This window comes from Phocoena phocoena, chromosome 11, assembly GCF_963924675.1.
Source record: "Phocoena phocoena chromosome 11, mPhoPho1.1, whole genome shotgun sequence".
In the NCBI taxonomy this organism is placed as follows: Eukaryota; Metazoa; Chordata; class Mammalia; order Artiodactyla; family Phocoenidae; genus Phocoena; species Phocoena phocoena.
This window is the reverse complement of record NC_089229.1, coordinates 13,606,368-14,183,083: the sequence shown is the minus strand read 5'-3', so window position 1 is coordinate 14,183,083 and position 576,716 is coordinate 13,606,368. Positions and strand designations below refer to the sequence as shown.

At 44.3% G+C, this 576,716-nt stretch overlaps 3 protein-coding genes and 1 non-coding gene across 6 annotated transcripts; 1 reads left to right on the top strand and 3 right to left on the bottom strand.

Annotated features, from left to right (window-relative positions):
* The first annotated feature begins 8,473 nt into the window (after window positions 1-8,473).
* Window positions 8,474-11,231, top strand: LOC136131327 (protein HP-25 homolog 1-like). The gene is given in 4 exon segments (XM_065888143.1): window positions 8,474-8,525; window positions 9,444-9,581; window positions 10,781-10,933; window positions 10,936-11,231. Coding segments are annotated over 4 exon segments (639 nt in total).
* Window positions 11,232-34,785: 23,554 nt separating this feature from the next.
* Window positions 34,786-37,292, bottom strand: LOC136131326 (protein HP-20 homolog). Its single transcript, XM_065888142.1, is given in 4 exon segments — window positions 34,786-34,824; window positions 34,826-35,235; window positions 37,018-37,137; window positions 37,289-37,292. Coding segments are annotated over 4 exon segments (573 nt in total).
* An 87,055-nt stretch (window positions 37,293-124,347) lies between these two features.
* On the bottom strand, window positions 124,348-562,834 carry LARGE1 (LARGE xylosyl- and glucuronyltransferase 1). 3 transcript variants are annotated; one of them, XM_065886980.1, is made up of 14 exons: window positions 562,651-562,756; window positions 440,449-440,750; window positions 423,758-423,840; window positions 407,925-408,048; window positions 360,684-360,855; window positions 244,944-245,048; window positions 212,654-212,766; window positions 210,694-210,819; window positions 186,866-187,021; window positions 170,497-170,660; window positions 161,256-161,534; window positions 131,629-131,775; window positions 127,620-127,815; window positions 124,348-125,006 (listed from the first exon to the last, which is right to left on the bottom strand). In XM_065886980.1, exons 1-14 carry the CDS (start codon window positions 562,754-562,756, stop codon window positions 124,809-124,811), a joined length of 2,271 nt encoding a protein of 756 aa, XP_065743052.1. In that variant the 3' UTR covers window positions 124,348-124,808. The 3 variants fall into 3 exon arrangements, with proteins under 3 accessions (XP_065743052.1, XP_065743054.1, XP_065743053.1); XM_065886982.1 differs by lacking the exon at window positions 186,866-187,021 and having other exon boundaries at window positions 562,651-562,834; XM_065886981.1 differs by lacking the exon at window positions 131,629-131,775 and having other exon boundaries at window positions 124,809-125,006.
* LOC136131658 (small nucleolar RNA SNORA76) lies at window positions 499,969-500,106 on the bottom strand. Its single transcript, XR_010656390.1, has one exon. It is a non-coding gene; the product is annotated as a small nucleolar RNA SNORA76 (small nucleolar RNA).
* Window positions 562,835-576,716: the final 13,882 nt, after the last annotated feature.

The following is a 576,716-nucleotide window of genomic DNA, read 5'->3' as shown; positions in this document are numbered from 1 at the left end:
CTTCAAAGGGCCCCTGAAACATCCCAAAGAGAGATATTACATTAATTTGGTTCATTTGGTTATGTTAAAAGTACACAGGAAGTATTGTCAAATGTGTAATAAATCTTCTTAGGTTATATTGTATGGTAATTGTTACTAATGTAAATATTCTAGAAATTATATGGAGTTTCAAAAAAATTCTAATATGTCCTGATAAAATGTTATCAGTCATAATTCTAGTTATCTTAAGTGTCATATATTACAACAGTAACCAAGTTACCTTGTTAATTACATTGTAATCAGATTTTAAACTTGCCTTAAGTCTTTTGTCATTATAGACACTTTCGGTTTCACTCTGGTGCCTTTGCAGAAATGCTTCCTCTTCAAGATTTATAAAAAGGACTTTTGGGGCTTCCCTGGTGGCGCAGTGGTTGAGAATCTGCCTGCCAGTGCAGGGCACACGGGTTCGAGCCCTGGTCTGGGAAGATCGCACATGCCGCGGAGCAACTGGGCCCGTGAGCCACAACTACTGAGCCTGCGCGTCTGGAGCCTGTGCTCCACCACAACAAGAGAGGCTGCGATAGTGAGAGGCCCGCATACCGCAATGAAGAGTGGCCCCCTCTTGCCGCAACTAGAGAAATCCCTCACACAGAAATGAAGACCCAACACAGCCAAAAATAAATTAATTAATAATAAAAAGAAAGAAAAAGAAAAAGGACTTTTGGATAAATACAAGTTTCTGACTTTCAGACCATAATGCTAAACTGGGTATAAAGAAGCTCTTCTCCTCAAGCTACTTATGGTTTACAGCAACTTGGTAATTTACACCTATGGGTAAAATTAAAACATTTATCTTTTCTCTCTATCTACTCCCTCCAGAGATTGGAAACTCTTAGGTCCCCAGCACCTTTATCAGATAAATTAGGAAGGCTACCTCACTAACAGGTACAGAAATCTCAAGGTATTTTTGGGACCTTGAAAAGGGAGGAATTCACCTAGATCTGGTAAACGAAATCTGTGACAAGCCCTTAGTGTGACTTTCCTGAGAGGTCTTTTAAAAGTTCAGTCTGAGATTCCTTATAAAAGTTTCAGCAAGCAAAAAGCCTATATGATCAATTACAGTTATATAAATCATCAGGCCAAGTTTATTGAGACCAGTCTGAAATTTGGTTCTCCCTCTCTGTTAAGAGAACAAAGTTTTCTTGGAATGCTGCTTTAATGACAGACTATGTAAATTTCTTTGCCTTTAAGTGATTTACATTTGCTTGTAAAATCTTTTGTTACTTTGGTAAAGTAAATAAGTATTATTTCACAATGGTCTGTGAAGATTATGGCACATGTAGGTAAAGTTCATTCTGCTTCTACAAAAATTAACCCCTCAGTGTCAGACTTTTGCCCTCCTGATGTCCTTAAAACATGACAACAGTCTACCCCTAAATCAGGGAATTTAAAATGGGTAAACATTAGCTGTCAAACAAGCAGGGCTATGGAAAATCCAAGACTGCTGCTTGGCTTTTTCCAGCTCCATGACAAACTTCATTTTTTATTTGATGGGATAAAGCCTTCCCTGGCTGCAGGGTTAATGACCTCACAATGAAGTAAAAAAATTATGTTTTACTGAATATTAAGTTCTAGTTTTGTGAATTAAGGTCTGTGTTTACCAAGACTCACTTCCCAGATAGTTCCTTGCTGTTATGTTATATTGCTAAAAAGTTTAATTGAATTATTAAAGGACACTCTAAGTTTGTATCTAAAGCTTATCTCAGTAATCTATCTTTGGATGAAGATCAGATGGCCCATGACCTACAACCAGGGGATTATACATACTGGAAAAGACATAATTTAAAGGACTATCTCCAAACTGGATGGAAGTACCCTTATCAGGTACTCTTAACTAGCTCATACACAGTAAAACTAAAGGGAACGGGTGACCTCAAAATCACCTTAAAACAATGCTCAAACAGAGGAGAAGCTACACTCACACCAGGATGAGAAAAAGACATCAGAAGTAGACAGCTTACCAAAGGTCCTGGACCTGACTCATCTGCTCATTTATAATGTTTTCTCAACTTCTTGGACCTTTGCATATGAATCAAATGTTTTTCTATCATAGGCATGATCCTATGCTCGTTTTAAAAATCCGTCCAATTGCTGGGTTTGTGGCCAATTACCCATGTCTAGTACTTCTGGGTTACTTGAGTGGATTTATCCACTCCAAGGCTCTAATTGGTTGACTCTTAGGAAATTTATCTTAAAAGGAAAATTATAGTCTTGTTCAGGCCACTACTGATATTACTAGATGAGATCCCCTCACCCGACCAATTAACAATGCCTGCTCTGACCCTGACCATAAATATGAATTCTCCTCTATTACTCAAAGTTCAATCAGAGCAATAATCAAAATTTCAGCCAAGGAATAAAGCCTCCCACAATTATGGGATGGATTTATGTAATTAACACCAGGCTATGGTAATTTAAGTTTAAAGGGTCCTCTATGCTGGGAACAATTAAATCATACTAAGGATAATCAGTCTAGTAACACTAGGAAACTGGGCTGAGTACCTTACGGACAATGCCAATTATAATTTCCCTGAAGAATAGGGATTGGTACAAAAGAGACTAAGTCAGACGACCTGGGATACACTGGGCTGTACTCAATGGACGTTCTTGGCTTAATTCTTACTTATGACTTTATTAATACTGCCAGCTATGTTATTTGTATTCTGCCTATTTCAAAAAATTATTGTTTCTTATGCTACCAAGTGTGTGACTGAGCCTCTGATAAAATGATGATGTATAGTTTCATGTGAGATCAATGATTGCAGTAGTCTGACTCTAGATATGAGAAGAAGCAACAAGAGGGAGTATTGTCCTGGACCATAAGAGACTAGGAAGACTGGTAGTCCAGAGACTTTTGGATACGAGTAAAGGCCTAGACCAGTAATAGCACATGGAATGGCCTATCAGCAAAATCTTCGCCAGACCTGGGAATGAGCATTCCTAGCAACATGGAACAAAATGGTCATGAAATGCCCCAAACCATGGTTGAAATTATGACCATAAAGGGGCCCTGCTGACTGAAAACTGACACTTGCCGTCTACTTCTACAAGGATTAAATCATGAGGTGCTGTAGCTGGCGACCTTCAACACCCCCTACAAGGAGTTCAGGGTGGAGATCTGAAATGAGGCCCTCTGTGCTCTGGGAAAAACTCACAGGACAGGCCTTCAGAGAGTTAAATACTTTTGGGAGAAGATTTTATGAGCCCCAATTCTTGCATCTTCTCATACCTAGAGAAACACTTCATTAACGGTGACACTATGGTGTGATTTTAGGCAAGTCCTTTTATTGCTAAGAACTTGAGTTTTCTGAGCTGTGTTAGATTTGGGATGTCACCAGCCATTCTCAAAACCATGTCTGCTGGCAGCTGGTAAGTGCAACCTTACTTCTTAAAGGTCTCCTCTTGTAACTGTTGTACTTTTAGATGATAAAATTACTTTAGATCATTTGTTAACAAAAAGAGAAAACACATGTAGTGACCAATAGCTCCTGTTATTTATATGTTAATACCACATCAAAGGTTAACACCTACTTCGATGAAACTAGATAACCGGCTACCTGGCTACAAGTCTCCCCAAAGTGCCAGGCCTAGACTGGGTTTCAGGCTTATTCTCCTAAAAAGAAATGAGATCTATTTTGTCTATTAATGTTTAGGTTGTCACTCCTCCAAATACTTCTAACAGGGTCTGTTACACCTACATCAATCACACTGAGCTAATAGAAGAGGACATAAACTTATATATATGAACACACCAAATGGCTCCATTCCTTTAGACAGGGTAACCCAAGCGCTGACTCTATCTAGATCAGGATCAAAATTACTACCAAATGTAACACGGCTCTTAATCCTGCATGGGCCCTCAGCTACAATAATTCTTTTACTAATCTTTGGCCTCTGTTTTTTTAAACTACTTGTTAAATTCTGTCTCTTCTGGATTACAATAGGATCACATCAAGATAATGGTGATGCAGAGATTCCGGCCATTTCTCAGAACAGATCCTGCCAAAACAACAACAGAAGTCACCCTGGGGCCCTTAATAAGACAGGGCAAGAGCTCCGTGACCCCAACTAGGTAGGGTCTACGAGCCCCATGCCAGCCTGAAGAAGCTACAGAAGACAGATCATCGTCCCTCATCCTCCCAATAAAGATTTCTTGGGGTTCACGTCTCTCAGGGGGGGATTTGAAATAGGAGATAGATGGGCCCCTGGGCCGGACAGCTGATGTTTGTTAAGTGGAGGAAAACTGAAGCTTTGTCCTCAGCAAGACAAGAATGACACCTGTTTCCCTTCCTCCATTGATATGGAGAAAATGAACTAGCAGTGGGGAATTTGTTGCAGCAAAAATAGAAATGAAGTTTTCCCTCTCTTGAGAACAAGGAAAATAAAGGGAACAGTGAACAAGCTAGAGAAGAAACATAACCTGGCCTGAAAGAGTTAATCACTCCTAGTTGTTTTTTTCTTTTTTTTTTTTAACTGTTACTAATCTGTAGTCTGTAACTAGATTTGTACATCACAAAGCTAACCTATTACTCTTTAGCACTATGTGAATTACATCCTACACTCCCTTGTAGCAAATCACCCCTTGTAGCATTTGCATTTCAGAAAAAAGGATCGCAAGCGGATAACCCAGAGACAAAGGGACCCAATTACCAGGCTGCCTGACTGCCAGCTGTGACTGTTTTGAAATAATGCAAGAAGAAGAATGCAAGACCTTCACTACTTTGATCCTTATCATATACCCCAGACTGCAAGCCCCATGTATAAAGTCTTCTCCGATTCCCAAAGGAGGGGGGGACACAGTTCTTGAGGCGCTAGCCTGCTGTGTCTTCCCTTCTGCCTGGCAGAAAAATAAAGCCTTCTCTCTCTTCCTCATATATACACTACCAAATGTAAGGTAGATAGCTAGTGGCAAGGAGCCGCATAGCACAGGGAGATCAGCTCGGTGCTTTGTGACCACCTAGAGGGGTGGGATAGGGAGGGTGGGAGGGAGGGAGAGGTATGGGAACATATGTATAACTGATTAACTTTGTTATAAAGCAGAAACTAACACACCATTGTAAAGCAATTATACTCTAATAAAGATGTTAAAAAAAAATCTCTATCTCCGTATTTCTGTTCGGCATTGGTGCACAGGGAAGCCGATATTTCGGCAACAGAGTTCATTGGACCCCAATTCATCCATTTTGGGAAAATGTGATCAATGTACTCTCTCCACTTGCCCTAGTCACATCCTATCTTTTTTCAGAGTTTTTATGTGCCTGAAGATCTTATTCTCTGTACATTCTTCCATGTAAATAATTTTCTGTTACTCACCCCATAGGCTCTGTCAAGCTTATTTGCACTGCTGAAGGGGGCTGAGGCAAAACTGGACTTTTCCCTTTCCAATGATAAAGGGTAAGTGATTGTGATCATTCCTGTTTTTGAAACATGAGAATGATTTAAAATATTGTATTAGAAAAAGTGACAATAGCTGCTATAACAGATCCACTTATAAATCTCAGTAGCCGAACACAGTGCTCACAAAAATTCTGCAAGGGTATTTCTGAAAAAAAGGGTGAATCTCTTCCAAGTGGTAAGAGAACCAAGGTCCTTCCTTCTTGTGGATGGGCATCTTCTTCAGCATTGCTTCTAGGTTCTCCACTTTCAAAGTAGCAGAGGAGAAAGGAAGATGGATGGGAATACATGGGAGAAATCTATGGACAAGTCTTTCAAGTGGCTCCCATTCTGAGTGCCGATACTGTGTGGGTTGGAAGCCAGTTGTATGGTCCCTACTAACTGCAAGGTGAAGAGAGTTTACATATGCAACCAAGATAAAGGAGAAGCAGTTTGGGTGAACAGCTATCCAGTCTCTGATATAGAGATAGAGATAGAGATATACATCTATCTATACGTATACAGATATTCTATTCACCTTAATAGCATTTCAAAGCTAACGCTATGTTAAGAAAGATACAAGGCTGAGTTTAGAGGGGAAACCTGATGCCAGAGAAGTAAAAGGAAATTAAGACACAGGAGCTGCTTTTTCCCCACAGAAGGCATTTTCCAATATGTTCATACATGAGCAGCCATTTAGTCACTTTATGGGACAATGAGGATAGAAGTAGTGACCCAGGAACTCTCCAAGTTGGGGAGTCTCATGAAAAACCCTCCAAGGACTAAGCTCTCCAAGGATTAGACCAAGATAAGAAAGAAACAGAACTAAATCTTCTAAATTTTTCCAACTAGAAGGGAATAGAGGGAATGTGTAAAGGGAATAATATTGCCTTGGTTTCAAGTGAAGCAAATGCAAATGAAAATACAATGTAACTGCTATGTAAATAATTGTAAATACAATGTAAATGCAATGTAAATACAGTTGACCCTTGAATAACACCAGTTTGACCTTTGATTTTAAATGAAATTAATGTCAAACCATTCAAATTAAATCAAGGTCATTATGACATAAATAAAACAATGGAGAGTGAGAAAATCCACTATATTTTTCAATTATGTTTTAAAATTTTAAACTACAATGCTCATAATCAAACCAGCAGTATAATACATTGCTCTACATGTTAAAATTTTCTTTGTCTCTTTACCATTCTTAGTATCTGTCTCCGTTTCTATTTTTCTTTGTCTTGATTTTATCCCCAATTGTGTTTCACTGTGACTATCCCTGTGTTTACTGTTTATTCCCATTGAGGCTGTTTTCTCTCCCTTTCCAGATCTCTCTTGACTTATGTCCTTCTTGATCATCCTTGTTCATTATCTTCCAACTGAGTTTACTTCCCTAGCTTCAACAATATCAACTGATATGATATAAAGTATGTTTTGTTTTTGTTTTTGTTTTTTTTTAAAGAAGATGTTGCGGGTAGCAGTTTATTTATTTATTTTTGCTGTGTTGGGTCTTCGTTTCTGTGCGAGGGCTTTCTCTAGTTGCAGCGAGCGGGGGCCACTCTTCATTGCGGTGCATGGGCCTCTCACCATCGCGGCCTCTCTTGTTGCGGAGCACAGGCTCCAGACGCGCAGGCTCAGTAGTTGTGGCTCACGGGCCTAGTTGCTCTGCGGCATGTGCGATCTTCCCAGACCAGGGCTCAAACCCGTGTCCCCTGCACTGGCAGGCAGATTCTCAACCACTGCGCCACCAGGGAAGCCCCTACAGTATGTTTTTGATAGTATCTATTGTTATTAATTATTAATGTTTGAAATATCCGATCAGTGTTTTTAAAGCATTTTAGTTGTTTGCCTCCCCCTGCATACAACTCTTTTATCTCTGTCTCTCAAACTTCCTCTGATTCCACAAAGAATTTGTAGGAGTTTGCCCGAATTCACATATTATCATAGGACAATATAAACAAATACAGGAGTATAGATTTTTTTAAGAAAACTTATAGCAAAGCCCAAAACAAGTAGGCTAAAATGAGGACTGAAGGAAATAAGGTGTAGGTATCAAGACAGTTTTTGAAATTTAGATGAAAATTTGTATCCAAGCTTTATGATGAAGAAATACAGAACAAAACATTGTCACTTATGCAAATTATATTAATATAGTTTGTGAAGGTCATGCCTACTTCTTTCTTGAGGGTCTTGAACTTAGGGCAAGAGGAAATCATTTTCCTGGATTTTCATTTATGGACACCAAGTAAGTTAAGCCACAAAGTCCTCATCAACTTTCCTCATCACAATAAATTCAATGAAAGGTTTCCTTTTACAGTCAGTTTATTGTCCTAGCATCATATTTTTAGAATAATGCTAGTTTAGCTTAGCAAAATCAACTGAATGTATGATTTTAATTTAATTCTCTGTGTGGCCTTTGTGTGTTTGTATGTATGTATGTGTGAGTGTGTGTGTGTATCTATTTTGGGATCAGCAGGAATGGAATGGGGGAGTCAGTGACTGTAAAAAAAAGTTGTTGCCCACTTATATCCACCAAGACAGACAATCCAGCACCATATTTGTGTGAAAGAACAAATCACCCAAGAGTCTGGAGATGTGCATTTCAATGGTGGTTCCATCCTCAAAAACTAAGAGCCTGGAGAAAGTACAGCCATCACCTTTTCTAGGCCTCAGTTTCTCCTCTACATGATTGCACGTGATACCAAGCCCCCCACTATTTCATGGAGGAGTTTGGGAAATGTGAAGCAATGGAATGTGTCAAAATGTCCAAGATATCCTCACAGCTGTTTTTAAATTGTTTTGAGATATATCCTTAGTTTTCATGTAATAGATTGTCAAAACTCTTTGAATTAACATTCTCGCTGGTTTTAAAATCAGAATAGCACTCTCCCTGTAAGATAGCAAGAAGAATAAAAGTAATAAGGAATAATTTTAAAGATACATATATAAAGATATATAAAGTACCTGCTAGACTCCAGACAAAGAATATGCACATATCTTCTTGAAACTTTAAAACTATTAAACAAGGCAAGCAGATGCTCCCAGCATCCTTCTATAGATGTGGCTGGGAGAGAAGTTAGGTGACTGCCCTAAGGTCGCCCAGAATGGAGGTAACGATGCTAGGATTTGAATCCACATCCTCTGACTTTAAAAATATGCCCATAAATTAGCATACTGCCTTTCATAAGTTAACTTCAGCTTTGGAAGAGCATCTTTTGAATCAGAAATTAAGGCCAAAAAGTGATGACTATCTTTCTTGAATTAGAAAGGATAGTCTAAAAGTTATGGTTACTGACCGATAATTTAACAGTTAGAAGCACTCTACTTTCAAGAGCATATTAATCATGTTAAAGTTGATTGTGTTTCTTGACACAGATTTCTGTCGTTGTTGCATACATTTGTAAGCCATAAAAGTTGATCTTATTGGCTTGGTACTTCAAAGTGGAATGAAGGCTACTGCACTAAGTAAAAGTTTTAGGGTGGTGGGAAGTAACAGTTGGCTAATTCAGTATCTGGCATTTGTCGATTCATTTACCATCAAAGAACGATTTGTCATATATCTTCTAGGTTCGAAGCCCATCCAAGAGATAAAGCAATAAGACAATATAAAATAACACATAGGCAAATCGGGTGCTTATTCATCATCATGAGAAGATTAATCACACCAATTATTTAAAGATCACTGCTAAACAGATGGCAGGAGGCTCTGAGTCCATGAGAGAGGAACTCTGGGGTTTGCATGAGATTGAAAAAGCAGCATGGGTTTCAAATAGGATGAGTTAGCCAATTTTCTTGGATTTTGCTGTGTTTGACTTGAAAGCATCTCAATTCAAAGTGCCTCCCAATCTTGTCTGTATGAGTCACAGCATTGATACATGTTGCATTTCATGGAACTAAAGACCAAAATAACATCAATTTCTTGGAACTGTGAACCGTAACTTGACAAAATTTATAGCACAATCTCTTTAAGAGAGGCTGATCCATCTTCCAAACTATTTGAAACTTCATTGATTTTTCTTCTGCTTCAGGTTTCTGGATTTTAGCTTTATTTGTCCTGTTACTTGTGGCCGATGTCAAATCTTCAGCAGATTCTCAGCTATGTGAACCTTGTGGACCCCGAGGACCTCCAAGACCCAGGGGTCCTCCAGGGCTACTTGGTTTAGCAGGTGGAAAAATAAATGCAATTGCTCTCTTAGCCTCTCATAGTTTCTCTTTGACTGCAATGTTCATAGATTCAGTGAAATCTTCCAGGTGATCTGATGAGAATATTGATCATTGTGGTAAGTCATTTCTTGTTAACAAATGACCATGGTCTCTTTTTCTGAACTCTTAAGAGTCATAGGATTCGTCTACTAAGATGGCTTCCAACCACCAAGAAATCTGTGTGCTCAAACACCTCTTTAGACACACTGGATGTACAGTCCAAATTGAGACATAACTCCATCTCTAGACTAGTGTAAAGCACTCCTATTGGTGTCATACAGTGTAGGCGTAAGCCGAGGTTCATACAGTGATACCAGAGTCATGTGGGCAGCAGATACATTGACTTACTGTTCTCTTGTCATCTGCTGAGAGGTATGCTGGGCTAAGCTCCCACAGAGATCCCATCAGCTTTGAATACTTGTACTGAACCTCTAAAGCAAAGGTTTTGAAATCTGGCTGAGCATCAGAATCATATGTTAAACATGTACGTTCCTAGTCTCCATCCTCAGAGATTCCTCCAAAGGCCCGCAGTGTAGACTGGCCCTGAGTAACTGGGGAACAGGGGTGGGATGGTGTTCCACAACTGGTTCTAATAAACAGGCATATTTGGATACCACTGTTCAAAATTCCCATTTAGTTCTGGCAATAGTATGATCCCTGGATTTGTCTGGGTAACTTCCAATAGTGATCCTTAATACTCAGCCTTATAGTAAAGATATATATATATATATATATATATATATATATATATATATACTAATATATAGTTCATATACTAATTCATTCAGTTATTCACTTATTGAACATACTTTGAGTGCTAATTTTACAACTGATACTGAGTATGACATTTAGAAGGAAAATTAAGTAAGATGCCTCGTTCCCAGTATGGATAAGGAGACAGTCACTTAAGGGAGGGATTACAATTCTTTGTGGTAATTCTTTATACCTATGGTAACAATCAATACCAGATGTGGTACAAGGAGATAGAACTTTTCCAAATCTGGAGGAGACAAGAGAGCCTTCTGGAAGCAGTGATGCTTGAGCTAGGCTCTGACCAGTGAGAAGAAGGGTAGGAAGGAAGAAGCAATTCATGTATTAATACTTTGAAAAATACAAAACCTTAAATTCTATCATTCTTTTTTCTGCTTATTTTGAGACCTAGGACCCCCAGGTGTAACAGGACCAAGAGGTATACCTGGGGTGCCTGGAGCAGTTGAGAAACGCCCCTGTCTACCTCAATCTGCCTTTTCCGTCAAGCTGAGTGGGCCTCTCCCAGGACCCTCCCAGCCCATTGTCTTCCAGGAAGTTCTGTACAACTGTCACTTGACCTGGCCACTGGAGTGTTCACCTGCGGCGTCCCCAGTGTGTACCACTTTGGCTTTGACATTGCGTTGTTTCAGAATGCTGTCAAGGTGAGTCTCATGCGGAATGGCATCCAGATCTGGGACAAATGAGCAGAGGCCAAGGACAGCCATGAGCAAGCTTCAAGAAGTCCCATCTTGCAGCTGGAGAAAGGGGACAGGGTCTGGCTGGAGTCTAAGCTGGACAAAGAAGAATCTGAAAAAGGAACTACTCACACTGTGCTTTATGGGTTTTTGCTCAATGGAAATTAGGACAGCTAGGGGTACCTGCATGGTTCTCTCCCTCATGTAACACTGAATTTAAGAAAAGAAGCCTCCTACTCCTCTCATCCCAAATGGTTCCTCTAGGATGAAGAGCTCACAAAATCAGTAATGACCAAGTTGAACAAAGTGAATGTATTACCAATCGCTGAAACCAGTAAAGACTCATGGTTCATCAATTTGTCAATAATTTCTTATTTGTGATTCCCAAAATTCAAGATCCTAGGTGGCAAAAATGTGGGGAGGGGCATCCCTGGCAGTCCAGTGGTTAAGACTTTGTGGGGCCTTTAGGGACTTTCCACCCCCTCACTTGTTCCCGTAAACCAATTCTTCTCCCTATCGTGCGCCACTCCTTCTCCCTATCGAAACCAATTCTTCTCCCTATCGTGCGCCACTCCTTCTCCCTATCGAAACCAATTCTTGGAGTTTTTCAGTTGACGGGGACTTGCCAGACAGCGGGTAATTTTCCAGTTGCCCGTAACAGGTATACGCCCTAACCGCCACAATGAACAGACAACTATAACGGCCAGAAGGTGGGGCAAAAGTTCCTAAGCCAATGAATTCAAAAGTCACCACATTTACCCAATCATTGTGAGAATATACCCGCCCTATAAGTAAATAAACCTATAAAAAGTATGTGATTCCGCTTTTAGGGGTTCCCCATCGGCCTCCTGCGTGAGGTTCAGGGAACCCCGGTGCATCGGCTCCTAATAAACCTCTTGCGTGTTGCAGCGGCTCTCGACTCTTGGCGGTTCTTGGGCGAGTTGGAATCCTTCGTAGACCGTTTGGGTCTAACATTTGGGGGCTCGTCCGGGATCCCCACTCGCCCCCGGGTCACAAGAACATCGGGAGTCGGAGGTATCAGGTAGGCTCGAGCCCAATTGTCTGTTTGTTTGTCGTTTGTTTGTTGCTAGCCGCCATTAGGAAAAAGCCGTGCGAACCGGCTTGCTGTGGAATCTGTATTGGACTCCTGGCTAGGCAGACGTGCCGAAAGCTGGTGTCCACGGGCCCCGGGGGACGCCCTGGTGGTCCATCTGGAAGGAGAAACAAATTTTGTCTCCCCTTCATCTGGTTCTGGCAGATTATATAAGCTGCCATCTGAATTTGAGTTGGTTTCGGGTTTAAGTTCGCGGTGGCTGGTTCTGGCAGGTTATATAAGCTGCCATCTGAATTTGAGTTGGTTTCGGGTTTAAGTTCGCGGCGGCAATATCAATGTGTGTCTTTTGAAATTTTATTGTTTTTCTGTACTATTATCTTTCTTTTGACGGACGACAATGGGACGAACTATGACGACTCCTCTTTCTCTTACCCTAAGCCACTGGACTGAAGTTAGGGCTAGGGCCCACAACCTTTCGGTAGAAGTAAGGAAAGGAAATTGGCAAACGCTGTGTACCTCTGAGTGGCCTACATTTCAGACAGGGTGGCCACCCGAAGGATCTTTTTTGTTAGATAAGGTTGGGCTAGTCAAGTCTAGGGTCTTTAACACAGGACCCCACGGACACCCAGACCAGATACCATATATCTTGGTCTGGGAAGATCTAGTTCTCTCCCCGCCTCCGTGGGTCCGGCCCTTTGTTTCCTCAACAGGCACGTCTGCATGCGCTCCAGCACAATCGGAGATATTGGCCCTGAAGAAAACCCCAGACACGGAAAAGTCATCTGCTGCCCCGGACCCGCCAAAGGCGATATATCCTGACCTGCAGTCTGATTTGCTTCTTCTAGATTCCCCACCTCCTTATCCTCCGGCCCTAAATCCCATGTCGCCCCTAGGACCCCCAGCTTCACAACCCTCCGCACCAGTAGGGCCACCTGTTATGGCGGAAAGGGGGGGTCCCTCGGCGGGCACCAGAAGCCGGAGGGCTGTTTCCCCGGATTCTACTGCTTTACCCCTTAGAGAATATGGCCCCCCCGATAACCACGGGAATAGGCCCCTTCAATACTGGCCCTTTTCCTCTGCAGATCTTTATAATTGGAAGATACATAACCCTACTTTCTCTGAAAACCCACAGGCTCTTACTGCTCTAATAGAGTCTCTTGTCTTCTCCCACCAACCCACCTGGGATGATTGTCAACAGCTCCTCCAGACTCTCCTCACAACTGAGGAGAGGCAACAGGTTCTCCTGGAGGCTAAAAAATGTGTTAGGCGCCAATGGACAACCTACCCAGTTGCCTAATGAGATTGATGCCGGTTTTCCACTCGTCAGGCCGAATTGGGACTTTAATACCCTGGAAGGTAAGGAGCACCTGAAAATGTATCGCCAGGCTCTGGTGGCGGGTCTCCATGGAGCGGCCAGGCGCCCCACGAATTTGGCTAAGGTAAGAGAGGTAACTCAGGGGCCCCAGGAATCGCCAACCGTGTTCCTAGAACGCTTAATGGAGGCTTTTAGACGATTCACTCCTTATGATCCAACCTCTGAGGAACATAAGGCCACCATAGCAATGGCCTTTATTGACCAGGCGGCCCCTGATATTAGAAAGAAGTTACAAAGGCTGGATGGCCTACAAGGTTTCTCCCTTCAGGACTTAGTAAAAGAGGCAGATAAGGTATATAATAAGAGGGAGACAGAGAAAGAAAGGGAAAAAAGAAAGCAGAAGGAACAAGAGGCTCATGAGGTAAGACGAGATAAGAGGCAAGAAAGACATTTGAGTAAGATACTGGCCACTGTAGTCAGAGGAGGAAACAGTAGAGACAGAAATAGACAGGAAGGGCGAACAACGGATAGAAGGCGGCCATTAGACAAGGACCAATGTGCCTACTGTAAAAAAAAAGGTCATTGGGCAAGAGAATGCCCTAAAAAAAAGGAACGGGGGAAAGATCACTAAGCCTTTTCATCTGTACGTGGCCGAGAATAAAGGTATTGCAAAGGGAGTACTAACTCAGAAACTGGGCCCCTGGAATCGCCCGGTTGCGTACCTATCAAAAAAATTGGATCCTGTGGCAGCAGGATGGCCCGCCTGTTTAAAAATAATCGCCGCGGTGGCCGCTTTGGTCAAAGATGCTGACAAACTGACTTTGGGGCAGAACCTAACGATAACAGCCCCCCATGCATTAAAAAGTGTAATTCGCCAGCCACCCGACAGATGGCTAACAAATGCCAGGATGACTCATTACCAAGCCCTGCTGTTAAACTCAGATCGTATTAAGTTTACCTCAGCCACAGGACTCAACCCGGCCACCTTGCTACCCGACCCTGACCTGGAAAACACTACCGTCATCCATGATTGTCAGGAAGTACTGGCTGCAGCACACGGTAGCAGACCAGACTTGATGGATCAGCCCCTCCCCAACGCCGACGTTACCTGGTTTACTGACGGAAGCAGTTTCCTAGAGGAAGGTAAGCGTCGGGCGGGAGCTGCCGTGGTAGACGGGAAAAAGGTCATCTGGGCAGCCGCATTACCGCAAGGGACATCGGCCCAACGGGCTGAACTAATCGCCATGACTAGAGCATTGGAACTAGCAGAAAACAAAAAGGTAAACATCTATACGGACAGTAGGTACGCATTTGCTACCGCCCATGTCCATGGGGCCATTTACCAACAAAGAGGGTTGCTCACCTCGGCGGGCAAAGAAATTAAAAACAAAGAAGAAATAGTGGCACTGCTAGCTGCCCTCATGCTCCCCACTAAAGTCAGCATCATTCATTGCCCCGGACACCAGAAGGACAATACCCCGGTGACAAGAGGCAACAACATGGCAGATAGGGTGGCACGAGAAATGGCTCTATGGGAAATCATACTAGAACTATCAGATGAGAGTCCTGGGAAACCAAATAATAGGGGAACAAGTACCCCAGCCATAACTAAAGAAACATTATCTCCTCAACAAGCAAAATCCATGCTACAACAGATTCACAGATGGACACACTTGGGAACCAAAAAGATGGTGTCCCTACTACACAAGACAGGTTATGATACCCCTGGACTAACTAAATTAGCTGAGCAGATTGCACGAGAGTGCATTCCATGCCAACAGGTAAACTCCCATAAAGGAAAACTTGAGGTCGGAGAAAGGCTCAGAGGAGACCGCCCAGGAGCCTATTGGGAGGTCGACTTCACTGAAATACGCCCTGGAAGGTACGGTAACAGGTATCTTCTAGTTTTTATAGATACCTTCTCAGGATGGGTAGAAGCTTTCCCGACGAAGAAGGAGACAGCTACTGTGGTGGCCAAAAAGATCTTAAAAGAAATTTTCCCCCGGTTCGGGGCACCAAAGGTAATAGGATCAGATAATGGTCCCGCCTTCGTCGCCCAGGTAAGTCAGGGTGTGGCCAAATACCTGGGGACTGATTGGAAATTACATTGTGCCTATAGACCCCAGAGTTCAGGACAGGTAGAGAGAATGAATAGAACTCTAAAAGAGACCCTAACTAAATTGTCCATAGAGACTGGCGGTACAGATTGGACGGTGCTCCTTCCCTTAGCCCTGTTCCGGGCTAGAAATACCCCCTCCCGCTATTATCTTACTCCATTTAAAATACTATACGGGGCCCCACCTCCTCTTTTTACGCTAAGGGAAAAATTAAGTCCTGACTGCCAGAATAACACTGACTTATATGCTAGGCTGTTGGGACTCCAGTTGGTCCAAAAGGAGGTGTGGTCCCAGCTGGCAGAGGCTTACCGACCAGGAACACCAGCAGAGGCTCATCCCTTCCAAGTCGGAGATTCCGTGTACGTCCGTCGGCACCGAACCCAGACTCTAGAGCCTCGGTGGAAAGGACCATACATCGTCCTGCTCACCACCCCCACGGCTATAAAGGTAGACGGCATCGCTGCGTGGATCCACGCTTCACACGTGAAGGCCACACCAGCATCTGCAACATCGGAATGGCGAGCCCAAAAGACCAGCAACCCGCTCAAGCTCAAGCTTCTGCGATCATCAGACTTATAACTTTAACTTTGTTACCCCTACTGACTGTGAGTAATTTTAGTCCTCACCTGCCCCAGCGTTTAACCTGGCAGGTAATTTCCCAAACTGGAGATGTAATATGGTCTGTTAGCAATATCGCTCCCCCATGGACCTGGTGGCCAAACCTTTTTCCTGATGTTTGTAAACTGGCCATAGGGGCTCCCGGTTGGAATTTAAAAGACTATTATGATCAACATAATGTTCCAAAATTTTTATCAACTAGAGCTGATTCCTCCGGAAAGGGTTGCAAAAACGGGATTCGGAGGACTGGGCTCAGAGCTCCTGCTTTCTACATATGCCCCGGGTTCCATCGCCACAGGTCCCTTAATTATAAATGTGGAGGAACTGAAAACTTTTATTGCAATAGCTGGGGATATAAAACCACAGGAGACACCTATTGGAAGCCCACCTCTGGTTGGGACTTTATTAAGGTGACAGCCAATTGTACACACCCAAACAACCCCTTAACTTATAGGCCTGAATGTACTAAATGGTGCCATCCCCTTAAGATCTCTTTTAGTGAACCAGAAAAAAAAGATAAAAAACTGGATAAATGGCCATTCATGGGGAATCAGGTTTTATAAAAAAAGATATAATGATGGATTACTAATGACCAACAAACTAAAAATTGAAACCCCTACTCCAGTTCCTATAAGCCCCAACCCTGAGATAGGACACTCTTCGCTACCTTTGGCCCCTCCCACAGCGTTACCAGAGATAAAAAACCAAACTTCTGAGCCAAAAAGAATGACAATCAAGCCCAAGACCCCCCTGGGACCGAATGCTCTCATTGGTCCAGGCGGCTTTTGAGGTTTTAAATGCCACAAACCCGGAGGCTACCAAATCCTGTTGGCTTTACTATGCTGCTCCTCCCCCTTATTATGATGCTATAGGATATAATTCTAATTATAATAATGTTAACACTCCAGATCAATGTCGATGGAAACAAGAAGGAAATAGTAAATTGACCCTGGCCTCAGTATTAGGAAACGGTACATGTGTAGGAACGCCCCCCTCGTCCCACCGACATCTTTGTGCCAATTTAAGCCTCCCACAGGGCTCAGGGTATCTCCTCCCTCCTCCGGATGGATGGTGGGCATATAACACAGGATTGACCCCCTGCATTTCTTTAGAGGTCCTTAAAGCTTCAACCGATTTTTGTGTGTTAGTTCAGCTGGTCCCCAGACTCATTTATAAAGTTCCATAACTCAGTTAAAAGAATCTCTCACCTCGCTTTCAGAAGTAGTAATGCAAAACAGGAGGGGATTAGATCTGCTGTTCCTTAAGGAGGGCGGACTATGTGCTGCACTAAAAGAAGAATGCTGTTTTTATATTGATCATTCTGGGGCTATTACCAAAACTATGGACAAACTTAGGGAGCGCCTGGACAAAAGACAACAGGAAAGGGAAAATCAAAAAGGATGGTTTCAATCGTGGTTTGATAAATCTCCCTGGCTTACTACTTTAGTTTCCACCTTGTTAGGGCCCCTCATTATTTTATTGTTGCTTTTAACTTTTGGACCATACATTCTGAATCGCCTGATAGCCTTTATTAGAGAACGCATTAGTACGGTACAAGTTTTAATGCTAAGGCAACAATACCAAAACTCGCAAAAAGAAACTGAAATTCCATGATTGAAATTAGTTACAAAAAAAAAAAGGGGGGAATGTGGGGCCTTTAGGGACTTTCCACCCCCTCACTTGTTCCCGTAAACCAATTCTTCTCCCTATCGTGCGCCACTCCTTCTCCCTATCGAAACCAATTCTTCTCCCTATCGTGCGCCACTCCTTCTCCCTATCGAAACCAATTCTTGGAGTTTTTCAGTTGACGGGGACTTGCCAGACAGCGGGTAATTTTCCAGTTGCCCGTAACAGGTATACGCCCTAACCGCCACAATGAACAGACAACTATAACGGCCAGAAGGTGGGGCAAAAGTTCCTAAGCCAATGAATTCAAAAGTCACCACATTTACCCAATCATTGTGAGAATATACCCGCCCTATAAGTAAATAAACCTATAAAAAGTATGTGATTCCGCTTTTAGGGGTTCCCCATCGGCCTCCTGCGTGAGGTTCAGGGAACCCCGGTGCATCGGCTCCTAATAAACCTCTTGCGTGTTGCAGCGGCTCTCGACTCTTGGCGGTTCTTGGGCGAGTTGGAATCCTTCGTAGACCGTTTGGGTCTAACAACTTCACCTTCCAATGCAGGGGGTGTGGGTTCGATCCCTGGTCGGGGAGCTAAGTTCCCACATGCCTCCCGGCCAAAACGAAAACATAAAACAGAAGCAATATTGGGACAAATTCAATAAAGACTTTAAAAAAATGGTCCACGTCAAATAAAAAATCTTTTTAAAAATGTGGGGAAAAAAAGAGTGAGGTAGGAAGCTGCCCAGCCATGTTGTTGTTAAATATACCAGGAAAACCCTCATTCAGCTCCCTTTTGAAGCCTGCCCCCCCCTCACCCCCAGAGGACAAAAACTTTGCTCAAACTCTCAAATCTATTCTGAGAATTAAGGATATAAATATAGAAGTAAATATCTCTGGCAGAGATGTCAAGTTTGCTTAAAAGACCAAATGAAGACGCTCTTCATCAGATGAGTCTCCTAAAGCATAACTGGATGGGTGATAGAGGTGAGGGAATTTCTGTGGCTTCAGAGTTTTCAGATTAATTATTAATTTACTTCAGGCTGCTACTTACCCAATATCCCTTCTTCTACCGATTTTTATTCTAGCTAAATTCGTTTGCTTTGCCTCAACGAACCCGGTTAAAAAATGTAATTTGACCAGCTTCTGTTACGTTCAGGGTGGCCATAAAAAACACCATCCTTTCTGGTGAGATGTAAGCGCATGGTCCTTGCAGGAGTCGTATTTAAAAGGGAAAAGACTCAACTGGCTTATGTCTTTGGCCCTTGGCCTCTGCCCTTTGCTTTCTCCATTTCTGCTCTGAAGAGTGAAGATGCAGGTCTTACAGCTGCAACAGCCATCCTGCAGGCATCAAATCAAAGCCCCATATTCCATGCTGGAGCAGGAGGATAAAAGTAACCACATTGTTTTGTACACTGACATGAGCATCTAAGCCAACTTCGTACTACTGATGACCAGACTTTTAAAAAAATATTGGTGGGTTTTGTTTCTTTATTATTGAATTATAACTTAAATATAGTAAAATGCAGAAATCTAAAGTACACAGCTTGATTAATTTTATATGCATACAAACATGGACCCACCATCCAGATTGATGCATAGAACATTTCTACCATCCCAGAAGTCTCCTTTGTGCCCTTCCGGTCCACAACTACATCTGCAGCATTGAATCTATTATTCTGACTTTCAGCATCATTTATCAGTTATCTTTGCCTATTCCTGTACTTTATATGAGTGATATAATCCAATATAAAATCTTTTGTGTCTAGTCTTTTTTTACTCATCCTAATGCCTGTGAAATCCATCCACACTGTGGTAACAGTAGTGAAGTATTTCATTGAATGGAAATGGCCAGTATTCCATTGTAAATATGCCGCCATTTATTTATTTACTCTTCTGCTGATGGATAGTAGAGTGACTTTGTGATTGACCTTTTCACTCAATATAATGAACTTAAGATCCATCTAATAAGGAGAAAAATCACAGACTCAGGATGGTATCACTTGCACTAAAGCCCATGATACCAAACCTAGATTTAATACCTAACCTAATTGTAGTTTCAACCTTCCTCAAAAATGTAATCTTAATCAGCCAGTTTGGAATTTTTTGGTCAGTACCAATGAGGTAACCTGTCACGTTGGCCCTCTCCATCCTCCAAAGGAATTGGCATGATAACGTCCTCACCATTTCCTTCCCCCCAAAAAGATGTCCTGGCCCAAAATAACCCTTTCCATTCATTCCTTTGCTAATGACTTCCTTGCCCCACTCTCCTTTCTAAACCTTCTACTTTGTACCTCTCCTTGGAGCACCCTTCTAATTGCTAGATGGGATGCTACCCAATTCAGGAATCACCTAACAAAGCCAATTATATCTTCAAATTTACTAGATTGAATTTTTTTAACACATTGAAGCTGCTCTGAATATCAATAATTTTTTTCTTTTTGGTTGTTCACTAGTATTCCATTATATGATGTATCACAGTTTGTTCCTCCATTCACTCATCGAAGTCCATTTGGTTTGTTTCCAGTTTGGTGCTATAACAAATAAAACTATTAGAAACATTTATGCATAGGCTTTTGCAGAGCCATACATTTTCATTTCTCTATGATAAATACCCAGGAGTGGGATTGCTGGTTGTAGTTTTTAGCATACATATCCTATACATGTCTTGTTAGATTTTTACACAAGTATGTCATTTCTTCAGAGCCATAATACACGGTGTTGTGTTTTTCGTTTCTATTTCCAATGGTTCACTGCTATATACAGAAATATGATTGATTTTTGTGTGTGTTGACCTTGTATCCTGTAACCTTGCATAACTCACTGATTAGTGCTAGGAGTTTCTTTTGTAGATTCCTTGAATTTTTTTTTTAACATCTATATTGGAGTATAACTGCTCTACAATGGTTGTTAGTTTCTGCTTTATAACAAAGTGAATCAGCCATACATATATGTATATCTCCATATCTCCTCCCTCTTGTGTCTCCCTCCCACCCTCCCTATCCCATTCCTCTAGGTGGTCTGAAAGCACTGAGATGATGTCCCTGTGCTATGTGACTCCTTCCCACTAGCTATCTATTTTACATTTGGTAGTGTATATATGTCCACGCCACTCTCTCACTTCGTCCCAGCTTACCCTTCCCCCTCCCCGTGTCCTCAAGTCCATTCTCTATGTCTGTGTCTCTATTCCTGTCCTGCCCCTAGGTTCTTCAGAACCATGTATATATATATTTTTAGATTCCATATATAAATCCGTATGTGTTAGCATATGGTATTTGTTTTTCTCTTTCTGACTTACTTCACTCTGTATGACAGATTCTAGGTCCATCCACCTCACTACAAATAACTCAATTTCATTTCTTTCTTTCTCCACAGATAACATTTAAATTGGTATACTCTTAACTGTGGCATAATTACTCTGTGCTCACCCATAATTAACACTGGAATACTAGTGAGTTTCCTGCAAATTCAAGGGCAAAATGGTATCGTAGAAAACAGTTTAGAATAAGGTATTAGGAGCTTTTCCCTCAATTCTGAGAACTCATTCTGCCATCTCATCCTCACTGGAAACTATTCACCAATTTGATCCTGCATCAGTGATTCCTCTACCTGATTGTGCATCAAAATCATCTGTGGACATTGTTTAATGTTCAGGTTCCTGGATTCATCCCCTTGAAATTCCAATTCAGGTGATCACTGCATTATTACCTGAGACACTCTCATACACAGTCCAGCTGGGGAGACATTGCTCTAACAGCCCCTTTTATCTCTGGAATAATACAATTCCTAGATCTCCTTGTGTCATTGTTTTCCAAGAGTAATCCTTACTTGGTGTTTGTGATAATAAAAACATGATCACACCTATGAAATGAATTGAAAGGGCAATTCAAGCAATTATTTATTCAATCATTGCTTCCAAAAACATACTATGCTTATCAACTCGACCCTGGATACCATATAATGGCGCTTTAGGAACAAAATTAAGTAGGGCACTGGCTCTTCATCTAATTAAGGAAACAAAATAGGTACATAATGGGAGAGATTACTATTCAGTGTAGCAAATGCTACAATCAAAGTAAACACTGGATTCTGCTACTATAATGGCAGAGAGGAAAGACTTCCTGGGAAAAGTGATGCATAGATGATCTTTGAAGGGCAAGTGTTAAGTTAGTGGGGGGGGGAGGTAATGTGGAAAGAAATTTATGGACTGTGAAATGCATGAACTTCAAATCTCTATCCTCCTTCTGTTTACCTTGGCCTTACCCCCAAGGCCCTCCAAGACCATGAGGAATTCCTGGGATTCCTGGAGACATTAAGAATTGTTCATCTAGGGCTTTCCTGGTGGCGCAGTGGTTGAGAGTCCACCTGCCAATGCAGGAGACACAGGTTCGTGACCCGGTCCGGGAGGATCCCACATGCCGCGGAGCAGCTGGGCCCGTGAGCCATGGTCACTGAGCCTGCGCGTCCGGAGCCCGTGCTCCGCAACATGAGAGGCCACAACAGTGAGAGGCCTGCGTGCCGCAAAAAAGACAAATAAATAAAAAATAAAGAATTGTTCATATCCCCCCAAATCTGCCTTTGCAGTGAAGGTGAGTGATCCCCTCCCAGCCCTCTCCCAGCCCATTGTCTTCAAGGAAGCCCTGCATAACGACCAGGACCGCTTCAATCTTACCACGGGAGTGTTCACCTACACCGTCCCAGGCGTGTACCACTTTGGCTTTGACACTGAGCTGTTCCAGCATGCTATGAAGTTAGGGCTCATGAAGAATGGCACCCAAGTCCTGGAGAAGGAAGCCCAGGACAAGGACAATTATAGGCATGTTTCTGGAAATGTCAGCTTGCAGCTGACGATGGGAGACAGAGTCTGGCTGGAATCCAAGCTAGACACAGCAGAGAGTGAGAAAGGACTGACTGAAAGTATGTTCTTTGGGTGTTTGCTCTATGGAAATTATACTGGCTAAGGGGTAACAGCACACTTAAATTCCTCAAGTGTTCCTAAATTTCACAGCAGACTTCCCTTCCCCCCGGATACTTTTCAGTGACTGTTGAATGAATAACATTAAGAATGCCCAATTTACCTATGTGAAAGTAACCCTAAAAAACAGTCAAGATTAATTATCCATTAATTGGTCAACAGTTTCTTATTGAAAGCCCATCAAATTTCATGTATTCTGCTATATCCAAGGAACTTCAGGAAGAGCATATGTCAGGAAATCAGAGCTGGTGGAGGCTGGGGGAACCAGGAAAGTCCTCATGCCTTTTCCTGTCTATGTGTGAACATTTTTCACCAGAGGAAAAAATAGCCTTGATCACAGCCCCCAACACCACTTCAATTTCACAATTTACAGTATAGCTAGGAAAGCAAATATCCCTGAGAGATGAAGAAAAATTGCTTAAAGTCACACTAAGCAGTGAATACAAACTACCAAGTACATATTTTGCATTTGATTCATAATGCGTACGTTGATGATGGTTTGACCAAGGAACGAGGATACGGATTGAGGGAACAATTTCTGTTGCTTAATACTTTTCAGAAAGAGAAAAACAAATATCGTATACTAACGCATATAGGTAGAATCTAGAAAAATGGTACAGATGAACCAGTTTGCAAGGCAGAAATAGAGACACAGATATAGAGAACAAACATATGGACACCAAGGGGGGAAAGCGGTTGGAGGTTTGGTGGTGGTGGGATGAATTGGGAGATTGGGATTGACATATATATACTAATATGTATAAAATAGATAACTAATAAGAACCTGCTGTATAAAAATTAAATTAAATAAAAAAAAAACTTTTCAGACCCTGCTAGTTGCCTATGCAGTACCCATTCTACCACTTCTTGTTTAATTTATTTCTAACAGACCTCAAACTTTGGGTTGTCAATGAACCTAGTTAAGGGCAGGATCTTCAGCCTCTTTGCAAAGCATGGGTGGCATGTGATACCATCTGAAGAATGAAATGTAATCAGGTGGGGCTTGCTGGGTGATTCTTTAAAAGGTAAATCCTCAAGTGACTTGTTTCTTTGTATTTTTATCCTTTGCCTTCTGCTCTTCCCTCTTCAACCATCAATCCCCCTCCCCCACCCCAAGAAGATGCAATGCCTGGGGCAGAAGCAGCCATTTGACAAACTTGAGAACAAAAGACACATACGCTAAGCAGGCTGAGGGAGTAGGATAGAAGCAGATCAGGTCCTTAATAATTTCCTTGCACAGACACACCAGACCTACATATGAGAATAATGACCACTGATTTTATTAAGCCAGTGCAGACTGGTTTCTGTTAGATGTAACCAAATGCAACCCTGATATACTTGTTCTTTTCCTTCACAGACTTGCTCTCTCCTAGAGACTTCACCTACCCCCCACTCCCCTTACTCTTTCCCCTTTTTCTTCCATCATCTATTAAACATCTATGTTTAATATGCTGAGAAACTATCTTTAAGCCTTGAAGGTCCCAATCTAGTTCATACACAGACATGAGAGCTAGTCACAGCTCTGTAATGTGTTACCAGAGGAGATCAGAGATCAGTGATATACCCAGAGGCTTCCTCAGGGTCACTGTACCAAGGTACCCAAAACTGAGTTCATGGCTGCTTCTTCCTCCAACACCTCATGTATTTCCATTGTTTTCTTTCCCCATGAACAGCATTACCAACCACTGACTGATGCCACCCACCTCCCTCTTGTCACCTCCCCAATCCAATCTGTCACCGAGCAAAATCAATTTACATTTTTACATTCCCACAAGCAATACCATCATCTTCCCCTGTCACTGTGCTAACTGATGGACCAGTCCTCCACTCTGTGCCTCTTTGATTGGATTTATCCCATCCCAGCAGCCAATGCTCATTGCACAAAAGAAAATGTTATCATATTCATCCCTGATTAAAATCATTTCATGGTTTCTCATTTTTCTTCGGATAAAAATTAAATAGTTATTGCATATTTGAAAATTGCAAGGAGAGTAAATCCTAAAAGTTCTTGTCACAAGAAAACAAATTCTGTACCTACGTATGATAACAGCTGTTAAGTAGACTTATTGTGGTGATCGTTTCACAATATATATACAAATATTGAAGCATTTTGTTGTACACCTGAAAATAATATAATGTTTATGCCAATTATACCTCAATAAAAAATAAATGATTAATATGGTTTACTTTATACCTCTTCATCATTTTTTCCTACCACACCTTTCCTTACTGGATGGTTTCCAGGTACACTGAATTTTTAGTCCCTCAAATAATGTATGGTCCCTGGACCATACTGCCATAGGGCATTTGCACTGGTTCATCCCTCTGCCTAGGTCACTTATCTCCATAGCCACCAATACATTTTGTTCCCAGTCAGATTTCAGAACTACCTTTGTTAGACCCAAACGGTCTACGAGGGATTCCAACTCGCCCAAGAACCGCCAAGAGTCGAGAGCCGCTGCAACACGCAAGAGGTTTATTAGGAGCCGATGCACCGGGGTTCCCTGAACCTCACGCAGGAGGCCGATGGGGAACCCCTAAAAGCGGAATCACATACTTTTTATAGGTTTATTTACTCATAGGGCGGGTATATTCTCACAATGATTGGGTAAATGTGGTGACTTTTGAATTCATTGGCTTAGGAACTTTTGCCCCACCTTCTGGCCGTTACAGTTGTTTGTTCATTGTGGCGGTTAGGGCGTATACGTGTTATGGGCAACTGGAAAATTACCCGCTGGCTGGAAAGTCCCCGTCAACTGAAAAACTCCAAGAATTGGTTTCGATAGGGAGAAGAATTGGTTTCGATAGGGAGAAGGAGTGGCGCACGATAGGGAGAAGAATTGGTTTCGATAGGGAGAAGGAGTGGCGCAAGAGGTTGGTTTACGGGAACAAGTGAGGGGGTGGAAAGTCCCTAAAGGCCCCACACCTTCTTGAGAAAGGAATGGATTATTAAAGTAACTGGCCAAGTGGCCCTTTCATGCATTCTTACATTATGACCTTCTTCTTACCTGTTTGTAGCAATGGCCACAGCTCTATTTCTACATTTTCAAAATTCTCAGATTAACGTCTCTCTCCTCTGCTAAACTGTAAGTTGCATGATATCAAAAACTCTATTGTTTATTTTGGTCTTTACTGTAACCTCAAAATCCCACATATGTCTAGCACATTCTAGGTGCTCAATAATTTTTTTTTTTTTTTTTTTTTTTGCGGTACGCGGGCCTCTCACTGTTGTGGCCTCTCCCTTTGCGGAGCACAGGCTCCGGACGCGCAGGCTCAGAGGCCGTGGCTCACGGGCCCAGCCGCTCCGCGGCATGTGGGATCTTCCCGGACTGGGGCGCGAACCCGTGTCCCCTGCATCGGCAGGCGGACTCTCAACCACTGCGCCACCAGGGAAGCCCGCTCAATAATTTTTGAAACAATGAGAGCAGAGGAACACTTAGCATAGTTATTAGCACATGGTAAGTTTAACCTGCTATAATCAGATTTATTATTTTGTTGTTACTAGAAATTGGCTTTGTTCCAATCATAACCTGTTTGATATGTATTAAGTACTTACTCTGCTCCAAGCAATTCACTTACCTGCTGTGTCTTAATTTACCTGGTGCTTTACAATACCTAGGAATATTCGAAAGGAGCCATATGATTTTGCCAATTTTTTGAGTTATTTATGAAAAATTTCAAGGAAGATAGAAAGAATATATTTTAAAAGTTTTAGTTGTTTCTGAATATGAAATCTCTACTAATGGTAAAGAACAGCAGGAAGGCACTTTATCCTTCCCAAACTCTTTTTTTTTTAATTAATTAATTTATTTTTATATTTATTTTTGGCTGTGTTGGGTCTTCGTTTCTGTGCGAGGGCTTTCTCTAGTTGCGGCGAGCGGGGGCCACTCTTCATTGCGGTGCGCGGGCCTCTCACTATCGCGACCTCTCTTGTTGCAGAGCACAGGCTCCAGACGCGCAGGCTCAGTAGTTGTGGCTCACGGGCCTAGTTGCTCCGCGGCACGTGGTATCTTCCCACACCAGGGCTCGAACCCGTGTCCCCTGCATTGGCAGGCAGATTCTCAACCACTGCGCCACCAGGTAAGCCCCCCAAACTCTTTACGCTCAAGACCAGCAGCCATGGCTCATGGGCCCAGTCGCTCTGCAGCATGCGGGATCCTCCCGGACCGGGGCACGAACCCCTGTCCCCTGCATCGGCAGGCGGACTCTCAACCACTGTGCCACCAGGGAAGCCCGATATTAATTCTTATAAAATGTCTGTTCTATAATATGCATTTTGACAAGTTTTGAGTTTCCATCAGCCTTTCCAGGGTGTAGGTTTATTTTTTGAAAGCCCATTTAGCAAAATGGCCGGTCATTAAATAACTCATTTACTAAATTGGCTTCTGGTGAATTAGTCTGCCTACTATTTTTTCACCTGGCTAACCTGTTATGAGGTCACCTGCTGTCTTAATAAAAGGTTGAGCTTGGCTTACAGATACCTACAATGCTGGAGTAAAACATAATCAGGATGGGAAATCTTACTTTTTATATATATCACCATTCCTTATTTGAAAGACAGATTGTATCTTTTTCTATTACACATGGAAAATTAGCTAAGGGGTCGAAACTATTCTCTTCCCATTTCAAAATACTAGTGTACAGATAAACAGAAGTTGGAGAGAATATTTGAAAAAACTGTAAGGAAGTTGCTCCAAAGCACACAAGAAGGGAGCTGATGTAACATTAAGGGCTGCATTGCTCCAAGTCTCTCTTCAACAGTCTTTTAAAATCTCAGTGATCCTGGGTCCCAAGGAAAAAAGAAGATCTATTCAGTCCCCAATCAGGGCCTGCTTTGTTTTCTACCCCAACATTAATTTCTCCCCAGGATGAATATCAGTGGGAATATCCCTTACATTTTAAGGAAAATTCTACCATTAATCGAGCGTGATATGATCAGTCCCCAAAATCTCAAGAGGATGTTCACAGTATCTGCATTAATCTATTTCCAAATCTGAATTCTTTGTTCTTAAATAACACTTTTTGTGGGGTTCCACTGTTGGCTTTCCTTTTCCTCAGCCCAGTCCAGTTCCCTATAATGTACTTTTTACAGGCATGATGTAAAGATATAATTAGGGCTGCATGTTCAATCCTGGAAAAGAACTCACATATTTCATAAAAATAAATAATAAATTAGTAAGGAGAAGGCTATCTTACTCTGAAAGCACCTAGTTTTTCTAGTACACTAATTTGCCTTGAAAATATTTCCCACCATCAAATTGTGATACATCTTTGGTCATATATTATATCCCTACTATTAATACCATAAAGGAAATCTCCTGGTTCCTATTTAACTACACCCTATCCACTAGGGTGCTGTATTCCATACTTTCTAAGGTACTCAACTCTTTCCAATTTTCTGGATTATAAGGAAGCATTTGTTAACTAAGGAAAAAATGCCCAAGCAAGAGGGAATAGCCCAGTGGGAATTGTCTTAGGGCAGGAGCACATTTTTCATGGTCGAGGAACAGCAAGGGATTCACTGTTTCTGAGGTGGAATCAATGAGGAAGGGAGCAATAGAGGCTGCAGTCAAAGTTAGCATGGAGTTGGGGTGGTGGATGGACGTGGACAGACCATATATAGCCTCATAGACAAATGGAAGGTCTTTGATGTTCAATGAAAAAGATGAGAAGCTAGTCAAGTTTAAGTAGAAGAGTTCCATGATCTTAATTCTATTTTAAAAAGATCACTCATACCATGATGGACTTAGACTGGGAGGGGGGTTGATATAGAGCCAGGCATACGAATTTGGGGGCTATTGCCATGATTCCATCCAAAAGTAATTGTGGATTATATCAAGCTACTAGGAGTTGAGTTTCTTTTTTTAAAAAAAGTTTGGATTTGGAATATATTTTGAAGGAAAAACTAGCAAGATGTCCTAACAAACTGGATGTGGTGTGTGAAGGAAAAAGAAGAACCCAGAATGGCTGCAAGGTTTTGTGCTAGGAATCTAGAAGGACAAAACTGCCACATGCATCCATGGGAGAACTGTGGGGAAAGTAGATGTGTGGGGTAGGTCAAAAACTTAGGCTGGGCATGTTAGGTCTGAGATGTTGTGAAGAAAGGATGGGGAGGGATAAATTGGGAGATTGGGACTGCCGTATACACACGACTATATATAAAATAGAGAACTAATAAGAACCTCCTGTTTAGCACAGGGAACTCTACTCAATACTCTGTAATGACCTATATGGGAAAAGAATCTAAAAAAGAGTGGAGATATGTATATGTATAACTGATTCACTTTGCTGTACAGCAGAAACTAACACAACATTGTAAACCAACTATCCGCCAATAAAAATTAATTAAAAAAATAAAAAATAATACAAATGAATGTATAGGCAAAACAGACTGACATATAGAAAAACGTGCAGTTATCAAAGAGAAGGAAGGGGAGAGGGGCAATTTAGGGGTAAGGGATTAACGGACACAAACTACTATGAATAAAATAGATAAGCAGCAAGGATATATTGTACAGCACAGGGAATTATAGCCACTATCTTGTAACAACTTTTTTTAAAATTTAATTTAATTTATTAATTTATTTATTTTTGGCTGTGTTGGGTCTTCGTTTCTGTGTGAGGGCTTTCTCTAGTTGCGGCGAGCGGGGGCCACTCTTCATCGCCGTGCGGGGGCCTGTCACTGTCGCGGCCTCTCTTGTTGTGGAGAACAAGCTCCAGACGCGCAGGCTCAGTAGTTGTGGCTCACGGGCCTAGTTGATCCGCGGCATGTGGGATCTTCCCAGACCAGGGCTCGAACCCGTGTCCCCTGTATTGGCAGGCAGATTCTCAACCACTGCGCCACCAGGGAAGCCCTGTAACAACTTTTAATGGAGTATATATAATCTGTAAAAATACTGAAACACTATGCTGTACACCTGAAACTAATATTGCAAGTCAGCTATACTTCAATTTTGAAAATAAAAAGAAAGATGAATAGTTGGTGTGACATTTGATTATCACCTTTTTGGGATGCTCAAAGAAATCTGTAAACATAACCAACCAGACCGTCTTCTAAACCTTGACTGATGGAATTTACTAGCTGGAAGATAAATAATAGTCTTGTAGGGAGGTTGCTATTACTGACTAACAATATAAAGAATAACAGTAGCAGGAAAAATCTAATGCTCTTGGATGGTTTATTTTAAATAATCCTGCAACTTATTAATGTAGAGATAAAACATGGAAGATAGTCATGTAATCCTCATGACCACAAGGACCCAGTGACTCTCAAAGTATAAAACCCTAGAGATTCCAAAACAAAGTATCTCTACTGTGCTATCTTGTCCAGCTCACACAGTTAGCAACCAGCACTCTGAAACTTGATCTTTTCTCATCTGGGGTGAGAAAAGAGATCCAGTGATCTATGTCTGACGGATTCAGGATCTCCAAAATGTCTATGTTGTATTTGTGATAGCTTCTCTGCCATGTCCTTTGCCCACCCTCAGTAAAGCATGTTGCTTGGGTAAAATTTGTATTTCATGGGACTGTGCTTGACCATTCAGCAGTATTCGACATCTCAGCTGTAGCCTGACATCCAGGAGGTTGGTCTGGAAAGAGACATTTCTGGAACGGTCAGCATCTAGAAGTTATTTAAAGGGATGAAATCACATGTCAGGTAAATGGATATAGAGAAGGAAAAAAACAGATCTAAAACTAGGACATGCCAACATGTAGGGGACTGAGAGAAAAATCACTGGGGTTGGAGGAAAATCAGGCAAGGGTGGTGACATAGGAGCCAAATGAGGAAAGTGGCAACAAGTCAGTGATCAAGTATATCAAGTAACAAGTGGACTGACCATCTGGAACCAGTGTCAAGGTTATTTGTGACATTGATAACAGCACTTTTGGCGGGACTGTGTGGAAAACTTGAGTGAAGTAGGTTGAAGAGAAGGGGAGATTAGGAATTGAAGAGAAGTATAGACAACTGTGTTAGTTTACTAGGGCTTCAATGACAAAGTACCATGGAACTGGGTGGCTTAAACAACAGACCTTTCTCTCTCATGGTTCTGGAGGCTGGAAATTTGAGAGCAAGTTGTTGGCAGTGTTGGTTTCCTCTGAGGCCTCTCTCCTTGGCTTGTAGATGGCCACCTTCTCGCTGTGTCTTCACATGGTTTTTCTTCTGTACCTCCCTGGGTCTAAATTTCCAGTTCATAATAGGATTAGGATTCCCCCGTCATGACCTGAATCACCTCTTTAAAAATCCTGTAATATTCTGAGGTACTAGGTGTTGGGCCTTCAACATAATAATTTTGTGGGGGAACTTCCCTTGTGGTCCAGTGGGTAAGGCTCTGAGCTCCCAATGCAGGGGGCCCGGGTTCAATCCCTGGTCGGGGAACTAGATCCCGCATGCATGCCGCAACTAAGTCCACATGCAGCAACTAAGAAGTCTGCATGCCACAAGTGCCGCAATGAAGTTCTCGCATGCTGCAACTAAGACCCAGTGCAGCCAAAAAATAAATAAATCTTAAAAAAAAAATAATTTTGTGAGACATAACTCAGCCCATAACAACTTTCTCAAGAAGATTTTGTGTAAAGAGGATAAATCAGGCGGTAGCTGGAGAAGGCTTTGGTGTCAAGAGAGAATTTTCTCTTTGAAGATGTGAAAGCTCAGTGTGGTTACATACGAAAGGAATGATCTAGTAGAGAACAAAAAATAGGTGAGAGAGGGGAGGCTTACTAAAACTATGTCTATGAGGAGTTCAAGAAAACAGGATCAAGTGCACAAGTGGAATTCCTACATAGCAGCAGGGGTGTCAGCCTGTGGGATAAGACAGAAGGCAGAGAATTCAGCAGAGATGCAGACCTGGGGGTCGGTGTGATGGAGGGACTTTGGGAAGTTTGCTTCTAATCATTTCTTCTTCTCAGCAAAACAGAACACAATGTAATAAGCTGAGTGTTGGTGCTAGAGATCTGGAGAGAGAATGAGAGTGTGAAATTGTAAATGGGAATGAAGGACACAGCATGGCAACGAAAAGGGCCTAATTGTGACCAATGGCCCTGAATTGAGAATGAAATCACTGTGGCTGCATACTGACATTTTTGTAATTGTGAAAAAAGCCTGAATACAGAAAAGTGAAAAGCATAAATGAACAATATGATAAGTGACTGAAAAACAACCCCCTGGACAAAATTCTCTTAAAAGACCCTATGCTCCTTTTAGGCACTTGTTTCCTATTTCTCTTCATCTTAATACATACACATCAATCATTTAAAAATGTAATTTAGGTTTGCATTTTAAAAAAATGTTTCTTTATTAATTTTAGTAGGTTGTTGGGGTTTTTTTAGCCACGCCATGCAGCTTGTGGGATCTCAGTTCCCCGACCAGGGATTAAACCTAGGCCATTGCAGTGAAAGCCCAGAATCCTAACCATTAGTCCACCAGGGAACTCCCAGTTTGCATGTTTTTTAAATTTATAAAAAGGGGATATGATTGTAAGTATCCTTTAAATCAGTAGTACTTTTCCTTTACAGCATGTGTAACATAGGTGGGCAACACTCATTTAATTTCATTGTATAGCATTCCATTGCATGAGTGCACCGTGAGTCCTGTTTCTATTTTACTGTCAAGGTACATCTGTGTTGTTAGGCTATTGCAAACACACTTACTTTCTGCTGAGTATGCCTGCCAGCTCTCCAAGGATACACTCTAGGCACATTCCACACAATACAGCCCCTACACCACCTGTTTTCTGGGAATCCATCAATGCTGTCAATCAGTTTGGAGAAAATGCTTACCATATTAAGCCTTAATCCCTGAACAGGGTTTCTCTTCGTTTCTTTTATTTAAAACCTTTCAATAAAAATTTATACTACTCTTCATAATAGTCTTCACAACTTTGTTAGGTTTAGTCCTAGATACATTTGCTTTAAAAAAAAAAAATAGAGTGCCTTCCCCATACTCCAGGCTTCCCTCCCAGCAGTTGGTGGACACAGTCCCAGGCAGAGGCAGCAGAGGTGGCCACGGGAACTGCTGAGCAGTGGGGATGCAGCTGGATCAACCCATTCCTGCTTCTTCCTGCCAGCTCACTTGGCTGGGGGCATGCCCAGCCCCCTCTTCCCCAGCCCAAGTCACCTATATTTGCTATTTTCATTGCTAGTTAAATTGTATGTTTTTTTTCATATTCTAATTAATTGATTCTGCTGTAAAAAAACAATTGATTTCTTAAATTTATATCCAAAATGTTTGTTAATTTTCATTAATTTAATAACATATAAATGTATGTGTTTTTTTGGCTTGAATTCATACACTGGTAATATAACAAACTTTGATTCTTTCTTTCAATTATATATGTTTTATATTTTTCCTGCTTACTCCATGGATGAGGAAGGATCTCCAGCTCAATACTGAGTAGAAGTGATTGTGGGCATATTATTTTGGTTCTCAGTCTGCAAGCTTACATTTCCAGGGTGAGATGTTCTGTATGTAACTTTTCAGTAATCATTATGAGATTAAGAAAATTCCCTTCTATTCTTATTTCCTAACAGATTTTTAAATTATTAATAAGTTATGTTTTTTTTAAGCAAGTGCTTTTATTGCCTTTTTAAATGACTATGTAATCTTCTCACTGAATTTGTAAATATGATAAAGGGTTCTTCCAGCCAGTAATGTGGGTTTAGGGACAAGAAAAAAATATGGCCTTGGTAGCTATGAGAAGAGTGATTTTTAAGTGAATAGAAGCTATTTACCAAAATTCCACAATTCCGAAGGAGGTAAAGTTAGGGATGGTCAATGACTGAATTTTTGTCAATGGCGTGCAAGCAAAAACTCTGTGACCCATCTCTCAGCCTTGCCCATTAAAAACATCTTTCACGAGACTCTCCAGGATCTTTCCACTTTTGCTGTCTTGATACAAGAATAATGGAGAGCTCATAAGCCACATGTCAAAGATGGCAGAGCCACAAGATGGAAGGAGTCTGAGTCCCAGAATCACTGTTTAGGGGAGAGTCATCCTCCAGTCCAGAATATCAACATTGGAATTTTAATGAGTGAGAAGTAAACTTCTATTGAGTTAAGCTGTTTTTCCCTGTTTCATTAATTAGTGTTACCTTAAATCATACAATATTTCCCTAAGTTTTTGTTGCTATGGAAGGAGGGTAAATCCTATCATGATCATAAGCAGAATAATGGCAGTGTGTTTTACTTCAACCCTCTTTAACTGTAAAAATGATCTGACAGAATTTCCAGTGTGAATGACAGAAGAGGAAAGCATTAGAGGGTTAAGGAGGGGCACATGGTGAAACTTGTCAATTAGATGGAGAAGTAGATTGGTGAGAGGGAGGGACCCTGAGCCTGTTTCCCTTGGATAAAAGGTAAGCCATTCCTTGGGGTTTCCCTGGTGGCGCAGTGGTTGAGAGTCCGCCTGCCGATGTAGGGGACACGGGTTCGTGCCCTGGCCCGGGAAGATCCCACATGCCGCGGAGCAGCTGGGCCCATAAGCCATAGCCGCTGAGCCTGCGCGTCCGGAGCCTGTGCTCCACAACGGAAGAGGCCACAGTGGTGAGAGGCCCGTGTACTGCAAAAAGAAGGTAAGACATTCCTTTTTTTTTTTTTTTTTAATTTTTTGGCCGTGCCACGCAGCATGTGGGATCTTATTTCCCCAACCAGGGATTGAACCTGCACCCCCTGCATTGGAAGCGCAGAGTCTTAACCACTGGACCTCCAGGGAAATCCTGTCCCTTGGATAAAAGGATTTCCATCCAGTAACGGGGGTCTGGGGACAAAGAGGCAGAATGGCCTCGATAAATATTAGAGAAGTGATTTAAGTGAAATAATGTCATGATTTCTGGAACAGAACTCTAAGGCCCAGTTCCACTGTGACCAAATCTACCTGTTCCTTCATATAAACATAGAATGTACAAAACTTCCAAAATGCTAAGGAAAGGAAAGCCCAAGATATAGGGCATATTTATTTATTTGTCTGTTTGCTTTAGACAGCAAAATCATAAGGGGTTTGTCTTTGCTATATAGAGAGGCCAGAACTATGTCAGGAGACCAGAGAAATAGATTGTAGCTGTGGCTTTGCTCTGGCTTCTTGGTTTCCGCTTCTGCTTCGAGCCACACCTTCTTGCCTACGCTCAGCGGCAGGCTCAACATGCCAGAGAGATTCCTGGACTCTTTGGCGGAGACCTGACGCTTTTCTAAGACAGAACTTTTGTTCCTCATCAGCCGAACGATCACCTTGCAGTGCTGGAGCTCCACATCAGAGAGGAAATGGGAATTTCCCGGCACCCTGCCTGTGAAGACCCCAGTGTCCTCCTGTAGGTTTCTCTGGGTATTGTACAGGACCTCTGTGAAGGTAACAGGCTTCAAAGGTGAAGGCAGCTTGTCACTGAGCTTCGCAGTGAAGGCGGACGTTCTGTTGCACGGGCATTTTACACTTGGTCCTGGAGGTCCTGGCAATCCTGGTAAACCTGGTATCCCTTGGAAAAGTGGAGAAGACCCAGTAAGAAGGTCATAGCATCCAATAAGAAGATGGTACCTCAGTTGATGAATGAAACCACCACTTTTTGGTTATAACATCATGGTTAAGAGATTGATCTTTGGTGTATGATTAAATGGTTGCAAGTCACATCTCCGAAATTGACCAGCTTTGTAATCTTGCTAAAGTTAATTAATGTTTCTGGGCTGTATTTCCTCATCTGAAAATAATATTATTGACTTCTCATGTGACTGTTGTGAAGTTGTAATGAGACAATGCATTTAAAATACTTGTAGTGCCTACAAAACATTAAGCCTTACAAGAAGACATGTATGGCATGATCTCACTTATAGGTGGACTTTAAAAAGCTGAACTCATAGAAGCAGAGAGTAAAATGGTGATTGCCAGAGACTGGGGGTCGGGGAAAAGGGGAGATGTTGGTCAAAGGATACAACGTTTCAGTTATGTAGGATGAATAAGTTCTGGAGATCTAAGGGATGGCATGGTGACTGTAGTTGATCAGATCCATTGAAAATTCACCATTCTTGACATCAGGTAGTGAGAATGCAGGCGTTTCTACTCCCAGCTCCTCTCTTTACCCTGCCATGGCTCTATTTCTTCCCTTTTCTTTTACTCAAATACACACAGAAGAGGGAAATGGGGAGATGTTGGTCAAAGGGTACAAAGTGTCCGTTATGCAGGATGAGTAATTTCTGGAGAGCTATCGGACAGCATGGTGACTATAGTTAACAATGCTGTATTGTTTGCTTGGAATTTACTAAGAGAGAGTAAATCTTAAATGTTCTCACCACACACACACACACACACACACACACACACACACACACACACAAAATGGTAGCTATCTGAGGTGACAGATACATTAATTAGATTGATAATCATTTCACAATATACATATATGTCAAAACATCACCTTAAATATATATAATTTTTGTCAGTTAAAGAAATCAAATGTTAACATATGTTAAGTACTATTAATTCTGTTGGCCTCCAATTGTTTGATAAGACTTTGTACTTCCTGGGATAATTTAGGGAAATGTAACAATAAATGGAAAACAATGTGATTTTCTGATAGTATATGGATGATAATGATCCTATATATCATTTCACCCTGATTTGGGTGGGACTAATTCTTGCTAATGATTTTAATCTTACTGAGGATGAGGATAAATAAAAAGGCCTGGGTGTCTAAGTCTGGGAACCAGAAACCTTTGGATTACCAAATCTAATCCTGGAGACCATCCCATAAGAGATGACACACAGCTGTGAGCTTTCCTGAGAGTCCCCTCTTGGTCCAGTCTCACTGGCTACAAAGAAGTAACCAGGACAGAAGCTAGGAAGAATCTTGCTTCATATGCAGGTGCTCATTGGGCATCAACCTTTTCATAATAACTAAGTTTGGAGCTCTAAGTGCCCAATGAAATCCAATTCTTTTGATGATACATGATGCCCTGCTACACTTATTAACCCGTACGTTTTTCTTGTTGTTTATCAGACAGTTTAATCCATGATACTAACTCTTACTTAGCACATCCTGCCATTATGAGTAACCCACATGGATCACAGTTCTCTGGTACTAAAACTAGGCCAGTCTCTCTTGTGCCCTGTGATTTGGGCTCTGGTCACCCTGGCTTGGGACCCAATCCTACAGCTGATCATTTTCTCTGCATTCTTTTCATCCTTAATGCCTGATGCTCCTGAGCCTTTGAGGATTATGACTTTCCTACCAAGAATATGAAATGAGAAGGGAAAATAAGAGGCAGAAGGATATATTTCTCACCTCTCAAACCTGGAGGTCCTGGATATCCTGGTGCCCCTGGAGGTCCAGCACATCCTCCTTTCTGAAAGACAACAGTTGCCATTAGGATGATGTTGATCAATATCTGGATATCTTGATTAAAGAAACAAACAGAGGTTTTTTCTGTTCTTTGTTTTTGTTTTGTTTTATTTTTATGTGAAGCCTGGATAGGTAGAGTTGCAACCTGGTCCAGGAAAGGTATCATCTCTAGAATTAAATTCATGGACTCAAATATCATTCTTACCCATACTAGTAAACTGAGCAAGTTACTCTCTGAACTTCAGCTAGTATTTGTTAACGCCCCTTCATTACCACTTAATACATATCAATAATTATTCCATTAAAAGTGTTTCTGAATCCTGAATGGTCAACCTTTTTTTTCATCCATCTTTGAATTGATAGCACATAGTAAGCACTTGATAACATTTCTTGAGTTAAGAAATGATTTATTCGTATTAGAGCCTGTTATATATTGAGTGCTTATTATGAAAAGATATTGTGCCAGAAACATCATATCATTAAGTTTTCATTACGTGCCTGGTATTTTTGTTGTAAACATCTTTGCCACAAACATTTTCACCACAAACATTTTTTGCCACGTAACTAATTGCCCATAAGGCAATTTTGCCATAAAAGATAAAATAACTGGTTGACAGTTGTTTGGTTTTATTTCTCCATTGACTCAGTACTACCATTTTTATATTACATAAATCTTAGCCCTCATAATGGTCCTGATAGTGATGAGTAGGCATGGTGGTCTTAAAACAGTGGATAATAAAAACTACATATAGAAACTTGAGAGAAAATATGGGGAAAAAATTTACTGGAAGTGTGAAATAAGAGAGTGCAAAGCCAGATCACATAGTATACTAGAAAATGACAACATATCAGTTTGCAACTCCTTGGGTGATTTGAAGGCATGGAGTTGAACCAGCATTTCCCATAGAACTTTGGAACATCTATCAATGGACTTGTGACACAATAACCGTGTAGAGGCTTGCACAATGCAATACAGAACTCAGTTACAAATATGCATCCTAGTATTTGGAAACTGATACCTCTCTTAATGAAGGAGGAAATTTTAGCAAAAAAGAAAAAGTGTGATGCTGAATGAAGAGACAAATCTGAAAGCAAAAAAAAAAAGTATAAGATACTATGAAAGACTTGCAAGACAAGTGCTTTGGTACAACCTACAAAGTAAAATCAGTTATTTGCATGGTACTGCCATGAATCTGCACACATTTTTAATGTATTCAAATATTTTGTATTGCACAATAAAGTCTTTCGAATTTTGTTATTCATTTCTTATGTTTCATTATGTTCTTTTTAATGTCCCTCTTTTATCTTTCATTATTTTATCTTTTACAGCAAAATTGCCTTACGATAAGTTCGTTATGGGGCAAAAACGTTCGTAGTGAAAATGATTGCGGCCAAGAAGCTGATAGCGAAAGTACCTAGAACCATTCATTACACCCCTACAAGGTAAGGTTCCTATTCCATTTTACAGATTAGTAGTTTGAGATTCAAACAGGTGATCCTACTTATTCTCAACCAGATTACTAGTTAGTTACAGCCTGAGACAAGATTCTAATTCCAGGCATTCTGAATTAAAAATCAGCGTTCTTAACCGTAAGTGTTTTAAATAAGTTACTTAATTGTTAGCCAGTGCCCCTGCCCTCTCGTTTCTCCAAACCCTCTGCCCTTGGCTTTCACTTTTCTTGTCCAGCCAAAGCTATAATCATGTCAGAAAACCCATTTTTGGCACTAGGATATTCACACCTCTATTAACAAAATGACACCCTCCCTCCACCCTCTTGCAAGCACTTGAACCCCTTCCCACAATCCGTGTCTGTCTCCTACCAGCCATTCTCAAGACAAAGTCTTTCCTTTGCGGGGGTAGGCTTCTCTCAGATTTCTTTCTGAAATGCCTAGCTGTGTGTCTGAGGCTTGGGCTCCTGTCACTGTTCACTCTGTCAGGCCTTAACTAAATGGTCCAAAGTTTGCCTATTCAAATATTTACCTCTGGTCCAAACTGGGACAACAAAATTAACGTTTAATGACAAGGTGGATTCAGGCCGCCCACTCTCGCTGATTCTGGATCTTAGGCTCGGTAGAGTTGTCAACTACAAGTCCTAGGTCATTTTCAGATTTCCCTTCCAGCAGGTCTATTATGGGAGCAGCTGTCAATACATGAAAGGCCAACGTAAAGAGACCATTTCTCCTCCTGCTCTGACTTCTTTCTGAAGACTTAATTCCTTATGTGCAACCACACATCTGGAGTCATCACAAACCATTTGCTGGACAGGAAGCCAAGTGCAGAGCAGAAAGTCTAGAATTGCGGGCAATTTCCAGTGAGAATAATGTGCAAGGAGAAACCAACATTAACTGATACATAATTAAATAGTCAAACAAATGTAAAGGATGCAGTGCTAATTAATATTAGTTACTATTTTAACATGCATGGCACTCACCTCTTTTGATATTAATAACAATCTCATAAGGAAAATATCTGCATTATATCATATTTTACACAAATCAAACTATTTATATAATACTCCATATTCTTTCTTATTAGCCTTATTTTATTTTTTCCCCCTGGAATTCATATGCCCCTGAGCTTTGATGAACTAATCTAAAGTTTGGGTCAAAAGTCTCCTTTAGTGTCTATATCAAATATACATATGTATGGGAAGAGGACATTTTTATAAGGAGAACAAATTAGAAGTTAATTCTGAGTTAGTGTAGGGGATTACTCAGCATTGAGCATAGCACAGTAGGTGAACTATAATTAAAAGTGAATAATTTCTAGTTATTTTTCGGTAAACCACCACTTGCCTGAGTACAAGGCCAAACGGCATGTCGGTGGTTGTCAAAGAGAAGAATAAAATTGCCTGACCTACCAGTGGACTGTCAATGTCCAGGAAGCAACCCAGAACATGTAGGTGAATGAATCCTCTGACTTCACTTCCAGAATATTTTTGCAAATAGATTGTTGAAGAGTTGTCATGACTTTGCTTTTGTGTAAGATATGATTGAGATTTGTAAAAAAATCTCTGCTGTACTAAGGACCTAGGTAATTGATGATAGAGATTTCCTCCACCAAATAAAGTTAGAACTTGACCTTATATATAATAAGGTGGGGAAACATTTCCTCATCTTCCCATGTGGCCCTAAAATTCTGTATGGAGAGACTACTTCTTGTTGGGGAGAGTCCTTGCTAAGAATATGTGTTTGGTTGCAGCTGGAGCCAAGACCACAGGGAAGAGAACTAAGTGAACATGCATGTACCAGACATGATTTTCAGACCATAAATATGACATTAACGGTAGCTTTTTTGGCAGATGCTCTTTATCAAGTGGAAGAAGTTCCCCTTTATTCCTAGTTTACTGAGAGTTTTTATTGCGAAGGGGTGTTGAATTTTGTCAAATAATTTTTTCTGTATTAATTGATATAATCATACGATTTTCTGCTCTATATTTAAGACTTAGTTTATAATGTTAGTGATTAACACACTGTGGTTTTGGCAGAGGGATATAAGCATACATCAATGGAACATAAAAAGAGTCTACATATAAGTCACACACGACCAACCTATTTTTCACAAAGGTGCAAAACCATTTCAGTGGAGAAAAGATAGAATTTTCAACAAAGGATGTTGGAACAATGGGTAGTTGAAAAAATTAATGTTAACCTGAACCTCATGCCTTATAAAAATATTAACTCTAAGTAGATGATAGATCTCAATGTAAAGTGTAAAACTGTAGTACTTTTAGAAGAAAGCATAGGAGAAAATCTTCCCAATCCTGGGCTAGGTAGAATTCTTAGACATGACACCAAAAACATATAACATAAAAGAAAACAAATCGATAAATGGACTTTTTGGAAAAGAAAAATTGATTAGCAATTGTTCAAATCCACCCTTTGGAACTCAGGGAAGGTCATGAAGGCTGGAGTCTTGCCTACAAAAAACGGGGGACAAAAAAATGGCTTCTGTGCCCAGGAGCCCCCAGGGCCCCCACCCCCTGGTTTCACCCAGACTTCTGACCCATGGAAACTATGAGATAATAAATTCATGCCTTTTAGCTGCTGAATTTGTGGTAATTCCATGTCAGCAATTAAGAACCACATAGGACTTGTAGTTTTCCTGCTTTTCCCACTGGCATCCTTTAATTCTTTAGCTTCTGTCTTTGTCAATGTCAAGGAGAAAACCCAAGCTCATAAACTAAGTGGACACCTCTGGTCCTATTCTGTAGGTAGGAGGAGGAATGGGGGGGAGCTGGGCCCACATTCTGGGCCTGGTATGTGGCTACAAAAGGAAGAGATCCAGGGTAGAGTCCACTTACCTCAACAGTCAGATCCTAGTCGTCAGCCAACAACTCACTGCCAGAGGTATGTGGAGGGAAGGACCCCAGTTTGAATGTCAATCGCCCTAAATTCTCTCTAATTAAAAATTAACCAGTCCGGGCTTCCCTGGTGGCGCAGTGGTTGGGAGTCCGCCTGCCAATGCGGGGGACGGGGGTTCGAGCCCTGGTCTGGGAGGATCCCACATGTTGCGGAGCGGCTGGGCCCGTGCGCCACAGCTGCTGAGCCTGTGCTCTAGAGCCCGTGTGCCACAGCTGCTGAGGCCCATGTGCCTGGGGCCCGTGCTCCGCACCAGCGGGGGCCATCGCAATGAGAGGTCCGTGCGCTGCAGCGGGGAGTGGCCCCCGCTCACCGCAACTGGGGAGAGCCCGTGCGCAGCAACAAAAGACCCAACACAGCCTAAATAAATAAATAAATTTATATTAAAAAAATTAACCAGTCCATTAACCTCAGGAGAGATAAGAAATCAAACATTTTTTGAAATCAATTGATTTAATCAGCCCTCCTAAACCTTTCTAAATGAAGCTCATGAGATGGGAACAGAGACATTGAGAAGCTCTATGGTTGGTCAAGTTTCTTTTCACAAGTCAGGTTTCCTGTGGGTGGCGGTAGAGGGGAACTCTCTTCATGGGAATTACAGGTAAGGGTCCCTTACAAAGACAGCAAAGTTAAAGCCCTTTACTTTGTTTCAAGCCTGATTCTAAGTTTTTAATACATTAATTATTTCATTCCCATAATATGTAGAATAACTTACCCTAGCATAAAAGAAATAAACATACTTTACTCTATAGATGGTTATTCAGACAGAAGCTTCAAAAACATGCAAGGGCTTCCCTGGGGGCGCAGTGGTTGAGAGTCCACCTGCCGATGCAGGGGACACGGGTTCATTCCCCGGTCCGGGAAGATCCCACATGCCGCTGAGCCGCTGAACGGCTGGGCCCGTGAGCCATGGCCGCTGAGCCTGCGCGTCCGGAGCCTGTGCTCCGCAACGGGAGAGGCCACAACAGTGAGAGGCCCGCGTACCAATATGCAAATATTTCATACTGTTATATATAACCTTATCATTTGAGAAATCTCTATTGACTTATAAACAATAGTGATAACAACAAAAGTAATAGCTAATATTTACTGTGAATTTATTATATACTAGGCTTTGCATGATTATTTTACTGAATACACAATGAGCCCAGGATATGAGTTACTATTATTATCTTCAATTTATAGAAAATGAAATGGAGGCAAAGTGATGTCTAGTAACTTATCCAGAAGCCACCTTTGGCGCAGGGATATTGACTCTAGGGTCTACAGTTTTTAACCACTCTGCTCTACTGACCTGTTTCTATTTATCCAATAGCTGCCATGTACTATGTTCTGTTTAATCCATTCCTTGTGAAAAGAGAGGGACATTTAGTGAAATCTCTGTCTAAATATGTAATCTATAAATTCTTATGAATTTAAGTTAAAAATTTAATACAGACAACTCCAATTAAATTGACTAAACTGACTCAAAGCTAGATTCTCCTTCATATTCTGACTATCTCCCAGCTAGGTGTATCACACCACATTCCTCCCCTGGGCCCTGAATTGTCCACAGGCTGTAGCAGGCCACACCAATTTCCCAATCCTAATCCATGAAAACTCTCCCAACTCCAGTGCTGTGGGTATTTGACAGGATCCATTATTCCAACTTTGAGGGAAGTTATGGAATTTAATAGTGCAGTGGTTGCCTTATCTCTGTCTGATTAATTATCACTCCACCCCTTCTCCATAGAATTCTCTGAACCTAGCAGTACCAGATTGAGTTTTGTAGCAATTCTGCTCATGGATCACACGGGTAGGCAATGACATATGGACTCCATAACTGTAGAAACCAGCAAACTTCACAGTGTAGTCTCTTGTATTCTCCCTCCATTTTAGTTACGAGGAAATAGTCAAGGCTCCCCCACTCCATTCAGGAACAGTGTACTTCACAGAAATAAATCTCTTGGGGACACTGACATGTAACGCTTTGGTAATCATCAGCAAATGGAATTCCACAATATATTAAAAAGTATACCTGGCCACAGGAAGTAGTTACTTATTCGTGTGAATTAGATGTCCCCAGGCTTGGCTGGATTTAAATTACAACTAAGATAATGCTGCATTGAATATTCAACTCATTAGCATTTGTTTCTCAGGGAAATCCTTTCCTTCTCCACCCATGGAAGCCAAATTCTGTTTTATGTACTTAGAGGCCCCCAGGGGCCCTAGCTCCCTCAAATAAATCATACATAATTATACTTACAGCCTCAGTGAAGCAGGAATGTTTGAGATTAGAACTGTGTATAGAGTTGACCTGACTTCACTGTTTAGATAGGTAAAAATTCTGCTGAAACCCGATCAGTTCTTAGAGCCTAGAACAATTAATTTATCCAATGTCCTGACTCCCATCTCTGTGACTCCTTTTGGTAAAAAGAATGAAGTTCTTTCTCTCACAGTAGGTATGTCTCAAATACATATGCTACAAGGCAGCATAACTGAGTGGTTAAGTGTCCGTGAGTTTCTGTCCACAACCTGTGTGACCTCAGAAAAGTAACTTCATCTTTCAGTGCTTTGAGTTCTTCATCTATAAAATGGAGATGCGTATGGTACCTACTTCCTATGTTTATTAGAATTAAGTGAAAGGTGAAGTATCTTTCCAAGGCTTATACAATCATTGAAGTATGTTCCAAACCAGATTGCCTTCTTCCAGGGCCATTAAAGTATATCATTGCATTATAAACTGCTTCTTTTTGCCTTTTGGATATAAGTAAAGATAGAGTGTGGGCTACATATATCATTTTCCTTCCAACAGTTCCTTCAGTCGGAACAGTTCATGCCAATCCCTTCGAAAGCCAAAATATATCCTGTTAAACTTTCCCTGTGAGAAATGGATGGATATATGTCATTGGTACATAACTTATAGGGACAATTCCAAAGATGAGTTGAGTCTCCCTTTCTATACCCATAGATATAACTTTTCAGGACAGGTTTTCTTCTTATAAAGAAAATTAAGTCCCATCTCCAACTGGAAATCCATTACATATGACTTATACTAAAATTAAGGAAATGCCAGCATTGACCAAGGGTACATCTCTCTTGCTTCTCAGCCGCAACTAAGACCCGACGCAGCCAGAAAAAATAAAGAAAACAAATAAATAAAAGTTGGCACAACGGAACAGTTGGGGAAATATGGAAATATGATCTCTTTAATTAACGGCACCGGGTCAGTAGATTATGCATTGAGAAAAAATCTTATATCTTATCTCACCTGGTATACAAAAATCAAATACAGCTGAATATAGATATACATGTGAACAGTAAAATAATGAGGCTTTTTACCAGAATAGATAGGAGAATATCTTCATGCTTTGGCTAGGCAGAATTTTCTTCAACAGGATACTAAAAGCATTACTCTTAAAGGAATAAAATGATAACTTTGAGTTCGTTAAACTACTGTATTGGCCATCTCTCACATGCCCAGAAAGGTGCCAGCCTTTATGCGCTTGTGTATGTGGCAGAAGGAGAGCCATGGTGAGCTGCAGAAGTCTCAGAGCCAACCATGTGTAGAGCTTTAGAGATGCTCAATTACAATGATTCTAAAGCATCTAAGTGTCCACAAACATCCCCTCCATCATTTAATTCTGGCATCTTTTTTTCCCTCTAGGGGCAAAGCCTTTCCCTTTACAATTAAAGATGACCCTGCTGATGCAAATGTCTCTGTGATGGGTAAACAATTGCTTAAATTACAATAAAAATAAAACATGCTGACTACTCTTTCTCTGAGCCAACTTTGATAAAGGAATGCATGGAGAGGAGAGTAGCGCCCAGAGATACTTTTGTTGAGTCTTTCTCCTGGTTCACACTAAAGAAGTCACGTCCTGGTAGTATATGGGAACCCACCAAGTCAACATATAACATTACTATTTTGTGGGTGGCAAGAACTTCTCTACCTTCCTGGTCAATATTTTGCCTCTGCAACACAGGTATGTCCTTCAGAATCCAAACTAAGTAGGTTTATTTTCAAATTTCACCAGTAACAAGTAATGTGGGACTTCCTTGGTGGTCCAGTGGTTAAGTGTACTTCCACTGCGGGGACGCGGGTTCGATCTCTGGTAGGGGAACTAAGCTCCCGCATGCTGCACAGCGCAGCCAAAATAAATAAGTAAAGTTCATTAAAAACAACAACAGAAAAACAAGTAATGTGACCATGGGTATGTTGCCACATCCTTAAACCATATGAAGTAAAGACGGATTATAGGAGATCTAGGCAGTGTATTTAGGAAAGAGTGTTTCATCTCTTGGCTGTCCTAGTACAAGGTCCAGGAGGCTGTTTCCCCTTCTACTTTGGCAAGGAGTTGGCTCAGCAGAACTGAGTTTGCTAATTGGAGAAACATGAGTTCTCTAATTGATAGCTACAGCGTTGGAATGGAAATTCTCCTAGCTAAGCTCTAGACTATAAAGTTATTTCACCAGCCAGGTGAACTGACTGTTTCCTCTTTCTTTCTGAAATTCCCTGTAATTTTGTATATTTATGGGAGGTAGTGTTCTTCTATTGGAACACTTTCTTTGGTGCTTCCAGGGTGGCCAAGTCTATTTATTGACATACTTCTCAACAGAATGTTATACTACGTTATGTGTGTATGTGTGTGTGTGAGTGTGTGTGTGTGTGTGTGTGTGTGTGTGTTCCTGACCCTAGCAAAAAACATGTTGTAAATCAACCAGGGCTGGTATCATGGGTCTCAATTCTGCTTGCACTTCAAAATCAATTTGAAAAGACAGGTTCACTGTTTCTCTTCCCCAAAGTCAGATATTTTTATTTGTCCCATGTCAGAGCAGGTTGCCCAGCTGCCTTATACATTCCTCAGGTGGGATGATTAGAGTCTTAACTCCTAAGAAAATGATTGCTGGAAATGGCTTCAAAATGAGTCTTTCCCCCTTAGTGGGTGGACAGCGCCACCCAGTGTTCCAAAGGGGAATTGTTGAGCAACGATCCTTTGACGACTCATCACTCCATTGTTCAATCAATTCCCAGGTGTGCCAACAATATCTCTATTATTTGGCTCTGGTTAGGAAGGCTTCCACAGCTCCCATGCTTTTAACTGGTGTATGAAGAGGCTGTTCATAGCGAGGGGAGAGTTGCATGAGATGAAGCTGAAAAGGCAAGCAGAGGTGATGAAATGTATGCTAAGGTGAGACCCACACAGACCTACTCACTATTTTCCCCAGCATCTCAAGCATTTTGGATTTCTAGGACTTTGTCTATGTTGCTTCCTTTTCCCAGGATGCTTTCCCCACCCACTCTGCTTGCCGATGCCCACTCTTCCCAGGAGGTTCAGCTGAATCATCTGTCACGTTCCCTATGAAGCCCTGACTGATCACTACCTCCTGCCCTTCCCCGGTAAAATCAACTATGTATTTCTTTCTGCCCCCTTCATGCCCTCTCCCTTATACCACTTAAATATGTGTCTCAATGTTCATATATTTGTTTTGCATGTAGACTCTAGGTCCTGGAGTGCGACGGACCATCTTATTATTCTGTATGTCCCCAAGGTTTAGCAGGGGATTTGCATATTGTAAGGTACATGATTGAATTTAAAAATAAATGAACAAATGGGAAAATATACACATATTGTTTTTTGAGGAATCATATTGAAAGCCCTTAGGGCAGAAAAATCAATGTCATTGGGAGAGAGGGAAGAAATACCGAAATCCTGAGGCTGGAAGAGCTGAAAGCTCACAGGAAGTGATAGTGAATTCTAGGAAAGTAACTAATTTCCCTGCCAGAGAAAGAGCTACTTGTGTAATACTAAAATTAATGTAATAATAATCATTATCCTTAGTATTTCCTTAGAAGTATTAGTATTTCCTTATTTAGTATTTCCTTATTTAGTATTCCTTAGTATTTCCTTATTTCCTTTCCTTTTTTCCTTGTTCTTTTTTCCTTATTTCCTTATCCTTCTAAGGACAAGAGAGCCACATAATGGCTTACACCGGGATTAAGGGGCTGCAATTCAGAAGACCACTAAAACCATTCGAGAAGGTTCTAACTTTGCATTTCACTGAAATGTAAGATTTCTTGCTTGGAAATGTCTCAATTAATGGACTCATCAGCCTCCCAAGCTAGAAATCATCAAGATATCTTCAATCCTCTGCTTTCCCTAATTCCCAACACTCAACTAATCATCAAGGTCAAGTGCTGTGACCCCAGAAATGTCTCATAGCCAGCACCTCCAGTCTGGGCTCCTGGTTAGCCCCTCATCATTTCTCACTGAGATCATTCTGACAGTCCCCTTACCAGCTCGGCCCCAACTTTCCCCTTTCCAACTCATCATCCATCCCAAGACCACTCTTCCTGAGCAGTCTTTCTAGAACCCAGATGTTACTGTGACACTGCCCAGGTGAATACTCTCAGTTGTCTAAAAGATAAAGCCCAAGCTCCTTGGTGTGGCACAACTTTCACGAGTTGCCTGTGTGCACATCTTAAGCCTCAGCCCCACCAATCTCAGCAATGCTGGGCGTCATCCTTAGTTCAAGGGCTCCCAGAACCAGTCATGCCCTTTCCAAACTTTAAACACTTTCACTTCTCCATGCCTTTGAACATGCTATTTCCCCTGCCGGAATATCCTTGAACCCTTTTCAGAGTAGGTTAAATTAGTATCTTTCTTTGAGACACAGCTCTGGGAAGAGACTTTTCCCACTTCTCGTAGCAAAGGTGACCTCTTCTCAACTGTGTCTCCACTGCACCTTGTTGATGTCCCTATTTCTGTATGTTTTCAAGCCTCTTATAGAAACAATTAGGTTTCATTGGAAGTCTTTTGGTCTGCCCTCCACTGGCTGAAAGTAACTGAATGGAGGTTGTAAAGCTTTGGTATCTTTACAGTCTTCATTTCTAGTAGAGGGATGGAATATAGCAAATGCTCAAAGCATATTTGTGAAATGAGTGAATAAGTAATTGAAAATGAATGAGTGGACAAGCACGAAGAAAATATTAGGTGGGGAGAAAAAGCTTTACTAGTCTCTGTAGCTCATGGTCACAATGATATCTACGAGTCACTTCCTGCACACGACCCGGCCTCTTTCCCCATTATTTCCAATCAAGACAACACTCATTACTTAAGGTCTAGTTCTAATGCTACCTGCTCCAAGCTTCTGTCCATGATTAGTCAACCTGCAACCCTTTGCGTCTTGGCAATGTTCAGATGGCACTTATCACTTTCTAGCCTTTATGAGAAAGATTTCAAGCCAATCACAATGCGAAAAGCCAATCATTTTCAAATGTCTAGACTTTTCTTACATGGACAGGAGAGGGCATGGACAGGGGGTGGTCGTAGAACAGGCTTGTCCTCGTCATAATAAGCCTGGAGGGGAAAGCAGGGCTTTTCCTCTATAGCGCAGGAAGCTTAGTGTTCATTGGGCTCAGGTTTAGGGCCTTAGCTTTCAGTGTCAGAGGCAAGTCCATTTACCATCCTATTATTCCTATTTAGATGCAGGTGATCTAGAAAAGGGAGAAATTAAGGGTGAAGCTTTAAGAAATGGAAGACCAAGAAAATGAGATCCGTGAAAATTTTACAGGCCATGTAGAATAGGCTAGAAGATCTCCTCTATTTTTTTCCTCCAGGAAAATAAAGTTATATCTATTCCTTTCACCTTGCATGTATATTTGGGGTATCAAGCAATCCAAGTCTTTGAAGCTGCTTGGGTTCCTTAGAAGTTAATAGGAGAAGTACATGGTAACCATGTCGTAAAGCTGAAACATCATAAAGCTGTAGCCTGCATTCCGAACTATCCCCATGTGATGGTGTAACGGCCATTGGAAGCCTATGAGCATCCTCCTGGAAAAACAACAAGAGACTCTATAAAGACCACCACGTTCCTGATCACCTCTTTACAGCCTTTCTACAGTTCTCTCCCACCACCTCGCCCTCCAGAACCGACAACTACACAGGAGGCAGATGGGAGCTAGAGTAATTTGCCTCCCTCACGGGAGCTCTTCGAAGCCATAGTTGTTACGCGACTCACAGCATGTTACATAAAACAGGTGCTCCTTAGACAACTTTCAAGTTGAATTCAACCAAGGAAGATGAGATGGGGGTGGGGTCAACTGCCCCCCCAACCAATTCAACTGACTTTATTTTATTACTCTCAAAAAAGAAAGCTCCCAGAGTACATTTCACCTATGAGTCAATCAATGGACTTTTGCTTTAACACACGGTATCTGGATTCATGGTAGTAACCTACAGCAATGGTTCTCAGTCTTAACCTTGCCTCTACAGTAAAAATTTCTGGGAAATTCCCTGGTGGTCCAGTGGTTAGGACTCTGTGATTTCACTGCCAAGGGTGAGGGTTCAATCCCTGGTTGGGGAACTAAGATCTTGTAAGCTGCATAGTGAGGCCGAAAAAAAAAAAATTCTGGGAAGCTTTCAAAACTCCCAATGCCCCTGTTACACACCCAACCAATTCACACAGAAGATCTTGAGGGTGGGACCCATGCATCAGCTTTTTAAAGCTTTCCAGAAGTTTCTGGTATGCGGCCAAAGTGGAGAAACACTGTTGTAAAGTAATCCAGAGCTGTGTGATCCCGATCAAGGATTCCATCACTTGCCTTTTTTTTTTTAATTGAAGTATAGTTGACTTACAATGTTGTGTTAGTTTCAGGTGTGCAGGAAACTGATTCAGTTATACTTGTATATGTGTATATTCAGATTGTTTTCCATTACAGGTTATTACAAGATATTGAATATAATCCCTTGTGCTATACAATAGGTCCTTGTTGTTGTTTTAAAAAATAAATTTACTTATTTTATTTATCTCTGGCTGCGTTGGATCTTTGTTGTTGTGCACGGGCTTTCTCTAGTTGTGGTGAGCGGGGGCTACTCTTCGTTGTGGTGCCCAGGCTTCTCATTGCGGTGGCTTCTTTTGTTGCAGAGCACGGACTCCAGGCATGCAGGCTTCAGTAGTTGTGACTCACGGACTTAGTTGCTCCGCAGCATGTGGGATCTTCCCCGACCAGGGCTCGAACCCGTGTCCCCTGCAAAGGGAGGCAGATTCTTAACCACTGTGCCACCAGGGAAGCCAGCCCTTTATATATAGTAGTGTGACCTGATCCTCTTTGTCTCTCTACTGAACAAGCCTTGGTGAAGATGGAAGCCCAGGTGGCACAAGGGTGACATCCAGTGGTAAAAATGAATTTATTCTCCCATTGTCCCATTCCCTGAAAGATTACAAGTCCCCAGTAGAACCCAGTCTACACACCTCCTTGCATTGGCTCAGCGGTGGTTTTCTGTCCCATGTAACTGATGACACTCCAGGACGATCACTGGCCTGAACAGCACTCTTGCAAACTCAGAGGGGAGGCTTTGGTCTTTGTTGAACTTGGTCTTCAACTTGGTCTTCACCTTCCCGTGCTTTGCCTGCCTGCTGACGGACCTGCTGTGGCTCTGTTCCCAGCCCTCATGTCGCTCACAGGTGTGGGTCCAGAGCACCTTGCCTCAAGCCTCACCCCACCCATGCTTCACCCACTGTCGCCACTGAGAAAAGCTCAGTGCTGGCATGCACCCTGGCTCACCTGGCCAGGCTCCCAGGTTGCAGGCAGACAGACAGGAGGGGTGCTTCTTGTTCTCAGTGGCTCATAGGCTCTCCCCAGGCTCTGTACCCCCTTCTACATCTGATACCTCTGCTGCTCCCCCCAAATATGGGGGAGGTTGATGCCCATGGGGGTTGTTTTAGTTTGCTAGGGCTGCCATAACAAAGTACTACAGACTGTGGCTTAAACAATGAAGATTTATTTTCTCACATTTCTAGAGGCTGGAAATCCAACATCAAGGAGTTATCAGGGTGGTTCCTTCTGAGGCCTCTCTCCTTGGCTTCTGGGTGGCCACCTTTTCCCTTTGTCTTCACATGGTTGTCCCTCTGTCTGTGTGTGTCTGTGTCCTAATCTCTTCTAATAAGGACACCAATCATATTGCAGAAGTGGTGGGAGGGGTAGTGAGTGATTACTGATTCAATCTCCTTACCAGATATTGGTCTGTTCAGATTTTCTTTTTCTTCATTATTTAGTCTTGGCATGTTGTGTTTTCAGGAATTTATCCATTTTTATCTAGGCTATCCAATTTGTTGGCATACAAACGTTCATAGTATTCTCTCGTAATCCTTTTTATTTCTGGGGCATGGGTTGTAATGATCTCCCTTTCATTTCTGGTTTCATTATTTGAGTCTTTTCTCTTTTTTTTTTGGCTTAATCTTTTTGAAAGACCAATTCTTTGATTTTTAAAAATTGTTTCTCTATTTCATTGATCTCTGCTGTAACCTTTTTTATTTCCTTCCTTCTGCTAGATTTGGGTTAATTTGTTCTTGTTTTCTTGTTCTTTTTCCTTGAGGTATAAAGTTGGGGTTTTTTTTGTTTGTTTTTTTGGCTTCACTGCACAGCTTGCAGGATCTTAGTTCTCTGACCAGGGATTGAACCCAGCAATGAAAGCACGGAGTCCTAACCACTGAACCACCAGGGAATTCCCTAAAGTTAGGTTGTTAATTTGAGATAGTTCATTTTTTGGTTAGCCCCTAGTCTGGTTGGTTGCCAGGCCCTGCCTTGTATAGATGCTGTTGGCTGCTGGTCCCGAGGTGGCTGGTTGTGGAATCCTAGGGGGCCCTGGGGCTACTGCTGGCTCCCTGGTGGGTGGAGTCAGGGTCCCAAAGACCCCGGGGCTGTTGCCCACCTACTGGCAGGTAAAGCCAGGTCCTGGGGTTAGTGCAAGACTACTGGCAGTCAGAGCTGTTCCTGGGGTGTGGCTGCAGGGCCCAGGGATCCCAGAGCTGGTGTTAGATCATTGCGGGAAGTGGGGGAAGCGGAGGTGCAGGTGTGGACAATTCCTTATGCGGTGGGGTATGGGGTCTGGAGTGTCCAGAAGTTTGCATTGCCCTGCTAGTGGGCAGGGCCTGGGCCTAGCTGGCTCCAGGGTAGCATCTGGCCTGCATTGCAGGATTGTATTAAGTTTTCTTGCTTCTGGTGTCTGCCCCCTGGTGGTTTAGAGACTAATGCAGGCTTCTTGATGGGAGGGGCTGGTGCAGGTCCATTGGTGGGTGGAGCAGGGTCTTAACTCTGATGTGCGCCGGCTGTGCCTAGGGGCGTGTCCAAAGGCAGCTGTAAGTCGTTAGGCAGCCTGTGTGCTGATAGGTAGGGCTGCGTCCTCTCCCCGTTAGCTGTTCAGCCTGAAGCGTCCCAGCACTGGCGTCTGTAGGGTGTTGGCTGGTGCTAGGTCTCGGGGCTCAAGAGGCAGGACGTCAGCCGCCACAGCAGCAGTGTTCACGTGGCTGAATGTTCCCCAATATGTGTCTACGTACGTCCCCAGGGTGAGCTGCAGCCGCCTCCCGCTTCTCCAGGAGACTCTCCAAGACCAGCAGGTAGGCCTGGCCCAGGCTCCTATCAAATTACTGCTTTTGCCCTTGGACCCAGTGTGCTTGAGATTTTGTGTATGCCCTTTAGGAGTGAAGACTCTTGTTTTCCCCAGTTCTGTGGGGCTCCTGCAATTAAGCCCTGCAGGCCTTCAAAGCCAAATTCTCTGGGGTCTCCTCTTCCCAGTGCAGGAATCCCCCGCTCTGCCCTGGGCTGGGGAGCCTGATGAGAGGCTCCGAACTCTCACTCCTGTGGGGAGAATCTCTGCAATACAATTACTCACCTGTTTGTGGGTCTCCCACCCAGGAGTTACGGGATTTGATTATATCTCTAGTCCACGCCCGCCTATTCATTTCGTTGTGGTTCCTTCTTGTCTTTAGTGGTAGAAGAGCTTTCCTGGTAGGTTCCAGTCTTTTTCACGGATGGCTGTTCTGCACATAGTTGTGGTTTTGTTCTGCTTGTGAGAGGATGTGAGCTCAGGGTTGTTCTGCCGCCATCTTGGCCGCTCTCCTAGTTCTTTTTTTTTCATGTAAGCATGTACAGCTATAAAATTCCCTCTTGAGGAGACCTTCAAGATGGCGGAGGAGCAAGACGTGGAGATCATCTTCCTCCCCACAAATACATCATAAATACACCTAGTGGAACATCTCCTGAACACCTACTGAACGCTGGCAGAAGACCTCAGACCTCCCAAAAGGCAAGAAACCCCCCACGTAGCTGGGTAGGGCAAAAGAAAAAAGAATAAACAGAGACAAAAGGATAGGGACGGGACCTGCACCAGAGGTAGGGAGCTGTGAGGGAGGAAAAGTTTCCACACACTAGGAAGCCCCTTCGCGGGCGGAGGCTGCGGGTTGCGGAGGGGGAAAGCTTCGGAGCCGCGGAGGAGAGCACAGCAACAGGGGTGCGGAGGGCAAAGCGGAGAGATTCCCGCACAGAGGATCAGGGCAGACCCGCACACACCAGCCCGAGAGTGCATGCTAAAAGTTGAGAAACTCTTCTCCGTGCTATGCTGTCTCCTTCCTAATAGTTAGCATAGTGCTTTGTACAGAGTGGGGATCCAGGAACATTGTGTACATCAGTGAAACAAATGTTTGCGCCAATAGGGCATTTATTTGGAAAGGAACCCCCAGACCTTCCATATCTTCCTGATTCCAAATCCAGTGTTGTTTCCTAAACCCATTTGGATAGCACTCCTTAGGATTCCTTCTTAAGTTAGGAAGGCATTAAACTATTGTCAGAAATGGTCCTCTGCTGGGGTTTTTTTTGGTTTTTCTTTGTTTTTAATTTAAGTTTTATTTTATATTGGGGTATAGCTGATTTACAATGTTGTGTTAGTTTCAGGTGTACAGCAAAGGGGTTCAGTTATACATACACTTATATCCATTCTTTTTCAGATTCTTTTCACATATAGGTTATTACAGAATATTTAGTAGAGTTCCCTGTGCTATACAGTAGGGCCTTGTTGACTGTTTGACATGTAGTTGTGTGTATCTGTTAATCCCAAACTCCTAATTTATCCCTCCCTCAACCTTTCCCCTTTGGTAACTATAAGTTTTTTTTTTTTTTTTTTGCGGTACGTGGGCCTCTCACTGCCGTGGCCCCTCCCGCCGCGGAGCCTGCGGACGCGCAGGCCCAGCGGCCATGGCTCACGGGCCCAGCCGCTCCGCGGCATGCGGGATCCTCCCGGACCGGGGCACGAACCCGCGTCCCCTGCATCGGCAGGCGGGCTCTCAACCACTGCGCCACCAGGGAAACCCTGGTAACTATAAGTTTGTTTTCAAAGTCTGTGAGTCTGTTTCTGTTTTATAAGTTCATTTGTATCATTTTTTAAGATTCCACATATAAGTGATATCATATGATATCTGTCTTTCTCTGACTTACTTCACTTAGTGTGATAATCTCTAGGTCCGTGCATGTTGCTGCAAATGGCATTATTTCATTCTTTTTGATGGCTGATATTCCATTGTATATATGTGCCACATCTTTAGCCATTCCTCTGTCCACGCACATTTAGGTGGCTTTCATGTCTTGGCTATTATAAATAGTGCTGCAATGGGCCCTCTGGAGGCTGTCTTTCAAGCTGCTAGAACTCAGACCCCATGCCTGCTGGACTTACTGTCAGCCTGCCCACAAAGCAGGTAATTAGCCTGGAGCTAAGAGCAGCAGTTAAAGTCAAACTTTCCCCACTGTCACTGGGGATAGTTTATTCTCAATACCATCCTTCATAAAGGATCCTCTCCCTCAAATAGCCTTAGTCCTGAGAAGAAAAAAAATACTTTGAGATTGCTTTCTGATTAAAGTCCACTATGACCTTGATGTTTGCTGTAGTATTCTACAAGGACTGTTAACGCTAGGATAATCCAACTGATGGTGAATTTGATTCAGTCTTAAATTCCACTGCTGTGGGCTCTGGGGAGAACTGCTAACCTCTCTTAATGGAAGGGGACAAAGAAAAGCCATCTTTGGATTTGTGGGGTCACACACAGCTCAGGGAGCATGGAATTTATTGAGTTCGCTGCCAGCTCAAGCCATTTTCTCAAAATGACTGTCTCTCTGGGGAGACAAATTATGCTAATATTGTTAGAAGCTCAGAGGTTAGGTTATAAAACGATATTTGCCTGTTTTGTCAACATTATGTTTTGTTTTAACAGTTGTTTAAAATGCAGAAAAATCAAGGAAGAAAAAACCCACACACCAAATAAAAAGACTAAAGAAAGAATGGGAGGTGAAGTGGAGAGTCAGTATATAAAAAGAGAGCAAATAGACAGATAAAAGAAAAACTTGGCATAGTGAAAAGGAGAAGAAAATTTAGGTCCTGGCTTCCTCCTTTTTCATTTGAAGAGAGCGTGAACATAAGATTTCACTTTCCTGAACCCCTGCAAAATTGTTCATGACCCTGTTTTTTTTCCCTTTGAGCCTAAAACAGATATTGAAAGATAATCTTAGAAAATTGTCAATTGCCTGAGTGTGGCCCTGAGGCTGTCTGTAGACTACTCTGAGTCTGATTAGCAGAGGATGCAGCCACAGAAAAGGAATCAATCCCTGCATCTTGCACGTTTTAACAGCCCACAGGCTGCCCTCTCCCCTTCTCCCACCATCTCCTGGAAACCCTTCAGCTGAGTCCTTCACGCTCGTTCTCTTAGAAAGACAGCTGCATGTAATCCCTTGCTCTTTAGGGGAGAGATTCAACCTTGCATGGGTAGAACAAGGCTTCTGGGCTCTGATCTGCACTATTCTCTCTCTCCCATTCCCACAGGAGGAAGACCCTGAACAATTGGAAGGGCAGGGAGGATTTCCTATGGGGCCCTAGGTTTCCACTCCCCACCACATCTTCCCCACCACACACACCTAGAAGCAAAAGTGTAGGAAATCCTCCTACCATTAAGAAAGTTATGAAAATTATAAGGTACCTCTCTCTTCTGCTCAATATTTTGCCCTTATAAAAAAGTGAGAGGGAATAACAAAAAGGAATTAATCAAAAAGGCTATTTTGATATACAATTCTGGTTACAAATATTATGTGGTTTACATCTCTAGCGAGGTCAATTATAAACATCCAGGGAAAGTGGCTGTGCCGTCTCTTCCTACACCTCCTCTCTCTCTCTCCTCTGCTAGCCTTGATAGTCTTCTCTAAGAGGCTACCTGACCAATGAAGGCCAAGACATAGTTTTGAAGTCTAAACTTGTTTCTTCTTTGTATTAAAAATGCTAAATATAAAAAATGAGTGTAGCTTGATGTAGTCCCACTTTTTTATTGTTGCTTTTGTTCCCCTTGCTTTTGGTGTCAAATCCAAAATATCATTGCCAAGACCAGTGTCAAGAAGCTTTTTTATACCTTGTGTTTTCTTCTAGAAGTTTTACGGTTTTTGGTTTTACATTCAAGCCTTTAATCTATTTTGAGTTGACTATTCTGTGTAGTATAAGATAGAGGTCTAGTTTCATTCTTTTGCATGTGGCTGCCCAGTTTCCCCAATACCATTTATTGAAGACACTATCCTTTCCCCATTGTGTATTCTTGGTGCCTTTTTCATAAATTAATTGATCACACATGTATACATGGGTTTATTTCTGGGCTCTCTATTCTGTTCCATTGATTGAAATGTCTGTTTTAATACCATACTCTTTTGATTACTACAGCTTTGTCATATAGTTTGAAATCAGGACATGTGAAGACTCCAGCTTTATTCTTTTCTCTCAAGATTCTTTTGGCTATACAGGGTCTTTTGTGATTTCACACAAATTTTAGGATTGTATTTTCTATTTCTGTGAAAAACACCATTGGAATTTTGATAAAGATTGCATTTAATCTGTGGATCACTTTGGATAATAGGGATATTTGAGTAACATTCCCAGCCATTCTCCCCCACAGGAGACAAAATGACTTATGGAGTTTTCAGACCCTCTCTATTTCCTCGACATGGGATCAGCCTACCTGTATACCTTTTCTCACCTGCTCTCTGCAGTGTTGTAAAGGGCCTGCCCCTGTCGGGGGAGACCTGTGAGTGTGAGAAGTTGGGTCAATATCAGGATGAATGAGCATGTCTTACTCAGGATTAATGAGGAAGACCACTTTACAAAAGATCTGATTCATTTCACTCCAGTCTCATCTGTCAAAAGGGTGATATTTTGATCTCTATCTGCCAGACTCTTTTGCCTGTCTCTCAGGTAGAGAAAATAAACTATTACTTCCTAAAATCTCAAAATAATCAATGCTAACGAGTCATTGCCATGAGCAGAAGATGAATCAAGAATACTTTTTTCTTTTCCATTATGGTTTATTACAAGATATTGAATATAGGTCCCTGTACTATACAGTAGGACCTTACTGTTTATCTATTTTATATATAGTAGTTCGTATCTGCTAATCCCAAACTCCTAATTTATCCCTTCCCTCCCCTTCCCGCTTTGGTAACATAAGTTTGTTTTCTATATCTATAGTCTGTTTCTGTTTTGTAAATAAGTTCATTTGTATCATACTTTAGATTTTACATATAAGTGATATCATATGATATTATTGTCTTTCTCTGTCTGGCTTACTTCACTTAGTATGATAACCTCTAGTCCCATCCATGTTGCTATACATGGCATTATTTCATTCTTTTTTTATAGCTGAGTAATATTCCATTGTATATATATATATACCACATCTTCTTTATCCATTCATCTGTCGATGGACATTTAGGTTGCTTCCATGTCTTGGCTATTGTAAATAGTGTTGCTATCTTTTTGAAGTAGAGTTTTCTCTGGATATATGCTGAGGAGTGGGATTGCTAGATCATATGGTAACTCTATTTTTAGTTGTTAGGTAACTTCTGTACTGTTTTCCATAGTGGCTGAGCCAATTTACATTCCCACCAACAGTGCAGGAGGGTTCTCTTTTCTCCATACCCTCTCTAGCATTTATTATTTGTAGACTTTTTAATGATGGCCATTATGACTGGTGTGAGGTGGTACCTCATTGTAGTTTTGATGTGCATTTCTCTAATAATTAGCAATGTTGATCTTTTCATGTGCCTATTGGTCATTTCTTCTTTGGAGAAATGTCAATTTAGGTCTTCTTCAGTTTTTGATTGGGTTGTTTGTGTTTTTTTTGTTATTGAGTTGAATGAGTTGTTTGTATATTTTGGAAACTAGGCCCTTGTGGTTGCATCATTTACAAACGTGTTCTCCCAGTTCGAAGATTGTCTTTTCATTTTGTTTATGGTTTCCTTTGCTGTGCAAAAGCTTGTAAGTTTGATTAGGTCCCATTTATTTATTTTTGCTTTTATTTCTATTGCCTTGGGAGACTGACAATGAAACATTGCTATGATTTACGTCAGAGAATGTTTTGCCTATGTTCTCTTCTAGGAGTTTTATGGTACCATGTCTTCTATTTAAGTCTTTAAGCTGTTTTGAGTTTACTTTTGCATATGGTGTGAGGGAGTGTTCCAATGTCATTGAGTTACATGCGGCTGTCCAACTTTCCCAGCACCACTTGCTGAAGAGACTGTCTTCTCCATTGTATATTTTGCCTCTTTTGTTGAAGATTAATTGACCATAGGTGTGTGGGTTTATTTCTGTGAGCCAAGAATATTGATGGTGGGAAAAATCAAGATTAAAAGGAACAAGATGCCCAGTGTGAATCACTTGGGCATTTGCCTAAGGTGCCCCCTCCCCCAAAACATTTCACTTCCATCTACTGGAAAATGGTTATAATATGCTGATTTGGTTGGAACAAGACAGTTTGCTACCATCTGCCCAGAAACAGATGAATTGGCCACAATTCAGGTGCAAATGGTCAGTTCTTCAGATGGGAATGATGCCCTCCAGGGTGGTGTGGTACCCAATCTGTCCTACCGTCAGAGCCAGGCAATGCTGGTGTCTGACACCATATTAGGGGGAAGGCAGACACCCATACACCAAATTCCTTCTTTCTTCATTCCGTAGAAGCAGCCCTCATGTAAATCAGTCCCTCAAAGGCCAACTACTGGATTGGCCTCGCCTTGTTTGTGACTCAATTTGGACTCCAGGAACCATACTTGTTATATCTAAATGAAGATGTCCAAGTTCTGCATGGACCAGCCTCTAACATTACCCGATTTTAGGTCTCTGGTACCAGACCTTTCTCAGATCTACCAAGCACCCGGCCCTGCAGCTTGCTATTGCTAAATTCTGGTCACCCAATCCTAAAACAATTCACTGATGCTCATGTGGCCCAGCGATGGGTCAGCATCCTTGTACAATCACCACTCCAATACTCCCCATCTCTGCAAAACCCTAGCATAATGGGTGCTCAAAAAGCTATTGAATGAATGGATAAAAGAATACATTCCCCTTGTATGTACACAGTACAGCTTCCTCCCTGTGTCAAACTTGCTAAAATGGATTTATTCTTATATTACCTTTGTGACTTTTTCTATACCCACGTTCTGCCAGTACTACTATATTGTTGATATTCTTTAAATTGGATCACCTTTTTCCCTTAAATATTTTGAGTAAAAATCCCAATTTAAAGGGACACTTTAGAGTCTAAATGAAAAACAGTATCTCAGTATCCTTGTATCACAGTAAAGGATCCAGGGATCCTTCCACACCTCACACAACCGAAAACCATGTCATGTATCAACATTGTGAAAGTATCACCCTTTAGGAAACACTGCCCTAGGTTCCGGAGTCCACCATGTCTTGAATCGGGATCCAGCAAACTCCCTGGTGCCAGCTGAATAATGCATCTGATCCCTACCTGCAGGCCTTGTCAAAGGCAGTTCAGGTTGTGACACTTGTTAACAACAGGACAGGGAGAGCTGGTGTCTGGAAGAACCAGGAGAGGTAGGTCACAGGCTCCCAGGCTGTCAACCCGTGTCAAAAGAAGACAGAGCCGGCCCTGCCAGCCAAAAGAAATGAATCAGAAAAATTATGCAGAGTCATTTGTCTGGAGGAGAAGGGGGAAGAGATTGTTTTCTCCTTTTGCAGGGAATGGTTAGGTGAGCGTGGACCCTGCTGGGCAGGCAAGCTCCTGCCAGATAGCTGGCTGGAAACTGGGATGATGCCATACTCCACACTCCCTGATAAAGTCCCCTCAGCATTGGTTGTCAGGGCTGTCAAATGGCTCATTGAGAAAACTCGGCATCCTGACGGAAGACACTGCTTTCCTACATCTGCTTGGTTGTCAGGGAACAGGTGTCCCCAGGTGATGTAGCCCTGGGTGTGATAGGGACCATCCAGGTCAGGCAACTGAGAGTGACTCGCTGAGCAAAGCCATGGAGGATGCTCTGGGCCCAGGAGCAGGGCTGCAGGAAGCTGCCAGCCTTTTGGTCCTAATTCTGGGGTGCCTTGGGTGTACTGTTGTTCGCAAAGGTTTAAAAAAAAATAAAAGGAAGAAAATGATCAACATTTGAGCATCCACAATGCACTAGGCACCGTGCTGGCTGTTTTAGGATAGATGCTGTATGTCTGTCTTTTACCAAATTTTAGAGTAGGTCTTCCTTTATTTTTAAATAACCAAATAATATAAACACTCATCCTGCAGTTTGCTGGAAGAACAGGGCATCTCTCAGGCATTTCTGAGAGTTCCCAAAGACTGCTTTGTGTTCCAAAAATCCATCGGTTGCTTGTCACCGCTCCCTCTGGGCTGCTTTCTGAACTTAAGTCTGTTCGCGTTGGCTGCCTCAAAATCATGTTTCCATGCTGTCACCGGCCTCACGGGGCTACTAGGCACGTTGCCACACACAGGTCACCACCAGAGTGCATGCAGGATCTTCTTTGAAGTCCCAATGCACAGCTAATTCAAGGCTGCCATGCTGGATACTTTCGACCAGAGTTTAAGAATTAAACAAGGACACAGCACTGCAACTGGGCGTCCATTGTCATGGCTTCTAGGACACATCAGCTCTTCCCTTCCCACGAAGCTCCTCCTGTCACTGTGACCCATAGCTGTTGACCTCAGGCTGTGATATGGGAGCTCATTCATCTCCCCAGACAAGAATCCTCTTTTTAAAGTCCTGTCATTGCCGTTCCAGACCCCTTCTCTTTCTCCTCTTTCTCAGAGCCTCACAAGAGGAAGTACAAAATTAAAAAAAAAATAAGTAAAAACAATTCACTGGAGATATACCACCTGTAATGAAGATAGCCCTGTAATTATTAAACAGAAAATTAGACCATCCAGCCTAAAGTGTGCACGTTTGAAACTCACCATTTGCCTTGAGTTCTGAGTGACTAAATTATAAATGTACGTAGGTATCTATTTAGAAGACCCACAAAACACCTACTGAGTGCCAGGTACAGCTGTCCAAATATTAGCTCATGTGATCCTTATAACAACCATATGAAGTAGCATCGACTTTGATCCCCATTTGACAGATGAGGGCATTGAGGCACAGAGAGCCTGGGTAACTTGTCTGATGTCACACAGCCAGCAAGTAGCAGAGCAGGATTTAACTCATTTGGCTGGGTAGCAGTGCTCTTAACTACTGGACCACGCTTCCCTGCAGTGGTCCCCTACTGCTCGGAAGGAGGCCCAGTCCCAAAGACAATCCCAAGCGTACACTGCGGGGCCTTAGAGAAGAAGTGCTATCAGGTGTGTCCCCTCCTCCTGTCATCAAAGGTTCAGAAATACTGTCGTCTAGATACAGGAGCCCTTCCCCCAATTACATTATCTAAGTTGGTCTTTATAACAACCCTGCTAGTTATATGTTCCCTGCATTTTACAACTGGGAAAACCGAGGCACAGTAAGTAGTGGTGCTTGGATTTGACCCCGAACCTGTCTGGCTTTTAAAAAATATGCTCTTTCCACCATACAGAGCACTATATCTACATGATGCTACCAAAAATAATTTTTAAATTCACTTCATTTAAACCTTTTATCTGTAGTTATAAGGCTTGAACAGTTTAGAAGGAGAAAAGCTAGATTTCAAAGTAAAGCTTCCTACAATGAGCAGTTGCATAAGTAATGTGCTTGGGGCCATGCGTGGGAGGAAAGAGCAATTTGGAATGTAAGCCTCTGGGCTGGGCATACTCCTGCACAGCTTCCTTAACATGCTTCCTGCCTCCTGGTTCTCTTTTTTTTTTTTTTTTTTTTTTTTTTTTTGCGGTACGCGGGCCTCTCACTGTTGTGGCCCCTCCCGTTGCGGAGCACAGGCTCCGGATGCGCAGGCTCAGCGGCCATGGCTCACGGGCCCAGCCGCTCTGCGGCATGTGGGATCTTCCCGGACCGGGGCACGAACCCACGTCCCCTGCATCGGCAGGCGGACTCTCAACCACTGCGCCCCCAGGGAAGCCCTCTCCTGGTTCTGTTGCTCATCAGTCATCCATTCGCTTACAGTCAGTGAGGATCTTGCTCAAATGCATTCTTGATAGTAAATGATGATGATAAATGATGATGATAGTAATAATAATAGTAATAATAGTATATAGTAATAATAGTAATAATAATAGTAATAATAATAACTTCAACATATTCCTATTCATCCAATGGGAGTCTATTTAGGTACTCATTAAGGTATTCATCTATCAGAATGGCTAGATTTGAATACTGGCCTCGCCTCCTATTAACTACGTGGCCATTGGCAAGTTATTTAACCTCTCCGTTCCTCAGTTCTTTGCTGTAAAAATAAAATGTAATTGGATATGTGAAGTACGTAGAGCAGTGAGTGGCACAAAAGTTGGAGCGCGATAAATGTTAGTTGTTATAGTTATTTTTATCATTTGCCAACTGTAATGACAGGTACCAGTGACCCAAGATAAAAGATCAATGTGGTGTGGCTGCAGCTCAGATTAAATCATAACTGAGGTGGAAGTGCATCCTTACCATGGCTGCTGCATCGTGAAGCAAACATTATACGGGAGTAAATATTTACCCAGCACAGTTGTTCTGTTTCTTGACTAGTGCCTCAAAATCAGAGGGATGCTATGGAAATAACTCGGAGGATGATCCCATGTAGTTTTTGAACATTGGCTCTATCTGAAAACTAAGTCAGACTGAGTTAATGTTGCAGGGATTCTTAGTACTACAAATACTGGCTAAATTAAAACCAGAAAAAAATTTAATACAAAGTCTATTAAATATATACACTTTTTCTGTTATACCAGCCATGTGCTTGGCCTTAGATTGAGCCCAAAAGTAGGAAAAAGAAATACCTAGTTGCTAGAAACAAAATAAGGAGTTGAGGCAAATGTTAAGAGATAATGCCGCACAGGGTTATTGGTCTTAGATATTGGTCATTAGAGCTAGGGGCTGGGGTAGTGAACAGCTGTGTGAGGGCAAGAGGCTTGGCTTTGGTGGGAGAGAGACTGAGAGTTAACAAAGCCCCTTGCACAAGGCTGGGCACCTTGAAGTGTGCTGTTCCGTCTGTGAGAAGGAGATAGAACTTCATTCTCTAGCTCAGGTAAGTTTCAATATAACTGTGGCTGAGAAAGCAAAGTCACTATAAGAAATAGAGACTGGGGCTTCCCTGGTGGCGCAGTGGTTGAGAGTCCGCCTGCCGACGCAGGGGACACGGGTTCGTGCCCCGGTCTGGGAAGATCCCACATGCCGTGGAGCGGCTGGGCCCGTGAGCCCTGGCCGCTGGGCCTGCACGTCCGGAGCCTGTGCTCCGCCACGGGAGAGGCCACAGCAGTGAGAGGCCCGTGTACCGCAAAAAAAAAAAAAAAAAAAAAAAAAAGAAAAAGAAAGAGAGCCTGAAGCATGCCTGGTAGGTAATCTGAATTCACATTATCACCATAATTTAGAAAACCCCAAATAGGGAATAAAGGCAAAATTTGTTGTGGAATTAGTGTGGTCATAAGGATCCTAGCAGCTACAAATTCAAAAGCACACTTTGAGGATACCTACAAGATACATGGACCTCCCACAGGAAAAAAAAAATCATATGAACATGAGTTTCCATCTAAAATTACAAATAACAAAATTATCATGAGCAAGTAATAAAGAGAATTAGTATTCACACAATATGGAAAAAAGAAAACCTGAAAAAATATAATGATATGTAAAATAAAGAGACAAGACAAAACAGAAGTCATAAAAAACAAGGAATATGAGTAAAAGAGTACACATATTTGAAAAATAATCAAAATATGGAAGAATAAAGAAAGATAGTCATTAAAATTGAAAACAGTATGGTGGATTTAAATACAAGATTAGATATAGCTGAAAAAAGAATCAGTAAACAGGAAGATAAACCCAAGAAAAAAAAAGTAGGTTGTGCCACAGGGAACTAAAACTGAGATATTTTTAAATGAGGACATAAGAAGGTACAAGGACACCTTTCATAGAAATTTCAGAAAGAGAGAATATAAATATCTCAGAAGGAAAGAATAGAAAGAATAGGGGAGGCAATATTTGAAGAGATAACAGTTGCAGAGTTTTCTGAAATGAGCAAAGGTGGCTTGAAAAGGCACACTAAGTCCTGAGAAGAATAAATAAAATCCAGCCCAAACCTTGACACATCATGGTAAAACTTTTGAACGTCAGACAAAAAGAAAACCTTGAAAGCAAAGAGAGACTGTCCTATAAAAGAATTATGATTAGATCGACAGCAGAGTTCTTATGGACAACAATAGAGGCTAGAGAACTGTAGAATGATATCTTCAAAGTTCTTAAGTATAAAAACTGCTGTCCTGGAATTTAATGCCAGCTCTCTCGTATTCAGTAGAAGTGGTGAAACACTGCATTGGTGAGCATCCTAGATGAATTAGTTCCAAGACTTGCCCTCGTAGAGCAGCAGATGAAAAGGACCATGGAAATCAGAGTTAAGACAGTATTTATGGACCTAGAATTTCCTAAAAATAAATTAAAACATCTTTTTCTTTCTAGAAAAAGGAAGGAAGTTCATGACAGATAAATTTGTGCTAATTTTAGGTTCATAACCTAAAATTTAGGTTCCAACCTCTGAGAGTAATTCCCTTCTCAGAGACTGGCTAGACTCATAGTATGGGCAGGTGATTGAACTGACCTGGGAGGTTCTGATGGAAAACACACATAGTTGTCTGGGCTGGTCAGGAGAACATTGAAATTGTCTCAGATCTCAAAGAGCTTACAAGACACTGAATGAAATAAGTAAGTTCATAATCATTATAAAGAATGGATGTACTCTAAAGCAGTAAAGTATGGTACAGTGGCCACCCAGAGAGGAGGTGTCTGTAGTTCAGAGTTAGCTTGACATCCTAGATCTTTCGCCATCATGTGCTATCAGGCGATCTTTCACTACTCCCCAGACTAACCCTCCCCTCAGAATGGTTGGACTGTTCACTAACCCTTGAAAACAAGTCATATTTTATGAACTATGTTCGTAAATTTGTTGATTGATTGACTGGTTGAATAGACAAAAGCGATGTATATATCCTTATGTCTTGGCATCTCAGCTGTGCTAAACCACTCTTGATAGATTATAACACCAGTATGTATATAGAAAGAGAAATCTTCTGTATGATACAAGCCATGTGCCTTACCCTCCAAGTTGTGACAACTTTCATTTATGCAGGATAGTATAGTAAACAGTATAGGCACAAGTTATGGAGTCAGGTTTCCTAGGATCTAATTCTGATTCTACCACTAGCTCTGTGACCTTGAGTAAGATATTTAATTTCTTTATGTCTCAACACTGAACTATAGGAATAAAATGAAGACATAGCTTATAGAGTACTTTTAAGAATTTAATGAAGCAATATGCATAAAATTGAAATATTCCTGATACATGGCAATGCTCAGTATAAGTTAGCATAAATTGCTATTATTTTTATTAACACTTAAATCACACAGAACAAGGAAGAAACATTTGCTATTCAACTTACACGTTATTGCAAGTAAGAGAAGGGTATCTAAAGGAAGATTTGGAGAGGACCGTAAAATCTTCCAATTTTCTATAATTCTACACTGACTCACAAAATGTTGAGTAGCTACCAAGACTAGACATCAGGTCTCTTCATTCTTAATCTAACACTCATTCTATTAACTCTATCACTGGTACAACCCCAGTCTCCTGGCTCATAAACAGCAACTCTCATTACTTTACTACTATTGTTACAACTGCTATTATTAATACTTAAACTACAGCTACTGCTATTATAGCTGCTATTACTACAACCATAACTAATACTGCTGCTGTGCTATCCTCACTAACTTACTACCAGAAACCGTCTCAGCACCAACCTTATGCTGGACACTTTAAAAAAGTATCATCTCTAATCATTACAGCAATTCTGCAAGAATTGTATTTATGTCCCCATTTTTACAGATGAGGGAAATGTCCAAAAAATTTGCTCACCACTCATAACCAGTGAGCAGAAGCACTGGGATTCAAACATAGATCCCTCCAGCTCCCAAGACCATGCCTTTTCCACTTCACCAGTCTGCACCTCGACCTAAAATGTATTTGAACACAATAGAACAGATTTTACCAGAGTTTTACAGCTGTTTCTCTCAGCCTGCAAAACAGATTGCTCCCAGTTTCTGAGCCTGACAATCGGTACCAATTTGTCATAATGCCAGTGGCGTATTAATGATTTAGAAAAAGCACAGGCCAACAGCTTTTCCTACACCCAGCAGTTGCCTGTGTTCCAAGAACTGTAACAGAATCGAAGTGCATCACACCCACTGACTTGCAATGTTTCCTGCAAATGACAAGTCTGTGGATGTCCTCTGGGGACCAAAGGCAAGGATGAACTCTGTCACGCTCACCTGCAGAAAGAAAGGAAAAAAAAAATAACCAAGATAAAACCACCACGGGGCTGTGAGTCTGGCAGTGGATGGCCTGTTAGTTTAAGATAAATCCTGTCTTCCTTCTGGTCTTTGGAAAACCTTTGACCCTTCAGCTTTCTCACTTAGGCTCCTCCCTTCCAGCTCTCGGCATGATTATTTTGATGCAGTTCATCCTAGGTGATGGCGTCAGTGGAGTCTAATTGACAGAAACACAAAACAGTAAGGGGGAGAAGGAAGCTGTGTGGCATGGAGGCTGCAGATAAATGGGGGCTACTGGAAAGGTGGGGTGAAAAATGGGAGCGTGATGGTAGCCATTTCACAAGGTGCTTGACTTATGGACTCATACGTCTTTTAGGACTTGGCAATTGTGCTTCAAAACAAGGTAGAAAAATGAGAAATTGACTGAACACCAAATACAAACCAGCTTTCTGAGAGCAGGAAGCAGGATTCCACCCTCATGCCTTATGTGGTATCTCTGTGCACCATTCATCACCTGGGTGGGGGAATTCGCAGGCCTTGGAAACCTCTGCAGAGTTTCAAAGGTGGGATGTGCTTTGAATTCTGAGTTGTTACAACTCATTCAAATTCTCATTTTTCCAAGGGTTGCTAACCCTTATCAGGAGCTGGTTTTCTAAGGCAGGTCCAGATACTGAGCATGCAAGAGAACAAGAAGGAATTCTGAGTCTGTAGTGAGAGAGAACATAATGAAGGTGGAGGAGTAGTAAACTTCCAGGTAGAGGGGGTTGCCTAAGTCAGCTTGTTAGCAACCTGTGTGGTGGTGGTAATGATGACAGTGATGGAGATGATGACGGTGATGATGGAGATGATGATGATACCGTAATAGCAGCAACCACTTGCAGAGCATTTATTCTATGCCAAACGTATGCTAAGAACCTCCATATATAACAGGTGTCATGTATTTTCTCCTACCTCCTGTCCTCTCCCTGGCCTCCATCCTCCATCCTATGTTTTTCGTACCCCTCTTTCTTTTTATTTGTTTGGCATTAGGACTGAAAAGTCTGGGTTGTGAGGGGCCTCAGGCGATAGAGAATGCATGATCAGATTTCTTTAGCTAGAGGTATGGTTGCAGATGAGAAAAGAGTTCCCAGACTAGGGTGAAGGCATAGTATCAGAGGGGACGCAAAGCTTTGGTCTCTAAGAAAAGAATCTCATAGCTGGACACCCTCGGATATGGCTGTATTATTTCTCAAGGGCTGCCCTAACAAGATGCCGCAGACCAGATGGCTTAAACAACAGAAACTTATTTTCTCATGATTCTGGAGTTTAAAAGTTCAGGATCAAGATGGAGACAGTGTTGGTTTCTTCTGAGAACCTTCTCCTTGGCTTATGGATATTCCTTCCTCTGTCTTTTTTTTTTTTTTTCCTCTTTTCCAGTCTTTTTATTTTATTTATTTTTCCACACACACACACTGTATTTTATTTTTACAAGAGATAAATAAACTGACACCAAGCATTGTAAATGGATGACCACAACAAAAGCAACAGTGATTGCAATTACCAAACACGAAACACACTCGTACTGTGTCATAATATTGACAGTCCAGTAATCCTCCACTGTAACAGCTCCTTTACTTTGCAGTGAAAATTGATTTGTATATTTTTTGCCTCTGAGTCCTTGTGGGATTTTTTTTTTATTCAAACAGAAAGTCACAAAAATTATAATCATCCTCATCAATTCACTCAGTCCCATGTATTTTTTTTTCATCTTGACCTTTCGTTAGCACTTTTATGAATTCATCAGTTTTCCATTAGAGTTCTGAAAATGCTTATTCATTCAATTCAGCAGTGTAGTCAGTTACCAGAAACCTGTACTTAGTCTTTTCCATGAATTCTTTGAAGATGAAACGCTTTTATAGGAGCATTTTTGCAAAAGCATCAGAGTACACCCAGAACTGTCTATAAGTGACAAAAAACTTAAAAATGACCACGGTTAAAGATGTGATGAAAGTTCATAATAATGAAATTCACAAGGAAATTTAGTTATTTCTGAGATATACATTTTAAAGTAATAACTAGAATTATGACTTATAACATTATACCAGAACATATAAGAGTTTTAGAAATTTCATGTAATGTCTGAAACATATTAACATATTTCCATACAAATAACCCAAAGAAAGTTTAGTATTAGTTGTTTTTTGTTTGTTTTTTTATACTGCAGGTTCTTATTAGTCATCAATTTTATACACATCAGTGTATACATGTCAATCCCAATCACCCAATTCAGCACACCACCATCCCTACCCCACCGCAGTTTTCCCACCTTGGTGTCCATACGTTTGTTCTCTACATCTGTGTCTCAAATTCTGCCCTGCAAACCGGTTCATCTGTACCATTTTTTCTAGGTTCCACATACATGCGTTAATATACGATATTTGTTTTTCTCTTTCTGAGTTACTTCACTCTGTGTGACAGTCTCTAGATCCATCCACGTCTCAACAAATGACTCAGTTTTGTTCCTTTTTATGGCTGAGTAATGTTCCATTGTATATATGTACCACATCTTCTTTATCCATTTGTCTGTCGATGGGCATTTAGGTTGCTTCCATGATCTGGCTATTGTAAATAGTGCTGCAATGAACATTGGGGTGCATGTGTCCTTTTGAATTATGGTTTTCTCTGGGTATATGCCCAGTAGTAGGATTGCTGGATCATATGGTAATTCTATTTTTAGTTTTTTAAGGAACCTCCATACTATTCTCCATAGTGGCTGTATCAATTTATACTCCCACCAACAGTGCCAGAGGGTTCCCTTTTCTCCACACCCTCTCCAGCATTTGTTGTTTGTAGATTTTCTGATGATGCCCATTCTAACTGGAGTGAGGTGATACCTGATTGTAGTTTTGATTTGCATTTCTCTAATAATTAGTGATGTTGAGCAGCTTTTCATGTGCTTCTTGGCCATCTGTATGTCTTCTTTGGAGAAATGTCTATTTAGGTCTTCTGCCCATTTTTGGATTGGGTTGTTTGTTTCTTTAATATTGAGCTGCATGAGCTGTTTATATATTTTGGAGATTAATGATTTGTCCGTTGATTCGTTTGCAAATATTTTCTCCCATTCTGAGTGTTGTCTTTTCGTCTTGTTTATGGTTTCCTTTGCTGTGCAAAAGCTTTTAAGTTTCATTAGGTCCCATTTGTTTAATTTTGTTTTTATTTCCATTACTCTAGGAGGTGGATCAAAAAAGATCTTGCTGTGATTTATGTCAAAGAATGTTCTTCCTGTGTTTTCCTCTAAACGTTTTATAGTGTCGGGTCTTAAATTTAGGTCTTGAATCCATTTTGAGTTTATTTTTGTGTATGGTGTTAGGGAGTGTTCTAATTTCATTCTTTTACATGTAGCTGTCCAGTTTTCCAGCACCACTTATTGAAGAGACTGCCTTTTCTCCATTGTATATCTTTGCCTCCTTTGTCATAGATTAGTTGACCATAGGTGCGTGGGTTTATCTCTGGGCTTTCTATCTTGTTCCATTGATCTATGTTTCTGTTTTTGTGCCAGTACCATATTGTCTTGATTACTGTAGCTTTGTAGTATAGTCTGAAGTCAGGGAGTCTGATTCCTCCAGCTCCGTTTTTTCCCCTCAAGACTGCTTTGGCTATTCGGGGTCTTTTATGTCTCCATACAAATTTTAAGATGATTTGTTCTAGTTCCATAAAAAATGCCATTGGTAATTTGATAGGGATTGCACTGAATCTGTAGATTGTTTTGGGTAGTATAGTCATTTTCACAATATTGATTCTTCCAATCCAAGAACATGGTATATCTCTCCATCTGTTGGTATCATCTTTAATTTCTTTCATCAGTGCCTTATAGTTTTCTGCATACAGGTCTTTTGTCTCCCAGGTAGGTTTATTCCTAGATATTTTATTCTTTTTGTTGCAGTGGTAAGTGGGAGTGTTGCCATAATTTCTCTTTCAGATTTTTCATCATTAGTGTATAGGAGTGCAAGAGATTTCTGTGCATTAATTTTGTATCTTGCAGCTTTACCACATTCATTGATTAGCTCTAGTAGTTTTCTGGTAGCATCTTTAGGATTCTCTATGTATAGTGTCATGTCGTCAGCAAACAGTGACAGTTTTACTTCTTCTTTTCCAATTTGTGTTCCTTTTATTTCTTTTTCTACTCTGATTGTCCAGGCTAGGACTTCCAAAACTATGTTGAATAATTGTGGTGAGAGTGGACATCCTTGTCTTGTTCCTGATCTTAGAGGAAATGCTTTCAGTTTTTCACCATTGAGAATGATGTTTACTGTGGGTTTGTCGTATATGGTCTTTATTATGTTGAGGTAGGTTCCCTCTATGCCCACTTTCTGGAGAGTTTTTATCATAAATGGGTGTTGAATTTTGTCAAAAATTTTTCTGCATCTATTGAGATGATCATATGGTTTTTATTCTTCAGTTTGTTAATATGGTGTATCACATTGTTTGGTTTGTGTACATTGAAGAATCCTTGCATCCCTGGGATAAATCCCACTTGGTCATGGTGTATGATCCTTTTAATGTGTCGTTGGATTCCGTTTGCTAGTATTTTGTTGAGCATTTTTTTTTGGGGGGGTGGGTACGCGGGCCTCTCACTGCTGTGGCCTCCCCCATTGCGGATGCGCAGGCCCTGCGGCCATGCCTCACGGGCCCAGCCGCTCCACAGCAGGTGGGATCCCCCCAGACCAGGGCACAAACCCGTGTCCCCTGCATCGGAAGGCGGACTCTCAACCACTGCGCCACCAGGGAAGCCCCTGTTGAGCATTTTTGCATCTATATTCATCAGTGATATTGGTCTGTAATTTTCTTTTCTTGTAGTGTGTTTGTCTGGTTTTGGTATCAGGGTGATGGTGGCCTCATAGAATGAGTTTGGGAGGGTTCCTTCCTCTGCAATTTTTTTTTTGAAGTCTTTTCCTATTTTTATTGAAGTATAGTTGCTGTACAATATGTGAGTTACAGGTGTACAATATAGTGAGTCACAATTTAAAAACATTTTTAATGGTCATACTCCATTATAGTTATTATAAAATATTGGCTATATTCGCTCTGTTGTACAATATATCCTTGTAGCTTATTTGATACATAACAATTTGTACCTCTTAATCCCCTACTCCTATCTTGCCCCTCCTCCCTCTTCCCTCTCCCCACTGATAATCACTAGTTTATTTTCTAAATCTGAGTCTACTTCTTTTTTGTTACATTCAATACTTTGTGGTATATTTTAGATTATATGACATTGAAGTTTTGTTTTTTAATTATTTATTAATTATTTTTTTAACATCTTTTTTTTAACATCTTTATTGGAGTATAATTGCTTTACAATGGTGTGTTAGTTTCTGCTTTATAACAAAATGAATCAGTTATATATATACATATGTTCCCATATCTCTTCCCTCTTGCGTCTCCCTCCCTCCCACCCTCCCTATCCCACCCCTCCAGGCGGTCACAAAGCACCGAGCTGATCACCCTGTGCTATACGGCTGCTTCCCACTAGCTATCTACCTTACGTTTGGTAGTGTATATATGTCCATGCCTCTCTCTCGCTTTGTCACACCTTACCCTTCCGCCACCCCATATCCTCAAGTCCATGCTCTAGTAGGTCTGTGTCTTTACTCCTGTCTTACCCCTAGGCTCTTCATGACATTTTTTTCCCTTAAATTCCATATATATGTGTTAGCATACGGTATTTGTCTTTTTCTTTCTGACTTACTTCACTCTGTATGACAGACTCTAGGTCTATCCACCTCATTACAAATAGCTCAATTTCGTTTCTTTTTATGGCTGAGTAATATTCCATTGTGTATATGTGCCACATCTTCTTTATCCATTCATCCGATGATGGGCACTTAGGTTGTTTCCATCTCTGGGCTATTGTAAATAGAGCTGCAATGAACATTTTGGTACATGACTCTTTTTGAATTATGGTTTTCTCAGGATATATGCCCAGTAGTGGGATTGCTGGGTCATATGGTAGTTCTATTTGTAGTTTTTCAAGGAACCTCCGTACTGTTCTCCATAGTGGCTGAACCAATTCACATTCCCACCAGCAGTGCAAGAGTGTTCCCTTTTCTCCACACCCTCTCCAGCAATTATTGTTTCTAGATTTTTTGATGATGGCCATTCTGACTGGTGTGAGATGATATCTCATTGTAGTTTTGATTGGCATTTCTCTAATGATTAATGATGTTGAGCAGTCTTTCATGTGTTTGTTGCCATTCTGTATATCTTCTTTGGAGAAATGTCTATTTAGGTCTTCTGCCCATTTTTGGATTGGGTTCTTTGCTTTTTGTTATTAAGCTGCATGAGCTGCTTATAAATTTTGGAGATTAATCCTTTGTCAGTTGTTTCATTTGCAAATATTTTCTCCCATTCTGAGGCTTGTCTTTTGGTCTTGTTATGGTTTCCTTTGCTGTGCAAAAGCTTTGAAGTTTCATTAGGTCCCATTTGTTTATTTTTGTTTTTATTTCCATTTCTCTAGGAGGTGGGTCAAAAGGGATCTTGCTGTGATTTATGTCATAGTGTGTCCTGCCTATGTTTTCCTCTAAGAGTTTGATAGTTTCTGGGCTTACATTTAGGTCTTTAATCCATTTTGAGCTTATTTTTGTGTATGGTGTTAGGGAGTGATGTAATCTCATACTTTTACATGTACCTGTCCAGTTTTTTCAACACCACTTATTGAAGAGGCTGTCCTTTCTCCACTGTACATTCCTGCCTCCTTTATCAAAGATAAGGTGACCATATGTGCGTGGGTTTATCTCTGGGCTTTCTATCCTGTTCCACTGATCTATCTATCTGTTTTTGTGCCAGTACCATACTGTCTTGATTACTGTTGCTTTGTAGTATAGGCTGAAGTCAGTGAGCCTGATTCCTCCAGCTCCGTGTTTTGTTCTCAAGATTGCTTTGGCTATTCGGGGTCTTTTGTGTTTCCATACAAATTGTGAAATTTTTTGTTCTACCTCTGTGAAAAATGCCAGTGGTAGTTTGATAGGGATTGCATTGAATCTGTAGATTGCTTTGAGTAGTAGAGTCATTTTCGCAATGTTGATTCTTCCAATCCAAGAACATGTTATATCTCTCCATCTAATTGTATCATCTTTAATTTCTTTCATCAGTGTCTTATAATTTTCTGCATACAGGTCTTTTGTCTCCTTAGGTAGGTTTATTCCTAGATATTTTATTTTTTTTGTTGCAATGGTAAATGGGAGTGTTTTCTTGATTTCTCTTTCAGATTTTTCATCATTAGAGTATAGGAATACCAGAGATTTCTGTGCATTAATTTTGTATCCTGCTACTTTACCAAATTCATTGATTAGCTCTAGTAGTTTTCTGGTAGCATCTTTAGGATTCTCTATGTATAGTATCATGTCATCTGCAAACAGTGACAGCTTTACTTCTTCTTTTCCGATTTGGATTCCTTTTATTTCCTTTTCTTCTCTGATTGCTGTGGCTAAAACTTCCAAAACTATGTTGAATAAGAGTGGTGAGAGTGGGCAACCTTGTCTTGTTCCTGATCTTAGTGGAAATGCTTTTAGTTTTTCACCATTGAGGATGATGTTTGCTGTGGGCTTGTCATATATGGCCTTTATTATGTTGAGGAAAGTTCCCTCTATGCCTACTTTCTGCAGGGTTTTTATCATAAATGGGTGTTGAATTTTGTCGAAAGCTTTCTCTGCATCTATTGAGATGATCATATGGTTTTTCTCCTTCAATTTGTTAATATGGTTTATCACGTTGACAGATTTGCATATATTGAAGAATCCTTGCATTCCTGGAATAAACCCCACTTGATCATGGTGTATGATCCTTTTAATGTGCTGTTGGATTCTGTTTGCTAGTATTTTGTTGAGGATTTTTGCATCTATGTTCATCAGTGATATTGGCCTGTAGTTTTCTTTCTTTGTGACATCCTTGTCTGGTTTTGGTATCAGGGTGATGGTGGCCTCGTAGAAGGAATTTGGGAGTGTTCCTCCCTCTGCTATATTTTGGAAGAGTTCGAGAAGGATAGGTGTTAGCTCTTCTCTAAACGTTTGATAGAATTCACCTGTGAAGCCATCTGGTCCTGGGCTTTTGTTTGTTGGAAGATTTTTAATCACAGTTTCAATTTCAGTGCTTGTGATTGGTCTGTTCATATTTTCTATTTCTTCCTGATTCAGTCTTGGCAGGTTGTGCATTTCTAAGAATTTGTCCATTTCTTCCAGATTGTCCATTTTATTGGCATAGAGTTGCTTGTAGTAATCTCTCATGATTTTCTTTATTTCTGCAGTGTCAGTTGTTACTTCTCCTTTTTCATTTCTAATTCTATTGATTTGAGTCTTCTCCCTTTTTTTCTTGATGAGTCTGGCTAGCGGTTTATCTATTTTGTTTATCTTCTCAAAGAACCAGCTTTTAGTTTTATTGATCTTTGCTATCGTCTCCTTCATTTCTTTTTCATTTATTTCTGATCTGATTTTTATGATTTCTTTCCTTCTGCTAGCTTTGGGGTTCTTTTGTTCTTCTTTCTCTAATTGCTTGAGGTGCAAGGTTAGGTTGTTTATTCGAGATGTTTCCTGCTTCTTAAGCTGGGCTTGTACTGCTATAAACTTCCCCCTTAGAACTGCTTTTGCTGCATCCCATAGGTTTTGGGTCGTTGTGTCTCTATTGTCATTTGTTTCTAGGTATTTTTTTATTTCCTCTTTGATTTCTTCAGTGATCACTTCATTATTAAGTAGTGTATTGTTTAGCCTCCATGTGTTTGTATTTTTTACAGATCTTTTCCTGTAATTGATATCTAGTCTCATGGCGTTGTGGTCAGAAAAGATACTTGATACAATTTCAGTTTTCTTAAATTTACCAAGGCTTGATTTGTGACCCAAGATATGATCTATCCTGGAGAATGTTCCATGAGCACTTGAGAAAAATGTGTATTCTGTTGTTTTTGGATGGAGTGTCCTATAAATATCAATTAAGTCCATCTTGTTTAATGTATCATTTAAAGCTTGTGTTTCCTTATTTATTTTCATTTTGGATGATCTGTCCATGGGTGAAAGTGGGGTGTTAAAGTCCCCTACTATGAATGTGTTACTGTCGATCTCCCCTTTTATGGCTGTTAGTATTTGCCTTATGTATTGAGGTGCTCCTATGTTGGGTGCATAAATATTTACAATTGTTATATCTTCTTCTTGGATTGATCCCTTGATCATTATGTAGTGTCCTTCTTTGTCTCTTTTAGTAGTCCTTATTTTAAAGTCTATTTTGTCTGATATGAGAATTGCTACTCCAGCTTTCTTTTGGTTTCCATTTGCGTGGAATATCTTTTTCCATCCCCTTACTTTCAGTCTGTATGTGTCTCTAGGTCTGAAGTGGGCCTCTTGTAGACAGCATATATATGGGTCTTGTTTTTGTATCCATTCAGCCAATCTGTGTCTTTTGGTGGGAGCATTTAGTCCATTTACATTTAAGGTAATTATCGATATGTATGTTCCTATTTCCATTTTCTATATTGTTTTGGGTTCGTTATTATAGGTCGTTTCCTTCTCTTGTGTTTCTTGTCTAGAGAAGTTCCTTTAGCATTTGTTGTAAAGCTGGTTTGGTGGTGCTGAACTCTCTCAGCTTTTGCTTGTCTGTAAAGGTTTTAATTTCTCCATCAAATCTGAATGAGATCCTTGCTGGGTAGAGTAGTCTTGGTTGCAGGTTTTTCTCCTTCATCACTTTCAATATGTCCTGCCACTCCCTTCTGGCTTGTAGGGTTTCTGCTGAGAGATCAGCTGTTAACCTTATGGGGATTCCCTTGTGTGTTATTTGTTCTTTTTCCCTTGCTGCTTTTAATATGCTTTCTTTGTATTTAATATTTGACAGTTTGATTAATATGTGTCTTGGTGTATTTCTCCTTGGATTTATCCTGTATGGGACTCTCTGTGCTTCCTGGACTTGATTAACTATTTCCTTTCCCATATTAGGGAGGTTTTCAACTATAATCTCTTCAAATATTTTCTCAGTCCCTTTCTTTTTCTCTTCTTCTTCTGGAACCCCTATAATTCGAATTTTGGTGCGTTTAATGTTGTCCCAGAGGTCTCTGAGACTGTCCTCAGTTCTTTTCATTCTTTTTTCTTTATTCTGCTCTGCAGTAGTTATTTCCACTACTTTATCTTCCAGGTCACTTATCCGTTCTTCTGCCTCAGTTATTCTGCTATTGATCCTATCTAGAGTACTTTTAATTTCATTTATTGCGCTGTTCATCGTTGCTTGTTTCATCTTTAGTTCTTGTAGGTCCTTGTTAACTGTTTCTTGCATTTTGTCTATTCTACTTCCAAGATTTCAGGTCATCCTTACTATCATTATTCTGAATTCTTTTTCAGGTAGACTGCCTAGTTCCTCTTCATTTGTTAGGTCTGGTGCATTTTTATCTTGCTCCTTCATCTGCTGTGTGTTTTTCTGTCTTCTCATTTTGCTTATCTTACTGTGTTTGGGGTCTCCTTTTTGCAGGCTGCATGTTCGTAGTTCCCGTTGTTTTTGATGTCTGTCTCCAGTGGCTAAGGTTGTTTCAGTGGGTTGTGTAGGCTTCCTGGTGGAGGGGACTAGTGCCTGTGTTGTGCTGGATGAGGCTGGATCTTGTCTCTCTAGTGGGCAGGTTCACGTCTGGTGGTGTGTTTTGGGGTGTCTGTGGCCTTATTCTGATTTTAGGCAGCCTCTCTGCTAATGGGTGGGGTTGTGTTCCTGTTTTGCTAGTTGTTTGGCATAGGTTGTCCAGCACTGTGGCTTGCTGGTCGTTGAATGAAGCTGGGTGCTGGTGTTAAGATGGAGGTCTCTGGGAGATTTCCGCCGTTTAATATTATGTGGAGCTGGGAGGTCTCTTGTTGACCAGTGTCCTGAAGTTGGCTCTCCTACCTCAGAGGCAGAGCCCTGACTCCTGGCTGGAGCACCAAGAGCCTTTCATCCACACAGCTCAGAATAAAAGGGAGAAAAAGTAGAGAGAATTAGTAGAAGTATGAGTAAAGAAAGAAGGAAAGGAGGAAAGGAAGGAAGGAAGAAAGAAGCAAAGAAGGAAAGAAAGGAGGGAGGGAGGGAGGAAGGAAGGAAGGAAGGAATTAGGGAAAGAAGGAAAAAAGACAGAAAGAAAGAAGATACAGTAAAAATAAAGTAAAGTATAATATAGTTATTGAATTAAAGAATATTTAGGAAAAAAAAAAGACGGATAGAACCTTAGGACAAATGTTGGAAGCAAAGCTATACAGAGAAAATCTTACACAGAAGCATACACATACACCTTCACAAAAAGAGGTAAAGGGGGAAAAATCATAAATCTTGCTCTCAGAGAACACCTCCTCAATTTGGGTTGATTCGTTGTCTAAAGGAGGGAAGGAAGGAAGGAAAGAAAGAAAGAAAGAATGAAGGTAAAGTATAATAAAGTTATTACAATTAAAATTAATTATTAAGAAAAAAAATTAAAAAAAAAAACCATGGACGGATAGAGCCCTAGGACAAATGGTGGAAGCAAGAGTATACAGACAAGATCTCACACAGAAGCATACACGTACACATTCACAAAAAGAGGAAAAGGGAAAAAAAATCATAGATCTCGCTCCTAAATTCCACCTCTTCAATTTGGGATCATTCCTTGTCTATTCAGGTATTCCACAGATGCAGGGTATATCACGTTGATTGTGGAGCTTTAATCCGCTGCTTCTGAGGCTGCTGGGAGAGATTTCCCTTTCTCTTCTTTGTTCTCACAGCTCACAGGAGCCCAGCTTTGGATTTGGCCCTGCCTCTGCGTGTAGGTCGCTGGAGGGCGTCTGTTTTTTGCTCAGACAGGACGGGGTTAAAGGAGCCGCTGATTCGGGGCCTCCGGCTCACTCAGGCCGGGGGTTGGGGGATGGGGGAAGGAGGGGCACTGCGTGCGGGGCGGGCCTGCGACGTCAGAGGCGGCGTGACGTTGCACCAGCCTGAGTCCTGCCGTGCGTTGTCCCGGGGAAGTTGTCCCTGGATCCCGGGAACCTGGCAGTGGCGGGCTGCACAGGCTCCGTGGAAGAGGGGCGCGGAGAGTGACCTGTGCTCGCACATAGGCCCCTTGGTGGCGGCAGCAGCAGCCTTAGCGTCTCCCGCCCGTCTCTGGGGTTTGCGCTTTTAGCCGCGGCTCGCGCCCGTCTCTGGAGTTCCTTTAAGCAGCAATCTTAAACCCCTCTCCTCGCGCACCAGGAAACAAAGAGGGAAGAAAAAGTCTCTTGCCTCTTCGGCAGGTGCAGGCTTTTCCCCCGAACTCCCTCCCGGCTAGTCGTGGTGCACTAACCCCTTCAGGCTATGTTCAAGCCGCCAGCCCCAGTCCTCTCCCTGCGCTCCGTCCGAAACCGAAACCCGAGCCTCAGCTCGCAGCCCCGCCGGTCCTGGCGGGCGAGCAGACAAGCCTCTCGGGCTGGTGAGTGCCGGTCGGCGCCGATCCTCTGTGCGGGAATCTCCCCGCTTTGACCTCCGCACCCGTCGCTGCGCACCACTCCGCGGTCCCAAAGCTCCCCCCTCCGCCTCCCGCAGTCTCCGCCCGCGGAGGGGCTTCCTATTGTGTGGAAACTTTTCCTCCTTCACAGCTCCCTCCCACTGGTGCAGGTGCCGTCCTTATTCTTTTGTCTCTGTTTTTTCTATTTTTCTTTTGCCCTACCCAGGTACGTGGGGAGTTTCTTGCCTTTTGGGAGGTCTGAGGTCTTCTGCCAGCCATCAGTAGGTGTTCTGTAGGAATTGTTCCACGTGTAGATGTATTTCTGGTGTATCCGTGGGGAGGAAGGCGATTTCCGCGTCTTACTCTTCCGCCATCTTCAAGGTCCCCCCCATATATATTTATAATTGTTATATCTTCTTCTTGGATTGATCCCCTGATCATTATGTAGTGTCCTTCCTTGTCTCTTGTAACATTCTTTATTTTAAAGTCTATTTTATCTGATAGGAGTCTAGCTACTTCAGCTTTCTTTTGATTTACATTTGCATGGAATATCTTTTTCCTTCCCGTCACTTTCAGTCTGTATGTGTCCTTAGGTCTGAAGTGGGTCTGTTGTAGACAGCATATATATGGGTCTTGTTTTTCTATCCATTCAGTGAGCCTGTGTCTTTTGGTTGGAGCATTTAATCCATTCACGTTTAAGGTAATTATTGTTATGTATGTTCCTATGACCATTTTCTTAATTGTTTTGGGTTTGTTTTTGTAGGTCCTTTTCTTCTCTTGTGTTTCCCACTTAGAGAAGTTCCTTTAGCATTTTTTGTAGAGCTGGTTTGTTTGTGCTGAATTCTCTTAGCTTTTGCTTGTCTGTAAAGCTTTTGATTTCTCCATCAAATCTGAATGAGGTCCTTGCTGGGTAGAGTAATCTTGGTTGTAGGTTCTTCCCTTTCATCACTTTAAGTATATCATGCCACTCCCTTCTGGCTTGTGGAGTTTCTGATGAGAAATCAGCTGTTAACCTTATGGGAGTTCCCTTGTATGTTATTTGTCATTTTTCCCTTGCTGCTTTCAATAATTTTTCTTTGTCTTTAATTTTTGCCTATTTGATTACTATGTGTCTCAGCGTGTTTCTCCTTGGATTCATCCTGTGTGGGACTTGTTATGCTTCCTGGACTTGGGTGGCTATTTCCTTTCCCATATTAGAGAAGTTTTCATCTATAATCTCTTCAAATATTTTCTCTCGTCCTTTCTCTCTCTCTTCTCCTTCTGGGACCCCTATAATGTGAATGTTGTTGTGTTTAATGTTGTCCCAGAGGTCTCTTAGGCTGTCTTCATTTCTTTTCATTCTTTTCTCTTTAGTCTGTTCTGCAGCAGTGAATTTCACCATTCTATCTTCCAGGTCACTTATCCATTCTTCTGCCTCAGTTATTCTGCTATTGATTCTTTCTAGTGTAGTTTTCATTTCACTTATTGTATTATTCATCTCTGTTTGTTTGTTCTTTAATTCTTCTAGGCCTTTTTACACATTTCTTGCATCTTCTTGATCTTTGCCTCCATTCTTTTTCTGAGGTCGTGGATCATCTTCACTATGATTATTCTGAATTCTTTTTCTGGAAAGTTGCCTATCTCCAATTCATTTGTTTGTTTCTCTGGGTTTTTTTCTTGTTCCTTCATCTGGTGTATAGCCCTCTGCCTTTTCATCTTGTCTGTCTTTCTGTGAATGTGGTTTTTGTTCCACAGGTTGCAGGATTGTAGTTCTTCTTGCTTCTGCTGTCTGCCCTCTGGTGGATGAGGCTATCTAAGAGGCTTGATGGGAGGGACTGTTGGTGTGTAGAGCTGACTGTTGCTCTGGTGAGCAGAGCTCAGTAAAACTTTAATCCGATTGACTGTTGATGGGTGGGGCTGGGTTCCCTCTGTGTTAGTTGTTTGGCCCGAGGCAACCCAACACTGGAGGCTACCTGGGCTCTTTGGTGGGGCTAATCACAGACTCTGGGAAGGCTCATGCCAAGGAGTACTTCCCAGAACTTCTGCTGTCAGTGTCCTTGTCCCCACTGGTGAGCCACAGCACCCCCCCACCTCTGCAGGAGACCCTCCAAGACTAGCAGGTAGGTCTGGTTCAGTCTCCCCTGGGGTCACTGCTCCTTCCCCTGGGTCCCTATGTGCACAGTACTTTGTGTGTGCCCTCCAAGAGTGGAGTCCCTATTTCCCCCAGTCCTGTTGAAGTCCTGCAATCAATTCCCACTAGGCTTCAAAGTCTGATTTTCTAGGAATTCCTCCTCCCGTTGCCGGACCCCCAGGTTGGGAAATCTGACGCAGGGCTTAGAACATTCACTCCAGTGGGTGGACTTCTGTGGTATAAGTGTTCTCCAGTGAGTCACCCACCCACCAGTTATGGGATTTGATTTTACTATGATTCCGCCCCTCCTACCATCTCATTGTGGCTTCTCCTTTGTCTTTGGATGTGGGGTGTCTTTTTTGGTGAGTTCCAGTGTCTTCCTGTCAATGATTGTCCAGCAGCTAGTTGTGATTCTGGTGTTGTCGCAAGAGGGCATAAGACCATGTCCTTCTACTCCGCCATCTGGGTTCCTCCTCCTCCTTCTGTCTTCACATGGTCTTCCTTCTGTGTGTTCTGTGTCCTAATCTCTTCTTATAAGGACCCCAGTCATTATCGATTAGAGTTCACCCTAATGACCTCATTTGAATTTAATTACTGCTTTAAAGACCTTATCTTCAAACACAGTCACATTCTGAGGTGCTGGGAGTTAGGACTTCAACATAGGAACTTTAGGGTGACACAATTCAGCCTATAACAATGGCCTAAGGGACAAGGAACACAAGGAGCAGAAGGGGAAACACAGAGGATTTGCCAGATCCTCTTTCCCAAATAAGACCCCATGCAGTCCAACAAGACCCCACAGTAGAAATGGCTGTATGTTGTATCCACGCAGGAAAACATAGGCTCACCTCACAGTTTGTCAAACCCAGAGTGGCCAAGACCTTTGTACCTAAGAGCAGGTCAGATAGCACAGACAGGTGGAGGACCTAAACCACTGTGTCATCAAGAAAGAGGAAACAGTGACACAATATCTAAGATCAGACATGAAGAAGGACATCACAGAGAATATAAGCATGTATAGATGTTGTCAACCAATACTGCCAAACATTTATATAACACTAAGTGCCAGGTACTGTTATAGGTGCTACATTTGAATTAAATCATTTAATTCTATCATCAACCCTATACAATAGCTATTGTTATTACTCCCATTTCACAGATGAGAAAATTGAGTCCTGGAGACTTGCCCTAGGTCATCAGTAAGGAAGTGACATAGCCAGGATTCAACCCATAGGCTAAGCTAATAACTGGAGCTAATATTAATCACTACCCAACAATATGTCAACACTGCTTCTATAAATATCAAAATGCTTCTATAGTTGTTGGCATACAACTGCTGGTCCAAGACTCCTGAATGCCTTCTTCCTGCCTTGTTCGCCAAGGTCCCCCCGCAGAACCCACAGACCAGAATCCATAAGCTAAGAATTAACTTCTATGTCCTCCAGGCCCATTTCAGCTCTGCAGGTCCCACCATTCAGATTGATAAATGCTTGTGCCACAGTGATTGTTTAAACATTATTTTAACATTTTAAATATTTTAAACATTATTCCTGCCCTATACCCCTGTATTATATTGCATCCCATGGACCAGTGTCCCCAACAATGCCTTGGCTCTAGGGAACACATTGCATTATTCAGTATAGGCTACAGTAACAGCCTCCACATCCAGTGGATTCATCTACAAAAGTCTCACTCATTCTACATATCTAATATGTGTCGGCAAGAGTCTCTGCTCATCGTAGTTGCTCAGGGGTCCAGTTGATGAAGCCTTCATCCCAATGTTTGCTTGAACAGTTACCAAGGGAGAATGAGATGGTGGCATATTGAACACTGACTCTTAATGCTTCTACCAGGAAGTGACACATGGCATGTCTACTTACATTTCAGTGGGCAGTGGGCATCATATAGTCACACATATCTTCAACGGGGCTAACCCTGCCATGTGTCTGGAAGAAAGAAAGTAGAAATGTTTGGCGAAGAGCCCTGGTGACATCACACGTGCCCAGCACTTAGTGACAATACAAAGGAAGCTGAGAAACCAAATGTTCTGAGATTATGCTTCTTTCTTTCTTTATTATTTATTTATTTATTTGGTTGAGCCAGGTCTTAGTTGTGGCTTGCTGGCTCCTTAGTTGTGACATGCAAACTCTTAGTTGCGGCATGCATGTGGGATCTAGTTCCCTAACCAGGGATCAAACCTGGGCCCCCTGCATTGGGAGCACAAAGTCTTATCCACTACGCCACCAGGGAAGTCTCTGAGATGATGCTTCTGACACAAGGGACTTATAATAAGAAAATCAAGTTCCAATAAAATTAAGTAATGGTATTCAAAAAACAAAAACAAAAAAACCCCTGAATTTCCCAGCTGAGACTTTTACATGTTACACATGAATTATTTCATCAAATAATTAACGAAAATATTTTGAGATGAATATTTTTATTCCTGTTTTATAGATGAGGAAACTGAGCTCAGGAATGTTAGGTAACTTGCATGAGGACATTAATAAATGCTACAGCTGAGATTTGAACCCCTAGACAGCTTGATTCCAGAACCTTCCAACTTTAAAACACATGTTCTCATTTTTTCATTCATTCAACAGTTATCTATTGAGAGACACTTGTATGTCAGGGACTATTATGGAGTTGAGAATAGAGCAGTAAACAAGACAGGGCTCTCCTGCATGGAACATACATTCTAGGGGAAGGGGAGGGGATCCAGAATAAAAACCAAGTAAACAACTATGCAAGCAAGAAAATATCAGATGACAACAGTATTATGGGGTTATATGATAGAGTGGCTACTTTGAGGAGGTGACATTTGAGCTCAGACCTGAATGATAGAAAGGATCCACACATATGAATGCTTGAAGGAAAAGTCATTTGGGAGAAAAAAAAAGTTAGTTGCAAGGCCTCAATGTCAGGACAAACTGGCACAGTTAAGAAATGAAAGGATCTCACATGTAGTTGTAGTCAGATGTTGGAGCTACAGTCATATGAAAGCTCCAGTGGACTGATGTCCAAGACGGTTCATTCATATAACTGGCAACTGATGATAGCTGTTAGCTAGGAGCTCAACTGGGGCTCCACGTGAGCCACTCCAGCCTATATATGGCCTCTCTGGGTGGCATGAAATTCTCACAGCTTGATGGTGGCTTTCCAACAGGGAATATCCAAGATCAAACATTCCAAGAGTCAGCAAGCAGAAACTAGCTTGAAATGATCACAGAATAACTTCCACAATATTCTACTGATCAAAGCAATGACAGGGTTTGGCCAGATTCAAGAGGGTTGCACTGGGTTGAATAGTGTTCCCCCAAATTCATTTCCGTGCAGAATCTCAGAATGTGACCCTTATTTTATAGGGTCTTTGCTGATGTAGTTAGTTAAGTTAAAATGAGGTCATACTGGATTGGGGTGAGCCCTAAATCCAATGACTGGCATCCTTGTAAGAGGCGAGACAGGGGCATACAGGGAAGAAACTCATGTAGTGACAGAGGCAGAGATTGGAGTGATGCAACTGTAAGCCAAGGAACACTAAGGATTGTCAGCAAACTCCAGAAGCTGGGAAGAGGCAGGGAGGCAGAGAACATCCTCAGAGCCCCTAGAAGGAACCAACCCAGCTGACACCTTTATTTAGGATATCTGGCCTCCAGAACTGTGAGAAAATTAATTTCTGTTGTTTTAAGCCTCCCAAATTGTGGTAATTTGTTACAGCAGCCCTAGAAAACTAATGTGTGAGTGGAAAAATAACCTCCATCTCCTGATGAAAGTGTGTTAAAGTCACACTGCAGAAGAGAAGAATAATGATGGGAGATATTTTCAGGCCCATCTTTGCAAAATACAATTTGCTACTACTGTTCATATCCCCAAACAGTAATAGCCTCAGTAGCTGTCAGCTTGGTTTCCTCTCCCTTTAGTAATTCATGTGTTCTGTTTCTGTGTATGACCCATGATGTGGGTGTGGGTGGGTGGGTGTGTATTCTTTGCTATAAGTCTCAATATTTTCTTTGGAAAGTTCTGGGGTGTGAACAAACCAACAACATTTTCCTCTGGGGTAGGGCTACAGCTTACACCACAACCTTCAAGTTTCACTGTTTTTCTGCCAGACTGAATTTCAAACTTTTTTCTCAGCAGTATGTAGCGACTGAGCTAAAGCTTTGACAATTTCTGAGCTCCCACTGTGACTGAGATCAAGGAATCATAATTAATCACCCAGGTGTTGGTGGATGCTGCTGCCACGCCTCCCCATAAGGCACCAGGGCCAGTCCAGACCAATTCTAGAGGGAGACCAGTACCCATGGGTCTGAAAAGATGGAGTGTGTCCCAAACACACTCATATAAGAGACAGACTTATACGAGTCTCCTGTGTCTTCTGAACATGCCTCAGGAAGTCCAGCTGTTTACCAGGAATCTGAGATTTAAGCTTTAAGTTTGAAGCTTAAAGACCATCAAATTACTGGCATCTCATTGTCAAGTGAGACAGTGGATATGGACAGATTTTTTAAAATGTAACAAATATAAGACAGCAGAGATTACCACAGGTGATTAGAGTTAGACCATGATGATCTCTAGTCCAACTTTTAACAAATCCTCTCACAACATCCCTCCACTAATAGAGAACTCACTACATATAAACATGTCACAGATCCAGCCATCAGAGGCAAGGCAGCTTTTTATCCTGTCCAGGTAGTTAGTGGCAGGCAAAGGAGGTGGAGAGAAAGTCATCTACGGAATAACAAAATCCCATGCTCTTGCCATGCGTGTTCTTGCCATGCAGTAAGAATTAAACTGCCTCTATGATGAGAAGCCCAAGTTGAGAATTGAAAAATAAAATTAGTCCTAGATGATTGAAACTACAGGTTCAATCAAGAAGAAGAAATAAATGTCAACCTACCCTGAAGTAACATTTTCACAATACAGTGGTCATAGTTCTCTCCTTCCAACTCAAAACAAAATGGAAATGTGAACAAATTCTGCTAACATTGACTTTCCTAGGGAAAAAATTACAAAATACATGAGCAAATGAACTATCGTGAGGGCGTGTGATAATAGGAAAATAATCATCCCCTCACCCAAAGCTGGAACTAACAAATAATTTCAAAAGAGCTGTAAGTATGCTTAAATAAAGTAATAAGAAATAAAAATAATAATAAATGGGAGACTGAAAAAAACTGTTTCAATTTTTAAAAAGATAACAAATGGAACTTTAAGAAATGAAAACATAGCAACTGGAATTTAAAACTTGGAGGTTAGGTTAAAATCAAATTAGATACAGCTACAGAAAGAATGAGTAAACTGGAAAAATTATCCAGAATGCAACAAAAGGAGATAGAAAATATCAAGTAAAAGTTAGAGACATTGAGGATAGAATGAGAGGGTCCAAAATATATCTCAAACCTGTAAGTGGCTAACCAAAGAATCTCAAAATATGTAAGGCAAAAACTGACATGATTACAAAGAAAAAGTGACAAACCCATAACTATAGAGTTTTTAAGATATCTCTCTCAGAAACCAATAGATTGAGCGGACCAAGGATTAGTAGGATTTGGAACATTTAAACAATCTAATAAGTAAACTTGAGCCAATGCACAAATAGAGAAATACACCACCAAAGAGAATAAATTTGTGTCCTAGCTCACATGAAACCACTGCAAAAATTGACCACAAAATAGCCCTTAAATAAAACTTAGCAAACACCAAAGAATAAATATTTTGCAGTGCCATTAAATTAGAAATCAGTATCAAAAATACAATCTGTTGGGCTTCCCTGGTGGCGCAGTGGTTGAGAGTCCGCCTGCCGATGCAGGGGACACGGGTTCGTGCCCTAGTCCGGGAAGATCCCAAGTGCCGCCGAGCGGCTAGGCCCGTGAGTCATGGCCGCTGAGCCTGCGTGTCTGGAGCCTGTGCTCTGCAACGGGAGAGGCCACAACAGTGAGAGGCCCGTGTACCGCAAAAAAAAAAAACACAAAAAAACAATCTGCTAAAACCACAGTTGGAACTGAAAGTATACATTTTTATGATTCATGGTGTGAAGAAGAAATTGTAATGGGAATTAGAAAATATTAAGAATCATATAACTATGAAACCAGAACACACAGAAGACTTTATGACATTGCTAAAGCAGTGCCTCGTGGGAAATTTATAATTTTAAATTCATATATTGAGAAACAAGGAATACTGAAAATATTTTAGGAAGCTGTTATGATCAAGAAGATGAAACAGAATAATCCCCAAAGGAAAAAGAATGGGAGAAATGGAAGAGTGGAAAGTCTGGATCACAATATAGATATGTATTAAATTTTATAAGAAACTGACAAACCATTCTCCAAAATGGTTGCATCACTTTACACTCCCACCAGCAACGTGTGAGGGTACCTGTTGCTCTGCATCCTCGCCAGCATTTGATTTTGTCTGTCCTTTTAACTTTTGTCATAGTGCGTGTGAAATATTTTCTTGTGGTTTATTTTAAATGTTCCTGAAGACTAATGACATTTGCATACTGCCCATTCATAAATATTTTTTAAGGTCTTTAAAAATATTTAAATATTTTTAATAATATTTAAGTGCCTTTTTATTATTGATTTAAAGGACTTCTTTATATTCTTATATTTGAGGCATGAACCTTTTTTCATTTTTTTCCAAAATAATATTCAGTTGTTCTTGAACCATTTATTAAAAGGACCCTCTGTCTTCCTCTAAATTGACTTGGTGCCTTGGCAAAAAAATCAATTGACCATGTATGTGTGGGTACACCTCTGGACTGTTAGGTACCATTGATTTATTTTTTTCTCTCCTCATGCCAATAATACTGACTAGATACTGGTAAGTCTTGAAATCAGGTGTGTAAGTCCTCCAAATTTTTCCTTAGTTTTCAATATTGTTTGGCTCTTCAAAATTCCTGTGTTTCTTGGTGGGAATGTAAATTGGTGCAGGCACTATGGAGAACAGTATGGAGATTCCTCAAAAAACTAAAAATAGAACTACCATATGATCCAGCAATCCCACTCCTCAGCATATATACAGAGAAAACCATAATTCGAAAAGATTCATACACCCCAATGATCATAGCAGCACGATTTACAATAGCCAAGATGTGGAAGCAACCTAAATGTCCATCAGCAGATGAATGGATAAAGAAGATGTGGTATATATACACAGCCATTAAAAAGAATGAAGGAGTGCCATTTGCAGCAACATGGTTGGGTCTAGAGATTATCACACTAAGTGAATAAGTCAGAGAAAGACAAATATCACATGATATCACTTATATGTGGAATCTAAAAAAATGATATAAATGACCTTAAAAAAATTCCATGTGTTTCCATATAAAGTTTAGAATAATCTAGTCAATGAAGTTTTGATAGGGCTTCCCTGGTGGTGCAGTGGTTAAGAATCCACCTGCCAATGCAGGCGACACGGGTTTGAGACCTGGTCCAGGAAGATCCCACATGCTGTGGAGCAACTAAGCATGTGCATCACAACTACTGAGCCCACGTGCCTAGAGCCTGTGCTCCGCAACAAGAGAAGCCACCACAGTGAGAAGACTGCACACCACAACTAAGAGTAGACCCCCCTCGCCGCAACTAGAGAAAGCCCGCGCGCAGCAACGAAGACCCAACGCAGCCAAAAATAAAATAAATTTATTTAAAAAAATTAAGCTTTGATTTATATTGTATTGAGTTTATAGATCAGTTTGGGGAGGGTTGACATTCAGTATGGAGGTTCCTTAAAAAACTAAAAATAGAACTACCATATGACCTAGCAATCCCACTATTGGGCATATACCCTGAGAAAACCATAATTCAAAAGGACACATATAATCCAGTGTTTATTGCAGCACTATTTACAATAGCCCAGACATGGAAACAGCCTCAATGTCCAACAATAGATGAATGGATAAAGATGTGGTACATATATATAATGCAATATTACTCAGCCATAAAAAGGAATGAAATGGGGTCATTTGTAGAGACATGGATGGACCTAGAGTCATACAGAGTGAAGTAAGTCAGAAAGAGAAAAACAAATATCGTATATTAATGCATATATGTGGAATCTAGAAAAATGGTACAGATGGACCTGTTTGTAGGGCAGGAAGAGATGTAGACATAGAGAGTGGACATGTGGACACGGGGGGAAGGAGAGGGTGGGGAAAAATTGGGAGATTAGGTTTGACATAAATACACTACCATGTGTAAAGTAGATACCTAGTGGGAACCTGCTGTATAGTACAGGGAGCTCAGCTCGGTGCTCTGTGATGACCTAGATGGGTGGAATAGGGGTGGTGGGAGGGAGGTCCAAGAGGGAGGGGATATAGGTATACATATAGCTGATTCACTTCATTGTACAGCAGAAACTAACACAATATTGTAAAGCAATTTTACTCTAGAAAAAAAAAAGCCATTGACTTTGAAAAAAAAGCCATTGACCCTTTCTTGTCTATTACTAACCCACCCTAGGTTTAGGCACTACTTATCTTCTGCTTGTTCTGTGTCTAGACCCCCTATACTCTTCACTTTGTCATCCAATTAAACTCAGCTTTGTACCAATACTATCTCTTGCTTCGATGCCTTACCTCTCATCTAATTACCAATCCATAAATTATCTCCAAGTTCATGGCTTGTTTCCTTCTTCCTGGGTGAGTTCTGCTCAGACTATCTTCTCAGCATCATGATCTCTCTATCTTGGGAACTAGGCACTCTCATTTCCAGTTTCCACGGGATGCCTTGTACTCCTGGGAAGAGCCACGAGAATAGTCTCCAAACAGCTTAATGTGGTAGACAAGCCCTTTCATGGTGGGACCTCTCTAGTTTCCTCACTTAACCTCACTATCTTGTATTCCTGCTTCAGCCATAATGAGCCACTAGTAGTTCCTTGAACGCACATGCTCTCTCTCAGATCTGGACTTTTGCACATCCTATTACTGCCGCCTCAAACAGTGTGTTCCCGCAGACACACGCACTCCCCATCCTGTTAGCTTAGGGATTGTTCCTGATTCTTCAAGCGTGGTTGAGATGTTCCATCTGTGAGCGCTCATAACAACAGTTTGCAGTTCCTCATAGCAGCACTTATACAGTGCACCTCAAAGGCAGGAACTGGGGTTTTCTCACTGTTAAATTTCCAGCACTTAGCACAGTGTCTGGCACAAAGCTCTCCATCAATATTTGTTAGATGAAGGAATAAATAATGAGTAGATGGATTTTCCTGGCAGTCCAGTGATTAAGACTCTGTGCTTCCACTGCAGGGGGCACGGGTTTGATATCTGGTTAGAGAACTAAGATCCCACATGCTGCGTGGTGCAGCCAAAATAAAATAAAATTAAAAAGTTAAAAATCAATTAAAAAAAAGTAGATACTGTCAGTATGTTCATGATATACTCTTAGGGGATAGGAACCCTGACTCACTAAAGACCTTATGGAAGTCATGTACCTGTGGTGGAGACAGGAGACCTCTTCTGCCCCCAGCACTTGTTAAAAATACCCCTTATCCAAAATCAGTTTACATGCATCAATCGATCTTCTAATCTTAACGCCCTTCCCAAGTAGATTTCTTAACTGGAACAGAAATGTGTTGGCTGGACGATACATAATGGTAGATAGATTCACACTGTAAATGAGTATTTTGGCCTCTACTTTTAAAAGCAATCTTACAGAATTTTGGTTGACATGGATACAATCTCAGAACTCCTTCTGGGAACTGAAAGAACTAAGTTTTTCTTTCTTTTTTTTTCATATATACGTTCCCCAAGGAGGGCAGCTCTTATTTCTCATGTTTTTCCCTCACAGGATCTAAATTAATGTAGAAAATCTTGATGATGTTCAATAAGCATAAATTGAATTTAATGATTAACAAGGCTGAACAGTAAACTCGAGGGACATGAATTAGTTTGCTAGGGCTGTTGTAACAAAGAACTGAAAACTGGGTGGCTTATAAACAGAAATACATCGTCTCATAATTCTGTAGGCTAGAAGTCTGAGATATTGGCGGAGTTGTGTTTTTCTGAAGGTTGTGAGGGAGAATCTGTTCCATGCCTCTATCCTAGCTTCTGGTGGTTTGCTGGCAATCTTATACAAGTATCATGCTGATTTCTGTTTTCATCTTCAAGTGGCATCCTCCTTGTGTGTATTTCTGTGTCCAAATTTCCCCTTTTTATAAGGATGCTAGTCATATTGGATTAGGGGCCCATCCTACTCTAGTATGACCTCATCTAAACATATCTAATTACACCTGCAGTGACCCTATTTTCTAATAGTCACATTCTGAGGTACCTGGTGTTAGGACTTCAATATATGAATTTTGAGGATATAGCTCTAGACACCTACCACTTGCAGACTATGGGATTTTTAGTATCTCAAAAACTCTGAACCCCAATTTTATTCATTCGTTCATTTAACCAATCTTTACAAAGCTCTATTTTAAAAAAACCCAAAAAACTAAGCACTGTCTAAGCTACTAGGGATATAACATTGAACAGAACAGACACAGTCACTACCCTCATAAAGTATGTAATCCAGTGGGGAGTAAAGATAATTAAAGAAGCATTAACAAGAAATTAAGATAAGTGTCATGAGGTAGAAATTACGGAATTAAATAGGACCATAGAACAGGATTATCTAGCCTTGTTTTGGGACTGGGTAGAGAGTTGTGAAGACTTCCCCTGAGAAGTAACTTTTAATGATATATATCATCCAGGTGAGGAGAATGTAGAATCAAGCTTGTGGGGTTATCAGGAAGATTAAATTGGATAAAATCATTTATCTGAATGTTATCTTCATGCTCCCATTTACCCCTGTGAATGCACCTCTTTCAGACTCTACTGTCATTTATGGAGCTGCTTACTGTGTGTCAGGCTCTCTGCTGGTTTCCCATATCTTCTCTAATTCCTTTGTGACAACCTCATGAGGACAACATTTAAAGTGCTATCATCTTTTAAAAAGTGATGACAAGAACTATCCCATTTTGGACTAAATTATGCAAAGTGCAAAATACCATCGACTTAAAAGTAATTCTTTGAAACATAAAAGTAATGAAAACAGTTATGATATTATGAATGTAAATTGTGGAGAGAGCTCCATACAATTCAGGGCAAAGAGAAATTCAGAATAACGTTATAGATGTAAATTATGGAAAAGTCTCCATACAACACAGAGTGAAGAATAAATCTTCAGCCAAAAAATATAAATATAAAATATATTAAGTATCTGAAAATGTATTTTATTGAACTTGCAGTCCATTTGCTTCTGCTGCCTAGGGAACTGTCAGTTTTGAATCCTTGAAAATACTGACAGACAGCCATAGAAATGTAGCATTTTCAAATAAAATAGTGACTCTTTGGTAATCCAGTCACGTTTTCTCACCCAAGTCCTTGCACCAAATAATGCTTGCTAGTATGATATAAGTGAATTGTCTATCCAAATGTAGAAAAATGTCCAAAACTCCACAGGCATTATTCAAAATATGTACCAATCACACCACTGCTGAAAATCTTATTATACTAGTCAAAAAGTTAGTGGAAATTTTGCAAAATTCTTTCATCATATAACACTTTTGGATATTACATATTATCAATTGTAAAAAATGTGAAGAGAAATTACTAGGTGTAAATTCCTAGCATATACTTGGTTTACACGTAGCTCAACCCACTGGTATGCAGAACATAAGTCAACACCTTGAATATGTGTAATGCATTTGTTACAGAACCAAACTTGGGTCCACCTGCCTGCTCGCAGTAAAGCCAATCTACTGACAACAGGTTGTGGTGAAGGAAAGTGCAGTGTTTACTGCAGGGCATCAAGCAAGGAGTCCAGGCAGCTAGTACTTAAAAGACCCAGACTCCCTGATGGCTCTCAGAGAAAGGTTTTTAAAGACTGGGTGAGGGAGGGGGATTGTGGGGTGTGTGATCAGCTCATTGACATTCTTCTGATTGGTTGCTGGTGAGGTAATCGGGAGTCATCATCAACCTTCTGATTCCAACTGGTCTGGGGTCTGCATGCTTGTGGGTAGCATACAGTTAACTTCTTCCACCTGGTGGGGATTTCAGTATCTGCAAAACAGCTCAAAGGACACGGCTCAGAGTATTATCTATAGCCCTTGAGGAGGAACTAAAGGTCCTTGATTTTGTTTAATGGCTAAAGTATTATTATTTTGTCTTGTTTGACTGTTTTCCTTTCTGCATTTTCTCACTTCTCTAATTCAATTTATCCTTTGGTACTTGGGGAAGGCCTACGAGGCTAAAGTTTTTCTGCAGACAAGAGGCAGGCAGAGGACATGGGTGGGATGGGATTTGTCCTGGGAAGGCCCCATAGGGTCCTGCTTGGTTACACATACATGACAGAGAAGCATTCAACAACTTTTTATCATTGAAATCCTGTGTCATAAGAAGACTTTTTTTCATTTAAAATGATTTTGTGAGCCATGAGGAGGACAGTACAAATGTACTGGGACTCATACCAGTAGTGCACACATAGTTTTTAGAATATTTTATTCCCAGAGGCTAATCAAGTAGCCAAAAATATGCCTCCTAATCTTGATCCAAAGTTGAAAAAAACTGGAAATTTTTGCCATGATGAATGAAAGCCAGTATATGTGCATCTTTTCAGGGTGATGTGTTGAGAAATGGTCAGTGAATACAAAACTCTATTTTTTTCATACTGACATATAGGAGTGGATAAAAACAAAATGTACTCTTTTTTGTTGAATTTTATTTTTTTTTATACAGCAGGTTCTTATTAGTTATGTATTTTATACATATTAGTATGTATATGTCAATTCCAATCTCCCAATTCATCCCACCACCACCATCCCCCCACCCCGCCCCACTTTCCCCCCTTGGTGTCCATATGTTTGTCCTCTACATCTGTGTCTCTATTTCTGCCTTGCAAACCAGTTCATCTGTACCATTTTTCTAGATTCCACATATATGCGTTAATAGACAGTATTTGTTTTTCTCTTTCTGACTTACTTCACTCTATATGACAGTCTCTAAGTCCATCCATGTCTCTACAAATGACCCAGTTTCGTTCCTTTTTTTTTGTTTTAAACATCTTTATTGGAGTATAATTGCTTTACAATGGTGTGTTAGTTTCTGCTTTATAACAAAGTGAATCAGTTATACATATGTTCCCATATCTCTTCCCTCTTGCGTCTCCCTCCCTCTCAACCTCCCTATCCCACCCCTCCAGGCGGTCACAAAGTACCGAGCTGATCTCCCTGTGCTATGCGGCTGCTGTGCACTAGCTATCTACCTTACGTTTGGTAGTGTATATATGTCCATGCCTCTCTCTCGCTTTGTCACAGCTTACCCTTCCCCCTCCCCATATCCTCAAGACCATTCTCTAGTAGGTCTGTGTCTATATTCCTGTCTTACGCCTAGGTTCTTCATGACATTTTTTTTCTTAAATTCCATATATATGTGTTAGCATACGGTATTTGTCTTTCTCTTTCTGACTTACTTCACTCTGTATGACAGACTCTAGGTCTATCCACCTCATTACAAATAGCTAAATTTGGTTTCTTTTTATGGCTGAGTAATATTCCATTGTATATATGTGCCACATCTTCTTTATCCATTCATCCGATGATGGACACTTAGGTTGTTTCCATCTCTGGGCTATTGTAAATAGAGCTGCAATGAACATTTTGGTACATGACTCTTTTTGAATTATGGTTTTCTCAGGATATATGCCCAGCAGTGGGATTGCTGGGTCATATGGTAGTTCTATTTGTAGTTTTTCAAGGAACCTCCATACTGTTCTCCACAGTGGCTGTATCAATTTACATTCCCACCAACAGTGCAAGAGGGTTCCCTTTTCTCCACACCCTCTCCAGCATTTATTGTTTCTAGATTTTTTGATGACGGCCATTCTGACTGGTGTGAGATGATATCTCATTGTAGTTTTGATTGGCATTTCTCTAATGATTAATGATTTGAGTATTCTTTCATGTGTTTGTTGGCAGTCTGTATATCTTCTTTGGAGAAATGTCTATTTAGGTCTTCTGCCCAGTTTTGGATTGGGTTGTTTGGTTTTTTGTTATTGAGCTGCATGAGCTGCTTATAAATTTGGAGATTAATCCTTTGTCAGTTGCTTCATTTGCAAATATTTTCTCCCATTCTGAGGGTTGTCTTTTGGTCTTGTTTATGGTTTCCATTGCTGTGCAAAAGCTTTGAAGTTTCATTAGGTCCCATTTGTTTATTTTTGTTTTTGTTTCCATTTCTCTAGGAGGTGGGTCAAAAAGGATCCTGCTGTGATTTATGTCATAGTGTTCTGCCTATGTTTTCATCTATGAGTTTGATAGTGTCTGGCCTTACATTTAGGTCTTTAATCCATTTTGAGCTTATTTTTGTGTATGGTTTTAGGGAGTGATCTAGTCTCATACTTTTACATGTACCTGTCCAGTTTTCCCAGCACCACTTATTGAAGAGGCTCTCCTTTCTCCACTGTACTTTCCTGCATCCTTTATCAAAGATAAGGTGACCATATGTACATGGGTTTATCTCTGGGCTTTCTATCCTGTTCCATTGATCTATCTATCTGTTTTTGTGCCAGTACCACACTGTCTTGATTACTGTAGCTTTGTAATATAGTCTGAAGTCAGGAAGCCTGATTCCTCCAGCTCTGTTTTTCATTCCAAAGATTGCTTTGGCTATTTGGGGTCTTTTGTGTTTCCATACAAATTGTGAAATTTTTTGTTCTACTTCTGTGAAAAATGCCAGTGGTAGTTTGATAGGGATTGCATTGAATCTGTAGATTGCTTTGGGTAGTAGAGTCATTTTCACAATGTTGATTCTTCCAATCCATGAACATGGTATACCTCTCCATCTATTTGTATCATCTTTAATTTCTTTCATCAGTGTCTTATAATTTTCTGCATACAGGTCTTTTGTCTCCTTAGGTAGGTTTATTCCTAGATATTTTATTCTTTTGTTGCAATGGTAAATGGGAGGGTTTTCTTGATTTCACTTTCAGATTTTTCATCATTAGTGTGTAGGAATGCCAGAGATTTCTGTGCATTAATTTTATATCCTGCTACTTTACCAAATTCATTGATTAGCTCTAGTAGTTTTCTGGTAGCCTCTTTAGAATTCTCTATGTATAGTATCATGTCATCTGCAAAGAGTGACAGCTTTACTTATTCTTTTCTGATTTGGATTCCTTTTATCTCCTTTTCTTCTCTGATTGCTGTGGCTAAAACTTCCAAAACTATGTTGAATAAGAGTGGTGAGCGTGGGCAACCTTGTCTTGTTCCTGATCTTAGTGGCAATGCTTTCAGTTTTTCACCATTGAGGACAGTGTTGGCTGTGGGTTTGTCATATATGGCCTTTATTATGTTGAGGAAAGTTCCCTCTATGCCTACTTTCTGCAGGGTTTTTATCAAAAATGGGTGTTAAATTTTGTCAAAAGCTTTCTCTGCATCTATTGAGGTGATCATATGGCTTTTCTCCTTCAATTTGTTAATATGGTGTATCACGTTGACAGATTTGTGTATATTGAAGAATCCTTGCATTACTGGAATAAACCCCACTTGATCATGGTGTATGATCCGTTTAATGTGCTGTTGGATTCTGTTTGCTAGTATTTTGTTGAGGATTTTTGCATCTATGTTCATCAGTGATATTGGCCTCTAGTTTTCTTTCTTTGTGACACCCTTGTCTGGTTTTGGTATCAGGGTGATGGTGGCCTTGTAGAATGAGTTTGGGAGTGTCCCTCCCTCTGCTATATTTTGGAAGAGTTTGAGAAGGATAGGTGTTAACTCTTCTCTAAATGTTTGATAGAATTCGCCTGTGAAGCCATCTGGTCCTGGGCTTTGGTTCTTGGAAAACTTTTAATCACAGTTTCAGTGCTTGTGATTGGTCTGTTCATATTTTCTATTTCTTCCTGATTCAGTCTTGGCACGTTGTACATTTCTAAGAAGTTGTCCATTTCTTCCAGGTTGTCCATTTTATTGGCATAGAGTTGCTTGTAGTAATCTCTCATGATCTTTTGTATTTCTGCAGTGTCAGTTGTTACTTCTCCTTTTTCATTTCTAATTCTATTGATTTGAGTCTTCTCCCTTTTTTTCTTGATGAGTCTTGCTAATGGTTTATCAATTTTGTTTATCTTCTCAAAGAACCAGCTTTTAGTTTTATTGATCTTTGCTATAGTTTCCTTCATTTCTTTTTCATTTATTTCTGATCTGATCTTTATGATTTCTTTCCTTCTGCTAACTTTGGGGGTTTTTTTGTTCTTATTTCTCTAATTGCTTTAGGTGCAAGGTTAGGTTGTTTATTCGAGATGTTTCCTGTTTCTTAAGGTGGGCTTGTATTGCTATAAACTTCCCTCTTAGAACTGCTTTTGCTGCATCCCATAGGTTTTGGGTTGTTGTGTCTTCATTGTCATTTGTTTCTAGGTATTTATTTCCTCTTTGATTTCTTCAGTGATCACTTCGTTATTAAGTAGTGTATTGTTTAGCCTCCATGTGTTTGTATTTTGAACAGATCTTTCCCTGTATTTGATATCTAGTCTCATAGCATTGTTGTTGGAAAAAGTACTTGATACAATTTCAGTTTTCTTAAATTTACCAAGGCTTGATTTGTGACCCAAGATACGATCTATCCTGGAGAATATTCCATGAGCACTTGAGAAAAATGTGTATTCTGTTGTTTTTGGATGGAGTGTCCTATAAATATCAATTAAGTCCATCTTGTTTAATGTATCACTTAAAGCTTGTGTTTCCTTATTTATTTTCATTTTGGATGATCTGTCCATGGGTGAAAGTGGGGTGTTAAAGTCCCCTACTATGAATGTGTTACTGTCGATCTCCCCTTTTATGGCTGTTAGTATTTGCCTTATGTATTGAGGTGCTCCTATGTTGGGTGCATAAATATTTACAATTGTTATATCTTCTTCTTGGATTGATCCCTTGATCATTATGTAGTGTCCTTTTTCTCTTGTAATAGTCTTTATTCTAAAGTCTATTTTGTCTGATATGAGAATTGCCACTCCAGCTTTCTTTTGGTTTCCATTAGCATGAAATATCTTTTTCCATCCCCTTACTTTCAGTCTGTATGTGTCTCTAGGTCTGAAGTGGGTCTCTTGTAGACAGCAAATATATGGGTCTTGTTTTTGTATCTATTCAGCCAATCTGTGTCTTTTGGTGGGAGCATTTAGTCCATTTAAATTTAAGGTAATTATCGATATGTATGTTCCTATTCCCATTTTCTTAATTGTTTTGGGTTCGTTATTGTAGGTCTTTTCCTTCTCTTGTGTTTTTTGCCTAGAGAAGTTCCTTTAACAGTTGTTGTAAAGCTGGTTTGGTGGTGCTGAACTCTCTCAGCTTTTGCTTGTCTGTAAAGGTTTTAATTTCTCCATCAAATCTGAATGAGATCCTTGCTGGGTAGTGTAATCTTGGTTGCAGGTTTTTGTCCTTCATCACTTTAAATATGTCCTGCCAGTCCCTTCTGGCTTGCAGAGTTTATGCTGAAAGATCAGCTGTTAACCTTCTGGGGATTCCCTTGTGTGTTATTTGTTGTTTTTCCCGTGCTGCTTTTAATATGTTTTCTTTGTATTTAATGTTTGACAGTTTGATTAATATGTGTCTTGGCGTATTTCTCCTTAGATTTATCCTGTATGGGACTCTCTGTGCTTCCTGGACTTGATTAACTATTTCCTTTCCCATATTAGGGAAGTTTTCAACTGTAATCTCTTCAAATATTTTCTCAGTCTGTTTCTTTTTCTCTTCTTCTTCTGGAACCCATATAATTCGAATGTTGGTGTGTTTGATGTTGTCCCAGAGGTCTCTGAGACTGTCCTCAGTTCTTTTCATTCTTTTTTCTGCTCTGCAGTAGTTATTTCCACTATTTTATCTTCCAGGTCACTTAGCCGTTCTTCTGCCGCAGTTATTCTGCTATTGACCCCATCTAGAGTATTTTTAATTTCATTTATTGTGTTGTTCATCGTTGTTTGTTTCATCTTTAATTCTTGTAGGTCCTTGTTAAATGTTTCTTGCATTTTGTCCATTCTATTTCCAAGATTTTGGATCATCTTTACTATCATTACTCTGAATTCTTTTTCAGGTAGACTGCCTATTTCCTCTTCATTTGTTAGGTCTGGTGGGTTTTTATCTTGCTCCTTCATCTGCTGTGTGTTTCTCTGTCTTCTCATTTTGCTTATCTTACTGTGTTTGGGGTCTCCTTTTTGCAGGCTGCAGGCTCGTAGTTCCCGTTGTTTTTGGTGTCTGTCCCCAGTGGCTAAGGTTGGTTCAGTGGGTTGTGTAGGCATCCTGGTGGAGGGGACTAGTGCCTGTGTTCTGGTGGATGAGGCTGGATCTTGTCTCTCTGGTGGGCAGGTCCACGTCTGGTGGTGTGTTTTGGGGTGTCTGTGGACTTGTTATGATTTTAGGCAGCCTCTCTGCTAATGGGTGGGGTTGTGTTCCTGTCTTGCTAGTTGTTTGGCATAGGGTGTCCATCACTGTATCTTGCTGGTTGTTGAGTGAAGCTGGGTGCTGGTATTGAGATGGAGATCTCTGGGAGATTTTCGCCGTTTGATATTATGTGGAGCTGGGAGGTCTCTTGTGGACTAGTGTCCTAAAGTTGGCTCTCCCTCCTCAGAGGCACAGCACTGACTCCTGGCTGCAGCACCAAGAGCCTTTCATCCACACGGCTCAGAGTAAAAGGGAGAAAAAGTAGAAAGAAAGAATTAGTACAAGTAGGAAGAAAGAAAGGAGGGAGGGAGGACGGAAGGAAGGAGGGAAGGAAGGAAAAAAAGAAAGGAGATAAAGTAAAATAAAATAAAGTAAGATAAAATATAATAAAGTTATTAAAATAAAAAATAATTATTAAGAGAAAAAAAGAAAAAAAATTAAAAAAACAAAAAAACGGACGGATAGAACCCTAGGACAAATGGTGGAAGCAAAGCTATACAGACAAAATCTCACACAGAAGCATACAAAAAGAGGAAAAGTGGAAGAAAATCATAAATCTTGATATCGAGTCCACCTCCTTAATTTGGGATGATTCGTTGTCTATTCATGTATTCCACAGATGCAGGGCACATCAAGTTGATTGTGGAACTTTAATCCGCTGCTTCTGAGGCTGCTGGGAGAGATTTCCCTTTCTCTTCTTTGTTCTCACAGCTCCCAGGGCCTCAGCTTTGGATTTGGCCCCGCCTCTGCGTGTAGGTCGCCAGAAGGCGTCTGTTCTTCGCTCAGACAGGACGGGGTTAAAGGAGCCGCTGATTCGGGGGCTCTGGCTCACTCAGGTCGGGGGGAAGGGAGGGGCATGGAGTGCGGAGCCTGCGGCGGCAGAGGCCGGCGTGACGTTGCACCAGCCTGAGGCGTGCCGTGCGTTCTCCTGGGGGAGTTGTCCCTGGATCCCGGGACCCTGGCAGTGGCTGGCTGCACAGGCTCCCCGGAAGGGGGTTGTGGATAGTGTCGCACACGGGCTTCTTGGTGGCGGCAGCAGCAGCCTTAGCGTCTCATGCCCGTCTCTGGGGTCCGCACTTTTAGCCACAGCTCACGCCCGTCTCTGGAGCTCCTTTAAGCAGTGCTCTTAATCCCTGCTCCTTGCGCACCAGGAAACAAAGAGGGAAGAAAAAGTCTCTTGCCTCTTCGGCAGGTCCAGACTATTCCCCGGACTACCTCCCGGCTAGCCGTGGCGCACTAATCCCCTGCAGGCTGTGTTCATGCCACCAACCCCAGTCCTCTTCCCTTCGTTCCTTTTTATGGCTGAATAATATTCCATTGTATATATGTACCGCATCTTTATCCATTTATCTGTCGATGGACATTTAGGTTGCTTCCATGACCTGGTTATTGTAAATAGTGCTGCAATAAACATTGGGGTGCATGTGTCTTTTTAATTACGGTTTTCTCTGGGTATATGCCCAGTAGTGGGATTGCTGGGTCGGTCATATGGTAATTCTAGTTTTAGTTTTTTAAGGAACCTCCGTACTGTTCTCCGTAATGGCTGCATCAATTTACATTCCCACCAAGAGTGCAAGAGGGTTCCCTTTTCTCCACACCCCGTCCAGCGTTTGTTGTTTGTAGATTTTCTGATGATGCCCAATGTTAGGGATAAAAAGAAAACATTTCTTTGTGACTTCATTACTTCACTTACTTAGAATGGACTGATATATTTCAAAATGCGAGTCAGTATCTTGAATAAACTGAATCTATCATTTCAGAGCTAAAGGATTATAATTTTTAATGTTCAGGACAAGGTAGTAGAATTTCTTAAGAAGACCAAACTGTAAAGAAATTCTTCAGTCATTATGGCTAATAATTTTCTTCCACTGTCATAGAAAGAAACTAATGATATATTATTGATAATGTTTTAAAAATAACATCAAAATGCTGTCACAAACCATGTAGAAATATTTTTCAGAGATGCGTTCAACCCAAGAATGAATTGGTATTCATCTTTCAAGTTGAAAGATTAAAAATTAAAACTTTTCCTATGATGTGTTCATGTCTAATGAACATGCAAAGCAATCTTCAGTGATAAATCTGTTCTTTCTGAGTCAGTGTTTTAGTTGAATACCCAGAATTATCTGAACATCCTTACAATTATGAATTGGGATCTTCCAATTTAGAAGGAATAAAGAGTAAGGAAATCTACTGATTGTGGAAGCTGGACATGTGTCAAGCTATTCATGATGAAGCTGGTTATAGATAACCTAAAAGTGGTGCCTTGTGTGCAACAAATGCCCATGAAGTGGTCTGCAAATGCTGAGACATTGAGAAACACCATGCTAGAAATTCTGACTAGGTTTCTGTCTCCTCGGAAAGCCCCTACCCCTGCAACAGGGAATCACCTGAATCACAGACTGTTGACTAAGTTAACATCAGTCCTCATTTTGGCCACACCATTTCCCCCCAAGATTTGTACCCCATCTTTGATTTTTGACCCATGACTCAATCTGATTGCTTACTGTTGCTCACTACTTGGACCCTTGATACTGTACGTCACCCCCCATATTGCATATCCTGGAGCCAACTGCTTGAGTTTGGCAGTGAGGTAGACTATGGTGTTCCGTTGAATATGGACCACGCATGTGCTCCTTCTGGAGCTTGTTGAGAAAGACGTGTCTCTTCCTTACTCCTGATGGGTCCTTCCATGTGGAGGTAGCGCAACTAGTGAAACACAGGGGGCCTTAACTATCCTCCTTTACGGGATTTGTGATTTTTGAAGCAGAAACTGAGCATGAGTAACCCAGTGCCTTCCTCCCGTTTCCTCTTGGGACCTTTTGCCGAGCATGGAACAGGGGCTGCCCCAACGTGGGCAATCTGGCCACTGTCCCACATGACAAGGTAGATGAATCTGTCCATTACAGGACTCAGTATTAGGGATTCGGCTGGCCTTTGTGTCACATTTACCAATATCACCTTTTCTAGGTAAATAAAGTGGTACTTTTTTTCTCCCTTTACCCAGTATTTTACCATCTCTCACCCAATTCAAAGGGTTAGGAGAGGGGTGCCATTACTTATCTTTGTTCAAAGTCCAAACATGGGCTCTGTTGCCAGATCAGTTTCCTCCCTTGCCGTCCCACCTTGGTGACGGGAACTTGCACAGTCTTTTGCCCATTCCTTGACCCCATCAGCTGGGAAACAATATGCCTGGGCCTCAGAGAAGCTCACTGTGGTAAGACTGACAGGTAGTCAACAGCCTTTGTCTATGGTGAGTTAACCAGTTATGAAAACATTTGACAAATTCCAGCCAGTCCATACATCCCCATCTTGTCCATAAACTATTAGAGTCCATTTCAAAGGGCTTGGTGAAATCTAAGTGTATCCCTACCAAATGAGTAAAAGCGTCCAAAAACATAGGCTGGCTTGTTCTGAATTTTTATCAGAAAATTCTACTAAATTGATGGTAAAGCTAAATTTATATATTTTTATAACTTCTGTCCTGGCATGTGTGGACAAAAAATGTCACCTGCCATATTAGTAAACAGATAATGTTGCGGCCAACAAGACATCAGCCACTGCAGCTGCCCCTACTGTGCGCCCTGAGGGGATTCAGGATGGAGAAAAGCAGGATCCTGGTCCTAGATAGTTAAGGTGCATATCAAAGGTATGATTTAAATGAGCCCAGATTCTTGCATCTTCCTATACATAGAAAAAGGCTAAATTCATTAACTTGAGATGTCTGGTTTTCTCTAATTAGCAGTTATCTTTTGATGTTCTGACTACCTGGTTTTTTTTGGTAAAAACTCCTATATATCCTGGCTCCTCCCATACCTCTTAGGAGCTGTCCCTCAGAACTACCTGAGAGGCTGCCTCTTGAGCTTAAGTCCTCAGCAAGTCGCCAAATAAAACATAATTCTCAGCTTTTAGGTTGTACGTTTTTTTAAGTTGACATACGTATTACATACTCAATAAATGTTTTGACAAATGAATAATTAATCAAATAAATTTTCTAACTCCTAATAATTGTCTTAAGTCATAAATGCACACAAACCATATTTTTAATGATATTTCCTTCAGTTTTTTTGTTCTGATTTCAAACACATTACTATGTATTCCTAGAAGCCCTATTTTTTATCTTGTTGGTAAAACGGAACATTTACTTTCCCCCAGTCTTCCAGCCTAACTCTCCTTCTCCATCATTTCTTAAAGAGCAGAAATGTCAACTTCATCAACATAGATACATTTTATTAATATATTCTGTGCCCTGAGATGTAATTATTCTGGTCCTGGGAATTTAAAGCATGTTAAATGTTCTTTTATTATCATCTTTTATCTTCAGGGAAGTGTCCTCTTAAGGACAGCTTTCCTACCGTTTATTGTTAGAATTATTCCCCTTGGCAGTGAAGCAAAGTAGAAACTGAATCATTTACTTTTCTCTCTTTCATGTGATAACATTCTAATATCTGCCTTAAAGAAGTGAGTCTATACCTTTGTTTCCTTTGTAGTATTATTTACAATTATGCCAGTCTCTGCTCTTCCTGGAAAAATTATTTTGGGTCCAATAATTTTTGTTGTTGTTTGGCTTTGCATCCCTTTCTCTGGATTTTGTACATATGCTTCTATTTGAAAAACAGAGCCTAGGAGATGCTTTTTGAGGGCACTCCCGTTCTGAGAGTCCACAGCCAGATTTAAGGTTTGTGCGAGGTTGTCATCCCCCTTGACCACAGACTGGACAAAGGATGGACACCTGGGAAATCAGACTCTTCATCCCAGCAATTTGGAGCTGAGAATGAATTGGTATTTTAGTCTGGGCTGGCTACCTGAATGCAGAGATTAGGACCTCGGAAGTTGTGAAATGCAGCATAATTGGACTATACACAATGAATTGGTGAGAGAGGAAAATGGACAGATGTATTGAATGAAAGAAAGACAGTGAACCAAGGAGATGAGCTCCTGATGACTTTCCAGGTCCTAGCAAATCACGGCAGGATTATTTTTTGAAATTCCAATTTGTGTTCTTGGGTGTCCCTGCTCCCATTATGAGGTGGTAGCTGGATTATCACTGTTCCCTTGACTGTCCATGTTATAGGGTAGAAAACAAGAGCTTCTTAAAGACAACACAGAGAAGCAGTGTGGGGCTGTGGATGAGAGCAAGTGTTCTTGAGCCAGGCCATCTGGCTTAGAAGATCTTGTGTCACTTCCTGGCTGTGAACCTGGACAAGTGACATAATCCACCTATAGTCCCTTCTGTAAAATAGCGATAACGCTGCCTACCTTGTAGTGTTAGTGTGACAATTGAATTAAGTAAAAATGTAATGTCCTTAGAACAATCATCCTTGTGTCATAAAGGAACTAATAAATGCAAGTTATTTTTATTATCTTAGTTTTTTTCCAAAGCCCAGAACTAATTGAAGAGCAGTAGTAGGTACCCCAGAGGGTGAAATGAGGGAGAGGGGCACCCTGGAGGACTTGGCGTGTGTCGGGAGGAGCAGACCCAGAAGATAGTAGAGATTAGAATGGCCTGGAAGAGAGCAGTTCATGCAACACTCAGAAGCAGTGTCTGAGGATGGGCTGAGCCTCAGAGGGGAAGGCTGCCTCCTGAGTTTGGGGAAGCAGGACACTGCTCCCAAGCTTCGCCAGAGGCCCCCACGCTTAGAGGACGGCAGGGATGCCAGACTGCTAGCAGCTTCCCAATTTCTAGTCTTTCCTTCTTTAGGAAAAGAAAGCCAAATTTTAGCTGGCCACCCGTATAAAAGTGGCCAGATTTCCTTTTTTTTTTTAAAAAAATATATATATGAGAGAGAAATAGACTTCTATCTTAAGACATTGCTATTTTGTTTTTGTTTTGTATACAGTCATGTCGAATCCTATCTGATTCAGCAAGAAAGTAACAGTTTCTAGACCTGAAGTACAGACTAGGACTATGGGGAAAATGACCAGGATAATAGGGAAAAAATAGAACAACAGGTGGAAACTGTGAACTGCTGGGCAAAGCCTGGAGAGCTCTCCTCTGTTCTCTAGTGCCCCTTGGGCAAAGATGGGTAACGATGTCCCCCAAATAACCAAGATTTTATATCCCTCCAATCCGGCAAAATGGGAGAATCATTACCAGATGTACGTTGACGTCCATTTCTTGCATATCTGACTTTATCGTTTGAGATTCTAGACCACTAAAGAGGCTTAGCTGCCCTTGGGTTTTGTGATTTATCCCAGAATCCTTTTAATATATTCCTCTTTATTTGATTTTTCTAAAGTTAATTCAAAGTGATTTGTTACTTGCACCCAAAAGGACCCTACCTAAGACACAGACCCCACCTGGGCAGCCCCATTAATTTCTTAAGGTGTCTCTTTCTTTCATCTCTGGCTAGGACTATTTTACATTATATTGTCAGATTTCATTTTTACGGTCTTCTATCTTAGGTGTTTTGCTCTTTTGAAGAGTCAGCTTCTGGGATCATATCCATTTTTTGGCCTCACGTTTGACATCTGCCTTATCAAAGTTTAGAGCCCTGGGAGGTGGGTGGTGTCGCCTCCTCCCTTTACCCCATGCTGACCTGTTTCTTTCATTTCATTGTCATTGCCAGACAGGCAGTCAGTGGTTCCTTATTGATCTAAACCAAGTCCAGAATGGCAGTTCTTGCTGCTTCCTCTTCCAGCTGAGCAGGGAACTGTCAGCAAGGCAAGCCAAGAATTTATCAGCTGTAATTCTTCCAGCAGAATTAATCTACCGAGAGATGCGTGGCTCCTCGAATCTTTCAAATGTGGTTTTTACAACATCTGGAGGACATGAGAAGAGATTCTCAGGCATGGTGTGGATAACACCTATGGGGACTGCCCTTGTTATTTTAAACTTTCACAGATCCCAGCACGTTTGGAAATTGGTTGACTGTAAAACAAACTGAAGCCAAACACTGGAGAGAAATAGCTGGAAAGAACACAGAGAGAAATGGGCACCGGGACTGTGAAACTCAAACCCCTGCTTTGCCACTCGTTCCTCTGTGATCCCGTGCAAGCCACTCTAACTTGCTGGGCTTTATTCTTTCCATCTATAAAGTGGAGATAATTATCTCTCTTCTGGATAGCTCACAAAATTGTCTGGTACCAGTGTTTAGGAACATAAGTTCTGTTCAAATGTATTGTCATGATCTTAATGTGTCCCAAGCCCCAGCTTCCCATTCCCATGTGAAGAATTGTTCCAGCCATGCAAAAGGAAGGAGAGGAAAGGAAATAAGCAGCTTCTGAGCACCACATATGCACCAAATACTACGCTAAGGATATTACATGTGCACTTCCTTTTTCTTTTGTTTTAGAGAATGTTGGGTAAATACTGTTTAGGTCTTCTTTGTACATAAATGTAAGTTTAATTATAAAATTAAAGTAAGGAAGTGTTGATAGAAAAATGAAATTATAGTTTAAAAAAATTTTTTTGGGGGGGTATAGTTGTTTTACAATGTTGTGTTAGTTTCTACTGTACAGTGAAGTGGAGTTCCCTGTGCCATACAGCAGGTTCTTATTAGTTATCTATTTTATACATATTAGTGTATACATGTCAATCTCAGTCTCCGAGTTCATCCCACCTCCCACACCCCCTGCTTTCCCCCGGGTGTCCATACGTTTTTTTCTCTACATCTGTGTCTCTATTTCTGCCTTACAGACCAGTTCATCTCTACCATTTTTCTAGGTTCCACATATATGCGTTAATATACGATATTTGTTTTTCTCTTTCTGACTTACTTCACTTTGTATGACAGTCTCTAGATTCATCCACGTCTCTACAAATGACCCAATTTTGTTCCTTTTTATGGTTCAGTAAGATTCCATTGTATATATGTACCACATCTTCTTTATCCATTCATCTGTCGATGGACATTTAGGTTGCTTCCATGATCTGGCTATTGTAAATAGTGCTGCAATAAACATTGGGGTGCATGTATCTTTTTGAATTATGGTTTTCTCTGGGTATATGCCCAGTAGTGGGATTTTTGGGTCACGAGGTAATTCTATTTTTAGCTTTTTAAGGAACCTCCATACTGTTCTCCATAGTGGCTGTATCAATTTATATTCCCACCAACAGTGCAAGAGGGTCCCCTTTTCTCCACACCCTCTCCAGCTTTATTGTTTGTAGATTTTCTGATGATGCCCATTCTAACTGGAGTGAGGTGATACCTCACTGTAGTTTTGATTTGCATTTCTCTAATAATTTGTGATGTTGAGCAGCTTTTCATGTACCTCTTGGACATTTGTATATCTTCTTTGGAGAAATGTCTATTTAGGTCTTCCACCCAATTTTGGGTTGGGTTGTTTGTTGTTTTGATATTGAACTGCATGAGCTGTTTATATATTTTGGAGATTAATTATTTGTCCGTTGATTCGTTTGCAAATATTTTCTCCCATTCTGAGTGTTGTCTTTTCCTCTTGTTTATAGTTTCCTTTGCTGTACAAAGGCTTTTAAGTTTCATTAGGTCCCATTTGTTTATTTTTGTTTTTATTTCCATTACTCTGGGAGGTGGGTCAAAAAAGATCTTGCTGTGATTTATGTCAAAGAGTGTTCTTCCTATGTTTTCCTCTAAGAGTTTTATAGTGTCCGGTCTTACATCCATGTTGAGTTTATTTTTATGTATCATGTAAGGGAGTGTTCTAACTTCATTCTTTTACATGTAGCTGTCCAGTTTTCCCAGCACCACTTCTTGAAGAGACTGTCTTTTCTCCATTGTATTTCCTTGCCTCCTTTGTCATAGATTAGTTGACCATAGGTGTGTGCGTTTATCTCTGGGCTTTCTGTCCTGTTCCATTGATCTATATTTCTGTTTCTGTGCCAGTACCATATTGTCTTGATTACTGTAGCTTTGGAGTATAGTCTGAAGTCAGGGAGTCTGATTCCTCCAGCTCCGTTTTTTTCCCTCAAGACTGCTTTGGCTATTCGGGGTCTTTTATGTCTCCATAAAAATTTTAAGATGATTTTTTCTAGTTCCGTAAAAAATGTCATTGGTAATTTTTTTTTTTTTTTTGTGGTACGTGGTCCTCTCACTGTTGTGGCTTCTCCCGCTGCGGAGCACAGGCTCCGGACGCGCAGGCCCAGCAGCCGTGGCTCACGGGCCCAGCTGCTCTGCGGCATGTGGGATCCTCCTGGACCAGGGCACGAACCCGTGTCCCCTGCATCGGCAGGCGGACTCTCAACCACTGCACCACCAGCGAAGCCCGTCACTGGTAATTGGATAGGGATTGCATTGAATCTGTAGATTGCTTTGGGTAGTATAGTCATTTTTCACAATATTGATTCTTCTAATCCAAGAACATGGTATATCTCTCCATCTGGTTGTTTCATCTTTGATTTCTTTCATCAGTGTCTTGTAGTTTTCTGAGTACAGGTCTTTTACCTCCCTAGGTAGGTTTATTCCTAGGTATTTTATTCTTTTTGTTGCAACGGGGAATGGGATTGTTTCCTTAATTTCTCTTTCTGATCTTTCATTGTTAGTGTATAGGAATGCAAGAGATTTCTGTGCATTAATTTTGTATCTTGCAACTTTACCAAATTCATTGATTAGCTCTAGTAGTTTTTTGGTGGCATCTTTAGGATTCTCTATGTATAGTATCATGTCATCTGCAAACAGTGACAGTTTTACTTCTTCTTTTCTAATTTGTATTCCTTTTATTTCCTTTTCTTCTCTGATTGCCGTGGCTAGGACTTCCAAATCTATGTTAAATAATAGTGGCAAGAGTGGACATCCTTGTCTTGTTCCTGATTAGAACCATTAGAGGAAATGGTTTCAGTTTTTCACCATTGAGAATGATGTTTGCTGTGGGTTTGTTGTATATGGCCTTTATTGTTTTGAGGTAGTTTCCCTCTATGCCCACTTTCTGGAGAGTTTTTATCATATCATATGTATGTTCCTATTACTATTTTCTTAATTGTTTTGGGTTTGTTTTTGTAGGTCCTTTTCTTCTCTTGTGTTTCCCACTTAGAGAAGTTCCTTTAGCATTTGTTGTAGAGCTGGTTTGGTGGTGATGAATTCTCTTAGCTTTTGCTTGTCTGTAAAGCTTCTGATTTCTCCGTCTAATCTGAATGAGACCCTTGCTGGGTAAAGTAATCTTGGCTGTTGGTTTTTCACTTTCATCACTTTAAATATATCATGCCACGCCCTTCTGGCTTGTAGAGTTTCTGCTGAGAAATCAGCTGTTAACCTTATGGGAGTTCCCTTGAATGTTATTTGTCATTTTTCCCTTGTTGCTTTTAATAATTTTTCTTTGTCTTTAATTTTTGTTAATTTGATTACTAGATGTCTCGGCATGTTTCTCCTTGGGTTTATCCTGCCTGGGACTCGCTGTGCTTCCTGGACTTGGGTGGCTGTTTCTTTTCCCATGTTAGGGAAGTTTTTGACTATAATCTCTTCAAATATTTTCTTGGGTCCTTTCTCTCTCTTCTCCTTCCGGGACCCCTTTAATGTGAATGTTGGTGAGTTTAATGTTGTCCCAGAGGTCTCTTAGGCTGTCTTCATTTCTTTTTTCTTCATTCTGTTCCACAGCGGTGATTTCCACCATTCTGTCTTCCAGGTCACTTATCCATTCTTCTGCCTCATTTATTCTGCTATTGATTCCTTCTAGTGTATTTTTTATTTCAGTTATTATGTTGTTCATCTCTGTTTGTTTGGTCTTTAATTCTTCTAGGTCTTAGTTAAACATTTCTTGCATCTTTTCGATCCTTGCCTCCATTCTTCTTCCAAGGTCCCGGATCATCTTCACCATCATTATTCTGAATTCTTTTTCTGGAAGGTTGCCTATCTCCACTTCATTTAGTTTTTTTTTATTGTGGCGTTTTGTCTTGTTCCTTTGTCTTGGACATAGTCCTCTGCCTTTTTATTTTGTCTATCTTTCTGTGATTGTGGTTTTCATTCCACAGGCTGCAGGATTGTAGTTCTTCTTGCTTCTGCTGTCTGCCCTTTACATGTGCACTTTCATTTAACTTTCCCATTAGCCCAATGTAGTATATATTAAGGTATATTTCTGTGTTCATTTTGCAGACAAGGTTCTGGGAATTTAAGTGATTATTTGCTCAAAGTCTCATAGTTGATAACTTTCAGAGACAAAATTCAAGTCCTAGGTTTACTCCAAAGCTGGTGCCTGCTCGTTTAGAGTATACACTCAGATGCTATTGGAAAGGGAGGTGAGGGATTAAGTAGTTAGAATTCCAAGGGCATCTTTTTTAATGACATATATTGGTGTTTGCTTTCTTCAGTAATTGCAGTGTCTTTATGGCATGACATGAATTTATGGACATGGAACTCCAGGCAATTTATACCTGTAGAGAATATGAGCTCAATTTACAACAGCTAATGTTTTCACTACCATCCAGGAACCCAATTAGGTCTTAAATGCATGTCACTCCTCTTCCCAAAGCCCTCCAATTGTTTCGCATCCCACTCTGGGTGAACACCAGTCTCACAATGGCCCCCCAGGCCCTGTGTGTTTGTCCTCTCCCACCCTTACTTCCTGGTCCTCATTGCTTGTTACTTTTCCCCAGCCCACTCTGTTCCAGCCCTCCTTGCCTTCTTGCTAATCCTCTAGCTGCCAAGGATTCTCCTGTCTCGGGGCCTTTGCATCGGCTGTTTCCCACATGTCCACATGTCTCACTCACTCCTTTCCTTCAAGTCTCTGAATTTATCAGGGAGGCTTTCTCTGACCACCCTTTAACATTACAAGTATTCTCTCTCCCCACAGCTTTCACAAATCTTAAAGCAGCCCCTTTCTCCTTGCCATGAGGAGAAAATAGACCTTCCTAGGAAAAAGCACTTCTCCTTCTAGGATATAGAAAGCCTTAAAACAGCCCTTCACAGCGTAGGACCAGGAACAGCTTTAGAAATTGTTGCTATCAATTCTTCCATTTTTCAGATGAAGAAAGGAAGCCTCAGTGAGGGGGAAATGACTTAGTCAAGAGTGAGAAGCTGTGCAGAGCTGGGTCTGGGAGGAGAATGCAAGCTCATTTATGTATTTATTTAACAAATATCTGTTTAGGATGTACTACATGTTAGGACCTTGAATAAAAACATTTTCAGTTCTTACCTGCCTCTAGAGCCTACAGCCTTGTCAGCTTTATTGAACAAGTCATTACATAAATGTGAACTTCAGCTGTGACAGGTGTTGCAAGGGAGAAATACTTGGTGCTATGGGAACATAGTTTGGGGGCTTGACAGGGAGCTCAGTGAACACTTTCTTGATGGAATGGTGCTAAAGCTGAGAATGGAAGAATGAGTGACAGGCAGCTGCTGGAGGAGCAAAGGGCTTTTTAGGCAGTGGGGTAGAGTGTGTGTGAGAAAAAGTTAGAAATAGAGGTAGACGTTGGCGTCTGCAGCACCCTCTAAGCCATGATAAGAAATTTTATCTTTATCCTAAGAAATACTGCAAGGTTTATCTGATTTCTGTTTCTATTCCTTGCCTTTAATAGCATTGTCAAATAACGTTAAGGATAAGTAACAGAGGAGACAGATTCAATTTCTATTTATATCCACGGACCATCCAAAGGGCAAAAAATAAACTTGGAGAAACATTCCTTCAGTCTCTTGCCACATCCTACTTTCCTGGCCTCCTAGGCAGTCAAATGCCTTCTGTTTCTCTGCAAGCTGGATTTGTGTGTACACAGTAAACACACACAAACGCTTTATATGTACTTCTTCATTTTAGCAAACAATGTCTCTTTTTTATTATGTTGTGTACCTTTTTGTGCATTTATTAGCTATTTTCTTCTTTTTTTTGAATTTTATTTATTTATTTTTTATACAGCAGTTCTTATTAGTTATCTATTTTATACATATTAGTGTATATATGTCAAGCCCCATCTCCCAATTCATCCCCCCCGCCCCTGCTTTCCCCCCTTGGTGTCCATACAGAAAACAGTGTCTTGACATTCCTGATACAGGGATAACAGAGCTTATTCTGACTCATCTCATTTAATTCCAATTAGTTTATCTACTTGGGTCATTTGATCTGCAATTACTTACTCTCAGGGTGCTGAAAATAATGCCCATCCTGACTTCTCCAAATGATGGAAGTACAATCGAGAGGTCTCTCCTGGTGTTCCATTCTCTGGTTCCAGAACATAGAGAAGACCCAGGAGCACCGTTATTAGCCACTTTGAAGGTCTGTGATATAAGCTGCTTGCCTGGTTAAACATTGCTCTTCTGTAAGAACCATGTGTTTCCCACATCTGGGGCCCCTCTGAGAGCTAGCTTTCTATATGCAAATCAACCAGTTCAAAGCTCACCCCCCCGCCACTTCCTTTATCAAGCTCTTATACTCTGAGCCCCTTCTCTGCTCCAGTCACCACAGGGCCAGGTAGACAAGAAGAGAAAGCCCTTACCCTAGAACCCACTGAAATTATTCAAACTAGCCAATCCTAAGCCTGCTTACCTTGTCTCACCTGTTGCCTCCCCTGGGGATCACAATAAGGGCTCTTGCCCACTTTTTTTTCCTCCTCCTTGTGCCTCCTGACCAATCCTGGTGCTTCCCATGTGGCCCCGCATGGTGTGCTGGCCCCCTCCTCTTGGGAACTGTGAGTAACAAACTCTCTTTTCAATGACAGTCATCTCCTGATCTGTTGGCCTCATCATACCTGAATAATAAAACCTCCATTTTAAAACCCCTTCCTCAGACTCTCTTCTTTCATTTCCTTCTGAGAAATCCCATGTGAAATCCCTCTGGTCTCCTCAGGGCTTCTGCTAGTGGAAAGGCAAGGATTCTGGAGCCTGGCAGACCTGAGTTGACCACCCTGCCACACCCCTTACCAGCTGCAAGACTGTGGGCTTTTGCTTCACCTCCTTGACCCTTACTTCCCATGCACAGAAAGGAGGATCACAGCATCGGTGTCACAAGGCTGGTTGAGGATTAAATGAATAATGCAGGTCCTGCATCTAGCACAGGACCCAGGACATGGTGGCTGCGTAATGCACGTTAGTTCTCTCCTCCTGTCATCTAGAGCTTCCTTTGCTCTCTGCTTTCTGCCTGCCCGTTTTTCGTTGTTGTTCAGTCAACTAGGAATCTTGAAGAAAATCCGTGGATGACTTATTGTAAGCTTTTCAACCTTTGCTTCCTTTATTTGTTAACCTCCAGCCAACCAGAGCCTTTTATTTTCCCCTTCATAAGCCCCCTGCCAACTCTGACATGTTCTGAGTGTGCGTTTTTGACGAAATGCTTGGACCCAACACTCACTCCAGCTGCTTCTCTCTTGCGAATGGCTTGTCCAGGAGTTATCCCAAGAGCCCAGGACGTGGACTCAGGCCTGGGTTCCAGTGCTGACTCTGCTTCTTATGTATGACCTGGGCACTTTGGTTAACCACTTTAAGCTTTATTGGGTTAAAAATGTACATGCTGCCTATATCTCAGGACTGTTTTGAGAGGTAGATGGATGATGTATATGAGAAGTGTAAAGTGACGTAACACTACGAGGGACTATAATTAAAAATACAAGAGGCAATTGGGGTTGGACCTCTGTTTTTCCTCTTCTGTGTATCTTGTACTTCCCCCTCTACTTCCTGGTATCCCTGTATCCTGCCCCTACCATCCCAGGTCTCTCACTGCTCAACCCTTCTCTTCTCCCTCCCATCCCTACCCTGCTGGTGGCTCTGAGCCCAGACTTTCCTTTCTGGGGGCAGAAAGAATCCTTGTGAGAGGGTCAGAGAAACAGGGAAAATAAAAGGAAAAGAAAGGATCAACTGTGTGTGTGTGTGTGTGTGTGTGTGTACCTGCTATGTCCCAGTTTCTATCTCACATAAACTTCTTAGCCCTGAAAGGTAGGGATCCTTAGTGGCATCACTTTACAAATGACGACATGGAGGCTCAGAGAGATGCAATGACTAGTTGGGAAGTAGCCCATCCTTGATACAAAATGAGATCTTTTTAAAGTCTGAGCTCTTGACTACTATGGTATCTTGCTCCCCAGGCAATACATATTTATTGAGCATCTACTATGTGAGGGGCACAATGCTAGGTGCTAGAATATTGTTTCTTTCTAAAGAGAAACAACTTCCAAAGGACCACCCTCAGGCTGTATTATAAAAATGATCCCTTTCAGCCAATACAGGAAGGAAACATCTTCCTTGGAGCAAGTATGCTTCCTGGTATTCATTTCTTTTCATACTTGACTCTGACCATTTCTGTGGGTTCATCTCCTGTACTAAACAGTGAGCTTCTTCTCTGCATCTTCTTTCGATGCCCATGGGGCTGAATCCAGCACACACACGGTTACCACTGAATGTCTGTTATTACATTTAATTAAGGAAAAAGGAACGTCTCCACCCACCCCAGGAAGAGAAGGAACACAAAGGAACGAGAGAGAAGATGGTGAAGGAAGAACTGGGTGGGGGGTAAAAATGTCTGAGATAGGATGAGAGAGATTTCTCCTTTCAGAAATGTAAGTGTTCTCAAAAGGAAATGTTAGTGTCCAGTGCATGTTGGCACCACACCTGGCATGGCCCAAGCCTGGCATTACCCAAAGTGAGAGCCCTACATTCTCTGAGACACCCTGGAATTTGCAGCAAATGTGTACTGAGCTCCCCTTTGTGCCAAGGTGCCAGTGATGGGACACAGCAATGCCCCTTTCTCCTGAGGAGTGTCCAGTCTCGCCTGGAGAGAGGAGGGCCATGACGATCACTTGGTCATGCCAACCAGAGGTTCCTCCACAGGTTGTTATTGATTTGCTCACAGTTTTTTGATTTTATCTTCTATCTCGATGAAGGTTTTGTAATGTCTAAGCTTCCGAGAACAAAGAGAATTGGGACTTTTGGAAGTGCTCTGGGGTTCTGTCTTAGACCCTAGACTCTTCTTTACCTACTCCTTAGGTGATCTCAGACTACTGATGACCAAAGGCATTGGGACCATTTTCCTAAGTCCCAAATTCAAATTGTGATTCAGAAGTGGCTCTTAGAGAGTGCGTGGAAAAGGTTGTTTCTTTCATAAAAATATCAAAAAGAAAAAACTGAGCCAAAGTCAAGACATGATATAAAACAAAATGAAAGAAGAAAAAAAAACCCCCAAACACCCAACGCTGCAGTTGATTCTTGAGTTTTAGTGAGGTGACCGTATATCCAATGTTCTGTCAGTGTGTCCACGTGTGAAGGAGATGATAAGACTCTGTCTTAGCAGGATGGAGGGAGAGGGTCCCCCGCCAGCTTTGAAGAAGTAAACTGCCATGTTGTGGAGAGGACCACGTGGCAGGAAATGACGGGTATCACCTAAGAGCCGAGGATGGCCTTGGGCCAACAGTCAGCAAGAAAGTAGGGATCTCGGTCTTACAACCACAAGGAACTAAATTCCTCCAACACTGAACTTGAAGGAGGACTCCAAGCTCCAGATGAGAAACAAAGCGTGGCTGACACCTGACTGCAGCCTGGTGAGACCCTCTCATCAGAGGGCCCAGCTAAGCAACTCCTGGACACCTGACCCATGGAAACGATTAGATAATGTGTTAAGCCACCTAGTTTGTGGTAATTTGTTATACAGCAACAGAAAATGGACACCCCCCCAAAAAGAGATTAAATGCATAATGAGGGATCTGTTATAACTGTACGCCATTTCATCCCTGGTCAGGGAAGCAGCAGAGGTTAGTGGTCAAGAATGTAAACTCTGGGACCAACCTGCTTGGGTTCAGATTCCAGCTTTGTTACTGACCGTGTGACTTTGGGCAAATTACTTAACCTCTCTGTGCCTTGATTGGTCCCTTTCTAAGATGGGTCTAGTAATAGTACCTACCTTAGGTTACTAATTAAACTAGAACACTTAGAACTGTGACTGATGCATAGCAAGTCCTACTCCAGTGCTTCCTAACATTATTATCAAATCAAAACCAAAACAATCTGTATTCAGAAACACAGATCAACTGCTTTAGGTTATAGACAGAAACTGAGCTCCAGAGAGAGGAAGTGTTTTGTTCAAGGTCAGAAGAGTAGTTCTAAATTTACAAACTACATTTAATCCTGAAGGTAAAGGCTCAGAGAATCCATAGGCTAAAAATCATATTCTGTGTAATCTGTTCATGGGGAAATCCAGCCTAAATCAGGTTCGAGAAAAATGGGGCAGTTGCAGGCCTCTCCATGCTCGGTGGGCCACTTAGATCAGGTTTACCTTCTTGTTCTTCAGGCCAAAGATGTCCTTCTTCAGATGTGACAAAGACTCTCTCGTTGACCAAACGCTATTCAGGCTCCTCTGAGCCCTCTCTTCACCTAGGTCCCCATCCTGTCTTTGGCTAGCCCAGCCCAGTCTTAGCAAAGAATTCTGCCAAATCATTTTAGTAAGAACCATCGCCCCACACCTTTGATATCTGAACACTCTTGGTATCTGAGCAGATTCTTCACCCTCTACCTTTAGATGTGTAAGTCCTTGACTTGTCTTGAGCAAGAATCCTGTTAAGTGGATTAAGAATCCCCCTACTCTTGATGTCTCCTCCTAGTAATTTTCCGTACACCGACCTGCCCCCAATTCTGCTTGTTGTCTACAGATCTCCCTGTACTCAGAGTTGAACCCAGTCTCTTCCCCACTATTGTGATAGTCCTGACACCTACCACAATAGTCCTAAGAAAAATCTTCTGTACTGCTTTTAACCAGTGTCAATCAGTACTTTCTCTTTACCAAGTGTCATCTGTCTTGGAAGCCTTCCATGATCCCAGCCTGCAGTGAGCACCCTTCTGCCAAGCTTCCATCACATCCTGGGCTCCCTCCCCTTTATCTCCCTGTACGATGTTACTATTCATACACCTGTCTGCCTTCCCCACTGAACTGGGGTTCCATGAGGGCAAGAACTATGTCCTGTATGTCTTTGAATTATTACCACTTGGCACAGTTGCTGAACCCTAGAAACTTTTTTTTTCTTTAAGTGAACAAATCAGTTACTTAAGTGAGGTTTCTGCAGGATCTTGTGATGACTGCTGGACATGCTATCAGGGCTTCACAGTATTTGGAAATAGCTGACTGATTCTTAAAGGTTGAAGAGACCATATTATGTACGGTCCATGGACCAGCAGCCTTTGCACCACGTGGGAGTTGCAGAAATGCCAAATCTCAGGCTGCATGTACTGAATCAGATTTTATTGAGATCCTCACAAGTGATTCATTAAAGTTTGAGAAGCATTGGTGTGGGCCAAAAAAGAAAAAAAAAATACACACACCACACACACACACACACACACACACACACATACACACACACACACATACACACACACACATACACATATCCTCAAAGACTAGGCTTATTCTTACTATTAAGTTTCTTTCGACAGCGAAGATTCTATAATCTCATGTTTATCTGAATCCCTGGGAAACAGTGCAGACAATTAACAATGTCTTGAGCTATGGGGCACACAGACCTGGGTTCAGTTTTCAGGACTCTTATTTAACCTCTGAGTTTCTGTTCCCTTGTCTTTAAAATGGGGATAATACTCACGTCATACTTTCTATTGATGGTTAAATAAAATAATGTATTGTTCAGCAAATGTTTGTTCCATTCCCTTCCTTCCAAGTTCTGGACTCACTGTTACCTGCATTATTGAGAATGGTTCATGACTACCAAGCAGCTATAGGAAAGGATTTAGACTTTAAGGAGGGAACCCATGTGTCTCCCTTGTCTTTGTCTCCATACCCCATACTCATGTCACTTCCATCCACCAAAACTGGAGAGAATAGTCCTTGGAGTCACAAAAGTAGTGTTTGAGATGTGGTTCCCCCAATTACTTCATCTCACTGAGCCTTGGTTTCCGCATCTATGAAAAGAATAATCCTTCCTCTCATGAAATTCCAACAGGCAAGAGAAGCAAAAAAAGCTAGCCCATCAGCACATAAGTGCTCCATAAATGGTGGCTGTGGTTGGCTACAGGTAGCTCTGAACAATGTTAGAATGTGCAAAGTAGATCTGTTGTCAGAGGACATGATTAAACTGGGGTCTTCCATTAGCCTTCTCTGCTGGATTAGACATAGGTTTTTATGTTTGCATTTTTATGTTTGCAGGTTTTATGTTTTATGTTCTAAATAACTCAGAGTTGATGAAACGCCCAAGCTCAGAATTGCCATTTGTTTTGGAATATATATAGGACACATTTGTTTTGGAATATATATAGGACACAGAGTGCATCACTTACGGAGGTATTCCTGGGATTTTGGAATCTGAGAGTGACTAGCCTTGTGTGATGCAGTGACTGTGGACCAGCGAGAAAACAGAGACGTTTCTGGGATTTCTGAGGGGAGCCCTTTGTTTTGAGGCCAGATGGCCAAGCCAGTCTACATAAAGAGGGCTCTTGGCCCTTTTCCTTCAGGGGTGTTGGTTGTTGGGGGGTGAGAGAATTGTCTCTCACCTAGTTTCTAATCCTTTAAAGGTCTGAATACAAAATGTTTATCATGTTTCCTTCATGGGAAGGAAATCAAGTTGCTCACTTGGGGAGAGTGGAAATATTAATGAAATAGCTAAGGTGGGATCACAGATAATGAGGTTGGAGGAAGGTCTAGAATTGTTATTTTCTTGTAGATCTGGGAAGCTGAAAAAACTCAAAAAGTTCACATTTATATCCACACATAACATGTACCCATCTGAACACACAAAGTATTTCAATTAACGGATGTATCTTAAAAGTTGCTACAAAACTTTAAGCAGGTAGAACATGGTCACTTGTATTGTCAGGTAATAAGGCAACAGAGTGGGGTGAGTGATGTGTCCTATGACAGTATGCACTGCCGTAGGGTCCCACCAGCCAAATGCACACCATACACAGCAATGGTAACCTTCCGAGACACAGGCTGTTGAACTTCGATCTGCCATAATGTTTATGCTTACACATCGATTGGTAATATAAGATATACTGAATCTAAGTCATATAGCTAATATGAAATTCTTATATTTTAGGATCCTATGTAGCGAATATTCTAATAAGACTAAGGCAGTGAGCAACTGTCTGTACCCTTCAAAAATGTCCCTGTCATGAGGTGCAAAAAAGGACAAAGGAATTGTTCCTAATTACAGACTACGGGCAGCTAAGATGTAATGTGTCTTGGACTGGATCTTGGAATCAGGAGTGGGGGTGAGGGATAGGAGTGATAGGGGTTACTGATGTTAAGACACTACTAGAACAATGGGCAAACTTTAAATGTAGACTGTATGGTAGACGATAGTACTGTAACTGTTCAGTTTCTTGAATTTGATCACTGCACTGTGGTTATCGAAGGGAATGTCCTTGTTTCTTTAAAAAAAAAATACATCCTAGAATATTCAGATTTAAAGAGGCATGGCATATACAATTCACTCTCAAATGTTTTAGAAAAGTATTATAGACAGAGAGATATGAAGCATATGCGGCCGAATGTTAACAATTTGTGAACCTAAATGAAGTTGTTTGTATTATTCTTGCCACTTTTCTGCACTATAAGTTTAAAAATAAACGGTTTACAGGAATGTAATATGGCGGAACTTATCTTGGTATTTGTCTTTTTGCTTTTCAGCTAACTGGAGAATTCTACACGACATGAAAACAGACTGCCTGGTTCACTGTTGTATTCGCGTGGCCATCACACAGTAGATGCTCAGTTGTGTGGAATACAGAAGAAGTGATAAAGAGCATGATGACATTATTCTGATGCCACTACAGCCCTGACTTTCTTCCTTCAAAACCACAGCAGCATAACTTACCCAGGAATCTGTTGAAGACTCTGCTCTGAGCAGGCCCTGTCAATCATTTTGTGACAGCGTCCCGGCCTCATTGACCAGATGGTCTTGGTACCTTGGGAACCAAGTGGGAAACACTTCTCCAGCACTGACTGACGTTCTTTCATTCCAGAAGATATTGTCTCTGAAGACTATCGAATGTGTTGGAATAAACCAATGACCAAATCCATCAAATATTCACAATCAGAAACCCTATATTCCTAAACTTTAATGGCATTAAATTGGAAAATAAACCCTTAGGATTAAAAAAGCAAGGGGAAAAAAAAAAAAGCATATCATCATGAACTACACGAAGATACGACTGGATAAGCCCGGCAGCCCAACTGATTTCTGTATCGTACGAGGAGGCAGCAGCGTACGGAGGAGAGACGTGGGTTTCTGATGGCAGTTGGATTTTGGTTCAAATCCCAGCACCTCCATTAACCACCTGTGTGATTCCGGGTAAGTAACGTTAATTTCTCTCAGGACCGGTTCCATTAGCTAAATAATGGGGATAATGATAAATACCTTCCTTATATTATAATGTTGCTGTGAGGACCCATCAGTGCCAACTCCCAGAGAAGTCCTGGCTCAGTAAATGGTAGCTCTTGTTATCTTCACCAAGAGGGTGCGGGAGCCGTGTCTGAGAGGGGATTTTAATCACGTTTCTTCCACTAACACAGAGCTCCCTAAAGGCCTGGTGACCACAAATGAAGCCTTAACTCAAAGACAGTAGAGTCTTTGAAAGGAACAGAATTAAAGTAGGGTCTGTCCTTTCATGATGGGGTACAAAGAAGCTATTAGTCAACTCGGCAAATACGTCCTCTGTAAATCAGCTCAGTGCGTTTGGAGAGCTCACTTGGAAACAGCATGCTGATGAGGTCCAAAGGGGAGCTTGAAACTTAGTGTCTCTACCTGTGCCATGTAATCTAGGAAACAACCCAGGAGAAGCGTTCAGAGAATCAATTACTGCCCTCCTAGTTGATCTCAGCTGTCTAAATATGGTTATAGATTGCCCAGGTCTATTTCAAATGAATTTTGAGAAAGTCCACGAGCGTGGCAAGAATTGGAGCATCTAAGGAGGGGTTGCTGTCTAGGCTGTGTGGTTATTGTTGGATGGTGAACGAGGACTTAGGAATCTCATCATCTTCCATAGGTTCAAATCCTCTTGTCCGCCAATACTTAGTATGTTTCTTTTCTGCTGGGGAAGAGAGCATCGTTGCAGATTACGTGGCTTTGGATTTTAAAAAGTAGGCTTGGGTTTAAGTTCTGATTCTGCCATGTACTGACTATGTGCATTTGGGGGACTTACTGAATTTCCCAGAGCTCACTCAGTTTCCTCATCAATCAACAGTAATAGTCACTTTGCTGTTTATGCCGCAAGGCTTCAACGAGCTACTGCATGCCCAGGGTCCCTTCACAGTGGTCCCTTGGACACTGAATATTGTGGGGGCTAAAGGAGAGAATCCTGTCCTCCCTCCCAACTGAAAGCCAAGGTGGTTTTGGCTTATTTAAGCATGAAGACATCAGTGTGCCCCGTTCACGAGCGTCTTGTACCCCAGGGAACTGACACGAAGGAATCAGTATCTGTAGCAACTGTCTCTGCCCGAGTGGCTACAGCTCCCCACACACCAGCCGGGCTGGCCAAGCGCTGCTGCCCTCAATGTAAGTTCTGGGAATTCACGCTGTTGGTGCTGCACACCTCAGCCTCCACCGGCTTGGCAGCCTCTGTGTTGAACTTGGGAATCAGCCACGATCTGAGTTCTAGCCTTAAGTGAGACTAGCTTCAGAGTGTCAGGCGCCTGTCTTGGGGGAAACAGGATTTCCTCTTGTCGGTGTGGAAGTGTCAGTTTCTGGCTTTAATAAATTCAGCGTACGTGAAGCTACACCATCCTCCAATTTATACCTATTGTCTCAAAGTAATTAGCACCTTCCTTCATTCTCAGAGCTGACCCACTTCAGATGATAATAGATTATATGGTCACAACTATGCCCACAGAAATGCACGTGAAGAAGCAAGGTGGCTTGATTCAGGGGCCATGAAAAGATTTTAAAAATAAAAGGCTTTAGGGAATTAAAGATTGATTTTCAACACTGAGGAACTAGGGCTGTCAGCATATGAAAGTTTGAGTGCCTGTGCGTGTGTGCACAGGGGAGAGGAAGAAGCAGTGGCGTGCGGGTAGATGTTTAACAACCGGCTCTCAGGGCGGCAGGGCCCTGATGTGTGATGTCTTCTGATTTCCATGGTGTAAATACTCCAATCACGGATGATTTCACGCTATAAAGGTGATGTCTCTGTACACAGGAGTAGGAAAGAGATGCGCACAGTAAGTTGTCGTGAGCTGGTCTAAGCTGGCTCCCACACACCAATGGAAAAAGGAAACTTTAACATGAACTTTGAATACTTTTGTGATGTTTTGCTTTTTACGGTATTGATGTATAACTTTTGTAATAACAAATACTATCTATGTAATTTATGTATGCGAGAGATATATATACACACACACACACACATGAGACATATACACACACACAAACTTACGCATATCTGTGTGAGGATCAGTCCTAATGGTTTTCCTAAATTTTTCAGTAAATCTGAGTGAATGCACGTGACTGCGTAACGCGTTGAGGGCCTCTCATGAATCAGGCTGCTGCTGCGGCGTTTCACGATTAACAGGACAGTCGCCACGGTTTCCCTTGCTGGCCCACATCTGCTACCTAAAACGTCTGGCCTTCAGTATTGAGACAGAAGCTGAATGGAAAATGTGAAAATGCTCTGAGGGTGGGAGCATGAAGTGAGATCTAACCTCAGGCAAAGAGAAAAAAGAGGTTCAAGTTCAAGTAATGAGAGAACACAACGGGAGAACAGAAAGTGTAAAGTTGCTGTTTACCGACTTTGCTCTCTACACGGGAGTGTGTCCGGTAGCTCCTTACAAGAGTGGGAGGGGAGTGGGGAAGAAACAGTCTGTACTTTCGTTTATTGTTGCTGGTCACACTGCAACTTGATACAAACAGCCCGGCAGAGCCTGACTCTTGTTCTCATCAATGTAAACACAACATTAACATTGAAGATTCAAGAAAATGGCTAAAAAGTCCAGTGTCCCTTCAATCTGTGTAACGGTAAAGGTGCTGGCCTACCCTTGGATGGGTCCCCAAGGGCGCCTGAGGTCATGACCTCGTCCCAGCTGCAGCGGAGTGGACGTGTGAACACAGTGGAGCCCAACACATTCTTCCCGAAGTTCTCCAAACGGGCTTGTGAATCTTCAGGACCGGGCTCGAGTGAATTACGAAAGTTCTTCTAAAGGCCTGAGAGGTTCGTACCTTTCGCGTGCATGGAAACCGTCCCTTTAAAGCCCTGTCCCCATTGAATCAGTCACTGCCAATAGAAAATGTGACTGGTTGTGAAACAGCTGGTCTCTGTACTTCCATGGTCCCCATCGTAGCCCCTGGATTCTGGAGAGTAGGGAATTCGAGGTCATGGGGCCTCGGTGACCATCCCGAAGAAGGCGACCCATGTAAATGTTGGCCGCAGACTCCCGTCCTCCTTGCTGGGCCACTGCTGATAGAGGGATGTCAGCTAAGGCAGTTGCTTTCCCTTCAGAGCCTTAAAGGATCGGGTTTTCTAGTTGGGATTCCCAGACCAAAAATAAACAAATAAACAAAATCCCCCAAAACAAAACAAGAGTGACCTTGAGGATAAAGAACCGAGCAATCCCACCTCTAGGTCCTGCCGAGTACACTGTCCCCACTGGGTTTTCCCCGAACAGTTCTGATCACTGGTGTGCCCTCCTTTTGGATACCCAGTTGAACTGCAGGGTGAAGAAGAAAGTCTTCTCTGATGAAGAGACATTTTTGCTTTTATTTCCTTGGATGGCTAACCCCTACACCCTGCCTTCTCTTTTTTAAAAAAAAAAAAAAAAAAAAGCAATGAGAATGTCCTGAAGACCTGCCTGGTGGTGTGCCTTTGCGGAAGGATAACCCCCTTGCTCCCTCTCACCCTCTGTGTCCCATCCTTGGAGAGACCACATAGGTGGGCTGTTTGCCCACGCTCTGGGAGTGATGGGTCATGGGCCAGAGAGGGACTGGCCGGATCCTTGTCCCAGATCTCCGTAGTGAGGGCAGCTTTGTTGGGCCAAAGAGACAAATAAAAACAAACCAAAAACGGTGCTCAATTTGAGTTTGAAGGCTGGGCCCCAAACAGCAAGTGGCTCTCCCCCTTGTAGAACGTCTCTCCCTTGTGATGGGCTTCTTGGTGCTAGCTGTTGTTCTCGGCCGTGAGATATTTGAGGGCGGCAAAGCCGTAGCGGCGGGACATGTCCTGCTGAAACTCTTCCTTCAGGGTTTTGAGACAGATGCGGTATTGCTTGTTGGACCGGAACTTGGTGATGTCGAAGCTAGGGGCGTGAGGCATGTGGATCATGTACGCGTTGGGCAGCACGATGAATTCATACTCCTGGAAGCAGACAAGAGCAGTGTGAGACCTGCAGAGCCCCCAGTGATGTATGATGAACACCCAAGCGGATGGCCGCCTGACCGAACAAAGGAATAAGTGGCGAATGACACCAGGAGGCAGGGCAGCACCACCATGTGGACGGGAGCAGTTCAGGGCTGTCTCCATGACCTTGGACACATTACCTGGCTTCTCTGAGCCTTAGTTTTCCCATCTATAAAGTGAAAGTAATAATACCCACCTTGAGAGACGACCAGTAATGTATGGAGAGTGCTGGGCAGAGCTTATGGCCCATAAAACGTTCCTGATTAAGTGTGAGTACACACCCACATGTTTGCTCTAGAATGACACAAGCCACAGGAGATTCTCTTGCTCGATTAAGTGATGTCTGCTTATGTGACTTCTCATAGGGTTTGATGAGACTTAACAGTCTCATCAGATTAGTACAAAAGAGGGGACAAAAAAGGAAGGAGGAAAAAGATGCTCCACTGGACGGAAGCTCATCAAGAACTAAATTCTCAAAAACAAAACAGAAAAACCCCAACAAAAAACAAACAAAGGGCTTTCCCGGTGGCGCAGTGGTTGAGAGTCCGCCTGCCGATGCAGGGGACAAGGGTTCGTGCCCCGGTCCTGGAAGATCCCACATGCCGTGGAGCGGCTGGGCCCGTGCGCCATGGCCGCTGAGCCTGCACGTCCGGAGCCTGTGCTCCGCGACGGGAGAGGCCACAGCAGTGAGAGGCCCGTGTACCAAAAAAAAAAAAAAAAAAAAACAACAAAAAACCCCACCAAACTTCTCACCCACACAGCCTTACTATGAATCATCGTATGGTATCCTCCACTATTGCAGAATATAGATAGGAACTCAGATAAAAAATAAAATGCCTCTAAATAGCTAAAAGAGGTGACATAATTCGGGATGTGTAACTCAAAGGAGAACCAGCACAGCTGCACTCAGAATTACAATCTCTGATTTTGGATAGAATGTCTGATAAGCTTTGGTCATCTAGTTTCCCAGCCCAGAGCAGATCAGCATAAACTCAAAGGGAAACCTCAAGATGGGGAAAGGTAGCTGTTACACGTGGAGGAACACTGACAGCAGCCAGAAATGACAGTTGATGGTGAGGAAGGAGTGGGAAAAACCATGAAAAGAAAATGCAAGAACTCCCGGAGCTTAGCTGTCTGGGATTTTTCACATGGGGACAAACAGCCCTACCGAGCCCAACGGCTCCTACAGGTGTGGCTGGATTACCTGTCAGGTATGTACTCATTATCTCCCTAAATCACTGGAAAGAGTAAAATTATGTTTGGCAGAGCAAGGAAAATATGCAACACATTTTCAAGAGTTCTGTCAAAATTGTCTAAAACAAAGCCCAGGTCTCAGTGCTGGAAAAACGAACTTTATTGAACCAGTTCACCTCACCACACTGCCAGATGCACGAGTATTACAACATTTCTTTCAAGCAGAAGCTGAGGCAGACTCAGCATTTCTGTTTCTGAGCAGCATTGGAGCACCTCCAAGACTGAAAAAACGGACACGAAAGGTCGTGCTCTCCCTTGTTAAATATGGAAACCATTCCATAACCTTCTATCTACATCAGTGGTTTGCAACCCTAGAGGTTTATTCAAATCACCTGGGACTGTTCTCACACACACTGGAACTGTTGGAAAGTTCTCCAGGTGACTCAGGGCAGCCAGCACCGAGCATCCATTGCTTTTTCCGAATCCAGGATGCCCCTGTTGAGAAATATTTACACTGTGCTCCAAGAGGAGGTGCCTTCAGAGAGACCAAAGGGTGGGGTCGAGGGGCCTAAGCATCCTTCTCCTAACTGAACCAGAATAGCTTTGCTTTTGTTTGTTTGACACAGGGGCTGCCGAGCTGTGGTGTGTCTGGCCGGCTGCATGTTCTTTAATAAATAAAGTTTTATTGGAACACAGCCACGTCCATTCTTCAGATACTGTCTACAACTGAACGACAATGGCAGAACTGAGTAGTTGAAAAAGAAACTTGCAGGCCCCACAAAGCCTCCCAAATTTACGATCTGGTTCTTTGGAGAAAAGCTTTGCAGACCCCTGGTTTAACCTATTAGAATTCTGCGGAGATTTCTTTTGAAGTAGGTGCTCAGTTAAGTATTAGTTGAGTGAATGAAAAGGTTTCATGATTAAATACAGCCTGAACATCATCACTCTTCTAGTTACAGGGCAGAATAAATAGCTGCTCCTCAGCTGCATGCTTTGTGTCATTTATACCGAACTGCTAGAATGCTTTGTGTCAGTTACATGACTCACAGGCTGAGTGATGAATGGTCATCATTTGCTTGTCTTCGTCACTGGGTTGAATGAGGATGAGGGGGTGAAGTGGTTTGTCACAGGACACTCACATGTGCCTGAGTCCTGGCTGGGAACCCAACTGTCTGTCACCCAAGGGAGAAGAAAGAGAAAAGGTTTGGGAATCAACAGTCCTGAGAATGAGTACTGTCATGTTCTCACTCTAGATCCCTGAACACGCTGTGTTCCTTCTCTGGTCCCCGCGTCTCATCTCCAAGGCCCTTCCAGCTTTAAGATCCAGGCCTCCCCTTTCCCCAAAGCACCGGGTCCATAACGTCCCACTCTTCTCACCTGGGCATCCAGTTCCATGATGTGGGCCACCTTGTTCCAGCCAAAGCCCACAAACCTCCGGTCGTACTCAGGGCAGTCCCGTCTCACGACAACATACGGCTCGAAATCGGCCTCCCACTCAACCCGGTAAGGCGTGGTGGCGGTCCGCCACTTGGCAAAGTTTGTGGGCGCGTGGCCTTTAGTCCAGACGTGGTACCTGGGACACATGGAGAAAAGCCACTGAGTGGAGGGAAGGAAGCTCAGCTTTCCAAATGCTGCTGGTTTGGAGGACGAAGAGCTACGTGCTGATATAGTCCTTGTTGTGGGTTGCATTTTGTCCCCCACCCCCCCCAAAAGCTATGTTCAAGCCCTGACCCCTAGTACCCGAGAACGTGACCTATTTGGAAAGAAGGTCTTTGCACACGTATCAAGTTAAGAAGAGGTCACAGTGGATTATTGCAGGGTCTAATCCAAAGGCTGGTGTCCTTATAAGAGGAAATTTTGGATACAGAGATACACAGGAAGAATGCCATGTGAAGATGAAAGCAGAAATTGAAGTGATACACCTGCAAGCCAAGGAACGCCAAGGATTGCTGGCAACCACCAGAAGCTGGAAAGAGGCACAAAAGAAATCTTCCCTAGAGCCTTTGGAGGAAGCCAGGAACCACCATCACCTTGAGTTTGGACTTCTGGCTTGCAGAATGGTGAGAATAAGTTTCTGTCACTTTAAGCCACCCAGTTTGTAGTACCTTGTTACAGCAACGAATACAGTCCACTGTCTACATCCTTTACTAATGAAGAGGCTATCACTGTGAAAGGGTACGTGACTTTCTGGAGTGCTCTCTGTCGTTTATATGGAATTGCATGTTAGTCTGTAATAGGGTCATTCCTACCAGGGACCATTGTGGAAGGCAGAAGACTCTCTTCTGGGTGACCCTGCCCTGTATAATGTTCTCCCTCTTGAGGCAGCACCTGTGACTATGGTATCACCTCTGTGATTATGCTACATTATAGGGCAAAAGGGATTTAGTACATGTAATTATGGTTACTAATCAGTTGGCTTTAGATTAATTACGAGGGCGATTATGGGGGGTGGGCCTGACTTAATCACGTGAACCTTTAAATCTGAGTCTGGAAGAAAGCAAAAAGCCATGCGTGAGATGCCTATGGGGGCCACATGGCAGTCCTACAATGACAAGGAAAGGAATCCTGCCAATGACCAGTGAGCCTGGAGGAGAACCATACACTCTAGGGACAACTGCAGCCTTGCCCACGCTTTGATTTCAGCCAAATGAAACCCGAAGGAGAGAATCCAGCCATTCCACGCTTGGACCTCTGACCCTCAGAGACTGTGAGATAATAAATTTGTATTGTTTTGAGCTTCGAAACTTGAGGTAGTTTGTTATATAGCAATAAAAATGAACACAACCGTGCAACAATAATGATCGTAAGCCAGTATTTAGTAAGGACTTACTCTATACCGGTTATATTGTACATGCTATACCTATAGTTTTAAATTCTTATTACGTGCCCAGCGTCAGGTTACAAATAGCAGTGGCGGAGTTGAGATTCAAACCTAGGCAGCCTGGCTCAAGGGCCAGGACCTTTAACCACGATGCCGGGTTACCTCTCTTATATGTCACTGTCACCACACTCTCTGGCCTATACCTAGAGCAAGTAGTCAACGGCTGTGCACTAAGTTGAACCGATTAACGAATGAATGAGTACTCTAAAAGCCTGAGAGGTACCTGAGACAGAAGCCAGTTAGTGGGGCAGGAATGTGCCTCTGTAAGCTCCAAAGAGATGGCAGGAGGCCAAGGCTCTAGTGAAACAGCAGATGGGGCCCAAGAAAAAGAACATTCTAGAAAGAAAAGCTTCAGAAAATGCCCCAAGAAACCTGCTGTCAGACCAGCAGACAGTGGTCTCCAGGACTTGCTTTCTGAGACCATCCTCAGCCTCCAAACATAGTGATGAGAGAGGTTTCCTGGGTGCACCTTGTGGGATGTTGCTTAGAGGAGATGTGGGGCACTCCGCTTTGAGCAGAGGTTCTCCAACGTGAGTGTGTATCAGAATCCCCTGGAGGACTATTTTCTAACAGATATCTGGGTTCCACCCCCAGAGTTTCTGATCCAGTAGATCTGGGGTGGGGCTTCAGACCTGGCATTTCTAACAAGCTCCCAGGGGACGCTGATGCTAGTGGCCCAGGGACCACACTCAGAACCGCTGCCCTGGAGGATGGATGTGTAGGTGTGTGGGTGATTTCTCATTCCAGGTGCAGTGCGGAGTAGGTTTCAGCTGTTAGGAGGCTTAAGAGTTCATCATTTGGAGGGAAGGTGACAAAAGCAATTTCTCAGAGGGAAGGTCTGTAATTTAGCACTTGGCATGGTGGCTTGCAAGCTGTTGGCCAGAGCAGCAATCACGGACACAGCAGGCCAAACCCCAGCTCTCAGGCCCACGGACTTGGCCTTGAAATGAGTTCTTAAATGATCTGGGGATGGAGAAGGAAGGAAGGATGTCTTGAAAATTTGCTGGATGGTCAGCCAATCAGGCTATGGCATCTAGAGTCTCTATTTTTGCATGCATCTTCAAACACTGGTAAGAAAATTCAGGACTTGATCAGTGGTCTGATGGTACTTCAGTTAAGAGCACAGGCTCTGTAGTTCCTCAGACCTGGGTTGAATCCAGGCTCTGTCACATACTGGCTGTGTGGCCTGGCAAGTTATGTAGCCTCTCAGAGCCTCGGTTTCTTTATCTGTAAAATGGGGACAACATATCTGCCTCATGGATTTGTTGTGAGGATTAAAGGAGCTGATCACAGTGCCTGGCACTCAATAAATGGTAGTTATTGTTTTTTTTCCAAAAAGAAAGGAGGATTGGTTGGTGGGGTATTAACTCTTTGAGGCTACTTTCCAGAATTCTGGAGGGAGGAAGAAGGCTGGAGTTTGAGTCCTGGCTCCCCCAGGACCCCTCCACTCCTCAGTCCCTTTATCTGTATAAAAGGTGAAAAGGGAGCATCTCTGAATTGTTGCATGAATAACCTACCTGATAAAATTATTTCACAAAATAATGTTTGAGAAAACCTTCCAGAAACTTCTAGTGACTTAATAGTGGTATGAAAGCCTAAGTTATTATGATCTTTCCAATAAAATTCAGATTGCCTAGAAACGTATGTTCTTTAGCTCAAAGGAAGTGTTGGGCATTCTTACACGGTTCAAAAGGGAGGTCTCTCTTTAAAACGGAAGCAGAAGGAGGGCGCAGCTCTCTCTTTCTTCCAACTGCTCTGTCAAGAGACCGAGCACGATTCCTACTCCCCCGCCCAGGGGCGCTACCCTGAATGCTGTAGCCTGTCCCCTGCAGACAGAAGCCATCAGCACCTGTGTTATCCTGCAGACTCTCTGGGCCCTTTGGACAGGTGGAAGGGTAGCTCTTCTGCGATGTTTCTGCAGGACTTAGGGTTCTAGGAAATCAGGGAAATGAAAGGTTTGTTCGAAACTGTCACTCGGGCAACAGGAAAGTCAGCTGCCACATCTGTTGTGTCCATCCTTGGAGTCGCCTTGATGACTTGAGTGGTTGAAGCTACTGCTGCCCATCCCAGGCCCGAGGACCTCGGAGAACAGACCACCCACAAGAAAAAGGGAGACAGCCTCCACAGCACTAACATGACGAAACACGCTTACCAAATGACTGAATGGACAAACAAACCAAGAGAGGAATCAGAGCCGGGAGACGGGAGCAGAACTTAAACTGAGTAAAGTAGGAAAAGAAATAAGCTGACTGCCCTGCCCAGCGTTCCTGTCCTTGCACGTGGACACACAGGTTGATCACACGTGTACAAAAAGCGCATGGCACGTGGGAAGAGAAACAACACTCCAAGCACACAGTGTGGGGCCAGCGGTGCTTATTTTGGGCCTTAAAATGGTCTAATGCCATGACAACTGTCTGGGCCAGCAGCTCTGGCGCCTGGGTTCCCAGGAGTGAGAAGGGCTTCAGGCTGCCCCTCCCCCAGGAGGCGGCAGTGAGGGCCACTCACCTGAACGTGAAGAGGGTCCCCATGTCCAGCATCGACAGCAACTCTGCCTTCGACTTGGGGAAGGAGAGCCGGTAGCGCAGCGTCTCGAACGCAGGGACTATCGTCACCTTCTTGGTGTTGGCAAGGTCGAGCTGGATGACAGACTTCCTGGAGAGTGGGCAGGAAGAGAGACAGGGTCCCTGTGATGCCAGGCAGAGGCCTTCCCCACGGGATGGAGTGGAGGTGGTTGGCACAGGGAGGGGTCAGCCTCTCGGGTTAAAGATGGGGGAATCCGAGGCCCGGGGAGGCCAGGTAGCTGGTCCAACGCCACTCGGGAGCCCTGCTGTCTCTGGACCAGAGAGCGGAGTCTTCCTGGAGAGTGAACAGAGAGGCTGGGGACCCTCCCTCACTTTCATAGTGTGTGCCCCTGTCAGAGACGAGTGCAAAAGCCAAGCGTCCGGGACACACAGGGTTTGGAGATCTGCCCACTTGCTGGGTCCGCTGGGTCGGCCACACGCTCCCAGTGCACCACTGGCCACGGGAGAGTTGGACATAAAGCTAATGAGGTGATCGCCACCTTGGGCATTTGTGGGTCCCGTCTCTGTGACTCTTCCATCCTTTCCCTCCTTCAGATCCTGAGCCGTCAAAATGGCCAGCCACACCCCACGCAGCCAGCAGCCGATGCGCCAGAGCTCCGCTATCCCTCATCCTCTCATTCACTCCTGGCCTTTGAGCCTGGCCTTCTGCTCCTCTGACCCATGTCCTGCCTTATGGATTTATCTGCCATGGCCCAGCTCTGTGGCCAACCTTTGAAAGAGAGAAAGGCCCAGAAAGGTCACAGTGCACGAGGCTTGCAATGAACACAGACAGGATTTGAATCCTGGCTCTGCCGCTTTAGGAGTCTTGCCATGTCGTACAAGTGATTTAGCTTCTCATGACCTCAGGTTCCTCCCTAAGATGGGGCAATAATAACTCGCCCCTGAGCTGCTGTGGAGACCGGACAAGGTAACAGAAATACTAGTACTGTTTGGTACACCTGGCACATGGCAGGCTGGAAGTGACAAACGGTCCCTATTACACTGCAGTGCTGTCCTATTCCCTGGCTTCACCTTCCAGCATCTCTTTGGCCGTGGCTTGGATACTTCATGCGGGCTTCCTGCTCAGACCACTGACCCTCAGGTCTCAGGCCAGCCTGGGCCGTCTGCCCGTTATCTCTGAAGACAAAGAAAGCAGTCTTCCTTGGGGTAATGCGAGGCGTTGAAGGCATTTTGCAAAAATACCGGAAGCGGCAGCCCTCCAGAGCAATACAACTGCTTACTGCTTGAAGTCACTTTCACTAAACAGGACTCTGAGCCTGTGCCTATGCAGGACTGGGGCTGGTCTGCAAAGAGCAGTCACCCTACGAGGAAGTAATATGTTAGCCCTGGCCAGCGTGGGACAAGAACAGAGCGGCCATCCAGGAAGACCGGCAGCAGGGTTTGGAAGCAACAAATGAGCGGGGACCCGGACCAGGTCAGGATAAGGACAGGTCTCGGACACCACTCTTGGTTAAGGGGTCTCACCAGCTCCCAGTGCAAAGGTGGTGGTTGAGATGGACTGGAAATTGACGTGGGAATCCTCCAAATATCAGTTGTAGTTCACTCTTTATAGTTATGCTTAAGTTAACTATATACCAAATAATATATGGGCCTCACGTCACTATTTCAGGGGAGATTTATAAACGATGACACCAAGATAGAATCTGGGTGAGCTATATGTAGCTGGTTGGAGGACCAGAGGTCTGAGTCACCCCGTTCTGGCCTGCATTTCTCTGTCTTCTCTAAGCAATGACTTCATACAAACACCCGAAGTTTCCTCACTGATGGCCAAGCATTCTCTTTCATATCAACCCTGCATTGGACATGGGCAGAGCTGGAGCTCATTACCTTTCCCCCAGGAGAGGTATGTACCTTATTTACAGATATGGGTGTTAGGGACGGGACATATGGGTCTAAAGAATACCCTTGGATCAAGATGGCGAAGCCCCTGGAGGGAGGAGGGAAGATGTCCCAGCACTGATGGGTGGTTGCCATTCGTTCAACAATCACCGAGCACCTACTACGTGCCAGGCACTGTGCTTGGCACTTGGAAATACAGAACAAAACATCCAAAGTGTCTTCCCACCTGGTGCTTACATTTTCATCTGAAATGTCTCAGGATACTTAAGGCCCAAGGGCAAGTGTCTCTAAATTGGGGCTCTAGATTACATTTGCAGCTAATTATTTGAAGATATGACTGCTATGGAAATGGAGTGGGAGGCTAGGAGGGCTGAACTATGAAGGGAATGGTGAAGTGTACACACATACACAATAGATACAGAGATCTATGAGCATGGAGGTCTCTATATAAACCCCAAATTACTATTACAGTCAAGGTTATTATAGAAGCCACTTCTTGGAATAGAAAATAATTCCCTCTCTCATGGTCCCCGTACATAGTCGGCAGCCCTGAGCTATGCTGACACATGTGAAGACCTGGCCAGGGCCGGGTGTTCAGGGGTAGACACTTGGGCTGAGCAAATTAGTTTCTCACTCTTGGAAATCTGAACAGATGCAGAGACTGGAGATCACAGAGCTGACTTGCACTAACATCAGGCAACACTCAGAGGTTTCTGGACTTCTACTGCAGAGTGGCCCGGAGCTGCCCAGGGTTTATTATGGTCTCAAGTATTGGTTTTCCAAATCCTACTTTGATTCCATAAGATAAACCATTCAACATTTCCCCCCCTTTGATTTCTTTTCAGTTTAATGAAGTGCCTAACACTGGTTTCTGTTGCTTGCAACAAAACCACCAATATATTGCAAGGTCCAGAGTAAGCAGACCCGGTCAGCAGCATGCCCTACAAAATTGAGTCCCAGAAAACCTTATTTCCCTCTGCACAGGGAGCATCAGACTCTCAAGTGTTTTCTGCAAATTCCCTTTAATCTCGCTAAAACACAAAATGCCATGGAGATGGATTTGTCGCTAGATAAGTCCGTTTCAGCCTCAGTTCAAGGAGGCTTTGATACCGATGTCCTGAATGGGTCTCATTATGAAGTTGTTTCAGCAACAAAGTGGTCTCAGGGCACCGACTCTGAGCACATCTGTTCCTTGAGACGGTAAATGGCAGCCTGGGCTTTCCTGGGCTGTGTCCTGCTGGCATATACTACCTTGGCTGGGCCTGCTCACCACCTGGAGTTGCATGGTCTGTGGCCATGCTCTACCTGGGGATGGAATGTTTCCAGTGCAGAATCTTCCAGGAGCAGGGGAGGGCAGGATGGCGAGGTGGGAAAGGCTGGCCTGGGAGGCAAGAAACCTGTGTTCTGGAGCCAGCTCTGACCCGCTGAGTGGTTCTGGGTCCCATCGTTCATCTGAGTATTCAAACTGAAGATTTTGGAAGGCAGTCCGGTACGGTAGTAACCAGGGAAACGTGGTTTCCAGCTGACTCCACCACTCCTCTTGGTCAAGTCACTTGAACCGTTCTGAGTCTCCGAGTTCATGCATGGGTTAAATATTTTGATGAGAAGAAGCACACGGTGCGTGCAGAAGTGCTAGTGCAGTGCTGTCACATACTAGGTGCTGACTACATGATGGCTGCTGTTCCTGATGTTTAGTTGTATGTGTCAATTAGGCTGGGCTGTGGTGTCCAGCTGGTTGGTTAAACAGTCGGTCCCGGCCAGGGCTTCACACGGGCAAGCATAGCTCAGAGCTGCCCCTATGTACAGGGACCATGAGAGGGGGAATTATCTTCTATTCCAAGAAGAGGCTTCTATAATACCCCCATTTTGCCTTAGACACAGGTCTAGATGTTGCTGTGAAGGTATCTTGTGGGTGTGACTAACATTTAGAATCAGTTGACTTTAAGGCCCTTACCCTTGATAATGTGGGTGGGCCTCCTCCAATCAGTTGAAGGCCTTAAGAGCAAAAACTGAGCTTAACTGGGAAAGAAGGAATTCTGCCCCAAAACTGTCACATAGAAATCCTGCTTGAGTTTCCAGCCTACTGACATGCTCTATGGATTTCGAACTCGCCAGTCATCGCAATTCCTTAAAATCACTATCCAGCCATATCTAACCATCCTATGGTTCTGTTTCTCTGAAGAATCCTGATTGATCCACTTGCCCTTGGCCAGGACCCCTTCAAAAAGATTCACAAACCTACTAGAACATTTTTGGACTGAAAACTTGTAAAAGACACCCTAGGTAGCTACAGAAGTAAATGAGAAACCTGCTGGTATGACAGAGCACGGCAAACACAGTGACTCAGAGGCAGCTGGCACCGGGTTCAGGTCCTGCCTGCCACCCTCCTGTGACCTTGGCGACACTGTAGTCACAGGTTCCCCATCTGTAAAATGGAGGTAACACTCCTCTCTTACCGATCGGCACTGCTGTGAGGATGAAATAATCATTTAGAGCCAGGCATGCGCCTGATGTGGAATAACTGAGTAACAAATGAGCTCGCGTCCCCTTTCCCAGCTCAGCTTCCCGCTGGGCCTGGTGCAAGAGAAAGTACGAGGGCAGAGGGTTCAGAAAAGGCCACAAACTGCCCACAACCAGGACAGATTCCTGGCTTGCCAGCCTGCCTGTCTATGGAAACAGAGTTTATTTGATTTCGGTCTCCAGCCAGCTCCCCGAGTCCTTCCTCGTGTCAAAAACAATTCAGGTGTTTCTGACACAGTAAATTCATCCCTTCCAGTCTGGCGGAGCCGACCTGGTAGCAGGCTGTGAGCTGGGTGGTGTCTGTCTTCCAAGTCCCCCATCTCCTCTCCTGTGCATCTTTTCCCCTCAGCGTCTCGTGCTAATTTACTCAAGTATGCAAATAGTTCATGGCCTTTTTTGCTCCCATTTGGTAAAACTGGTGACCGGGTTTGCGGGGGTGGGGGGTGGGGGATGTGAGTAGCAAGGCTTCCTGCGCCAGTTGAGGGGACGGAGGTGGCCAGAGACTGCAGGCTTTCATGGGGCTCAGCGCTAAGTTGAAGAAACAGCACAAAAGAGTACACTGTTAGGTAGATGGGCTTCCTGGTGCTTAAAATGACCAAACCTGAAGACTGACCCTGGCAGTTGACCGCGTGTGCACAAACATGCATGCACGCGTGCGTGCGCGCACTCACACACACACACCCTCCCTCTCTTCCTCTCTCTCTAACTCCATCCTGTGCCCTAGAGGCAGGTCTCTGTCACCAGGAAAACAGCCCAGGTTCCTGGCATGAAGAGATTACGGGAAAGTCTCAGAGAAATAAGAAACAGGGATGCGCTGTGTGGTTCTAATGACGTCACCTCATCAGTGGTGAAGATGAGGGCTCTGAGGCTGGGAGGCTTAGGTTTGCAACCCGGCTGATTACTTAACCTCTTTGTTCCCCAGCTTCTGTCTGTAAAGATGGGGATGGTGATCACAGCATTAATCTCAGAGGGTGTTTGACCTCTTTGTTCCCCAGCTTCTGTCTGTAAAGATGGGGATGGTGATCACAGCATTAATCTCAGAGGGTGTTTGTGAGGACTGAATGAGCTCCTATACGTAAAATGCTTAATCCGTGCCTGGTAGGTGACAAGCACTGATGTGCGCTGGCCATCGGCATGAGTGTCCGTCCCTCTTATGCCAGCCTGACCGCGCTCATAAAACCTGGCGCCCACCCTGGATTCTCCCACTTCGCTCTTTCATTGGTTCCTCGCTTGTTCCACTCTGTGCCAGGCACTGCTGAAGCACTTGGGATACACTGGTAAATAGAACAGGCAGAAATCCCTGCCCTCGGGGAGCTGACATTTTACAGGTGGGGGACAGACGAGAAGAACAAAGAGTGAATCACATAGTGTGTTGGAAAGTGAGACCTGCTGAGAGAGAACGGCGCTGGGTGAGGGGTGTTAGGAACGCCGGAGGTGGAGAATGGGTTGTACTTTTAAATAGGCAGGCGTCATGGAGAAGGGGATATCTAAAACAGATACCTGGAGTAAGCGAGGGAGCATGCCATGTGGTGACCTGGGTTAAGAGTTTTCTGGGTTAGGGAAACAGCCAGTGCAAAGGTCCTAATGACAAGAGCACAGTAAGGAACAGAGAGAGGAAGGGGACCAGAAAGGCCATGGGGGAGGGGGAGGGTGCTGCAGATCATACAGGGCCTTACAGATCACTGAAGGGTGTGGTGGGCAAATGCCTCCCCCGCCTCTCCCCCAGTGAAAACCACCTCCTAATCCCAGGAACCTGCAGCTATGTTACCTTACACAGCAAAAGGGACTCCGCAGATGTGACTAAGGATGCTGAGATAGGAAGGTTATCCTGGATGATTCAGGTGGATTCAGTGTAACAGAGAGGATCTTTCTAAGAGGGAATTAGGAAGCAGAGGCTGGAGTGATGTGGCCACAAGCCAAAGAATGTGGGTGGCCTCCCAGCAGCAAGAAAAGATTCTCCCCTAGAGCCTCCAGAGAGCAGCCCTGTTGACACCTTGATTTTAGCCTCCACAGACCCTTTTCAGCATCCTTACAGCAGCAACAGGAAACTAATACAAAGGTCTTGAGATCTTAGTGAGATGGGGAGCCACGAGGGAACTCTAAGCTGAGTGAGAGGATCTGCTTTCTGTATTGAAAGAATCACTCTGCTGCTGTGTTGAGAGCCGACTGTAGTGTCGCCTGGGTAGAAGCTGGGAGGTCAATTACGAGGCCCTTGATGCAATACAGGTGCTACCTTATGGGATGGCCAGATATTCTGATGTTTCAAGAGGAGCCTACTAAAACGATTTTCAATACATGTCGGGAATGGGTCTCTCTCAGGGGCTGCCAGTTTGAAGAGAGGCTGAAGAGTGGGAAAAAGAGCACGGTCTTCCACATCGGACGATGCCGATTCTATCTCAATACCGCTTCACTAATCGTGTAATCAGGGGCAATTTTCTTAACTCTGGGCTTTTGTTTCCTTATCCTGATGATAATAAATACTTCACAGGCTTGGTTATGAAGATAACTAAGATAATATATTCATTAATTAGTGAATATTTATGAAGCCAGACCAGAAATATTGAGTGCAGAGCTGGGTGAACAGATACAACCTCTGTCCTGACAGAGTCCAAAGTGGAGGGAGGGAGAGGGGCAGAAGTGTAGGCTCTCTGGTGTGGAACTTCCCATCACTGAGCTGTATGTCCTTTTCACTTTTTCATAGAGACAAAAAGTATACTAAAGGTTATTAGGCACTGAGCAGAGAGGGAATGGGGAGTTATTGTTTAACGGTTACAGAGTTTCAGTTTTGAAGGCACAAAGAATTCTGGTGATAGATGATGGTGATGGCTGCAAAACAATGAGAATATTCTTTTAATGCCACTAAACTATACACTTAAAAATGTATAGATGGGTTAAGATGATACATTTTAAAAAAATTTTAGTTTTATTGGAGTACAGTTTTATAATGTGTTATTTTCAGGGGTACAGCAAAGTGATTCAGTTATACATATATTCATTCATTTTTAGATTCTTTTCTCATATAGGTTATCATAGAGGATTGAGTAGAGTTCCCTGAGCTATACAGTAGGTCCTTGTTGGTTATCTATCTTATATGTGGTAGAGTGCAGGTGTTTATCCCAAGCTCCTGATTTATCGCTCCACCTCCACCTTTCCCCTTTGGTAACCATAGGTTTGTTTTCAATATCTGTAAATCTGTTTTTGTAAATAAGTTCATTTGTTATCTTTTTTTAAAAAAAGATTCCACACATGAGTGATATAATGTGGTATTTGTCGTTCTCTGACTTCACTTAGTATGATAATCCCTAGGTCCATCCATGCTGCTGCAAATGGCATTGTTTCATTCTTTTTTTTATGGCTGAGTAGTATTGATTTTATATATATATATATATATATACACACCACATCTTCTTTACCCATTCATTTGTGATGGACTTTTAGGTTGCTTCCATGTCTTGGCTATCGTAAACAGTGCAGCAATGAACAGTGGGGTGCATGTATCTTTTTGAATTATGGTTTTCTCTGGATATATAACTCAGAGTGGGATCATATGGTAGTTCTATTTTTAGATTTTTAAGGAAACTCCATACTGTTCTCCATAGTGGTTGTATCAATTTACATTCCTGCCAATAGTGTAAGAGGGTTCGCTTTTCTCCACACCCTCTCCAGCATTTATTATTTGTCAACTTTTTGATGATGGTCATTTTGACTGGTGTGAGGTGATACCTCATGGTAGTTTTGATTTGCATTTCTCTAATAATTAGTGATGTTGAGTATCTTTCATGTGTCTATTGGCCATCTGTAGGTCTTCTTTGGAGAAATATCTGTTTAGTTCTTCTGCCCATTTTTTAATTGGCTTGTTTGTTTCTCTAAATTTATTTTTTATTGAAGCATAGTTGAGTTACGACGTTGGGTACAGCAAAGTGGTTCAATTATACATATTATGTCTTCTTTTCTTACATCTTTATTGGAGTATAATTGCTTTACAATGATGTGTTAGTTTCTGCTTTATAACAAAGTGAATCAGTTATACATATACATATGTTCCCATATCTCTTCCCTCTTGCCTCCCTCCCACCCTCCCTATCCCACCCATCCAGGCGGTCACAAAGCACCGAGCTGATCTCCCTGTGCTATTCAGCTGCTTCCCACTAGCTATCTACCTTATGTTTGGTAGTGTATATATGTCCATGCCTCTCTCTCGCTTTGTCACAGCTTACCCTTCCCCCTCGCCATATTCTCAAGTCCATTCTCTAGTAGGTCTGTGTCTTTATTCCTGTCTTAACCCTAGGTTCTTCATGACATTTTTCTTAAATTCCATATATATGTGTTAGCATATGGTATTTGTCTTTCTCTTTCTGACTTACTTCACTCTGTATGACAGTCTCTAGGTCTATCCGCCTCATTACAAATAGCTCAATTTCGTTTCTTTTTATGGCTGAGTAATATTCCATTGTATATATGTGCCACATCTTCTTTATCCATTCATCCGATGATGGACACTTAGGTTGTTTCCATCTCTGGGCTATTGTAAATAGAGCTACAACAAACATTTTGGTACATGACTCTTTTTGAATTACGGTTTTCTCAGGGTATATGCCCAGTAGTGGGATTGCTGGGTCATATGGTAGTTCTATTTGTAGTTTTTTAAGGAACCACCATACTGTTCTCCACAGTGGCTGTATCAATTTACATTCCCACCAACAGTGCAAGAGGGTTCCCTTTTCTCCACACCCTCTCCAGCGTTTATTGTTTCTAGATTTTTTGATGATGGCCATTCTGACTGGTGTGAGATGATATCTCATTGTAGTTTTGATTTGCATTTCTCTAATGATTAATGAAATTGAGCATTCTTTCATGTGTTTGTTGGCAGTCTGTATATCTTCTTTGGAGAAATGTCTATTTAGGTCTTCTGACCATTTTTGGATTGGGTTGTTTGCTTTTTTTGTTATTGAGCTGCATAAGCTGCTTATATATTTTGGAGATTAATCCTTTGTCAGTTTCTTCATTTGCAAATATTTTCTCCCATTCTGAGCGTTGTCTTTTGGTCTTGTTTATGGTTTCCTTTGCTGTGCAAAAGCTTTGAAGGTTCATTAGGTCCCATTTGTTTATTTTTATTTCCATTTCACTAGGAGGTGGGTCAAAGAGGATCTTGCTGTGATTTATGTCAGAGTGTTCTGCCTGTTCTCCTCTAAGAGTTTGATAGTTTCTGGGCTTACATTTAGGTCTTTAATCCATTTTGAGCTTATTTTTGTGTATGGTGTTAGGGAGTGATCTAATCTCATACTTTTATATGTACCTGTCCAGTTTTCCCAGCACCACTTATTGAAGAGGCTGTCCTTTCTCCACTGTACATTCCTGCCTCCTTTATCAAAGATAAGGTGACCATATGTGCGTGGGTTTATCTCTGGGCTTTCTATCCTGTTCTATTGATCTATCTTTCTGTTTTTGTGCCAGTACCATACTGTCTTGATTATTGTAGCTTTGCAGTATAGTCGGAAGTCAGGGAACCTGATTCCTCCAGCTCCGTTTTTCATTCTCAAGATTGCTTTGGCTATTCGGGGTCTTTTGTGTTTCCATTCAAATTGTGAAATTTTTTGTTCTACCTCTGTGAAAAATGCCAGTGGTAGTTTGATAGTGATTGCATTGAATCTATAGATTGCTTTGGGTAGTAGAGTCATTTTCACAATGTTGATTCTTCCAATCCAAGAACATGGAATATCTCTCCATCTATTTGTATCATCTTTGATTTCTTTCATCAGTGTCTTATAATTTTCTGCATACAGGTCTTTTGTCTCCTTAGGTAGGTTTATTCCTAGATATTTTATTATTTTTGTTGCAATGGTAAATGGGAGTGTTTTCTTGATTTCACTTTCAGATTTTTCATCATTAGTGTATAAGACTGCCAGATATTTCTGTGCATTAATTTTGTATCCTGCTACTTCACCAAATTCATTGATTAGCTCTAGTAGTTTTCTGGTAGCATCTTTAGGATTCTCTATGTAGAGTATCATGTCTTCTGCAAACAGTGATAGCTTTACTTCTTCTTTTCCGACTTGGATTCCTTTTATTTCTTTTTCTTCTCTGATTGCTGTGGCTAAAATTTCCAAAACTATGTTGAATACGAGTGGTGAGCGTGGGCAACCTTGTCTTGTTCCTGATCTTAGTGGAAATGCTTTCAGTTTTTCACCATTGAGGACGATGTTGGCTGTGGGTTTGTCATATATGTCCTTTATTATGTTGAGGAAAGTTCCCTCTATGCCGACTTTCTTCAGGGTTTTTGTCATAAATGGGTGTTGAATTTGGTCGAAAGCTGTCTCTACATCTATTGAGATGATCATATGGTTTTTCTCCTTCAATTTGTTAATATGGTTTATCACATTGATTGATTTGCATATATTTAAGATCCTTGCATTGCTGGGATAAACCCCACTTGATCATGGTGTATTATTCTTTTAATGTGCTGTTGGATTCTGTTTGCTCTTATTTTGTTGAGGATTTTTGCATCTGTGTTCATCAGTGATATTGGACTATAGTTTTCTTTCTTTGTGACATCCTTGTCTGGTTTTGGTATCAAGGTGATGGTGGCCTCGTAGAATGAGTTTGGCAGTGTTCCTCCCTCTGCTGTATTTTAGCTCTTCTCTAAATGTTTGATAGAATTCGCCTGTGAAGCCATCTGGTCCTGGGCTTTTGTTTGTTGGAAGATTTTTAATCACAGTTTCAACTTCAGTGCTTGTGATTGGTCTGTTCATGTTTTCTATTTCTTCCTGATTCAGTCTTGGCAGGTTGTGCATTTCTAAGAAGTTGTCCATTTCTTCCAGGTTGTCCATTTTATTGGCATAGAGTTGCTTGTAGTAATCTCTCATGATCTTTTGTATTTCTGCAGTGTCAGTTGTTACTTCTCCTTTTTCATTTCTAATTCTATTGTTTTGAGTCATCTCTCTTTTTTTCTTGATGAGTCTGGCTAGCGGTTTATCTATTTTGTTTATCTTCTCAAAGAACCAGCTTTTAGTTTTATTGATCTTTGTTGTCATTTCCTTCATTTCTTTTTCATTTATTTCTGATCTGATCTTTATGATTTCTTTCCTTCTGCTAACTTTGGGGGTTTTTTTGGTTCCTCTTTCTCTAATTGCTTTAGGTGCAAGGTTAGGTTGTTTATTCAAGATGTTTCCTGTTTCTTAAGGTAGGATTGTATTGCTATAAACGTCCCTCTTAGAACTGCTTTTGCTGCATCCCATAGGTTTTGGGTCATCGTGTCTCCACTGTCATTTGTTTCTAGGTATTTTTTAATTTCCTCTTTGATTTCTTCAGTGATCACTTCGTTATTAAGTAGTGCATTGTTTAGCCTCCATGTGTTTGTACTTTTTACAGATCTTTTCCCGTAATTGATATCTAGTCTCATAGTGTTGTGGTCGGAAAAGATACTTGAGACAATTTCAATTTTCTTAAATTTACCAAGGCTTGACTTGTGACCCAAGATATGATCTATCCTGGAGAATGTTCCATAAGCACTTGAGAAAAATGTGTATTCTGTTGTTTTTGGATGGAATGTCCTATAAATATCAATTAAGTCCATCTTGTTTAATGTATCACTTAAAGCTTGTGTTTCCCTATTTATTTTCGTTTTGGATGATCTGTCCATGGGTGAAAGTGGGGTGTTAAAGTCCCCTACTATGAATGTGTTACTGTCAATTTCCCCTTTTATGGCTGTTAGCCTTTGCCTTAAGTATTGAGGTGCTCCTATGTTGGGTGCATAAATATTTACAATTGTTATATCTTCTTGGATCGATCCCTTGATCATTATGTAGTGTCCTTCTCGGGCTCTTCTGATAGTCTTTATTTTAAAGTCTATTTTGTCTGATATGAGAATTGCGACTCCAGCTTTCTTCTGGTTTTCATTTGCATGAAATATCTTTTTCCATCCCCTTACTTTCAGTCTGTATGTGTCTCTAGGTCTGAAGTGGGTCTCTTGTAGACAGCAAATATATGGGTCTTGTTTTTGTGTCCATTTAGCCAATCTGTGTCTTTTGGTGGGAGCATTTAGTCCATTTACATTTAAGGTAATTATCGATATGTATGTTTGTATTCCCATTTTCTTAATTGTTTTGGGTTCGTTATTGTAGGTCTTTTCTTTCTCTTGTGTTTCTTGCCCAGAGAAGTTCCTTTAGCATTTGTTGTAAAGCTGGTTTGGTGGTGCTGAACTCTCTCAGCTTTTGCTTGTCTGTAAAGGTTTTAATTTCTCCATCAAATCTGAATGAGATCCTTGCTGGGTAGAGTAATCTTGGTTGTAGGTTTTTCTCCTTCATCACTTTAAATATGTCCTGCCAGTCCCTTCTGGCTTGCAGAGTTTCTACTGAAAGATCAGCTGTTAACCTTCTGGGGATTCCCTTGTGTGTTATTTGTTGTTTTTCCCGTGCTGCTTTTAATATGTTTTCTTTGTATTTAATATTTGACAGTTTGATTAATATGTGTCTTGGCGTATTTCTCCTTAGATTTATCCTGTATGGGACTCTCTGTGCTTCATGGACTTGATTAACTATTTCCTTTCCCATATTAGAGAAATTTTCAACTATAATCTCTTCAAATACTTTCTTTTTCTCTTCTTCTTCTGGAACCCCTATAATTTGAATGTTGGTGCGTTTAATGTTGTCCCAGAGGTCTCTGAGACTGTCCTCAGTTCTTTTCATTCTTTTTTCTTTATTCTGCTCTGCAGTAGTTATTTCCACTATTTTATCTTCCAGGTCACTTATCCGTTCTTCTGCCTCAGTTATTCTGCTATTGATCCCATCTAGAGTATTTTAAATTTCATTTATTGTGTTGTTCATTGTTGTTTGCTCTTTAGTTCTTCTAGGTCCTTGTATTTTTTCCATTCTATTTCCATGATTTTGGATCATCTTTACTATCATTATTCTGAATCCTTTTTCAGGTAGACTGCCTATGTCCTCTTCATTTGTTAGGCCTGTTGGGTTTTTATCTTGCTCCTTCATCTGCTGTGTGTTTTTCTGTCTTCTCATTTTGCTTATCTTACTGTGTTTGGGGTCTCCTTTTGCAGGCTGCAGGCTCGTAGTTCCTGTTGTGTTTGGTGTCTGTCCCCAGTGGCTAAGGTTGTTTCAGTGGGTTGTGTAGGCTTCCTGGTGGAGGGGACTAGTGCCTGTGTTCTGGTGGATGAGGCTGGATCTTGTCTTTCTGGTGGGCAGGTCCACGTCTGGTGGTGTGTTTTGGGGTGTCTGTGGCCTTATTCTGATTTTAGGCAGCCTCTCTGCTAATGGGTGGGGTTGTGTTCCTGTCTTGCTAGTTGTTTGGCATAGGTTGTCCAGCACTGTGGCTTGCTGGTCGTTGAGTGAAGCTGGGTGCTGGTGTTGAGATGGAGATCTCTGGGAGATTTTCGCCGTTTGATATTATGTGGCGCTGGGAGGTCTCTTGTGGACCAGTGTCCTGAAGTTGGCTCTCCTACCTCAGAGGCACAGCACTGACTCCTGGCTGCAGCACTAAGAGTCTTTCATCCACACGGCTCAGAATAAAAGGGAGATAAAGTAGAAAGAAAGAATTAGTAGCAGTAGAAAGAAAGAAAGAAAGAAAGAAAGAAAGGAGGAAGGGAGGGAGGAAGGAAGGAGGGAAGGAAAAAAAGAAAGAAGATAAAGTAAAATAAAATAAAGCAAGATAAAATATAATAAAGTTATTAAAATAAAAAAATAAGAAAAAAATTAAAAAAAACAGAAACAAAGATAGAACCCTAGGACAAATGGTGGAAGCAAAGCTATACAGCATAAATCTTGCTCTCAAAGTCCACCTCCTCAATTTGGGATGATTCGTTGTCTATTCATGTATTCCACAGACGTCAAGTTGATCATGGAGCTTTAATCTGCTGCTTCTGAGGCTGCTGGGAGAGATTTCCCTTTCTCTTCTTTGTTCTCACAGCTCCCAGGGCCTCTGCTTTGGATTTGGCCCCGCCTCTGTGTGTAGGCCGCCGGAGGGCGTCTGTTCTTCACTCAGACAGGACGGGGTTAAAGGAGCTACTGATTCGGGGGCTCTGGCTCACTCAGGCCGTGGGGAGGGAGGGGCATGGAGTGTGGGGCGAGCCTGTGGCGGCAGAGGCCGGCGTGACGTTGCACCATGTGTTCTCCCAGGAAAGTTGTCCCTGGATTCTGGGACCCTGGCAGTGGCAGGCTGCACAGGCTCCCCGGAAGAGGGGTGTGGATAGTGACCTGTGCTCGCATACAGGCTTCTTGGTGGCGGCAGCAGCAGCCTTAGCGTCTCATGCCCATCCCTGGGGTCCACGCTTTTAGCTGTGGCTCGTGCCCGTCTCTGGAGCTTCTTTAAGCAGCGCTCTTAATCCCCTCTCCTCGCGCACCAGGAAACAAAGAGGGAAGAAAAAGTCTCTTGCCTCTTCGGCAGGTCCAGACTTTTCTCCGGACTCCCTCCTGGCCAGCCGTGGCGCACTAACCCCCTGCAGGCTGTGTTCACGCCGCCAACCCCAGTCCTCTCCCTGCATCCGACCGAAGCCCAAGCCTCAGCTCCCAGCCCCGCCCACCCTGGCGGGGGAGCAGACAAGTGTCTCGGGCTGGTGAGTGCTGGTTGGCCCTGATCCTCTGTGCGGGAATCTCTCCACTCTGTCCTCCGCACCCCTGCTCCTGTGCTCTCCTCCGCGGCTCCGAAGCTTCCCCCTCCGCCACCCACAGTCTCCGCCTGCGAAGGGGCTTCCCAGTGTGTGGAAACCTTTCCTCCTTCACAGCTCCCTCCCACTGGTGAGGGTCCCGTCCCTATTCTTTTGTCTCTGTTTATTCTTTTTTCTTTTGCCCTACCCAGGTACGTGGGGGGCTTCTTGCCTTTTGGGAGGTCTGAGGTCTTCTGCCAGCATTCAGTAGGTGTTCTGTAGGAGTTGTTCCACGTGTAGATATATTTCTGGTGTATCTGTGGGGAGGAAGGTGATCTCTGTGCCTTACTCTTCCGCCATCTTCCTGTTTTTTTTTTTGACATAGAGCTACATGAGCTGTTTGTATATTTTGGAGATTAATCCCTTGTTGGTCACTTCATTTGCAAATATTTTCTCCGATTCTGTGGGTTGTGTTTTCGTTTTATGGTTTCCTTTGTTGTGCCGAAATTTTTAAGTTTAATTAAGTCCCATTTATTTTTATTTTTGTTACTCTAGAAGGTGGATTAAAAAAGATACCGTTGTGATTTCTGTGAAAAAGTGTTCTGCCTATGTTTTCCTCTAAGAGTTGTATAGTGTCTGGCCTTACACTTAGATCTTTGATTTATTTCGAGTTTATTTTTGTGTATGGTATTAGAGAATGTTCTAATTTCATTTTTTTTACATGTAGCTGTCCAGTTTTCCCAGCACCACTTATTGAAGAGACTGTCTTTTCATTGAGCTACCATATGATCCAGCAGGCCCATTCCTGGACCTAGAACCTAAGAAGACAGAATTGGAAAGACACAGGCAGGCAAATCTGCACGGCACAGTATTACGAGAGACTCGGTGTCTTTTCTCTGTTAAATTGACCATAGGAGCATGAATTTATTTCTGGGCTCTCTATCCTGTTCCATTGATATTTCTGTTTTTGTGCCAGTAACATATTGTCTTGATTACTCTGGCTTTGTAGTATAGTCTGAAGCAGGGAGTCTGACTCCTCCAGCTCTGTTTTTCTTTCTCAGGATTGCTTTGGCAATTTGGGGTCTTTTGTGTTTCCATATAAATTCAAAATATTTTGTTCTAGTTCTGTGAAAAATGCCATTGGTTGAGCTGTGTTCTGAAAAGCAGAAGTGGGACTTCCCTGGTGGTGCAGTGGTTAAGAATCCGCCTGCCAATGCAGGGGACATGGGTTCGAACCCTGGTCCGGGAAGATCCCACATGCCACGGAGCAACTAAGCCCGTGCGCCACAACTACTGAACCTGTGCTCTAGAGCTTGCAAGCCACAACTACTGAAGCCTGCACGCCTAGAGCCCGTGCTCCGCAACGAGAAGCCACTGCAATGAGAAGCCCGCACATCACAACAAAGGGTAGCCCCCCCCTTGCCTCAACTAGAGAAAGCCCGTGCACAGCAACAAAGACCCAATTCAACCAAAAAAAAAAAAAAAAAAGAAGTTAGCCAGTCAGGGGAGGGGGGTTCAAGGTATTTGCAAAATTTGGAAATAAGCATATAAGATTCAGGGGAACTGAATTTCTTAGAACACACCTGGTACATTGTAAGTGGTCAAAAAGCAGTAATCAAAAGTGCTTGTAGGGCTTTCCTGGTGGCGCAGTGGTTGAGAGTCCGCCTGCCAATGCAGGGCACACGGGTTCGTGCCCCGGTCTGGGAAGATTCCACATGCCGCGGAGCGGCTGGGCCCGTGAGCCACGGCCACTGGGCCTGCGCGTCCGGAGCCTGTGCTCCGCAACAGGAGAGGCCACAGCAGTGAGAGGTCCACGTACCGCAAAAAAAAAAAAAAAGTGCTTGCAACGTTTCAGTAACAAGCACTGTGCCAGGCACTTTATAGGCATTACTCCTTGAATCATTGCTGATATACTATGACATATGTACTAGTATTCCCAGTTTACTGAAGAAGACATTCAAACTCTGAGAGGTTAAGTAATTTGCCTTAAAACAACAAATGATGATGATGATAAAATCATCATTGTATGAATTAAGGCTGCACCAGTGTAGAACTAACCTGGCAAGATCAATAGTCACAGGATCTATGTGGACCAAGTCTGTTAATGTGGTGACTTTGCAGCTAGAGCAGTGAGCTTCTTGGAGCTCATGGATTAAGGCAGTTGTTGGGAGAGGTTAGGAAGGGGATGGAGGGAGATGGCAGGAGGCTGCAGCCTGCATGCGGATGCTCTTTACATGGCATTCCAATGGTGGATCCCACGTTGTGGCAGCTAAGTGGGCAGAGGCCAGAACACAGGTAGCGTTTGGACGTGCAGAGACGGGCGTTGACCTCCTGGCTTACTGAGCCTCCTGCACTGATTTTTTTTTTTTTTTTTCTTTACCATCCACTAGCTTCTCTTAACAACCACAGTCTGCCTCCTTGGATCAGGCCAGGGTTGGCAATGTCCCCTCACTGTCAAATCCAACAGACTTCTCCATTCTCATCTTTCTTGACTTTTCTCTGCACTTGGTGCTAAAGACCACTCCCGCTGCCCTTAGCTTTAGAACAACGTCCCAGAATTCTGGAGAACATCTTCCCACCCTCTTGGGCTTTGATCAGGGTAATTGTTTTATGCATCAGCCCTCTTGATGCTGGTTACCGTCTGGACACATCTTGTTGCCCCTACTCCCTGGGCAGGGATGGAGATCCTCACTCTGTAGACACAAGAGCTTCCACTCCTATAACAGAAGTGGTTGGGCTGATTTCTTTGTGTTGGTGCAATGAATGGCTGAGGCTGGTGCTGACAGGTGACAAACTGCTCGGAACCATGGGGCCGAAGGCACTGGGGCTGCTGTCAGGATGCCAGGAGGGAATGAGACATCGGCTCTCTGAGCCTCAGATGTCCACGGCATCAAATGTCAGAGAGCCGACTGTTTAATCAACCCCGTGTTGTAAGGAATCCAAGCGATGCTCATACAAGTTCCCAGGACTCACTCACAGCAAAGTTATATTACAAGGAATGGGAGGAGGGAAAGAAATTTGTGCTGGAGTGCGTGTCTGTTTCTGAAACCCCAGAACAGTATCACGCTTTCTCTCAAGGCTTTGCGTGCAGCCAGTTAGAGAACTTTGCTTCCCTGCACCTCCCCTGCCCACCTCTGTTGGCCTTGATGCGTCCCCCTTGATGATGGGGCTACATCTTCTTTGGGACTGGTTCGTCCTGGACTTTTCTATTTTTATTTTATATTGGAGTAGAGGTGATTAACAATGTTGTGTTAGTTTCAGGCGTACAGCAGAGTGATTCAGTTATACATATACGTGTATCCATTCTCCTTCAGATTCTTTTGCCATATAGGTCATTACAGAATACTGAGTAGAGTTCCCTGTGCTGTACAGTAGGTCCTTGTTGATTATCTATTTTATATATAGTAGTGTGAATATGTTAATCCCAAACTCGTAATTTATCCCTCCCCACTTCCTTTCCACTTTGGTAACCATAAGTTTGTTTTTGATGTCTGTGAGTCTGTTTCTGTTTTGTAAACAAGTTCATTTGTATCATTTTTTAAGATTCCACATATAAGTGATTATTATATGGTATTTGTCTTTCTCTGGCTTATTTCACTTGGTATGATAATCTCTAGGTCCATGCATGTTGCTGCAAATGGCAATATTTCATTCTTTTTTACACCTGAGTAATATTCCATTGTATATATGTGCCACATCTTCTTTATCCATTCCTCTGTCCATGGACACTTAGGTTGCTTCTGTGTCTTGGCTATTGTGAATAGTGCTGCTATGAACACTGGGGTGCATGTATCTCATAAAATTATGGTTGTCTCTGGATATATGCCCGGGAGTGGGATTGCTGGGTCATATGGTAGTTCTATTTTTAGTCTTTTAAGGAACCTCCATACTGTTCTCCATGATGGTTGTACCAATTTATATTCCCACCAACAGTGCAGGAGGGTTCCCTTTTCTCCACACCCTCTCCGGCATTTATTGCTTGTAGACTTTTTGATGCTGGCCATTCTGACAGGTGTGAGGTGATACCTCATTGTAGTTTTGATTTGCATTTCTCTAATGATTAGGGATGGTGGGCATCGTCCTGGACTTCTTTGCTCACCGAGGATGGCGGGTGGTGGCAGTGGTAATAACACGCAGAGTGCCTGCTTATGTACCTATCAGCTCTGCTAGGCTTGAGGTCAAGGATGAGCCTTGTTCACGGTTACGTTTCTAGCTCTGGCACTGTGTCAGGCACACAGCAGGCAAGCAGTAAATACGCAGGGAATGAAGGAATCAATTTGCAGTTGTGTTATGTGAGAGAGAGGGTGGTACTGTGAAGAGGGCCCTTTGGAAGCAACAGAGCTGGGTGGCAACTGTAGTTCCGCCACTTAAATACATACGACTTTTGATCAAGTTTCTTTTGCATTTAAAAAGTGACAACGTTTGTGATTAAAAAAGATAACATTTGGGGACTTCCCTGGTGGTCCAGTGGTTAAGACTCCGCACTTCCACTGCAGGGGGTGTGGGTTCGATCCCTAGTTAGGGAACTAAGAGCCCGCATGCCAGCGCAGCATGGCCAAAACAAAACAAACCAACAAAAAACCCGAAAAACATCTGTCAAGCACCTAGCACAACACCAGGTGCATGGAGGGTGTTTGTAAACGTCTCTCTCCCTTCCTCAGCCTGCACAGGCTGCCTGCACCCTCGTATCCTCCCACGAGGCTCACGAGGTGTAGATGGGGTACAGTTGGGGTGATCCCTATTTGAAGAGAAGGCTGAGATTCCCCCGTACCTTTCTGATTTCAGCTTATTCCTGGAACTATGTGGGCGCGGTGCAAACAGAACCAGGGAGCAAGCTGGCAGCTGGTGAGAAGCAGCAGGGCTACCTTGGCCACAGATACCAGCAACCAGTGAGAAGCACAGATAGGTGCGTGTGCACGTGTACATGTCTGTCTGTGAAGCCCCCTGGTCCCCAGCTGCCCCCCACACCCCTTACACTGCCTACCTTCAAGAGTACCAGATAGAATCATGGCTTCCAACCAGAGCAATGGGAAATCATCTGAATAACACTTTTCAGGACTTAGCGACCTACCTCTGGGCAGAGAGGGCGGAGGGAGCAGAGTTAAGCTGTGCTTATCATCTGCTCAGGTAACTGTGGAGGCAGAGCTGGGCACAGCCCGTCCCAGGCCTTGCTGCACTCCCCTGCACAGGAGGCCAGATAATGGGGTTTGCTGAGATTCTATTATAGCTGCCTAGGAAATGAGTTCCCAGCAGACAGGATTCCAGGAGGTGTGTGTGGACAACAGCAAGGACTTGCAAATGAGGGAGATAAAGCTGCCTACAGGGAGTGGCACCGTAAGACAGACACATCACGGATGCGGGCAGAGAGGGGCAGAGTCATCTTGAGAGCTGGGGGGCCCCCAGGGCCAGCAAAATTGGGTGGTTCCTGAATTGATGGCATTAACACATCCAGAGGGAGAAGCTGTCAGGCAGGGAGGGGCAGGAAGGGAAGAGAAGCTAAGAATGAGCTTTGGGGGCATGTTAATAAAAGAAAAATCTGTCGTTGACTGTGCCCGGCTCTGTGCCAGGGACTCTACAGTCAGAAGCTCATGTCCTTCTCAACATCCTCATTCATTCCTATCTAATTACCCCACTGCCCCGTTTGCCGTTAGCAATCACGGCTGAACATCCAGCGGTGCTTTCTGTGTGCTGCCTCGGGTCAGCTGTGAGCTGGAGGTTAACTGGAGGGGCCATCGAGAGCTTTGCAGTTCAGAGGGCAGCTCTGGGGCAGCCTGCCCACATTCAGGCCCTACCTGGACACTCACCTGCTTGTACTCTCCAGCAAGTTACATCTTTGTGCCACTGTTTTATCCTCTCTGAGACGGGGATATATTAGGACTTGGGCTGTGGGGTTTTGTAGGAATTAAATGGATTATCTCATGTAGAGCCTAAGACAGTTCTTCAACGCATAGAATGCATTTGATAACTACGACCTGTGAGGATGATCATGGCCCTCACGATGATGGTAGAGATCAGCCCATCAGGCGTTTGGATCAATAAACAGGTTAAGCACAACAGCAAACAAATGGCTGGAGAGGGTGTGGAGAAAAGGGAACCCCCCCCCCATTGTTGGTGGGAATGTAAATTGGTGCAGCCACTATGGAGAACAGTATGGAGGTTCCTCAAAAAACTAAAAATAGAACTGCCATATGATCCAGCAATCCCACTCCTGGGCCTATACCCAGAGAAAACCATAATTCAAAAAGAGTCATGTACCACAATGTTCATTGCAGCACTATTTACAATAGCCAGATCACGGAAGCAACCTAAGTGTCCATCGACAGATGAATGGATAAAGAAGATGTGGCACATATATACAATGGAATATTACTCAGCCATAAAGAGAACGAAATAATGCCATTTGCAGCAACGTGCATGGACTTAGAGATTATCATACTAAGTGAAATAAGCCAGAGAAAGACAATTACTATATGATATCCTTTATATGTGGAATCTAAAATATGCCACAAATGAACTTATGTACAGAACAGAAACTCACAGACATAGAGAGCAGACTTGGGGGGGGCAAGGGGATGTGGAGGGAGGGAGTGGGAGTTTGGGGTTAGCAGATGCAAATTATTATATACAGGATGGATAAACAACAAGGTCCTACTGTATAGCACAGGGAACTATATTCAATATCCTGTGATAAACCAAAATGGAAAAAAATATAAAAATGTAAATATGTATAATTGAATCACTTTGCTGTACAGGAGAAATTAACACAACATTGTAAATCAACTATACTTCAATAAAACAAACAAACAAATACTATAAAAACAGTAAGCACAGAACGCCTTTGGATAAGCCAGGATAAGCGAGATGACTGCTTAGTGATGCTGTGCCTGTGGGCATGTTATTTCACCCAGGCATCTCATCTGTTAAATGAACTGTGATGAGGTTAAATGACAAAATACACGCGAAAGTGCTTGCAACAGCGCTTGGCCTGTAATACGTGCTCAATAAATGTTAAATGTTACAGTAGAAACAAAATGACGAATGTACACAAGGGAATGCCACCTGGTAATGTCCCTCATCGAGCAGCCAGTCGGCCTCGCCTGGCGCCACCTGTCCCTGGCCTTGTTCACATTTCTGTCCTTCATTCAACCAGTGTTTACAAAACCGCCATCATGTGCCAGGGGACACGTGATGGGGGAGGGCGGTTAGATGTCATCCTGCAGAGAACACAATGAAACTGGAATCTGTCACTCCTGTACACTCTCAGGATATAGTCTCAACCAACGTGACACGTTTGTCCCCTCGAAAGCGAGGCAACATTTGCAGAGCAAAGCACAGAGGTTTAAAGCTTCAAGCACTGAACAAAGATGAGGATTCTGCTGGGTTAGAGAAAGAGGCGAGAAACCTGCCCCAGTCTCGTGGATGTGGGACGTCCCAGCTGACAGAGCTGTCTAGGCCTCTACCATTCTGGAACATTCCTTGAACATGCCCAGGTATTTCATGCCTTTATACCTATTAGTCCTTAAAGCCTGAACTGAGCTATCACCTATTTTCGAGGCCTTCCCAGCCCACCCACGCTGGGTCGTCATCTTGTGAGTCTGAGCTCCCGTATCTTTTATCTCTGGAACTGTACTGATAATGACAAGAGCAACAGCAGTGCGTGCAGCTGGAGTGCCCCCTAGAATGTAACCCCATGAGGGCAGGAACCCAGCCTGTGCTATGCACCGTGAAAGCCCCAGTGCCTAGAACACAGCCTGGTCATGGCAGGTACACAGTGTATATCTGTGGAATGTAGAACATGCCAGGCATGTGCTAGGTGCTTTCCAAGTACTATTCCATTTAACCTTCCCAGAACCTTAAGAGTGAAGAAAGAATATGATCCTCACTTCATAGGTGCAGAGTTTGAGTACCTTTCCCAAGGTCCAGTAAAGGCTGAGTGAGGAGCGCTCAGTGTTGAGATGCAGGTCGAGCGAATCCAGAGACAGCACTGTCACAATGCAGCACACTGTCTGGCACATAGTAGGTGCTCACTCAATAGTTTTTGGAGTGAATGAGCACGAGTATATAGTTTCTCATTTCATTAAAAAAAAAAAAAAAAAAGGTTACATGAAGTTACCAGGCTGTACTGAAGGCGGCAGTTTGCAACAGTGGGGGTTATGGGCGGGCCTGGCAAAGACGTTCAGTTCTGAGCGTCAAAGCACAGAAAATTAACTTCTGTTGAACACTTACTGGACCCCCGCAAGAAGCTATTACTAGCCCCTTTACTAACTGAGGAAGCAGAGGACTGGGGAGACGAAATAAGCAACCCCGAGTCACATCCTTGACAAGCACGGTAGGACCTGCAGGCAAAGGCCAGTCTGCGTGACTTCTGCCACGCCTGCTGAATTTCACTTGACATTTCTGAAATCAGGAGGGAAAGCTGCACATCTCCACCCTCATTTTTTTTTTTTTTTTGCGGTACGCGGGCCTCTCACTGTTGTGGCCTCTCCCGCTGCGGAGCACAGGCTCCGGATGCGCAGGCTCAGCGGCCATGGCTCACGGGCCCAGCCGCTCCGCGGCACGCGGGATCCTCCCGGACCGGGGCACGAACCCGCGTCCCCTGCATCGGCAGGTGGACTCTCAACCACTGTGCCACCAGGGAAGCCCTCCACCCTCATTTCTTAGAAGACACAGGTGAAGGGGTGGGAGTGATATTTTAGTGAAACTCTGCAGCTATGCGCATGCATGTAACCGATTTCATTATTTTCCAGTTGACCTGTTTGTTTTTGCTATGATAATAGCTGGTTGCTAAGCAACTGCTCAGGGAGCTATGATGCTGGACTTTTTTTGGTAACCTAGTAGGCTCCCCAAAAGGGGTGATATGGGTGAGTGTTTGGGGGTCTAATCAAAGGGCTGCCAATCAGCCTGCTCCGGTATCCTGAGTTTTGAGAGGGATCCAGCCCCTTCCGTTAATGAGCAGGCTATTGTAGAGGGGTGGCCACCTTCCTCCTCTGGCACTAAGATTTAACCTCTCTGGGGCCTCTGTTTGGTCACCTGTAATAACACTTACCTCACACAGAAGAAACTTTTCCTTAAGCTAATGGCAAGTCAGTATGGTTATCTTCACATGAAAAGGACAGTGCACGCTTACTTGGGACTTCTGATAGAATCGTATTCCTTACCAGTTCTCAAAATTCTAGTTCCTAGAAATGATCAAGGTCAGAGGTCATACCGACAAGGGATTAATCTCCAAAATTTACAAACAGCTCATGCAGCTCTATATCAAAAAAACAAACAACCCAATCCAAAAATGGGCAGAAGATCTCAATAGACATTTCTCCAAAGAAGACATACAGATGGCCAAGAAGCACATAAGAAAATGCTCAACATCACCAGTTATCAGAGAAATGCAAATCAAAACGACAATGAGTTAGCACCTCATAACGGTCAGAATGGCCATCATCAAAAAGTCTACAAGCAATAAATGCTGGAGAGGGTGTGGAGAAGGGAACCCTCTTGCACTGTTGGTGGGAACGGAAACTGATACAGCCACTATGGAGAACAGGGTGGAGGTTCCTTAAAAAACTAAAAATGGAACTACCACATGATCTGGCAGTCCCACTCCTGGGCAGGGCATATATCTGGAGAAAACCATAGTCTGAAAGGATACACGCACCTCAGTTTTCACTGCAGCACTATGTACAATAGCCAAGACATGGAAGCAACCTATATGTCCATAACAGAGGAATGGATAAAGATGTGGTACATACATATATATAATGGAATATTAATCATAAAAAGAATGAAATAATGCCACTTGCAGCAACATGCATGGACCTAGAGATGATCATACTATGTGAAATAAGCCAGAGAAAGACAAATACCATATGTTATCACTTATATGTGGAATCTAATGAAAAAAAGAGATACAAATGAACTTATTTACAAAAGAGAAGCAGACTTACAGACATCAAAAACAAACTTATGGTTACCAAAGGGGAAAGGTGGGGGCGGGGAGGATAAATCAGGAGCTTGGGATGAACACACACACACTACTATGACCAACAGGGACCTACTGTACAGCACTGGCAACTCTACCCAATATTCTGTGATAACCTATATGAGAAAAGAATCTAAAAAAGAATGAATATATGTATATGTATGACTGATTCACTCTGCTGTACACCAGAAAGTAACACAACATTATAAATCAACTGTACTCCAATAAAATTTTTTTTTAAAAAAGGTCAGAGGTCACAAACTGGTGGTCTTTGGGGATGAGAAGGGTCTATTCATCCTGAAGACATGTTTGGTCTGACTCAACAGTGTTTAAATTTTTTTAAAAATTAGTTGTCAACACTAAAAATTAAAACATGAAAATCCAGATTTCTAGCTCCTCTTGAAAAATATAAAGACCTTCGCCTTGCCCTCTCCCCTCTCCAGAGCAAGAATTCCACAATCAGAACGCAGAGGTGGCAGCTGCCTGAGATGGGGGCTCCAGTCTCCCTAGTGAATTGTACTCAGCATCCTTGGTTCCTTTAGGCCGAGGTCCTGGCCCCAGCAGGCATGTGTGTTTGTGACTCCTGATGTAAGTCCACTTATTCATTTCACAATGAGGAAACAGGTTGAAAAAAACAGAATTGTTGGAAGTCACACCGTTTTTTAGGGCACAGAGTGCGAGCTGGAACCAGGGTCGCAGCAGGTGCCTGTCCACCATGACACTCAGAGTCAATGCCATGATATCCTGCTTAGTCCGGGAAGGACGTGGGCACAGCAGACCAAGAGGGGGCGGGCACGAGACACAGGCCAAAGCAGGCAGGACTTCCAGGTACAGGCTTTTGAAGAGGAAGCCTCAGGTGACAACATTTGAAAGAGGTTCCCGGTCTTGCTTCCAAAGCCCAGCCGCCTGTGCAGACAGTTACTGATTTCAGCTGCAGAATCTCTCTCTGGTCCATCTACCTGTCTCTGCCGCTACTTCTGATCCCTTCACTAGGCCTCCAACATCTCTCACCAGAATGAACACAAGAGTCCCCTAACTTATCTCCTCTGGCCCTACTGACTGTGATCCTTCCCTGATGCAACAAGAGTGATCTTCCTTAAATGCACATCTAATCATGCCATTCTCTCAGGGATCTTCCATTACCACCCCCCCAACCCCGCCTCATAAAGCCCAAACTCCTTAGCGTATTTTATGAGAAGTCCTGAGGGACCCACCCTGGCTTACATTTCTGGCCCCATCATCTCTTGCTGTTCTCCCCATCAGGGCTCTGGCCACCTGCCTCTCCAGAATGGATCTCTCTCTCTACCTAGAACATCGTCCCCTCTCCTGGCAAACTCCAGCTCAGCCTCAGGCCTCCATTTAACCTCTTCAGGACATCTTTTCCTATACTGCCTCCCCCCGAGATGAGGCTGAAAACCCTGGGAAAGGACACACCCATCACAGTACCTAAGGAGTCTGCGTCTTTGCTCAACTCATTCCTGTTGGTCTAAACCTCTGGGATTCACAGATCCTTTCTGTGTGGTTCACAGATATGGAGGCCCCTAAGGTGCCTCGTAAATGGTTACTCACTAAATGAATGGATACTATGGATGGAGAAGAAAGAATCCGGAAAGTCCCACTATCTTTTCACTCTAGACGGAAGTCGCTTTGCTCCTCTGGTCTGTTTTCACATGTTCAGTAAAAAAACACTGGACAAGATCAGTTATTCTCGACTCAGGGCCTCTGGACTCCCGTAGGGCCTGTGAAGAAAGGAACGGGGTTTCGGGGGCAATCTGCAGTATTTCAAAATGCGTGAGGGGAACCACATACCTTCTTGTGAGGAGGCGGCTAAAGGCCAACTCAAACTTCAGGTGACTGTGTAGTAAGGAAATGTTAATTAATGGGCAATACCAGTTATCTCACATTGGGTGAGGTCATGATTAGCAGTTACTGACGTCTTTGATCAATAAAACACAGGAAGACGACATAAAACGCAGTCTGTTCACGTGTAATGTTTTTCAAATCACGAGGCCCACGAGGCAAAATTACATAGTCTTTGGATGGGGGAGCAGAGACCACAGGCTTCAGATGGGGCCAGTTCACCTTCAACTAGCTGGAAGGAAGAGAGCCCCAGAAGGTGGGCTGTGGTCCAATAGCGAAGCCTCTCTCTTGCTGGGGGAGGGCAGCCCTCACCCCTACCGTCTGTTCCCTTGAAAGCCCCGCCCGACACACCCAGAGCCTGTCATCATGCTGCAAGGGGCAGAGGTTTCACAATTCACAGGAATCAGGGGCTGAAAGTGCTGTCTGGCCACACGGGGGCGCCCTCACTCCACACACTGGTATCCCAAGGCCCAGCTGGAGCTGGAAGACAGCTCCATTCCTGGCGTCCCTGCAGGGTCAGGAGTCAGGGTTCACAGAGCTCCCTACCACAGCCAATGCTTTTTGGGAAGACACCTCTCATCCTCCCTGACTGAGGGTTATGTTGACTCGGGGTCGCTCACTTGTTGTTGCTGTTGTTTTTTTAACATCTTTATTGGAGTATAATTGCTTTACAATGGTGTGTTAGTGTCTGCTTTATAACAGAGTGAAACAGCTGTACGTATACATATATCCCCATATCCCCTCCCACTCGCGTCTCCCTCCCACCCTCCCTATCGCACCCCTCTAGTTGGTCACAAAGCACCGAGCTGATCTCCTCGTGCTATGCGGCTGCTTCCCACTAGCTATCTATTTTACGTTTGGTAGTGTATATACGTCCATGCCACTCTCTCACTTTGTCCCAGCTTACCCTTGTGCCTCCCCGTGTCCTCAAGTCCATTCTCTACGTCTGCGTCTTCATTCCTGTCCTGCCCCTAGGTTCATAAGAATCGTTTTTTTGTTTTTGTTTTTTTAGATTCCATATATATGCATTAGCATACAGTATTTGTTTTTCTCTTTCTGACTTACTTTGTATGATAGACTCTAGGTCCATCCACCTCACTACAAATAACTCAATTTCGTTTCTTTTTAGGGCTCATATTCCATTGTATATATGTACCACATCTTCTTTATCCATTCATCTGTCAGTGGACACTTAGTTTGCTTCCATGTCCTGCCTATTGTAAATACAGCTGCAATGAACATTGTGGTGCATGACTCTTGGCATTACGGTTTTCTCATCACCTGTTGTTCTTCATAAAGACAGTCTGGAAGGGACTCCACCTGCTCAGAGGGGAGAGATTGATGCTATGGCATCCCAAGATAACCCTGGAAGGAAACCTGACTCAGAAAGTGGACAGAGAACAGTCTGCCTTCCCTTGATCTAGAGAGCAGGGCAGGGGGGGGAGCTCGTATCACATCCATGCTCTGGCTTTAGTACCAAAGGTTTGAAGACTCTTATGGGAGCTCTTTTGAGAGTGAGACAGAGACAGGCGCACGCGCGCGCGCACACACACACACACACACACACACACACACACACAGAGGGAGGGAAGTGGGGGAGAGCAAGAGACCAGGAGACAGAGAATTCAGACCCTGCTCTGTTTGGGACAGTCATAGACCCCAGAGCACCCAGACAAGTATGAAGCAGGGCAGGCTGCAGACCTGGGGTCTGACAGATACTGGTTCAAATCCCGGAGCAGCCTAGGTACACCTGAGCAGGTTACTTTGCTTCTCTGAGCCTCACCGTTCACCACAATAAAAGGGAGGGGGTAACCATGCCTGCCTTTTGGGCTTGAAGTGTGGCTCCAGCAGGACAATTAATATATGCAAACCACCCCTCATGGTACCTGGATCAGGAAGGTACTCACTTGACAGCAGAGATAACTCATGTTGACAAACGACAGTGATAAAGGATTAAAACGAATTTTGGCCATTTACATCTTGTGACTTTAGTTTGCTCACGTGGGGATTTTTGGCCTAGGTGAATTCCATAGTCCCTTCCAGTTCAGATGGTTTGTTATTCCATAATAAACGCAACAAGCTGAGAGCTCTCCCCAGCTGCTGGACGCCTGCCTGCCCCCCCCCCCACCATGGGGAGAGCTGGATGCAGTCACAGAGAGTCAGGCCGGCTGACCCCAGCTCCCACTTTAGTGTGAGCTCCCCATCTCGCTCCCAGTCCCCCGCTGGGAACATAAAGAATGTAAATAGTACCCGTGGCAGGGACTCCGCAAGGGGAGGAAATGAAATGCCACTTGTCATGCATTCAGAACAGTGCCTGACACTCAGCGAACACTTCAATAAATGTTCGCCATCACCACCGCTTTGATTTGTTTTCCAGAAAAGGCAGTGATCTTTCTAGAATGTTTAGATGAAGGCTGTCTCATCCAAAATTGCAAGAGGAATGATATGTTTTCATAAAAGCTATAGGAAGAGCATTAGACTGGGAGACAGGAGATGCTTCCTGGACCAAGCTCTACCTTAAACATTTCATGAGGCCACCTGGGGTTCTAGTCTGATCATCGTAAAAATGCAGACACTTGATAGCCTAACCGCCCCTCCAAACCCGGCAGTCAGGGGCCATTTATCTATGGGTGGACTTGGGCAGGTGCTCTCCCCTTCTGGGTCTTGGCTGACCCATTGACAGAGGGAACACTGGACGAGACGACGATCCTAAGGGGGGTTTTGGCCCCGGCACTGCCCGCGCCCGAGCCCCATGGGTCCTCACCTGAGGTACTCATAGAGTCCGTACATGGGCAGGAAGTCGATGTCGGACAGGAACATGTAGGGCGTGCCCACGTGCTTCATGGCCACGTTGCGCAGCAGGTTCACGGGGTAGAACTGGCCCTCCTTGTACACGATGTGGTAGGCCACGTTGTGGCGGCCCATGAGCACCTCCGAGCCCTGTGCGTAGCGGAGGAACTGCTGGGCCTCAGCGTCCGACAGGTAGAGGGCCAGGCTGATGGGCCCCTCCCAGTGCTTGCAGATGGCCTCGAGCATCTGGAGCCTGCAAGAGACGGGACACCTGACCCATCCGCGCATGCGCGGGCCTCATCTGCATCTACAGGTGTCATCTGCGTATCTGCGCATCGTCCTGTCCGCTAGCCTGGGGCTGGGGAACTCCATCTCCATCCACAGTTGGTCAGTCAGCTCCAAATCCAAACCCCTGCTCTAAATGTTAATCACTGTGTGATGGAGGCCAATAACCAAACCTCAGTTCCTTTATCTGTAAAATGGGCACAATACCACTCCCCCTTTTGTGTCTAGTGTTTGAATGCTTCCACCCAGAGGGGTGATATGGAGAGCGTCACATCCCACCATACTAAGCTTTTTCTTTTCAGACTCCTCTTCTCAACAGTGGGTGGGAAAAAATACAGTAAATGATGTAAAGATCCCTTTCCAGCTTAAAACTCCTATACCTTTCCTTCTCCCTCAGCAAAGGTGTACAGCAGCCCTCCCACTCTCCTGAAGCAGGGACCAGCCATAGGAGATTTAGCCAAACTGAGTTACAAGGAGCATTAAAACAAACAGTAAAAACAAGAGTAATAATAACCACAATTACTGACTCATTACTATGCACCAGACACTTCCCAGAATTCTCCCCCAAACCCTGTGCCTCATCTGTCATTTCTCCCATTTTCCTGATGAAGGAATTGAGGCTCTAGAGGTCCAGTCAGCTTTGGTTCTTGGACTTGCACCAAATGTGTGTGGCTAGGTTTCTGGATAGGACTTTGAAGACAGTGAGAAGATAATACTCTTGGGTGTCTGGCAAAGGCAAGGAAAAAAAAACCATGTGAATGTTGGGGACAGAAGTGAGCCTGGGGTGACGGTGTCTTCATTTTTCAGAGCGCCTATTGCTCCAGGGCACCAGGCAATTTTGCAAGGCTACCCGAGAGGCGCTGAGCCAGGGAGAGTGAGGGTGGGGTGGGAGCAGAGCCCAGAGAAAAAAACGAAAGATGCTCCCAACCAAGAGGGTTCTGCAAAAGTGTCTGAGGAGAAATCTATGAAAATGTTCCCTCCCCCCACCCCCCAGAAGCATTAGAAGTGCCTGGTACATGAAATCTATGGTTAAGAAACAGCAAAAGCCTATTTCAATTTTCCCTACCCAGCAAGAGGTACATAATCAAGTAGTCTCCTGGTCAGAATGCCCACTTTATTCGGACAATTACCAGGAAATAGATTCCACGCATTTCCATGCTTCTAAACAAAAGAAAATGGGCACACCTATCTTGTGTCAGTGGCTTTCCTGACGGACTTTCAGTTTCCTCTCAGTAATTCTGTGAATTGGCATTGCGTGGATTTACTTCCTCTTTCACTAAGGAGGATTAAGATATTCATCAGGGTAAAATGCCCTCCATTTCTCATACTTTGTAGCACTTGTTAATCAAATTGACCCCAGCCAGTTTTGAAAGAGGCACTACATTCTCCACAATGCTTGATTTCACTGAAATTTGTGTTCGGCCTCTGCTACAAGGGCCCTGGTTTCTGCTGGGCTCTTGAGAATCTGGGAGTTTGAATTATCCCACCTGCACCTCAGTTGCATTGTCTGCAAAATGGGAGGACTCTGCACTTGGATGGGAGCGATGTTTGTACCAGTCCTTTAAGATTTGGGGAGTACAGGGCAAGGGTAATTTCTACTATGTGGACGTCAGAGCTGCTAAAGGGAGTGGATGCAGGAGGCATGTCTGACCGAGTGTGAAGAGAGACCAGCTTCTGCTGTGGATTCTCCCACTGACCTGGTTTTGGACTCTGTGTCCGAGTTTTCCGAGCAGGGAGCAAGCCCTGCCTGGTCCAGCCCCATCTTCCCACCTCTGAAAAGTTCAGAGTGAAAACAGAGACACAAAATACTTAGGGTTCTCAGGAGAAAGGGGCTGCTGATGTGACAAACATCATATCCATGCAGACTACAGGAAATGGCACCAGATGTCCCAAAGAAACTCACCGAGTGAAAACAAATCATGGCGCAATCACTTCTGTCTCTCTGCCACTAGCTCCAGTCTCTCTTTTCCCTTAAAACCAAGCTCTCTGCCAGGACCCGAACAACAGTCAAACAGACAAACTGAGCGAGGTTCATCGTAATGATGTTGATACATAAAGCGTGATCACGATACAATAAGTCTCTGCCGTTTATCTGTTGCTCACAGCGTGCCAACACATTTTGGCTCTTGTCCAAAATGTAAATGTAAATTTGTAACATTTACTGTAATGCTATAAACAGAGTGGAGATTCTCAATCACTGTTGTACAGGTGAGGAAGCTCCAGGAGGTGAAATGACTTCTTTCAAGTCACACAGCTACAAAGTGGAGGGGCTGGATTTGCACCCAGGTCTGACCCCAGTGCCAGGGATCCAGACCACTGCTCAACACGAACTGGCTTTTGGCTGAGAAAGATGTCCCCAGATATCTTCTCATCACCTGTTTCCCCAAACAGAAATGTGTTCCGACCTGGGTGTCAGCTTCCCTCTATTCCTTCCTCCTTCTCCTTGGTCTCTCTTGGAGTCCAAGATCCCCCAGTCTCTCCATCCTTCTCCTGGTTGTTTCTCTCCACACCTATTCCCTAAGGTCTGTCCCTGTGCAGTTCCTGTTGAGTTTTGTGCCGAGTCTTTCTTTGGTGTCTTAACGTAGGAAGAAAGGATCTGGCACAGCAAGGACCTGGGCCAACGGAGAGTGTTTCGAGAGACAAAGATTAATTCAAAAAATGGGTAATTCCTACCTGTTTGGAAAGAATCTTTGAGACTTTTAGTCTGATTGTAACATTGTTATGATGAAAGGCCTCAGCCTCAGAGAGGAGCACGACCTGCCGAAGAGGACACCGTGTACGAGAGGAAGGGCTGATGCGAGGACCCCTGTCCCACGCTCTCTCCCCTCCCCCACAGAGCCCGCCATCGCTTCATGCCGGGAAGAGGATGGCAAAGGCTCAGGAACGGCCAGAGATACTGTCTGCAAGACCTAGAAAGAAGCAGGGCTTCCCCCAGGGAGTCCTACTGAGACAGGAAGCCCGAGACAGTCTGTGTAGGTGAAAGGGAGCAGGCAGGGAGATGGCTGATTCGAAACCTAAAAGACTGCGGTTGGAAGGAATTCTAGAACGTCAGCTGGCCAAGCAGCCCGGGCAGGTGGCCACTCAGTCTCTGCTGGAATGGGGAACCCACTCCCTACAAGGCAGATGACTCCAGTCTGGTACACAGGGCAAGGCAGGCTGCGGGGTACAGAGGCCAACTGTGGGTTCTGGGCTCAGGCAGAACTGGGTTTGAACTCTGACCTGTGTCAGCATCTCTGGGCAAGCGACGATAGTTCTTTGAGCTTCCACTTCCACATATGCATAGAGGGGATAATAATACCTTTGTCGACGACAAAATGGCTACAAATTCCTCTCCCGCTATCCACCTACACCTTTTGGTAATGCCCTCTGCCACACTGATTCTGGGCTGGCCGTGGGACATGCTTTGGGCCATGGGGCATTGGCAACATGACACAGGCAGGGGCGCTGAAAAGTGCTTGTGTGGTGGGGCTTGCCCGGAGCTGCTCTCGGAACCTTGCGAGCGCCGCTGTGTGCACAGCCTGCTTCCTCGTGACTCTCAAGTGTCTGTCACAGGGCTGGATGTGCAGCAGGCACTTGTACATGACAGCTGTGATTTCCTCCTCACGTTCAACTCCTCCCCTTGGAGCACGTGGTCCTCCAGCAAATATCCTGTGAGTATGTGCAATGTGCAGGCATTGTCCTGGGCCCCAGAATGAACGAGAAAGACAAGGTTCCTGCACTTCTGGAGAGAAGAAATAAACAAACCAAGGTAAGTTCAGAGTGAACTGAGTGTCAGAGGGGCAACAGAACAGGAAACAGGATAAAGAGGGACGGTGAGGGCCGGCCTGCAGGAGACGTCAATGTGAGCCCCGGATGATGAGAAGGACTGGCCTTGAGAAAGCCTGGGTGGAAAGCTTTCCAAGAAGAGGGAAGAGCCCTCGGGATACAGAGTTTAGCACGCTCAAGAAAGAAGAAACAGGACCAGTGTGGATGACACACAGGTAAGTGAGGGGCAGAAGGAGAGGCTTTGGGGGCTGGGCAGGTGCCGGGTCACATGGGGCCTTCAAGGTCACGGTGGACAGCTCTAATACTGTTCTAAAGGCACTGAGAAAGCATGATGTGACCAGATTAAGATCGCCCTGGCTGTTGCATGGGGAAAGGAGTACCTTTCACTCTCTGGAACGATGCTTTCCCAGCTTCAGCTGGCTCAGGATCACCTGGGAGGCTTATTACAACACAGATCCCTGGGACCCACTGTAGAGATTCCTGTTCGGCAGGCCTGGGATGGGGTCCGTGCATCTGCGTTCTAACAAACTCCCAGAAGATGCTGTGCTACCAGCAGAGGGATGGGACCTACAGGATGGGACCCCATCAGCTCGGCTCACGTTCTCTTTCCCCCGCTTGCAGAAAACAGAGAGAAAGCCCGTCAGCCACACGATTCCCTGGAACTGTAGCTGGTACTTCAGGGACTTCATCCAAGGAGCAGGAAACCGAGCAAGTGTCTCCCGGCCAGGTGGCAGGGATGCTGCGATCAGGATCCCTCCTAGCCAGCCCGCTTTGTCCTTTCAACCATTCTCGTCTGCTGCTGGGATGGGAGGGAAGCTTCCTGAGCGAGCGCCTGTGTGAGGAGCAGCCCTCCCAGCTCCACAGCTGCAGCAGGCAGCGTTCATTCTTTCTGAACGTAATTCTAGAGGGAGCTGGGCACGGGAGCCTGCATGCTGGCTCCCCTAATTCGTTGTGGCACTCACGTAGGGCCTACTTCTGACTCAAAGGTTTACAAACACACCCGAAATGTTTCTTCAATTAAAAATCAATCCAGCAGGCACCAGTCAGCCTGCAGCATCATAATTGGATATGTGGGATGGCGGCGTGGAAGGAGGAATTTCTGCCGTCTTCATCCACCTGTGCGGCTGCTTTATAATTTTTGATTATGTCCCGCTAAGTGTCTCTTGCTAGGGTGTGGAATTCCTTGGGTTCTCTGAGGTATTGTCTGGATGGCACTACTTGTCACAGCGTGTCAGGGGATCACACGCCTGCCATGCTGGGGGATGTGTGTGCTCTGAAGGGAAGGCGTCTGAGGTTAGTGTTTGCAGCAGATGTGAGAGGTGCCGGGGCTTTCTTTTAAGCCGGCTGGGAGGGGGGGTCCTGCCGGGTTTCCTGCAGCCCAGGCTGGATGCTTCGGGCTGGCCACAGAAAGAGGGGCTCTGTCCTGTCTGTATTCTTTTGTTAATAACAAGCGTATACATAAGGATGGATTTGAGTTGTTAATAATTAAAAATGTTTGTCTTCTAATTGTAAATTCCGGGTAGCAAATGCCATAGCCAGCATAAAGGTGAAAAACATTAAGGAAAGTATGCTAACATTCGTGGCCCACTTGCTAATCACTGGGCACTTTGCAGCGTCTTACTTTATAAAACCCAGACAGCAATCTGTGAACTTGACGATATTACTGCCACTTCATAGGTACGTAGAGTGAGGCTCAAACAGCCTGAATAACTTGCCCAAATTCACGCGGTTAGGAAGTGGTGCAACTCGACTTTGAACCCAAGTCTTCCTCTCTTTTTTTCCCCCCTACATCACTTTCTCTCTCCTAAATACCTACCACGTGCAGATGCTGTGGTCAGAGAACACAGACCTAGCAAGTACTGACTGAATGTAAATATGTCCCAGGGCTTTCCCAGAGATTCTCACATTTTCACCTGAGTTTGCAGGTGACCACTGGCTACTGATCTTGATGAAGAATATCTTGGTGACAAGCTGAATGTACGAATAGCAGTCGTGAACGTGACCAAGGAAAACCAGGATGCTCTGATGGGAACCTGGGATCACCTGGAACTCACTCACCTGGCCAGATCATAGTATCTGGACTTCAGGTGCCTCGTCTGAGATACATTTATGCCGCCTGGAGAACAGAAGACCCATCTAGACCATCATGCAGCACGAATATTAAGGATTAGGTTTTGTTTTCGTTTTAAATGGCATAGAGGAGAAGGAAAAATAAACGTAAAGAGCGACAGTTATGGCGGGTGACTTGCTGTTGTGCTTGGTGGGGAAGGGTGTGTACACCCAGGCCGATAAGGAAGGGGAGGGGTGACTTGGGACACTGGTCTAGGCCAGTCCCTCATGGAGCCTCACTGGGAGCCTGGCAGGTTTGAGCTGGAAGGGCTGCCCACCTCTCCCGGTTTCCCCAAGCCCTGCCTACCTGGCCGAGATCTTTTGCTCTCCTCACCCTCACCCTGAGCACAAGCACCTGAGCTCTAACCGTGTGTGCCCCAGAGGGCCTGGATCCTCTCCATCCTGTGGATATGCTGCATGCTCTACCTGGGGGCTGGCAGGGGGCTCCTTCTCTCCCTACGAGCCTTCTCCTGTCAGTCCACTCAGCCTCCCTCGGGGACATATGCTCTCTCTTCCTTTCTCTGCCCTGGCCAGGATAGGGGCTCCTCCTGGAGCATCCCTCTGTGGTCAGAACCTGTTCCCTGCCTGTGCCCGCCAGACTTCTAAGCTGGCCCCAAGACTCCTGCCCCTGCCTTGGTGTATCACCCTGTAGCACCCCTCTCTTGTGTGCGAGCGGAACCTGGGAATGTGATGGGATATTACTCCTGTGACTATGTCATATAACAGGCTGGAGAGATTCTCCTGCTGGCTTTGAAGAAGTAAGCTGCTATGCTCAGAGGGCCACACGGCTAAGACCTGAGGGTGGCCCCCAGGAGCTCAGAAGGACCCCAGCCAACAGCCAGCAAGGAAACGGGGACCTCGGTCCTGGAGCCGAATCCCGCCAAAGCCTGAATGAGCTTAGAATCTGACTCTGACTCCGAGACGAGACTGCAGCCCAGCCAACACCTGGATTTCAGGCCTCAGACCGCAAGCAGAGAACCTGCTAACACATATCCAGACTCCTGACCCAGACACTGTCAAATTAAAAAAAAAAAAAATGTGTTTCTGAAGCTGCCAAATCCGTGGTGATTTATTAAACAACAATAGAAAACGAATACATGGTCTGAACTCTGAATACACTACATATTCCTTGAAGGCAGGGATAGGGTTACGTAGTCCCAGCCCCACAAGAGGCTGGCACGTGATTCTAATAGATGCTTACACAGTATCTGCTGAGCAATCACGTGAATTCTGGAGATGAGAAAAGTGAGGCCACGGGAAGGAAAGACCTCTCCTGAGATGACACAGCAGGGCAAGGACCCAGCTGGAGCCAGAAGCTCTGTGCTTGTCCTTCTTATCCCGTTTGGTCTTTGTTACCTGTTACGGTCAGCAAGTTCTCTGAGTTTCTGTACAGGTGTCCCGGAGGCTGTGCATCTCCAGGAAACCACTGGCCATGAAGCCATTTAATTCTGTGAGCCGTCATTTGCTAATAAGCAGAGGGACTCACAAAGCAAAAAGGAACCTGCTTCCACAGCCGCTCTCAGCACGCATCATTCCCGGCTGCCTCCGGAGGCAAGGTCGCCCTCACTCTCCCGAACTCCCAGACTGCTTCCTGTCCGTGAGCTTTTTCGTGTCCCAGTGCTGTTCCTTTGTTTGTTCACTCATTCTTCAATCACTCATGACTAATCACAAGTGACATTTATTGAACACTTACTAAGTGTGCCACGTACTGCCCTCAGCACTTTACAGGCGTTAACTCATTTAATCCTAAAATGACCCCATGGAATCTCATCCATAGGCTGGACAGGCATCTCCAAAGTGGCTCAAAGACAGAATGAGACCATCAAACTCCCTTCCTAATTGTGGGAGTCGAGGGGGAATGACATGAAGGAAACTAGGGCAAGGGCAGCCACTGTGGACATCAGTAAATCAAAGAGGAAGCTGGTTAGCCGAGGTGCGCACAAGGCACATAGGACGGCCAGGTACAGAAAAACTGCAGAGCCCTGAAAGGCTTTGAATCCATTCACCTCCTGGCAGCCAGAGAGATGTTTTCAAAAATATAAATTACAGCATAAAACTTTGTGAAATTCCTACAATAGGTTCTCAACCACGTTTAGAATAAAATCCAAATATTTTATGAGTTTCTAATGTTTATAAACTTAACCTCATGCAACTTTCCTCTCAAGCCCCCTCTCAAGTGATGCTTCAGTCACACTGGTCTTCTATCAGGTGTCTGAATACACAAGGCCCTTCCTACTGCAGGGCCTTTGCACTTGCTATTTTGTCTGCCTGGAAAACTTTTCTCAGCAACTCACCTACCTAACTCCTTTTCTCATCCTCAAGTCTCTGCAGAAATGTCCTCTCCTTAGAAAGACCTCTCCTGACCATGCCACCTAAAGAAGGTCTCTCCCTTGACATTGATAATATGTGTTTCATCCTTCAAAGCACTTACCACACTTATAATCATTTGACTTGATTATTTACTGTTTTTATACCGCTAGTCCCATTTTCTCAATGCTGGCTGCACATGGCAAACTCAAAACAATTCAAGGTCTCCACCCCACAAAGATTCTTACTTAACTGGTTTGCAATGGAACCTGACCATGAATTTGTTTTAAAAGTTCCTCAGGTGATTCAATTTGTCCCCAGTCAAGGTTGAGAATCAGTGCAACAGACCATACGCCACATGAGGGCAGGGATCACGTCAGTACTTCCTGATAAAGGCTCCAGGAATGATGCCTGCATCAACACGTATATAAGGAAAACAAACAATTGCTTTCCAGCAGCAACTGTGGGTCCAGTCCGTGTGTTTCCCTGTAATACACTCCCCCTTTCCTTGAGGTAATGTGAGTAGAGCTCTATTTTTTTAGAATCAATTCTTCACCCTCACAAACAACCAGCACCATCAGGAGACAGGAGCCCTTGGTTCTCAGTGCTGGAGAGGGGATGAGACATCAGCCCTATCTTATCAGGCTTCAACATTCTAAGCCTGTGAGGCCACCTCTCCCTTCTCCATTCGACTGGGTGAAGGGCAGCGGCAAGGGGACTGTGTGGAGGCTGAGGGCCCGTCTGCTTACCTGTCCATGGAGAGCTGAGCAACCAGGGTGACGTCCGTGTTGTCTGAAGTGGGCTCATACTCGTAGTGCAAGAAGTACAGGTGGGTTCGGTGGACGGTGAACCGCTCTCGCCGGAACTCATAACACAAGTCGTCCTCATCCAGCTCAGAGAGCTGCTTCTGGAGCTGAAAGGTAGGCAAGAGGGCTTGGAAACAAGAAGAAAATCCCCGAGGGGGCCTGCCTGTTGTGCCCTGTCCTCCCCTGAGTTTGTTACCCACTGGACCTTACTGATGGGCCAATCAGAGAAGGACAGGATCCTGTTTTCATTTTCTTCTGCAATTTAATCTGATTTCAAAGAGGTGATGATAAAGGGCAGCTACCTCACCCTCTGAGGAATGAGACACTCTGAGCTAACAGTGATGGCGGTGGCACTGACAAATGCATAAGCAACCACAAAGTCCTTATACAGAACAAAAAACGTTTTCCTTCATGACCCAGCACAACAATCTCAAATAACAGGGGAGAACTGTCGTCTATGAACAGAGTAACGGGAACCAAATGGAGCAGTACCTTTGTGTGACCCGGTGCTTTTCTCTCTCCAGAGCTACAGATTTCAATCTCTGTACCAGGTATTGGAAAGAAAATGCAAACCCATAAACGAAACAAAACATCTTTTCTTTTAATTTCATCCAAGTTTCATCAGTCTCAGTACCCACTCTTCTTCTCCCTCTCTTCTAAGGCTCTGACACCTTTTACTTTATTAATCTGCTTGGAGGAGTTCTTTACTTACCTCTCCTATTCTCCTTCCTACCCAACTAGCAAAAGAGTGAGCTGTCCTGCTAACAGGGAACTAGGAACTTAGCATTTCACATAAGCAGGTGCAGATATACAGGTTTCCAGATCTGCCGATACACAATATCCCTCCCAGGCAGGTGGGACTGACTATGCTATGCTTGCCTTATAGGTGAAAAATTGCAATGAACAAGTAAAAGAACTTCGACAGTTATGGAAATTCAATCAGTGGACGTGCGGTAGCAGAATGAATGGGCTGGGAATAGGCAGGAGAGAACTTTTTCGGGTGATGGGAATGTCTTACGTCATGCTCAGAGTGACGGTTATCTGGGTGTACGCATTTGTGAAAATACATGTACACTCAGAACGGGTGGATTTATCATATGCAAATTGTATTTCAATAAAACGTATTTAAAGAAAATAATAATTTGCCAAAGGTCACATGGTTGCTTCCAATATTTCTTCTGTTACATGAACCTTGTCCATCACATGACGGCATATAGTTGAATACAGATTAAACTTTACATGACTAGAGTTATTAAGAGCTGAATGCAACAGAACATTTTCCCAAAAAGAAGACACATAAAATCTCTAAACCAACAAGAAAATATATTCACTCACTCCTTTATGACCTATCAGTTAAGACCACTGCTCTGAACTAGGTGATATGCTATGATTATTCTTGGGTCTACAGTTCCAGTGATTTTACTGTTAAGGTCAAATGGATTATCCTCCTTTATTCTCTACCAGTAGTTCAAAATCATGGTAAATTTTAGTTTGCTTTATATTAAGACCATGCTGATCTTGTAATTTTTGTGACTGTATTTCTGAAAAAAGACTTTTTTCTTTTTTGTTTAATATTTTGTTTTTTTAAATAAATTTATTAAAAAAAAAAAGACCACTGCCTTGACAGGTTAAGCTCTGATATTATTTCTCAAGATGTGTGCTGACAGCTGACTGCATTAAATGCTCTGGTTTCTTCATTGCCCCCTCCCCCATATCCTTCCCCTTTGTCATGTGACCTTTGGTGCTGCCCACTACAGAGGCAAAGCCGATTTCTCTAATCCTTGAATCTGGGCCGACCTGTGACTTGCTTTGGCAGACAGAATGGAGGGGAAAGCCCCAATCCTGAGGCTAGGGCTCGAAAGGAAGTGCATGCTTCTTGGGAAAATGCCTGGCTAGCCTGCTGGGGGAAGAGAGACAGCTGGAGCAGAGTGGAGTCTCCCCGGTTGCCTATCACGTGAGCAAGCCTGGCCGTCAGTAGAGCTGCATCCATAAACACTTCTCACTGCACGCCACTGAGGTTTTATGGGTTTGGACCACTAGATAACAGGCAGTGTCATTGGCATTTTGTGTGGGGTAGCTTTTCATTGTGTGAGTCTGTCCCACATACCACGGGGCGGTTGGTTTCCAGGGCCCCAGCCCAATAAATGTTCGCAGGATTCTCCAGACAGCTGTGTACCATACAGATGCTGTGTACCAGACAGATGCACCCATATGTTCCCAAAGGCCACTCGGGGAACTGGTTGTGATCAAAGTGATCTATGAGACGTTTTCAGCTATCTTTGACATTTTTAACCTTTAAGAAGGATGCGATCAGGGATACCCTTCAGCTTTTCAAGTCCAATTCGATGTCCTTGCCTATTTGAAGATTCCCTCTATGCCAGCAGGGTTAACTACTTGATATAAGGCTAGGAGCTGGAACTCTCATTCCACCTAAGATCCTAGGAGCCAGGTGACGCCTTCTGGCCTGCAGGACTAAACCCAGATCCTCACTGACAATCGTATACTCTCTCTCTGACCCATCAATCCCCACATACTCTGCCTTACACCAACGGTCTTCCCTCTGCTCCCCAAACCTGCATTCCCTCCCACGCCTCCGTGACTTGGCCCATCTTCCCTCTCTGCCACACCTTCCCTCACCTCACCCACTCTTCCCCACCTGTGGACTTTCTATTTACCTTCAAGATTCAGCTTAAATGGCACCTTCTCTACCTACCCTGCCAGGTAGGGCTACTCCATTTCTTCTCTGTGCTCGAAGAGCACTGAACCCGTAATTCCACCAAAGCACTTGCTAGTTTGAACTGAAATTGTTTAAGAGCAACTACCCTGACGAGACTGTGACACTTCACCATTGTCCCCAGCACCGTGCCCACCGCAGGACAGGTGCTCAATATGCGTGTGCTGTGTGCATGAGAAATACCTGCCGTGCACAAGAAGGCTGCGGTCACTGAAGTTAAGGTCTGTCTGTGTCATTTCCCTTTTGTATTCTCTAACGTTATGCACAGAAGCTTGTCATTCTTACACCCATCATTTGCTCCTATATTTGCAGTTTGAGGGTCTGTGACGGCTGAAAAGCTTGTGTCCAGCAAACAAGCATGTGCCGGGCTCCGTGCAAGGTGCTAGGTGTGCTTGACTTCTTTTCCTTAGAGCCATCCAGCGAGGCATGTGTCAAACCCTCACTTGACAGTTGAGAAAACTGTTTGGAGATCTTGAGATCACCCAGGGAGGTCGAACTTGGGTCTCTGTCCCTGGACCACCAAGCTGCCTCTCCAGAAAAGATGCTTGTTTAGCCTCAGGTCAAGAAGCAGACACAGGACAGGGGCTGAGGTTACTGCTTCGATCCCAATCCTGTCCGTGAAATCTTGGGAGAGTGGGTGAATCATTTAACCCTTCTGAGCCTCAATTTCCTCACCTGTAAAATGGAGATAATAACAGTAGCTACCTCAGGGGACGGCAGGAGGATTCCAGGAGACGCTGCGTAAGAAGAGCACAGCGTTTGGAGTGACTCAACAATGTCATCTATTATCGTGGTTGTGATCACGATTAGGAAAGGGAGATTCCTGGGCTCCCGGAGACACCTAGGTGGACGTGTGCTGAAACGTCACCTGAAGGAGATGGCATGGCAAGGGTCTGGAGGGCAGGGGAAGAGGGGCTGGATGAGGCTGGGTCACCTTCTGTTTCATGAGTGTCAGAGAGAGTCCCAATGTCTTTCTCCTTGAACTCAAATATGCCTGGAAGTTGCAGTGTTGTCTGCCAGGAGGAAGCGGAACCACCCGACACCCACCTTCCCTTTCTCACCCACCCTGCTGAAGAAAACAAGTAATTACTGCCCCTTAGAGAATAAATGTCTGTCAAGTTCTTTGCAAAAGCAGGGCTGTTTGGTGGGTATTTGTTTTGTGTTGTATTTTTAACATGCCGAGAAGAGTGCATGGCTTCCAGTCCAGTGAAGAGAGAGAGGGAGCCTGTGAGGATGTGTATGCATGTTCGTGTGTGAGCAGACCAGACACCTGCGTGTGGAGCAAAGGGTCTTTCTTTGATGAGGTTTCGAAAAAGTTTATCCTCATCACATGAGAAAGGAAATTAGTGACCAGAACATGAGAGATGCATGTGTTACAGGGTTCTCTCTTCCCCCTTAGCCTTACACTGGCAGTACCCTCGAGTTGGGGAAAATGACATTCCAAGGTAAATAGCTCCAAGAGCCATTTTCTGGAAAGCGCCCATAGCGTGGGCTCCTAAAGGCAGGAACTGTATCCCATCTATCTCTGAATCCCCTGAACCCAGAACACCTAGTGCATCTTGAGTGCCCAGCAAGACTCTGTTGGATACATTCAGAGCCACAGCGTGTTAAGAAAGGGAACAGTGACCAATGAAAATGCCGCTAGAGCTACCAAAGTATGGCTGCCCTAGCTGGGAGGGTCTACCAGCAGTCCCGGGGGATAAGGAGCCTCCATCTATGAACTTCACGGTACCAACGTGGTTCAATGGCAGCCACATCCCCAGGTCACCTGTGGCCATCACAGTGCTTAACGGATAGGATCTAGGTAACACTGCCATTTACCAACAGCACTGGGTACTATGGAAAGCACAGCAGGTATGAGGTCAGACATAAAACGTCAGAGTCTATTGGACTCTGGACCAAATAGATGCCTTCCTTGAGCTTTAATATTGTATTGATTATCAACCTGGTGCTCTGCACCTCTGCTCTAATACGGACTGAGCACCTACTGTGCGCCAGGTGTAGTGCTAAATCAGGTGCATCGCTTTACTAAGTTAATCCTTCAGCACAGAGCTCCGTTTTACGAGAGAGGAAACTGAGGCTCAGAAGGTGTCCATAGTCTCCCAGTTACAGCTAGAGAGCAGCAGTCTGGACTGTGAATCCAGTCTTTGGACCTCACACCAGGGACATCTCACAACACAATCACTTCTCTCCTGGCGGATGGATGTGAGGATCAAATGAGCTGGTGGAAGACACAACGCTGTGTGAACAAAGCAGGCCATAAAAATGCACATGCGGTAAGGTTCCAATACAGCGAAAAGACAAACCAACCAACCCCACTCGGAAACAGACCAAAGGGGACACGTTACAATGTTAACAAAGCTTTTCTCTGAGTGGTGGATTCACAGATGAATTTTATTGGCTTCTTTATACTTTTCTGTACTTAAGTAATTCCCTGCAATTTTCTCAAATGAGCTAATGCATGTACAAGTGCTTTGTAAACTGTAGAGTTCTACACACACCTCAGCGATGTTGTTATGATTGCATTATGTACCTTTTCAAATTCTAATCTAGGACTGCTCATCATTGCTGACTGCATGGCTGATGTTATCCCAAGGAGGAGACTAGAGCGGCTTGACACCTGCCTCTTTTTCACCCAGGTAATCTCTCCGGGGAGATGCTGAGCTGGAAGGCAGGGCTGGGGTGACTTGGGTTAACAGGGTCTGAATGCTACCGCCACTACCCACTCCAGCCATGTGGGGAGCAGGGGCCCCTGACAAGCAAGTCACAGAAACAAAAGACAGATTCCTCCTGAGATAAAATGCATTTGCTCAGTTGCTTCCTTGGGCAGCCAGCTGAGGCACAGGGAGATTTGCACTTAAGGGAAAATGACCTTTAAGCAGTTTGCATTTATTTCTTCCCATCCTGAAGGGCAGTGGCCTAGATTGACCTCTGAGCCGCCAGAGATGATGGCTGGTCCTGCCTGAGGACTCAGATGGGTGGGAAGTGTGTCCCTGGGCTCCGGCCTGATGGACTTCTCTGCTCGAAGTCAGGAAAAACGACATGGAGAGATTATAGGGATAAGTGGACACTGAGGCCTGATTCCTCTGACCCTCATTTTCCACGTGACCTTGAGCAAGTCATTTCTCCCAACAGCGAGACAAAGAGATCTGGCTTCAAGGATCACGTACTCACTAGGCCAGGTAAGGGCTGAGAGCCCTGTGGGCACTTTCTCATTAACACTCACATGGTCACCGTGGCTTAGAGACCACCAGCAGTCCAGGTCTATAAAGAAAGCCTTAGCCACTTGTTCAGGGTCACACAATGAATGAACAGAGTAGCCGAGATTCACATCCAGGTGTCTTTCCTCCAAGTTCTTGTACATAATCAAGTCACTATGATGCCGTGTTCAGCCGTCTCTGGGGATCTTTCTAGTCTAATACCAGATGGTTCTGTGACTGCAGAGGACTGAATCACGTGCTTCCCTCGGTGGCAGAGATCTTCTGCTCTCGGGCTGAGTTTCCAACCTTCCTGCAGTGCAGGGGAACCATGTAGCCAAGTCCGCGTCAGTGGAATGTGGGCAGATTCTGGCCACTACAGGCACCACTTTTAAGACTGTCTCACGCACAGTCTTCTCTGTGTCAGCCAGAGCGAGAGCCCCCAGTAGACGATGCTCTGTGGAGGGCAGAGGCACAAGACGGAAGGAGTCTGGGCCCCGAACCTGGAGAAGAGCTGCCTGCCAATCAGGAACACCTGCTTGAACTTCGTGCGAGTCATAAACTTCCAGTCTGCCGAGTCCATTTTATGGCTGCTTGTGTTACCTTAACTAACACACCTACTTGACCTCTTCCAGCCACTAAGTGATGAAGACAGCACAACGGACCAAGTCAGGAGTCTCTGAGGCCACCCTTTCTTCTTTCGACACCTGTCCTTTTGATGCTTTAGGACAATAGGCAGAAACATCTGATGGATAAGATAACACTCAGGAGTGTTGCTTTACACTTTCCGCTTTCACTTTCAGTGGCCTGGATATCCATTTCTTCATCCGTTCCTCCCAGTGTCTACATGAGACTGGCAGGGCCGCCCACTTGCCCCCAGTTGATGGATGAGGAAACTGGAGCACCAGGGATGTGCACAGAAAAGCTGGGGCTCTACGTCACGTCTCCTGGAACCTAACTCAGGGCTCTTCCCTGGGGTTTCCATGAAGTGGTTAAGTTTTATTAAACCACGTGGACAGGCAGAGCAAAATTACTAGCTCGCTGGTTGCCTGCTGTGCATATTAATTGACAAAATTCCAGGAACCCAAAACACTGTTTTCCAAGGAAACCAAACCATGGGCCACTTCCATTCTTTCGTGGGAGGGGAGAAGCATGGACCTTAGGACCATTCAGTGACGGTTCAGAGAGGGTCTGCTGAGCACTGACTGAGGCTCTGAGAAAATAAGAAGGCATGGTCTGCTCCCTCCCAGCTATCAGTATTAATGTGTACATTGTACACAATTAACAGTCCCTCATTCGATGCCAAGCCCTGTGCTAGGAATGGGGAATGAACCCATTTCCGCACTTAAATTGTTTATACAGTCTGGGTAGGGAAACAAAGAAGCTAGCAATTGTCAAACTGTGTATTCATAATGCAAACAAAACTCAAGGATGGGGCTTCCCTGGTGGCGCAGAGGTTGAGAGTCCGCCTGCCGATGCAGGGGACGCGGGTTCGTGCCCCGGTCCAGGAGGATCCCACGTGCCGCGGAGCGGCTGGGCCCGTGAGCCACGGCCGCTGAGCCTGTGCGTCCGGAGCCTGTGCTCCGCAACGGGAGAGGCCACAACAGTGAGAGCCCCGCGTAACGCAAAACAAAAAACAAACCTCAAGGTCTGGGGGATGTGCTAGGTGCTACACTGACCTAAGCTCCTGACCTGTCTTACCTTATTTAACCCTCATCAAGCCTACCAGGTAGGAATGGTCCGACCTGATTCCCATTTACAGGTGAGAAAACTGAGGCACCGAGAGTTGAGTGGCCTGAAATCCCAAAGGGAGTGTTCCTAACACCTTACGCAAGGCAGTCTCGCTCCAGAGCTGTCCTCTTACCTACCGCACAAGGAGCCAGTTAGCAGAGGAAGGTTCAGCCAGAAGGAGAAGAGGGCGGGGGCTGTGACTGACAAAGGAACAGGAGGGTCGAGCACCTGGCGGGTTTGGGTAGGTGACAACCAGAGCCTAGGTGTGTGAAGGAAGGATGTATTCCTGTGGCCCAGACGCACCCTCTGAGTATCTGGACCATGACTCCCACCTTTATCCCCTCTCCTGGCCACCCAGGCAAACACTGGGATGCTTCAGGCTCTGGAACTTCACACGCCATGGAAAGTCACTGGAGGCTGGCCTCGGGCAGCCTGTTGTAGGGCTCTGGACGCCATCCACCCTGGGCTCCACTGCCCACTGTGTGATTAAAGAGCTGGTGACATGCGGCTCGCACGTGAGAACAATAATGCATTCTGGGGTTTCTCTGGGATACAGCTGTTTCCACAGAGCCATCTGTTCCCTGGTAGCTTCTGTTTACATGTGTCTTATTTTTAACGTCTCACTGAGCCACTGTGAGGCCGTTGTCTTTTCTTCTCAGTGAGCTTAGCATCAGGGGATGTGACCCCACAGGCGGCCCATCACCCTTGTAGCACGAGGGGGTTGAACGTGGAAGCCCTCATTTCAGAGGTGAGGCAGGGGGCTGAGAGCAGCTGGATGGGAAGGCATCCAGGACGAGCTTTCTGGCCAATACTCGTAAGGAGACCGCCTGTGGCCTGTAGCCCTTTGCATACCTTAAGCCCTTCAACGCGCATACCAGCCTGGGCTGGGTTTGTTTACTGACCATTTTACAGGTGGGAAAACTGAGGCTCAGGAAAGGCAAGAGTTATACTTGAAGGCATAGATCTAGTCCTGGGGCCTGGTTTTCTGATTTTAAGTACAGGGCTCTTTCCAGAGTATCACAAATACTTCAAGACAAAGACTTGTAATAGTTCATTGGTTCTACAAAATTTATTGAACACATACCAGGCAGTCTTTCATAGGCATAAAGATATACTGATGAATGAGACAGACAGACATCCCTGCAGTCCCAGAGCTTACATTCTAGTTGGAGAGACAGAACCAACAAAATAAATAAGTCCAGCATATAATACATCGATGGGTGACAAGTGCTATGGAGAAAAACAAAGGCATGAGCTCTGGGAGATGGGGGTGCTGGGATTGGGGTTAAGTATTACAACTTTAGATCATGGAGTGTTTTCAGCAGTTGTAAAAAGACTACTCAGCAAGACTGACACCAGTTCCAGAGCTGCCACCAACCTGTCCTCTGATTTCATATCACTGAGCCTCCATTTTCTCCTCTAAAAAATAATGATAATAATAACTATCTTGCAGGGTTCGTAAAAGAATACTGTTTGTAAGAACAGTGATATAAAGTAAAAGCAACTAGGAGGATCGCTGAATGACTCGTAGTTCCTCTTATGTTAACTTTAAATAGGGATCTACATCCACTTGAGGAGCATGGCCTCGGTCGGTCTATGACTTCAAAGTTAGGGCGACCCCGTTTCCAATCACGGCCCCATCATGTAGGAGTTGCTTGATTCTGAGCACGTAACTCATCTCTTCTGAGCTTTGGTTTCCTTAATCTGTGAAAAGTGACTCATAACGTCTCCTTCCCTTGATTGTGGTGCAGATGAAAGTTGCATTTCCCTTTTGCTTTCCCTGCAGGAAATCTCCAATTGTCAAAGGCTAGAAGAAGCAGAGAAAGGCCTTGGAGCAGCACAGAGAGCTCTCCTCACGCAGGAGAGAACAGAATGATGAAGGCCTAGTGCACGGATGCCCGCATCTCCCGTGTTATTGCTTGGGGATTGTTACTGGTTCTCTGGAGTGCTGTCTTGGTGAGGATACTGGGGTTGGGGCTGAGCCCAAATGGACAACTGGGGTCATCAATGAGTGACGTCTGCTGTGGGCATCGGATAAGGGAACTCCAGGTCTGCAGACACTTGTCTATTGACTTACACTTACATATAACTGTGAAAACTCATTGGTATCCAGTCTTTTTGCTTTTTTTCACTTTCTAGGTGTTTGCTATGTTTCATAATTTAACTTCTAACATGACAGTGGATAATTCTTTTACCACTGGACTTTCTGACTTCGGTACCACTGGTTTTCCTTTTTTTGGCTGCCACGGGAAGGATGAACAGGGGGTTGAGCCCAGAGAGGGTTGTTCTGAAGCTGATGAAGTGAAAGTGACAGAAGCTGTCAGAAAGGCCTCTGTCTGAGGCCACTTCCTGCCAGGATAAACGGCATGTTCCCTCCTCTGGCCAATTCCCGCCCCCTCAGCCTACTCAGTGCAACCTTAGTCACTGAAAATTGTAAATTGAGCTTGGTATAATTTGGTTACTAAGGAAGGGCATGTACTTGAGTAAGATTCCCATCCAAATTGGAAAACATCTATAACAACATATATTTTAATGGTTTTGCATTTAGAAAGGTGAGTTTCTTTTATCTGGAACACGCCCTGAGGTGGAGCAACGCACTCTTGCTGATAAAGCAGCCTTCTATAAATACAGTGCTTGGGGAGAGTTACATGTTTCTGGATAATACGCTGTATGGAACGCTACGCTATCTGCCCGGCTGTGGGGGACCACAGGGGGTGTCCTTATTTTTTACTGCACCCAAGGACAGGACTCAGATTAATGGATTCTTTCCAGAAGGGGGGATTTTCAACTCAACACGAGGAAGAGTGGGTTAGCATCTGGCGCTTTCTAACAGTGAACTAAGCTGTTGGAGGTGGTGAGCTCCCTGTCTTTGGGAAGATTCCAGCAGAAACCAGATGTAAGCCTGTTAGAGACGCTGTAGAAGGATTTTTGCACGGATTAGGGGGTAGAGAATATCCATGATTATCCAGCCGTGTTCTGTGGAGTCCCAGAGTTTCTTGGCTATGCTTGAGCAGCTGGGTTGCTGAGGAAAGGGGAGAGAAACGCTAATATATAGGATTCTAGATTCCACTGCGACTTCAATCAAATTATAGTAACTAATGCCAAGTGAATGCTTATTGCATTACACACACTAACTTATTGGTTCCAGGGAGAGATGCCCAGACAAACTACGGGACAGGAGTCGCTACGTCCCATCAGCTACTGTCATTCTACGCCGTAGCTGGAGCCCGAGCTCTTCCAAACAAAACCATCTTGTTTTGGAGCAAGCACCCCAAACAAAGGCTGGAAAATGGGGTTTGCTGCTTACTGAAGGGTTGAATCCCCCAACCTCCCGAATTCATGCTCCTTCCCTCCCTCTTTTCCTTTTTCTTTTCTCTCTCCCTCTCTCTTTCTGGCACCAAGACCAAATGGCCTCTTCCTCCCACCCAGAGTCTCCTGCTGGAGGAGAAATCTACCTGGGATTGTCTGATCCAGAGCAAATGTGACAGCCCCTTCCACGCTTCATACACAGATTTCTAAGTGACTCTGTAGGTCCATCTCTCTGCCAGGCCTTCCTAGAAAAAAAATCTTAAAATCCCCAAACCCATTCGTGGAACGACAGACTGTGATCAGACAGATTGGGCACTGTGGTTTGTGATAAACCCCCTTCTCAATGAACATTGTGTTCTGGGTGCCCTATTTTTGGTGATTTGACATAAATTATCCACGAGAGACTATGACAAAGGCATCACTGTCCCCAGTTATTTATCAGATGGCGAACCCATGGCTCAGAGCATCCATGTGGCCTCTCTGAGGTCCTACGTCCATTAAATGAGCGATCTGGGATGACCAGAGAGCTCACACCCTCATCATCATCATCACCTCCGTGAAGACATAATAATACAAAAATGCACTTGTGCAGCCCTCCACGTGCTCAGGTTGGCTTCACTGGAAGCCGAGTATGCCATGCTCGTGTTCACCTCTGGTCTCCACTGCCTGTGCCGCTCCCGCCACTCTCCATATCTTCTTACTCCTCCTTATTCATCCTTCGAATTTCACCTCCTCCAGGAAGTCTTCCCTGACATACCAGCTCTCCCCCCTTCTTGTGTGCTCTCAAAGCATCACACTGTCCCGGCACTTATCACACTGGATGACAACCCCGCGCCTGCCTGCATCCCTCACTAGACAAGCACTGTGAGAGTCAGGCTTCGATCTGCACTTGCTCCCGCCTAGGATCTCTAGCCCTGTGGCTGGTGACCACTTCAATGACTTATCTGCTGAATGGATGAACGCGTCTTGAGACTTAGACCCTGCCACCAGAGCCCTTTCCCATCTGGGATCTGCAGTCCAATGGAGAGGTCTCTGACTTCCAGTCTTTGAGACGACCACTAACTGTGCGCTTGTCATAGTTCCAACGACTTCTTCCCCAAAGCTGGGAGCATTCCGCTTTGGGCCAGATACGAGGTCTTACCCTTTCCCGCCGGCTGTGTTTGCAGATAACACTCAGCATGCTGCAAAGGACCAGGGGTGGAACTCCCCGCAGAGACACGATTCCTGGCTGCGATGTTACAGACTCTCTGCCTACTCCAGCCCCTGCCGCCGTGGGCCTGCCCGGCCAGAGGCATCTGACTGAAGCAGAACACAGGGACCTGCCGTCTCGGTTTATGGTTGCCAGCTGTGCTTGCTCCCCTGTTCTCAGCGCCCACGAAACAATCCATCTGTCCTCTCCATCCCCACGGCCGCCACCCCTGGTCAGAGCCCCATCACCATCTTTTGTCCTGGGATGCGGCAACGGCCTCTAAGTGGTCTCCCTGCCTCCAGTCTCACCCCTTCCGTTCTATTCTCTACATGGAGTGATTTTTCTCAAATGTAAATGTGACCACGATTAAAGCCCTTTGGTGACTCCTCACTACCGACAGGATTCACTCTAAACTCCTAGGCACAGCCCAGGCCCTTCGGTCAGCTTCATTCTCTGCCCCTCTCCTGACATGCCTCTGCTCCAGTACAGGAACTACGAGCAGCACGTTCTCTCCGAACTCTCTACTTCTTCATCTGCTCTTCCTTTGTGTCTGGTCCTTCATTCTTCCCTCTTATTTGTTCAGTTCAGCCCATAAACATTTATTAAGTGCTTGTTATGTGCCTGCTTCCATTCTAGGGGAGGGCACCCCAGAGGTGAACGGTACAGAGTCTCTTATATCTGGGGAAAAGACTAGGAAAAAATGACATGAATCAAATAACTGTGGATAGTAGGTACGCGCTGAGGAAAAGAAAATATGGCACATCACAGAGAGTGATATTAAGGGTTACCCGAGGCTGGGGGGTGGTCAGGGTGTCCCAGGACTTGGGAAGCAAGTACAAAGGCCTTCCCAAGGAGGGTTGGGGGAGGCTGGGGTGTAGGAGGAGCAGAAAGGTAGTGGATGTGGGCTCAGCATCAAGGGGAGTGTTTGGGGGGACAGCTGAGGTGAGCCTCAAAGAAGGCTGCTCTCTCCTTCATGGCCCTCCCTGTACCCGGGCAGACTGTTCTCTTGCCACCCCTGACACTGGTCCATGGCAAGCACCTTCTATAGGGCGTGGGCCAGCCTCTGATTTCAACCACGGTGCCCTGCATAGCGCCTGGCAGATGGCCGGCTCTCACACGTGCGTGTTAAACAAGTAAATGCAGTCACAGATTCCGAGAGGGACAACCAAAGACTTCTTCCCTCTGATGACCCACCAGGGGAAGCTGGTGTAGGAAGAGCCGGTGAGTCATTTTTAAAGGGAGTTCCACTTTGTAAGGCATTGAGCAGTGCACCACGGGAACTCACCCATACGGAGATTAACTGATGGCGTCAATCTGCAAGGCTTTTTATTTGAGCCTCTTCCATGGAGGAAAAAAAAAAAAGGAGGAGGAGAAGAGCCTGTATTTAATGTTTGGGGAAAGAGTGCAGAATGGGCACTCAAATATTGATGATGACAACAAATACTGATGTGAGTAAAGAGAACGGAAGGAAAACCCAGAACACAGTGTTTGTCAAGACCTCTAAGGGCTTCCCAGAATCTGAGACAGAGGTCAAGTGCTTAATGGTTTTCCTTCCTCTCTTGCCAGTGGTAAAGAAGGGTAGACGCTGAGGAAGGTATGGAGGGTGACACGGAGAAGGGCTGGAGCTAGAGGCAGTGCCACTGTGACCTGGGGGCCAAGTGACCGAGAGCAGGGGTGGCCGTGTGACCAGTCGTCCTGATACAGGGCCAGGTGAGTGTAAGCCTGAAAGAGCTTCCACACGCGCCCTTCCCTGCCATCGGAGCCTAAAGGAATTCTCCTGACATCCAAGATAAGAATACAAAAAAGAATAGTAACAAAACAAAATTCTGACTCTTTAACCCACTTCCAGCCTCCTTCCAGCCTGCCTCCTGGCTACCTGCTGCTCTGCATCTCCTGTTCTCCTCCTTCCCCAGCAGTCCCGGGCACACAGGCCATCCTTCAGTTCCTCACATCAAACCTGCCCTACCTCAGGACCTTTGCACCAGCAACTTCCTCCACCCGGTATAGTTGGCACACAAAAAATGACACATAATGAAAACATGAGTTTGGATATATGTATATACTCAGGTTACTATCACCACATTCAAGGTAATAAACATAACCATTGCCTCCAAAAGTGTCTTGGTTTTTTTCTTTGTGTGTGTGTGTGTGGTAAGAACACTTAACATGAGACCTACACTCTTAAATAAATGTTAAGTGCACAATACCCCGTGAACTATAGGCACTAGGTTGTAGAGTGGATCTCTGGAACTTACTTCTATCTGTACCTTTATAACCACTGAACATAGCTCCCCATAATGCCCTCTCTCCATCCCCTGGTAGCCACCATTCTGTTGGCAGCATCTATACGTGGGACTATTTCAGATGCCTCGTGTATTTGGACTCATGCATACATTTGTCCTACTGTGACTGACTTATTTCACGTAGCACCATGTCTTCCAGGTCCATCCATCTTGTCACAAATGGTAAGATTTCCTTCTTTTTTAAGGTGGAATAATATTCATATATATATATATATATATATATATATATACACACACACACACACATATATATTTACTATGTATATTTACTACATATATATATATATATATATATTTACTACATTATCTATATCCATTCACCTGTCGATGGATACTTAGGTTGTTTCCATAGCTTGGCTATTAAGAATACTGCTGCAGTGAACATGGAAATGCAGATATTGCTTTGTGATCCTGATTTCAATTCTTTGGGACCCAGAATACCCAGAAGTGGAATCACTGGATCACACGACAGTTCTACTGTTAATTTTTTGAGGCCCCTCCATACTGTTTTCCATAGCAGCTATACCATTTTACATTCCACCAACAGTGTACAAGGTTCCAATTTCTCCACATCCTTGCCAACTCTTATTAGCTTTTTTTTGATAAGAGCCACCCTAACAAGCATAGGAAGATATCTCATTGTGGCTTTGATTTGTATTTCCCTGATCCCTTGCTCTTCCAAGGCTGTCTCTTTCTTGAATTTGGGTCTCAGATGAAATGTCACCTCCTCAAAGAAGTCCTCCCTGACTTCATATGTCACTATGTAGCACCTGTCACTGGCTGGTAATTTTTCCTGATAGTTCGTCTAGTTATTAATTGTGTCTCCCCCACTAGAACATCCATACCATGAGAGCAGGGACCACTGCCCTTATTTACCTATGAATCCTCAGTGCTCAGAATAAGAAGGCCTTCAGTAAATGTTTGCTGACTGAATGAACCAATTACTTCTGTGTCTAATACTAAGGGTCAAGGAAAGGGCAGGGAGCAAATATTTATCAAGCATCTAACACATGGCAGATGCTGAGCTAGGTGCGTTACATGCAGTTTCTCACTTAGTCTCAGAACGGCCCTGTAACCGTTTTTTCTTATCTCTATTTGACAGCTGAGGAAACAGAAGCACAGAGAGGTTGAGTAACTTGCCTGAGGTCACACAGGTGGAAATCAAAAGGGACTGAAGCCAAACCCAGGTCAGCCTGACCCCACATGCCCTACCTTTTCCACTACAGTGAGCTGCTGCCCCACATCCTGCTCCTCAGAACTTCAAATCAGTCTCAATTTTGCTCCTACATGCTGTGTGACCATGAGCGACCTGCTTAACCTCTCTGTGCCTAAATGTCTTCAACTCTAATTGGGGAAAAAAAGAGGGCTTCTATGAGCATCAGATGAGATACAACGTACGAAAAAAATTATAAACAGTGAAGAAACTGGACAATATAGTAGATGTCAGCTATGCCTGTGACCATTTGTGAAAATCTTTTGTGCCACCCCAGTCACTGACCCTGATTCCTGGGTCTCCCATGTGGGTGTCATGTCCACAAAGACCTCAGAGTTTCCGGCTGTGGAGAGACCCTCTGCCTGTTGTTTCACTGGTGTTTTTGCTCACTCTGATTCCTCTGCTTGGCAGCTCCCTTCTGACTTCACCTGGTCTGGGCGAGCGCACCCCCTTCTGCATCCACAGGGGTGAGCACAGAAGTGACCTGCTGATGTGCCTGTCCCCCTGCCCACGGCCCCGAGGTGGGGATGGTGCCTGGCTCCTCCTGGGCCTGCCCTGAGCCTGGCGCCGGAGGTCCTTGGCAGACCAGCAGAGAGGCCACCGCTGCCTGCGCGGCCGAGCCCTGGGACCACTCACGTTTTCACTGTTGACGTCAGCCTCGCTGGGGCAGCCGAACAGCTCCCGTCGCAGGAGATTCCCGTCGTACTCCAGGAAGGTCAGGTAGAGGTTGCGGAAAAACTCCACGTGCTTGTTCTTCACCCGCAGCTTCTTGGGGGAGTTCCAGTGAATGACCTGGCAGGTGACAAGGAGGCAGTCAGGCCGGGACGACCTGTGCCTGTGGGAGGCATGGCTGGGTACTGATCTGAGTACTACCTGGGGGCCTGCCCATTCATTCATTCATTCAAATGCATTCATTCATTCAACATTTGAGGTCCAGGGGTTAAGAGCTAGGGTGCTGAGGCCAGACTGCCTGGGGTCAAATCCTGGTTCTGCTCTAGGTAGTGATTTAATCTTAGGCAGATTACTTAATCTCTCTGTGCCTCAGTTTCCGCATCTGTGAAATGGAATAGTAACAGCTCCTGCCAAGGCCAGTCTTTGAGCTTTCATCTCTTGGCTCCAAACCTGCTTTGTGATGCTGAAGCCAGGACTCTGCCAACCCTACTTCTGCTGTGTCTGACTGTTCAGCACCGCCAACGGGGGCAGTGAGAGGGAGACAAGGTCTGGAGGGGGAAAAAGAAACTTGCCCCTTCCTGTGTTCCTGTCCCTACCCCTTTCTCCATGCCGGTGGTGGCACTTCTTTCCTTCAGCAGCAGCTAAGCGCACTTTGCAGTTTCTTTCAAAGCTCCGATGCAGTGTCATGGTCCTTTGTCCCCGTCTGGTACTGTTCCCTCTGGAGCTACCTGCTGACCCCAGAGTGTGGCTTCCGGCCCGGAGCTGTAATAACTCCTACCTTTTCCCTCTGTTCCTTCAGCTCCAGGGGTGGGAACTGTTCCCTGCAATTTTCTATTTTTGCTTTTACAGTTACCAAGTGAACACTTTATGTCTAGTTATCATTTTTAAAGATTAAATTCTCTGTTCAAATAATTGGTATGGTTTTTGCCTCCAGCCAGGACTGATGGATGCACTGTCTCCCAGAGCTGCCGTGAAAAAGCAACTCATTAATACAAGTAAAGCACGTATGTGGTAAGGACATGCGCTCAATACATGCTGGCTCCAACTATTAAGTGCCTACAGTATACGGAGTTGGGAGATGGTCAGAGGCCCCTGTGGGCAGTGCCTGCCCCTGGCTTGCTCACAGTCTGCTGGGGAGCCATGTCCCCAAACAGGTAACAGGAGGCAATCGTGGAGGGAGGATCAAGAAGACATGGCAGCTCCAGAATGCTCTGAGAAGCACCTCTCAGAAGGAGGTACCTGTGCTGGGGCTCGAAGGCCCAGCAGGAGTTTCCAGGGGAGACAGGGCCTGGGTGGGGGGGAGGGGGGCAGATGTGGCTGCAGAGGTGACAGGGGAGATCCTGGCCCTGTGGGACCATGTTCTGAACTCAGACTGCATCACTGGAGATTTTTAAGGGGGGCAGGGAATTACTAACTCTGGGTTTTGGGAAGATTACTCTGATTGTAATAGAGGAGATGCGAGTGGCAGGGTGAGAGGGCCCAAAGGGGGACCGGGGACGCTAGTTACGAGTCAGCTGTGAAGCCTGGGGGCATGGCTCACCCCCTGGGCTGGGGAGTCATTTCTGAGTGGAACCCTATGTTGCTCCACATTGTTTCACATCCACTGTCTTCCTTTAATCCTCACAATGACCCTAACAAGGAATGCAAATTTAAAGATGAAGAAACTGAGGACTCTCCCTGGCGGTCCAGTGGTTAAGACTATGTGCTTCCAATGCAGGAGGTGCGGGTTCGATCCCTGGTCAGGGAACAAAGATCCCACATGCCACAGGGCGTGGCCAAAAATAAATAAATAAATACGTACACACATAAATTTAAAAGAATCAAAAAATTAAAATAAAAAGGATGAAGCAACTATGGAGATATATCTTGCTCAGGGCCACAAAGCTGGTAAATGTTGGAGCTGGGATTCAAACATAAATCTGAATAAATCTGATTCCAAAGTTCTTTACTCTGTGGAGAAAAGGAGAAGCCACGTTCTAAAGACTTCTTTTTTCACGCTGCATCACATTACAGAAGAGAGAACAGAGCCCTCCTCTTCCCCCACTGGCCCCCCCATGGCCCTCAATCTCTCCTCCCATGGCGGGACGGACAGCCTATCTGACCATCTGAGCTGGGGAAACACTGCTTTGTAAGACCAAGCCCCTCTCCCAAGGTATAGCGAATAACAGGAAACCTATTTGGTCCAAACCACATCACGGCTCTCCCCTAATCAGCAAAGGTGTAACAACAGAGCAAGAACCGGGGCTGTCAAAGCAGCCTAGGTCTGAATCCCAGCCATCCTCTTCACTAGCTCTGCGTGTCCTTGGGCATCTTGTTGCATTTCCTGGGGCCCCAATTTTCCTCACGTGCAAGGAGGGGATCAGTAACCCCAACTTCACAAAGTGGTTATAAAAGTGTTACACAAATGCCTGGCACAGTGCCTGCATGTCACAGTGGCTCCATATATGTGGGTTCCCTTCCCCCTCAAAGATGGGACCAATCTGCACCACGAGTGCTCTGCCCTCCTTTCCCTCCGCCAGCAGGAGGTCCACTGCAGCCATGAGGAGGGAAGCAGGCATCTCGCACTCAGGAGAGGGCAGAAAGGGACAGCAGACCCTCCTTGGAACGAGGCCACTTGGCAGTGTTTGCATTTTAGGGAAGGATGAGTATACAATGTGCGATTCTCCTCCTGTGCCCTCTGAAGGGTGTGAGAGGGAAGGAGAGGGAAGACTCCCTTGAGAATACACCCAACCGGGGTAGGAGGAGGTCCCGGGCCAGGCATTAAATAATTGCATGTGAGCTGGTGACACTCATACCCAGTGGGGATCATGTCTTTGCTGTGAAAGATTCTGGTCCTTGCCAAGTGCTGAAGCCAGCAGGAAGGCTGATGGATGTGCCTCTGACTCAGGAAACCTGGGCTTCTTCAACAGGGAACAACTTTAACTAAGGGGAAATCAGGGCTGGCCTGTGAGTCCCCAGACAAACAAATCGTCACTTATCATTCACGAATCTACCAGGCACTTTGGAGACACTGTGTCATTAAATGCTCCAAATGAGCCCATTTGAATCCCACTGTACATTTTACAAAGATGGTACTTGACTTGCCTGTATTTCACAGCTGGTAAGCTGCAGAGCTGAGACACGAATCCAGCTCTGAACCTAAACCCCCAGGTTCCTGACTGCTATCGTGTTCCATGTCAATGGCTGAGCACTTTACAGGTGCGGAGAGGGAGGCCTGCAGCGGAGAGGTGGCTTGCCCAAGATCACGTGGTGAGTTTGGACCAGGCCCGGGCTGGGACGAGGATGCAGGTCCCCGGGTACTCCCCGCCCTCCCACTCCAGGTCACCTCTTACCCCATCGTGTCTCATCCTGTTCTGTGTCTGCCCAGGGATCTGGGTTTGTGTATCATCTACAGGTAAATACTGAGGTTATATAACAAGCGGCAAAGGTTAAAGGAAGGTAGGGTTTGTGTATCATCTACAGGTAAATACTGAGGTTATATAACAAGCGGCAAAGGTTAAAGGAAGGTAGGAAGGTCGCTGGTAGGCCAAGGGGGTTTTAAAAAACCCTGTGAACCTAGCTGCCCTGTAATAGGTGAGCCCACTCAAAGTCTATTAACGTATATTCAGATTTACCTTTGCACCTAGGTTTTTAATCATCACAACAGAGAATACTCAATTCCCCTGTGCTAGGCTCCAGAGAAGTAAGTAATATCTATTGTTTACCTAATACCCATTATATGCTAGACATAGGCCAGGGCTGTTACTGTTGTTGTGTGTGTATGTGTATGTGTGGTTTCACATTCAATCCTCAAAACAACCTGGTAACGTTGTTTCTATTATCATCCCTGTTTTATAGACAATAATCCTGAGCGTCTCTCAGCTAGTAAGTAGCCAATCCTAATACAAAATCAGGCCTGTCTTACTCCCAAATCTTTTTCTTTCTGCCACATCATTCATTCATTCAATACCAGAATGAGCACCGACTCTGTGCCAGGCACTGACAGGGGCTGTGATTGCAGAGATGGACACAAAAGATCAAGATTCTCTTTCTGGAACCTGCAACTGAGGGGAAGAGGCAGACATTACATAACAGTCCATTTTCAATTACAAGTATGACTCGTGCTTTTAAAGAGATGGTAAAGAGAAGTTGTTGGTGATCGTTTCTGGGCTGGGCTACTTCAAGTATAGAGAAACCAAGGTCCAGAGGGAGAAAGTCACTCACCCAGACTCACAGCAGAGGGAGAAGTGGTGCCCAGCTCTGTCTCCCAGGCCACCACTCCTCCCACTAAACAACGCACCTGCCTCTGAAACTCCAACTGAGGATGAGTATTGCTGGTAATTCTCATCAGCTCGTGTCTGACTACTGAGAAATGTCATTTCCTGGTCCCCTGAGGGACCGAATCACCCATCATCGCTGGCTCAGGGCCAGCAAGCTGGTGGTGTAGGTGACATACATTGACAAGCTTACACGCACGAGACAAAGCGACACTGGGAATGTGCCCCAAACACGTTTTTGCAAGAAGCTGGTAAGTACATGTGAGTCTATGACGCTTGTGAAGACCGACCGTAACTTATTCCACTTGCTGGGACACCAGCACAGTAACCATTATTATTATTAACATAAGCAGCTAACATATATTGGATGTTTGCTATGTGCCAAGCACTGCTCTAGACATTTCATTCGTCATGGCTCATTTACACTTTACTTAATACTACAAGTATATTCTTATTATCCCATCTTACAGGTAAGGAATGTTCAGCCAATTGCCCCAGGTTACACAGCTAGAAAGTGGGAGAGTCAGGATTCAAACCCAAAGAGGTAGAGACGTGAGGAATCTCTCTCTTATGTCTCCCATGTCTGTAATCAACAACTGACTGTTTACAGCAATGAACATGAGATTCTCAGAAGATTACAGGATCAGAAGTGAAACCTACTCTTCCCTCCCAAACATAGGCACGGCACCATCCCGGGGACACGAAGGCTGCTGGGGTGATTTAGGACTTCTCATATACATGGGCCGAACCTCCAGCTTGGGAGGAAGTAGAGAAGGAGGCATCCAGCTTGCATGGCAGGTGGGCTGCAGAAGCTACCAGGCATCAGGGGTCCCAGGAGTGTGATCTGATTGGACCTGAAATGTCTGTAAAGGCTGAGTATGTGTACAGACTTGCAGTCAGCCTGCAATGAGCCTGAGAAATTGATGAAAATTGATTACTGTCCAGGAAACTTAAACATCATCCGGGAAGACAGCAAAAGTCAACGTGATTAAAGGAGAAACGAGAGACTATCACCTATCAAGGGCGCAGGAAAAAGCATTTCAAAGACAGAAACAAGACCTCAGGACAAGGACAAGGCTATGGAAGGAGTTTAGCCCATACTCCGGCTTCTCAAGTACTTGGAACCCACAGGGCTCATAAAAATAATTCTGATTTCTTGGCCAAAGTGCCAAGATATCAGAACCTGTGTGCAAATGCCACGTGAATAAGAACACGGGGCTTATGTGATCCCAGTTACTGAGATAAGGGGTATTTGGAAAATGGGGCTCTGTCTCAAGGCCTCTACTGACTTTCTCGGCTCATAGAATAACTATACTCTTTAGACTGGCAGTGAAGCCTGTTGCAAACTGGTTCCCACTTACAATTCCAACTCTAACTCCAGGCTAAAAGAACTTCCTGGTATTTCTTGAACCTGTCTTCCATGACTCAGTGCTTTTGCATATGCCTTTTCCCCACTCCTTAGAATATCTTTATTTCTTCTCTACCATATTCATGCCTGCTTGTCCTTCACAGCTGAGCTCAAATGCACCTCTTCTGTAACTCTTTCCCTGACCACTCATGCCAGAAGGTTGCCTCCTAGGAGTCTTTCTCTCCACTCTATTCTTCATTCCTAAAAGAACATTCATTTTGTCTGTAGTTGCAATGTCCCTAGCCCCTCTGAGTGGCTCATGATCCATTTCAGATCCAAGCACTCATGATGATTCTTCTCTCTGATTTCCCAGACTCCCGTGCAGCTAGGGGTGGCCATGTGACACAGGATTGCTCAAAAAGACACATGGCAAAGCATATATTTGATTTCTTAATCACAAGGTTCAGAAAAGGTGCTGTCTTCCTCCCACCCCCCACTCACCTTCCTGTTGTGAACAGAGATGTGATGACTGGCACTCTGACAGCCATCCTGTGACTGTGAAGTCAACACATTGCTGATCTACAAACCAATTCTACAGCTGCTTACTCCAGGACTCTTAGGAAAGAAATTCAAACCTCCTATTTTATTTTGAGCCACTACAAATTGGGTTTTCTGATTCTCACTGTAAGCGTTCCTCATATAACACCTAAGGCAGTTGCTGGGCCCTTCCTTAGTGCACCATAGGCTCTTGTATTGAACTCTATTAGAGAACTCATCGCATGCTCTGGTAATTATTTATTTACATTCCTGCACCTGGCAGCACTGGAACATGAATTTCCGGGCCAGCAGGGACCGTGACTTACTATTCTTCCTGAGTGCTATACTGCCTGGCAGGCAGTTAGTATTCAGTAGCTGCCCTTTGGTTCAAGAATGGAAATCATGATGATGACATTCTCAATAATCCTCACATTCTGTCTGTCTATAGCAAATCAGTTATAAAAGCCCTATTCATGTGGGCTTTCAGACAGAGAAACATATTCCCCTTTTCTTCATCTAAGGGCCAAACAGCTTGTCATTTTCTTTTGAAGGAATTTAAGCTCCCTCTGTTCTTCCCTTGTCTGGTATTTCAGGGAGAAGGACAATGGTCTCAGAAGTCCCTTTCCTTGTCCTCTTCAGGATTATGATATATGCTAGAAAAGGATAAGCACACGCACCTGATCCCGGCCCCAGCTCCAGCTCTTATCCGCTAGGTGGCCTGCACATAGTTGCCTAGTATCATGGAGACAGTCCCTCACCTATAAAAGGGACATAACAGCAACTGCCTTGCAGTTTGTGGTCAAGACCAGGACTGATGGGTTGATGGGCATGAAGGCATTTCACACGTGCTCGTTAAATTACAAAATAAATCTGGTTTTAGACTTCACGAGTCATCCACCTTACCAACGAGGAAGGCTGGATGAAGACAGGAAAGGAAAGAGGAATAAGAAACAAGACTTAAAGGAGGAATTGCAGGTGGAGGCAGCCTGGGGCAGAAGGGCAGGATGGGCACAGACAACACAGTCCAGAGGAGACGCCACGCCAGGGGCCAGGCTCCTCCTGGCTGGACCTCAAGGAGAGGCCCGAAGAGGGGGCTGTTCAGAAAGGAAAGCACTAAGGTGGGTTTAACGCACTGGGCAGAGATTGGAGAGTGCTAACAGGCAGGGGAGTGAGGCAGATGTCGCCCTTGCTTCTTCCCAACTCTGTCACCCAAACAGCTTAATGTATCTGAACCTCTATTTTCCAATCTGTTCAAAGGAAACAATAATAATACCTGTTTCAGAGGATCAATGAGACAAGAGATGTAAAGGCAACCACCATGGAGCCCAAAACAGACTGGTGCTCAGCACGTGCGCGTCTCGGGAATACACGTGCTCCGTTCCCATGGGATCTTCTCTAAAGTGATGCTGTCCCTCACTCTGTATTTAAACCTAGACTGTTGGTTCCTTGAATGCAAGACTTGTGTTTGTCCAACTCTGCATGCCCAGTGACAGGTCCGGTCAACGTTTGCAGACTGCCATGGAATCCACTCCAGTTCTTTTCTTCCCTCCACCAACTGCTAAAGACTCTATTCCACCTCTCTCCCTTCTCCTTTCCCAACTCCTGACAATTACCAGGTAGTGGCTATTAAATAAAAACAGTGTCCTTGGTACTCAAGACTTCAAGCCACAGATGTTCTGTGACTCTTTGCCTCCTTTTACAAAGGTTCCTGTTGTTCCTTGATTTTTTACAAGTCCCAGAAAAAAAAAAAAAAAAAACTTCCCAGACAAAAACATTACCCAGGAAAGGGGAAGAAAACAGATGAAACTCGGCGATTATTTAGTCCCCTCATCTGGAAAACGCAGACACTTAGGCCAGTGCATGCATCCGAGGCCCTGTCCTATAGCCTATCATTTCTTGTTCTGTCACCTGTAACATTTCTTATTTTTCCCTGCCTGAGGTGCTGGACATTGTAAAGAGGGAAAAAAATGAGAACATAAAAATAGATATCTTTGACAATACTCAGGGCTGGGAGGGTCATGAATCCGAGAGGATCCTGCTCTGTTCTCTCATGTTCGTCACGTTTAATGTTTCTGGTTCTTTTGCTATATAATGGGGGTAGCAATCAATTTGAACTGGATTCTGGCCTGTCTGAAGAATTCCGATGGACCTCTGAGAGCAAGGAAGTGAGAAAGCGATGCATTCAGTACAAGGATCCTCCATGGCGTTGCCTAATGCGGCTTCTCTGCAGTCATGTGACCTGTGGATGGTAACCAGCCCAGTGCGCTCCCTCTCTAAGGCATTAATTACTAAGACTCTATTCACTTTCACAGAGTCCCCACAGGGTCCTCCAGGGAGTGTCTCTGTTGATTTGAGGGCAAGGAGGACAGAGGGAAGTGGGTTTCACCTCTAGAGACAGGCAGGGACCCTTCAGCTGAACGATTCTACCAAGGTTGGTTGAGAAGCCAATTTGGTGGAATGTCAGTGATGCCCCTGGGGGTGGGCACCCCGTGATTCACTGCTTGGAAACTCCAAGAAGGCAAACTGGCTTCCAGTATCCCAGCAGGCATCTTCTGTAGTGGCCCGCTGTTGCTTTTCCGTGTGCTCTGCACCCTTCCTTCACAGATCAAGACCCTGCCTTCTTCCGATGATTCTAACGGGGCTACCGGTCAGGCCTGACCTGCTACAGCAAGGGCGTGTGACTCAGGATGACCAATGAGACATTTCAGACCGTTCGTGGGCATGAGTCCCGTGAAGGGTCAACAGAGTTGCTCTGCAGAGTCATGGAGGGAAAGAGGGTCTCTCTTCAATATGGGATCACATATGCTAGCCACTCTTATCTTCCCTTGCTTTGATTTCTTCATAGCATGTTTTCCTGCCTGAAATGACCAGTTTGATCATTTGTTGTCTTGTTTGATATCTGTATTCTGCACTAGAATGTAAGCTGGGGAGAGCAGGGCCTGCACTGTCTGGTTTTCCATGTATAACCTGTGCTTGGAACAGTGCCTGGTCCACAGCAAGCGTGCAATATGTATTTGTTGAATGACGAAGCTCTACATACTGGCTGGGGAGGCTGCCAGAAGTCACCCTGCCATGACAGAGAAAGCAGAGGCAGAAAGAAAGCAAGACAGAGGGGCAGAGAGAGAAGGGGAGGGAGTGAGGTCTTACGTCATTTGAGCTCCCATATCTAACTGTGTCAATGCAGAGTGCAGGATACTGAGCCCTCGCACACTGAAACGTACCGAGGAATAAACCTGGCTAAGTGTTCTACCAATCAGACTACATCTATTTCAGTGCATTTATTAACAGTATTTAATGATAATAATTTTAACTAAAATAACTCATAAAATGAACAAAGGATTTAAAAAGAGCCCTGCATTATTATTATTATTAACCCAAAGTACAAAATAAATACATGTGAGTCCTTGGGGTTATGAATACATGATTTAAGAAATAAATATAATTGGGGGAAAGAGACAAATCTCCCTAGAGAAGAACCCCAATGATGTACGTGGATTCTACCCCCTCCCGGGAAGTGAAACTTAATCTCCTCACTTCCAGCGTGGGGTAGATAAGTGACTCACTTCCAAAAAAGGAAGAAGGAAAGGGAAACACAGTAACTTTACAGTGGAGAAGCCTGAAAAGACCACCTTAGCGAAAGAAAGGTGGTTAGCATCCTTAGTAGTAACCTGTGTGGCACAGTACATGCCTTGGAAGTATCAAGGTCAGTCATGAAGAAACAAAGACAGACTGAGAAACTGTCAGAGACCAAAGGAGACTAAGGAAGCAGGACGTGAATGGAAAAACTGGTGAAATGCAGCTAAAGCCTGACGTTTAGTAATAGCAATACACCAATGTTGGTGTGTCGGTTTTGACAAGTTCACCATTGTTACATAAGACGTTCACATCAGGGGAAACTGGATGGGGCACATGGGACTCTACGTACTACGTTTACAATTTTCCTGCAAGTCCAAAATTCTTCCAAATAAAAGTGTATATTAAAAACACAAACCAGTTCTACAAAGAAACGAGAGGTTGAGAATACTAGTAACACAAGCTTTTGGGACCAGCAAGAAAACAGCTGAGCTGACACTTCTGCTCCCAATATAAGCTCTTCCTTAGCTACATCTCCAAGTAGAGAAATGCCCATCTAATTAGATCTGACAAGAAGTTGGTTGAAAAAAATTTAAATCCTCAAGACCATTTCAAAAACCATTTTTAACCATGATCGTTATGGAAGAACTTCACCCCAAGTGTGTATTACGCCTCGAGATATTAATGTTAGTACAGACATGCGTGATGAGCAAGACATTTAAAAACAAAGCATCCAGAATATAAAGACGAGCCTCCATAAATTTTGGATGACGTTTAAAGTCTCGTGATAGTCAGTCTTGAAATTTACAATGTTTCACTAAACCCCATGAAAAGAGTTCAGCAGTCTCTTTGGAGATTTCATACATCAAAATGAAAGCTAATAAAATCCAATAAGGAAAACGCTTGTGTTTCCTGCCTTGGCCAAAATGGCTGGAAAAACACACTGAAGACAATCTGGTAACACATGAAGTAAATTCCTGGGTCAGCAAATATTATAGGAAGAGTCCTAGAAAACAAATGATGAAAGCCTGGAGAAACTAGTATTAAAACAAATTACATGCGTGATTTGCTATAGAGTTAAATCCAAGTACAGAGGATTCTGACACGCGTCATCTTATGCTATTTGCAAGACTCTGTTTAGAAAATGAAATACACAAAGAACAACTTTTCAGTGAGCACTAAAGGAAAGATGTCCCGGGGAAGTGATATTCTGAGCAGTGAATTCCTACTTTAACGATGGTAATGCTTTATGGAGCGTGCATATGTGAAGGTACAGCTGCTTTAGCTGGAATAACGAAAGGATACCAAGAAAAGTTACAGAGGCAGTGCCCCACACTGAATTCCTTTACTGTATCACTGATAGGCAAGTTTGCAACAAAACACTGGAAGCCAGTGTGCATTAGTACTATTAGATGTTGTTGATTTGGTTAACTTTATAAAGACAAGACTGAAAATATAGAATTTTTACAACACTTTCTAAAGACAGGAGTGACAATGAAAATCTTCTGTCCAACATAGAGCTTAGCTGGTTAACTCATGGCAAAGGACTTATAATAAGTGGCATACGTAAAGATGATTTACGCATTTCTGTCTTTATGAAAAAACGGTTGTCGGTGGTACGCTATCTCATGCTTTTGGGAAAAAACACACACACCTGAATCCGACCCTTCAATGTAAAGGTGATGAATGGAAAAGTAACTACTTTTACAAAGAACCTGTAATATAGATGGAACTTTTAGAAATAAATATTTGAAATTGTTTTCCTCATTATTAGGGATTTTTAGGCAAAAATGTTCCGTATCAAATCCCTCATTTCCACATTCCTAGAAACTTCAGTGGTTTGATGTCCATAATTACCAAATACTGCTTAGTTGATGGTCCCCTCTCTCAGAATCCTTTTCCTTCTTTAATAGAGCCCAGATTATCCAGGGAAATGTTTCTTAGAGTGGGCTTCTAAAGAACCTGTTCCACAGGGCATTCCATGGTCATGGTTCTGGGTGTTGACATAGAATACGTGGGGGAAACGCTGGGGAATCAATAAAATCGATCAGATTTCCTTGCTGCAGGATATCATAATAGGGTATCTGGTACAGTATATGGTACACGGAACTCCTCTCTCCCCACCCCTCCCCAGCTCTCCTCTGTTTTAAAGAAATCTCACTAACCGTTCTTAGAACTGTTTAGATACGTACACCACAAAGTGCTATTATTGAAGGGCGAATTCTCCAGAGCCATGGCCTTGCTTCTAGGGATCTTGTTGATGTTTCCAGGAATAAATGCATCTGAACTTCATCAGCTATGCGTAACCAAGCCAGTGATGGATAACTTAAATCAATAACAACCAAAGGAGTTCAGTTCTAAAAACCACCACATAAGCCAAGAATGGGTGAGTGTTGAGGCAAAGACAAAAGACTAAAGCTTAAAGCACCCGAAGTCCCCTCCACTGAGTGGGTCGTTCTCCAGCACAGTATCAGGACACAAGATGATGAGACACACACCAATGCTTAACCCTGGGCTAGCCGTTTCCCCTCTGCGGGTTCCTGCTTCCGGTCTGTGAAATGTGAGCACTGGAATGGATGAGCAAGAAGACCCCTTGTTTACAGGTTTTGCCTGTAAACCAGCTGACTGAAAATTACCCCAAGAGAGTGGGAACAATACGGACAGATTATTAATAAAAAGAATTCAAAAAGAGTCATGTACCCCAATGTTCATTGCAGCACTATTTACAATAGTCAGGACATGGAAGCAACCTAAATGCCCACTGACAGATGAATGGATAAAGAAGATGTGGCACATGTATACAATGGAATATTACTCAGCCATGAAAAGGAATGAAGTTGAGTTATTTGTAATGAGGTGGATGGGCCCAGAGTCCGTTATACAGAGTGAAGTAAGTCAGAAAGAGAAAAACAAATACCACGTGCTAACGCACATATATGGAATCTAAAGAAACGGTACTGATGAACCTCGTGGCAGGGCAGGAATAAAGACGCAGACGTAGAGAATGGACTTGAGGACACGGGGAGGGGGAAGGGGAAGCTGGGACGAAGTGAGAGAGTGGCATGGACATATATACACTACCAAATGTAAACTAGATAGTTAGTGGGAAGCAGCTGCATAGCACAGGGAGATCAGCTCGGTGCTTTGTGACTGCCTAGAGGGGTGGGATAGGGAGGGTGGGAGGGAGGGAGATGCAAGAGGAAGGGGATATGGGGATATATGTATACCTACAGCTGATTCACTCTGCTATAAAACTAACACACCATTGTAAAGCAATTATACTCCAATAAAGATATAAAAAAAATAGTAAGAATACTAGGCATAACAGATACATACTACTGTATATAAAACAGATAAACAACAAGGACCTACTGTATAGTACAGGGAACTATTTATACTCAGTATCTTGTAATAACCTATAATGGAAAAGAATCTGAAAAAGAATATATACATATATTCAGTTTTGCTGTATACCTGAAACTAACACAAAACTATAAATCAACTATACTTCAATTAAAAAAAAACACACAAACAAAAAAGAATACTAGGCTTACTACATGTCTCATAACCCCGTACTAATATATCACCCCTTTTCATCTTTACATCTCCTCTATAGAGTGACTACTGCCCCACTTTCTCAGATGATGACAAGGTGAAGAGAGGGTAAGTAGCCCAGCGACAGCCCTGCAGCCTAGCCCACAGTGGGTACTCTGCAGTTTGCTGGGTGAATGGGCGATTCCCAGGTACAAGCCCTAGAGCGATGGTGCCAAAAGACAGACTACTTGGACAGGGGCCAGCTGCCTCATATTTAATCCCAGAACTCCTCCGGTTTACCAGCCGCAGCGGTGCACAGAGGCAAGAAAACACTTCCAGTCCTCGGACTTGGGTCATGCAAGGAAATCAAACAGCCACTGGCCTGAAGTTAAGAGAGGTCTGGCTGGAAGGCGGTAATTCTAAACTTTAGATCTTCTTCCCCAGAGCAACTGTTTTTCCTTCCTCAATCCATCCTAATCCTCCAAAATCAACCTTACCATTCATCATTCTTAGTGCCCTCTCTCTGCCTTCCCCTGCCTCATTTTTCACTGTAGCCAGCTTAGCTATGGCAAGCTCAATAGGCTAATACATGGTGGCCCCCCCACCCTGTCTTCCTCAAAAGATGTGAAATCTGACACCTCTCTAAGTATTATAAAATGTTTTAAAACTTGAGTTATGTGCTACTCCTTTTATGCAAATGCTGCAGATTGCCTCTGGAACACACATCATTTCCCCATATGGATGGCAGGTTTTCTCTTGGTTTTCCTCCTCTCCTTTAGGGTTTTTCTTTTAAGTGCACGCAGCTCCCAATTCAAAAATTCAGGCTCTGCGCCTGCTGCTTCAAATTCACATGTTCTTTCAAGGAGAGAACGTTATATTCAGGGTCTCTGTTCTGGAGTTAGCCCTCAAAAACGCACTTAAAGAGGGCTCACACAGGATAATCCTATAGAATCATTATCTCACGTAAAATACTTTCCTGGGAAAATACATTCAGGTGGGAACTCAGCCCCAAGTCAGAAGAAAGAACCTTGGACTAAAGGTAAGACAGACACGAGTTTGAATCTCAGCTCTGTCGTATTGAGCTGTGGGATTTGGGGCAAGTAAGTGACTAATCTGTACGATTCTTAATTTTCTGATTTATAAAACAGACTGAACAGTATTCACCCTGTGAGACTTTTGTCAAGATTAAGTGACACCATACTTGGAACACCATTCCCACCCAACTGATCTGGAATATCCTGGTCCCAAAGGATGAGAAGTGTTTCCTGTCAATCCTAGAAAGGGATCAGTACATTCTGGGCAGCTGTTTCTCTAGCAATGGCGTGGTCCCTGTTGCTTGCCTACCCAGCATCCGGTTTACTCTTTCTAACTTGCATGTGAGTGTCCACTCCCCATTCTCCAGGGCTCTAAGTAGGGGAGGGACGGAGGGAGGACTGGGGAGAGGGCCAGCCTGGGTGGATGTGAGGGCAGAAGATGAGGAAGCAGCAGAATTTGGATATCAAGATTCAGCTCAGACCTCCTATAGAGATCCCTCCAAGATACAGGCTGCGTCACGCTCCCAACTAGACAGGGCTCCTGCAGCCGGCCTCAGCCCCCTTTACTTCCCTGCTTCACAGCACTTAGCAGGCTGCACTGGGATTTTCTGTTTCCTGACTGGTTAATTCTAAATAGTCTGTGACCTTCCCAAGGGCAGGAACCATGGGCTTACTCAGCCCTGGGCTCCAGTAACTCTCACAGACCTGAGGACTGGACCCATTGCTTGCCACTTCCTGGCCATCACCCACTGTTTCTGACCAGGGCTTCCTTCTCTAACAAACAGTCTACTAAAGACTCAAGGGCTAGACACGATTTCCTGGAATCTCTCGCAATCTCCCGGCTCTAAGCCAGCACACAGCTTCTCTGCTGGTCTCCTGAGTCTGCACTCCTGGTGAAGGAATAAAAAGCCGCTCCTTTGGGTCCTTCTCTTTTAATTTAAGACTCAGCCAGGGAAGCCTGAGTCATCAAGGTTTAGGACTGAAGAGAAAAAAATGGAGGTCTTTGAAACATAAAAGACTGAGGTAAGGTCAAGTGCATTTCTATGAAGCACTCAAGGGGCCTGGCTGAGAACCGGGCCAAGAATAATGGCCTCCATTTTATCAAGGATTTTGTAACTGAGGCTGAGAGGTTAAGTGAGTTACCCAAGTCCTTCAGCTGGTAAGAGGTAGAACTGTCAGAATTTACAGGATTGCTTGGCTCCAAAAGCCTAGATACTTCTTCTGCCTCCTCAGTGAAACCACTCCTCCCCTTAGATGTTCTCTTAACCTATACTCAGCACAAAGTTGTCAGCTGACACCCAGGGCAGGCAAGATGCCAAGGCTGGTAAACTCCTCTCTGGCACGAAGTGGGAGCCTGTCTGCAGCTACACCTGAGCCCTATGTTATCAGGAGGGAGCTGTGTTTGTTACCAAATGTGTTTTTATGCCACTTCAAATGTAATTGGAAAGGAAGTTAAACATTCTTTGAATTAGGTGAGAGTTGCTATTTCCACAAAAGGCAAGATAAACGTTCTGGAACAACTCGATAAAAAGAAGTTCCTAAAAAAAAAAAAAAAAATTGGCTGTCGGATTGGGCATGGGTGAGATGACTATATAAGAGTGAGGGAAATGCAAAAGTCCAGGACTGCCCTTCACTTGCTTTATGGGAGTCCTTAAGTTCCTGCTCAACTTGAAAGGACCCCAAGAACCACAGAGGACACAGATGGAGGGTCACTTAAGTGAAGTGACCTTATAGCACAATCAGCCACAAAAAGACCTGTTCCTGGATTTGCCCCAAAGGACAGTCAAGGTTAATAGAGTTTTGTAAGTCTTGCTTAAATTGACGTTTTCTATCAGCTGACCCAGCACAGGTCCCTGTGGCTCCCACAGGTGAGCTTCTTAGATTGGCTACCCTTTGGGGCAACAGAGTGTGAGTTGATGGAGAGCAGAGCTCAGGGTACCCTGGATACTCCCTAGGGAGGGACATGATAACTAGCAAACAGGAGGTTCCTTCATAGATGTTGAACACAATGAAAAAACGTGGGGGAGGAAGAGAAGAAAGAAAATCAAGAAGAAAGAAAACAACAAAGATACACCTTTCCCTGGGATCTGAGGCCCAGGTTGGCCTGGAGAGACCTACAGACATGCTGTGTTCTTGGACCAGCTCTTCATCAATGTCCAGACCCTGATATGACCCAGAGGGTGGTGCTCAGGCCTTCCAGTCTCTCTCCTTCATCCCCTAAGCCTCTCCCCACCTCCAGGGCAGCTCCCCTTTCATATATTGCCTGTATTTTAGGGTTCTGTGTCAGATTTTGTTAGATAAGCTATCAGTGATAAAATGACTTCTTTTTTAGGTTTATCTAAGAAGATATGGATTAAACTTGGTTTAAATCTATCTTCATGGTTTTGTCATTTGATGGAAACTCCTCTATTCACATATAGAAGAGGCTGCCAAAGAGGGTTCACAAATTATTTCATTTGATAGGTTCAAAGTGACAATAATTAAGCAACACTAAGCAATGCCAAAGAGGCACAGCCATCTGCTACACCAGCACCTAAACTCTACGTGAACAACGGCTTTGTCTGGTTAGTTTCCTGTGGCATCACTAGGACCTGTAACAGTACCTGGCATATAGTAATCACTCAATAAATATGGCAGCATGAACACATTGGTATGTATGTGGTGGGCAGATGGGACATACACTTGGAGACCAAGCTTTGTTGGCATCTACAATACATAGAAGTTGAAAGTTTGCAAATGAAGAGTCTCCTCTAATTTACGAAGCTTTTTCTTTTCCTTTTTGTGGCTGCCAATTTAGAGGTGCTCAGAAATCATGCCAAATATACTGGCTTATGACTGGTTTCATTAATGAAACTCATACTAATCCTCCTAAAAACAATCAATTTTATAGGACACTTGCCAAGGTCCCTCCACCCCCAGATTTTTTTTAAAAATTCATTTTATTTGTATTTATTTTTGGCTGTGTTGGGTCTTCGTTGCTGTGTGTGGGCTTTCTCTGGTTGCGGAGAGTGGGGGCTACTCTTCGTTGCAGTGCTCAGGCTTCTCATTGTGGTGGCTTCTCTTGTTGAGAAGTACAGGCTCTAGGCGCGCGGGCTACAGTAGTTGTGGCTCGCGGGCTCTAGAGCGCAAGCTCAGTAGTTGTGGCGCACAGGCTTAGCTGCTCCGCGGCATGTGGGGTCTACCTGGACCAGGGTTCAAACTCGTGTCCCCTGCACTGGCAGGCGGATTCTCAGCCACTGCGCCAGCAGGGAAGCCCCAGATTTTTTTTATTGTGGTAAAATATACATACAATTTACCATTTCAACCATTTTTAAGTGTATGGTTCAGCGCCCTTAAGTACATTCACATTGTTGTACAACTATCACCGCTATCCATCTCCAGAACTTTTTCATCATCCCATACTCAAACTCTGTACCCATTAACTCCATATTCTCCCCTCACCCCAGCTCCTAGTAACCTTTATTCTACTTCCTGTGTCTATGAATTTGAGTATTTTAGTTATCTCATATAAGTGGAGTCACACAATATTTGTCCTTTTGTGTTTGGAGTATTTCACTTAGCATGTCTTCAAAGGTCATCCACGTTGTAAGCTGTCAGAATTTCCTTCCTTTTTCAATAAGGCCTGCCAAGGTTTTAAGTTGCACTGATTTTTGTGGAAGTTTATTGCTTTTCTTTTTGATATGAAAATAAGACTTGAGGGATTCCCTGGTGGCGCAGTGGTTGAGAGTCTGCCTGCCAATGCAGGGGACGTGGGTTCGTGCCCCGGTCCGGGAAGATCCCACATGCCGCGGAGCGGCTGGGCCCGTGAGCCATGGCCGCTGAGCCTGCGCGTCCGGAGCCTGTGCTCCGCAACGGGAGAGGCCACAACATTGAGAGGCCCGCGTACTGCAAAAAAAGAAAAAAAAAAAGAAAAAAAAAAAAAGACTTGAGCTTTTAAGTCTACTGTGCCACTGCCTAGTCAAACAATGCCATTTGTTATGAGGACACATGGCCTGACGTCAATCTGTCACCATTTGCCCTCTGGTAGCTGGTGGAGTGCTTTCTGCAGGAAGTCATACACGTCTCAATTTTTGATCAGTTACATACAAGCCCTAGATTGTAAAATAGGTGTTACTTCAAGTTTACAATATGGTGCCAAAGTGTTTTCCCGATTTGGTTGTATACATTTACAAACTCCCATCAACACTACAGGAGAGTTCCTACTGTTAAAGGAGACTTCATTAGTACCACTTTTTCAATTATTTGTGGTCTTAATTTTCACTTCCCTGATTGACAAAGAGGTTGTACATCTTTTCAAGTGTTTATTGGCCATTTTCCTTGCAATTCTGTGAAATGAATTCATATTTTACACATTTCTCTTCAAATTTTTTGTATACTTTGTTTACTAGTTCTTAGTTGTATATGTTGAAACTTTTTTTCTCTTCTCTTTTTGATGCCACTTTGATGGATTTATTAATTTCAAGGTGGTTGAATTCACTGACCCTTTCATTTATGATATATGCTTTTGGTGTTTTCCTTATTCTAAGGTCATAGGCTAATTTCCTAATTTTTAAAAAATCAACATTTAATTTGGCCTTTCACTTTGAAGTCTCTAATCCATCGGAGTAAGTTTTGTATATGGTGTGAGACAGGGACCCATTTTCAGTTTTTCCTGATTATCATACATAATCAGGTGTCTCAACACCATTTACAGAAAATTACATCCTTTCTCCAATGGCCAGCAATGCCACCTTGTCATGTATCAAATTTCCATAAATGTGTGGGTGTTCGTGGGCACCCTGTTTTCTTTTAATTATTTAGCAGAACCCTAAGCAAAGGCTCAGCAAAAGTCTGCTGTAGGTTTTCAGTAGATTCTGTTCATAAGAGGTTTTGTCACAAATGAATATTTAGTTTTATCAAATAATTTTCCTGCATCTATTTAGATAATCAGATGGTATTTCTCCTTTAATCTATTAAGATGCTAAATGACACTTGTGGATTTTTTTCAATGTCAGATCACTCTTGTAATTCCTGGAATAAACCAACTTGGCCATGATGTATGATCTATTTTATACATGGCTGGATTCAGTCTGCTAATATTTTGCTTAAGATTTTCACATCAGTATTCCTGAATGAGATAGGCCTGTAATTTTCCTTTCTTGTAATCTCCTTGTCTGGTTTTGGTATCAAGGATATCCTGGCCTCACTGAATGAGTTAAAAAGTGTTCCTCTTTTCCTATTCCTTGGAAAAGTTGACTAAAAACTGGAAATGCCTTTTGATTAAAAAAAAAAAATTGGTAGAACATCTTCTCACTATCTATCCAGGGGTACAATTTTCTTTGTAAGAAAGTTTAATGACTAGAAAATAATCCAGACTTTATATTTTTTTAAGTCAGTTTCAATAAACTATACATTTCTAGGAATATGTTCCTTTCACAGTTTTCAAATTTATTGACATAATTTTGTTCACAGTATTCTCTTATTATCTCCTATAACTCTGCTTTATCTCCTAGAGAGAAAGTTCCACATGTGAGAGGCTTTTGTTTGCTTTAATCTTTGTTGTATTCCTAGAACTCGGAAGAATCACTGGGCTCAAAAACATTAAGAGATTGAGTAAACGAATCTGCATTTATATCTTCTTGGTGAATTTTTTGTTTTTAAGTTGTGACCATCTCTGTACCTACCAATGCTTTGTCTGATATCAAGATAGTCACCCAGTTTTATCTGGGATGATATCTGCCTGATATTCTTTTCCCATAATTTTACTGTCAACCTTTCTGGGTAGTTTTGTATCAGGCGTGTCTCTTATCAATAGCATATGTTGAATACTGCTTCCTAGTCAATCTGACAACCTGTCTTCTCACTGGCAAAATCAGTTTATCTGATTATTGATATATCTGGACTTATTTATATCATTTTGATTTCTTGTTCTCTATTCCCCCCTACTTTTTCTATGCTCTTATTTATTTTTCTTTTCTTGCGTCTAATTCTTCTTTTAAGCGATTGAGGTATTTTGGTTGGTTTTTTTGGTTTTTCTTATTCCATTCCATCCCACCCATTTTTTCCAATTCTTTTAGAGCCTAACCTTGAAATGTTAGCGTGCATACCTAGCTTAGCAGCTAAAGTTAATATCGCATCCCCCTCCTCAACAAAGCAACGACCTCAAAGAGTACTTTAATTCTCATCACTTCCCTCCTGACTTACATGATGTCACTGCCTGATAACTTAGGTATAATGTTTTTAAACAAACAAATTACATTATTATTACTACTACTGCTATCATGTAGAAACTGTTCAGAGTTTCAATACATTTCTAATTTGTTTGTTCAACATTCCTTTTTGAATCTGAAATCATCTTCCAAAGGGTTCCAAAGTACATTTTCCTTTGGACGTTTCTTTGCGTAAGTATTTTGGTGGTAAATTCTCTTTGTTTTTACTCATCTCGATATTCCTCTCTCATGTGTGAAAGATTGTTTTGCTAGGTACACAGTGTGTTGTTACTGTCTCTCAGCACATTGAAGATATTCTTTCTACTCTTTTCTGGCTTCTGCCATTGGAACTCTCATCACACATGTGGAATTTCTTTGTAGAGAATCTGTCTTTTCTCTTTGGCTATTTTTAAAATCAATTTTCTTTAGGGTGCTGCAATTTCACTACTGTGAGTCTAAATATGGCTTTCTCTTTACACTGCTTGGTAAACACAATCCTTCTTGTATCTATGGATACCTTTTAACAGTTCTGAAAAATTCCCATTCACCACCCCAGCCAATGATGCCTCACTTCCAATTTTCTCTTTATCTCCTTCTGATAATCTAATTAGACATATCCCAGTACCTTAACTTCCCTTTATTTTTCTACCTCTTTTTTTCAGTGTGCGTGTTTTGGGTAATTTCCTTAGATATCTCTTCCTGTTCACTAAGTCTCTCTTCAGCTGGGTCTAATCTACTGCTTAACACATTTATTTAATTTATAATTTCAATAATTATATTTTTCACTTCTACAAGTCCTAGTTGATCTAAATAGGCCTATTCATCTTTGAGAATCTCTTGTTCCTCTAACCTACTTTCAATAGTCTTTTTTTATTTTTTATACAATACAAATGCTTGTATTATGTTTCATGCCTGATGAGTCTAATACTTGTAGTCTTTGAGGTTTAATTCTATGGTCAGTTTCTGCCCTCTCTCATGGTAGCTTACTTCCTTCTGTGTTCAGTGATAACTGACTGAGAACTCATTTTTCTAGAAACTCCACCTGAAGGATTCTGAAGTCTTGTTTTTGAGAGTATTCTTCAAGATCAGATTTCTGTTTGTTTCTCCCAGGGGTCTGGAAATTTTTCATTTTTTTCTTTGTATTTCTGCCCTACACATATAATTTTAGCTCCCCAAATAATATGAGCGCAGGCTTGAAATTAGGAATTCTCAGGGGAAACATTTCTCCCTTATTCCACCAAAAGCAAAGAATGAAACAGGCAACAATCTCTACTGTTTCCTCCTACACTATGGGTTTTTAAACTGTTTATCTACTGAGGATGTCACTCTTCATGGATCCTGACTTTATGCCAGGGTCTTCTAGTTGGGCCCAAGTTCCCACACATAGCATTTCAACAGAATGGCTATACGTATGGGTTGCCTGATTTTGATTTAGACCTATTATCCAAGTGCAACCCATGGTAGCATTCCCTTGTTTGAACAATAATTATACAGCTACCTACATTTATACAAGGCTCCCAGACGCCAAGGATAAGCAAATACCCAGCAAATGTCAGATGCAGCTGCTTTTTGCTTATCATTCTGGAGTCACACTTTATTACTGTTTTCTGGCCTCTGTTTATTACTTCATCTAATTTATGAACTGATCAGCTATGCTTTCAAAACATTAAAAAAATTTTATGCAGCATTTTTAGGTGTTCTTTATAGGGTTGGTTTTATTTTCCTCCCCTCTGAACTTTTAGTTTATGATATTCTTGGAAATATTCCTGTGCATTTCATCTATTTTCCTTATGTCTAACAAATACATGACATATTGAAGGAATATCATAAATGCCGATTTAAAGAATGAATAATGCAGGTACTCCTGTTTTAAATATTTTGCAATGAACTTCAAGTGCGTTAAAAAACAGTTCTTTATTTTTGACTCTGTGATTTCACTCCTGAGAAGGTGTGAACTTTGAGCTGTTCAATATTTATCTTTGTGAAAGTCTGAAAACAGCTAAGGTAACCAGAACGGCTAAGCAATGGAAGAATACAAAATTCCATGTAAACTGTGACTATAAATAAGACATAATATGTACATAATGCGGATATGGACCAGAAACCAATAAGAGAAGCCTGACTTGTTCGAAAAGCAAGGTTTGGGTCCCTTTTTCCTTTTTATAACTTGCAATTATTGTTACCACATCGTCACCTGGGCATAAATTTTAAACGAAACAAACACTCTATGGATGCATGTATCTAGTTCTTCTGTTACAGCCAGAGGGCAAACACACTTGGTGCCAGACAGGCCTGGGTTCAAATCATTAATCTGTCATTTAATAGCTGAGGTCAGTTCTTCATTCTTTCAACCCTTCACGACTATAGGTAGGGAATTCTGACACACCCCTTAACTCTGGGCTCAGCCACACAGTTACTTTGGCACATAGGATGTCAGCAAAAAGGACTTGGGTTTCCTGGTGTGCCCTAGGGCTTCCTTTTCCACCTCTGCTTTGCCATGAGAACAAGCTAGACTGGCCTGCTGACAGGACACAGGAGACACTGGAGGAGAACCAAGTTGCCCTAGCCACAGCCACCCCATCTGAAGCTGACCACAGACATTTGGCTAAGCCAGTGAATATCAGACAACCATCCAGTCAACCTGTGGACTCATCAGCTAAATACATGGTTGATGATTTAAACCCCTATTAGAATAGTTTGTTACACAGCATTATCTGTGGCAGTAGGTAATTGATACACACACCCCTTCTTCTTTGTCTATCTCCTGTCAGGCCTTACCACTGTGTTTGGTACTTAGAGACCAATGATAAAGGCTTTTCTGTCACTATCCTTTCTCCTTGCTGGCATCTCACCTCATCCACAACTATCATAGCATCTGTCATCTTTTTTTACATTTATTTCCTTACATGTTTCTCTGCTCCTCTCTGCCAAGAATGATTTGAAAGTAGAAAAGAAGTTATTCATATCCATATCTACAGCACCTGGCACAAAGGAGGCCCTCAATAAATGTTTTCATTTGAATTAAATGACTGGATTTGGGGAGCCACCACGAACCAAAACAGCCAGCAGCAGGTAGCAGGAAGAGTAACCACACACGCTGGTTCTTGTGCTGGGAGGCCTGATGCTTTCCAGAAAGCCAAAACAGGGCGGGGTGGGGGGGAACAAAACAAAGCATAAGAGCCCATTCTTTCTGCTCTTCTGCACCCTTCTCTCTGTCTCTCACCACACTGCACACAAAGCTCCGAGCCAATCATCCCCCTGAAGGGCGCTGCCCCATCCAGCTTCCCTCTGCCACTGCCCACTAGGGCCTTCCTTACCCTACCTTTAGATCAGACACGTCTCTGTAGCACTGCTCAGAGCGGGTGTGGTCTGACAGCTGCACGTTCCAGAAGCAGGGGAGCTGATACACGAGGAAGGGGTTTTGTTTGATGACAGCGTTGAAAATATCCTAGGGGATAAAAGCCAGAGATACAGTCAAAACAGTCAGATGGACTCAGCTTGTGATGCCGGCTCTTGAGGCACCGCATGTCCTGTGCAATACCTCTTGAGCCTCCGGCTCGGAGCACAGGCTCACTTGCACTGCAGGGCATTTCCCTTGCCTTTTATCTCTAGAAACCAAGCAGTCATGTTTGGATAGAGAGGGCGGAATGCCTCACACTGACTTGAAGCTCACGGGTCCTGCTGGTCTCAGTGAGCACCATCCAGCAAAGGGGGCAGACACGGAGCGTCTTTTCCACCCGAGCCAGCATAAAATAAATGAAGTCACTTTTCCGCCCCTCTTCTCGCCTCACCGAGGAACCCTGTTGTCATCCATCCTGAGCCTCCTGGAGAGGAAACTGCGTGACGACAGGTTGCTCTCCTTATTGAGGGGTGGAGACAAATTATATATCCTGCTTCAGCAGCATTCCCTGGGGCGCTGGGCAGACTCGATGATGGATGCAACCTGGGATTCCTGCGGGCCAGGGTGCCTGTGCCCGTGCTCCGCATTTCCAAGTCCAACTCTGACTTTTCTAGGGAGGCTTTACTTCTTGCCGGCTCTTCTCCAAGCTCTTGCACCAGCCGGGCCACACATATTAACTAGCTGCTGACAGGTGGTGTCGGGAGGTGAATTATGGGCCTTCGCAGAAGGCGATGGCTGAATAAACTATCCTCATTGGACATGGACAGGCAATTGCTAGCTTTTGGGGACACACTCAAGTCATTATGACCTGACTTGAAATATGATGATGGAGGACAATTTTCCCCTCAGGTTTCAAACAGCTACCTGGGTAATTTTTAACTCCTTCATTATACCATATCTCACGTTTGAAAAAGGAAATTAGTTTCTGGCTGCTCGGGAAATACAGAATAACAACAATGCTAAAAAAAAATAGTAAACTAACACCACAGAGTTTCTTGTTTCCTCCACATTAGAAAACTTTGCAAAAATTCAACAAATCAGACAACTGAATGTTGAACAAAAACAGGGAGAGTGAGCTTGCTTTTTGGTTAAACAGGAAAGGATAAAATGCAGAGAACTCAGAGAAATCGTCTTTACATTTCAAGATGGCCATTTATACCATGGGAAACTCATAATCTAGATGTGTGACCCTGGTAGATTCAAGGTCAAAGGCTCAGGCCTCTGTATTTCTTAGCCAACATGAGAAATGGGGTTTTAATGAATTTATGTTAATAGTTTGGTGGAGTTCATGGGCTTTTTCAGATTGCCTGTATTAAAAGCTGGTTTCACCAGCCAAGGAGGTTTGTCCCTTCTATTTAAATGCATTTCCCTTGAGGATGGGGTCATAGTATAGGATCTAAGCAAAAGGCTTTGCTTCAAAAGTTAGATTCTATTTGCCAGAAAGGAAAATGGAATCTTGTCTGGGAAATATGCCTTGGTATTCTGGAGTCTCAGGGGGCAGGCACTAGATATTCTACACCAAGATGAAGACTGTGACCTCCTAACACACCAAATTATCATTTACTTATGACTTTTCTTCAATAAACTATGAGCTCTCTGAGGCCAAGGACTGTGTCCTTCATTTATCTCTGTAATCCTATTTCTGAACATATTCCCTGGCACGTGCAGTGTGCAGGGCAAGTCTGCTGAACACGCACACGAACGAACAAGGGAATCAACTAAGGGGAGCGCTGTCGTCTCAGGCTGGCAAGTACAAGGCAGATCTATCCAAGTAAGCGGTCATACAGATCTGGAAAAATAGCGCAGACTCAGCCACTTGCAAGTTTGAGACACAGCAGCAGGGTGCTCAGGAATAACCGTACCTTCTAAGCTGCCTACTTACCTGATCAGCTAAGGACGTGGAGAGCATGCCCATCAACTCCCTCTCTGCAGTCAGCCTCCACATCTGCTCCCACTTCATCTTCCGCAGCTTATCCAGAAGCAGCAGGATCACCCCTAGACAACAGTATAGGATGGAAGAGAGGGAAAAAAACAACAGTAAGAGAGACAGCCAGGCACGCCTGTCTATGTGTTTTGGAGATGAACACATCTGGATTCACCCCAGGCTCTGCCGGGTACTCAGGATGAGACGTTAAACAATCTCTCTGAAATATCCTCATTGTATGGAGAACATTAACACAGACCTCAGAAGCCGTCCCAAGGACTAAGTGAGATGGGCAAAGGAGCCCAGCACTCCCTGGAGATGGACGCTGTTGATGGCTGCCCAACAACGTGAGTGCGCCAAACGCCACTGAACTGTAACTTAAACATGGTTAAAACGGCATTTTTATGCTTATTTTACCACCAAAAAAAAAAAAAGAAGAAGCCTAGCACTGCACCTGACACCTAGTACATCACCTGTAAGCACAGATTCTCTCTTATGTTCTTCTCCAGATATATGACAACCTACGCAGGGTTAGCTGATGGATGGTGTTTATACAACATATGCCATTTATCTTTATAGAAACAAAGCAGATCCTCTCTGACTTTATTCTGGGTATGTCTTTGCCAATTTGCTTTATACCTACTGATAAGCCATATGAGCTCGTTGCAGTATTCCTGGTTTCAACAGACTTCTTTGGTCCAACAGAATCAACACAGATGGAAACTATGGTGAAGGCTGTGCTGATGCTGGGTGTTCAAGATGGGGCTCCAAGAGCCTTTGGGTTCGTAAGATACTAATAGTCAGAGGCTGCTTCCTCCTCCTTTCCACCTTCTTTTTTTGCGGTTAGTTTTCATGGGGAGGGACCTGAATGAAGGGGGGGATTGTTTAGGAAGGGAAATTGCCATTGTATACACCTTTGTATTTTTTAAAATGTTAAAAACAACTAAATGTATTATTCAGGTAAAAATACATTAGTAAAAGTCTAAAAAGAAAAATACATTTTGGCTTAGCTGAATGGCTTAGGAGCAAATGTCTACCACCAGGTCGGTGAGAGCGTGCAGAGACAGTACAGAGCACAGAACACGAACAGCCAGCAGAATGTCCCTGCAGGCCACTGCAGTTACTTTGGTGGATGGAATTGTGGCCGTGATGGCCTCCCCAATCAATACTCCTCAGGAAGCTTAGCTCAGCAGAACAGTCTGTGGAGAAAACTCCAGGCAGCTGAAAAATGATCTTAGTTGATACCTAGTGCATTTTCTAAGATTGCTGGAAAGAAACTGATTCCCCAAATCACACATAAATGTCAACACTGAGACTTTTTTCTACTTATTCCAGTGGCACATACTTGGAGAAAAAGTATATTCACTATTCTTTAAAAAAAAAAAAAAATTTATTTATTTCTGGCTGTGGTGGCTCTTCGTTACCGCGAGCGGGCTTCTCATTGTGGTGGCTTCTCTTGCTGCGGAGCACGGGCTCTAGAGCGCAGGCTCAGTAGTTGTGGCTTGCGGGCTCTAGAGCGCAGGCTTAGTAGTTGTGGCGCACGGGCTTAGTTGCTCTGCAGCATGTGGGATCTTCCTGGACCAAGGCTCGAACCTGTGTCCCCTTCATTGGCGGGCAGATTCTTAACCACTGCACCCACCAGGGAAGCCCAAAAGTATATTCACTATTTAGTGAAAGGTGTTTGTTCAGGTAGAGAGTTGAAATCAAATATATATGGTTATGGGAAGAATAGGATAATACACAGAGATCTGAGCTTGTAAGTCAGAAGGGCAAATCATATTTATTGCATATCTCCCTTGTGCTTTGTTAGGCTTTTTGCACATCGATAAGGTAAATATTGTCATCCTTATTTTGCAAGTGGGGAAACTGAGGGGGGCGGGTGGGTCAGACACTTGAACAGTTCACAGTACAAGAGCAGCTCTACGAGATCCAAACTCAGATCTGCCTGACTCCAAAGCTGGTGCTTCTTCAGCTATACCACACAGACCAGAGCCCCAGCAATGCCTCTGGGGAGTTCTGTGACTCAGGCCAAGGCCTTCTCCTTTTCTGACTTTTGGTTTCTACCTGGGTAAAAGGAGGAAAATGCTACTTGCCTTGCAAACTCAGAAAACTGCCACGCCCCCTGGTGGTAGGCTGGTAAATGTTTAACCACCAGCTAGCTCTTCAGGGGAAAAACACCCCAAACCTTGATTTGTAGCGACTGCTGATTGCCACGGTGTAAATACTCTCATTGTGGCCGATTTCCAGCTACTGATGTGATGTCATCAAACAAGCAGTTGGGAAGGACTGAGCACAATTGGCCCTCCTGAGCTAGGGGGAGTTAGGTCCAGCACACCACTGAAAGTGTTCCCCAAACACGGGAGGAATTTTAGAAATAGCAAAATTCACCACAAGGGTATTATTTGATTGCTTCTTTGGGGGAGAAAGGAAAGAAAAATTGACAGCGTTACAAAACAAGAGAATATAGTGACGGATCCAAGAAAAGAGATTCCAGTCACACATATGAAAGAGAATTCCACTAAATCTTATTGCAGAAACTAATGCTAATTAGATTTAGAATTAGGGCTAGATGCTCCAATATATAGAAAAAATGAGGAATGCAGAAACTATAAACAATGACGAAAGATACTTATGCACATTTTGAAGCCTCTGGAGGCATCAATGGTAGATCTATCAGTCTCTGGAGACTGAGCTGAGAATTGATGCTTTTAAATGGTGTTAAGACTTAGCAAGTCCTAAGTGGCAGATGTGACTCCATATAGTTTGCCAGGCTAGTTGAAAAGAGGTGGGGGGATGGTCCAGAACAGAAGACTAAAGGCAGAAATGTAGGGTCCTTCTCCCAGTTACCCAACCTTCTCCTTTGTGTGATTTTAATTTAACTTTTAGAAGCATGAACTATTTCAAACTAACAGAAAAGTACCAAAACTAATATGACAAATACCTACCACCCCGATTTAATAAATGTTAATATACTGCCACATTTGCTGCTCATAATAAAATGTCACAGGTAAATGAGAAACTCCACCATCTCGCTGTAGCCCTCCCTCTCCCAAGGGTAACCAGTATCCTGGAGTGACTGGGTTTCATTTCCCTGCATGTTTTTTCAATTTGTATTCTCTATGCATATATTAATAAACAATATATGGCATTTTCAGTATGTTTCCCAGTGCGTATTTTCTACTCTAACTTACCTTTTCACTCAATGTTATGGCTTTTAAGAGTTAACCATGTTACGGTTTCAGCATCTAGGTTATTCATTGTAATCACTTTATTCATTCCTTGTATAGCTGCCCCACAGTTTACTTGTGCATTCCGCTGCTGAAGGACATTTTGGCTGTTTCCCATGTTTCTGTTCTTATAAACAATGCTGCAATAAACATCCTAATCCCAATTCATTGGGCACACTTCCGAGCGCTCAGCTGGGGTGCAGCCTCCCATGTTGTACAAGGATTGCTGTGTTGATGGTGCTATTTGTCTTGAAACATCTTGAATTGCCTCATCTTCCTTTTCTCTTACAAATTAGGCCATCACACAGACTCATGGAGTCTACATTTAAAGTGCCTTTCACAGCTCTTCTTTTACTCACTCAGTCAACAGTTATTTGTTGAGCACCTACTATGTGCAACCTAACTGAAATTTGTTTTTTAAAAAAACTGATGGGGGTAACATTGATTTATAACACTATATAAAATTTCATGTGTACAACATTATACGCACATAGATACAGAGAATAGAGTCGTGGTTATCAGAGGGGAAGGTGGAGAGGGTGAAATGGATAAAAGGGGTCAACTGTAGGGTGATGGACGGAAACTAAACTTTTGGTGGTGAGCACACTGCAGCGCATACAGATGTTGACATACAATGTACACACAATTCATTTTAGAGGCACCTTTTGAGTAACTCCTACAGTTCTATTCACTGGGTTAACTGGGGACTTAGCAGTTTGCAAAACATAGTCCTTGTTCTTGGGGAGCAAGGCCTAACAGGGAAGGGAGATGGGTAACCAAGAAAATGGAAAACAGTGACAGGAGATGTGTGAAGAACCGTGGGGAGCCGGGGACAGGGGAACTGATTGTGATCTGGGTGTGGAGGGACCATTAGGGAAAAGCTTCCTGAAATAACTGATGTCGAAACTGAAATCTAAAAGAGGCAGAGGGGCTTCCCTGGTGGCGCAGTGGTTGAGAGTCTGCCTGCCAATGCAGGGGACACGGGTTCGTGCCCCGGAGCGGCTGGGCCCGTGAGCCATGGCCGCTGAGCCTGCGCGTCCGGAGCCTGTGCTCCGCAGCAGGAGAGGCCACAGCAGTGAGAGGCCCGCGTACCACAAGAAAAGAAAAGAAAAGAAAATAATAATAAATAAAAGAGGCAGAGGATCACCTGCTGAAGGTCAGGCCCGACAGACTTCTCCCTTCAGGGCTGTGAATGCCAACCAGGCAGCAGATCTTTTCTACCACATTTGAATAGCAGACCTTAAAAGGTAATGACCCATTTCCCTCTCTTCTCTCAAAAAAGACAATTAAAAAGAGGCTGCATAAAGTTGTCTAGCATGGGTGAAAACATTTGTCTTTGCTCATAAATCTACAATTAACCACAGGTTATTTGTGTAATAAATATCCCCGTATCCTCATACTGATGCAGTAGAATGAATTCCAGCAACACAGGCATTTTTGTAGCTATCACAGAAGGGAGCTGTATGTAACATGAAAACTGTGCTGGAGTTGGAAACGTAAGTCCTGGGTTTGAGGCCTGATATGATCACTTATTGCAATATCTCCTTAAAAAAGTCACTGGGATCCTGAGCCCCAGTTCCTTATTTGTAATAAGGGGACAATCCCACATTAGCTCCAAGATGATTATAAGGGCTTAAAAAGTATATCTTTAAAAGCATCTGGTATATGCCATGATTTATTATTTCCTATCTTGAAGTAAAGATTCTATGACATCAAAAAAAAAAAAACCAAAAACGTACTGGGCTTCCCTGGTGGCGCAGTGGTTGAGAGTCTGCCTGCCGATGCAGGGGACACGGGTTCGTGCCCCCGTCAGGGAAGATCCCACATGCCACGGAGCGCTGGGCCCGTGAGCCACGGCCATTGAGCCTGTGCTCCGCAACGGAGGGGCCACAACAGTGAGAGGCCCGCGTACAGCAAAAAAAAAAAAAAAAAAAGTACTGAGTACAGTAGGAACAGTACTCAATATTGCTGACTTGAGAAATATTCATTGAGAATAAATGTCCATACCCAAAACTCCTCTATGAGCCTGAACTCACTGGTCTCTCTAAAAATCTCCTTGTGCGCGTAGAATGCACTGGACACTTAAAAGTTGTGACATATTGCCAGGTCCATATTGCTTCTTAGTCTTCTGTCAATAGTCACTTAGGGTGTCACCACCAGCATGACTAAGATGTCCCTCCGGGTTATTGCAAGTGGCCACTAAGGGATACAACCCACAGGAAGAAAAGAAATTGATGGAAAGAAAATCCATCCCAAGAACAATCACGTGAGTAAATTACGTTCTCAGGCAGCTAAGGAGTCTGTTGAACCTGTCAAATAGAATCACACGAATATGTACTTACAACAGAATCCGCCTGTTTCTTCAAAGGTTGGGAGTTTGTACCCAGATTGTACAAGAGCTACAAAACAACGTTTCCAGGGAAACATAACTCTAACTACTTATTGACCTAACTCCTACGGTGCTGGGGAGATACCCTAATTAATGACTGTGAAGGCCTTTGGAAATATGAAGTGGTACTTAAAAGTCTGTAAATAACAGTTACAGAAACTATACATTTCTTCATTAAGGTACCTAATTATCACGCATGAAACTTGCTTGATTCCCACTCGAATTAATACACACCATGTGCACACAGGCAATGTGGGAACAAGCTTTTTAAGCGAATCCTAGTTAAAGTGATGAAAATGGCTCCTTCTGAAATTGGACCCTTTCAAGCTGAAACAACACAGCTTTGGCTTTGGAATAAGTGCCCCCAGACAGACGTTGACACGGCTTCCCTGCTGTCAGGGGGACAGGGGTGCCGAAAAGCTTGACTCTGGCCTTTGCTGCTGCGCGATCTGCCCTTTCCATACTTGCCGCTGGGGTCTGGGAGCATGGCGCGAGCCCTTCGCCCTGGAGGCCAGCACTCTGCACAGAGGCAGCATGCCTTGAATTTGAAAGGCGCTCCCAACGGAGCTGGCTGGGATGCGTGGGGCTCACACAGCCTTACCTTCTCCTGCTGTGCTGGGTGGGAGCTTAAGAGACCCAACACTAAATAAATAAATGAATAAATAAATTAAAACTCAAAGGCTTCTCCTGTGAACATCTGGTCCAGAGGAAGGGCGTTGTTTCATCTGTGGATCAGAGGACAATGTTTTTTTTCCCCAAACTGAATATGGAGTAACATCTCGGTAGCCAATATGGCAGGGAAAGGAAGCTGGATGTGGATGTGGAGAGAGAAAAATAATGCTTTTTTAAAAAAATGAGCCAGATATTGATTTTTACCAATGCGACTGTAAAAGGGAGAACAGACTAAAAATGGTGACAATGCTGATGACTGTCACCTACTATTTATTAAGCAACTGCTGTATCCTGAAGACAAGGTGCCTAACCTAGATGACCTCTGACTCGTACGACAAGCCTGCTAGGTCGATGGAATTATCCCCATTTTTGAGATGAAGAAACTAAGGCTCGCACTTAGCTAGTGAGTGGCAAAATTAGTCTCACTCTCAGACCTGTGGTCGTTCAGCCACGCCATGCTGCCTCCTGGTGTGCGTGTGTGTCTGTGTACACGCCCATAGTAAATATGGCGAGACTTTGCTGAATCGGTGGCCTAAAACAAAAAGCAAGTCAGGGAGCTCCTGGAGGAACAGTAATGTGAATGTTTGGGGAACTCTGTGAAGACCACAGGGCAGAACCAGACTACATGTGTCAGAACCTGGGAGAGAGCAAGCATACAAGGCCAGGAGAGGCAGGGTGGCCCTGTGTGACTGAAGCTGCTCACACAGGAGGGTTCTAACCAGGTATACGGGACCATGGGGTACAGTCAAGAAACATTTAAATCAGCACACCGTTCCAGAGCTAACTTATATCAACTCTCCCTCCCACATGGCACAGAAATCCTCTTCTTTCTGCATCTGAGTCCACAACCTCGCGGCCTGTGTTGGACCACCTCTTGCAGGCCAGGGGAACGCCTTAAAACCCTTTCAGCGAATGGACAACCTTAAGCTCATGTTATGAAAACCTGCTGTTTAAGAGGAGGTTCTACCATTGTCTTCTTTCTTTCTTTCTTTCCACGGAGCCAGTTTTCATCCTTCAGCCAAGCTAAAGAATACGGCTAGAACTGACCTGGTCAATTCTGATCACGCGCTTCCTTAATTCAGAAGAAGAAACTGAGGTCCAAAGTGGCTCCCTGATGTCTTCAGACCAGTTCAGAGCAGGTTTCAGATTAAACCTTTTATTCCTCAAGGCAGTGTTTTCCATGGCCTTCTGCAGGATGCTAATAGGTGTTGTGGGAAGCAGGTAGTTAGCTGTGTTAAATAAGTTTGGTAGATAGTGGGTTAAATAAAGTTAAACAGTGTTGGTTTTAGCAGTGTGCACATGGCGAATCTCAGAGGTGGTTACCACATCCAACACCTTCTAGACTTATTTACCAGGACCTCTTCCCCGCGCCCCTGCTCTCCCCCAGGAAGCTGGTAGAATATTGCTTTTCCCTTCACTTCCACCTGCATTTTCTCAGCTCTCCACCTGCACTGTAAGGGCTGATACACGAAAATGAAGATTTATTCTTTGGTCCTTTAGCATTTCTTGTGGCTTCATTGGCTTGAACCAGAGAAACAAAACTTTAAGTGGGCACTGAGTGGTTGGCTACACAGGAGGCTCTGGGGAAGATGCCGGCCCTCATCGTGGAAATGTTTATGACAATGACCCACATAATTTCGACTTTCCTCTCTTCTGCTTTGAAGCACTAGAGTTCTCTTCTCATGCATGATGACCCAATACAAGGTGAGTTTATTAAAATTCACCTACTTTAAAATCCCCTGATTTTACCCAGGACTCACTTTTGATCATAAAGAGCGAAAGTAGAACCTTTTAATTTATAAGTGTTTTTTTTTTCTCAAAAGCTCTTTATCAGAGAGAGAAGATGGAAATCCTTCCACCGGAAGCCTTCCCTGACTTTGCTGGGATTTCTGAAAGTGTGGATGGAGGTAGTATAAAGGGCTGCTCAGACCTTATAAAAGGCTGGTCACTCACTCACTCATTAATTCATTCAATACACGTCCATCAAGCGACTTCTACATGTCAGGCACTAGGTACACAGAAATGGAAAACACAGTGGTCCCTGCTCTGAAGCATCTGGAGGTGCTGTGGGCACTGAGATAGAGAGGTGTGTTCTGGACAAGCAAGGTTGGTTCCTTTAAAAGGAGGTGGGTTCAGATCTCATGTCATGGGGAGCGGTCCTTTAAGAGAACAGAATTGTACCATATCTCTCCCTCTCACTGAACAGAACTGTGATAGGACTGAGAACATAAAGGCTTTGGTGGCTGGCAAATGCTTTTTAGCCAAGATTTTTATAAGTAAACTTTTTACTGAAGCATAATATACATTCAGAAAAGTACACAGATCCTAAGTACACAACGTGATGAACTTTCACAAAGTGAAATCGCCATTGTAATTAGAACCTGGACCAAGAGACAGAACATCACGAACAGACCAGAATCCCCCTCATATGCACACATACACCCACTGTCCTGCCATTATCCTGACTTCTTACACCACAGTTCAGTGTTATCAGGTTCTGAATTATATATAAATCAAATCATACAGTATTCACCCTTCTTATGACTGGCCTTTCGGCTCAGTGTTATTTCTGGGAAGCCCCTGTGCATTACTGCACGCTGCTGTAGTCCGTTCCTTTAATTCTGTATCATTACCTACACGATGAATATATCTCACCCTAGTTATCCAGTACCTTGCTGACGGACACGTGGGATGCTTCCAGCTTTGAAAGCCGTTGTAAACATTCTTGAACACGCCTTTTGGCGTCATTTGTAGGCATTTCTGTTGAGTGCAAACCTACTGTAGTTAAGGTAGTTATTAAAGACTCTCCAGCCTGTCTCTTTCAGTTTGAAGAAAGTATTTTATGGATCTGTGTAGGGGAAAAATATAGAGTGTCCAAGGTGTTGATCTTAAAACGACCACTGAACAAAAGGGAGCATGTTTTGATGCTCAGAAAAGCCAGAGGTAGATGCAAGAGCCGAGCACAGCGCCACAGAGCTTGCCTGGGGGCCCACAGCCCCACGCGCTTTCTATCAGGTACTGAAAAATAACTACTCCCTGAACAGAAGTCCGATCTGCTGCCTGGCTTGTTGGAACGGAGATTTTAATTTTTAACAAATCATGAGCCTTCATCTCCCTACCGGCCTGGCTAGATGCTTCACTGCACAGGGTGATGTTTCATTTGCTCACCAAGAAGGGAGAGACGGCTCGGATAGCCAGCCGGGCAGTGCGGACCAGGTGCACGTGCGCTAGAGCCTGACTGAGCGCCGAGCTAATGGACTGTGGAAGGGCAAGGAGCATTCCTGCCGTTTCCAACTTAAACAAAGTGAACCCACACGGAAGGGCACGCTACGTATCTTTTCATCATTCAATCGTTCACGTACACGAGGAACAAGCAGGTGCTGAAAGAACAGGAGGTACGCAGGGGAGGTAGGCAGAGCTCACGGCCATCACAGACGGAACTGCCTGGGATCCCTGGTGGCAGATTCCCCGTCGGAAGCATCGCGACAGACTGGAGGGTGGGAGGAAGGAGGGTGCCGTCCTCCCTGCGCACTCTCGACTCTGTGCAGTGTTTCCAGCGGGGCCTGTCTCCCCTCCGCTGCAGCTTCCTCTGGGCACGACTCTAGTTCTCACTGGTGTCTGGCAGCATCACTTCTTCTTTGTATCTTACTATGGGCTGAACTGTGCGCCCCTCTCCCCCAATTCATATGTTGGAGTCCTAACCCCCACCCAGGACCTCAGGATGTGACTATATTTGGAGGTAGGGTCTTTAAAGAGGTGTTAACTTAAAATGAGGTCATTGGAGGTTCCTAATCGAGTAGGACCAGCATCCTTATAAGAAGGGGAAACCTGGGCAGACAGGTACAGAGGGACGGCCATGTGCAAACACAGGGACGAGACAGCCATCTCACGAGGAAAGGCCAGAGGCCTCAGAAGGAACCAACCCTTGATCTTGGACTTTCAGCCTCCAAAATGGTAAGAAGATAAATTCCTGCCGTCTCAGCCACCCAGTTCGTGGTCCTTAGCTATGGCGGCCTTAGGAAACTAACACGTATCTCTTGGCCCAGAGCTGGTAACAGCTGCCGCTTCTGCTGGTCTCTGGTGCCTCAGCCTCCTTGCCGACACCTTCAGGGCTCTCTGTCCATCCCATAAACAGTCCCTTCATTAAAATACCTTGAATTACCTGATAAGATGATGGGGTCCTGACTAGTGACATGTATGTTATTTCGTTTAATCCCGACTGCCTCTGTGAAATTGGGATGGTTACGCTTCTTTTACACGTAAGGAAACTGAGGTTGTACAGTTCATGAGCGGCAGAGTTGAGGTCTCCATCGAGGTCTTTCTGACTCCAATGGCAGTGTGGCTGATCCTGCAGGCTTGCAGCAGGCTGAAAGAAGGGGCTGTCTCTCTGAATCAGAGGCCCATGCAGTAGGAAGGACCCCTGGACATCATCTAGGGCAATCTCTTCATCTTCCATAAATGCGGAGACCAGGACTCAGAGAAGTGAGCTGAAGGTCCTAAGGTCGGGATGCTTATGCAAATGGCAGAATAAGGACTTGAACGTAAGTGTCTGGACTCCAGCTTTGATACTTTTTGTTGCTCCCTTAACTAGCTTGAGAATGATAGCAAGAAGAGAGTCACTTCCCAAGTCCCATATTTGGATTACATGGGGATCTGACCACAGAGATTAAAGGTCCCAGCATCAATCCACATGTCAGCTCCATGCTTACTAGCTGCATGACCTTGGTTAAGTGATCTAATTACTGCTCTACGGTTCAGTGTACTCTTCTGTAAAATAGGTATAAATAATAACTCATAGGACTGTGATAAGGATTAAAAAAGATAAAGTAGACCACTCAGCACAGTGACTAACACGAAGGCTAGTTTCAATTAAATAAGTGCTACTGTTATTACCTGGGGCAGATTTTTTTAAAACCCAAACTAAGCTCCTATTCACCTGTAGGCACTGAATCCACCACTCATAAGCTGACCAAAAATAAATGATGACACTGACAGCTAACAAAGCTGGCAGCAGCCCACTACTAGGTACCTGCCAGGCCCCAGGCAGGGGCCCTAGGTACTGTGTTAGGGATGCCCATCACCTCTATTCCTTAAAACATCCCAGAAATACTAAGTAACTAAGAAGCTAATAAGTAAGAAGCCAAACACAGTTTCATCCGGCTCCCAAGCCCATGCATTTTCTATACCGTTGTTGATAGGATGAAGTAGGACGTGACTAGTACAGGTAATCAGATGCACAAAAGCACTACGTAACCCAGTCTACGACTGCGACGTCAAGATGCAGTGAGTATAGATACGTACAGGTGGCCCTGTATCTCACGTCCTCTGTACCCACAGTTTCCAACACCATCTATAGCACACAGTTACTGAAGTGAATTCTTTCCTGGGAGTTGGATCTCAATAAGCAAGTGTCCAGAGCAGAGGAGGGGCTGAGATAGCTCTTCTATTCATGTGAATCCCTATCGTACCAAAGCCGACTTCAAGGGGACATTTCAATGGGGTGAGTAGGCAGTTCTGTCTCCTTGTTTCCTAGAACAACCATAGTTCTAGAGAAGGCTCTGGATTTGGTCGAGTGCTGGCCCTGTAGTGCTGTAAAGACTTGGAGGCCCGAGATGAAGATTAATTCTGGATCCATTACTTATTTTCCATAGAACCTGGGGCCCGTGTGCGAATGTCTGTAGACTTCTCTTTCCTAGCCCGTAAAATGGTTATGGTGATATTACATTTTTTTTTTCCCACTCAATCGATACCTGTTGAGAGTCTCCTACATACCAGAACCCATTCTGAAAGCAGAAATCCTTATCCTCGTGGAGGCTTTACACGAATAGAAGATAGACAGTAAGCAAAGTAAGTAGGTTAAACATACAGATGATATATGATGATAATGACAGAGCACAGAAAGGCAGGAAGACTCAGGTGGGGGACCTGTTGAAATTTTCAATGGGTGGTTGGCGAAGGCTTCTCTGAGAAGGGGATGTTATTTAAGCAAAGACCTGCGGGAGGCGAGGGAGCATGCCACGCTGATAATGGGGCAAGAACTCCGGCAGAATCAGCTGCAAGTGCAAAGGCCCTGAGCGAGCTGATATGCTGCAGAACGGTGAGGAGTGCCTGCCTCTTGGGTTGCTGTGAATGTTAAACAAGTAAGTAATCCATTTGAAGTATCACATTCATGACAACTGCTCAATAAATGTTAGCTAGCACTATTAACATTATTCCCGTGGGCACACAAAGGGCCCTATCTACTAGAAAGTGAATCTGGCAGGCAAGGAGGCCGTGGTAACCCTTTGGGGTCTGAACCTTCACGGATGAATGTGCTCTCTGCTCTCTGCCAGCCTGATGTGGCAAACCCACAGGCTGCCCCGTTCATGGGAGAGGATTTCCTCCAAATTGGATTAGTGGGGCGTGCACTGCGTGCTGGGGAAAGAGAAGGGAGAACTAAACCCAGCTTTTTTGTGGTGTCAATCATTTTAAAGAATGTGCAAAATGATCCCCGGTTCAAGCTTTTGGGCAAGAGTAATCAGTGTCCTTCCCTTGATGACTTTTCCAGTAACACAGAAAGAAGGAAGGGGCTGGGGGAAAGTGGAACCAAGCCCTTTATCCTTTTAAGGAGCTCTTTAATGCAGGGTGAGATGTCTCCCCAGAAACAAATTTCTGCTTCTGTTAAGTGGGGGAGGGGAAGCGTGGTGAGAGCTGTACCTGTCAGCAATTGTTCCGGGGGACTCTTAGGAATCACGATAACCAAAGAGGATCCCAGATGGATGGACTCCGTATTGGGAGGGTGGGGATCGGAAAATAAAGGAATTTGCTGGCCTCCTGGTGTTGGCTTTTAAGGGCATGCAGTCATCCTAAGCTATGCTTACTTTTTTTTTCCCCAGCCCTCTTATAACTGGATCTCTTATGAACAATTATGAAACTCTTTAAAATCATGGAATTATACTTTAAAAACCAACCAACCAACCAACCAAACTCATAGAAAAGGAGATCAGGTTTGTGGTTACCAGAGGTGTGGGATATGGGGAGGGGGCATTGGATGAAGGTGGTCAGAAGATACAAACTTCCAGTTTTAAGATACTTAAGTGCTAGGGGTGTAATATACAAGATAAATATTGCTAACACTGCTGTATGTTACATGCGAAACTTAAGAGAGTAAATCCTAGGAGTTCTCGTCACAAGGAAAAATAGTTTTTTCTTTTTCTTTTGTATCTAAGTGAGAGGATGATGTTCACTAAACTCACTGTGGTGATCACTTCATGACGCACGTACGTCAAATCACGACGCTCTACACCTTAAACTTATACAGCGCTGTATGTCAATTATAACCCTGGAAGAAAAAAATCATGAAATTCTGAGCTCTAACTGAGCTAAATATGATTTGCTCTTTCTCCCTCTTGCCTCCATTTACCCTCTACCCTCTCCGCCCCTTGTCCTTCCCAGCCTTCTCTTTGGATGCCTTCCTGGACCCTGCAGCACAGCTGGCCACGTGTCTCTTCTCCACCCACAAGCTATTCTCTTAACACTAATCATCTTGCTGCTCGGGGTCTCCTCTTGAGTTCTCCAGGGCAGGAGAACCCATCCCTATGGCAGGCCTGGCAGACAGACCCAGAGAATGCTTACAACTGAGCTGATAAATTAATGAATGAGTTCAGAAATAAGACAGAGGACCTGCCCAGAGGTACCTAACAGAAGTTCAATTAATTAACCTGCTGAATGGCTAATTGGAAAAAGGGCTTTGAAACACACAAATTAACTGGTTAAGAACAGAGATCCTAGAGGCTCTGTACAGTGCAGTTAGCTCGTCCAGCACGGGTGGAGCCAAGACAAATCAGGCCAGGAAGTCAAAACACTGTTCTTGTGTTAAATGACTGTCCACCTCCCAATCATAGCCAGAAGTGTCATAAACTTTGCATCAGGAAGTTCTCTCTGGCCCATCTCCTTAGCCCACTTGCTAACTTTGGGCCAAAGCAGAGGGTTCTGCAAAGAGCTAGGGTCTGAAGTCAGACAGACTTGGGACTGAATCTGGTCTCTGACGCTTCCTGGCTGTGTGACACTGGGACTGACACTTAACTTCTCTGTTCTAATCTGTGAAATGGAGGCAATGATACAGTTCTTTTCTCCAGAGGCACGTTTCCCTTGGGGAATATTCTACCCTGTGCAGAATTACTCCTGTGGATTTTTCCCTCAAATACAAGCCTTTTACTTTAATTATACAAAGATTTTGAGATACCTCTTGGTGATAATTCCAAAAAAGGGAGGAAATGGGGGAGTAGTGTGGTAAGATAAAGCAGTAGAAGGTGCTGGAACGGCCATGCTCCACAGTCCAGAGCCATCTGGAGTATCCCATCTGTGTGTTGACGGAGCCATGAGGGGCCAGAGAGAGGGGCGAGGAGATGTTGTAGCGATAAATACCTCTCTAGGAAATACTGAATGGTAAGTGAAGGCTACTGGGAGTCCCTTTTGCCCTAGCCATCTAAGTCACAGTTGGAACAGAATTAGGAATGTGTCCCTTGATGTCCTACAATCATATGAACATTTGGAGAGAGGATCAGACATGGGTAGGCAAAGCAAAGCACAGTAATAAAGTTTATTGAAATGCAAGGGGGGGTCCTGTAAAATTAGTATTGATCGAGGAATGATAAATAGGAATTAATCTTACACTAGTCATTATTACTAATTAGTAATGTACAAAAGATCACTGATGTTCTCAGCTAGAGGCTGTCTTTACCACTGTGTTACAGAACAAAATCCAAACTCCAAAGCATCCCATCACGGCCCAGGAAGCTCTTGCCTGATTCCCAGTCTCACCTCAAGCTTCTCCCGCCCCTCACCCCGCAGTCAGTTCCAAAACAAGGCAAGCCCGTGCCCCCACTGGGGCTGCTGGGTTCTTGTTTCCAGGCCAGGCCCATGGCCAGCTCCAGTGCACCCTTCGGGTCTCAGCTAAAACATCCCCTCCTCGGGCTTCCCTGGTGGCGCAGTGGTTGGGAGTCCGCCTGCCGATGCAGGGGACATGGGTTCGTTACCCGGTCCGGGAAGATCCCACATGCCGCGGAGCGGCTGGGCCCGTGAGCCATGGCCGCTGAGCCTGCGCGTCCGGAGCCTGTGCTCCGCAACGGGAGAGGCCACAACAGTGAGAGGCCCGCGTACCGCAAAAAAAACAAAAACAAAAACATCTCCTCCTCAAGAGAGGTCTGCTCCTGATATCCTCAACCACAGAATCCTGGTTAATTACTTTAGGGAGTGATCACACCTGTAACTCCTTTCTTTGCTCCCTCCCTCCCTTTCTCCCTCACAGGTGCGGAGGAAAGATTTTAACAGATCACATACATACATTAGTTCCATTCCTTTCCCCTTTATCTTTGGAGACGTCTCTCTCCAGTTAAAAGCAGGACTAGAATCAAAGAAAAATGAAAAAAAAAAAAAAAAGCAGGACTAGATCTCATGCAATTTTGTCCTTTCAGTGCCTAGAAATCATATCTGCATAACAACTAAGTTGGGTGAAAGTAACCAATAATTATTGAGCATCTATACTAGTTCTAGATCATTGGGTTCTGTGCTCTGTTTACAATAGCTTATTTAATCCTCACAACAGCCTGTTAAGGACATCTTCTTATTCTCATTTTCCTGCTGTGGAAAGCTAGGTGGCACAGGCAAGATCCTGATCCAAGTCTGGATTCCCCAAATTATGTTCCTTCTGCTAAGCTGCAAACTTTCACTGGTAATCTTTTTCTTAAAGGGCCAGACTACATATTTTTGGACCTGTGAGCCAATAAGTCTCTGTTGCAACTACTCAACTTCTGCCAGTTTTAGCCCCAACGTAGCCATAGACCAAACAAAAATGAATGGTGTGGCTGTGTGTCAATCAATCTTCATTACTGGATGCTGAAATCTGAATTTCATATTTTTATGTGCCACAAAACATACTTGTCTTTTGATTTCTCTTCTCGGTTGTTAAAACATGTGAAAACCATTCCTCTCTTGAGACAAACAAAAGCAGGTGGTGGGTAAATCTGGCATGAACCAACCCCTGCTGTAAACAGTTAAACATTCCTTAGGAAGATATGAAATCGACTCTGAATGAGATTAAGGGTTAAATGTTTCCTCAGTATACGTACTGCTGCTGCAACTTGATGCTAGGCTTTTCCTGAAGACGGGAGTCATGTTTTCTACTGCTTTTGTTGTCCCCTTGAGCAGAGCTGACATAAGCCTGCCTGCACTGCGCTGGGCATTCAGTCTGTGCTGAATACATGTGGGTCCGACCGGCAAAGCTTGCCTGGGAAGGACAGCAACTTGAGCCATTTCTCTCAGATAATTGTCTGCGCTGAGATTCCCTTACTTAGAGCAGGTCCCACAGGGCTCTGCTAACCAGTTCAGGACCGGTCTTGCCATTCTGGTTCAGATACCTCTGACCTGCTGTGGAGAAACGTCAAATATGCTGTAAGAGGAGACTGGGCAATTGAGGGCCCAGGGCGACAAGGCGGAGGCGGGGGAGATGTCTAAGCATAAAGGTGGTTGACAGGAACAGCTCTCAAGGAGATGACTAGGAGGCGGCTCTCTCCTTTTCTATGATGTCACTCACATTTTTTTGCTGCGTTCTGTCAGTCCCAGGGAAAGCACAGGATGGTAATCCAGACAAGGACAGAGGTGCAAACAAACCACTGGAGGGGAATCCCTGCACCTCCTCCGTCTGGGTATTTATGGATGATAATCCCTTGCAATTGCTCCTCAGTCTTTTTTTAAGGTTTGTTTTATTTTAACTTTATTGAGGAAGAGTTGACACATAGCTGTATTATTTAACGTGTCCAACACGATGATCTGATATACTATATGTTGTAGAATGGTTATCAAGACAACTAATGCAACCATCGCATCACACAGGTAACACAGGTAACTCTCCAAAGAAACTGAAATCAGTATTTGGAAGAGATAGCTACACACCATGTTCACTGCAGCATTATAGCCAAGATATGGAAAAACCTACAAGTCCTTTGAGGATGAATGGATAAAGAAAAACATGAGATAGATATATATCTATAAAAGAAGATTAAGAAAATGTTTCCTCAGTATACGTATATATAATGTACACACACACACACACACACACACACACACACACACACGGTGGAATACTATTCAGCCTTAAAAAAACCCTGCAATCCTGCCATCTGTGACAGCATGGATGAATCTGGAGGGCATTATCCTAGGTCTTTCTTGACAGTAGCCGCCTGAGGCTAGGATTCTGGTGTCACTTAAGCATCCCCAGAGCCTAGCGTGGGGCCTGGTATTATCCACAGCTAATACTCAAAATATCTCAAGCTGAATGAATATATACAAATTCAAATAGCTAGGGAGTCCTGGAGTTTGGTGATGGTTAGGAAAACAGGACAAAGGGGATAAAGAGGAAAGGTACTCTTTCCTTTAGGACCTTTCCAAAGAAAGGTAGTAAAGTGCAAATGAGTGTCTTTATAATGCAATACTGGGAAAGATAAGGAAGCATTCCTATCTAGTAGATAGGATATCTGGTAGGTAGGAATCACCTGTATGATTTTATTTTTATTTTTTATTCAAGTATAATTGACTTACAATATTATGTTAGTTTTAGGTGTACACCTGCATGGTTTTAGAAACTACTGATGGAGGGGTCCCATATCAGAGGTTCTGATGGTTTAAGGTGAGCCCTAGACTCACAGTTTTTAAATTCTCCCCAGGTGATTTCAATGTGCAGCCATGATTCTGAAGTATGTTCTAAAGTATGATTTTGAATAATCACGTAAACCTTACATAGAATACAGTGAGAACTGAATGAGATAAAGCATGAAAAGCACTTAGCATAGGCTTGGCACAAAGTAAACGCTCAGGGAATGTTAGCTGGTGATCTGAACACAATACTGGGCCCTCGATTCGTAGACGGCAGCAGGTTACAAGGTGGTCCACAGCTGTCTACTCCTATGTATCGGGGAAGGGGCTGGACTTACCCTCTGGGACAGATCTCAGCGACTGCTCCACCTATCTCAAGCACCGAAGCCCTGAGAGGAGACTGCAAGGTAGGCTTAAGCACAGGGCTCTGTTGCTCACTAGCTCTGTTCACTTCTGAAGTCAATTAGCCTCTCTGTGCCACCATCGGCTCCTCTAAAACAGGGATTATGTGAGCGAACGCACATGAATGTGCGAGTCAAGTCGAAGAGATGGGGACTGTGAACTTGAGAGACCTCCAGGAAATCGGATGCCTCTTCTCATCATAAATATGCCTTCAAGGAAACTGTGCACTGAATGAATACCCGATTATTTTCTTTACGGCAGGAAGATTCAGGATCACATGTTCCCTTTCTCTCCCTTGCACTGCAAACTGAACAACACAGGTGTCAGGGTGGCTGGGACCCGAGTGAGTGACACAGAAACCAGTGACCTTGCATGGATCGGCAGAGTGGGGCAGAAACATTTTCGGGAAATGGCCACCTCTTATGTCCACTAACAGGCCAGGTCAATTCAATTAGCCCCAGAGCTGAAATGCCAGGGCCAGGTAGAGTTACCCACAGCAAGGAAAGGGTTCTGCTTTACTTAGCCACTGGTCCATCACTCATGGCTTCAAAGGTCTAGCTGGATCTTTTAGTCAGAGATCACCTGCCTATGTCAAAAAACAAACAAACAAACAAAAAAAACTGAAATTAAGTTCTGTGTTAGGTGGCTGGAGCTGCTATAGCAAAGTACCATGGACTGTGTAGTTTATGCAACAGAAATTCATTTTCTCAGAGTTCTGGAGGCTGCTCTTATAAAAGAGCTCTCACAAAACTCCCTCATGCCTTCCACCAGGAAGACGGCCGTCTATGAACCAGGAAGTGAGCCCTCACCAGACACAGAATCTGCTGGCACCTCCAATCTGCCAGTCCCCAGAACTGTGAGGAACAAATTTCCATCATTTATAAGCCCCCAGCCTATGGTATTCTGCTATAGCAGCCTAAAAGGACTAAGACAGAATCATTATTCTCAATTCACAGAAGAGGACACTGGGGCTTGGAGAGATGGACTGACTGCCTCAAGTCCGGATGCACAAGCAGTAGGCGACAAACTCAGGAGGAGCGCCCAGTGTCCTGTTCTCCAGTTTGACAGATGCAGCCATTCTAGTTCACCCGGACAATGGCAGGTGAGGGCCAGCTCAGCGGAAAAGTTTTGGTTTCTTTTTGTGTTGTTTCCCATTATGCAGCACACAGAAGCCTTGTGATTTACTTATCAAAGAGGAAGAAAAACCACGAGACTACCAACAGAACTACCCGGAAAACAGAAAGAATCATTTATAAGGAAAATAGTTTACGCGAAAAGGTCTCTCTTAGAGGGTGAGGAGAAGTTGGGGGCAGTCTTCTTGCACTGAAGGTCAGATTCTGGAAGCCTCAAATTAAATACACGTTCTCTCCCGTGAGGCCGTGCAAGGGGAAGGAGGAAGGAATGACAGAGTAACTCTTCTAGAACAGTGGCTTTGGCTCAGGAGGCCGGGCGATGGGCAGGCTTGCCATCCTTTCAGGATGCTGCTGGGAAAACTCTTTAGCAGCTCAGTATAATTAGAGGCCCCCCCCCAACCAAGTCCGATAAGCAGCGGGGCTTGTGCTTGGCTGCGCCGTGAGGGTACTTCAGAGGACCCAGTGCCGCTGAAGGCAATGAGGTGGGTTAAGTGCCCGGGGCCTGCTGATGGGAGCTTCCGCGTAATGTTTGAACAGCCTGCTCCTCTGCGTTAGGAGATGAAAACCTGGCTCAGGGACAAGACATAAATGGAGACAATAAAAATGGCAAGAGGATGTTGGGTGAGGGTGGCTTCTCCCTAGGGCCTGGAGCAAAACTGTGCGTTGTTTAAAACCCCACCAGCCTGCTGGGTAAAGCTGAACTGCCTCTTTAGCATTCAGACCTTAGACCTACCCAGCTCCCAGCCTCACTGCTTATCCTGCATGAACCTCCCATCTATCTCCACAGCTGGGCCAGGAGTCCTAGCTACCCTGTATTGAGTGCTTCCTGTTTGTCAGGTATTTCCATTCACTTAATCTTTCCAGCAATCCTGTGAGTCTGTACTGACGCCCCTATCGTACAGATGAGGAAAGTTGGCCATAAAACCCCCCAAAATGGAAAAAAGATGAAGGGATATGCCCAAGGCCATTCTACTAGAAAGGACGGAGACAGAGTTTGGGCACTTAGGCACTCCCTGTACACTGGGCAGAGTCCATGTGGATTAAATTAAATACACAAACTATGCATTGTTCCCTGACCCTGCCAAGTATTTCCACACTTGCTGCTCTGTTGGCCTGGAACACGCACTCCACCTTCCCCACTTACAGCCCTCCTGGCTCTGACACTCTTCTCAGTACATACAAGCAGGTCTCTGCCTTAGCTCTCTGTACCATGGATGTGCCTCTCCATCACAGCAGCCAACCACATGGCATTTAATTGTCCTTAACCTCCTGATCTTTTTTTTGTGTGTGGTACACGGGCCTCTCACTGTTGTGGCCTCTCCCGTTGCGGAGCGCAGGCTCTGGACGTGCAGGCCCAGTGGCCAAACCTCACGGGCCCAGCCGCTCCGCGGCACGTGGGATCCTCCCGGACGGGGGCACGAACCCGTGTCCCCTACATCGGCAGGCAGACTCTCAACCACTGCGCCACCAGGGAAGCCCAACCTCCTGATCTTTGAGTCTACGGTGGACCACCTGTAGGGGGCAGGGGGTGATGACGGTGCAAGCAGAGACTACATCTTATTTTTAATTTCTACTCCTGGTGCAGGGTCCAATGCCAGGCCAGTACCTGCTGAGGGCTTCACCTCCTGAATGTGCAACACGGTAAGAACTGGGAATACAGAATGTTTCCCACCAGCAGCTTTCCATGCTCCCTTCCATGCCCAGAAAGGAAGGAGACCAGAAGGCTGGAACTCACTTACTCATTCAACAAATATTTATTGAGAGCTTTCCATGTCCCAGATGGGGACACAGGAATAAACAAAACAGGATCCTTGCCCTCATGGAACTTGCATTTTTATGGGCAAAGTCAGGGATATGAGTTTCCTCTTGCTGCCATAACAAATTACCTTAAGATCTTAAAACATATCAATTTATTACTTCACAGTTGTATAGGTCAGAAATCTAGGGGCTGGGCTCGCCTGGGATCTCTGCTTGGACTCTCACAAGGTCAAAATCAAGGTGTCAGCCAGCTTGGCTCTTATCTGAAGTCTGGGGGGAGAATCTAGTCCAAGCTCATCACGTTGTTAGCAGAATTCAGTTCCTTGCGGTTGTAAGACTGAGCTCCCCTCTTGTTTCCTGTCAGCTGGGAGACTTTACTGGCTCCTAACGGCTACTTACATTCCTTGTCACTTTGTCCTCTCTATCTTCAAACTAGTGAAGGCACAGTGAGTCTTCCTCATGCTTCAAATCTGAATTTCCTTCTGCAATATCTGTTCTGCTTCTAGGTAGAGGAAGTTCTCTGCTTTTAAGGACTCCTGTGATTAGACTGGGCCTCTTGGATAATCCAGGATAATCTCCCTATTTTAAGGCCCGTAATTACAGCTACAAAGTCTCTTTTGCCATGTAACGTAATATAATCACAGGTTCCAGGGATTAGGGCATGGACTTCTTTGTGGGAGCAATTCTGCCTACCAAATAGGCAGCAGGGGAATAATAAAAATTTTATTTGATTTTTATATTTGATATTTTTACTTGATTTATATATTTTATAATGTTGCTGGAAAGTGCAATGAAGAATAATAAATCTGAGTGAGGGGATCGAGGGTGCTCCTTTGGATAAGATGGTCAGGGAAGCCCACCATGAGGAGATAACATCCAAGTGGGCAGAAGGAGGTAATGGGACGAGCCGGGGGGAGTGGTGGTGTGGGAGGCTGGCAGAAGAGCAGTCTGGGCAGAGGGCTGAGGCCCAGGGTGGGAAAGCACTGGGCAACTGTCAGGAGGCCAGCGGGGCTGAAGGAGTGCCCAAGGAAGAGCAGGGGCCACGTAACTAGAGAGTTAGCCGAGGCCAACCCAGGAAGGCTCTTTTCTCTGATGCTGTGCTTTGCCGTGATTCACTCTGGGCTGCTGGTGGTCTTTACAAACTCTAGAGCTAAGGCGGGAAAACAGGACCAGATGCATGGCTCTAAAGCATGTTAATCGAGAGCTCAGAGGGCATGGAAGGCAGAACCGATGGCATTCGGAATCTGAGCACTTGGAGAATCTGATTTGAGCATTACTAGAGTGTAGCGAGGGGAACAGGAATGGCCCAGACATGGGCTAAGCATCTGGGGCTTGGTGAAGGCCTGCTTGATGTCTCTGACCAGGCATGATGATGCGAAAGGAACACACACATCCAGGTCCACTCCTGCTTGGGGGTCTCTGCACTTGCCCCTCTCTCTCTGCCTGGAACGCTATTATTCTAGATCTTGTAGATCAAGCCATCTTGTAGCATGGCGACAACTTCCAGTCCTCAGGTCTTTAGCTCAAATGTTATTCCCTCAGAGAACCCTTCCGTAAAAGATGGCTCTTTCTAGAAGAATCCAATTCCCTCCATACTTCCCAGCCATCACATTATGTCAGGGTTTCCCAGACTCAGAACTACTGACATTTTGGGCTGGACAATTCTTCGCTGTAGGAGACTCTCCTGTTCACTGCAGGATGTATGGCAGCCTCCCTGGCCTTTACCCACTAAAGGCCAAGAGCATCTCCCTAGTTGTGACAACGAAAAATGTCTCTGGACATTGCCAATGTCCCCTGGGGCACCAAATCTGCCACCAACGCCCACTGATAACTGCTGTTCTATGTCACTGTCTTCAAAACAGCATCTTCCAAAATTATTTATTTCATTCGACCACAAATACTTACTCAATGTCTAGTATATGCCAGGAATGATTCTAGGTACAGGAGATAAAGCAGGAAAATTAACAGACAGAATTATTACAACCCTTGAGGAACTTATATCCTCATGGAAAGAGACAGATAGCTAAGAAGAAAATGGACAGAATGATCATAGGCCAGAAGGCGATAAACACTGTGGAGGAGGAAGAGGCAGGGTGGGGGCACGAGGCTGCAGTTTGCAGCTGGAGAGACTCACAGGGGTCGTGTCCAAGGAACAGAGGGAAGGCAGAACGACGGGCGCTGGGTGGGTGCAGGAGCTCAGGAGGAGATAGCACCAAAGGACACCAGGGCAAGACTGCTTCTCTCCCACAATGACAAGCAACCTCCCACGAAGAGGGCTCCTTTTTGTCTTGGTCAGTGGCATCCCCAGGCCAAGAAAGGTGTCTGATGAATATCTGCCTAGTGAATAGACAAATGAGTGGTCAGCTCTGGGGAGGGAGAGCTCAGCCCCAGGTGTCTCCACTGGACAAAAGACAGAGTTCCTATCAAAAGATGCTGACGATCCACATTTGTGGGGCCCACTTTTGAACCTCAAATAGAAAAAGAAAGGGCAAGTGCTAATCTCTGATATTTATTGATCCAGACACTGTCTCAAGAACTTTTCAAATATTATCTCATTTCTTTAGCAAAGCAACCCTGTTAGGTGGGAACTCTTTTTGTCCTGACATGATAACTAAAGAAAAGATTGTTAATTGCCCAGAACCATGAAGGCAGGACTCGAACCCAGGGTAGTTCATCTCCAGAACATAAGCAATACTGTCTTTTAGAAGGAAGAATGAAATAGGAGCTCCAGAAGCACAGGGTGACGGTCAGCCGCCCTGCAGTCTCTTTTGCTACCTTTTAAGGGATGACGACACACACCCGCTGCTACATTTACTGAGCACTGACTACATGTCCAATCTTGTCCTATCATAGTAAATGTACTCTGTCATCTCATTGGCCTACAACAGTCCTTTGTGAGGCAGAAACAACAGCCGCCTCCATCTCACATGTGAATAAACCCGGGCTCAGAGAACCAGTGACGTGCAGGGAACCAGGGGTGTTAGGTCCCCAGAAGAGAAGAATGCGATGTATTGTTCACCTTCTCTCCCTCAGATATCTAAGGGGTCATCAGGCGGACGAGGGAGACTTATTCCGTATGAACCCACAAGGCAGCGCTAAGGCCAAAGGAGATTCTGGTTCAGGATATGAAGTGGACAAGCTTTGGGTAAAATTACTGAACCAGTTCCCTGTGCTCTACAGTAGGACCTTACTGTTTACCCATTCTATGTATGCTGGTTGCCACCTACTAATCCCAAACTCCCAATCCATCCCTCCCGCAGCTCCCCCAGGACAGGAAGCACTCTTATTAGTTGACATCAACCTCCAGGGAGATCTTGGGCACATCACGGCTTTGCGTGTGAGTCAGCCCGTTGAACACCTGCAACGCCTTGGATTCATGACTCTTAATGGGGATAGAACCCCTTTCCGGGACAGGCTGGCACAATGAAGAGTATTCCTGCATCCTGCTTGGGTCCCACTGGACACGCATGTTATACTTGTGTATAACTGTCGTAACTATCTGAGTCTGAAACTAGTACTATTTCCAAAACAGAGTGCTTTTCTGGGGCATCATTTAACAGACACTGAACTTGGAATACAAGCAAAGATGGTTATTTCCTGCTGCCTGAAGAGTTGTTCACTAGATTGGAAAACTTCTCACAGATGGCAAACCCCGCTCACGGAACCTGGACCGCCAGTGTCCCATTAGAACCATCTTGCTTTGTAGCTGCCACACTGAAGACAGCTCTCTCCCGAGCACAGGCATACAAGCATCTAGTACTTCATTAACTTCATTACGTCTTTGACTATAGCCAAGCCTGAGCAATTACACATTGCAGTCAATATTATTTTATAGTAAATGAACTTCCTTTTTTTCTTTATATCATAGCTAGGGAACTGTATTGATTTTTTTGACATTATATTTGTAGACCATGTAATATAGGTAATCTTTGGATTTTATTCCAGGATTGTAAAAGAGGCACTCAAGACATTTGTTACAAAAAAAACGGGGCAAGGCCACTGGCTGAAAGAACAGAACGCATTTTCATTATTTTTGCCGTTGACCCTAAGTTGAAAACTAAAATCAAGTCAAATAAAAGGCCACAAAGATTGGCCTAACTCCAATAACACTCGCCAGAGATAAATATTAAGTCTGTGCTTTAGGCTCAATAAATCTACTACAGGAGTACGGAATTGGGAACCTTTGGCTGAACAGTCATTCCTGGAGCTTTTCAGTTGAACTCAAGTTCAACTGGAGCTTGATGTGCAAATGGCCATGCAAGTCTGACCTAGGAGGCTGGTGTGCATCAGAACATGTAGGGAGCATGTTTACAATAGTGGTTACCTGGCCTCATCTTTAAAGATTCAGATTCAGTCTCTCCAGGTTAGGGCCTGGAAAGTAACATCTTAAATAGGCATTTTAAGTGATTCAGAAAAGTGGGTGGAAGTGTCCAGGTGGAGGTGTGAGCCTCTGATAGTTTGATAAGAGCCAGAACGTGTCATCTGAATTAGAATGTCACCCTTGAAGACAGAAATTGGGGCTATCTAGAGGTGACCCACCAATCAGTATGGTGAGAGGTTTAAAGCCGTCTCATACCCCATTCCTTCCCATGGAAAGTTCTGGAGGGCTGCTAGCTGGTGACTGGCTTCAGATATGTAACGACACAGAGGATGTTGATTAAGAAGGTACAATTTCATGGTGCCTACGCCCTTATAGTAGAAAAATGAATGCGAACCTGCAGAACAAAAGACAGTAAACATTTCTATTAAGTGTGGTGTCAGGTGAACCGTTCCTTGAACCGCAAGCATCTTTCATAGGGATTATTCTACAAACTCCATTTAAATACTTCTACACCCAAGGGCTTGGGATACAGAGCTCAAAAAGTGATCACCTCTGTCCTCCGAGTTCACAGAGGTAGGGGCGGTTGTTTACAAACTTGTTTCCATAGTTCTACGATCAAGTAAGAGTGGGGAATGCTGGTGGGTTTAACAGCTTTACTTCTGGACTTTCCAGCATCTCTAATATGCCAACATGAAATGTGAATCTCCAAGGGAGGGATGCAATATGCAGATTTCTCAACCTTAGCTGTCCACGGTTCACAGTTTCTGAACACATGCTACCATCACCTGCAATATCTCCTAGAATTAGTCTAGAAAATGCTGGTCCAGGGTTATTGCAGGGCTGATGTTCAACTCTGAATCTCAATCAGGCTAGAGGCTCAAGTCACACTGAATTTATTTACAGATAAGCAAACTCTCCTCTACTAGATAATCATCTTTTTTTAAGAAATAAATTTATTTATTTATTTTGGCTGTGTTGGGTCTTCGCTGCTGTGAGTGGGCTTTCTCTAGTTGCGGCGAGTGGGGGCATCTCTTGTTGCAGAGCATGGGCTCTAGCCGCACAGGCTTCAGTAGTTGTGGCACGCGGGCTCAGTAGTTGTGGCTCGCGGGCTCTAGAGCGCAGGCTCAGTAGTTGTGGCGCATGGGCTTAGTTGCTCCACGGCATGTGGGATCTTCCCGGACCAGGGATCGACCCTGTGTCCCCTGCATTGGCGGGGGGATTCTTAACCACTGGGCCACCAGGGAAGCCCAATTGGTATCACATTTTAAAAAATCATTTTCTGCCCTAAATAACAGGCACTCAGTAGCATGTGCTGAAGGAAGAAACTACATTTAAATCTGATTTCTCTGGATGTATTTATTACAGACACAAATCATCCAATCCCAGTATTCCTTCAGAGCATGAAGAGATCTTGGTTCTTGACCCAAGAGACAAAGAGGGCTCAGGGAAATGAAAAGACTTGCCTAGGGCTGCAGAATGCCAGGTGCCAGAGGGAGAGCAGAGGGTGGCCCTACATCCCACACTGCCAGTTGTCCCACTAAAGCTCTTTCTTTAACAGCTGTTGAGCAAGTTGTCAAATGTTGGCTCCTTCGATGGCCGCCATGGAATTCGCCACGGTGTCTGACTTTACCACGAATTTCCTTCCCTTTACTTCTTCACAGCCCAGTTTGCTCCAACCTCAGAGATGAGTCAGTCCTTGAATGTCCCAATTTTGTTGTTCTGTAGATAAGGATTCCTAGAGAAATTCTTCCTCCCCCCCCTGGAGAGCCAGGCCTCCATCTGCCTGTCTCTGGCCTAATTTGGGGACTGAAAGGAACAGGATGCATTTTACTTTTAAATTGTTCCTGAAAGTACATCTTCTGGTTAATATTATATCCTTAATATGTCTCAGGGAGGACACATCCTCTCTGTGAGTAACGTCTAGGATCCTGTGTGGACAAGCCTCCTGTAAACTTGCCATCTTCTTTCTACTCGCCTGCCTTCCCCGGTCCCTTCTCCAATCACCTGCTACTTTGAGCTCTCTTTTCCTTTCTGTTCTTTGCTGGTGTTTGTTTTGAAGATACTCACTCTCAGCATGTGAACTGGAGTGGGTTGAATCTTTATGAGACTATCATAATCTTGGTTTCATCTGTTTGTTTTTTAAAGTCCTGCAGACAGCTGCTTGCACCTAGGAGATGATGAACTGACAGAATGGTCGGGAATGGACACATCTCTGCGCGAGGATACGGGAGTTCTCCTTTATTCCACCTGAATGGCTGTAGCAAGGACCCTGAGCGGCGGCTGTCTGGACATCCACAGCTGCTGTGGTTTAGCAGCTCCCTTCATACGGAATTAAGTTGTAAACCGCTCCAGGAAGAAGGGAGCCGGATGAGTGGGAGAGGTGGGCAGATCTTCCCTCATCTTTTAGGATCCTGGGGGCTTTGTGCAAGCAGACTGGGAAAGAAAAACAAAGAGGAAGGGAAACTGGCTGGCTCTTCGAAGGCGAGTGTCTAGCATACAAGACAATTCTAGGAATTAACAAAGATGACGCATGGTAAGGTGCCTTGTAGGATGCCTGGTGAATGCAGCTGTATCTGATAAATGTGGCTGAACCTGAATTACTTGAAAACAGATGCTAGGCTGTGGTCAGGAGGAGAAAGAAAAACAACCACCAACTTCCAAAAGCACTTGGGTTGACCAGCTCCCCTGTAACTATACCACCACCTTGGAGCCGCACAGCGGGCTCTGGGATAGGACTATCATTCTCAGATCACAGATGAGGAACCTAAGGCTTGGAGAGCTTGAGCAGCTTTCCAAAGGCACAAAGTTGAAAAGCGTCAAGGTCAAGTCTTAAAGGCAGATCTTCCAGCTCCAACATTTTATGCATTTTCTGGGGCTTTTCAAAGTAGAATCGGCTGATATACAAACTAACATTGTCATTTTTTTTTCTAAAACGATATGAAATGTTAACCTTTTCTAGTTAGTGGAGAGATTAAAAACTGCATTATATTTGGGGAAAAGCAAGAAAATGTACTGGTTCTTTCTGACCCGAGAGCTTAGGAGACCTCAGCAAACCCTAGGGAACCAGGTAACCACCATTTTTAAAGCAGGTGGATCCCATTCCCTGATGAAATAAGTGGCAGAAAAATGCAACAGGACACAGGCTAAGTTCATTAAACAAGTTACCTCATTAACCCTCACACACTAGGTGGTGTTGTTATTTATCCTGTTTTATAAGGGAGAGAACTAAGGTTCAAGGAGGTGAAGCAACTTGGCCAAGCTCCCAGAGAATAAACGGCTGAATTCCAGCCTAGCCAGACCTGTCTTGGCTTCCCAGCACCAAGTTGAAGGCTCAGCACGGGGCTCGGCTGAAGATACCCCGTCTGGAGGCTTGAGATGCGCTGGGATTCAGGGGAGCAGGTTCTCTCCAGTGGAGTTCTGACAATTTCCATTAGAATCTGAGTGTCTGGATGACTCATCCACTGATGTGTGGCACAGTCCTCAGTCTTAAAATAACAAATCCCCATCATGAAAGTCAATGCATTTTGATGTCGCAGAAATCCTTTTCTAATGATCACTTGGTGTCACTGGCTTATTTAAATGGACACATCACTTCTAACAGGGCTTTTTCCCACCTTCTCTGCCCTCTTAGAAGCAGCAAGAAGGGAAGCAACTCACTGCCTTGGTATATCAAGTAGGGGCTGCAGAGGGTTTAGGTACCTGTCTGTCTCCTGAAGGAGGGGACATGCCATTTTGGTCATAATAAATTCCCCAGTGTGCTACATTGTTCTTCCTCCTGCAAACCCAGATTGATGACCGGTGGTTTTTGTTTGATGCAGATAACCATGACCCCGATGCTGTGTCCTAGAGGCACTGCAGTTTATCTCCACGTGACATTTTCTATTATTCTATGCTGCGGAAGGCAGGAACTAAACACACACCAGGGCTTACCTGAGATGCCCCTTCTCCCACCTGATAAGCATGGGTGTCCCGAGCTTTAGGGACACCAGTCTCCAGGCCCAGGAGATCAACATGAGGTGACCAATTGCTGAGCAGAAGCAGCATGGGGAGCCCTCTCATTGGCCCACTGTGGGCTCCTAAAGGGTCCGGCCTCAAATGCGCTGAGAACACAGTTCCTGGGGAAGCTTGCAGGAAGGGGTCATGGGGTGCCACGTTTTATCAGAGCAGACCCTTGGACCTTCTGCTCCAGAAATATCCTGGAGGCTTCCTTTAGGGCAGAATCCTGGACCCCTCCCCAGACCTTTCAAGAGTCTACTTTTAAAAAAAGTATTCTTGATAGAATAGAAGCCACTAAAGTTCAAGCTAGGAAGGTTAGCAGTTAACAGCAGGCTCCTTACTTATCAGACGACATACTTTCACTCTCCAAGCTTGAGTCTCCTGGGTATAAAACAGAGATAAGAATAGCCCCTGCCTCATGAGGTTAGCGTGAGGATCGGATGAGATGAACACCTAGCACCAGGGACAGCACCTGGTCAATACTTAGCTGGGATGCAGAGGCTTACCCATTATTAAAACACCGAAATACCTCTAAATCAGCTAAGAAAAGCTGCTGCTCTGAGCCCCTTTGGGCTCCCTCCCTGAACCTGGCCCCTCTCAGGGACTCCCCAGAATTTCCCAGCATCCAGCAACTCACGGGTGAATGCCCAGCACAGCCTCCAGGATGCAGCCTGGGTCTGTGAAGGGCTGGTGGTTACCATTCTTCCATTGCAACCCCTGCAGGCTGTGATACCTGGTAGGTGTTACATCCCGTGAGCCATGCCTGGACGTTCTGGCAAACGTTGGCTAAAGGAATGTCCCTCCAGTTCAAAGGACAGCTTTCAATGAAGGCCTCCCTAACCTCTGGCTGCCCAGGACACTGACCCTGGACCTTTCTTTCCTTGTCTTATTCCAGCTTTGACCCCGCTCTGACCTGATCTCGGAACTTTCACTTCTGGAAGCTTGACTCTCAGCCTTTTTCCTGTGGCCTCTGGGGCTCCGTGTTTGCACCCGACCTCTCAGGAATCGGACCCTCAGCTCTCAGAGTTGAGTCTGGCTCTTCCCACTACAGACTGACCTTAGTGTCCAGGACAGGCTACCACCTATCACCTTCAGGTGGCGCCATCCCCAGACCCCTGCCCCAACTCAGTATAGCTGGTCCCAGATGCCAAGTCCCAGCCCTTCTTGGCCTGACCTACCCTACTGCCCCCGGAGCTCCAAGTTCCAGTTCCAGGTAGTGGCAAAGAGGATGGAGGGGAAGAGGCAGAATTCAGAGGCATTTCATAGGTAGACAGTGGCAGGACGTGGGCCTAAGGAGAGGGAGGTTGCTCTAGTTTCATCCTTTATAAGCTCCACGAGGTCATGGGCTGTGTCTGGTGTATTAGCATGGGGCCTAGTGCACAGTAAGCATTAGACAGACAAGAGCTGCACAAAGAATGAATGAATGAATGATTGAATGATGCTGTTAACAGAGACAGAAAGAAAAGAGGAGGTGCACATTTTGGGTTAGCAGCAAGGTAGAAAATGGAGTTGATTTCAGACACATGGTGTTTAGGGGCTGTGGTATCCCTAAGTACCAATTACCAAATATTTCTGCCTTTTCTTCTTCCAGGCACATGGTTGGGTTGCACTTGGCCACACTACTTGAAGGTGAGCACGACCGCACGATTGCTTTGCTTTAGCCAATTTCATGTTAGCAGAAATTATGTCATTTCCTCGAAAAGACACATGCACCCCGATGTGCACTGTGGCACTATTTACAATAGCCGAGACATGGGAGCAACGTAAATGCCCCTTGACAGATGAATGGATAAAGATGTGGTACATATATACAATGGAATACTACTCGGCCGTAAAAAAGGGATGAAATAATGCCATTTGCAGCAACATGGATGGACCTAGAGATTATCATACTAAGTAAGCCAGACAGAAAAAGACAAATATCATATGATATCACTTATATGTGGAATCTAAAAAAAAAAGGATACAAATGAACTTACATACAAGACAGAAATAGACCTAGAGACAGAAAACAAACTTGTGGTTACCAAAGTGGAAAGGGAGGGGAGGGATAAATTAGGAGTTTGGGATTAACATATACACACTACTATATATAAAACAGATAACCAACAAGGACCTACTGTATAGCACAAGGAACGATATTCAATATTTTCTAATAACCCATGAGGGAAAAGAATCTGAAACAAAAAGATATGTATGCACGTATAACTGAATCAGTGCTGTACACCTGAAACTAACACAACACTGTAAATCAACTATACTTCAATTATACAAAAAAGGGGAAAAAACAAAACAAAATAAAACAGAAATTATGTCGCTTCTGACAAGAAACTTTGAGTCAATACACATCAGCAACTTTGCTCCCCATACAAAGATGAATCTTGAATGCTGAGGATGAACACAGACCCTGGGGACCTACAGTGCACACGATGACCTCTAGTCTCTATTAACAGAGCCAAGGAACCTACAGGTCACACTCGTAAAGCTGTCCTGCCGGATCCGGGGCTGACGGTCAGTCCGGAGAGGGGCTTTTTGGTGAGAATGCCACGGACTGCCACGGCCCAGTAGCGACTTTGCCTGTAGCTACAGCCCTAAGCAAGAACCAGGAGGGCAACGCCTTATGTACCGTCCAGTGCAGAACTCAGGCAACCAGGTGGCCTTCTCCTGTGCTTTGGCCCACCTCCTGTCCCACCGCCAGCAAGCCACCCTCATGATTTACCTGTGTTGTAGCCCCTTCCGAGGGCAGGCCAAGGGCGGTGATTTTTCCACAGGTTTCCGAGGTACCAATCACTCTGGTTCTCTACCAGGCCCAGGACCTGTTGACCTGTGAAGTACAGAGAATGCAAAGGTCTTAAAAGAAGCCAAGCCACGTGGGACAGTGAGTACGGAACGGCAGATACAACAATGGCAAATCATCGTAACACAGGTTTTGTTATTGGGAGCTTTTGTGAGGTGCCAAACTCTTATCTAAGTGCTTCACTTGTATTAATATGTTTAATTCTCACACTTAGGCAGCCCAGCCGTTTTCATTATCCCTATTTTATAGAAAAGAAATGGAGGCCGCCCAGAGTACTTAATTAACTTGCCCAAGGTCATCCAGTTAATCTGTGACAAAGCCAGAATCCCAAACTATTCATCCGTCCATCTGTCCATCTATCCCTTAACTCAAGTGAACACATATTTATTTACTGACATACTCTTCTTCAAATGTTCCAGTTCACTATTTCCCAATGTATATTAATTTACTGGCTTTTGAGGCAGGAGTTGAGATAATTTTCTCACTCAGAGAGGAAGAAAGGACCCTTGGTTAATGAGAAGGGAGCCCCCAGAGAAGAGCCACATTCTTGCAGCATTTTTACTCTCACATCCACTTTGTCTTTTGTCAACAAGCATCACGTCAAGGCAGGCATGTCTTCTAGAGGAACAATCGCTTCTCTGTCCCCAGAGCTCGGCTTTGACATGGGCCTCACCCTCTACTGTACTGAGGCCAACATCAAAGGCGAGTCAGGTCTCTCCATCAATTTCTAAGCAGCTTTAGCACCTCAGGTGAGTCCTCCACTCACCCCAATTTCTTAGAGTGTTAATGTTTCTGGACTCAGGTCTTCTAGGTGGGGCAGGCAGCCATCAGAATCAACTATCTTCTATTAGACAACCCTATCATGCCATGTGCAGAAGGTATTCCCTTGCAACTACTAGCAACAGCACTTTACAAACTAGGAAAACTGAGGACCGTGATTTGTATAACTTGCGTATCCTGGAGCCAGGATATGAATCTATAGTTATCTGACATCCAGATTCTTTCCACTGTCTCTGCATCACTGCTTACCTTTACAACAAACGTTTGAGGCGGAAATTGTAAGTCCACATTTTACAGGATGAGATACTGAGACTCAGAAATGTAAGTAACTTGCTAAAGGTCACAGGACTAATGGGCACTGTCTTCCACAGCTAACTGATGTCTTCTGGAGCTAAAATCCTTATATTGTCTGAGAAGTAAAGCCCTTTCTGACCAAATGAAAGCCTAGCGGCCGGTGAAGAAAACACAACGGTTCTCCTGGAATACCACGCTGGGCGACATAGAATCTCTTTGGTGTGATGACAGCTCCCTGAAATCATGGTGTGTGGGTCTGGTGTAATTTATTTGATCAATTCATCGAGCTCCCATCTAAATCACTGCCCCAGCACAAATACATAAATTAGCGGTGTAGGAAAAATACTACCTCCCACTGTTGTGTCACTGTATATAATCACAACCAAAACGTGTACAATCCCTCAGAAAAACAGGTCACCAATTCAGAAAGTGCAAGAGCTAATCAATTCCACATGCAACAAGCTTGGGACGTTCGTGCAAAACAGATCTGAAAGGCGCGGTGCCCTCAGCCGAGAAAGCTGTGTGCTGAGTCTTGATGCTGTAACCTTGTCAGAGAGCCTGTTTAATAACCTCACTCCGAGGCTGGGACTCAAAGGGCATGTGGGGTCCTTGGGGGAGCTGGTTCATTATTACTAATGACCCCTGGTTGGCGCCACCATGGTTTTTTTTGGCATGATGAAAGAAGGGTGTCGTGCTCAGAACCGATAAAGGGGAATGATTCACTGAGTTTAGGGTGGCCATCTGAATTTCAGGAGAGGTAATCTTCAGCTATCTGAAAGTCCAAACTCCACTTTCAGACATGCCATGAATTGTATTCTGCCTCGACCTGCTCTTCAGATGAATTTTCTAACAGCCACACGAAAATGCATAGCTTTACTGCTTGTGTCCTCATCTCCACGTCTTGCTCATACAGCTCCCGCCAGCCTTGCCCCCTGCCGCTCCCTACCAGTAATCCTTTCAGGCCCATCTCTAGCAAGCAGCAGACTGTGAATTCCCGCATTAGATGGGGGACATCTCGACTTAGCGCTTCCTCCCGGTATTTTTGCCATCGGCTGACTTATGTCCTGTCAAGGACAGAATGGGTGATGTTCAAGCACACATGCTTCATCTGTAAATGTCCACCTCTCCATTTGTTCAAGAGCAAGGACTGCATAATATCTAACACACTAATAGGCATGAATAAATGTCTGCTAAATAAATGACATCTGGTGCGTAAATCTCTCCTGAATGGAAACCACTTATGTTACTGTATTAGTGTCCCCACATTTCTGAGGTTGCAAAGCATTTCATCCTCTCCCCACTCGCCAACATCAACATATTCTCTCACTCAGCTCTGGGAACTCTGGCGTCTTCCTCAGTTGCATGGAAAACTGCAAAGATGGGGTGGCGGCACCTGAGAGCATCTTTTATATGGGTTGCTCTACTGGAGCCGTCAACTCAAGGGCTTCATCTTCAGAGAAGGAGTAATTTGCATGGTTAACCTCAAGCCATGTTATCTCAAAGGATAACATCCAAATTCTCCTTCTGTCACTCTGCACCTGGGCTGCATATCCTTTGATGGTGGCAAGTGGCCCTTTCACATATGCCCGTCCTCTTGAAGGTTAAGAAAACAAAATCCTTAATTAGCAACATGATAGCTGTAATTTTAATATCCACTGGTTGAGAAGGCAAAATAATAAACAGCTACTAAGATTTCATTTTGCTTATTTAGATGAATTCATTAGCTGCTTTGTCAACGATTAAAGCGACAGCTGGGCTTTGCAAGTGGGCTTGTGAATTCCCTGGGCTAACTGCCTTCACCCCTGCAGAGGTCTGTGTCCGTGGACCGGAAACCACGTGCAGCAGTGTAGCCAGAGGGGAAGGCTGGGGCCAGGCTGCCTGGTTCCTATTTCTAGCTCTGCCACTTTTTAGCTGTGTAGCCTTGAAGAAATTACTTAACCTCTCTGTGCCCTAGTATCTAACTGCTGTGACTTCACATGTTTAAATGACTTCATATGTGTTAAGGGCTAACCACAGGGGCTGGGGCATATTGAAAACTATATAAGTAATAGCTCTTCTTAAATATCATCATTCAAGCTCATCGGTCAGCTTCTGAAAGACAGTGAGCCCATCCAAATGGTTTTCTTTTTGAAGGTCCTCTAGCACAACAATTAAGTCCTTCTAGAAGTTTGTTTCTTTAAGTGTGGTCTGAGGACCAACTGCTACATAAACACCTGGGCTTCTTGTTAAAAGTGCAGATTCCCAGGCCTCAACTGTGAAGTTAACTGTGACCGGAAGGCTGCTTCCCTCTACATCTTTCGTTTTGTGAAGGAGGGATTTCCCGGCTTCTTACCCCAATCCTTCCTCTTCCCCAAGGGCAGGGAAGGAGCTACCTGACCTGGTGAGTTTCAGAGAGGACCGAGCTCAGGTGGCCTAGCTATTCCTTCATCTCCCTCCTAGGAGCCAGTGTGCCAGCAGAGCTCCACCTTGGATCAGTTGTACAGGGCAGGTCCCCTCCGGATGAGGCTGCAGTCGCCCCACACTTCCTGTGACAGGGTGGGTGATTCCAGCTCCAGGGTTGGTATTACGAATATCCACCGTAGATGCACATCTAAGTCAAAACCTCCAATTTTAACTTTTATCAGCAAAATAAGGTGACATTTTGCTCTCCTTTGTCTTATCTCTCAGGATCTGGGAGTATGGGGGTAATATCACATACTAATTCCCTCATCACATAACACTTCTAAATAAGAACTCTGGCCACTGGGTCTAGTAACCTGCATTAAAAAAAAATCCCCAGGTAATCTGGATGCACACTAAAATTTGAGAATTATTGATCAGGGTCTGGGAGCTCTGTCCTGGCTTTGGTTATCAGTGAGGTTCCCTTGCACGGCCGCTAGCAAACAGTAAAACTCATGGGGTGTCTAAATCTAGCGCATCAACCAGCAGAATTCAGTGGCCGCCTCCAGTGTTACACTTCTTGAGTACAGTAAAGTGGTGAAGAAAGTGTATGGCAGAGCCAGACTGCCTGGTTTCCAATCCTGGCTCCTCACCCAGGTTTTAGCTGTGTGACTTTAGACAAATTACTTAACCTCTCTGTGCCTGTTTCTTCATTCATTCATAGCATGGCATTGACAAAAGTACACACCTCAGAATTGAACACTTTTTTTCTCTAGGCACAAGTTAATTTGTGAAAATGAAGCTTGCTTATTCAAACATCACCACTAACAACGCCCAGAAAATAGTAAAATGTTCAGTAGGTATCTACTCTTATCATCATACCCAGAATTCCCTGGCCCAATATTCTGCCTCATTGGCCTGGGTTCGGCGTCTTTGGTCTTAGCTGTCCCCTCCCTTCCTTAGCTGACACAATCCTTACCCTACCTACACTTTCGTTCAGTTTGATATTGATTGAGGGTTTGCTTTGTGTCAGATACCACACAAAATACTAAGGAATCAAAGACAGATATAACATAGTCTGCACCCTAGAGGCAGTTGGAAGGAGACAGGTAAACAATTATGAAGCAGCGCGGTACATGCAATGACAGAAACGCTGATAAGTAGGAGGAATGGAGGGCAGGGAATAGTGGATTCTATGGGGAGAGTGAGTGATGCCCGTTTCCTGTCTACCGCAGCCCCTGCCACACTGCAGGCCACACCTGCCCCTTCCACACAGACCTCCAAGCTCCCAGGCTTCCCCCAAAGCTTTTCCGGTAGCACTGCTGTCCTGGAACACTGTTCTGGGCATAGCTGTCCTCAGGTCCCCGGTGACAGCACATATGAGACAGCTTATTTTCACAGCTCTGGCAATCCCAGCTCACCAGCCAGGTGGCAACTACAGCCTGATCTCCAGAGGTGAAAGTCTAAAGCCTTAATCTTGACAATGCAAACCCATCCTGGGCTTGCTATCCCATGAAGACGTACAATCCCAGGGATTCCTCTTGGGGAGATGACGCGGGATGCTGGTGTGCTGCCGCCCTCAGCATTCCACACCGCCTGTCTCCTCTATACAGGAGTTATTATAATAAAACACTGTGATGAACAGAAAAGGCTCTGTCATTGTTTTCTGCTCTGGCCCTGTGGTTATGATTCAGTGCACTGTTTCCCGTCTTCCTCACTCTCGGCACAAGTTAACTTATGAAAATGAAGCTGTCTTCTTTGCTTATTCATACATCACCACTAACAGCCAGACAAGAGCGAACAAGCTTGCTATTCTTCTGGGGCCCCGGTGTCGGAGTCACCAGCCAGCAGACGGATGGCTCCAGACCGGGAACTCCCCTGGTTCCCTCCTTCCGCAGCTCTTGGTTCAAGGCAGGGCTGCTGTCATTCAGGCGGTGAGGCCCCAGGGAAGCAGGGGTTGGTGATGCTTCCACGTGGCACACTGAATGTGGAAAGGGTAGGCGGGGCATTTGCCCACCAGGTATAAATGAGAAAGACAAAGGGTTTTACAACCAGGCAAAACAGAGTTCAAGCTCCAGTTCTGTATGGCTTGACCAAGGCATAACTTCTCTGAGCCTCAATTTCCTTATCAGTAAAAGGGCAAGAACAGAATCCCCACCCCCTGCCCCTAAGAATGGATGTATTGCTAAATAAGATAGTACCGTAAAGTGCCTGGTTCGTGGTTAGATGCTCAACTAAAGGCATCTCCCTTTTTCCCTTTTGTGATGGTCATTGTTCAGAAAGTCTAAGTTTTCCGATTCAAGCACTGACCCTAGCTGCATAGGCTGGGCTCTGCGAAATTCAGCCAGCTGCTCCCCCAGCTGCCACGCTGCTGGCCCTTCCCCAGCCCCGCTGAAACTTTTCGAAGCCTTTAGCTTCTGTGACACTAGTCTCCTGGCTGTTTTCTTCCCTCTGGACATTCCTTCCCCGTCTCCTTCATGGGGGTCCCCTCCCTCTGCCTCCCCTGAATGCTGGGCTCCCCAACTCCCATCCTTGCCCCCTCTTTTTGCTCTACGTCGTATCCTTGGATGATGGAATCTAACTCAACAGCTTCAAATACCACTGAGGGGGGCCTTCCCTGGTGGCGCAGTGGTTGACAGTCCGCCTGCCGATGCTGGGGACACGGGTTCGTGCCCTGGTCCGGGAAGATCCCACATGCCGCGGAGCGGCTGGGCCCGTGGGCCATGGCCGCTGAGCCTGCGCGTCCGGAGCCTGCGCTCCGCAACGGGAGAGGCCACAACAGTGAGAGGCCCGCGTACCGCAGAAAAACAAAAACAAAACCAAATACCACTGAGGGGAAGATGTCACCCATCTCCGTATCGGACTGCTTTCCAGAGCTTCTTACTCTTAAATCCAATTATCTTCATCTGGCTCTTTCACAGCGACCTTCAACTCAAACTGATCAAAATCAAACGCACAATTTTCTCTTCCCAAATAACGTCTGACTCCTGCCTTTTTGCGGTTAGTAGCATCAAGGTTTAACTTGTCACTGAAGCCAGGACCTTTGAATCAAGCTTGACACCCCGCTCTCCTCACCCCTCACATCTTTGCCATAACCAACTCCTCCAGATTGTATCTATTACTTTTCAACCTCATCCCCTTCCTTGCTCTATCCTCATCATCTCTCTTTCCCCGATAACTTAGCAGATTCATCCTTGATCATCTTTCCCTCAGGGGTGCCCCTTGCCATTCTATTTTGCTTTACTCAGCCGCAGAAATATTTTAAAAGTACAAATTTAATGACTTTGCTTCCTTGAGTGAAAAATGTAATGCTCCTGAGGCCTAGTACAGTGTGGATGGATGGATGAATGAAGAAATGAAAAATAAATATTATCTACAGCCCACAAACCTAGACCATCCAGAACTGGTGAGCTCCATGTGAACGGCGTGGAAGTGGCTGTGCACCAGTTATAGCCTCTCCAGGTAAGCTCTAGCCCCGATGATGGATGCTTCCGGTGCTACCTTTTTCCCACCCCCAGGAAAGCTCCTGGGTGCACAGAGGGAGTCTGCCAACCACGGCTGCACATCAAACCAGCTGTGCGTATAGCAGCAGGGGAATATTAAGATGTTATCACCGGGGCTGTCCTGAGTATCAGCAGGGAAAACAACAATGCCCTTCCAACCTCATGTGTATTCGACTAAGCTATTTTAAAACAGAAAAGCCTTTAATAGTACCATTCCTCCATGCATGTCTGAGTACAGCATGGCTGTAATAAGGAAAACATAAGAGTACACATTACCATTTACTAAACATCTGAAAGAACCGCCTCACAGCCATAGGTGCCCCCGGCTAGTGGGTGTAGAACAATAAAACATCTCCCGAGAAGATGGGACATAAAAGGGTATTTAAACAGCCCTGAAAGGGTTGAAAAGGACTGTTTCGGAACTTGCAGGTTTCACAGTTCCGACTTCTTCCGTTTGGTTGTAGCTAAATGCACTCTGGGAACACAGATGTTCACATGAGCTGTGGAGGGCTTAATAATTCTTCTGGAACTGCCTAGTTTGACAGATGAAGCCCAGAGAAGGGGACGGAGGTGTTTAGAAACACGCCGTCAACGCAAGATACAGGACTCCACCACCGACTCTATGCTCCCTGTTCTTTTTTTTTTTTTCTATGCTTAAGCTTCTCCAACTTGGCCTCTTCTTCTTTCCTTAAACTTTAATATAATTCTCATCTGGTTCAAATTTCTACGCTTGAATGGTAATCCTGAGCAAATTCTTAGCTCCTCAGCTTCCTCCTCTGTAAAATGGTAAAGGTTTCTACTTCACGGGGCTGCATGGGGACCCTGAACCAGGTTTATGTGCCCCATGTTTATGTTGCATGTCCTTGAGATGGAATCCACGCGCTCTAGTTAAAAAGGTCCTGTCGTCCATCATTTTGTTTCCTTGGGGCTGCTTGACGAAGCACCCCCGGCTCCAGTTTATACCTTGTTCAGCCAACCCTGATTTCATTTGGAGAAAAATACTTCACCCTTACTGACATCTACAGCTGAGGGATAATCCCTTCTAAGAGGAATTAGAATCAGCGTCACTCGAGAAGGTAGAAATGGGCTTCATGAGTTAAGATTGAAGGAAGATAGATTTTGCTTCTTGTGAGCAAGACCGTAAGTATCACTGGAGTTCACCCAGACAGAAGTGAGCTGCGTTTCCAGGGAGAAGCTCCCGGGCACGGCTTCCGAGGCTGCGTGATTCCACCCCCATCCAGCAGGTATTCACCACGTCCCTGCTGTGCACTGGGCCCTGTACCGACGGCTGGAGACACAGCAGTAAAGGAAACACTGCTTTCGGGACTGCATGATCTCTGCAAAAAGCTTCTCAAATGGTTTGGCTGCTCTCTGCACACCCCACTGGACCCTTACAGAAGCAGATTCTCTCAGGGTGAGGCCAGGGGGTCTCTCTGCAAAGGACAGCTGCGGGAATTCTGATGCAAAGTAGGTCTGGGGACCTTTGGGAGCGGGAGGTCACCCGGCAGGCATGCTGTGGGCGGGGGATTACCTGCACTGAGCAGAAACACAAGATTTGCTGACCTCAAAGCTCCCTTCCAACCTGACCATGAGATCTCTTTATTCAGGCTAGCAACGCCTTTCTCAACATCCTCCTCGTGCTGGGCCGTCCCCACACATGTTCTCGCACTCGTGCTGCGTGTGTGCGCGTGGCTGCCCCGCGAGGGGAGGCTGTTCTTCTCAGGGCAGCCCCTGCTCGGTGAGCACTTTCCCCGGGCACCGGGATACATGTTTGTCTTGCGTCATCTCAGAGTGCCCTACAACAACCCCAGTGAAGTGGACACGGTGCTCATCTCATCTTTTGAAAGGGAAACTGAGGCTAAGAGAGGGGAAAGTCACGTGTCAAGGACATGTGACTAAGGACCACAGAGCTGGGGCTTGTGCTCTGGTCTCTGTGTTGCAGAAGTCTATGTTTTACACCTAAATTCATGGTTGGGAACGATCTGCAAGGCATTCCTCTCCGCAGGGGAAGGGCTGCAGCTGGCACCGCTGTGGGCAAAGCTCCAAAGGACCTAGAGAGGATGGGTGGAAAGGCTGGTCAAGGTGTCTGGCCCTCCCGTTCCTGCCCGTGGTGCCCCCTGGGGCTGCAGGCAGGGGTCTAGGACTCTGCAGAGTCCTCTGGATCCCATCGGGGCCTCTGAGTCTAATTTCCTTCAGCATTAATCCCAGGGTGCTGAACTGAGAGCACGTCCTACCCAGGGACATCCAGGAAGAAAAGAAAAGGCAGGCCTGAGACTCAGAAAAGAGCCTGCCATCCAGTAAAGGTCCAGAGAACGATATTCCATCTGCCAAGATGCAAGACCAAGCTGCCCTATCCCCCAAGTCAGCCCCAAGAGGGCCCGCGTTAACTTAATGTACCGTTTAAAAACTCCTGCTCAGCCTCAAATAATGATTTCTCTCTTCTTCCTTCCGTGATCTTTGGTCTTTGGAAATGGGAAAAATGAAAAAGGGATGCGGAGCCAGGCGCTGGGCTCTCTTCCAAGGCTGCTTTTATCACACAGACTCCCAGGACGCTCGGCTGCTGTCACTGCTCAGATGAGGCCTCAGCTTGGGGAGCAGAGCTGGCCTGCATCCAGCTACCACTGCCATCCATGGACTTCTTGGGTCGGTCTCTTTTTAAAAACACAATTGGTTGGTATCTTTCAGATCCTTCATTCACAGACACTCCTTGAATCACTAATAATAGTGCCTAGGAGCAATCCTCTCACTTTTCCCACCGGGGTTGCAGAAAAAGCACTTGCTTGCAGGATTCAAAGGGCAACGTTTAAGTTCTGGCTTTTCCAATTAATAACTGTGCAACCCGGGCCCAAACTACTCCATTTTTTTTTTTTTGCGGTACGCGGGCCTCTCACTGCTGTGGCCTCTCCTGTGGCGGAGCACAGGCTCCTGACGCGCAGGCTCAGCGGCCATGGCTCACGGGCCCAGCTGCTCCGTGGCATGTGGGATCTTCCCGGACCGGGGCACGAACCCATGTCCCCTGCATCGGCAGGCGGACTCTCAACCACTGCGCCACCAGGGAATCCCAAACTACTCCATTTTTGGACTTTATTTTTTATTATTTTGTTATTATTTTCATTTTATAAAAGGGATGATAATAAAATTCACCATCATGCCATCATAAGATTGCTTTAAGAGTGAAATGAAAGGCTGTAAACTGTAAAATACCATTCAACTTTAAGTATTATCATCATTACCAAGCCTTTCTGGGTCTTATGTCGCTATTACTTAATTTTTTTTCCCCAATAGCATTTCTGAGATTACAGTATTATTACTCATTGATACTCTACTTATGCAGAGGCCAGATACTGAGCAAACTTTACAGTCTGAAACACAGCCTGGAAGGTGGGAGTTACCAGGAGAGGCCCCTGCGTGGCTGAGAAGTACTCAGGAAGCTTGAGCACAAAATCTCTCTATGTTCTCAAGGCTGGTCTTTGGGCAGATTATCGAGATGAAGTAATGCTCCTTCAGGGAGGAAAGACAGGCAGGAAATTCAAAACAGAGATACTGAAAGGATAAGGGAACATTGGCCTGGAACCACACAGTACAGGGTTTATGAGACGTCCATATTTCAAAGATGTCTGTCATCACCTTGAGATAGGTCATTCATCCATTCACCAAATAGTTATTGAATACGTATAGAGCCAAGCACTGTGCTGGGCTTCGGGGATGCAATGATGGGTAAACCCTGAGATGGTCCCTGCCCTTGGTGGAGCTAACATCCTTGTAGTGTGTATCAGTTTGTTAGGGATGCTGTAACAAAGTACCACAGACTGGGTAGCTTAAACAGCAGATATTTATTTTCTCACAGTTCTGGAGGCTAGAAGTTTGAGATCAAGGTTCTGGCAAGTTGTTTCTACTGAGGTCTCTCTCCTGTACCTGTAAATGGTCATCTTCTCTCTGGGTCCTCACGTGGTCATTCCTCTGTGTGTCTGTGTCCTCACCTCTTCTTATAAGAACACGAATCATATCAGGTCAGGGCCCATCCTAATGCCCTCATTTTACCTAATGACCTCTCTAAAGACCCTAAGTCCACATACAGTCACATTCTGAGACACTGGAGGTTAGGACTTCAACAGATGAACTTTTTGGGACACATAATTCAGCCATCCCATAGGGCAAGGTCACTAGACAATCACACCAACAAATGTGGAACTGTGACTCTGAAAGAACTGGGAGGGAGAGCTCCAGAGTAACGCACAGGGTCTGAAAGAGGAGACGTCAGCCAGGAGGTTACCTGAAGAAACAAGGATTAAATCAAGATCTGAAGGGAGATGGTTACAGTGTCACGGCAAGGCGAACAGTGACTGTTAAAACCTTGCAGTGGGAAGCTTGACCAAGATGAAGGCTGTGGTGTCACAGAAAGATATTTGGTATTTGTCCCTGCTTCCTGGCACAGAGCTCCTACAATCCTTGGAATTTCCTGAGTGGTAAGAACATCTTTTGTTCTAATGAGGAAACCCTCGGAAGCCCCTAGACAGCTTCAGGATGGGGGCTGCTTGCCAGAAAAGCCAACCCCTGATTAGAAGCCTGGAATATTCAGCTCCACTCCCCAACCTCCGGGCGAGAATTAGGTGGGGTGGGGACTGCGTTAATCACCAATGGTCAATGATTCACCCACACCTGCCTGCTGGAACCTCCACACCCCCCCCCCCCCGAACAAAAGGCCATAGGCTGAGAGCTTCTGAGTCGGTGAACACACAGGGGTTCTGGGAGGGTGGTGGGCCCGCAGAGGGGACGCTCCTCTCCCCATGCCTTGCCCTATGCATCTCTTCCATTTGGCCATCCCTGAGTTGCATCCTTTATAATAAACGAGTAACAGTAAATAAAGCTCTTCCCTAAGTTCTGTGAGTCATTCTAGCAAATTAGCAAACCTACCTGAGGAGAGGGGGTTTTGGAAACCCCCAACTTTGTAGCCAAATTGGACAGAAGTATGGGTAACCCCGGGACCTAATACTTGTGACTGGTGCCTGAAGTACAGGTGGTCTTGTGGGTCTGAGACCTTAACCTGTGGGTTCTGTGCTAACACTGGGTAGTAGTGTCAGAACTGAAATGAACTGTAGGACACCTACGTGGTGTCTTCAGAGAACTGAAGAATTAGTTGGTGTCGGGAGGAAAACACACGTCTCAAAGGACTCAAGGCCAGTGGGACTGAGACACACAGACCAAGGAGAGGATGGAAAGCTGATGGTGAGAGAGATGAGGCTGAAGTGGGTCAGGGCCCAGAGTAAGGAGGCTTATCCAGGCAGGACAAGCAGGGGGCCAAAGTAAAGGGTCTCAGGCACAACACCAGAGCACCACTTGCAAAGAAGACAATGGGAACACTGCCCCTTTGGGTGATGCAACGTGGCAGTGCTGTAAGTGAGGGGCCAACGTGATCTGAATGTTCTGAAAAGAATATTCTTGCTGCTGTGTGGGAATGCATTAGTGGATGATTTGCCGAGTTAAAAACCAAGGGTTTTACTTTTTTTCCAATCTTTTAGAAATATCACATTAGAGACACACAAGCCTAGAGGTGCTGGGAGAGGTAAGGGCTGGAGACATACATCACGGTCAACAAGCATCCAAGGGACTTGCATGCAGGCGACATGCTTGGGGTGAGGGCCAGACCAAGAGGCAGAAATGAGAATGCTTACTCCCCTGCAATCTGGTAAGAGGACGAGTCGCGTGGGGAAAGGGGGTAGACGCCACTGCTCTTGTAACCCCAGATCTCCCAGGGCTCAGCGTACTGTGGACAGTGTCTAAAGGTTCTATATCTGTTCGCTGAATGTTCATGTTGGAAAAACAGCAATTTAGCCTGTGTTTGGAGCCAATCAGCCTCCAGGAAAGAGGTGGTAGAGGGGACTCTAAGAAACCATTCTTGTCTGTGTCCTGGGGGACGCAGAAGGGGTGCTGCTGGGTGTGCGTCAGTCACTGAGGAGCACGTAGACTGCGCCTCTAAAATAAAAGGCGGTGCAACTCACATCAGCACAGGGACGAGGAGGAAGGAAAGCCCAGGCAGAAAGGATGGAAGGAGGAAAGTTCTCAGGCAAGAACACTCACTCATGCATGCTCTGGAGTCGGTGTGGGAAAAGGCGTGGAATAATAATAAGATAAAATAATGTATTCAGCCATAAAAAGGAACGAAGCACTGATACATGCTGCAACTTGGATGAACCTCGCACACATTATGCTCAATGAAAGCAGCCAGACACAAAAGGTCATGTATTATATGATTCCTTTGATATGATATATCCAGAATAGGAAAATCCACAAAGACAGAAAGCAGATCCGTGACTAGCAGGGGATGGGGGAGGGAGGGATGTGGAGTGATTATTTGATGAGTACACGGTGTTTTTCTGTGGTGATGAAAAAGTCTTGAAAGTAGAGAGAGGAGATAGCTGCGTAATGCTGTAAATAACGAACCACCACTGAACTGCATATGTAAAAACGGCGATTTATGTGAAACCACGTGAATGTCACCTTAGCACGGTAGGAGTAACTGCAAGAGGCCAATGACATGTTTACACAGTTTATCCTGTTGAATTCTCACTACAAATGCTGGCACGCCCCGGACCCCCTCACCCCCCAGAGCTCTCCCGTTCTCCATCCCTGCCCTGTGTCCTCCATCATGTACTCCAGGCCACTGCTTTAAATGTCAACTATATGCTGATAACTTCAAACTCTGTATCTCCAGTCTAACCTCTACACTGAGCTCCAGAAGCATAAATTCAACTGCCCACCTGACACCTCTACTCTGGACCTCTAATAGGCATCTCAGACTTAAATATCCCAAATCGAAATCTTGATTTTTTGGCCTCTGCACCTGCTCTCCCCTCAGCGTCACGCAGGTCAGGAAACAGCAGATCACTCTTTCCAGCTGCTCAGTGGCTTAGGCCAGAAATTATGGAGTCATTCTTTTTTCCCTAAGCTTTATTGAAGAACAATAAATTCATCCATTTTAAGTGTAGTCTGACAAATTGTGGTACTTGTGTACAGTCATGTAACCATCACCAGCATCAGGATATAGAACTATTCCAACAGCCTAAGTTTTTCCTGAGGCCCTTTTGCAGCCAATCCACTTCCCTGAACCTCACTCCAGGCAGCCCCTGATCTCCTCCTGTCACCACAGTTTACCCTTTCCTGGAATTGCACATAAAAAGAATCACAGATCACAGAGCATGTAGTTTTGCATGGTGGACTCCCTGTACTTAGCATGTTTTTGAAATTCATCCAAGTTGTTACATATATTATTATCACATTTCTTTTCATTGCTGAGTGGTATTCCAAAGTACGGATATAGCACAATTTGTGGGCAATCAAGAGTTCTGTTTTTCAAGTTACGCCTGAGTTCCAAACCGCAGATTTTGATCTTGAATGATATTTAAAAACTTAAGCTCATGGACAGGAGAGGTTAATGGAGAAGAAGACCAAGGTGGACGGCTGCTCCCCCCCCCCGCCCCAATATTTAGCTGCTGTCAAACAAAGGAGGAAGAGAAGCCGGAAAAGGAGTCTTCCTAAAAGAAGACGTGCATGTCCCCACCCGCCCTGCCTCCCCCCAGCAGAAGGCCTCCACCTGGCCTCCACCTGGCTGTGTCAAGAAAAGCCAATGGGGATCTAAAGGTAGGGATTCTGGACTGTCACTGTATTAGATCTTTCTAGATCTGAAATTTGCAGGCAAGCAGTCTTGACCCCAAAGCTCATATTTACCACCACTTAATTACAGCTGCCCCACCTCTCCTTCACAAGATGCTCTACCTATGGTGAGACTCGTAACTGACTTCCTCAGCGAAAAACCAAGATCTCTTCCTCTCAGCAACTTTGGATGGCAATGCCTGCTACACATGTGTCATGATGCATATTCTTCCAGGAGAGAAACCAGTGCCAGTCTTTCCCCCTGGCCAGTGGCCAAGCCAGCCCACTTCTGAAGGAAAGCTGAGCCCCAGCTGCTCATGCAAGAAGACTGTGCCTCTCGTGTTTAGCAAGGCCCCTCTGTGTAGAGGGAAACTCCTGCATCGAGGATGAGGCTTTTGTACTTTTGTAAGAAGAAACGTGGTGCAGCATCACAGCACGGGATATCAAAGCCGCAAGGGCCTGGGGGATATTCTGGACCAAACTTTTCATTTGAATGATGAGACAACTAAAGCAGAGCGAGGGCTCGTGACCTAACCAAGGGCACGTGGTGAAGATGCTTTGCCATCACACAGCATGAATTGAGCACCCGCTGTTTTCAGGACACCGGGCTAAGAAAGGAGGAAACATTTCAGTAGGTGCCATGAAGCTCCTTGACTGTTAGCATCCTATGGTCCATCTTGCAGAAGTCAGTTCAGATGTTCCAAGACAGATAATAATAGAGATGTCATAAACTAAGACGCCTGAAGAAGAACTGCCAAGGGTTGGCTGGGAAAGCTCTGAGGGGAAGGGGTGTCTTGAACTAAACCCGGGAGGGAACAACTAAAATTATTTAGTACCTCTTAGGTGCTGTGCTAGAGGCTCCTGCAACCAGCCATGCAAAGTTAGCATTATTATTCTCATTTACAATTACGAAACCTGAAGCTCAAAGATGGAAGGTAACCAGCCCAGTTTCGCACAGCTAAGTAGTAAATGATGGAGTTGGGATCCAAGTGTGACCCCAAAGCCTCAGTGTTGTTTTACTGGGATGAAGTTAAAGGAGAAAGAGAAGAGAGGGGATTAAAAGAAGTTTCTATATCTAAGAGGTGTCAGAGATGGCATGCAAGGGCGACCAGATTCTGAGAACCTATGCATGGATGATTTATGAATTTTGCACAAGTCACCTGTCTTTGGGATGTTTCACTGCACAACCAAGAGGTAAGCAAATGCAGAGGAAAGGGCTGGGTTGTGCTGTTCACTGAACATACCAGTACTGGGCATTTTGCCACACTCTGGGTGCCAAATCTATAGATAAGACAGCCTCCTTTGTAAAGGCTGCGGCTTCATCAAGGAAACAAAGCACATGACCAAATAGACAGACTGAAATATGTGTTATGGAGGCATTGTAACAACAGGCAAACTTTAAAAGGAAATTTGAACACCATACAAATAGGAGATCTTAATATAGTTAAAAATATTACAGCTGGCAAAAACCTTACTGATCATCTAGTCCAACCTTTTCAGGGTATAATAGATGAAACTGAGTTGCAGCGGGGGGAAATGATATTCTCAAGATCACACAGATGAGTATGGACCAGAACCCTTGTTTCTTAACAAAATTGCACTTCTCAGCCACTCCATATCAACTTGGAAATGAAGGCTGCTGAAACTAACGGCTAGAACTGGGTGCGTAGACGGACCCCGGCTTCCTTCAAGCCCTGACACAGACTATTCTCACCCAACACCCCCGAAACCTGAGCAGCAAACATGCCACATGAACCACTGGGGGCTCTGCTAGTGAAGCCACCCTCTACAAGCCTGCTCATTGCTGCCCTCCTGAGACAGAGTCCTCTCTTAGCAAGCCAAGGACAACATACCCGTAACAGCTCACGGTCTTCTCTTGGCATTGGCATTAAATCGCTGACAGTAGCAATGCTCAAGACCTCGCCTCTTAATAGTTTCAATATCCTCTCTGATAGAGAGTAAATGGAGGCTTCCAAATTCAAGGGAGAAAACAATGTTGTCTGGTAAAGTCATGGAGATGGTTGGGCAGCGGGAGGGGAGAGCAAGAGGGGAGAATGCATGTGTGTGTGATGACCACGAAGCAGTCACTTTTCATAAGGAGCCAGAGACTGCATTTCAATCTAAATTTGCCCATCCAGCCATCCATCCATCCATCCAAGCACCAATTATGTGCCAGGCACTGTTCTGGGTTCTGAGTCATAAACAACAACGTAACAAAGCCAAAACCCCAAAGTCCCTGTCTACTGGCATGTTCGCTTTAGTAGGGGAGCTGGACCACAAATAGATATATGATAAAATGCCGAGTGGTGCTAAGAGATAGCATGAAAGTAAAGTAGATGAAGGGATGGAGAGTGATGGGGGCGGAGCCTCCACTAGAGAAGATGGGAGGCAGGGTTGGGAAAGCAGAGCTGAGCTGACATTTGAGGAGAAAGGGCCTTCTCCTTGCTCACAGGAATGCCAGGGGAAGCAGAAAGAGTTGGGGATGAACAGGAGGCCTCCAGGAAAGGCACTGTAGGGACGGCTCTGGCGGGCCTGTCTCAGGTGGGCTGGCTGCACAAAGAAGCTGTTGTCTCAGGCTTGATCTGGAAAAGGTCACCGATTTTGTAGTGAGTGGAGGATGAAAGTAGGCCTGGGATGACACTTGTTCCTTATTTAGGGCTCGGGGCTGCTTGACAATGAATAGGTCAGGAAGGCATCTGGCTGCATGGTGGATATGTCAGAATAACATTTCAGAGCCACCAAAGGAGGGGAAAGATGCCCAACTCGCGTAGAGACCAAAAATTGCAGAAAAATGACACATTCCGTCAGCCCAGAGCTTTAGAAGCTCGAGTGGGACTCCCTTGCAGATGGCTCATCCTCTTTTCTTGGTCAAAATGAGGACCGTTTCAATTAATTTATATTATAGTTTACAAAATACTCTTTTTTTTTTTCCTCTACCAAAAATTAACCCTAGATAATCTGCTATGTAGGTCTTCCAAAGGCCCAGCAGAGAGAAGGCCAGTGGGAGAATCACAGAGTCCTGTGTGCCTGACCCACACTGCCCAGGCCCGCGCTGAAGTCCCATGCCCTTAGGGGAAAGCATGAGGCTGGACACGGAACAGAAGTGCTTTATAAAACTCTCTGTTGCAGGGAAGGGTAAGCTGTGACAAAGTGAGAGAGTGCCAGGGACATATATACACTACCAAACGTAAAATAGATAGCTCGTGGGAAGCAGCCGCATAGCACAGGGAGATCAGCTCGGTGCTTTGTGACCACCTGGATGGGTGGGATAGGGAGGGTGGGTGGGAGGGAGACGCAAGAGGGAAGAGATATGGGAACATGTGTATATGTATAGCTGATGCACTTTGTTATAACACAGAAACTAACACACCATTGTAAAGCAATTGTACTCCAATAAAGATGTAAAAACAAAAACAAAAAACAAAACTCTCTGTTGCATTTATAGCAGGGGTGCTCTTGAGGACACTGTCCGCCACAGTGCTAGGTCAATATTCCTTTTGGGAAATCCCAGGTGAGAAATTCCTTTCAAAACTAAACAACAGGTTTAACCTGAGTCCACGGGAAATAAATGATATATATTCTTTTGGAGCAAGAATCCTCTAACCGACCAAGTAGACCGCCCAGAAGCTCAGAGTTCAACTTTCAAAATAGAATCAGATATGACGATGCTTGTCCATAAATTATGGTAACTTTTCTTATAAGTTGCCTAAAACCTTTTGTAAAAGAAAGTAGGCTATAAATGAGTAATAAATAAAACCGAGTGTTTGTACAAACATAGTGCCTGTTAGATTCCTGTTTGTTTAAACGTCTTGCGTGGTCTCTGATTGTGACTTGTTGTCCATGAGTTTTTGAAAACTGTTTCCCATTCTCTGGTTTCTAATAGGGGACCAGGGACCAGCTGACTTCACTGTCACCATATAAAGGTTTGGGACTCTCTTAGAGCTAAGACTTTGAGATGCTGTCCTTTCACAGACTTCCAAATGTGGACAAATCCATATGTTCAGTCGAGTCTCCCAGAGAGCAACTGAAATGAGCCCACCCCGGTGGGTGGAGTCTAGAAGCTACAGCTGATGTACAGAGAGTCAGTTAACAGTCAAGGAGAGAAGGGTTCACCCATATCACCAAGGGACCAGGCCCTGCACATGAACCTTGACTTGGAGCACATCTGACCAGCAGCCTGCGGCCAATTCCTCCTCATTCTGTCTCTGTCTCTCTCTCCTGGCTCCTGTTTGTTTGTTTATTTTTTTTGCGGTACGCGGGCCTCTCACTGCTGTGGCCTCTCCCGCTGCGGAGCACAGGCTCCGGATGCGCAGGCTCAGCGGCCATGGCGCACGGGCCCAGCCGCTCCGCGGCATGTGGGATCTTCCCGGACCGGGGCACGAACCTGTGTCCCCTGCATCGGCAGGCGGACTCTCAACCACTGTGCCACCAGGGAAGCCCTGGATCCTGTTTTTTTTCATTGGTTCTAGCTAAACTCATGCAGGAGTAACCCTGTCCTGACCTCCAGTTCCTGTGACCATTTCACTTCCTCTGGCTTCCACTACATGTCTGGGTTCTCTCAAAATTTTCTCAAGAAACCTGAAAAATGAGAAAACCACTCATTTTATCCTTTTCCCGTGGCATTTTGAACATACATGAGAGGCTTTCTTCATGGAAGTACATTTAATCTGTGCACTGGATTAAGCAACTGAAATGACATAAAGGGTCAGATCTGCAAGGATCAGAGGTCCTTCCTAGTGTCAAGTAACCACGAGGCATGAGAGAGGCAGAGAGAAGCCAGGACGGCGGTGTCATGCCACCACTCCTCCCCGCACTGTGAGCTATGTATTCTGCCATCACTTACACTAAAGGGAGCCATGTTGCCACGAAACATCCCTATTTTATATTCCAACAGATACACATACATTTATGTGCTGCTGTCCACGGAGTCACGTCCCACAAATCCACTGCGGAGATCACTTTACCATATGCCACAGATTGAATATTCGTGTACCCGCAAAATTCATACGTCAAAACCTAACCCCCAATGTGATGCTATCTGGAGGTGGGGCCTTTAGCAGATGATTAGGTCATGAAGGGAGCTCTCATGAATGGGATCAGTGTTCTTATAAAGGAGACCCCAGAGAGGCCCCCTGCCCCTTTCTCCACCTGAGGACACAGCGAGAAGATGGCCATCCGTGAATCAGGATGCAGGTCCTCACCAGACACCAAACCTGTTGGCTCCTTGAGCTTGAACTCCCCAGCCTCCAGGACTCTGAGAACGAATATATGTTGTTTATAAGTCACCCAGCCTATGGTATTCTGTTTCCACAGTCCAAACAGACTAAGACATCATACCAATCCTAGTATCAATACATGCTGCTGGAAGTGATCCACAGCTAAGAACTCTCTCCTAGAAAGTACCAAGAGTGTGTCTGAGGGAAGGTCCGTCATTAGTACATTGATAAGATGACCAGGTCACCTTTCTTTCTTTCCTGGGTCCATAAAGGGAGGGACTGGATTACAGTATGTTGAGGGCCTGCTGTCAATCCTTCCCTTCTTTCCCAGGTGTGTTTTTACACTGACCAGTGCACGTGGCACGCAGAACAAAGTTCACGAGAAGCAGCTCTCCAGCACGTGGACCCGTCCCTGTTGTTGTAATTAAGTGTGCTCAGTCAGTATTATGTCAATGGATGAATTACGAGGGTGAAAAGATTAATTACGAGTGTGAAAAGACAGTTGTTTCTCTGAAAACTACATTGAATTCTTGAAAAAGATTTGATAAGGGTGAGTGCTAAAAACAATTGCCATTGTAGTAGACAACTCAGAAAGGTAGTTAAGAATCTAGGTGGATTCTGGATTCCAGTGCTTGAGGAATGCCTTTAAATATGAGCTCTGCTTTAAGTAACTGGAATTGGAAATAACATTATGGGCGCAGGCTATGTAAGAAAAGTGCCATATAATTCTAATCAGTAGACTCTAACTCAAACAAAAAGCTTGTGGCTCTAAATACCTTCATTTGGAGCAATTCTCCTATCACAGTGACGATCTGTTTGTACAGTTTCTTCTTATATTATAGCCAGCTTTGTGATAATCTGAGCCATTACTATGGACAGTACTAGAAATCAGCAACGAGAGGCCTGAGTTCTAGGCCAGGCCCAATTGTTCTGAGACCCTGACCTCCACTTTTGTGAAAGATTTCCATAAAATCATCCCAAAGGCCCCGTTGAGTTCTGACTGTCTAGGATTCTACGGCTGTCAATTATTCCATAGCTGCTTAAGACACAGACATAATCGCTAATCCGTCTCTACCAAAAAATCTCCCATATGACCTAAGAACCCTGACCTACTTTATTTGCTGAATCAATATTCCCATTTTGGGTATTTTGAATCTTTCTTAGAGAAAGGAAGATTCTGGAAATATCACCGTCTTAACAGTTTTCAAACATAAAGTTTTTGGTTTGCCTGTGACTTCTGCATCTATGCTTAAATCAAAGTGTAGACTAATCCTGAACAACTTATAAAGTCCTTTTTGCCTTTGTGCTTGATGTTTTCCATTTCAATTAACTTTCCGCCGAGGTGTCATTGAATGAAAGGCATCAGAGGAATGGAAGAACCTGTTATAAATGCAACCTTTTAGCCCCCGAGAGATTCTAATTCCACTCCATTTATGCAATTTTTGACAGATGCTGACCCAGGAACTTAGGTGTAAGGCTTCTCGTGGTGAATCTTTTGAAAGAGCTTGTACATGGGGGCAGCTGCAGCTCTGATCGGAGAGAACTCAGCATGCCGTCTGGTCACCTTCTGTAGATCTGGAATAACATTCCAGGTGAGAAGTGAGAAGCCGAAGGGGGCCAGAGAGAAAGACGTGGACTGGGAACAGGATATTCGATCAAGACATACTTGTGCAACTTATGTGACTTGGGCAGAGAGAAGCTCCCTTACTTGCACGCTTACAGTCTGGAAACTTCCGTCAACTAGGGTCGGCTCGTGGAGACAGAAGGCTGGTCTTGACCTGTATGCAAGGGGTGTGTGAACATCCGATTTGCTGAACAGGAGAAGAACATGAAAATAGTCCTTGCCTTATTTATCCCTTAGGGTTTTTAAGAACCATAAGAGCAAAAGGAAAAATAACAAACAGAAGTGCCCAGTAGACATTGTGCAGGACACTTAAGTTTTCTGATCATCTTAGAAGATAGATATTACTACCTTCCATTGAACAGAACTGGAAAGCGAGGCTCAGAAAATTTGAAGTCCCTTGCCTGTGGTCATGCTGCTAGTAAGCTATAGAGCTGGGATTCAAAACTAGGTCTTCCTGACTCCAGATATGGAAGCCTCTCGAATTGTTTAGTATCTCTTTTTAAAGTGGATCTAGGGGTGTGGTCCATTAAATCTACTAGGAGTGAAAGTCTTTACAGGGTAGTGAAGAAGAAAGTCAAGCAAAGTTCTATTGACATCACAGGGTTTGGTACAGCTCGGGATAATGTAAGAATGGGATCTGACCTTCTGAGACTTATCTTCTAGGCAGAATCCCCCTTGCCCAGGCAATATAGCTGAAATTCTCTTTCATGCTCTACCTGTCAATTCAGACAGCCCACTCCATACCCTCAATAGGACCAGAGAGCAATGCAGGTGGGTTCTTGCTCTGTAAGCTGGACTACTCGGGGTTCTGAGCCCATGCGACGGGCAGACGTGTGGATGGGCATTAGCAAGTGCTGGGGAGTCTTACACCACAAGGTAGGCTAAGTCACATGACCTTGCTACACAGTGAGAAGACAGCTGCCTTGGGACATTGCCCAGGGGCGTTCAGATACATGGAGTGATGCTTACATACCATAAAGCTAACCGCAGCAGTTTGAAGATAAGAGGGAATGTTTAGGAAAAAAAGGCAATTTCCTCCTCTATAAAACCTTCCCCAACTTTCTTGGCCAAACTTAGATCTCCTGCTGCACTTCTGTTGCTTCTGCACCATGTCTTCATTATAATAATGATCTCTTGGCGATGGCAGACATCAGGATCCTCTGGGGAGGTTTTTAAAAAAAATATATGTACTTGGCCCCATCTCAGAAGATTCTAACTTGCTAAGTCTGGGTTGGGCCAGGGAATTTGTATTTTTAAAGTGCATCTTAGGTCCATGAGTATCTGACCCTATGGAAGGGAATATATCCTGAAGAATAAAATAAAACCCTGGTAGAGAACATCTAAAAAAAAAAGGATTATCTATATGTATAAATGCGCGTGTGAATTTATACATACGTATAATGTATGTATAAGAAAAAATGAATAGGCAAGAAAATAAGGTAATTCCTCAGAATCATTAAGGAAAACTGGTAAGAAAGCACAAACCCAGAGAGGGAACCAAGGTGAAGGCAGTATGTAAGCTGGGGAGCTTGCCCATCACTAGCGTCATGAAGCATTGATTTAAATGAGCCAAATGCAGGAACAGGAGACTAGCACTGTACAAAAGCAGCCTGGAGAACAAAGCACGAACCCAGAATCCCCCAAGAGTCATACCCTTGGTAGGTGAAGTGGTAGAAAGCTGGCCCTGTAGAAGAAGAGGGTAAGAAACTTGTCTTGGTTTTGGGTCTTGGTGAAAGACAATGATAAAGAGGTCTCTACTGGGAATTCTTAACTCTAGGCTCACCCTCGGGTAGTTTGGGGGTCAGAATTCATAACTATCTTTCTGGTCTGATAGCCACTGTGAAACTTGTTTCTTGGCAGAAGCAAACACAGGGACTTCCCGGGTGGTCCAGTGGTAGAGAATCCGCCTTCCAATGCAGGGGATGCAGGTTCCATCCCTGGTCAAGGAACGAAGATCCCACACGCCAAAGGGCAACTAAACCCATGCGCCACATCTACTGAGACCGCGTGCCTCAACCAGAGAGCCCGCGAGCCACAAACCACAGACCCCACGTGCTCTGCAGCCCAAGTGCCGCAACTAGAGAGAGAAGACCCGCGTGCCACAACTAGAGAGGAGCGCGTGTGCCGCAACGAAGAGCCCGTGTGCTGCAAGAGAAAGATCCCGCATGCTGCAGTGAAGATCCCGCATGCCACAACAAAGACCCGATGCAGCCAAAAATAATAAAACTAAAAAATAAAGAAGCAAATACAAATTCTTTCTAGAGGACTGTATTTTAGAACCTGGCCTCAATTCCCACAGATAAATATTCAAGGAACATGAACTCACACACACACACGATCACAAAATCTATCAGGAAACAAACCCTGCAGAAGTAACAATGAATTTGACCCCAAAAGACTGATCATCGGAATTAATATATATAGCACACAAGGCAGATCTGTTTAATATATTTAAAGGAAATAACAAGAATTACGTGGTGGTTTTAAAATATATTCCCAAATTCTTTCATTCTTTTTGCATAAAAAGGTAGAGTCTAATCTCCCTCCTATTGAATGATTCATTTCAGTGACATTTCTGATCAACAGAATGTGACACATGTGATGCTATATGACTCCTGAATTCAGGTGATAAAAAGGACACAACCTCTGCTGGTTCATTATCCTTCTCTATCTGCCTGGTTCATTCATATTCTTTCTCTCTCTCTCTCGTTTACTCACTTTGAGAGAGGTCAGTCTCCATGTCATGAGGATTCTCAAGATGTACTGTGAAGAGCCCCCAAGGAGGGAAAATAAAGCCCCTGGCCTACAGCAGTCACCAACTTGCCAGCTATGTAAGTGTATCTTAAATCAATTATCCAGTCTCTTCAATAAATGGTGCTGGAAAAATTGGATAACCACATGTAGGAGAATGAAATTAGACCCCTATCTTAACACCAGTCACAAAAATTCATTCAAAATGGATTAAGGCCTTAAATATAAGAAGTGAAACTATAAAACACCTAGAAGAAAACAGGGAAAAAAGCCCTGTGACACTGATCTTGGCAAAGATATTTAGGATACGACAACAAAAACACAGGAAACAAAAGCAAAAATTAATGAGTGGGAGTTTCAAGCTAAAAAGCTTCTGCACAGTGAAAGAAACAATCAACAAAATGAAAACGCAACTTATGAAATCGGAGAAGATATTTGCAAATCGTATACCTGATAAGGGGTTAATGTCCAAAATCTATAAAGAACTCTTACAGTTCAATAGCAAAAAACCAAACAGTCTGATTAAAAAATGGGCAGAGGGGCTTCCCTGGTGGCGCAGTGGTTGAGAGTCTGCCTGCCGATGCAGGGGACACGGGTTCGTGCCCCGGTCCGGGAAGATCCCACATGCCGTGGAGCGGCTGGGCCCGTGAGCCATGGCCGCTGAGCCTGCGCGTTCGGAGCCTGTGCTCCGCAACGGGAGAGGCCACAATGGTGAGAGGCCCGCGTACCGCAAAAATACCCCAACAAAAACAAAAGCAAACAAAAAAAAATGGGCAGAGGACTGAAAAGACATTTTTCCAAAGATATAAAAGGTATACGAAAAGTACATTATCATCACAAATCATCAGGGAAATGCAAATGAAAACCACAATGAGATATCACCTCCCACCTATTAGAATGGCTATCATCAAAAAGATAAGCATTAATAAGTTTTAGCAAGAATGTAGAGAAATGGGAACCCTTGTGCATTGTTGGTGGGAATGTAAATTGGTGCAGCCACTGTGGAAAACAATACGGAGGTTCCTCAAAAAATTAACAACAGAACTATCATATGATCCAGCAATCCCACTTCTTGGTATATATCCAAAAGAATTGAAAACAGGATCTCAAAGAGATATCTGCATTCCCATATTCATTATAGCACTATTCAAAATAGCCAAGACATGGAAAAAACCTAAGTGTACAGCTGTGGATGAATGGATAAGGAAAATGTCACCCCTGCCATCACACACACACACACACACACACACACACACACACACACACAGAGTGTACTATTATTGAGCCATAAAAAGAGGGAAATCTTGCCATTTGGGACAATATAGATGGACCTTGAGGGCATTATGCTAAATGACATAAGTCAGAAGGAGAAAGATAAATACTGTGTGATCTCACTTATATGTGGAATCTGTAAAAGCCAAACTCATAGAAACAGTGAGTAGAATGGTGGTTACCAGGAGCTGGAAGGTGGGGAAAATGGGGAGATGTTGGTCAAAGGGTACAAACTTCCAGTTATAAGATGAATAAGTTCTGAGGAACTAATGTATAGCATGGTGATTATAGTTAATAGTACCATATTATACACTTGAAAGTTGCTTAGAGAATAGATCTTAAATGTTCTCACTACCACAAAAAGAAATGGTAATGATGTGACATAATGGAGGTATTTCCTAACACTATGGTGGTGATCATTTTGCAATATATAAGTGTATCAAATCAACATGGTGTAGACCTTAAACTTCTACAATGTTATCAATCATATCTCAATAAAGCTGAAAAAAAAACCCCAAACCAAAATACAAACAACCATAACACAATACCATTTTTACGTTAAACAAGTCAATTATCCAGCCCAAGCTGACATATGACTGCAACTGCATGAGAGCTGCCAAAAGAGAATAACCTAGCTGAGCCATTCCTGAATTTCTGTCCAACAGAAACTGCAAGACCTAATAAAGTGACTTGTTTGAACTTACTAAGTTTTACTGCAATTTGTTATACATGAAGAGACAATTACACAGACTATAAAAAGTACAACAAAGAACAAGAAAAGTGTCAAAAAATGACCTGGCATATTTGAAAATGAACCAAGTAAAAGGTATACAAACGAAAAATGACTGACAGCTGACTTATCAACAGAAACAATGTAAGCCCTAAGAGAGTGGAATAACATCCTTGGTGGGCCAAGAGGAAGTAACTGTCAACCTAGAATTATAGATCCAGTGAAAACATCCTTCAGAATGGCAAAATAAAGACATTTTTTCAGAGAATCAAAAACAGATTTAACTAGTAGCAGACACTCACTACAGGAAATTTTAAAAGATATATTTCAGGAAGAAGGAAAATGATCCCAGAAGGAAAGTCTGAAATGTGAGAAAGAATAGTGAGAAAAGAAAAGAGCCAATTTATAGATAAAAGTTTAAAAAGCTACCAGGTGAAAATCAATAATACCACGTAACGAATGAAAATAGAACAAAAACAAAATAAACAAGCATACTTTAAATAACAGGCATATAATTCAGGAGGAGGTGATTATAGATAAAGCATTCTAAAGCTCTCACATTGTTTAGAAGAGGGAAGATATTAATTTCAGACTTTAAGTATTCATGTTAAGATTCTTACTATGTAACTTTCAATCTAGTAGAGGTTAAAAGTGGAATGAGAAATAAAAATTCATAATCAATCCACAGATGGTAAGAAAGGAGAAATAAAGACAAATAGGAAGTGCAAAATCAAATGGCAGAAATAACAGCAACCATACTGGTAACAGCCATCTAGGTAAAGAAACGAAACTTCCTGGGGGAAAGACAGATAGTTAAAACACAATTTTTTAAAACTCCAGCTATGTATCATTGAACAGAAAGAAAATTGAAAATAAAAAGATGAAAAAAATATCCAAAAGGCAAATATGAACTATGCCTATTAATAAAAAGACATGATTAGCGGATGTGTTTATGTTATAAAAAAGTTGAAGTCTATTGATAAATTATTAGAGTAGGTTCTGGATAACAAAATGTAATTGTCTTTCATATACCAGCAATAGGTAAAAAATACACTAAAATGCCATTTGCAATGTCAACAAAATATATCAGGTACCCAGAAATACCACTATCAAAAGATGTGTGAGACTTTTATGGGAAACACTATAAAATGTTATTGGAAGATATTAAAGAAGAACAAACCGAAAGAATAACAAATCATGATTACAGATAGGAAGACTCATCATCAGGAAGATAACAATTCTCATCAAAGTGATTTATGGATATAGAGTCAATAAAATTCCAATCAAAATCCCATTGTGGGGCTTCCCTGGTGGCGCAGTGGTTGGGAGTCCGCCTGCCGATGCAGGGGACGCGGGTTCGTGCCCCGGTCCGGGAAGATCCCACATGCCGCGGAGCGGCTGGGCCCGTGAGCCATGGCTGCTGAGCCTGCGTGTCCGGAGCCTGTGCTCCGCAATGGGAGAGGCCACAACAGTGAAAGGCCCGTGTACCGCAAAAAAAAAAAAAAAAAAAAAAAAAAAAAAATCCCATTGTGTGTGTGTGTCTGTGTATTTACGTACATGCATAGAACTTGACAAACTTATTCTAAAACGTGTATTTGAGAATAGCCAAGAGGGTGATGAGTCATTGTGCTGTATACTCACACATACTGTATTTTTGTTATAGTTCCATTTTTTAAAGTTTTTAAAAAGGAAGGAGAACAAGTGTGGGGACTAAGCTCTACCAGCTGTTAAGATTTATTATAAAGGTATAATTACATAATGTGGTACTGACATAGGGATATACAAGCAGACCAATGCAACAGTCACTCATGTGTAGGAACTTGATCCCTGACAGATAAAGGAGGGAAAGGTAACCTGAAAAATTACCTTGGAACAAACGGTTACCGTACAAAAAATAAACAACCTTTATCCATACTTCACATATGAATCACTCCCATATGAATGAAGGAACTAAATGATGAGAGGAAAAACTCTTAAAAAAAAAACAGAATAAAATATGCAGAATATTTTTATAACCCCAGAGTATGGGTTATTTTTTTTTAAACCAAATACAAAAACATGCAAGCCCTAAAGGAAAAGCCTGATAAATTCGACTACACTACAATTAAGAATTTCAGTGTATCAACTGAATTGGCACCATTAAAAAAAGTGGAAAGACAGATTAAACCGAGAGATAATGTTTGCAGCACATAAAATTGGCAAAGGCTTGGTGTCTAGAACATATAAAGAGTGGCCACAAATCAATAAGGGAAAGATGAGCAACTCAATTGAAAATGCGCAAAAGACGTGGACAAATATTTCTAAAATAGAAAGTTCAACCAGCCAATAAACATACTAAAAATGTGCAGCCTTGTTAGTAATAAAAAATGTAAATTAATATGCCACTGACATACCATCCTTCAACCACTAGGCTGGCAAAGATATTTAAAAGGAAAACTAATGAGTAAATACTGTTGAAGATGGACAGCCATGGGAACCGTTAATCCCTAGGATGGGAATGTAAATTGTAACTACCACTTAGCAAAATCACTGATGATCACTAATAAAGTTGAGCATATATACTTTATAACCCACTCCTATGTAACCCCTCAGGAAAACCCCAGGAGACATGTGCCGTAGCAGATATTAAAATAACATTCATACAAGTATTATTGTGAATAGCCCAAGTGACCTGTGACAAAAGAATTGATATACTGTGACTTACTCATACATGGTAGTGAAAATGAATGAACTCGATGTACATGCCACAACAATACATCCCACTAAGAGAACGTGAGCAAAAAGGAGGAAGTCATAGACGTGTCTATGCAGACTGCTTCCATTTACGTAAAGTTAAAAGAGGCAAAATAAATAATATATTGTTTGGGAGCATGGGAATTCGACTACAAAGAAGAGCACGGAATTGATAAATCCAAAATCCAGAATAAAGTTTAACTCTGGGCAAAGTGTACACAGGGCTTCAAAGGGTTTGATGAAGGTTGCTTTCTTTAGCTTGATGGTGGATATATGGATGTTGGATTTATTATTCTTTAAACAAAATATAAATATTATACATATTCCTTTCCATGTAGAATATGTATCATATATTTTAAATATGTAAGCAAAAGCAAAAATGTAACAATTGCTACAAAACAAGTAAAACCAGTAGGGGGGAGAACATGGGGAGAATAAGTTAACTGGGGATTCTGATAAATACCTCCAGTTGCATGCCTGTACGTCCAGGTTCTATAACGTTCTATTAAGTGTCTTCCTGTTTCAACTGTGAACCCAGTGAGGGCAGGGACTGTGTTCCACTCACATCCATTTCCTCAGCCCTGGCCTGGTGCAGTGCTGATGGGCCACCAACATTTGTTAAAAGGACGACCACACCCTCCTTGTGTTGCTCAAGCCAGAAAGGTGAAAGTCAACCCTCTCCCTCATCAACGACATCCTAGCATGCAAAATAGCACATCCCAAATGCATGTGAGGTCTGGCCACCTCTGGGCAAATGCTGCTTTGCGCTAACTGCTTCCATGCTTGGCTCTTCCAATCTATTCTCCAACAGTGCAAACAAGTTAGGCTTTTGGAATGCAAATCAGATCTCACTACAGATCTCAGTCCCCCCACTACAAAACTCTGTTTAAACATAAAAAGCAAACTCATTATCATGGTCTCCAGGTCCCTGTAGGAACAAGCCCCTGTCCATCTCCTATCTCTCTCAACACTGTCACTCATTACTCCAGCCACAGGGGACTTCCTGTTCCTCCAAGGCCACCAGTTCTTTCCCACCTCAGGCTCCACACAAGCTGGAATGCTCTCCTCCACCTTCTTCCCTACTCTTCTCAGGGTCGGCTCCTCTGCCCTCTTGCAGCTTAAATGCCTCCTCTGCAGAGAAGCGTTCCTTCATGTCTCTCTTTCCAAAGTAGCTCCCTGATCCTTATTCTCTAATTCCCAATCTCTTATGTTTCCTTCATAGCTCCCATCATGTTTATGCTTTTCTCCTGCCTCTCTTTCATACTTGGACATGAACTTTTTGGCAGTTGAGCTGTTGTTATATATCTAGATCCCAGTAGTGCCTGGAATATAGTAAGTCCTCAATAAATATTTGTCGAAGGAAAAAAAGAAAAAACGGTAGCCTGGATTAAAATTGAAGGTATTTCGCAGATGAGCCATTAATTGTGATCCTAGATGTTCTTCCTTCTTTCCCGATCCCTCACTTAAACACCTGCTTTCTCAAGGAAAGAACACTTCCTTGTAACAAAAAGGCAGCAGGACAACCAGCCCTTGCCTCACCCTCCCCTGATTATCTTCTGTTCTCCCCACTCCGCCACACACATATCTTAAGAGGTCACTCTCTCACCCCGATCCTATTTTTCATCACTTCTGAAGGAATGACGTTATTGTTTCAATAATGTTGTTTCAATACTCCAAGGGAAAGTGAAGGAGACACCCTCCCTCCCTTCCCTTGGTCACCCTTCTTTGCCTTGACCCCGTGGCTATCTCTGAATCTGTACAAATCGTAACACTCAGCTCAGTGTGCTCAGTACTGAGATGATCCTCGGAAGGAAAGAACAATTCAAAGGAAATGGTGTTGGCACACAGGGGACCTGGCGATTAACAGAAAAAGTCCTCTAATCTCATCAACCGTTTTCCCAATTAACTAGTCCCTTTTCCCCTTAACTGATGCATATTCCATTTTTGTCATTACAGCTCATTCATAAAGAGGCAGAATCCAAAGAGAAGGCCTTCTGAGTTTTGTTCAAAGGAGTCAAGTTTAAAAGCAAATAAGGTGAAGGATTAACAGAAGGTTCGAGTTTCATTAAGTGGATGTGTTGATGTTCCCAGAAGGTAAAGTACAGAGGGCCAAGCCTTTCCATCCCTGGGAACACAGCGCCGCCCATAATGAATTCTGTGCAGCATCGTTTCCAACCCTGCGATATTTCATTCATTGATTTTGTTGTCAAATGTAAAGGCGTTGGTTCCAAGTGGCATTTAGTGAGACAGGCGGGGAGTGACCCAGACTTCATTGCTTGGTGCTCTCTCTCTGGATAATTTCAATTTTACATGGGCAGAAAGCAACAGAAGAGCAGGGTGCTCTGATTCCAACATCTGGAATGGCTTTGGTTGAGTCTCAAGCCACCCAAAGCCTCCCTCTTCAGTTCCGCCCATCTGTGGAGAAGCTTATCCAGGATGCTACGAAATTCCTGGCTCCAGCTTCTCTCCTGTCATGGTGAGGCTCTGCAGCCCATCTTTTTTTTTTTTTTTTTTTAATTTATTATTTTTTAATTTTTTGGCTGTGTTTGGTCTTCGTTGCTGCATGTGGGCTTTCTCCAGTTGCAGTGACCAGGGGCTACTCTTCGTTGCAGTGCACGGGCTTCTCATTTTGGTGGCTTCTCTTGCTGCAGAGCACGGTCTCTAGGCGCACAGGCTTCAGTAGTTGTGGCTCACGGGCTCTAGAGCACAGGCTCAGTAGTTGTGGCACATGGGCTTAGTTGCTCCGCGGCATGTGGGATCTTCCCGGACCAGCACTTGAGCCCGTGTCCCCTGCATTGGCAGGCGGATTCTTAACCACTGTGCCACCAGGGAAGCCCCACCTGCAGCCCATCTTGCTAGGTGTAGCAGAAGGTGAGGAATCTGACAGTAACACCTGGGAAGCATCCTGTCCAAAGGAATTAAACAGCCTGTTTCCTAAAACGTGGCTGATGAGTGCGCTAAACACAAGGACCCCAGTCTCTGCTGTGATGCTGCCACCCTTTCATCAGGAAGGTCCTCTTTGCTGAGGACTCTCCACATCAGTGTTCTGAGAGCTACTCACTCCTATCAATTCTCTTCTCAGTCCCACGTCACCAACTCCATACCAGAGTCTACCTAGGCTGTCACTCAAACTCAAAATGTCACAAACCCAAAGTCCTAAATTTTCTAACAGTCAACGTTTTTAGGCAACACATCTGGGGCCTTGAACTCAATTAATTATCCAATTTTGATCAAGAATTCCTTTGGAAAAAAAGAAAGACAAAAAGCCGTAGCATTTATTATTTCCTAGGAACAGGAACTTCACATGTATTCTCTGCTTTATTTTACCCCAGTGGCTCTCTGAAGTACGTATCTCAATCCCCATTTTCTTACAGATGAGGAAACTGAGGTTGAGAGATGAGGCTACTTGTGTAGGGGCAGACGGCTAGACAGTGGCAGAACCAGGATTCAAACCCAGGTTTGTGAGACCACAAAGCCCACTTCTTTCCATTACCCAAAGCTACCACCTGAAGGGTCTCATGGAATCTCACCTCTTCCCATCCGGACTCCTCATGAGCCCAGACCTGCATCCAGACCTACATCCAGACGTACCTCTGACTGTACCCTTTCTCCAACTCACAACACTACCAGATTGTTCTTCCTATAATACCACGTTCACTGTTCATCATTCCCCAGGAGGTGTGAGTTTCATTAATTAGAAACCACAGTATTTAAATGGGCTTGAAAAGGCAGATAGGTTCTCTCTGGCTGACACCTTCAAGACTAAATGCCTTGGCTTGGCTTCGACCTGTGCATACAACCTTCAAGGCCACATTCGTTATTAGGTACCTGCCCTGTCTGAGGCACCTATATTCCAAATCCTGGGAATATAAACATGACTAGACAATCTTTGACCTTAAAGACCTCAGAATCTGTTCCTTTTGTTCCACGTTCCCCTCTCTGTCAAAACACACGTGTGCCTACTGGCCCCATAAGCCTGGTCTCATTATTAAGCCTCCCAGCACCCTTGCGTGTACCCCTCTCCCTCGCCCCTTACTCCTGTCTGAAAATCTTCCCCACATTTGTAGTCTAGTTTGAGTTTCACTTCTTCCATAAGTGGGGGAGCAGGCCCTGCCATCCCTCTTAGGGTGTAGCCTACACACCTCATGCTTGATGTAGATTCGTTCCACAAGTACCCATTGTGCAAAAAGTACTGTAGTGTTGTGGAAACCATTATCAGTGGATACGAGCCAATTATTTTCTGGTTGCGGGACCTTAGCCAAATCACCCACCCTATCTGGGATAGGACGCAGGTTGTTGTGAGGACTGCACAGTCGGCCTGTATCTGTGGGCTCTGCATCTGTGGATTCAACCAACCCCAGGTAGAAACTATTTGAAAAAAATTCCAGAAAGTTCTGAAAAGCAAAATTTGAATTTGCCATGCACAGGGAACTATTTACATAACATTTACATTGTATTCACAAGTATTTACATGGCATTTACATTGTTTTAGGTATTATAAGTAATCTAGAGATGGTTTAAAGTATATGGAGGATGTGCACAGGTTATATGCAAATACTACACCATTTTATAGAAGGAACTTGAGACAAAATCTGTGGATTCTGGTATCTGCTGGGAGTCCTGGAACCAATCCCCTGCGGATACTAAGGGATGACTGTATATGATAACCTTTCTAAAAGTGACTTATAAATATGGTGAGGTTCAACATTTGAGTCCTTCTTTTGGCAGTGAGACATGGATTTGGGAAAGTCCAAAACCGACCTCGTGAAGTATGAAAACAACAATAATCGTTATATTTTATCATTTTATATTATTATTGCTGTTATTACTGTTGCTTCTAGAGCAGTACAAAACATCTGCTCACATTCTCAATGTGCTTCTTCCATAATTTCTTTCAGGTCTCTTTTCTCTCTCATCTCTAATTTCTTATGTCTTTTTCATTTCTTTTTTTTTTTTTTTTTTTGCGGTATGTGGGCCTCTCACTGTTGTGGCCTCTCCCGTTGCGGAGCACAGGCTCCGGATGCGCAGGCTCAGCGGCCATGGCTCACGGGCCCAGCCGCTCCGCGGCATGTGGGATCTTCCCAGACCGGGGCACGAACCCGCGTCCCCTGCATCGGCAGGCGGACTCTCAACCACTGCGCCACCAGGGAAGCCCTCTTATGTCTTATACATCTCATTTCCTACCACTGAACCTCACCTCACTGAACCTCACCTCACCTCCAAAAAATGCCAACATGTGACACATTGAGTAACTGGTTGAGAGCAAACACAAGACTACCAAGATCACTCTTCCGCCCTGGCAGGTGTGGGTCTCAGCTCCTTCATTCCCTTCCACCGCCAGGCCAGGGGACAAAAAGAAGCTGGAAAACACTGGGCTGATTTTACGACCCATAAATGAGAAGTGGAGGCTCAGCTGAGAGCTGGGAAAGGGATGGAAAGCACACCCCCAAACTATTACCTGCAGCTGGAGGTGAGCAGACATCCCTGAGTTAGTGCTGGGGGTCATTTTACAGCCGATCCTTTGGTTTAATTAATTTATTTTTATTGAAGTATAGTTAATTTACAGTGTTGTGTAGGCTCTGATATACAGCAAAGTGATTCAGTTATATATATATTCTTTTTCATATCTTCTCCATTAGAGTTTATTATAAGATATTGAATATAGTTCCCTGTGCTATACGGTAGGACCTTGTTGTTTATCTATTTTACGTACAGTAGTGTGTATCTGTTAATACCAAACTCCTATTTTGTCTCCCCCCACTTTCCCCTTTGGTAACCATAAGTTTGTTTTCTATGTCAGTGAGTCTGTTTCTGTTTTGTAAATATATTCGTTTGTACCATATTTTAGATTCCACATATAAATGATATCATATGATACTTGTCTTTGTCTGACGGACTTAGTACGATAATCTCTAGGTCCATCCATGTTGCAGAAATTGGCATTATTTCCTTATTTTTATGGCTGAGTAATATTCCATTGTCTATAGACACCACATCTTCTTTACCCATTCATCTGTCGATGGACATTCAGGTTGCTTATGTGTGCAAGCATGCTTTGAGCTGTCTGGGGACAGAAATGGTAGCTATCTGCAGACTTTTCCAAGCACTTTGTAGGATGTTGTACTCAAAGAAAATTTCAACAGTGTATAGTTGATGACGGAGGAAAAAAGAGAAGAGGACGGCAGAAGGATCCAGCTGTACCTTCTCTCTTCTTAAATATTTATTTCTTCTCATATATCTAGTAGAATGGTGTCCGAGGAGGACAAGACTGCCTTCTAGCGGGTATTTTGGAAATCTAAGCAGGTGGTTTTTGTTGTCGCTATAACTGAAGGATGCCATTGGCTAAATGGAGAAGGCAAAGTCAAGGGATGATCAGTATTCTGCAGTGTACGGGGCAATTCCACACAACAAAGAACTGTCCCTTGCCTCTAATGGCTTTCAAATACCTCACGAGGTATTCATTTAAGTGAAAAATGTCAATAATCATCTTGTATAAAATCCAAGGCGTATTTTACATTCAAACTCCAAGTGTTTCTTCACGTGTTAATATATGTTGAATTTTCTAGCAATGCACTGCTGTGGAAATTGAGAGAAGACTGTACTCCGTTTAGTTTGGAATCTTACCAAGCGTCGTTCATCCTTTTGTAAAATAATGACAACAACAGCAGTGCCACTTGGAGTATCTGAGTCACCAACACAACCACACCCGCATCCTTCTGCATGTGTGGCTGTCACACGCACAGGAATTCTACCTGTTGATGCTTGCATATGATGACCCCGTGATTTTCTTCTTGCACGGCCATTCTGAGCATAAGGGTGACAGTCGAAGCCCTTACCCCCGTGGGATGGGATTTAGAGAGGGGGCCTTTGGGAGGTAATTCAGAATAGATGAGGTCATAAAGGCAGGCCCTGGTCTGATGGGACTGGTGTCCTTATAATAACCTTATAAGAAGAGACATCAGAGAGCATGTGCTCCCCGTCGCCCCACGCACACAAAGAAGAGGTCGCGTGAACCCAGAGTGAGAAGGCAGCCATCTATTAAGCCAGGAGAAGAGGCCTCACGATGAAACCTACTGCACTGGTACTTTGATCTTGGACTTCCCAGCCTCCAGAACTGTGAGGAAGAAAATGTCTAAGCCACCTGGTCTGTGGTATTTTGCGATGGCACCTGAGCAGACTAACATACCTGCTACTCTTCAGCTTTTTCTGCTTGAAATGAAGGGCAGTGGGGAGGCTCAGGGCTGCCCAGGACACGAAGAAACTTCTTATAGGGGCTGCCTTGTGAGCCTGTCACAAGCTCTCTTTTCTCAGGTCATGCGGAAATCACTTTCCTGGAAGAAGTTTTCAAAGAGATGACAGAGAAGGGCTAAGAGCTTTACTGTGATTTACAATTTTCAAAGTGCCACTGGTAGCAAGGGTATTGTTAGGAATATTCTGAGAAAATGTCCCACCTGAGGCTTGAGAAATCCTGACACTGGAGTGTATAGATTCTTCCTTCTTCAATGAATCAGGAGGGGATCAACAGACTGTAATTACAACACTTACAGCAAAAGTGAGGCAAGACCAATGGGTCCCTTCCAAGAAAGCATTTACTTGTCAGTTTTAAGGAAAGGGGATTTTTGCAATCTCTCTAGGGTCCTTTGTTGAAAGTCTCTATTTGATCATTATGCCGTCTAAGGATTCTTTGTCAGAAGTCCCTCTTTGTTTAGAAACCATGCAGGCTTGCTCTTGTGGTTCAACAAAAGATTAGGGAAATTTCTGCCCATCAGTATTCTGAATAAGGTAAAAGAAAGCTGTTTGTCCTCGTGGGACCTTAATTTCACGTCCAGGAAAAATCACAAAAGAGTTCAGAACATACCCGCAAAAGCTATCCATGGTCATGTGCATCTCCCCCAGCCGTGGATGCACCTCACCACCACTACCCACCCTACCAAACATCAGTAAACTCCTCCAGTCCTAGGGCTCAGCTGAATTACTCCCCCTTCAAGCAATGGGCTAGAAGCAGTATGGCTACGACCTAGGTAATGCTAAGAATTGCAGTGAATCCGTAATAAATGGAGAATTCAAGCCTTTGACCACCATTTGTCTCTTGAACTCTTGCCAAGTTCCTTTCATTGCAATAAAAATAGTCCAAATGCCCAGAGAAAGGATCCTAGATTGTCACAGACTCTAAAATACTCACCCTCTGCCTGCCCCAAACCTCCTTCTACATCTCCCAAGCACCCAGCATCTCCATTTGTGCATTTGAGTCACAGGTCCTACGACTTCTTTTTCCTGGAAGCCCTCTTCTAAGTCTACAACTATTTCTTCTACCTTCTTCAGGGTCAAGGTCAAGGCCTGTTTCATTCACCCACTCAGACACTAATTTTTTTTTTCCCCCACTCTATCTTTTTTTTTTTTAACATCTTTATTGGAGTATAATTGCTTTACAATGGTGTGTTCGTTTCTGCTTTATAACAAAGTGAATCAGTTATACATATACGTATGTTCCCATATCTCCTCTCTCTCGCGTCTCTCTCCCTCCCACCCTCCCTATCCCACCCTTCTAGGTGGTCACAAAGCACTGAGCTGATCTCCCTGTGCTATGCGGCTGCTTCCCACTAGCTATCTATTTTACATTTGATAGTGTATATATGTCCATGCCACTCTCTCACTTCCTCCCAGCTTACCCTTCTCCCTCCCCGTGTCCTCAAGTCCATTCTCTACATCTGCTTCTTTATTCCCATCCTGCCCCTAGGTTCTTCAGAACCTTTTTTTTCCCCCCTTAGATTCCATATATATGTGTTAGCATACAGTATTTATTTGTTTTTCTCTTTCTGACTTACTTCACTCTGTATGACAGACTCTAGGTCCATCCACCTCACTACAAATAACTGAATTTCGTTTCTTTTTATGGCTGAGTAATATTCCATTGTATATATGTGCCACATCTTCTTTATCCATTCATCTGTCGATGGACACTTAGGTTACTTCCATGTCCTGGCTACTGTAAATAGAGCTGCAATGAACATTTTGGTACATGACTCTTTTTGAAACAACCCAATCCAAAAATGGGCAGAAGACCTACATAGACATTTCTCCAAAGAAGATATACAGATTGCCAACAAACACATGAAAGAATGCTCAACATCATTAATCATTAGAGAAATGCAAACCAAAACTACAATGAGATATCATCTCACACCGGTCAGAATGGCCATCATCAAAAAATCTACAAACAATAAATGGTGGACAGGGTGTGGAGAAAAGGGAGCCCTCTTGCACTGTCGGTGGGGATGTAAATTGATACGGCCACTATGGGGAACAGTATGGAGGTTCCTTAAAAAACTAAAAATAGAACTACCATACGACTCAGCAATCCCACTACTGGGCATATACCCTGAGAAAACTAAGTTTTGACTATGACAAGTCAGTGGGCATGGGGAGAGAGGGAGGAACACAACACAGTCTCTGTTTTACAGTCCAGAGGGAGCAAAAGTACAGACCTCAGGTGCCATTCTCAGAGCAGCAGCTTATCAGATGCTGGTTAAGTGAACAATACTTCCCAAACTGGCTTCCACGGGACACTACACCTGCCGCAATTTCTCCTCTGAGCTTCACAATACATGGAGGGGTACAGAAGACATGAAGGAGTTCTCTCTTTAAGCCTGTTTAACTTGGTGTCTCCCCAATGTATTTGGCCACAAACACCTATTAACATCTTGTGTTCTACAAACCAGTCTGGGACACGGTGCTGCACTACAAAGTAGGATGGAATAATTGCTGGGAGAGAACTTCAAATAAAGTGCCAAAGGGTACACTCTCCTCCACGGTGCTTTCCTAATTGCATTAGGATGAAGAGGTCTGACAGTTGTTTGGGAGCTCAGCTTAGCAGTTCAATACCTGTGACCTCGGCCAAGTCAATTAACCCCTCTGAACCACAATTTCATCATCTGTGAAATCATGATGAACTGTTTGTCACAGGATTTCTGTGAAAACTAAATGAGATAGCACATGGAAGCAACCGAAAAAACGCCTGGGAGGAACCTAACAGGTGCTCGGTAAGAGTTTGTTTCTTGCCCCTCTTATTTCACAGAGTTCCTGTCACAGGGACAGTCCGAGTCACTGACTTGGCACTTAAAGGTGTGAGTGAGTACTGCTAGCTATCTTTTCCTCGGAATGCTCCTTCGGGCTTAGACCTTGGGTCTTCTGAGACTTAAATCTCTTAATATTTAACCCCCAGAATGTAGTAGGTGACTCAATGTGTGGGTGACATCAAGGATTTTACTAATTTCCTCAAGGAGCCATGTTATTTGCATGCTGCAATGCATATGTCAGCAGCTACTTCCTCAAGGAACCTTACGATTCACCAGTGTGGCTTTGGCAGCATGGCGACATCTCTTTACTTCTCGATGCCTGATGTCTGAGCAACCCCCTTTCCGGGCAGAGCAGGCGAGCTACAGTAGCAGAAACTAGATTAAGACAGGTACCTCTGTGGCCAGGAAGGAGGTGAGCTGTAGCTGGTGGAGGGTGCTCCTATGTGGCCCCCTTGGCACCCTGAAGTTATGCCTGGCATAGGTCTTATGGACAGCCCTGACCTCGTCTCATTTCCCTCACTAAACCCTACGCTCTTTCAGAATAGGAATGGGGTCTTGTTCATTGGTATCTCCAATGCCTAGCACAGCACCTGGCACCTGATGAACACTCAGTAAATGGCAGATGGACGGAAGGAAGGAAGAATGTGAAAAAGGGAGGAAGGAAAAGAAGGAACAAAGGCATGAGCTAACCTCAATGCTCCTGGAATATAAAATCCCTAAAAACAGCATCTTTGTCCCTTGTTAGCTGCTTCTGTAGCCAATGGGACTTAGAACAGTGCCTGGCATTAGTAGAAACTAAATAAATGTTTGTTGAATGAAGAGATGAGTGACTGAAAACTAAGCCAAGCTACCACTGGGAAAACTGGCTCTAAAGGATGACTGCTCACTAACAGATCAAGCTGCTCTCAGATTGCTTCCTGATCTGTTTATTCTCCCAAACTATTCAGATACTTTAATATTCATATAATCCAAAATGAGGGATAGTAACAAATACGAATGTCTCCTGCGGGCTTAAGCAATGTACAAAATTCAGGGAACGCAACAAGACAAGGTCTCTGCCCTCCAGGAGCTACAAAGACCTAGAACGCTGACTGAATTGAACACAGTGGGGTGGCAGCAGCATGGGGAGAAGGAATAGCACCCTCAGCGGCTTTAAGGATCGATCGTGGAGCAGGGCCGCGCCATCCCCACTAGAGCGCGCTCTGATAGCAAGGCAGAGACTGACAGCGTCAATTAATCCCTCCGTGATCCCAGTGTCAGAAATGCAAGCCTTCTATGATGCAGTAAAACAATTTTTATGGGTTTTCCCATCTGTTTCACGTCTTGATGTATCTTTTAATCAAAAAGGATAATAACAAGAAGTCAAGTGGGTATAAATCTCTTGCTCGTTTCTCTGGTTCTCTGCCCTTCCCTCTGTCCAGGGAGGAAAGGTGAGCCCTGTAGTGCCCCACACCAGACTTTCCGGTCCTCTCTGGGAGTATTTTCCAGAAAGAAGTCCTATTCGAGCAGTAGAGACCTGGCCTTTGCTTTCGACAATGAACACATTCTCCAAAGGCTGCACGTAAATGGAATCTCAGTAAATCAAATCTTATGTTTCCAATAACTTTAGACATATATTACCTTTATTTCTGATGACAAAACAAAAAAGTGTTCCTTGCATGAAATGTGCAAAGCAGAAAAAAGCATAAACGAGAAAATGAAAATTACTTGCAATCTTATCACCTAGAGGTAATATTAGAATGTAATCAGACTTTTATTCCATGTTTGGATATACAGACATATATTTTGACAAAAATAGGATAACAGTAGAATTACTATGTAGCCCACTTTTACAGCTGATCAATGAATGATCAACATTTACTCATGCCAAAATTCTACATTTTATTTACTAGTTCCATATTATTCTGTTATATGAACACATCAAAATTTAACAAGTCTTTGTTTTCAGAAGTTGGATTTGTTTTAAGTATTTTCTTATCATAAATAATAAGAGCTCCTTTTTTTCATCTCCTATAATTTCCTAGAAGTGAAAGTGCTATGCCACATATACGTGTATTTTAAAAATTAGTTACATTTTGTCAAATTGTCCTGCAAAAATGCTTTTGCAATTTCCTCCAGCAAGAAGGGTTTACATTTTTCTCATCTTTACTATCACTGGAACTATATATATAAAGTACTGCCAGTGCTTAATTCCTTTTTTATTTTTCATTTTTTGATTACTTGTGAGATAGAAGTTTTTACATGTGTCAACTGACTTGTTTTCTTCTTCAGTGAGGAGCACTCATGTCCTTTGGCCATTCTTCTCTTTCTCCCTTATTGATTTGTAGGAACATTTTACATATTGAAATACTGATCCATTATTTTTCATCTGAGATGTACACCTCCCCTAGAGTGGTTTGTTTCATTATTTTTTTAATGGTGTTTTTCTTCCCTTTCCTCATCCATCCTCCCAATTTTTCATTTGTAGTTTCCTTTTCTCCTTACTTGTCAAATAGTTAGTGGTAAAGCAATACTTAGGAGAGAAAAAAACACCATCTTTCACTCCAGGTGTATCACTAATTTATCTACTGGATGATCAAAGGAATTTTCTTCAAGGTGGTAAACCATGCCCCTTAGAGCTACCACCAACCAAGGCAGAAGCTGACAATTCATGTAGAAATTGCTCCTAGAGAAACCATACCAGTACTCTCAGAAAAGTCAGCCAGTGGTAGTCTCAGTTGGGACAATAAAAATTTGAATGACAGACACAGAGGTCATAGACAGGGTTGAGAACTTGGCATCCCTCAAAGGACCCACAGTTTCTGGATCTGTGAGTCTACTTCCTACGTGTTAAAGGAGGGTCCCACCAGTAAGGGAGATTTTAATCAATGGGTCATTTCCTTTTCCTTTAGAAGAGAAAGCTGAGCTAAAGGACCCTTGTCCGACCTTGAGGGTGGGGAAGCAAAATGGGAAGCTGGCTCCATTGTTCTGACAATGGCCATGCCAGGGGGCTGAGCACTGGAGCAGCTCTGGGTGGATGGTGGGGGCAGGTGTGGTGCTGGGAAATTAGCAAAGCAGAGACTGCGTGTGAGACAGGACAGAGCCAGGAGGCCTCGAGGCAAACTAACCCCTGTAGCACCAGAAACTTCCCCCTTCTACCTCCTTCCCGTTGTTGTTAGGCCTCTTATGTTCTACTTATGAGTGTTGTTTTCCTCCTACATTTTGATCGCAAAATTTCAATCTTTTTGAAAGTCCTGGCTGGTCTGCATTAGAAGTGGGTCACACGTGAGCGTTAAGGGTTCTGTGGTATCATCTAGAGGGCCAGCAACACTGCTGCCTGAGTGCAGAGAGAGAGGCCCCATAGCAGCAGGTCAAATCCAGAAGGCACCAAACTCTTCTCAGAAAAGAAGGCATTTCTACTTCTAGAATCACCCTGCAGATCTAAGATCTCATTGAATTAATTAATAATATTAATGTATTTATTTACTGTGTATTAATGGAAATGCTCTCCTGTACGACCAGCAGTCCAGCAAAGCTTGGGGAGACACTGGGAGCTTGGGGAGGAAAGGGTGGATGGGAAGGGGATAAGAACAGTGAAGAGGTAGGTTAGAAATTGTGAGATGGAAGCTCTAGGCCCTTTATTTAAGAGGGAGGTAAGTGAGAGTAGGCACAGGGAACTAAAGAGGAGGGGACCACACCAGGACAATAGATGCTTATAACGATCGCTGATGCTCTTAATTATAACCACAAGGCACTGCAGATCCTGCCTTGTTAAGGAACAATTAAATTATCTTCACTCAGTTAAACAGATGGTGGCAGGGCAGTGGGCCACTGGATTTTAGAATCCTCTTCAGAAACAGGGATGACACGCCAGAGGGTTGCAGGTCTGAAAGGGGTAACACTCTAGGAGAGGCAGGAGTGACGTAACCTATTATCTGGTACATCCATCCCATTCCTTGTGAATTTTCGTCTACTGCTAGGCATAGGCTGGTGGTGTGTGCAGTCATCACGGTGGTTTGGCAAAGTGAGACCCACAGCCAAGAGAGTTGCAAGGTTTTCAGATTTTCTGTTAATCCTCAAGCATATCTGAGGAGACAGTGGGTGTAAACAGTGGGAAGCAGTGATCTGGGCTGATGATCACTGTCTCCTCCCTACAAATACATTTATCTCTCAAAAGATACTCTTTGGAGACATCCAAATCTTCAAAGATACTCTTCACCAAATAAAGAAACTGGGATAGTGGACAACTTGGGGAGATTCTGATGTCCCTATGTTTAAAAAATTAGTTAGATACATTTCCATTGTTCCTTTCACTTTATCAAACACCCTTTTCAAATAAAATCAATATTTATGGGGCTAGGTGCTACGGGTAATACAAAGAAAAATGAGCCACGGTCCCTAATCTTGAAGAGTTTCAACTTAATGACTACTTAAGAGTCTTTTCTCCCCCTAACACCAATAGCATCATGATTTAAATGCAGGAACAGAACTTACTCAATAAATCTTACTGTGAATCATACTTGGAAAGGGAATAATGTTTCTGGAAAACACATGTTAAAGGATGATAAATTCCTCTTTCCCAATCTTCTCAGAGTTTCTGCATCTAAAGGTGGGAGCAACGTTACAGGGCCTGAGGACTCACCCATCTTAAATGGAGGAGGGAAGGGCAGGCAGGAAGGCTCTTCAAACTGGAGAACACAGGTGTCAGAGAGGCTGGGGAACTCCTCTCCCGCTGACTTTAAGGGTCAATGATAATTGGCTGCTCTTCCTTCCCTTCCCTAAATTCTTTTACTTAAACCTGTCAGTAGATGCTGAGCCAGGACTAAAGCCGTGCCCCCATCTGGTTATTTCTGTTCAGTCTCTTTCTTCCCCTGCATGCCAGCACCTCTCACTCCCAGCCACCTTGGCTTGTTGCCACTTCAATGCAGTGAAATCCCCTCACCCAATGTCAATGAGTCTTTGTGTGTTTTATTTTTAATTACAAAAGGAATACGTATTCCATATAGGAAATTCAGGAAATAAAAAAATACACGAAATAGAAATAATTGTAATCCCATGAATTAGAGATTGGCACTGTGAACATTTCAGTAGATATTCAATGACTTTTTGACAATTAGATGCTTTAAAAAATTTTTTTAAAAAATCCTGTCCTGATTTCTACCAAATTACTGCTTTGAATCTGGGTTTTAAGTCAGGTCGCCGTCCAAATTCAACAATCAGCTAAGTGCCACATTATCAGCGAGACCTCTCTGACCCACACCTGCCACTTACCATAAAGTCCCCTCCCCGGGCACACTGGCGCTCTCAGCCCCCCTAACTCTGACTTGCTTTTCACCAAGGCAGGTAACACCATGTAAAACCTATCTCTACGCATTTTCCCAGGGGAGAATATGAGCTCCATGAGGACAGGGATTTTTCTCTGTTTGTTTGCTGCTATATCCCCAGTGCCCAAGGACAAAAAGGATGCTGAAGGAACGGTCCAGATTATCTTGAGAACAGCGAATGCTTCTCTTTGCCAACAGTCAAGAGCTGCTAGGAACAAATGACGGTCTTTGCAGATTTGCTCCCTGGCACCTCTGCCTGCAGAGGGAAGGGAAGAGAACAGGAGCCCTGCGGCCAGTGTGGGCTCTGCTGCTAATGTTTGCATTGAGCTTGAGCTCATGGCTTGTCCTCCCTGAGCCCCAGTCTCCTGGCTCATTTAAGCGCAAGGGCTGGGCGTACCCGATGCCCAAAGGCTCTTCCACCTCTCTGTTCTTCACTATTATACAGACTCTGGAGAAAACAACACGAACCCAAAGAAAGCAGGGTTCACTCGCTTTCTTTATGCGTCTAACCTGTGCGTCTAACCCTCAACTACCCCATGTCATCCACCTCCTTCCACTGTCACAGCACTTGACAGTTTACTAAGTGCTTTCATTTAGATTATCTCATTAATTTACCTACCGGCTAACCAGCCCGAGATTCTCAAACAGAGCATCAAAACCAAGCATGGAGGGCACCCAAGACACCTTGACAGTCAGCTGGACTAAACAGAAGAGACAGGGAGAGACAGCCGAAGAAAGGCCGAGAAATTCCATCCATCTGATTAAATGTAACTTCAGAGACAGGGAGAAAGAGAGCACCGAGAGGCAGGGGAGCTAATTTTCACACAGTTCATCCAAATCTTATTTAAATACTCCTTATGTAACTGTCACACTGCACTAATCCCACGGGGATTATCCAAACGGGTGCCAATCGAATCTGGGGAACGGGAAACTAGGTGAGTCTGTCCTCCTCTCACTCCCCAAACTTGGCTTGAGGGTTACAGGATCCTCAGAAAGGTGCCGCTAAATCTCCCGTAACTCATTTAGGAGAAGATATCTAGATTCCTATCAAATCTGTTTACTGGGTTATATAACTGTATCTGATTGTAATTCTATGACTTTTATCAAAATGCTAGATCTGAATTGCAGGCGCAAATATCCCTTTTCACATTCTCTCCGGGTGACTGCAGTCCAGTCCTTCTAGATTGCTGTAAGCTTGCAGGAGCCAACACCGTTTTTTAATTTATTTTATTTTATGGAAGAGTGCTTTAGGCAACAGCAATTTATGCTCATCAAATGATTCACTCATTCACCTGTTCATCCTTTCACCAGATAGTTACTGAGCATCTCCTATCAACAAAACACTGATCCAGGCAATGGGGATAAAGAATCTCGTTCAAACTGGAGAGAAAGATGCAAGTCACTAGTGCCAGGAATTAGAAAGTAGTCTCCTGTCCTTATCACAGGTCTGCCGAATCCCCTGGACCCTACTCCACTTAGGGACGGAGACCGTCAATTCCTCTTGCTCTGATTTACATCAGTCTGATGGCTTCTCTGCAGCAGCCTATGATCTTGCTTTTCTCTTCCAAGTCCGTTCCCCCAACACACACTCCTCTGGCTGCTTTTCTGGCTCATGAGTTACCCCAGTCAGGACCTCTGGAGAGCACTTTGGTTTTAAAGGCCTTTCCCTCCAGCTGCCAAGGTGGGCAATCAGAGAGAGTGCCTATCCATCTCGCAGGGTCAGTATATGGACCGAATAAGGGAGATGGGAGAACGGGCTGTGAAGGGTGCAGCGTTTGTGCTGGTGTTGTAAAGAGGTGACCTCACCCAGCAGAGTAAGGTGATACAACGCACTGACATTTGGAAAACAAGTTTGCTTTTTGGAAAGGAAAACAGAAAGCCTTGGGTAAGGAATCTCTGCTCTGCTACTCACTGGCTGCAGGACCATCTCGGGCACTTGATTTAAAATTTGGTGTTTCAGTTTCCCTACCTGCAAAATGGAGGTAATGGGATCTCCCCTTAGGGTTACTGCAAGGATTAAGTAAATGCTACCTTTGCTGAGCGTTTACGATGAGTCAGGCAGTGTGTGACGCATTTTTACAAATAAAATCTTACTTAACCCCAGTTGTTCTAACTCACGTTAGCCTTGCTGAAGGATTTTGCCATTTCTGTTTCCCAGGAAGAGCGTTTTTCTGGAGCAACTGGGATAGTCCTGGGCTTAGATACTTCAACGGTGCACAGGTTTGGTGAAATTTCAGACAGAGCTGACCCAAAAGTCTAGAGTTGTGCTAATACGGTAGCCGCCAGCCACATGTAGCTACTTAAATTTACTTTAATCAAAATTAGATCAAATTAAAAGGTACTCCCCTAGCTACAGCTGCCACATCTCAAGTGCTTAATGACCAATGTGGTTAGCAACTACCTTACTGAACAGTGCAGGTATAAATTACTTCCACCATTGCAGAAAGTTCTATTGGATAGACTTGGGAGACGGAAAATAAGTTATGAGAGGAGAAATAGAAAAATCAACAGGAGGCCTTGAGGGTCAATTCCTCAGAAGCTCGTGAAATTTCAGCATGTTTTCAATAATTTGTCAGGGCCAACGGGGTAAGGCTGTTCTCATTGGTGCATTTAATGGCTTCATAGGACAGCTTTAGTAGCTATGGTTACTAACAGTTCAGCACCATTCAAAGGTATTACATTTTCACTAATTAGCAAAAACAAAATAAAGACATTTTTAAAAAAGTCATACAGAATCCACTCCTACAAGCTAAATGGCTCCCCTATCATTTGCCCTGACAATGTTAATTCTGATAAGCTAGCACTAAGGAGCCACTCCCCAAATGCAAGGAGTGGTGAGTCTAGGTTTAACCTAGCAATATACTAGTGTTCTGACATGCTCCCAGCCTCCCTCAGGCCACATCCAATGCTCCTTGTAAAATGGACATGTGATCACACCACCTAGCTTCAAAATTTCCACAAAGCACTCCATTCCCTACAGTCCTGGCTTCTGATAGGATCCCCTTCACGGTGGAACTATATAGCTTGCCGAATCTCCCACTATCACTTCTCCACCCCTCTGCCCTCACCGCCCCTTCTCCATCCAATCCCCCGGCGACCGCCTCATTCAGTCATTCATTCATTCCACAAATATTTATCCAGCACTGCTGTGTGCCAGATATTACGCTAGGTACTAAAGATATGGCGGTGAAGACAAAAGAAAACAAGATCAGATCCCTACCCTTATGGAGCTTACACTGTAATAGGAGAGGACAGACAACGGAGAAATAAATACATTAAGATGCGGAGAATGTCAAATGGTGATGGTGCTACAGAGGCCAAAAAATGGGTGGTGGTGGTGGGGGGTAGTGTTTTTTATATTTAGACTTTACATTAATTCGTTTCTTAAATCCTTTAAAACTGTCATTCATTCATTCATTCACTCAGTAAAGTTTTATTGAACACTTACCATGTGCTAAGAGGTGTTATGTGTACTGGGACCAGAACAAAGAACAGAACAGACAAAAGCTCTGACCTGAGGGAGCTTACATTCTAGTGGCAAAGAGAGACAGTAAACAAAATGATACCGTAAAGGCTCAGGTGAAGGTAAGGAGGATAAGGCAGGTGAAGAAAGATGGGAGCGCACAGGTGGGGCTGGGGTAGGTGGTGTTCCCACCTATACAGAAGGTCACTGCACCTGGACGTGCAGAGGTTGTACACCTGCATGGCTTACAGTTGCTGGCATGCACTTTCCCCACCTTGCACACATGGCCACCTCCTCCTCCAAGCCCTGACTGCAACGGCACTTTCTTGGAGTTTTTCTGATTCTCTCTCAACTGGGTCCTCTGTGTACATCGTGAATACCTTGATTTATCTAGTATCACGTAATATTACATTATGTTTATGTATTTAGGTATATGTTAGTCCTGCTAGGTTCAAATTTCTGAAGGGCAAGGACTATGTCTTATCCATCCTCATTTATTTATTCCAGAAACTTTCATGGAACACCCACTGCAAAGCCTGCCCAGCTTCCCTATCATAGAGAATAAAAGAGGAACCCCGCCATGTTGTCCTTATTTGAAAGGTTGCTTTTCTTTCCACTTCACTCATCGACAACAAAGGACTCATGTGCCGTTTAAATGAAATAATAGACGGAAGGTGTTTAGAACAGCACCGGAACGTTGCAATTGCTCAGGACGTATGAGTGGTTCCTATAATTATTACTAATCTAAATCAATTTTTGTAGATTCACTATAATACACGTACTGTTACACAGTGTATTACTGAAATGCTTCCGATTCTAGTCTCTGACCAGAGTGAGATGAAACCCACATGCCCCACAGCTGGTGCTACAGTTCCTGGGAATTCTGTACAGCTTATCTGCTCACTAAAGAGACACTGCAATGCCTTCAAGCATGAGCTGAGTTAGAGGTGGTTACTGACCCTCGACATCACCTCCAACACTTTTCATACTCAAATATGGCGGAGAGGCTCTCTGTCCTCGAAGCTGACACTTCAGTGGCCCTTTACCCCCAAGCCTGAGCTGCAGAACTGCCCTCACTTCATAAACCTCCTCTGCTGTTACCCTCTTCCCACCACTGCTGCCAACTCCCTGGGGACTCTTCCCCCTTAGTCCCATGTTTCTTCTCTTTTACGTTGCCTATAGATTGTCCTTTAGAAATTGGAAAGAACCTTAGCAGTTCACCTGGCACCCCATGTCCCACTGAAATGTCTGTGAGACCATCTTGGGCAGATACATCTCTGGGTCTCAGAATGCCCTTGTAAAGAGGGGACAACATTGGCTTTTAAGGCAGTTAAGAGGATGTTCATATCTTCACACGGTAGGGCTGGCATACAGTTTCCGGAATTGTCATTAGTACCGTGGTTGTTCTGTGTCTACTTCCAAGCTTAGGGACTTCCAGAAGCTTGAGGACACAAAAATACTCTTACTGAATAGCTGGCTACTTACTACATGTGGTTATGTAAGATGCAGCTAAAGAATTATTAACTAGGCACAGGCAGGAACTATGTTTCTATATAGAGCTGCATGCGTGTAGCAAGAGACTGAGGTCGCTAGACCTGCATCCCTGGAGGGTCAGACAGAACGGCTGATAAAAGTAGTTAAGAAGATGAACGCATATTCTCAATTGAGCTATCCCAGCCAGCCAGGACTCAATAATTTAAAAGACAATGCCAGGCGCTCATTTTAAGGTGAGAGGAAATTTTGAAGATGAAAGAATCTTCTCAAAACTTCCTTTTAATTAATGTGCTGGTTGGCTGCATTTCTCCTGAGCTTAGCTCTTTGTCTATGAAGAGGAAATCACATCGGGCTTTGCCTACACAATAAGACGGTTAATCTGAAATTGGAACTCCATCACAAGTTTTATAGCCTCATTTTTGTGCCCAGCATTGGGTAGGTTTGAAAAGCTTTTGGATAGTATGAATCCATCCATCTTTTTGACTATCACTGCCTGCATAGCTGAAACTAAGCAAAACTGTCCAACTGACACAGAGAAGAAGAGGAACTCAAGATGTTGCTGAATTACTATGAAATGCAGACAAGGTCAGAGGCAGAAGCAAAGCATTCCGGAGGCAGCTGTAATGCAAATTTCTGCTGAGATGGGGACTGACCCACTGAAGGGGCTGCAGGACTCAACAGATGACAAGAGTTTCAAGGAATATTTGAAAACCAGAAAGATGCAAACGTTGCCGAGTTCTGCAAAGAGTGGGTGCCAGAAAAGCGCTGCTGAAGTACTAATGGGGTGATGACAGAAAAGAGAAAAAGCAGGCGGATGAATAGGTAACAGCAAGACTAATGGGGACTGGTCGGCCCCTGGCAGGTGACAGATAAGCCAATGAGCCACCAAAGGAGATGTGAGGGAAAGGCATCGAGATACTCCGGGCTCCAGATGAAGGCTCTACATCTGGGAGACGCAGAGAGCCAGCAGCTGGCGCTGCAGATCGCAAGGCCCAACAACACAGCTGGCCCACCTTGACTCTCCAAGGCCAAGTGAAGCCGAGGGAGGGTGGGCAATTATACCGTGTGTCAGCCACCTGCTGGCACTGTGCTCTACCTGTACATGGGTCATCTCCTGTGACACTGCCCCAAATGGGTCGAAGTGGAAAGCAATATCATCTTGACTCTACAGCAGAGGAAACAGAGTCTCTGAGTAATACACTGGCTACACAGCAAGCAGGAAGCAGAGTGAGGACTTTGGCCGACCTGTCCAAAGGCACAGGCTGTGCGTTCCCAGAGCTCTGTAGATTCTCACTAACAAAATCCCTAAGAGCCCAAATGAATCTGCTGGTGAGCGAGTGATTTCTCTGAAGTCTCAATTTTTATCTTAATAGTTTGTGCGCATTTTAAAGCTTATCTCATACTTGTTTATGTTTTAATTGGAAAATGTTTTAAATTACTTACCATATAGAAGGGCATACTGACCTTGTCCTGGGGTCTTGGAACAGCGTCTGACATACTAGCGAGTCCCCTTGGGAGGGCTATGGGGGGCAATGTGCACTCTGTCTTGAAAGGCAATGTATTCTACCATGCAGCCTAACATCTCATTTTCAGGGCAAAGTGAGGAAATACCAGAGTACCCCATCAAAGTCAAAATTATGTTTAATGGCTGGGTAAGTGAGGAGCGTAGTAGGGCCCAGGCGAGTAACGTGTGTGTACTCTCTCTCTTTTTTTTTTTTTTTTGCGGTATGTGGGGCTCTCACTGTTGTGGCCTCTCCTGTTGCAGAGCTCAGGCTCCGGACGCGCAGGCTCAGCGGCCATGGCTCACGGGCCCAGCCGCTCCGCGGCATGTGGGATCTTCCCGGACCGGGGCACGAACCCGCGTCCCCTGCATCGGCAGGCGGACTCTCAACCACTGCGCCACCAGGGAAGCCCTAACTGTGTACTCTCTTGAATTGAGAAAGAACCTATCTCTGCTACCTTCCTGGTAAAAATCCTCTCTGTCTAAGTGGATGTCCCTACCGGCATGGTGTTTTTTTCTTACATGCCCACATCTTTAAGTGCCTTTTGTGGAAGTGACACGACTGCTCAGCCTAGTGGAAATGACAGACTGACTCTGCGTGCTGGTCCAGGTATTGGCCAAAGGGCTTTCCATGAGTTGCCCCCAATTAATCCCCCTCAACAACCCTATGGAGTAGGCAGAACTATCATACACACTTTGCAGATGAGGAAACTGAGGACAGAGTAGTTGAACCACTGCCCCAGGGGACCCAAGCTAGGGTATCTTGGGACCGGGATTCACAGCCACATTATTGGACTCAAAAACATTTATTTTACCCTATGGCCCCAGGTAGCCTATCTCCTTGGTCCGCATTTGCGTAGTACCAAGGTAACAAATATCAGTGTCCATTCTCTTGACACAGTGAAGAAGCTCTCCTAACCTATTTGCTGCCTAGGGCCCTCTGTATTCTGATTGGGGAGCAGTCATAGGGCGCCTTCTGTTTGCAAAGGGCCCAGCAATCGCTCAATCCCTTTTAAAGGTTCTCATCTAAAAGATGCTACTCCGAGCACGGTGATGGCCATCTCAGTTTAACACAGGTACAAGGGTACACGCCCAAGAGAAGTTTGCTTTTTAACCTTTTCAGTCCAAGGCACTGAGTCTGAGTATTAGATGATTTGTAGATACCGGATGATGCTGACACCTACAGAGAACTTTGCCGAGAAGACGCAGTGCGGCCTCGGGGTCAGATGATCAGCTTTGAAGACAAACAGCCCTGGGTGTGGGTCTGGAATTTTTCCAGTTGCAGGCTGCGTGCTTCTGAACACTGAATCTAACCAACACCTCTCCATTTCCCCCACCTAGAAAACAGAGATAGCAATGCTTGCCTCTTGGTGCTGTTGTAAAAAGTAATGGAGATGAGCTTCCCCAGGTTAAATGCTACCTGATGGGTTGTGTAAATGACTGGAGTGGCTGAGCTGCTGCTAAAGATACAACACAGATTAATGCACGTGAAAGCATTCAGCACAGTGCCTACCACACAGTGAGTGTTCAGTCAATGGTAGACGATGACGACGATGACAAGTGCATCAAAATGTTCCATGCCGTGCTGCCATTTATATTTTCAGTTGCTCAGATCAATAACATCAATGCCTGGTGAATCTGTATCTTTTCAACTGTTTCAAACTGCTTCCCCACCAACCAGTTATTCCCACAAAGAACCGCAACTCCCCTCGCAGGTAGGTAGCTCAACTACTATACTCGTTTTGTAGATGAGCAATGTGCGATTAAAGACCTTACTTCAAGGCACTAGGTTCGTTGGTATCGCTGCTGCAGCTAAGACCAGGAATTGGAGTCTCCTTTTTTATCTGTCACTGCTGCTTAGAAAACACCTCTGCAAAATTCACAACGAAGAGAGAGAATCCACTTCTCCAGGACCACGCGGCAAGTCCACGAGAGGGCAGGAAACTGTTCTGGAGGCTCTATCCTCTTCCTGTGATGCCTCCGGCAGAGGACTGCATGCTGGGGCTCAGAGGGAGAGCCCAACTCCATTCACGGGTGCCATTCAAGCCCCAAGTTGAGGAACAGGTGAGGATTTCCTCTCTTCTCTGTGTCCCCTGCCTGCAGTTCATCAGGAAGTCCTCCACGAACTAGCCCCCGACTCCCAACCCCTCCACCTGCTACCCTTCAGGGACCTTGGCTTCCTTTCTCTTCCTCAAATATCACAAACCCTCGCCTGCTTCTGCACACGAGCCCTTGTCTGCTTAGAGCGCTCCTCCTCTCGTAAGTGACGGCGTCTTTTCTTGCCTGAACCTTCTCATCTTTTGTGACTTTAAACAGTAGCCTCCTAGAGCCTCCTACCCCCACCCCTCCATCTCCATCGTGTGGCTCTTCTCTACCCCTCATGGCACTTAACCACCATCTGAGCTATCTTGCTTGTCTATGGTCTGTTTCCCCCAATTAGAAATCTACAAGCCTGGTGTCTGTCCTGTTCACTCACGCAGCTCTTGGAATTTAGTGTAAAAAGAAAGATTCCCAGCCCCACCAGAACCTGCCTAGGAGAGATCAAAACTCAATTTGTACTTCAATACAGCTGCTTTGAAACAGCTGAAGCTGTTAAAAGACCAAGTCAGAGCTTGCCGTGACTGTGGTCTAATGCAATGTCCTCTCCTCTCTCCTGGCCGATGAACAAGGCTGACATACAAACCTATGAATGCATTCCATCCTACCCAGAACACAGTTTTCAGACTCTATCTCCTATCCTACCTTCCCCTTTTGCACTTAAAAACCCTCAGGTTTCCTCTCTGCCATCTATTCAGTAAATTGTTTTCATTGGTGTGCATTCCCTTGCCTGGCAAGGAAATAATATATTCAACTGTGTTTTTTGTTTTCTTTTTATGTTTGTTTATGTTTGTTTTTTGCTTTTGTCAAGGAAAACAGGGCTTTCTGTAGTATTCTGAGATACCTGGAGAAGGACCCAAATCCCAGGTTTAAAAGCAAGACTGCCAAGTTCAGACCCTGCTTTTGTTATTTTCTTAGGTAAATGAAGTAACCTCAGTAGAAATATAAATAGTTTCCTCAATAGAAACTAAGGACCATGATAAAATGCCTGCCTCATGGTGACTGGATGAGAGAGGGCTATGTAAGTGCCAGCTACCATAAGTATATTCTGCACAGTGTCTAAAAAGAGTCCTGTACTTCGGCAGAGATGATTCATGCAAGATCACTGCCAGAAGCACAGGTCTCTATTCTTGTCAGTTTCTCAATGTGATAAAACATACCAAGTGTCTAGAACCTGCTGAATAAATAAGAGCAACTCTTTTAAAGCAAGGCATGAACATCAATGCAATATAGTATTAGTTACTTCTGACTTTTTCCTAATGCTCTGTGTTTCCATAGCACCTCACGTCATCAAGCCTTACAACAATTATGAGATATGAAAACATATAGTACATTTTATATCATAAATATACTACATATACATTAAAGTACATATGTATACATGAGACAGTATGTAAATCTGCTTATATGTTTCTATTTTCTTCTTTGTATAAGCTTCTCAGAGTAGAAAGTGGGTCTAATTCACTTTTGAATCCCCAGTGCTTAGTACACGGCTTTGCCAATAGTTAGGTGCTAAGTGGGAGATGCTTCTCTCAAAAGACCGTTACATTTAAGCTTTGGAACATCTTTAGACAGCGAAGGAAGTAGCAAGGCACTTACGTAATCTCAATCTCCCCAAACTCCTAATCTTACCTGTCCAATTACAGGAATAAACGCCCTTTGAAAACCATGATGTTGACAATTAAAGGAACGGAAGAATACTGTTGAAGTGCAGAGTCGCCCATGGGAGACCATTCGGATATACAAATTCTAGTGTGTATTTGTTAAAGAAAAATACGTTCCATTGCTTCCTGGTTTATAAGGTGGTTAGGCGCATGTACTTGCATCACTCTGCCTGATTCTAAGTGCAGAACCTCCCCCTGCTGACTATGTAACTTTGGGCAAGCTACTTAACCTCCCTAAATCTGTGTGTCCTCATCCATAAAGTCGGGATTAAAAAAAAAAGCACCTTCCCTTACATGATTGTTGGGAGACTAAATAATGCAATATGTATGAAGCTGTTAGTCTAATGACTAGCTTTATCAATAAATCGAAGGTCTTACTACTAACGTCATTACTATTATTGTTGTTACTTTAGTACTTGCTAACACAGAAGCCAATCCAAGCAAATGACCTAATGGGAATTCACTGCTAAACTAAAGGAAGAGTTACCATCCCAAGAAGGACTGGAGGAGGATCAAGTGCTCTCAGCTCAGACGCGAGCACAGTGGAGAGGGGGCAGGCCATCATCACTGGATCGGTGAAAGGATGGAGGCTTCTGGGGGCGCTCACAGGAGGCTTCCCGGCCCAGCCCAGGACCCTCCACAGACGCTTGGAACATAAAGAGGAACCGAGGGAGTGGGGGCTGTGACACTTCAAAGAAGCCGCAGGGCTGAATCTGAGAGGTGCCGGATTGAAAATGATACATTAAGGAGCCGGACTCAGAAGGCAAGAGGATTAGAGCCACTCTCCAGGTCAGGGACGAAGCTAATGAGGCTTTTCTTGTCACCACCTGTAAAAGTTTATTACTTATACTTCAAAGGCAGTGGGCAGCAGAGGGGCTGGGGAGAGGCGCTGTTCCTCCCAAGAACAGGAGTAGGAAACGGAAGATGCTGGCTTGGAGAGAGGGTGGGAGGTTGTCCCTGTCTCTTTGCTACAAAAAGAGCCCGGCCCCATGGGGCACGAAGCTGGATGCATGCACCTGTGATGATCAGTAGCTGGCAGTGGTCACAGGTGGGAGGAAGATGGATCGGGGGGAGGATTAATTAACTTTATTGTGGAGTAAGGAGACGGGCTGGCTTCCCTGAAGTCGCCCACTGGCAGCCCTCAGCTCTGATCTCACGCGCTCTGCGGTTCCTTCCTGAAACTGGTAGCAAGTGCTCCAAGTCTTTCTTTACCTCAACCTTGCTAAACACCCGATTGTCCATCATCGCATGTTCTAACTGAACATGGTGGTCCAGACAGGGTAACAGGCGTCTTGCACAACGAGGCGGCTTGTTCACTCACCCAGGCATGATGTGGATGACGCCTGCCTTCCAGCTTAAAGCAAGTCCCGTTTGACAGTTTGTAACGACAGGGAAAGGAACGGGTATTCATCCCATCATTCGATGTTGGTTGAGCACTTACTACAGCATGCCAGGTACTGGGGATAAATCAATGAATAATGGCGGCCCAGGCCCTGCCCTTCTGGAGCTTATAGTCTAGTGGGGGATGTGGATGTTAGAGAATCATGCAAATGCAGATAAATGTAAACTAACAGCCGTGATAAGTGCTACAAAGTGGTAATGTGTGATGTCTGTGTAGGTATAAAATAGGAGGAACTGATCTGAACACAGCGAAGAAAATTCCACTATGAGGGAGGAGCATGTGTAAAGGTCCTGAGGTACAAGGGAGAATGATGCACTCCAGAAACACAGAACACCAGTCTTTCTAGAGTGAGCCAGGGAGAGGGAGGTGTGGAGAGGTGAAGATGAAGACAGGTAGGCGTGGACTTTTGTCTGTATTGTCCACTGCTTACCTCTTCGACTCCTGCTATGTGCTTTGATAACACACAGTAGGAGTTTAAGTATAAATGCTGAATGAATGAAAGAGTACCTACTGTGGGCTAGGGTCTATGCCAGGCTTTATATCCTGTACCTCACGGGATCCTTCAGTTCACTGATTCTCATCACATCAATTCATTTTCCTGTTACAGAAAGAACACTTGATAAACCCGAAGTTACAGAAGTGGCGTATCCCAAAGTTGAGATCCCAATCAGGTATGCTTCAGAAAGTTTCCTGCTTTGTGTAACAGAGTAAAAAAAAATCACCAGGTGAGTTACTAAACTAGACTAATGAGGTGGGGAAGGTCTGCCCAGAACACCTAAGATGTGATGCCTGCACTCAGAAAAGGAGTCGAGAACGGTGACTAGGAGATGCTGCAGCCACCATGGAAAACGGTGTGGCAGTTCCTCAAAATGCTACGTATGGACTTACTACGTGACCCAGAAATTCCCCTCCTAGGCATATACCAAGAGAAATGAAGACATAAGTCCATGCAAAAACCTGTACATGAAAATTCAAGGTAGCATTATTCATAATAATCAAAAAGTGGAAACAACCTAAATGTCCATCCATTGATGACCGCATAGACAAAATGTGATATATCCATACCACGGAATACCATGCAGGCATAAAAAGGAATGAAATCGTGATCTTTGTTATAATGTGGATGAACCCTGAAAACATGATGCTAAGTCAAAGAAGCCAGTCACAAAAGGCCATATGTTGTATAAATCCATAGATATGAAAAGTTCAGAACAGGCAAATCCAGAGACAGAAAGTAGGTTAGCAGTTACCTAGGGCTGGAGGGATGGCGGAATGGGGAGTGACTGTTCATGGGGACAGGTTTCCTTTTGGAATGTTGAAAAAATTCTAAAATTAGATTGTGGTGTTGGTCACACAACTCTGAATATACTACAACCACTGGACTGTACTCTATACATGGGTGGATTTTACAGTATCCGCACTATGTCTAAAAAAAGAAAAGTAGGAGTTCAAATATTAGAGTCCAATAGTTGGGATTTGGAGTCCTAGGTTCTACTAATAGCTAAACCATGAGGAAGAGGACAGGTGAATTTCTCTCTCCAAGCTTTAGTTTCCATGTCTGTGCAAGATGAATGAACCAACTCATGGTGCTGCTTTGGCTCCAAGACGAAACAGTTCACCTGAAGTGTCAGCATCCCACTTGCCTTAAGATACCCACATCTAAAAGGGAATAGAGCCGTTAACAAAAGTTCATCCCTTACCTAGACGCTGTGATTAATGAAACAACAAATGAAATTCAGAAGCACAGTTACTCCTGTTCTCAGGCAGGTGCTGCATTACTCAAGTGTTTGCTGTCCATCCTAGTTTGGACGTGGAGACAAAACTCAGGTGGGTCAGCCCAGGTCAGAAGGTGGGCAGTGGCCGAAGGCGTCAGGGGTGAGGAGGCAGTAAGGGGCTGACAGACAGACAGACTGAGCTGCTCCATTTCTAAAAGCTCCATATTCAACATTGAAAATGCCCAGAACACAGCACATTCCTGAAGAGTTTTTGTTTGTCAGTCTGTTCAGGACTGAGGAGGCACATGGCTTCAGGAGCCCATCTGTGTCCTTTCCTGTCCTCTCCCATGTCCCGAGGTGCACAGAGGAGCCCAGGGCTTGGACAGGGGCTACAATGAAGGGAACAAGCGGCCTGCCCGAGCGGCACATCCTTCCCGTGGCCCACCCAGATGCTTCCCTGACTTCCATCCGGAGCTGTTGTAACACCGTCATGCAGTGGAGAAGAGAGGATCCAGATGGGCTCCCATCACCCCTTGCCTAGCCCGCACGTCAGCCCCAGCCCTAGAAGGACTGCAGGGAGTGAGGCTGGTTCCCTGGAAGAAGAGCCTCACCAGGTCCATCAGAGATGCTCCAGATATTGGAAAGGTAATGCTGGGAAGAGGATTTATTCTGTATGGTGAGGGGCAAAACCCAAACAAGGGGGGAAGTTACAGGAGGAGATTTGGGGCTGAAGAGGAAGAACTTTCAAAAGCCAGAGCTCTTTGGAGGAGGCACAGTGGGTTGTGGTGAGAGGTAGTGGGTCCCCTGTCATCGGGGGTGTGTGTGCACAGGCTGACTGATGCTTCGGGCAAGGCAAGCAGGCATCCTAGGCCTTCAGGACTCCTTGTCATGCTGACAAGTGGGTCATTTTCGGCATCATCTCTTTTTTTTTTTTGCAGTACGCGGGCCTCTCACTGTCGTGGCCCCTCCCGTTGCGGAGCACAGGCTCCGGACGCACAGGCTCAGCGGCCATGGCTCACGGGCCCAGCCGCTCCGCGGCATGTGGGATCTTCCCGGACCGGGGAACGAACCCGCGTCCCCTGCATCGGCAGGCGGACTCTCAACCACTGCGCCACCAGGGAAGCCCCTTGGCATCATCTCTTGGTTCCTGTCATTTGGAATCAATTTCCCTTCTCTTCCCTCACTTACCAATGCTTAATAAAAAGAAGGATCTGACAACAACTTTATTCCCAGGGCCACCTGCCCTCTGTTCGACAAAGCACTGGCCACTCTACACTCGATATAATGATCCTGCTGCCGGGGGCTCCTCTAGTCCCATTCACCTGAAGAGATGAATGTCTGAGTCAGGGCAGTAGCATCCTCTGTGTTTTACAGTTATGAACTATTCTCACTCAGTTTTAAGACTCACCGCGATGCATTCTCTTTGACACCTGCCCGACTCTCCTCTGAAGTTAGATCTTCCCTGAAGGGAGAATGGGTCTCCTTGCAAACGTCTTTGCCTCCCAGGATGCCTTGAGCACAGTATGTGCTGCATAAAATGTATATAATTTTTTTAATCGGAGAAAAGAGATATCCTTACTCAGGGCTGGGGAGGCAGCTGCTACTTTTGGAACCATTTTCCGGTTAAATCCAGCAATAAGTGACAACTCTGGACCATGCCTAGAAACCACACAGCTCTTGGGGCCAGAGATCAAGCCCGCTGGAGGAGGGATTTAGCATCAGTGGCGTACAACTGCTTATATGTCCTACAGGAACCTGTCTTCTTTGCCTAGGCTGGACGCCACTTGCAAAATCCCACTCGGGAAGGAGCTGAGATAGTATAATGGAGCTAGATAAAGAATCTATGTGGTCCCAAATGGATCTCCTTCATTAGTAAAATTTCTAGTAGAATTTCTGGGCTTTCTGGCCTGAGATTAGCAAGCTGCTCAGAATTATCTGAACAACAAAGGTTACTAGCGCAGACCGCAGGACTTTCTGCCAGATATCTGGAGACACCAGAGCAAGAGTCTCTGCTCTCAGGGTCCTCACTGGCTGAAGGGACCAGGAGCAAGGAGTCATGAAGAGATAAGGGAACCGACAGGCATGACCCATGTAAACAGAGGGCTGAGAGTACCCAGCCGGTGGTGACACCTGATAGAAGCCTTAAGAATGAGTTGGAATTTAGCAGGTTGATGAGATGAGCCTTGGGCACAGGTATGAGCTTTTGCAAAGGCACAGAGACCTGGGAGCTCGTGAGTCTAGTGAACCACAAAGAGGTCAGTGTGGCTGAGACAAAGGGTCTGGGGGCTGGAAGTTAAACCTAGAGAGGAGCCTTGAACACTATGGCTAAGGATGCTGACGGTCCTTAAGTACATGCCCAGAGGAATGAAACTGCCATACAGGCTACAGTGTGGATGGACCCCGAAGACTTTATGCAAAGAGCTGGTCACAAAAGGAACAAAATACTGAATGATCCACTGATAGGAGGTACTTAGAGCAGTCAAATTCATAGAGGCAGAAAGTTGAATGGTGGTTGCCAGGGCTGGGGGGGGAAGGGAGGAATGGGGAGTTAGTGTTTAATGGATACAGAGTTCCAGTTTGGGAAGATTAGTGGATGCGGGTGATGGGTGCACAGCAATGTGAATGTACTTATTTAATGCCACTGAACTGTGCACCTAAATGGTTAAAATGCTGATTTTTGTTACGTATGTTTTACCACAATTTTTGTTTTTTTTTAAACAAGGAAATGCCCAGGAAGCATGGTGTTCTGATAGACACATGTCCAGCACCGCTCTAAGCTATGGAAGTTCAGAAATCTCAGCTTGTTTTGTACTGATGCAGTACAGGAATCATATACCTGGGGGAACTGTCCCAGCCTCACTGTTTACAAATAATCTAGCAGTTTTAAGTAGCTGTCACCTCCCGAAAGACGTGAACCTTCCGATCACACAATTTTCCCCTCCTCCCCAAGTCTTTTTTTTTTTTTTAAAAACAAGTGTTCCTAATCTTATACCCTTGGGTTGAGGGAAGAAAATAGACAGCTGAGACAGCCAGGCTTCCCTTTGATAACTTGCTCCCTCTCCTAATTAACAAGACCCTGCACACAGCATCTATACTGAACAGGAGAATTTCACACAGCCCAAATCAGACACTGTTCACTCCAGCGCCACTCAACTCAATCCAATCTTCTGAAGACTGTCAGTAAGTAAGATACAGTCACTGCCAACTGGAAGGGGCGCCATGGGTTCCAAAGTGGCCTTTCCCCTCTTCCAACACACACCATGTTGATGGACAAGCAGATGGGAGCGTCATGTTAAACTCTATCCTTCAACATTTCTTGGAAGAGTTTTCTAAAACCTACATTTGATAGCTCTGTTTTTAGTTTTTTATGGAAAACAGAGCTACCATATGATCCTGCAATCCCACTCCTGAGTGTATATCCAAATAAAACCATAATTCAAAAAGACACATGCACCCCAATGTTCACTGCAGCACTATTTACAATAGCCAACACATGGAAGCAAACTAAATGCCCAGCGACAGATGAATGGATAAAGAAGATGTGGCCTACACACACACACACACACACACACACACACACACACACACGATGGAATGTTAGCCATAAAAATGGATGAAATAATGCCATTTGCAGCAACATGGATGGAACTAGAGATTATCATACCAAGTGAAGTAAGTCAGACAGAGAAAGACAAATACCATATGATATCGCTTTATGTGGAATCTAAAAAAAAGATACAAATGAACTTATATACAGAACAGAAATAGACTCACACACACAGAAAACAAACTCATGGTTACCAAAGGGGAAGCGGGGTGAGGGATAAATTAGGAGTTTGGGATTAACATATACACACTACTATATATAAAATAGAGAACTAGCAAGGACTTACTCAACATTTTGTAATAACCTATAATGGAAAATAATCCTTAAAAGAATATATAGATACATATATATGTATATTTATAACTGAACCACTTCGCTGTACACCTGAAATTAACACAACATTGTAAATCAACTATACTTCAATTTTCTTTTTTTAAAATAAATTTATTATTTATTTTTGGCGGCACTGGGTCTTTGTTGCTGTGCGCGGGCTTTCTCTAGTTGCAGCGAGCGGGGGCTGCTCTTAGTCGCGTTGCTTGGGCTTCTTGTTGTGGTGGCTTCTCTCGTTGCGGAGCACAGGCTCTAGGCACGCGGGTTCCGGTAGTTGTGGCAGGCGGGCTCAGTATTTGTGGCTCGCAGGCTCTAGAGCACAGGCTCAGCAGTTGTGGTACATGGACTCAGCTGCTCTGCGGCAGGTGGGATCCTCTCGGACCAGGGCTCGAGCCCGTGTCCCCTGCATTGGCAGGCGGACTCCTAACCACTGCGCCACCAGGGAAGCCCCTCAGTTCCATACATTTAGTAACTCAACACCGAAGTTTACATATTCGACTTTCTATTTGAAAATTATCCTTTCTTAGTTTCTCTTCCTTCTCTTTGGGTCTATTCTCCCCAAATTCAGAGAGAACTGTCATTTGGTGAGCTCATCCATCAATTTCTGTCATGCCGATAAATCACTTTCTGCTTCCTGGAGAAAGTTACAACGCATGTTCTGACATCTCTATAGTTATTATGCAGGGTGCATCCGAAAGGTTGAGTCATAACTTCTGCTTACACCCCAGCTGAATCAGCTCCTTCTGGCAAGCACTGAAAAACAGCTCTGTGTGTTACTACTTCTTGTGGTCTTGTCTCAAAAGAAGCATCCATCCAACTGAGATGGTGTTTGCATGTCAAAGACAAATATGGCAGGAGAATGTTGAAAAAACTCAGAGTGAATTCAAATGGTGGCTCTTTGATCCACAACTGCTTTCCTTTTAGAGTCATTAGTGCTAATTACTAACGACGACCCTGGCAGTTACTTAGCTGATAATTGGCTTCAATTTACCGCACTGATTGTGTGGTCACAGGTATATATCTGCTATATATATATAGTGAGGAAAAAGAGCAGGTGTATCAGGTCTTAGGCTGGTCTTATAAAAGGGATCACCTGCCTAAAATGTTCAGCCTAAGCCAAGGGGTCTCAAACTTTCCCACGTGTCAGAATCGCTGGGAGGGTTTTGAAAGCACAGACTCTGGGCCCCACCCCCGGAAGTTCTGGTTCAGTAGGTCTGGGGTGGAGCCCAAGAATGTGAATACCTAAAAAGTTCCCAAGTGGTGCTGATGCTGCGGGTCCTGGGCCACCTGTTGAGAGCCACTGGCCTCGCCATTACGCTCCTCCCACCTGCAATGCAGGGGCAGGGCCACAAGAGTAACAGCCATGCGGGTCTCAGCAGACATTGCACTGCACGGTGAACAGTGCTATATTTAACAGGGGGACATCTGTTGAAAGGTGGGATTTTTTAAAATGAATTATTTGTTTTCCTGTTTGTTTTTCTGGTTGTTGTTTTGTTTTTTTGGCCGCACTGCACAGCACGTGGGATCTTAGTTCCCCAACCAGGGATGGAACCCAAGGCCCCTGCATTGGAAATGCAGAGTCTTAACCACTGGACTGCCAGGGAAGTCCCTGCTGATTTGCTTTTTCCCTTCAAAATCTAACCAGGAATTTTACAATCTCTCTATTCTGCTTTTCACTGGGACAGAATGAATCACAGAGAGATGAAAGGAAAAGTGAGCAGCTACTGAGGACTCAGCAATCAGAAAAAGCATCCCGTGCTTCACTTCTAGGACACATCCCCAACCTTCTCCGTATGAAAACCTTAGACCCAAAGACCCAGAATGTGTGAATACAACAATAAGATAAAGTGATGGCTCTGGCTCCTACCTAAAAGGTTAGAGAATAAACCTGAGGAATTATTCCATTCAACAAGCCACCCGTCAGCAGGCGATGTGCAGAGAGTAAAGGATATAGGTGTGGACATAGTAATAACCAGTTATGAAGCCCGCTGTGCACCAAGCGGCATCATGGTACGAATCCTAGTCCCTGCAGCTCCCTTGGATGGCTCTGGCAGTGCCAGTGATGCCAGCGAACGTGCACACAGCGCCTGCTGGGTCCCACACTCCCTTTGAGTGCTTTGCACGTATCTACTTATTTCATCACCATAACAACCCTGTGACTTAGGAACTTTACAGATGAGGAAACTGAGCCACAGAGAGGTTAAGTCGCTTGGCCAATGCCACTCCGCTAATAAAAGGTGAAAGGTAAAATGTGTGCCCACATTACCTGGCTCCAGAGGGCCGTACTAAGGACTATGCCATCCACCAGTGTCTCTGCTGGTGAGTGATATCACCCATGTTTCGATGGATAAGAAAACGGAAACCTGCAAAGGTTAGAAACTGACTTAGCTTTTGATTCTGAAGTCTGTGCTACATGCCCAGGGCTCTCTGATATCAGACAGGCACGTGGTTCCTGCTCCTGAAAGGGGGACAGGCTCATAGACAAATGCACACAGCTGAAGGTGGAGAGTGCCATGATAGTACTACGGTTTCAAACCATCCGTGACACACAAAGCAACCCTCTTCCTCTTGTACTGATGGGTTATTAAATGACTAATGAGACCAATCTGGGGGAGGCAGATTTTGCTCCCATTTGGACAGATGTTTCCACATGTGGCAGCCAGACTTGGGTATCTCCACAGGCAGCTGTTACTGTCGCTTCTTCATTATGCTGCTGGTCCCACCCGCATGAGCTACACCTGTGTCTGCACTTCCTTAGGCCTTTACGTGGAGAGATCTGGAAGCTTAATATCTTACGTGGTAACATTCGAGTCTCCTTTACACCGTTAAGGAGGCTTGAAGGCTTTGACACAGACAGCACAGGTGGTATTTCCCTGGCATCTAAAGGGGTTTTCTACATGTTATCCATGTTGCTACTACAGAGAGAAAAGCAGGAGTCAGCTTTGCATCATAAACCCCAGAGCCTTTCCGGCTCTGTTATCAGAGTTCTTGAATATTCTAAGGGTTTAGGTGAACTAAGCAGTTTCAACACTGAGATTAATCCCATAAAGACAGGATGACTCCGGTCTAGGGAATGAACTCCCCCAAAGCTGGGACATTTGCAAGCCCCTATGACAGGGATGGCACGCTTCACCCAGGAGAAGCAATGCATTTACACGCAGCGTGTCTTCTCGCCTCTAACCGCCTCCCTGGCATCCTTCATCTCTCGCGAGGCCATTTCTGCCCACTCCATCTCGGTGAGACAAATCTGAGTGGTGTCAAGGTTGCTTGTCCCCCATGAAACAGGATGTCATTTTTCTACTTAGTGGCCAGCCTTTTCTCCTTCGACTCCACCAGAAGAGAAGCTTTGGTCAAACTGTCCAACTGTAACGTCCCCCCACACAGGGATGCGACCATGGTGCATCACCTCATCTGATCTCTTCATTTTACAGGGAGGAAAACTGAAGCCCAGCAAATGGAACTATTTTCTTGTGGGTCAGTGGTCAGGTCATAGAATTAAAATAATTTTTTTGAAAGCCACTATTTTTTTCCTTTTTTTAAAAAATCAAAACCACCCTGTTAAAGAAAAATCAAAGTCATGGGCAGAACTTCTTTATGAGCAAAAACATTAAATGTACCTCTGCTAGGGCTCCCTCTGACATCACGGGTTGCACTACAAAGCGTCGCATGCCTTTTAAGAAGAAAATGAACAATGTAGATTAAGAACCTTAAGAAAATTCAAGTCCTCTGACCCAGAAATCACATTCTGCTAATTTATACTAAATAATGAATCTGAAAGAAGGAATGCTACATGCTAAAGAAATTCAACAAAGTCTTCATTAAATCTACAAAAATTCAGAAACATCCTAACTGGCCAAAAACAGGAGAATGTCTTAAAATAATAATGATGATAAATCACTGGATGGAACATAACCCAGCCAATGAAAGAAATAATACAAACACATGCAAATAGTTATGAAGATCAATAATGTTAAGTGAAAATAAAAAGCGGGAACCAGAATTGCACACAGATGGAAGACAACTATCTTTCAAAATGTGTAGAAAAATAAATTGGAAGTAACTGATCAAATAACAGCGATCTCTAGGTAGTAGGAGATATATGATTTCTGTCTTCTCCCTCCAGATTTTCTCTAGTCTCCAACATACTCTGTGATGCATATGCTTTATTCTATAATGAGGAAGCATATTCACTGTTATTTTTTATATTATTATTATTATTATTTTTTTTTTTTTTTGCTGTACGCGGGCCTCCCACTGTTGTGGCCTCTCCCGCTGCGGAGCACAGGCTCCGGACGCGCAGGCTCAGCGGCCATGGCTCACGGTCCCAGCCGCTCCGCGGCATGTGGGATCCTCCCCCACCGGGGCACGAACCCGTGTCCCCTTCATCGGCAAGCGGACTCTCAACAACTGCGCCACCAGGGAAGCCCTTAAAGATCAATTTTTTTTTTTGTGGCCTCTCCCATTGCGGAGCACAGGCTCCGGACGCGCAGGCTCACGGGCCCAGCCGCTCCGCGGCATAGTGGGATTTTTCCGGACCTGGGCACGAACCCGTGTCCCCTGCATCGGCAGGAGGATTCTCAACCACTGCGCCACCTATATTATTTTTTAAATGCCTGAGCCAGATGTGTTGTATCACTTTGACCAAGGTTTTTGCAATAAGAGGCGCTTAATACCCGAGGATCTCAGGAGATGCAAACACTGCATCCAGATGCCTTGGCTGGTGAAACACAGGTAGAAACACAGGCTGTCAGGATGTGCTCTGGTGTGACCATTAATCAAATGCTCAAATAAAAGTAAGTACTGGAAAAGAAAAGCACTGCAGGAGAGGAGGCTTTCTGCAGAAAGGGAACCATGTGCTGGCTAGGGTAAAAGAGATTTGTAACAAATGCAGCCAGTTAGTAAGATTAATGAAAGGAGAAACCACTCTGCATGGTGGTCAATCTTCAATAATTTAAGGGTAATAGAGACTAATTTCAAGGTAATAGGAAAAGCTACCCATGTCTAAATTTTGGCTGAGATTCCTTTGGGTGCTCAATGGGCTAACTCTTCTGAAATCAGTGTAATATTGAGCACAGAGCAATTCAAGCGCTTTTTGGTTCCTATTCCAGACTGTTACAGGGCCAGGGTCCTGAATCTCACAAATGGCAGGTGGATGCAGACCAGCCCAAGAAGATGCTTCCGCCCAGGGAAATCTGTAAGCGGTAAGCAGACTGACGAGTAGATCCAGCAGCTCTCAAATAAACAGAAATAATACAAACACATGCAAAAGAGGAAAGTAAGCAAGATCTCCCTGAATTACAACGGGAACGATAGAATTCCTGCATTGGAAGGGGCAGGAATTCATTTTTCTGACCTTAGAGGGTTCCCACACGCGCAAAAGCGGCATGTTTCAGGTCTAGAACACTGGCCGAAAGGTTGTAACGAACTGCAGAAAGCTCTGGAGACTTGAAAGCTGGTGTGTGTGTGTACACACAGCAGTGATGATGCATACATGCACACATGCATAGGTATATGTATGCACAGACTTATGTACACGTGTAGAACACAGACGCATAGATACACAGGCATAGTCCGTTTTATTGCACTTCACAGATACTGTGTCTTCGTTTTTGTAATTTTTGTTTTACAAATTGAAGGCTTGTGGCAACCCTGCGTGGAGCAGGTCTGCTAGTGTTATTTTTCCAAGACCATTTGCTCACTTCATGTCTCTGGGTCACATTCTGGTAATTCTCAAAATATTTCAAACTTTTTCATTATTATTAAATTTGTTATGGTGATCTGTGATCTTTGATGTTACTATTACAACTCACTGAAGACTCCGATGATGGTTAGCATTTTTTAGCAATAAAGTATATATATATATATATATATATATATATATATATATATATTTTATTTTTTTTTTTTTCCTTGCGGTACGCGGGCCTCTCACTGTTGTGGCCCCTCCTGTTGCGGAGCACAGGCTCTGAACGCGCAGGCTCAGTGGCCATGGCTCACGGGCCCGGCCGCTCCGCGGCATGTGGGATCTTCCCGGACCGGGGCACGAACCCGCGTCCCCGGCATCGGCAGGCAGACTCTCAACCACTGTGTCACCAGGGAAGCCCAATAAAGTATTTTTAATTAAGGCATGTACGTTGTTGTTTTTAGACCTAATGCTATCTCATGCTTCACAGACTACAGAGCAGTGAAAGCATAAGTTTTATATGCACCGGGAAGCCAAAAATTTGTGTGGCTTGCCTTTATGGCGATTTTCACTTTACTGCAGTGGTCTGGAACCCCAGTGTCATATTTCTGAGGTGTGCCTGGACCTACATGGAGATGTAGACGTCTCACACGGCCATATTTCAGCCGGCCGGTCTATATTTGGAGGAGAGACAATCATCTACATTCCAATACTATTTAAACTGAGTCTAAAATACAGGCTTATACAGAACTGAGACAAGCACTTCACTTTATAGAAGAAGACAGCAAGGTCCAAAGACAGTGACTTGCCTAACTCGGCTGGGGGTGTGATAACAGGAAGCAACTGACGGCATCACGTGAACAGCAGGAGCCAGGCCCTGGGCTCAGTGCTTCATGTGCAGCGTCTCCTTGGTGACGGGTGCTGTTCTGACCCCATCCTCCAGATGAAGACAGAAAACAAACCCAAACTGATCTTGAGAAGTTATGTGCTCAAGGTCTCAGCAAGCAGTAGAGCCGAGACTGGCCCTGTGTGGAGTGATTTCAGAGCACAAGCCCTTGATCTCGAAGTCGCTCTTGCTGGTGGCGAGGCCTGGACCTTAACCTGGGTCTCTAGACTTGGGGTCCCAATGCTCCTTCCTTTACAGCGTCACGAGTGGCTTTGCCAGTGCCAAGTGATCCATCCAGACCTTGACAGACAGCCAACACTTCCCCGCCAGTCTGTTCATCCAGGACCTCTATGAAAATAAGCTCCGGAGGACAGAGGTTTGGCTTGTTGGTTTTCACTGCTGTTTTCTGAGGAGCTGGAAGAATCCCTGGCATGTGGTAAGCACTGAACACATACTTGTTGAATAAATGAATTAACTTTGACAGGGATCAGAGAATAGGAAGCCAGGACTGTCTTTTCCAGAATGCTGGAGCTGGACGAGAACCCCGGGCTCACCCAGAACACATACAATAGTAAAAAGCAGAAAAGTTGCCTTCGTTTTGCAAACTGTAGAACCCAGGAGAGGGAGTGGCAGTCCTTTGACTTAATCTGCCTAGGAGGTAGTGCCGAGGGAGGATGGGAGCCAGCCTCCTGACATGCAGGCCACCAAGCCAGGGTGTCCCCATGTATACTTACTTCACAGATCACCGGTGCCCTGCGATGCTTGGTAGAGGTTCCCGTGGCCTAATAAGTTGGTGAAACGCAACATGTAGTAGCGTACAAAGGGCTCTGAGAATCCTGCAGGCAAGGAGCAGGTGACCCTGTCTAAGCCACGCTCCCTCAGAGTCCCCTCCTCCACAGCAGCTGTTAACACGCCTTGGAGAGTAGGGTGTTTTAGCAGGTGCTCAAAAATCAGTGATGAATTCAGCCTCTGTTACACCAAGGCCTTTCCTCTGCTTCATGGTCAGGGTCCTGAATCTTACAAATGGCATCCAGAGAGATGGAGACCAGGAGGAAGAAAATGCTTCTGCCCGAGAAGATCAGTGATAAGCAGGTCAGGAGTCAAGAGCAAACCCTCACTGTTTCCTTGAACTCTCACCCTTGGCTTGCCTTCGTCACCTGGCCCAAAGCATCCCCACTTGTGCACTCCATACACATCTGTGTGCAACATCTGTGTGCCCGGCCCTGTGCCAGCCATAAAGAGGACAGCAGGGGGCAAAGACAACCGAGCCCCAGCCCTCCAGGAGCTCCCACTTCGCTGGGGTAAGAACAGCAATAAATGATAAACGAGGAAATATGTAATAAGAGTCACGTCTTTGCTGAAAAGGATTCAGGGAGAGTGTGAAGGGAGGCTGAGGTGTCACCGCTAAATGACATCTGAGCAGAAATCCAGAGGAAAGGAGGGAGCTGTAGGGCGATTTGGAGACACAGCCTTCCAGGCAGAGGAACAGCAAGTACGAAGCCGTGAGGCAGGCGTGTGCCTGGCATGATAAAGGCACAGCAAGAAGGCCCTTGGGCTGCAGGGAAGTACGGATGGGGGAGAAGCTCCACATTCCAGCATCCCTGCCGCGGCTGGCTTCAGGGTCCTGTGACCTGTGCAGTCACACAGGGCCCTGTGCTGAGAAGGACTCTGCTTGGTTCAAAGCTCTGCTGTCACCATTTTGGAACCGATAACAATTTCTCTAAAAGGGCCCCACATGTAATTTTGCACTGGACCCTACAAATTACAAAGTTGGTCCTGCCTGTTGCCATTCCATTCATGGAGGACTGGCCAAGATTACCCTCAAGAACAAGGCTGCCATTAACCAGGGAACTTTCTCCTATTTAACCCCTTTGTCCCTCATTTACTAGAGAGTGATGACAAGAATCTCACAGAAAAGCCAATGGGGACACCATCATTTACTCTTTATATGTTTACTGGAGTCTTAAAAAAAACACTCCAAACACTCTTGTGTTGGGGCCTGGGCCTCCAAACTGTGTCAACTCTTTATTACCTACGTTAATAAAGGGAACGGGGAGTGTGGATAATTCAGAAGAGCCGATGAGAATCCCCAGCTCTGTTAGGCAGCATGTGGCCTTCCGTTCTGCATATTCTCCTTAATTGTGAAAAAGTCCAGACTGACGATCCTGAGGCCGTACAACCTGAGCCACAGGAAAGAGAACTCTAGGTGACTTCGAAAAGCACCTGTAGGATGAAAAATTGGGAAATAGCTACAGCTTCCCCATCACCACTCATCAAGTATTAGGGACATACTCTAACCTCTAGGACAGTTCCCCTCTAAGAAAATGATGACCTCTGTGGGGCAGTTCCACCAAAAATGCACCTAATACACAAAATTTTGTGCACAATTTCTGAGGGGGTCTGAGAACTGCTATAATCTATCCATGGACCCCAGGTAAGAATCCCCGACTCAGGATTGGGGGTGCGTGGCCGGGAACTGGCCCAGCCCCTGCCCTACATGTGCATGAGATCGAGGCAGTGTACCCTAAGGAGGAAGGGGGTAGATCTGGGTCAATAATAGTGGCTTCCTCTGGAAAAATTAGGCCACAAAGTTGGACCACAGCCATCAGGGTCCAGACAATATAAATGGAATTAAATGAGACCAAAAGTTTACTTTCCTAGCTGTCTTAGGTAACTCCAACCCCTACAGACTTTTCTGTGATCTGAGGCTCCCTTTTCCCAAGACAACGGGATCCAGGATGAGCCCTGAAGAAATACAGCCAGGAAGACAACCACAGGATAACTTTAAGCCTCAAGCTAAGGAGCTAGAATAATGGCAAACAGGAACTGGGTACTCTATGCTAATTGCTGTTCTAAATGCATAACATACATTCACTCGTTTGAGTCTCACGCTAACTCTGTGAGTTAGATACTGGTATTATCATCCCCATTTTACATATGAGGAAACCAAGGCCCACACAAGTCCAATCACCAGCTCAAAGTCACACAGCTAGTAAGCGGCAAACTCAAGATCTGAACCCAGGCGTACGGGGCTTCTCCACCTGTGCTGATGGTTGCAGTGAACCATACACTGTCTGCCCAGTGGGGCCTGTCCCCGTCACCAGGCCACAGACAGTTCACTAGAGCAGGAGCCAATGAGGGAGAGATGAGGCCTGTAGGAAAGAGAGTGCCAGATCTCCCCTGGGTGGGGGGAGCTGCTGGATGACTGGACAGGGAAAGGGATGTGTTGGTGGAGGTCACCAGTAAAGGTTTAGATTCTGATCACATCCTGATACACCCAGGAAAAAGCACACAGATATGCACACAGAAAATCCCATGTAGACAGCTAGTGGTAATGTTTTTAGAAAAAGGAAAATACAAGGTTCAACTTGCAGCCTGATACCACCGTCAAAGGGAAAGAACTCCCATGGATACGCGAGGATGGTGAATGAAAGTCCGAGACTGAAGAACTCCTCACTCAGCACAGTCATCTCTGGCAAAACTCGCAGGCCCCTGAGCTGCCCACATGGGGGAGGACACAGACACCCCAGAGAGGGGTCCATCCCAAAGGAGATGGAAGACAGGCTATGGCAAGGATCCCACCACCTCAGAGACGGTAAAAAGTGCCACTGGGCTCAGGATTTGCACGTTATACTTTAAAAATCCACTTACGCCAGAAGGGGGCACTGTTACCTCTAAAACCCACCTTATGCTACAGGTCCTGAGGCCGGTTACCTGAGCTTCTGATAAAAATCAAGCAGACCCTGCAGGACCTGATATCCAGGTCCCAGATCAGACTCCAGTCTCCCCATCTCCCACCCCTGAGGAGTTTACCTCCAAAATTAAAAAAAAAAAAAAAAAAATCATACAGTCCTTCCCAGACTTCATCTAAATCACTGCCATTTTTACATCCTCTACAGAAGGAAGTCTGTCATTTAACCAAAAGAAGAAACTTAGTATTTTAGAAGGAGAAAAAGAAAAAAAAAAAAAAAAAAGACAAAGGAAAAGCAATCTTTTAGAGGCCTGATCTGGATGGCTACATCACCAGCCCACATTCTGTTTTTAATTTGGGGCATAAAAGAGATTACCAAGTCATGTTCTTAAGGAAAGGGGGATCTGTGTCGTCTCGATATTCATTTAAAGAGCTCTGTCTTCTCCTTAGGGTTAAAAAGTTGCTCTGGCTGGCCTCCTCTTGTAGAGAGGCTAAGAAACTGTCCATCTACTCCAGCGGTTCTTAAGCTGCTGTGGGTCTGAGATGCACATGCAGAGTTGATAAAACGTTCACACGCACTGTCCCCCTTTGCTGGAGGGTAAACTTGAATTTGAGGCAACTGAGTTTCAGTCCCCAGCAGTCGGCAAAGTGGAGTCTTGCTAAGTATTTGTTGGTACTGCCTGCCTGACTGAAAAGTGAGATATTCCGCTGGCTTTGAACTATGAGTTATCTCAGGACATGGTGCAAAGAAAACAGGGAGGGGGCATATGCAGGTCTGAGAAACCTTGTCTCAGGATCAGGACACTGTATCGGTTAACACTGCTGTGTAGCAAATCGCCCCAAATGTAGTGGCTTAACGGTTCAGGTGGGCAATCTGGCCTGACTCAGCGGGGCCTCTCTGGACCTGGCTGGCTGCGGCTGATCTCTTAGCTGGGCTTGCTCGGCATCTGTTAGCTGGTTGATCAGCTGGCGACGGCTACTATATGACAGTCCTCAAAGGGCAGCTCAGGCGACAGGGGTTTCTCTCTGCATGGTTGCCCATCCTCTGACAGGTTAGCCCAGGCTTGTCCATATCATGGCAGGAGGCTTCCAAGAGCAGCAGGAGAGTGAGCCCCAATGCAAGCACTTTCAGGTCTCTGCTCCTGGCGTTTGCTCCCGTGTTCCACTGGCTGAAACAAGCCACAGGGGCAGGCCGGATTCAGGAAGTTAAGACAGACGCCTCCTCCTGATGGGAGGGGCTGCAAGGTCATGACACAGGGCATAAGCATATAGGGAGGGGAAGAACTTACGGCCATCTTTGCAAACATGCACACACATTCACAAGCATACGTACATACTGTTTTTCTAGTCATGTCCCACTGGAAAGAACATGCAATATGCCTGGGAAGGGAGCTGCGAAGTGCTCTCCTTATCTGCTTAGCCACTTTCCAGCTGCATCTGTATTACTGCAGAAGGGGAAAATGAATCTTGGTGAACACGTAGCCATCTCTGTTCCAGGAATTTTGTCTTGACTGCCAAGTATGAGTCTGTAGGGGGCTGTATCCACTCGTGTTGCCACCAGTAAAGCCTGAGAGGGCCTCAGCATCACCAACAGAACGTGTTACCAAATTTATAGATGCTCACTAACCTAAGAGTTAAAAATGGTATCTCAGTATATACATTTTTTTGCATTACTCTTTTTTTTTTAATTTTTGAGAGGGGAAAGTTGAGTCTCTTTTTATGTTTAAGAACCATTTGTATTTCCTCCTCTGTGAACTATGTATTCATGTTTTGACCATGGTTATTGGTCTTTTCCATATTAATTTCTACAAGTTCTTTGTATATAATTTTGAGATTAGCCCACTGTCTGTGACATGAATCACAGACATTTTCCTCTTGGGAAATCTTAATGACAGCCACCACATTAGTCACAGTGTGGCTGCCCTCCTGTTTTAAATGTCACCATTTGTCAGAAGCCTAACAGAGGTTATATCTACTTTGATGCTATGCCATTATTTGTACTGTCCATCATCTCATTTACTTTTTTCTGTTTGCATGACTATTTCCTTTTTTTTCCTCCCAGGTTAAACATTTTTTTTTTTTTTTTTTTACTTTGAAATAATTATAGATGCACAGGAAGTTGCAAAATAGTGCATGTACCCATCACCCAGTTTCCCCCAGTGGTGACATCGTAGATAGCTACAGTATACAAACTGGGAAACGGATCCATTGGTATCATGTGTATATACCACTTTATCATATGTGTAGATTCATGAAACCATCATAGCAATCAAGATACAGAACTGTTTCATCACCGCAAAGATCTCCCTAATTTGACTCTTTTAAAAATCATAGCCACTCCCTTGCACTGTCCCCTCCCTCATCATCTCTAACTCCTGGCAACCACTAATACTATTTCCTTTCTAATCTACTGATTTTTTCTTCATACTCTAGTCATCTTATAAAATCTCTAGTGCTCCAAGTATAGGATTAGATGTAAAATTTGTTTACTTGTGCAGAGCAGACTTTGGACTCAGTCCTGGGACCACATCTCATCCATCCTCACTTTCCCGAGCCCCCCCCCCCATTCTCTCCAACCACCCCTTTCTAGAATTATCTCAGGTGCCAGACAAATGTCTTCCATCCCAGAGGTCGTAGGGTCAGCCCATCTCTTTTCTCATTCCAATATGGGGGTGAGGAAACGGAAATGGGGTGACCTCTGAAGGTCTGAGAAAGCTCCTTCCCTCTTCCTGGTTAGCTGAAATCACTGGTCTACCAAAATTCGCAAGGTAGCGCTTTTAAAAAAAGATCCTCAAGTTGAACAGAAGTCATAAGCAGAGCTTAGCCCAGTGAGAGAAGGCACAGTGCAGGGGCCCCCTCTCCCCCATGTATATCTACTAAATTTATCTCTGGTTGGCAGAGGTAGTTTATTCTGGTAAAGAAACCCAGCAAGAGGGACTCCAGAGAACTTGTCTTCACGCAGCAGGGCTGTAACCCCTGAGATGGTTAAGCATTTATTAATTTAATACACAGCTCTTGTGGTTTAGGAAGCATTTACATGTTTAATCTTGGTTTAGAATCTTTCCATCAGGCAGATATTGTCATAAAGATGGAAGTCCCACCTCAGTTGAGACACATAATTAAGGGCAGGGTGGACAGAGGACCAGGGTCAACCCTGATCCCATTCTGGAAGGTCTCATTACACGCTCTGCCATCACGAACAGAGGGATCCCTTGACCTTCCGGCAATATCACGCTCAGCTTGATTCTTTAAGATCTAGGCGCAGAGAAAAGATGTCTTCAATGAAACTGTCTCCTGTGCAAATTCTACCAACACGCAGGGCCACGATATCAGCACAACTGGCAGCCTAGAAGGTGTGACCTCCAGTGAGAGATGGGAGGTATTAAGAATCTTGACTGTGACTACTGTGAAAAGGAAAGAAAGAGGCCGAAGCAAGCTGAAAACTGCAAAAACTAGATTCTCAAATAATTTTGTTGCATGCCACTGAAAATAAAGAAAAACAAATGCAAGTGATACATGATATGTAATGAGGATGCAGGCCTCAGACATGGACATCTACCTCTTCAATAGTATCGTGCCGTCATTCGTGGTTAAACAACTTCATCTGTTCCTAGGTGGCCCCTATACCCAGGATCCTCTCTGTTTTAACCCAGGGCACTGGACCTACTCATCAGGTCTGAACTGGTGCCCAGAGTGGCTGCAGTGATGAGAAGATTCTGTAGTCCTCTGCTCAACGTTCATCGCTGGTTCCACCTGTCCGATTAGCTGGCATGCGATGAAGAAACAGGGCGTTGGTGTTCTTAGCACATGGACACTAAGTCTAAGATAACAGCTTTGCAAATGGTGCAGTCACTTGGGCACAGTTTGGCAGTTCCTCAAAATGTTAAACAGGAGTCACCATATGACTTAGCGATTCCACGTCTAAGTACATTCCCAAGAGAACTGAAAATATACGGCCACACAAAAACTATGTATGCAAATATTCATAGCGGCATTGTTCATAACGGCCCAAAGTGAAACAACCCAAATGTCTATCAGCTGATGAATGCATTTTAAAAAATGTGATACAGGGCTTCCCTGGTGGCGCAGTGGTTGAGAGTCCGCCTGCCGATGTGGAGGACGTGGGTTCGTGCCCCGGTCTGGGAGGATCCCGCGTGCCGCGGGGCAGCTGGGCCCGTGGGCCGTGGCCGCTGGGCCTGCGCGTCCGGAGCCTGTGCTCCGCAACGGGAGAGGCCGCAACAGTGAGAGGCCCGCGTACCGCAAAAAAAATAAAAATAAAAAAAAAAAATAAAAAATGTGATACATCCACAGGATGAAATATGATTTGACCTTAAAAGGGAATGAAGCACAGACAAATGCTACAACATGGATGAATCTTGAAAACATTATACTAGGTGAAAGAAGCAAGCCACAAAAGGTCACATACTGTATGAGTCAATGTATATGAAACATCCAGAACAGGCAAATCCTAGAGACAGATTAGTGGTTACCATGCACTGGTGGGCAGAGAAATGACAGGGAGTGGCTGCTAAAGGGTAAGAGGTATCTATTTCGGGGTGATCAAATTGTTCTAAAATTAGAAAGTAGTGATGGTTGCACAGTTCTATGAATATTTAATTATACTAAAAAAACACTGAATTGCCTACTTTGGAAGAATAAATTTTTTTTTTTTTTTTGCGGTACGCGGGCCTCTCCCTGCTGTGGCCTCTCCCGCTGTGGAGCACAGGCTCCGGACGCGCAGTCTCAGCGGCCACGGCGCGCGGGCCCAGCCGCTCCGCGGCATGTGGGATCTTCCCGGACCGGGACACGAACCCGTGTACCCTGCATCGGCAGGCGGACTCTCAACCACTGCGCCACCAGGGAAGCCCGGAAGAATAAATTTTATAGTATATGAATTATGTCTTAATAAAGCTGCTATTAAAAAAAAGAAATAGGCTTGCCCAATAAAATACCTGAAGAAAGACCCAGCAAATGAATGCCTGCTAAAAAGTTAGTATTAGGGAAAAAAAATCAAAGCAAAGCTAACCAATATCCTTATAACTGTGGAAGATGAGCTAAAGTGATTGGTCTCTATGCTACATGTTATAAACGATAATAAAGTGCCTTCAGCCCACCATTTAGGATCTTCCTCCATTCACAGCCTGATGCACTGCTGAATCATTCATTTTCTGAGATTCAAGAAAATCAGAGGCAGGGAGATGAAGCCAGGTAGTTATGAAGAAGCAGAACTGGCATCAGAATCTGGTCACTCCATTATTCATTCATTCCAGAAAGACTTATATGCCTACTATGTACATAGCACTTGAAGTTCTGTCTTCAAGAGCTTCCAGTCTAATGAGGGAGACACACATGAACATATTAAATAACCATAATGCAAAGCTCTTAAAGAGGTCTGTTCTAGAAACAGACGGTGCTTATCTGAAGGAGAGATGGACCTTGCTCGGCCTGGACAGAGAAGAATGGACTTGAGAGAGAAGGTGACGCTCATGCCTGACTGGGGCCTTTGGAGGCGTTGATCAGATGAATTGATCTAGTAAGAGGCATCTGTTTACATTTCAGTGAGGTTCCCCAACTGAGGGCTTGGCTTGAGATTCAAATCCTGCAGAGTACAAGATGCAGAGCCTATAGCCTCAGTGTGCATGAAGGAGGACGGTGCCTGTTCCGAGTGGGGCCCCGAGAAGAGCTCACACGGGGAAGCCAAACACAAGTCCTTAATTCACAAAGGCCATTCTGATCTTTCAGGGTAACTTTGATTTATTCTTTACTCTTAGGACACTAGAACTTCCCATTTCCGGGAGTTCCTTCTGTTCTCTTTGTATACTAATTCATCAAATAACTCAGTTAACTCACTATTCAATTAAAAAAAATATATATATACCAGGCAAGGTGCTGGGAATGTAAAGATAGAATCACAGACTTGCTCCCAAGCAGCTCACGGCTGCACTCCGCGTTTCGCAAAGCGTGGCCTGAAGACCGCAGCCCTGCCACCGAGGGAGTTGGTGAAAAACATGGATCCCAAGGACAAATCCTAGTGGGTCTGGGGAGCTAGACCTGGAAATCTGCTTTCGCAGGGATGCCCCACATGCTTCTGGCCTGTGGTCCTGAAAACAACCTTGAGAAACACAGGTACAATGACAATGACACTATCACATGGCAGGGTCTCCAAAGGGCCAGGTGGGTGATGTATTGGGTACAAGAGTAAGGGTAGTGAGATTTATCCTCCCAGTGGAGATCAATTTTCGCATGACTCTTGGTGGGTGGTTCTGGGATGGGGATCCGTTCAGAGACTCCCTCAAAGGTGAGTGCCAACGTTAACCACTACTGTCGTCTTTCTCCATCAAGATGACTTAACATGTCCCTGTATCAGATGTGACCCCACCTTCTGACCCAGACTCTAAGGCTCCCTGGCTCCTCTGTGGATGGTAGAATTATCTGGCCAGATGTTGACCCCATTAAAGGAGGGTGGCAAACAAACAGAAAGGGGCTTTAGCCGCTTGGCTAAAAGGAATTACAATAGCAAGAGGAAAAAAAATAAGAGCAGAGAGAAGGCCCGAGGGGAAGAAGGAAGATGACCTGGTGTTCCTAAATGACAAATCACACCCTACCCCAGAGTGACACACAGCCAGTGGTAGGCAGAGACGGATTCCAGTTCGGAAGAGCAAAACAAACACTAGCATTGGTGTCAACGAATCTCTGGACTTGAACAAACAGCTTCATCTTTCTGGGTGCCCTATTTCTGCTCTGTAAAATCAGAGATTAATATTAACCTCTCAGGCTCCTGGAGGGGTTAAATATGGGGGGGAAGTTCTAGCAACAGACCTTTGCACAAAGTATTGTACCTGCTTTCTTCTCCTTCAAACTATGGGTGCTAGAGGGTCAAACCTCGCAGAATTTCCAATATTAATGATAACAATATATTATTTAATGAGCGTCTACTAAGTGGCAGGCACTGTTCTAAGCATTTTATGTACGTGGAGTCATTTAGTCTTATAGCTCTCCTGAGAGGCAGTTATTGTTATTACCCCTAGTTTTCAAGGTGGAGAAACGCATCCACTACAATTATTGTACACCCACCATGAACAAGCTGCAATGTTCCACCTCCCTTATGCCACTCCTTAAACATGAAATGGCAATTTTCTTCTCTATTCTCTGTCTTTTCCTTCCCCAGTATCTTTTTTTACCAGTCATGCCTTACCAAAACAAGAAGTCTCCAAAGAGGAAGTTGAAAAGTTACCTTGCACATTTTTCAGAAGAGGAAATGGCCATCCCTCTCTAATCCCTGGATCATAGCCATTGAGTGCCATCATGGCCTTTTGCCTTGGCAACCCAACCCCTTTGCTCTCTACCCTCCGCCTGCTATGTGTCCCTCAGGTTGAACCAGCACAGTGAACCAAAAGAAAGGCAGTGTGGTTCACAGCCCACCAAATAGCTGAGTAAACTTAGGTAAACTGCTTACCTGATGTTGGCCTTAATTTTTTCATCTGTGAAATGAGGGCAAGGGATTAGGCCATTTCTGAGGTTTGCTTGAACAGAAAGTATCTCTGGTTTACTAGAAGTCTGTGTGGTAAGAGATGCAGGATGGCAAAGTAGGAAGCATATAGGCTTCAAAGCCAAACCTAAATTTGACCGCTGACTATCCTTTGCTGTCTGTGTGTCTTTGGGAAAGTTACTTCTCCTTTCTCAGCTTCCCCTTTTTCTCTCCTGCTAAGAGAACCAAGCTTTTGTGTTTAGGCAGCAAGTGGAAATTCCTGATTTCAAGAAAGGTAGGCCTCTACTTCTTCCTGGGGATGACTAATAATCTGTACAAACCAGTCATGGTAATCCCCTTCCCGACTAGCAGTGATAGGGCCCAGGATTCAGTATGTGACCAATTTCTAAGCCATGAGAGGTAAAGGGAAGTCTGCTGTGGAGGGTCTTATCCTGAATAAAAAGGCAGAGCCTCCTAAGGAGAAAGAATTTTGGCCTTCCTTCTTCCTTCCTGCTTGAGACCCTGGAGTGAAGATAAGATGTCTGGGGTTATGGCAGCCATCTTGCAGCCAAGAGGCAAGAATCATGAAGACAAAAAGCTAATGTGCTGAGAATGAAAAAAGATGGAAAGAATCTGGGGTCTTGAAGACATTGTTGAGCTGTTGCATAGGCACTGGATTTCCTGCCTCCTTATGGCTTAAAACACTGGTACTTGTAGCCGAAAGCTCTCCTAATGGAAATGATATAAATAGCGTTTGGCCCAGAACTGGACAAAATAAACATGTGCATTTTCTGTTGGGAAAGACTGCTTTGCTGAGGCATGTTTTAAGCTATCAGACTAGCTTCCTAATGACACTAATTTTATATTTCTCTGCTAAACTAAAAATGAAAACAAAACAATAATGGGGAAATCTTCCGCCTTCTCCAGGCACTCTGTCTTCTCTGGCCTTACATGATTCAGCTCACTTAGGCATTGAGAAGCTAGGCATATTCACGGTCCCGTGACCCCTGAAGACAAATGTACCAGACTCACAAGAGTACAGGCCCCACCCCAGTACCTGCAGAATCTGAATCTCAAGGATGGGAATCAGGATCTGAAAGCTCCCTAGGGGAGAGGCTGTGATGCACATTCAAGTTTGAGAAACACCCACCTACAGGATAGACTCAGGATTCGGAGGCAATTATTTGGTCATTCTCCTGCTATTGGAAAGACCGTATCTTACTGACTGGACATGAAGTACCATGGTGTACACACCAGGCATTCAGGCACTGCAGAGACTGATCCTCCACGTGGTCATTTAATGGTGACAGGGCACTGATACCTGGTTCTCACTAACAGATGGGCCACTGGGAGACTCGCTTGTCCTGACTGTACTGCAGCCTCCTCATTGATAACCTTGGACCTGACCACATCAAGCCAGGAGCACTGCACTTGTGGACAACTGGGACCCCCCTCCAAGTACAACACTCTTATGCAAAATTACATCAATTAATCCTCCCGTGAGCCAGGGGGGTTGGACACCATTGTGACATCCACTTCCTTTTGAGGAGTCTAATGGAGATTAATTCACTGGCTCAAGGTCACGCAGCTAGAAGATGGCAGAGTGCAACAGGAGTAAGACCCTGATGCTGGTTTTGTGATTGTGTGCTGCTGCCCCCAGGCAAAGGTCCTGGTGAACCTGGAATCCTTTTCCTAGGGGAATTCAGACTATTTGGCCTAGAGTAGAGAAGCTCCCAGGCAGCTGTGAAAGCAGCCTTTAGTGACCTGAAGGACAGTCAGAGGAGAATCAATCAACCTTGGCTATAAGGTCTCAAGAACAGAACTCAAACCAGAGAGAGGAAGTAAGAGAGCCACTGGTTTAGGCTTATACAAAGTTTACTCAAGATGCCCAGAAATAGAGAAGATTGTCTTGCCCGATGAGTTTCCTTCCAAAGGATGCATATAACCAAGGCTGCACACATGCAAGGCAGGGGTTATAAGAAAGGGCTTGAAGCCTCAGGAGCACCAAGAAGATCCAGAAAGCTGTTTTAGCACAATTCTGAAATGAACTTAGAGGCAGCAATGGTATACAACTCTGACACGCTTGGCACATGGTGGGCATTTAATTAATATTTGCTAAATAAATGAACTGAATATAACACGGATGAGGAGGACCAGATATATCCCTTATTTTATCTCCATCATGTGCTAATGGTATTAACCTCTATAAATCTTCCTTTTCTTGTACAATGAGATCCATGGGCTTGTTAATCTCTCAGTGCCCCATTTTTTCCCCCGCCTGTAACACCTTTAATACCTGTCTCCATGTCCACAGACACTAGGATGGGTCTGTGCATGTAAAGGTGAATGCACAGATGTACAAGTCCTGAAAAGGGGGAGACTATGGAACACCCATTTATTGAGCCCTTCTCTTATGCAGGTGCCAATTTCTGTCTTTCCCATGGATGGATTATCTCAAATAATCGAGATACCAACACTCTACGGCTGAGATCTTTCATCCCCAATTTATGGATATAAAAACTGAAGCTAAGAGGGGATGACTGTCATTGACTCAAGAGTAGACAGCTAACAGGTGAGCACAGTTCTTGTACGCAAGTGGTCAGCATCATCACCATTACTAATAGTTGCTTAAGTTCTAGGCTTCTTCCTCCTGGTATTTCTAAGACATAACATTCAGACTATTCTGATTCATCAGAATGAAAGAAAGTATTCAGTCCTATAACCCTTTTCCTTTATACATACAACAAATATGTGTTCATTCCTCCCTGATTGCTAAGCACAGTTGGCCTGGAAATGGCTGCTAGATAATGTCCAGTTATTGATTCATGAGAAATGGCCACAGAGGTGAACCAGTGTACCAAAGGGCTAGCGCAGGGCAAGACACATGGGAGGTTAGAGCTCAAGCCATGCTTGTTGAATCCGAATGCTTGATTTCAAGATCCTTCAGTGGGGGTAACTTAAAAAAAGGTAAAAATATTTAGAACAAGGAAACATCAAGCACATGCATTGACCACAGGGAGCATTTTAGAGAAGGGGGTAAAAACCCGATATACAACTGAGCATCCTAGGAGGAGGGAGCCACTAAGGTCCACCCATGAGGTACAGAGATCAGTCTTCTGGGAGCTAACAGATGTTCATTTTATGAGCAAAAGCAAGAAGTGTTCAGCCCTTTCAGGTACCTATAAAAATTTGGATAATTTTGAGCTATTCTAATAGCTGGCTGACAATGTTATTAACGTTGTCAGCTGCTGGGTGAACCTGCCCACACCTGAAAGAGCGACACTTCACTTGGGACTATTGCCATCAGCTGAGTTCTATTTGGAATACCTTCCTGTTCTTAAATTAGCTAGACAACGAAGAGGCTGGCTGCCCATATGGTCCCTCAGAAACTCTGCGGAAGGCTGCCTCTGCTGGCATGCAACTCCCCTTCTCAGAGGCACAGAGAGTAACGTGAGCTGCGAAATCGGGAGCGATCTCCGAGCCTCAGTTTCTCAATACAACGCATGAAAAACACCCAGACTTGGGGGATTTTTACCAGTAATAAATGGGATAATGTAAAATGGAGAAAAGTGAACCCAGTGACTGGTACTTGGTTTTCAATAAATGTTAGCTTGTGTTTTTTTCTCATGAGCCCAAAGCCATTTGAAAGAATTATTACCTATTATTATTACTAAAATGTTTATGCAATACTGTGACAAGAGCCATGCTAGATGTCTGTGTATATTTTACGATATACATTCACAACAGTTCTATGAGGGACCCAGGACTGTCATCCCCATTTACAGGGAAACAGAAGCCCAAAACTACTTAATAACTTTCTTAAGACCAAACGTTAATAAGTGCCAGGGTCAGAAATTTCCACCCAAGGATAAACCTTGGTGTTTCTTAATTATTCATGTGCTAAGCATTTGGTGAACCCATTCAATCTAGAAATGCATGCTTTAAAAAAGAAAAAATATAAAATAACCAACAAGGACCTACTGTATAGCACAGGGGACTAGACTCGATATGTTGCAATAACCTATAATGGAGAATGTAAGACAATGTAAAAAAAAAAAAGAATGTATATAAAAAATATATATATACACACACACATATATATATAAAACTGAATCACTTGCTGTACACCTGAAACTAACACAACACTGTAAATCAACTATATTTCAATAAAAATTAAACAAAAAAAGAAAACATCTTTCCTCATCTTCATCTATTAATTAGATGTAGAAAACCCCCAATTGATGCTCTAATTATCTTCTATCTCCTCTTTTCTAGATCTCTGTCTTTTTGTTACTTTAAGGAGATCTGCTCAACCTGGTCTTCTAACTTTTGACCATTTTGTAAAACGTCAACTCTCATATCTTTCATTTCCTAGAGTGCTTGTGTTCTGAACAATCCTTTTTTTGTTGTTTTTAAACATGGGCTCTGTTCATGTTTTATGACTGAAATAGCTGTTTTCTCCTCTCTGAGGACACCAATTTCAGCTTTTTTTGAAGTTTCCTGCTCCCCTCTGCCTTATCTGTTTCTTACCCATTCCTTTTTTTAATTTGTCAAAACTGACCTCTGACTTTTCCATTTGCTTTTCCTCCAGTATCTGCTGACTCTTCACAGTACAGATGAGTGAGGCACCGAAGATGGCTTGGCAGCCTTGAGTCTTGGGTGAGCTTCTTTTCTACCTTTTTTTTTACCCCCAGCTTTATTGCAATATAATTGACACATACCACTGTGTGGGTTTAAGGTGTACAACGTACTGATGGAACACATTTATAAACTGCAAAATGATCACCACCATAGTGTTAGGTAGCCCCTCCGTCCCATCACAGTCGCCATTTCTTTTTTGTGGTAAGAACATTTACAATCTACTCTCTTAGCATCAGTCAATATATGAGATGCAGTATCATTAGCTATAATTACCATGCTGCACAATGGATCCCCAAACTTGTTAATCCTGCAACTGGAAGTTTATACCCTTTGACATCTCATGGGGGCAGGCTTCATGGTGGTTGGGCTCCATTAAAGGGTGATGAAGCAAGTCATGGGATTTTACTGGGTCCATCCATCAGGGTCCAGTTAAGAAACAGGAATTCCACACAGAGAGATGTTACTAAAGACCTGCTAGCCAGGTATGAGAGACTGTAAAAGCAAAAGGGGAATACCAAGATACCGTATAAATAGCACCTAAAAGTGACAACTGCCATTCCTAGGTCTGGGCCAGTAACAGGAAGGAGTTAGGATTACTAGGCTTTTGGAGCTTGGAAAGGGGGCCCATAGCACAAAGGTCCAGCCTCGGAGAAGGGGGCATCACAATACAGGGCTGCTGATCGGAATGAACAATGCAACCAGATGAGGAAGCCCGGCTGGGATGGTTCTGCCAAAAACAGAGAGCAGACAAGCAGAAGCAGGACCCTTCATCCCCTCCAACCTCAGATTCCCTCTTGCCCCGATGTGCAGACCTTCCCAGGAGCCTCTGGCAACACTGAAATGTCAGCAGAGTATCACAGCCTAGTATCACAGAGCACAGTCCAGAAGGGTGGGTTTGAAACTGGGAGTGATAACTTAAAATTACCTTAAATGAGCCCAGTGGGGTGTGGGTATCCCAAACATCAACACTGGACTCTTTGGCTGGGTCATTTCCCTAGAGACATCATACAATTTCTTGTCTGGAGGATACAAAACCAGCCTCAGACCTAAGTTCTAAGTAGAGGAGGGGGCTGAGAGGTCTTCCCTTTCTGGATGCAGACTTTCAGGTCGTCTCCCTATTTTCACTCCAGTGCCTTGCCCAGCCCCATCTGTGCATGGTGGACTGTGTCCTGGGCCATGTGGGTACAGTGTGTCCCAAGAGAAAAGCTCTAGCACTGTGGGGTGGGGGGAGGGAGGAATGGCTATCTGGCTGCACGGGCTGAAGAAAGGGTTGGGGTTCTACCTGTTTCTATACTCAAATGCATTCCATGCTGCATTTAGGGTACCTGGAGCCTCTCATGGCTGAGCCTTGTCTAAGCTCAGCAGAGCCAAGCACCTGTTTGCTGTCCTGTTGCCCAATCAGATCGCTGCTCTGAGATGCCAGTCCCCACCCTTCCACCTGCATTCTGGCTCCCAGACTTAGGGACGACCCTGTCTGCTCTTCTCTTTTCCTATTATCTTTGTCTTTGTGAACTATGTCTTTTCTTTACTCCTTTCCTTCCAATTTAGTGGACTTCAGGAAGGCATAACAATAAGCTCATATGTTCAATCTCTGTTTTATAATTCACATTTTTAAAAAAGTATGCGTGGGTCACTTAAAACACATGTGCAAGCCAAACGTGTCCTCTGGGCCATCGCCTGTAACATCTGCCAGGCACTGCAATACCGCAACCTGAACAAGGGAAAGCCAAAATAATTTGGGTCATTTTGCTTGGAAAGGGAAGGCAGAAGAACAAATTAATGGTAGAGGAGAGAACATTTGAGGACAGTTTGCAGCTGTTCTCTTGCTCGGAGAACATAATGAAAGGGCCTGAGCATTAAAGGGCAACAATGAGGGATTTTAACCACATATGAAGGAAAGCCATCTCTCACCTGGATCACCGTGCTGGCCGCACTGGTCTTCCTACCTGGGACCTCTCCGTCTCTAAACGGCTTCTGCGCTGTTCATTTCCCTGCCCTGATTTAGAACCTCTAAATACAACAGAGCACGTGTTCAGTCGTTTACCAGTTAATTATGGAAAGCGAAACAGGCTGGGGTCTGCGCTATGCACTGGAAGACAGTGGTGACTGGACAGATGTGGTCCCCTTCCTCTTGTGCTTCGCCAGAAACAAAGACACATCGACAAGCACTTTCAATAAGATATAAAGCCCATCTCTGATTGCTTCTCTTAGTTCATCTTTATCTGCCTCCTGGCCTAACTACATGCCAGGTCCTTGGCTAAGCCTCATGTTAAAGTTTACATACGCAAGCCTCACAGGAACCCTACGAGATGGCTAGTTCACTATGATTATTCTGATTTATCCCCATGCTTAAAGCAGTGAGGTCATTTTCAAAAGCTATTTAGGTATTGTGTTAGTTTCCTAATTGCTGAGTTACCACAAACTCAGTGGTTTATTTATTTCATTTTTTTTTAATTTTATTTTTTAAATATAGCAGGTTCTTATTAGTTATCTATTTTATACATATTAGTGTATATATGTCTCAGTGGTTTAAAATCACATTTACTACCTCATGGCTCTAGAGGTCAATACAAAATCTTATTAGGCTAAAGTCAAGGTGTCGGCAGGGCTGTGTCCTTCTGGAGGCTCCGAGGGAGACTCCGACTCCTCGCTTGTCTCGGTTTCTGGGTGCTGCCTGCACCCTTTGGCTCGTGGTTCCTTCTTCCGTCCTCAGCGTGCATTGCTCCAGCCACTGCTTCTGTCATCACATGGCTTCTCTCTGCATTCAAATCTCCCTCCCCATCCTCTGACAATACACTGAACTGCTTTTACTTATAACACCTGGGACACCAAATGTGTAAGCATTTTCCTCACACCAGCCAATTCTCTTTTCTTTTTAAATTAATTTTTTTTTTTTTTGCGGTATGCAGGTCCCTCACTGTGTGGCCTCTCCCATTGCGGAGCACAGGCTCCGGACGCGCAGGCTCAGCGGCCATGGCTCACGGGCCCAGCCGCTCCGTGGCATGTGGGATCTTCCCGGACCGGGGCACGAACCCGTGTCCCCTGCATCGGCAGGCGGACTCTCAACCACTGCGCCACCAGGAAAGCCCTTAAATTAATTTTTATTGGCGTATAGTTGCTTTACAGTGTTGTGTTAGTTTCTGCTGTACAGCAAAGTGAATCAACTATATGTATACATATGTCCCCTCTTTTTTGGATTTCCTTCCCATATAGCTCACCACAGAGCATTGAGTAGAGTTCCCTGTGCTATGCAGTAGGTTCTCATTAGTTATCTATTTTATACATAGTATCAATAGTGTATATATGTCAATCCTAATCTCCCAATTCATCCCACTCCCCCTTTCCCCCTTAGTATCCGTATGTTTGTTCTCTACATCTGTGTCTCTAGTTCTGCTTTGCAAATAAGATCATCTATATACCACAGCCAATCCTCTGTGTGGACATAACCTGGATGTCCTACAACCCAATTCAATTCTGACACTTACTACTCGGACTCGGCACAGACTGCACAGGTTGAAGGGCTCAGTCCTACGAGATGCCCTCACTTTAGGTGTCAGTCACCAGAATCGGGTCCCCAAGGTACCCACAACCCTTGCCTTTCAGGTTCAATAATTTGCTACACTCACAGAACTCAGGAAAGCACTTAAGTATTGCCAGTTTATTATAAAAGATTCAACTTGGGGACACCCAAATGGAAGAGGTGCATAGGGCAGGTATATGGGAAGGGGCACAGAGCATCCGGGCTCTCTCTGGGTAGACCACTCCCCTCCCCGGGCCAGCACCTCCCTGTATGCACCAACCTGGAAGCTCACTGAATCCCGTCATTTAGGGGTTTTTAATGGAGGTTTCAGTACATAGAAGGATTGATCAAATCACTGTGATCTGGTGATTAACTCAGTCTCTAGCCCCTCTCCTCTCCCTGGAGGTCGGGGGTCTGCAGCTAAAGGTTCCAAACCTCTAATGATGCCTTGGTCTTTCTGGTGCCCAGCCCCATCCTAAAGCCATCTAGGGGTCAAGAGTGGCATCATTAGAATAAAAGCTGCTCCTATTACACAGGAAATTCCAAAGAGTCTAGGAACTCCGTGTGAGGAACTGGGGACAAAGGCCAAACGTATATATTTTTATTTTATCACAGAAACTCATTACATTTAGTGCTCCCACATACAGTCCCAGATAACCTTCCCATCTCAAGATTCCTAACTAAATCACATCTGCAAGGTCTCTTTTGCCATAAAGGTTAACTTTCATGGGTTCCAGGGATTAGGATGAAGATATCTTTGGGGGCCATTATTCTTTCTACCACAGGTAGAAAGAGGAAGGCCTGGGATTCAGACCAGAGTCTTGTGTCCGAAAGCCAAGCGTCTAACCACCCTGTACACCCGCTTCCCCATGAACCTTGAGCTTTAGCCTACCCACGATCCCTGTGCCCCACATCTACCCTGCAGGGCCATTCCTCCATGCCTTTTCCAAGGTGTTTCTTTTGTCTGAAGTTCCCTTCTACTTGCTGCCTCACAAACTCCTACCTGACCTTCAAAGCCCAGCTCAAGTGCTTCCCCTCTGTATCCTTTCCCTGCCACTCCTGAGCAGAACTGGTTTTCCGTTTTCAAGGCCCCCGCAGCACTCTGGTAACCTCTCTCTACAAGCGACAACCACATAACTTTGCAGTTATTTCTGCTTCTTCCTTCCCTTTGGCCATTTATGTAGGAATTTCCTTTCTTTGTGGATTGTTTAGTATCTTCCATGCCCACTACTGCCTGGCACATAGTAGGTCATTCAATAAATGTTCCTGAACTAAACTGAAACTAGTTTAAAAAAAATAAATGAACTGTATGATAAAAGGCAGACTGTGCAGTCTTCCCCAAAGGCTAAGTAAAAAAAGAGAATCGAGACACATTTTTTTCATTTTTCCCCATCAATTTACTGAGCCCGATGCTGAGCATTATACCAGCTGCTAGGAATACAGAGATGAATAAAACATGACACCTGCCTGGGAGGAAAGGAAAACGAGATGTACGGAGCCCCCTACTATGTGCCCACCACTGTGTGACACCCCCAAATGCGTTAGCTCATTTAAGTGGAGGTCTGCCAGGTGAGAGGGAAGCAGCCGCAATGAGATCCCCGTGGCACCTTCCAGCACATGGATTCTAGAAAATGAGTTTATGATTTCTTCTCTGATTATAGGCTGCTTTGCTGAATTTCAGAATGCGTAACATGGATTTAAAAGGTACCTTAAGAGACCTTCCAGTCCAGTGTTTTTGAAACTAGAGTTTGCCACACGTTAGGGGGTTGTGAAAATAACTGATTGGGTTTGACAAGCATTTTAAAAATTAAAATACACCAAATAAATTAGAAAATATAAAAATTCATTGAACATAGTAAGGTTAAGTACTGTTTTATGAAAATACTGTCTTAGTTGCACATCTACTAACGTGTCTGCGTATATGTATGTATGTATATATGTATAGATGTGTGTGTACGTACATACGCACATATATTTTTTGGATTGTGATGTAAAATGTATTTCTTACTGTGGGATACAGTCAAAAATGTATGGAAAGTACTGTTGGGCCTACATCTCTACCTGGATACAAAGAACAAGCAAGGCCTGGCAAGGGACTCTCGCCAGCTCTTTTAATCAAAGGTCTGTAGGTAAGCTCCCCAAGCCCATGGGCACCTGTACTTCACAGTCACTCCATTGCCATCCCTGAGGGTTGGGATGCTCTTTTATTAAAGGAGCCAGTGGAGTTCCCATGAGAGCCCAAAGGGGCAAATGACCTGATCAAGTACATCTTGTTCCATTACCTCGGCTGGCCTGAAAAATATATGTGGAAAGTTCCTTTAAATAGACTACGATGGGATTTCCTTCTAATTGTCATAATCAAGATCTGATTATCTAGAAATGGTCTAATTAAATCCCCTGAACTGTTGTGATGTGTAGCTTCGAGGGAAAAATGCAGCCTTTGAGGTTCTGCTGACCTGGGACAAAATCCCCATCTCTGCCACTTGGTGGCCATGTGACTGGGGACCCTCACCTGCACTGTGGGCCATGGGCTTGGGGTGAGGGAGACGTCCCTTCAATACCGAGAAGGCCTGCACAAGAATACAAACTCAGTAAACATTCACACCTCCCGCCTTCAGCTCCCCTTCTCTTTCTATGAATATTTGCAGAGAAGTTACAAAATAACCACATGCTAACTTCACTAATGAGTCAGAGAGAACCACCACTGAGAAAATAGCATTCCTCCTCCTGCAGTAAAAGCAACAGAGCCACATGACCCTCCGCTCCGTGGCTGGGGCACCGTGTGCCCCGGCCTGGCTGAGTCTCCCCTTGCACTGCGTGCCAGCTGAAAGTCTGGAGTTGACCCAAGGTCAGCCCAGCGCGGCTGTGTGTGCTTCGTCCCACCACCAGCCTAGCCCTGACCTTTTCTGGTATTTGTGATGTCGGACTGGATTTTGATCACCGTTTGAGCTCTTGACACAAAGTAAACAGGTTGGCATACTTCCCTGGGAGGCACAAGCGTCAGGATTTTAAACCTGTCTCCAAGCACTCCTCGTAAATGCTACCCTGCCCTGCCACCCCCGTGACCAAACAGCCAAGACACAATGTCTCTTTTGTTGCAGTAGCCAGCAGATCCTGGGTCAGTAACTTCTGGGCAGTGAGTATGGACCCATCTGCACTTGAGTGTTACATAAGGAGCTTGGAAAGTATGGATGTCCAGTGCCCAGACCAGAGATTCTGACTTGGTTGGTACAGGGTAGACCTGGGCATCATTCTTTTTAAGGAGCCTCTCTCCCCCGACCATGATTCTAACCTGCAGCCAGTGTGGAATACAACTGCCTTTGGGAGGAGTGAAGGGAACAGAGAGCTAGAGGATCTGGTCCAGTCCTCAGGCCAGTCTCTGTGAACTGGTGGAGAAGGTTTCCAGTTTCATACGAGGAATGTACAGCAGACAGAGGTTAACTGGCTCATCCAAGATCACACAGACAGTTGGGACCTGGCCGCGGGGCCATCTGACTCTTTCTAATAGCCATGACATCAAACGTTGAGCTCAGAGCATCTACAGACGTCTGTATGTGAGCAGCCTTGGGCCATAGTCTTATCATGTTCAAAGGACAGGGCTAGCACTTTGCTCTTTTTTATTGTAGAATACCAAAAACAGTTGAAAACAGCCCAAGAATCCAAGGCTTGAATTTATAAATAACAACACAGCCACACCATGGAATACCAGGAAGCATAACAAATGACATGGTGCATAACATGGGGTAATGGTTGTAATATGTAGTTAAAAAATATTAGTATATAAACATTACTATAATACAACCCCAATTTATATATTAAAAAAAAACAATTTTAAATGCACAGAAAAGGGCCTGAAAGGAAATACACTAAAATGTTACTGACATTCAACTCTAGGTAGTAGTAGTTTTATTTTCTTCTCTGTGTGTCATGGATAGGCACTGTTTTATTCATGACACACATATCAAGGGGATACATCTAGTGAACCTTAATGATGCCCGGGACAGAGCAGTCTGCTCTTCAAAGCGTCCAGTAAATTCTTGTTTCTGCCTCTGGAGATGAGGCCCTTTCACTATTACACTAATGCCCGGGGGCACCTTTATGCTGCCTTCTCCCTGTCCCGTCTGGAATTTTGTTCTTACGGTTCTACAAAGAATACATATCTTCTTCCCTGAAACTAATACACACACACACACACACACACACACACACACACACACACACACACACACACACACACATATATATGTGTGTATATATATATACACACACAAACATACACAGAGAGAGAGAGAGACAGACAGAGAGAGAGCACTGAGTCACATCAATGCGTCTCTAAAAACCTAAGAGAAACATTTGGGGATAAGCACCTACTGTATGCTGCTATGAAAAGCATCCAGAGGTATTCAAAAGCCCACCTCCCACTGTAATGGCTTCCTAGGCTGTCTCCAGAGATAGAGGCTGGAACTGAGCATGGGTTTGGAAGCCAGATTTATGTTCTGAGATTCTCACTGGGCTGAGCCAGCGGGTCACCACTCACTCTTTGGAGATCTCAATTCTCGCGGAACTCTGTTTGGGGGCTAACTTCATCATTCCCCTGTACTCTGTGTCTCCATTCCAGCCTTACGTATGGTTTCTTGCCTGGATATAACCTCAGTGGTGCAAGCCCCTGGGGTGACTCCAGGGCATCTGTGATTTGCTACTTCATAGGAGCATAAAGGGAGAAAGAGTGTTGTAGAACCCAAAGAGTCACAGAGGCTGAAGACCTAATTTTGTTTATTCAGTACAGTAATCCCTCCCTGCTCCCCTTATCCACAGTTTCTGCAGTTTCAGTTACCCACGATCAACTGTGGTCCAAAAACATTAAATGGAAAATTCCAGAAATAAACAATTCATAAGTTTTAAACTGTGCACTGTCCCTGCTTTGTCCCCCTCTGGCTGTGAAGCATCTTTCCATCCAGCGTATCCTTCCCACCAGTCACTTTTTTTTTTTTTTAATGCTCAATTATTTTTTTACATCTTTATTGGAGTATAATTGCTTTACAATGGTGTGTTAGTTTCTGCTTTATAACAAAGTGAGTCAGTTATACACATACATATGTTCCCATATCTCTTCCCTCTTGCGTCTCCCTCCCTCCCACCCTCCCTATCCCACCACCAGTCACTTAACAGCTTCCTCGGTTATCAGAAGAGCTGTCGAGGTATCGCGATGCCTGCGTTCAAGTAACTCTCATTTTACTTAACAATGGCCCCAAAGCCAAGAGTAGTGATGTTGGCAATTCGGATACTCTTTTACTGTGCCTAATTTATAAATTAAAGTTTATCATAGGTAGGTATGTACGGGAAAAAAACATAGTATATACAGAGTCTGGTACTACCCACAGTTTCAGGCATCCACTGGGGGTCCCGGAACTCATCCCTGCAGATAAGGGGGCACTACTGTAACTAGATTTTGAGCATCACCCAGGCCCGGACTGGGACATACCTTGAAGGCAGAGCCAGCAGGATTTGCTAGCAGATAAATTCAGAGCGTGAGGGCAAGAAAGACATCAAAGGGACTCATACTTTATATGGTGCTGGCTCTGCTTCTGCCAGTGTGAATTTGTATCAGATTCACAGACCTGAAAGGAACACTGGGATCACCCAGTCAAACCTATTTTACAGACTCATTCATCTCTTCACCAGTCATTCAGTAAATACTTATTGAACAGATATCCTTGGATCAGAAAGGTAGAGTGACTTGCCTGAGGCTAGTAATGGTAGAACAGAGACCCACATCCAAGTTAAAGTACTCCTGCAACTGTAACACACAAGTGAAAGACCTTCTGGGTCTTTCTTTACCTTTGCAACAAAAAGCCCTGCACTAGTTCACAATCTCTAAGATTCATTCCTTCCAGTCGTATTTTCTCCACGCGTGCATGCCAGCAAAGCCACTCTACAACTTCCCCTGTTTCTTACTGCTTCCATACAAGACTGAAAAGAAAATTTATATTTCAACGTGTCACCTCTCCGCTTTGAGAAACACTGATATATTTTGTAATTGATGTCCCGGGAAGGCTTGAATGATGACAAAAGTAATTAGGCCAAACAAGGAAGAGAGCCCAGGACAGCACCCGAGCTGGAGGCACCACTTAGGACGAGCAGTGGCCCATTTCTCAGGGCAGAGTAATTTGTAAAAGGAAAGATCAAGAAGATATTCAGCCAGGTCAAACTTTCAATTTAGGTTGCATTTGTGGGTAAACAGGCTCCAAAATCTACCTTTTCCACCTAAACAGAACGATCCTCTAAAATGCTAAAGAAAATTTGTTCATGTACCAAAAATTGACAAATGTCAATTACAGGCCCATCGTGGTCACCAGGGAGGACCTGAGACAGGAAATGGTGATGAGGATTTGTGGGAAAGGAACCAAAAAAGAAGACTTTATTTAGAATGGGTTCTATTAGCCAACATGCTCCTTAAGGCTGCAAGTAACAGAAATTTAAACTGACTTAAGAAATTAAAAAAAGGGAAATTTTGCTTCAGGCATGGCTGGAACTAGAGACTGCAACACAGTGTAATCTGGAATCTGTCTCTATTCTCAGGATCTCAGATTTGTTTTCACTCTCAGACAGAGTGGCTGTGCAGGAAAGAGGTTACACACCCGGCCTGAGACTGCCATCCTTTGAAAGGCCTGCTTGCAAAGGTGGCCCTTGGCTGGCTCGTGTGAACCTGGGTTCCAGGAAGGTTCCCACTATTCCCTGGTAAGAATGGCCCAATGTGTCTAAAACTGCTTGTGCAAACATTATGGTTTATGATGAATACCTGCTTTCCTTCTGGGATTCTAGAATTTTGTTATGTGCTAGAGGATGCCTATATGACCAGCCCCCACTAAAGATCTCGGGTGCTGAGTTTCTAATGAGCTTTCCTGGTGGACGGCATTTCACACATGCCGCCACAACTCACTGCTGGAGGAATTAAGTGTGTCCTGTGTGACTCCACTGGGAGAAGATTCTGGAAGCCTGAGCCTTGTTACGCCCAGACTTCACCCCATGAACCTTTTTCCTTTATTGATTTTGCATTATGTCCTTTGCTGTAATAAGTCATAGCCATGAGTTTGACTCGTGCTAAGTCCTATGAGTCCTCCTAATAGACCACTGAACCTAGGCGTGGTCTTGGGGACCTTTGACACAGTGGAAAAATGACCAATGGAAGTTCCAATCACCTTCTCATAGTTTAGCAACTGCAGTAGAAAATCTCTCCCAGAAGCTCCGACAAAAGTCCTTCGCCTACGCTCATTAGTTGTGATTGGCTTAGCTTCGGGTACACAACCACCCTGGACCAATCACCAGAGCCAGGGAGACGGCTGCAGTCCTGCTGGTGGACAGGACTGGGTCATGTCCTGCAGTCAGGGATGGAATCACCACCCTTTACGCACACTGAAAACCAATTAAGACAAGGAGAAGACATGGTTTTCAAAAGAAAAAGGGGCATTCTGCTGATGTCTGTGGAGTGGTGGGGGGGCATGGATGCTGAGCAATTAGGACAGAACTTCTATTTGTGAAGCACAAATGCAGTGCATTATAAGGAAGCATTTGTTATATAAACATTAACCACCACCGGCACAAAGTCACAGAGCTAAAAGAGCTGAACTTATTTTCTCACCCTAAATCTACGCTTTCTCTTGTATTTCCCACCTAATCTACTAAACTGGGAAAATAGGGACAAATCTTCTCTCTCTTGTACCACATCTTATCGGGACACCCATTTTGAACTGATTATGTTGCTGCATCTTACCTCCACCTTAGCTCAGGCAATGATCATTTGTTTCTTGGATTATTGACATGGGTGACTAACTGGACTCTGGTTTTGGTTTTGCACCATCCAGCCCATTCCCCCACTGCAGCTCAATCACCTTTCTATACTGAGGACTGACCAGCCTGATCAGATCACTCTTCTCCTTAGAGAGTGTTGATGGATTCTCACCATCTTCGGGAAAAGCCCAGATTCCCTGGCGTGGCATGCCACACCACACCCCCCATGATCTACCTCCCGCCTACTCTGCAATCTTCCATCATGTTTCCAATCCATTCTCTCAGACTCAATTCTTTGTACAAAATGGTCCAGCCGGAGGGAACCCCCTGAAGTTCAGGCAACATGCTATGCTGTTTCATGTTGTGAGTTTGGTCCACTTTGTTCTCCCTGGTCCCCCTTTCCCATGTGGAGATCTGCAGCCAATCCACAAGACCCATGTATCTTATGTTGTGAGTGACGACTTTCCCAGTCCCCAAAGTTAATTCCCCCTCCCATGATGGCACCACTGTGCTTGGTACACGCCCCGCATCTCTCACCTCTTCTGAATTCTCAACGAGAATTCACCTTCGTGAAGGCTGGCGAATCATCTTACCCATCCTTCTAGCTCAGTACTGACTAGAATGACAAGGAGTAGTGCGTAAAAACCTGTGAACTGAATCCACAAATGAAAGAGGCCGAGATCGTGGCTCTCCCACTTACCAGTTAGATGATTTGAGTGTGTTGTTCAACCTTTTTACACATCTCGTAAGATGTGTCAGGACTGTTGTGAGGATGAAAGGAGCTAATGTGTGTGGAACATCCAGGCTGCATGCAGAGTCTGGACTGCACCAGGCACCTCATCAAAGCCAGTTACCCCCCAAATGTACCATACTAACGCAAGACAGTAATAAGGGAAACTGGGTGCAAGGCACATGGGAACTCCGTACTAACTTCACAATTTTTCTGTAAATCAAAAACTGTTCCAAAATTTTAAAAGTTCACTTTAAAAAATAAAAGAGTGAGTTCCATCCCTACCAACCAACCCTCCTCCCTCCTTTCCTCCTCACCTCCACCCAAAACGCTTCAATGGATGCCTCTTTTTTTTGTTTGTTTTTTCATATCCTAGTATCAGCATCATTTCCTCCCCACCAACAGCCCAGAAAAGATTACTGGCTGGGCTTCCCTGGTGGCGCAGTGGTTGAGAGTCCGCCTGCCGATGCAGGGGACACGGGTTCGTGTCCCGGTCGGGGAAGATCCCACGTGCCGCAGAGCGGCTGGGCCCGTGAGCCATGGCCGCTGAGCCTGCGCTTCCGGAGCCTGTGCTCCGCAACGGGAGAGGCTACAACAGTGAGAGGCCCGCGTACCACAAAAAAAAGATTACTGGCTAGATTTGGGAAATCCTCTTTTTAATCTTTTAAGAATTCTTGCCATTATGGGATACGGTCTTTTGACGTCTTAGCAGTAAAGAAGAGAAGCCCCAAACTGCCATACCTTCTTTGTCCTGAGACCCATCAAAAGGCAAATAAGAAAACAGAAACCCAACCTTCCTTGTCAAATGGAGACGGTTGTTAATAAAAAAAATATCCTTTGGCTTCTAGGGAAGCTGGTGATTTCACCTGGTCCTATACCAGTTGACAGTGTTCCCCTCAACGACCCCTCCATCCATCTCAATAAAGAATCAGCACACACAACTCTGTCCACTGCACTCTCCCAGATGGGCAAGCCCAGCGCACCGCACAGAGAAGAGGACAGCTATTTGCCTTCCTTGACAGGCCACGTCCGTCCTTGTCATATATTAGATTCTGCTAATAATCTACGTATATGCGTTTAGGAGAAAAAAAAATTGTGTCCTTGTGATAGTCACAGAATGATACAATTTCCTCTCTTCACAAGTCTGTAGATGGGCAGCACGTTGGATCCTCTTGTAATTTCGAGGGAAGACTGTAAACCCCAGTGGGTCCTACCCCCAAATCTACGGCTATGGATGCATTTGAGTCAGGTCAATTCAATCATACTTTCCCTTGGTATTACGCTTCCTTCCAGGTACAAGGGAATGAATGCATTTATTTACCTTCTGAAAGAGGAAATTTACTACTGGCTATTCAACTATCTGTGGCCCTAGGAGAGGAGAAAATTCATAGCTCAAGCATCTTGGAGGCTAGTGTCGAATATAAGAAAGAAGGGGAAGGAAGTCTGAAGCACACACGATAGGAGCTTGGGCACAGGGCTGACTCAGAAAGTCATTCAAAAAGGGCACGTGGTTAGGGGGTCTCCAAGGTATGAACCAGTAAACAAGCGATAGAAAGTTCAGATTTCATTTCCGCTTTGGGGCTAGCCACTATCAACCACTTAAACTACCACCACCAGCACCTGACATCCTCCACCTTTTGGTCAGTAATGGAGGGCCGCTAAGGAAGTGGCTCCCAACAGAGAAGGACTTTGCCCTCAGGGGACATTTGAAGACGCCTGGAGATATGTTTAGTTGTCACAACTGGGGAAGGGGGTGCAACTGGTACCTAGTGAGTAGAGGCTAGGGATGGACAGGACGGCCCCCTACAATGATGAATTATCCAGCCCTGAATGTAAAGAGCTCTGAGGTGGAGAAACCCTGCATGAAGGCAATGGTTGTCAAAGCACCAGTGCTGTCCAGGCTGTTGGTGGGAGATGGGAGTGGGCCTTGGACTTGCACAATTTGCAAAGACACCACAGGTAATTCTGATACTGAAAGCCACCCTCCACCCCACAACTCAGAAGTACTGCTCAGAGAACACAGGTGTAAATGATCATTAGGTTACTGCTTGGCTATCACATGTCTATTAATCCAATTTGGTATTTCACTAACATAGACTCGGAGCAGAGCTAACCTTCACGGAAGACTCCTTTGGCCCCAGATACTTTTAGAACAAACAAGAAAAAAAGGCTTCTTTTCTGAGCACATGGTTCTAAAGATGGGCTTTGTCTTTGTCTCCATAAATTTATTTGATAAGTATTTGCTTCTCACCTCTTCCCACTACCTGGACTGCACCTGTCTCTCACCATCATTCCCACTAAGTCTCTCGTGCCTTTATTTGGTGCCAACCTGCCCCCTCCCCCTCCCTCCCCCCAGGATGACCTAGGACAGCCCTCTCCCTTTTGTGCATCCACAATGGCTACGTTCACAATCAAAATCTCCTTGACTCAAGGCAGCTGATATCAGAAAAGTATTAGAAAAGCAATCTGGCTCAGTAATTCACATTAATGGCAAGTAACCCTAAAATGGTTCCAGAAGTATCTGATTTTTTCTAATAAGGATGAGTTAGTCACATGAATGTCTAATGGCCCAGGTATTAGAGAGAATAACTTGTGTGGCCAGTACCAAGTAGGTGTTCAGTAAATATTTATGGAGTGTCTGAATGAGTGAGAAAAGACCTTTGGGCAGAGTAACTTCCTGTAGTTTTAGGTTTAATGCTTAAACTTTTCAGTATCTCTCCCTGAAATTTTCAAAAAAATCCCGTGGGCCCATCAGGAGGTGGTAACCATTCCAACATGTGATATACAGGCAAGGTATTTACCAAAAATAGCAACAGCATGATGTCCCAGGACCCTGTGGTCATACAATAAAAGGTAATCAAGGAGTAGTCCACTAAGACCCCAAAATCCTTCTCTCACTGATTCTAATCAGCCTCCCAATTCAGCTTTTCCTTCTCCAGTCCAAAGCCCTACCCACCATCCATCTCTCCTCCACCGCTCCAAGATAAAAGGAAAAGCTAGAGAAATAATACTAATAAAAACAATAACACAATATTTCCTGGCTTCTAAGGGGCCACTGATTGTAGGATATAGCAAAACATTTTCCAGGAGAAAAAGACCATCAGTCAAGTTGCTCTGGTTAAGTCACATCTCAATTTCAGAAACCGTAAAATGTGAAAAACCCTGCATGGAAGAACTGCGATGACAAATCCCTGCAAAGGACCAGGTGAATTACAGATTCTGCTTCTGAAATATCATTCCCATTAAAACGGAAGTGTAAGTTGCTTGGCAGAGCCGGGCCTCCACCCAGGTCCTGGGAGGGTCACACTCCACCGTCTCTGATCTCCCCACTGAGACACACAGCCAGCTCTTTCCAAACAGGACAAAATCCTGACTCTTAGTCTCACGTGAGCCTCCCAGGCCCCCCTCCTCATCTTGCTTGAGGATATTTGGGGAACTTTTCTTACTCATGGAGGACTAATACCATCTCCTCTAAGATGAAGATCCTCCCATCGGAATCTCTTAGGTATGTAGATAGCTGCCTTATTGGGATGACAGTAAAATGATTCTCATATTAGAAACAGCAGCAGCAAAACACCGTTGCTGTTCACTCTCTGTCAGGAGCTGCACCGAGACCTTTCTATGTACAATCTCACATCACCCTCGCGGCGCTATCATCCCCATTTTGCCTGTACGTAATGGAGGTTCAGAGATTTGAGGGGTGCCAAGGTTATAAAGATGGTAAGAGTATGGATGGGGGTCAACCGTAGGAAAGGCCCTGGGCTGCTCTGTCCTATCACTCTGGGAGTGGACACTTGAGTTGGGTAAGGACTAAGGGAAAGAAATACTTCACAGTCACTTCTAGAAATATCTCCTTCCTCCTCTTCCATATGGGCCCCATAGTCTTCCTCTAGCTCATTTCACAGACAGCCTGGATCCCTGTGCATGAAGGGAGGTCACAAAGTGGACAGAAGTCCCATTTGCCCCATTGGGGGATCCTGGGGATGTAAGTATCACAGTGGCTGTCCTGCCCCATTCCGGGAGCTGTGCAGACAGGGATACGCAGGATGTGGCTGGCTTGATGATGCAGTGGCAGTTTGAGGCAGGAGGCGACATCACTCACTGGGTATGGGCTGAACAGTCAGGGGCTCCTGACACAATCAGGGTGAGCTCCGTGACCCCTTCTCCGATGAAGTGTGGTCCCTTCCTCACTAATCACAGCTCGCCAATCACACCTTGCCCAGCCTTTGGACTTGCAGATCCCCGTCTGCCACCACCCAACAGCCTCCCAGCAGGCCCAGCAAGCCACACTCCCTTCAGGGCCGCAAGCCACAGCATGGGCACCCCTGGATGCTACACCTGGAAGTCCAGAAAAGGAAACTGTCATAACCCGGTGAGAACATTTTAAGAAAACAGCTCTACTTCGTTCCAATAAGGAAACACCTGAAGATACCTCCAGCCGTCCTCTTTTGTAAGATCCGGACCTGTTCATTCCATCTCCACGTGTCCAACACTGAACTCGTCACCCAGGTCCATCCACTCTGCCTCCCTGTTCATCTCCCATCCGCGTCCTCTGCTCGCCGCCAAGGGCAACATCCTGCTCGGCCACTATCATATCCTGCCTGCGGTGCAGCAGCAGCCAGCCTCCTACCTGCTGCCCAAACTGTCTTTCAAGGTACTGGTTTCCTGCTTCCTGCTTTCAGAGCATCCCCACGCTGCAGCCAGAGGGACCTTTGCAAATCGGAAAATCTGAGCATCCTTTTCTGTACCGGAAACTCCGAACTGTCTTTCAGTTATACCTTTGGATAAAATCCAAAGCTGTAATTTACAAAACCCTTCATGGTTCTCTTGCCTTATTTCCAGCTCTGCAAACCACCCAGAATCATATGTCTATTTGTTCATTTATTCACTGAGCACCTGCCAGGTACTGTTCTAAGTGCTGAGAACACATCAGGAACAAGACAAAGATCCCTGCCCTCACCGTATTTATGTATTAGCAGCAAAGACACACAGTGACCAGGTAAAGACAGCCACGTCCCCGGTACCTGGGTCTGTCGTGCTTACTGGGTGGAGCAGAACAGGAATCTAATAAGTAATCATAAACTAGATTAGAAGATGATGGATGCTATAAACAACATGAAAAGAACAGGGTGTGAGGGATGGGATGGTATCCCAGGTTGCAGGATGAAAGGGGCCAACTGGCAGAAATCTCACTGAGATGCTAAGATTTGAGCAAAGACTTAAAGGGAGTTACGGCAGCAAGACAGGGAGAGATCTGGAGGACAAGCATTCCCAGCAGAGGGACAGCAGAGCAAAGGACCAAAGGCAGGGCCCACCTGATCTGTTAGAGAATGAGACCTCGATGTTTCTTTCAGTGTCTGCACCACTTCTCTCTCCGGACCTCAGGCCTTTGGGTACAGCATTCCCTCTAAGTGGGCCATGGAGGCTAATGTCCTCATGCCTCTTTCCTTCACAAGCCTTCCTGACCCTCCCAACCCTCCTGGCCAGGACTGCTTCCCCCAAAACTGTGATTGTACTTCACCCTGAATTCCGCCTTTCAAGGTACTTTCCATACTTTAATGTAACTGTGTGTTGAGTTGGATCTAGAATCTAGTGGTTAAAGCCTGGGCTCTGAGGTCAGCCTGGGGGCGGCCTGGCTTCCATCCAGGTTCCGCCACTGCCTCATTGTATGACCTCAAGGACGCCACTACAGGACTTCTGAGGGCTAAATGAGATAGCCTGGCGCCCGACACAGAAAAAGCAGCTAATAGGAATTAGCACAGAGGGGGGGGGGGGGGGCAGGTCGGCCTGTCTTATTTACTATTTTATCCCCAGGGCCTAGGCCAGGTCCAAGGGCTCAAAAGGTAACGAATTAATGAAAGAATGAGTGACTGAATGAAGGTGGAAGGCAGGGAGGCAGGAGGAGAAAGAGGAGGGAAGCAGGGGGCAGGGACGCAGGGAGAGGGGAGGGAAGCAGAATGGGCAGGGAGTCAGGGGGGCAGGGAAGCAGGGAAGCTTCTGCTCCCCCAACTCTCAGGAGTTTCAGGTTGAAGAACAAGAGGAAAACAAAGACGCAGAAGGAAAGGAAGGGGAAGATAATTTATTAAGTACTGTGTAAGGCAGAGCTATTTGGTGACTTAACCACCAAAATGCAGCCTATGGGGCAGTGATTACCATACCATTCCCCCACATTTACAGCACAAAAGAGAATCAGGGACGGTAAAGAATGTTTCTAATATAGTAAGAGAAGGCAGATCCACTTCACCGTTAATCTGAAAAATAATTAAAACCTCTCCCCCCATTTTTGCCAGGAATAAAATTCTTGAGGTTCCCCCCATGGTGAGCAACTCAGCTTGCCAAATGCAAGCACCATGAGGCATGGAAGGAGAAAATAAGAGTGCAGTTCCTGGATTCGGAGTGGAAGGCAGCCGGATAACAGGTGTGAAGAAGGGGGAGGAAGGAGGAATAAAGAGGCCCTGGGGCTTCCCTGGTGTCGCAGTGGTTGAGAGTCCGCCTGCCAATGCAGGGGATGCAGGGGACACGGGTTTGTGCCCCGGTCCGGGAAGATCCCACATGCCGCGGAGCGGATGGGCCCGTGAGCCATGGCCGCTGAGGCTGCTCGTCTGGAGCCTGTGCTCCGCAACGGGAGAGCCGGAGAGGCCACAACAGTGAGAGGCCCGCATACTGCAAAAAAAAAAAAAAAAAAAAAAGAGGCCCTGGGGAGTTTCCCAAGGGGAAAGTCAACCAGGAATTAGAAGGTAAAAAGAACTAAACAATGAAAACTGGTGGTGAGGAAGGAGCTCCGTCAATACTAGGAGGGCAGGAGAATGTTTAAAACCATGCCCAGATGATAAAGAAATGCCCCAGTCTTTTAGCGGAATATTGTGATTGACAACAAAGACCACACACCCTGAGTGTCTCGCTCCCATTAGAATTCCAGAGCCTTCTGAACTAACAGCACATCACCCATGCACACACTGGCTGGGGGAGTCATTTTTTTTTTTTTTTTTTTTTGCGGTACGCGGGCCTCTCACTGTTGTGGCCTCTCCCATTGCGGAGCACAGGCTCCGGACGCGCAGGCTCAGCGGCCATGGCTCACGGGCCCAGCCTCTCCGCGGCATGTGGGATCTTCCCGGACCGGGGCATGAACCCGTGTCCCCTGCATCGGCAGGCGGACTCCCAACCACTGCGCCACCAGGGAAGCCCAGGGGGAGTCATTTTTAAACCACTTTATGTGAGGCCTTAGATCTTTTAAAGTTTCTGTTTCTCTTCCCTGTGGCAAAGCAGGCTCTCAAGTTTATAAACTGTCACGAGCCGATGTGAGATGAACAGGACCCTGACTGCAGAGAGTCTCCTACCCACAAGATGCCTGAACAGGTTACGTAGTCATCCTGAAAGGCCTTCTTTGATTCCTTTCACACCGGCTAAAGGGAGGAAGCTTCATTTGGAGGTCAGTGAAGGGGCACAGGGAATAAGACAAACTTAGACACAGGAGAGAGGAGGAAGGAAAGGAGAAGGGAACTCCTGTGGCCAGAGCATCCACTGGGTACCAGGATCAGTGAATCACCTCCTCGGACCTCACATCACTTTGAGAAAATGTGAGCATTTTCCTTGAACAGGTGCAGAAGCGAGGATGAGAGGTTAAACGAACACAAGTCAGCCTGCTGATGAGTAGATGAGCAGGGATATAAACTTGGTGTCTTCCTTTCAAAGCTTCTCCTACCCAACCAGTTCCACTGAGAAAGGGAGTGAGGGGAGAGGGGAGGGGAAGGTCATGACCAGGTAAGAAGGAAAGACACCTGCGGAAAGGTCCAAGAATGCCAAAAACCCCTTCAAGGCAAGTGATTATATAACCACAAAGGCTCTACAAATGTCTTTTCAAAAATAATACTTCCTAAGTTCTTCATATTCAGCTTTTTTTACATTATTGTACACTTACAGCCACCCATGCCCACCCAATGGCTTTCTGCACAAAGCCGTGAGGTAATGGAGCAGACACCCATTAACGGTATCTGCCATTATCCCATACCTGCTGGCAGGAGTCCTTACAGAAAATGGAACATGGGAAGAATAATGCACGACATCTTGTGCATTTCTTGCAAGGACCCCGCTGGCATTGTTCCTGGTTCACTGAGGCCCAGAGAAGTCGAGTAACCTGCCTGTGCTCACAGAGTCGCTCGGGGAGCCCTGATGCTGGCTTATTCTTCTTGACAATGATGAGTACATGGGGAGAGCTCTTGGGGCTCACAGCTACTTTAAACAGGGTGTCCTGGAATGTCACAAGCTGGGCCAGGATTCTGGAGACTGAGGTTTTATTTCTCAAATCCTAGGAAAACCACACTTTCCCATGCCTCTGATTTTGCCCGACACTCCTGTTCTCTAAATGCCTACATCACCTTGGGCCCACCTCTACAAGCTTTACATGGTCACCTAGAGTTCTTTATTATATCTAACCTTGGTCTCTACAAAGAGACTCTAAGACCCACCACCTGCTCTTCCAGGGACAGTAGGGTGAAAGGTAGAGTACTGAATTTAGAGTTGGACTCCCTGAGTTCAAATCCCAGCTCTGTTTAAGAGCGGAGACTATGGGTAAGCTACCTTGTCTCGTGAACCATCTGTTCGCAAATCTTTAAAACAGGAACATTAGCCGTAATTACTTCAAGGGAGTGTCATGAGGCTTAAATGAGTTTACTCAAAGTTTAACAGAGTGGTGGGCACAGAATAAATGCTTCAAAATGTTAGCTGTATATTTTAAATGGATAACCAACAAGACCTACTGTATAGCACAGGGAATACTGATCAATATTCTGTAACAACCTAAATGGGAAAAGAATTTGAAAAAGAATAGATGCATGTGTACGTAAAACTGATTCAATTTGCTGCATACCTGCAGCTAACACAAAATTATAAATCAACTATACTCGAATAAAAATTAATTTTATTTATTTTTTAAACATCTTTATTGGAGCATAATTGCTTTGCAATGGTGTGTTAGTTTCTGATGTATCACAAAGTGATTCACCTATAGGTATATACATATCCCTATATCCCCTCCCTCTTGCATCTCCCTCCCACCCTATCGCACCCCTCTAGGTGGGCACAAAGCACCTAGCTGATCTCCCTGTGCTATATGGCTGCTTCCCACCAGCTATCTATTTTACATTTGGTAGTGTAAATATGTCCATGTCACTCTCTCACTTCATCCCAGCTTACCCTTCCCCTCCCTGTTGCCTCAAGTCCATTCTCTACATCTGCGTCTTCATCCCTGCCCTGCCCCTAGGTTCTTCAGAACCATTTTTTTTTTTAATTCCATATATATGTGTTAACATACGGTATTTGTTTTTCTCTTTCTGACTTACTTCACTCTGTATGACAGACTCTAGGTCCATCTACCTCACTACAAATAACTCAATTTTGTTTCTTTTTATGGCTGAGTAATATTCCATTGTATATATGTGCCACATCTCTATCCATTCATCTTGCGATGGACTCTTAGGTTGCTTTCATGCCCTGGCTATTGTAAACAGAGCTGCAGTGAACATTGTGGTACATGACTCTTTTTGAATTATGGTTTTCTCAGGGTATATGCCCAGTAGTGGGATTGCTGGGTCGTATGGTAGTTCTACTTTTAGTTTTGTAAGGAACCTCCATACACTTCTACATAGTGCCTTTGGCAATTTACATTCCCACCAACAGTGCAAGAGGGTTCCCTTTTCTCCACACCCTCTCCAGCATTTACTGTTTCTAGATTTTTTGATGATGGCCATTCTGACCGGTGTGAGGTGATACCTCATTGTAGTTTTGATTTGCATTTCTCTAATGATTAATGATGTTGAGCATTCTTTCATGTGTTTGTTGGCAATCTGTATATCTTCTTTGGAGAAACGTCTATTTAGGTCTTCTGCCCATTTTTGGATGGGGTTGTTTGTTTTTTGATATTGAGCTGCATGAGCTGCTTGTATATTTTGGAGATTAATCCTTTGTCAGTTGCTTCATCTGCAAATATTTTCTCCCATTCTGAGGGTTGTTTTTTCGTCTTGTTTATGGTTTCCTTTGCTGTGCAAAAGCTTTTAAGTTTCATTACATCCCATTTGTTTATTTCTGTTTTTATTTCCCTTTCTCTAGGAGGTGGGTCTAAAAGGACCTTGCTGTGATTTATGGCATAGAGTGTTCTGCCTATGTTTTCCTATAACAGTTTGATAGTGTCTGGCCTCCCATTTAGGTCTTTAATCCATATTGAGTTTACTTTTGTGTATGGTATGAGGGAGTGTTCTAATTTCATTTTTTTACATGTAGCTGTCCAGTTTTCCCAGCACCACTTATTGAAGAGGCTGTCTTTTCTCCATCGTATATTCTTGCCTTCTTTATCAAAGATAAGGTGGACATTTGTGCGTGGGTTTATCTCTGGGCTTTCTATCCTGTTCCATTGATCTATCTTTCTGTTTTTGTGCCAGTACCATACTGTCTTGATTACTGCAGCTTTGTAGTATAGTCTGAAGACAGGGAGCCTGATTCCTCAAGCTTTGTTTTCCTTTCTCAAGATTGCCTTGGCTATTCGGGGTCTTTTGTGCTTCCATATAAATTGTGAAATTCTTTGTTCTAGTTCTGTGAAAAATGCCATTGGTAGTTTGATAGGGAATGCATTGAATCTGTAGTTTGCATTGGGTAGTATAGTCATTTGAGCAATGTTGATTCTTCCAATCCAGGAACATGGTATACCTCTCCATTTGTTTGTATCATGTTTAATATCTTTCATCAGTGTCTTATAGTTTTCTGCATACAGGTCTTTTGTCTCTTTAGGTACGTCTACTCCTGGGTATTTTATTCTTTTTGTTGCAATTGTAAATGGCAGTGTTTCCTTAACTTCTCTTTCAAATTTTTCATCATTAGTGTATAGGAATGCAAGAGATTTCTGTGCATTAATTCTGTATCCCGCTACTCTACTAAATTCATTGATTAGCTTTAGTAGTTTTCTGGTAGCATCTTTAGGATTCTATATGTATAGTATCATGTCATCTGGAAACAGTGACACTTTTACTGCTTCTTTTCTGATTTGGATTCCTTTGATTTCTTTTTCTTCTCTGATTGCTGTGTATAAAACTTCCAAAACTATGCTGAATTACAGTGGTGTGAGTGGGCAACCTTGTCTTGTTCTGGATCTTAGTGGAAATGGTTTCAGTTTTTCATCATTGAGAATGATGTTGTCCGTGGGTTTGTCATATATGGCCTTTATTATGTTGAGGGGTTAGTTCCCTCTTTGCCTACTTTCCAGAGGGATTTTAACATAAATTGGTGTTAAATTTTGTCACAGCTTTCTCTGCATCGATTGAGATGATCATATGGTTTTCCTCCTTCAATTTGTTAATATGGTGTATCATAGTGATTGACTTGCATATATTGAAGAATCCTTGCATTCCTGGAAAAAAACCCTATTTGATCATGGTGTATGATTCTTTTGATGTGCTGTTGGATTCTGCTTGCTAGTATTTTGTTGAGGATTTTTGCACCTATGTTCATCAGTGATATTGGCCTGTAGTTTTCTTTTTTTGTAGTATCTTTGTCTGGTTTTGGTATCAGGGTGATAGTGGCCTCGTAGAATGAGTTTGGGAGTGTTTCTCCCTCTGCTATATTTTGGAAGAGTTTGAGAAGGATAGGCGTTAGGTACTCTCTAAATGTTGGATAGAATTCGCCTGTGAAGCCATCTGGTCCTGGGCTTTTGTTTGCTGGAAGATTTTTAATCACAGTCTCAATTTCAGTGATTGTAATTGGTCTGTTTATATTTTCTATTTCTTCCTAGTTCAGTCTCAGAAGGTTGTGCTTTTCTAAGAATTTCTGCATTTCTTCCACGTTGTCCATTTTAATGGCATACAGTTATTTGTAGTAACCTCTCATGATCCTTTGTATTTCTGTAATGTCACTTGTTACTTCTCCTTTTTCATTTCTAATTCTCTTGATTCAAGTCTTTTCCCTTTTTTTCTTGATAAGTCTGGCTAATGGTTTTCAATTTTCTTTGTCTTCTCAAAGAACCAGCTTTTAGTTTTATTGATCTTTGCCATTGTTTCCTTTTCATTTATTTCTGCTCTGATCTTTAAGATTTCTTTCCTTCTGCTAACTTTTGGGTTTTTTTGCTCTTCTTTCTCTAATTGCTTTAGCTGTAAGGTTAGGTTGTTTATCAGAGATGTTTCTTGTTTCTTGAGGTAAGATAGTATTGCTATAAACTTCCCTCTTAGAACTGCTTTCGCTGAATCCCATAGGTTTTGGGTCATCGTGTTTTCATTGCCATTTGTTTCTAGATATTTTTTGATTTCCTCTTTGATTTCTTCAGTGATCTCTTGGTTATTCAGTAGTGTATTATTTAGCCTCCACGTGTTTGTGTTTTTTACAGATTTTTTCCTGTAATTGATATCTATTCTCATAGCATTGTGGTCGGAAAACATACTTGATACAATTTCAATTTTCTTAAATTTACCAAGGCTTGATTTGTGACCCAAGATATGATCTGTCCTGGAGAATGTTCCATGGGCACTTGAGAAGAAAGTGTATTCTGTTGGTTTTGGATGGAATGTCCTATAAATATCAATTAAGCCCATCTTGTTTAATGTGTCACTTAAAGCTTGTGTTTCCTTATTTATTTCCATTTTGGATGATCTGTCCATTGGTGAAAGTGGGGTGTTAAAGTCCCCTACTATGACTGTGTTACTGTCGATTTCCCCTTTTATGGCTGTTAGCCTTTGCCTTAAGTATTGAGGTGCTCCTATGGTGTGTGCATAAATATTTACAATTGTTATATCTTCTTCTTGGATTGATCCCTTGATCATTATGTAGTGTCCTTCTTTGTCTCTTGCAATAGTCTATTTTCAGGTCTATTCTGTTTGATATGAGAATTGCTACTCCAGCTTTCTTCTGATTTCTATTTGCATGGAATAACTTTTTCCATCCCCTCACTTTTAGTCTGTATGCATCCCTAGGTCTGAAGTGGGTGTCTTGTAGACAACATATATACATGTCTTGTTTTTGTATCCATTCAGCCAGTCTATGTCTTTTGGCTGGAGCATTTAATCCATTTACATTTAAGGTAATTATCGATATGTTTGCTCCTATTACCATTTTCTTAATTGTTTTAGGTTTGTTATTGTAGGTCTTTTCCTTCTCTTGTGTTTCCTGCCTAGAGAAGTTCCTTTAGCATTTGTTATAAAGCTGGTTTGGTGGTGCTGAACTCTCTTAGCTTTTGCTTGTCTGTAAAGGTTTTAATTTCTCTGTCGAATCTGAATGAGATCCTTGCTGGGTAGAGTAATCTTGGTTGCAGGTTTTTCTCCTTCATCACTTTCAGTATGTCCCGCCACTCCCTTCTGGCTTGCAGTTTCTGCTGAAAGATCAGCTATTAACTTTATAGGGATTCTCTTGTATGTTATTTGTTGTTTTTCCCTTGCTGCTTTTAATATCTTTTGTTTGTATTTAATTTTTGACAGTTTGATTAATATGTGTCTTGGCGTGTTTCTCCTTGGAGTTATCCTGTATGGGACTCTCTGAGCTTCCTGGACTTGACTATTTCCTTTCCCATATTAGGGAAGTTTTCAACTATCATCTCTTCAAATATTTTCTCAGTCCCTTTCTTTTTCTCTTCTCCTTCTGGGACCAATTCGAATGTTGGTGCATTTAATGTTGTCCCAGAGGTGTCTGAGACTGTCCTCAATTCCTTTCCTTCTTTTTTCTTTATTCTGCTCTGTGGTAGTTATTTCCACTATTTTATCTTTCAGGTCACTTATCCTTCCTTCTGCCTCAGTTATTCTGCTACTGACTCCTTCTAGATAATTTTTCATTTCACTTATTGTGTTGTTCATCACTGTTTATTTGCTCTTTAGTTCCTGTAGGTCCTTGTTAAATGTTTCTTGTATTTTCTCCACTGTATTTCCAAGATTTTGGATCATCTTTACTATCATTATTCTGAATTCTTTTTCAGGTATACTGCCTATTTCCTCTTCATTTCTTTGGTCTGGTGGGTTTTTCCTTGCTCCTTCATCTGCTGTGTATTTCTCTGTCTTCTAATTTTGCTTAACTTACTGTGTTTGGGGTCTCGTTTTTGCAGGCTGCAGGTTCATAGCTCCCATTGTTTTTGGTGTCTGCCCCCAGTGGGTATGGCTGGTTTAGTGGGTTGTGTAGGTTTCCTGGTGGAGGGGACTGGTGCCTGTGTTCTGATGGATGAGGCTGGATCTTGTCTTTCTGGTGGGCAGGCCTGCATCCGGTGGTGTGTTCTGAGGTGTCTGTGAACTTAGTATGATTTTAGGCAGCCTGTCTGCTAATGGGTGGGGTTGTGTTCCTGTCTTGCTAGTTGTTTGGCATGGGGTGTCCAGCACTGGAGCCTGCTGGTCGTTGAGTGGAGCTGGGTCTTAGCATCGAGATGGAGATCTCTGGGAGAGCTCTCGCCGATTGATATTACGAGGGGCTGGGAGGTCTCTGGTGGACCAATGTCCTGAACTCGGCTCTCCCACCTCCGTGGCTCAGGCCTGACACCTGGCCGGAGCACCAAGACCCTGTCAGCCACACGGCTGGGTCATCCTGGAGAAGATGGACTGAAGCCAGGAGAAAGCTAGAGGATAGGAGACCTGTCAGAAGGCTTGTTTGATGAAATCAGGCAAAGGATGGTGACATTCTGTACCCAGGCTCTACTCACAAAGAGGAAAAGGGTGCCTCGGGAAGCCGAGCGCACACTTCCACCTTTCTGCACTGACTGACCTGCAGTGTTGAACAAGCCAGGAAAATGCCCTTGGCATTTGTCAGATTGGGGCCCCAGGTTCAGCTCCAGAAGCCCACTTTGCTGCAAGTAAGCCTTTGGCCTCTTGGATGGCCTCTGGGGCAAGGCACTGCTCCACTCACCATACATGTTTTGAGGCCAGAACTTGACACTATGGCAATAGGGTCTTCTTAAAGGGAAGGCGTTTGTCCTTATGAATACAAATACTATCCTGACTATTCAGCACGGCTTTCTTCCAAAAGCTTCAAATGAAGGCTGCACATTTATTATTTATGCCTTTACAACAGCTTCCCCAGATTGCTAGAATGAGATATTATTTCCAAATTTTTATGGAAAACTATGGCACCCAGGGGTCAAGCTGACTCACGATCGGCAGCCACACCTTAACTAAGATGCAGACCCTGCCTCCCAGGTGATGGGCATGCCCTCCTCCATGCCATCAGGAAGCCTGGAGGGGAGGCAGCAGGTAGCAGTGAGAGCACAGCCTCCAGAGCCACACAGTTTGGGCTCAGCCATGCTGTTCAATAGCTCTCTGATCATGGCAAGTTATTTAACCTCTCTTGGACCCAGTTTATTTTGATTTTCAAACGTGCAAAGCTTCTAGCTCAGTGCCTGGAACAGAAGAAGTACTTAGGAAACAGTAGTTACTTTCCCTTTGCTTTACAAATACTCATTTTATCCGCCTGCCTCCTTCCCATCTCCACGTGGATGCCCAGTTAGGTACATTTCAAATTTAAAAATGCCCCAAACCAAACTCCTGGTCATCCCCCATAACCTGCTCTTCTTGCGGCCTTTTCCATCTCACAGATGCCACCTCACCCTTCCAGCTACCTTGGGGCATCCTCCACTCCTACGTCTCTGCTCCCCACATCCAATCAACAGGATATCCTGACTATCTGACCTTCAAAATGTACCTCATCTGATGACGTCTTTCACCCCTACTGCCGCATCCAGGTCTGAGTCCACAACATGGCTCACCTGGATAACTGCAACCATCTCAGAAATAGTTTCCGTGGCCAGGATGATCCATTAAAAATGTAAATCAGATCACATCACTCCTCTGCTCAAAGCCAGACATCAGCTTCCCATATCTCTGAAGGGAAAGACAAAATCCTCCCACTGCCCTACAAAGGTCCCCATGATCTGACCTCCCCAGCCCCCGCCCCTCTCCTGGGCTCACTCTGCTCTGTTCTGAACTCCATCCGAGTCCTCAGAGAAGTCAGGCCACATCACTCCTGAAACTTCACACTTGCTGTTCCTTCTGGCTAGGACACTATTCCTACCCTTCCTCTAGACAGCTGGCATGCCTGTCATCTCGACTTCTTCAGATTTTTGCTTAAATGTCACTTTTCATGTAAGACCTGCCATTATGACCCTATTTGAATATTAAAATAACACACGCACACACACATACACACACTCACACACACACACAGAGGCATCCCTTATCTCCTTTCTCTAATTTCCACCTAAGCACTATTCACCACCTAACACACTATGCATTTTATTATTATTTTTTGTTTATTGTCTCTCTCCCCCTATTCACACATACACTCAAATGAACAGGGACTGAACTTGATTTATTCCTGCAACACTCCCAACAGCAAACTCTTTGGCAGCTAGTAGGAGCTCAGTAAACGTGACTCCTAATTCGAGCCATCAGTGGCATGTCTGATTCTTCCTATTAAGAATCAGAGGCTCTGAAAATCCTCCAGCAGTTGCAGCAGGCTTGATAAGGGTGCAGATGCTGAGGGGGGAGCATCTGCAGCTTAGGTGAAGGCAGGGCTCAGGGAGCACGTGCACATCCCCAAGAGGCACACAAAGCTGCCCACGGCGGAGGCTGAGGATGGTCTAAGCCCTCACTAAACAGCCTCTTACTAGGTTCTCCACGTAATGACTTTAGGTAAGGGCGATTTCACAGCATCCTTAAGGAGTCAAGCCTATATGGGACTCAACACAAGAGCCACTGCAGCCCCAGGCAACTAGCTGTTCCAAACCAGAGAAAAACCAACAAGGCCAAATTGCATCAACATCACTCAAAATGTTTACAGTGAAGATGTCAACTGTGATTGCCTTTATGAGAGGGGAACTCTCCCTGTTGGATCAGCGCATTCTACATTTATGGGTCTGTCCTAAGGGACTTGCTTCCTGTACCATGACCTGGCTTCTAATCATTCCAGTTTAGAAAGAAAGAACCACACACACACACACACACACACAAAACAAAAAAAAAAACAAACCCTGTACAAAAGAGTACCATATGAAAAAGATAAGGGCTTACTTATTTTCTTTTCACTTCCATATTTTCCCAGAAAAGTTAGGGTGGGCATGGGAAAACCTCAGATGTTTTATACTCCTTTGATGGTGATAGATAAAAACGGAACACAGAATGCCTTGTTTGTGAGCTCCTTGAAGGCAGGTGTCCTGTTCTAACAACAGCATCTAATATATTCCAGTGGAGTCCTGGCTAATGCTAGAAATGAACGAGTGAGAGAATGAACAAGTAAACGAAGCCTATTAAATCAACTCCACGCATTCAAATTTCCCCTGCTCTGATCCTGACCCATATATTCTGCTCTGCCCCAGAAACTGCCTTGAGTCTCAGAGCCCTCCAAATCCAAATCCCTGGGCCAGCTCTGGGAGCAACAAGAGCCTCGGGCGCCTTCCCTTCCACGGATGATACAGGACGGGTACGAGTTAACAGCAGCATTATTACTGTTGTTATGATTGGCGACAGAACCCCACCAGCACTGTGGCAGGTCCTGGCTGGAACAGAATAGATGTGATTTCCTAGTTACAAGGCTACAATCAGTGGCCAACCGTTCCAGGGATTTCGTTGAGTTACACTTATCCAGGGGAGACTTGCAGTTCCGAATGAATATTTCAGATTGAGCTTCTTGGGAAGCAGACTCCAGGATGGGAGTGAGCGCGCGGGAGGTTAACTCAGGGAGAGCTCCTGGAACAGTACCCATGAAAGGGAAGGAACACCATCAGGACAGGGCAGAGGGGGACAAGGAGCTGCCAGGCAGACTCCAGGGAAGGCTACAGTGGATCCTGCAAGATACCACATGCACCAGGCAGTCCATGATGTGGGGCGGCCCAGGAAGGGGGCATGGCCCCAGGCAAGGTGACTCTCTTCGCCTGAGATCATCCCGAAAAGGGGGCTGAGGGCTGACCCCATCTGCAGGCAATGCTCCCAGCAGCTGGAGGAATAAGCCCTTTACTCCAAAGGGGAATGTGGGCACCCACCGCACACAACCACTACTCTTATCCGGCAAGACAGACACAATCATCACCTCTGCTGTGATACCGACCCAGCTTTAGCCCCTTCAGGAGAGGTGATAACTCTCACTCCCCTTCACTGCTCATCTTATAGCCAGAACCCACTCCTTATAGCCAGTGATACCCAGTGGGGATGCGGTAAGTGCCCGTTGAATAAATACAACCCTGAATACTGAACATCGGCGTGAAAATAGGAATAAAATATTGGGGTTGGCCCAAAAGTTCGTTTGGATTTTTCCATAACATCTTATGCAAAAACCCGAAAGAACTTTTTCGCCAACTCAACCACATAACTATAGAAAAACCGTCCCCAGTGAGTTCGATGTAATCGGAAAAAACAAGCAGACCTGATAGGGGGACTTGAAAAGAGATGCACGGGGAAGCCAACACACACAGGCATTCTGGTCTCAGCTCCGGGTAGAACCTTGCATCCTACCAAGCTTCTGTCCCTTTATTTGTGAAATAAAAAGACAGATCCAACCATGCTATGAAGAACAGATCAGAAAGCTGAGACACACTCCATTTCAACAGCTTTGCTAAATGATGTCTTTACTAGTGTCATTACTGACACGAGTAAGGAAACTTTTGATCCTGGCAAGGAAAAGAGCCCAAGGGTCAGAGTGTTTCCCCCCATGGTGTGCGGAGGACTTTTTTCAATTACCCCAGAGCTGGGAGGCCCCCAGGAGGAAGCAGGCAGAGATTGGAGTGGGTGAGGAATTTACTCTTCTGTCCATGAACGAAAACAGAAACCAACTGGAATATCCTCTGATTCATGAAAATGCTGTGATTTAAAATCACGGAGCAGTATTTCACTTTCATAGGATAAGGAGCTATAGAAAAGAGGCAGGGGGAATTTTAAACACAGAAGCCAGAGTGCAGAAGCCGGAAGAAAAAAAATCTCACTGCCATATTTATCTCTCATTGTATTTGTCTAACACTGAGAATATAAAATTGAAAAATTATGCAGTTTTAAGGAAGACCCCTGGAAGAGGGGTATTAAATAATAGTCCAAGGTTTGTGCTAACTTGCCACTTCTCTCACGCATCCCCACCAGAGTTATGTACACCCATCGGGCTCACAATTTCCCACCTTATACTCGCACATACCCTGGGGCAGTGCCAAGAGCTACAGGAACTAACTAGATTAGAAGGAACGTCTTAAAAAGCCAAACTTATATACTTCTTTAAAACGATAAACCACAACATTAATGGAAGCCATAAGTACATTTGCAAACACTCTATAATCAATATCCATCACCACCACCTCACAGGCTTTCTCGGCAATCAAAGTATCATTTGATAAAAAGAGAAAACTGATAAATGCATGTCTCCACACCAGGAAGTCAACTCAATTATCTGCATACAAAATACACACATTCGATATTTGTCTCTTACAAGCAATTCAGCAACCCTCAATTGGGTTCTTCCTATGAACACAGATCTTACCTCTTCAATTATTACAAAAACACAAGCAAATTCCAGTTTAACATGTTTCCAATGGCAGTACTAAAACTGATGCTCCACTCTATTTATAATTCCTTGTCTGTTTCATTAGAACGACCTCCTTAAGAGTTGCCCTCACATTGGGAAAAAAAAAATCACTCTTCTTGACATGCTGACACCTTCAAAGATACCAGAAAAAAAATGAGCTACCATTACCTTTGAACTTGTGGAACACAGCCCAGAGCTCTGCAATATCGGTGGCAAAGGTGATGTCTGTGTCAAGGACGATGACCCTCTCCAGGTTGGCAGGAAGAGTCTTGGTGAGGACAAGCTTCATCAGACCGTAAATCCCAGAGTAATGTTTGTTGGGGATCCAGGAAACTTCAGACTAGACAGGGCAGTGAAGAGCGAGAGCAGGAGAAAGGAAAAAAAAAAAATCAGTGCATTAATTTCTTTGTATAACCATTATAAATAGTGCCTGGTACATAAAAAGCATCGAATAAAAATTTGTTGAGTAAATGAATGAATATTTTCTTAAAGATCTGTTCATGTAACTTCATGGCATATGAGGTTCTTTTGGAAGAAAATGTATCCGAATCAAGGGAGAAGGAAAGTAATGTTTATGAAATAACTATCACATGAAAACACTATGCTCAGATTTAAAAAAAAAAAGATTTTTGTTATTATAGAAATTATATAGGCTCATTGGAGGAAATAAGAATATGCACAAAACAAGAAATAAAGGTTTCAAAAATTGAATCCTACTATATATATTTTTTGCAACCAGTACCTAATTGTTCCTGGGTAGACATATTTCTTTCAGTCATATTCCATTTCTGTGTCATTAAAAATGACTATTCAATGGTATTGTTACGCTTATCTATTTTGTTAAAGCTGTAATGGAGCTGGCCATCACCTTAAGATCTGAGGTCTGAGGACTTCGAGTAATTCCCTCCAGTGGGTTTTATATAACTCTTTTTCACATAAGCCTCGGCCTTGGGAACTCAGCTCACTTTCCTCTCTCCCTTGAGAATTTGCCTGAACTGAAGCTTGGCAATCATCAGCCCATCTGCAGAGCCATGCTATTTAATCAGACCTTTGATTAACTTATTCATCTATTTTGGTTACCATCAAAGCAGGAGAGCTTGGTGGAGGCCGAACACCAGCACATTGGGTTAAGCCATCGAATGAGATGGCTCCAGCTTCTGCCTTTAGTTTTTATACACACGCAAGGCACTCAGATGCATTACAGAACAGTAGGACTACAGGAATAAATTAATCTCAACACGAGCCCAGGACTGAATGTCGCCCCAAGTCCCCGACTTAATACATAATCAATTAACTTCGAGTGTTCAATTAGAGGTAAAGGAAGCATTTGAATGAGTTTGTATTCAGAAAGAAAATCCCAGAAAGAAAACTAAGGAATCTATAGGGGGAAAGAACGTGTGGTGAGAAGCAGATGCATTTATCATAAATGGCTCCTTTTCTTAGAAGTAGCATGGAACACGCTCTGCCTCTGTCCAATTCCTGCTCTTTCCCCGAATTCCAACTTAGAAGGTACCACCCTCCAGCCAACCCTCCCCGCTGCCCCAGGCTGGGCGAGGGTTCCCAAAGCAAGGTGTTTCCCTTCTTCCAGCACAGTAAGCCATCATGCTGTCTAATTTTCCACATCTCTCTCCTGCTCTGGACTGGAACTCCTTGAGGCAGGGACAATGTCATTTGTATTATGGTAACAACATAGTCATTTCTCAAAACATGTCTGATCACGTGCATGACTGCAAAGTTAGCCAGGCCTGGGTTCAAATGCTACCTTTGGCATTTTCCTCAACTAGGAGAAGAGGTATCTGTAATTGCTAGGGTCCAGGTCAGCACAGTACACTGGAAGAGGCACAGCTTGTTGAGTCCCAGAGCCTGGGCTTTAGCACCAGTTCCACTTCCAATAAGCTGTGTGACCTCAGGCAAGTCATTTAACCTCCATGAGCCTCAGTTTTCTCATCTGCAAAATGGGAGCTTAAGACACTCACATCACAATATTGCTGGGAGGATTACAAAGCATCCAGTATACATAAAGCCCACTTCCCTTCCCCTAGTGAATGTGTGCCAGCACCACCCAGGCTCAGATGATTCAGGATTTGGAGCGTGATAAGTTATGGCACCTTTGACAGTAAGGGGAAATAGGGAATAGAGATAGCTTTGACAGGGAAAATAAATCACCCACCTACTTTTCCTATATTTCTATATAAAAGATTAATAAATCATAAACTGGGATCTACCGGGAAACGTGAAGCCCCCTCTGGTGGATCTCCAAATTGGACTGCAAATCCTTGGTTTTAGGAGAAAAAAAAAAAAACATGGGTGGGAGTGGTCACCCATAAAACCTTTCGGGGCACTCTCCTGGTGCAATTCACACTGCTACGGATCTCACTTCCACCCTACAATAAACTTCAGTCCAACCAGGGACGTTAAGTCTTGGGGTCAACGGGGAGAAGTCCATCCTCAGAGGCAAGGTGCAGAAACCTGGAGGGCATCATGCAGACCTACCCCAGAGTACCCTATAGAAACACCACCGCCTAGCCAGGCAATATCCTAGAGTGCTCTTCATCACTCAGCACGTGAAAGGGTTCATGTAATTAAAACAATAATAAGAATGAAAGTTAGGTTTATGTTAATGGCAAGATTATTATCCTTGCAATGGCTGTTAAAAATTCTAAGCAGCATGTTCTGACATTTAATTAGCAAAAAAAATCCAACTGTGCTCAAGAATACCACCTAATGTACTTACATAAAGGAACAAAAGCAATCCCAGGTTTTAAGGGTTTCTGTGTAAAGGAGGGGGTGGTGGAGGCTCTTAAGGGGAAATTCACCTTCCCAAAGTGGCCAGTTCCTTGGGGGAACGGACCCCAAGGGGAGTTTCTGTGAAGTGCTGCAAGTGATTCTAGGGTTCATGTGATGCTGGGTGGTCCAAAGAAAAGTTACTCAGGAAATCTGACCAGAACAGTGACATGAGGATGGAGGTAAACGGCTGACAGAAGACACATCCCCAAAGGTGCGTGCTTAAAACCCAGGGCGTGAAGGAAAGTGATATCTCAGGCGTGAGGCTGGTTTCTGACCTTTGATAAACAAGGGAAAGCAGGGAAAGAGGCTGGTTTTGTCAGGAAATGATGCCTATTTCTTCTTTTTTTAAAATCTTATTTATTTTTAACATCTTTATTGGAGTATAATTGCTTTACGATGGTGTGTTAGTTTCTGCTTTATAACAAAGTGAATCAGCTATACGTATACATATATCCCCATATCCCCTCCCTCTTGCGTCTCTCTCCCTCCCACCCTCCCTATCCCACCCCTCTAGGTGGTCACAAAGCACCGAGCTGATCTCCCTGTGCCATGTAGCTGCTTCCCACTAGCTATCTACCTTACGTTTGGTAGTGTATATATGACCGTGCCTCTCTCTCACTTTGTCACAGCTTACCCTTCTCCCTCCCCATATCCTCAAGTCCATTCTCTAGTAGGTCTGTGTCTATTCCTGTCTTACCCCTAGGTTCTTCATGACCTTTTTTTTTTTTTCTTGGATTCCATATATATGTGTTACCATATGGTATTTGTTTTTCTCTTCCTGAGTTACTTCACTCTGTATGACAGACTCTAGGTCCATCCACCGCACTAAAAATACCTCAATTTCATTTATTTTATGGCTGAGTAATATTCCATTGTATATATGTGCCACATCTTCTTTATCCATTCATCCGATGATGGGCGCTTAGGTTGCTTCCATCTCCTGGCTATTGTAAATAGAGCTGCAATGAACATCTGGGTACATGACTCTTTTTGAATTATGGTTTTCTCAGGGTATATGCCCAGTAGTGGGATTGCTGGGTCATATGGTAGTTCTATTTGTAGTTTTTTAAGGAACCTCCATACTGTTCTCCATAGTGGCTGTATCAATTTATATTCCCACCAGCAGTACAAGAGTGTTCCCTTTTCTCTACACCCTCTCCAGCATTTACTGTTTCTAGATTTTTTGATGATGGCCATTCTGACCGGTGTGAGATGATATCTCATTATAGTTTTGATTTGCATTTCTCTAATGATTAATGATGTTGAGCATTCTTTCATGTGTTTGTTGGCAATCTGAATATCTTCTTTGGAGAAATGTCTATTTAGGTCTTCTGCCCATTTTTGGATTGGGTTGTTTGTTTTTTTGTTATTGAGCTGCATGAGCTGCTTGTAAATTTTGGAGATAATCCTTTGTCAGTTGCTTCATTTGCAAATATTTTCTCCCGTTCTGAGGGTTGTCTTTCGGTCTTGTTTATGGTTTCCTTTGCTGTGCAAAAGCTTTTAAGTTTCATTAGGCCCCATTTGTTTATTTTTGTTTTCATTTCCATTTCTCTAGGAGGCGGGTCAAAAAGGATCTTGCTGTGATTTATGGCATAGAGTGTTCTGCCTATGTTTTCCTCCAAGACTTTGATAGTTTCTGGCCTTACATATCGGTCTTTAATCCATTTTGAGCTTATTTTTGTGTACACAGAGAATCCCAAAGATGCTACCAGAAAACTACTAGAGCTAATCAATGAATTTGGTAAAGTAGCAGGATACAAAATTAATGCACAGAAATCTATGGCATTCCTGTACACTAATGATGAAAAATCTGAAAGTGAAATTAAGAAAACACTCCCATTTACCATTGCAACTAAAAGAATAAAATATCTAGGAATAAACCTACCTAAAGAGACAAAAGACCTGTATGCAGAAAATTATAAGACACTGATGAAAGAAATTAAAGATGATACAAATAGACGGAGATATACCATGTTCTTGGATTGGAAGAATCAACATTGTGAAAATGACTCTACTACCCAAAGCAATCTACAGATTCAATGCAATCCCTTACAAACTACCACTGGCATTTTTCACACAACTAGAACAAGAAATTTCACAATTTGTATGGAAACACAAAAGACCCTGAATAGCCAAAGCAATCTTGAGAACGAAAAATGGAACTGGAGGAATCAGGCTCCCTGACTTCAGACTATACTACAAAGCTACAGTAGTCAAGACAGTATGGTCTGGCACAAAAACAGAAATATAGATCAATGAAACAGGACAGAAAGCCCAGAGATAAACTCACACATATATGGTCACCTTATCTTTGATAAAGGAGGCAAGAATATACAGTGGAGAAAAAACAGCCTCTTCAATAAGTGGTGCTGGGAAAACTGGACACGTACATGTAAAAGTATGAGATTAGAACACTCCCTAACACCATACACAAAAATAAGCTATTTCTTCTTAAAGGTGTTGTTTTTAAGGAGGCATTGGGATGCTCCCGTAATGATCACAACAGAAAATACTATCTAGCATCTGCTGAGTGTTTACTGGGTGTCAGGCATTGTGGGAAGAGCTTTCTATGTGCTACCTTATTTACATCCCTTCCAACTAGTCTAAAGGTCAGATATTATTATCTCAGTACGTGAAATTTGGGGGATGAGGACCGAGTCCTTCCCCTTACCTCATATTTCAGTCCCCCAGCCCTAGATATTCTACTCTGAAATGATGCCAGTGTTTCTTTCTTCTTCACCCTTCCTGCAGCCCCGGGCCTTTTCAGACGTGCTCTCTGCTCCTGGATTAGTTACTGTAGGGCCATAGCCAAGCCCCTGCCTCAACCCAGCCAAATCTATGTTCGTCAAGAAGCAGTTTTTCAAGGCAAGTAGGTACAAAGACTTTGGAGTCAGATACTCCTGGCTTTGAAGTCTCTCTGGGCCTTAATTTTCTCATCTGAAAAATAGGGATAATAGTAGCATATCCTGCTCCCTTCCTAGCGAGTTGCTCTATTTGTAATCTGGAAGCTTTCCTCATTATCCTGGAAATATTTATTACTCAAAATACATTTCTTATCCCTACCAACATTTTTCTATGGATTACAGATCACCGTGACCCATTTTTTAAAATTAAAAAGGAAAAACCATCCTAGCCCCAGAATGTCTGAAAAGTCATTTGCCTTTAATGTCATTTCTGAGTTGTTGTCTTGGCAACCAACCTGTATGTTCAGAACATAACTGTTGAGAAATGGAGGGTGAGGAGCTCGGATGGGATGGGGACTCCGGACAGTGCCACAGGGGGTCATGAACTGAGCATAAGCTTGGGAATCTGAATGGCCAGATTCCCACTGGTAGGCTCATCTCTCTAACCCTCAAACTCCTCACCCCTAAAATAGATAATATAAATACAGATCCCATGAGTTTTGAAAAAGCATTAAATGAGGCAAGAGAACTAAGGGGCCTGGTTCAGTGTTCGCTACATCATAAGCGCTCAATATTAGCTTTTCAATTGGTTAACAGCATGCACCCCAGAGTCTGACTGCCTGGGTTTGAATCCTGGCTCCATCACTCACTGGCTGGGTCACTTTGGGCAAATAACTGAACCTCAATGTACCTTTGTTTTCTCGTCTGTAAAATGGGCATCCTCACAGAACATACTCTAAAGGCTTTTGAGAATTCTGATGCTGTATATAGGTACTGGCTATTATTTTTAATTGTTAATATTGTTACCAATTATATTTAGAGCGACAGAAAAGATGAGATTCTTGCCTACTAGATAAAGCCATCTGCATTTGTATTTGCCCTTGCCAGCAAAAATATGCTCCAGTTTAGCTCAGTTGGAATCATTTAAATCAGCATTTACAGAACACTTAATATGGGTCAGGTACCGAGGAGGGGCTAGGGACCAGCATCCACAATGAATAAAACATGGTTGGTGCTTGAGGAGTTTATGGTCTAGTGTATATTCATTATCCTTTACTGCATAACAAGTTACCTCAAAACACAGCAGCTTAAAACGGCGATACTTATTACCTCGCACAGTTTCTGTGTTAGGAATTTGGGAGCGTATCTGCTGGGTGGCTCTGGCTCAGGATTCCTCATGAGGTTGTAGTAAGGATGTCGGTTGAGCCTACAGACATCTAAATGCTTGGGATCTGCTTCAAGAAGGCTCACTCCTACATGCCTGGGAGGTGATGCCGGCTGTTAGCAGGAAGCCTCAGTTCTTTGTCACATGGACCACCCCCATAGGGCTGTCTGGACGCCTTAACAACAGGGCAGCTGGCTTCTCCCAGCGTGAGTGATCCAAGAGAGAACAAGAAAGAAGCTAGGATGTCTTTTATGACTTGGCCTCAGAAGTTACATGGTGTCATTTCTGCCACATCTTACTGATTATACAGGTCAGCCCTGGGCAACATGGGAAGGGACTAGACAAGAGTGTGGGTACCAGGGGATGGGATTATCGAGGGCTATCTTGGAAACTGGCTACCACATCTGTGATATTACGATGGTAAGAACGGGACTATGATACCTCCAGGTGTACATATAGCAGTGATCTAGAAGAAGGACAGTCAAGGTGGGGTGGTTGGAAGGGAGGGAGAATAATCAGAGATGTCTGGAAAAGATGAGCCTTACATTTGATCTTGACAAATCAGGTGAAAATTGAGTTTTTCAAATATTGGGAGAAAAGCAGGATGGGAGAGGTATTATAGTATCCGTGAAGGCACAGAGATATAAATAGACAATTGTGTGTGTATGTGTGTGTGTGTGTGTGTGTGTGTGTGTGTAAAGTAACTACAATCTGATATGTCCAGATAAAGCTTGAAGCTGGAAGTGATGGGAAAGGCTGTGGGGAAGGAGGAAAGGGTGAGACGTTAGAAAATACTGTATGAAGTACAGTATATGGAGAATATGTATAAAGAACTCTGGCCAATACCCTAAGGTCAGTGGGAAGCAACAAAAAGGTTTTCATTAGCAAAGACACATAATCTCAACTGTATTTTCGGAATATACTCTAGCAACCCATAGAAGAGAAAGATTAATAGAAGACAGTTGGATGGGCATCAAAACCTTGGAGGACGCCTACAGAAAATGCAGATTCCCAGGGTCATACCCAGAGGTGATGATTCATCAGGTCTGGGGTAGGGCCCAGAAATCTGTATTGTTAACCAGATCTCCGTGGAATTCCTTTTTTTTTTTTTAACTTATTTTATATAGGAGTATAGTTGATTAACAATGTTGTGATAGTTTCAGGAGTACAGCAAAAGTTGTTCAGTTATACATTTTCCCATTTAGGTTGTTACATAACATTGAGCAGATTTCCCTTTGCTATACAGTAGGTCCTTGCTGGTTATCCATTTTAGATACAGCAGTGGACTACACCCTAAGAAACAGTAATTTAGGAGATACAGTAGGTACTGTATTTCTCAAGGCCTGTTGGCTGAATCATTTATATTGGATCACCAACCAGTTTATTTTTCAGAAACAAGAGATACAATAGCCCTAAACTTAAGAGTCCCACCTGAACTTGACAGGGTTGGATGTATAGGGAGAGAGGATCTTTCTCAAAGACTAACAAAAGAAAGTGTTGGTGGAAGATCGTCGTTCTTTAGATGACCCTATGCTTCACGGCATGAAGATTTCCTAGCTGTTCTACTTTCTAAACTCAGAAATCCCATTTCGGCAAAAGCAGCTCTAGGTCGGCTCCTGTGAAATTCTGAGTAACCAGTACCAACAGGAGAGCTAAGTTACACATTTCACATCTTCCCACAATGGAGCCTTGAAGAAAACCTTGTAAGAGCCCTAAGTTGGTCTTTACAGGTAACAGCAATCCTACTAGGCATCCATGAACATTTATTTAGAAAATAAAACCCCAGCCCAAAGTGAGTTATCTGGCGTTCACCTGAAATGTTCATTATTCAGAACTCTACAGAGCAGCCATCTTCCACAAGCATAATTAATTTGAGAATGATGACAAAGGCACAGTGAATCAAGAGGAATGTGATCACGAATCTATAAACATGCTCCTCCTCATATCAGTGGCAACAAAACCCCTTCCTCTCTCATGCCTGTCAAGAAGCATCCTCTATTTAGCTCTGTGAAGCTTGGGGGGATTGGTCCCTGGAGCATTTATGGATGGTCTGAACCTCTCTGAGGACTTTACGTTATGAAATGGAGTGTTGCAAAGCACTGGGAGTTCTGATTTGTGAACTGGACTGTTACAGTGGTTTAATTTCCTGAAATATTGCTGCCTTCTTAACTAACAGATTTTTCAATGCACTGAGGAGAAAACTGCATTAGCTCCTGAGGAGCCTGGACTTATTATTTCTAGAAGCTGCAATTCTTCTTCTTACATGCGCGGTATGTATTTATGTATGTCTACTTAGCACAGTGTCTGACACACAGAGGCACTCAATGAATAGTTTTGAAAAACCAAAACAATACACGTAAACAAGAAATGCTTACTGGGAACCATTCCCTGTGAGGGGAATACACTGGTGGAACTACTTCATTCATTCATTCAAACACCAGATGAATGCTTGGAGGGGAATACAGTACAGTTTGGGGAGACATTATATACATTATATAATAATGTATAAAAGCATTATTACAGCATTCTCATTAGTAGTTTACCTTGATGGGGGCTGGAGGAGGTAGGGTAATGGAATGCGAAGACATCCAAGTATCTTTGGTGATGTTGTTCTAGTTCTAAGTCAGATTGTATGGTGTTTTATTGGTTTATATCATAACCTCTTTATCTTCAATCTTCAACTGTGTGTATGTGCCTGCATCTACAGGACGAAAACATAAGGAACCAAGGGGCAAGAATGTGACGTTGAATGAACCCAGGAAGAAAGAAGACCCAGCTAAAAGTCACAAATACACACACACACACACACACACACACACACACACACACACACACACACACACACACACCCAGCTCCTGCTAAGAATGGAGACAATAATTTTTCTAGTAAATGCAAAGAAAAAAACCACTCTTCTCCTCTTACAATAAACTACTTTTTAGCATTCATTCTTTTTTTTTCTTTTTTGATATTTAATTTTTGAGATTTAATGGACATTAAACATGACATAAACTAAGGATTTAGGTATAAAATACCTATTTTTGGAGGTGCATTTTAAGATTCTGAAAGGAAGTTCAAGATACCATTTATGTTTCCTTTCATGTTGTTCTGCTTATCTATTTCTACATTACCACCATCTCATATTGATTTTTTTTTGAATTTTATTTATTTTTTTATACAGCAGGTTCTTAATAGTCATCCATTTTATACACATCAGAGTATACATGTCAATCCCAATCACCCAATTCATCACACCACCATCCCCACCCCTCACCGCTTTCCTCCCCTGGTGTCCATACGTGTGTTCTCCACAGATGTGTCTCAGTTTCTGTCCTGCAAATGGATTCATCTGTACCATTTTTTTAGTTCCATATATATGCGTTAATATACGATATTTGTTTTCCTCTTTCTGAGTTACTTCACTCTGTATGAAAGTCTCTAGATCCATCCACATCTCTACAAATGACCCAATTTCGTTCCTTTTTATGGCTGAGTAATATTCTATTGTATATATGTGCCACATCTTCTTTATCCATTCGTCTGTTGATGGGCATTTAGGTTGCTTCCATGACCTGGACATTGTAAATAGTGCTGCAGTGAATATTGCGGGGCATGTGTCTTTTTGAATTATGGGTTTCTCTGGGTATATGCCTAGCAGAGGGATTGCTGGGTCATATGGTAGTTCTATTTTTAGTTTTTTAAGGAGCCTGCATACTGTTCTCCATAGTGGCTGTATCAATTTACATTCCCACCAACAGTGCAAGAGGGTTCCCATTTCTCCACACCCTCTCCAGCATTTGTAGTTTGTAGATTTTCTGAGGATGCCCATTCTAACTGGTGTGAGGTGATACCTCATTGTAGTTTTGATTTGCATTTCTCCAATAATTAGTGATACGGAGCAGCTTTTCACGTGCTTCTTGGCCATCTGTATGTCTTCTCTGGAGAAATGTCTGTTTAGGTCTTCTGCCCATTTTTGGATTGGGTTGTTTATTTAATATTGAGCTGCATGAGCTGTTTATATATTTTGGAGATTAATCCTTTGTCTGTTGATTCATTAGCAAATATTTTCTCCCATTGTGAGGGCTGTCTTTTGGTCTTGTTTATGGTCTCCTTTGCTGAGCAAAAGCTTTTAAGTTTCCTTAGGTCCTATTTGTTTATTTTTATTTCCATTACTCTAGAAGGTGGATCAAAAAAGATCTTGCTGTGATTTATGCCAAACAATGTTCTTCCTATGTTTTCCTCTAAGAGTTTTATAGTGTCCAGTCTTACATGTAGGTCTCTAATCCATTTTGAGTTTATTTTTGGGTATGGTGTTAGGGAGTGTTCTAATTTCATTCTTTTACATGTAGCTGTCCAGTTTTCCCAGCACCATTTATTGAAGAAACTATCTTTTCTCCATTGTATATCCTTGCCTCCCTTCTCATAGATTAGTTGAGCATAGGTACATGGGTTTAATCTCTGGGCTATCTTATTCCATTGATCTTTATTTCTGTTTTTGTGCCAGTACCATATTGTCTTGATTGCTGTAGCTTTGTAGTATAGTCTGATCTGAAGTCAGGGAGTCCGATTCCTCCTGCCCCGCTTTTTTCCCTCAAGACTGCTTTGGCTATTCGGGGTCTTTTGTGTCTCCATACAAATTTTAAGATTTTTTGTTCTAGTTCTGTAAAAAATGCCATTGCTAATTTGATAGGGATTGCATTGAATCTGTAGACTGCTTTGGGTAGTACAGTCATTTTCACAATATTGATTCTTCCAATCCAAGAACATGGTATATCTCTCCATCTGTTGGTATCATCCTTAATTTCTTTCATCAGTGTCTTATGGTTTTCTGCATACAGGTCTTTTGTCTCTCTAGGTAGGTTTATTCCTAGTTATTTTATTCTTTTTGTTGCAATGGTAAGTGGGAGTGTTTCCTTAAGTTCTCTTTCAGATTTTTCATCATTAGTGTATAGGAATGCAAGAGATTTCTGTGCATTAATTTTGTATCCTGCAACTTTACCAAATTCATTGATTAGCTCTAGTAATTCTCTGGTGGCATCTTTAGGATTCTCTATGTATAGTATAATGTCATCTGCAAACAGTGACAGTTTTACTTATTCTTTTCCAATCTGTATTCCTTTTATTTCTTTTTCTTCTCTGACTGCTGTGGCTATGACTTCCAAAACTATGTTGAACAATAGTGGTGAGAGTGGACATCCTTGTCTTTTTCCTGATCTTAGAGGAAATGCTTTCAGTTTTTCACCATTGAGAATGATGTTGGCTGTGGGTTTGTAGCATATGGCCTTTATTATGTTGAGGTACGTTCCCTCTATGCCCACTTTCTGGAGAGTTTTTATCATAAATGGGTGTTGAAATTTGTCAAAAGTTTTTTCTGCATCTACTGAGATGATCACATAGTTTTTATTCTTCAATTTGTTAATATGGTGTATCACATTGTTTGATTTGTGTATATTGAAGAATCCTTGCATCCCTGGGATAAAGCCCACTTGATCATGGTGTATGATCCTTTTAATGTGTTGCTGGATTCTGTTTGCTAGTATTTTGTTGAGGATTTTTGCATCTATATTCATAAGTGATATTGGTCTGCAATTTTCTTTTTTTGCAGTATCTTTGTCTGGTTTCGGTATCAGCGTGACGGTGGCCTCATAGAATGAGTTTGGGAGTGTTCCCTCCTCTGCAATTTTTTGGAAGAGTTTGAGAAGGATGGGTGTCAGCTCTTCTCTAAATGTTTGATAGAATTCACCTGTGAAGCCATCTGGTCCTGGACTTTTGTTTGTTGGAAGATTTTTAATCACAGTTTCAATTTCATTACTTGTGATTGGTCTGTTCACATTTTCTATTTCTTCCTGGTTCAGTCTTGGAAGGTTATACCTTTCTAAGAATTTGTCCATTTTATTGGCATAGAGTTGGTTGTAGTAGTCTCTTAGGATGCTTTCTATTTCTATGGTGTCTGTTGTAACTTCTCCTTTTTCATTTCTAATTTTATTGATTTGAGTCCTCTCCCTCTTTTTCTTGATGAGTCTGGCTAATGGTTTATCAATTTTGTTTATCTTCTCAAGGAACCAGCTTTTAGCTTTATTGATCTTTGCTATTGTTTTCTTTGTTTCTATTTCATTTATTTCTGCTCTGATCTTTATGATTTCTTTCCTGCTGCTAACTTTGGATTTTGTTTGTTCTTCTTTCTCTAGTTCCTGTAGGTGTAACGTTAGCTTGTTTACTTGAGATTTTTCTTGTTTCTTGAGGTAGGCTTGTATTGCTATAAACTTCCCTCTTAGAACCGTTTTTACTGCATCCCATAGGTTTTGGATCATTGTCTTTTCATTGTCCTTTGTCTCTAGGTATTTTTTGATTTCCTCTTTGATTTCTTCAGTGATCTCTTGGTTATTTAGTAATGTATTGTTTAGTTTCCATGTGTTTGTGTTTTTTACGTTATTTTCCCTGTAACTGATTTCTAATCTCATACAGTTGTGGTCAGAAAAGATGCTTGATATGATTTCAATTTTCTTAAATTTACTGAGGCTTGATTTGTGACCCGAGATGTGATCCATCCTGGAGAATGTTCCATGCGCACTTGAGAGGAAAGTGTAATCTGCTCTTTTTGGATGGAATGTCTTATAAATATCACGTAAATCTATCTGGTCTATTGTGTCATTTAAAGCTTGTGTTTCCTTATTAATTTTCTGTTTGGATGAACTGTCCATTGGTGTAAGTGAGGTGTTGAAGTTCCCCACTATTACTGTGTTACTGTCGATTTCCTCTTTTATAGCTTTTAGCAGTTGCCTTATGTATTGAGGTCCTCCTATGTTGGCTGCATATACATTTAAAATTGTTATATCTTCTTGGATTGATTCCTTGATCATTATGTGGTGCCCTTCCTTGTCTTTTAACATTATTTTAAAGTCTGTTTTATCTGCTCTGAGTATTGCTACTCCAGTTTTCTTTTGATTTCCATTTGCATGGAATATCTTTTTTCCATCCCCTCACTTTCAGTCTGTATGTATCCCTGGGTCTGAAGTGGGTCTCTTGTAGACAGCATATATATGGGTCTTGTTTTTGTATCCATTCAGAGAGCCTGTGTCTTTTGGTTGGATCATTTAATCCATTCATGTTTAAGGTAATTATCGATATGTATGTTCCTATTATCATTTTAATTGTTTTGTTTTTGTAGGTCCTTCTTCTCTTGTGTTTTCCGCTTAGGAACTTCCTTTAGCATTTGTTGTAAAGCTGGTTTGGTGGTGCTGAATTGTCTTAGCTTTCGCTTCTCTGTAAAGCTTTTAATTTCTCCATTGAATCTGAATGAGATCCTTTATGGGTAGAGTAATCTTGGTTGTAGGTTCTACCCTTTCATCACTTTAAGTATATCATGCCACTCCCTTCTGGCTTGTAGAGTTTCCGCTGAGAAATCAGCTGTTAACTTTATGGGAGTTCCCTTGTATGTTACTTTTCATTTTTCCCTTGCTGCTTTTAATAATTTTTCTTTGTCTTTAATTTTTGACAATTTGATTACTATGTGTCTTGGCGTGTTTCTTCTGCCTGGGTTTATCCTGTATGGGACTCGCTGTGCTTCCTGGACTTGGGTGGCTATTTCCTTTCCCATGTTAGGGAAGTTTTCAACTATAATCTCTTCAAATATTTTCTCAGGTTCTTTCTCTCTCTTCTCTTCTGGGACCCCTATAATGCGAATGTTGTTGCATTTAATGTGTTCCCAGAGGTCTCTTAGGCTGTTTTCATTTCTTTTCATTCTTTTTCCTTTATTCTGTTCTGTGGCAGTGAATTCCACCATTCTGTCTTCCAGGTCACTTATCTGGTTTTCTGCTTCAGTTATTCTGCTATTGATTCCTTCTAATGTATTTTTCATTTCAGTTATTGTATTGTTCATCTCTGTTTTTTAATGTTTCTAGATCTTTGTTAAACATTTCTTGCATCTTCTCGATCTTTGCCTCCATTTTTTTTCCGAGGTCCTGGATCATCTTCACTATCATTATTCTGAATTCTTTTTCTGGAAGGTTGCCTATCTCTCCTCATTTAGTTGTTTTTCTGGGGTTTTCTCTTGTTCCTTCATCTGGTACATAGTCCTCTGCCTTTTCATCTTGTTCAACTTTCTGTGAATGTGGTTTTTGTTCCACAGGCTGCAGGATTGTAGTTCTTCTTGTTTCTGCTGTCTGCCCTCTCAGCATTCATTCTTAAAAAATGCAGAATTTTTGCTTCTTGCAACAAAAGCAAAAATTGCTTTTGGGGAGCAAAAAAAAAATCTTGGATATTACTGTGATTTGTTATTAAAATCTAATGGGGGGAGTACAATTTTAAAATATCTAAAAAGGCTCCTGGGTGTAGGTAATAATAAATTTTTCAAAAGGTTGAAAAACTTCACTCTATAGGATTATATGACACCAGATGAGACACAAAACACACAAGAAGTGTGCAAAAATAGATAAGTAACCCCAAACCTGGGTCCAGACATTTGCATCTGCTGAGTCTAGCAGTTCTTCCTGCCTTCCTGAATTTAATCAGAAGGCAGTTTAATCATAAAACATGACAGTGATCTGTCCTCAAGTTCACCTGGAGATTTGAGGACACTTTACCCATTCTCACCCTCTCACCCCCCATTCCTCCTCCTCCACTCTCACCACCTCCTTCACAGGGAACCATCTAAAGGACAGCCTCAGAGGCTGCAATTAACGTGGCCCCATGCTGCTCTTCATTAATGAGGCACTTTTTACTTTTAGAGGGCTCTGTAATCCTTTGGAGGTGAAGCCTTTGCTGGTGACACTCTCTGTTCCCAGCTCCAGTGATCCACCCTACAGGTCAACTTTACTGGAAATGCAGGGGAGGGCCAACAACAAGCAGGGAAGGAGGGTTAAGGAGGATGAACCAGAGGTGCCACTTAATTAATTTCTGGTTGGTTTAAAGGTTATTTTTTTTTTAATGAAACATGGAAGGCAAAAGTCTTGGTGTAGTAAAAAGATCCAAAAGTAAACCTTGTCAGTGACAATCAGAATTTCTCTCAGCTCCCAGCCAAAAATGAGCCTCTTCACTGGTCACCCCTGAAAAGATGATGCTTTTACTCAATTCTTGTAATGCATCTAGGAAATATTAACTAAAGGTTTTATTATAATTTCAAATATTTTAGCCTTGACCTTGAAAGCCTTGTTTCAAGATGACTTAAGACCGTAGTTATATTGGCATTCACCCCCCCATAACAGGCCCTTACTATTTATATGAAGAGTTGTCAAGGAAACCAGGTGTTGAGGATATAGCTGCCTAACTTGTCTAGATTTAGAATTGATCATATGTGAGAATGCGGAAGGGAAAAGAATGTCACCCTTAGAAAGTACTAAAGACAATGGTGCGTGCTACAAGATAATTCCATTTAAGCCTTTACTTCCACTTGGGGATTTGGCTACTGATCAAAGGAATTCCTAATGCTTTAAATCCCCCTTCAAAAAAAAAAAAAATCACCTAATTCTGAAAAAGACTCATTTATCTGAACATTCCTTGTGTGTGCAAACTCTGTACTAGATGTTAAGGAAAAAAATAACAAATGTGGAACATTCCTATTTCCTAGGAGATCACAGTTAACAGGAAAAGAATATTATTATATTTATGATAATGTCAATAATACCACATTTGTTGATTACTCACTTTGTAGTAGACACTATAAGCAATTTATAAATCTTTTAAGTCACACAATATCCCTAATAAAGTAGACATCAAGGAAGTCACACAATCTTAAAGAATTATAGGGGCTGGAACTGAAAATCTGATTTGCCTCGTTCCAACAATCTTAATCATTTTGGAAACGGACTCAAATAAGATATTCAAAAATAAATAAGATATTCAAATGATCATTAGGCAGTGAAAGCTATAGATAAAGTCTTACTAGGAAGCTTGGGATGGAGCCCTAATTGCACCTGGAAATGGGAAGTAAAATCAGCAAAGGTGAAGGTGACTCCTATATGGAGCTAATATTTGCAGCACAAATGAACACTGCAACAGAGTGACAGTCAATGCAACTCATATGAGGAGTCACCAACCTTCTCAGCACAAATGTTTCTCCAACATCTGCAGGATGGCAAGTGGCCAGGCACATTCTACTAAGAAAACTGTTAATAACACCCAAATTAAAAAAAAAAAAAGCAGAAAGAGAAGCCTGAAAAATAAGTCTAGATCCAGAAAGACCGTTAACATGGATTCTTTTTTCTTTAATTGAAGTATAGTTGATTTATAATGTTGTGTTAGTTTTAGGTGTACAGCACAGTGATTCAGTCACACATACGTATAAATTCTTTTTCAGATTCTTTTCCCTTATGGTTATTACAAAATGTTGAATAGAGTTCCCAGTGCTATACAGTAGGTCCTTGTTGTTTATCTATTTTATATATAGTAGTGTGTATCTGTTAACCCTTAGCACCTCAAGAGGGTGCCAGAGAAAAATCTCGGCCTCTGATGCTTGGCCTTTTTTACATGAGCAATGCTATCTCTCAAGGGCCCAGAGCAAAGGTCAACTGGAGTCTGGGTGTCCTTCTCTAGAAGGCTGATGAAGACTGACTGGAGCAGTGGTTCAGATTAGAATCACCTGGGCCCACTCCCAGGCCTGCCCAGAAAAACTAATTTGGGATATCTAGTGGTGGGGCCTGGCATCGCTGCTTGTTCTGGACTGATAAAGACTGCACAGGAGTGATGCTAATATACAATTAAGGGGAGAGGCTGGCACTGTTTTTCGGGTATTGTTTTGCATTACAAAAGCTACCAAGTGATTCCTTTGTGCAATCAAGCCTGAGGTACCCAACAACTGGGAAAATGAACCAACCAATCAATGCTAACTTCTGGCTGGGACCATCAACACCCAGATGAACGGCCCAGCTCCGTAACTTGCACGGATACCATCAAGTCCCTATCGATAGATGCTTTTTGTTTTGAATTCCCTGGTGTGGGAATACTTAAGCATTCTTGATCTGGAAACAACCTGGAATAATGAAATGAGCACTGGACTCAGAGTTGGGAAATCCAAGTTGGGGTCTGGTCCATCCCCTGCTCTCTCAGATTCAGTATCTGAAAAATGGAGACAAAGCCACTTACATTCGTTCTGGGAGGCTGAAAATGGGATGATGTTTGTGGAGGCAGCTAGCAGAGTGCCTGACAGAATCTGCACTCGCGAGATGCTAGTTAATTCTGAATCTAGAATAAGGAATATTTCATGACTAGACAAGCAGAATAAAGGTCTGATCATAGTAAGGGAGCTCGGAACGCTAGTGCCTTACCACAGCCGCCACCACCTGTGATCTCCTCTCGCTTCTTCAGAATGGCTGGTTTTGGAGGGTACGGTTTATGTATTATGTATATACAATGTAAAGGCAACAAGCACACTCTGGGACACAGTGTATGTTAAGTAATAACACCATATTAATCACAATAGGGGACGAGAAAGGGGAGTTTCAGCAGTGCTATTATGCCTGTGAATAAGATGCTGATCATCGCTTGCTATTTTCTCTTCAAACATATTATTTAGCCAGTAGTGAGCAGATTTAATACCCACTGGGGTTTTTGAATTCAGCCTGGCTGAGTGGTTAAACCCAATGAAAATATCCTAGTTAGATAAGTTTTTAGCCAAGGGAGTTGAGTACATAAAAGGATATTTAACAGGTCAGTTTCTAAAGATGCCCATCATTCAAAAATGATAATAGGAATGATGACAGTAATAATAATCATGGATGCAGGGCATCTGCCAGTTTACAATATGCAGTTTCACATCTTTTATCTCATTTCGTTCTTGAAAACATTCCGTGAATTAAGCAAGGGAGGAATTCATATCTCCATTTTACATACAGGAAGCTAAAACTTCGAAACATCACTGTTCAAAGTTGCACAGCTAGTAAATGGTAGGGCTGAAACTCACCTCTTCTGACCTTCAGGAAAATCACTTTTCTGAAGCCCAGGGCTTTCTAACGCCCCCATGGAATGCTGTGTCTTGATCACGGAAGGCAGACAGAATTTATAGACTGTGAAGTCCTGTCTACTGTTCTTAAGCGAGAAAACTCACACTTTAACACCTATATGCACCTTTTGCCAAAATCGAGTTGGTGAAATGGTGCAACATGGGGTGAAAATTTTAAATGTTTCCTACTCAAAGTTATCCTTGTTTAGAAATAATTCTGGCTTGCTTTCCGTGTTTCAATCAGGGACCAAACAGGATCTGGCCCCTTGCTGTCCCAAGTGAGGTCAGAGAGTTATGAATGGGTATCACCATGGGGCCCACAGGTCAGGTGTCCAGTAAGGAACGTCTGCATGTTGCTTACGTTTCATGTGACTGGGAATAAAAAGACATAAATCCATTTGGCTGGTCTCTGAGTTAGTGACTTGAATTTTCCATCTCACTGCCTTCCAGAGCATCACAGGTCAGTCCGGCCTTGTCTAAACAGTGGAGTCACCCCTAATTTTTTCAGATTCTAATGCAGTGGTTCTCAACCAGGGGCGAATTTCCCCCCAAAGGGTATTTGGTAATGCTTGGAGACATTTTTGGTTGTCGCACCATGAGCGGAAGGGTGCTACTGGCATCTAGTGGGTAGATGCCAGGGATGACGTTACACGTCATCAGACAGGACGACACCACAATGAAGAGTCATCTGGCCCAGAACGTCAACAGTTGAGGCACCTTGTCTGGAAGCTTTCGCGAAGACTCAGAAAACTGTGTGGATGAACAGCATGATCTCAATTTGATCCTGGTACAAGAGTACACGTTTTGTTTAGCTTTGACCGCTGGAAAGTTCTGCCTTATCCAGAGTTAAGGAACTGCCTCTGAAGAAAGAGGTATGGGTTTAAAGTCATCAGTATCCTGACTTACAGGAAGAAAAAGTGACAACTCCATAAGTAAGAAAGGGAAGTAAATGAGGCTTACAAATGAAAGAATACAGAGTTGAGACAAGCAAGACTGTCCAGGAGTGGATTCAAGGCAAAGTCTCTCTGGCCTGGCAGCAATGAACTCTCCGGGCCCACGGACGCTCTGCTCCCAGCAAGAGGGATTCCACTTTTCCACTAGGCTCAGTGCCTCGTCAGCCAACCAGGTGAGCCTCATCCTAAACTCAACTTCACACTGAACCAAGGACTCTAAGCTCCAGGTGCTGGGCGCCTGCTGTTGATTAACAATCTTCTAAATGCTTGCACCGAAGTTCAGGCTCCCCTGTACCGGAGCCCCATATGTTAACGTCACTAGGTCAAGAGCACGCTCATGCTTGCCCTACCCGAAAAGGGGTGAGTGAGTAGATTCCTTCTGCTGGATCAGAGCCGCAGGACATACCTAGCTGTTCCCTAACCGGTGCTCACCTTGTAGCATGACCCCTAGAGAAAGGCCCACTTGCTCATCAGCTAATCCTGCACGGTGCAATTATGTAGGGGGCGGGGGAAGTCACGTTAAGTATGAGAACGTCTTTGTTCTGGGACAGCTCCCAGTCACACATAGTATACTCCATACCTACCGTCTCTAAGTGCAAGTCCAGATGACAGACAGAGCTCTTGCTTTTCCCACTAAAGCCTACCGCTTCCTCAGTTTCCCCCAACTTAGACAACACCACCATACACCCACCATCTTCTTGCAGAATCCTATGAGTTGAACTTGATCCCTCTCCCCCTCTACTGCTACATCCAACAGGTCCAAATCCTGTCAAGTCTGCTGTCAAAACCTATCTGCCTTTCAAGGCAGTCACCTGGAGTGGGTGAAGGCAGTCTACGGAGGTAGCTTTTAACAAAAACACCTCTGTGCTTTCTTCTGGGGGAACTGCCATGGCACACAATGGTAAGCCTGGAGCAGATGTGCCAACTCTATTCTTTCCTGATTTTCTACTCATCTGCCAAGACATACTGCCCATACTGTCACTAGGTCTCTGGACCTGAGACTCTTAGTATCACCCTTAATATCAGGATCTTGGGACTTATTTGTTCATTTCAGCAATGCCCCACGGGGCAAGAGTTGGCTTTCTCTTGCACATTTTCTAATAAATAAGACAAACAGAACCTCAGGCAGGAATTCAAACAATGCCTATCCCACCCAGCTGCCTCTTCTGCCCTCAAACCCACTGAATAGGGCAGGGAAACTGGTTTTTAAATGGACTCTGCACACTATAAGATGAAAGTTCAGTATTCCAAATGTGAGGCCAGTCAGGTCCATACTCATCCGCTACTAAGCATGCTTCTCTCCCTTATTTACTCTGTGGGTTATACACTCTGGCACACATGTATCTATCTCCTCTATATGGGCATCCTTTGTATCCTCTGTGGTAGGTTCACAGTTTTTACCTCGGAAACTCCCCTAGTGCTTTCCAAGGTGTTCTGCACACAGACATTCCATTTGCTTTTAATTCAAATGTAGACATATTGACTATTTGGACAGTGAAGACCAGAGGTAAAATAATCCAATTTCCACTCCCCTAGGGCCATGCTGAGCAGCCCTTGGAGATAGTTTAGTACTGGTTTATTAGGTGTTTCTACTATCAAAAGGTGTAGACTTCATAAGTGAAAAATAGAAGTGCCAGGCAGATAAAAGAAATGCATTTCTTTCTTTTCTGACAGAAAAATTGCAATGATAGGGTATTAAGTTTTACAGCTAAGCTCAGCAGATCATAAGCAGGTAAAGGAGTTCTGCTCGGGGAAAGCTATTCTCTTCTTCAGGCAATGAAAGCTATCATTAATTCATAGGGCAAGATAAAAAGCTCTATACCTGTTTCTGATGATGAGGTACCTAGCATGGGGAATGCCGCCTTTCATTTCTGTAAATCACACTAGCTCCCAAGGCCCAAAGCCAAGTCCCATCTCTCCTGGGAAGCCTTCCCTGCCTATCCACCTGGTAATTGATTGGTATTGCACTGTTCCCTATTTCTTTAGTTTCCACTAAATTCTTGGAAAAGACATTGCCTTTCCTACATCTGAATTCTCCTGGAATACTGCGTGTTCAGCAAATCCTTATCTACTGATTGATTTGTACACAGGTACAGACCTGAGCTGTTTCCTCTTAATTAGGTGAGAATTCAGCTACCTATTAATTAGAGTTAGCATCAGCTTTCCCCAGCCAACCAGTTGCTCTGTGCTGCTAAGAAAATGGAAATGATAGGCAGTTGATCCACCGTGGTCTTAGAGGGACTGGGAACTTCCATAAGGCACTTACAGACTAAGTGCCTCAGAAAATCCCAACACAGTTAGCCAACCCAAACTCCAAACTGGTTAACTCAGAAATCACAGATTAAAGAAAGAAAGTAAGGGGAGAGCAACAGACACAGATGCACAGATAGACTCACAGAAGCCCTCACTTGCCCAGTCTCCTCTGTAGACATGAGGGGGGAAAAGGACACGATCGTGGCCAATGCAGCTGAGGAGAAGTTTGCTGGGAGATTTGGGGGAGAAGATTCCTTCCCTGAGAGAGAGGAACAAGGCTTCTCTTTTTCCTTCCCACTATCCTGTGAGGAGATGACTACTGGATCGGCAATGGCCACTCTGACCATGAGAAGCCCGAGAGAATCCCCAACACGACCACCAACTTGCATGAAACTGCCAACCACTGGGCTTCTTGCTATGTGAGAAACAGGTTGTTTAAGTCATCTTTCCTGGGGTCTTTTTTTCCCCCACGTGCACCAAAAGCAATCTAACTGATATCACATCATCATGTTAAAGACTAGGAACCAAAACACTTGTGTTTGAACCGAAACACTTCTATACCTTCTCTTTGGGAACTGTCATAGTCTAAAATGGTTAAGTCTAGAATGGATGGACCCATGATATTATGACCACACAAATAAAGCAAGTGTCACTGGAGCCGCACAAAAGGCTGTGAGGCGAGTTCCTGATAATCTTTCCCCACATTTGGTTCTGGATCTGTCCCACACAGGCACCTCAGATACGATCAAAGTGAAAAGGGTGGAATCGCCAATGGACATACAGCCCCAAGAAACTCTTCGGTGCCCCTCCAGCCAGCTTCTCACCCGCAAGCCCCTCTTCCAAAAACGGTCACACGCCGGACAGCCACGACTCCCACGCAGACAGGCTAGACCCCAGAGTGCGTGTGCTCTTATACCCGTGAACACGCCACGCTGCCCTTCACACTGGGAGAACAAGGCTTCTCTTCCGGTGCCCTATCTGCTTCAGGTCACTATTTTCTCTTTCCTTCTCTCCCTCTTTCCCTCCTTTCTTTCAGAAGGAAAAATGTGTTTTTTTTTAAAAACTGTGCTACTATACAATTTTTGTAAAATGCAACAACAAAAAGAACTAGATTTCCTGTACCCAGAGGGGACCTATTAAATGTTACCTTATGTTCTTCCTTTTACAATAATTTTATTACTTATATAGATGACTTTAAATTTGAGGAGAAGTAGTTTTGTGCCATTTTTTATTATAATTTAATAGCACAATGTAAGTATTTTCCCTTTTCACTTATTCAAGCTACATTCAATAAAAATCTTATTAAAATAAGTAACTTTTGAAAAGCTTCAAATGTGCCCTTTCACCACTGTATGGATATAAGTTGTGTCTAACATTTGCTACTGGTAAACAGACAATACCAAAATGAGATTCTTAGACTCTGTTTCTGTATGACCATGAATTTCTGCATCATACAGCTCATATATTTTCTTTTTAAAAATTTATTTACTTTTTATACAGCAAGTTCTTATTATGTATTTTATACATATTAGTGTATACATGTCAACCCCGAACTCCCAATTCATCCCACCACCCCCACTCCAGCTTTCCCCGCTTGGTGTCCATATGTTTGTTCTCTACATCTGTGTCTCTATTTCTGCCTTGAAAACCAGTTCATCTGTACCATTTTTCTAGATTCCACATTTATGCATTAATATACGATATTTGTTTTTCTCTTTCTGACTTACTTCTCTCTGTATGACAGTCTCTAGATCCATCCACATCTCTACAAATGACCCAATTTCGTTCCTTTTTACAGCTGAGTAATATTCCATTGTATATATATGCCACATCTTCTTTATCCATTCATCTGTTGATGGGCATTTAGGTTGCTTCCATGACCTGCCTATTTATTGTAAATAGTGCTGGAATGAACATTGGGGAGCATGTCTTTTTCTTTCTAACATCTTTATTGGAGTATAATTGCTTTACAATGTTGCATTAGTTTCTGCTGTATAACAAAGTGAAACAGCTATATGTATACATATATCCCCATATCCCCTCCCTTTTGTGTCTCCCTTCCACCCTCCCCATCCCACCTCTCTAGGTGATCACAAAGCACCGAGCTGATCTCCCTATGCTATGTAGCTGCTTCCCACTAGCTAACCACTTTATTTTATTTTTATTTATTTATTTTTTAACATCTTTATTGGACTATAATTGCTTTACAATGGTGTATTATTTTCTGCTGTATAATGAAGTGAATCACTTATACATATACATTCATCCCCATATCTCCTACCTCTTGGGTCTCCCTCCCAATCTCCCTATCCCACCCCTCTAGGTGGTCACAAAGCACCCAGCTGATCTCCCTGTGCTATGCAGCTGCTTCCCACTAGCTATCTATTTTACATTTGGTAGTGTATATATGTCCATGCCACTCTCTCACTTCGTCCCAGCAAACCTTTCCCCCTCCTCGTGTTCTCAAGTCCATTCTCTACATCTGCATATTTATTCCTGTCCTCCCCCTAGGTTCTTCAGAACCATTTCTTTTTTTTAGATTCCACAAATATGTGTAAGCATACGGTATTTGTTTTTCTCTTTCTGACTTACTTCACTCTGTATGACACACTCTAGGCCCATCCACCTCACTACAAGTAACTCAATTTCATTCCTTTTTATGGCTAAGTAATATTCCATTGTATATATGTGCCACATCTGCTTTATACATTCATCTGTCAATGGACACTTAGGTTGCTTCCATGTCCTGGCTATTGTAAATAGCGCTGCAATGAACACTATGGTACATGACTCTTTTCGAATTATGGTTTTCTCAGGGCATATGCCCAGTAGTGGGATTGCTGGGTCGTATGGTAATTCTACTTTTAGTTTTTTAAGGAACCTCCATACTGTGCTCCATAGTGGCTGCATCAATTTACATTCCCGCCAACAGTGCAGGAGGGTTCCCTTTTCTCCACACCCTCTCCAGCATTTATTGTTTGTGCACATTTTGATGATGGCCATTGTGACTGGTGTGAGGTGATACCTCATTGTAGTTTTGATTTGCATTTGCCTAATGATGAATGATGTTGAGCATTCTTTCATGTGTTGTTGGCAGTCTGTATATCTTCTTTGGAGAAATGTCTATTTAGGTCTTCTGCCCACTTTTGGATTGGGTTGTTTGTTTTTTTGATATTGAGCTGCATGAGTTGCTTAAAAGTTTGGATATTAATCCTTTGTCAGTTGTTTCATTCGCAAATATTTTCTCCCGTTCTGACGGTTGTCTTTTTGTCTTCTTTATGGTTTCCTTTGCTGTGCAAAGCTCTGAGGTTTCATTAGGTCCCATTTGTTTATTTTTGTTTATATTTCCATTTCTCTAGGAGGTGGGTCAAAAAGGATCCTGCTGTGATTTATGTCACAGAGTGTTCTCCCTATGTTTTCCTCTAATAGTTTTATAGTGTCTGGCCTTATATTTAGGTCATTAATCCATTTTGAGTTTATTTTTGTGTATGGTGTTAGGGAGTGTTCTAATTTCATTCTGTTATATGTAGCTGTCCAGTTTTCCCAGTACCACATATTGAAGAGGATGTCTTTTCTCCATTGTATATTCGTGCTTTCTCTTTCAACGATAAGGTGACCATATGTGCGTGGGTTTACCTCTGGGTTTTTAATCCTGTTCCATTGATCTATATTTCTGTTTTTGTGCCAGTACCACGCTGTCTTGATTACTGTAGCTTTGTAGTATAGTCTGAAGTCAGGGAGCCTGATTCCTCCAGCTCTGTTTTTCTTTCTCAAGATCACTTTGGCTATTCAGGGTATTTTGTGTTTCCATACATACTGTGAAACCTTTTGTTCTAGTTCTATGAAAAATGCCATTGGTAGTTTGATAGGGATTGCACTGAATCTGTAGATTGCTTTGGGTAGTATAGTCATTTTCACAATATTGATTCTTCGAATCCAAGAACATGGTATATCTCTCCACCTGTTGGTATCATCTTTAATTTCTTTCATCAGTGTTTTACAGTTTTCTGCATACAGGTCTCTTGTCTCCTTAGGTAGGTTTATTCCTAGGTATTTTATTCTTTATGTTGCAAGGGTAAATGGGAGTGTTTCCTTAATTTCTCTTTCAGATTTTTCATCCTTAGTGTATAGGAATGCAAGAGATTTCTGTGCATTAATTTTGTATCCTGCGACTCTACCAAATTCATTGATTAACTCTAGTAGTTTTCTGCTAACTTCTTTAGGATTCTCTATGTATAGTATCATGTCATCTGCAAACAGTGACAGCTTTACTTCTTTTCTGATTAGGATTCCTTTTATTTCTTTTTCATCTCTGATTACTGTGGCTAAAACTTCCAAAACTATGTTGAATAACAATGGTGAGAGTGGGCAACCTTGTCTTGTTCCTGATCTTAGTGGAAATGGTTTCAGTTTTCCACCACTGAGAATATTGGCTGTGGGTTTGTCATATATGGCCTTTATTATGTTGAGGTAAGTTCCCTCTATGCCTACTTTCCGGATGGTGTTTATCATAAATGGGTGTTGAATTATGTTCAAAGCTTTTTCTGCATCTATTGACATGATCATATCTTTTTTCTCCTTCAATTTGCTAATTTGGTGTATCACATTGATTGGTTTGCATATATTGAAGAATCCTTGCATTCCGGGATAAATCCCACTTGATCATGGTGTATCATCCTTTTAATGTGCTGTTGGATTCTGTTAGTATTTTGTTGAGGATTTTTGCATCTATGTTCATCAGTGATATTGGACTGTAATTTTCTTTCTTTGTGACACCTTTTTCCAGTTTCAGTTATCAGGGTGAGGGTGGCCTCGCAGAATGAGATTGGGAGTGTTCCTCCCTCTGCTATATTTTGGAAGAGTTTTAGAAGGATACGTGTTAGCTCTTGTGGAAATGTTTGATAGAATTCGCCTGTGCAGCCATCTGGTCCAGGGCTTTTGTTTATTGGAAGATTTTTAATCACAGTTTCAATTTCAGTGCTTGTGATTGGTCTGTTTATATTTTCTATTTCTTCCTGGTTCTGTCTCAGAAGGTTGTGCTTTTCTAAGAATTTCTGCACTTTTTCCAGGTTGTCCATTTTATTGGCATATAGTTACTTGTAGTAATCTCTCATGATCCTTTGTATTTCTGCAGTGTGAGTTGTTACTGCCCCTTTTTCTTTTCTAATTCTGTTGATGTGAGTCTTTTCCCTTTATTTCTTGATGAGTCTGGCTAATGGTTTATCAATTTTGCTTATCTTCTCAAACAATCAGCTTTTAGTTTTATTGATCTTTGCTATCGTTTCCTTTATTTCTTTTTCATTTAGTTCCGATTTGATTTTTATGATTTTTTTTCCTTCTGCTACCTTTGGGGTTTTTTTGTTCTTCTTTCTCTAATTGCTTTAGCTGTAAGGTTAGGTTGTTTATCAGAGATGTTTCTTGTTTCTTGAGGTAGGACAGTATTGCTATAAACTTCTCTCTGAGAACCGCTTTTGCTGCATCCCATAGGTTTTGGGTCATCGTGTTTTCGTTGTCATTTGTTTGTAGGTATTTTTTGATTTCCTCTTTGATTTCTTCAGTGATCTCTTGGTTATTTAGTAGTGTATTGTTTAGTCTCCATGTGTTTGTATTTTTTACAGATTTTTTCCTGTAATTGATATCTTGGCTCATAGCATTGTGATCAGAAAAGGTACTCGATACGATTTCTATGTTCTTAAATTTACCAAGGCTTTATTTGTGACCCAAGATATGGTCTATTCTGGAGAAGGTTCCATAAGCACTCGAGATGAAAGTGTATTCTACTGCTTTTGGATGGAATGTCCTATAAATATCAATTAAATCCATCTTGTTTAATGTGTCATTTAAAGCTTGTGTTTCCTTATTTATTTTCATTTTGGACGATCTGTCCATTGGTGAAAGTGGGGTGTTAAAGTACCCTACTATTATTGCGTTACTGTCGATTTCCCCTTTTACAGCTGTTAGCATTTCCCTTAAGTATTAACGTGCTCCTATGTTGGGTGCATAAATATTAACAATTGTTATGTCTTCTTCTTGGATCGATCCCTTGATGATTATGCAGTGTCCTTCTTCGTCTCTTGTAAGTCTTTATTTTCAAGTCTATTTTGTCTGATATGAGAATTGCTACTCCAGCTTTCTTTTGATTTCCATATGCATGCAATATCTTTTTCCATCCCCTCACTTTCAGTCTGTGCATGTCCCTAGGTCTGAAGTGGGTCTCTTGTAGGCAGCATATATATGGGTCTTGTTTTTGTATCCATTCCACCAGTCTATGTCTTTTGGTTGGAGCATTTAATCCGTTTACATTTAGGGTAATTGTCGATATGTATGTTCCTATTACCATTTTCTTAATTGTTTTGGGTTTGTTATTGTAGGTCTTTTCCTTCTCTTGTGTTTCCTGCCTAGAGAAGTTCCTTTAGCATTTGTTGTAAAGCTGGTTTGGTGGTGCTGAATTCTCTTAGCTTTTGCTTCTCTGTAAAGGTTTTAATTTCTCTGTTGAATCTGAGTGAGATACTTGCTGGGTAATCTTGGTTGTAGGTTTTTCCCTTTCATCGCTTTAAATATTTCCTGCCACTCCTTTCTGGTTTGCAGAGTTTCTGCTGCAAGATCAGCTGTTAACCATATGGGGATTCCCTTGTATGTTATTTGTTGCTTTTTCCTGGCTGCTTTTAATATTTTTAATTTGTATTTAATTTTTTTTTTTTTTTTTTTTTTTGTGGTACACGGGCCTCTCATTCTTGTGGCCTCTCCCGTTGCGGAGCACAGGCTCCGGACGCACAGGCTCAGAGGCCATGGCTCATGGGCCCAGCTGCTCCGCGGCATGTGGGATCTTCCCGGACCGGGGCACGAACCCATGTCCCCTGCATCGGCAGGTGGACTCTCAACCGCTGCGCCACATGGGAAGCCCCTGTATTTAATTTTTGATAGTTTGATTAATATGTGTCTTGGCATGTTTCTTCTTGGATTTATCCTGTATGGACACTCTGCACTTCCTGGACTTGACTATTTCCCTTCCCATATTAGGCAAGTTTTCAACTATAATCTCTTCAAATATTTTCTCAGTCCCTTTCTTTTTCTCTTCTTTTTCTGGGATCCCTATAATTCAAATGTTGGTGCATTTAATGTTGTCCCAGAGGTCTCTGAGACTGTCCTCAATTCCTTTCATTCTTTTTTCTTTATTCTGCTCTGCAGTAGTTATTTCCACTATTTTATATTCCAGGTCACTTATCCTTTCTATTCCCTCAGTTATTCTGCTACTGATTCCTTCTAGAGAATTTTTAATTTCATTTATTGTGTTTTTCATCATTGTTTATTTGCTCTTTAGTTCTTCTAGGTCCTTGTTAAATGTTTCTTGTATTTTCTCCATTCTATTTACATGATTTTGGATCATCTTTACTATCATTACTCTGAATTCTTTTTCAGGTAGACTGCCTATTTCATCTTAATTCATTTGGTCTGGTGGGTTTTTACCTTGCTCCTTCATGTGCTGTGTGTTTCCCTGTCTTCTCATTTTACTTAACTTACTATGTTTGGGGTCTCCTATTCACAGGCTGCAGGTTCGTAGTTCCCATTGTTTTTGCTGTCTGCCCCCAGTGGGTAAGGCTGGTTCAGTGGGTTGTGTAGGCTTCCTGGTGGAGGGGACTGCTCCCTGTGTTCTGTTGGATGAGGCTGGATCTTGTCTTTCTGGTGGACAGGACCATGTCTGGTGGTGTGTTTTGGGGTGTCTGTGAACTTATGATTTTAGGCAGCCTCTCTGCTAATGGGTGGGGTTGTGTTCCTGTCTTGCTAGCTGTTTGGCATGGGGTGTCCAGCACTGGAGCTTGCTGGTCGTTGAGTGGAGCTGGGTCTTAGCGTTGAGACGGAGATCTCTGGAAGCGCTCTCGCCGAATGATAGTACATGGGGCTGGGAAGTCTCTGGTGGTCCAATGTCCTGAACTTGTGTCTCCCACCTCAGAGGCTCAGGCCTGACACCTGGCCAGAGTACCAAGACCCTGTCAGCCCCACGGCAGTTCCTGTGCTTAGATATGGAGGCAAAAAGAACTTCACAACACCATAGACATGGACAATAATGCCACTCTTAAGTTGATTCAGGGCTGTATATACATAATGTGTGGCTCGAGCCAAAGACATTGGTTCTGTAGAAAAATCTCTTACAGATCTAACATAAACATGAACAGTTGATATGAAGTCCTCAGATGCTTTCAAAAATAAGCGAAGTTTACCATCTCTCCTTGTAGATGATGATGCTGACAAAACAACAAATCCAGCTACTGCAATGGTGTCCCCTTCATAGAAAACTGTAGCACAGTCCTTTGCTAATTTTCAAAAAAATAATATACTGATGGTGGTGATCTCTGAATTTGAGTTTTCTTGTTTTTGTAGTCCAATCTTCAAAACAGCTCTTCTATTTCCACCATAAGTTAAAGAAGAGATACGTGAGAGTTTTCCTCTGTACCCACACAATGAACTCCAAACGTACTTGGAAACTGACTCACAGCTTGCATATATTCTTTAAGAATCTTGGTAAGTACTGCCAAACTATTAAAAAGAAAGACTATTCTGACATTCAGTTATAACAGACACTTTCATGAGAGTTGGTCCCAAGGGATACTTGCCAGTATTAGGTGATATATTTTTTAAAGCCTTTGCCATTTAGATATAAAAATCTTATTTCCTGTTGCTTTGAATAGTTAGTGATATTGCTATATTACTCTCTCTATATATATATTTTTAAACCATTTACTTATTTTATTTTGTGAATTCCTTTATTCTTATCCTTTACCCATTTCCCATTGGTCTATTTATTTCTCCTATTGATTTGTAAGAGCCCTTTATATATGTTATCTGCTATGTTTGTTCAAAGTATAATCTTCCCAACTTATCACTTGCCATTTAATTTTGTTTCAATTGCTGATTGACATTCAGAATTTTTCCCTTTTTTTCCTCATTTTAATTAGTCAAATCTGGTAGACTTTTCCCTTGACAGTTTTTTTCCCCCATTTCCCTTGGGTATACGCAAATCTTCCTCACCCTTAGATGAAAATGTTCATAGTTTTCTTCCAGTTTTGTTTAATGTCCTGTTTTAAACTTAACTCTTTAATCAATCCAAAATTCATTTTTTGTATCCGACAATACTCTGTTTCATCGTCTTTTCCCAAATTCACAATCTTCACGATAACACCCTTTGCTGCATAATCTGTTCTTTCTCTATAGGTTGCTAATTCTTCGTCAAGCAAGGGTTGATAAATACCAAAACCTACGACATCACTCTTTCCTTTTCATATTCAGAGCAGAGGGAAGTAACTGCTGCTGGGACTCTTCCCTGCTGAGTGGAGGAAAAGCCTCAGCAACCCTATCAGGACTTCTTCACCGGAATGTTTACTGATAGTCAGTTCTGCGCAAGCACTGTGCTAACAACAGGGATGCGGTGGGCAAGACCATCCAGAGGACTTCACATTGTAGTGGATGAGTCAGCCTTATAACCAACACTTAGGCCGTGACGGTATTTAACAAGTAATTATACAATGATAAGTGTCATGACAAAGGAAGCACAGTGTGGCATGACAGCCTAATTAGGAGGGGAATTCTGCGCCAAACATTAGTAGAATGGTGGGCCAAGAACAGTGTCCTTGAGATTAACCTGAGCTCTAAATGACAGATGGGGAGGGAAGACGTTTCAGGTAACATGGAGAACTAGGTAACCCAAAACCCTTTTCAATGGGAGATATGTATACAATTTAATACACAAACATATATATATTTACGTATATATTTTACACAATATATGCATATTATATAGACCTTATATATACAGTATATATTAACATATATATTATAACTATATAATACCTATGCATATAATTATGGATTTAATACATACAATTATATATATTTATAGTTTATATATATTATATGAATAAAACATAAGTTGGCATGAAAGCAAATCTACAAACATTAAAAGCAAATAAAAGTTGGAAAATTAGACGATAAGTAATTCGTGAACCCAAGCATTGCCCTGAAGGAAGCAGCCCTTGAACTGCTGCTTTCATTACCATGGGTGGAGTACAGGAGAGAGAAGATAAGGATGGTGGTCTGGCTTAATAAGGAGTCAGAGAGAAGACATATGAACAAAATTAGGACCCCAAATTCTTTACTCTCTGAATAAAGGTAATCTAGAAATAAACTCAACCATCCAGAAGAGAAAAGCCAGGAAACACACTGGTGTTTAGCTTGATGACTAACTGTGGCTGGTTATGGGGGGGGGGGGAATCTTGAAAATTAGTACAATCCCTTGACGCTGTACCATCCAATGGTGTGTGCTCTCAACTCAGGCTACCTGTTAGATCTGACAAGCCTCAGAGAATTGAATTCAAAGTAATTAGGACTGACAGTGCCTCAGGCGGTTGGCAGCAATAAATGCAAACATTATTTCAGGCAAACACAGGGTTACACCTCACTGATTTCACAAATCAGCATGGGATTTTTACAGTGTTAAGTGTGGGGTTAAAACCCAGACCCACAACCAGCTGAAGGGCTTCTTTCCTGTTTCCACCCCTTTCTAACCCAAATGTCCTGGCCAAATTGTCTCTAGTCTCAGGTTCCACATCTGCAAAATGGGATCATGATAGCACTGGTGTTAAAGGGTCACTGTGAGAATTAAATGAGATAATCCACACTGAATGCTTACAACTGTATCTGGTATGTGATAAATACCAAATAAATGTTGGCTATTATTGCTATTATCATTTTCTATGTGTATTGTTGCATACTATCTTTACTCCTTAGCTTATTAATATTTTCTCTATTGTTCATTATTAGATTTGCCAGATGTTTGCCATTTTCTTATATACAGAACCAGCTTTCAAAATTTTAATTTTAGTTTCTGTTTTTCTTACTTCACGGACTTCTGCTGTTAACTTCCCTTCTGCTTTCCTCAGGTCCACACCACTGTTCTTGTCTAAATTACCAAGTGGAATGTGAGATTCATTTATCATCATCTTTGTTTTTGAGTAGTGAAAGCACTAAAGGCTATTAAAACATCTCCAGTGACAGCTCTGGGCACATGCCATAAACTTTACAGTGAAATGTTCTTTGTTTGCTATTTTCAGAGCAGGCTATAATTTTAGTTTTTATTTCCTTTTGGATTAAATAAGCATTTAGAAAAATTCTTCACCCTCTCCTAATTTCCAAGTATCTTGAACCACCCATTTAAAAGTTCCTTTCTTTTTAAAAATTTTTTTAATTGAAGTATAGTTGATTTACAATGCTATGCCAATCTCTGCTGTACAGCAAAGTGACTCAGTTATACACAGAGACATTCTTTTTTTTTAATATTCTTTTCCATTATGGTTTATCACAGGATATTGAATATAGTTCCCTGTGCTCTACAGTAGGACCTTGTTGTTTATCCATTTTATATATAATAGTTTACATCTGCTCAACCCAAACTCCTAGTCCTTCCCTCCTCCAACTCCCCCTCCCTTGGCACAAATGAACGTATCTACAGAACAGAAACAGGGCTTCCCTGGTGGCGCAGTGGCTGCGGGTCCGCCTGCCGATGCAGGGGACGCGGGTTCGTGCCCCAGTCTGGGAGGATCCCACATGCCGCGGAGCGGCTGGGCCCATGAGCCATGGCCGCTGGGCCTGTGTGTCCGGAGCCTGTGCTCCGCAACGAAAGAGGCCGCGGCAGTGAGAGGCCCGCGTACCACAAAAAAAAAAAAAAAACACACGAATAAAACAGAAACAGACTCACAGACATAGAGAATAGGCTTAAAAGTCTGTTTCTGACATGTAGTTTTCCTACACTGTGGTCAAAAATGGGGCCTGTATAATTTTTATGATTTGAATTTTAATGAGGTTTTCTCTGGCCCTCAATTTACGTAATTTTTTCATGAACACTTGAAAATCCATTTTTATTCCACTTGAAAAATCATTTTTATTCCATTTGATGGATATGAAATTTGATATCTATTGATATTGATTACAGTTTTAAAACTATCTTTGTCATTAACAATACAATTTGCGTTTTTAGTGGCTGAAACTCTCCTAATATACCCCACATTTCTGTCAGTTTTTGCTTTATATATTTGGAAGATTTCTACTTGGAAAATAGCTTGGCTAGTACATCCTCTTATGGATATCACACTCATCAATTCAAAATTATTAATTTTATCTAATTAAATGTGTTTATTTAATTATATTTGTGTTCATCTTCAATTAATGTATCTTTACTGTATTTGTCTTTGTAAGTCTGAGACACACTATAGATTTTATTTTTAAACTTTATAATTTATTTTAGGTGTGTTTCTTTTTTTTTTTCTTGACATGTTTATTTATTTTTTTAACATCTTTATTGGGGTATAATTGCTTTACAATGGTGTGTTAGTTTCTGCTTTATAATAGGTGTGTTTCTTAAAGATAGTAAGCACACAGTTAAGATAGCACTATTTAATCAAGCATCAGTTTTGTCCAACAATAGAAGAGTTTAAAGCATTTATATTTATTAAAAGAAATGATGCTGGTTTTGCATCTGGAATAGTATTTTATGCATTATATTTCAGCTTTGAGAAAAAATTTAAATACATTACAATCAGCCCTTTTATTTATTTTTTTTAACTTATTTTTATTTTTTGGCCATTTCGCCCGGCATGTGGGATCTTAGTTCCCCAACCAGAGATCGAACCATCACCCCCTGCGGTGGAAGCGTGGAGTCTTAACCACTGGACCGCCAGGGAAGTCCCTACAATCAGCCCTTTTAAATGTACAATTCAACAAAAGTATAGTCTGCAACTGCTACAGCAATCACTTCATGGAACAATTCCATCAGCCCCAAAAGTTTCCTCATGCCCCTTTGAAGGAAATCCCCACCACACTGCCATTTGGCCCCTAGTAACTTCTGATCTGCTTTCAAGAATTTCATATAAATGAAATGATGTAACATGCAGTCTTTCTGTCTGGCTTTTTTCACTTAGCATACCACTTTTGAGATTCATTCACATCGTTACATGTGTCATATGTTTCATTGCTGAATAACATTCCATTGAATGGATATACTACCGTTGTTTTCTACAACTGACGGACACTCAAGTTCTATGAATAAAGCTATGTATATTCACACACAAATTTTCGTGTGCATGTACATTTTTATTTCTCTTGGATGAACACCCAGGAGTGGAATCGTTGAGCCATACTGTGAGTACGTGTTTAACTTCTTAAGAAACTAACAAACTGTTTTCCAAAGTGGTTGAACCATTTAATACTTCCACCAACCACGTATGAGAGTCCTGGCTGTTCCACATTCTCACCAACAGTTTTTATTGTAAGTCTTTTTAATCTTAGCCATTGTAGTGAGTGTGAAGTAGTATCCCATGATGATCTTAATTTGCATTTCCCTGATGACTAACAATGCTGAGCATTTTACAGGGATTTACTGGCTATCAATATGTTGCCCATTTTCAAACTGAGTCATTGGTCTTCCTGTTATTGTTTAAGAGTTCTCTCTATATATTCCAGATACAAAACTTTTGTCAGACATCTGCTCTGCAAGTATTTTCTTCCAGTCTGTGGCTTGTCATTTTATTTTATTAATGTCTTTGGAAGAACAAAAACTACCAGTTTAGATGAAGTCCAATTTATCAGTATCTTTTTTTAGTTTGCGGTTTTTGTATCCTAGTGAAGAAATCTTTGACTAACCTGAAGTCACTACGATTTTCTCCTTTGCTTCCTTCTACTGTTCTGTATTTGTAGCTCTTACATTGAGGGGTGAGATTCAAGTTAATTTTTGCATATGGTATATAGTGGAGGTCAAAATTCATTTTTCCCCATATGGACATCAAATATTTTTCTCATTGTCTTTGCTCCCTACCTATCTTATGTAGAGTTTCTTTCATCTGCAATAATCATCTCTAATAACTTAGTTTTAAATCTATTTATAACTTTACCAGCGGTCACCTTTGAACTTTCCAGAAACATCTTTTTTTCCCTGATGATCAGAATGAAGGGCTAAAAAAAAAATGCCATCTGAGTTACCCCCCAAAACAGCAGAAATTTAGCAGCTTTTAAATCCAACACACTTCTGAGGCTGTTTCAAAATGTCTGTGGATCATCTGGTTATTTGTATGCTTGTAAGAGCAACTTTTGGCATCTGCATTCAGCTTTGCAACTGACTTAAAACAATTATTTACAGATCATTCCATGTGTAACTTCTTCCAGTACATACTGCCTGCCCCTTTAGAACAAGACCTCTTCCATTTGTGAATATTCACTTTGATTACTTTTTTGGTTGGCTGGCAAGTAACTGATGATTCTTTCTTCAAGAAGTATAATACACTGGTGCATATTGTGTGAGCACTTGCATAACATATCTTTTGGTTTTTTTTCCTGTTGCCTTTATACATGAGAGAACTTGGCTGGTATTCTCAGGTCTCTGTCTTGCTCAAAACTCTGTAGACACTTTATTAGGACATTTATTATTAGAGTGAGAATTTTTATTCTTCAAACACAGAATGGTTCCCTCCACCTCTTACCCTTGCATTATAAGGTTGCCTTAGATGTGACGCCCTACCCCTAGTCCACAGCCACCAACCGTACGTGGTTGTTGAGCCCGTGAAATGCAGCTGTCCAAGGTGGGACACATAAGACATACGCTGGACTTCAAAGACTTAGTGTGGAAAAAAAAAAGTGTGCAAGATATCTCATCAGTAATTTTTAAAATATTGATCAATATATTTTAGATATACAGGAGTAAATAAAATGTATTATTAAAATTCACTTCACTTGTTTCACTTTGCTTCTGCAAATATGGCTACTAGAAATTTTAAAATTACGCATGATTCATCGTTACAGTTCTACTGGATGGCATTACACAAGAGTCAGACCACTTGGATTCACAGTTTAGTTCCACAGTACTGAGTAATTTCAACAAGTCTCTTTTATAAGCCTCTATTTCCTCATCTGGAAATGGGTGAAAATAATTCTACTCACCTCAAGGCTTATTGGGGGGATAAAATAAGATTATGCATGTGAAGCTATTAAGTTCATACATAATCAACTCTTATTAATGAGAGCTATTCTTAAAGGAAGAATTTTTTTGTTCTTTATAATTTAAATATTTTTCTAATAGGCTGGGAGAAAATATTTGCAAATGATGTGATTGACAAGGGCTTTATTTCCAAACATTACAAACAGTCATGCAACTCAGTAACCAAAAAACAAACAACCCAATCAAAAAATGAGCAGAAAACCTAAATAGACATTTCTGCAAAGAAAACATACAGATGGCCAACAGGCACAAGAAAAGATGCTCGATGTTCCTAATTATTAGAGAAATGCAAATCAAAACCCTAATGAGGTACCCCCTCACACCTGTCAGAATGGCCATCATTAAAAAGTCTACAAATAACAAATGCTAGAGAGGGTGTGGAGAAAAGGGAACCTTCCTACACTGTTGGTGGAAATGTAAATTGGCTCAGCCACTATGGAAAACAGTATGGAGGTTCCTCAAAAAACTAAAAATAGAGTTAACCATATGATCCGGCAATGCCATTCCTGGGCATATATCTGGACCAAACTAAAACCTGAAAACATACATGTACCCCAGTGTTCACTGCAGCACTATTTACAACAGCCGAGACATGGAGACAACCTAAATGTCCATCAACAGATGAATGGATAAAGAAGATGTGGTACGTATATACGATGGAATACTATTCAGCCATAAAAAAAGAACAAAATAATGCCATTTGCAGCAACATGGATGGACCTAGAGATTATCATACCAAGTGAAGTAAGAGAGAAAAGAACAAATATCATATGATATCACTTATACGTGGAATCTAAAATATGACACAAATGAACTTATCTATGACCTAAAAAGAGACTCACAGACAAAGACAACAGATCTGTGGTTGCCAACAGGGATGGCGCATGGGGGAGGGATGGATTCAGAGTTTGGGATTAGCAGATGCAAACTATTATATAGAGAATGGATAAACAACAAGGTCCTACTGTATAGCACAGGGAACTACAGATATATTCAATATCCTATGATAAATCATAATGGAAAAGAATATGAAAAAGAATATATATACACATATATATAATTGAAGCACTTTGTTATACAGCAGAAATTAACACAACATTGTAAATCAACTATACTTCAATAAAATAAATAAAAAACTTTTTTCTAGGGTATATAGCCTGACGTGGGCAACTTACCACTGATTTTACCTGGATTGTAAGGGCCCCTTTTGATCTACATGCATAGAACTCTTTTTAGCTTGTGACAATTTTTTTGTATTTCATCAAACTCTGGAGGGACCATCCAACACCTTGACTTTGAAGTGCCTGCAGCCCTTAATTTTCATTAGCTTTTCACCAACTCAGCCACTCCATCCCAGGGTAACGTGCCAAAAACGTACCTCCTCTAAAACACATTTTAGAAGCTCTAACATTTCACTCCCCAAACCCAGCCTTTTATCCTTTCAAAACATTTGGATAAAAACTCCTGCTCTCACTGTAAAAATTTTCTAACCTCACCATCATCTCCAGTTGACTTTGCCCACTACTTTCTCACTATCCATCAAATACCTCTGGTCTCTCTTTCTCTCTCTTTTTTTTCTTGGTGGGGGGCGTCCAACTCATATTCCAAAACCCATCATTATACCTACTCTCGTGAATCACTGAAGTTGTCCAACTCAAATTCTGTACAAATAAGACCTGTGGTACCAGAGAATAACATGCACTGAAGTCCAAGAGAACGAGATTTCATCATCTTTTAGACCTCTGATTAGCAGCATTCTGCTGATACCTTTGGTAAGTTCCTTATTAACCAAAGGAAACATTTGCTCTTTCTATAGCATGGGACTCTTGAAAAGACACAATGAAATCAGGTTCAGGAAAGCATTTCCTTCTTTATCAAGGGGAATGGACGAGAAGACCACAGCAAGGCAAGTGGAAAGGGATCAATGCTCAAGATGAGGAAAAGGTGGGTCAGGAGACACCAAATTGCTTTAAATGAGTTTAAGTCTGAGCTCCAGGAGGGGCATGTCACATACACAGATCTGGAGCAACTGTTATATTCTGAAGAACCATAGAGAATGGTAGACATAAGAGATAGAGAAAAAAGTGAGCCCATTCAAGGAATGGTAGAGAGAATGGTAGACATAAGAGATAGAGAATGGTAGACATAAGAGATAGAGAAAAGAGTGAGCCCATTCAAGGAAGGTAAAAACTCAGAAACCACTTATCACGTTAACGCGTCAGAGGATAAACTTAAGTGTCAACTAGGCTCCCAGCACTGCCATTCGGATTATAGCTGAAGGCACGGGGATGATGAGGAGAAGACTTAGTAGATATGCTAGGTCCTCAAACACCTGGCTGACCTACTCTGCAGACCCCAAACAGAGCTCATGCATTTTCTGGGAGCCATCATTGGCCAGGTTGTATCCTAAACATTGGGCTTAAAGAAAAAAGTGACAGGCCTTGCCCTCTTGGTTCTCACAGTCTAGTATGGAAGGCAGACAAGTGACCAGACAATGATATACACACTCACATTCAGTCTTTCTTAATGCTCAGGACCAATGGGGGGGGGAGGGGGATTAAAAAGATGAAGATTTCAGTACAGCACAAGGTGAACATTTCTAATCGAGTTTCTAAATATGGAACAAGGTCCTTTGGGAGGTAATGATCTCTTATCTCTGGAAGGACTCAAAAGCAGAAGATTAATGACCATTTACATAGAATATTATAGAAGAAAGTGGAAGGTTATGCCAGATGAATGCCAAGTTCCTTCCTAATTAAGATTCTGTGATTTTCAAAAGGGGACAGAGCCCATTCATTAGGACACTCCATTACATAAAGAGACATTTGCCTGTGTACAAAGTGAATTGTACAACTGACACAGAAAGATTCTTTTCTAACACAGATTACAATTTCTGTTAGTTGTCTACAATGTTCCATGTCTGATATTGAAAAGCCAAAGATCAGTCTTCTGAATACAGAAAAGTACGTTACACATTTCACTGATCCACCTCTGTTCTGCGATCTCGCGCGCGCTATCGGAGAGAAAAGCCTAACACAAAGGCCCGAGGTGCATTGCAGGCCTTACAGAACCAGCTCTCCCATTCAAAAACCATGCAGATAATCCAGGAACCAGTAAAGCAGTAAAGAAAATGAGAAAATGCCAACTTTTCCAGACCCGGACATAATATGTAACCTCAGCCAGCCCTCCTGTATAATGTTTGACCCACAAGGAGAGAAAGAACTAGAGCCTAAATCCATAAACTATTCTAGAAAAACAACCTAAAACATGTGCCCTCTGATGAGCGGTCAGCCGTCGTTTGTTCCTTTGCTGTAGAGGAAGAGAAGGTGTGTTGACAGGGTAGGTTTGGAAAAGAGAAGATTTAATAGGTTAATCACAGCCATCTGCAAATATACCAAAGAGGAAGGGAAGGAAATAGAATCTGTTGAGGGCCTACTATGTGCCAAGCCCCATGCTTTCCATTACAAGACCTCAGTTAACTGCATTTCTTCTTTACCAATAAAGGGGAGCTAGAGCTACCATCGTGGAAAGACGATTAAGTTCTCTGTGTTACTCTCATCATTACCATATTACTGGTGAAACTGGACAAGGCAATTCTAAAGGCCACCTGGCTTCATTTCTTTCTTCTGCAGGGCATCTCCGAGCAGATCCTACCCTCTATGAGAGACACATGTCCCAGAGCTTCCGTCTCTCCTCTGCAGGTCAAGTCTAATTGGAACTGCTCCAGCCCATGGGGGTATCTGGTCACTGCAATGGAAGCTCGGCCACTGCCAAGCGTGTGGTCCCTTTGAACTTTTACTCCAGGCCTGGATCATAAAATCCAGATCCAGTTTGGAGAAGAGTCATATGTGAGATTTGGGGCAACTTGCTTAACCCCCCACTGGGCCTCATTTGTCAAAAAATAGCTATGAGTATTGGGTTTCTTTTTAACCCTGAGACCCTATGAGTTCATGTCATTATCAATCCCTCCCAACTGAAAATGCCCATCACTCAGGAGGCATATCTTCTGAGGAAACAGATGGGGCGGGCAGTAGTGTCTCCATCCCCCAGTGAGAGGAACAATAGAAGTCTGTCTCCCAAAGGACAGCAGGTGCTGAAAGACGGCAGCTATCTAAGAGAACCTCTACAGTACTCCATAGGGACCAGCACAAAGGCAACTGAGTGTGAGTAGGACGGCAACTTTGAGAGTCAACCATCAATGTTTTCTGTGACCACAGCCCTGAATCCCACTTCATCATCTTTCTGATGCTGGTAATGAGCAGGCATCAGGTCTAAGAGAAAAGGAGATAAATGAGGGCTCCCAGCTAGACAGGGGAATCATGAAACAGCCCCGGCGCCAGCCACTTCCCTCCATGAGCTCGGGATCATCCTCACCGCAGTGGTGGCCTGGGGGTGACTTCCCGGGTCAACTAGGAGCGAGATCAAAGGCTGCTGGGCATGCAGGGCCTCGTCTGAACACTGGCAAATATCTCGCTGATTTAAGGCAAACTGTCCAGAGTGGTGGCTCTTTAGTTTAGAAAATGGTCCTTGGATGGCAGTGATGGGGCTGTCCCAGCCCTCAGCGGCATCATTAGTGAGACATACTTTGGTCCCCAGCAGGAAGGCCACTCGCTGCAGGCCTTTAAATGGAGGGGTCATGCTTAATGCATTTATTCTTCAGGAACAACCAGAAAAAGAACACCACCGAGAGCTCAGAGGACCCTTGTCTCGACACAATTATAGCATCTTAGCTTAAAAACAGGCCACAGAGAAGGAACCAGAACACAGCAGAAAGAACATGGATTATGGAGTCAGCTCTGGGTTTTAATCCCAGCTCTACCACATACTAGCTATGCATGTGATTTGGGCTTATTTAACCTCCCTAAGCCTCAGTTTCCTTATCTGTATAATGGGGATCATAATAGGACCGATCCACAGAGTTACTGTGAGCGTTCCATGAGAGAACAGTGTGAACATAAAAAAGAAAGTGTTCCATAAATAGCAGAGGTTACATCACAGCCCATGGGGTCCAGAGTCACTGAAAACAGGAATCTTGAGTTCAAGTGCAATTCAACAGTGGCAGCTTCAGCCAGTGGCTGCAACCCACGTCCCCCTCCTTTCCTTCAGATCCATCCCACCTCCGTGTCTACTGAGTTACACAATCATGCATCTCGTATCATTTCATTTGGAAAGGGAAAAATCAGATAGCTGCCTTGGCATTTATTAGCTGCCTGATTTTAGGCAAATATCCTTCAACTCCAAGCTTCAATTTATAAACTGCCTGTAAGATGGAGGTAACGAAACTCCTCTCTCCAGCCCACAGGGTGGTCCTGAGAAGTGAGTGAGAGCATGCCGCCACCTGCAAAGCTCCACACGGAAAGAAGTCATCGTCCCTGTCCTGCTGCTCCCCTCCCCTGGTGACAGGAGCTGCACGTCCTGGGTAGAGTTTGGGACACCCAGGACTGGTAGCCTGTTGATCTGGGGCCTCGGAAGCTGGAAATGAATGGGCCACATAAACATCAGAAAGACCAGTGAGCGTTTCACAGGCCACAGGGACGAGCAGGCTGAGCCATCACTATTTGCAAATCCGCACTAACTGGTCGTTACAGAGAGAAGCACACCAGTCCAGCGCGAATTTCTCACAGCTCATTTTTTTTTTTTTTTTTTTTTTTTTTTGCGGTACGCGGCCTCTCACTGTTGCGGCCTCTCCCATTGCGGAGCACAGGCTCCGGACGCGTAGACTCAGCGGCCATGGCTCACGGGCCCAGCCGCTCCGTGGCATGTGGGATCTTCCCGAACCGGGGCACGAACCCGTGTCCCCTGCATCGGCAGGCGGACTCTCAACCACAGCGCCACCAAGGAAGCCCTCACAGCTCATTTTTAATCATGCACTGATCCTTCGTAACTTCCTTTCCCCTATTACTCCATCCTCCAGCGCTAACAGATAGAATAAGGGGCCCACAGGAGTATTTCTGAGAAACGCCATTTCCAACAGCTGTACAAAGCGATTTCTCATTCGTATCGGGGGAGGCCGTCTTACGTGTCTGCTGACGCTACCATCCGACGTGCTTCCTGGATGCAAGTAAAGAACACAGCACCATTCCATGTCATCATCCATCCCTTCTCTAATGCCATCTAATGGATGGTGTTTCAGTGTGTTCCCTTCCTGGTTTACCTGTCATGGAAAGACACTCCACCTGTCCCACAGCTGCTCTTGGGATGTTAAGGCGGGTTGGCACAGATGGAGCTTCCTCATCTATGCCACTGCAGGGTCACTGGTAGACAAATACCTGGCTGTCTGCCCATGCCCTGAGCCACAAGGGGCCTCAGGAATGTGGTGAACCCTGACAATGATCAAGAAACTCCTTCCTCAACCTAAATGTCCATTGACAGATGAATGGATAAAGAAGATGTGGTACATATATACAATGGAATATTACTCAGCCATAAAAGAGAATGAAATAATGCCATTTGCAGCAACATGGGTGCAACTAGAGATTATCATACTAAGCAAAGTAAATCAAAGAGAAAGACAAATACCATATATCACTTACATGTGGAATCTAAAATATGACATAAATGAACCTACCTATGAAACAAATAGACTCACAGACATAGAAAACAGACTGGTGGCTGCCAAGGGAGATGGGGTTGGGGGAGGGATGGAGTAGAAGCGTGGGGTGAGCAGATGTAAGCTATTATATACAGAATGGATAAACAAGGTCCTACCGTATAGCACAGGGAACTATATTCAATATCCTATGATAAACCATAATGGAAAAGAATATTAAAAAAGAATGTATATATATATATATGTATAACTGAATCACTTTGCTGTACAGCAGAGATTAACATGACATTGTAAATCATCTATACTTCAATTAAAAAAAACAAAACAAAACTGAAACCTCTTCCTAATGGCTTCGTGTCTCTTAGGCACCCAGTGCTGAGTTTACTGTGTATCATTCATTTAGCAAATGTTTTCATAGGTGAGGCATCATCACGGTTTAGGTTTGCTGAGCAGCTGTTAAGCTTACAAGGTGATGAAAAACAGACAGGATCCCAGCTCTTTCGGAGCCTACACTCTAGGGGAGATAGACATTTACCAGCTCAATACACAAAGGCGTGAAAGCTTATACTCCGCAGCGAGTTTACTGAAGGAACCGTATGTGATCCTCTGAGAAGATACAACAAAGAAGCCCCTATGTGATGATGAAGGCAGGGAAGGTTTCCTCGTGTACATGGAGCTTAAGCAAGAGAACGTGGACTCAATTAGCGATGGGGGAGAGCAGGCTGAGAGTACGACAGAGAGAAGAAATGACTTGTGCAAAGGCCCCCAGCGGAAGGGAAGGAGCAGAGCAGACTAGAAGATCCAGTGGGGAAGCAATGGTGCTAACAGTAGACGACTAAGTCAGGAGGAGGTAGGAGCCAGACTGTGCAGAAAAACTCGACTCAGTTAAGGACTGTGGTCTCCATCTTAGTAGCATCCGGAAATCACTGAAGGTTTTACACAGAGCACGGGGAAGGTGTGCTTGGGCTTGCCTTTGGAAAGCCTGACTCATGCTACTGACGGAGAACAGATGTGGGTGAGGAGACGTGAGCGGAGGAGAAGGGAAAAGGCTTGTCTGGGAAAACACAGCAAAACAAAAAACTGCTGTTGTGTTGGCGACAGAGCACGCAGGCTTAGACAAGGATGGTAGCAGGGGAGACGAAGACTAGCTAGGACCTCAAATGGCCAGATGCTCGGAGAGAGAAAGGGACCCATCGAAGGCAAACTCGGTTCTGGATGAGCAGCTAAGTAGGTGGTGGTGTTAGGTTCCAGGAGAGGCTCAGGTTGTGGGGGGAGTGGGCACACCACGGTTTAGACTTGTTGAGCAGAATTATGTATAAATTATTATGACTGTTTTCATGAATAATGGAAAAGTTATGTTTTACAAAATGCCTTCATACTCACTGTCCTTACCAGATTCTGACAACTGCCTCACGGAATACAGGACTGTGGGTGATAGATGTTTTAAGAGGTATGGAAATAAAATGCAGATGGTAGGGACATTGCATGGCAGGGTCAGCAGCAGAAGGCAGGGTCAAGGGCAGGACTCTGGAGACGATATCCTTTAGGACACATCAGATTGTTGTTGTTTTTTAATTCTTATTCTTTAAGCCATGGAGTCCTCAATTCAAATGGATAAAACTCCAGTGTGTGAAAATAATGGATACCTGGATTCACGTGGGCATGAGGGAGTCAGAGCCCTCGTCTTCCCCCACACCAGTCCCCTCCTTTCCTCCAAGACCCTAAGGCAGCCTTGGGGTTTCCGGGGGCAGCTTACAGGCCACCGTGCCTTACCTTTCAACCTCCCAGCTGCCCTATGGGCCTTCAATCAAGAGTATTTTCATCCTATATTGCCATGGCTGCAAAGGGGAATGAGGGATTGCCAAGAACCTGCTGCATTTCAGGCACTGCTGGGCCTTCACATGAGTTATCTGATTTAATCCAGTATCTTCTCCCACAGCTGGCAGGGTTCCACCCATTTTCAGCTGCTCAAGCCAAGGCTCAGAACCCAAATCAGATATTAGCTCTTTAATGGCAAGATGCGAAATGAAGCTGGGGTTTTCAACTACTTCGTGTTTCCTCAAAGAGCAGTGGGGGTGCAGGCTTGCACAGGGCACAGACACAGGACTGCTCTAAGAAAGAACATGCATGCTGTACCAGACGTGGCCCCCTCCCCTCCCGCTGCTTTTCCCCATGGTGTTGGCCCTCAGACCCCGGGAGACAGAGTGGCTTGCTTTCACCTTAATTAGTGCGGCAATTTGCTAAATTTTGTTTTTCCCTTTTTAGGAGTGTTAATCAGTTTTAGCTCAGAATAGATTGGAATGGCACACAAATTACCACGACAATCCCCAAATGCTAAATTCTGAACATCTCGATCAACCTCAGAGCCTGAAATACGGGAAAATGAGAAACTCCGGCCAACATCTCTGTGATCTATTTAAAATGCTATGGCTCTGAAATGAAAAGCTAATGGCTTTATGAGGTTTAGACCAAGCAATGTGCTAAAATCTGCCTCATGTCTAGGTGTTTAGTCCTTCCCAAGGTGACTGGACACAGAGCTGCAACGGTTTCTGCAAAGCGACATGTTCCACTAATAACAGCAATTGGTTAAATCCACAAGCATTGCAGGGTACCAACAAACGCGCCAGAAATACAGAAAAGAACAAGATGGGCTCCCAGCCCCGTCCCGTTAAGAAGGTTCTAAACTAAAGCAGTCGACGGGCAAGTGAACAGAAAACATCCTCCTCTTTCCTGGAGGAGTCGTGGGACGTTCTCAGAGGGGGTAGCCATGGAGCTGAGTCCTAAAGGATGAGCGGGAGGTGTGACAGTAGCTGGAAGGGTGTGTCAGATAGAAGGAACAGCAGAAGCAAAGGCTCAAACGCAGGAGGGAGGGCAGCCCAGAGCTGAGAAATAAGCAAATTTGCAAGATGCGACTGGAAGAAGAGTCAAGAGACAGAACGTGCAGGACTTTTAAATCAGACCGTGAACCTCAAGCCTGATGCAGACCACGTGATACCACAGGAGCATTTTTTTTTATTATTCTTTTTTTTTTTTCTTTTTGCGGTACGCGGGCCTCTCACTGCTGTGGCCTTTCCGGTTGCAGAGCACAGGCTCCGGACGCACAGGTTCAGCGGCCACGGCTCACGGGCCCAGCCGCTCCGCGGCACGTGGGATCTTCCCGGACCGGGGCACGAACCCGCGTCCCCTGCATCGGCAGGCGGACTCTCAACCACTGCGCCACCAGGGAAGCCCCCACAGGAGGATTTTAAGCAAGGGAATGACGTGGCCATATGAGTCTCCCTTGGTTGAAACCCTCTGGCCCAACATAATCCTTAATATTTATTCAACATAGTCTTTTAAAGCACATTCACACATGTTCTCTCATTTGACCCTCTTAATGACTCCATGAGGTTGGTGTTATAAGTACATTTCTACTCATGAAAAAACAGATCCAAAGGTATATAGCCTGTTTAGTTTGTGTCTTATGACCAGTAAATGACAACATACGAATTCAAACACAGGCCTGTTGGACTCAGCACTGACCTCACCGGGTAACAGAATTCTCTAGATATTGGCCACCATAGGCCTTCTTTAGGTACGGACCAGGCCAGTAGCCTCCAGCCTCCACAGAAAGCCTTGGTGGCCAGAACTGCACAGACCAACATGCATTCTGTGCTCAAGAAATGGTTGCTTTAATGCTTCAGATAATCAAATCAGATTCAAGTGGCAAACACCCTCAGTTATACCCTGGACGTCTCCAGTTTGCGAGCTGAGATTTCTGCCTTTGCTGCTGTCTACTAAACCATAAACAAGGAAAGCATCCTGCTTGATCTCCCTTCCCACCGGTACCTTGAGCTCATCTGCGTTGTAGAAGTCTACTCGCACGGCAGGCACCATCCAGGTCTGGAAGAGCGTCGCCAGGATCTGCTCGGCGATGGAGTCGGCAATGACGTGGAAATGCAGGGGGTTCCGCCTGTGGGCAGGGAGCGGAGGAGAGTCAGGAGGGGGAACCAAGGCCGCAGAGACACGCTCTTACCAGCTGGTAACGTGTGGCCAGTTTCTAACAGCAGTGATGAAGGACAATCAGGCATGTTACCTACTGGAGAGGACATCAGAGCTGAGGAGAGAAGATGTCTCATCCAACCTCAGGATTTCAGAGACGTGGCCACCAAGGACCAGAGAGGGTAAAATCACTGGTGACATTCAATGCAAGCCAACCGCCATACCTGTTACGAGGGCATCTGTGTTTCTAAAAATCTTAAGTAGAGCATGTGTAACAATTTGGTCAATGCTTTATCTTTACCACCTGGATGTACCGGCGTCGGTGCAGAAGCACGTGGACAAAGGATGAGGTCTTTGGACCAGCTGTGCGGAGCGGGTAAGGCACTTCTCCCCCAGCACAGCACTAAGTCCTATCTTCTGCCTGTTCCTCTCCGAAAGAGAAACAGGCAGCCACGATGGCATCACCTGGGGCTCCCATAACTGAGTATCAGCCCACCCTCACTTGTAATACTTGTAAAGCCTTTATTCATTCTACCTCGGTTGACCCGCTGTTACACTGAGCCAGCACCCAAAATACAAACCAGCAGTACACAAGGGCAAAGCTTCCAATTCCAGTGGAAATGGGTTCGAAGCCCAGACGTGGCATCTATTAGGGGAGGACTTTGAGCATGTCACTTATACCTCTGCACTGCTGCTTCTTCATTCTGCAAAATGTGAAAAACCTCCTCTACGGGCTACTGGGTCAGTTAGATGAGATAAGAAGTACCATATATGATGCATCTCAACAACAGACATAGATGGGATAACAACAGACTGCAGATACGCCTTCTTGAGGGACCGCCAGGCACAAACCAGAAGTTCAACCCAGAAGAACTATTACCAGAAATATCATCGCTCTAGTAAGAATAACGGCATACATCGTAATACCACGAACGAGCACCTCTGGAAATCTAAAGATGAGAATGACCTTGCCCACCCCAACCTCGAGGAGTTCTTACTATTTAGAGACAGTTAAATATAAACCCAAATATAAACAGGAGGTGGACTGTGATAACAGCTACAACAGAACACAAGGTTCCATGAGAGTAAAGCAAAATCTGGACCGGGTCAGAAGAATGTGTAAGAGGTGGGGGAAGTAGTGCCCTGAAGGATAAATGACTTTATTCTTGGCAAAGAAGAGGGGACTCGATCCATGGAGAATAACACGAGACTCTGGCTGGAGCCCAGGGGGTGCTGAGAGTGTGGTGGGAAGGGAAGGGTTAGCAGGGACTCGGGGGTTCGAGCAGAGAAGGGGAGAGATGCAAGTGCATAGGGAGCAGTGCAATGAACGCCCGCTTAAACAGTCTTGATTTGATCAGCTCGGTGTGGGGAGTAACAGACTGGCCCATAGCTCTCAGCTTCCTGCAATCGCTCCCCAGCCCTGTTCTAAGTTCTAGATACACAGATTTCTTTCAATTCCCCCTACCCTCGTGCTCTCTCTCCACCTGGGCCTTCGCACATACCATTTACTCTGCAGGAAACCCTCTTGCATTTGTTCATTCTATAAATACTTATTAAACACCCACTGTTCACCAGGTGACGTGCAGGATGCTGGGGACATGGTGGTAAGACACCATCCTGCTCTCACGGTCTTGTCCTCTCCTTCTTCCTCCTCCTCCCCCCGCCCCTGCCTCCACAGCCCCCATTCAGCATTTGGTTCTCTCTCACCCAGCCTTCACTTCTGAGGTCTGCCATCATTTGCTTTTAGAATCCTTCCCTGACGACCCATGACTAAGTCAGGGGCCCTTCCTAATGCACAGTCAGCTCAGCATCTGTGCCCATCCTTAGGCTGTGGTTGCCTGTTTACTGGTCTGCATGCCCCCTCGACCGTGAGCTCAGGGGAGTAAAGGATGGTGCCAGTTGTGCTGAAATGGAGAGCCCCACGATCGAACTCAGTGCCTGGGATGCAGTAGGAGTTCAATAAACGAAATGAAGAGTGGGATAGGTGATGGATAGTGGGCAGCTAAGGGAAACAGAGGTGTACACCTCACTTAGGAGATTAGGTAAATGTGAAACAAGAATCCGACTTAGTGTCTGGGGAAGAGCAACAGTGAAGTGGAATCTAGAGGAATTTCAGGAGAAGAGATCTTAGATATGGGGGAAATGGAAAGGAAGAGGAAGGCACTGGGGTTCCTGGGCTGGTGGTGATTCGTTCAGGACAGGGGCTACAAGAAGAAAGGCACACTGGAGGAAGATGATGGGTTTGGGACTGGGTATACCAAGTTTAAGGTGAGGGTGGCAAAGCCAGGTGGAACTGGGTAGATGAGTCTAGACCTGAAGAAAGTTATTATCCAAGGCCAACCTGCCAAACACGTAACAGGTGCTCAGGGTGCTGAGCTGAACAAATGACCCAAAGGAGCAATCAGCACTGCTGAATTTCTCCATGGTACCCGTTGCGTGAACACTGAAAACTCTCCCATTAAACGATCTATACTCAGAAGGAAGGGGCACGCCTGCCTTACAGCTTCCCTGGAAGCCCTATAGGCAGCTTCCCTATAAGAAGCTGCCAGCAGTCCTAGGTGATGACTGGTGGCATGAAGGAATGATGGTGTATTTGTTTATTGGCCAGTGACTTACCTGGATGCTAAGCCAGAGACAGACAGACAGCCACCTGGAAGTCAGAGGGTCCCTTTGGCCCTCAGTGTTGGCACAGTCATCCCCCTCTCCCACGAGCCGCGGCGGGAGTCTTACGTATCAAGAATGAATGAAGATAAATCTGTATAACTGCCAGCTTGCATTTTTATCCACAGTAGAGAGATGGCTTAATTTTAGACATGGGGTAACAATACCAAACAGATCAAGATACTCAAATTTGCCCCAACGCATCACGTTTTCCACACATCTGTATCTTTGTCTGGGCTGTTCCTTCTCCCTGGGATACTCCCCTGATACTTGGAGGTCCCTGAGTACCCTTTGTCAGTCATCTCCTCCTCAAAGCCTTCTGTGAGCCCATCTTCATCCCTCCCTTCTCCTGCTAACTGGGCACCTCAAATGAAAAGCTAATCTACCACTTCCAGCGAAGCACTGGGTGGTACAAGTTCAAACACCTGGCTCCTTCTCTCCACCGCGAGGCCTCTGAGAACAGGAACCATCTTTTCATCACCACCCCCAGGGCCCAGCAGAGAGCATGGCAAGTAATGGGTGCTCAAGAAACACTGGTACAACAGGGGAAGAAAGCCAGCGCCCCTCCTTCCCTGTCACCGGTCACATTCCCATAAGAAGTAAAAGCAGCTGATGGCACGCTTGCATCAACGGTTCAGGGCCGGCGCTCTGCTCCAGGACATCTGGGTCAGAACCCTGGCTGCATTAATGACTAACCGAGTGACCGAAAGCATGTGACTTCAGCTCTCTACGCCTCAATTTCTTCCTTTCAATTCAGAAACAATAATGGTAAGTAAGCAGCAGTACACTGGGTAATTGTGACAATTAAGTGATGTATATAAAGCACTTAGCAAATACCTGGCGTGTAATATTTCAACATATGCTAACAATTGGTGTGGTCTGCATGTTCGTTGCCTCCCACCCCAAATTCATAACCCCTAAGGTGATGATACCAGGAGGTATGGCCTTTGGGAGGTATTTAGGTCACTAGGGAAGAGTCCTCCTTCCTTATAAAGGGTTAGTGCCCTTATTAAAAGAGGCCCTCTTGTTTTTTTGACCACATGAGAACACAGAGAGAAATCTTCAGTCTGTAATCAGGAAGCTGGCCCCCAGCCAGAGTCAGGCCATGCTGGTGCCATGACCTTGGACTTCCCAGCCTCTAGAACTGAGAAAAAAAAATACATGTCTCTTGTTGATGAGCCGCACAGTTTGTGCTATTTTGTTATAGCTGCCTGAACGGCCTAGGACAACTATTACCGACACTAACTTAGGAAACTGCTATTTTCTCCACCGCTTTTGCATCACTTTTCAAATAAAGTATTTTCAATTAATTCTTCCATTCACAGACAAAAAATGAGTTGAATGAAGAGACACCCAGCAAAGAGCTATCAAGCAGCAGGTAAGGCAGAATAGGGATTTAGGCAACGAACGAGCTCAGAGTCCTCTCCTCAGGCAGCAGTCAATCCGGCAGAGACAGAGAAAGAATACTAATGACCACATAAACGTTAGAACACCGGTGTCGTGCTGTAACACTGGACTGTACACACGGCCGCAGAGTCTGGGAATGGCACAGCTCCCAGGGAGCCACCTGAAGACACTGGCGTGCACGGTGAGTGAAGGTACTCCTGCAGCTGGAGAGTGAACAACTTGCACAACTGTGCAGGACGGTTCCACAAGGAGGAACACACATGCCACTGGACTATAAGGGTGGGAGAGACCACTTCTCACTAGTGGGGAATCTAGGAAGTGTCCATGGATGATGTGGCAAGTAAACCGGACCTCTGGATGCAAAAAGATGGAGGACAGAGGAAGGCATTCTGCAGGAGGTAACAGAATAAGGGAAGGAACGGAGGTGGGAAAGTCCACCGTATGTCAGTGAAAGAACAATAGTCTTATTTGAGTGGATCACACAACAACGTTTATTGAACACCTAGTGTATGCCCGGAACGGGGAGGAAAAAAAGAAGAGAGAGACAATATTAACAACAGGAAGACAGCCAGACAAGGTCTGGGGAGCTCGGCAGGCAGCAGATTGAAGTCGTAATTCCGGAGGTTAATCTAGTTACCGAGCAGATGAACCAGCGTGGGTAAGAGGAACAGGCTCTCAGAGGAGGACGGTGCAAGCATTTTTTTTTTCTTTTTTTTTTTTTTTTTTTTTGCGGTACGCGGGCCTCTCACTGTTGCGGCCTCTCCCGTTGCGGAGCACAGGCTCCGGACGCGCAGGCTCAGCGGCCACGGCTCACGGGTCCAGCCGCTCCGCGGCATGTGGGATCTTCCCGGACGGGGGCACGAACCCGCGTCCCCTGCATCGGCAGGCGGACTCTCAACCACTGCGCCACCAGGGAAGCCCCCGTGCAAGCATTTGTATGAGGCTTTCCGCCTCTTCTGCATTCTTCCTCTGGTCTATTTAAAGCATCTCTCCAGAAGGGAGTGTAACTCCAGAAAGACACTGGGCTCCTCTTTAGGGCCAAACTAGGTGTTTGCATTGTCAAAGGGGTCAGTGAGCCTCATCAGATAACTAAGAAAACGCTTAATCTGACGACACACAGTCCCCAGCTCAGGGGACCACCAGGACCCTGACAGTTTGCTGACCCCTTCAGTAATCCAATGCGGTCTAGCCAGCAGTAGCTCACGTCTCCTTGTGGGGAGGATGAACACCTGGAGGGGCTCTGCTAATGCTCCACCTTGGGAACCATCACAAGGATGTGGGTCCCGTCAACCGCACCTCCAGCGGCCACGAGGAAAGCACCTGAAAGCATGTCCCAGACCACTTTTCACAGAGCCCCTGTGTAAGCCAGAATGTCGCCCTTGAGCTTTAACTTCTGAATCCGGCTGCCAACCAGATGGTCCCACTTCATATCCCATGGGCCCCTTGGAATCAAGACGACCCAATTACAACCCTCCTAACAAACCAAGAATGTCAGCTCCATGGGGACAGGGACCTGGCTGGTCATTCACTGGTGTATCCCACCCCCTGGAACAGCGCCTGACATATTAAATAGGGGCTCGTGTTGTCCTCTCTTGGCCCCTTACACATGTCTGTCCTCCTGAATTCCCTGCCTGAGTGAACGGTGCACCATTCACCCACACTCACAAGCTAGAAATGGGACTGTCACCTGGGCTCCTTCCCCGCCCACGTCCCACACACCCAGTCAACCGCAAGTCCCCAGAGGCAGCATTAGTCTCATGGTTGGGGCTTTGAAGCCAAACCGCCTGGCTGCTTCTCATCTAGGTCCTGTCACAAATGATGTGACCTTGAGTAAGCTTTTTAACCTTAGTCTCGGTTTCCAAATCTGTAAAATGGGGTTGATGTTGATGGCGCCTACCTCATAGTTACTGTCCGATGAACTGAGTTAAAATATATAAAGGACTTAGAAGGGTGACTCACAGGCAGTAAGGACTTCATAAATATTAGCTATTATTATCCCAACTAACCTTCAGGAACATCTTATGAATATATCCACCCCTTCTCTCCCTGATCTCTGAGCTTGCTCCCTCCAACGGCTCATCCACACTGTCAGCCCTGAACTCTCTAAAATGATCACATGATCCCCTGCTCACCATACAGCCTTGCGCCTGGAGCTAACCGGACCTTCAATGAGCTCCCCCCGTCCCCCTGTCCATGCTCACGCCTCCCCACTCCCTCCTGCACTCCAGACACTGTCCTCCGCAGACCTGCACATGGCCACCTCTTATCCCTCCTTCAAGAATAAACCGAAGTGTCACCTCTTCAAGGAAGCCCTCCACGGCTACTCTACCCAAAATGTCCCTCTCCCTCCCCATCACTCCCCACCCCACTGCCCTGTTTGGCTTCTGTCTAGCACTGACTAGTATTAGAAATCTCCATCTTCATCGGCAGATCTATTTCCACCCTCCACTAGAATGTGAGCTGTCTAGGGTAGAGATTCTCTCGTTTCACAAAGCACCTACTCTCTCGTTAACCCCCTCTACAACCCCAGTGCCTAGAGAGTGCCTGGCCGTGAGTCAGGTCCAGGACTTGGCCACGTTCTCCCACAGGCTGTGTTCACGCTGTCGTGGCTTCCACAACCGCCTACACGTTGCCGCACTTCCTGCTTCCAGCCTTCTGTTCTCAGTTTAGACGCCATGGCTCCAAGGAAGCCATTCCATGGAGTCAGATGCCCTTTCTTAGTGCCTCCCACTGATATCAGAGCTCAAAACTTAGATCTTTGCAACTGTTCCCTGTTAGATGGAGTCTGGGCCCTGGAAGCTACATTTTGTTGATGATCTTTTCCTCAGATTTTTAACAGTTCCTTGTAGATATAATCATCCAGTGATTGTTTATTGAAAGAATGAATGAACGGACAAATGAATAATTACCAAAGAGAACCAAATTCCCTCAGAGTGGACACAATTACCTGGAAATTAGGTGTAGAGGCACTTAGAAGAAAATGTGAGAGTAAATCTTTTAATTTGGGGTTAGGTGATGGTTTCTTAGATATGACATCTAAAGCTCAAACAACAAAAGAAAAACAGATAAACTGGTCTTCAAAATTAAAAACTTCTGTGCTTCAGAAAACACCATCAAGAGAGTGAAAAAAGACAGCCCCAGAATGGGAGAAAATATCTGCAAAGCATATGTCTGATAAGGGACTTAAAACCAAGAATGTGTAAAGATCTTTTACAAGACAAAGACAAGTTAGCAGGTTAAAAACGGAGCAAAGGATCTGAATGGTCATTTCTTGGAGAAGATGTACAAATGCCAAGAAGCACAGGAAACGACGCTCAACATCACTGGTCACTAGGGAAAGGCAAATCAAAACTCGGACACCACTTCCCACCCACTAATGGCTAAAATAAAGAGACAGGTGATAACAAGTGTTGGTAAAGATACGGAGATACTGGAACTCTCGTTTGTTACTTGCGGAATTCTAAAATGACTGTAGCTGCTTTGGAAAACTGTTTTGCAGTTTCTCAGAAAATTGAGCAAAGTTACCACTGCTGAGTTATCCAGCAATTCCACTCCTCGCTATATATGAAAAAGTATGAAAACATATATTCACACAAAAGCCTGAACGCGAACATCCAGAGTAGCATTATTCATAATAGTCAAAAAGTAGAAACAACGCAAACGGCCACCAACTGACGAATAAACAAAATGTAGTACATGCATACAATGGAATATTACCAGGCAATAAAAAGGAATGAAGTACGGACACGTGCTACAACATGGATGAACCTTGAACACATTATGCGACGTAGGAGAAGCCAGTCACAAAAGACCAGAGAGTACATGATCCTGTTGATATGAAATGTCCAGAATAAACACATCTATGAAAACAGAAAGTAGACTAGTGGTTGCCAGGGGATGGAGGGAGGGGGAAATGGGGAGTGACTACTAATACACATGGGTGTTTCTTTACAAGTTGAAGAAAATGGTCTAATGTTAGTGGTGACAGCTGTGCAACTCTTAACTGTACTAAAAACCACTTTTCAGGAGTGAATTTCATGGTATGTGATTTACACCCCAATGCTGACTTACTGGCCTGAGATGTGAAGTGATGGTCTGACCTATGAGTTTGGGAGAGGGATTGAGGCCTGGTCTGTCCAGCTGTCTCTGGGCTTCTTTCTTGGGGAACTGCGTTGTACAGTAAGTCATTTGCCCAGGCGGGGAAGGCCTGCAGTTGTCCCGGTTGGCTCAGACTGTAAGTAAACCCAATTCATGAGGCCAAAAAAGAACTCACAATTGAAAGAACATCCCACGGTTCAGGATTAACAGCAGTAGAGGTGGTATTTCATTCTCCAGGTGTTACTTCTGAGCCTTATTTTGCAATTGGCTCCTAACTCAGTAAGGTAAAAATGTTTTAAAGATAGAGGCCTCCAATTCCCCACATCAGCCAGAGGTGATGAGCCTCCACCCTATTCTCTGTTGTCCAGAGGTAAATTAGCAAGAGTTAGACAGATGTTAAGAACATATTTACGCCAAAATGAGTTTCATAAACTGAAGACAGTAAGAACTCATTCAGAAAAATCACAAAAGGAATAATTTTCTTAATATACGATTCCATGTTATTTAATTTTACATCTAGATAACATCCGAAAGCGTCTTTTATACCAGTCCACCAGTTACGTATGCATTTTGGGAGCACTGCTTTAAGCCCATGAGAAAAGGCTTCTACCTGAACAGGCAAGCTTGAGTACACATCTTCAAATACAATGGGGTCCACTTGGTTGGGTTCAAGCAACACAGACCCTGGGTCTGTTCTAATTCAGACCAGGTCACACCTTTTTAACAAAGAAGGGAGCAAGTGCGTGCTTCATCTCCACCACAGGCTGCAGATTTTGCTCATAATGAGCAACGCTCCTGCTGCCTCTGGTTTCCTTAACTGCTCCCCTGTTCCAGGCTGGGATGCAATAAATATGGTAATACAAAGAGGCAAAGATGATTAAACCCTAGCTTTCTTCCCGCTTTTCCTTTCTTATTTTGTCAGGAATGTGCCACAGCCCCTGTAAGGCAATCCAAGGTCTGTTTTTTATTAAAATATACAAGGACAGCTGAGTTGAAATAATCCTTAATTATTAAGGTTACAATGGAATTGCAGTTTTAGAAAAAGAAAGAGCCTGTGACAGCAACTCGAACGCTCAGTGAATCTGTTACACTGAGAGATGTAAATGGAACTCACTGCAGAAAACCATAGCAGCCAGAATGAGGGTTTTTCAGTGTGAGTTCTTGGTTTGGGGGAGGACAAGTGGCCTTGATGATGTGGGAAGAATCGAGGACAAGTCAGTATTCATGTCAGAAAAGCTCTCCAGGGGAGAAGAACAGAGCAAATCAAAGGCCTCATGGTGTAGTAAAAGCAGCATGGATTCCAGGGTTGGCCGGAGCCAAGGCTAGAAACTCAGGAGCATCACTTATTCACCTGTGACCTTGATCAAGCTATTTAATAACCTCTCTGAGCCTCAGTTTCCTCATCCATTTGCAGGAGTAACGGCACCCACAGGTGTGGGATGAAGGTCAAACACAATGACCTATCCTTGGCATCTGAACTACACGAATTAATTCTTTTCGGTTTTACATATATATGCGTGACTGAAGAGCATAGATCTTTTACCTGTTCACAGGTTCTACAGTTCTTGCTGTTTTTCTCCCTGAACTTTAGCGAGGTAAAATTGACAAATAAAAATTGTATATATTTAAGGTGTACATTAAATACTTTGAAAACATTACAGGTGATATTTTTATACATGTATACATTGCGAAATCATCATCGCAATCAAGCGAGTTAACACATCCACTGCCTCACATAGTTACCATTTTCTTTTCCTTCCTCCATGCGATTTTCTTAAGTCTTACTAGAACACTAATGTCCAGGCCTTTAAAACCACTATTTATACTTATCACCTCAAAAATACATACCTGGGGGGGAGTGAGGATGATAATGAGAATCACAGGAGTAATAATAATGTCTACACGGTCACCCAAAATGATGAATGAAAATAAAAATAAGAAAATGATACTCAAAATGGTAACTTTTCAAGAGCTCAGACTCTGAAGCTAGACTGACTGGGTCCAAACCCGGCCCTGCCCCTCCTCTCTGTGACCCTGAGCCTTGACTTCACATATGGATCCTCAGTTTCATCATCTATAAAATGGGGATACCAGTAACCACACCATGGGACTACATGAACATTCAATGCATTCATATCTGAAAAACACTCAGAACACAGCCTGAGGTAGAATGAGAACTACCTTCCTATTTGTTAAATAAATAAAAGACATAAATGTTTCACATCGATTACCTCTTTTGATACTCACAACAGGGCTCTATGAGAGGCTGGGGGGCAAGGCAAAGCTCCAAGAAGTACAGTGACTTGCTGGTTCACCAGCTCACAGATGGAAAGTCCAGAATCAGAACCTACTTCTGGTTTCTTTTACTTAAATCCTAGGTTCCTCCCTTCAAAACCTGGAAACTGCTTCTATAACAAGTTTAAGCCTGAATAAGCAATAAGACAATTAGAGGCAGACACTGGTCACGAAGATGCTGTTTTATCCTCTCTGTTCTTGAGGGGCACGAGTAAAGCTTAAAAAAAAAAAAAAAAGGACAGGTGCGCGTACACACACACACACACACACACACACACATACAAAACCCCAGCTGTTTGACATGTAAAGTAAGGCAAATCACCCAGCTTCTTCCTGCCAACAGGGCTGTGGAGTAACAGTTCAGTAGATCACCCCAGCAAACGAATATTAAATGTTTACAAGCTGGTCCACCTTCCTGCCCAGGAGGTAAGCACTTAGTGACTAAGTGAATATATATACTTTTTCCTCTGCTTACTAAAAGCTCGGTTTCCTTGAAGAGCAGCTATACTTCCCGGTTTATCTGCAACTGGGTTTGGAGTTACAGGCATCCCCCCAACTTTTCTTTAAATAGTCTCCCATCTAGGTGACACAGACACATATTGTGCTATTTTCTACTAGGTAAACCTTTGCTCACATTTATTTTGTATTTATTTTTCTCATCCTCCTTTTTTCTTCATCATAGAGGGTACAGAGTAAGATGACCAAAAATATAAAGAGAAAACAAAACCAAGATCATCTGTATTTCTACCACCCCAGACACAATATACAAGAATTCCATTTTTCATGTATGTTTTGCTATTCTTTCACCCCCTGTAGTATTTCAACCATGTATATGTGTGTCTGTATGCATGCCACACGTGTGCATGTATTTATATAGTGGAACGATGTTATGCATGAGTTTTTGTGTGTGTGTGTGTGTGTGTGTGTGTGGTTTTTTTTTTGTTGTTTTTTTTTTGCGGTATGCGGGCCTCTCACTGTTGTGGCCTCTCCCGCTGCGGAGCACAGGCTCCGGACGCGCAGGCTCAGCGGCCATGGCTTACGGGCCCAGCCGCTCCGCGGCATGTGGGATCTTCCCGGACTGGGGCACGAATCCGTGTCCCCTGCATCGGCAGGCGGACTCTCAACCACTGCACCACCAGGGAAGCCCTATGCATGAGTCTTTGAACTGTGTTGTCACTCACCTCATATCATAAAATATCACTTGTCCATGTTATGACATACTTTTTACAACCAACTAAGAATATGGTTTACTATAAGAGGACATTCCATTATTTAGACTTTAAGTGTTATTTGAATTTTTATGATTATAAGCAATATTTTGCAAGAACTTTTTTCTGTAATTAGGATTATCCTTTTAAGACAGACTCCCTAAAGCAGTCATAGGGTAAATGTCTTGGTCATAATACTATGAACTTTCTTTCTAAAAGGTTATAGCCACTTTTTAGTGCAAGCATCAGCATATAAGAGTGCCCATAATACTTTTACTATCTTTTAAAATATAGTGTGCCCACTGTCACTAAGCATGCTGCAGAAGCAAAACGGATTTGATGCGATGAAGCAAACCTTAAATGAAATTTTGCTAAAAATCTTGTCTGGAAAATAAATCTAATTACTGTAATTAACAGTGAAAGCCAAAAGAAGCGTCCTGCACCACTATATTAACATTAGGAAGGTACTCCATTTGTCAAAGTATTTTATAATCAAGTACTAGTTAATCCTCACAGTGTGCTTTGGAAACAATGAAGCTATTTATAGCTGGACTTTCTGAGCGGAATGTCTTTCAAAGGTCCTTTTGTCTTGATATCTCAAATCATTGTCACCAGCATATCAATTCACAGAATAATTCTCATCTGTAGAATTTCGAGGATGGGAGGGACTTAATTGGCTATTCGGTCCAAAGAGATCAAGTAGTCACTGAGGTGGGGTGTGGAATGTTCATGCCACATACTGAGAATTTACTTTCTTCTCAAGTCCCCATGCCTCCATGAAAGCATGGCATGCCATCAGCAGCTGATAATAAAACTACTGCTATGTTTTTAAATTGATTTATTATTTTATTTATTTATTTTTGGCTGTGTTGGGTCTTCGTTGCTACGCACAGGCTTTGTCTAGTTGCGGTGAGCAGGGGCTACTCTTCGTTGCGGTGCGCGGGCTTCTCATTGCAGTGGCTTCTCTTGTCGTGGAGCGCGGGCTCTAGGTGCGCGGGCTGCCGTAGCTGTGGCACGTGGGCTCAGCAGTTGCGGCGCACGGGCTTAGTTGCTCTGTGGCATGTGGGAATCTTCCTGGATCAGGGCTCGAACCCATGTCCCCTGCATTGGCAGGCGGATTCTTAACCACTGCGCCACCAGGGAAGCCCACTACTGCTATGTTTAGATTTAACACCTTTGTGCTTCGGCTACTGTAGAAGTAAAAGTTTATACTCAACCGGATTCTTACGATTTCAACAACTATTGGAATTATTTAGGTTTTATGACCTTAAATGTGCCATAATCGAGAAAGAGCACGATTACCTGGAATGGTGCAAATACTCTTCTCTAAAGAGTGGGCTTTTTTTTAATCAGGGAGGGACCCGAGTTCTTTAGTGGAGACAAGGAATAACACATAAAGGCTGAGAACCACTCATCTGATTCAATGCTTAGCCTACAGAATGCCTGGTTTCAAGGGGCAGATGAAGGCTGCAGAACCGTGAGTCTCCAAAGTGCACAGAAGCCGTGGTGTTGGGAAAGGGCCCCTCTTCATTCGGCATTCCCATCTCCTCCTCCGATGTACAACTGAAATCACAGTGGCGACCCGACGGAGCTACAAGGAGGGCCTGAGCACCCCTAGCAGTAACTGATCCCGTAATGTGTCTGTCGGTTGTTCACCTCTCCCTGCTCCAGGAGGCAGTGAATCTGATGTTCTGCTAACCTGCCAGCTGACTGCAGGAAGGCCGGGGGCCCTGCAAGAACCAGCCACGTGAGTTCAGTACAAACAGCTGAGCTAAGAAGTGTTGTTTTCAACCAAGTCAGTTTTGGGGTGAACCGATTCCCAGCAAAAGCTAACCGATATACAAACTAAAGTCTCAGGAGCGAGCTGATGTGCTGAACATCACTGAGCTACACGGCGGCCGGAATGTGAACTCAAACTAAATCTGGGCTAGTAAGTAACTGGTTGAATTAACACTCTTCAGGTTACTTATTAATGCAGTCTCCTAGGTTCACTTATTAAACAAGCCAGCACTTACTGAGCATATAATACATGTTAAGTACTCCGCTGAGATACTGGGAAAACAGGAAAAATAAGGCACGGTGTCTGTCTCCAGAAGCCCCAGATTCTACTACAGAAGATATAACATGAATATATAAATAAATTACAATGTAATAAATATAATGATAGAAAGATACACAGGGTATTATGGGCTGGTAGAAGGGGAGCCCCGACCCAGGCTTCCGGTTAGAAATGATGCCTACACAAAAGCTTCAAGGATAAAAGGAGTTTGCCAGACTGGGGTGGCAGGGAGAGGCAGGGGGAGGGGAGAAATGGGCAGAGAGAGCAGCAAGAGGAAAACAACAGGCAGGGCGCACCTTGGAGAGGGTGGGGACCTACCAGCACATCAGTGCTACTGGAGCGTGAAAAAACAGCGAGGAGAAAGAGAACACTGCTGAGAATGACATCACATCCTGGATGGTCTGTGTGCCACAGTAAAGAGATTCAGTTCTCTTCCCTCGACAAGGAGAAGCTAAGGAAAGGTTTTAGGAAATCAGATTTGCATGCCTGAAGCATCATTCTGACATTAGGGAGGACAGGTCAGGGAGACAGAAAGCACAGCTGAGAGTACATGTAGACATGGACTATGACAGTCACAGTGGGGATGGAGGGGAAGGGGTGGAAATGAAAATTACTTAGGAAGGAGGACCTCAAGGCATCAGTGATAGATGGGCTGGCTGGGGGACTGAGAGAGGAAGAGGACACAAGATGAATCCCACTTTCCTGCAGGGTGGGTATGTCCATTTATGCTGTTGACAGATCTGGGTGTAAACCTTTACATTGATCACTGTTCAATTAAACTGTGGGAGCTTTTCATGACTGTTCCTACTGCTAAGAGCCTTCTGGATCTTGCTGTGGTTATCTGATATATTTCCATGCTGTTCACTGCAGCTATGGATGAGCTTCATCCAAACCCTTGGTAAGAAAGCATGTTAGAGCAGAGCCCAAGGACACTGGCTGGAGCTGTAGGCCCAGTTCTGGACACACTCTGAACATAACTAGATATCAATCAAAATAGTGAGGGGACAGAAGAAAAGTGCCATGAAAAAGCATTATAAAAGCAAATGGCAGGAGTTTAACTTGGAGAACAGAGGACTCAGGAGGGACTGTCATTTCCAGGTGGAAGAGGAATCCATCCTTTGTATGACTGTCTCCATGGTGATGCACGAGCACCAATGGACTTCATCACACAATCTACCAGTTGGAAAAGTTCAGTTTGACGTAAGGCAGGACTGTCTAATGGTCAGAAACACCCGGAGGTGGCATGGGCTACACTGGAATAGAATAAGCATCCTGTATTAGCTTGCCAGAACTGCCGTAACAAAATGCCACAACTGTGTGCCTTAAACAACTGGAACTTATTTTCTCTAGTTCTGAAGGTTAGGAGTCCAAAATCAAGGTGTCAGCAGGGTTGGTTTCTTCTAAGGTTTCTCCCCTTGGCTTGTAAACGGCTGTCCCTCTGTCCTCATCTTCTCTTCTAATAAAAACCTCAGTCATACTGGATCAGGGCCTACCTATATGACCTCATTTTAACTTAATTACCTCTTGAAAGGCCCTATCTCCAAATACAATCACATTCTGACGCCCCGGAGTTTAGGATTCAAACAGATACAATTTAGGGGGACACAATTCAGTCCATAACACAACTTGTCAACAGGGAAGTGTAAATGGAGGTATGGTGAGTGTCAGGTAGGGGAAGGCAATGAAGAAACTGAAGTAGCAAATCTGGAGTGTCCCTGAAGGTCCCTTAAGGTCTAAGAGCTACAATTCTAAACATTGCGAGAGGGCCCCTCATCACTGCTGTTAAACATTATTAACATGATAATCTCCCCAGGGTTTCAGACAATCATTACATTTTCATGGCAGCTTAAATGATTGATGAGAAATGTTGCTTTTATTTAACCCTTCCTGGAGGAAAGGCACAGGCTGACAGCTACACACGTGAGCCCGCAGAGGACAACAGTCACGCTTACCTGTGAAACAGGACAGACTTCACCAAGGTGACAACATCCCGGCTGGCGTTGTATCCGGCACAGACAATGGCAACGTGGATTGTCTGGGAAGCAAAGAAAGCAGGGGGAGCAGTTAGATGGAGGAAGAGGACTTTGCTGGCGCTCTGGACCGCACGAAAAAGTGCCCTTATTTCTTGCTGGGATCATTGGGACACAAAAAGCATTGGCGGCAGCTGTGAAGAATAACTCGAGACAGTTTTATGAAGGCCTTTTTAATCGGTTTATGGAGCTATCATCATTTGCAAACCATTAAGGCTCTTTTCAATTACATTTTGGGGATGAGAGAAATGGCAATTGGCTTGAATAGGTAAACAGTGAGTCCCGTGCCCCCATGTCTGCAGACCGTGACAACTGGTAACAAGAGAAGAGAAAGTAATACGCCCTGAAAGGATGAACTGACAATCGGGGATCTCAGACAGAGACGTGGTGGCTCAGAGTTTGGGAAACGTTCTCACAAGATGTCTCAGGTCAGGGGTAACCTGATAACAGAGCAAAGGGACCAACAAACACCTATGGGCCCCAGCTGGGATGCCATTCAAGGAGCCGAAGACTGGCAGAATCAATGGGACGAGGATGGGTCATCTCATCCAAGCACTTGAGAGCATGGGCCCCAGTCTGTCCATTAACCAATCACTGTAACATGAGGGGCATGACACGTGTCCTGCAGGATGTCACGGAAGGGAACTATGCCACGTGCAGAAATACAGCACACTGCAGTCCACTCATGACAAAGACGTCCTCAAGAGCTAAGCTTCCCAGACGGGGTGACTTGGCACCTTGGTGTGCCGTGAAATGAATTACAGGCGACGAAGACAGTCATCTCTTCAAGTGAGATCTCCAGGCTACCAGGCAGGGCTACCCCTCAGGCTTGGCTGCCCTCTGCTGCCAGCAATTTTTCCTATTCACCTCCCTGTACTATACAATCCACATCCTCTGTGGGAGCCACACTTGACAAAGATTGGAAAGTACTGCCCTAGGGCATCCCCTTTAGGAAGTTGCCCAGCCTCTCTCAGAACAGCTGGAAGAAACGGGGCGTTCCTGCCTCTCCATGTTGTCCTTTTACCAAAGCACAGCCTCCCTCGAATTGAAACCTGCCTACTAACACCCACTCCAGCCCCGCTCTGTCCTGGGAGTACTGCGGAACCAATATGTTCCCCAGGGCACCCAATACTGAAACTCGAGGGAGAGGTCTTGATAGGTGCCTCTTTGTTTTCAGAACCACACACATGGCCCTTCCTCCCAGGGCACAGCTCCCAGACTCCCTGCTATCCTCATGAGCCACTTCCAAGTGCAGTGCAGTTCTGACATCCTGGTCACTGCCACACAGGCTTCCCCAGACCTACTTTCAGCACCGTGCCTCCTGACATCACCAAGGGAAGTTTAACCACCTCAAGGATAAACCAGCCAAGAGCCTGGAATGCACTTCCAAGACCGCTTCAACTCCAGTGAGCTTCACTGCACCTTGGCTACCCACTCTCAATGCCAGGAGCTGAACCTCAGTGTCACCCAGATCCTCATTTCGAGAAATCCTGAAATCACGGGTTCACCCGCAGCTGCGGGATTCTCAGAGCCTCTCACCCCTGCACCTGCCCCTCTCCCCGTCCTGAAGAACCCCATTTCGCCCTGTGTACCAGGCCCTACCCTGTCTGACCCATCTTCTGCGCCCTTGGCTCCCTGACATGTTAAACCCCACACTCAATACACAAACCCCGACTCCTGGATCAGGGCTACAGGGTCCCTCCTCCAGATTTATACCTGGGGATCAAGGAGGAGGACGAGGGAAGATAAAGGAGACGAATAATCACCACTAAGAGCTAATACTTATTGAGCAAATTATTACATTCCAGGTACTGCACTTAGCACACAGATTGCCAGATTTAGCTGTACAAGGCAAGTACAGTGTTACTATTTCAGTATTATAGATCAAGAAACAGGCTGAGGGATGGGACTGGAATTCTGCAAAAGAGATTCTTCACCCTGCTGGTGGTACATCAGCAACACACAAAAGATTTAAAAAATACACCCTGTGCCCCGGCCCCATCTCAGACCAATTAACAGTCTCCTATGCTCAAGATCTTAAAATACCCTGCTGGGAGGCGGTAGTTCTCAACAGGGGCTAATTTACTCCCCTCTGCCTCCCCCAGAACGGGCGTCCATGTCTGGACTCATTTTTGGTTGTCACTCCTGGGGGTGTGCAGGGCTACTGGCATCCGGTGGGTGGATGCATGCCACCAACACAATGATGCTGTGCAAAAGGTCCAGGTTTTCGGGATGGGGAGGAGGTGGGGGAGGCTAAGATCTCACGGGGCACCAAAGCCACCTTTCTCAAACTCATTTCTGCACGTCTCAACTTCTCCACCTGTAAAGTGATGACAGCCCCTCTTATCTCCGGATAATATCTCCAAAAGACTCGGAATCAAAGCCTGTAATGTGGATGCAACTGTCACAGTTTAAATCATGAAGGAAACGGATAGGGAAACGCCTGCACGTGGGAGACATAACCAGGGCGGGGATGAGAATGGTAAAAGCACGCTGAATCAGGCTCTTTGGAATTGCAAATATTTAAACACCTGGCCTCCTCGAGATGTCAAACTCTGTCTTGGCTTCAGGGTTCAGGGACGTTTTCAAATGGGCCCATTAAACGTAAGCACAAGCGTGCACATTCTCAAACATTTTACATAATTTTCCAATCTCTTTAGTTTCATCCAGTACACCTGCCACCATGAATAAATTCATCCTCTGGAGCCGCGGCGGCAGAGTGCTGCTACCCAGGAAAGCAGAAAATTGGAGTGTCACGAACACGCGCTTGGAAGAGTTCGGGGTGGTCCCAAATTTTGTGGGTGCAGAAGCGAGTGGCAGCAGTGAGGCAGGGCTTGGGGTAGGAGCGGAGACAGTCCGGGAACAGGGATGAAGGTTCCTTGAAAGAGCAGGGGTGCACACATGGTCCTACCGTGAGAACTTTCTGGTCTGAAGCTATGAAGTCCAGGTTTTCATGTTTCTCAACGTGGTGGCTTGAAGATGGTCACAGATACATGGACATTCCGACTCCCAAGGGGAAGGGTCTAAACATCAGATTCTGTGACCACTGGTCCACTTCTGCCCTGTACTTGGTAGATGTCATACTTGCCTTTATTGGTCAAAAAGTCTGCCAGTAGTGTGACGATGCTCTTCGCTCCTCTAGACTCACTCTCTGCCCCTCTCCAACTGGCTCTGGTGCCCCAAGAGCCTGATTTTTTTAGACCGAATTAACTGGGTTCCTCCTGCTTCTGGTTCCTGGTTGAGTTTGGTCAATGGGAGACCCTAGCGGGAGTCCAAAGGCTCCCCTCTTTATGTCCACTTCTTGCTGGGTTCCACAGAGCCTCCTGCCTGCACCTCTCGGGCCCAGGGGTCGTAGTGACTCCCTCGTGGGAGCTGTACCACCCTCGCTGGTTCCCCTTAACCCTGCATTAAACCCTCTCCACCTCTTTTGTGAGCGTCCCCCCGTTTCCTGCCAAGACCAGACCAAATTCCAGTGATCCTCCCTCAGCACCCCATTTGTCCTGGTGGCTGGAAGGGAACCACAGATGATTTTGGAGCATCCACAGATATATCACCGATCCCTAAAATAAAACAAGGCAGGAGAGCAACTTGAGAATGGATAAATTGTAGTTAGAGATTTTAAGGCACTGGCAGTCCAGCGGTTAGGACTCAGTGTTTTCACTGCCGGGGCCGGGGTTTGATCCCTGGTCAGGGAACTAAGATCCCACAAGCCGTGTGGCACGGCCCCCCAAAAAAAAAATTTACTTAAAACCAAATTTTACGGCTCTATACAAAAGTCTCAGACACAGGGACCACAAGGCTCTTTCTAAGGAAGCCAGTAAAGCTTCCTGCTCAGTTACAGTGCCACAAGCTACACCCAAAGATACAGGTTAGAGTGCCAGAGCTAGGCTCTCGTTCCCGATGCCACTGGGGTCAAGTGCGTGACCTTTACTTTTAGGGCCTGCAGGAAGAATTCAGACACGAGCAGAGTGTTTTTGGAGACTGATGTGCCAGTCACTGTGCTGGACTCAAAGGATCAAAACGTCAATCAGCCTTCATCCCCCGGGTCAAGTGAAGAGAGACGAAGAGCCAACCAGACAACCCCAGCAGGGACGGCAGAGGCTTCTGTGGTGGCAAGCGCGGCGTCCCTGCCCCCAGAGTAGCCAGCAGCACCCCAGACCGAGCAGAGGCAGGGAGAGCTTCCAGGAAGAGAGGGCATTCTAGTAATGAGACCAGGGCAATACTCACTGCTGCTATTCAAGGTTAGCAGGGATTTATAACTGTGTGCTTGCCAGTCTCCATGTAACCTGAAAGAGAACTGCCCCCCAACAGGAAGAAATCCCCATAGGGCAGAACTAATCAACACTCCAGCCAGCCATGTGTCTACCAGCGACCCCATGAGCAGCGGCCCTGAAGGCCAGGCATTCTGCCTGGGGGCACAACGCAGTGAAAGCATCTCATGACCGGGAGCCTTTGGGAGTGGGAAGGGAAACCTATTTAAATGCTGGCATATGTGCGGAGGGGCTGGGGGAGTCAGGCTCTGCCCAGATTCCGGACTGCAGCTGCTGGAACGGGGGGTGGAGAGGCAGGACCTCCCAGAGGACAGATGCTCCCATGGCAGCCAGGGAGAGGCACACAGCTGGTGACAGAGGCAGGAGCCAGTTAGCTGGGAAAACCCAACGAGAGTGAAGAGACCTGGGTCTGAGCCATAACTTCAAAGCTGAGTCGCTGTGTGACCTTGGAGCAGTCGCTTAACATCCCTGAGCCTCTCTGGCCCACCTGTAAAATGGAGATCAAACCGGACACTCCACTGTGTAGCTGGGGGGATCAGACAAGTAAGTGCAAGTAGGTGCACTACTGAACTGATGCTCGTTCATGGGACCGACTGCATACACAGCATAACGAGAAGGTGTTCATCATCCCCTGGCTTTAACCTCCTCGTCTGTAAAACGGGGACATAATACTACTTACCCTCAAGGGGTTGCTGAGGGAAAGTGGTCCTCAAAGTCTAACGTGCATCAGACTCCCTGGAGGGCTTGCTAACATAGAGCGCTGGGCCCCGCCTCCTGAGTTCCCCATTCAGGAGGTTCAGAGCAGCGGCCTGAGGATCCCCCGAATCCAGGTGACGCCGATACTGCTGGTCCAGGGACTCCGCCTGAGAACTGCTCTGTGTGTAAAGCACTTTGAAGAGTGTCTCCGGTTAAACACTCCACAGATGTCAGCTGTGACTATGTTGGGAGAGGAGGAGGGGTCTTCGCAGAGTCTGTTTCCGATACTCTCCCAGGAGGAAGCACCACCCCAAGACAAGCAGAGGCACTGCTCCCGCACAGCCACTTCAGTCTCCCACCGCCTTGGAATTCACGACCCTTCCGGGGTGATGAAAAGGCCAGGGGAGGAGAACACGGGATGCAGCTTCTCCTGGGCAAAAGCAAAGCCCTGGAAATCAGGACAGTGGCCCAGCTCTGCCTCTGGCCACCTGGGTGCCCTTGGGCAAACGACCTAACCTCTCTGATCCTCGGTGACTCCTTTATAAAAAGAGGGACTTAGAAGTTCTATATACAGAGCTTTCCTAATACCCAGGATTTTCCAAAATTCAAGAGGAAGGAAGTGAGAGCAGATGAGTAACTGGTACAAGGCCTCAGCCAGTCAGCGGCAAAGGGGTGGAAGAACTCAGACTCCTGCCATTCGACCCACACAACTCGGCTCAGTAACACACATATGTTAACTATTAAATTTTTAAAAATATATTGCTAACATGCCGCCTAAAATAATCTTACAAACTGCCCAGGCTCTACTCTCTCGGGAAACCACTGACCGAATTCTGTCTATTCCCTCAAAATACTGATCCACCGACCCAGAAGACAAAATTATTTCAACCCTGTAGAAAACAGAAGGAGACCCCTTCCAACTATAATGGAAGCCAAGTCATCAGGGGCTGCGCAGGGGCGCAGGTGGAACGCAGGGCCTACAGGGCCCGGTGAGAGGACGGGATGGGCCAACCCTCCAGGGGGTGGTGACTGCGTCCTCCGTGGCCAAGGCCCAATAAATGGACAACAAGGGAATGATCTCCCAGCATCCCCACCGGCATATTCCTGGTCTGCTTTAGGGTGGGTTTTCTTGTGTTATGAAGAGCATGATAAGCTGAGGAATCAGAAGCCCAAGTATTTCGTGGAAGACATGTGAAAGGGTGAGACTGATTTTTGGGTGGGTCAAGAAGAGTTTAATTATTAGGGTAAACCCATGCCTGGGGCAGGTGGGTTGTCTAAATATATAGCCCCGTATCCAGCACAGTTGACATATATCACAATCCCATCTATGGGGCCAATGGATGACCGGCCTGACCCCAAAAGTCTACACACCTTTGCCAAGTACTCAATCATTCTACAAGCGTGGACTGAGCACCTACTATGTACCAGGCTCAATTGTAGCTGCTGGGGATACAGCAGCAAGTGAAGGAGACTGAATCCTTGCCCCCCATCACGGGACACAGAAAATAAACAAACAAAGGCACATATAATTAAACTATACAGAATGCTAGACGATGATGAGTCTAGGAAGAAAACTTAAGCAGGGGAGGAAGAGCGGCATGTAGATAGGCAGCTGGTGAGAAGGGCTAAGATTTTAAAGTGGGGTTGTCTGGACAACTCTCCCTGAGAAGGTGACACTGGAGCAAAAATCGGACGTAGGTCAGGAAATGAGGCCTCTGGGTGCCCAGGCAGAGTGTCCCAGGCAGCGGAAACAACCCTGAGATACCAGGCAGCCGCCTGTGGAATAGGGAGCTGTGGAAAGGCAGCCTGGGAAAGACGGCAGGGAGGAAAGCTGGAGTCCGTGAGGCAGCTCTCCTAGAGTTCCCAGGCATCTTAAGAACTCGGCTTTTCCTATGTGTGAGGAGAGAAGCTACTGGAGGGTTCAAAGCCGAGAAACAGCACAATCTGACTTAAATTTTAAAAGGATCACTCAAACTGCCAGTTAAGAACAGATGCTCTGAGTGGGCACATACCTGGGGCGGGGGAGGGGAGCAAGCATGGAAGGTGGGAGCAGGGAGAATAGTCAGGAAGCTACTGCAATAACCCAAGCGCAGTGGACTCCGTGATATGCTGCCTGAGGCCCCTTTCATGAGGTGTGCGTTGCCCCACTTGCTAGGAACAGCCTCCTTGCCAAGAGCTGCCTTTTTGAGGGTCGGCCCCTTCCCGGGGCAGCTGCAGCCAATGACCCTCCCACGGCACCCTCAGTGGCTGGCCCCACGGACATGCCTTCATAGATGGTCAGCACGTGAAACTCCATCTCTGGGTGTGCTTCACGGCACATGAAGCTGGAGATGGAATGGGCCAGGGAGGTAGTGGTGGGGGTGAGAAAGGGCCAGACGGCATCCTAGTTCAAAGTCCTTCATGACCAGTTCACAGTCGGCTTCTCCAGTGGAGGGAGCAGGCTATCACACACATTAAGATTTACAACCGGGGATTCCCTGATGGCGCAGTGGTTGAGAGTCCGCCTGCCGATGCAGGGGACACGGGTTCGTGCCCCGGTCCGGGAAGATCCCACATGCCACGGTGCGGCTGGGCCCGTGAGCCATGGCTGCTGAGCCTGCGTGTCCGGAGCCTGTGCTCCGCAACGGGAGAGGCCACAACAGTGAGAGGCCCGCGTACCGCAAAAAAAAAAAGATTTACAACCTCTGGCGAGGATGTGGAGAGTCCGGAACCCTTGTGCATTGTTGCTGAGAGTGTAAAATGGTGCAGTCACTAAAGACAAGAGTATGACAGTTCCTGGAATAATTGCAAACAGCATTACCATACGATCCAGCAATCCCACTTCTTGGTATATAACCAAAAGAATGGAAAGCAGGGCCTCAGCAACATATTTGCACACCCTCGTTCCCAGCAGCTCTATTCACAACAGCCAAGAGGTGCCAGCAACCCAAGCGTCCATCGTCAGATGAACGGATAAACAAAATGTGGTCTATCTGTACAATGAATTATTTATTCAGTCTTCAAAAGGAAGAAAATCCTGTCGCATGTTACAACATGGGGAACTTTGTGGACGTTAAGTGAAATAAGGCAGTCACAAAAAGACAAATACCCTATGATCCCACTGATAAGAGGTATCTAAAGCAGACCAATCGCAGAAACAGAAAGTAGAATGATGGTTGCCAGGGGCTGGAGAGAAGCAGAAATGGAAAGTCTGCTCATTGGCAACAGAGTCTCAGTTTTGAAAAAGTTCGGGAGATCTGTTGCACAACAATGTGGATATATGAAACATAACTGAACCGTGCACTTGAAAATGGTTAAGAAGAGAAATTTCATGTTTTGAGGGTTTTTTTTTTTAACCAAAATTAAAAGAAAAATTACAACCTGGATCTGCACTACATGGTCTCACTAAGCCTAAGTTTCCCTATCTATAAAATTAGGATGCTTAAAATGATTTCTTAAGCTAAGGTGTGTCAAGTTCAATGCCGGCACCTAATACCTGCACAATTAATGAAAGCAGGTCTGATTAACATCATTACCGTCAGCAGTCCTGCCTCCACCTTTCACGCTGTTCACGCCATGATCAAGCTAGATGATGCACTGAGCTTTCTTGCTTCCATGATGTGCCCTCGATCTAGGACGCTCTAGCACCTCCCCGCACCTGTCAAACTCTCCCCCATCTTTCAAGATACAAGACTACCTTCAGGGACTTCAGCTCCCTCATCTACAGAAAAGGGGTAATAAATCTGTCAACTTACAGGGTTGGACAGATTAAGTAAGATGACTCATGATTTAGAGCCTGGCATCCCGTAAGTAGTAGATATATATATCAGCAGTCATTATTAAATTACTATTATTATTATAAGACAGTTTATAATAGGCTGAAGGCTCTAAATTTGAGGCCTTGAACCTGTTTTTTTCTTTCTGTACGCACTGTGTGGCTTATGGGATCTTAGTTTCTCCGACCAGGGATTGAACCCAGGCCCTCAGCAGTGAAAGCACAGAGTCCTAACCACTGGACCGCCAGGGAATAACCAGCTTTGAACCTTATGTATTCTCAAAAGCTAGGCATCAGGTTTTTCCCTTCTGCTCTCACTTCTACTCCTCCTCAAGTAAGAACTGAAACAGTCTTTCCCTTACTGTTGAAAGGAAGGCTTTCAAAGATGCCCAATCCCCTCCACTGTTGAATGCGGGCACTGCCTTTATCCTCTCTTTCAATACAAGAAGGCAGAAAACCCGGGAATGTGGAGGTGAGCCACTAGCATCATCGTCTGGGCTGTGGTAGCAACTGTGTAACCTTAAGTAAGACCCTTTATATTTCCCTGCTTTAATTTCATCATCTTTAAAATGTGAGGGCTGCATGGGCTTCCCTGGTGGTGCAGCGGTTGGGAGTCCGCCTGCCGATGCAGGGGACACAGGTTTGTGTCCCGGTCCAGGAGGACCCCACGTGCCGCGGGGTGGCTGGGCCCATGAGCCATGGCCGCTGAGCCTGCACGTCCGGAGCCTGTGCTCCACAACGGGAGAGGCCACAACGGTGAGAGGCCCACATACCACAAAAAAAAAAAAAAAAAAAAAAAGTGAGGGTTGCATCTTTATTTGTTGTCATTGTTCTTAAGGGCACATTTTCAAAGGAAGTTTTACAAGAGGGCACAATAGATAAAGCAGATCAAGGCAGCCCTGCTTCGGGGTAAGCACAGCCAGGAGGCTGCCAGAGAAAGGGCCCCTTGCCATGGCCGTGGTGTGGAAGCCAGCCCAAGACTGACCCCAAAGATCCCTGCCAGGTGAGAACCATGCCCTGTGCAGCCCCTCCTACATTGAGGGGAGTATCAGTGAGTCTGTGTGACCAGTCGAACTTAGCAGAAGTAACGGTCCGTGACATCCAAGGCTAGATCATAAAAAAGACTGTGGTGTCTGCCTTGTTCTGCTGGATCACCTCCTCTGGGGAAAGCTAGCTGCTACACCAGGGGAACACTCAAGCAATCTTAAGGAAGTGAGGCCCCAGCTGGGCCAGTGTGCCAGCTTGGAAGCAGATGCTCCAGCCCCAATCGAGCCTATAGCTGATGCAGCCCCAGCAGATGTCTTAACTGCAACCTCAGGAGAGATCTGGAGCCTCAATCTCCAACTAAGCTGCTCTCAGATTCCCAATTTTCAGAAACTATGAGATAATAAATGCATGTTGTTTTAAACTGCTAAGTTTGGTAATAACTTGCCCTGAAGCAATAAATAATTAATACACTCAAGGAAGGTACCCGAAAGACCACACTGAGAGCTAGGGTTCCTGAAAATCACTGCAGAAGAAGTCCTACTAAGTACCTTCCAGTACAATATCCCCTAGTTCCAGGGCCTGACATTTAGCAAGGATATTTTAATAGATTTACATCCTTTGAGGAGCCCCAAAGACAACATATGAACCTAATGAAATGTGTATCCAAATGCCGTAAGAGTATCTTTCAACAGCAACGTGATGTATGAAAAGTTTGCGGGCAAACCCTTCCACTGTGGAGTGATTATGGAAAGACCTTGAAGGTGAAGTCAAAACAAAGAGGTAGATCAAAATTCTTGGAGGTTTGTCATGGGTCCAGAAAACGCAGGTAAGAGGTGTCAAGGTTCATAAACATAAAACCTAAAGCAAAACGGTAAACTCCCACTGAGCTGACAAATGCGGTCACAATCCGGCAGGCACTTTAGAACAACCCAACTTCTTTTTAAAGGACAGATCCTTGCTTAGACCCACAGAGGAATGATTATCCTCATAAGGCTGCCACAGCCCCCAAGGTGAAAGATGACCTCCATATCGCGACTGTCACCCAGAAGCCTTCTGAGGTGAGGCATCTGCCAGGCACAGAATAAGGACTGCAGTTCTGAGCTGATGGGAACACGGGTCCCAGCAGCTCTAATTTATGAAGTGTCCAGCACAGTGGTTCAGAGCACAGGTTCTAGGAAGCAAACGGCCAAGGTTTAAATGTGAGAGCTCCAACTCTTCCAGACAGTGTGACTTTGCAATAATTATTTAACTTTTCTCAGCAGTTTTCTAATCTATAAAAGGAAGAAAGTATGCTATGCAGATTAAATGAGATATTTTATGTAAGCTTTAGCATGGTGTCCCCTACACTTTCAGGGCTCAATACATGTTAACTTTTATTACTATTACGTTACTATTTCATTTTGAATGAAGTTCAAAGCATGGAATAGAAGGAAAGAGATACTTACTTCCTCAAGGGGTGGTCTGACATCAGACAGTACCATTCACCTGGCTTTCACAATAACAATATCAACTGTTGCTGTTTTAATTCTTTGACGTTCTTCCCATTGAGGGATGGGATGTGTGCTCCTTCTCCCTTCAAACTAGGTGGGCTTTTGTGACTGTTTCAACTAACAGACTACACTGTCAACAAAAGTGACACTATGTGACTTCTGAGGCCAGGTCATTAAAAGTGCTTCTGGGGCTTCCCTGGTGGCGCAGTGGTTGAGAGTCCGCCTGCAGATGCAGGGGACGCGGGTTCGTGCCCCAGTCCGGAAAGATCCCACATGCCGCGGAGCAGCTGGGCCCGTGAGCCATGGCCACTGAGCCTGCGCGTCCGGAGCCTGTGCTCCGCAACGGGAGAGGCCACAACAGTGAGAGGCCCGCGTACCGCAAAAAAAAAAAAGTGCCTCTGTTCTGCCTTGCTCGCTGGGATACTTGTACTTAAAGCCATCGGCTGCCATGGAAGCAGGTGACTGTTCTGGAGCCGCCATGTAGTGAGGAAGCCCAAACTAGCCATAGAGAGAGACCACATGGAGAGACCCTGAGTCCACAACAGGGAAGAGAGATGCTGGGCCAGCGCCCATTGCTTCAGTCCTCACCATTCCAGCTGCAGCCACCAAGTAATTGTATGAGTCCCCCACCCCCCCACCCCCCCCACCCCCCCCCCCCCAGACCAGAACCACTCAGCTAAGCCCTTCTCAAATCCCTGACCCACAGAGACCAAGAGAGCTAATAAAATGACCGGCATTGTTTCAAGCCATTACGTTCTAGGTGATTTGTTCGGCAGCAGTTGAGAAGTGGAATATCCATAATAAGTCTATGTGAAACCCAAACAAAGTCAGTTTCCCACCTGCTGTCTCATTCATTTCATCCTCACAATTGCATAGGGAAGAACACATTATTATTCTCATCTCATGATAATGAAATAGACCCCAAGAGGGTAACTGAATCGCCCAAGGTCACATGGCTAGTGAGTGGCAAAGTAAAGATTCCTGGTTGGAAACTCGGACTCCGGTTCAGTGATTTCTGTGCTGTACCATAAGCTGACTCCCAGAATAGACCAGAACGAGAAACGCAGCACACATCTGTACACACACAGGCAGAAGCGGAGATCAGAGAGGATCCTCCTGTTCAAGTCCCAAAGGCACAAAGAAAGCAGCCCCTCACGGAAGCAGCATTGTCCTGGCAACAGATGTGTGCAGGAGCACACGGGCTGCTCCTTGAAGGCCACACCATTAGAAAACAACAAGAGGGCACAAGGACTGGCAAAGGCCCCTGATTTCCATCACCAAATGTCTCAGCTGACAGCCCGGGCATCATCTCAGAAGGGTCTTCAGAAATACTTGTCATAGCCCAGAGAAGTTTCAGCACAACCAGATACAATGACAACGTCCTTGGCGACGAGGCCCCGTGCACTGACAGGGTGTCAGGACCAACTTCAGCACTTGCAACCACAAGTGCTCCCATGAAGGGAGGATTCTATTTTGACTCCACCGACTGACATTTCTCATCTGCCTCTATGGCATTTTCCCCAAATTCTTTAAATATGCCAAGCGATGGAAACCGAGGAAGCACACTGCTAATGGGTATAAAGACAGCATCTCAGGGCACGTGTGCCCCCAGAGTAGACCACACTGAAATAAGATGCAAGCAGGTCAGGACTTTCTAATTCATCTATGAAACCTCAAACAGGACCTGGGGTTCATCACAGGTGAAGTCCACCAAAACATAACTTTTTAAGGGTCCAAGACGTAACATAATCAAGACGCACAAAGAGAAGATAAACAAATGGACAAAACCTAATTCTCAGGTGCAAAAGACTAAAAAATAAGTTATAGTAAAAATTAACAAGCTCGGGGTCTTTCTCTCTCAAAGAGCACAAGGATAAAGTGAACCCCATCATTTATTTTCGTTGTCCCTTAAAGCAGTGGTTTCCAAACAGTTTCCACGATCCCAGAATCACTGGGATACATATTTTTAATACTTATATTTTGGGCCCTGTTCTCAGAGATTCTCAATCAGTAGATTCTGTGGTGGGTCCCATGAAAATGCATGTTTGGTATGTAACTCTAATGTATAACCGAGTTCAGTAACTACTCATTTGACAGGGAACATTCACCGTAACCATAATATCTCTTCTCTCTAGGAGCAAACCTCCAAAATGTTAACAAAGAACATGGCTTCTTTAAAGAAAATCTATCTTTTCCAGGCTCCCTTGCAGCTAGGTGGCAGCTAAAGGTAGCAGCTAAATGAAGTTCTGCCAATGTGTTCTAAGAGGAACTGACTGTGAAATTTCTGAGACGTGTCCTTAAAGCAAGCTGATATGCCCCACCTTAACGCTGCTTCTTTCCTGCTAGCTGGAATGTGAATGACAGGGCTGAAGCTCTGAGAGTCATTAAAGACCATGAGATGACCTTGAGAATGCCAGTCATGCCAGCTGGGTGAAAGATAAAGGAAGCCTGCATCCAGGCATGAACATCCCTACACCAATAGCTCCAGACTTCTTACATGCAAACAGAAATAAGATGCAAAGCCACCATTAACTTGGGATTGTGTGATAAATCACAGTGAAATCAACTGCTAGCCCAACTATGCTACTGTTTGCCTAAATTTCTAATATCCACTGTCACCACTGAAATAGTTTGAGGCAGGATCTTGATTTTAATCCGTAACTTACAAACGAAGAAGCCAACACACAGAAAAGTGATGTAACTTGCTCAGTGCCACATGGCCATCAAGGTATGGAGAGGGAACCAGAATTGGGCTCCTGTCTCCCACTTTGAAAGCCAGTGGTCTTTGCCCACACTATTTGGTGGGGTGCTCGGGACAGAAGCCCTCTTTAGAAATATCAACAGGATGTGTGTATCTCAGAAAGCTGAGCAGGGGAAGACAATGGCTACAGAGACTACAGCAGGAAGAGGAATCCTCTGTGTTCTCCCTCTGTTCCACTCGTGTCCTCCCATTTTTTCCTTTTCCTTTTCTATTTTTCACCTCCTTGATCGTAGTTGATGGTTTAAGTCAGCCTGAGTCATAATAATGTAAACACACTCGAAGAAAAGAAGTTCCTCCCTCTGGGCCAGCCAGCACTCTGAACTGATGCCATGACCATAACCTGAGAGCACAGAATCTGTAAGAAATCAAACCAGCCTTCACCCAGGCAGGGAAAGAAGATCCCCAAATTAGGGGTCATCCCAGACCAGCCTAGACCAAGGGAATTTGTTAAAGTTGCTAAGTCCCCAAAGATACAAAACAGAGATCTTCCATTACACAGGCCACTGGCAATGGTTGTGGAAGATTAAATGAGGCTGGGCCTGGCACGTAGTCAGAACCTAATTACAGGAATGAGATCACTAGGCAATTTAACCTAACTCCTGACTTATGCTCTCCTGCATGCACACCACGCCTTGCCTAACCTGTTGATTCTTTTCTTATATAAAAAGAAGCAAGAATGAAGAACTAAGCAGTTAAAAAATGACTAGCTCTCTACCCCTAACAGCCCTTCTAAGAATCCTGCAGGTAGATCACGCAGGCAACATAACATCTGAAGAAAGAGTCAGCCCGTCTGCATGCAATGGAGAATGATGCAGAATCCGGCCTCCTGCCTCAGTGATTCACTGAGATTCTTCCCCCTTTTTCCCCTTTAAAAACTGCCATGGCTGAGCAGAATCTTCAGAGTTGGTCTCAGGTCATGAGGCCACCTTCCCCCCAGATTGCCAGCTCTTCTGATCAAAGTACCTTTCCTTTCTACTGACACTTGCCTCTCAAATTATTGGCTTATGAGCCGCGAGCAGCCAAACCTGGATTTGGTAACAGTACGAATTTCTCTTTGTTTATAATCTCTTCCTCACTTCCCACCTCAAAACATAAGAACCAGAAGAAAGGGAGTTTTGTCTCCTTTTCAACCCGTTATTTCCCAGCACAGAGAACGCTGAGACCCTTAATAGAGGCTCAGTAAATATCTGCTGGATGAAGGATGACCATGCAGCACCCGCTTCCCTGCCCAGGTTCTCTGTGCTCGCCTGACAGACCAGCTCACTGAGTTCTGAATCCTCTCCTGCTTGACAGCGCCTCACTTCATGTTTTTCCTACTCACACATACACTCCTTGTTGGATGTCCTCCATCTACCTTCCTCCTCCTCTCCACCAGCCCACACTTCAACCGGGCTTGGGAATCCATGAGAAATCCTATTATCCTCAGGGGCTCCCCCTGACCATTCCAGTCTAAAATCTCCCTGACCACTGACCTTGCATAGAACTGAGTCTACATCACTCAATAAGCCCCATATCCCCTTACGGCATACTACACAGTATCACCAGTATCACTAAAAACCACATTCACGTGGACAGCATCTTACAGTTTGCAGGGCGTCTGAAGTCTAACATTCTGAGAATGTAGCCAGGAAATGGAATAAACCAGCAGCAGGTAATATCTGCATCTACCTAAAAATAACAAAAATGACCCGTAATTGAAAATATGCTATATACCAGACACTAATTGTGGCTTTATATGGCCATCCCATTTCCTTTCCACAAATACTGCAGGAAGCAGGTATTGTTTTCTAAAGTTTATTGATGAGACACATCTGAAGCTCAGAGAGGTTCGGTAACCTGTCCAAGCACTCACAACAGAAACCACCCGAGCTGGGAAATGAACTCAGGTTTGTCCGTCCCAGAAGGGCTTGCTCTTAACAGGGAGGCTCGAATTCCTCTCCACTGGGGACTGGAAGAAGCAGAAAACGAGTGTGTGTGTGTGTGTGTGTGTGTGTGTGCGCGCGCACGCGCACACACGTGTGTGCACTTACCCATGCAGCGCACACATAAGCACGGATGCGTGAACCGGGGGCGGGGTGAGGGGCAAGAGGGAGAGGGAGTGGGTAAGTTTTCCAAAGGACCAAAGAGTTACTAAGAAATACTCTAAAAGGGAGAAAATGATACAAAGCTATAAAAGTTCAAAGAACTGCTTTAGATAAGCAAGTCTCCGGTTCTGAATTACAGAAGCTGTGTATAAAGTGCGAATGAGGTCCAGGGGAACTGCCCAACAGGGCCTCAAGGCCAGGTGCACCATGCCTCCTGGAAGCTAAGTAACAGGGGCCCCCAGGATGACAGCTAGGCAGAGAAATCCTGAGAGTGTCAAAATGAGCTGCAAAGAAACAAGCAGCAGGTTCTGTGCGCTGCTCTTAATATCTCTGCAGGTGCAGGCCTCCTTATGCCCCATTTTTCAGGTGGGGAAACTGAGGTTTAGAGGCCTAAAACGATTTGCCTGGCCATTCAGCAGAGTGAATGATCAAGCCAGATTCAGGCCCAGGCCTGAGCCAAGAATGCCAGCTCTCTCCAGGCCCCTGGCCGCGCTTCCGGGTGGCATTTGCAAGGGGTGGGTGTGGGCCATGTGGGGACTGGGACCTTGGAAGGCTCTGGGTGCTCTTTACCTCGCACTTCTCCACGACCGGCTGCTGCCCACACTCGGAGCTGTTGCCTGCCACGATGCCGGCCCGAAGGTTCTCGCTATCGCCGGTGCCCTCCTCCATGGAGTAGGTCTTCGAGTGGTTGCCGCGCCGGTGGGCCGGGCCGTGGCCCTGGGCGAGGCTGAGCTGCCGGCGGAGTGCGCGGTTCTCCTCCTCCACCTCGCGCACGCGCACCTCCAGGCTCTCGCGCTCCCGCTGGCTGGACGCCGTGTACCGGGGGCTATGAGGCTGGGACTCCAGCGGAGACAGAGACACCGGCTTCCCATCTGCGGGTGCGGAGAGAATGAGAAGAGTTAAAGCCGAATAGAACTCCACGGGCCCCTACCCCTACCCCAGACGTCCAGGGCTCCTTTTGCCGTCCCATTTAGAAGCAAAAGCGGGTGGAAAGTACGTTGTAAATAAACATGCATCAGACTGAACTGCGAACAAAGTTGAGAACAGAATGACTTAACGTGGTGATGAAAAACATGCTGTTTAACTGTTTACAATAGCCAAGAGCTAAGTGTCCATCAACAGATGAATGGATAAAGATGTGGGGTATATACACAATGGAATATTACTCAGCCATAAAAAGAATGAAATAATGCCATTTGCAGCAACATGGATGGACCTAGAGATTATCATACTAAGTGAGGTAAGTCAGACAGAGAAAGACACATATCATATGATGTCACTTATATGTGGAATCTAAAATATGACACATATAAACTTATTTATGAAGCAGAAAGACACTCAGGGACATAGAAAACAAACTTATGGTTACCAAAGGGGATGGGGGGGGGTATAAATTAGCAGGAGTTCGCCACTGGCAGATTCAAACTACTATATATAAAATAAACAACAAGGTCCTACTGTATAGCATGGGGAACTATATTCAATATCCTGTAATAAACCACAATGGAAAAGAATATGAAAAAGAGTATGTATATGCATGTATAACTGAATCACTTGCTGGACACCAGAAACTAATGCAACACTGTAAATCAACCATACTTCAATTAAGAAAAAAACTAACATGCTGTTTAGAGAAGACAATCACAATATAATTTTTCCTAAGTAAATGCACTGTCTTCTTTTCCCTACTTGTCACATTTCCAGGTAGATATTCTTGTTAGCAATAAAACATGAATATGAAGTAGGAGGAGGAGAGAAAGGAGGAGAATGGGGGGAGAGTAGGAGGAAGTAGAGGAGAGGAAAAAAGAAGAGAAGGAATAAAGAAGTATTAATAATGATTAAGTTAATTTAGTTCTTCCTATGTGAACTCCTATTTATCCTTCAAAACCCAGTTTCAGAAGCATCACCTCCCAAGGGAAGCCTTCTTCAATTTGCAGATAAAATATCTATCAGCATATTCCAACAGCATTTCGTACACAGCACTAAGAAAAATATGTGCCTGTCACGCTGGATTTGGTAAATTGTTTTACTAAATGTTTCCTATGAAGAATGGGTGTTCAACGAGGACAAAAACTGGCTCTTACTTATCTTTGTGGAAACATATCATAATATATGATAAATGCTGGAAGCGTGGATGCATGTGTCCATGACAAGAGGATAAAATAATTAAGTGCAAAAAGGAAGAAGAAAGTAGGAGCATAATCATGAAACTGAGGGCAGAAACAGTCTATTTAACAATCATACACAGAGAAGACAAGTAGGTCTCTCAAAGTCACACAATCAGAACCCAGTGGTATCAAAATTCGTACCCAGGTCTCTCTTATACCCGAGCATGGACACACTCCCCTTAAATGCAGATTCATAAAAGGCTATACATAGGGCCACGGATTTAAAAATTATTAATGTAAAGACCTCATCTCCCAAGGATATTTAGCATAACTCCTTGTACACAGTAAGTGCTCAATGCATGCTTACTGTTGAGGAGCCCCAGGGACACAAGACACACCCAAAACTCTCCCTCCTCTCTTCTCATGCTGCAGAAATCCCAGGATCCAGCTACAATACAGCCGCCTCAGAGAAGACCAAGCAAAAATCACATCTCTAGAAAATTACCCTCTCTCAGCTTCCTGCTAAAAAAACACTTTTTCCACACTTGGAGTTTTTCTCCTTCCTGCCCAGACCCCACTGAGCTTGCAAACTGTCCCAGGGAGTCTCTGTGACTCACAAAACTTGAGGATCAAAGAATGTGATGAATCACACCCTGCGAGTTTCACCTGTGCTGCCTTACTGCGCCTGCCTCTGCCCAGGGCTCTTTGATATGTTTCTGGGTTTTCACAAACACGACTCCATTTTTCCCTCTTAATCACCTCAGGGTTAAACGCCTGAGCTCCCAGGTCCTTTGCTTTCAACACAGCAAATATGACTCGCTGAATTCCACTGCTCCGGACCACAGACAGACCCAAGGCCAAGGCCGAGTGTATGGAGATGTGAAATCACAGGTTGATTAGGGTTGCATTGTTACCAAGCTGGCTGATTACAAGCTGACCGGGGCTTTTGAAACCTGTCTCCTTGTTTGGTAAAACCAAATTAGTTCCACTGAGAATGAAAAAGAGAAGGGAGCAACAGCAATTGTGTCTTCTCAGCCAACACTGACCCTTCAAGCAGGGGTGGGGAGGACGATAATCTAGCTTCCATCAGTGGGCAGGGCAGTTAACGCTTTGCACCTGCTATGGCTCTGTGCAGGGGCTGGGCAGTTCACACCGACAATGTCTTGGGTTATCACAGCACAAGCAGGTGGCAATTGGTGTCCCCATTACAGATGAGGAAACTGAGCCTCTACAAGCTTAAGCCGTGCTCCCCCTGTGGCGACTGGAAACAAGGTCTCTGTGACTGCGTGTGGCCAAACTCCTGAATGTATGGCCCGAGTTGGAGGTACAGTTGCTCTGGGGCTTGAGGGGTCTTCTTCCTTCTGAAAGGACCTTGGCACTTTTGGGGAAGGAACCTAGGAAGCGCTGGAAGCCCACCAGGATCCCAGAAGCTCTGGAAAATATACAACAAATGGGAACTCTGAACTTGTTCTTTGGAGGAATTAAATGCTACGAGCTTTGGTTTTCCCTTCCCTGAAATGCAAGTAGAAACGCTAACCTTGCAAGGGTGATGGGGGAGGCTTAAGTAAGATACTGAAATACCAACCACCTGAACTCTCATTGGACGGTATTTGGTGTCGATTAGCTCCTGCCACCCCTGTCCCAGTCGGGGGGTAGGGGTGCAGACAGGTGATATTACGGGCAAGATGAGTTGATGATGTAAATTAGGGTGTTGAGCGCTGTCCATTTTCTGAACGCAGGCTGTTCTCTGAGTGGCACGCGGGAGAAAGTGGCCAACAAACCTTCACTTACTTTGATGTGTGGCATCTCTGAACCTTCTTTCCTTCAGCCTTAGGCAGGTCAAAGTTCACGCAGAGGCTAAATGGAGGAGCAGGCAGCCTTCCCATGGGGGTCCGGTCACTTCCTCTAGCTCTTCTCCCAAAAGCCCCCCAGTTTACTTATTTCTAATTCTTTGATGACGTGCTTATAAAGGCATAATTATGTAATCCCTAAGCAATCCGAATTCCAGGGTAGTGAGGGGGAAAATGCTCTCAGTATCCTGTGTCCATTTCCTGCTTTAGATCCCAACTGGTTTCGACCAAACTTAGCTCTCAGAGACTTGCAGGTGTTTTCTCTACCTTAAAACTCCACAGATGAGTCACCAATGAAGACACATAAAATAATAAAAGCCAGGCCTCAAGGAGGGGGAGCGGACGTTGGAAAAAGCCACATGCTGTACTGTGCCCGGTGCCTGGCATGTAAGAAGGGCTCAATAAACAGCAGAATCGGAGCTGCTGGTTTGTGTGTTTGCAAGGTGCATCACCTGAGCCGGCCCCTTCCTCTTTCTCTTCCTGAAAGGGACTGTCCTGGAGATGGGCACCTCTCGGCTCTAACTTGCCGTGGGCTCGTGTACAGATGGACCCTGCATCTCTAACCCAGCCAACCCATCCAGTGCTGCATGGCCGGAAGTCAAGATAGCGGGGCCGGGGCCCGTTGCCCTGCCATGTTCACAGCTCATTCAGCCTGCCCTCTGCTTTTGTTCCTGGACTACACGTCTCTCTGGCTCCTGACCCCTTTTTTCCTAACCCTCTGGGGGGATGCAGTGGGGGCAGGGTTAGGACAGTGCAAGGCCTGCAGTCTTCGAAGTGGTCTGCACATCTCTTGTGATGGCTTCTGGGCCCTGGTCTCTCCCAGGAACGCTCCTCTTTCTTCGTGTCTAGGCCGTCATTATAAAGCCCATCGCGTGGGACTGTATCGTCTATGGAAACCACTGAACCCACAGCAGTTACTTCTCAAACTGGCAGTACTGAAGCTTTTCCCTCCAATCCACCTTGGATAAAATGCTGGCCCAATACACATGCCTAATACATAGCTTACCCTACATGCAATTCTTCACGTGAATTCAACAAACCGGTCCATACCCTAGTCATCAAGACAAGCTCCACTGATCGCATGCCTGACACATGTCCAACTGCTCTCGACGTGCCTGCCCCCAACTTCCATACTTACCTTGTTGAAGACCAGTAACAGTTTGGGGGCTGTGATGGTTCATTCTATATGTCAACTTGACTGGGTCATGGGGTGTCCAGATACGGGGTCAAACTTATTCTGGGTGTTTGGGGATGAGATTAACATTTGAATCAGTAGAGTGGGTAAAGCTCATTGCCTTCCCTAATGTGGTGGGTCTCATCCAAACAGTCAAAGGCCTGAAGAGAACAAAAAGGCTGACCCTTCCCCACTAGGAAGGGAGAATTCCTCCTGCCTGACAACCTCTGAGCTGGGACACTGTTTTGTTTTCCCTGCCTTTGGACTTGAACTGAAACACTGGCTCTTCCTGGGTCTCGAGCCTGCCAACCTTCAACTAGAATTACATCATCGGTTCCCCTGGGTTTCCAGCTTGCAAACTGACCCTGCAGATATGGGACTTGACCATCTTTATAATTGCATGAGCCAATTATTTATCATAAATTTCTTTACACACACACACACACACACACACACCCTGTTTGTCTGTCTGTCTGAACAACCCTGACTAGTACAGAGACCAACAACACTCTGTAGATCACACTGAGTACCACTGCCCAGTACCCAGCCTCTCTCTCCTCAGGGCCTGGCACGCTGCCTGCACTTAACAAGCATTTCAAGGAAGGATGAAGGGAAGGACTGGCAGCTAGAGCTTAAAAAAAAAAAGGCATGAAAAAAATAGATCTAGCAAACCTTCAACTACCAGTTCACTTGAACTTTGAACAACCTGGGGGCTAGAGGCATGGATCCCCTATGCAGCTGAAAATCCACGTATAACTTTAGAGTTGGTCCTCTATGTCTGTGGTTCCACATCTGCTGATTCAACCAACTACAGATCATATAGTATACGTATTAATTGAAAAAACTCTGCATGTAGTGGACCCATGCAGTTCAAACCTGCATTATTCAAGGATCAACTGTACTTACAAAGTGACTTCATTATAAGGTTAATTGTTGGGGGAAGAGGGAGAGATAACCAAGAAAAGCAAACAAATCAAATCTAGTCATAAAAGCATGGGATTCGGAATAAGAAAGAGCTGAGTTTGAATTACGGTTCTGCCACCTACTAATAATTAACCTTAGGCAAAGTACTTAACTTCTGTGACTCACTGCCCCCATATGTAAAATGGGAGACAGCGGGGTGTGTACATTATTACCTCGCAGCAGGCCTAATCAGAGTAGATACTCAAATTTCCCCTTCCCACTCACCCTAACCCACCCCACCAAACCCAGAGGCAGGACACATAAAGACAACAGTGAATAGGATCCTTCATTTCTAAGCCCCCCTGACCTTTGCTTTTCTATTACCTTTCCTTCCAGGTTTCTTTTTTCTTTTCTCCCCCCAGATCTGCACCGTATTTGTACACAAGGTGCATCTCTGTCACATAATGCCTATATGTGTGGATCTACAGTTCAGCCCACTTTGAGTTTAAAATGTCAAACAAGACATTATTCAGAATCTCAGTTGGCAACATCTTCCTCCTCCCTCCCAAACTTCTCAACAAACATGAATTTATCATCAGATTTGAATCTCTGAATCCACTTGAGATGAATGCTCTGAATTAAGAATCAAAACAGCTAAGATTCAGAACAAAAAAGGTAAATTGAAAATCAACCTCCGTGCAGTACGGTGACAGAGATTAGGGACTTGGCATCCAAAACGTCCTAAGTGATGATCTGAATCAGTTTGTGCGCACTGACTCTCTCTGGAGTACTGGCATTTCACACTGTGATAGCCACCACTGCAGACAGAACTGGGGTGGTGGGGGTGGTGGTGCTCATTAATGGAGGCAGGGACCCCAGCCCTGAGACCGCCATGTTGCGAGCTCATACCAGCCCCTTCCAGTGCTGACAGTCCTAGATCTTTCTGGCCAAGGACACCACAATCCTGCACTCATGCCCAGATTTCAGGAAGGCTGTCCCCCTGCATCATTCTACCCACAATGAAAACATCGCATCCCTAACATTTATTCGGCAAAATCCCCCTATGTACAATCTGTCACCAGGGCCTGCCAATTCTCCTGATGTTTGAAGTCCTTCTCATTCTATTTCAAACATTCCATCTCAAACCCAGCCTTTTAATCTTATCCTAAAACAGGGGTATCAAACTTCTGTAAATGCCCGGAGAGTAAATATGTTTTACTCTGTAGGCCGTGCGGTCTCTGACGCAAGGACTCAACTCTGGCTTTGCAGCATAAAAGCAGCCACAGAAATTCCTAACACACGAGCATGGCCCTGTTACAATAAAACTTTATTTACAAAAACAAGCGCTGGGCCAGACTTGGCCTGCAAGCCCTAGTCTGTGGATCTTTGTTCTAGAACACTGGTCTCCTCAGTTTGTCTCCCCACTTCCAATCTCTCTCTGTTCCTGCCAGCCTTGCTCACAGGTGCCAGGGATGTGCTTAATGAAAACCCTATTCCCACCACATTGTGCAGTTTGACAATGTACAGAAGCTTCTCCATCTGCTTCAAGGTCATCTATAAAATTCAACAGACACTTGGTCACTTCCTATTGAGTACATGTCCAGGGCCTAGAGGCTGTGTCATCTCATTTTAATTTATACAACACTTCTAATCGAGTGGGTGTTCTCACACTAACCCTATTTGACAAATGGAAAAAAAAAAAAAAAAAGAAATAGACACATGACTTAACCTGTTCAATGTCATCCCAGCAACAGACAGCAAAGGGAAAGACTTGAACTCAGGTTCATTGGCTCCAGATCAATTTCTCTATTTGCCCCAAATCACAATGTCTCCTATTTGCCCCTCTCCAAATATGTCCAATCTAGTTTATTGTTGCTTCTGCTTCATCTCCTGGTCCCTTAGCCAGTGGTTCTCAATCCTGGCTACCATTACAATCCCTTGGGAAACTTAAAAAAAAAAAAACAACCCCAGATTAATTAGCTCAGAATCTCTGGAGGTTATGGTCTAGTTATGAGCATTTTAAAAAGCAGCCACCCGGGCTTCCCTGGTGGCGCAGTGGTTGAGAGTCCACCTGCTGATGCAGGGGACACGGGTTCGTGCCCCGGTCCGGGAAGATCCCACATGCCGTGGAGCAGCTGGGCCCGTGAGCCATGGCCGCTGAGCCTGCGCTCTGCACCGGGAGAGGCCACAACAGCTAGAGGCCCGCGTACCGCCAAAAAAAAAAAAAAAAAAAAAAAGAAGAAAGCAGCCACCCTCCCGTGTTCTTATGTGTAGTCAACATTAACAAACCCTGGCTTAGGCATTTCCCCCAACCTCAGGCTGAGACACCATAAACACCATTTGCCCCTGTTTGCTCCTTAACGCAAATTTAAGGAACGGGCTCTGATGCAAAGAGGTCTTAGCAGAACTGTCGCACTTAATTCCGGTACTGCCCTTGCTCCAGTCTCTACTGTATTCTTAGAATAGCTCCCATCGTGTAACCCAGGGCCTTCCTGATTTCCTATAACCTAGGCTGCCCGGCATTCTAGCTCCTCCACGCTTGGGGCTGTTTTGCTGCTATCAATCCCCCTTCCTTCCAGGATGAGAGCTTTTCCCAAAGCAGGGTTCTACTATTGCAGTTGCCAGACCTGCCAACTACCCTGGTTCCAGACTCCGCCCTCTATGACCAAGATGTCACTCCATTCCAATGATTTACTCCAATTTCTCGCCTTCCACATAAGGCTGCATTCATTAAGTAAGCATTTTGTAATTCTAAAAAGCACAATGCCTTCCTTGCAATCAACATAAAAACTTCACACTCTCCTTCAATGCATTTTGAAATTGCAAACTAAATTAAATATTGTGGCCAAAGTCATTTTAGAAAAATTTAGAAAACTCAGTTCAATCTTTAAAATCTCCCATTTAAAAACTGCTTTTAAATTGTGATCACTGGATCTCCACATGACAGCTGAGTCTACTCACACATCACAAGCTCAGCTGTCACTCTTGGTAGGTTACAGGTTCAGAGTAAGACACAGGTCTGGGTGGAGCTATTTTCCCAAGTTCCGAATTGTGGAACCAGATTTGCCCAGAGGAGGAAAAAGGGGGTGATGACACGAAAAGGCTGTTTGCTTGTTACGGGATAAACAGGGAACATTTTTACCCAAAAATGCCCCAGAGTCATTTCCTGGAATCATCTTTGGCAACCAAAGCAAACTTGAGTTCCAGCAAAGACCTTAGAGCATTTCTGGCAAAGACCAAACACAACAGAGCTCCCGGCATGCTTCTGAAAAGAATCAGCTACCAGCAGGCCAGGAAAAGAAGCCTAGATTTGTCTCATCATAATAGGGTAAAAGAAGTTTGACTTCTTTTCCTCCATGAAATTATTTTGCAGAACTTTGTCTTAAAGAGCTTCATTAAGTCAAGAAAATGAAGGCATTTTTAGCACCGATTTGCTGTATCCATAGCTGGGTTTTGGAGAGGAGCGCTCAAGGGTGTCCTAATAAGCCACGATGTCAGTGGTTTGCCCCTTGAAACTTCAGGATCAGTGATTTCAAAGCTTCAAATGTTTTTGGCCAAATATCCTAAGTTCTGAAAGCCTGAGGCAGTTGGTTCTCACAGCAAGAGTAACTGAATCTTTCCACTCCTAAATCTGGCCCATCTTACTTCTCTTTGATGTCCAAGGAATCTAAGCATTAACAGAAAGACTTTGTTGGTAGCATTCAAATCGTCACCGAACAAGACAAAGGATAATGTATTTAGTGCTGTGTTTTTTAACATAATTGAATGGCGTGACAGCAGAGTGGAGCTCTTAGATCACCAGGTGCTTTAGAAACAACTACTGGAGGGAAGGATACAGTGCATTCCAGAAAATGTGATGTTTATTCCAATCTGGAGCATCAACCAGTGTGTGAGAGCCAAATAAATTCATATTCCAATCACCTTTGCTCACTCTCTGCCCTTACTGAGTTAACTTCAATCACTTTTTGCATAGCCTCAAAGACACCCAAGCTTTACTGGTGGACTCCAACGGCTGAGTTTGAGAAAGTGGTCTTTCCCCTCCCAGAGTCTCTTGAGACATATTCCATTCACCTGCAAGAGTTGGAAACAGTTCCCTTTATTAGGAAAGACATCAAAACTAAAACGAGCAAGATGATTTTATCCTTTGTAAAATGTGAACTGGACATCCCCAAGTCACCAACATGGCCCTTGACTGTAGCATCAGACTCAGAAATATTCTAGAATTTCTCCTTCATTTTCTCTTCAGCAGCATTCAAGATATATGACTTCATATAATTTCACTGATCTATTTTTTTAACCTTAGCAATATATGTTATTTTATATGAAATATTCATAGCCCTTATAAAATCCCACTAATATGTTCCAAGAGTGGCAAATCATGTATGTTGGGGAGAATCATATTTTACGGTAAATTTTTTTTTTTTTTTTTTGCGGTACTCGGGCCTCTCACTGTTGTGGCCTCTCCCGTTGCGGAGCACAGGCTCTGGACACGCAGGCTCAGCGGCCACGGCTCATGGGCCCAGCCGCTCCACGGCATGTGGGATCTTTCCGGACCGGGTCACAAACCGGCGTCCCCTGCATCGGCAGGCGGACTCTCAACTGAGCCACCAGGGAAGCCCCGGTAAAAATTTTTTAATGAGGCTTGTTTTTCTGTTTTGTTTTGTTTTGTTTTTGGTAACTAAAATCTTGCTCCCATCAATAAAGCTACGTGGGATGACTCTTTATCAAGGTTTTAAAATTTTACGTTCGTCGCACTAAGGATACTGAAAACTGTCCTTTTCTAAAAATGTGAACCCATGCTTTCCATAAGCCTCACACTGTCATACTTGGTGGCTATATTTATTTATCAAAAAACATTTAAAAAGAATTTTAAAAATTAAATTAAATTTTAAAAAAAGAATTTTAATGGTGAGTATTGACAACAATGTCTGGCTTGGATTACAGAGGGATGGAAGATTTCCATGGCAGGCAGCAGATGCTTCGGGACTCCAGACAAATCAGCAGAGCTCTGGCCCATCCATTCTGCTCCCTTCTCCTCCCCAGGGCTCCTAGATCATCTCATTTCAGGGGGTAAGTGCCAGAGCAGAATTCAGATCCAGGGAAAAGAGTTAGGGACTCTTGCAAAAAGGACCCAAAAGAACGACTGCCTTGCATCCTGAGTGCCTCTTTCATTGGACTGTGTCAGACTTGAACGATGGCGCTCTGCTCATCTAGGGAGGAAGGGGGACCACCAAACAGTACCCTCAGGCTTGGAGATTCTGCTGCTTTTGGAGGATGGTACTTTCATGAATGTCCCAGGGGTAAAAGAGGAAAACTGAGTGCAAGGCATGACCAGGAGGCGAGAGGGTAGTCTTCGTGCTCTACGTCAGTGATGGTGGCCAGTGTGCTTATCCACCACCGTACCTGAAATTAGGCACGTGTCAATCTGAGCAAAAGCTCCCTTTCTCTGGGCTGCATTTAAGTGAGGATTAACAAAGGCGAAGAATCCCTTCTCCCACTTCTGGTATTTCAGGAGGTCTCGTGTCAGTGAGGACTGGCTTGATTTGCACCCGATTTTGGGGGCCTTCTGACACACCTCATCTCCTCTACACTGAACTGGCTTTGAGACAAAGCCTCTGCCCTTTGTGCAAACCTCATGCAGGCTGCACTACATCAGGAGAACCCAATTCTGGCCTGCAGTGTTCATGGTACAGTTAGACCTGATGAGATACTGAAAAAAAGGAGTTGGTGAGGAGATTAGAAGAAAGAGTTAACAAAGACAAGTAGGACGCTTGATCTGCAGTAGTTAAAGTTAGTAATGGCTACGGAGCCAACCACCAGCACGAGTAGCTGCCATAAAGCATATGCCTACATATTGCAAAGAGAAGAGGAAGCAAGTGTTTTTGTGAATGTGGTTGATTCCTTCAATAGCATCCCCTTCCTGTAAACTGCCACGTCACCGAAATCAATGTTACCATCCTCGGCTCAATTGTAAATGAAAAACAAGAGAAAACAACCAAAAGCCTGACTGAACACGCTCTTGCCTATAAATGACTGCTCTCCTTTTCTCTCCTTTTCCTTTCTTCACAGTCTCCAACCCCCCCCCCACCTCTTATCAGCTTGACTTACTTAAAATTATATTCCAATTGCCATGAGCATCTATATGGAAACAAAATTTTAAGAAAGAAGAAGAAAAGAAAAACCCTTATCATCCTTATTTTCACCCTTTCCTGACAAATCCAAACCATCCCTTGGGAGGAAATCAGAAATGAAGAATGAGGTTTTATCAGGATAGACTCGGGGCAGAGGGGTAGATAGAAGATTTTTATCAGGAGCTCAGCTTGACAGAAATAGCATTTTTCAGGATGGGCACTTGGCAAAGATAAGACATTACCAAGAACAAGATAGATGTTTGGGTAAAATATCGTGCTAATACCTATTAAGCAAAACCTGCCATCTCTACTTTTGACAGATGGTTATTTTCTTCCAAGTCCTCCTCCAGGGATGATGAAGATTTTTCTATAAGGTGCTTCCAACCTTATCACAGAAGCAAAAAGAATAAAACTAAGGACCCTCAACTCAGCTCCACTGTAAGGCAAACCCAGGATTTTCCTCAGCAAGTTGAAAGGAAGCATGGGCTTCGGTACAGGGAGGACTTAGAGAGGACCGAAGGGATGCCTGGATGGTGATGCTCCAGTACAGACCCCAATTCCTGGCCCTGAAGAGAAGAGTTCCTTGCAGGCCAGAGGCCCACCTGAGGCTGTACTAATGGGACTGACCTCAGAGGCCGTGTCAAGACATCAGAACAGATCTGTCAAGAGGAAACACTTATTCGAGGCTTTCTAGAGTTTCTGGAACTGCTCTTGAAGTCTCCTGCGCTTTCTGACTCCATCTTCTGGCCCTGAAGAGCACCTCCGAGAACCATCCAGTATTCACCATCCAGTATTTCCAAAGCCTTTACACACGGCAACCCTATGCTAAGATCCTGGCTGGCATGACCAGCAATTGGAATAAGCATTAAGTATTCGTGCCATTCCCTTTGCAGGACTTATCACCCGGTGAATGATCACTGCTTCTCCAATATCTGGTTAAAAATTCCCTTCGAGGAACCCTTCTCCAATCTGCCCAGGGTGGGATGGCCACTCCACTCCTCTCCCCATAACTGGATTTCCTGTAACCTCCCACCATGGATCTAAGGTGATGGCTCTTACTACGTTTGTAGCAGCTGTTCATGCAAACTGCTTGGCACTGGGACTTGCATCCCCTCAGCACCTGTTCGGGGCAGACGCTGTGCCAGGGAAGGCAGGGACCACGTTGAGCCACTTTTGTTTCCCGAGAGCCCAGCACCAGGTCTGTAAGCAATGAGCATTCTTATGTGTCCCCAACTCGGAAAGAGACGATGACTCAGGAGTTACGTGATGTCCTCACATCCAAACAACAGCCCTTTCTAAACCTTCCGCTCCCCCTTCAGCCAACGGCATCACTGTTGTTCTCAATGCACAGGTCAAAAACCTAGGGCTCGGGCTTCCCTGGTGGCGCAGTGGTTGAGAGTCCGCCTGACGATGCAGGGGACGCGGGTTCGTGCCCCCGTCCGGGAGGATCCCACATGTCGCGGAGCGGCTGGGCCCGTGAGCCATGGCCACTGAGCCTGCGCGTCCGGAGCCTGTGCTCCGCGACGGGAGAGGCCACAACAGTGAGAGGCCCACGTAACGCAAAAAAAAAAACAGAAACCAAAAAACAACCTAGGGCTCATCCTTGAATTTCTTCCCTCACCTCCCACGTACGCTGTGTTAGCAATATATCTGAATGTTGGCTCTGCCTTCAAAGTATACCCTGAATCCAAACTCGCACACCACCACGCCAGCCCAGGTCCCACCATTTCCCACCTGGACTCATGCAACAGCCACCTACCAGGCCACCCGGCTTCAGCCTACTCACCACTCAGAAGCCAGATGACACTTAAAACTGGTCCTCAGACCCCACCACCATCCTGCTCAAACCATCCCTCGGACGGCTTCCCATCAAACTAAACACAAAATTCAAACACCTTACCATGGGTTACATGGCCCAACGAAACCTTGACCGGGGTTATCTTTCTGACCTTAGAATGTTCCTCCATTCCCTCTGCAGCCACCACACTGGCCTTCCAGATGTTCTCGAATATACCAACCACTGTCCCACACCCTGGGGCCTCTGCACTTGCTGCTGGCTTCCACGATCTGAATTGGGAAACCTGCTTGAGTACCAATCCTCAGAGAAGAATCTGTACACCAGTCTCTGAAAACCCATCCCTGCCCGTCCAGCAGCCCTGGTCTCTGTCACTCCTTCTCTGGTACTTCTTCTCCAGTGTACACATTATACTACTCTCCCCAAGGAGACATTTCTTTGTTTTCTTCTTGTTTGTCTGTCTCCACCCCTAGAATACCAAGTTCCGCGGTGGAAGCGTCTTTTCTGGATCTGTCTCATCCACCATTATATCTCCAGGGTCTAGAACCAGCTACATAATACGCACGCAGTCAAGGTCCTAAATGACCAAGGCAAGGAATACAAGCAATTACTAGCACACTTCAATGACGGGAATTGGGTTTTGAATGAGGATGACAACTACAGCTCCCTTACTGGCCACACATGTTGGCTGAGTGAGTTTCACACATTACCTTATTTAAGTCCCACATCTCTGAGGTGGGTTTTATTGTCTCGATTTTAAAGAAGCAGAAGCTCACTGAGCTAAAGTAACTTGCCAAGACGTTCTGCAAACAAAGGAAAGGGCTTGAACTGATACCCCCCTTCCCCCCAGAAACCCTGTTTTCATTCCACCTTCTGTCTCTAAATAGCTCTCTGAAGGAAATAAAGGTTGCATTCCCACGGGACAAGTGGGGACACCCTGCATGCAGTACACTTACAAGATAGACAAGTAGCAGGACAGTTTCAATAAGGATCAAGAAAGTAAGGAACTTTCTGCAAAAAGATGAATAAGAGGAGAATTCAAAAAAAAACTTTTCTAACAGCCCAATGAACTCTGCGTGAGGCTGACAAAGCGACCCAAATACACTACCAGATGTCCCAGAGGGCAAGCACACACAGGATAAAGAAAAGGAAAAGCAGGGAGGAGAAAAGTTCCTGATATCTTGATCTAGACATCCCAGGTGCCCTGTCTTGCAGTCTTCTTGTGTCCTTTCACCATCAGCTTTATTTTATTTTACTTTTTTAAACTGAAGTACAGCTGATTTACAATGCTGTGTTAATTTCTGCAGTACAGCAAAGTGATTTCCTTATTTATTTTCATTTTGGATGATCTGTCCATTGGTGAAAGTGGGGTGTTAAAGTCCCCTACTATGAGTTTGTTACTGTCGATTTCCCCTTTTATGGCTGTTAGCATTTGCCTTATGTATTGAGGTGCTCCTGTATTGGGTGCATAAATATTTACAATTTTATATCTTCTTCTTGGATTGATCCTTTGATCATTACGTAGTGTCCTTCTTTGTCTTTTGCAATAGTCTTTATTTTAAACTCTATTTTGTCTGATATGAGAATTGCTCCTCCAGCTTTCTTTTGATTTCCATTTGCATGGAATGTCTTTTTCCATCCCCTCACTCTGTCTGTACATGCCCCTAGGTCTGAAGTGGGTCTCTTGTAGACAGCATATATATGGGTCTTGTTTTTGTATCCATTCAGCCAGTCTATGTCTTTTGATTGGATCATTTAATCCATTTACATTTAAGGTAGTTATCGATATGTGTGCTATTACCATTTTCTTAGTTGTTTTGGGTTTGTTACTGTAGGTCTTTTCCTTCTCTTGTGTTTCCTGCCTAGAGAAGTTCCTTTAGCATTTGTTGTAAAGCTGGTTTGGTGGTGTTGAATTCTCTTAGCTTTTGCTTGTCTGTAAAGGTTTTAATTTCTCTGTCAAATGTGAATGAGATCCTTGCTGGGTAGAGTAATCTTGATCGTAGGTTTTTCCCTTTCATCACTTTAAATGTGTCCTTCCACTCCATTCTTGCTTGCAGCATTTCTGCTGGAAGATCAGCTGTTAACCATATGGGGAGTCCCGTGTATGTTATTTGTTGTTTTTCCCTTGCTGCTTTTAATATTTTTTCTTTGTATTTAATTTTTGATAGTTTGATTAATATGTGTGTTGGCGTGTTTCTCCTTGGATATGTCCTGTATGAGATTCTCTGTGCTTCCTGGACTTGATTGACTATTTCCTTTCCCACATTAAGGAAGCTGTCAACTATAATCTCTTCAAGTATTTTCTCAGTCCCTTTCTTGTTTTCTTCTTCTTCCGGGACCCCTATAATTCAAATGTTGGTGTGTTTAATGTTGTCCCAGAGGTCTCTGAGACTGTCCTCAATTCTTTTCATTCTTTTTTCTTTATTCTGCTCTGCAGTAGTTATTTCCACTGTTTTATCTTCCAGGTCACTTATTCGTTCTTCTGCCTCAGTTATTCTGCTATTGATTCCTTCTAGAGAATTTTTAATTTCATTTATTGTGTTGTTCATCGTTGTTTGCTGTTTAGTTCTTCTAGGTCCTTGTTAAAAGTTTCTTTTATTTTCTCCATTCTGTTTTCAAGATTTTCGATCATCTTTACTACCATTTCTCTGAATTCTTTCTCAGGTAGACTGCCTATTTCCTGTTTATTTGTTCGGTCTGGTGGGTTTTTACCTTGCTCCTTCATCTGCTGTGTGTTTCTCTGTCTTCTCATTTTGCTTAACTTACTGTGTTTGGGGTCTCCTTTTCACAGACTGCAGGTTCGTAATTCCCATTGTTTTTGGTGTCTGCCCCCAGTGACTAAGGTTGGTTCAGTGGGTTGCGTAGGCTTCCTGGTGGAGGGTTCTAGTGCCTGTGTTCTGGTGGATGAGGCTGGATAGTGTCTTTCTGGTGCACAGGACCGCGTCTGGTGGTGTGTTTTGGGGTGTCTGTGAGCTTATTATGATTTTAGGCAGCCTCTCTGCTAATGGGTGGGGTTGTGTTCCAGCCTTGCTAGTTGTTTGGCACGGGGTGTCCAGCACTGGAGCTTGCTGGTCGTTGAGTGGAGCTGGGTCTTAGCATTGAGATGGAGATCTCTGGGAGAGTTTCACCATTTGATATTACGTGGGGCTGGGAGGTCTCTGGTGGACCAATGTCCTGAACTCGGCTCTTCCCCCTCAGAAGTACAGGCCTGACACATGGCCGGAACATCAAGATCCTGTCAACCACACAGCTCAGAAGAATAGCGAGCAAAAAATAAATAAATAAAATAAAATAAAATAAAATAAAACAGTTATTAAAATTAACAAAAGGAAAGAAGAGAGCAACCAAACTGAAAAACAAATCCACCAATGATAACAAGTGCTAAAAACTCTACTAAAAAAAAAAAAAACACGGACAGAGCCCTAAGACAAATGGTAAAAGCAAAGCTATACAGACAAAATCACACAAAGAAGCATACACATACACACTCACAAAAAGAGAAAAATGAAAAAAAAATCTATATATAAAAAAAAAGGAGAAAGAGAGCCATCAAATCAATAAACAAATCTACCAATGATAATAAACTCTAAATACTAAACTAAGATAAACATAAAACCAGAAACAACTTAGATGCAGAAAGCAAACCGCAAGTCTACAGTTGCTCCCCAAGTCCACAGCCTCAATTCTGGGATTATTTGTTGTCTATTCAGGTATTCCAGAGATGCAGGGTACATCAAGTTGACTGTTGAGATTTGATCCACTGCTCCTGAGGCTGCTGGAGAGATTTCCCTTTGTCTTCTTTGTTCACACAGGTCCTGGGGTTCAGCTTTGGACCCGCCTCTGCGTGTAGGTTGCCTGAGGGTGTCTTTTGGGAAGTCTGAGGTCTTCTGTCAGCGTTCAGTAGGTGTTCTGTAGGAGTTGTTCCACGTGTAGATGTATTTCTGATGTATTTGTGGGGAGGAAGGTGATCTCCACGTCTTACTCCTCTGCGATCTTGAAGGTCTCCCTCTTGCGTCCTTTTAAAAGAATGCCAGCCATGGGTCGCCTAAGCCTGAGAGCTACTGCAGGGTGAAACTAAGGCCATTATTTGTGGAGCTGTAAGCAATCCCACTGCTGCAAACAGAGATGGATCTATTCTGCCTTCTGTAGCCTAAAAAACAGAAAGGAGGTGGGGGCAGAGGAAAGACACACACATGATAATGAAAGGGGTCAGGAAGACTCAGCTGCCAGGCTCAGGCCAGACAGGAGACGGGAAGAATGGTGGGAATCAAAACCTTTGTCTGCAATCACCAGAGTATTCAGAGACTGGTTGGAAGCAGCAGTACCCAGGGGGGGCCTAGAAATGGTTAACTCACAGTTACTCTCTGGATGAGTAGCTCAGCTGCTCATCAATAGAATCTCCAGCTGATAATTATTAAGTGAAACTCAGGGCTCGTATTTGCATATGTAAAGCACGCTTCCCTCCAAAGCCACAGAGGGAGGGAGAAGCACTTCCTGACTGTGCAGCCCTGGGGAGATTTGGGCAGGGTGGGGCTCCAGCCTGCTTTGCATGTGCTTCTCCACACTCATCAAGTCAGATATTCAGCAAAAATAAACCCCACATCCCAAAATACGCCATTTGTCCAAATCCCCAGCTAAGAGACCTTTCTCTCCAGCTCTGGCAAGGATGCATTCTACCATGATACGTGTCTTATAAGGCCTGTGATTATCCAGTCTGGAACACGTGGGCATGCACACACACACGCCTGGGTTGTTTTACTGGATGATGGCACAGTTATTCGTTTCTCCAAAAAGAAGGCTTCCATCCTCCGCACATATTTGACACTTTTCAATCTTTGCACCTGTCGATTAAGAAGCTTTAGCCCAGAAGAAGCAAGAAGGAAATGCAAATGGCATCAAATTCCAAGTATCTGATGGCTTATCTCTGTTATGACATTTATCTTGGCTTGTGAGAAGGAAAGAAGTTACTGAGCTTGTCTCTCCTCCCATAGGAAAGGATGCCACACAGGGAAAAGCCTTCGCTCCCAGGAGTATAGAGACGACCCTGTCCTTAGCATGGCTTGAAATATCAGGGACTTTAAAAGACCAATGTCATTTGTAGGCGCTAGGACATGCCTGTAATAAGGAAGCTGCCAGGACTGTCTAAATTTACAGGGTGTCTAAGATTATACCCATGACATTCCAAAGACAGAAACAGACAATGGGATGAAAAACAATATAAACGATGAATCCTGGGTCTCTTCATCCTTGGTTAAGTCCATGATCCTCTTGGGGTCTCAATGCCCTCATCTATAAAATGAGAGTGAAGATTCTGCTGGAACCCTCTTACATGGCACCATCAGGGTATGTACGTACTAACAACATCTTATTTTAATTTACGACCTATATACGTGCCTTCATTTGACAGCCTTCTGGTATGAGGCTAAGGCGTCTTCTGTAAGAGCCTGCCCAGGGTGTGCAATTCTACATTGGCAAGAAATTGCCAATTGCTTTTGGTTTGGGTATCTTTAAAATGTAGGGAAAACTTAAAAAGACATTTGTGAAGTAATCAGAGTCCAGAATTCCTTTCTCATTTTTATCTCTTCCCCCATTTTTTTAGTTGTCTTGGTTACATTTAATTTCATGGCTACTTTTTATGGCAATTCAGGGTGCCATACCAAAATGTACAACTTAGCTGTTTACAGAAATGCTTCTTCCTGTACTATGTCACTGTGTTATGTAATAATTAAATTATATTATAAGTTATATTAAATTATATTATTTAATTATATGGTAAAGGTACACCATAAAAGCCTTGATGATAGGTTAAAACGACTTTGGCTAAGAACACACACAGTTCAACTGGTGGGATTGGCAGTGCCAAATGGTACTAGAAAGTGGGCCAACAGCAGGAGACTCCACGTGCCCTAGGCAGTGAACGGCGCTGTGACAGAGGGGCTGGAGGAGCGCTTGGGCACTGGGTGTGTTCTTAAGTGGAAGTGAGTCCGGAAATCCTCCACTGAGCATCTACTTGGTGGCACTGCTGGGAAGAATACATACGATAACGCACAGGAGGCATTTAGCTTCCCGTGTTAGGTATGAAATAAAGGCTTGGGAAAAATTTCTTAGTAGTAGTTGATCTTATTACATCAGTCAAGTCACTTGGATGCTGGCTTTGAAATAACCTCCCGTGAGCTTCTGATAAAAATAATACTCAATACTCCTTCCCATTGGTAGAACACCGTGAGACCAATCTGGAGCATCTGTGGGTGCACCAGTCCATTGGTCCCTCACGTGAAGTGACGTAGGTGGAGAAGGAACAACTGTGCCCCCTTCTCCGTGAGGCAGGTGAGATGCAGGGGCCCAGGGGCACTTGCCTAATATCTCCTGGAATACTGGGAGCAGGACCAGAAGGAGAACAGGATTCTCCTTGTGCTATTTCACATTCCCTGGAGTTGTTCTAGTCCACACTGTACCGCTTATACTCCTTCTAAAGTTATAAAGATGATACGTACTTAATGACATGAAAAGGAGCACAGAAACAGATCTTCCTTTGCAAAAATGAAAGTCAGGAGACAGCAGACTCGAAGCATCTCTGCAGACCCCTCAGCCCACCTTGGCCTTCCACATGAAACACTGGAGCAGACCTTCAGTCCCGAAGCCTCAGTCTGTGTGACAAAGTCTTCGAGGCCCATACGGTGGCAGCAGAAGTGAGGAAAACCTTCCCCTGCAGCAAGGTCGCCATCACACAGGAGGACACAGAGGGGTTTCCAGCTGTGCTGACCTCGGACATGTCGTTTAATACCTCTCAGCCTCAATGAACAGGGAAGAAACTTTTCTACTTTCCAGGGCCATTTGGGAAATGCATTTTTTAAAAGGCTGTGGGAAAGGCCTAGGCAGGACAGGGAATCTTATGGGAATAAGACGTAATGTTCTTCCTAAGTGAAGATACACAGGACTCGTTATTACTATTCTGTTATTATCAGCCAACGTCCACTCACCGTTATTTAATTTATGAGTAAAAACAGTCATCCCTGCAGATGAAAGCATTACCATCCTCATATTATAAAGGTAAGGCAAAACTAAAGAAAGACAATGTCCACAGGGCTCTGAAAAGCCATCTGCGTCAGTTTAGCCTGGTGGAGGACAGTCACCATGTCAGAAGGCTCCTGATCATTAGTTCCAGGAACAGACACAAGAAATATACAGGACAGTGAGCAGGCACCCGAATGGCCACCGTCTGCTAGCTGAGTCCTGGAGTGACCTTTCCCACCTGCCCTGGTGTAAAACCCCAAGTCCCGCGCCCTCTGAGAGGAGCTGTGCCCCAGTCCCCAAGTCTCTATCACCTCCCAGCGAAATGACTGCAGTACAACTGTATTTTCTAGAAGGCTACAGGGTGCCGGGGGTTCAAGCCATCAGGCAACATAATACATTTCCCTCTCGAGCAAAGAACAAACACATCTGAATCAAGTTACATCTACAATTTCTGAGCCAAAGAGATGTGTGTACGGGTCAATGTCTCACGACACGAATAAATGCAAAAGAATCAAACTGGCCTCCACTGTTATTTGTATTATAATTCAGGAGGACGACGTGCTTGTACCCAGGGAGGGCTGTAGTATGTGGCCAGGGAGCAAATGAGGCCATGGGAGGAAAGAGACATGGCATGTCCTCAAGGCCAGGTCTTTTCAAAAGACATCCTCGTACAAATGAAGGGAGCCCTGTAGTTGTCAACCTGTCTGTCTGGAGCTGTTATTTTGACTTCCTCCAGTGTACAAGCTTATTCTGAACCAGATCCAATAGGTGTTTCACTCACTCACTCACTCACTCATTCATTCATTCAATTCACACTATGAAAACATGAATACACAGCCCCTTCCCTCGAGGAACTGGAAGCCCACTGCACAGAAAGGTAAGTCAAGACAAAGTGACAGCGCAAAGAGATTAAGTAGTAGGATTAAGGACAGAGTGTGCTAGGGGAGCATGCAGAAGCACCCCTGAGCTCAGTCTTAAAGGTTCAGGGAACCTTCTAGGAGTCATCATATCCGTGCTAAGAGCTGAAGGATGAGAGGAGAAGTATTCAAGCAGAAGAAACAGCACATGCAAAGGCTCAGAACCATGGTTCCCAAACTGTGTGCCCAGGTGCCCCAGTGTGACACAGTAAACCCCCAGCGGCACCACAGATGTTTTAAAAGTTCCAGAGAAGCACAGCAGTTCTCAGCATCTGCTGGGCACTTCCTGTGCGAACCAGCTCAAGGTGGCTCATGGTTTCCACGTTAGACTGTACCACATGCCCTATTTTTTGCAGAGCTGGGTTTTCAGAATTTGCTGTGATAAAAAGCAGTAGCTGCGTGAAAATCAATGTGCAACGGGTGTCCAGTCTGATTCTAAGGTTTGAGAGGTCATGCAGTCCAACAGGTAAACATCCCACAAGGAAACAGTTGTGGTTATTTCAGAGTGAAATGTAAAAATGTTTTTCCTTCACTTTATGTGCGTTGTTTTTTTCAAACAGCTACTAAATTGTTAGGACATAACCGCTTAATAAATGTAATAGTTAAGTATTTCATTTGGCCTAGGGGCGGGGTGAAAAAATTACTAAAATTTTTATACCAAGGGCCCCAAGAAATGAGAAAATGTGAGAGACCTGTGGATTAGAGCCCAGAGACACAATACTTACAGCAGACATAAACTCCTCTCATATGACTAAGACACAGAGGGCAAGGTGAGGACCGATGAGAGAAGATGCTGGAAAGGCAGATGGGGCAGATCCCAGAGAGCCTTGTAAGCACATGAATGAACTTGGCCTTCACTCTGAGGCTGGGGCAGGGCAGGGCCGTCACGAGAGTTTTCAGCTTCACTGTTGCAAAAAATACCACCCGAATTTAACTGGACTTTCCCCAGTTCTTGGAATTGCTATATTTCACACCCATCATGTGGATACCACGTGGTAGAGTCCACCTGAAGAGTGGGGGGTGAGAAGCACACCAGTTCTGACAGAAGCCATCACAAGCTCTCTGCCGGCAACATCATCTAATCCACTGAACCTAAGGAAAAACACAGTGTAAGGTGTAGAATGCTTTACAGACAAAAGTTATCACCATCTAGCATTCACATATGTGTGCTGCATATTCTAAAAGCAGTCAACCTACAATGAATATAAGTCCTGCCTCGACCCCTTGCACGGTGGGTTGCTAACATCTCTTTTCCTTTTTCTGCGTCATCACCAAAGCTTATTCCTCTAATTCCTAAAAGAACTTTTGGAAAAAAACGAGAAAGAGCTATATGGTGAACTCTGACCTGCTGAACTTCAAGAAGCATTTGTTCTGGGTTTTTTTTTAATTGAAGTGTAGCTGATTTACAACGTCATGTTAGTTTTTGCTGTACAGCAAAGTGATTCAGTTATGTGTAACTTTTCACATTCTTTTCCATTATGTTTTATCACAGGATATTGAATTCCCTGTGCTATACAGTAGGTCCTTATTGTTTATCTATACTAGTTTGCACCTGCTAATCCCAAACTCCCAATCTATCCCTCCCCAACTTGGCACCCATAAAACTGTTCTCTATGTCTGCGAGTCTGTTTCTATTTCATAGATAAGTTCATTTGTGTCATATTGTAGATTCTACATATAAGTGATATCATATGGTATCTGTCTTTCTCTTTCTGACTTACTTTGCCTGGTATGATAATCTCTAGATCCATCCATGTGTTGCTGCAGATGGCATTATTTCATTCTTTTTTATGGCTGAATAATAGTCCACTGTCAAGAAACATTTGAAACAAGGCATGCTGTCGTTTCTCTCAAGTGTCATCTAAGAGTTTTAAGAATGTTGACTCTTCTCGTCTGCCTGTGTGATTTACAATAAAGCATACTGAAAATCCATCTCCTAAAACGTTTTCCATGAAGGTTTCTTTTTTCCTTTACAATGTTATATTGAGGGAAAGCTTCTTACCAGTCACAGAAAAGCTTTACGAATCTGAAGCTAAACTGACTACATCACCCCCACTTCTCTGGCACGTCCAGAAGTTAGAAAAAAAAAAATACATTATGGTTAACAGGTAATCAAAGTCATCCTGTCCACCCTGGGTCTTCGAAAGAAGGAAGAAGGAGGATGTCCTAAAGGCTGGCCTAGAACACATGCTCAGTAAAGGAGCCAGGAGCACACTTGCATCTCATGCTCCTTCCCTTATGTAGGACAGAGAATGGTCAGGGGACAAGAGACTTTGGCCCTTCCCAAGATCTCCCCAAGAAAAACCTACTCGTTTTGAAAATTGCAGCAAGGAAAGCTATCCTATGTTTATTAACCCTTCCACCTCACTGCTCAGGGTTCCAGGAGGGTCTACCAGAGCAACAAACAAGCCTGGGCTCTCATCCCAGTCATCACTCACCCCTTCCCAGGGAAGGGGAATGACACAGCTGATCCAGAGTCTATGTGAAGGAGGTGCTTGCCCTCAGCCTGACCCTGCTTCCCTGCTCTTTCGGGGTCCATCTGCCTGCAGGGAGCATGGGTCACGAGTCCCCACGGAGAGGACCTGATGAGGTTTGCTATGCTGCTAAGATGGTCTGATTTGGGTGAGGAAATAAGTCTACCTTGTGGAGACACATTCATTCTCCAAGTGGTTTCAACAAAAAGCAGTACCTTTCTGCCTGGTCCTATTTCTGTCTCTCAATGTGTTCTCATTTCAGATGTGGAAGAGAGGGGTATTACGTACTGATCCCTAAAACCTTGACCCTATAAAGAAAGTTAAGAACCAAGTCAGTCGATGGAAAGGTATATCTGACAAACCACAAATCATCTGCTTCTCACAAATATGATATGGAGCCCCTACTGTGTGCAAGACATTATTTAGGTGATGGGGACACTTGGAGAAGAAGGCAGATACCGTCTTTCCCTGGGAGCTATTTATAGTTCAACAGGCGTATAATCAATCCCCGCTTAATTACTTAGTCATATTTGTGATAAGTACAAAGTGCTGTGAGAGACCTCATCAAGATTCTCTGTCTTGGTCAATGTCTCCACCGGATGGGCAAGCCTCAGACCCAGGAACTACTCAACACTGACGCTGCCCCCTCCCCTCACTCCCAAACTGGACCATAGCTAATCCATCATCTAGTCCTAGCTACTTCATCTCCCCATCACCTCGCAGGGAAATCGGATTCTTTCCATCCCCACCAGCAACTCCACATGCTAATTTCCCAGGCGGTCTCTCCCCCGACTGCGGCAAATGGTCTTCCAATTGATCCATTCGGATCCATTCTTTTCTTTTTTTGAGCCACGTTTAACTGTGGTAAAATGAAAACAGCATAAAATTTACTGTTTTTACCATTTTATAAATGTACAGTACAGTGGTATTAAGTACATTCATACTGTTGTGTGACCATCACCACCATCCATCTCCAAAACTCTTTTCTTCTTGCAAAACCGAAACTCTATACCCATCAGACCATAGCTCTCCGTTCCCCCTTCCCACAGCTCCTGGCAACCACCATTCTACTTTTGGCCTCCATGAATTTGACCACACTAGGTAGCTACATAGAGGAATCACACAAGATGTGTCTTTTGATGGCTGGCTTCCTTTGCTTAGCAGAGTCCTTGACTTCAAGTGTTTGACTTTCGTTCTACTATCTCCAGCACCTGGCACTGTTGAACAAATCAGCTCAAGAAAACTTGACTTGGACAGGTTCAGAAAAGGCATATGCCTGAGAAAGTGAGATCTGATCCAAGGACTGAAAAACAAGAAAGAATTCACCAGGCAAAACTGGAAGAGGTAGAAGATCCAAAACAGAAGGGCAGGAACTCAAAGCCCTCAGGCGACAAGGAGGTTGGTATATCTGCAAAACTGGAAAACGAACAACATAACACAGAACAAAGGCCATCGTCGGGGGAGCAGTGTGAACGGGAGGGGCGGGAGGGGGGTTCAGGTGATGGGCTGCCTGATGCAGCAGGACCTAAAGGCCTCAGCAAACTGATGTGCTCTAAAGACTCCCAATCCCAGCAAGTTCCAGTATAAACAGTACTACACTAGCGAGGGACTTTCCCAAAGAACTGTCTCTAAGCAGCTCTCCAAGACCACCCCTGACCCAGCACACACACATATGGACTGTGTGCAGGGCAATAACCCTAAGTTCTTATATGCATTATTTCAATTAATCCTCCCAACACCTCTCTGAAGGAAATATTCTCTCCGGTCTAGAGGACAGTAAAGTGAAGCAAAGACAAGGTAAGCAACTGGTCCTAGGTCATTCAGCTGGTAATGAAAAGGCCTGAGATTTGGAAAAAGATCTGTCTGCAACATCCATGATGTTTTCACCAAGTCATGACCTTTTTTTTTTCCTAATGCTTACTTAAATTCTGGTTCCAAAAGACAGTTCTATGTTTTTATGCATTACAGACACCAGCAGTCTAAGTTGTAGGTGATATTTTGGTAACAAAGGGTATTTTTTGCCCAAAACATCAAAAAGTGGCTCACTGTCCTTGTTGGGAGACTCAGGTCACAGCTCTGAGGTTCCCCAAGGAAGCCAGACTCTGGAGGTGAAACCAGAGGAGCAACAGTCAGTCAGTTACTGGTGGGAGATTCCCCTGAGCCGTGTCACTGGCCACATGCAGTTCTTTGCATGTGACAGTGTGTCTGGTGGGTTCAACCTACACGTCATACAGTCACAGATTCAAAGGGGAGAAAAAAATAGCTAGCTAAAAATGGTTTAGAAAGACAGTGAAAGGGAACTGAGAATGGCATCAAATGTACTAGACAAGTAAGTGAAAAGTCAAACTACATAAAGACCAATAGAGCTATACAATAAAAGTTAAAGTCTATTAATTCCCATTGAGACACTGAGATCCTTGAACAGGGGTTGGAAAACTTTTCCTATAAAGGTCCAGATACTAAATATTTTAGACTCAACTGTGCCATCTGTAGCTCAAAGTAGCCACAGGCAGTATATAAATAAAGCTGTGCTCCCATAAAACTTTATTTACAGAAATATACAGTGAGCCTGATTTGACTTGCAGCCCATAATTTGCCAAGCCCTGTAACTAAAGGTCAAAAACAAGTCTTCTCCAGATTTACAGATGTGGAGAACGAACTAGTGGGTACCAGTGGGGAGAGGGAAGCGGGGAGGGGCAATAGAGGGGTAGGGGATTAAGAGGTACAAAAAATGAGGTATAAAACAAGCTACAGGAATATATTGTACAACACAGGGAATATAGCCAATATTTTATAGTAACTATAAATGGAGTATAACCTTTAAAAGTTGTGAATCACTATATTGTACACTTGTAACTTATATAAGGTTGTACAGCAACTATATCTTAACAACAACAAAATAATAAAGAACGACCCTCACATCCTTCAAAGCAGTAACATAGAGCTTGGATTTCACACCAGAAGGGAAATTAAAATGTTTCCCAAACTTTTATATAGTTTTCATAAAACCCTACTCTGTGAGGCAAATATCATTTTATCCCCATTCTACAAAAGAAGGAACTGAGGCTCAGAGACCTTTAAACAATTTGCACAGGGCCACCCAGGCCGTAAAGGGCAGGGCCAGGAGTAGAATCCAGGCATGCTGGGCTTTCAGCATTCAGGGGCTTTTCACCATGCCATAAGGAGATGGGCCTTGCAATGGAAAAGATCCAAAGGGGATTCAGTCTGCAATCTTTAGGGGCAAGGAACAGAAACTCACTCAAACCAGCCAACTGGAAAAGGACAGGTTACCATAAACCCAGGGAAACTGTGTAGGAACAAAGTACTCTGAGTCTTGGAGGGACCGAAAAGCCACTGGAAATCAAGGCAGCTATCTCTCCATGTCTTATCTCCCTCTTCCCATTCCTCGCTCCATCCCTCCCCATTTCCTTCCTTCCCTTCCTCCCCTCCTTCCCCCCTTCCCTTTCTCTCTCTTCCTCCTTCCCTCCCAACCTCCCTCTTTCAGAAGCCTGAGAGTCTCTCCTTTGCACTTTCCTCAGGGATCTACAACAGTCTCCCTGCTCTACAAGCCGGTGTCCTCTGCTGGCTCTCAAGTACATGCCTTCACATCCCCAGGTGACATGAGAGCGAGTACACTGGCCAGAGTGGTACCGTTGTCCTGACGCCACCCTCTCCTTCTGCTCTAGGCCCACAGCTTATGCCCAGTGTCTCTTTGTCCAAATTCTTGGGATGGAGCATCTAACTGGTCACAAGCAAGTACAGGGAATAACCAGGGGTGGGTCACAGACGCATCCTTAGTCCAATCAGCCACAGCCAAGGATGGAGTAGGCCTGTGATGCCAAACATTTAGGAATGCCTGCCAGACCCACGGGTGAAAGCCAGTTCTTTGAGAAGCTGGCATTCACCTCAAACATACCTAACATCAGAAAGAGAGGAAGGATGACTGGGCTCTACAATGCGAGAGAAAGAGCAGACAGATTGGAGGCGCACAAAGCCAAGCTGGAACCAAAAAATTACTTAAAAGGAGTGGGACGTGTTTACTCAATTCGGGAAGAATCTGGAGGGCTTGGAGAGAGACCAAATGAGAGTGATAAAAATAATCAGATGCATGAAAAAGTCCAATATGCGAAACTAAAAAAATACAATTGTGGCAAAGGCTGTTCTTATTTTATGTAAAGGGATACTACTCAACAGTTCAGAAAGCTGCTTTTTAACCCCATAAAGGGCAAATCACGAGGGAGTAAGAACCACAGCAGGGGCACCTATTTGACTCAAAAGAGTTGACAGTAAATTCCAACAGGGGCTGCGAATGGGTACAAAAAAGTGTCTGAATCGACATAAATAACCTGGTATAAATCATCACCTAAATGTGTACACAGGATACATGGTGGCACGGCTGGGGTAAGTAGCACTGCAAAGATTTCTTCTTCACTTTATAAGAGACTTCAACGTGGAGATGCTAGACCAGGAAACCTCATTACTTTCTTTGATTTCTCTGTCCAAATGGTCCTTAGGCAACGAGAGATACACCTCTGCTCAAGTTCTGTTTTTAGCACGAGCACTGAGAACAGCTCTGTTTCTGCTTCTCCAAGCTGACCCAGATCTCTCAGTGTCTCTTCATGACGTGCTGAGATCTGAGGACAGTTTGTGATTTTGCTGTGATTTATCCTCCACAAATCTGAGCAGAGCGCGCTACGGTACAGAAAGAACCTTCGTGATTACCACGAGGAAGGGGCACATCCGAGACAGTTTTGCATCTTGATGGCTAAGACATCGTGGTAGGGGTAGAGGTGACACCCCACCTATTCCCTTTTCTCGATGTTCTACTAGTAAAAGAGTTGACCACTGGGGAAACAGTCTCAATGCTTTAGGCAATGAGTCTTAATGGCAGAATTATCTTTAAAGCTTTGTAAAAATTTTATTTATTTATTTCCCAGGCCCGTACTCACAAAACTCCAATTCAGCACGTATGCCATTATATTTTTTTAATTTAATACGGATCTGGGAATTGCCCATCTGGAGAGCCCTTCGGATGGCTCCATCATATAGTCAGCCCTGAGAACCGCTGGTTTAGGGCACGCAACATTTAAACAAGGACACCGACACTTTGGGCAAGGAGAAAAAGCAGAGGAATAAAGATCTCTATGGGCCAGCAAGTGAAGTTTGGAGCTGCCCATCCAGTGAGCTATCTGAAACAGAGCAGCTGAGTTACACATCCAAGAGGTGGCTCAGGAGACAGGGCCGAATGCTGAGCCCCAGTGGAAACGTCAGAAGAGGAGGCTCATTTCTGCATCGGGGGGAGGAGGGTCTGAACAGACGTGAAGTTCCTCTGAAACCCCACGAATCCAAGATTCCCACAGGGGTAGAATGCCCGGAGGCCTCTGACATGGCTTTCCAGGCCCGTGTTCAGACGAAGATGACACAAGGTTCTGGCAGTTCTACCACACACTGAACCTAACACTTGCTTTTCCCTTTTCCCTGAACACTTCTGCCCATCCCTTATCTATCAGAAGTCACTCCCAAATATTCACAGGGTGTTTTAAAAATAACCCCTTCCCCGAATACCTTCCTGAACTGAGTGCACACACATGTACTGTTTAACAAATGTACACCTAAGCATTCATCTCTAAGACAGTCTTCCAGATCACTCCATGGCTTACTCCTGACTTTAATGAAGTTGTGGCCCAAAGGCCACCAGGTCCGAGACACCTGCCTTGGCCACTCCATCTCAGGTAGCCTCCTACACCAAGTACCTCTGGCTATCTGCCTCCCCCATCCTTCTTCACTGCACATACCATCACTTAATATCTATCTCTCCCATTAAGATACAAGCTTCCTGAGATCAAGGAGTCGGTTTTGCTCGCTGGTTACCTCCAGTACCTAGAAGAGCACCCAGCACAAGTGAGTCCTCAGATCTTCATGGGCTGGTGACAGGCTGTAATGAGTTGACCTGGGCTCCCCCAAATTTGTTATGCTGACGCACGAACCCCCAATACCTCAGAACGGGACCCTTTTTGGAAATAGGGTAGTTGCCGATGTAATTAGTTAAGCTGAGGTCAGACTCCGATGAAGCGGGCCCCTAATCCAGTAATGACTGGTGTCCTTAGAAAACGGGGAATTTGGAAAGAAACATGCAGGCAAGAGAAGGCTGCGAAAGACTGGGGTGATGCTGCCACAAGTCGAGGAACTACCAGAAGTGGGGAGAGAGGCTGGAAAAGACCGTTCCCTAGCACCTTTGTGGGTCACGGCCCCGCCCACATCTGGATTGTGGACTTCCGGCCTCCAGAAATCTTAGCGACAATACGTTTCTTTTGTTTAAGCCACTTGGGTTGTGGCACTTTATTATGGCAGCCCTAGCAGGCTAATACACAGGGACTCCAAACTGAGGAAGTCACATTCAAGTCTAAAGCTGTTGACAGTCCCCATTTGGGTCACCCAAAACAAGGGGCTGCAGGCCGGTTTCGAAAAATGGGGTCTCCACTGAGTCTCCGAACACTGATAAAGGGTAGTAAGTGGTGGGAGTAAGTGGACAGCTAAGTGAGATGACCACTTTCATGGGAAACACACTCAGGTGAATTCAGAGATACAGGCATGTTTACAACAAAACCAGTCAGTGGTCTCTTGCCTGGACCTTTCTACTTCCAGAACTGAGGGAGAGGCTAAAAGAGACCTTTGATAAACAAAGATATACCCGTCGGGTTTTACAGTAACTATTAGCTGGGAGTAGCTCTTGCCCCATCCATCGAGCCTTTGGGAGGGACATGAAAAACCAATCTGAACGGTTGTGCCATCCTCCTGGGTCCCAATGGACGGGCTCTTGCCTTTTGGAAAGGGCGAAGCCCACCCATGAGTGTGAAGGATGCAGATTCTCCTTGCATTTCGCAAAGAGAATCCTGACTTTCAGATGTCTCACTGAGGCGCTACCCAGAAGGCAAGTCATTATTTCAACTCAGATGTCTTCCCAGAATACCCCCCTGTCATCTGCTTTCAAAAAAAACTGAAAAGATGATGTTGCTGGAAATGTCATCTGCCTGTTACGCAGAAGCGAAATCAAAGTGCTCTTTGTGTTAAATGTGACTATCATCACACTTGAAATCCAGAGCATAAATGTTACTAATACCCTCTGCAGTCACCCACCCAGTTATCAGCTGGAGGAGGCTGCAAAGACCGATTCAGATTTCGTAATTTCACCTCTTATTTTTCCTTGTTCATTTAAAAATAGCACAGTGTTTTAATTGCACTCAACTTAATGTACTATACCTGCCAGTTCCAACACCCTTCATTATTTATATTGTTGGAAAAGCACTTAAAAATCAAATTGCATAATTTGTACTTGTACATCTTTAAGGGAGATTTCTCTCTGAAATTGTCAAGTAGCAGTGACAGCACTGCTCTGAGATATTAAACTTTAACAAGTTGGCAACCCCTAAACACACACGGAGAATAACGGAAACTGGTCATTAGTTATTTGAGTAGGTAGCTATTAAAATAGGAGTTGAAAAGTCAATCCCTGTCTATAATTTTTAGGAGCAAGGGGTCTAGGGCCAGCTTGCCCGAGTTCAAATCCCGGGTCTGCTGTTTACTAGCCCTGTGTCCTTAGGCCCGTGACTTAAACTTCCTGTGCTTTCTCTTTTTCCTCTGTTAAATAAGAACACTAATGATACCTACCTCAAAGGAGTGTGGTTAAGATGAAATCAGATAACATACATAAACCTTTCAGAGTGGTGCCTGGCATACCGTAAGCACAGTTTAAGCACTTGCTAAACTAAGTATTTCCCATAATATTAGTAACTACCACCCCTCACATAACAATAATAATCCTTATTCCTTCACTCTATATTAGAGTGATTCTGTCAACTAGATTTGCACCAAATATTCCCTTTGGATTTCTATTTCTCAATTGTCATTCGGGGTGGGGGGGCATTCCCTGTGTTCTCAGAAAGTGTTTGCTAATTTGGAATTTTCACTTTGAGGATAATCTTGTAAAACTTCATAGAAGCACAATCAGGATCATCTGGACCGCTATCTTAGAGCGGAGCCCAATGTCACTGCCTGCTTCTGCACCTGGGTTTATGGTCATGCTGTTCCCAGGTTGTACCCACAACCTTAAGTGTCCTGGGCTAGGGAGAACAGAACAAAGACTGGATACCTAAATGACGCCGTGACACCATACAACGGCCAAGGATGCAAAGTGGTTTGGGGCTCTCTAGTGAGAAAAGAGGAAAGCAAGGAAAGGCAAGCCATAACGTGGCACACGGGCATCCCAAATTCTATGAAACCACGGTCCACCCCATATTTATGCTGGGAGAGTAACACAGCACCACCTGACATAATAAAATCATGTTGATAGTTTGAACTTTTTGTCGATTGTGCAGTTTTGTTAGAAATATTATATACATCTGTGTATTGTACTATTCCAGATGATTCAAGCTATCTCTTCACAGACGTTGCACCAAGGTGCACATGTAAGTAACATTATAATGAGAATTATTTACGTCTGTGAAAACTGCTGCTTGGGAGAGGGCTGGCAAGATACTCAAGATGAAGGACCTTAGCCTAAAGAGAGCTACGTGGAACAAATGGCCTGTGATCTGGCCCCGGCCTCTCTCCCCTCCCCGAGCACCCCAGGCTATTCCCTGTCACCAGGCCTCTACTATTTCCTCCAAATGGGAAACTCTCACACAACTCTCAGATCCCTCTAACACCCATCCATGGAAGTCCTCCAACTCCAGCAGGCAGAACTTAGCTCTTCTTTGACTAGTTCTGTCACCCTGCATGCAGCCTTCCATTTCAGCAACTATCTCTTTGTGTGAAACCCTCTCTGGTCACATCTGTGTTCTCAGAAAACAGAAGGATGCTGCAAACCAGAGACCACAGATCCTTTTTTTTTTAAACGTCTTTATTGGAGTATAATCGCTTTACAATGGTGTGTTAGTTTCTGCTTTGTAACAAAGTGAATCAGTTATACGTATACATGTATGCCCATATCTCCTCCCTCTTGCGTCTCCCTCCCACCCTCCCTATCCCACCCCAAGACCACGCATCTTTGAATTGCTGGATCTACACCAACTAACGTATAATGTGACGTAAAGCAGAAGCTCGGTGAAAATACACCTGTGAGCGTATCACCTACTGTGGGCCAGACATTCTGCTGTGTGCCTGTCGCTGTGTTATCTGGACCCAAGGGAACACCAGAGACGTGTGGTTTGATTTCACTGGGACTTGGGAAGCCAATCCTTAGCCCATAGTGACACCAACAGGGACTTCCCTGGCAGTCCAGGGGATAAGACTCCGTGTTTCCACTGCAAGGGGCATGGGTTTGATCCCTGGTGGGGGAACTAAGATCCCACAAGCTGTGTGGCACAGCCAAAAAAATAAAAAGTGACACCAACAGCAGGAAGTTCATCCCAGGTTTCCTGGTTCCAACCCACCGTGTAAGAGGAACAGTAACAGTGGTGGAAATAACAATAGGTAACACATTATAAGCTCCCATGTAACAAGTATTATGCTAGGCGCTCTGCATTTTTATTTTAGCCTTAGAACACGGTAAGACATGTGCTGTCATCATCTCCACTTTTAGAGGCGAGGGAACTGAGGAACAGAGTGACAGGCAATGTACCAAAAAGTCACACAGCTGCTAAATGGTGGAGACGGTAAGTGAACCATCTACCACGCCTGCCTCTCTTCCCAGCAGTCTGACTGTACACCACCAGGAGAGCGGGGACCCTCTCTGTAGCCCTTCGTGAAAGGCCCAACTGTGGGTCCAGAACTACTAGAATAGAATTGTTTTAACGGAGGTAAAGCCTCCACAGAGTCTAGGACATGGCAGCATCTTCATATTACTAGTGCTGGGAGCAATAGTTGTAATAGTAACAAGACTGCTCTAGCTGGAAGGCTGTCCCTTGCCACGGCAGCCAGGAGAGCGGAGAGGTGCTGAAAGTAAACTATTCCGAGATACTAACATAAGAGTTTTACAGTGAGAAGGTCTTTAGTAAGACACGGAGCAAGACGTAGTACCAAATGTGCTTGCCCTTAAGTCAGCAGCATCAGAAATCATCACGGGTGGTACCCAAGGTGAATACAGATTGTGTCTGGGGAAGGAGTGTCGTATGACCCCTCTCTCTGGAATTCCTTCTCTCTGGCACCTGTTCCCTTTCTCAGCCCAAGCTCCGCACCACCAACACCTTGACAACAAACTAAGAGGAAACGTGAGAAAACCATGATACAATGACAGAGGCCAATTAGAGCACAAAGACTGGCCCTGGGCTATCCATGTGTTTTATACCCTCGTGTCCCTGGTACCCACAGGGCGCAACCTACCCTCAAGGAACAAGACTGATGCAGGAGACCCCTTGAGGACCTTTTCTTTGAGGACTAATCTCATGTTTCACTGGCTTCCTAAGTAGTACTGCCTATTAGCAACGGAGTGGCTCATTTAGGAACAGTTATGGCTGCACAGAACGCCATGGGGACTGCAGAATTTCAGGACCTAGCTCATTGGGGGTCACTATGTTGTCATGACAAGTTTCTCATTAGTTACGAGTCAGGCACCCAGGGGTGGAGAAAAATGTTGCCAAGTCAGCTAAGTGTCTCCAAGAAGCAGAGAACCTATTACATAATGCGACCCTCTCCTCCCAGCAACCTCCTGCATATCTGGCCAAGATGGCACGCCAATCCTACCTGCCTTCCTACGGTCGCCTTCCCTTTCTCCACCCCAAACGCCTCCTGCTGTTCCAGCCAAGGCTCTGAGCTTTTTACTTCACTGCCTTAAGGTGCCCTACGACATCTGCTGAGGGTCCACAGCATTTTGAGTCTTCATTTTGATGACTTCCTAGGGTGGAACCGCCATGCTTCTCCAGACTCCTCACAGCAGAGGTTTCCCTGGGAATAAGCATGTAATCAAGACAGAGCCCACTGAAATCCATCCTTAAACTCTGCACACAGGGAGGGGGAGGAAAAGAGCATCTGGCTCAGGAAGGTGTCGGGGGGCAGCTGGCATAGGTCCCGGAGATGACAAAGGCAGCATGATGGGGACCTAGAAACCCTGGGCGCTAGGTGGGTGCGGAGCCAACATCAGGGCACTAATATGCAAGAGGCACCCAGAGCGATTCTGCCTGAAATGCTGACAGCAGATCCTCCTAGAGGCATCTATGAAAGTGTGTGGAAATTCCTGAAAATAGGAATATGAGGAACACGTGCTATCAAACTGCATTCAAAATTGCATCGCTAATACCCAAATTATGGAATCCAAGCATGCCCCACTGGGACATCTGGGGGAGCAGGGGTTTTCTATGTTTGACATACTCCAGAAATAACGGCATCAGAATCATTTGTGAGGTTTGTCCAAATGCATGTTCCCAGGCCATAACCTCAGTCTGACTGAACCAGAATCCCAGGCAAGGGTCTCAGGAATGTGCCATTTTTAACAAATCTCCTCTGTGGATTTTATTCCCACTGAAGACGGAGATCACTGCTGTATAAAGTTGTGGAATCAGATCTGGGTTCTAAGTCTGGGCCTGAGGATGCGGACAGCTTTGGAAGATGTCCCTCATCGAAGCAATGTCCCTGCTGAGGGCTGAATGTGGGTCTGGTACTCGCATGCCCACAGCCTTGTAGAAAACAGAGAAATAACCCTGACACCAATAAAGCAAAGAGCACGCAAGTCATGTTTTCACAGCGCCTCAACTTTCTCAGCTGTAAAATGTGGACGATCCCAGCACGACCCCACCTGGTTGTGCAAGACTCAAACAAGAGGGAGACAGACGTGGAGAGCAGCTAGCAGAAGGTCTGGCACAGGATAACGGCTCAAAAGATGATATATTCACCTATGACAGTACCTATCGATCCATCTACCTATACGGAGTGCGTATACATTTACCAAGTGTACAAAGATGCGGCAAAACATGGCAAATGACTCTCCATCCTGTGGGCACCTGAATCTTTAACCCGTCACAGCTCAGGGATACAGCGGGCAACGTGGTCCACAGTTGACCAGGGCCTGAGACTCAATACTTCCTCTCGTGAACTAGAGCTTAAGGAACCAGCTTAGGACTGCCTGACTCTCTTTCCCTGGCATATCCAATCCATCACCAAGTCCCACAGGTATCACAATATATCCCGAACCCAAATACTTCTTAGCACCTCCACTTGGGAACACCATGGCCTAGACCAACACCAGCTCTGTCTGGGGAGACAACAGCCTCCACCCCGGTTCCGACTACAAAATTCCTCCCAGCCAACACTCTCTCCACACAGCAGGGCCGTGCTCTGAGCCCATCGATGTAGGGTTCCAGCATTTAGCAAATAAAAATACAGAATGCCAGTTATGTCCGAACTACACAATTAACTGTGGTTTATCCGCAATTCAAATTTAACTGGCCACCCTGTATTTTTTTTAAATATAAATCTGATTCTTTTGTTTAATTAATTAATTATTTTTGGCTGTGTTGGATCTTCGTTTCTGTGCAAGGGCTTTGTCTAGTTGCGGCGAGCAGGGGCCACTCTTCATCGCAGTGCGCGGGCCTCTCACTGTCATGGCCTCTCTTGTTGCGGAGCACAGGCTCCGGATGCGCAGGCTCAGTAGTTGTGGCTCACGGGCCAAGCCGCTCCGCGGCATGTGGGATCCTCCCAGACCAGGGTCCGAACCCGCGTCCCCTGCATCGGCAGGCAGACTCCCAACCACTGTGCCACCAGGGAAGCCCGCCACCCTGTATTTTATCTGGCAACCCTCTACCAATGGCTTCCTGCTGCACTCAGAATCAAAACCCATCTCCTTACTAGCGTCTGTGCGGTCCACACCACTGGCACTGGCCCTCTGCTCTCACCTCCTCCTCCTTGCTGTCCCTTGAGTACATCAATCTTGCTGGGCCTCCAGATGGCTACACGTGTCATTCCTTCTACCTGGGACACTATTCCCTCAGATCCTAGCTTGGTTCCATCCCCTGGCTCCATTCAGCCCTCTGATCCAAGACGGCCCTTCAAGGAAGTCCTCCCTGTCCCAAAACCCCACTCTCCATCAGCCCCTCGGGCTCCATTTCTTTACCTTGATTATTTTATAACATTCATTGCTAGTGGACAGAATTTCCTATCCATTGCCCTTATTAGAAAGCAAGTTTTATGAGCACAAAGACTCTCTTAGTCATGAATGTACCCCCAGAGCTGAGGACAATGGGTGGCACATAATAGGTGCAAAATAAACAGTCATGGAGTGAAGGAATGTTGGAAAAGGCATTGCATCCCACTCCGCTCAAGACAGCTGCACAGAAACCTTGCCAGCCCGAAACACTGGAAGGTGGGGGAACGGCTCAGGTACTGCTCGTGCTGGCCAAGTGTGGCAGGACGGGAGCAGGTGGGGAGGCAGTAAGAGGACCTGTTCATCAGGTAGGCGCGATGCCAACCTGGGACGCCTACCTAAGAAGTCGAAATATCCCCAAGGCCAATTCTTGTCCTATTATTCCTCAAGAAAAGGGCCCTCACAAGGAAAACAAATCTATGGTTACCAAAGGGGAAAGAGTGGTGGGGGGCGGGTGGGTGGAGGGATAAATTAGGAATTTGGGATTAGCAGACACACTACCATGTATAAAACAGATAAACAAGGACCTACTGTACAGCACAGGGAACGATACTCAATTCTTGTAACAACCTATAATGGAAAAAAGAATCTGAAAAATATATATACATATGTATGTATAACTGAATCACTTTGCTCTACACCTGAAACTAACACAACACTGTAAATCAACTATACATCAATTTTACCTCAATTTTTAAAAAAAAGGGCCCTCAATCAGCTTCTCTCCATGGACGGTAAACAATAAAACATCATGCCTGCAGAGAACTTCCATATGTTCGTTTTCTCCCAAGATTCACTGCAACCACACGTGGGAGGTCTGACTGTCCTCATTTTACTGGGGAGGAAATCAAGGCTCAGAAAGGTTAGGTAACTTACCCAAGATCACACAGCTAGGAAGTAACCAAGTCAGGATTTAAACACAGTGCAACGTAGCCAGTTCAGAGTAGGGACTCAAGAGCCGGAACGCCTGGGATGAAACCCAGGCCTGACGCCCTCTCTACCATAACGCCCATCTATAAAGCAGCCGCAAGAAGAGCAGTACTTGCCTCACAGAGACACGCTGAAGATTAAAAGAGTCCTAACTGCTGAGAACACCGCCTGGCACAAAGGAAGCAGAACCTACGTGGTAAGCACCTCTTTAAGCTTAGATTCTGAGAGTGCAAATCCCTCATGTGTTGCACTGCTTTGAACACTTCCTCTGGCTCCTGCCCCTCCTTCACTGGCCACGTCGGCCCCTCTCCGACCCCTCTCTCTGAACCTGGGTCTCCTCATCTGCAAGCTGACAGAAATGGCCTTGGCTGGTCATCAAGCCCCTCCATGCTAATTAGCTGGGCCCCCAGGATCTGTCTGCTTCTTCCCTTCTGACTGTCACATGCTCACTACTTGGCCCCACTGCACCTCCCGAAGTTTTCAACCCCCTCCCCGCACTGGGCTGAACCTTCTCCAGTTCAGGAGGAGCTTTGCAAGACTTTATGTCTCTCTTGAGCACATACCCAAATGTAAAAACACTACATTAAACACCAGGCCCTGGTTTAGAGCTCCAAGCCAGTAAATTAAAAATTATAGTTCCCACAGTAACCATCTCTCTTCCTACCGTGCCCATTTTTAGAACTGTGTATCACTGTACGGGTTGACAAATTTACTGCCTGCCTGCGTGTCTGCGTGTGCGTGTGTCTGGCTAACTTATGAGGAATGCAAAAATCCATTCCAAACTGTTCTGACTTTGGGGAGATAAAATTCTCAGCCACAGTCATGCGGTAGTGATCTCTCTCTGCCTGTGGTCCATTTCCTGTAACAGGAGTCACTACACACTGAACCCGGATGGATGATCAAGGAGCCATACTCCAGCCTCTGCCCCTGTGGAACAGGAAGCCGCAAGCCAGCATGATTCCTGGGGCTTGTGTCATGCTGTGTGTCTGGGGGCTGACTTCAAACCCTGCTGGAGTTCCAGGATCTCCTTTGGCAACTAGCAAGATAGATAAAATCACAGAGATGAGACAGAGATGGGGGAAGAAAGAAGAAGAAAAAAAGGCATGGAGCAGCAGGCTGGGAGGAGAAATTGAGGGAGACAAAAAAGGAAGGGGGATCTCTGGGGAAAAAACAAACAAAAAGGGAAGAGGAACTGCAGGTAGTCCAAAAAGTAGAAAAGACCAAAGGAAAGAAGGAGTGCTGGGCCAGGCCCCAAGAGAAGGGAGTAAGTTGAAGCATAAAGAGGAAACAAACAAACAAAAAAGAGTATAATTAAAATGGACGGGACCTGGCCTGAGGAGCAGCGGCGGGAGATTCAAGAGTAGGGTGGTGTGAAAGAGGGCAACAGCAGAAGCATAAAAAACTACAATCCTGCAGCCTGTGGAACAAAAACCACATTCACAGAAAGATAGACAAGATGAAAAGGCAGAGGGCTATGTACCAGATGAAGGAACACGATAAAACCCCAGAAAAACAACTAAATGAAGTGGAGATGGGCACCCTTCCAGAAAAAGAATTCAGAATCATGATAGTGAAGATGATCCAGGACCTTGGAAACACAATGGAGGCAGAGATCAAGAAGAAGCAAGAAATGTTTAACAAAGACCTAGAAGGATTAAAGAACAAACAGAGACGAACAATGCAATAACTGAAATGAAAACTACACTAGAAGGAATCAATAGGAGAATAACTGAGGCAGAAGAACGGATAAGTGAGCTGGAAGACAGAATGGTGGAATTCACTGCTGCAGAACAGAAAAAAGGAAAGAGAATGAAAAGAAATGAAGACAGCCTAAGAGACCTCTGGGACAACATTAAACGCAACAACATGCACATTATAAGGGTTCCAGAAGGAGAAGAGAGAGAGAAAGGACCTGAGAAAATATTTGAAGAGATTACAGTCGAAAATTTCCCTAACATGGTAAAGGAAATAGCTACCCAAGTCCAAGAAGCGCAGCGAGTCCCATACAGGACAAACCAAAGGAGAAACACGCCAAGACACATAGTAATCAAATTGGCAAAAATTACAAAGAAAAATTATTGAAAGCAGCAAGGGAAAAATGACAAATAATATATAAGGGAATCCCATGAGGTTAACTGATTTCTCACCAGAAACTCTACAAGCCAGAAGGCAGTGCCATGATATACTTAAAGTGATGAAAGGGAAGAACTTACAACCAAGATTACTCTACCAGGCAATGATCTCATTCAGATTCGATGGACAAATCAAAAGCTTTACAGACAAGCAAAAGCTAAGAGAATTCAGCACCACCAAACCAGCTCTACAGCAAATGCTAGATGAACTTCTCTAAGTGGAAAGCACAAGAGAAGAAAAGGACCTACAAAAACAAACCCAAAACAATTAAGAAAATGGTCATAGGAACATACATATCAATAATTACCTTAAACGTGCATGCAATGCTCCAACCAAAAGACACAGGCTTGCTGAATGGATACAAAAACAAGACCCATATGTATGCTGTCTACAAGAGACCCACTTCACACCTAGGGACACACACAGACTGAAAGTGAGGGGATAGAAAAAGATATTCCATGCAAATAGAAATCAAAGGAAGCTGGAATAGCAATACTCATATCGTAAAAAATAGACTTTAAAATAAAGAATGCTACAAGAGACAAGGAAGGACACTATATAATGATCAAGGGATCAATCCAAGAAGAAGATATAACAATTATAAATATATATGCACCCAACATAGGAGCACCTTAACACATAAGGCAACTGCTAACAGCTATAAAAGAGGAAATCGACAGTAACATAATAATAGTGGGGGACTTTAACACCTCACTTACACCAATGGACAGATCATCCAAAATGAAAGTAAATAAGGAAACACAAGCTTTAAATGACACAATAGACCAGACAGATTTAATTGATATTTATAGGACACCCCATCCCAAAACAGCAAATTACACTTCTCAAGTGCGCAAGGAACATTCTCCAGGATAGATCACATCTTGGGTCACAAATCACGCCTCAGTAAATTGAAGAAAATTGAAATCGTAACAAGCCTCTTTTCTGACCACAACACTGTGAGATTAGAAATGAATTACAGGGAAGAAAACGTAAAAAACACAAACACATGGAGGCTAAACAATACGATACTAACTAACCAATAGATCACTGAAGAAATCCAAGAGGAAATCAAAAATTACCTACAGACAAATGACAATGAAAACACGACGATCCAAAACCTACAGGATGCAGCAAAAGCACTTCTAAGAGGGAAGTTTATAGCTATACAAGCCTACCTCAAGAAACAACAAAAGTCTCAAATAAACAATCTAACCTTACACCTAAAGAAACTACAGAAAGAAGAACAAACAAAATCCAAAGTTAGCAGAAGGAAAGAAATCATAAAGAACAAAGCAGAAATAAACAAATTAGGAACAAAGAAAACAATAGCAAATATCAATAAAACTAAAAGCTGGTGGCTCTTTGAGAAGATAAACAAGTTGACAGACCATTCGCCAGACTCATCAAGAAAAAAGGGAGAGGACTCAAATCAATAAAATTAGAAATGAAAAAGGAGAAGTTACAACAGACACCGCAGAAATACAAAGCATCCAAAGAGACTACTACAAGCACCCTAGGCCAATAAAATGGATAACCTGGAAGAAATGGACAAATTCTTAGAAAGGTATAACCTTCCAAGAATGAACCAGGAAGAAATGGAAAATATGAACAGACCAATCACAAGTAATGAAATTGAAACTGTGATTAAAAATCTTCCAACAGGGCTTCCCTGGTGGCACAGTGGTTGAGAGTCACCTGCTGATGCAGGGGACGCGGGTTCATGCCCCGGTCCGGGAAGATCCCTAATGCCACGGAGCAGCTGGTCCCGTGAGCCATGGCTGCTGAGCCTGCGCGTCCAGAGCCTGTGCTCTGCAACGGGAGAGGCCACAACAGTGAGAGGCCCACGTAACACAAAAAAAAAAAAAAAAAAAAAATCTTCCAACAATCAGAAGTCCAGGACCAGATGGCTTCACAGGTGAATTCTATCAAACATTTAGAGAAGAGCTAACACCCATCCTTCTCAAACTCTTCCCAAAACTTGCAGAAGAAGGAACACTCCCAAACTTGTTCTATGAGGCCACCATCACCCTGATACCAAAACCAGACAAAAATACTACAAAAAAAGAAAATTACAGACCAATATCACTGATGAATATAGATGCAGAAATCCTCAACAAAATACTAGCAAACAGAATCCAACAACACACTAAAAGGATCATACACCATGATCAAGTGGGATTTATCCCAGGGATGCAAGTATTCTTCAATATACGCAAATCAATCAATGTGATACATCATATTAACAAATTGAAGAATAAAAACCATATGATCATCTCAGTAGATGCAGAAAAAGCTTTTGACAAAATTCAACACCCATTTATGATAAAAACTCTCCAGAAAGTGGGCATAGAGGCAACCTATCTCAACATAATAAAGGCCATATACGACAAACCCACTGCAAACATCATTGTCACTGGTGAAAAACTGAAAGCATTTCCTCTAAGATCAGGAACAAGACAAGGTTGCCCACTCTCACCACTCTTATTCAACATAGTTTTGGAAGTCCTAGCCACAACAATCAGAAGAAAAAGAAATAAAAGGAATACAAATTGGAAAAGAAGAAGTAAAACTGTCATTGTTTGCAGATGACATGATACTATACATAGAGAATCCTAAAAATGGCACCAGAAAACTACTAGAGCTAATCAATGAATTTGGTAAAGTTGCAGGATACAAAATTAATGCACAGAAATCTCTTGCATTCCTATACACTAATGATGAAAAATCTGAAAGAGAAATTAAGGAAACACTCCCACTTACCACTGCAACAAAAAGAATAAAATACCTAGGAATAAACCTACCTAGGGAGACAAAAGACCTGTATGCAGAAAACTATAAGGCACTGATGAAAGAAATTAAAGATGATACCAACAGATGGAGAGATATACCATGTTCTTGGATGGGAAGAATCAATATTGTGAAAATGACTATATTACCCAAAGCAATCTACAGATTCAATGCAATCCCTGTCAAATTTCCAATGGCATTTTTTATGGAACTAGAACAAAACATCTTAAAATTTGTATGGAGACACAAAAGACCCCAAATAGCCAAAGCAGTCTTGAGGGAAAATAACGGAGAGGGAGGAATCAGACTCCCTGACTTCAGACTATACTACAAAGCTACAGTAATCAAGACAATATGGTACTAGCACAAAAACAGAAACATAGATCAATGGAACAAGATAGAAGGCCCACAGATAAACCCACGCACCTATGGTCAACTACTCTATGACAAAGGAGGCAAGGATATACAATGGAGAAAAGACACTCTCTTCAATAAGTGGTGCCTGGAAAACTGGACAGCTACATGTAAAAGAATGAAATTAGAACACTCCCTAACACCATACACAAAAATAAACTCAAAGTGGATTTGAGACCCAAATTTAAGACCTGACACTATAAAACACTTAGAGGAAAACATAGGAAGACACTCTTTGACATAAATCACAGCAAGTTCTTTTTTGATCCACCTCCTAGAGTAATGGAAATAAAAACAAAAGTAAACAAATGGGACCTAATGAAACTTCAAAGCTTTTGCACAGCAAACGAAACCATAAACAAGATGAAAAGACAACCCTCAGAATGGGAGAAAGTATTTGCAAATGAATCAACGGACAAAGAATTAAACTCCAAAATACATAAACAGCTCATGCAGCTCAATAATAAAGAAACAAGCAACCCAATCCAAAAATGGGCAGAGTACCTAAATAGGCATTTCTCCAAAGAAGACATACTGATGGCCAAGAAGCACATGAAAATCTCAACATCACTAATTATTAGAGAAATGCAAATCAAAACTACAAGGAGGTATCACCTCACACCAGTTAGAATGGGCATCATCAGAAAATCTACAAACAACAAATGCTGGAGAGGGTGTGGAGAAAAGGGAACCCTCTTGCACTGTTAGTGGGAATGTAAATTGATACAGCCACTATGGAGAACAGTATGGAGGTTCCTCAGAAAATGAAAAATAGAACTACCATATGACCGAGCAATCCCACTACTGGGCATATACCCAGAGGAAACCATAATTCCAGAAGACACATGCACCCCAATGTTCATTGCAGCACTATTTACAATAGCCAGGTCATGGAAGCAACCTAGATGCCCATCGACAGACGAATGGATAAAGAAGATGTGGTACATATATACAATGCAATATTACTCAGCCATAAAAAGGAACAAAACTGAGTCACTTGTTGAGACGTGGATGGATCTAGAGACTGTTACACAGAGTGAAGTAAGTCAGAAAGAGAAAAACAAATATCGTGTATTAACGCACGTATGTGGAAACTAGAACAATGGTACAGATGAACCAGGTTGCAGAACAGAAGTTGAGACACAGATGTAGAGAACAAACATCTGGACACCAAGGGGGGAAAACCACGGTGGGGTGGGGATGGTGGTGTGCTGAAGTGGGCGATTGGGATTGACATGTATACACTGATGTGAATAAAACTGATGACTAATAAGAACCTGCTGTATAAAACAACAAACAAACATACCAAAAAAACAACTAATACTAAACTTTCTTTGGGTTATTTGTATGGAAATATGTTAATGTAAATGTTTCAGACATTACATGAAATTTCTAAAACTCTTATATGTTCTGGTATAATGTTATAAGCCATAAATCTAGTTATTACTTTAAAATGTATATCTCAGAAATAACTAATTTTTCTTGTCAATTGCATTATTATGAACTTTCATCAAATCTTTAACCGTGGTCATTTTTAAGTCTTTTGTCATTTGCAGACAGTTCTGGGTGTACTCTGATGCTTTTGCAAAAATGTTCCTATAAAAGGGTTTCATCTTCAAGGAATTCATGGAAAAGACTCTGACAAGTACAGGTTTCTGGTAACTGACTATACTGCTGAACTGAATGAATAAGCATTTTCAGAACTCTAATGGAAAACTGATGAATTCATAAAAGTGCTAACAAAAGATCAAGATGAAAAAAATTAATTACATGGGACTGAGTGAATTGATGAGGATGATTATAATTTTTGTGACTTTCTGTTTGAATAAAAAAAAAATCCCACAAGGACTCAGAGGCAAAAAATATACAAATCAATTTTCACTGCAAAGTAAAGGAGCTGTTACAGTGGAGGATTCCTGGACTGAATGTCAATATTATGACACAGTACGAGTGTGTTTCATGTCTGGTAATTGCAATGACTGTTGCTTTTGTTGTGGTCATCCACTTACAATGCTTGGTGTCAGTTTACTTATCTCTTGTAAAAATAAAATAGAGTGTGTGTGTGTGGGGTGGGGGGGGGAAAGGAAAAAAAAACTACAATGAGGTATCACCTCACACCAGTTAGAATGGGCATCATCAGAAAATCTACAAACAACAAATGCTGGAGAGGGTGTGGAGAAAAGGGAACCTTCTTGCATTGTTGGTGGAATTGTACATTGATACAGCCACTATGGAGAACAGTATGGAGGTTCCTTAAAAATCTAAAAACAGAACTACCATACGACCCCGCAATCCCACTACTGGGCATATACCCAGAGAAAACCATAATTCAAAAAGTCACATGCCCTCCAGTATTCACTGCAGCAGTATTTACAATAGCCAGGTCATGGAAGCAACCTAAATGCCCATCGACAGACGAATGGATAAAGAAGATGTGGTACATATATACGATGGAACATAACTCAGCCATAAAAAGGAACGAAACTGAGTCATTTGTTGAGACGTGTATGGATCTAGAGACTGCCATATAGAGTGAAGTAAGTCAGAGAGAGAAAAACAAGTATCGTATATTAACACACATATGTGGAACCTAGAAAAAATGGTAAAGATGAACCGGTTTGCAGGGCAGAAATAGAGACACAGACGCAGAGAACAAACGTATGGACACCAAGGCGGGGAAGCCGCGGGGTGCGGGTGTGGGTGGGGTTGTGATGAACTGGGCGATTGGGATTAGCATGTATACACTGACATGTATAAAACTGATGACTAATAAGAACCTGCTGTATAAAAAAAAATTAAAAATATATAAAATGGAGAGAAAAACAATATGAATAATCTTTTAAATACTTATAAATACATCTTCCACAATTCATGTTAAAGAACTTTTACCCACAGACGTTCAATACACATCATTTCCCCATGTACTAGATGCTTCCATGGGTAATCCTATCACGGTGTGAAGGGAGGAGCCAGGCAGGCCAGGGGCCAACACAGGCTTCACCCTATGCTCTATGACTTTCAGCAAGTTGGTGGACCTCTGTAGGCCTACGTTTCCTCGTCTAAATTGAGGATAACAGTCTTGTCCCGTGGGTGGTCATGAGGATTGAGTGCACACATGTAGAGACACAGAGTGCCATATAAACATCAGAGCTGTACACGTTTTAGTGATTGCTCTGGTCACACAGTCCTCCCAACCACCCCAGATGGAGGCATCTGCAGCCCCAGTCAACCCTTGAAGATGCTGGTACCCAAGTTAGTACACCCAGTAATCAACAGGAGATGGAATTCAAACACACTCCGTGCTCCTTAGACTAGAGACCGTGGGGGAGGGAAAGAGAGCATGGAGGTGAGAGAGAAAAAAAAAAAGAGGGAGAAGCATCCTTTTCCCCTTAGGTGAGATGGCAGACACGAAAAGGCAAAGAAATCAGAGAACAGGGAAGAGAAAAAAGGGGTGGGCTGGGTAGAGAGATCCCGAGACCTTGACAAAGGCAACCAAGTTGAAGGTCAGCATTTGGACCATCTCCCATCTGGCCTAGTGGGTCCCTCTAGCCAGCAAGGCCAGCCCTGGGAGGGGGTCCCACTGGGCTGGTCCTCCCACACAGCATCTATCCACCCAACACTCTTCTGGACTCATCCAGCACCACAAAGCCACTGCCTCTGCACAGAACAGGGGCTCCTATGGACCCTGCTTTGGATCCTCTTCAAAGCACGAGGGTCCCTTTCTAGTTCCAGAAGCTGCGTTAGAGCCGGTGAGGCAGCAGGCCCGACGGCCCTCGCCTGGGGAGGCCCAGCCTGACTGTGCGGTCCTGGCAGTTGCACACATCACCCTCTGGCTTGAGAACAGAGTAAATTTCTGCGGACGTTATCAAGAGAGAATGAATACTGAAACCCCACAAGGACTCCATGCCGTTGCTTTCCACGCGCTGTAAGCGGAGGTGGAGGCATCCCCAACCGCAACGTGTTAATCCAATTGACATTTGGGGGAGGAGAAGGAGAGGCTGCTGGTCAGGAAGAGCGGTTTCACACTTTTCCAAAAGATGGGAAGAAGGGGAGAATTAAAAATAGATTTGGTGTTGCCTTAACACTACAAGCCACGCACACGACACTGATCAGAGAGAATCAGTGTGGCTGAGTATGGGACGCGGCGGTACCAGTGGACTCATTTCTCACCAGCAAATATTGACTGTGCAATAAGAACGCCTGTGAGCCCAAGACTGGAACACGGCCCTTCACAGGCCAGGAGTGGGCAAGTCAGCAAGCAAAACACATGCCTGTCGGCTCACGAGCGTACACCTCTCTACACGCTCAACACAAAAACTGGCCAAGCCCCATTCATCTCTCCTAAGCCTCCCGGTGTGTCGTGGCCCATCACGGATGACTTTTAACAAGCAGTGGCAAAGGTTATGACTCCTCTTAACACTTGACCTCCTCCTGTTCTCTGGGCCCTTCGATGGTTCTGACATGGACCCAACGGGAGACCCCTAAGGAACCAGGGAGGGCCAGGGCCTGGGAGGGGGGGTCCCTGCTCTTCTCCAGGCAGCACCAAGAACTCTGGGGGAGCAGGACTCTTCCTGCCTCTGCACCCACGTTCCTTCTTCTGTGTTTCAGTTTCTGTAATATACCTTTAAAGGCAAGCATCTCCCTTGTTATTCCAATAATTCATTCCTGAAAATAAAATGTCGTGTGCCACAAAGCTAACAGGGAACCAATTTCCCACAATTTTCACTGGGAAAAGTTATAATTAAAATTATAAATTAAGATTGTAATTAAAACTTAACAATGCATTAGATGTGACGCCAACTCCCTCCCTTCCCGATTTCATAAAATGAAATAAAGACATCATAAACATAAAACACCTGTACAGAAGTGACAAATTCTCTTGCGAGGATGTAAAAATGCTAAAAAAAAAAAAAAAAAACCCGGTGCTTCCTGATCAGAACACCGTCCACGCGGCTGTCAGCGTTAGGCCGCCACCTGGCTGTTCTCATCTCCGGCAGCACCCCAGGCCCACGTCCCCAGTTTGTTGGTGCTTGGAGGCTTCTCAGAATGTCTACACACAGTTCCAATTTTCTACCAGTTGTATCTGGTCTAGGACTTAATACTTACCGTAATACATTACCTTATTTAAAATAGTATATTGATTTTTGCAGCATAAACATTTTCCCTATGTAAACATCATCCCCCAAAATATGCTATCGAGATATGTACTTTGTATAAAGTTTAGGTATTTAAAAACGGGGCAGCAGCATTATCCACAGTCCCCCGCTCCCCATAAGGTGGAAGAACCCAAATATTCATCCAAAGATGAAGGGATAAACAAAATGCGGTGCCTGCATACGAGGGCACATCACTCAGCCTTGAGAAGGAGGGAAATTCTGACACATGCCACTGGGTGCACGAACCTTAATGATGTTTTGCCAAATAAAATAAGCCAGACCCGAAAGGACAAATAATGCCCTATTCCACATATGTGAGGTACTTACAATAGGCAAATTTATGGAAATCAAGTAGAACTGAGGTTATCAGGGGCTGGTGGAGGGGAAATGAGAAGTTGCAGTGATGAACCAGTTTTGGAAATGAATCGTGGTGATGGTTACACAACATTGTGAATGTCTTTAATGCCATGGAAGGTACACTTAAAAATGGTTGAAGTGGTAAATTTTGTCGTGTATGTATATATATCGTTTTGGGGGTTTTTTTCGGTTTGGTTTTTTTTGGTTTTTCTTTTGGGCCGTGCCACGCAGCATGCAGGATCTTAGTTCTCCAACCAGGGATCAAATCTGGGCCCCGTGCAATGAAAGCACGGAGTCCTAACTACTGGACCACCAGGGAATTCCCTATGTTATGTATACTTTATGGCAATTAAAACAAGAGGCATTCTACTTGGAAAACCTCAACCCCGAAGTAGGCTGTAGGTAGTAGGTTATCAATATCTGGACGTGGTAATTTTTGGAATGAGTTTTTCTTGGTGACATAGCAGCTTAGTAAATGGCATATGGAATGTTAGAAAGGAGGGCTCATTGGTGAGAGAAGGTTTTCAAGAAATGTGGGCTGGCTAAAATATTTCAGAGGTTCTCTCCTCCTTTTCATAAACATACTGAAAACCTAGAGAGATTGGAATCACCATCCTTAGTGATGCCATCCCAGGGGTGATCCCTAAGCAGTCTTGTTTCTAGCCTCTGTTTGGAAAGACCGCTCTCTGTTTGCCTCATACCAGCTACGAGGGTGAGAGCAATGGTCCCTATAACATCGCTATGCCTGCTTCTCATGAGCCTGTTTGCAAGGTGCTGGCCAGAGCATCTGAAATGACAGAAGGCAGAGATACAGATATTGTTCAGGTTGCTTGAATCACCTGATGCCTCCTGACTGATGAAGAGTGAGGATGTAGTGGGAAGTTAACCCTTTTTCACCTCAAACTTTTTTGGCCGCTACTGTTACCTAACGAAATCATCTAAGATTTTTGCATGACCCAATTGATTTAGGTAAACTCGCACAAAAAAGAGAAATAGGATTAGGTAGTCCCCCTTGGTCCCTTCCAACTATAAAAGTTGACACTTAACCTTATCTCTGAAATGGCTAGTTGTAGTCTTTGCATGGCTGGCACTGACTCTGGGGTGGAGAGGCCAGGATGGGGAATCAAAGAAATCAGAGTTTGGGACTATCATTTGAGACTAAGAGAAGTAGTTAAGTCCTCATTGGGCATCTTCTGTGGATGGTGTTGAGTCCTTTCTGCCCTATATTCAGTTCAGCAAAAATCACCGTGTCCCATAACATAGTGCCAGACAGCTGGACTAACTTTCTTAACAACCAACCAACCACCACCTGAGGCAGGAGAGGAAGGGACCACACATTCTATGACTTTTTTTTTCAAGATTTTTCCCTAACATTTTCTTATGAGAGTTTTCAAACATACAGTAACGGTAAAAGAATTTTACAGTGAATATGTATATCCCTACACCTACATTCTACCATTATTAACATCTTACCACACTTGCTATATCATACCTACCTATCCTTCTAGTCATCCATCAATCCATTTTTTAAATGCATTTCCAAACAATAAGTTACTCGTCAGCCCATTATTCTCTAGCCACTTTGGTATGTACAGCACTAACTTGGGTTTAATAAAGTTACATACAACGAAATGCACAGACCAACCACTGGTGAGTTTTGACAAATATCTGTACCTATGTAACCCAAACCACCTTTAAGATACAGACCATATTGGGCTAATGAGGTAATTCACTCAACCGACTTCCCACTCAACCTCTGCCCACACTCCCCACATGTAAGCACTTTTTAAATTTATTTCCATTATAAATTGGTTCTTCCCATCCCAGAACATCGTCCATTAGGAATCAAATATATAATCTTTTGGGTATGCCTTATTTCAGAGTGTAACATTAGTGCGATTCACCCACGTTGTTGCATGTATCAGCTGTCTGGCTTTTTGTACTGCTCAGTATGAGCTATGTCGTCATATTAATATATCACATTTATCCATTCTCTTATTGACGAGCACCAAGGTTGTTTGCAGTTTGGGCAACAACTACAATTGGAACGGAAGAGTCAGAGGACAGGTGTCTATTTAGTTTTATAAGAAGCTGCCAGACTTCTTTTCAAAGCAGATGAACCCTTTTATATTCCCACCAATAAAGTATGAGAGTTTCAGTTGTACCACATCCTTGCCAACATTTGATGTTGTCAGTCTTTTTCATTTTAGCCATTTTCTGGTGGGTTTGTGGTGGCATCTCATGGTAGTTTTTCCTGGCTTTCTGTGGGGTCCTCAAGCTTTTTCTTTAGAATTCCATTGATTTGCTGATGGTGTTTTTCAGTGTATCTCTTTGTATGGCTTTTGGAGTGATTGCCCTGAATATTACATTATATTTACATAACTTAGCAACGCCTACTAGGGCGGACAGCTTACTAGTTTGAGTGAAGTGCAGAAACCTTACCTCCCTTTGTTTCCCTTTATCCTCTCCCATTAACAATAGGATTGTTGTAACATTTCCCCTACATACACTGAGAGACAAATCAGACATTCTCCAAATGCCTTTACATCTTGGACACCTACTGTGAAACTTAGTTTTCACCAAGCAGATACACCTGTGTGAGATTAGATGCAAAAATGAACATCAGGGGGTAGGGCAGCTCTTCTGTTGCCTTGACTCTTTTCTGGCAAGTATAAGTAAGGGATATTTGGTATTTTCCAGAGGCATCTGTGATTAGATCCTCGAGTTCAGTCCTGAACTTCATGAGTACCAAAAAACATGGTGCCCGTGCTGCCCTCACAGGTCCCAGCAGACAAGGTGGTCCGTATGGGGAGAGGTGTCCCAGTGGCTTCTTAACCACAGTTTCCCTGGCGATCTGGTTCTGGGAGGTTCCAAGAACTGCCCCTCAGCTGACAGTCTATGCCTCTAGCTTCTCCTGGAATTCTGCAAGGCACCTAATAATGGCAACAAGTTCTTTTCTGCTTAAACTCATGCATTCTCTAGTCTGTAACTGAACTCTAATAGATGGGAGTCCCATGACTAATTACTGGCAGAGCGGAGATCAAAACCCTGATCTCTGCTCTTTCTTCTACAGTGCGCTACTAGAGTCTCTCTCTTGACGACGTTCTTCAAAGAAGAAAGAGTTGAAAGTCCCATGTTCTATTTTGAGAACGTGCACTGGGAATGAAATGTTTGTATTTCTATGTCATCTCCTTTGTCCACTTTCCCACACCTGCTGTCATCATTACGTGGGTTGCTTTAACCACTACTCAGGAGCCAGACACTGTGGGTACTTCCCAGGCAGCACAGTGGTGACAACAGTGAGAGTATTTTTCTGCTCTGCCTTGTGACTGCAGTTGAATTAATCAAGACATTTCTTTCTAAAAAGATTGAACTCACTCTAGGAAACAGAGAAGAATGTAATCTAAAGTGGCTTCCCATACTTACCTGCATGTGGACAAACCCGGAACTTAGAACCCAAAGATCTAGAAATCACAGCCCAGCTACATCCCAGCTTGGGCTACTGATCAAGCATTTTTTGAGCTTCCACTGCTCTAGCTCCATTGGCTTCCTTGCTGTGACAAACATATTTGGTCTTTGTGCCCAGTTCCTGGCACACAGCTCCTAAAACCCTTGGAATTCTGGCATGATGAGTGTCTTGTGTATGCTAATGAGATGACTGGTGACTGGGGACCCCTAGAGAGCGTTAGGATGGGGTCTGGTCACCAGAAAGACCAAGGCAGGATTAGAGGGTTGCAACTTTCAGCCCCACCCCATGCCCAATGCCCAGGGAGGGGAGAGGGGCTGGAGACTGAGTTAAGCACCAATGACCAGTGACTCAATCCATCATGCTTGCACAATGAAACCTCCATAAACCCCCTAAGTGACACGGTCCAGACAGCTTCCAGGTTGATGGACACATCACGGTCCTGGGAGAAGCACGCCTACAGAGGGTGCATATGTGATCCCTGCCTTGTTCCCGACTTGTATCCTTTAATAATAAACCAGGGAGAGTAAGTAAAGCACTTCCCTGAGTTCCAAAGATGGGGGGGTTGTGGAAACCCCCTGAATTTATACCCAGTTGAGCAGAAGTGCAGGTGCCAACCTGAGATATGTGACTGGAATCTGAAGGGGGGACAGTCGTGTGGAACTGAGCCCTTAAGCCATGGGGTCTGAACTAACTTTGGATAGTTAATGCAAGCAGTAAATCGTGGGACAACCAGTTGGAGTCCTGAGAGTCAGAAAACTGGTGTGGGAAGAAACTCCCAAGCATTCGCTCTCATAGTGTTGTAGGTAAAAGCTGTGTAGACCTGTTCCTCCAATAAGACAAGCACAGTCCTGCCACAGGACCTTTGCATCTGCAATTTCCTCTGGCTGCAACCTGCATCCTTTTGTTATCTGTATGGCGAGCACCCTCACTTCACTCTAGCGTTTACTCAAAAAGCCTTCCATAATACCTGGCATATCTTGAATTTTTTTCTTATAGCACAGATATGATTCCATCTTATAACCAGCCATCCCTTGATATCTGTGGGGGACTGGTTCCGGGACCCCCCCCGTGAATGACAAAATGTCAAGTCCCTTATATAAAATGGCATCGTATTTAACCCACACCCCTGTGTAGTTTACGTCACTTCTAGATTACTTATGTCGCCTAATACAACGTAAATGCTGTGTAAACAACTGTTGATGTGCGGCAAATTCAAGTGTTGCTTTTTGAAATTTTCTGGAATTTTTTTCCCCAGAGTGTTTTTGATCTATGGTTGGTTGAATCCATGGATGTGAAACCTGCAGATACGGATGGCCGACTGTACCTATTTTCCACTTCAGTATTCCCAGTATATGGAATGGTGACGGGCACATAGTAGGAGCTCAATAAACCTGAAGAGTGAACGCATGCCACCTGTCGGCACGTTTAATGGGGACCCAAGGCCCTCATCTCTAAACCTGAGGTCACAACGCTGACCTCTGACAACGGTCGTAAATATTAACTGAGATGGATTATACAAAAAGCCATGACAGTGAAACATGTGCCCAGCACGTGGTGGATATTTTAAAAACGTACTAATTCTAGGACAAACTGTTCTTCACATTCTAACATCTCTGAAATCAAGTAGCCTCCAGCAATAACTAGAGAGCATACAGCAGTGGTAACACAGCTGCACCGCTAGCACATTCACAACAGGTGTCAGTGGCTTCCATGAAAATCCTGGAGACAGTGGTCGGGGCGGGGGGGTCACTTTTTAACCCCTATGCCCCACATGGTTGTGGGAAGAGGCAGGTGGAGGGTCCAGTGGGTCCACAACATTCCCAAAAGAGGAGCCAGGAGTAAGCTAGCTCCACAGCACTGCAAAGTGGGTACAAATGCTTTCTCAGGATTCTTACAAGCGATCTGATGCTCACAATGACATGGAGGACAGTACAATAGAGAAAACACAGACGGCAATGACACTGTAGAGAAGGGATTCCAAAGAGTGAGGCTCAATGCGAAGAAGCTTTAAGAATACCTGAACTGGGACTTCCCTGGTGGTGCAGTGGTTAAGAATCCACCTGCCAATGCAGGGGACACGGGTTCGAGCCCTGATCGGGGAAGATCCCACATGCCACGGAGCAACTGAGCCCCTGTGCCACAACTACTGAGCCTGCGCTCTAGAGCCCGCGAGCCACAACTACTGAGCCCACATGCCACAACTACTGAAGCCCACGTGCCTAGAGCCTGTGCTCCGCAACAAGAGAAGCCACCGCAATGAGAAGCCCGCGCACCGCAATGAAGAGTAGCCCCTGCTCGCCGCAACTAGAGAAAGCCTGTGGACAGCAATGCAGCCAAAAATAAATTAATTAATTTAAAAAAAAACCTGAACCAACATGCTTGCCCATATTTTCCTTCATATGTAGGCATAGCAGTAAAATATGATAAAACCCACCTAACTAGGTCTAAAAGGGCTCTTTCAATAAGTACGGGAATATATGTATAGCTGATTCACTTTGTTATAAAGCAGAAACTGACACTCCATTGTAAAGCAATTATACTCCAATAAAGATGTTAAAAAAATAAAAAACAATAAGTATAAAAGATTCAAAAGGATGAGAAAGCATTGTGTCACAGCTTAATTAAAAGCCTTTTTAAGTTTCTTGGCTTTATATAAAATAATGGTGTGTCTTACAATTGGCAGCATCTAAGATTAGGTGATATAGGAGATTTGTTTGAGAAAAAAATTGAAACAAAACTCTAATGCACTCTTGACCTCAGATATTTCTCTACTAGTTCATCCATTGACTTAATATTCCTGTATTGAATTCCCATGTCTATTTTCAGGCCTAATTTACATCGCACGTTTTCCGGGGGGGGGAAAGAAACAAATCTGGGTGTTTCTCAAGGACAATGATCTCTTGAAGGGCTGTCCTGGGGCCATCAGTATCAGTATCATCTGGAAACTTCTTAGAAATGCACAGCCTTAGGGCCCCCCAAGTCTCCTAAATCAGAAACTGGGGGAAGGGGGAGTTGTTAGAACCAGCCCTCCAGCTGATTCTGATGGAGTCTAGAGTCTGAGAAGCCCTATTTCAGGAAAATCACCCAGCACCATACGCCAGCAGCTTGATCACTCAAGTGTAACTACTCACTGAAGTTTAACTAAAATGTCCTGGGAGGGCTTCCCTGGTGGCGCAGTGGTTGAGAGTCCGCCTGCCGATGCAGGGGACACGGGTTCGTGCCCCTGTCCGGGAAGATCCCACACGCCGCAGAGCGGCTGGGCCCGTGAGCCATGGCCACTGAGCCTGCGCGTCCGGAGCCTGTGCTCCGCAACGGGAGAGGCCACAACAGTGAGAGGCCCGTGTACCGCAGAAAAAAAAAAAAAAAATGTCCTGGGAATTCATCCTATGCCAGGCACCGTGTTGGGGGACAGATGCTGCCTCGAAATCTGAAGAGGTACGTGTACAAATGACTAAATAAAATATAAAATGGAATGAAATGAAGGCTGATGGAGGTGCCAAGACCACACTCCATTCAGGGGATGGAGGACAGATTCTGATTCAAGAGTCCGGGTGGACTTCTCAGAGGAGGTGGCAATGTAGGGTAAGAAGGTTTTGGATAGGTTTTCTATGGTAGAGGAGAGAGATGCACTAAGGAACGAGGACAAGCAGAGGGCGAGAGAACATTCAGAGCCCCATGAGCATAGGGGGCCATCACTCAGGTGTGCTCTGAAATCTGATTAATTTGACATCCACTCCCCCCACCCCACCTTTACATGCTCACCATGGATTCCACTTGCGGCAAGGCCGGCCAAGTTGCCAGCCCAGAGCCACTCTCCCTTGTCTGCTTAGGAAGAGAACCTGGCTTCCATTCAGGGGAGTGAAGCAGCCAGAGAAAAGACTGTATACCCAACAGCCTCTAGGGCAGCTGAGCATGGCTGTGGGACTTCAGGAAGGCCACCCAGAGGCAGTTTGCCCTCTGAGATGTGCGCCCGTCCTGGCCTTCTCCCTGCTTCTTCTTGGCTGCTGGCCTACAAGGATGTTGACACCCAAGAGCCACGATGGACACTGAGGTGCTCTGGCGCACAGCTGAGGATGGGAGAATTGCAAGATAGTATCCTGGGATCTAGCGAAACTGTTAAACTACCGCACCACGCTGCACTGCCAACACCCTGACTTCTCGGATGTGACAGAAAAATTAGCTTCCCTCTGGTGAAACCACTGTTACAGGGAACCTGCCGTCAAGCCATCGAGCCTAACTGTCACTGGTGCACCACTCTCTTTCCAACGGCCTCCTATGAACCTGCAAAACTCCAGGTTCTTCCTCCTCTTGCGGAATAGCTCTGCCCCCCCCCCCATCTTCCTCTCCACCTACTGCCATTCTTCTTGAGAACATTATCACAGACCCGCCCAACCCTCTAGCCTGACGGCAAAATAAGGGCATCATTTCCAAGCACCTTCACCCACACTCCCTGTAGCACCTTCATCCACCCTACACCTCGCTGCTCAAAGTATGACCCAGGTACCGACTACATCAGCATCACCTGGGAGCTCGTCACAAAGGAAGACTCACCAGCTCACCCCAGGCTTATGAATCAGAGTCTGCGTTTTAACAAAATCCCAGGAAATGTGTATGCCCATCACACTTTGAGAGACATTACTGTCGCCATCTTCACCTACAGCTGCTCACCTCCAGACCACAGATTGGGAAATGCGTTCTCTGGCTACACCCTCCTGTCCCTCCAGGTCTCTCGTTCTTTGTCAATCTTTCCTACAACTCTAAAAGCCACCGATACCATCCTGTATTGCTACTCACCCTTCCCTGGACAAAATAATCACCTTCACACTTCCCTGCTTTTGTTTTATTTAACTGCTTCTGCCTGGGATGCCCTCTGAAGCCCCTGACCACCCGTGGATCCACTCGCCCTTCAGTGTGCTATCAGTTCAGATGCCACCTCCAGACCATGAGTATTTTGGGGAGAGAGACTGAGTCTTCTCCATCGGCAAGGTGGTACAGCAGTGGGCTCTGGAGCCCATGCCACTTACTGGAGCACGACTGAAAACATTTAAGGCAACTTGTCTCTGCCTCAGTTTCTTCATCTGTAAAACTCAGATAATCATGGGGCCTATATTTCCCAGGGCAGTTCTATCAAGTCAAGGATGTGATAGAATGAAAGAACTAGGACCAATGTTTGGCACGTAATAACTACTTAATAAATGCTAGACATTGATTCTGGACGCCAAGCCCTAGCATGGGAGCAGGCACACGGTGTGTTCTCAATAAATGTTGACTGAATCGAACTTGCAGTTTCTGCATTGACTTCTGTGTCTTCATTGTTCCTGGGCTCATGAGTCTACCATACCCACTCTTCTCCACAGCCCAGCAAAAAGTCCAAATCCAGCTCCCCACAGGGACATCATTTAGATGAAAGAACATTTTCTGCAGCCACCCCTGTCCTCAGAGCCTCACCAAGAAACAGAAGAGCAAAGCAATATACGTGTGAATTGGAAATTGTCTCTTTGCTCTCACTTTGTTAGGCTGATCTCCTGCAGTCCAACAAAGGGAATTAGACAGCAGAAGGGACAGGAAAACATGGGACCTGGACATGCTGAAGCCCAAAGGACTCAGGTCCCAGGAGGAAATGCAATCCCAGGCCCACAAGGCTGCATGGAAATCAGGACAAAGGGCTTCTCCTTGGCAATGTCTTCAAGGTAGGAGGTGTGCTCCTGCCCTGGTCCCCTGAACACCCATCAACCAGTGCCTACGAAGTGCAGCCATGGGTCTATGTGGTAGGAATAAGAAGGTGGTTACAACGCAGTCCCTGTCTGCAAGGACGACTGGGACAGACAGACAAACTGACAACTGTATGGTGTGTGATAATGCTACTAAGGGTACAGGTGCGAGATGTTAGGTAGGCAAGGAGGAGAGGCACATTACCAGATCAATGGGACTGGAAAGGAAGGAGGTCCAAGGAATTCTTACAGAGAAGACCCTGAGGCTGGGTTCTGAACAGGAGTTAGCCTGGCAAACAAGGCAGGAAAAGGCATCGGAGGCAGCAAGAACACAAGATACAAAGACACATGAGGGTAGGCTGAATAATAGTTCCCAAAGATGCCCAAGTGCTCATTCTTGGAATTTGCGAATGTTACATTATAAGGCAAAAAAGACTTTGTAGGTACGATTGAAGATCGTGACATGGGGAGATCATCCGGGATTATCTGACCGGACCTGACACAATCACAAAATCCTTACAAGAGAGATGCAGGAAGAGCTGGCACCGGAGATAAAGTCATTGTGAAAACAGAAGCAGAGATTGGAGACATGCGCTTCATAGATGGAGGGAGGGGCCACAAGCCTAGGAATGCAGCCCTGCCAACACCTTGACATTAGCCCAGAGAGACTGATGCTGGGCTTCTGACCTCTAGAAGTATACAAGAATAAATCTGTATTAATTTAAGGGGCTAAATTTGTGGTAATCTGTTACAGCAGCCACAGGAAATTTATACACATACACTGTTTGAGGTACACCTTCAGGAATGTTAAAGAAAAATGTCAGAAAGAGGAAACCAGCTGAGGAGGCAAAGCCACGGGCCAAATCACAAAAGGATCTGTGTACCAGGCTGAATTATCCTCAATATGGAGCTGCTGGCTAAAGGACATCAAGCGGAGGGATGACAGAATAAGATCGCTAAAGCACTGAATTGCCCAACTTTTAGGTCTTAAATCTTAGCAATTACCACGTGCCTAATTCCCCATTTTATTGACTCTCATTTCTTTTATCATAGGCTGTAATGACTTTATGAAAAGAAGGAATAACCAGCTGGTAGATGCAACGATTTGCAGCCCCCCCGCCCCCAATGCCATTCAAATGTTTCCAAAGACGCATACCTATATTTGAAGAGCTGCAATCAGGGATGAGTACGCATCAGTGGACAGCCGGACGGCACCGGAAATTGGGAGCTTTCCCCGAAATTCTGACCAGATGATTACTGTAATATGTCTAAAAAGGCCACGTGCTGAAATAACCACGCGCCGACCCCCACCCTCTAGGAAGTGGGAAGGCAACTGACACGCTGAGTGCTCACTCGGGGCCAAAAGCTTTGTGAACACTGTGCCTCGCTGGTTCTCTGAGGATGTACGATCGTTACCCTCTGGGCACACTCTCGGTGCCACTGGGGGATCCCCGAGTCTCGTGTGACCAAGCCCCATTCCCCCAGCACAAGGCCCATCAGAGAACCCAGGCAGAGGAGACCATCCCTCTGTCCTGCACCCACAAGCCTCTGCCCAGGGTCTGCACACAGAACGGGCTTTACACATACAACTGCAGCCACTCCCAGGCTCCCTGCCCTCCTACCCTCTCTGTGCATCACATCCTCCCTGCAACACCCGCCTCTTCAAGGCCTCTGTCAGCCGTGCCCTCTGCCGAATGTCACTTGTTGCCAAAGGAATCACCTAGGTGGCATCTAAGCAGCCCCGTATCTGAACAAGCTGGATTTGCTCTGGCACTGCCTCCTGACCCCTGAGGCCACGGGACAGGCCCTGCAGAGGTTCCAAGGCAGTGCCTTGGCTGTGGCCAAAGCAGGGGACCCACAGGGAATGGTGCTCAATGGAATGATTTCAAACACCGCCAGCCCTCCCTGGACCTCAGTTAAAATAGAGGGTCACTGCCTTCCCACCACCGCTCAACTCCCTCCCAAATGGGACACCCCACAAACTGAAAGCCACGTCCGCTTTCCAGGCAGCTGACATTTCCCACAGCCCCAGAGGGCTCTGTGGTATTAAAACACCCAAGATGCCTGACAACGCTGGATACGTGTGGAGTCTTCAATTTGAGCTGCTGTAAACAGCGCTGCTGTGAAGCCCTCTGACAGGCTCCACTCTACCCAGCTCCACCTTTTCCTTTAGAATCTGTATGTGAGAACAGTACATTCCTAAAAATAGAATCACTGAGTTAAAGGCTAAGCACGATTTATAGTTCTTGGGATGAACCAACAGTTATTCTCCAGAAAGAGCGATGCTGATGGGACCAGCAATTCAGATTCGACGGCCGTTGATGGAGCCCTGGCTTTATTCCAGCACCGAGCTAGGCACCTCACTTCTGTTCTCTTTTCAGTATCCCACAGAGCTCAGTTACCCCCATGCAACTGATGCAGAATGTGAGGCCATAAAACAAAACAACTGGCCCAGGGCAGTATAGTTCTTTTGAGACGGGGCTGGGAGAAGAATCTAAGTCCCAGGTTCCTCCAGTTCTGTGGTATCTGCTGTATTACTCAGATCTTTGAGCTTTCCCACACGACTACAACAGCTTTCATTTATTAACGATAACCAGAGGCCAGGTTCTAGACTGGGTACTTTATTACGTACACTCCTACATCCATCCAAGTCAACGAGGCAGTCGAAACAATGCTGCTGCCGCTGATGAGAATAGCACCGACCCGTTCCTGAATGCTAATGTGTTCGAGGCATTGTGCAAAGCACTTTATGTTCATCTATTATTTTAACTCTTAAAATCTATAAGCAAGACGTTAAGAGGCCCAGTTTATAGACGAAAGGATTGAAGCTCAGAAAAGTGACTTCCCTTAAGGGTCCCACAGACTATAAATGGGAAATACATCCATCGATAAATGGATCTGAACACAGGGCAGTCTCCCAAACCTAAGCGTTTCATCTCAATGCTAGACTGCCCCAACAGCCGGCATCATCCGGTGGGTGGCGAGGAAGAAAGTTTCTAAAGAAGGTGGTGAGAAAAATCAGCATTCCATTTCGGTTCCTCTTCCCCGCGACATGCTGGCTGTGTGTAGTTTGATCTGTGCTGCGTTTATTTCAACGCCATCCGACTGGCTGCATACAAATGCAAGTCTTTCTCTTCTGAGGGCTGCTTCCCATTATAGCAAAGGAGAATCACAAGGACCGGCCCACATCCCGACACAGGCCTCCAATGGCTAAGACAGACCCTCTCATCAGAGCCCAGGAAGGCTCCCTCTCAGGGCACCCTCTGCAGTGCAGAGGCAGGAGTAGAAAGATGAGGACTCCTAGAAAGTGGCAAAAGTAGCTCTGTACAAAGGGAACAGCATCAGGCTGGGAAGGAAGTCACAGGTTCAAGTCCCAGCTCTGCCAGCAACCCACTGCGTGACCTGGAGCAAGTAAGTCTTGGGCTCAAGAACACTAATACAATTAATAAACAACGTGATGTAATTTTGGACTCCCCTGTGGAGGGAGTGGGGGAGATTCTTAGCAAAGAATGACTCAATAGCTTTAAAGAAAGGATTCAGCAAATCAAGACAAGATGCCTGGGTCCAAGATCATTTGAATTTGCACAACTAACCTATCATTAGAAGTTCTTGTTCTCAAAATGCACAGGTATAAACCCATGCATTGGCCTTTGTCTGCCCTAAGGCAGCTACCACCACAGAGTCTTCATGATCCTACACCAGTTCACATCCTGGTAACACTGCAGGTTGAAAGCAGACCGAAAAAGAAATCATTACCTCCATCATCAAGTAAGAATTCAGTCATCTCCAGGAGATCCAGAGTTGGCACACAGAGACCAATTCCAGCGGAATAATGTTATGACTAATAAAGAAATGGGAAGAAGGGGAAAAGCCACTCGCCTCCCTTACTACCCTGATATGAGTGGGATGTGCCTTTATCTTTGTCGTCCTCCTGCCAATTGCTAAGGGGACACCTCCCATGCCCTCTGGCACCAGCAGCCTGATGGTTTTACTGCGTGTCCATCAGTAAAATACACGGAATGCCCAGATGAGTAGGAACAGCATTTGACCTAAAATAACAAAATTCATAAAGTTTGGCTTGCCAGAGATGCTCTTTTCATAATAACTTTGGAAGTCTCCAGGTGTTAACAGCTGGAAATGGTTATCAGGTTCCTCTTGCTGGGGTTTACAGCTACATTTGCAGTGTACAACCGAGGTTTTCCAAGCACACAGGACTCCAGGCACATATGCATCAGCAACCCTCCACCACCACCTCTCTCCAATTGCTCTGGCTTCCCGGCCAAACTTACTCCCTGCTCCCAGTTCTTTGGAATCAAAGGAACTTTTTTTAAAAACATCAAGCTGCTTGGGGGAAAAAAAAAAGTGTCAATTTGTAAATTCCCTACTTGGCCCTGTCTACCTGCAAAGATACAGAAAAGTCCGGGGGAAGGAAAAGAAGAAGAGGATTGTGTTTCTCTTTTTAGTTTCCAGATGGAGCTGACTCCCACTGGCTACCCACACACCCAAGTGGCTGATGTCACTCTTGTGATTTTAGTAGTACTGTGCAGGCCTTGGGCAAGTACCCCCATGAAAATCAACAACAGCGAGCACATCTGAGAAAGCCAGAGAGATAAAAAATGAGGGAACCAATGTGTTCTCGGCTCTGAAAATGTCTGCAGAATCTCCAAGCAGAGACCCGTCAAATGGACATTTGGGCACATGTGCCAGCTGGGCCAAGCCAAGGTTTTTCAGAGGTAGAGACACTCGAGCAGGCTGACGAAGCCTGAAGGGCTGAGAGCGATGCAACCCCAAATACCACCTTGTAGGACCCTTAGGAAAAAGCTCTTTGACCATTTCCCAGGATGGATAGCTCAGGACTCAACCACCGCATGGCCTGGAGGAGAAAAAGTGCTTTCAGTGGAGCCTAGCACTGCCATGTGACCAGGCTGCACAGACTGAAGAGAAGCTGCTGGTGCTCAGAGGAGCTGGCATTTATAAAGGAATCTAGTTAACATGACGGTACTCCAGACCCTGAGTCTACCCACCAGAAAGGGTGCCACAGAAGGTGGCAGTGGTAGTGAATGTGTCCACAGAGACCTGGATGGAGATGCCAGCCTGGACCTGTTTTACTTGGCTTTGCCAGGATGCCTGCCCTGTGCCACACACCTTAACCTAGACATCATATGACAACATGTCTCCTGAGTCACTGTACCTCTTCAGGTGACTGTCACATTGGAGTAGGTTTCTAGGGCTGCCATAACCAAGGACCACAGAGTGTCTTAAGTGAGGGAAATTTACTTTCTCACAGTTCTGGAGGCTGAAAGTCCCAGAACAAGGTGTTGGCAGGGTTGGTTTCTCCTGAGGCCTCTCTCCTTGGCTTGCAGACAGCCATCTTCTCCCTGTATCTTCACATATTCCTTTCTTCCTCTGTGTCCCAATCTCCCCTTCTTATAAAGACAACGGTCATACTGGATCAGGACAGTCATACTGTCCATACTGGACAACAGTCATACTGGACGTGACCGTATTTTACCTTAATTACCTCTTTCAAGGTCCCATCTCCAAACATAGTCACATTCTGAGATACTGAGGGTTAGGATTTCAACATAAGAATGTTGAGGGGGACAAGTCAACCCATCAAAATCATTACCATCTTTATACCACTGAGGGACACGAGGCATAGGAAGTAAATGACTTCTCAAAAGACATACCACTCAGTTGTGGCAGACCTAGGATTCAACCCCATATTTCCTAGAGCCTAAAAACATGATCCTTTTGCTCCGAAAGAGCTGCCTCTGACCAGTGCTCAGGTTGCTCAAACAGCTTACCAGAGAGTCACAGATCTAAAAAGCGTGACACTGGGACTTGCACCCAGGGTCTAGATAATCTTACCCCCAGTAGTTAATTGCATCGAACACGCCAAGACTACTCAGATTAAAACTGCTCTTTGTTGAGCCAGTAACTGTCTATCATCATAACTCATTCTCCTCTATTCAGGGTTGTCCAGACACCATGATTGGGTAGCGCTACACATTCTCCACTGCAATGCATCGATTTTCAAAAACCTTCATTGCAGGCCATTCAATGGTAGAATCAGGACAACCCTCAGGACCCCCCAACTTGATTGATGCCTGTTCTCCAAAGTGGCTTTCACGCTTCCTAACAGCCTCTTAACGGTGCCTAGTGGAAAACCTTGCATGGAGTAGTCAGCTGATAAATATCTGTTGGATACATGAATGTATGTATGCATGGCTGGAGTAGTCAAGGCGACCTCAAAAGACCCCTCCCAGTTTTAAATTCCATGATTCTGCTGCAGGAGGCGACACTGGGATTGCTGCTTGACGGCTGAAGACTGTATCAGACCCAAATCAGTACCTTTCCTTCATACAGTGTATCTCCCTTGACCCAGCCAGCAGGTCAGCGCAGCATCACCAACGGAAACGGAAATGCCCTTGAGGATAACGTCCCTTGCCCAGGTACAGCATTGACAGAGAGCCCTGGGACCAATTAAACTTTCCCCTTAGAATTAATCACAACGCTAACGTGATGTTCCTTCTTCTCTTGCCGGACTCTTACGAGGTGGAAAAAAGGAGGAAAATTTCACAGTCATTATCTAACTCCACTATCCCTGGGGTCTGTGCTCCTATTTGGAAAATGCAATCGTCGTTCAACAAGTGTCTGTCTGAGTAACTCTATAAGCAAAGAGTTACCATGGGCGGTTTCCAAAGAAGCGGAAGACGATAGCTCATGAAAGCAAGGCATTTACAAGTAATTCAAGGAGGTAAAACATATTCGAGAATGCAGAATAATATAATGCAAATTATATCAAAACGCGTTTAGTTTTTAAGGAGTCAGTGAATCAAAGAATTACGTGGGAAACCAAAACTGGAAATCCTGGCCTTGACCCTAGGAAATGGCTAGATCTGGGTCTAACGGATGACCATGGACATGGTTTGACCAGGGTACTCAGCAAGTTAGGAAGAACAATGGTTTAAATTAAAGACGCAGAAGCCATACTACGTGTCATGGGAAAAGGGACAAAACGGAGGTGGGGCTACCTGGAGAAGGAAGGTGGCGCTGACAACTACAGAGCGCAGGGGGTTCCTGGGGGACCATGAATGGTCCTTTCAACTGAGGCGTTTAAGACCAGACACAATGGGCACCAGAAACCCATTCAATTCTCCTGAGCAGAGGAACAAAACGATGCAAGTGGTTTCTGAGGAATTAACAGCATTCCGACTGCACTGCTCTGACTGGAGTAGAATGGATCAAGGAAGGTGGCCCCAGCGGCGGGCATGAAGATTCGAGGGCACTGAGGAGGTCTCATACACTACAGAAAGAGAGAGCAAAGCTTTTTTCTTTTTTGGAATTGGGAGGGGACACTTATTTATCTATTGAGTGTGTGTTATGTGTGAGGCATTGCTGTTGTTTGGTGGAAAAGACAGGCTTAGGCATAGGCCACAGGAAAGGGAGACCACAATCCAAACACCAAATAAAAACATACATAGTAAATTACAATAAAGGAAGGGTGGTATGGGGTGAAAACCTAGTAGAGAGGTTCAGAGAAGAGAGCCAAGTTCTTGAAAGCCAGGGACACATTTCAACAGGTCATTGCCCCAACAGTGGGGTATGAGAGTAGAATATAAATATTGTGCGGTTTTCTTCTCAAAAGACCAGTTATAGTTTTTAGACATTTCCAAAGCAACAAATCACAGAACTGGAAAAGAGCACTGATAACAAACTGTTCCAAACCCTTGCTTTAGAACGTCATTCATTCATCATTTACTAAGCCCGTACTGTGTACGAGGCACCCTGCTAGGCACAGAGAAGGCATGAGCGTGCCGGGCATTGTAGGAGAGGTAACGGGATGAGAAACACCTGACTCCAACTTAATTCCCCAGAGCGGTGGCAGTTTTGCAAGGTGAACACGTGGAAACAAGACAGAAGAGAGAAATGAGTCTGTGCTGAGGTGCAAGGGCAAAGTGTGGCCTTGGGGCTACCAAGTTTGTCAACTGCCGGAGCTGAGGGACGGAGGGATGGAAGGACAGAGGGACGGAAGGACAAATTGTAGCTGCAGCGAGAGAGTATGAAACGGAGACTCCAAGAGCAGACTGGATTGATCTCTTTCAAGGGTTCTAACCTCTGTATTACAATACTCTGCTACTACCCAGCCTCAATCCCAATTCTTCATACTTGCATTTAAATGCGTCCTAAAACACCAAATGGAATAAAAGTCTGAAGAAGGCTCTGGAAACCAGGAATGGCATTGATCATCTTACTGTAGAGAAGGGAGGTAAGCCGCCCACAGTAGACTAATTCACACGGTCGGTGCTGTTCAGAAAGAAATTCGTGCCACCTCCAGCCAAATGATATGAGCAGAAACACCCCTGAGAGCAGACAGAGAGAAAAGAGCACAGAGTAGGGGAAAGCGAGCAGAAATGTGGGGTTTAAATAAAAGTTGCTTCTTCCAGGTTTCACAAAATAAAGACAAGAGCTCATGCTTGCTGCATATTTAGTGGTGTGCCATTTTACAGACGAGGAAATTGAGGTCCAGGGAAGCAGAGTAACTTGTCCCAATCATCCAACCAGTAGAAGCTAATGCCAAGATTCAACCCCAGGTAGTTCGCCTCTACAAAGCTTTAATCACTCCTGTACCCCATTCAACAGCCTGTGGGGTGAAGAACAAGATGGAGGATGCTACCTTCATAGGGAAGCTAGGAACCTGGATGCCAGGCCTAACGCTGGACATGAACAGCCGTGGACCAGTAAGGATGTCAGCCTCAGTTGGAGAAATGGTCCTTCCCCGAGCATCCAAGCAGTCTCGAGGCAGAGGCAGGATCAGATGGTCCATGGGACCTGAGGCCTTCAAGGGAAGTGTTCACGGAGGCCAGGGACCCACTGGCTATGAGGCACTGCAGAATGACAGTCCGCTGGGCAACTAGGTGAGCCACACCCTCTACTCCATCATGGATGGAAAAATATCAGGAAATCTCAACTTGGCTCCAAAGATGGCCAAGGCATAGCAATGAACAGGTGGATAATTGGAGGAAACCAAGGCTGGGTAGAGTCACAGTAGTTGAGAAAGAGAGGGATGGAGGGATGGAAAGAGGGATGGAGAGGGGAGTGGAAGAATGGAGGGGCAGAGAGAGGGATGGAGAGGGGAGTGGAAGAATGGAGGGGCAGAGAGAGGGATGGAGGGATGGAGAGAGGGACGGAGGGATGGAAAGAGGGATGGAGGGAGAGAAGAATGAAGGGAGAGAAGGATGGAGAGAGGGAGAATATGTGTGTGTGTGTGTGTGTGTGTACACACATATGGGTATCATGCAACCTACTGAGGCCAGCGACAAAAGCTAGTAACATACTAGTCTTTAAAAACAAAACAAACAACAACAACAAAAAAAAAGGGGAGTAGAGGCATTAACAGGGGGAAGAAGAGCCAGTAACCTCGGCCCCCAACATCCCTCAGCAGCCTCAACCACAGTCAAGTTTAACTTATGTTCCTATGGCACAGACTCCAGTGCCTTCAGGAATTTGCCTCACGTGGCAGCTGTACTCACAGAGGTGTGTTATTTGGTGAGGGTGACAATGACAACTACGCATTTACAGCCATCTAAGCTGCCCATCCCCGTGGCTAATTTGTTTTTGTTTGTCCTCCAAAACTCCCCTCTCCATCTTGAGGGCAACGTCACATCACTTGGGGGCTGAGAACTGCTAAGAAGCTCGGAGCTTCATTTCATATCAATTTCTTATCGTTAATCAGTTTTATTTAAAGAGGAGGAGGGGAAATAGATATATCTGCAGAGCAGGGAAAATGGATACAGCTTAGAGAACAATTATACATAATAGTCCCAGAAGGTTTAGCTGTTCAGATGATCATTAAAGAAATGGATGGAGTAGGTTTTTAAAAAATTTCCAGCTCCCCCTGCCTCCCCCGAATTGGATAAACAAAAACGAGAGGGCTATCTCCACTTCCTCCTGGAATCCCATTAAAATGTATCCCCAGACAGCCTTTCACTAAGAACCTCCCACCTTGGCTATGCCACTAGTATATAAATGCATCGCACCACCTCTGGCTTTTGGAAGCACATCAGTTACAGTCTGGGGTTCACTCATTACTGTAGTTATTGCTGGTTTATTTTTAAACACACCAGCCAGCACACACGCAGCTGGACACAGCGAACCAGGTTGACGCTCTATTTAATCTGACAGCTCCTTAATTATCTAGTTGGTCGTTTTGTTTTGGGCTTCCTCCCCTCCCAGGTATAAATTTCTTAAGTTAGAAATGGTAAACCCCAGTATCTGTTTATTCTTTGACAGCATTAAAAATCAGCCCCCACCAGTCAATAATGATGAACTGGACCATCTTGCAAACTGGTCCAGGCAACTGAGGACGGCCTCCTGCTTTTCTACTAAGCTGGCTAAGACAGCTGCAAGGGTATACAGTGACTGGCAGGACAGAAATGGTCTGTCTCCCTATGCTATCACATGATCACATAACTCCAAAGAAATGAAAAGGTTGATCTTTGCCTGGAAAAATGGAAGTGTCTGCTCTGGAATCAGACAAACTAGCTCAAATCTTGGTTTCTTTGCCTGTGCACCCTTGGGAATACCCCCTTCCCTCACACTAAGCCTGTGGCCTCATCTGTAAACCGGGGGAAAGAATTATACCTACTTCATAGGATCAAACGGACAAAGTCAAAATTGAGACAAAAGACACCACACTGGAGACACAGACAAGTAATAACTGTTTTGAACATATAAATGCTCAACTGATAAGTGTAATACAAATGTGTCTGAGTAACAAACCAAAGACAAGAAACCTGAAAAAATCTGCAGTGTCCAGGTAAAATGGACCATGACATCATCCCATACTGCCACCCAACTTGTCCTCACGTAGGCCCATCACCGGCCCCTCCCAGACCAACCAACAGCACACAGCAATCTGACCCACTCAAACCTCGCTCTGGCCTCCTGGGCGCCCTGAATTCCAACGTAAGCCACCTCAGATTACGGAAGGTTGCAGGATGGCGACCTCATGTGTACTGAGCAGCGGCCTCTGAAGATGCAGAGGCGGCATGAGTGAGGGGTCTTTGGGATGATCCTATCAGGAGTGGCAGGAGGGGTGGGAGAGAACTGGTCACTCAAGGCCTCACCTCATTTCATCACCACACGCCCTGCTGAGTCTGGGATCCTCAGCCCTTTACTCAGATGGAAAAAGTGAGGCCCAGCAGGTTAGTCTGCTCATCCAGCATTCCCCCTGTCCACCCCACAGTTTAGGAATGTCAACTCAGCTCTGAAGTCCACCAAGGCCCCCCGGCTCACTCCAGGTCATCCTCTGGAATTCAAGTCACAGGCAGTCCCCAACTCATGTCCTCAGGAGGCACGCTGCCAGAAGAACTCTTGTGCAAGTGGGGTAGACCAAATGAGGGCAACATGGAGAGGAAGGGGCCTGGATGCAAGGAGGGGGACCCAAAGACACGCTCAGCTAGTGGGAATCCTTGTCTTCTGCTCTCTTGGTCTTTTGCATGAGAAGCTTGGGCTAAAAAGAATCAGAGTTAGGCTGTTCCTCTGAAATCCTCATTTTACACAATCAGAAAATGAGGTCTGGAGAAAAGCAAGCAACTGGGCAGCAAGGTCCTGGCCGGGGCAGGACTAGAACCCACGGTACTTACTTACCACCGGTCTTTCCCCACATCTTCACGTCAACATGAGCCATTCCACCATCCCCGGAGCCCTCCCCACTGCTCCTCAGGCACCACAGATCCCTTGCCATCCTGCTTCTTTGAGTTAATATTCCTAAGGGCAGGTTGGTACCCTGATATCGGGGTAACACCTGGGCGATTACCTCGTCCACAAGTGGTCCCTCCAGGCCAGCTGTGCTCCCATCCCTGAAACTGCAGTGGCCCTTTTGCTGACTGCAAGGCAAACATTCTTCCATGGCTTCTCCACCAACTAAAACAGGAGCTCTCAAACTTAAGTGGACATCAGAGTCACCTTGCGGGCTGGCTAAAATGTGAGAACGCAGGGCCCTACACCTCCAAGGCAGTAGGTCTGGAGTGGAGTCCAAGAATTCGCATTTCAAACAAGTTCTAGGGTCCGAAATTCTCTCTCCCAAACTCCCCCGTCCAGTAACAGGTGGCAGGGATAGAAAATCAGACCCCCATCTGCAATTCCAGTGGCATCAGACACACCAGGCTAAAGTTGCCCTACTTTCAGACACAGCTCAAATCTCTCCTGTGATCACAGACAGATGTCACTGAGCAAATGACCCCATACTGACATGCTGTGGGTCCCAGCTGGCAGTGGGCCTTCTTTTCACTGCTCTGAAACCAACACTAAGAAATATCTCTAAGGAGTTACAAACCATCCACAATTTATTGAATTTTGAGTTAATTCTCCATCACTAACTACTAATTCCAATTTCATGTTTCCCTCTAGATAAATTGTTTCAACCCTTTGCACAATCGATGCCAAATTTCTACCTCATCCCACATGCTTAAGAAGGATTCAAACAGGTAGCCCTCACTTTGTGAAATAGAAGCAAATCGTCAAATCTATTTCCATAAAGTCACTCCTATGCCCTTGGGTTGCCAGATTTAGGAGGAAAATACAGTACACCCAGTAAGATTTGAATTTCAGATGAACTAAAAAATTTTTTTAGTATAAGCATGTCACACGCAATATTTGAGATATACTAAAAATTGTTAAACATTTATCTGAAATTCAGATTTAACAAGGAGCTACAACACCTGTGCACTCATTCAGAAAGATACACATTGAGCCTCTACTAGGTGCTACTTGCTACAAATGCAAGACATATAGGTAGGGGTGTGTGGTAAATGTTTAAAAAGTGGCTCTTGGGGGAGGGGATGGCTTTCAGTACTTGCTGAGGCTTGAAGTTCCTACAACCATCTTGCAGAAACATGAGGAGACCAAAAGGCCAGCAGAGATGCCGACCCAGAGCACCAGGTTATTGAGCCACAGGACTGATGGCAACAACATCCTCCCTCCAAGATCTTATACAGCAAGACAGATACACTCTTATTTAAGCCACTGTTAGTTGGTTTTTCTGCTACTAGTACCAAAATGATTCCCAATGGATACACAGAAGATACTTCTCTTTGCTATGTATGCTATCTTCTGCCTCTCCAAGTAGAACAGAAGTTCTTTCTGTTTACGAGTCACGCTGGTGGATCTCTTCTTTCCTTCACTTTCACTTACTCATCCATCCATGCATCCATCCACCCACCCCCCCATCACACACAGTGTACCATTTACCTATTTATTCTATTGTAACATCCAATGGCGAAACACTCTAGAGCTATGGGGAGACATCCCAATTAGTGCCTCTGATTGACTCTCCAAGAGTCCATGACCAATGTTTACCATCAAGGGCCTCTTTCACAGAGTATTTTGTAAATCTGCCCCCAGATGCTACCACAGAGGAAGGGCTTTTTTCCTTCCAGTACTGATAATCCCCAGACTCTCTTCTCACCTACTCAGTACACTTCCTTGGGGTCAGATTACAACACTGCAGAAATCCAAAAAAGCCATGGAGGAGCCCTTGAGGACCAAGAAATCCACTCCAGGACACCCCAGTACCCACAGTGGGGCAGGAGTGCTCTCAGCCACAGGTTATCCGAAAAGGCTGCTGACCCAACAGATGCTCCTTTTGTAAACCATCCCAAGCACTAATGACTGTGCTTAAGAAACCAACGGGCACCTACTTCTCTCTCTGGTGCAACAAATGGAAAAGGAAACTTAATGCATGAAGGGTGAAGGCCACCAAAACCATACATGGAACCACTTAACCAACCACGTCCTAAAATTTCATTTCAAGTATACTCCTCAGAAGTCGCTTTGTCCCACAGAGTCAGGCTATTCCAGCCCTCCTGGGCTGGGCCTCCCTACTCCTTGCACCATTAATTTCCATCTCTGAGACATCCTTTTATCTGTCATCATTCTTTTATTCCTTCCATCTCAGCTCTAAAGCGTTTCTCTTTCTAAGCTCCAGGTTCCTGCAATACTTTGAAATATATGTCATTTAAAAAGAGGCGCACAGGCTTCCCTGGTGGTGCAGTGGCTGAGAGTCCGCCTGCCGATGCAGGGGACACGGGTTCGTGCCCTGGTCCGGGAAGATCCCACATGCCGCGGAGCGGCTGGGCCCGTGAGCCATGGCCACTGTGCCTGCGCGTCCGGAGCCTGTGCTCCGCAACGGGAGAGGCCATAGCAGTGAGAGGCCCGCGTACCGCAAAAAAAAAAAAAACAAAAAAAAAGACTCAGGGAGGGAGGAGTCAAGATGGCGGTGTGTGGGAAGACACGGAGTTAGTGTCTCCCCACAACTAGGGCACCTGTCGGCAGCTTGTGGGGGACTCTGACCCAAAAGGAGATGGGAGGAATCCCAGAGTGAGCCGGTAGGACGCAGGGAGACCGAGGGGGGAGGAGAAGTGGAGACCAGACAAGATCAGCGACCCTGAGGCCCGGGAGATCAGGAGAGGCAGACGGGAGGGGCACTCCCAGACCCGAGACCAGAGGAGCAGGGGAAGAGAGGAGGGTGTCTGCCCCGTCCACTCGAGCCCAGGAAGCCTGCTGGGCTCCCAGGTGAGTTCCCCTGCCCTCTGAGAACAGGAGTGGAGGCCACGCATGGGCCCCTGCTGTTCCTTGAGCCTAAGCCCCACTCCCCCGAAAGGAGCATTTTCCAGCCCTGTGGGTCCTGAGCGTTGGCCCCGGCCACCACGCAAACCTCGCCCTTGCTTACGCCCCACTCTCCACAGCCAAGGCTTTCCCCTCACTTTTTTTTTTCTTTTCCCTCCTCCTCTTTCTTACTATTGTGGTAATGATGTACTTTCCGGTTGCTGATTCATCTATATTTTTATTTTTACATTATTTTCTAACATATGTTAGTTTCCTAGTCTAATTTTATTTTCTACTTTATTATTGTTCTTTTCCTTTTTTTTTTTTTTTTTTTTTTTGCCACCCATGCAGCTTGCGGAATCTTGATTCATAAGCCTGGGGTCAGGCAGAAGCTCCTGTGGTGGGAGATCCAAGACGGAACCACTGGACTAACAGAGAACCTCAGACCCCAGGGAATATTCATTGGAGTGAGGTCTCACAGAGTTCCTCATCTCAGCACCAAGACCCAGCTCTACCCAATAGCCTACAAACTCCAGTGTTGGAAGCCTCAGGCCAAACAACCACTAAAAGGGGAAGACAATCCCACTCATTAAAAAAAAAAGAGACAGCCAAAAAATATGTCACACATGAAGGAGCAAGGTAAAAACCTACAATACCAAATAAATGAAGAGGAAATAGGCAATCGACCTGAAAAAGAACTGAGTAACAATAGTAAAGATGATCCAGAATCTCGGAAATAGAATGGAAGCACAGATTGAGAAAATACAAGAAATGCTTAACAAAGAACTAGAACTAAAGAACAAACAGAGATGAACAACACCATAACTGAACTGAAAAATACACTAGAAGGAATCAATAATAGAATAATGGAGGCAGAAGAACGAATAAGTGAGCTGGAAGACAAAATGATGGAAATAACTGCCAAGGAGAATACAGAAAAAAGAATGAAAAGAATTGAGGACAATCTCAGAGACCTCTGGTACAACACTAAATGCACCAACATTCGAATTACAGGGGTCACAGAAGAAGAGAAAAAGAAAGGGTCTGAGAAAATATTTGAAGAGATTATAGTGGAAAACTTCCCTAACATGGGAAAGGAAATAGTCACCCAAGTTCAGGAAGAACACAGAGTCCCATACAGGATAAACTGTAGAAAAAACACACCAAGACATATATTAATCAAACTAAATTTAAATTCAAAGAAAGAATATTAAAAGCAGCAAGGGAAAAACAAAAATTAATATACAAAGGAATCCCCATAAGGTTATCAGTTTATTTTTCAGTGGACACTCTGCAGGCCAGAAGGGAGTGGCAGGACATACTTAAAGTGATGAAAGAGAAAAACAAACATGTACCACCAAGGTTACTCTACCCAGCAAGGATCTCATTCAGATTCTATGGAGAAGTTGAAAGCTTTTCAGACAAGCAAAAGCTAAGAGAATTCAGCACCACCAAACCAGCTTTACAACAAATGCTAAAGAAACTTCTCTAAGCAGGAAACACAAGAGAAGAAAAAGACCCACAAAAACAAACCCAAAACAATTAAGAAAATGGTAATAGGAACATATATGTCAATAATAACCTTGAATGTAAATGGTTTAAATGCCCCAACCAAAAGACACAGACTGGCTGAATGGATACAAAAACAAGACCCATATATATGCTATCTACAAGAGACCCACTTCAGACCTAGGGGCACATATAGACTGAAAGTGAAGGGATGGAAAAAGATATTCCATGCAAATGGAAATCAAAAGAAAACTGGAGTAGCATCACTCGTATCAGATAAAATTCACTTTAAAATACTGTTAAAAGAGATACGGAGGGGCACTACATAATGATCAAAAGATCAATCCAAGAAAAAGATATAAAAATTATAAATGTTTATGCACCCAACATAGGAGCACTTCAATACATAAGGCAAATGCTAACAACCATGAAAGGAGAAATCGACAGTAACACAATAATAGTAGGGGACTTTAACACCCCACTTATACCAATGGACAGATCATACAAACAGAAAATAAACACATAACAGACCAGATGACACAACAGACCAGACAGATCTAATTGATATTTATAGAACATTCCACCCAAAAGTGGCAGAATACATTTTCTTCTCAAGTGCACATTGAACATTCTCCAGGAGAGATCACATCTTGAGTCACAAATCAAGCCTCAAAAAATTTAAGAAAATTGAAATTGTATCAAGCATCTTTTCTGACCACAATGCTATGAGATTTAAAATCAACTACAGGAAAAAAAAACTGTAAAAACCACAAATACATGGAGGTTAAACAGCGTGCTACTAAATAACCAAGAGATCACTGAATAAATCAAAGAAGAAATTTAAAAATACATAGAAACAAATGACAATGAAAACACAATGACCTAAAACCTATGGGACAGAGCAAAAGCAGTTCTAAGAGGGAAGTTTATGGCAATTCAACCTCACCTCAAAAAACAAGAAAAATCTCCAATAAACAATCTAACCCTACACTTAAAACAACTAGAGAAAGAAGAACAAAGAAAACCCAAAGTAAGTAGAAGGAAAGAAATCATAAAGATCAGAGCAGAAATAAATGAAATAGAAACAAAGAAAACAATAACAAAGATCAATAAAACTAAAAGCAGGTTCTTTGAGAAGATAAACAAAATTGATAAACCCTTAACCAGACTCATCCAGAAAAAAAGGGAGAGAATGCAAATCAATAAAATTAGAATGAAAAAGGAGAAATCACAACTGACACTGCAGAAATACAAAGGATTATAAGAGATTACTACAAACAACTATATGCCAATAAAATGGACAAGAACGAAGAAATGGACAAATTCTTGGAAAGGTACAACTTTCTAATACTGAACCAGGAAGAATTAGACAATATAAACAGACCTATCACAAGTAATGAAATTGAGTTAAAAATCTTCCAACAAACAAAAAGTCCAGGACCAGATGGCTGCACAGGTGAATCCTATCAAACATTTAGAGAAGAGGTAACACCCATCCTTCTCAAACTCTTCCAAAAAACTGCAGGGGAGGAAACACTCCCAAATTCATTCTATGAAGCCACCATCACCCTGATACCAAAACCAGACAAAGATATCACAAAAAAAGAAAATTATAGACCAATATCACTGATGAACATAGATGCAAAAATCCTCAACAAAATACTAGCAAACAGAATCCAACAGCACATTAAAAGGATCATACACCATGATCAAGTGGGATTTGTCCCAGGGATGCAAGGATTCTTCAATATACGCAAATCAATCAACGTGATACATCATATTAACAAATTAAGGAATAAAAACCAAATGATCATCTCTACAGATGCAGAAAAAGCTTCTGACAAAATTCAACACCCATTTATGATAAAAGCTTTCCTGAAAATGGGCATAGAGGGAACCTACCTCAACAGAATAAAGGCCATATATGACAAACCCACAGCAAGCATCATTCTCAATGGTGAAAACTGAAAGCATTTCCACTAGGATCAGGAACAAGACAAGGATGTCCACTCTCACCACTATTATTCAACATAGTTTTGGAAGTCCTAGCCACGGCAATCAGAGAAGAAAAAGATATAAAAGGAATACAAATTGGAGAAGAAGACGTAAAACTATCACTATTTGCCAATGACATGATACTCTACATAGAAAATCCTAAAGATGCCACCAGAAAAGTACTAGAACTAATCAATGAATTTGGTAAGGTTGCAGGATACAAAATTAATGCACAGAAATCTCTTGCATTCCTATACACTAATGATGAAAAATCTGAAAGAGAAATTAAGGAAACACTCCCATTTACCACTGCAACAAAAAGAATAGAATACCTAGGAATAAACCTGCCTAAGGAGGCGAAAGACTTGTACTCCGAAAACTATAAAACACTGATGAAAGAAAGCAAAGATAACATAAACAGATGCAGAAATATACCATGTTCTTGGATTGGAAGAATCAATATTGTGAGAATGACTAAACTACCCAAAGCAATCTACAGATTCAATGCAATCCCTATCAAACTACCAATGGCATTTTTCACAGAACTAGAACAAAAAATCTTAAAATTTGTATGGAGACACAAAAGACCCCGAATAGCCAAAGCAGTCCTGAGAAAGAAAAACAAGCTGGAGGAATCAGGCTCCCTGACTTCAGACTATACTACAAAGCTACAGTAATCAATACAAAATGGTACTGACACAAAAACAGAAATATAGATCAATGGAACATGTTAGAAAGCTCAGATATAAACCCATGCACCTATGGTCAACTAATCTATGACAAAGGAGGCAAGGAGATACAATGGAGAAAAGACAGTCTCTTCAATAAATGGTGCTGGGAAAACTGGACAGTTCCATGTAAAAGAATGAAATTAGAACACTACCTAACACCATACACAAAAATAAACTCAAAATGGATTCAAGACTTAAATGTAAGACCAGACACTATAAAACTTTTAGAGGAAGACATAGGAAAAACACTCTTTGACATAAACCACAGCAAGATCTTTTTTGACCCACCTCCTAGAGTAACGGAAATAAAAACAAAAATAAACAAATGGGACTTAAACTTCAAAGCTTTTACACAGCAAAGGAAACCATAAACAAGACAAAAAGACAACCCTCAGAATGGGAGAACATATTTGCAAATGAAAGAACAAAGGATTAATCTCCAAAATATACAAATAGCTCATGTAGCTCAATATCAAAAAAACAAACAACCCAGTTAAAAAATGGGAGGAAGACCTAAATAGACATTTCACCAAGGAAGACATACAGATGGACAAAAGGCACATGAAAAGATGCTCAACATCACTAATTAATAGATAAATGCAAATCAAAACTACAATGAGGTATCACCTCATGCTGGTCAGAATGGCCATTATCAAAAAATCTAGAAACAATAAATGCTGGAAAGGGTGTGGTGAAAAGGGAACGCTCCTACACTACTGGTAGGAATGTAAATTAATACAACCACTATGGAAAACACTATTGAGGTTCCTTAAAAATCTAAAAATAGAACTACCATACAACCCAGCAGTCCCACCCCTGGGCATATACCCTGAGGAAACGATAATTCAAAAAGAGTCATGTACCACAATGTTCACTGCAGTTCTATTTACAATAGCCAGGACATGGAACCAACCTAAATGTCCACTGACAGAGGAATGGATAAAGAAGATGTGGCACATATATACAATGGAATATTACTCAGCCATAAAAAGAAACAAAACTGAGTTATCTGTAGTGAGGTGGATGGACCTAAAGTCTCATACAGAGTAAAATAAGTCAGAAAGAGAAAAACAAATACCATGTGCTAACGCATATATATGGAATCTAAAAAAAGAAAAAAAACAAATGGTACTGACGAACCTAGTTGCAGGGCAGGAGTAAAGAGGTACACATAGGGAATGGACTTGATGACATGGGATGGGAGGGTGAAGCTGGGGCGAAGTAAGAGTAGCATCAACATGTATATACTACTGAATGTAAAACGGTTGGCTGGTGTGAAGCAGCAGCCTAGCACAGGGAGACTGGCTTGGTGCTCTGTGATGACCTAGAGGTGTGGGATAGGGAGGATGGGGATACGGGGACATGTGTATACATATGGCTGATTCACTTTGTTGTACAACAGAAATTAACACAGTATTGTGAAGCAATTATACGCCAATGAAGTTCTATTAAAAAAAAAAAAAAAAAGGCTCAGGGACTTCCCTGGTGGCACAGTGGTTAAGAATCCGTCTGCCCATGTAGGGCACACGGGTTCGAGCCCTGGTCAGGGAAGATCCCAAATGCTGCGGAGCAACTAAGCCCCGTGCTCCACAGCTAACGAGCCTGCGCTCTAGAGCCCATGAGCCACAACCACTGAGCCCACGCACCTAGAGCCCATACTCTGCAACAAGAGAAGCCAACGCCAATGAGAAGCCCGCACACCATGATCAAGAGTAGCCCCTGCTCGCCAAAACTAGAGAAAGCCCGCTCGCAGCAACAAAGACCCAATGCAGACAAAAGTAAATTAATTAAAAAAATTTAAAAAGCCCCTGCTCGCCGAAACTAGAGAAAGCCCACTCGCAGCAACAAAGACCCAATGCAGACAAAAAAATTAATTAAAAAAATTTAAAAAGCCTCAATCACAAACTGCAGTGGAGACAACCTTTTCTGTTGCACTGCAGACAATTCTAGGTACTACCTGTACTTCTCCTTCAATCAAGCCAAATGAGCCACTATTTATCATCAGTTCACAGTCCCTTATTAGCACGTTGACTATGTCTAGAGAGCAGATGCCCAAGGATGTCAATTCCTTGAGGTATTGATCCAAGAGGCAGACCATAACAAACTCCCAGCTTGCTGCTCCGAGGACTCTTGGCTAAGTGTAGTCCATCCGAACCACAGCCGGCTCACCAGACCACACTGTGCAGAGCCAAAGCAGATGCTGGAGAGAAATCTAAGACAGTGACCAACCACTTTATGAGGGGAACGAGGGGGACGAATTGGAAGGCACAGAATGAGGCTAAGAAAATAAACAGACAGGAAGCTTTGTAGCGGAAATCTGTTCACACTGAGGATAATTAATTAATGTGTTGACTGGACTCCCCAGGGCAATCACAGAAGCTGCAGCCATGATGATTTTAATAGACTTAGGTTTTTATTGGGTGGAAACAACATAAGCCAATAACGAGCTGCCTGGCCACAGGGTCAATGGGCTGAGTTCTTTCCTTCCTGATCCATGATTATTTTAACTGAGAACGAAGTGGCCACTCCACCCCAACTCCAAGGTACCATCATTTTTAGCTTCAACCAGCCGGGATTGCACCGTTTAGAGGGGAGCACCTTATTTCTGAATGTTCTGGACAAGTCCGTCATTGTTTGTGTGTCCACCCTGACTCTGCCTGCCCCTCTACTGATCACAACAGCCAGGGATGCCTGATCCAAGATGGTGACAGGGGGGGCTTCAGCCAGCAGTGCTGAGCCAATCAGAGTTATTCTCCTGGAAATTTTAAGGAAGGCACAAAAAGAAGTTCTCACTGGTGGTAGATGACTAAGCTGACAGGCATTCAGAGTTGGGGCTGAAAGACCATACTGGGTTGGGCAGAAGAAGAAAGAACAGAGCAAGTTGGATAGGTAGAGGGGAAAAGAACACAGCTGATGAAGAGACACACTGAGGAGAGGACATGGGGTGGAGGAATGAGAAAGAGAACAAGAGAGTCAGAGGAAAAAGATGGAGAGACACAGACATGGAGACAGAACTAGAAGAAACAGACCCTATGGCCTCCTACTTCCTAGAAGAAAAAGCCTTGATTTCAAATTTTTCAGGTAAAAACTGAGCTGTACTTCCTGTTCCTGGGTTTTTGGGCACGTTACCCCAGTCTCATAAATAACACAGCCATCCCCCTCTTTGAACCTGAGCATACCTGTATGTCTTGCAACTGAAATATGCAGGATTAGAACTTGCATCAACACAAAACCCTCTTGCGCTAAGTACAAAGGTTACTGTCCTTTTAAAGTCAAAACACGCCTCCATCCAACAAACATTTGTTGAACATCTTCTGTCTTTGACCTTGCACTTAGCGTTGGGTTAGAGAAATGAGTCAAAACACAGCTGGTACCCACCCACAGAGTGCAGAAACCAGAAGGAAGATGTCCAAGCACACACAATTATGAGCTGTGCTGGGAAGTGCTATTTATAACCTGTGTTAGCAAGGGGGCATGTGGAAACACAGAGCTTCTCCCAGGCAGGGGACAGGTGGGTGCTGGTTGAGAAAGTCATCCTGGAAGAAGCAACATCTAAGTCTTGACAACAGCCAAGAATCAGCGAGGTGAGGAGAGAAGGGTATTCCGGGCAGTGTGGCTCCAGTCGGGTGCCGGAGCTGGCTCCTACTGGTGGGAGAATTTACACCTTAGAAATGGGTAAATGCTACATATCAGGGCTTTTTTAAAATCACTCTTTTCTGAGAGATGGTAGACCAGCACGCACCTGGGGTCCAAGGCTAGAGAGGACGGTTTGTGGTTATACAAGGTTGACATGTAGGATGTCAGAAAAGGAACTGGCCAGAGATACAAGGTGGACCAGGGCCACGCTGAACAGATCCAAAAACTTACACTGTCCTAAGCCATTGTGGAGTGGGTGGGGGTTAAGTAGGGAGTGAAATGGTTGGTTGAAGGGATCTGGCTCTACCGCAGAAGATGGGTGCTAATAAAAGCTGAAGCAACTGAAGCCAGGGGGCTGCTGGGAGGAGAGCCTGGCCCTCCAGGACCGCCACTCCCACACAGAGCACTGGCTTGGCTCTGGAAGGGCAATTCCTTGGGTCCCTAGTGCCTATGGGATTCGCGAAGGAGTGGAAGGAAGCCAGAAATTCAGAGCATTCAAGGCAAATCAAATTTTGATGGAGGGACTTCCCTGGCAGTCCAGTGGTTAAGACTCCATGCTTCCAACACAGGGGGCGTGGGTTCGATCCCTGGTCGGGGAACTAAGATCCCACATGCCATGCAGCGTGGCCAAAATAAAGGCAGAAGGAAGTAGGATTCAGTAGTGTGGTGTCCACTAAACAATGTAATTGCACTTTATTATTTGCAACCACTTGTAGGATTGAGATTTTTGAGTAAAAGTGACTTTGGGATCAGGTGTTGTGTAGGGGAAAGAGTTCTGAACTTGGAGCCACTGGCTTTAGATTGAAATCTTGGCTCTCCAGCTGTGTGACCTTGGGCAAGTCACTGAATCACAGCAAAACATGTATTCCTTCTGAATTTCAATTGTCTCATTCAGAGAATGTGGGCAAAAATACCTGTTTTCTCAGATTTATTATGAAGACTACGTGAGAATTTGAATACGTGTGTCTCTTCTAAATAGAATACTTGACAATTACGGGGGACTGATAATTAACTTAGAGATTGCCCATTTAACTTAAAGGTCTGGATAAACTGAAGCAAAGAATAAGAAAGGCTACAAAGAAGAAATGCATTCATGAACATGTTCATGAAGTGTCTGGAACAGATGTCTTTTAAGTCAAATCTAGGCTCTGATTGAAGAGCATCGTACAAATTTGACAGATGTAAGACCAGGGCAGCCTGAGAATAAACATGGGTGGTGCTCCTTTTAAGCTGATTGGTTAGTACAGGCTAAATGTACAGAAGAAAAACTATACGTGGTTTAAGGACAAACAAAATTCTCTTCTCACAGAAGCTCTAGACTTCATGTCCCCTCTGCACATAAAACCATTGATGTGGTCTGAGCAGTATCTTCCTTGGTGCTAAATGGGAACAGAAAAGCATTGTGTGCAACCCTTACTCCATGTCTTATTTTTTAGCTTTGTCTTTGACATACTATTTTATACCCGTTGGTCAGAAGTACAACAAAGCACCTGGATAAGAAATTAACTTTGTCGATTTTAAGTCACTATGAAGATATCAATGATGACGACGATGATGAAAATAGCAATGACACCAAACATGACAAAGACGATATTCAAAGTCCTTCAATGATATGAAAATAAGTTGAGACTTACGATGTGTATGGAACTAAATGGATGTTATGGGGACACACCATTCCTGCCCTCGGAATCGAGCGGCCAGACAAAATCACACAACAGTCACAGCAGAAGGCACGTCATAACAACTCCTGCAATGCAGGGAGGCGCCGTGGCAGTAATGAGGAGGGAAAACAATTCTGAGCAGACAGAACAGGGAGCAGTATTGGTAGAGGAAACAGTAAAGATGGACTCTGCAGCGAGGATGGGGTTGGCCTAGGGAGGAGGTGGGTCCTAACAGCACAGAGACAGAAGAGGGACACACGCATCTGGGGAACCGACACCGATGGCCAAAGCACAGGAATGCTGAGAGTTGGGGTTATAAGTGGGAGCTGAGGTTGGTGGTTGAGGGCCAACTGGATCGATAGAGTTGGAAAGGAAGGTTGGAGGAAGATCCTGGATGGTAGTAAATGCGAGAATGGCCTGCCTCTCTTGCTGTCCAGGCAAGAAGGAGCTATGGAAGGCTTCGGAGCAGGAGGGGTGCAGCCTTTGAGAAAGATTCCTCTGGAATCTCTAGAAGAATGGAGGGAAGAAACAGAGGCAGAAGGCAAGGTCAGATAAGAGCTAACAAGGGCTAATTCAAATAAGACAGCCATGAGGGGCAAATACAAGAAAGAAAAGTTTTAAGTTTAAAAGAATTTTACGAAGCGCCTGTAAAAGGGGAAATGCAGTAATGAATTTCTAGGCTAGCGGCAAAGCCAGCCCAGAGCTGGGCTCTTGGTGAAAGGAGCACAAACCCCAAGATCAGGGAGGAAAGGAAGCATGCCATCTCTGGACCCCTCAAGTAGTAAGTCCAGGACTTGGTTAATGTGCAAAGAGCTTCTAGATACTACCACCCCCATGCCTCCTTTCTTCTACCAGCCAGTTCATGTCTACAGACACTGTTGAAATCCTACTACGTGCCACGTTCTGTCAGGTGCGGAGGGGGAAAGAGTGAAAGGGGCAGTTGCTGATTCCAAGGATCTTACACACACACAGAAACAGCTGTGATACAGGCACATTTGGGTAAAGGATATATGAGGTTTCAGCAAGGAATCACGGTAAAAGGGGATGGGGGCACAGGATTCAGAAAAGGATGAAGACACTGTTGGAAGGTGGTATTAGTGCTGGACTTGAAAGGAAACAAGTCCCGTCTTCTAGGAACCTGCCATCCACACAGCCATCCCAAACCCCCTTTCTTTTCCCACTCCCCGTGCGTTACGGTGCCTTTGGAGGACCTCACTCATGCCCACAGCTCCCAACACCGCCTTCAGCCTGAGCAGAGCCTGGCCCTGGCCATCGATGCAATGGGGATTCATCACTGAGCCCAGCCCTTGGCGGCAGCCAGCACAGGGAAGAAAGTGAGGAATTGATCGGGACAAAGTAGGTAATTAAATAGTCAATCCCACTAGCGGATTTTAAGTAAAGAAAAAAGTATGGGCAACCCCTGTGAGTTAATGATGACTCAAGAAAGCAGGTTTGCTTAACCACAAAACCATGCAACAGGAGCACAAGACAAGACCCAAAACAATAAAACAATGGTGGCATGAGACCCACATCCTGCCCAGTGAGCTCAATAAGTTAACGTTTCCTAGGCCATGCTCCTCTGGGCACATTAAAAACAAAAATATAAGGAAAGGGTGACATTATACTGAAACCTGAAATGATGTGCCAGTTTTAGCATACGTTACCACCTTTTTGCTCATTTCCATTGTGCCCTGACAGTCCTGGCTCGACCATGGAGGGACAAGAAAACTCCCCTGCCTGACGTGAAAAAGGAGCTGACGATGGAAACACGACATCTACTCAAGAATGCGGAAGAAGGTGGTATTTTCCCCCTCGCCACCTTTCATTTGATTATAAAACTGTAGCCCACTAAGTTCTCGGGGCACGGCACCCTCTTGCCCGTCCGCTTGTACGTCTCACTAGCATCCTGTTCTAATAAATCCCTTTGCATCTATCACTTTGCCTCTTGCTGAATTCTTTCTGTGCTGAGACATAAAGAACCGGAGCTCCGCGGAGCCCACCCGCAAAACACCACCTAGCGGTTTCAGGATCTGGAAGCAACAGAAGGAAAAACCTGGGGCCAGTTCAGACCAAATCAGTTTCCCGCTTTAGAAATGGAATGGTGCTGACACGTCAGCTGCAGAAGCCCGCACAGTCTGTGAGGGGAAGGGTCAAAGGACACTTAGTGGAGAGAAGAGTGTGGACCAGGGACAGCGTGGGGGGCAGGGGGAACAGGCAGGATGCCAAGCAAGCGCAACAGAAGACAGCAGAGGGGACGTGGGCAAGGAAACACAAGCTGGGGAGCAAGAGGTGTGTGGGCGACGGAGCGGGCCACGGTCAGAGGCAGATTCCCCGAGCGACGCTGAGCGCGAGACAGCCGGTTAGAGGGGTGACGGTGACAAAATGCATGTTCCTCTTTCCTCCTAAAAATCCCTCATGCGTTAGATGAGAAGGATGGAAAGATGTCCTGCATGTCGGGCATGAGCAAAGCACAGAGCACAGCAAAGGTCCCAGAACAAAGAGCCCAGGACACAAAGACAAGGCTGACAATGCTGTGGGGATCAGAGACGTGAACCCGGGGCTGTCAGCCACCGAGTTCTAGAAAGTTCTTCATGCGCTTATCTGTACGTGCAGGTGGGCTCATTAACCAGGAGACAAAATTCTCTCAAGACGGAGAAGGAAAGGGGTGACATAACATGGACTTGACCTCACTCAGAGCTTTAATGGTACTGGAAGCCCGTCCCTCCCAGGAAAGGGTGAACAAAGGTTCTGCACACTCTCAGCAACTTTGTGTTAACACGGAGTCATCTTTTCTTTTTTTTTATATTGACCTATAGTTAATTTACAATGCTGTGTTAGTTTCAAGTGTAGAGCAAAGTGATTCAGTTATACATATATATATATATACATATACACACACACACACACACATATTCTTTTTCAGATTCGTTTCCATTATAAGTTATTACAGGATACTGGGCAGAGTTCCCCGTGCTATACAGTAGGTCCTTGTTGTTTACCTATTTTACCTATAGTAGTGCACACGTATTAATCCCAAACTCTTAGTTTATCTCCTCCCCCACTATCCCCCCCCCCCCCTTTGGTAACCATACTGGTTTGTTTTCTATGTCTGTGAGTCTGTTTTGTAAATAAGTTCATTTGAACCGTTTTTTTTTTAGATTCCACTGTAAGTGACATCCCCTGCTATTTGTCTTTCTCACAGAGTCATCTTAATGTCTCCTTTCTCACACGAGAATCTGTCCCCCTGTCCATCTCTCCGTTCATTCAGTTATTCATTCACTGGCTATTACTGAGTGTCCAGAACACGCCAGACACTCTTCTGGACACCGAACAAGATCGACAAACTGCCAACCCTCGGGGCATCCGCATTCTAGCGCGAGAACACAGACAAGAAACAGCCTCAACAACGGCAAAATGCGGTGGATGTGTAAGGGGGTGATCAGAGCTGTGAAGGGGCTCAAGCAAGGAGACACAGGCGGGAAGGAGGAGGTCCAGCTCCGGAAGATCCTGGAGGTGATCAGAGCTGTGAAGGGGCTAAAGCAAGGCAACACAGGCGGGAAGGAGGAGGTCCAGCTCCGGAAGATCCTGGAGGTGATCAGAGCTGTGAAGGGGCTAAAGCAAGGCGACACAGGCGGGAAGGAGGAGGCCCAGCTCCGGAAGATCCTGGAGGTGATCAGAGCTGTGAAGGGACTAAAGCAAGGAGACACAGGCGGGAAGGAGGAGGCCCAGCTCCGGAAGATCCTGGAGGTGATCAGAGCTGTGAAGGGACTAAAGCAAGGTGACACAGGCGGGAAGGAGGAGGTCCAGCTCCGGAAGATCCTGGAGGTGATCAGAGCTGTGAAGGGACTAAAGCAAGGCGACACAGGCGGGAAGGAGGAGGTCCAGCTCCGGAAGATCCTGGAGGTGATCAGAGCTGTGAAGGGACTAAAGCAAGGAGACACAGGCGGGAAGGAGGAGGTCCAGCTCCGGAAGATCCTGGAGGTGATCAGAGCTGTGAAGGGACTAAAGCAAGGAGACACAGGCGGGAAGGAGGAGGCCCAGCTCCGGAAGATCCTGGAGGTGATCAGAGCTGTGAAGGGGCTAAAGCAAGGAGACACAGGCGGGAAGGAGGAGGCCCAGCTCCGGAAGATCCTGGAGGTGATCAGAGCTGTGAAGGGACTAAAGCAAGGAGACACAGGCGGGAAGGAGGAGGCCCAGCTCCGGAAGATCCTGGAGGTGGTCAGAGCTGTGAAGGGACTAAAGCAAGGAGACACAGGCGGGAAGGAGGAGGCCCAGCTCCGGAAGATCCTGGAAGGCCGACGGTCCGGTCTGATGGAGAGTTTGGAGCAGAGGCGCTGCGCAGTGTGGCCGTGGGTTGAGAGGACCCCTCTGCTGCTGTGTGGGGCACGCACAGGGGAGGTGGCGGTGTTCTGCCCGCCAGGTCCTGGAAGGATTCTGAACGCACAGGAGAAGAGCACTGACAACCCGACAGTGTCTGCTCTTCCAAAGATCCAGCCGCTCTGAGGCTCGGACAGTCTCTCCCAGGCCAGGATTCATCAGGAACCAGGGGACCAGACAACAAGGTCTTCCCCGCTCCACCATGTTCACTGGGAATCAAAAGAAGAGACCTGTCCACCAGGAAGAGGCCTGAGCGCCAGTAAGCCTGCCTCACCATTGTCCTTCTGACGTATTTAGGTCAAAACAAAACACTCGAGACAACATCGGAAGATTCTCCTACCCCATCCTAGGCCCCCTAGAGGGCAAGGACGACAGGTTTACACTCCTTTTTTGTTTCTCCGAACTTAGTGCCAGACACTGTACACAGTAAGCACTACATAAATACCTGGGGGCATACATTCAAGAACTACCTCATCATCATCATCAGAGCGATGTTCTTAACACTTAATGATGCCGTATTCTATGCCAGTACTTCACCGCTGAGGGTGACTTTGCCCCCAGGTGACATCTGGCAATGGCAGAGGCATCTTTGATGTCAGAACTGTACGTGCGTGTGTTGGGAATGGAGAGTGTGGTGCTCTGGCACCTAGCAGGTAGAGGCTGGGTAAACTGCCCAACTTCATTCAATACAAAGAATTTTCAGGCCCCGCACGCCTAAGTGCCGAGGTTGAGAAACCCTGCTTACTTAATCCTCACAATACTCTTTATTTGAAAAAACTGGGCCACTGGGACATTGACTTGCCCAAAGACAGCTTGGTGAGGACCATTCCGAGCCATAAAGTGACAACAATGTAAGGCAACGGGCAGGTTGAACTGTTTCTAGTCAACATTTCTGATGCCAGGTATGCAGGTTTTTTCTTCCCTCACATCAACTGAGTGTCCTCCAATCCAATTCACTTCCTGGAGTTAGTGCAAACCCCACAGGTGAGGGGCTCAGCCCCACGAGACTGTGCCCCACTTCACACACCAGTTACAGGTCTGGGCCTCCTGTACCACTGACCACCCAGCTATAATGTCTAGAGTTCCCCAGATCCCCTCCTGGGGGTTCAATGATTTGCTAGACTGACTCACAAAACTCAGGAAAGCACTTTACTTAGATCAGTAGTTTATTATAAAGGATACAACTCTCTAACAACAAGCAGGATAGGATGGTGGGGGGAAGGAGGCAGCATTCCCCCCTCCCTGCCCGTGGCAATATTTACCTTCCACTCAATAAATTCTGATGTTCATCTTAATAGAAGTCAACACCCATTTAACGGCAGAGGAATGAGAAAATCAGGCAACATGAGTGAGGGAGAGAGAGAGGTTTTCAGATGAGATGTGAGTGGATTTGGAAAAGCAACGTAGGGAGAATCGTTTGCCATGGTGAGTAAGAACAGGCAAAGGCTGGCAGCAGAACCAAGGTTTCATGAAGGTCAAGGCGAAACGGCAAATCCGCAGGAGCTGTAAGTTTAAGGATAGCCAGGAAGAGGGCTTCACAAGCAAGAGCACCTCCAAAACTGGCCCCCCTAAAGAGAAATGTTTTCTGCTTCTCGTGACAGCGTCGTTATGTGGTTGTTAAAAAGAATCAAGAGATGTCAGATTGCTCTGAGACATCAAATAAAGCAGCTTGGATGGGTTTGATTAAGCCACTTAATTAGTACCCACTCTGGGCTGGGCACGGAACTAAGAGTGATCCATTCACTATCTGATTCAATCTTCACATTAAAGGAGGTGGTAGATTTTACTCCATATATACCGTAATGAGGGAACCAAGGCCCCAGAAGTATTTTGCTAAACCAAGTGAAGTAAGAGAAAGGGCCAGCACTCGTATCTCAGTGTGTTGGTGTCACTTTCTGCCACCACAGTGTAGTCCTGGGGATGGAGCTGGACCACAGAACATGAAGAGAAATGCAATTTGAGAGCCCTGTGGCTTTGAACCCCCCATGAATGCTGTCTCATGGAACTGAGATCAAGGTCAAGTTCATTTGTTTCAGGAAGGAGACAGATACTCTCCGGGATCTGCCTGCGGGGCCTTGCACAGGCCTCAGTGCCTTTGCATATACTTTTCTGTGTCCAGTATACCACCCACCCCGTTACCTGTGGCCAGGCAAAGCACCTCCTGTGACAAGTCTTTTCTGACAACCACCTTTGGAGACTGAGTATCCTATTCCATGTCCCACAGCACCCTGTGCTAACTACCATCATACCACTTTTAATTACGTAATTTTGTTTCATTCACCTCTCTCACAATCCCCCGACTCTAAGCCCCTGAAGGGAAAGAGCTTATAGCTTTTCCCTCTGTACCCCTAATATTCAATAGAGTTCCTGGCAGAAAGTTGGCGCTCAAATTTTAGCTGAACGCCTAAATGGATGAACAAATAAAACCCACACAGCATTAAGCGGCAGACCTGCGTTGTTTCATTCCTGGTCTAGGACTCTTTGGTATGAAGCAAATCTTCTACTTTTAATACACCCAACATCCCTGAAGATGACACTACTGCAGAATCGCGGAAATGCGATGAACAGTTTACAACCCTCAACACACTGAGCAATTCAAAATGACAACATTAATTGAATGAACTTAAAACACTGGTGACCTCTTGAACACATCCAAAGTTACTCACGCTGGGATACGCATCCTTCAACACTGCTTGCCAAAGAGAGACTCAAATAAAGATGACACATGTATCTTTCAAATGTTAATTTGCGTTTTAAACTTTGATACCAAGAACTTGGCTTTTCTCTTTTGGAAGCAGGGAATCAAAAGAGATTAGCTGACTTTTTGACCCGTTCATCTATCAATCCACCCATCCATCCATCCTCCCTGTATGACACGGACACCATTAGACCTTAGGAATTCAAAGAGATCACCCCTACCATCACATTCTATTTAGAGAGACAAACAGAAGTAAATACAATGTGATATGTTAAGTATGATAATCAAATGATAAAGAGCTAGGGGACTCAGAAGAAGTGAACGGTTTGGTGGAGAAAAGTATTCATGAAGGTGGCATATATCAGTTTCCTGGGGCTGCCACAAACTGGGTGGCTCAGACAACAGAAATGTATTCTCTCAGTTCTCGAGGCTGGAGGTCCAACACCAAGATGCCAGCAGGGTTGGTTCCTTCTGAGAGCCGTGAGGGAGAACCTGTTCCAGGCCTCTCTCCTAGCTTCTGGTGGCCTCAGGCACTCCTTGGCTTGTAGATGGCATTCTCCCCGTGTCCTCACTTTGTACATGTCTGTGTCCAAATTTCCCCTTTTTATAAGGATGTCAGTCATATTGGATTAGGCCTCACCCTAATGACCTCATCTTAACCTGATCATCTGCAAAGACCCTATTGACAAATAAGGTCATATTCACAGGCACTGGGGGTTAGGACTTCAACATCCTTTTTGGCAGTGGGGGACACAATTCAACCCATAACATGGTGAAAAGCTGGATGCTGAAAGACAAATACAAGCTCACCAACAGGACAGCAGAAAAGAGTGTGGGCACGGTCAAGTGAATGCAGGTCTGGGAGACCCTGTGACTGTCTGGCAAGCAGGCCAGTGATAGCTCAGGGCGTAGAAGATGGGACAAGGTAACTGGAGGCCTTGACAATGGCTATCATCCTATTAGTGACGAGAAACCACTGCAGGGGTTTAAGCAAGGAACTGAAACAACGGTGTGGTGCTTTGAAAGACTGTTTTGGCCACCTGCAAGACAATTTTTATTTTGTCCCTTTGTTTTCCTTGGTCCCAAGAACTGGTAGGGAAGCCCCATTCAACTTTCACATTTCAATGGGGGAGGGGAGTTGGGGTTCACGTTTCTCTTTCCTAACAGCCTCGGCTCAACTCTGGCACAGAACTGATCTGTACGTTAAGTGGCAAGTCATCGCAATGACCTTCTCCCACTTCTGTTTAGACTGGGAGGCTGGCAGGCACACCCCTTACACACCCAGGGAGTCAGGTGCAGATAGAAAGAGAAACTTTTCCACACTTTCTCTTGCTGCCCTGGGCTCACTCATATTAGTTTCCTAGAACTAGATGATATCCAAGCCAGAGGACCACAGAGTCCTTCAGACTGTGTCCGTTGGATCTGTGAGGACATCTCAGGGAACACCCTGTGGCGTGAGGTCAGGAGAATGAACAGATGAGGAAATCCAGGCCTCCCGGCTCTGCCTTACCTGGAGCAGCTCCATTTTTATCTTTTTTTAAATAACACCTTTATTGAGATATAATTCACATACCCTAAAATCTACCCTTTTAAAGTACACAATCCCGTGGTTTTTAGTGTATTCCTAGAGCTGTGCAACCCTCACCACCACCTAATTCCAGAACAATTTCGTAACCCAAAAAGAAACCCTGTACCCACTCCCAGTCACTCCCCATTTTACCCTCCCCCAAACCCTTGGAAACCACTCATCTACTTGCTGTCTCTATGGAATGGCTTATTTTGACATTTCATATGAATGGAATCATAAGTATGCCCTTTTGTGGCTGGCTTCTTTCACTTATATTTTCAAGGTACAATCATGTTATAGCATGTATCAATACTTCATTCCTTTTTAGCTCTGAATAATATTCCGCTGTATGGCTAAATCACAGTTTTTTTAATCAATTCATAGACATTTGGGTAGTTCCTACTCTTTATTATGAATAAGCTGCTATGAACACTCATGTATAAGTTTCTGAGTATCTGTTTTTAATTCTCTTGGGCATTTACCTAAGAATAGAATTGCTGGCTTACAGGCTATGTGTAACCTTGAGGAACTGCCAAACTGGTTTCCGAAGTGGCTGGGCCATTTGACATTCCCCGCAGCAAGGTCCAAGGGTAACGATTTTTCCACATCCTCTCCAACACTTGTTATTTTCTATCTTTCTGATAATCACCACCCTAGTGGGTGTGAAGCGATACCCCACTGTGGGTTTGATCTGTATCCCCTAATGACTAATGATGTTGAGTCTCTGTCATGTGCTTATTATTAGCTATTTGTAAATCTTCTTTGGAGAAATGTCTACTCAAGTCCTTTGCCTTTTTTTTTTTTTTTGCGGTACGCGGGCCTCTCACTGTTGTAGCCTCTCCCGCTGCGGAGCACAGGCTCCGGACGCGCAGGTCCAGCGGCCATGGCTCACGGGCCCAGCCGCTCCGCGGCATGTGGGATCTTCCCGGACCGGGGCACGAACCCGTGTCCCCTGCATCGGCAGGCGGACTCCCAACCACTGCGCCACCAGGGAAGCCGCCCCCTTTGCGCATTTTTAAATGGTTGTCTTATCTTTGTTGAGCTACAAATGTTCTTCATCTTTCTGGATACAAGTCCCTTGTCAGATATGATTGGAAATATTTTCTCCTATGTTTTAGGCTGTCTTTTCACTTTCTTAACGGTATTCACACAATAGATTTAAATTCTGATGAAGTCCAATTTTTCTTTCTTTTGGCTTGTGCTGTTGGTGTCGTATCTAAGACAACTGCCTAATCCAAAGTCACAAAGATTTACTCCTATGCTTCCTCCTCAGTCTTCACAGCTTTCGTTCTTATGTTTATGTCTACGATCCATTCTGAGTTGATTTTCATTTTTACCCTTTTGAGGGGATGGTAATCTACATAAAATGTGTTTAACTCTCCCAACACCAAGCCACCTTAGTTTACAGATTCTAGAAAGGAGGAGCATCATCACACTGGAGGCCAAACCTCCCCCAATGCGCCCAAGGCTCCAGTGTTGTACAGGCTGGAAGGGATCCTCTTCCCCTCTTCACAGAGGCTGTGGCACCCCCGTGTAAACACTGGGAATCAGCTCTGCGGCGGCCCAAAATGACCCCGTGTGCTTGCAACAGACTTGCCATGCCTGTCATCTGCTTCTCATTCATCCTAGAACTCTTGCTAATTAATCTCAGGCCCCGTGCCTCACCCCCGCCACACACTGGCCCCCAGGTATTTAGGGGACTAAAGGATCCTTATAAAAACCTTACTTCCCCAACTGGACCATTATCTCACAACAATTCAATACACTGAACACTTACCAGCACGTTGCACTCAGCCCCAGGGATACAAAACCGAATAAGGCGATACGGCCCCCTACTCTAGAGGAGCCGTCCCTTCAGCTGGGGATGGGGGGGAGACACACACTGAATACTGGCACATTATCACCTTCCTGATGTTTAATACTACGAAATGCAATTGCTAAAATGAATCCCTACGTGCCTGTGCTCTGCGTGCATTACTTAACTCCTTAACAACCTGATGAGGTAGCAATAACACTGCCCCATTTACGGCACACATTAGGCACCAATTCTGCACAAAGCACACTAATAATGGGACAAGTAAGGACCAGGAGCAAAGAGTGAGTTGGGGACTGCTTCAAGTACAAGGGGACTGGGGGCTGGACAGTGGAATTTTTCTCAGGGAAAAAAGCAGAGAATGGGGGCAAAAATCGAGGCATACAAATATCTGCCGAGTTAGAGAAAAAGTGAGCAGAGGGATGCCTGTAGATAGGAGGGAGGTGGGGCATGTCAAGGAGAAGGGTGTGGCCTGTGTCAGCATTCATATCCACGGACCACCACCTGGAGAGCCAGCAAATTACATGAGAAAAAGCCACAGACAAACTTGCCTTGTGCTGATACATAATATCATTGCAGACTCTGTGCTTTGGAGACAATCTGCCCCCCGCCCCGCCCTGCCCCAAATGCTGCCAACGAAAAGGAAAATGGCATTAATAAAATTCAGTGTGAGGATATGATCTAGGCGTGGGGAGGCAGAGATGAGGTTGTTTGATTACTTACAATAAATACTTGTATTTCAGATAATCGAGTTTGGTTCTTAGCGCTAATGTCATTTTCTGCTAATTTAATGTCCTGGGAATCCCTCTGAGTAAGAAGATGGCTGGTGGAATGAAAATAGAGCCATCTGGGAAAAAGAACCATCTCCCCAATCCAGGTGTGTTCAAAGGCTGCAAAGAAGGCCAATCCCTCCGAGTAGAGGGAGTTAAATAGATCCTCCGAGGTGGTCTGGGTATGAAGGCTGCGCGCTAAGCGGAAGGGGCAGTGGGTATTCGAGATCCTTCATTGTGGAAGCAAACTCATCAGGCCCGCCTGCACCAGGCACGTGGCAGGCCAGCGGGGCTCTCACATACCTCGGATGACCCCTGGTGGTGGTTTGCGGGGTGGGGGGGGCGTGTGGGGTGTGCGGGAGATGAGGTGAGGGGCGGGCGACAATGTGCACTGTGCCATCTCTGCTTCCAAAAGGAGCATGGAAACATCCCCTGCCCCCAGTTGCAATGGAAGCTTCTTTGTTTACCCTGGACCAATCCCCACTTACGCCTGCTGTCCCAGCCTAATAACTTACGGCATCCTCTTTCATCCTTTAAAGCATTCCAGTCTGGACAATGAATTGCACTGCCTGCCTTCCTGGGTACAGTGGGCAGAACGTTAGCGATGAGCTAAGGATGCTGGGTGCCGGGGGGCAGGAGGAAGGGAAGCTTGAGAATCACTCAGAGAATGAGGATGGAAAGGAGCTTTTTCCCAAGGATAGAATTTGGTTCCCTCTCTGCTCCCCATGCCACCGGGACAAAGGCACTGAAACTCTCAGCCTCGGTTTTCTCATCTGAAAAACGGAACAGCAATACACATCTGGCAAGTTGACTTGTGAGGATTCCACGAGACAATGTACGTAATTTACTTGTGCCGGCACAGCGCCGGGCACATAATAGAATCTCGATGCGTGATAAGCTATTATTGGCAGTCAGTTCACACCAGCAGGAAGAGCTGGGATGCTGAGCTTGGGAAAAAGCTCCTTTCCTTCCTAATTCTCTGAGTGATTCTCAAGCTTCCCTTCCTCCTGCTCCTGCCCCTGCATGCCCCCCGCCCCCCCCCCCAATCCTCAGCTCACCGCTAATCACAGCAACAGGGCATAAAAAAGACACCCAGGTGCTGGAGTACTTCTCCAAGGGCTGAATAGGATTTCATAAACCAAAGAAGCCTACCGCTTCCAGCTGTGGTACTGCCCTGTTCTAATTTCCCCAGCAGTAGCGAGGACAGTGAAGCTGGGAGTTTCCATTTGAGGGAACATTTTTCCCTTCCCTCCATCTCCTGACAATGGTCGTCAATTACAGGGCACGATGCAGGGAGGCTAGGGGAGAGAGGGCAGAGAAGTGACCCCCAGAAACGCATCTGCAGGAGCAGATTACAGAGCTCCCACAGATGCTGGAGCAGCCCCTGAGCTCATGGTGGGGAGCGGGGCAGGGAAGCAAGAACAGAAATTTAAAAATGCAGCTCCTCCCCGGGCCTGATGAAGATTAATATCTCCTCCCTGATGAGATGAGGCGGCTTAATCGCTTCTATTAATACAGAATCACTGAGGGCCAAAGATGGGGGCGTGGAGGGAGGTGGGGGAAGGGAATGAGAGTGCCTCGCCAATACCATACAGAAGCAGAAAGGGACACCCTGAATGTACGAAGATAGGATTTCTTCAAGGCTCGAAAGTTATGACAGAAACCTGCTAGCTGAGGCACTGCATGAGACCGTACAGCATCAGATGTACTTTGTGCTTTTCTTTTTTTCACTAAGACCACTGGACCAATTTGGTTAAACATGCTGATCTCAAAGACTGAATGATCTCAGCAGAGACTGTCACCCCTTTGCAATCTCATGACCCCAACCAAGGGTCTTCCAACTCCACTCTCCATGGACCACTCCAGGCCACGCTTCAAGACTCAGCCCAAGAGGCACCTTCTTCAGGAAGCTTTCCTGGACATCCCCAGATACTTACGAGTCCTTCCTTCTGGATCCCCAAAGACAGGCGTCCACACTTCCACTACAGTAATTCTTGTGCGTTGCAATTGGGAGCCATCCTCCCATTTAAGTCTAAGACGGCTACTCTTAGACTTAAATATTTGCTTCCTACCATCCCGTAACTTCCGTTACCCACTAAACGGCGTCTCCATCACCTCATCTGCTTTCCTCCAAGGACCCACTCTCCTCGGGGAATGAGCACATGGAGAAAGGTCACTGTCCCCTAAGACCAAAAAGAGAACAATTTTTCTTGAGGGCAGGGACCATGGCTCAACCATCTTTGTGTCTTTCTCACATTCTAGTCCAGTATCAACCAAACACTGGCTTCTTAATAAATATCTGTCCCATCATCTAACAGGAGAACAGGGGAGTGGAAAACAGAGGCACCAAAAATCAGCTGGCTGCACAGAAGAAACCTCAGCATGACAACAAAATATACAAATACATCAGGGGTAGCACAGGTCTATTCAAAAGTACTGGGACCTTTCTCAAAGGTGGTCATTAAAAAAAAAAAAAAAAAAAAAGAGGCAGCAAAAAGGAATATCTCCTCCTCTACTCCCTACTAATCCTCACTCACTCAAGCACTGGGTGAATTTTCATCTCAAATAAGCTGAGGATTCCTCATTCCCCCAGTCTCACAGCATCTGACAACTGGGCTTAAGGGCTTGGGAAATGTGGACTCAGAATGGCAGAATCCCAGGCAGAACAACGTTTACCCTCGTGGTTCACAGAGTGAACTGGAACCACTTCATTAAGTGCACGAGAAACTTCAAACGGGAAGGGGGGCTAGTCTGGGATTCACACAAGGGGACAAGCCATCACCAAAATGTGTCTGATGATCGTATTATCTGTGCTGTGTGTAGAAGCGTCAGCTCACGGGAACCCAAAGTACACGCGTATAGAATAAATGCTGCGGCCTTACAAGTGTGGAGGCTTCTTTGCCCCAGCTTTTCATTACAGGCACACCTTGGAGATATTGCGGGTGGGGTTTTCCAGACCACCACAATAAAGCAAGTATCACAGTAAAGTGAGTCCCACGAATTTTTGGGTTCCCCAGTGCACGTGAAAGTTACGTTTACACTACACTGTAGTCTTAAGTGTGCAACAGCATTATGTCTAAAAAACCCATGTACAAACCATAATTTAAAAATACTTCATTGTTTAAAAAAAAAAATGCTAACCATCACCTGAGCCGTCATCAAGTGGTAACCTTTTTGCTGGCGGAGAGTCTTGCCTCCACGTCAATGGCTGCTGACTGATCAGGGTGGGGGATGCGGAAGGCTGGGGGATGCGGAAGGCTGGGGGATGCGGAAGGCTGGGGTGGCCGTGACAGTTTCTTAAAGTAAGACCACAGCGGAGTCTGCCACGTCCATTGACTCTTCCTTTCATGAAGGACTTCTCTGTAGCATGCAATGCTGTTTTATAGCATCTCACCCACAGTAGGGCCTCTTTTAAAGTTGGAGTCGATCCTCTCGAAATCTGCTGCAGCTTTATCAACTAAATTTATGTAATATCCCAAATGCACTATCATTTCAACAACTGATTAAATTCACCACCTTATATGGGTGTGGTTCGTGGCACCCCAAAACAATTACAGTAATAATATCAGAGAACACTGATCACACAGAAATCCCACTCCTGGGCATATATCCAGACAAAACTATAATTAGAAAAGATACATGCACCCCTATGTTCATAGCAGTACTAGTCACAATAGCCAAAACATGGAAGCAACTTAAATGCCCATCAACAGGTGAATGGATAAAGAAGACGTACATATATACAACGGAATACTACTCAGCCATAAAAAAGAACAAAATAATGCCATTTGCAGCAATATGGATGCAACTAGAGGTTATCATACTAAGTGAAGTAAGTCAGAAAGAGAAAGACAAATACCATATGATATCACTTACGTGTGAAATCTAAAATATGACACAAATGAACTTATCTATGAAACAGACTCACAGAGAACAGACTTGTGGTTGCCAAGGAGGGGTCAGGGAAGGATAGAGTGGCAATCTGGGATTAGCAGACGCAAACTATACAGAATGGATAAACAACAAGGTCCTACTGTATAGCACAAAGAACCATATTCAATATCACGTGATAAACCATAATGGAAAAGAAGATAAAAAAGAATGTATACATATGTATAACAATCACTTTGCTGAACAGCAGAAATTAACATTGTAAATCAACTATACTTCAATTAAAAAAAGGAGATCACTGATCACAGATCACCATAAGAAATATGATAATGAAGAAGTCTGAAATATTGCCAAGAATCACCAAAATGTGACACAGAGACAAAGTGCGAAAATACTGTGGGAAAACAGTGCCAATAGATTTGATGTTGTCACAGAGCCGCAATTCGTAAAAAATGCGCCATCTGCGAAGCACAACAAAGGTAAGTGCGATCAAATGAGGTCTGTCTGTACAGTCTTGACAACACTATAGCTAACCTATACCCCCCAAAACAAAAATGAAAAACAAAGTTGACATATCATGCAATGACACGGCTCCCTCAGCTAAGTTCAAAAAAAGACAAAGTTAAAAACAACTGAATCACTCCCACTGTGGACACCGCACAGTAGGGGATTTCAAGAGACCCAAAGCCGGTCTGAACCTTCCAGGCACTTCCAAGCTGATAGGAGCGTAAATATCTGCAGAAAAACCAGCAGCTGAAGGTCAAACGTTGGTCAGCCGCGGGGGGCTGCAAGCCTCTCTAGTGGAATTGAGACTTTCCTAAATGCCCACATGTGCACAAGCCGAGCACAGAAACGCTGAGCCAGCAACTACACCCAAGCCCGCTGGGCTGGGAGTCCTTAGACCGGCAGGACTCTGGCTGAGGCACCAACCCATCTCCCACACCCAGGACTGTAACTTCTCATTAAGCCACAGGCAGGGGCGCAGAAAAACCGTGGGAGGGGCTGCAGGGGAACAAGATGCTGAGTGAGGCAGCACAGTCAGAGCCTCTGGAAGGGAGAAAAGGGCAGTAGCCCTGGGACAACCGTGCAAAAAAAAACCCCAGCCTTTCCAAGACCCAGGGCCAGAAGGCGGGTGTAAGCCTTCGAGGAAGAGACTCTGAGCCTGGTTCCATGCTGCCCCTCCAGATGGAGCCTCGCTCAGGACAAAGAACAACTCCTGGACTCAGAGTCCCAGCAGAACCAGCTTCAGCTTTTAACATCCATCAATGAGAAACGTGCCAACTACCACCGACCCACTGTGTTTCTATGTTTCATCTCTTGGTGGCTCAGTCTCTTCCTCTGTAAGACGGGGATGACAATGGTTCCTCTCTACACACAGAGACCGTATAGCTTAGTAAGTCAAACCACGGTCCCTGGGGGCCAGAATGGCAGGCGAGTCTGAGCCCAAGCAGAGTGACCTTGGGCAACAACTAATTTAACCTCTCTGGACCTCAGTGCCCTCACCTGTAAGTGGGGGTAATAACAGGACCAACTTCACAGGGTGGTTGTGAGGACTGAATGAGTTAATCCGTGTAAATCACAGACAGCGCCCAGCATATAGTAAGTGTTCAATAAATTAGTGGCTATTATGATTGCAGATGATGGTGACGTTCTTTCGCATCCCTTTTCCCTTAAAGGAGGCTAATACTTGCAGAACAAGCCCTGTACACCTGGCACCATGCATTCAAGGCTCACGTATTAGCTCACTTAAGTATCACAACCACTCCATGAAGAGCCGAGGGTCAGAAAGGTCAAGAGTGGCTGTGAGGCCACGCAGCTGGAGAGTGGCGGAATCGGACTCGCCACCCATGCGCTTTCCACCCCAGCATACCTTGAGCGCACCACCTGATAAAGCTGGCACTCCAGCTTTACTTCAACCATATTTTTATGATAAAAATTACAGCACAGCGTAGACTTCACTCTGGAAATGAAAAAGGCAGCCCAATCTTTCTTTCCATATAACATCTTTTTTTTTTCCCTAGGAAAGATGGTTGACACTGGAGTCCTAGCTCACCTTCCTGCTGGGTGTCAGTGGTTCAAGGGTCCCAATACCCAGCTGTGAGCAGGTGGGATGCTTACTGTCAGATCTTTATTCTGCTCTCTTTATTCTGCTCTCTCATGTCCCAAACCAGCCATCGATCGCCTGCCCCACACCTGCTCTCCCTCCAGGCTTCTCCAGCCAGGATCCACTTGCTCCCATCAAGACCTGGGAGTCATCTTTGATCCTTTCCGTCTCTCACCTTCACAGTCCAAACGTCACCAAGACCTAGAAGCTCTCCCTCCAAACCCTGTCTCCAGACGGCCACTTCCGCCTCATCTCCACTGACACCATCTGAGTTCAGGTCACCTCACAGCTCACCCGGATGACCATGTGAGTTACCTAGCTGGAGGCCTGGCCTAAATTCTTACGCCCCTTAGATCATTCTCTCCAGACACCAGGATTGATTGTTTGGAAACACACCTGAATATGACCCCTTAAGCTGTCCACATCCTAATCCCTGAACCTGTGACTATGTTGCCTCAAAGGATTTTGCAGATGTGATTAAATTAATGCAAAGATGCAAAGATTACACTAATTATCCAGGTGGGTACAATGTAATCACAAGGGTCCTCATAAGAGGGAGGCAGGGTCAGAGAGACGTAATGATGGAAACAGAGGCTGGAATGATGTGATGGCTGGCTTTGAAGATGCAGGAAGGCACCAACAGCAAAGGAATGCAAGTAACCTCGAGAACCTGGAAAAGGCAAGAAAACAGCCTCCTCCCTGGAGCCTCTGGAGGAAATCAGCCCTGCCAACATCCCGATGTCGGCCCAGCGAGACCAATTTTTTATTTTTACATTTATTTATTTGGCTGTGGCGGGTCTTAGTTGCGGCATGTGGGATTTAGTTCCCTGACCAGGGATTGAACCCGGGCCCCCTGCACTGGGAGCACGGAGCCTTAACTGCTGGACCACCAGGGAAGTCCCAAGACCAATTTTAGACTGATCTCCAAAACTCTAAGAATAAATCTGTGTTGGTTCAATAAATCTGGTTGTGATCGTTTGTTACAGCAGAAACAGGACACTAGCACACATAGCCTTGCTATCAGCTTAGACTCAGGCAGACACCCCGTGGACTTTAAAAGCGTCCAAACTCCTTTCAGTGGCCTGTCCACGGGGTGTCTGCCTACGTCCCCAACCTCATCTCCGACCTCGTATCCTCTTGCTCATCTACCCCTGACTTGTTGGACTCCACCAGCTTCACCCAGACACATCCGGTTCTTTCCAGCCTCTGAGCAATTACGCCTGTTCTCTTTGCCGGGGTGTTGTCCCCACACAGCTGGCTCGCGATTATACTTCAGGCTTCAGCTCCAACGGCACATCGTCAAAGTCCTTCCTGACCACAATATGCAAATGGCGCACGCAGGCGTCATTCTCTTGTTTGCTGACTCGTAAGCTCCATGAGGACTGGAGTATTTCCAAAGTACCCAAGTGTGCCTGGGACATAGCAGGTCCTCAATGAATTTTTCTTGAGTGAATGAATAAGTAGATGAGGCAGTATGAAATCAACACCAGACTGCAGACCCTGCTTCTAAAATGCCTAGCGGTGGATGAATGGCACAGGAAAGAGTTATCATTAGGGGCTGGGAGGAAAAAGGCTTTGGAAAGAGCACCAGGAGGAGGGCAGTGCGGCTTGCCGCTGGGTCTTAAAGGGGGGGCAGGAGCTAGGAGAGCGAAGGTGTGAACCCAGGCTCCGAGGCTGCTCTCTGAATGATGCAACGGGGCATGGAATAAATTCAGAAATTCTCCTATGGGGCTAAGTGCCCCCATCTTCTATCCCACAGACCTCAGCTACTGACTACATTCAGAGGGAGGAAGCACTTCATCTTTTGACTTCTACCCTAGATCCTTGTGGGGACCAAAAATAGCTCCTTGTTTCCAAATGCTTTCCATATTTCTAGAAAATGGAAATGGACTCAATAGGGGAGCCCTGGAAAAGTACGAGCTGGTAATGAAGTTCTACCTGTCCTTTGTCAGGCCAGCTCACCTTCATATACTTCATGGTTTTCTTCCTCATGCAATATTTCACCTGATCTCCACAACCACTCTGAGGGGAGGTCAGGGCAGACAGTATCACTCCCATCCTACAGATTAGGAAACGGAGTCCCTGATGTGCCACGTGGCTGTTTGGTGAATGAAGTCCCTTCTAGGTGCCAATGACTTGAAAACCTGGACAAGATATATTCAGCTTCCCTGGGTCTTCATCTTCTCTGAGAGGAAGACAATGCTAGCCTCGCTTGACCCAGAGCTGCTACAGATCCAACGAGAAAGCTCTGCCACTTACGAGCAGAGTGACCCTGAGCCATCTACTTAGCCACTCTCTGTTCTCATTTTGCTTTTTTTTTTTTTTTAACCGTTTTTTGTTTTTGTTTTTATTTTTGTTTTGTGGTACGCGGGCCTCTCACTGCTGTGGCCTCTCCCGTTGCGGAGCACAGGCTCCAGATGCGCAGGCTCAGCGGCCATGGCTCACGGGCCCAGCCACTCCGTGGCACGTGGGATCCTCCCAGACCGGGGCACAAACCCGTGTCCCCTGCATTGGCAGGCGGACTCCCAACCACTGCGCCATCAGGGAAGCCCTCATTTTGCTTTTTCATTATGCTGGCAACAAGTCCAGTCCGACTGCATGCAAATGAAGCCTCTGTTTTATAATTATTGGCCAACAACTATGTGTCGAGAGATTTTCCTATGTTATATTTTATTTGCAATTACAGATCTGAAGTTCACTGATAAATGACCTCATCAAAAATAAACGTAATAAAACAAGAAGCTGGGATTTACTGAGAGCCCAGTACGCATCAGGTGCCTACCTAAATCATCACACTCAGACCTTCAAATAAATCTGTATGGGAGGTATGGCCGTTCCCATTTATACACGAGAAAACTGAGCCTTAGAAAAAGTAAGAGACGCACCTGGGGTCACACAGCTGCTATGGGGCACAGACCCAGAGCTTTCTGGCTGCAAAGCTGCGCCCCTCCCACTCCGATTTGCTGTCCTCGTTCCTGGGAGGTAGACGCTCCTCTCTGATAGGCAATGGAAATGCTTCACGATGTACATGGAACACCTTCAAATTTCCCTTTCACCCAGGCTGTTTCACTCCTCTGTATCTAAATCTTACTTCTGACCCCTGGTCACTGGTATGGTGCTCGGCACAGAGGAAGACCTCCATGCAGGCTACTGATCAGAATGGAAAGGAGGGAGGAAAAGGCGGCCCAGGAGGGAAGCAAGAGGCAGAGCATCCGTGGTTAAGAGCAAGGGCTCTGAGTCACACAACCAAGTCTGCACACACTAGCTCTGCGTCCAGGGCAGATTCTCAACATCCTGCACGTGATCTGTAAGAGGGGAGGAGGGCAGGTCCCACCTGAGAGAGGGGCTTCGAACAATGCACAAAGCAAACGCTGGCCAGTGTTAACTTCCACTATCCTATAGTAAGGACAGAAGGGGGGAACTCCCTCACAGCCAGGAGACCAGCGATGTCACCTGCGAACGGAACAAGCGAAGAAGCGGAGGAAATATGCAATTCCAGGGTCTCTTTCTGATTACTACCTGTCACTGAAGCATCTGGAAAGCAAGGCAGAGACTGTTTGGGGCAGAGAAATGGACCAAAGGGAAAAGCAGACTCCTTTCTGCTCAGAGAGCCACCTGAGCAGGACTCTCTATTAAGAGACTGGTGAGAGAGGAATAGAAAAATTCTGTAAATACGCACTCCCAGAGATGCTGACTTATCCGCCCCTTCATGCCGCTCACCTCAGTGTTTATCCGAAACATGAAATACAGCCGTGTGTGAGATGTTCCTCTCTCTCCTGACCGTTCTCCCTCACTGCTGCCCCAGAACGAGCCCCCAGGTGTGCCCAGCCTCTCCCGGCACGCAGGTGTGCCTGCGTTCATTTCTGGATTGCTGACTTCAAGAGCTCTGGAACCCCAACTGCCCCAAATCTCTGTGGAGTGAGCCAGGCACAGCATCCTAGGGAGCATAAATCACAGGTACGGCTCCTGGGAAGGGAAGCCGAGGGCCCAGTTACCTTACTGCTCAGGAAGGACTGACCCTTACCTGTCCCTGAAGCCTGGCCAATCAGCAACCGGGGCAGAGGCACCTGGCAGCGAAGCCCAGAAGGCAAGCAGAGAAAAGCCATGGTCTGAAAAGTCAGCACAACTGAGCCCACCTGGCCTGGAGAAGTTTGAATCTAGTACCTTTTCCAAGTGTATGTGAAGGGTTATTTATACACAGGAAATGACCAACTTGTCCCAATCTCCTTGGAGAACAGAGCAGAAGGAAGGAATCTTACACCGAAAAGAGGGAAGATCAGTAATGCCAACTTAAGAGGTCAATGGAACCTCGGCTAGATCTTGGTGAACAGGACCTCCTGGGTTAAATCTTAACTTACTAGCTCTGGAACCTCAAACTGATTTTTGAACTTGGCTGTGCCTCATTTTCCTCATCTGTAAAATGGGAATATCAGTACCTACTTTATAGGGCAGTTCTGAGGAACACATGAGTTAATGCCAGTCAAGGATTTAAATGCTCCATAAAGAGGAGCTAATAGCATCCTCATTTCTGGCACTTCAACACCTATTAAGCATCTACTTTATTCCAGGTATTGTGCCAAAGACACAGGATTCAGCGTTGACTACAGAAAGGCAAGGCCTCACCATCTGAAGGGTGTAGAAGTCACAGTAAATACTAATAACAATTTACCCAGCACTCATTATGCACCAGGCACTTTTCTAATACACACCATTAAGTCTACACAACAGCTCTGAAAAGGAGGTAAGTTATGTAAGTGACGTGCGGTTCAACACACGGGATTAACAGAAGCATAAACGACATATTAGGTGAGGATAATAATATCACCCTCAGGAACTTGGCTGTGAGGACTAAGATTTTTTTTTTCACAGGCTCCAGACGCACAGGCTCAGGGGCCACGGCTCACGGGCCCAGCCGCTACGCGGCACGTGGGATCTTCCCGGACCAGGGCACGAACCCACGTCCTCTGCATCGGCAGGCAGACTCTCAACCACTGCGCCACCAGGGAAGCCCAGGACTAAGATTTAAATGTCAAAGGAGATAAAGCTGCTTTGTGAGACAAACAGCAGGCACTCAGTCAGTGCTGTCATCACCTACCTGATTCAACCTTATTAAATTCAAGTCCTGGAGGCCGGGGGCTGAGGAGGGGAACTGAGATCAGCCACCCAGAGGCTTCACTTTAGCCAGGGCAAACTTCTCAAACTGGCCAGGAGGTAAGGATCACCTGAGGCCCTTGTTAAAAATGCAGATACCTGGAAACTTCCCCTGCAGACTCCCATTTAGCAAACCTGGGCCGGGGCCCTGGCACTGTATTTTCCCTAAGTATCGGTCCCGGGTGGGCTGAGCGTCTGCAGGTTCAGCAGGTGCCCAGGTGATTCTTATCATCTAGCAATTCTGGAACCAGAGATCCAGGTGACTTCCTTACGGGCTGGAGGAGGAAATACTCTTAGGTTCGTCCTAGGTTAGCAGCCAAAGGCAAGTCCAGATGGCTTGCTTCCCAAGGAAGAGACAGGATGAGGAAAGAGAATTCAGAACACAGGTTCCAAGACTCTGTCCCAAGGCCTGTGAGATGGGTCCTACACCTTTCCTGGCTTCGTCCACCCCGCTTCCTCCTCTCCCTTCCCTCTGGCTGCCCTGTTTCCTCCCTGTTCTTCTGCAAAGGTACCAAGTGCTCTCCACATTCTGCTATTCCCTGTGCCTGAAATGCTTTTCCTCCCGATCTCTGCCTGGCTCTTCTTAAACATCACCAGAGAGCCCTGTCCAGACCACGCTATCAAAAGCACTTTCCCCCTCCCCATTCCTCAACAAGCCTCTCTGCTTTCTCTTTGTAGCATGGATCACCACTCAGCAGAGTATGAATCTGTCTGTGAATCATCTCTCTTCCTGCACTAGACAGGACATTACACGCTCATGTAATTCACAGGTCTGTCCCCGATGTCCTAAGACAGTGACTGATGGTGTCTGCTGAAGGAATGAACCACGTGGGTGATGCACCTAATGAGTCTGGAGCTCAGCCACCTCATCTGGGAAACAGAACACCCTCCCTCCCTGACGGGGTTGTGGGAGGATTGTTTAAATGTATACGGGAGAGCTCGGATTCAACACCAACCTGCTACCTACCTGTAACTGCTACCTATTGGTGCAATGGAGACACTTCCTTCTGGGATGTCACTGCAAGTTTCAACACCCAGCACTGGCTGTGCACCAAGTCATGATGGGCAGCAGATGGGGCATGGAGTGCCCTCTGCTGGGGCAAAAATGACAAATACCCACTATCTGAAGAGCCCACCCTAGAAAGAGAAGGAACCTTGCATTTTCAGGTTTCTTCCAAACAGTGCAATCTTAAACACTCAACTCCGTTGACTCCTTAAGCAATTTCTTGCTTCGGAGAGCAGTCAGCATATAAGACCCAGCTGAACACAAAGTGACTCTGTAAATCTACTCTCCGCTAGGCACGATGGACTCCTTTTCATCTGCACAAAACCCCTCTTACGTAGGAAGCAGCACCTCCAACTTTGGAAGAGTCAGTTTGAGCTCAGAGAGGTTAAGTTACTCGGCTGAGGACACACAGCATTTAACAGGGGGTTTGGGAATTTGAATAAAGTGTACTGACTCAGCTACACCCCATCAGAAAAATCTTTAGAGAAGTGATTCCACTTTGCTTCAGAGGATGGTCCCTTCCTCTTTGTGACTCTTTAAATGTTCTCACAACAGGTCACCTGTGTGAAATAACTTTCTCCAAATGTGGCCGATGGGTTCATGATTGCCTGCAGGTGTATTTATGACTACAGTTACAATATATGTCTGTGTCTCCTTGCCTCCTCCCTCCTAACCCCCTGCTTTCTAACTGCAAATGTCTGGAAATACAGATGGATAGAAACGAACAAATGGGGCATTCACCTTTTGCCTTTACTAAAAATGTTAACGGACACATCAGTGTCAAGCAGCGAATCAGGTGGTGATTCCAATTACGCCACTGGCTGAGGCTTTGACCTTAGTTCATTCGGTCACATGCTCCAGACCTTGGGTGCCTCAGTGACCTTGTTTAGACCAGGTGGGTGATCTCTGGCATCTTTCCTAGGATGACCTTCCAACATTCTAGGAAAATAAGAGAGGGGAAGAAAAGCAACACTTACTGCCATTCTGTAACACGCACTGTACTTAGCCTGTTAACAAGTGTATGAGGTACACAGTTTGTTCCCCTTCTCGTGGAGGAGAAACCGACCAGCACTGATGATAAGCAATTTGTCTACTGTCACCCTGTGATTTAAGTGTCACCTGTCATTTAGGGACACGCTCCCCCACCATCAGCTCCCGCTCTACGAGAAGTCCTTGGGTAGTTTTCAAAGGCTTGACCTGCTTAGGTTGTAAGCCTGCCGAGATGATTCCTACCGTCCATTCCCCCTCATAATTGTATGAGTCTATGGCAGAAACAAAGACAAATTGCATTAAGGGTTTAACTGAATTTTCTGCCTATTACTGGCTTATGATAACACCGTCAAGCCACAGCCACAGAACATGGTCTGCCTTCTCGTCGAAGATGGCCCCTGTTCCCGTCTCAGGGTTTGTCTTGTCCTCGTCTGGAACTTAAGCATAGTCACTTTAAACTGTCACCCACCAGTTGTTTCTATATCTGCAAGTTGTTGGGAGAGAGCAGTTTGCAGGCTCTTTACAGGCACGGCCTGGGTTCCAATACCAGCTCCCTTACGTACAACTTAGGTGACCTTGGCCAAAGACTTGAAGATCCCTCAGCCTGCTTCCTCATCTATAAAATGGGACAAGCATGAAGGTGTCTGGAGGAAAAAATGAGATCACGTATGTAAAACACCTAGCCCAGCCCGAGGCAGACAGTAAGCCCAAACGTCCAAACTCAAAAAGTTAACGTGGCCCTTTCACCTCTGCCATGCAAATGAGAGAGATACTTCTTCAGCTTTGGTCCCAGAATAAAGGAGATATGAAACACAACCAAAGTCCCACACACTAATGAAAACGCTGCTCAGCTTTTCACCTTTTCATTCAGTGCTTTATGTGGAATCCACAGTCACCCAGCACCAGCCAGGTAGGTGATTGACAGGGTCTTGGTGCTCCAGCAAGGTGTCAGGCCTGAGCCTCGAGGTGGGAGAGCCAAATCCAGGGCACTGGTCCACCAAAGTCCTCCCGGCCCCTCGTAATATCAATCGGCGAGAGCTCTCCCAGAGATCTCCATCTCAACACTAAGACCCAGCTCCACTCAACGACCAGCAAGCTACAGTAATGGACACCTTATGCCAAACAACTAGCAAGACAGGAACACAACCCCACCCATTAGCAGAGAGGCTGCCTAAAATCATAATAAGTTCACAGACATGCCAAAACACACCACTGCACGTGGTCCTACCCACCAGAAAGACAAGATCCAACCTCATCCACCAGAACACAGGCACAAGTCCCCTTCACCAGGAAGCTTACACAACCCACTGAACCAACCTTACCCACTGGGGGCAGATACCAAAAGCAACGGGAACTACAAGCCTGCAACCTGCAAAAAGGAGACCCCAAACACAGTAAATTAAGTAAAATGAGAACACAGAGAAACACACGGCAGATGACGGACCAAGGTAAAATCCCACAAGACCAAACAAATAAACAGGAAATAGGCAGTCTACCTGAAAGAGAATTCAGAGAAATGATAGTAAAGATGATCCAAAATCTTGGAAACAGAATGGAGAAAATAAAGAAACATTTAACAAGGACCTAGAAGAATTAAACAGCAAACAAACAATGATGAACAACACAATAAATGAAATTAAAAATTCTCTAGAAGGAATCAATAGCAGAATAACTGAGGCAGAAGAATGGAAAAGTGAGCTGGAAGATAAAACAGTGGAAATAACTACTGCAGAGCAGAATAAAGAAAAAAGAATGAAAAGAATTGAGGACAATCACAGAGACATCTGGGACAACATTAAATGCACCAACATTTGAATTATAGGGGTCCCAGAAGAAGAGAAAAAGAAAGGGATTCAGAAAATATTTGAAGAGATTATAGTTGAAAACTTCCCTAATATGGGAAAGAAAATAGTTAATCAAGTCCAGGAAGTGCAGAGAGTCCCATACAGGATAAATCCAAGGAGAAACACACCAAGACACATATTAATCAAACTACTAAAAATTAGATACAAAGAAAAATATTAAAAGCAGCAAGGGAAAAACAACAAGTAACATACTAAGGGAATCCCCAAAAAGTTAACAACTAATCTTTCAGCAGAAACTCTGCAAGCCAGAAGGGAGTGGTAAGGCATATTTAAAGTGATGAAACAGAAAAACCTACAACCAAGATTACTCTACCCAGCAAGGATCTCATTCAGATTCAACAGAGATATTAAAAGCTTCACATACAAGCAGAAGCTAAGAGAATTCAGCACAACCAAACCAGCTTTACAACAAATCCTAAAGGAACTTCTCTAGGCAAGAAACATAAGAGAAGGAAAAGACCTACAATAACAAACCCAAGACAATTAAGAAAATGGTAATAGGAAGACACATATCAATAACTACCTTAAATGTAAATAGATTAAATGCTCCAACCAAAACACACAGACTGGCTCAATGCATACAAAAACAAGACCTGTATATATGCTGTCTACAAGACATGCACTTCAGACCTAGGGACACATACAGACAGAAAGTGAGGGGATGGAAAAAGATTCCATGTAAATGGAAATCAAAAGAAAGCTGGAGCAGCAATTCTCATATCAGACAAAATAGACTTTAAAATAAAGACCATTACAAAAGACAAAGAAGGACACTAAATAATGATCAAGGGATCAATCCAAGAAGAAGATATAACAATTGTAAATATTTATGCACCCAACATAGGTGCACCTCAATACATAAGGCAAATGCTAACAGCCATAAAAGGGGAAATCGACAGTAACACATTTGTAGTAGGGGACTTTAACACCCCACTTTCACCAATGGACAGATCATCCAAAATGAATATAAATAAGGAAACACAAGCTTTAAATGATACATTAAACAAGACGGACTTAATTGATATTTATAGGACATTCCATCCAAAAACAACAGAATGCACTTTCTTCTCAAATGCCCATGGAACATTCTCCAGAATAGATCATATCTTGGTTCACAAATTAAGCCTCAGTAAATTTAAGAAAATTGAAATCATATCAAGGATCTTTTCCGACCACAACGCTATGAGACTAGATATCAGTTACAGGAAAAAATCTGTAAAAAATACAAACACATGGAGGCTAAACAATACACTACTAAATAACCAAGACATCACTGAAGAAATCAAAGAGGAAATCAAAAAATACCTAGAAACAAATGACAATGAAAAAACGATGACCCAAAACCTATAGGAAGCAGCAAAAGCAATTCTAAGAGGGAAGTTGAGAGCAACACCATCCTACCTCAAGAAACATCTCAAATAAACAACCTAACCTTACACCTAAAGCAATTAGAGAAAGAAGAACAAAAATACCCCAAAGTTAGAAGGAAAAAAATCATAAAGATGAGAAATAAATGAAAAGGAAATGAAGGAAACAATAGCAAAGATGAATAAACTAAAAGCTGGTTCTCTGAGAAGATAAACAAAATTGATAAACTAGTAGCCAGACTCAACAAGAAAAAAAGGGAGAATACTCTAATGAATAGAATTAGAAATGAAAAAGGAGATGGAACAACTAATCCAGCAGAGGTATAAAGGATCATGAGAGATTACTAAAAGCAACTGGATGCCAATAAAATGGACAACTTGGAAGAAATGGAAAAATTCTTAGAAAAGCACAACCTCCCGAGACTGAACCAGCAAGAAACAGAAAATATAAACAGACCAATCACAAGCCCAAAATTGAAACTGTGATTAAAAATCTTCCAACAGGGCTTCCCTGGTGGCGCAGCGGTTGAGAGTCCACCTGCCGATGCAGGGGACACGGGTTCGTGCCCCAGTCCGGGAAGATCCCACATGCCACGGAGCGCCTGAGCCCATGAGCCATGGCCGCTGAGCCTGCACGTCTGGAGCCTGTGCTCCGCAACGGGAGAGGCCACAATAGTGAGAGGCCCGCATACCACAAAAAAAAAAAAAAAAAAAAATCTTCCAACAAACAAAAGCCCAGGACTAGATGCCTTCACAGGCGAATTCTATCAAACATTTACAGAAGAGCTAACACCTATCCTTCTCAAACTCTTCCAAAATATAGAAGAGGGAGGAACACTCCCAAACTCATTCTACGAGGCCACCATCACCCTGATACCAAAACCAGACAAAGATTTTCCACACACACACACAAAAAAACTACAGACCAATATCATTGATGAACATAGATGTAAAAATCCTCAACAAAATATTAGCAGATTCCAACAGCACCTTAAAAGGGTCATACACCATGATCAAGTGGGGTTTATTCCAGGAACGCAAGGATTCTTCAATATACACAAATCAATGTGATAAATCATAGGAACAAACTGAAGAATAAAAACCATATGATCATCTCAATAGATGCAGAAACATTTTTGACAAAATTCAACACCCATTTATGATAAAAACTCTCCAGAAAGTAGGCATAGAGGGAACTTACCTCAACATAATAAAAGCCATATATAACAAACCCACAGCCAACAATGTTCTCCATGGTGCAAAATTGAAACCATTTCCACTAAGATCAGGAACAAGACAAGGTTTTCAACTCTCACCACTATTATTCAACATAGTTTTGGAAGTTTTACCCACAGCAATCAGAGAAGAAAAAGAAATAAGAGGAATCCAAATCAGAAAAGAAGAATTAAAACTGTCACTGTTTGCAGATGACATGATACTACACATAGAGAATCCCAAAGATGCTACCAGAAAACAACTAGAGCTAATCAATGAATTAGGTAAAGTAGCAGGATATAAAATTAATGCACAGAAATCCCTTTCATTCCTATACATTAATGATGAAAACGCTGAAAGAGAAATTAAGGAAACACTCCCATTTACCGCTGCAACAAAACGAATAAAATACCTAGGAATAAACCTATCTAAGGAGACAAAAGGCCTGTATGCAGAAAACTATAAGACACTGATGAAAGAAATTAAAGATGATAAAAACAGATGGAGAGATACACCATGTTCTTGGATGGGAAGAATCAATATTGTGAAAATGACTATACTATCCAAAGCAATCTACAGATTCAATGTAATCCCTATCAAATTACCAAAGGCATTTATCACAGAACTAGAACAAAATATTTCACAATTTGTATGGAAACACAAAAGACCCCGAATAGCCAAAGCAATCTCGAGAACGAAAAATGGAGCTGGAGGAATCAGGCTCCCTGACTTCACACTATACTGCAAAGCTACAGTAATGAAGACAGTATGGTACTGGCACAAAAACAGAAATATAGATCAATGGAACAGGATAGAAAGCCCAGAGATAAACCCACATACATATGGTCACCTTATCTTTGATAAAGAAGGCTAGAATATATAATGGATAAAAGACAGCCTCTTCAATAAGTGGTGCTGGGAAAACTGGACAGCTACATGTAAACGAATGAAATTAGAACACTCGCTAACACCATACACAAAAATAAACTCAAAATGGATTAAAGACCTAAATGTAAGGCCAGACACTATCAAACTCTTAGCGGAAAACATAGGCAGAACACTCTATGACATACATCACAGCAAGATCCTTTTTGACCCACCTCCTAGAGAAATGGAAATAAAAACAAGAATAAGCAAATGGGACCTAATGAAACTTAAAAGCTTTTGCACAGCAAAGGAAACCACAAACCAGATGAAAAGACAACCCTCAGAATGGGAGAACATATTTGCAAATGAAGCAACTGACTAAGGATTACTCTCCCAATATACAGGAAGTTCATGCAGCTCAATATCAAAAGACAAACAACCCGGGCTTCCCTGGTGGCGCAGCGGTTGAGAGTCCACCTGCAGATGCAGGGCACACGGGTTCATGCCCCGGTTCGGGAAGACCCCACATGCCACAGAGCGGCTGGGCCCGTGAGCCATGGCCGCTAAGCCTGTGCGTCCAGAGCCTGTGCTCCACAACGGGAGAGGCCACAACAGTGAGAGGCCTGCATACCGCACACACACACACAAAAAATACAAACAACCCAGTCCAAAAATGGGCAGAAGATCTAAATACACATTTCTCCAAAGAAGGTATACAGATTGCCAACAGACACATGAAAGAATTTTCAACATCTCTAATCATTAGGGAAATGCAAATCAAAACTACAATGAGGTATCCCTTCATACCAGTCAGAATGGCCATCATCAAAGAATCTACAAACAATTAATGCTGGACAGGGTATGGAGAATAGGGAACCCTCTTGCACTGTTGGTGGGAATGTAAACTGATACAGCCGCTATGGAGAACAATATGGAGATTCCTTAAAAAACTAAAAACAGAACTACCATACGACCCAGCAATCTACTGGGCATATACCCTGAGAAAACCATAATTCAAAAAGTCATGTACCAAAATGTTCATTGCAGCTCTATCTACAATAGCCAAACATGGAAGCAACCTAAGTGCCCATCATCGGATGAATGGATAAAGAAGATGTGGCACATATATACAATGGAATATTACTCAGCCATAAAAAAAATGAAATTGAGTTATTTGTAGTGAGGTGGATGGACCTAGAGTCTGTCATACAAAGTGAAGCAAGTCAGAGAAAAACAAATACCGTACGCTAACACATATATATGGAATCTAAAAAAAAAAAAAAATAATGGTTTTGAAGAACCTAGGTGCAGGACAGGAATAAAGATGCAGACATAGAGAATGGACTTGAGGGCACGGAGAGGGGGAAGGGTAAGCTGGGAGGAAGTGAGAGAGTGGCATGGACATATATACACTACCAAATGTAAAACAGATAGCTAGTGGGAAGCAGCCACATAGCACAGGGAGATCAGCTGGGTGCTTTGTGACCACCTAGAGGGGTGGGATAGGGAGGGTGGGAGGGAGACCCAAGACGGAGGGGATATGGGGATATATGTATACATATAGCTGATTCACTTTGTTATACAGCAGAAACTAACACACCATTGTAAAGCAATTATACTCCAATAAAAATGTTTAAAAAAAAAAAAAGTTAACCTGAGCCCGACCGGGGTCAGCAAGTGAGGTAAGCAAAGACCAGGGGCTCTTTCTTCTCAATTCAACTCTGAGCATGGGACAACCAGGGAGGGCAGGGACCATGACAAAGTGATTCATCCACACACTGGGCAAAGGAACAGCTACTACTCAGCTCCAGCCAATGGGTGCTATCGTGAAATGAGGGTCCAGTTTGCTAGATATTTCCATTTTATTAAGAAAAGCCAGATATCATGATTTTTATGTGCAATCTCCAAATTTTTAACTGTTGATAATGAATTCAAAAACGGTAAAGGCAGTTGGCAGGCCAAACCCAACACACCTGCAGGCCAGAGGCAGCCTATTACCGTTTAACAAGCAATAAACAGATATTGCTATTGTTTCCATTACAGTTACAGTTTAAACAGTACATAGCCTTTTCATGTTTTCCTATCTCCTACAATACACAGAAGTTTTCTTTGTTTTCCAGGCACCACGGCTTTATGAAGATGTTTATTGACTAATACAGATGGGAATGTTTATCCGATGTGGTTTGGTGTCCATATTATGAAATAATATCATTTTAATATTAATTGGAGCTATGTCATCGCCAGACTTCTGGTAGAAATACTGGTCTTGTTTCAAATTGATGAAAACACTCTTTCAGAATTAGGGTTTTATGGGCAAATTTCCGATCTTGCAGTCAGAGCTGTTATCAGACCCTCACAGGGGGAATACATGTCCAAATGGTGAGGTACAGAAGGAAGAAAAAATGGAAATGTGGTTACACAGAAATGTTAAACATCTATCTCCAAAGAGAAGTCCCATGCTTAAGAAGCATTTGAATTTCAAAGTTAAACAGTGACATAGATTCTTAATTCCCAAAGGTTAATAAAATCCCTCTCATCTGAAAAGAATGCAAGACCCACACCAGCTCTTCAAATTCAGGTACTTATATTTAATTCAGGTACTTATTCAAGACCTGCAGAGGTTAAAAAATAAATAAATAGAACACATACAGGAAAGTAAACAAATCATAAATGAAAAACTGGATGAAATGTCACAAAGTGAACACACCTGTATAATCACACAGGATAAAAAGTAAATTCAATTACTGACAGCACCCCAAAGTCTTCTTTTTGTCCTGTCCCAGTCTCATCTCCACCCCTAGATTACTTTTTGCCCATATAATTCAAATCATACAGTATTTATTCTTTTGTGTCTGTCTTCTTTTGTGCAGTATTATCTGTGAGTAGATTTTCATGGCTCTGCTGTACTTCATATATATATGAATATATATACCACTATTTATGTGTTTATTTTCACTGTGGACAGGCATTTCACACACACCGATGTGAACGTGCTCTTAACACATCTTTTGTGCTAATGTAGACACATTTATCTCTGGTAGATGGCTGGGGACAGAACTGATATGTTGGGCTGATAATACCAAAGAGTCTTCCAAGTAGTTACACAAGTGGCTCTCATCTACTTAAAATTAACAGACCTCCTTAACCATCAACAGGTTGATGAAATCCCCCTCCGTTTGTTAAATTGGTATCTGAAACTAAAACATAAATGAAATCACTTTCAGACCAGAACCCCCAAAGAGCAGAAGTTCTGGGCCTTTCATTTCAGAAAACCTTAACCTGTCACTGGTTACCGATGAAGCACCTATTATAGGCAATGTATTATAATCCAAAATTGTTTGAACGGGCAAACACGTCTGAATACAATGCCTTTTTCATGAGCGCTAAGTCTTGCTAGATATTCATGTATCAAATCAAAATTACTGAAGCCAAAACTCCTGGAGCAGGATAAGATGTCCATATGAGAAAATAGATGGTACAACACCACTTTACTTTGTCTCTAAAGAACAATAACAAGATGGAGGGATACAGGAGCATAGGACTGGGGGGGAGGGGTGTGGAGGGCCTAATAATGGTTCCCCAAATATGCCCACAACCTAATCCCCACAACCTGTGACTATGTTACCTTACCTGGCCAAAGGGACTTGGCAGGTGTGATTAAATTAACGATTTTGAGATGGGACAATTATCCTGGATTATCCAGATGGGCTCAAAGTAATCACAAGGGTCCTTGTAAGAGGGAGGCAGGAAGGTCACAATCAGAGAAGGAGATGTGACCACAGAGGCAGAGGTCACAGTCAGAAAGAGTAATTTGAAGATGCTACTCTTCTGGCCTTGGAGATGGAGGAAGGGGCCACAAGCCGAGGAAAACGGCAGCCTTTAGAAGATGAAAAAGGCCGGGAGATGAATTCTCTCCTGGGGTCTCCAGGAGAAACCAGCCCTGGCAGCACCTTGGCTTTAGCCCAATGAGACTCATTTTAGGTTTCTGACTTCTGAAACTGTTAAGATAATAAATTTGTGCTTTTTAAAGCCACTACATTTGTGGTAATTGGCTCCAGCAGCCACTGGAAACTAATACAAGGTAGCTGCTGGGATTAGTGGAAACCAGTTTTCCTGACTCCTGGTCTAAGACTCTTGCCATGAGCTCTTCCAGGAGATGCAGCCAACTGACACATCAGGGTCATTTTCTCCACCCCAGCAGGATCACTGATATGATTTTAAGATCAAAAGCTGGGTGTAAGAAAAGTGGGGGTTACCTTAGCAACCAACTCACAACCAAATAAAATCGTGATAGACTTCCCCTGCCCTCTCAGATTCCAAGACCTCGAAGAGATGCCTTTTTGCCCAAGGCAAGAACTGCAGACACACGCAGCCCCTGTGCCCTGTGGCGGGGCACCACTCGCAGAGTCTCACTTGCACATTCTCATCCGTTATAGGCTTTTGCTTAGGCCCGGCACTGATGCTATTAAGCACTGGCTAAGAAAGCCCTTCATTTCTGATCTATTAAAAAAAAAATCAATATGACTTTTATATTACCCTTACCATCTCATTTCGCATTCAGCATCCTACGTTCTTATACCCCATAACATCCTTCTATGGTAATATCCGTATTAAGTCGGGGCCATTGGCAGGAAGGCAAAATAGCTCGGCTGCCATCAAAGCTGCCACACAGCCTAGCCTCGGGGGCTAATGAAACCTCCAGCACGTTATCCGCTAGCACCTTGCACGGTCTGAATTCACAGACCTCCTGGCACCATGTCTGGGCTGACGGACGGGGAGAGGGGATGCAGGGCTGGGAAATCAGTCAGGTTTGGTCAAGCCCGCATCTCCCCTACTCCTCTGTTCATGTGCCCCGTGATCCCCTGTGACGATAAAACAAAGAAAACGCTTTAACTTACAACGCTGGTTCTCACTGCAACTCTTCAAAATGGTCAAATGTCAGGACCTCACTTCTTCCTGTTGAAATTTATAGTGACGACTCTCCAGCCATTCATTTCAGGAGGAGGTTGTGTTGATAAGAAGCGCATGAACAGTGAAGAGGGTTCGGGGACGACAAAAGGCAGGTGCGGGCTGAAATCGGCTAGGAATTAATATCCTATGCCTATTCATGACACTGCTTTTAAAAGTTCTGGACGTTGCAGCCTCCGAAGACATTTGCTTTTAAATAACACCCACACCCTCGCCGGCCCACCTCCCTGACCACAGGAAGCGTCTGCGCGGCGTCTGCGCAGAGCTGGTTATAAATGATGAGAGGGCAACGTGTGATCAATTTTCTGAACCACTGAAAAGCACCCTTTTCCACCTGTTGCTAACTCAATAGCAGCTGAACGCCATCTCCCTGATGGGCAGAAAAGAAAGAACCACACCCCACAAACAAAACTCTCATGCCCATGAGAAAAGGTGATTCTGGCAGAAAATAACAGACATGCTCTAAATTCAAGTTGGAGGGATGTTTAAGCAGAACTAGTCAAGTCCCAGAATTAACATCCCAACCAGAAGGCAGGTGAGGCTCCTGGCACCATATCCTGAGGTCTCAAAATCGGAGATGCCCAGAGCACTAGGAAGAGCCCTCGTCTACCACTGGCTCCCACTGCCCTTAATAGCGGAACCCTTTCCAGCCAACATTTACTAAGAACCCGCCAGAGTGATGCTCAGGCTGTGGGAATGTGATGATGAGTAAAACAGGCTCTTGTCTCAAGAATCTCACAGGCAAGTGGTTAGAAAGACACCAAACAAGCAAAATTTCCCTCGGTGAGTGTTGCCAGAGAAGTTTCTGTATAGGATCAGACATTAGAGGAAAATGACACTGAATATGGGCACTGAAGGTGCAGGCTGGGAGGAAGGGTTGTGGAAACAGAGAACTGTATCCTGGGCAGAAAGAGCAAAAGTGAAGGCGTTTTCTCAGTGTGTTGGATGAGGCACCCTCACCTGAGTGAAGACAGAAATTATAAGCTAAGGGAGAAAGCCTGTGAAAGACCCCAGAGCCATGATAAGGAGTCTGGAGTTAATCCAGGAAGCAGTGAAGACAGCTGCCAGCACTTACAGGCAGAAGAGTGCACATTCCTTCGCTCATTCACTCATTCAACAAACAGTTCTCCTGGCACATAGTAGGTGCTAGAGATGGAGGGATGGACAGAGTGAACCACTTCCCTCCTGATGCCTGTAGTCAGTCGTGAAGACAGCAATTATAAAAACAAGAAAAACGAAGTGCCCTGAGTATGAGGGAGGAGAAAGGATGAGAAGTCAGCAGGGAGCGGGGGCAGTGTCAGGACCGGGTAGCTGAGGAAGCCAGCGAGTTAAGGAGTGAGGGGCAATCATGTTTAAGCTGAGACAGGAGGATCTCAGTCAGGCAAAGACACGAGGGGAAGGAACAACATGGGCAAAGTCCAGAGGACCGAGGGCAGTGCACACCAGCATCAAGGAAGTCTAGCGAGGCTGGATGGGGAATGTGAGGAGGGTGCGAGGAGATGGGGCCGGAGGGCAGACGAGGATGGCTGCCACGTCAGTCCTGATGCCAAAGGATGAACGCAGACAGCTGAGCCAGGGCATCAGAGGTGCTGAAAGGAAGGAAACAAGAGACACAGAGGCAAGAAGTCAAGATCAGATTCAAGAGGATATGGCGACCAAGCGATGGAGGGAATGAAGAAGGAAGAGAATGAAGGCTTAGAGCCTGGAGCATGGGTAGCTGGGGATGTTCATGGAGATGGCGGAGGAACAAAGGAGGGTGTGGGAAGAAATGAAGTCAGTAGCATTTAGGAACTTCGGGGATTAAAGCACCAGCAAAAAAATCCCCTGATTAGCATCCTCAACCAATGGTCACTTGGCCTTTGACAAACAGCTCCGGGAAGGGGGATCTCAATGCTTTCCCAGACGGTGCGCTCCAACGCCTGGCAAATGTGTCAGAACAGCCGTTCTTTCTTACACTGAGAAAGGTCCTGCTTCGCCGTAACTTTTATGCACTGATCCTGGATCCACACTCCCGAGCAAATCACAATAAGCCTACTCCCTCCTCCTGTCCTATTTCCCATTAATTGGAGAAGATTCTGCTCATTTCCAATTCATTCACACCCAATGCTTAGAATCATAAGCGTGTAGAACGTTAGTGTACCGATAGGTGAGCTTCATTCCTACAACGTTGTTTCAAGCAGGAAGAGGCAGAGAGAGAGGCATGGTCATGCCCCAAATCACCGACTACTCTGCTGAGTTGATTCTAGCGCCTGAGACCCTGACCCCAGCCAGTGCTCTCTCAATATATCGTGCTTCTGCGTGTAATCTGACTCCGGAGTCTTATGCTAAGAGCATCCACATCTCAGGGAGAGTTCTAGACCCTGCTCTCAGGAGACGATCCATTGAAATTAAACAGGGTTGAAAACTAAATACACCCACATAAAGCCTGAATAGCATTACCGTGAATCCAGGCAGCTACTCTGTCTCTTATTTATGGCTCCACCTGCCTTGAACCAGAAAACTCAAGGGTATCAGTAAGTGGACTGAAAAGTTGTTCTGTTTAACTACAGAGAAAAGGATGTCTCTGCAGGCTCTTTTGGAAGCGTACCGATGCCTGGGGCAGCCGGCAGGAACTCTGAGGAGGAAACCTTTGTCTCTGGATAAACACTCAGCCTCTTCTAGTCTCACGCTCTCTGGGTCAGGACCGGTCAGGTAGATCACCCTGTGCAATTGCCCCTGATGCTCACACTTCTGTTTGCACACCTCTCATCCCTCCCTCCCAGGGCAGCTCGTCCCAGCAATGGACAGAATGACGCTTATCATGATGAGCTTGACATCTGGCTCCCTGCCACGTCCCTCCATAGACTCAGGGGCCATCAGAGTAATAAGCCTGATCTCTTTCAGGTGACGGCCCTTTGACTGTTGGCTGAAGCTGATCCTGTACACCTGGAGCCTTTGCTTTTCTCCAAGGCAGCCCCATTTCTCCCACTAGTTCGTATGAAACAAGGTTTGAGTTGACACGATCATTCACCTATATTCTCCTAAATGTGCTGACCTGCCTAGACTGTTCTTAAAGTGTAGCATCCAGAAATAAATGCAGTGGACCGGTGGACTAACTGGGCCTGGTAAAAGAAATCAGTGGATTAACTGATACCCGGTAAAAGAAATCCGTCACCTTAATCTTTCTAGCTAGAATGCTTCTGTTAATGTATCCACGTCATCCAGCCCCTACTTAATGCAATCTATCTGCCTGCCTAATAAAATCATTCAAAGTCAACGAGCACAGTCCCTCTATGGGCCAGGGCTGGACCAGAGAGCGTGATGCTGTAAAGCGACCTTCAAGTCAACGTCAGCCCATCACGAAGCACAGCTACGTGTGAATTCTCCAGAACCCAGATCAACTCGTAGTTTCTCCTCTTTGGGGAACTGCACCATTTACCTTTGGGGGCCACCCCTCCCCAGTTTCCCTCCACATGCTTAAGGGAACTCTTCTCTACCCTGTGACCAGAAATAGGCACAGGGCTCATGGCTGCCCTCACTAGCCTCCCCCAACCACAGTGAATGCTCTCCAGACCACGAGTGACCAGAGGCAATCCAATCAGAGGTAATGCTGGAGAATTAGGGAGAGGGAGTCCTCCTTTTTCTACAAGGGACTGGTAAGGATAAGTTGTAAGCCAAAGCTTTCACTGGGTAGGAAAAGCTACTCCTGAAAGAAACCACAGCAGAGAACAGTAGAGCAAAGGAAAGTAGAGAGACGGAGCTACAAAAATATCACTGGAGCCCCTGAATCCAACCCTGCCTGAAGCTAGCGCTACCTTTCAACTTACTACTTTTATTAGCCCCCAAATTGCCTTTTTGCCAAAATTATTTGATGTTGGGTTTCTACCAATGAGTGAAAAATCAAAATTGTACAATTTCCCTCACACACATCCAAAAACATCACGTGACACTTTGTCAGCACCCCCTCCCCACCCCCCACCAAAGTCTACCCCCGCCGAAGCCCAATCCACAACACGGTATTACAGCTCTCAAGTCCAATAATCCAGGCCACATCTTGCCTGGCTTTGGGCCCTTGGGGACGTCACTGAAGCTGATCTTCCTTGCCCTCCTCATCTGTCCCCACCACACAGGATTATTGTGGAGGAAGAGTTAACAGATGTCAAGTCCTTACGACAACGCCGGGCATGTAGAAATGCTCAAAATATTATGGTGTATATTGTTATCATCATTATTGCTATTGTTGTTATACTATTATTACTATAGTTATACTGGCAAAGTCAATGTTTTCGTGTGTTAAACCTGTGTCAGTACCGATGCTCTTGGCCTTCTTTCACAGGGTCTCTCCCATCATCCCTGGAGAATGCTTCCTTCTACCTCTTCCAGTGCCAAAACCAACTCACCTTCCTCCCTCTGATCTCTTTGCCAAAAATCAACCATCCACTGCCACGCATAATCTATCTAGCTGCTTAGATGAAAGCTCTACTACTCCAGGGATGTCTGGGGCAGGAAAGGGACAGGGGTGTGGCCCTGGGCCCTTCCCTGCTATGCAGGCACAGAGTTCCACCTCGTTTATATTCAGCCTGGCGAACTCAGGGCAAAGCTCAGGCAGTGAACTCCTAATTAAAAGGTAGCCTTGAGCTGTCGATAAAATTATGCATAAAGGACATGTTTAAAAAAACACAGTAGTGACTTCCTGGAGACAGATTTTCACTTGAGAGAGAGATATATATTTTTAACTCAAGTGTTGGGGTAAATAAACAGCAAGTGTGCTCTTCAACACTGCCACTCCTTCCCTCCCCGAAGCTTAGAAAACCATCTTTGATACTCAGAACACTGCACTGCCTTTGAAACTGCTGGCTGGAAGGATGTGAGACTCGTCTTTTCTGTGGATTTCGGGAACGCGGCAGGGATGAGCGTTTGTTATTTGTTTAGTGAAGGCGACTCCTTTGCTGAGCTCCTGTACTCAGCCGGTCAGCATCACTACTCATCTTCTGTACCCAGCACGCCTGACAGCCTCAGTCACCCTCTCCCCCAGCGCCCTGGGCTTGCCTTATCTTAACAGAGTATCACATACAGCAATGAACAGAGATCACATGTTAACCTGTCTCCTTCACTGCACTCCGAAGGTCCAAATCTGTTATCACCGGATTCCCAGTACCCGGTTTAGCATAGATGTTAAACAGTAGCAAAATGCTGACTGTGCAGATAAGTGAATGAACAGATGAAAGAATGAATGAAACATCTTACTCCACAAACAGCTAAGTAATCCCCCCAGGACCCAACCTTTTCCTCTTTATCAACACGGCGATCAGCCTGCACAGCTGCTATCTGACGTTTGTGTAACCTCCGCCACGCTGCTGCATCCAGGGGCGCCTTATTTTTGCTTCCGTATTTAGCTTTTTCTCCTCCCATTACTAACTCCCTCTCATTCCCTCTGTAAATCTAGGCAAATCTTTTCCTGTGATCGGGCATCAAAATTCCATTGTTCTACAGAATGAGAAGCTGGGATTAGAAGACTTGGAGGTTCTTCCTAGGACTCTGGAACAGCCAGGGTTCCTTCTTCCCTCCATCCCTCTCCCTGTGGGAAAGCTTCCTTCTTACCTTCAAAGCTCCCAGCAAACAGGTAAAGCCAGGTGATGGCTGGGATGCAGAGCAGAGTCAACGAGGCAGCCAGGAATTTCCGTCTCCCTCTGCAGATTCCCAGCATCCTCTCGGAAGTGGCAATCCCTAATCCCAGCGCCGTTTCTCTGCCCGGAGCGTGGAGTCCTCGGCCTCCCTCATAATACTTTCTGAAAGAAAGAGCAAAGAGGGAAGGGCTGAGTTCTTAGCACTGTCAATGGATGCAAATTGCAACAGAGAAATATCCTGCAAATCCTGAGACTGGTTCGACTCATCTACAATTTCCTGCTAATCTTTCATCCCAAGAGATGATGCTGCAGTCTTGCAGTCTACCCAAACTGAGAGAGCTCTTTACAAAATAAACAAATGCAGGATGATACAAACTATAACAGATCTCTGTCCCTCTCACATACATACATACACGCATATATTTTATAGTTTAGGTGAGTTTTGAAGCCTGGACTAAACACTTATTAAAAAGAGCACCTAGTTAGCATCTTATATGTACCAAGCACTAACCAGGTACTGTGTTTTCAAAAGTGACCAGAGTAAGGGTTGGCTTTAAAGAACACTGTCTAACAAGAAAGACCAACACAAAACATCCACAGGAACCCCAAGAATGTGATGACAGAGATTTGCACAGACCTCTATGGGAGGACAGATGAAAGTGCCGACCCGTCCATGTTTAGTCAAGAGGGCAAAACTGTTCCCCGTGTTCCCGGCAGAGAGAACTGCGGAAGGCGGGCAAGGCTAACAGACAACACACTCAAGGGAAAGGAGACCGGAGAGGCCCCAACGTCATGGGCGGGAGGTTACATCTCAATCACAGGGGAAAACCTAGAAACACTCCACAGGGACTGTCTTAATAGCTTCCACCCTTTCACAGAAGACTGCCAGAAAAGCATGAAACAATTCAAACATGCAGAGACCGGAGGGGAGCAGACAGACAACCTACAACCAGCCTGCAGAGGGACAATCGTGGACTACGCAGAAGGATGGCTGAGACAGGTTCAAAGAAGACACAGAAGGTCAATCCAGACCGAGCAGAGGGCGAATGATCTTTCATCTGAGTACCTGACCAGGAAGGCATGTGACTTACAAAAAAATTTTTAAACTAACAGACCATACAATCTCATGTCCTCACAGCTCCCAACACAGACATCACAGTGGCTGGAGGTGGAGAGAAAAGTCCACGTGGAGCCTCCTTCACAAAGCAGAACTGCCACGGCAGGCAGTTATAAAAGGCTGCAGATTCCTGAGGAAGGAACGACCACCAAAGACCTGGTTTAAATGTCCCCTTGAACGTGTCCTTCCCTCTGCCGTAACCCTTAAACCCTATGTGACAATGGTCTGGTTTAAGTGTCTTCCTTCCGCACCAGCCTTGGTGTTTCGAGAAGGTAGGTGCCCCGTCTGACTCACCTTGTATTCACTGAGACTTAGCCGACCGCCTGTCACCTGCAGGGCCTGATAATTGTCTGTCGAACAAATAAACGGAATCAGATTCTAACCAAAGGCGACCCTCTCAAGCGTCAGGAATCTGTGTTCGGCAACTTGCCGGCAATAAACATCCAACAGTGCCAACCTCAGCTGTCAAGGCTAAGCTTTCTTCTGTGACCACTCTGACGGGATTTTCTAAATGACCCTCTTTGGAAATAGATCAAAGACTACAGGGCTGGAGGGTGTGGACAAGAAAGTAAAACCGGAAAAAGCAAAATCCCTTTAAACAAAGAATGTGGACTTGAGAAGTCCCCCCTAGGGAAGTTTTCCGTTCTGAAGTTAGGGGAACAAACCCTACACACAATCTCCGCTAGTCACTAAGAATGAGAAGCACAGCAATGCTGGTGATCTCTCAGGAAGAGGGAGTGCTGTGAGGAGAGGCTGTGCATTTAGAAAGATCTGGATGCAAATCCACATACCACACTTGACTAGCTGTGACCTTGGCAAGGCCCCCGTCTCTGGGGAAGCTTCATTTTGTCCATCTATAACGTAAGCGCTGCCCTCTGTAGTGGGGGATGGTATGAGCCTTAAATGAGAGCCCCCCAGAATAAGCGACTAGCAAACATGATCAAGCACAGGCAGACGTGACCCCACCACCCTTCCAGAACACCAAAGAGCAGCCTTACTTACATTTTTTCATCTCTCGCCATTCCCACCCTCCCCTGACCCCGCCCCAAAAGGGTTTGGTAGAAAATAGACTTCAACAAAAAGGTCTTGACTGGCATGGCACATGGGTATTTTAAACCTGAAAGACCCACCTATTTAATCCTCCTTCAGGTGGTAGGTACCATTACTATAAAATCACTTTTTTTTTTTTCACAGTTCACTTAATTATGGTAAAGGCAACTAGCAGTAAGTCGCACTTATTATGCATCAAGCACCTTCCGGTGTTTTTTTACTTGTTTGATTCTCAAACTAGCCTATGAGGTAGGTGCTATTTTTTCCTCCCCATTTTATAGATGAGAAAACCAAGACCCAGAAAGATGGATTAACTGACCAAAGGTTACACACACCGAGGGCAGAGACACCTCAGGCTCTGCTCTCCTTAAGTAATTCATTCTAGCAGCTTTGCCAGGGGGGCATTTTCCTTCTGTTGGAAACTAAAGCCATCATACTGAATCTTATTATTTTCTTTCCCAGGGTCAAACATATCAACACTGTTTGCTCCCATTCCAAAAAAAAAAAAAAAGCGCAATACACAAAAATATAATTGGAAAAGCTATAGAAGAATTTATAATTTAGAGGAAAGTAGGAACATATATGGACCGGAACTCAAGTGGCATTACTATTTAAATAATACTTTTTAAAACGCTTTACAACACACAGCAGAAGCAAGAAGAACTACAATCTTGCAGCCTGTGGAACAAAAACCACATTCACAGAAAGACAGACAAGATGAAAAGGCAGAGGGCTGTGTACCAGATGAAGGAACAAGAGAAAACCCCAGAAAAACAACTAAATGAAGTGGAGATGGGCAGCTTTCCAGAAAAAGAATTCAGAATAATGAGAGTGAAGATGATCCAGGACCTTGGAAACACAATGGAGGCAGAGATCAAGAAGAAGCAAGAAATGTTTAACAAAGACCTAGAAGAATTAAAGAACAAACAAACAGAGACGAACAATACAATAACTGAAATGAAAACTACACTAGAAGGAATCAGTAGCAGAATAACTGAGGCAGAAGAACGGATAAGTGAGCTGGAAGACAGAATGGTGGAATTCACTGCTGCGGAACAGAAAAAAGAAAAAAGAATGAAAAGAAATGAAGACAGCCTAAGAGACATCTGCGACAACATTAAATGCAACAATATTCACATTATAGGGGTCCCAGAAGGAGAAGAGAGAGAGAAAGGACCAGAGAAAATATTTGAAGAGACTACAGTCGAAAACTTGCCTAACATGGGAAAACGAAATAGCCAGCCAAGTCCAGGAAGCGCAGAGTCCCATACAGAACAAGCCCAAGGAGAAACACACTGAGACACACAGTAATCAAATTGGCAAAAATTATAGACAAAGAAAAATTACTGAAAGCAGCAAGGGAAAAACGACAAATAACACACAAGGAAACTCGCATAAGGTTAACAGCTGATTTCTCAGCAGAAACTCTACAAGCCAGAAGGGAGTGGCATGATATACTTAAAGTGATGAAAGGGAAGAACCTACAACCAAGATTACTCTACCCAGCAAGGATCTCATTCAGATTCAATGGAGAAATCAAAAGCGTTACAGACAAGCAAAAGCTAAGAGAATTCAGCACCACCAAACCAGCTCTACAGCAAATGCTAAAGGAACTTCTCTAAGTGGGAAACACAAGAGAAGAAAAGGACCTACAAAAACAAACCCCAAACAATTAAGAAAATGGTCATAGGAACGTGCATATCGATAATTACCTTAAACGTGAATGGATTAAATGCTCCAACCAAAAGACACAGGCTCGCTGAATGGATACAAAAACAAGACCCATATATATGCTGTCTACAAGAGACCCACTTCAGACCTAGGGACACATTCAGACTGAAAGTGAGGGGACAGAAAAAGATATTCCATGAAAATAGAAATCAAAAGAAAGCTGGAGTACCAATACTCATATCACATAAAATAGACTTTAAAATAAAGAATGTTGCTTTGTTATAAAGCAGAAACTAACACACCATTGTAAAGCAATTATACCCCAATAAAGATGTTTTTAAAAAAAATAAAAATAAAAAAAAATAAAATAAAATAAAGAATGTTGCAAGAGACAAGGAAGGACACTACATAATGATCAGGAGATCAATCCAAGAAGAAGATGTAACAAATATAAATATATATGCACCCATCATAGGAGTACCTCACTACTATAAGGCAACTTGCTAACAGCTATAAAAGAGGAAATCAATAGTAACACAATAATAGTGGGGGACTTTAACACCTCACTTACATCAATGGACAGATCATCCAAAATGAAAATAAACAAGGAAACAGAAGCTTTAAATGACACAATAGACCAGATAGATTAATTGCTATTTACAGGACATTCCATCCAAAAACAGCAGATTACACTTCTCAAGTGCGCAAGGAACATTCTCCAGGATAGATCACATCCTGGGTCACAAATCAAGCCTCAGTAAATTTTAGAAAATTGAAATCATATCAAGCATCTTTTCCGACCACCACACTATGAGATTAGAAATCAATTACAGGGAAGAAAACATAAAAAACACAAACACATGGAGGTTAAACCATACGTTACTAAATAACCAAAAGATCACTGAAGAAATCAAAGAGGAAATCAAAAAATACCTACAGACAAATGACAATGAAAACACGACAATCCAAAACCTATGGGAAGCAGCAAAAGCATTTCTAAGAGGGAAGTTTATAGCTATACAAGCCTACCTCAAGAAACAACAAAAACCTCAAATAAACAATCTAACCTTACACCTAAAGGAACTAGAGAAAGAAGAACTAACAAAACCCAAAGTTAGTAGTAGGAAAGAAATCATAAAGATCAGAGCAGAAATAAACAAAATAGAAACAAAGAAAACAATACCAAAGATCAATAAAAATAAAATCTGATTCTTTGAGAAGATAAACAAAATTGAAAAACCATTAGCCAGACTCATCAAGAAAAAGAGGGAGAGGACTCAAATCAATAAAATTAGAAATGAAAAAGGAGAAGTTACAACAGACACAGCAGAAATACAAAGCATCCTAAGAGACTACTACAAGCACACTATGCCAATAAAATGGACAACCTGGAAGAAATGGACAAATTATTAGAAAGGTATAACCTTCCAAGACTGAACCTGGAAGAAGTAGAAAATATGAACAGACCAATCACCAGTGATGCAATTGAAACTAATTAAAAATCTTCCAAGAAACACAAGTCCAGGACCACTTGGCTTCACAGGTGAATGTGATCAAACATTTAGAGAAGAGCTAACACCTTCCCTTCTCAAACTCTTCCCAAAAATTGCAGAGGAAGGAACACTCCTGAACTCATTCTATGAGGCCACCATCACCCTGATACCATAACCAGACAAAGATACTACACAAAAAGAAAATTACAGACCAAAATCACTGATGAATATGGATGCAAAAATCCTCAACAAAATACTAGCAAACAGAATCCAACAACACATTAAAAGGATCATACACCACGATCAAGTGGTATTTATCCCAGGGATGCAAGGATTCTTCAATATACACAAATCAGTCAATGTGATACACCATATTAACAAATTGAAGAATAAAAACCATATGATCATCTTAATAGATGGAGACAAAAGGTTTTGACAAAATTCAACACCCATTTAGGATAAGGACCCTCCAGAAAGTGGGCATAGAGAGAACCTACCTCAACATAATAAAGGCCATATACGACAAACCCACTTCAAACATCATTGTCACTGGTGAAAAACTGAAAGCATTTCCTCTAAGATCAGGAAAAAGACAAGGATGTCCACTCTCACCACTATTATTCAACATAGTTTTGGAAGTCCTAGCCACAGCAATCAGAGAAGAAAAAGAAATAAAAGGAATACAAATTGGAAAAGAAGTAAAACTGTCACTGTTTGCAGATGACATACTATACATAGAGAATCCTAAAGATGCCACCAGAAAACTACTAGAGCTAATCAATGAATTTGGTAAAGTTGCAGGATACAAAATTAATGCACAGAAATCTCTTGCATTCCTATACACTAATGATGAAAAATCTGAAAGAGAAATTAAGGAAACACTCCCATTTGCCATTGCAACAAAAAGAAAAAAATACCTAGGAATAAACCTACCTAGGGAGACTAAAGACCTGTATGCAGAAAACTATAAGATACTGATGAAAGAAATTAAAGATGATACCAACAGGTGAAGAGATATACCATGTTCTTGGATTGGACTTATCAGTATTGTGAAAATGACTATACTACCCAAAGCAGTCTACAGATTCAATGCAATCCCTATCAAATTACCAATGGCATTTTTTATGGAACTAGAACAAAAAATCTTAAAATTTGTATGGAGACACAAAAGATCCCAAATAGCCAAAGCAGTCTTGAGGGAAAAAAACGGAGAGGGAGGAATCAGACTCCCTGACTTTAGACTATTCTACAAAGCTACAGTAATCAAGACAATATGGTACTGGCACAAAAACAGAAACATAGATCAATGGAACAAGATAGAAAGCCCAGAGATAAACCCACGCACCTATGGTCAACTAATCTATGACAAAGGAGACAAGGATATACAATGGAGAAAAGACAGTCTCTTCAATAAGTGGTGCTGGTTAAACTGGACAGCTACATGTAAAAGAATGAAATTAGAATACTCCCTAACATCATACACAAAAATAAAATGGATTCAAGACCTTAATGTAAGACAGGACACTATAAAACTCTTAGAGGAAAACATAGGTAGAACACTCTTTGACGTAAATCACAGCAAGATCTTTTTTGATCCACCTTCTAGAGTAATGGAAATAAAAACAAAAGTAAACAAATGGGACCTAAGGAAACTTCAAAGCTTTTGCACAGCAAAGGAAACCATAAACAAGACGAAAAGACAACCCTCAGAATGGGAGAAAATATTTGCAAGCAATGGACAAAGGATTTGCAATCAATGGACAAAGGATTAAACTCCAAAATATATAAACAGCTCATTCAGCCCGATATTAAAAAAACAAACAACCCAGTATAAAAATGGGTAGAAGACCTAAATAGACATTTCTCCAAAGAAGACATACGGATGGCCAAGAAACACATGAAAAGCTGCTCTGTATCACTAATTATTAGAGAAATGCAAATCAAAACTACAATGAGGTATCACTTCACACCAGTAAGAATGGGCTTCATCAGAAAATCTATAAACAACAAATGCTAGATAGGGTGTGGAGAAAAGAGAACCCTCTTGCACTGTTGGTGGGAATGTAAATTGATACAGCCACTATGGAGAACAGTATGGAGGTTCCTTAAAAAACTAAAAATTGAATTATCACATGATCCAGCAATCCCACTACTGGGCATATACACAAAGAAATCCATAATTCAAAAAGACACATGCACCCCAGTGTTCACTGCAGCACTATTTACAATAGCCAGGTCATGGAAGCAATCTAGATGCCCATCGACAGATGAATGGATAAAGAAGATGTGGTACATATATACAATGGAATATTACTCAGCCATAAAAAGGAACGAAATTGGGTCATTTGTAGAGACGTGGATGGATCTAGAGACTGTCATACAGAGTGAAGTAAGTCAGAAAGAGAAAAACAAATATCGTATATTAACGCATGTATGTGGAACCTAGAAAAATGGTACAGATGAACCGGTTTGCCGGGCAGAAATAGAGACACAGATGTAGAGAACAAACGTATGGACACCAAGCAGGGAAAGCGGCCGGGGGGTGGGAATGGTGGTGTGATGAATTGGGCAACTGGGATTGACATGTATACACTGATGTGTATAAAACTGATGACTAATAAGAACCTGCTGTATAAAAAAATAAATTAAATAAAATTCAAACTTTAAAAAAAAAAAGACTCTTTACAACACTTATTTTCCTCCTTTCCTCTCTCCATCTGCAGAAGTTAATTTCAACTGGCACAATTTGTACAACGTTTTAATACAGAGTCTAGGGTGGTTTGCCTTTTATGATAACACTGGCATCTGAAATTAAACCCTGCAGGTAAAATATATTCCTTCACGAATCTGACTTTTAAATGACACCTCTGTGCACTAGAAACACATTTTAAAGAAAAATCTCAATTTATATCAGAAGTTCCTCCAGGAAGTTAATATAGGAATCAACATAAGAAGAAGAAAGGAAGGAGGAAACTGGAGGTGGGCTGGAAATTACATCCCAAGCATGTGCAAATGTTGATGCATTAACTAGAAAACCAGTCTCTAAACTGTTCTTGCCTGGGGAAAGGGAGAAGGCCTCACCTATTAATCCAGGTGTCTAAGAGTCATCTCTAAATGCCCCTCCCTCAAATCCAACATCCAATTCCTTAGCCAAGCTGGTCAATTTCTCCTCCTAAATATCTACTCCATCTGTCTTCTCCCATTTGTCTTAACCAATGAAATTCACATCTATGAAATATACTGTATGAGCCAGAAAAATTCCCATGAGCTATTAAGCCACAAAAGGTAGGATTCAAAGTTGAACATAAAATGTGATTTCAAGTATCCTTCAATCCAATGTAATAAATTGTATATAAACATATAAATACCTACGTAGCTATAGATATGAAAGAGGTATAAGTGTTGAAAGTTATCTCTGGGTATAGCATATGGATAATTTCAATATACATGAACATATACTTTTCCTAAATATTATATAAATATAAGGAGTATGCATTCCTTTTATCATTTAAAAATATTTAAAAGCTTAAATCACTATGTCTTCTTGTTATAGTGCTTTCAATTCAAAACACCTCAGTGCAGACGCTGTAGTATATAGGTGTTACTTTTACCTTACATGCTAGGGGCAGTGAGTTAACATATGTAGGATCCTAGTTGGGATTATACCCTCGAGGGGTTGCTGGTTACCACCTGTAAGACCCCAGTCAGAGGCCCACATTCCAAACACTGCTGTGTTCAGCCATCTCTGATCAACACCAGAGGCTGTCTTTTTCTCTTTTATTTTTTTAATAGATCTTTATTGTAGTATAACTGCTTCACAATACTGTGTTAGTTTCTGTTGTTAAAAAAAAAAAAAAAGAGAGAGACAACCAGAGGCTGTCTTTTAATTAGCATCATGGATGTTAGAAATGATTTTTCATGGGTGTTCAAGACGTGTGGATTGTCCAGAAACAATGTACATGAAGAGGGAATAAAAATCTAAGTAACCTCCAAAAACAAAGTCTAAGGAACACAATGGCCAAACCCATCAGAACCACTTAGGATCCCAAACTGATCCTAGGACAAGTAACAGACTTGGGCCACCGATTTTTCTAACTAAAAGAGTGGCTGAATCCTGAGAGTCATAACATTGTCACCCCTGTACTAAGAGGGCAAAGAGATTATAAAACAGGTCCTACAGCAGATAGAACCTCTGCCGATGTTAGCTTGGCTGTTATCATTATTTGTATTATTGCTGGTATGACAACCCCACCTCATGTCTATACCCAAGCCATCCCCTCACACATACCCCAACAGTCCTGCAATGTCCTTCCTCCTCTGCTGGACCTCAGGAGGAATTTCATGTCCTTACTACTTCTGTGAAACCTTTCTGGCAAGTCCAGACCTAGAGGCATTCCTTCTCTTTGTTTCTAGACCCCAATAGGTGTCAAGAGCACATTCCTGATCACTTAATTGTTTTCTAACCATTTCCTGTTATCTCTCCTCATCAGACCAAAACCCCTAAGGTCAAAGGATCCAGGACTTCTACCAGCATTTAAGACAAAGGTTTACAGTAGCCATCTCAACCCAAAGTGTGGTCCCTGAACCAGCAGCCACTGGGCCCCACCCTGGCCCCAGTGGATCAGAATCTGCATTTTAACAAGAGCCTAAGTGATTCGAGAGCACATTACTGTTTGAGAGGCCTGTACTCAAGCACTTAGTAAATAACTGGTTAATACCCAAAGCTCGCCTCTCCCCTCACCTCACCCTGCAGGGACAAGCCGGTGCAGGAGGGAGCACCTGGACTTCTTCAATTGCATATTTACTACAACAGTTCTCTGACTGACGGAAGCAGAGTTTCTAGAAGGAAAAGTGCCTTTTTCTAATTAAACACAAGCATCTTATGGACTAATGGTAGCTCTGATGACCCACCCTGACCTCCTGGCAAAAGCAATTCTTGCACATTTGAATACTAACGGAGCAACACCAACACCACCCACAGAGGCACCACCACACCCATTTTACAGAAGGGAAAATGGACACTAAAAGAGGCTAAGGACACTGATTTAGTTGTTGGAAACCCTGGGATTCAAATTCTAGTATTTTCTGAAAAAAAAAAAAAAAAACAGGAAAAGAGTTCTTTGCTACAGGACACCAAATTGATGACCAGTCTGAACCTCCCCACTCAGAGCAGATACTTCAAGGGCAGGCACCTTGCCCATGCTGCCCACTGCTGCTTGCTTGTTGCCAGCACAGTATCTGGCACACAAGGAGGTGATCAATAAATATGTATTGAGTGGGTCAAGGCCTGAATCTCTCAGTGAGAGCCAGCAGCCTCCCTGGATGTTCATTATCATACAAGCTCCTCCTATCACACAACCTCCAGCCCACGCTTTCCTCCCAAGTCCAACCATGAAATCCTGTGGAACTTCCACTGTGTGACCCACACATTCCTCTTTATCCTCAACTACCCCTCACTTCATGCTACCTCCAGCTTTTAAGGGAATGCATAGCTGTCCCCTGGACCACTGCTTTCCCGAGGGAAAAGTCTTTCCACTACTCTCTCAAGGCAAACACACAACAACTGGAAAAAAAAAAAATGCACACCCTAAAAGTTAAGAATTCTGTTTTATTTGGTGGACTTTCTGAGGACTTCAAACCCTGGAGGCAGCCTCTCAGTTTGCTCTGAAGAGGTATGGGAGGAGCCAGGGTATATAGGAGTTTTGCAACAAAAACCAGGTAGCTGGAACATCAAAAGGTCCCTGTTAATTAAAGAAAACCAGACATCTCAAGTTAACGAATTAGCGCTTTTCTGTGTATGGGAAGAGGCAAGAGTCTGGGCTCACTGAAATCCTTCCTTTGAAATGAATCTCAGCTATCCAGGGCCTGTTTCTCCCCATTCTGAGGCTCCTCAAAGTTCACCACTGAGGGCGGCTGCAGTGACCGAGGTGGCATTCTTAGTCCACAGACCTAAGGACTAGGAAGTGGGTCTCCACCCTCCTGGCTTCCAGTTGTCGCTACCGAACCTTCTGCCCCTCCCTCGCAGGACAACCACTGTTCCTCCGAGGCACCCCCATGGGCTCTCTGTCCTAGTCAGTCATTAAGCAAGTAAGTCCTGGTCACGCCTCTCATTCTTGGAAGACTTTACTTCTCACCACGCCTCTCCACTTTAAAACCGTGATGCAAATAGCCAATTCACAATACCTGCCACTTCACGTGGGCCAGGTTCACATTCTAGAACAACCTCCGAGATAGCAAATGTCAACATGAGTGGCCGCCCAGCCCCCTCTGGTCGCCTCCCCAGGCTGCCCTTACACAAATGCTTTGCTGTCTTCATGAACCTCGATCCACTGGCTTTCTTCATTACTATTCATCCAGGTCTAGATTTTCCTTATATTTTCACTTATTTGGCTCAGATGCCCTGGTTTATGATTATAATTATAACTTCCCTCTGCAAGGACTCCCCTCCCTTGGCCCTCCTTTTTTCCAACCATACTAGCCTGGAGAAATCTGATGCTTCAAATGAACGAACACAACTATGCTTGTTCTCCACGGCTTTCCGTGGGAAGCCAAATGTTAGGGTATGAAATCATGCTCTCGGGCAGGCAGATTCGTTCCTTTAATCATTTCCGGTTTCAAATGGGCAGTCACCTGCTCAGAAATGCTACTGTTTTTTCTCTGGTAAACTCACTCTCTTATCCTCTGAGAATTTTTTTTTTTTTTGGCTGCATTGGGTCTTCGTTGCTGGGCGTGGGCTTTCTCTAGTTGCGGTGAGTGGTGGCTACTGTTCGTTGCGGTGCGCGGGCTTCTCATTGCAGTGGCTCCTCTTGTTGCAGAGCACAGGCTCTAGGTGCGTGGGCTTCAGTAGTTGTGGCATGCAGGCTCAGAAGCTGTGGCTCACGGGCTCTAGAGCGCAGGCTCAGTAGTTGTGGCACACGGACTTAGTTGCTCCATGGCATGTGGGATATTCCCGGACCAGGACTCGAACCCGTGTCCCCTGCATCGGCAGGCAGATTCTTAACCACTGAACCACCAGGGAAATCCCTGAGATATTTATTTCATATATGCTTTCTCTCGCCAAACCTCTTCTTTTCGGAATGGTAAATTCCAGGAGTGTTCCAGGAATCCGTTGGGGACACGTCATTGTTTCTCTACCCAGGGGATATCCCCAATTCCAATGGCTTGTAAAACAATCTCTAGGCTGATGACTCCCACCTTTGTATCTCTAACCCTAGCCTCTCTTTGACCTCCAGATTGACATGTATCATGATCTTCCTGTACTACACATGCCTCAGACTTCAACTCCCGATTTCCCTGCCAAACCCGTCCCTCTCTAGATCTTTCCCACCTCCATAAAGGGCGACATCATCTACTCCATCGCTCAGGCCAGATACCTGGGAGCCATTCTCAATGCCTCACTTACCACTCTCATCTTGCCAAGTCCACGCATCCTCCCATCCTGCCATTTTCACCTTTAAAACATGTACTCTTTCCCATAACACACCGATTTCTCTCCAGTTTTCCTGCCACTATATGAATCAAAGCCACCATCATCTCCCATGCGTGCTTCCTGCAGCAACGTCCTATGATCATGCTTGAAATCATTCAGTGTTTCCCGCAGCTCTCAAATCCTAAACTCTCTGCCACGCCGACAAAGACTTGCTTCGCTAACTTCTATCTCTAGGGTCGTGCTGCTGACAAGTCTAGATCTGGCTGCATCTCTTCAGGTCTAGATCTTGAAAGCTACCAACTCAGAGAGGTCTTGCTGGACACTCCTAGTCCTAAGTATCCTCCTCCCCAACCCACTTCACTTTGTCACCACACCCTGAGTGTTTCCTTCACAGGACTCATCAAATTTTGGAATTATCCAATTACTTGACTACTCGTTGAATGGCTGCCTCACCCACTAGATTGTCATCTCCACTTGGGCAAAGTCCATAACTGCTTTATATTCAATGCGTACCCAGGCACATAGGAGGCATTCCTTAAATGAACAGATGAAGGTGCTGGGAGAGCCTCGGCAAGCAGGCACCTTGCTGTCATTTGTGTTGTTCCCAAAGCCATTTTAAACAAAAGTCTGCCAGCTAGCTGTCTGACTGTACACCATCTGTAATATGAGAAACAAAATCCACACTGCACCTCAAGTAGGTCCCTGCAGCAATGGTGTGCCCCTTAGAAACCCTCTGTTACGTCTGAGGTCCCTTGCAAAGTTCACTTCATTAACTTTCTCTCCTTTCTCTGCCCCCCGGAGGAAGAGCACACAAGAGGCATCGGACCTGGCGCATCCCGCCTAAAGGCCTCCCAGCAGTCTCTTCCCCTCCACCTCCTCCTGTGCACATCAGGCCCCAGAGCCTCTCCCTCCTGCAGATGAACCTGTAGCTTCGGCTGTCCAACTGGCACTCACGATCTCTTTTTTCATTCGGAGAATGGCACTTGGCCTGGGAGGCACTGTTTAAAAACTGATCATGTGAACTGCAAGAGTAAGAACCACATGCAATATGCTTTGAAATAAACACTAACAACGTGGAGTTCACTGTGTTTTAAGGTCTTGAAGGGTCCATCCCCGCCAACTTACTTGGTCCTGATCCCGCTGGGAAGTCAAATTCTCCTGCTCCAGGAAAACAGGTCCTTTTACCTCGGAACCACTGTGATGGCCCAGATCAAGGGCAAGAGGTCTCCCTAGGGTCACAAACCCAGTTTTCAACCACCCATTTCCCCAAAACTCTGCAG

Excerpts from the sequence above, each read along its gene's own strand:
- LARGE1 (XM_065886980.1), bottom strand. The coding sequence starts at position 562,756 with ATGCTGGGAATCTGCAGAGGGAGACGGAAATTCCTGGCTGCCTCGTTG. Across the intron at positions 245,049-360,683 it reads TGTGTTCCACAAGTTCAAAG|GTCAACAGGTCCTGGGCCTG; the intron begins GTAATGGTAGCT and ends TGTACTTCACAG. Across the intron at positions 161,535-170,496 it reads GCTCAGCTCTCCATGGACAG|GCTCCAGATGCTCGAGGCCA; the intron begins GTAAGCAGACGG and ends CGTCTCTTGCAG.